Source organism: Pongo abelii, chromosome 15 (assembly GCF_028885655.2).
Source record: "Pongo abelii isolate AG06213 chromosome 15, NHGRI_mPonAbe1-v2.0_pri, whole genome shotgun sequence".
Taxonomy (NCBI): Eukaryota; Metazoa; Chordata; class Mammalia; order Primates; family Hominidae; genus Pongo; species Pongo abelii.
The window spans coordinates 75509143-75996729 of record NC_072000.2 but is presented as its reverse complement, the minus strand read 5'-3'; the positions used below and the strand labels follow the sequence as shown (position 1 = coordinate 75996729).

Sequence of the window (487587 nt, the reverse complement as noted above, 5' to 3'; positions counted from 1 at the left end):
GCAGCGGAATCCTTTGGATGGCCATGAAAGGATGCAGAAAATGCCGTGCTGAAATTTCACACTGGGACATGCAGATTTCAAAAGCCCATTCTACTATCACAGTCATTGTTCCTAACAAGCAAGGATTAAAATTCACAATTAAACATTCACTGTTAGCTTCTCCTAGTTACAAATACTGGTGAAGTCTTGCTCTGGAGAGAAAGATTAATTTAGAGATATGGTCATTTTGAGCAAGCTAAAAAAACCAATTGTGCCACATTTTTATCTTTAAAAATCTTTAAAAATGACGTACACTTTTGACCAAAATGCATTCAAAATGCAGACAGATAAGGTTTTAGTTTGGGGGAATTCTGAAATCAATTGTTTGGAGCCAGGAAGCTGTAAGAGAGATTGATTCCAATTTAGTGGGGCTCAATTAAGCCAAACAAAAAAGAGTCCTGCAGCACAAGTGGGACCATCTTCCTGGGGAAAGGGAGAAGCAGGAAATGACCTCACAATGCAGGACTGAGAAGGGGTATGGCCTGCAGGCACTGTCAGAGCTGCTCTGGTTTACAGACTTGCTGTTAAATATTTAACTCCGGTCCTGCTGATCTCTGGAGGACAGGTACAAACAGCACTAGCTCATGCACGAGTCATTCAAGGGAGGTAGGCATTTTCTCAAAGCAACTCCCTCTCCAGGCATTTTAGGGAAGAAGGTAAGGAAATATCCCTCTCTACTCCCCAAACAAGTTATAAAAACATTCTTTTTCTAGGAATAATGACATTTGTTAGAATAACAAGGGAAAGCTTGGGTTACCTGAAGTTGATAAGAAAGCTGACAGGAATAGAGGCGGATGGGCCAGGGGGCGCCCTGGTCCAAGGCCCAGTTTCTTCTTAAATACATAACAGATAAAGATATTGTGCAAAAAAATAAAGACATTCACATTTTAGCAGTTAAACTTTTATTTCACTGTTTAAAATTTTTATTTACTTTTTTTGTTTTTCTTTTCTACAAAAGGCAGGTGATGATTGTTGATCTGCAACTATTGTGTTGTGCACTCCCCAAAAGGGGGCAGAGTAGGAAGCCGGGGAAGGTGCTCTGAGGATGCTTTCTACGGAGGAAATAAGGGGTGCAGGACACTCGCTGGAGGGAGTGTCCGGGCCCTTCTCCTGTCCTCCTCAGCCTTCCCTAGCTCATGTCTATGGTGTTGAAGACCCATTCCGTGAACTTCTTCAGCTTGTCCGAAGCGTTCTGGGACTCCTCCTGTAGCCTCAGGTTGTCCTCTCGCAGGTGCTGTACCTCTGCCTGAAGGTGGGCTTTGTCTTCTTTTTCCTGGGAGGCAGAGTGAAGTAGAAAAGCTAAGAGGTGTTGGCCCCACCTTGCCCAGCTCTTCTGAGTAGCAGCTATGGACCCGTTTTGATCTTTTGTCCATTTCTATTCTTCGTTCCTCCAAACACCTGTCTAAACGGACTGGTATCAGGTGCTAAGACACTCTAAGCTCAGGGAGCAGGGCTTCTAGAGAGATTCAACCCTGCAGGGTTAGCTGTAAGTAATCCTGGAATGTAAGTACATTAATGTGTATTTTAACGTCCTTGTTACTCAGGATTGTCTTAAATTTTAGACAATTGTGTTGGTGGCTGATGTCTTGATATAGTCAAGGCCACCCAAAAAACAAAACATTCAGTTCTTTTGGTGCAAAAGCCCCAATAACACCGACTACATGGGGGTCTGGGCTACTGACACATTACACAAGGAGTGGGGAGGCCCGAAGAGGACCCAGATGGGGCTAGCTGAGGTTCAAAGCCTTTCACAAATTATTGAACAGTTTTTCTGTACACCAGACACCGAACGCCTCCTCGCGCTGTGTGTTCCGGTGGCAACTGAGATCCCTGCAGCCCCAAACACGTGCAGGCACTGGGAAGACACCCATGTCTTATTTCACCACGCTACTTAAAAAGGGCTCTCATGGTTCAAGGGCAGTTTGTACAGACTGGACAATTTGCTTTGAGAATACATGTTTACCTTCTTCAAATCTTCCCGAAGCATCTTCAGCATACCTTCCAGCTGGTCCACTTTAGAAGCCAGAGTGGGAGAGGAGTCTTTACTGCTGGGAACAAGAAACAAAACACCATGTTGGCAGGGGCCTCCATGGCTGGGTTTTTTTTTTTTTTTTTTACTCTGAGGAGGCTGTATTTATAAAATGGTTTTCAATGTGAAATTACTCAGTATGGCGACCCAATGAGTATTTTTACTTTAAAAAAGAAAATGGTAATTTAAAAAAAGGTAATAAAAGCTTGAACTGCAGCCAAACAATAGCTTCCCTTGTTAAAGATGCTGCGTCCTCACGACTAAAGAATGAAGCACAATAGTGAAAATGGTCTCTTTGGCAGCACAAGAGGTACTTTCTGGCAGATGTAATTGTCAAACAGTAAAATGATTCCCAGGGAGGCTCTGGGATCTCTCTAGTGGGCTTTGACAGAGGAGTTACTCCCCTGTGCATGGGAAGGAAGCTGGGGAGCTGATGTGATAGGCAGGTCGTCTCTGGTCCCCAAGTGTGTGGTCTTAGCTACTCATGCAATTGCAGCTAAGGTATCATGCCTACATCTCAAACCACTGGTCTAAGTATCTTGTTAGCCTAGGCTTAATGTCTTAAATTCTGTCCCAGTCTGATCAAAAAACTATTTTCTTCTCATTTTCTCATGTTTTCTTTTGTTTATGGCATGCTAATCATGCCGTGCTAGTGGAGTACCAAAAGAAGTGTGAGCTGGGGTACAGCAGGCCAGCCAGCGAGCCAGACAGACGGCATGGCTGGGCACGCTCTCACCCTGCGGGTCCTATGGCTGAGGAACTGACAACTTTTCTTGCCACACTCTCCTCTACCTGAGTTCAAGATGCCAAATTTTCCTGATTCCTAGCCAAGCTATACATCCTTAGGGGCACACCACAGAGAACCCAAAGTCTTCCATCGGGAAAACATGCAGAGCCTCTTCCCAGCGCCAACGGGAAAGAGCTAAGTGACTCCGAATTTTCTAGGTCATGGAGTAAAAGGTATTCTTTACTTTAAAAATAAAGGTTCAAGTTAGAATTCCTGACCTCAAATGAACTGTGTTGATGTCTTCTGCTAATCCTAAGTCTACAAGAGGCCCCAGAAGGCAAAACCCACCGTGGTATAGAGTGTGGCAAGGCTGTGGGCTGATGGAGTGACCATGACCTCCAAACTCTAAGGCAGGAAGGCCAATGAAAAGCTGACGATGAATGGGTTTGAAAAAGGACATGGTCAGCTACAGTCCGTAACTGCATAGTATGGTACGGCAGGCTGGTCCGATTTTGGGTGGGCTGAAGGCCACGGATGTGGTAGAAAAGGGGTGGTGCTGGACAGACACAATGAGGCTGGGGCCAGGCAGCAGTGGTATCCTTCGCAAAGCCACTGCAGCTCATCAGGACTGCAGCAACACTCAGGAGCATTCTGTCTATTCACCTCCATTTCCATTTGTTCAGTCCACGCTGACCCAAGGAAAGAGGCTGTCATCACCCTCATCTGCTGATTTTTTAATAATCCTTTTTCAGGAAAAGTCTTGGCTCACTCACACTTCTCTTTGTTGGAGGCTCCTTCCTAACAAGGCACATTTGGGGCTCGCTTCTGGGATATGTATTTTTAAAGTTCTCAGCAGTCAGCCTGATTGCTGCTCTCCTCACCCCAGCAGTGCCAGAGGTAAGTGCGGCCTCTCTCCTACACTCATAACAAATGATCCCCTATTCTTGTGCCTTTTCGTTGAGAGCACTTCCTTGCAGACTTGTTCAGAGAAGTCCTCAATGGCAAGCCCCAGTTTATCTGTGCCATTTACTTCAATTGCCTTTCCTGTTATTGTCCGTTTCTGACCAAGTTTTAGATACCTGGAGTTTTAATCACCCTTGAAAGGTTTTTTCTTTTTTCTTAAGACAGAGTTTCGCTGTGTCGCCCAGGCTGGAGTACAGTGGTGCGATCTCGGCTCACTGCAACCTCCGCCTCCTGGGTTCAAGTGATTCTCATGCATTGGCTTCCTGAGTAGCTAGGACTACAGGTGTGTACCACCATGCCCAGACAATTTTTTGTATTTTTAGTAGAGACAGGGTTTCAGCACGTTGCCTAGGCTGGTTTCAAACTCCTGAGCTCAGGCAATCTGCCCACCTTGGCCTCCCAAAGTGCTGAAATTATAGCATGAGCCACCGCTCCCAGCCTCAAAGGGTTTTAAGGGAAGAGATTTCAAATGAATGAAATTATTCTGCAATAAGAAGTGCTTACTAAATGTTCCACACCTGACTGATGGGATGCTTTAACATACAGAAATTAGCACACATAAATCTAGCAACCTCACCATTTTGAAACTAAGGGGAAAACAGAAAAGTCGGTCTCTGCATAAACAGAAGTTGTAAAGTCCCTGCTCCTAGCTCAGAAGCCCTTAGGACCTCAGTTATTGCCTACTTTTCACCTTCATACCATCTTAATCATCCTGGTGATTTAGCTTTCCAACACATAGATGTGAAGCAGCACACTGGGGGCCACTAGGACTCAGCAAGCCCACGTATAAGCATGACCATCAGCGACACTGTGGAAGAGACTGAAAATCCAGACTGCAGGACTACACAGCACAGAGCACAGGGATACTTAGAGCAAATGGTCTCTCCTACCTGCCCCAACTGGCCCTGAGGGCATAAGTGTATTATGACATTAAATAATAATGAATATTCATTATTATGACCGTATAAGTCATCAAGAATTGTTTAATTATGTCTACAGTATTCAGTTACAAAGCGTTCTGACTAAAATGTAAAGTGTCTAGCCCTGCAGTGATGAGCTTCACTCAGCTACTCCGTGTGGCTTCCATCTCCTCTCCCCACAGATGCAGTCACTGGCAGGTGTGACACAAGGTGCAGAGTGCTGCCCTCGCACGGGGACCAACCTGCTGTAAGGCTTCATCTGGGCCAGAGCCTGGTCCTCTAGCTGATCACTGTTGGATGCAGCACTCAAGGGGCGATGGTTTTCATCACTAGCAGCAAAAAACGAGGCTCTCTGGACTGGAAAGGAGAGAAGAAACCATTTAGTATTTTGGAGGCACATCCCTGGGCCCTATCTATCAAAGTCAACAAGTGGTCTAGTTGGCTGTCATGTCTAGTATTTCCCAACCCTCACAGGGAAAAATATGACTGTTTTAGCTATAAGAGGATTGTAGCCATGTAATTTCCCTTTAAAAAACATTTGTGAGTCAATTTCTAGTCCCCCTTCTTCCCTGCTCATCACTGTAGCATTCTATGAAATGTTTCTCTGGAAACAGTCCTTGTGCCAAATTTCCAGACCAAGGCTTTCCACTCAGCAATGAAATAAATGCATTCGAGAGCTAGCATTATGCTTAAAACTTCTTGAAGTATGTTTTCCACAAGATTCCTGGACACTCTGGTTGGCTTTAACATAAATCCATACCACCTGTGTTCCAAAACATACCAAGTTAAAACTTAAGCCAAGAAAACTAAATCAAATTTAAAATAATCTCCCATTAGAAACCAAAACTTCTACCATTTGTATGTGAGGGAGATTAACCAACAAATTGAAAAATCAAGTTAGAACTGGGAATTTCCATCTGCTAAATAAACAGCATGAAGGTAAAAGGATTTGCTGCTGACCATTCCATGGTTGCCCGACTTACAGATTCTGTGGCCTAGTACATTTCTCCCCCAAATTAAAACTTGACTAAATAGCAATTTTCAATTCTCCTAATTAAGAGCAACAACAACAAAAACAGAAAAAAAAAATCACCTGCTATAATTTTATAAAGAATAAAAATTTTAGAAAGGTCTTTAAACTTAGAAAAAAGTCAGTCTTCATTCAAAAAACAAAAAACAAAACAAAAAACCCAGCTGACAATCTTATGTCAACACACACATACTGAACTACTTTTTGTGTTTTCATTACAGCAGGCAAGATCAGCACCAGTCTGAGGACCTGCATTTAAGAACCGCCAGCCTAAAGCGAGCACACGGCCAGCAGGCTGGCAAGGAGACAATGCGGACAGACAACGTGCGACCGCGCACGGAGACGAGCGAGAACGGCAAAGGAGGCGCCCCACATTTGTCAGGATAGGCGCGTGGCCAAGCAGGGCAGGCACTGTGACATTTAGCAACAACGTCTTGCGATGTGATGAAAGATCCTCTCTGGATACATGTTCTTTTTAGTCAAGGGACAGCTGGGATTCCTCTACCCATTGCCCTTCTCATATACGGAGGAGGTGAGGCATTCATGTTATGAATCCTGTGGAGGAAACACCAGGTGGCATCTGATTACATAAAACATGTGCCTAAGTGTCCAGCTTAGGGTCTGGTCCCGATTGAATGCTCAGTAACTGGTAGCTCATCTGGTGAGGCACATATGTTGTGAGTGTGTCCAGAGAAGTAGAGTGGATGGAGACTGCTCACTCTGCTGCAGGATCCTGGGCTGTCCTGTGTGGATTCAGTGGACTCACCCTCGTAGGCTTTGGCAGCATCTACCAGGTTGGACCAATCCAAGTCTGCAGCAGTGTCAGGCAGGGGCATCAGGCCAGGGTCAGGCATAGGCTGCCTGCGGGTCTCCTGGATGTCAGTGAGGGAGCTGTCCGAGGCCGAGAACTCTCCTGCACGAAGGGAGGAGGAATGAGATGCTTCTTGTGCCTGTGGGAGAGCCACTCAAAACTTACCTCTTTCCTGTTACCACAATAGATTGTAAGCCATTTGCAACTGTTATCGATGTCCAGGTTAGCAGGCTGTTAGTGGCTATTCTAAAGCTGACTTGAAATAGGAATGGGCTTCCTCTAGTCTGTCTTCATTTTTTCACAACCTCCCATCATCTCCCTTCCAGCAACGAGTCATGGCAAAGTTAGTTTTGCACGGAGGCACTAAGTCTGCTTTTGTGAGAGCTGTCTGTCCACGGCAGGGCCTGGGCAGCACTAGCATCTACTTTCCTGCACAGAGTCAAGGGATTTGGGCCGGGAAGAAGAGGCCTACTTCAACAGGGAGCTGGATTTGGGAGCCAGACCAGGGATGTTTCTTCCTATTAGAGGGGACAATAGGGCTTATTTTTTTATTTTTTGAGACATAGTCTCACTCTGTAGCCCAAGCTGGAGTGCAGTGGCACGATCTCGGCTCATTGCAACCTCTGCCTCCAGGGTTCAAGCAATTCTCCTGCTTCAGCCTCCCAAGTAGCTAGGACTAAAGTTATGTGCCACCATGCCCGGCTAATTTTTGTATTTTTAGTAGAGATGGGGTTTCACTATGTTGGCCAGGCTGGTCTTGAACTCCTGACCTCGTAATCCGCCTGCCTTAGCATCCCAAAGTGCTAGGATTACAGGCGTGAGCCACCACGCCCAGTTTAATAGGGTTTATTTTGGCCATTATTATGGCCCGGGAGTGGTAAGGGACAGAAAGCCCATGCCTGCCCTGTCTGCTGTTCAGGGGCAGCCCACTGGGTTCCATGGTCAAAGGTGTCCAAGGGGGTGTGAGGGGAAAATCAAGGGATGTGAGTGTGCTAGGTTACTCAGACAGAGCTAAGACAGGAAGGTGATTTTAGGGGTAGAAATGGCATTATTCTTCCCAAGGATGTAGTCATCACACAAGCTATTCTTCGGATCAATTTTGGGTTGCAGCAGTCTAACATCCCAAGTTCTTCCTAAGGGGACATTTTGTTGAATACAAATATTAAACCATCGTAACAACAAACTGACATATTAACAACTAAGCTCTGCTTAGCCTGGGGCAGGGAGGATTGGGCAGAATGACCCACCCTGAACACTGAAGGCAGCTCCTATTGCTCAGGTTCATGCAGGCAGATAACAGGAAGGGCGGGCTGCTGGGGTCCAGGGGAAACGACACTCATGACATAGAAATGCCCTCAGTAGGCAGACGCCGGGTGGAAGTGAGGGCAGAGCACACCACTCCACGAGAAGGAGCACCCTTGGAAGGTGACTGCGACACTCAGGTCCATGCAAACACACAGCTAAAGCTAAATGCTCAGCTAGAGTATTTAAGTGACTCCAGAAAGACCTGTTTACCAGGAGTTAGAGAGTTTCATGTATTATGACAGCCCGGGAAGCCAGTGTATTAAGTGCTTTGTTTTCCCTTTCAAATTACAAAAAGAACTTCTCTGAAGTACAGCTGCTGGTTATTACTGTGCTTAAAATTAGCAAAATTATGAGTAAATGCAAGTTAACAAATACTGCAAGATATTAAATGTTCAGTTCTACTTAAACGTGCTCCTACTAAGGGTAAGCAGGAGGGGAGATAATTCTGTGTGTAACTCACAACCCTTCTGCCCTTTTATCTCTGGGGCCCGAATTTCCATGTGGGGGATAAAAGAAGTCACCCTTCCTCATTCCCCAAACACATTTCAGTGGAAGTCACCAAGCAAGGCAGGGCTGAGGGATCAGCCCAATAAGGACTACCTGGTTAGGAGGTGAAATCACTGCAGCTGCTATCTTATTCAGGAAAACAAGAAAAAGTGATGGGAAGGGGCTCAGAGAGGGCCGCCTGTCCCTGCCTTTCCATTGTGGACTCACATGGGGCCTCTGATCCCAGGACTCCTCGTCTGGACAATGACCATGTGTGGGAGGCAGATTTCTGGGCTGCTCTTTCGGAATGTAGGCTTCTACTACTCAGGGCCTACTCTGATATGACACATGCAGAGAAGACTTCACAAAGGTTACCTTTACACTGCAAAGGCAAAATTAAGTACAGGGAAATAAGAGAGCAATCAAAGTAAGGCAGCAATAATGGAATTCAGGGAAGACTGACACCGATGTAGGGAGAGAAGAAGAGAAAAAGGTTAGGGGCAGGAGGTCACTACCAGAAGGCTTGTTCTGGAGTCTGATGACAAAAAGTGGTCATTTCATGTGCCAACCTTGGTTCATCGGAGGTGACTTCCTGGCGCAAAGAGAACCCAGCTTTAAGCTGCAGGTGGATGGAGCAGCTTTATTTAAGGAGATTTAAGGAGCAGGGGAAGCTGGCATGATCCTCAGGGGCAAGCAGGGTGGGTGGGACTGTGCTGCTGAGCAGTGAGTAGGACAGAGACATGGAGGAACATTCATGAGCGTGGGCTGAGAGCTCAAAAATAAGGAAGCAAAAGCAAGAGATGTAAAGAAATTACTGTTCCAGAGAAGCAGCAGAAGGAAAAGAGACATAGGTATGAATGGACACCAGAGATATAAAAGCTGCAGCAGAGTTCGCAAAAGGAAAAAGGACAGAAGGGAGGAAGGGTGACAGCAGTGCATCCGGCAAATGATCAAGAACACTGGTTCCGTGACAGGCATCTGCTGTGCTGGGCCACAGCTATGAGGGGAGGTGTAGAGCCCTGGAATGGGGTTGGACAGAGACAGGAAAAAGGGAAAAACCAAATTTAAATCCCGAGTGCCAGAACATGGCCCTTAATAAAACTGGGATCTAGTTGGGTCACAAAGCAAACAAGGCATATGTGGACCAGGTGCAAGAACATGGAGGTACCCATTATCCACAAGCCTTTTCCTTACATAATGCTTGCCTGCTCACTGCATGAAAAAATCAATGAGTCAACAAATGAGTGGTTGACACCACAGGCAATTTCCTTACAGCCTGGGAAAGAACGACAGCAATGGCAAGTCTGGGTTCTTATGGTAGCTACAGGAAGCAGTGGATACAACTCTCTAAGAAATAACTAATCTAGTGCTAGCCAAATTTGCTCAATCATAACAGCAGCTGGCATGGTTGCTAAGAATACCAATTCCCAGACTACTCTTTCGGAGATTCAAACTCAGGAGGTCTTGGGTCCAGTGTGGGAATCTGTTATTTCTAGCAAGCAACCCAGGTGACTATGGTGGTCTGGGATTACAGGAGAGAGAGGGCAAATGAGGAAGGGGCGGGTGAGCTGAGACCATCTGAGCATGGATACAGGACCCCTCTCTGAGCACGAGTGGCAGCCACGTCTGGGGACACTGACCATCATCAACAGGGCTGTCCAGGCTGCAGCTGAAAGACCACTTACCATGCAGCGATTTCATTCCTAAGGTGTAAGAAGGCCTCCTCAACGGGAGCGACTTGGGGAGAGAAGGGTACGTGCTACTGAAGAGGACGTCGTTGGGCAGGGCTTGGTCCAGAAGTGACGCCCTGGAGGTGAAAAAGTGCTCCCTCTGGCTACTGTAAATGCTCTCGTCCGACAGTGTTCTGTGCAAGGCCCGCCGTGAGGTGGGGGTGCTGGGGAAAGGAGACTGAGGAGAGGAGAGTGCGTGGAACTGAAAAACAGGATCAAGACAAAAGAAAGTCAATTTTCTGGTTCAGATCCCTGAGACCAAGGTTGGGGAAGGTGGGATAACCAAGTTAGTGCTCCAGACACACCCCTAGCAAGGAAGCTTCAGGGCCCACTGTCTATTTCTGCACCCTCAAGGAGCTAACCCAAGAACTCCTGGTCATTCTTCCTCAGCTCGGCATGCTGCCTGCGGTCTATCAATGCTCCCTACGTGATTCAGGTATGTGATTAAGTGGATCTATCAAGATCGTGTGTGGTTAAAAACAAGACTTTAGGATCAGACAAATGTGGATTTTATTTGAATCCTGTGTCTCTGACCAAATCATACAATCTCTCTGAGCCTAATTCCTCATTTGTACAACGAGAGCACAAAACCTCTCAGGATTACCACAGGGATTAAACAAAACACTGGACTGAGCACAATGGCAGGTGTCAGTGGCATGATGAAATGGTGTTATGACCCCTGGGGGAAGAGAGTGCCACAGTGCCAGGAAGGTATCCTGACAAGCTTGTCAGATGATAACATGCTTGCTGGGGAACAAGGGTATTTGATCATCAAAATATTTTAACTCACATAGCAGGTAGCTCTTGATTAACTACTAACTTACACCAACTGAACCTATCGAGGTAGATAAATCTCATGAGTTTTGGAGAAAATTCATTTTTTGAAGATGCACTTCTATTCATGAAATAAGAATAGGGTAGGCTGGGTGCGGTGGCTCATGCCTGTAATCCCAGCACTTTGGGAGGCCGAGGTGGGCAGATCACTTGAGGTCAGGAGTTTGAGACCAGCCTGGCCAACATGGTGAAACCCCGTCTCTACTAAAAATGCAAAAATTACCCAGCCGCGGTGGTGCGTGCCTGTAATCCCAGCTACTCAGGAGGCTGAGACAGGAGAATCACTTGAACCTGGGAGGCAGAGGTTGCTGTGAGCCATGACTGTGCCATTGCACTCCAGCCTGGGCAACAGAGTGAGACTGTCTCAAAAAATAAAGAACAGGGAAGTCAGCTTTATAAATGACAAATAATTATATATTTAAATATATATGACAAATAGTTCCAGATGTATCTCTATTGACATCTTTTGCCTTTGTGACCAAATTTGATTTTACTTGAGATTTTTTCTGCAAATAGCAAGCTTCTGAGTATCCCTTCACTGAGAACAGCAGATACCTTAAATATAGCAACCTGAAAGGCAACAGAGCATTTGACCCGTGAACAATAAAGTTATCCTTATTCAGTTCCTCTTAGGCCACTGTCTGCCTCGACAGGGAAAATGATGTGGAGAACAGGTGAAGATGTGAGGAGGGTGTCACTGCTGCTTGAAAGCCACCCTGGGACTTCCCATGACACTTTGAAGGGGCAGAGAGAGAATGATTTAGCAAATGCTCCATTTAGTGGGCTGATTACAGACCCAGAAATACAGTGGATACACAGGGCCTAGCATGCTTCTGCTCAACAAGCCAGGGGTGAATCAGGTCCAGGCTACCCTCAATGTGGTATGCACAGCTGCTGCATAAATACCAAAAGATTATGAATCAAACACATTGTGAATACACCCAAGATGTGACCAACTGGGTAAAAATTATTTTCACTTTAAAAAAATTCATGATGAATTAAATCCAAGGTACATATGTACTTGTCTAGAAACTAAATTGCTGTGATAAATGCTTTGAGAGAGAGAACGTAGAATGAAAGTGACAATTTCCCTTCTCTTTTTGTGGAGAAGAGTAGCATTAGAGCCATTATATAGCCTGCTAACTGTAATTTTCTTAAAAAATAAAACCAGATTAAAAATAAAGCCAAATAAAACATCTCCAACTGCAAAGTTCTAGGACTATCACATAAGGCTCCTGCCTGCCAGGTCAGATCTCAGATTTCTGTATGGAAAAACTGCTGCTAAATAGTTTTCAGCACCCCTGGTTTCAGTAAAGGGATTTCCTTTTCCAGTATCCCTCCCGATGGTTTTACAGGTGTGAAATCCTCCGCCAATTCTAGTTTCAGCCTCTTTGGGAAATGTTAATATGCTTGAAGGCCATGAACAGCTACCTTGAAGAGCTTCTTTAAGCACTGTGCCCTATGAAAAGTTAAAACACCCTGCATTGAAGGGAGGCAGGGCAGGAAGCAGAGGAAGCAACCTACCCCGAAGGCGTTCTGCACATTAAAAGGTAGGAGAACCCAGCCTTGTCCAAGAATGTTGAGATGGCCCCTTGCCCCATCCTCTTCAACTCCAGTCTTAAAGGTGTGCAGAACTATCTGCTTCCCAAGAGCAGCCCCTGCCTGCCTTGTAGGTTGTACCTGGGATTGCCCAGGAGCGCTGCCTGGTGCTGCCAGCCCTTCGGAAAGAATCACAGTGGAGTGGGATGGCACTGGAAGTGGGATCACACCTGGATGGGATTTCAGAGGACATTCGAGAAGGGGGCTGGTTGTAACTTGTGCTCCAAGGAGGCCCTAAGGGTTCCTTATAGCACCATTGCTACGGAGAGGTTCAAGTGGGACCCAGGAGTCCAGACCATCCCATCCCTCCCATAAGAGAAACTCTACTGTCTGAATTCTATATAATGGGGTTCCATGTGTGATTTAAAAAAAAAAAAAAAAGGCTTCCTGAGCTTTAAGACTGGTTGGGCACCACTGATCTCCTCTGGTCCTCTATCTCACAGTTGAGGAATGGGGCCTGGAGAAGTGGCGTTTTGCTTCATGCCAGTCTCCTGTTCTCTCATTCTTTTCAGTGCCCCTGGCTATTAGTGACATGTGTCACCTGCACTCACAAGAAGCTCTTCCTAAATACTGGAGCCACACGAAGCCTCCTCCTTTGGTATATACCTGAGAGCACTGGCACTACTGTCTGCTCACTTGTCAGACTGTATGCCACCCTTGGGGAAAATAACGTTATCCCATCTCTGCTTGCCAGTGAGGTTTCTTAGAGTGCTGTAGCTCTGCCACTGTTCTTGAGGTCCTTGCTCTGCTGACAAATGAGCCTGGGAGTGACCCTGCCACTCAATATTAACAAAAACTCATAGGTAGCACTGGCTATCCAGGAAAATCAATGTGGCACGAGTGGCTTTGGAGTGTCACAGCCCAGAGCTGGCCATGACACCTAGTATCCTGAAGCCTGAGGCAGTGGCTCGGAGCCTTGAGCCAGGAGTGGCCTGGAAGACCTCTCAAGGGCATGCCAGCCTTACTGACACAGCAGAGCCTCCATCATTCAGATGACGACTCTCAGAAGACAACGGGAGCTACTAAGCTGAACTCATCTGAAACTAAACCTGCTCAAATAAGATGAAACTGGAGAGAGAAAACCTGAGCCTGTTACAGCCTTCTCACTGTGATGGTTTAGCCAGCAGAAGCACTTTCTTCGCAGAGTCTCACAGTAATACAGTCACAACATAAAGAAAGCACACTCCTGTTTTAAATAGGAATGCTAAAGTAATTCATTTTGGAAATAAAAGCCAAGACCTGGAATAAGGACAAAATCAGACATTTGCCTTCAATTATTTCTACTGCATAAGTAAATCAAAAGAATGAAGGCTCTGAGCTTGCCCCTTGCCAAAAATGTTAAACTAGGAGTTGGAAGAAAAACTCCATTCAGGGCAGGTTTTATTTCCCTTTAACCTCAAAGGAAAAATCTGAAATAATTTTTATTTTGAAACTGGTACTTGAACATTTTAATATACCTCTTTGGGTTTTGATGGATAAAGAAAGAAGTTTCAAGCACTGTCTTTCGCAAGGTTGCTAAGGAAACCATTTGTGCCCTGAATGATGAGTCAGAACTGTTAAGTGCTGGCTTATGAGATGGAAATTACAGAAATCAAGAATGGCTACATCTGTACAATGATTTGTTAACATAAATCATGTTAACATAAATCATGTTAACAAATCATTTATTTCTCTACAAAACTCTAAAGTGGTCCTTGGGGGTACATTCAGTTCCTATGAATGTTGATTTTTTAGGTTTAGGGGGTTTATCTGGCCTATCTGGGGAGATGCAAGCACACACACACACACACGCTCGCATGGTGCTGGGGAAGTCTGAGGGCGGCAGCCCCACACAGCTGCTCCACCCGCCATGCCTCTTGCACTCTGATCAGTCTGAAGCTGGTGTGTGGTTTAGGAAATATTCTAGCTTCCATTTCAATCAATTCAATTCTCAAGGTTCTTCTTAAAGCTTTCTAGTCTCTTCAAATAGACTACAAATCATCCACCTAAGAACCTAGAGAACAGAAGACTTCAAAGTTTGCAGCCATGACCTTTCTGGGGGTGCACTCCCTTCTCCTAGGAGACTCAGAAGACCTCAGACAGAAATACCTATACTCAGAGTGACGTAACTTCAGCCCCAGCTCAATAAACAACCATTCCAATCCCCGGGGGCGTGAGACTCCACACTTTATAGAAGAAAGGAGAGAGCCTTAAGTGAGTTTCCAAAGGTCCTACAAGCTGAGATGAGTACACAAACCTTTCCATGTGGTCACATAAAGGTCTGGACAACACAAAAACGTACACACTGGACAGGTATTCAGGACTTGGTGCAGAGAGACTGGGTTTTAGAGAAGACATTTACAGTCTGGAATTCCCAGCATAAAATAGAAGGCTTTATGAAGTCAAGAGAGTTTGGAAAGTTCTGAAGGTGTGTAGGTAGACTTAGATTGCTGGATTGAAGCAGCAGCTGTACATTTCCTTTTGGGGGTGTGGCAATGAGAGCAACTGTCTATCAGGCAGTTTCTCTGAGTGAAGAGAATACTATATATGGCCAGTAGGTTTGCTAGACAGGGTCAGGAGCAAATGGGGCCATTTCTGAGAAGAGGAGGACCCTCTGGACAGAAGACAGTAAAACCCTTATGGAAAACGTTCTAGCTTTCCATAGGAGCCACAGGTGTCTCTGCACAGTTTCCAAGAAGTCATATCACCTAAGTGATGTTCAGGGAGTCATGCACTCTGAGCAGGATACAGCAGAAGAATAAACAGCTGTAGGGGTAGGACCAGGTTAATAGAAACCATGACTAATGAGATGTGGTTGCAGGGACAGAGCACTGTCAAACACTGTGGACCAGTTATCAGGGAAATGGGATGATAGCAGGAAGTGAGACTCAGTGAAGAGCAGCCAGTAACCAACACTTTCTGGAAAGTGTGACTATGGTTAACAGCCCCATCATGTCTGGCTTGTTTCTAATTGCCATCTACCCTGAGCTCTGTCTTGTACCTTAAAACTCTTCTGTGATTCAGGAGTTGGGCTTTCAAGATCAATTAGTTTCTTTAGATCTTCTTCAATGGTGGACTTGGAGGTTGGCTTAGGAGATGCCCGGAGGTCTCTGGTTGAGGCACGCAGCCTGGTGTGGGCTATTTCATTGCCATCGCTCTGATGACGCCTGGAAAAAAAAGGGAAGAGATGATAGATACCAACTCAACAAGGTTGGCTCAAGGGCACGATGGGCTCTAAAGGATGTAAGTCAATATAAGTCAATAGAGAAATATTATGTGGAGAAACAGATAATTACTTCTGTTTATATGAGAATCTACTCATATAAACGCTTACTGAAGAAACAAAACCAATTTGAAACACAAAATAAAATCTGATGAATAAGTCACTCTTTTAAATAAAGCTATTAGTTTTACTAAGCCAAAATTAGCAACAGATTTACTAAAAGACCACAGGGTATACATCCAAAATGCAACCTTTGCACAAACGAAAACAAAATAATTGAATGAATCATTTAATTTTTTGCTGTACTACCTTGTCAAAAAGTCCTTTATTTTCATGGGTACTCATTCACTTTGTAATATTCCCTCTGGTGCCTACTGGCCTAGTTAAGAATTACACGGGAAGGCTGTGATTAATATAATCAAAGGGACTAATATGGTCTTAGCACCAGAGGGGCAATTATTCTGAAGTGTATCCTTCAAACACACTCTTTTCAAGATCTAAGATTCTCAAATCCTAACATTTTGCAATACATCTTATTTAAGGAATGAGGCAGAGAAATAATTTAAGAAAATATTACTTAGGAAAAAAAATAATAATCCCACCAACAGACCAACTCCTGCCAACCCCCTAGCCTGGCCTCTTTTGTTGTAAGGGATCACGCCAAGGTTTTCTATTCTCTGTTCTGTTAAAAGCAAGCCACCAGCAAGGGAAGCAAAGTAACTCTTACTTTCTCGTGTCCATAAATCCCACGGAGTTTATGGTTCCTTCGGGTTTTTTCCATCCAATCAGGTACTTGCTAGTAGCACCCTGGCGAGGGTAAAAACTCCTAGGACCAGAGGAGGAGGAGGAAGAGGAGGAGAAGGATGGTGCGAGCTGTGAGGGGGCAGCCGGATGAAGCTCTTCTTTAGGTGAACTTCGGGCACTGGTGAAAACCACTGGGCTGGCAGAGTGTCGGGAGCTCATGGTACTGAGGAGAAGCAGGGCAAAGACATGTGTATCTCAGGATCATTATGTCAGCTATAAAAGTGCTGTCCGGGGTACGGGTGATGGCTGGGTTGAACAACAGTGAATTTTTCATGAACTATTAACGGCGATGCCTGGCTGGCCTTCCTGGCTTTCTCACCATAATTTATATGTCTGCTCTCAAAGTGACAGATGACCACTAGGGCTTAGTCTGCACTTTAAAAACTAAAAATACTTAAGACTGTCAGGGACACTTTCAACTTTTTTCACTTTTTTAACATTGGCACCACTGACGTTTGTCACAGAAGTTTGGCAGTGGCAAGAGACAGAAGAAAGAGAAGTAAAAGGTCTACCGTCTCCATGCCTCTGTCTTGCTTTCCTCACAACTAGGGATTGTGATGATGCTCTCTAGGACCAAGCTGAGGAGGGGAGAGGAGACTCAAGCAGGGCTATGGCTCTTCAGACTCACATCCAAGGCCAAGGGGCACAGGGAGCGCTCCCTCCCCATGGCAGCTGACATTCCTATTGGCTCTGGAAGCTGCTCGTCGATGTATTTCAAACATCGGTTAAAGATCACAAAACTAGGGCAACATTGGTTAAAGATTACAAAACTAGGGCTGGGCGGGGTGGCTTACGCCTGTAATCCCAGCACGTTGGGAGGCTGAGGCCGGTGGATCATCTGAGGTCATGAGTTCGAGACCAGCCTGACCAACATGGCGAAACCCTGTCTCTACTAAAAATACAAAAATTAGCTGGGCATGGTGGTATGCGCCTGTAATCCCAACTACTTGGGAGGCTGAGGCAGGAGAATCACTTGAACCTGGGAGGCAGAAGTTGTGGTGAGCCAAGATCGCGCCACTGCACTCCAGCCTGGGTGACAGAGCGAGACTCCATCTCAAAAATAAAAAAGATTATAAAACTAAAGTCTGCATGACTAAAGAGTCCAAAACTCAGGGATTTCAAGAGTTCCAGAACAGAAAAAGGCAAGATTTTCAGAATAAGTGATGAGAGTTTTAGTTGACTAAAACTCATGTTAAAAGTGGAAGGCCTTTAACTGTAGGATTTTCATACTTCCTGCCCAGTGGTCTCACAGGACCACATTTTTTGAGCCTTTCTGAGTTCTCCAGCATGGGGTGAGACCAAAGATGGCTGACTCTTGCTACAACAGACTTTCAGTTATTTTTACTTGAGGTTTAATTAACAGTATGTGGTCCCAAAGCGTTCCTCGATGGCACTTTCATTTGTCAAAAACGAATGGTTCTGACCTAAATAAAGTATGGACTCTAGTTAATAATACTGTATCAATACTGACTTGGGGAGGAAGATAACTGAATAGAATCCTCTAACAACTGTCGCTCCACAGGAACACCAAATTGAACAACTATCCACACCAAAAAGCACCTTCATAAGAATCCAAAATCAGGTGAGTGATCACAGTACCTGCTTGTCACATCATATCAAGGGGAAAGAGCCACTGAAGAGGGTGGGAAAGATGGTCCTGCATCGCCTATGCTCCCTCCCCCACCCCTGGCACAGCAGCTTGGAGAGAGAATCTGTGCACGTCAGGGAAGGAGAGGTTGTGGGACTTTGCATTGGAACTCACTGCTGGCCTGTCACCGCAGAGCACAACACTGAGCAGAATTCTGCTGGCACCCACGGACAGAGCATTTAGACCAGCTCTGGGCCAGAGGGGAATTCTCAGCCAGAGTGGGAGGAAGCTGAGTCCCAGCTGGTTCTGCCACCAGCTGACCAAGGTGGCCTGGGGCCCTGAATACATATGAGTGGCAGTCAGGCCACAGGGACTGCAGTCCTTGAACAAGCCCCAGAGCTGCACTGGTCTAGGAAGAAGTGGACTTGGGGTGCACATGACCCCATGTGACACCAGCCATGGTGGCCAAGGGAGTGCCTACACCACCAGTCCTCCAACTCCAGGCAGGGAAGCTTGGGGAGAGGCTCCTTCTACTTGGGGAAAGGAAAGGAAAGAGTACAGAGGGCTTTGTCTTACAACCTGAGTAGCAGCTCAGCCACAGGAAAATAAAGCAGGCGGAATCTTGAAGCCCTCGATTCCAGAATTTTGTTCCTGAGTGGCGTTCCAGACCCACCCAGGGCCAGAAGAGAGTCTGCTGCCCTGAAGTGAAAGGCCCAGACCCAGCAGGATTCACCACCTGCTGACTAACCAGCCTCTGGGCCTTGAGTAATCATTGGTAGCAGCCAGGCAGCAGCCACCACCGGCCTTGGGTGGGACCCAGTACCGTGCTATCTTCAGGTCTGACCCTGTGCAGTGCCAGCTGTGGTGGCCATGGGAGTGCTTGAATCACCTTCCCCAACTCTAGGCAACCCAGCACAGAGAGAGACTCCTTCTGAGAGGGAAGAGAGAGAGAGAGAGACATTGCCTAACAACCCAGAGAATTGTCCCTTATCTTGTCCAAGCCCATCAAGGCAGTGCTTCTTGGAGTTGGTGAGTCAAAGCGTTCCTGGACTTAGGGCGCCCCCTAGTGCTGATACAGCTACAGTGACCACAAGCTAAGATCACAACAGTCCCATTTGAATACATGGAAAGCCTTCTCCAGAAGGACGGGTACAAACAAGCCCAGGCTGCCAAGATTGGAATAAATACCTAACTCTTCAATGCTCAGACACTGATGAATGTACACAGGCATCAAGAACATCCAGGAAGACATAACCTCATCAAATGAACCAAATAAGGCATCAGTGACCAATCCCAGAGTGACACAGAATTCAGACAGATAATTCAAAATACCTGTCCTCGAGCAAGTTCAATAAACTTCAAGATATCACAGAGAAGGAATTCTGAATTCTATCAAAAATTTAACAAAGAGATCAAAGAGATTGAAATAGTAATTTAAAAATCAAGCAGAATTTCTGGAGTTGAAAAATTCAATTGACAAACTGAAAAATGTATCAGTTTCTCAACAGTGGAATTGATCAAGCAGAAGGAAGAACTAGTGAGCTCAAGACAGGCTACATGAAAATACACAGTCACAGGAGAAAAAAGAATAAGAAAGAATGAAACATGCCTACAAGAGCTAGAAAATAGCCTCAAAACGGTAAATTTGTTTTTCTTTTTTTTTTTAGACAGTCTCCACCCAGGTTGGAGTGCAGTGGCACTATCCTGGCTCACTGCAACCTCCGCTCCCAGGTTTTCTACCTCAGCCTCCTAAGTAGCTGTGATTACAGACACCCGCCACCATGCCCGGCTAATTTTTGTATTTTTAGTAGAGACAGAGTTTTACCATGTTGGCCAGGATGGTCTCAAACTCCTGACCTCAAGTGATCTGCCAGCCTTGGCCTCCCAAAGTGCTAGGATTACAGGCATGAGCCACCATGCCTGTCCTGTCAAAAGGGTAAATCTAAGAATTATTGGCCCTAAAGAGGATGTAGAGAGAGAAGGAGATTGGGGCACAAAGTTTATTCAAAAGAATAGTGAACATTTCCAAACCTGGAGAAAGATATAAATATCCAGGTACAAGAAGGTCACAGAACTCCAAAAAGATCCCACCCAAATAAGACTACTTCAAGGCATATATTAATCAAACTCTCAAAGGTCAAGGATAAAGAAAGGATATCTGAAAGTAGCATGAAAAAAGAAGCAAATAAAATAAAAGGGAGCTCCAATACATCTGGCAGCAAACTTCTTGGTGGAAACCTTACAGGCCCACAGAGTGTGGGATAACATGTTTAAAGTGCTGAAGGAATATTGATTCTCAAGCTATAATAAATATACTACACTAATGTAAGATGATGCCAACAGGGGAAACTTGGTGAGGAGTTTATGGGAACTCTATCTTTGCAACTTTTCTGTAAATTTGAAGCTATTTTGATATTAAAAAGTCCCACAATAGGCCAGGTGCAGTGTCTCATGTCCGTAATCCCAGCACTTTGGGGGCCGAGGCAGGAAGATCACCTGAGGTCAGGAATTTGAGACCAGCCTGGCCAACATGATGAAACCCTGTCTCTACTAAAAACACAAAAATAGCTGGGTGTGGTGGTGCACACCTGTAGTCCCAGCTACTTGGGAGGCTAAGCCCAGAGAATTGTTTGAACCCGGGAGGCGGAAGTTGCAGTGAGCCTAGGTCAATAAACACTGGTGCTCAACATCATCAGTTACTAGGAAAATACAAATTAAAACCACAATGAAGGACCACTACACACCTACGAGAATGGCTACATTAAAAAGACTTATAATATCAAGTGCCAGAAAGGATGTGAAGCACTAGAGCTCTCATACACTGCTGGTGGGAGTGCTACTTGTTACAACCACTTTGGAAAACTAGTTCAGAGACCCTACTAAGTTGAACATATGTATAGTCTTGACATGGATATTGCATTCCTAGAAACTCAAAAGAAACATATACGTATGTGTACAAAAGGACATGTACAAGAATTCTTAATATTGGCTGGGTGCAGTGGCTCACATCTGTAATGCCAGCATTTTGGGAGGCTGAGGCGGGCAGATTACTTGAGCTCAGGAGTTTGAGACCAGCCTGGGCAATATGGCGAGACCCTGTTTCCATAAAAAATAAAAAAATTAGCCAGGTGTGCCTGTGTGGTGGCGTGTGCCTGTAGACCCAGCTACTTGGGGGGCTGAGGTGGGAGGATTGCTTGGGCTCAGGAGGTTGAGGCTGCAGTGAGCCAAGTTCACACCACTATACTCCAGCCTGGGTGACAAAATGAGACTCTATCTCAAAAAAATAAAAAGAAGAGGGGGAAAAAAAAAGCAAAGATTCTGAATATCCAAAATTGGAAACAATCCAAATGTTCATCAACAGTATGGTGGATAAATGAGCTGCTATATTCTCACACTGTAACTATAACATAGCAATGGAGATAAGCTAATGTTACCTGCAACACATGGATAAATCTTAGCAACATAATGTTGACTTAAAGACACAGGACACAAATTAATGCAGATAGTATGATTCCATTTATATAAAGTCCCAAAAAAGACAAAATAAGGCTATGATTTTCTTAATTTTTGTTTTTGTTTTTGAGACAGGGTCTTGGCTCCATTGCTCAGGCTAGAGTGTAGTGGTGCAATCATAGCTCACTATAGCCTCAGCCTCCTGGGCTTAAGCGATCTTTCCACCTTAGCCCCCCAAGTAGCCAGGACTACAAGTGCACACTGCCACACCTGGCTTTCACATGTATTCTTAAAAGGATAACTGGTTAAATAAGATCAACCCCGATTCTTGGTTTTATCTATCAACACAATGGGCTGACATTAGCTCCCAGGTGTGAAATGCCAGTGCACTTCTTTTCACTAGTGGTTATAATTGAGACAGCCCCACTTAATTGATTAGATTTAGGCACAAAGGTACGAGAGAAGCAAATGAACAATTCACTGGTATGGCTTTCTTCTTTAATGCACACAACTCACAGCATGATGTTGTGCACTTCAGTACACACGGCCTCTAATTCAGTAGGCCTGTGAGCGTCACCTGCGAGCTCTTCTAAAGCATACTTTCTTGTGTCCCAATCCTAGATATTTAATTTAGTAAAGGAGGAATGATGCCTGGAAGATTAGGTAAAATGTCCTCCAAGTGTTCACACCAACTGAGGCCTACTGCTCACTCTCATCCAGTTGAATTATAACATTGTTATGACGGTCAAAATCCAGTTCCATATTGTCTAGGTGAAGAAGGTGAAGTTGCGGCAGCAGTGTTTCTCAAGCCACAGAACGTGGCCACCTGTAGGTACTGATATAACGGGGGAATCCTGGGCTTGTGGTAGATCTTCCAGAGCCCCAGAAATCTGTATTTTAACACACTTCCAAAGTATTCTCATGTTTTTTTGGGTTGAAGGAATACTGCATTAGCCCCTCAACTCCTCCCACTCTAAAATGAGTCTGTCTCTGGGCACGGCTGTGGGTGGGCTCCTTGCAGCTGACCAACCCACTGGCCTGAGACTGCGTCAAGGGATGTGCACCCATACACTTCACCTAAGAATCTCTGAAGTAGATTAAATTACAATACAACTACCATGAAGCTATCAGCTTCATACTTTTTAAGGGGAGCTGTGTGGCTGGGCTCTTTCATTATCCTGGAAATTTCATGTTAATTTAATAGGCTGCAATTTCATTTTACTCACAGAGAGTTAAATCTCGTCATAGGAATTACGTAAGAAGGGAATGAACCAATAATATCTAACAAAAGGAAAACAGCATTAGATGTAACAGGAAACAATAACTGCCGTATCTGTTACTTTTCTCAATGTATAAGAAGTGAGTTTAACTGAGTATGGCCAAATTGGAATCACTAGAAATTTACTCAAGGTGTCTCTAAATTCTACATGAAGAAACTACTAACTTTAATTTTTCTATAAGCTATAGGGCATTTCTCCTTTCCTAAAAAGGAACAACCTTAGATTCTGTCTGGCCATGTCAGGATGTTAATTTTGAAAAGGAAGAGAGGATACACAAGTATATGATACCCCATATAAAAGAGGCCGGGCGCAGTGGCTCACACCTGTAATCCCAGCACTTTGGGAGGCCGAGGTGGGTGGATCACGAGGTCAGGAAATCGAGACCATCCTGGCCAACAAGGTGAAACCCCGTCTCTACTAAAATACAAGAAATTAGCCGGGCATGATGGCATGCACCTGTAGTCCCAGCTACTCGAGAAGTTGAGGCAAGGGAATCACTTGAACCTGGGAGGCAGAGGTTGCAGTGAGCCAAGATCACGCTACTGCACTCCAGCCTGGCAACAGAGCGAGACTGTTTCAAAAAGAAGAAAAGAAAAGAGAGGCAGTGAGGTTACCGAGGATCTGGGACAGCCTGAATCTGTCCAAACCTCTCATCTTGACCTGATGCTCAAATGAAACCATGGACCACATGTACAGCAACCTGGTGATTTTACATTCCCAGCTGTGGCGAAGCTTTATAGGAGGGGATGCTAGATGACCAATCTGCAAAAAACATGCTACTCTCAGCAGGTGCTGCTTTAAGGAGGACCTACATCTATTTGCTGACTTTGCCAAGCGATGAAACACACAGGATTGGGAAGCCTGAATGTCATCGATCAAGGCCCAGAGTGCTGAACCTATGAGGCCTGGGGAGACCGCTGTGAATTCCTGCATTGTCACTGAGATCATCATATCCTGTGAAAAACATCTGCCAGCCACTGTCTGTGTTGTAGAAAGCTGCTGATGGGAACACTTGGAGTCATCTACTATTTAGGCATGGCAAGGGGGTTTTAGACAAGCTTGGCCTGCTAAAGATGATATTTTCAGGAAGCAGAGAGCAGCAATTAGTCACCTGTCAAATGGCTGTGGCAAAATCTGGGCAATGGCTGAATGCTGGTCTAATACCAAGGGGAGGAGAGCTGATCGGGTTTCCTGTGATTGCTTGTACAAATAACAAGCCTTTGGGTGACAGATAATGTGGAGGATAATGATTAAGGAGGAATCCTCCCACTGTGTTCAGCACTAGCCAATTCTGTACTCTATCCAATAGAGTACAGTACGGAACACAATTTAGAAGACACTAATTTCAAAGGACTCGGGGGAAAACAAGTGAAGTAGGGATGATTAAGTTGACAAAGAAGATATCCAAGTGACTGCAGTAAAGAAAAATTGTCCACCTATAAAAGGCAGATATTTAACAGTATAAGGGCATATTAATACATATAGCATAGGGAAATGAGTGGCTAGCTATATGCAGCAGAAGCAGCCTCAGGGATCACCGTGGACCACAAGCTGAAAAGCCTGTAATGCTAAGCTATTTAATAAGGAGCTAACAAGATATCTATGAACATTATCATTTTATTGGGCATAGCTGAGAAGAGTGTCATGTCCACGTCTTTCATCTAAAAAGGATAAAGAAAACAAAGCCAGAAGCTTGAGAAGAGAAAATATGATTACAGGATGAAACACACAAAGTGTAGTTATAAGAGCTGTGGGAGATACCTGCTTGTTAAAAGAAAAGTCACTAGAAAATTGTTAAGGCAGGTGATGAACAGCTTACAAAAGGAAATGACAAAAAACCTTTGGTCTTAAAATGACATTTACAGTTTGCAATACACTTGATAATCTTTTTTATTTTCAACAAACATATAAAAACAGCCATTTAGTAGGTGGAACAGGACTTTGGTTTGGTGGTACTAGGCTATGCTAATGTGTATGACATGGCACGTTACCAGCTGCAGGCTTTATCCATTAGCCACTTAGTTTCTGACCTGCTGTCTATTGTGTCAAATCTGAACAAGCTGACTGCTGAAATGCAGTTTGCTGGCCAGTGAACTGAAAGATGCAACAGTAAGCCATCTTCATTTGTCACCATGTGCTTGTATCTGTTTAATTTGTGCACCTTAAAATCCTATGGTGTATTCCATGGCCAATATGCCATCTCCTAGATTACAGATGAGGGACAAGCCAGGTGAAATGGTACAACTGGCCACAGGCCACACAGCTGATCAATGGTAGAACTGAGACTTGAACCAGGGTCTCAGGCTCCAAATCTATTTTCCCTACGTTCCTCTCTCAATTTGCCTGGGGGTAGAGAGCTATACCAAATTTTCCTTCTTTCTTTTTTTGCAAATGACCATGTTATAGTCAATAATCTATATCCAATAACTAGGTTAAGGCAAGCAGGGCCAACACATGTTCTCAGAATCTTAGATGTCAAAAATCTTCATGTTTAGAAAACACTCAGCTCATAAAAAAACATTTATTCTCCCTTAATTGTGTATTTGAGCTGTAGCTAGAGGAATGGAATTAAATATTGAAAAGGGAGAGGACTTATCATATACTGAAATTATTTAGAAAAGTTGTGTGGGCCACGCTCAGTGGCCCATGCCGGTAATTCCTGCACTTTGGGAGGCCAAGGTGAGAGGACTGCCTGAGCACAGGAGTATGAGACCAGCCTGGGCAACATGATGAGACCCTGTCTCTACAAAAATATTAAAAATTAGCTTAGCATGGTGGTGCATGCCTGTAGTCCCAGATACTCAGGAGGCTAAGGTGGGAGGATCACTTGAGCCCAGGAGGTTGAGGCTATAGTGAGCTGCAGGGCCACCACTGAACTCTAGCCTGAGTGACAGAATAAGAGACCCTGTCTTTAAAAAAAAAAAAAGAGAGAGAGAGAAAAGCTGTGAAATCTCTTGAGATTATTTCCCTCCCCTCCCCCCGCCCCAATAAAGCAATTGTATGAATTCTCATCCTGGTAGAATGCTTTACATATGACAAAGAATGGGCTCTCTGCCCTTTCTGAATTCCTTTTGGCCTTATGATTTAATGACACTTGAAGAATTTGGGCTTGCTACATCAACTGAATGAATGGATTAGTTGCTTCATAGAACAAAGCAAAAAAATGTTTTGTTGGTGAGATCTGCATCAAGCATCTGTGGCTTGACAGAGGGCTCATTTTCTCAAGGTTCACTTGAAATTTCTTCCTCAGTGGTTCTATTTTTCAGTCTTTGAGGTTACTAAAAGTAACTGGTTCTGGATACAATAACCACCCCCAAAAGGTGGAAGAGGTGTGGCAAGATCGCTTAAGTTCTGCCATGTAACAGCAACATAGAACATAATCGTGAATGTTCATTGTGTGCGGTGACACAAAGCAAAAATTGCCAATTAAAATGATCCATACCCACAACCTAGGCTAAGGCAAACAGAGTCAACCACATCTCTTAAGAGAAGTTCTGGTTTTGTTATTTTAGAGGGTGAACTTTCAAATTCTGAGTTAGTCCATAATATTTAGAAAAATAACATTCGCATCTTAAGGAAAAAATATAAAAGAGAGGCAATTAATTGTTAGTAACTAAAAAAAAAAAAAAAATTCCAGGCAGAAAAGATTTAGAGAAGGAAATGTTACAGATAAAGACAACTGAGTAACTTCTAAACAAAGATGGAAGGCATATTTCTCACATACATAGGATGCCAATGAGGGTGCAGAGAACAAAATTTAAACATACCAGGGCATACACAGAGGCACACAGACAGCCCAGTGTGCCAGAGTAGCCTGAGGCAGTCCTAATGTTCAATGTAAACCACACATAAGAAGCCTTTCTTTTACTCAGCTCTCAAGAAACATACAGCTTTTGTGGCATGAACAGTTAACTTATTAGATCAACCAGGAAAAGCACATTCATGAAATTGAACTGTGTTGACAACTGTGGGCATGCATTTTTCTTGGTCTTTAACCAATTCTTCCAGTGATAATGTCAGACACTGACCAACATATATCTAGATCCTGACTGATATTTGCATATTAGCTGTTCTAAAGTTCTTCCTTGTCATACTTCGTAGAGTTTAAAAACTTTTATGTAGACATGACAGTTTACTAAGACTTCATGCTACACAAAGACTCTATGTATGCTCTCATACCTACACCTATAAGCACTGCAGCTCTGTGCAAATACTGATGTATCTGTACAATAACCTTCAAAATAGTTAGTGGTTTTCTAAGAGCCAGGAGTTGAGGATTTATGTAACTTTTGAACTGGTTTGAGTCATCAGGCAAAAAACATAAAGAAAAGTCATTCTTTCTTTTTTTTGAGACAGTGTCTCGCTATGTTGCCCAGATTGACCTCTAACTCCTGGGCACAAATGATCCTCCTGCCTCAGCCTCCTGAGCAGCTGGGACTATAGGCCCATGTCACCGTGCCCAGCTAGTTATTCCTATCTGCTCATTGGCATGTACTGAGTATCAATCTATTATGTTCATGTTGGCACGGCCTATGCAAATATACTTAGGATGAACGTATTGGGTGAAAAATCCTCTTGTACTGACTGGATGGCAGTAAAAAGGTATATGTGATCACATAAGTGGGTACTAATTGGCTACAGGTGTCTGAGGGGGCCTTAGGGAAGCAAGAGGAAGGAGACCTGGAGAATGGCTGGCTAACAATCGTGGACACCAAAACAAGTTAGGTCAGTCAGTTACAGAAGAGATGTCTATGTGCAAGCATGAGGTAGGGTTTTTAGCTTTCTCATGTGTGGTCTTAAATTAAGCTCCAACATCAGAAACAGCATTGGTCAGCAGGTCTAGAGGATTTTGGACTAACTGAGGAGGTCCTTGATTGCCACACAAACTGGCACTGCCTACTGCCAAGGCCAGAACCCTAAGAAGAAAATGAATGCTGCTGCTAAGAATGTCCTTCAATTACTACTATCTTCACCTCTCCTAGGCTTACCACTAATCATTTTTTTTTTCCAGTGGTTCATTTTAAGATCTGAACGTGAAACAGCCATTACCAAAAAATAAAATAAAATAAATGTTCTCCCTAAATTTCCAAGCTTCATAAAGATACACATATATTCTAGGGAGCAATAATTTAGAGCAATTAATAGACATTTTTAGTTATAGAAAGTTATCAGTATGTGTGGCTTCTTTTAATGACATTCAAATATAGCAACTCTATGTAATTACCAACCTGTATTAATGTAGCTCTCATGAGGAGCTACAAAAGATCTGCATGATCATCAAGAGGGAGACTAGAGGACAGAGGAGGTAGGAATGGAGCCCAGCCAGAAAGAGGCAGTGAAATTTAATCACTATAATTTAGACTTTGTCACTGAGTCCCAGGTACAAGCTCTTTTAAGCACTGTCAAGATATCTCTACATTAATTGCTGTTCCTGTCTTCTGAGGACACAAACACTCTAATTTGCTGTGATTTTAGTTTTTCTATAGCAATGTGCATTTGGTGGCTAAGTCCCCTTTCCTCCAGAAAAGGCAGGCTGCTAAAGCTCTGATTATCCAACTCACTCTGCCAAGATCAACATACCAAAGTCTCAAAACATCCCTACTTACCAGAGTCTAGAAATGAATGTGACTCAAATGAGTGGGTGAGAAGCTCTGCCATCCTCCCTGAATGGCCACATTCTTCTCTTCTCTAGTAAGTTTGACTTTCAATAGGAGAGTTATTTCTAAAGGATGATTTCAATGATTCTGCATTCTTCCAGTTAGAAGCAGAAAATTTAGATAATCCTTTGAGGCCTTCAGGCAGCTCCAGTCAGCACATTCAGATAATGCAAACCCAGGTGCTTTTTTCAGGGAGCTTTGTTGATCTCCTGGGATTTGTTAGATAATGGCACAGCCGCACATTCTGTGCTTTGGTTTCAGGGGCCCAGCTCTTTCCAATCTCACTCCATGGTGATGCCATTTGAGACAAGATCTCTATAACCAACTTTCTTCTGCCATCACATTGGACCAGAGAAATATTTTCAGATGGAAGACATTCTTAAAAAAAGGCATCCTCCTTTCAAAATGACAAATTGAAAACCAAAGAAATAGGAGTCAAACTAAACTTAAAAACCAGAGAGAAACTATTCAGATCTGCAAAATGTTCTAAGTCAATGCACAGTCTACTGAGATGGGGATGTGCCAAGAACAGCCAGCAAGTGTCATCATTCTGTCTTGTGTGATTCTGTCTATATGGTTATGGCATCTGATGCCCACTTCCTGTTCTACTTTGGCAAACACATCTCTTATACCATCTGAATCAAACAATCTACTTTCTGAATTGTGGAACAGAATACATAGTACTCAAGAATACTGAGACTACTTTCCCAATTTCATTTTGCTTGGAAGCCATGGAGTTTCCAGACCTATCACCATCATTTTGAGGTCTGCAATGTGGTAGCGGTAAACAGAAACAAAACTTGTGAAAGGCTTCATACCATGGGGCCTGACATTTTAAATGAAGGGAAGCTCAATGATAAGTAATGATAGAGACTCCATGAGAAAACAAAATACTTAGCTGGTCAAGTGAAAGCAATCCAAATTAAGTAGAGGATGTCCTCTCTCCTTAAAGTTATCTGGGGTTTACTGACAGATTATGTGCCTAGATTTCCATTTGAAAAATAAAAACTAAATTAAGCCTCTCTATTACTTTTCTTTTTCTTTCTTTTTTTTTTGAGACAGAATCTCACTCTGTTGCCCAGGCTGGAGTGCAGTTGTGTGATCTTGGCTCACCGCAACCTCTGCCTCCTGGGTTCAAGCAATTCTCCTGCCTCAGCCTCCCAAGTAGCTGGGATTACAGGTGCCCGCCACCATGCACAGCTAATTTCTGTACTTTTAGTAGAGATGGGGTTTCACTATGTTGGCCAAGCTGGTCTCAAACTCCTGACCTCAAGTGATCTGCCCACCTCGGCCTCCCAAAGTGCTGGGATTACAGGCGCGAGCCACCACGCTCAGCCTCTACTATTTTTCTTGATGTCATAATCATAGCAGACCCAGAAGATAGCAAGGTTAGATGTTCTCACACATTGATCAATGACTGACAACAATCGAAGATAAAAGGAGAAACCACACAGAGATCAACAGGCCTAAAAAGACAGTGATGGAATGCTTCTTCCCTATGTGGATCTTGTCACATTGAGGATTTTAGACTCCAATCAAGAGCAAACGACAAATAGTATTTATTTTATCTAGAGGTGTGATCTCCAAGGATACAGGGGAATGTGTACTTTCCTATTCTGAAAGGTGTGTCTAATTTTAGCTACACGTTTCTGTTGGACATCCCCCACTCTCAACCCATCGCTGCCAGGAGCCAATTACTGAAAAAAAGTTACCATGTAAATATCAGGTAAGTGAGGTTCTCGGCTTGAGAGGCACGTAAAGGACGTGCTTGGCATCGCAAATGATGCTCTGTTACTCAGAAAAGACCCCTTTCTTTTAAAAATATGGTCAATATTTTAAAAACATAGTCTTCAAAAGCTTGTCCCAGTATACATTCCCTATCACTCACCGAAAGCCAACATTACAAAATTACAAATTTCCTCTCAAATTGTGGTAGCCAGGAACATTGTTTTAAAAACCAAATCCAACTTTAAAAAGAATAAATCTGCAAAATTTTCTCACAGTTTAAAATAATGCACTAAAATTGCAGGATTAAAGTATTTTGAAGGCAAATAAAGCGCATTAAACATATAAAAATAATTGTCACTGCAGAAAAACCTCCTTTCCTTATACACTATTGAGCAAAGTAAAGCAGGCTGAGGCCAGGGAACTGGGCTTAGGTCTGGGCTGGGAATCAGAGAGACAGCGGGGAAGGGTGGTTACCTTGTGTGGGAAGCAGCATCGTTTATACTGAAGGTGCTGTTCTCCCTTGTCAGAGGGCTCGAGCCGGCTTGGCTCTTGCTGTGTATGTCTAAGCTCAGGGAAGACTCTGTTTTCCGGTCCAGGCCGTGGCTCTCTGTCTCCAAAGTCCGATCTGCCATGGAGATGACTTCACTGGAGCTATGCCATAGGGGTGCCACTTTCTCCTTGCCTGGCCCTGAGCGAGGTGACGATGTGGCAGCCCCCAGCGAGGCTGTGCTGCCGTGGCTGGGGCCATAAGAGGTGGTGTCAATGCCACTGTCAGCAGAGGTGCCTTGCAGATAGTTATAGCTGTTGAGTTCGGATTCTGTGCGGTCCCCATCGTACCACTTCTCATCACTATGGGCACTCGACGCATTGCTGGAGAGAGTATTGCTACTGGAGTGGCTCGAGTAGTGGCTATCAGACTGCAAGAGAAGCAGGATTTATTTGAGTGCAAAGTTTTGCTTCCTGAACAAGAGAATAACAGAAATGACACTGTGATTAATTTCTAGTTATAGAGCTCTGAAGGCCTAAAAGTTCCAATAATGACTAGTCACAGTAAGACAGGGAACCTATGTCACTATGGTCCATCCAGAAGTATCCATGGTAAAGAGTACTAGAAACGTGTTTTTTTTTTTTAAATCTATTTTTCATTATTTGATTTAAGCTAAAGTATCAATACTATTGAGATTATTTTAGTCAGGAAGAAATTTAAATTGTCATTAAAGTTTTAATATCTTAAAAGAGAAAGGAAATGACATTTCCAAAGGGATTGTAATTAGAAAGCATGTTAATTCTAAAAGCCCTATTTGTTCAGAGTAAATAGAAGGCTGAATATAAGACTTATGCCTAGAGAGAGCTCCTTCCCCAATTAGCCTCTGTTTAGGAGACAGCCTTCTAAGACATGCTTTGAGGTGAAATTTATACAGAGGTACCAAGGTAATTCAATGGGGAAAAAATTAGGTTTATCATGAAATGATGGTGAGACAACTGAATATTCACATGCAAAAAAGAATAAAGTTGGAACTGGGGCAGCGGCTCACACCTATAGTCCCAGCACTTTGGGAGGCCAGGGCAGGTGGATTGCTTCAGCTCAGGAGTTCAAGACCAGTCTGGGTAACACAGCAAAACCCCATTTCTACAAAAAATACAAAAATTAGCCAGGCATGGTGGTGCCTGCCTATAGTCTCAGTTATATAGGAGGCTGAGGTGAGAGGATCGCTTGAGCCCAGGAGGTTGAGGCTACAGTGAGCCGAGATTGTGCCACTGCACTGCATTCCAGCCTTGGTGACAGAGTGATACCTTGTCTCAAAAAAAAAAAAGAAAGAATAAAGTTGGATCCTTACCATATAGAAAAATAAACTCACAAATGATCAAAGATCTAAATGTAAAAGCTAAAACTATAAAGCTCTTACAAGAAAACATATGTGTAAGTCTTCAGGACCTCCAGTTATAAAATGGTTTCTTAGCTATGACAACAAAAGCATATGAAACAAAAGAAAAAAATAAACTGGACTTCTTAAAAATTTAAAGCTTTTGTGCTTCAAATAACCCAATTAAACAATGGGCAAATGATTTGAATAGACATTTCTCAAAAAAAAAAAAAAAAAAAAAACACCGAAAAACAAATGTCCAACAAGCACATCAAAAGATATTCAATACCATTAGTTATTAGGGAAATACAAATCAAAACCACGAGATGCCACTTTGGCTATAATAAAAAAGCCAGATGATAATGAATGTTGGCAATGTTGGGTATACAAAATGGGGTGGTAACTATGGGAAAACAGCTGTAATTCTACGTTGGTATACACCCAAGAGAAATAAAAATGCATGTTTCATTGTACATGGATGTTTACAGCCAAATTATTCATAATAATCAAAAAGTAAAACAAACAAAACATCCAAGTGTCCATCAACTAATACATGGATTAAAAAATAGGGTATATCCATAAAATGGAATATTATTCAGCTATGAAAGGGAATGAAGTACTGATTCATGCTACAACATGGATGAATCTTGGGAACATAATCAGCAAAAGAAGCCAGGCTCAAAAGGCCACATATTGTATAATTTCATTTGTATGAAATGTCCAGAGTAGGCAAATCCAGAGAGAGAAACTGGTAACTGTCTAGGTCTCCCAGGGGACGACAAGCAGTTGGTGGTGGTGATGAAAATGCCCAGGAATCAGGCGGTGCTGGCTGCATAACTCTGTGAATATACTGCTAAAACCCACTCAATTGTATATTTTAAAATGGGTAAATACTATGGTATGTGAATTATATCTCAATTTAAAAAGCATATAGAACTCTTTCCATATGCTGGCTTAGATGCTTAGAAAGAACATTTTATAGAGTTTCCCAAATAAATAAGAATTTAAAAGATATCTGAATAAAATATTATTTTAAATTAGAGGGAGGCGGGAAGTCCAGATGATTGCTGGAGATTAAAAGAGGAGAGAAGGAACTGTGCGTGTTTGTGTGTGTGTGTGTGTGTGCATGTGTGTGTGTCTTTTGGTGGAGGAAGGAAGGAGCAGGCTCTTCATTGGCTAAGGGGAAGGGCAGGAGTAGGACATGCCAGTTTCTTTTTTTTTTTTTTTTTTGACGGAGTCTTGATCTGTCACCCAGGCTGGAGTGCAGTGGCATGATCTCAGCTCACTGCAACCTCTGCCTCCCGTGTACAAGCAGTTCTCCTGTCTCAGCCTCCAGAGTAGCTGGGACTACAGGTGTGTGCCACCACACCTGGCTAATTTCTTGTATTTTTAGTAGAGACGGTTTCATCATATTGGCTAGGCTGGTCTCGAACTCCTGACCCTCAAGCGAGGTCATTCCAAAGTGCTAGGCATTCCAAAGTGCTAGGATTACAGGTGTGAGCCACCGTACCCAGCCACCAGTTTCATCTCAAAGTGAAACATCTCTTCCCCTTGAAAAAAGAATCAATAACAGTTACTTTATTGGTGTTACTCTAGTTTTTCTCAATAACAACTTACTAAGTGCTGTAATAAAGCCTTCATTTATTCTTAATAGGACAGAACTTCTTTAGTTCCAGACCTGTGCTGTGAAATCTGGTGACCCTTAGTCATGTGTGGCTATTGAGTACTTTTAACATGGCTGGTTTGAATTGAGATGTATCAAGAGTGTAAAGTATATAATCCATTTCTACAGAAACATAATGGGAACCATGTATGTAATTTTAAATTTTCTAGTAAAAAGTAGAAAAGAAACAAGTGAAATTAATTTTAATAATAGATTTTATCTAGCCCAATGTGCCCAAAATATTATTTTACCATGTAATCAGTATAAAAATTATTAATGAGGGAGGGGAAATTTATAGATAAATTGGGATAATCTATCATTTACAAGTAGATTTGTGACAATATCACATTGTCACAACTCGCCTCAGTAAATATTTTCCTCATAGAAAGGTTTTCCTCAGTAAACATTTCTCTTCAGAGAAAAGCGCAGGGCATGCTAACTCTCCCTTGTTTTTTTTAGCTTCAATATTCATTTTTCTATAGCAAAACTTACATGCATCTCTCATTTAAAGTTCTCTGGGCATCTTCCATAGTGAACTAGTAAGCATGAAATACAATATTTCCTCATTCTATAAGAATGACGTGAATATAAACATACACATTCCAGTGAACAGACACACCAAGGAAATCAACTGCATGGGGAGGGTGTCCCGTCCCAATAGCAGTATCAGGGAAGAAGAGTGGGGAAAAAAATAAGAGGGGGGTTGGAAAATGATAACCTCATATTCCCAATTTTACTGTAGGCGAGAAGGAATTGTGTATTACTATAGCGAAAGGATGAAATGTGTATGGCTATGAAAGATAAGAGAAGAGGTAGAGGAGGCATAGGGGAAGCTGTCTGTCTCCTACACCTCCTCTACTGCAGCAGAATCAAAGATATGGTTGGAGCATCGGTCCTGCTGGAGTCCTCTCATGGCTGGAGCAGGACTGACGCTCCAATCACATCTCATGCTTGCAATTGTGTAAGCAAATGAAATCAACTTCTAACACATTTCCACTCCTAACATTTCAGGATTGTTAGTGACTGAATCAGATGACCAGACCTGTGGGGGTGGCAGAAGCACAGCAATGAGGAGTTACAATTTATCTCAAAGCAATCTAAAGGCCATGGCAGCAGAAACTGCAAGGGCATGGCAGCAAACGACCACCCTTTGCCAGAATGATTTCCTCTTTGGCCATGCAGAGGAAAGAGCAGAGCATTTTCATAGTGCAAGGAAGGTACACTGCTAGGAATCTAATACTTCAAGTTTACAGTTAACTTACATGCCCTTGTTTGTTTGGAGACAAATGAACCACTGGATCCTGCCGCATTAATCTCCCACTGGGGCTCTCTCGGAAAGCTGGCAGTACCTTTGATACTGCTGGGAGATGGCATGTTGGCTCTGGAATACAGCATAGGACATTATGGTGCAGGCACTAAGCAGAAACAAGCACATGGTGACAAATGAAGATGGCTTGCCATTGCATCTTTCAGTTCACTGACCAGCAAACTCTGCATTTCAGCAGTAAGCTTGTTAAGAGTCTACATGATAGACAGCAGGTCAGAAACTTAAGTGGCTGATGGATAAAGCTTGCAGCTGGTGACAACTTGTCACGTCATACACATTAGCATAGCCAAGTACCACCAAACCAAAGGCCATGAACAACGCAGCAAAGTTCAGAATCAACTTTTGGTTTGGGGGAAAAATTTAGATTATACGAATTAAATTTATGAAATTCATTCATTGCCAAGTGTGGCTAACCTAGCTTGGTCTACATTACCTAGACAGGCATGGATGCAATCACGTGTTACTTACCATGACACTTTGGAAATATTTTACCTGTATATTCATGCTGCTCGAGGACAAAAGAATTGAAATCCTGAGGTCCTCTATAACTGTAAGCTGAGCACAACAGAAAAGACACACAGCAACTAGTTTACTTAAAACAATTGCTTCCTTTTGGACTCCAAGCTGGCGTTCAAGATGGGGTTCCAAAAGTGAGAGATAAAGAATTTATCCTCCATAACACCACTATAGCTAATAGCAAGAATCCTGGGCCTCTGAAACACCCTTCCTAACCTGTAGAGGACAGGGCAAAATACTCCTTGACTCTGACTCTCAACCATTTCCAAAAGCAGAGGCAGAAAAGCGAACAGCCATAAAGATAAGTGAGCCAAGTCAGTAGGCTAAACTCCTGTCTCCACTGTCAGGAGGGTACCTGTTGATAACACACTGATGCCTAACCAATAAGAACCTCATAAACATTCTCAATCAGTGCAAGTCATTAGAGAATGTTGTTCTTATAAACTGAGTAGAGAATGGTCAGCCCATTATATACTCAATATTGGGTACTGAGTAATAAAAATGCAACAATTATTTTTCTTGACTTCTCCCTAGAATGGCTTATACCAGCTAAGCCTTCTGATTCCTTCTGATGTGCCAGTTAGGAAAGGCTGGGTTATTTTTCTGGAATGCTGGGATATCAAAAATTATTTTAAAAATTATTTTAATATTTTATTTGAAGGGTTGGATTTTCTATGGTGAAAGGCCACCACTTGGACCTCTCGTACTGTGGTGAAAAGGCTTCTTTGGCAGGTTTCAGAGGTATCTTATTTTAAAAAAACGTATACCTTACAAAAAAGATGAACAAATAGGTTTTAAAAATTCATCTCCATTCATTTTTAAGTCTTATCTATTAAGAGTGGGATGCCACTAAAGTAAAGTGGATGCAGGGAAAAAAAGACTAGAGGGAGGTTTGTGTGAGAGAATGAACAGGGGTCTAGGAAGAACCTTGTAATTACCCTTTCCATCCCTTCTCACTCTGTGTGACTTCCCGAGAGTGGGAGGCATGACACTGCATGCCTCACAAAGGGCTTGCTGGCAGCCTTGTTCAAAGCCTGCACTAGGAGCCAAAAAAAGCCGCTAAAGTCACGCTGAAGAAGGGATCCTTTTCACATGTGTCGTTACCATCTCAACAGTATCAAAACATATGGGATTTAAAACATTCTGTCAAGAGTAGAAAAGCAGATCAGAATATGCTCAGGTTTTCTGTGTGGGGGTGGGTAGGATAAGAGTGGAGAATGACAGATGGCTTCAATAACAAGGCACATCTCACTGAAGCTACTGGAACAAAGCATATCTTCAGAACCTAGGAATTCCATTTCTCTTCCTCAACCCCTGTCTTAGTGGAACACATCTCCACTCCTTTCTATGTCCATGGTTAGTACATTTACTTGGGCACAGTCATTAAAACAGGACAAAACAATGAATTTGCAGAGAAGATTAACAGATGGGTCTTGTCTTATAAGATTATCTTTTTCAGCCCTGAAATGTACACCTTTTTATCCTACACTGATGCAACTAGAGATTAAATAAAGGAGGAAAAAACCCAACAGTCTAACAATCTAGATTCAAGTTAATGATGCACCAACTGTGTTGGTACCAAATCCCTGAGGCTCCTGTTGAAAATCTTGTTTCATGGCAAAATGTTATTGTGTCAACTAGTGTTATGGTGTCATTGTGAAACAACACATGTAAAGAAAGAAAGGGCTATGCAGTAGAAATCCGGGCACAAGTTCGCTAATGCAAGTCTCTTCCACCCAGCTGTTTCATACTGCTAAGACATTTCCTTAGCTGACAGCTTAATAGCAGAGTGAGAAGAATTTTTTTTAAAAAGCACAACAGGGAGGAAAGAGATTCTAAGCAAGCTACAGATGTGACTAAACAATAATTGTATCTCTTTTCCACTTTGTTCATAGTTTTGTTTTTTAACTTGACATTAAGTATACCAAGCAATCTCTCAAGGCACTTATTCTAGGCAAAAACAAATAAACAAGGGGGAGGAAGGTACTTAGTCTGGTAGTCTGGTGTTTTAATCTAGGTGCTCAAAATAATTCCTATCACTTTTCCACTTTTGAATTTGGGGTCACTTAGAATTCCTTTTCTCTTAGGTCTTATTTATTGCTTTCACTTATACATAATCTAACAGAGACTTAATTCTAATTCATATTTATTAACTAGGGCTATCTTTTATAACAATGTTTTGATAACATCATCAAGAGGTGACCTAAGTCACCTAATAAAAGCAACTTTCTTCTTGTAGAAATTGATTACTTACCCATCTGGTCAGCAATGCTATCCTCACTTCTTTGCCAACTAGGCGTGGATTTTCCGCTGCCACCAATATCTGACTGGGTGTTCTGCCTGTCAATGGAGGCTGGGGATCTACGGCTCACTCCAAACCTGTGGTGATTTCCACAAAGGTAAAGACAACATCAGGGACCTTACCCATGAGGGGAAGGCAGTCCTGGGTGTAATGAACTAAATTTTAATGACAGGCACTACTGGTTTTTGCTTACGTGTCTGTACTTGTATACACACCCTGGTTCGTGTTTACGTGGGTGTGGAAATGTGTATGCTGTGGTCAATATACACCACTCTGCTCAAAAAGGTATGCATGCTATGTAAACAAACTTGTAACAATGAGGGCGGAAGTCATTAGGACTGAGCTAACCTAAGGTATGTAGTATAAGAAACAAAAATTTTCTAAGCCCTTGTACAGCCAAGTTCAGACTTATTCACAGCCAAAAGAAAAAGTTCACAATCTAAATATTAATATTCCATATATATCTTCCAAATAGTATATTGTGGAGGCTTGTTTCTCTTAACTTGGTAGTTTACTAAATCATTAAGTCAGTGGTTCTTGGAACAAGTATTTTCTGAGTACTTGCTTTGTGGTCTGAAATACAAAGATTACTATCATTTAGATCATGTAGAAACCATGTTCAAACTGTATAAATTTTAAACTGCCTTTGGGAAGGGCAATTTGGAAGCAGGTAAACTGGCAAAAAATAAAGGCAAACGTTTATTTCTGGAAAGAACATTTAGCTATTTAATGAGCCAGTTTTATTTTTCCCTTTGTAAAATAATAATACATGCTTAATTAAAGCATATGCCTTGACTAGCAATATCAACAAAGTAAATACTGACTGAGCCCATGAAAAAGTGCCAGAGTGTAGAATATAAACATTCATATGGAAATTTACTAATTTATATGTGGTTACTAATGAACTTACGCATAATCTATACAATAAAAGACCAAATAGGGGCCAGGAGCAGTGGCTCATGCCTGTAATCCCAGCATTTTGGGAGGCAGATACAGGAGGATGACTTGAGGACAAGAGTCAAGACCTGCCTGGGCAATAGTGTGAGACCCCAGGCTCTACAAAAAATAAAAAAATTATCCAGATGTGGTGGCCACTACAGTCCCAGCTACTCAGGAGGCTGAGGTGGGAGGATGGCTTGAGATGGGCCTGGATGAACTGATGCTCTTGGGGTGTCTTCTTGCTCTAGGCTGATACATGTATGGGTAAAACCAGTAAGTGGTGCACAGAAAGGCAGGAGATAAACAATAGGAAGACCTGGGGCCAAGTTCCAACCCCCACCCAATATGACTGAACAAAGTCACCGAATTTTTGCCTCAATTTATGTGTAAAACGGCAATTCCATTATAAGAAGCCAAGGAGAAAAATCTACATAAAGCATCCGCAAAGTAGAAGGGTCTAGAAAAACATTTATCTTAATAAAACTTTTTTTTTTTTTTTTTTTTTTGTTTGAGACGGAGTCTCGCTCTGTCCCCCAGGCTGGAGTGCAGTGGCGCAATCTCGGGCTCCCTGCAAGCTCCGCCTCCCGGGTTCACACCATTCTCCTGCCTCAGACTCCTGAGTAGCTGGGACTGCAGGTGCCCGCCACCACGCCCAGCTAATTTTTTGTATTTTTAGTAGAGATGGGGTTTCACCGTGTTAGCCAGGATGATCTCAATCTCCTGACCTTGTGATCCACCCGCTTCGGCCTCCCGAAGTGCTGGGATTACAGGCGAGAGCCACCGCACCCAGCCAATAAAACTCTTATTATATCATCCCCCCAGTTACTGTTTCACAAATGCTTTTCATTTATATACCCCATCACAAGGCTCACTAAGCAAAGCTATCTCACATACTAATGTAGCACTTATCAAAAATAAAAACCTTGATTTATGAAAATTTCTAATTGGTTAAAGTGGTCATTTAAAAAAAGGACTCACAATTACACTTTTTGCCATCTCCTCCCTAAGGGTCCTTGTTTCATTCATAAGAGTAAATATACCTATTTATGATCCTATTCTAAATTTGTATTAAGACTTTTTTAAAAGGCATGGAGATGCCAGTTAGAAATGGATTCTAATCATGCTTTTACTTTTTTATTTTTTAAGAGACAGGCCTATGTTGTCCGACTGGACTCATATTCCCGGCCTCCAGGGATCTTCTCCTGCCTTAGCCTATCAAGTATCTGGGACCACAGTGCCCAGCTTGCTTTTATTTTTTGGTAGCAGTGTAAACTTTTAAACCTCTGAACCTTTTAAATCTCTGAACTTAAAGCTGGACATTTTTCTGGTCCTCTGGTTTTAAATAAACAATAAGGTAAAACTATCCTTAAACTCTGCTTTGGAAAACATTTTCATCTGATGAACTTTTAATTTCATTTCTCATGTATGCCCCCCCATCCCCAATTTATTGTATGCCAGAGTATAAGGGATACCCAGTCCTGAAGAGCTACGATAAAACTTGTTCTAAATTTTACTTGGTGCTGTTTTTGAAGAGCTTAATTGTTCTTTGTTCAGAGAAGCATTTAGTAGTTTAAGAGTCACAGTTAGATTTGAAGGAGTTTTAAGTAATTATTTGGCTGACATATGAAACACATTCAGTGACCAAGGACTCTGCCTCATGAGGCCATCCAGTTCTTCCCAGAGCAGGCTGACAGCTTTGAAATATCTTCCTCAAAATGGGCTGGACCCTTCTTCTCTATAACTTTCATTTACTGGCCTCACTTGCCCTCACAGACAAATTTGATCCCTAATCTAAGAGTCCTGGAAGAAAGCTACTGTGGCCTCCTTACCTCCATAATTCTCATCCTCAGCTTGCACATCCTCAGTTCTTTCTCCCACATGGTCTCCAAGCTCCTCATTTACTGGGGCCCTCTCTTTGGACCTGCCCTGCCTGGTCAGAATTCCTCAAAGTATGTGGTCCAAAAATAAATCTCCAAGGAGGGTAGAACAGGCCCTATGTCTTTTAAACAGTTTTGCTTTTTAACTGCCTCTCATTCCCATCCTAAAACTTGTACAGGTGTTTTTTCTACTTTGGAGTAAATAAGAAGTGACAAAATCTGAACTGTGAAACTAAACAATATATACAATGGACAAACTAATGCAATTTGATTTCTTTGCTATTTAGTTCTTCGTAGAGGCTACAGGATGATAAACTTCCTAAGAAGTAGTTTAAACCAGCCATGAAGCCATTTTTCTATCTGGATTATTAACTACGTTTTCTCTTTTGTCTACAAATTGATCAAGGCTGGCTGAATGGAAGTCATTTTACATGTCTGAGTACAGATGAAAGAAATGATGCCAACAGGGATCATGTACAATGGGATAAACGCATACCTACCCTTCGGGCATGGACTTCTGCCTGTAAGTGCCCCCCACAGAACCAGTATCACTGGATGAAGACAAGTTGCTAGGAGAGTTCCGACACTGGGATCTTGCTAAAGCCATGGATGAGACCGTCACATAGATGTCCGAACCAGGAGACAGCCTGCATGTGCAACACAAAAACATGAAGTCAACAATTCAAAGGGAAAATCCCAAGGCAACACACGATGGATAATATCATATAAATGTGACAAAAACAGTGACTTCATGGAGATAGTGAAAATGAAGCCAGCTGGAAGCCTACAAAAGAAACTTCCCCATAAAATGACTCCCTAGGGGAACAGCTGGAAAACTGCCTTGGAGGGGGTGGGGGTGAGTGTCAAAAAATAACGGGGAAAAAAAGATCTAGAAAACATGTATGCTTCCAAAAGGTGCCAGAATTCAATTGGCTAAATTACTTATGCAGTCTCCTAGTATGGCAGAGCAGAAGACAATTGAACCCAAGTGACATTAACATAGCAATTAATTCCAATTTCTTACACTAGTCCTCCCAGAGTATATGACCATAGTAACACTGGTACATTTTTTGTATGCTTCTTTGTTTTCCAATTTTATTATTCACAGTCTGGAATGAATATTCAGATTTTGCTATTTAGTATTTATAATTTTGGTTGGTAGTAGTATCACTATATAAAAACCTCCATGAAAAAATGTCTAAAACTGCAGTTGTTGAATTTAACTAGAGTTACTGAATGTATATAATATCACAGTAGAAGAGTGCACCACATGGGCACCTCATGTATCTGTTTTTAAAGTTATGGGTCCTTCACACTGCCAACTGGCTGTCAAGGCAGAAACCATAGCTTTGTGGTCAGGACAGACATGTTTTTTCCCCTCTACCTCCTCTACTCTAGCAGGCAACATGGCAACCACAGGGATATGAGTAAGTGATCCTGTGCTGACAGTTGTGACTAGGTTTAAGCTAACCCTTAGTACCAATGGTATTTTATTTCAGAAGCAAATGCTGGCACAAATCACTCGACTCTTGTAGCAGGGGAGGTCATTTCCATTTTATAACTTAGGAAGTGAAATCTAAGTTATCGTTCAAGTTCACAACAGGTCAGGTCTCTAGACTCTAAGCCCACTGCACTCCATGCTAAACTACTGCTGTCCCCTAGAGAAGGCCTGTTTTTTGTTTGTTTGTTTGTTTTTTATAAGACAGTTTACAATGGGTTTGCATGCTCAAACTTTGCACATAAAGCTATCCTAAGACAAGTCAAAGTTCTGACGCCTTGAGACAGAAGCTGCTTCACTGGCAGAGGCCCTGTCCCACAGTGAACCTATTTATCTTCCGAGTAGGGCAGGATGGGGCTTCAAGTATAGGAAGCTGAGAAGCTTTGCTAATAGAAAAAGAATAAGGATAGATACTAAAAAGTACAACTCCCAAATTAATCCATGCCCAAGAGGCAGATCTGACTTGAGAGCCCAGATTTGTCTCTGGCTGTCTCCTAAACATCTTGACTGGACACCTTTCACCAGCAATCCAAATCAGACCTTTTCAAGACTAACACGTTTCATCCCACTCTCCAATACCCCAAACTATCCTTCCTATATTTGTTATCTCAAGATAAACATCATTTTTTTTTTTGTACCACATAATGGCTTTATTCACAGGACAACATGAGACTGCAAGTCATGTGACTAGTCAAGCTAAACATGGTGAAGCCATTTTTTTTCCTTCCTCTTTCTTTACTTTCCACAGTCAATTGGGTTAATTAAGTTCAACTACTATTTACTGAGCACAAACTGTGTGTGAGGCACCTGGTGCTGGTCCTGAAAACACAAAGACAAAGAAGATATCCAGTTTCCAACCTGCTGAGGGGCTTCTGAGTTCTCTCACCTGCAGCCTGGGTCAGTACAAGTGTCCCGACAGGTCTCTCAACTTCCAGGCTCTCTCCACCCCATTCCTCCAGCAGCCCCAACCCACCCTCTTCCACCAAGTCAACTGACTGCTAAAAGCCTATTCAAAGCTTCCCTTTGCCTACAGGATAGAGGACCAAATCCCTGGGACCCTCTTTAAGGCCTTGAACCATCTGACCAAACCCCATCCTCATCTCCATCCCCATTAATGGCTCCATGCACCCTACATTCTAGAGACAGTCAAGGTGTCCCAGTTCTCAGACTCCGCCCATTCACACTATTATTCATCTTTTTCTCTCTGCCTGGAATGCCTTCTTCCTTTGCTACTCATATAAAAAGGCCTGATGTCAACATCATAGCTTTGAATTCATAGATTAGAATCTCCTCAAGTCCCATGACAATCTGTTCTTTGCACCATTACACCATGCCGTATAGAATGGTTATTTTATGTGTGTCTCCCTTAATGTGAATTAAGATTCTGTCTTTAAGGGGCCAGGACTGAGCCTTATTTATCTTTACAGCTCTGAGTGCTTAACATGTGTTTTGAATGAAGGAGAATCCCTATCAGTGGTGTAGAAAATGAAGAAGAGAAGGTGGATTCAGGACAAGTACCATAGTTATGTCCGATACCCCAACTCAGGAGTTCTCAACTATGGTGTGGCTAGATCACTTGAACAACAGTTGGTCACTAATAATGAAGTGCCAAAATTTGTGAATAATTTAATAAAAGCAATTGTAACAGACTGAAAGTTAATATGCCTTCTAAAATGCAAGAAAAAGGGATGGAGTTACAGGTGATAGAATTATGTCTAAGCCCAGACACCAAGGTGAGTATCATCAATCTTACATATGATGGTGAGAGAACTTAGGACAATGCCTGTTCTAACTAGTGTGAAATGGGGCAAACAGGGAGACTTGGGATGTCAGTGTTCGGGAAATGTGGTGAGAAGAGGCAGGGTTTCTAAAGTCTTCCTTTTATCATCGTTGATCTCGCTGTTGCTATACAGACTGTGAGAAATACGGGCCAACCACCCACTGGCACTGTAATTAGGTTGCCAGATCTCAAAGTAGGGTATGTGTGGGGCAGGTATGGCGGGGCCCCATACTAGTGGGATACTAGCTCATTTCTACTTCAGGTAATGTATTTTGATAAGAGAAGATCAAGACATTTATCTGGGTACCATAACATGGGTTTCTCTTTACTCTTTTCCACTGAGACATGTTGCAAATTTCTCATTATTATTCTAAAGTAATTAATTGTAAGGTGATCTGAAAGGGGTATGAATGGGAGGAGTTGGTTATGAACATGAAAACCAAGTAAGGCTTAAGGAATGACGTGAATCCAAATATAACAAAATACCACATTCCTTTCAACCTGAAGTGTTTGGCTCTTATACACACCTAATAGAGAGAAACTTCAAATAGAGTTTCACTTCATAGCTGCTTTGACTTACTGCAAAGGGGAGGAGGTGTTAACAGAAAACTAGAAAAAAAGGAGACAGCAGTGGAATGTTAACCCAGTGAAGATTAATGCGACGTGTAGGGGTCTGATGATTTTTTGACTTAGGGGTAAACAAGTAATGCCAGTGAAGTATATTTACGGTGAACGTTAAAATGTTTATGCTTCTATGAGGAAGTTACAACATAATTCCAAAGGAAAGTCAAGATGTAACCTTTACATTTGTATTTAGAGGCTGCTTTTCTTACCCTGCTCTCCAAACGTATATTAAGCTAAGATATCGCAGGCTAGTTCTCAACCTCAGCTTTCTTATTTGGCAAATGTATCAGAAAATTCTATTTGGTTACTGGAGTTATCCCAAAGTGAAAAAATAGCATTTCCAGAAGGCTGGCATTCATTCCCATCCCTCTCTTGCATTTATATAACTCAATAGTGGCTTTGTTTTCTGACTGTTCACACACAGAACACACATAGAGCAACTGATGGAATGCCACCCAAATGTTTTTATGACTCTAGATGTATGCATGGTAGGCAAAGAAAAATTCAGAATTAGCCCTTATTCTGATGACTTACTATTTTTTCCAAATACTCTGAATCTGATACTATCACACAAATATTATTTGAGAACAGACCTAGTGGGAGAGTGGAAGGCACCGCCGCCTGTCTGGGTACTGGCAGTCCACTTCTGCAGAGATAGCCTGAGGCTGATCGTTATTGGAAGATGGGCTGATTGCTATCCTGCCACTTTGAAGAGGTGCTTCAAGAACTGGGAGCAGTACCTCTCACATTGGCTCACACAGGAAAACAAGCACACTGATCTCCTGGATCTCTGTCCATCCCACCCCACCTCACAAGCGTACTCTGTTTTAAGAGTTGCTGAGTCCAGTGAAGTTACAGCAAGATCACAAGAGTCTTTTCTTCTCTTTTGAGATAAATCCAGATCTTTCTGCTTAGTCTTAAAGAGCCCCAAACGTCTGATGTTAATGCCCGAATAGATTTAGAGGACAAAGATTAATACCTCTTTCAATTGCTGTGAGATCTTTCCATTCTGTTGAATACAGGCAATATTCTTTTTAAAGAATGATCTGGTCACTGTCAGAGAGGAATTCTGTAAATCTTTTAGCATTAATTTCAGAAGATTTTCTTCTCTATATTTTTATAAATTTAGTCAAGAAATAACTAAACACTTTTAAAATAACTGATACTAAACATCCTCTGGGACTTCCTTCTGCTGAAATAAAACACCAGGGCTTTTTTTTATTGTACTAAGAATGCGCAATTGAAAAAGTAATGATCATCACCATCCAGAGACATTACTTCCACAGACTTTTGACTACACTTAACACCAGCTTTTCATTTATATGCAATGCATTTCACTGCAGTGAAAACAAAGAGTTGAAGGGGTTGGACATTTAGGAAGAGATGGTCCAAGATACGTCCTTCATTCTTCCAGAAGCAGTCTCACACCAGGCTAAAAGAGAAAAGAGAGCTGACACACACACATACACACACGCACACACACATGGATTTCTAACACAACCACCCCTGTCCTCCACCACACCTATTCCATGAATCAACTCACAGGATGACATATATAGTGCCAACATTAATAGATTCTTATTAAACTGATCACTCCAGATTATGACTGATTACAACTTATCAACTTATGGGTATGGAATTCTAAGTGAGAAGTTGATGGTAAAATATTTTCCTAACTGATTAGGTAAGATTAATTAAATCTCTATTCTATTTCTTACTTTTTATTCCAAGGTGAGATATGTACAAGGACATAAGGCCCTCAGTAACCCAAGTGCAAACAGTGAGCTATAAACAATTGAGAGCATTTCAAACAGCAGCAGTGATGGACAAATTAAATGCTTGAGTCCATAATTAAGCACAGCATTTTACCACAACTTAGCAATTAAAATGCTATCCAACCAGAGAACAGGACCAAGTTAAAGTCTTCTGTCTTCGGCCGTGTATATCAACTAGGATTCTTCCAAAATTATGTAAAAAAAAAAAAAAAAAAAAAAAAGAAAGAAAAAGAAAAATTTCTACAATGATTCAAGGCGATGTAATTTGGGTGCTATATCCAGAGTAGTTTGAACAAGTTGTGTTCAACTTCAAGCAACTCGTGCCTGTCTTTTCATCGCTTCCTGTTGTGTACTTTGTGAACAGAGTTACTGCTGGCTTTCTAACCACATAATTCATACCAGCTGTTCAGACTAGATCATGGGAATCCTGTTCTTTTTTTTTTTTTGAGACAGAGTCTTGCTCTGTCTCCCAGGCTGGAGTGCAGTGGTGTGATCTCGGCTCACTGCAACCTCCTCCTCCCAGGTTCAAGTGATTCTTCTCTCTCACCCTCCCGTGTAGCTGGGATTACAGGCACCCGCCACCACACCCAGCTAATTTTTGTGTTTTTAGTAGACAGGGTTTCGCCATGTTGGCCAAGCTGGTCTCCTGACCTCAGGTGATCCACCTGCCTCGACTTCCCCAAGGGCAGGGATTACCAGTGTGAGCCACAGCACTTGGCCCCAAAATCCAAAACTTTTTGAGTGCCAATATAACGTTCAAAGGAAATGCTCATTGGAGCATTCTGGATTTCAAATTTGGGATGCTCAACCAATAGGATTAATGCAAATATGCCCAAAATTAAAAAAAATTGAAATTTGAAACATTTCTGGTCCAAGCATTTTGAGTAAGGGATGCTGAACCTGTATTATCCCAATTAATCTTCACAGACTCTAAGAGGTGGGGCCGTACTTGAGTCATGGGGATGTTAAAGTGCAGAAGGACAGGACCTTGCCCACTGCCACACACTCCCAGTAGCGTAGCCAGGATGGAAATCATGGCCCCTGGATGGCACAGCCTACTCTCCTGGTGCTTCTAGGAATTTCCAGGCAGGTCACACTAATACACAGGTGGCCCTGCAGAGAGGAAGCCGTTATGGAAACATTTCCCTAGGGTGAGTGCAGAATAGCTACTTTCGAGGCCCAAGGAATGATGAGTAAGTAACTGAAGAGCCGGAGCTGGACACAGTACTGGAGCATTCTCCTCGCATTTCTGGGCCACTCTGGAGTTTGTAATCGACGGGGAACTGGGAGGTGTGCCAAGCTGAAGCCATTGTGCCCATTTCCTGAATGCCTGAATAGGAACCACTGTTGCAGTATCATCTAAAAATGTGAACTTGCAAATCACATCAACTCTAATCCTGACATGGATGCCAGAGTACGCCGTTTCCTGCAAGGAGTGGAAAACAGGAGCCTTCAGAGTCCGGTGACTTTAAGTCAAATGCGGCCCTCTGCTTTTCTCCCTTGTCTTGGCTGACAAATACACCACCAGAATTCAGTTCCAACTAAAACCTTTTGAAGGAGTCAATCAAGATCTTGCACTTCACTTTGAGTCAATTTTAGAAAAGCTCTACCAGCAATATACTTTTAAAATGAAGTATTCTAAACTTAGTGAACAAAAACCAAATAATTCTACTTAAATCTATGTTTAATGCTATAGCTTTATCAGACTATCAAGTGCTTTCCCTTTACCTATCATCTAATTTTTATAAAAGGAAATTGGTTTATTTTCTCCAAGATAGATTAAATACTGTCCCCAGCTGCTTAAATAAGCCCTTTTGATATTAAAGGGTCATTACCACAAATGGAAAGTAGAGGAAACTCTTAGTGTGGAAAGCTGGACTACCATGTGAAGTGTGGACATACTAAGTTGAGGAAACTCTTCTTAAAAAGAGCATTGGGAGCCTATTAAATACCAGAGTCTGTGGCTGGTATTTGGAATACAAAGATGAATAAGACAGGCTAAGTTTAAAGAAACGGACAAATAACATTAAAGCGAAGTTTCATCAATTTCGTGAGTGAAGAAGCCATGTGGTGGTAAGAACATTCCTAGTGGGGCGATTAAGGTAGAAATGGGAGGAGAGTGTTTTGGGGAAATTAAAGGCGACTTGTCAGAGGAGGAGGCATGGCAAGACTTCAGCAGTCAAAAGAAGGAGTGGAAGGTGCACCAAGCAGAGGAGCTCCTAAAAAGGCATCAAGGGGAACATAGTGCTTGCAGAGGAGAGAGCCACTCACATGCCTAGGGATGGGGGTGGTGACGATGACAGGGGAAAAGGGAAAGGCAAGTCCACGTAGACAAACTTTTTGGGAGGGACAGGGTCTCACTCTGTTACCCAGGCTGAAGTGCAATGGGGCGGTCACGGCTCACTGCAGCCTCAAATGCCCAGGCTCAGGTGACCCTCCCACCTCAGCCTCCCAAGTAGCTGAGACTACAGGCATGTGCCACCACACCTGGCTAATTTTTTTTTTATTTTTTGTAGATATGGGGTCTCACTATGTTGCCCATGCTGGTCTCGAACTCCTAGACTCAGGCCATGCACCAGCCTTGGCCTCCCAAAGTGGTGGGATTATAGGCATAAACCACAGCACCCAGCCAACACAGGCAAACTTGCTGGTGAGTTGGACTTGATCCTGAAGGCTGTGTGGAACCATGGAAGGGCTATAATGAAAGGCACAGCCTGAGGAGTATTTCCATTTTTATTAGCTCATCCTTCCAGTGGGAGGCTGGTAATCATACCTAGAGGCTGTTGGCAACAGTTTAGGTAAGCAAAAGAAACTTAGTGCGAAATGAGAACTTCTCAGGCAATGGCAGGAACGTGTGTGGAGATGGGATGATAGTGCTGAGGGGAAGTTGATAACGAATCCTACTTCTGCTCTGGATACTCAGGTAGATGGCAAAGCCGTCCACCAAGGTGGGTAACACACAAGACGGAAGAGGCAGGAGGGGCAGATGTGAGGGTCAAGTCAGCTTGAACTTGTGAATGTGAGACACTTTCATGCTTTTCAAGTGCAGATGTTCAGTAGGTAGTCAGGAATATGAAAAGTGAAAAAGAGACCAAGGCAAAACAGATCAGCTAAGGAACTGCCCACATACACATGACAGTTGAGGTTGCTCAAGTGGATGAACCTTCTAGAAGAATTGCACAGTGTGGGATTCAAATAAAAATGAGGAAGAAGTGGGGAACACAAATTTCAGGGTGATGAGATAGGTGCAAAGAGCTGACGATACAAAAAAAATCAGGAATACATTTTGGAAGATAAGGAAATGTAATTTGAAGGAGGAGGGAGTAGTGAATGGTATCAAATAAGCTAAGGACCTAACACCGTCCAGAAGCTTTAGAAATGTAGAAGTCAGCTGGGTGCAGTGGCTCCCACCTGTGATCCCAGCACTTTGGGAGGCTGAGGAGGGAGAATCACTTGAGGCTAGGTAGGAGTTTACAACTAGTCTGGGCAACACAGTGAGACACTGTCTCTATAAAAAAAATCATTTAAAAACATAAGCTGGGTGTGGTGTGGTATGCACCTGCAGTACTAGTTACTCAGGAGGTTGAGGTGGGAGGATGGCTTGAGCCCAGGAGTTTGAGTTTACAGTGAGCTAAGATCAATGCCACTGCATTCCAGCCTGAGTGACAGAGTGAGACCCTGTCTCAAAAAAAAATAATAATAATAATTAAAGAAATGAAAAGAAATATGGAAGTCAATGGGCAATGGGGACCTAGCTGGAGCATTCCCAGTGAAGCTCAAAAGTTGCATGATTTCAGGATCCTCGTGGGGCACAAAGCTGTGATGGAGGGGGCCAGTATTTGGAAAGCACAAGTCCTGAAACTTCTAACCACAGTTAATATTGTAAACAAAAGAAGAGTAAACATTAAATGGTGCTTGTTTTGTCTGAAAGCAGAAAATGACAGTGGAAGATTAGCTTAGATCCTGTATAACAAACTTAGAAAGTATTTCCTTAAAAATCAAGACTGAATGGTCACGTGACTATTATGCTCTCTGAGAGGAGAACTCTTTTAAGTTTGTTTCCACGATATTCACACTCTATATGGTGCTGGTGTCTGTGAGGAAGGAGGGAGGTAGGCTGCAGATGCAGCTGCCATAACTGCATGAACAAAAAAGGCCCCCCATCCAGCTTCTTAAGAGTTAAGTGCAGGGGTCTCAAGGGGAGTGACAATGACATCCAGGTAAAACTCAGAAGTACCAAGTGTTCAGTGAGCTCTAACATCAAATATTTACATAAAGGCTGGTAATAATAGCCTAAAAAAAGGAGAAAAGAAAATCATTTTACATGCTAAGATGTCTGTTGTTTATCCAAAGCCCCTCAAATAGCTCAACTTTTATAAGCATATTAACAGATCAGGGTTTTATTGCTGATCCCGCATTATGTTTAAACACAGTAATGTATCAAGTTCAGTGTGCCACAGCCAGCAATTTTTATTTCAATCCTACCCTTAAGCTCTAGGTAAATTTGAGGCCAAAATAGTGACCGTATCATATTACCTATTTCTGTTGAACGAACGTTAATTCTGTTAATAAATACTACTCTCACAAATACTGTAGAATTCTGTAATCAGAAAGCCACCTGGAGAGCATAAAACTCATATATTTAAACCAAACAGAAATTAGACTTTATTCTATTTAGATGCCAAATGGATTATCAATTCTTGTGTCAGTTTCTCTTAACTATGTATAAAGAACATCATCCAACTAAAGAATTTTTATTAAAACTCAAAACACCAACATACTTCAGTATGTCATAAAAATCCTGACCTTGATATTAAAGGAAAAATATTACGCAGATTTATTCTTTTTGTTCCCAATGACCTTTAAGTCTGGGATACTACATACAAATTAGAGAAAAACTATGCTTCTACAAGCAGTAAATTAGTGTTTTCACCCAAAATGGACTGTGTTGGATCCATCCATGGTTACTGAAGTGGGCAGATTTGGGGAGCACTGGAGGAGTAGACTTGAGATGGCTGCTAACTTGAGCTTAAGTATAGCTGGTTTCTCTGTGGTTAAACACAATTTCCCTAACCTACGGGAGAAACAATGAATGGAATGAACAACTGTAAAGCATTCTTTAGTCACAATATTATGCCACACCATTACTGGTAAGGCAAGATTCAAGGTCTGGCAGACCCTGTCATTTATTTTCATGATTTATGATTCCTCTGAAAGGTCCAAATTATACTTGGTGAGTACAAGGTACAAATTGTAAATGGCACTCAGGACGGCACCAGTATGCAGGGGAGAATCAGATGGACGAGGGGTGCCCTGGTACCCCTCACTTCTGTATCTCAATAAGGTATTTTGTTCTCAGTAGGACTATAAAGGGGAGGCTTGAAGTTTTCAGTTATGTTTTACTAAATTTCATGAAGGGAATTATATTCTAAGGTGAACTTTATGCATCTGGGGACTCAAGTAGGACTGAGGAAGTATTTCTGATAAAAGTCATGAATCTGCTCTATCCTCAAATATTCCTGGAGTCACAGTAGCAAAACAAAGTTTCTCAAACACGAGTAACCCGTATCCTACATTCTTTGGGCCAGAAATGTTTTGAATTTTGGATGTTTTTGGATTTTGAAATATTTGCATTACACTTGCAGTTGAGCATCCCTAATCTGAATATCTGAAATCCTCCAATGGGCATTTCCTTTGAGCATCATGTCAGTGCTCAAAAAGTTTTAGATTTTGTAGTATTACGGATTTCAGACTTTTGGATTAGGATATTCAATCTATAGTACCTTCTCTTTATGCCTCAAAATTAAAACTTAAAAGATATTTTTTACTAAAAATTAGGAATGATGGGGTAAGAAACTGAACTTTAAATTTTCATAAAAGAATATCCATATTGATATTAATTTGAAATTAATTACCACACATTTCAAAATGAAGATGAGCCAAATCATCCTAATATCCTGGAAACTGTAGGACTGAGATCTCACAAGTCATCTAAGCCCTGCATCCTAAGATCTGAAATCCTAGTCTAGTGTACTGAATATATACCATAGACTAAGGGGGCAGTGAGTAGAGGTTAAATTTTCCTGAAAACCTCGTCAGCCCCACCTATGGCCCTTTCACCTCTGCAGCTCAGAGAGTCACAAGCTACTCTAACGGTCTTCTAGAAGGCGCACTTACTGAGATGCATTTTCCTCTGGGTGGAGTAAAGAAGAAAGGCAGACACAAGTACACACAGAAATTACCTCTAGAACTCAAGGATCTACATCTGGAAAACATGGAGTTCTGCATTCTCTAGCACTGAAAGCTGCTCCCATCGAAATATGATTCTCAGCTACAAAAAATATTTTCCCTTTTGAAGGTCAGTATGACTGGCAAGGAGCTTTAGTTTCTGTTGCAGAAATTAAATTCAACATGGAATCAAAATACATTCTCAAATGGAATATTGTATAAAGGAAATGACACAAAGCCAATTTCACTTGTGAAAGCCTGCTGATTGTTCTGGAGAGAAAGAAAACAGCACTGAGGTGGGGGAAAAGGTCCTTCTCTATACAATGATTTCCTGGGTTCATCTTTCAAAATGTGGGCCAAATAACGAATTCCAGTTAGCACACACCTCAGAGGCAGCCAAGTCTGGAATGTGTCGAACAAAGAATTTACTCAGAGGTCTCTTGGATGTTTTCCTCCTCAAAATAAGGAAAGAGAGAGGAGTCCAGATGGTAATGGGGCCATTATGGGAGACGAAACTTTTATTGAAATAAATAGCAAGGCTCTGTAAATAGATCTCCAGGATGAAATGAGAAGTTGTAGAAAGATGACTATGTTTTTGGTTTGTCTGTTTTAATTGTCTGTTTTTATTAAATTATTTCTACATAGTGTCCTAGTAACCTAAAATAGTTAAGTGACAATGTTTTATGCAACAGTTCAAAAGTCAGACTAAGATAAAGACTTCATAGTGTGGTTTCTAAAGCTTCCTGCTCTCTGCTCCCAAACTGGAGCGGTGATGATTTATGTGTATCTGGGAACCGTTTTCCTCAGCATCCTGCTCCTGCCAGACCTGGTTCTTGCCGCTCAGATGAGTCAGGCTCACGTTTTGGCTTCCACGTGGACCCTCCCTTCTTCCCAACATAGTTCCCAGAATACAGACTTCTCCCCAGGTCTAAGGTTTTCACAAAAACATTCTGAGATGTGATTAAGGCAATCCTGAAGAGATGGAGAAAGGATAGTGGATGGAAAGAAAGAAGCTGACTTCTAGGCCAAGCGTGGTGGCTCACGCTGTAATCCCAGCTACTTGGGAGGCTGAGACAGGAGACTTGCTTGAACCTGGGAGGCAGAGGTTGCAGTGAGCCGAGATAGCACCACTGCACTCCAGCCTGGGTAACAGAGTGAGACTCTGTTTCAAAAAAAAAAAAAAAAAAGAAGATGACTTCTAGCAGACCACTAGCAGATTATTCAATTAAACTGCTTTAGTGTACATGATTTGAGGTAACCAAATTCATAGTGCAATTACTTAAAATCTGTATAGCCAACTTCTATTCCCGTTTTGAAAGCACTTAATCTAGTTTAATTTTAGGCCTGGACTCTAGTTCAAAGTGCTGCAGTTTACTCTTAACTCTAGACAAAAGTGCTAGGGCAACCTTGTAAAGGCAGAGTTAACCCACTACCTTTTGGGAGGGAACCCTCTATGGCTTTCAATTTAACAACAACCTTTGGTTTCTTACTTTCTAGGACCCCTCAGTCCCTCTCCCTCTGGCTTATTTTACTCAGGACTAAGTGTTTTAACTTATCTCCATGTATCGTCTTCTCTTCACTATTCTTTCCTATTTTCAGAGTAGTGAAAAATATGTTTGTGTTATACTAGTTTTCCTTCCGCATAATCCTTTATTAATAAAGTGACACACACATAGTTATTCAACCAAAAACCTGCCTTCTGTTGCTCTTATATCATCTGTTAAGGATGATATATGGTCACTGTCACCTCAAAGAGTCTGCTAAATTCTAATCCACAGGGCCACTAAGCATGTAGTAATGACGTCTGTTGATAATCATATGGAAATTAAAGAGCAAAGCACAAATACCAGTGTGCAGAGCTGAAGGCTTTGCTAGAATCAATCTCTGTTCATCCTTATGGCTTTGGAACACTACCATGCTTTGAAAGCCACTATGGTATGCACCTCAGTTTAATTCTTTGTTTCTAGTAAAATATGAAAAGGCCTAAAACTAGTGCTTATGGGTCTGTGTTACTTATATTTGGGGCAGAGAGAGATAGAGCAAACCTTTGAAGGCACACTTACCGCCTCTCTAGTGGGCGCCCGTCACTGGAGATGCTTCGAGGGATGTTGGCAGCTCTTTCTGGAGGAGGCATCTTCCCATCTCCTTTTCCAGCATTCAGCCGCGAGGTCATGGGACTCTGCACCTGGGACGGGACTTGAGGTGAATGAGGCCCCTTGCTGGCGTTCCTCTGCCATTTGTTATTATTTCGGAAGGGAAACTTGAATTCGTATGAAACACCTTCATTCATTTTGTACTCCATCACTGGCATGCGGTAGGTTTCAGAGCAACTCCTATTAGGGGCAAGGCACAAGGAGAAACACAACGGATACTGCTTTTTCTTGTTGGTGGAACCACAATGATTCTCATTAACACTTACAAATGGATCCACAATTTCACCCTCTGTTTCAAACCACCTTTCAATCTTTGGGCCCTATACTTATTTTCTTTTCAAAAACCAGAACCCAAGGAAGTATTACAATGGTATTTTCCTTTACTCAATCCCAACTTGTTGAGTGCGAGACATGGAGTCTTTAAAAAACAATGGGACCCATGGACACCCTGGGGGTGGCCAAACTACTGAGACCTGAGGAGGAAAGGCCAACAGGACAGCATGACAGGGGCATACCTGAGAGCATGAAGTCTCAATGGAAGCAAGCGGCTTCACACACCCACCACTGCACACCGCGACTGGGTTCTGAAAGGGTGTATGAGCAGCTTCACAACCCGCCACTGCACATCGTGACTGGGCTCCAAAAGGGTGAACGAGCAGCTTCACACACCTACCACTGTACACCACGACTGGGGCTCCAAAAGGGTGTACAAGCAGCTTCACACACCCACCACTGCATATAGTGATTGAGCTCTGAAAGGGTGTATAAGCAGTTTCACACACCTGCCACTGCACATCATGACTGGGCTCCAAAAGGGTGTATAAGCAGCTTCATACACTTGCCACTGCACATCGTGACTGGGCTCTGAAACGGCGTACGAGCAGCTTCACACCCCCACCACTGCACACCGTGACCAGGCTCTGAAAGGGTGTATGCACAGCTTCACACTCCCGCCACTGCACATTGCGACTGGGCTCCGAAAGGGTGTACGAGCAGCTTACAGTCCATTTCACTTTGGACCAGCGACATCACAAGTGCTGTGTAGCCACATGCCTCCTGTCCTGGACAGTGCAGGCCCAAAGGGCGTCCAGCCAAAGGCCTGGTCTTGACGTGGATAAGGCTGAAGGCGCGGGGAGGGAAGGTGAGACATGGAGACGGGGGGCAAAGTGGAAGGGCTTACATAGTTGGCTGGCAGGAGAATAAGGACAATGGAAGGTGCCACTCTTTCATGACCTTGTCTACATATCTCAGTGTTGACTCCCGACATTTCAAATGTGTATTCCATAACGCATCCTCTCCCCCACCTTCAGTAGACTTTTTGTTGTTGGAAAGTGCCACTTTTGGAGCATGTGCTCAGAAGGAACAATGGCGTCTGCTGCCATCCTTACTTGACTCAGTCACAGCCCACATCTCCAAGGAGTACCTTCTTCTTGGGGTTTCCTTACCAGTCCCCCAAATGCCCCAAAAGCCAAGGGTGACCTTAATCTGACCCTCCGCCCAAGGCTCCACTCTATCCCTTTTATATTTTCATGGCAATGGCTTTCACACTTTCTGGATGACAACCTAAGACATACATTTCACACTGGGACACAGCACCACCATATATACACACAGATGTGCATCCTTCCTCTCATGTCTTCCATTTTGCTGTATTCTGAATGAATACACTTCATCCAAAAATACACTGGGCACAATGTCCTAAATTGATTTGATAATCTACTTGAGAGTTACGGTCTGCAGTCTGTAAAACATTGTTTTATGGCATATTTGACATTACTTTTAGTAGTTAATGACTCCTATGTCATTAAAACCTTTTCTCTAATAGAACATTTTCTCTAATATTAACGAATACTACTTTAGGCTCTGATATAATTTCAAGCTTTGATTCCGATATTTATGACAAAAATATGCCATTGCAACCCTTTTTTGGTTGTTCATAGAGGTAATACACTGTGGTATAGTTTAGAGTCTTTCATTTGTGACTAGAGCCTTTCATTTCTGACTAAATAAGGCATATTATAGAGATCTAATATTCTGGATCTGTAAATACAATGCAAAAATGTTACATTTTACCAAAGGAATATTGACTAAAATTTATAATAATCCATGGAAAAACTTCACTTCTGCTCAAAATCTGGACTAGCTTTGCTTCTCCTCAGCAATGCTCTTGTTTCAACTTGTAAACTCAAAGAACATCATCATCTATGCTCTTTTCTGTCGGCTGCTAGGAACCAGCACGTGTACAGAACTTTATTATTATGTATTTTGGGCACCAACTTGCCAAAAATTTTCACCTAGACCATGTTTTGCTTTCACTACTACCTCTTCCACCTCCAATTCCCTAGCTAAGCTACTATTTTGATACTGTACAACTACTTTCTCTTTCTTTTTGAGAGAAGGTCTTGCTGTGTCGCCTAGGCTGGAGTGCTGAGACGTGATCAAGGTTCACCACAGCCTCAACCTCCTGGGCTCAAGTGATTCTCTCCCAACTCAGCCTCCTGAGTAGCTGGGACTACAGGTGTGCACTGCCACGCTCGGCTAATTTTTGTATTTTTTTGTAGAGACAGGGTTTTGCCATGTTGCCCAGGTTGGTCTCAAACTCCTGAGCTCAAGTGATGTACCTGCCTCGGTCTCCCAAAGTACTGGGATTCCAGGCATAAGCCACTGTGCCCAGCTCACAAGTACTTTCATAGGTGTTTTAAGTCCATTTTGCATCAGGCAGATAATAAAATAAATAATGATAATGGTAACAGACACAATAACAGTAATAACATAATATCAAACAGACAAGTTACTTTATCTTTGGGCTTCTTCAAACACTCTTTGAAATAGTCTTTTAAACTGCTTAACATTTAGTATGAAAACTGGTTAGAAGGCCTCTCTGGCCAAAGCCGCTCTCTTACCCACAGTCTACATTTTATTTCCACCACTCATAACATATAACTAGAAACTTTCTTCCTATCCCACAATGGCCAAATATAGTATGATAAAGTCTGAGCAGAGAGAAGATTCATTCATAAACAATGAATAAGCACAGAAGGTTCTGCAGAGCTAAACTTTAGCTACTCGCCATTTCTGATTGCCTTTTGTGGCCAGGGTAACCATCACTGGCTTCCTGGTCTCTTACTTATCTCTGCAAAACAGAAGAATGTTATGTAGAATCAAGAAGTATACAACAGACTGAAGAACGCAGATAAAAACTGGCTTTTAATGCTATGCATAAACTTTCATAAAATGCTTTTTATTATATCATTCTAAGTAAAATTCTGGGTTGACGAATGGTAACTCTAATAATACTTATAACTTACAATGGGCCAGGCATGAATTTAGCCACTTTACAGCAACTCTATGAAGTGGATGCTATCATTATCCCCACTTTGCAGAGGAGGAAATAGAGGCCTAGAGAGATTAACTTGCCCAAGCTTACACAGCCAGCAGGTGGCAAAGCCAGGATTTGAACCCACAGAATTAATACATACTATGTAGGTAAGACTATGTAGGTTAGTCTTATTTTAGTCATTAATGAAACCATTCCAATTCGCCAAGGAAAATTCAACAACTTTTATAAAACCCAATTAAAGGGCTATGGCCAGTAGGAATTACAATGTCAATGCTAAAAGTGATAAGAGGTGACATGCTGAAACCCTAAATTAATGGAAAAGCTACTCTGTCTCCTTACTCTGTTTTTCAGTCTTTGTATTCTTTCTCTTTTAATCTTTTATTTCTCATAACTCTCTCCTTTTTCCTTAAGACCCTGTGGAATATAGAGAAATGGTTGACTAGGAAATTGAACAGAACATCACAACACTGGACTCACGAGTCAGAAAAGTTTCATGTTTGAGGGTGGCTTGGTCCCTATAAGCCATGTGACTCTGGCTTGGAGAAAACACATAAACTATTTGAATCAAAACTCCTCATCTGAAAAATGAGAGATCTGAACCAAATGATTTCTAATTGCCCTCTTCACTCTAAAGCAGTATGCTTTAGCACTTTAAAATACTGGATTTTTAAAATGAAGAAAAAATGCTGTGACCTGTTCTTATTTAAGAGGTAATTTGGTCTTATGTAACCTGTTTGTTTTTAGCTTGTCATTTTGAATGGCCCTTAATTGCTTTCTTTAAGAACTATAAGCTAGTGGCCCTCAACAGAATAAAGCGTTGACCACTCTATGCAATACCATCCTGAACATCACAATTTAGTCTGTTCATCCAGGTACTTTTCATCTTGTCATGGGAATGATGTTGAAGACCCAGAGGTCACAGACACTAATCTATTGATGCTGGCTACCTACTGCAGAGGGGTGACAGCAAGGGGGTGAGAATCAGGCAAGTCCTGCATAAGGAGCCTGGTCACTCCAGGGAGGTTTTCCAGTGAAGTATACCAGGACTGTGTCCATCGGGCTGTCATGCTAGCTGGTTCCGTTCACTCTTTGGGCAGCAACTGAACTTCTCCCAGCCTCATTCTCATCACTGTTTTAATAAAAATGAAGCTGCTGATACGGAAGTGCTGGGAAGAGAACAGCACGTTCCCTTTAAATGATATGAAGCAGGGAAGGGAAGAGCTGGGTAGAGGAGGGCGTGGTCCCTGGCTAGGGCTCCACCCCCATGGATCTAGCTGATGACAGGCACTCCTGCCTTTGTGTCCAGATGTTGCATTTCCGAGAACCACCCTGGCCCACGACGCCCCTATCCTGTGGCTATAAAGACCCGAAGCCCTCTAGATTTTCTAGTTTATTTGTGTAGAGGTGTTTATAGTATTCTCTGATGGTAGTTTGTGTTTCTGTGAGATCGGTGGTGATATCCCCTTTATCATTTTTTATTGCATCTATTTGATTCTTCTCTTTTCTTCTTTATTAGCCTTGCTAGTGGTCTATCAATTTTGTTGATCTTTTCAAAAAACCAGCTCCTGGATTCATTGATTTTTTGAAGGGTTTTTTGTGTCTCTATCTCCTTCAGTTCTTCTCTGATCTTAGTTATTTCTTGCCTTCTGCTAGCTTTTGAATGTGTTTGCTCTTGCTTCTCTAGTTCTTTTAATTGTGATGTTAGGGTGTCAATTTTAGATCTTTCCTGCTTTCTCTTGTGGGCATTTATTTAGTGCTATAAGTTTCCCTCTACACACTGCTTTAAATGTGTCCCAGAGATTCTGGTATGTTGTGTCTTTGTTCTCACTGGTTTCAAAGAACATTTTTATTTCTGCCTTCATTTCGTTATGTACCCAGTAGTCACTCAGGAGCAGGATGTTCAGTTTCCATGTAGTTGAGCAGTTTTGAGTGAGTTTCTTAATCCTGAGTTCTAGTTTGACTGCACTATGGTCTGAGAGACAGTTTGTTACAATTTCTGTTCTTTTACATTTGCTGAGGAGTGCTTTACTTCCAACTATGTGGTGCTGAGAAGAACGTATATTCTGTTGGTTTTGGGTGAAGAGTTCTGTAGATGTCTATTAGGTCCCACTTGGTGCAGAGCTGAGTTCAATTCCTGGATATCCTTGTTAACTTTCTGTCTCGTTGATCTGTCTAATGTTGACAGTGGGGTGATAAAGTCTCCCATTATTATTGTGTGGGAGTCTAAGTCTCTTTGTAGATTCTAAGGACTTGCTTTATGAATCTGGGTGCTCCTGTATTGGGTGCATATATATTTAAGATGGTTAGCTCTTCTTGTTAAATTGATCCCTTTACCATTATGTAATGGCCTTCTTTGTCTCATTTGATTTTTGTTGGTTTAAAGTCTGCTTTATCAGAAACTAGGATTGCAACCCCTGCCTTTTTTTGTTTTCCATTTGCTTGGTAGATCTTCCTCCATCCTTTTATTTTGAGCCTATGTGTGTCTCTGCACGTGAGATGGGTCTCCTGAATACAGCACATTGATGGGTCTTGACTCTTTATCCAATTTGCCAGTCTGTGTCTTTTAATTGGAGCATTTAGCCCATTTACATTTAAGGTTAATATTGTTATGTGTGAATTTGATCCTGTCATTATGATGTTAGCTGGTTATTTTGCTTGTTAGTTGATGCAGTTTCTTCCTAGCATCAATGGTCTTTACAATTTGGCATGTTTTTGCAGTGGCTGGTACCGGTTATTCCTTTCCATGTTTAGTGCTTCCTTCAGGAGCTCTTTTAGGGCAGGCCTGGTGGTGACAAAATCTCTCAGCATTTGCTTGTCTGTAGAGGATTTCATTTCTCCTTCACTTATGAAGATTAGTTTGGCTGGATATGAAATCCTGGGTTGAAAATTCTTTTCTTTAAGAATGTTGAATATTGGCCCCCACTTTCTTCTGGCTTGTAGAGTTTCTGCCTAGAGGTCTGCTGTTAGTCTGATGGGCTTCCCTTTGTGGGTAACCCGACCTTTCTCTCTGGCTGCCCTTAACATTTTTTCCTCCATTTCAACTTTGGTGAATCTGACAATTATGTGTCGTGGAGTTGCTCTTCTCGAGGAGTATCTTTGTGGCATTCTCTGTACTTCCTGAATTTGAATGTTGGCCTGCCTTGCTAGGTTGGGGAAGTTCTCCTGGATAATATCCTGAAGAGTGTTTTCCAACTTGGTTCCATTCTCCCTGCCACTTTCAGGTACACCAATCAGACGAAGATTTGGTCTTTTCACATAGTCCCATATTTCTTGGAGGCTTTGTTCATTTTTTTTTTTACTCTTTTTTTCTCTAAACTTCTCTTCTCCCAAGACTAAATCAGGAAGAAGTTGAATCCCCGAATAGACCAATAACAGGCTCTGAAATTGAGGCAATAATTAATAGCCTACCAACAAAAAAAGTCCAGGACCAGATAGATTCACAGCCGAATTCTACCAGAGGTACAAGGAGGAGCTGGTAGCATTCCTTCTGAAACTATTCCAATCAATAGAAAAACAGGGAATCCTCCCTAACTCATTTTATGAGGCCAGCAACATCCTGATACCAAAGCCTGGCAGAGACACAACAAAAAAGGAGAATTTTAGACCAATATCCCTGATGAACATCAATGCGAAAATCCTCAATAAAATACTGGCAAACCAAATCCAGCAGCACATCAAAAAGCTTATCCACCTCGATCAAGTGGGCTTTATCCCTGGGATGCAAGGCTGGTTCAACATATGCAAATCAATAAACGTAATCCAGCATATAAACAGAACGAAAGACAAAAACCACATGATTATCTCAATAGATGCAGAAAAGGCCTCTGACAAAATTCAACAGCACTTCATGCTAAAAACTCTCAATAAATTATATATTGATGGGACGTATCTCAAAATAATAAGAGCTATTTATGACAAACCCACAGCCAATATCATACTGAATGGCCAAAAACTGGAAGCATTCCCTTCGAAAACTGGCACAAGACAGGGATGCCCTCTCTCACCACTCCTATTCAACATAGTGTTGGAAGTTCTGGCCAGGGCAATCAGGCAGGAGAAAGAAATAAAGGGTATTCAATTAGGAAAAGAGGAAGTCAAATTGTCCCTGTTTGCAGATGACATGATTGTATATTTAGAAAACCCCATCGTCTCAGCCACAAATCTCCTTAAGCTGATAAGCAACTTCAGCAAAGTCTCAGGATACAAAATACAAGTTCAGATTTCCAAGACAATCCTAAGCAAAAAGAACAAAGCTGGAGGCATCATGTTACTTGACTTCAAACTATACTACAAGGCTACAGTAACCAAAACAGCATGGTACTGATACCAAAACAGAGATATAGACCAATGGAACAGAACAGAGGCCTCAGAAATAATACCACACATCTACAACCATCTGATCTTTGACAAACCTGACAAAAACTAGAAATGGGCACAGGATTCCCTATTTAATAAATGGTGCTGGGAAAACTGGCTAGCCATATGTAGAAAGCTGAAACTGGATCCCTTCCTTACACCTTATACAAAAATTAATTCAAGATGGATTAAAGACTTAAATGTTAGATCTAAAACCATAAAAACCCTAGAAGAAAACCTAGGCAATACCATTCAGGACACAGGCACGGGCAAGGATTTTATGTCTAAAATACCAAAAGCAATGGCAACAAAAGCCAAAATTGACAAATGGGATCTAATTAAACTAAAGAGCTTCTACATAGCAAAAGAAACTACCATCAGAGTCAGCAGGCAACCTACAGAATGGGAGAAAATTTTTGCAATCTACTCATCTGACAAAGGGCTAATATCCAGAATCTACAAAGTATTCAAACAAATTTACAAGAAAAAAACAAACAACCCCATCAAAAAGTGGGCAAAGGACATGAACAGACACTTCTCAAAAGAAGACATTTATGCAGCCAACAGACACATGAAAAAATGCTCATCATCACTGGCCATCAGAGAAATGCAAATCAAAACCACAATGAGATACCATCTCACACCAGTTAGAATGGTGATCATTAAAAAGTCAGGAAACAACAGGTGCTGGAGAGGATGTGGAGAAATAGGAACGCTTTTACACTGTTGGTGGGAGTGTAAACGAGTTCAATCATTGTGGAAGACAGTGTGGCGATTCCTCAAGGATCTAGAACTAGAAATACCACTTGACCCAGCAATCCCATTACTGGGTATATACCCAAAGGATTATAAATCATGCTGCTAAAAACACATGCACACGTATGTCTACTGTGGCACTATTCACAATAGCAAAGACTTGGAACCAACCCAAATGTCCAACAATGATAGACTGGATTAAGAAAATGTGGCACATGTACACCATGGAATACTACGCAGCCACAAAAAAGGATGAGTTAATGTCCTTTGTAGGGACATAGAAGATGCTGGAAACCATCATTCTCAGCAAACTATCACAAGGACAAAAAAACCAAACACCACATATTCTCACTCATAGGTGGGAATTGAACAATGAGAACCCTTGGACACAGGAAGGGGAACAGCACACACTGGGGCATGTCATGGGGTAGGGGGAGGGGGGAGGGATAGCATTAGGAGATATACCTAATGTAAATGACGAGTTAATGGGTAGAGCACACCAACATGACACATGTATACATATGTAACAAACCTGCACGTTGTGCACATGTACCCTAGAACTTAAGTATATATACTTAAAAAAAAAAAAAAATAGAAAATGCCTGGCACCTAGTAGGGGCTCAGAAAGTTTGCTATACTGTCCCTGTCCTTTCTTCTCTTAAAAAAAATTGTAGTTTGGCAACAATTCATAAAGGGGCGTGCATATTTTCCAAGAACAGGGAAGAGAGCCTTGTTTTACATGTTATTTTATTTACTTATTTATTCTTAATTTTTTGAGATGGAGTCTCCCTCTGTCGCCCAGGCTTGAGTGCAATGGCACAATCTCATCTCATTGCAACCTCTGCCTCCTGGGTCAGGTGATTCTCCTGCCTCAGCCCCCCAAGTAGCTGAGACTACAGGCATGTGCCACCACGCCCAGCTAATTTTTTTTGTATTTTTAGTAGAGAAGGCTGGTGAATCGTTTGAGACCAGCCTCACCATGTTGCTCAGGCTGGTCTCAAACTCCTGACCTCAAAAGATTCACCAGCCTCGGCCTCCCAAACTGCTGGGATTACAGGCTTTTACATGTTATTTAAGTACTACTTTTTTGTTGTTGAACTATTATATATATTTTAAAAGCTGCATTTTCAAAATGAATGACTCTCCCATGTGAACACACAAACCCATTTGTGTTAGTATTAGATCCTGGGGGTGTCTGTATTACATACAGTCATCACCTCCCCCACCCCCTTGCCTGTGTCCCTCTCTGGGTCCTGGCCACCCTAAGAACCACCAGACTGAGGGGCAGAGGGGCAGCTTGCCTCAAGGAGGCCTGTCCTGCTTCTCGCTGCAGCTGCAGCGACTGGTGGTAAAGTCCCAGTTGACAAAGGAGAACGACTATTCAAAGAACAGAGTAATTAGTTGCTACAAAAACAGCAGTGGGAGTGTGAAGTGCAGAGGAGAAGAAAAAAATGACACAAGAGCATTATTATATTTTGTTGAAAATTGTAACAAGGTGTTAATGCTTCAGCTGTTCCCTTTGAAGTTATCTCTAAAGGAAGGAGAAAGGAGCAGGCTTTCAGCCCTCCAAAGGCATCAAGGCATTTCCCATCTGCCCTACCCAGGTCTGACTTTTCAGATGGAAACTGTATGGCTTTTCAGATGGAAACTGTAGTGAAAGGGGCCCTGTGTCTCCCTCCAGCTGGTGGGGCTGTGCAGTGCACTAATCCTTCCCCCAGCCTCCCCTCCTAGCACCCAAACAACATGTCACTGGCAGCTCCACTGGCTCCTCCGGGAAGGCCTGAGAGTGTCACAGCAGTGTGACAGCTCATTCACTCCCTGGTGTGCTGGAGCTGGTAATCATCCCATCCACCCCAATGCTGCCTGCAGTGACATCACATCGGTAGCCTGCAGCCAGCCACAGTAGGAGTATCTGCACCACAGAAATCAGCAAATACTACAAATAAAGTTTTCTTCCCCCCAGCAGAAAGCCAACTCACCAGCACGTCACACTGATTCTGGTGTGTGTGGAAAGGATCTGTGCTCTAAGCACACAACGTGGCAGTTCAGAGCTTAGACTCTGATGTTAGACCTAAATTTGTCAGATGAGCTTAGCAAGTTACTAACCTTTGAGTCTCGGTTTCTTTTAAAACAGGAATGCTACTAACAGTATCACAAGAGAGGGTTGTTATAAGAATTAAATGCACTAATCCATAAAAAAGTGCTTTTTTCAGGGCCTGGCATATTAAGGTAAAAAACTCAGTACATTAGTTATTTTCACTGACCCACCACAATAGATCTAGTCTAGCATTCCCCCTATCACGGCTCCATCTATCCAGGTCCAGGCCTCTTATCCATCTTTCTAGTAACAGCTATTTACAATTTCCATGTCTGTACTGTTGTCTCATCCCACCCACAGTCACACAAACCCATTTCCCTCTCCTTTCCCGCATATAAACCTGGGAGCCTAGATACAAGGGAAAGACTTCTGAGCGGGCAAGATGGCATCATAAGGTCAAGGGCTCCATATTTCAGTAGACAGTCCTTAGACTAACATCTGTAACTCTTTACTGTAGGTAATTAAGGTTGACAATTTACAAAGCTTGGCTATCTTCTCCCATTTATGATTGTCTGTTCAGAAGCAATAAAGTAGACAATTTGAAGGAGAGACAGCAGAGAAACGGACAAGACAAGGAGTGCAACAAGACTGGAGACTGTCATAAGCAAGAACCCCACTGCCTTTCTGAGCCACCTCACATAATTTTTTAAATCACAGTTCAGCACGTTACTCAACATTTAATGATGATATGCTTGGGGAAACCAGAAAAGGCTAATAAGGTTCATTAGACCTGGTTAACTAAGGCAGGGTATGTGGGTAGGGCAGTTTCTGAATATTTACTCCTCTCCAAAACAGGTGAAATTAAAAGTTCATATTTTGATTTCCAAGGAAATACAGTCATCCCAAAGGCAGTTCTTCAAACTATCAGACAAAGGAATTTTTCTATATTTTGACATATATACATAATCCCCAGGCCATCTAGGAGGTAAGCAGTATTAGGAAATACTATCCTGAGCAAAGTATATAAAACACACACACGCACACACACACACATATATATTTGCTGTTCTTTACTTTTTAAAAGACACAAATAGCCCATCATAACCACTAACTTTCTACCATCTGATATTCACAAATCCATGAGAGCTCAGCTGTAGGACTGGTCATCTTAGTGGCAACATAGGACACAGAACACTGTCTTGGCTTTAGAAAGCCTAAGAATCAATTGCCAAAGCTTAAGAGAAATTCTTAGAAAATAATGGCATAAAATAAAAAGAGAGATCTTAAAAACTAGCAAAAATAGCATGTGCATGTCCAAAGGAGAAAATAAACAGTTGATTAAATTTCTTCCACCAAGAAGCCTCCCAGAGACAGAGAAATTAAATTTTCAACAATGCTGCTGGCTTGGCAGGAGCTGTCGGGGTTGGGTGAGGCAGGGAGCTCTTAGGTTTTCCCTTCTGGAAAAGACTAGGAACCAAAATGCCAAAGCACCATGAGCAGGGGCAGCTCACCTGAAGCCAAACCCTAGCACATGCAGATACAGTTAGGAAAAGCGGCTGCCAGACTAAGACAGCAAAGGTCCAAACAATTGCTGAGTTTTGGGCAGCAATTGGGAGAGAGAAAAGAATAAGAGCATTATGGAACATAAAAGAAAAGCAATCTGACAATTTGAGATGTTGAGTGTCTTTTAATGTTAAGTATTGAATGTTTCTCAGTTCCTAGTGGAAGATTCTTAAGATGGATATTACCAGACTTCTCTATCTGTCATGGCAACTTTATAAATCCAGTGATGTAAATCCTGGGAATGGTCTCATTTAGTCACTCTTTCCAGCTGCTGTCACCACACACTGAAAGGGAGCTTCGTCCTGAGTCAGACTCCATGGATGAAACATTCAGCATCACATGTAATCTATTGTTCTTCACAACACCCTACTCCACTACCTGCTAAGAGATGTTCTACATGATACACAAACCCTGCACTCAAGTCTCAGGCCCACAGCTGCCTCCTCAGACCTACCTCCGCGGGGTGCAGTCATCATGGGGGGGAATGATGACAACCTTCACCGTGACAGATGTTCTCAGGAGGTCGATCATCTGCTCATGGCTCAGAGTGGCTACTGCCACCTTGCAGATCTCCACCAGGCGACTGCCCTGCCTCAGCCCTGCCTGCCAGGCATAACCGTAGGGCTCCACATCTGCCACGATGCCCTCATAGTTGACATGGAAGCCAAGCTGTCCTAGCCCATTTCTTCGCAGAGTCATCTCCACCGATTCACAGCCTTTTGAAACAAACTAGACAAGGAAATAAAAGATACTATGGTTTAAAGCAATAGGGTATTAAGTGGTGGACATGGAACTGGAAAATCATTGCAAGCAGGGTTAGTTCTGAATACCTTATTGCCAGCTGAAGAGCAGTCTGGTTATTTCTTCTTCACTAGTCTCCTATTCATTAGGCCAAAAGGAATATACTTGTTGCATCCAAAAAGCCAATGGCTTCCCTGAAGTTACAAGGAAACCTCTACCAGAGACCTACAGGGAGCTGGCAGTAAATAGAAACCATATACTGCTACTCATTTAGCCTTTGTAAAATTCAAGGCAGCAGATACTCAAGCAATTCTTTTCAACACCACCACCAGATGACTGGGCTGCAGCACCAGGGAACAGGTTACATGCAAATGGGTTTTGAACACGAACACACACACACACACACACACACACACACACACACACACACACACACACACACACACACACACACACACACACACACACACACACACACACACACACACACACACACACACACACACACACACACACACACACACACACACACACACACACACACACAGTAAATGTGTCTTCCCCAGCTTGTTCTACTTTTCCGAAACATCCATGGAAAACACAAGCATGAGATAAACTCTGTTTGCTTCACACGTCAAGGGAGTTTTCAGAGGAGCTAATAACAGAGCGCAAGGTTCAGTAACTTGGCTCTAGTCTGTATTGAAAGCTTTATGAAAAAGAAACTACATGTAAGGAATAGGAAGGAGAGACTCACCTGCAACCTTTTGACAATCTCTTTGATCTCCTCATTGTTAATAAAACTCCCCACTGAAACACATTCTCCTCGTTCATAGAAGATTTTGAGGCTGGTGTCAGTTGAAGTCCACCCTATCACATCTCTACAGGAACAATTGAAGACCACGCTCTTTGTTTCCTGTTCAATGAGCACAATGAACTCATTGGAGATCCCTAAAAGGCAGTCTAGTTCCATGGCCTTGTTGTAGTCTTCAGCTCGGACTGCCCATACAATGGCCCCCATGCTGCTGAGCTCGGCTCCTGGATATGGCTTAGACTTTTCCTTCTTCTTGGAAGCCAGAGAGATGAATGGGAACTTGCCAGAAGGGTCGATAGGGGTGTTGGTGACATTCTTTTCTGCCAGATCTTTCAGGTATTCCTGGCGGGTCCGAGTTGCCATGGCCCGGAACTTCTCCGATTTATGAGCAGCATTTTCTGCATTAATCACTTTCGCCAAAAGGAAGTCCCTGAACACATTTGACTTAGGGAAAGTGACCCCTTTAGGAATTGGAGGCCCAAAGGAAGGCACATCTCTGGACCTGGTAACAGCCACACTGAGAGACAAAGATCAAAGAGAGCCACGTCAGTATTTCTCAGTCTCACAACATCAGAATAAAATATACTTTCTCAAAGACAAAGATGTACCTCAGATACAAAATAGCTGCTTATTTTTCCATGAGAAACAATACACATTTCTGCTTAATACGAGCATATTTTTTCATTCAACCACATTTAGGATTTACACAACATAAACTTTTTTCTAGGCCAAAAACAAACCTCTCAAAATCCCAAAAGCTAACACTATTAACTTTTTTTTTACCAGACAGGAAACTGACCAAAACTCCACGGAAAAAATAGGTTTACTGTAATATTCTGTATAAGACATTTTAAATACCTACTAATTGTTTTCAAGGGAGGTTACTGTAACCACATCATCTTTCAGAACAAGCATACATTCTGTGAGAACACAAATGTGTTCTCCATTTTAGATATGATGCCTATAAGTAGATAGCTTAAATTGAAAATATCAGAAGATGCATGCCATAAAAGAAATGAATTAAATTTCAATAAAACTTAGCTAGTATTTGTTGGCCTACGTGTGAGGCATTATGCAATCAGATTAAAAGCATAATTTTAAAATGAAAATTGGAATCTGAGTAACAGTATGAGAATCTTTATGTAATAGCAACAACGCTTTAAAATCATATTTTTAAACTGAGCTATTCTTTGGTCCTTTCGGTATTTTATTCTGATAATCTATTTCTAAGAAAAATGTTTTCCTTCTCCCATTCCTTTAAGCAAGATTGATGTAAGAAAGCCTGTTCCAGTCATTTCTTCTGAATATATATTCCTAAAATTGGGCCTAAGAAAAGGATCATATGAACATTTGTAATAACCTATTATTTTTAACCTCAAAAGGAAAAAAAGTAAGTTTCTCCTAAAACAACAAAGGAAGTTGTTGATATAGAAACAGAGAGGTTGAGTGTTTTATATCATGTCCCACGATTTTAGTAAAGTTTGACATGACTGGAAATGATTCTAACACATCAAAGATCGCTCTTTCCAAATTAAAAGTAAATAAATTATGCAATTATACTTAGTATTAGGGAAACAATAAAAAAAATCGGTTTCTTCTGAACTCTTGGAATAGAAATGGCATCATCAGAGAGTATGCATCTTTCAAATAAAATTGAAGAGCTCTGTTTTACTTTTTCTTTAAGAAGGTTTTGCTTTAAGATATTCAGCTTTGTTTTTCAAGAAATAGTTATTTCTTGTGAAAACAAGAAAAATAAAAATCAGCAACCTCAGGAGGCAAATTATATTTCTGGTGGAATGGAAAAGCTACACGCTCAGAAGATGCCATGGGATGGCCTATCTGTTGGTTTCACAAGTGTATTTTTAAAAGACTACCTAGTTCACTTCATGACAAAGAACAGTGGCAACCAACACTCCATTTTCTAACTGGAGGAGAGAATTCAGAGACTTCCATATGGCTTAATTATACCAATATGTATTAGGAAGGCAATTTTTCTTGTCTATTGTGAACTGCCTGACTTGAACGCTGACAGTTGTGTAATTTTAATTTGATTGTGTTCTTTTTCTCTTAAAGTCAAGCAAAAGATGCTGAAATCCAGGTTTGCTAGATTTTTCTAAGTGGAATCCTGTAAGAATCCAGAAATATTTAATATCTTTCACTTTAAAATTGGCAATTTCTCATCTGCTATTTCACTCAAATTGTTATTCTTTCTCAGAAAATATCTGTGATTTTATTTTAAATAAGGAGAGCAAAATGCTTAGCAGGGGGTGTGATTTTAAGCACCCTCCATCTACTTGCCCCTTAAACTAACTGGCTTTCTGCAGATCCATTTATTAATTGATAGAACTTTAGACAAACATACACTGAAAACCTACCAATAATTAGAAACAGCTATAATGAACTGTGAGGAGAAGAACTGAATCCTTACCATATAATTTTCAATGATTCACTGTGGTAGGGAGGTAAATGATACAGGCACTGAAATCAGCTTCGCATAGTCAGAATCCTTACAGAAGATGAGGAAGATGATACCCTGGAATGCTCTTTTCAAATAAATGATTTTGTTTTGGATAAATCAAACTGGCAAGGTTTCTACAAGGTTAAAAGCTCATTAATTTAGATGCCACAAATTCTGAACTCTTGATAATAAGGCCTGGTTTAAGCTAAACAGAGTACTTTGTAAGAAAAAAGCCTTTCTAGAATCTCAGTTTGCTGCATGTAGTTACTTAAGATATATTAATTATAAACGGTTCTTGGTATTTTTAAAAGCAGATTCCAAAGGGCCTCTGCTTGGCTGTACGTGTATTAGCCTAGCTGGCAATTCTGTGTCTTCTTGGAAATAATACATGCTTTAAAATCATAGCCATGCTTTATTTACCCAGCATTGTTGAGGACTGGAATGTTCTACTCAGCAGGGTTATCTAGATGACAAGACAGACAGAGCTAGAGGCTAAAACAGTGATGGAAAGTTATCACAGGAAGGGAACTTAAGAGAACTCAATGTTCCTCAAACTCTTTCAATAAAATCTTGGGTTTCATTTGAAAATTCACCTCGATTTTACATTCTACTGAAAAATATTTGTGTTCATTTTCATATAAAAATATCTTCTCACTCCAAAATCTTTGGGTACACTGAGCGACCAGGAAGGTGTCTTGTTTGTATTCTGTGGTTTGACATATGCCTAAACCTCCGGTTGAGCAGCTGGTACAAATTCTTCACTTCTCCAGGAACAGATACAGAGAAGTAAAAGGATTTGCCCAGATTTGTTAGAGAGAGCCAGGATTGGAATGTAAGCTTCTGGACAGCCAAGAGAGTGCTCCACGACAAACCCACACTTACTCCCTCTGAGGAAGTGCTTTCAAACCTCCTACTCCTGAGGTGCCTGCTAAAAGGGACCATCGACATGGGTCACTGGCCTAAGAGACGATGAGGCTATTTCTAGTCAATATGGGCCATGTAACATTGGTTGGCATCAAAGAGCCTGAATGAAATAACAAGTGTTGATACCAAAAGCCAACTTCAAGCTGACACATGAAAATGTTCCAAAGACTTTTTTTTTTTTTTTTTTTTTTTGAGACGGAGTCTCACTCTGTTGCCCAGGCTGGAGTGCAGTGGCGCGATCTCGGCCCACTGCAACCTCTGCCTCCCGGGTTCAAGCAATTCTCCTGCCTCAGCCTCCCCAGTAGCTGGAACTACAGGCGCCCGCCACCTCGCCTGGCTAATTTTTTGTATTTTTAGTAGAGACAGGGTTTCACTGTGTTAGCCAGCATGGTCTTGATCTCCTGACCTCATGATCCGCCTGCCTCAGCCTCCCAAAGTGCTGGGATTACAGGTGTGAGCCACCACGCCCGGCCTGTTTCAAAGACTTCTGAACAGTTTAGTGGATAAAAATTGAGAAATAAAAGACATTTGAACTTTGGAAGCACAGTGGAAAAACAGCAATAATCAACAATCCCCAGCCTAAAATTTAAAAGGAAGGTGACACAGAAAACATCAAATGGGAGAGGGAAGTTTCCTCTTCTTGGAGCCTGGATCAGATTACTGGCCAGGGCAGCTTCCAAGAAAGCAGATCCAGGCAAAGGACAGGAAAGATCAAACACGTGCCAATCATTCTTTCGATTTCTAATAGTATTGATCCACCAGTCACTGAGTACCTACTATGTGCTAGGCACTTTGCCTTTGCTGAGGATCAAGGCTGAAGATGTCCCGGGCTCAGCCCTCCAGAAACTCAAAGTCTGGTGGGAGCCACAGCCAGTGATTTGAGTCTCCTACTTGCGAAGTACAGGGTGCTACTGGTAGCACTTAGGAAAGGCACTTTAGTCCTGGGAGGTCCAGGGAGGCTTCTCAGAAAAAAAGAAAAGCAGGAATTCATCAGATGGAGGGAAAGGGGAGTGTGTGAGAGGAGCAGCATGTGCAGAGCAGAGGGGCAGAACATGCTGTTCTGGGGAGTGGTGAGTAGCTCCAAAGGAGTGAGGTAGGCATGGGGTGCAGACTGGTAGATGAGACTGAGAGACAGGAGGCCAAATCTGAAGCCCCCATGCAGTAAGCTATGCTTGCAAGTCTGAACTTTTCTCTAAATGCTTTTAAGCACAATAAATGACATAATCAGATTCTTGTCTTAGAAAGGTCAGCTGCACTGGACAATAGGGATGCTGATTAGTTGAGGCTTGAAATAGACCTTCTTAAAGAAATTTATATCACTTGACCTACTTGGATTTTTCTTCTTCTCAGCTGAAGCTTGCAAATTCTTTTTTTTTTTTTTTTACAGAGAGGAAAGAGGATAACAGAGACATTTAATGGACATGCATCACACTTCCTCCCTGCCTATGCTAGACATTTTACTTAATAGGATTTTAAGTGGATGTCAAGCAACTTCCCACTGCACTGTTTAACAATTTGGTCTAATTCCAAGTGCTTTTTGTACTATATCATATGGATTCCTTTCAACAGTTATTACATTTTAATTACCGGGTATGGAAACCTCTCTGAGAGGAATAACACATATTTCTACCTTCCTAAACATACCTACTGACCACAGTTTAACATTTGTTTTGAAGAATCAGGGTCCTTGTTATGACTACTTATTACTATTCTAGTTTTAAAATGAATAACAACTCTTTTATTTCATCAAATAGTGTGTCAATGTTCCAATCTACAATTGTTTAGGATGTCCCAGATTTTCTTTATAGTCTTTTTGTCTAAATTGGGATCCAAATAGGATCCACACATTGCAATTAATTTAGCTTTAAAAAATGTTTTATTCTATAGATTCCCCTCCACTTCCTCACTATTTCCTGCAACTTACTTGTTGAAGAAATGGGGCTTTTTGTCTGCAAAGTTATTCAGAGTCTGAATTTTGTCAACTACAAACATGTTCCTCTGTCTTTTGTATTTCCTATAAATTGGCTTTTCTGGAAGCTTGATCAGATTTAATTTTTTTTAGGGGGTGGCAAAAATAATTCATAGGTGAGGTTGTATTCTTCCATTATGAGGCACATATTTGTCTCTTTTTATGGTATTTGCATCCTTTGATGATCAATGCTTAAATCCATTAATTCAGTAGTTGTTGAAAAATGGTATTATTTTATACTGTGTTTCCACAGCGAAGCCCTCAGGAGTGACTGAAGCACACAATAGTTCCCCCTTAACTACGGTTTCACTTTCTGTGGTTTCAGTTAGCCATGGTATAGTACAATGAGGTATTTTAAGAGAGAGACCACATTCATATAACTATTATTAAAGTATATTGTTACAACTGTTATATTTTATTAATTACTGTTAATATATTACTGTGCCTAATTTATAAATTAAACGTTATCATATAGGAACAAACATAGTATATATAGGGGTAGGCACTATCCATGGTTTCGGGCATCCTCTGGGGGTCTTGGAATATATCCCCAACAGATAAGGAGGAACTACTGTATTTGGTTGTTTGCCCCCAAATCAAATGGCCCCAGATTGCTATGCTTATTGAATTCATATCTTTGATATGAATAGTTTTTCAGCATCTCCTCTATCAATAAACAAATATTTGTTTCCAGTATATACTCGCTATTAACAGCTCCTTCTTCTTTTTTTATTTTGTTGCTTCTAATCTTCTCTATCAACTGGGATCAGATAATTAAGGTCACTGCAACGATACAAATAAAACAATAGAGACTGGAGGGCTCTCTTATCAGTTATGGGATAAGCTTTAGTATGCAGACTTAGTGACTGATTTCTGAGTTCTTGGCTATATGATGACTCACATTAACTGGCCTCTGCATTTAGTCTGAATTAGTCAGTTATTCCTATATAAGCTTTCTAGTCCCCAGGGAGGTATAATACCACATTATTTTGAGATCTCATCTCTAGATCCACTATAGGGATTTTTCTCTCTTTGTTCTCCTGTTATATCCCAGGGTCCAGAGTAGTGTCTAGCACATATATGCTAAGGGCTGGATAAAGAACTAATGAAAAATAAATGGATAATGACAGTCTCCAAATTTATCTTTCTGTGTACAAATTACCTAGCATGGTAACACTGGATAATTTTTCCTAGAATTCTACTTATGTAGTGTTGAAATGATGGCCTAGCATTCTGGAGGCCTCTACTGCCTGGTCATCTTTTCTGCATTAGTAGCCTTTTTATTGTACTTTCCATCCTCCTTCCCATTTCTAGGCTTCTTTACTTTCCACTGACCACTCCTAGAATGGTTTCTCTTTTTCCCATTGAATTCCATCCAGTTATGCTTTAACACACACATCAAATCCCATCTTCTCATAAATATCCATATAACTTCAGCCTGTAATGACCCCACACCTCCCTGCACTATTATTGTAGGACACTCTTTCAAGGAAACTTTTCCCCTTTCCACAGTTCAGACACCAGGTAGGTGTAAGTAAATAAATATGTGTGTTCATGGTGGAGAAAGTTGGGACCAAGAGGTTTTAAATGCTAAAAAGCACTTCGGGTACAAAAAATAGTTAGAAAGAATGAATATGTCCTAGTTATTTGCTAGCACAACAGGATGACTATAGCTAAAAATAATTTAATTGCACGTTTAAAAATAACTAAAAGAGTATAACTGGATTGTTTGTAACATAAAGGATAAATGCTTGGGGTGATGGATACCCCATTTACCCTGGTGTGATTATTATGCATTGCATGCCTATATAAAAATATCTCATGTAATCCAAAAATATATACACCTACTATGTGCCCACAAAAATAAAAAAATAAAAAATAAATTTAAAAAAGCATTTGAGTTACTCTAGCTATATCACTTGGGGATAAAATTAAATTAGATTTAAATAAAATGAGTATAAATTAACCCATGTCTAAGTTTTTCCACCAAACGACCCCTAATAAAACAGGCCTATAAATTCATATCCCTAGCAGTTCGGGGAGTGGCTGGGGTTTGAGAAAAACTCACAGGTGTAAAAATTCTTTGAAGACCCATGTTTTATCTGAAAATTGATATTTTCTATTCTACCTCATAATACATTTATTTTCATGAGAAAATAAGCTCGTCCTTACCCTGCCTCCCCCCAACATTAAAGGCTTGAAGAAAGGTGTCCTGTTTATTCTGTGTCTTCAAACACTTCCTGACATCACCACATACCTGAGGAGGTGTGCCTGCCTCTTTTGAGAAGGATGGCAAAAACTTATTGATCTTTAAAGTTTACAATAGGCAAAGGTTACTACTCTATAATCTCTTGTGATTTCTTTCAGTGATGTTACAAACTGATATGTTTTCTTGGATTTATAAACAGGCCAAAATTCACAGCTTAAAAGCTGTGTGTTGGGCCTTCAAACAAGCCTGGTAACTAGGAAATTCCAGACCTGCCCACATGTCTTGAGCAGGGGTGTTCAGTATCCCACTCCCTGCAAAGACTCCTAGCGTTAAATGATGGGGTTCAAACGGTGGGCCTTCCAGGCAACAGATTAAATATAAGAGAGAGAAAGCAAAAATCCTAATTTTCAGGGGAGGGATGATAAAAATAAAAAAACAAAGCACTGAAGAAGGCGAACACACCTCCCTTAGCAGTCTGTTTAAGACTTGTGCGGTTCATTACAGTGGCCACGGTCAGCTGTGGCTACTGAGCACTTGAAATGCGTCTAGTGTGACCGAGGAATATCAAATTATATTAAATTTTAATTAATATATGATTTAAAAACGGATACTTAATTCTGTTATTTTAAAGATTTTTAAAAGTCCATTTGGAAGAATCTGGGTATATTAAATCTACTTTTTCATTGTAAATTTTATGAAATCTAAATATACATCAAGTATCACCAAAGAGAATTTAGCATCCTAACTGAGATATGCAGTAAGTCTAAAATGTACTTCAGGTTACAAAGACTTAGTTCAAAAAACCATGTAAGATGTCACAATAATTGTTAAATGCCGAAATCACATGTTAATTCATGTTGAAATAATATTTAGATATACTGAGTAAATAAAATGTATAAATGGGTCAAAAACAGTGTCAACATTAATTTCATCTATATCTTGGCACTTTTAAAAAAAATCTGGCTATTAGAAAATGTAAAATTAATATGTAGCTTGCATTATAGTCCCATTGGATGGTACTGATTTAGACAAAGGCTTGAAAAGAAGAAACTCTCTTTAAAAGAAACTGCATAGCTTTCCACTCCCCAAACTTTGGAGTGCCCATTCAAAATGGGCTTAACTTTCTACCTGTCCAGTGGTATGAAATCCTTTGCATGAATCTAGTACATAGCATGTTTTAACTGCTCATTTTCTAAATGCAAATAGTTATCCATCCCAATTATAGTCAATTGTTCTGTGCTTTCATTCTACAGCTAACCAGAGCAGCTCTCAGACACTACTTCCTTGATAAGAGGTTTCAGATCTAGGTCTTCATTGGTGGGGGTTCTGCCCCAACCCTAGGAAACTACAGACCTCCCTGGTCTTGGGTGTTCACCTAGGCTCAGCACCTGAGAAGTTCTGGAACAGCCTCTGTGTTGGGAGCTCAGAGTGAAAAACCCAGCTTTCCCAGCATGTGAGAGAGGTGGCATAGCAGCATGGTTAAGAGACTGGGCTCTAGAATCACACTGATTGCATTCCTGTCTAATTCTGCTCAACACCAGCCAGCTAACCCGAGGCAAGTGACCTGGCTTAAATTTCATCATCTGAAAATGGAGATAAAAGCAGTACCTACCTCATAGGTTTTAAAGATTAAATGGGATATACATGTAAGATGTCTAGAATAGTTTGGGGCTTATAACAAGAGCTCAACCAATGCAGTTATTAGGATATGTGCAAGGATGGTGACAGCCAGCAGGAGACCAACACAACCTCTACTTGTTTTTTTTCCCTAAGCTACGCTTACTCTACTCCTAGAATTAATCTGCCTTACCCCTAGAAATATACAACTGTGGATCTCACAAACTGTCAATCTGCACAGGTCACTTTCTGTGCAGGTAACATTTTTTAGGGATGGAAAGATATGCCTAATGTCCATATTTTGAAAGGAACTGATGCACATTAAAAACATCTTACAAATGCAAGAACATTACCCTTACACATTCTGGCACTACACCCATATCAAGCTAGCATCACAGGTCCCTATCCCCTTCAACTCCCAACTCTCTAGTATTCTTACAAAGAAAGGTCTCTGCAGATAGAGGTCTGAATTCTGATACCCATGTGACTACGTCAACAAGTGACACTGAAACAATTTCAATAATGCTAAATAAAGTACAGAAGCGCTTCTAAGCTTGTAGTCAGAGTGCTAACGTGAATCAAGTAAGTCAGAGGCAAGGATTTAGGCTTCTTTAATAACAATGCTTTTCAAAAAATTAACTTCTCTTCCCTATTTATTATAATCCTTCTCTGCTCTTGCCATGCCAAAAGAAAAATATAATTAGCAATATGAGTAATTAGTTGGTTGGTGACCAGATGGTATGGATGAAGGACATCACCTAAGGAGGAGGTGCAAATGGAAACGGCAGGTGTCTAACCAACATGCTTGGGTAATGTCAATGCCACCAGATTACATCATCATGTGAATTCAGCCATCCGCATGCGTAGTTTAAAGACAAAAAGAAATAGTAATAGACTTCCCATCGCCACTTTAGAATGCAGAGCTGAATGGGGCCTCTGTGTGATAACCAGCCAACATCCACAGAGCCCCTGCTGTGACACCCATACGTACCTATAACAGACACTGTCAGAGCATGGATTGTGCACCCTGACGATGACGAAAACGTGCTGAAAGTGGGATCGGATGTTTTTTGGGCTGAACGGCTGCGCTCCAGGCTCTTGGAAAACAATTGTTACAATATCATTTCCAATGTGCCGCTTCCTCAGGAGCTACAAGAAAAAATAAGCAACCAACATAAATAACAGTAATTTGCTTCCCCCGCCGCCCCAATTCCCTTATATAGCTGTATTTAAAACATTCATTCCTAATCAGTACACATTAAGGTAGGTAACCTACACAGGTACTGTCAATGTTTTCACCTGCCTTATTGCCTCTAAGGAAGAACACAGAAACAAATATTCTGAAATTTGCATAAAAAATACAGCCATTCAAATAGATCTACCCAATATCTGGCATATTATGCCAGGTCCCAACATCTACAAACCCTCAGTTTCTATAACAACAGTTTTGTTCCATTTTCACATAAGAAAAACACATGCCATAGGGAAGATTTTTAGAGATGAGAATGGCTGAAATAATTACAATGTAATTTATGTTCTGGTTTAATTGGCTTCATTGAAAGAAAATGTGACTAAGGTGTTCTCTGATATATGTTTTGTGTCACAAGCTGGGCATATAGAAAAGAATAATATTCCAGAATGTTGCAACAATTAAAAGCAGGTAAATTTCAGGTTTAAACAGCTTCTTTAATTGCAATGAAAGCTGCTTAGGGACACCCTCTGTTTCACATTCAGTGGGTTTTGGATGGGTGGCTTTCAAACTCAGGCACCCCAATCATCCTAGGTCAATGTCTTTCAGCAGTTAATTCAATAGTGTAAAGAAAAATAGAACAAAATTTGTGTTTCTCAAACTTACTGTACGGAGGCTCTTAAAAAAGAAAAACAACTAAGTGTGACATTTACATAAACTATCCATTAGACATAAGCTTGTACTTATAAAACTTGTATTTAAAAAAATATTCTCTAGTGACATTAAGGCATACAAATTGCATACCAGTAAAATCAGTGATCTAGTATTGGCTGCCAGCTGGGAGAAATAATAGCCTTTTAGATTAGGGTTGTGAATTGGGAGTTAGAATGTTCAGGAAATGTACTTTTAACCTTAGGAATTTGAAAGCATCCCAAATTGTCTTCTAATGAAGCAGTTTATTTCTGAGTTCATTTCTAAATATGATACACAAACAGACGTTATGAAAATAAAGGCTGGTGTGTATTGATTGCTCTACAGAACATACCAATAATTAAAGATTATTAATCTACTCAAGATCTTGGACATACCAAAAACAAATACTGTTTATCTACATGTTATGCCATTCCTGCATAAATGATGTCATTTTCTGTAATATTATTCTTTCTTCAAAATATGGCTTGACATATAAAAATAAATGTCTTAATAAAGGACCCAAATAGAAACAAATCCATTTTTCCATCTTATACTACATATAATGAAAAATAACATTTTATTAAAAATACTTGCAAAAGAATTTTTAAAGATACATTTTTCCTGGTTTTTTTTTTTCCAAGCATAAAGTAATCTACATAGAGGAAAATAAATATTTTTGGCTAGAGAGTGAAAATTTCTTGATATGTTGCAGTACCAATTTCTTTCTCATTCTGATTTAGGACCGTAACATTTTTGCCTTGATTGGACTCCAAAATTAAATAATTTAGAGAGCTGCCATTTAAATGCCCGCTTTCTCTGCCTACCACTTCAACTCATTTAGTTACAAATAATCAATCCAATCTTGTTACTAAATTTTTTACCCTTGCAAATCTCATCTTTCTCTTCGAAGTGATCAGGCAGAATAAGCCTTTATGCTCTCTTTAAGGATCATTTTGTTAATGTTCTTAAATTTTTTATCTACTGACTGGTCAGAATAAGTTTATTATGCCTTTCTTAGCATGGTGTTTTTCTTTCAAAGAGAGCTAAAATCTGGAATTTGCATAAAACAAATTATCAACAGAGTACAGATCAGGGAGTTTATCTTAAAACAGGTTTACTTCAGATTTATAGCTGATTCATTGCTTTGCTCCCTATTTTTTATTACACTAGCAATCATGAAAGGCAAAACTTTGTTACCTAGATTTGTGATTTAATCAAACCTAAAGTGATAAAGTGTTAGATTAGATCAGTGTTTGGTTAACTTCTGTGAAAGAGGATGTGATTCATTCTGCAGCTGGCCTGTGCTCTGTTAGCACAACAATTGACAAAAACAAAAATCCATATCCATTTGAAGGTCAGAAGTAAAACTGGACTGCTCAAGTTTGTAATAACTTTTAGAAGAAGAGTGTGTTAGCTCTCTCGTTCTTTTAAATTTCAATTTGCTATTATTTAAAATATTTTTAAAAATCAACTACCACATATTCCCTAAAACAATAGTGCCAGTTTCCAGTTTGCTCTGTAACAATCTGTCACCGCTTAGTTTCCACATTTTACCACCTCACTTACACTTTAGTAATTGGGCATTGAGCTTTTAGATCATTTTAAGAGAAGCTCTGTGTATGATGTGCCCATACGCAATTGTTATTTATGTTCTTTGCTATCTCCCAATGAACATGGTAAGGAAGAATATCATTCTGTTGACATCTGACTTTTTTCCAAGTTAGCATTTTATATCTCCTTTGAAATCTATAATGAAACCTCAGAACTTTCCTACTCTGTGCACTGACCTCTTGAGATGAAACTTCACCCACTCATGGATGTTCTTTGCAACCCTGCAGAGTCATGTAATCACCAATGATTTCAACTTGTTCCTCAGATTTCATGAAAACCTCAATCCCCGTGGGTGAAAAGCAAATGATTAATTCACAAAGGCATCCAGCTGGCTGTTAACCTAAAATTTGTGTCTCATCACTTGTTTTCAGCTCATTTGCTATTCCTTACTTCCACAAAGCACAAAGCTTCCCGCTGCTGTGACAGGTGCAGCACTAAATTCTGGTTTAAGATTTTACAAACTTGCCATTTAGGCTTCTAGAGGAAATGAAACAAGGGTGAAAACACAGATAACAGGAGGATCTCTTACCTGTTGCTTGTTGTTGGGTGTGTATGGCAGCATGGTAGAAACATGGAACATAATTTCATAATCTTTGTATGTTGTGTACAGAGAATGGGTTCCAGTGGAGTCAGCTACAGTTAAAAAAATATAATGATGAGATGACTATAACAGGAAAAATAATTTATTTAAGAGAAATATCTCAAAAAAGAAGAGAAAAGAAAATGATTTAGGATTAAAAGATTCTAGACAAGACAGGTGTTCTTCCAATTTTTTTTGTATTTGATCCTCTTTTGCAGTCTAGTGAAGCCTATGGATCAGATCCCTTCTCAGAATAATATTTGTAAAAGTATACAATAAAAAACATAAGATTTCGAAAGAAATTATATCGAAGCGCACAGTATCAAGTAATTTTAAATATGAATGCACAAGATTTATATAACAAGATTTAGCAGTTGGTCTAATATCTACTATAATGCTGAAGACATGATGAGCACAAATACTCTTGAGATGTCTGCAACAACAAATAATATAATATGAAAATATCTGTGCTTTCTATTGGCAGTGAAATCACAGGTAAATGAATTACTGTGGTTTACTGCCTATGGCCATAATTAAGAGAAATGCTAAATTTCAACTTGGGGTCAGTGAAAATAAAGAAAAAATTATTTCCCATACAAGTTCACAGACCCCTGAATTCTGTCCACACATCAAGTTAAGAAACATTTTTCTAATACTTCTAATTCAAGCAAGAGACTTGTTTTGTTCTTAAAAAAAAAAGACAATAATTTAAGAAGACCATTAACACTGAAGAACAAAGGTCACACAGCAATGTCTAACAATTTTTTTAAGACTTAAACATGTTGTGTTCTCACTTTCCTTAAGAAAAAAAAAACCTCTATGCCTTTATCTTAACAAAGTTTCAGAATCAGTGTTCCCTCAAATACCTGGAGGCTGCCGAAAAAAGTTATTAACTTCCCAACTGAAAGGGAATACCTGTTTAGACTCAAAGGATCTGTACTTAGGGGTTGCAAAAGGAACAGAAGTACATTCACTGTAGGCAAACTCAACCCTCTATCAACCCAATTTTTTTTTTTTTTCTTTTTTTGAGACAGTCTCACTCTGTCGCCCAGGCTGGAGTGCAATGGTGCAATCTCGGCTCACTGCAACCTCCACCTCCTGGGTTCAAGCGATTCTCCTGCCTCAGCCTCCTGAGTAGCTGGGACTATAGGTGCATGCCACCATGCCTGGCTAATTTTTGTATTTTTAGTAGAGACAGGGTTTCACCATGTTGGCCAGGATGGTCTCAATCTCCTGACCTTGTGATCCACCCACCTTGGCCTCCCAAAGTGCTGGGATTACAGGCGTGAGCCAACATGCCTGGCCTTGACCCTATTTTTTGAGGACCAAAACACTTGATGGCATTTTAGAGAACGATGCTCTCAGACAAAGTCTCTGACATATACCAAAAGGCAACAGTAGTTCTCAAAACTTAGTATACACAGCATCAGCTGCGGAGCTAAATTAAGAGGCAGATTCCCAGGGCCCACCCCCTAAAATACTCCTCAGTGGGTATAGGGCCTCACAGGGGAATCTATTCTTCACAGACACTCCCAGGTAGCTCTAATGCAGTAACTCCACTGCCGTTAGGTACTGCTCTAAGAATAGACTACAACTGTGGCTTGCAGACAGCTTTCTAAAGATATTCTAGAGCTCTGAGTTTCAAGCTTGAGCTTGTTGGAGAATCTTAATTTTGAAGCTGACATAAAATGCGAAGGCTTAAAAATAGTCAAAAATAGAACAAAGCAAAGACTACTTTTCAAAAATTGGAAAACTATGTAACAACATATAAATATCCAAGAAAAATATCTTCTAAGTATTAATGACCATCACAACAAAAAAAACTGTGTATTACTACAACAAAGGATTCAACTGAACTATTTAAGACAGGTCTTGAATGTGAAGAACTTACCTACTGTCAAGAACCCTTTCTATAAATATGTATAGAACGGATTAGTACATTTTAAAACTTTAAAGTGAATGTGTCACCACTGACGTGTACTTATACATGCATTTCAAGTCAATTTTAAGCAAAATTAATGAACCAGAAAAAAAAAGACTGTTATTGGTATTAATTTATTACATTGTGCTTTATATGCCTGTCTAGTTCTAAAAGGATTACTGCCAGAGAGAAAAACTGCTGGGGAAGAAAACACTGAAGATCATTTGTTTTTCTACTTTTAGCCCCTTCTCTCTGTCCTCCGCATGTCTCATTTCACACAATGTATGCTATCTGACCAGCCTTTTTCTGAGGTCTTTTAGATTCATAGAGTTTTGCTGGTAATTTTCAACAGTTTGGGAATAGTTTCAGAAGTTTCAGAGATGAAACTAGGGCTAAAATAATGAAACTTTTCTTTCCAAGAAGAAAAGAATTCCAAAATCCTGAAATTACTATGCACATCATAGAGGTACTAAACTTTACCAGAAAGAATGCAAAAAGAATGTTTGCTGTAAAGAAATAATTAACAGAGTAAACAGACAACCTACAGAATTGGAGAAAATATTTGCAAACCATACACCCAACAAAAGACTAATATCCAGAATCTCTAAGAAACTTAAGCAAATCAACAAAGAAAAAAACAAACAGCCCCATTAAAAAGTGGGTAAAGAACACAAACAGACACTTCTCAAAAGAAGACATACACGCAGCCAACAAACATGAAAAAATGCTCAACATCACTAATCACTGGAGAGATGTACATTAAAACCACAATGAGATACCATCTGATATCAGACAGAATGGCTATCATTCAAAAGTCAAAAAATAACAGATGTTGGCAAGGATTTTGAGAAAAGAATATATACATACACTGTTCACGGGAATGTAAATTAATACAGCCACTATGGAAAACAGTATGGAGAGTTCTCAAAGAACTAACAATAGAACGGTATACCATTCGACCCAGCAGTCTCCCTACTGGGTATCTACTCAAAGGAAAAGAAATAATTTTATCAAATGGTGCCTGCACTAATTTGTTTACTGCAGCACTGTTCACAATAGCAAAGGCATGGAATCAACCTAAATGTCTATCAATGGTAGACTGGATAAAGGAAACATGGTACATATACATCATGGAATGGTATGCAGCCGTAAAAAAGAACATCATCATCTCCCTGGCAACAACACAGATGCAGCTGGAGGCCATTATCCTAAGTGAATTAACGCAAAAACAGAAAATCAAATACTGCATGTTTTCACTTACAAGCAGGAGCTAAACAATGGGTACATATGAACATAAATATGAAAACAACAGACACTGGGGAGTCCAAAAGTGGGGAGGAAGGTTGAGAGGAAGGGTTGGAAAACCCTACTCCACCTCAAAATCTCCACCTACTGGGTACTATGCTCACTATTTGGGTAATAGATTCACTAGAAGCCCAAACCCCAGCATTATGCAATATACCCCTGTAACAAACCCGGACATGTCCTCCTGAATCTGTAATTTTTTAAAAGAAGACTGCTTACTATATTACTAAGGAATAAAGCATCCAATGCTCTTATTATAATATTTTTAGTGACCATGAAACCCTGAAACTATGAAAGTTTTAAGAGAATGACTATCAGGAAAATGAAAAAAAAAATGCTTTTTTATCTGGTTGAAGAGCCTATTGAGCAACTCTAAAGGGACAATGTGCTTGTAGAAGAAGGATGAAAGAATGATGCTACTTCATATTTGTACAGAGCTTTAAAACTTAATAAGTAAATTCAAGCATTATATAGGTCACCTTGACAATCACATGATCTGCCTCCAAATCTTTCTTTATGAAAAGTCTTATAACTCTTCTAAGATCTTGAACCTCAACTGCATTTATAACACTGCTGAAAAACGGAGGAGAAAACAAACAGTCACTAACATTGCTGCAAATTAATGAAGGCAGGGCTTTGAAGCTTTTACAGAGGGCTTCTAAGTCTCCTGTGTACTGACTTGACAAACAAGCCTCAGTCAGGAAATAATTTCCCCAAATAATCCACGTACACAGCTCAAAATGAGGATGGTCTCCAGCTTTCAAATAACAAACTGCTTGGTGGGAAGTTTATTGTATTTATTGTAGTGTGAGAGAATGGTAATTATCTAGGTTATATCATCCAAATAAGAAAACAAAAAAGAAGGAAAAATCCCCTACTAAAAATTTCTTCATTGCAGAATTGTTCCAGCCTGTGACATATTTATTCATAGCTTGCTTGTTTGCTACAAATCCTTATTTCTGAAATGTGGAGATGGTCTTTGCACAGATAAGTGGGAAAAAGAAGAAATGGTTCAATAGTTCATTACTTCCCTGAGCCTCGTCCTCCTTTACAAAAATACTAAGAAATGAATATGATGATAATGCATGAAGTAGAGCTATCTCATGAGCTGGTTTGCGTACTGTTAGCTCAAGGGCTTAAGAGGGAGGAAGACATAGGCTAAAGGCTGGTCTTGGGGCTTTGCTGTGCTTCATTCTACATTTATGCTTTCTCTGAACACTTCATTAACCACACTACTGGAATCTATTCTACTTTCCTAATGCTTGCTAGCTATCTAACCATGGGCATGTTACTTAATCTAAAGAAGCCAATTCTGTAAAGTGGGGATAATTGGTATCTAGCAGGTTTGTCAGAATTAAACGAGACGGCATACATATCAAAAGTATCTGGGACTTCTGCTTCCAGCCATAATGAAGTGCTTGATACAGCACTCACCATGCCATTGTGAATAACTAGAAAAAATGATATAATAGCCGAAACAACTGTTTGCAGACATTGAACAACAGGCAGTCTTGGATAGTGATCCTTGAGAAAAAAGAATACAGAAGATGAGCCCTATGACCCCTGGGCTTTCTACCTTGAGGTACTTGTGGGACAGTGACACAGAGCAGGGTACTGAAGGGGGAAGCCAAGACAGACTCGAGTTCAGGAAGTCTGAGGTGGCTGATATTTGCTAGGCAGAATACCAAAGAGAAAGAAATATCAGATGAAAGGTTCAGAAATCTGAATAGGGGTCCCTCTGAGTCTTGAGTTGGATAGTAAGCTGCATATGCATATGCATAAATTCCAAAAGCCAAGCAAAGACAAAATATTAGGGAAAGAACAACTACCAACGAATTATAAGCCAAACAATTCCACAGTTCACACTGGGTTGGGAGACATCAGAGTTCTGAACAGCCACAGTAGACACTTCATTGAATATTCAAGTACTAAGGTGCAAGAAAAGTCACGCCTTAGTAGTAGGGCTAAGTTAGCCAGAGTAAAAGCTACTCTAGGTATGCTTTAGCAAAGCTTAAAAATAAGACTCATAAAAATCAAGCTGTTCTGTAACTTCACTGCCTGCCAAAACAAAACTCAACACTTAAAGAAGATAACAAAATTAAGACACTGAACAATGAAACATTTACAATATCCAATATCTTATCAAAAACAACCAGACATGTGAGGAAGTAAAATATATACAGAGGAACTCCATTAAAAAAAGAAACTGAAAATGAGAGAAATGATGAAATTAGCAGATGAACACTTTGAAACAACTATTATAAATGTGTTCAGGGATCTGAAGGACAGCGTGAACCTAATAAGGTAAGAATAGAAGACATTTAAAAAGATTATCAAATGCAACTTCTGGCCCTGAAATACAATATCTTAAATGGAAATTTCATTGGACAGGATTAACAATGAATTAAGACACCATGGAAGAAAAGAAAAACACAAGGAGCTTTAAGATATATTAATAGAAATTATCCAAACTGAAGCACAGAAGGAAAAAAGGTTGGGGGGAAAAAAAAACCAGGGCCTCATTAACCTGTGGTACACCAGTGAGTGATATAACATACATGTAATTGGAGTCTCAGAGAGACGGGAGGTTAAGACAGAAAAAATAAAGAAATAACAGCAAATAGTATTTTAATTTGATAAAAACTACAAACCCATAGATTCAAGTGACATCTACAGTGGGAATGATCCTTGAACATTTGTTCTGAAAGCACTTTTTTAGAAAAAGAATTATATTCAAAGTTTCTTGACACAAAATAAAGTTAGATTAAGTATGGTGAGATTACATCACAGCACATAGAACGAAGTCTTATCTCTAGTAGTGTCAAGTCCAGCAGGAGGCAGCTGAGGTGTACAGAGGCTGGCTGTTGCCTATTTTGGTGGTTTGTGATTATTTAATGCAGGTTTAAATGGCATAGTGAATAGACTCTAGTTTTTGCCCCTATTAATAAGCTTGGAGTAAAAGAGATGATTTTGCGTACTGTCTTCTTTGGGGCTTCAGAGTAGCAATACTTTCCTACTTTTCATTCATTTTAGGAAATGTGACATTTTAAAAGGACAGAAAAAGACACTTTTCTTTGAATCCTTCTCAGGAAATATGCCCTGAAAGGTCAGACATGCCTCATAAAGTTGAACTACTTAAAGGAGAGTAGTTCAGTGAAAAACAATCTTTCCCTGTTGAATGTATTATATAATTCCAAAACTACATTAAGAGACTGTTTGGTAATCCAGGCTCATCCCCCTCTAGCCTTTGCAGTTGTTGGGATAATTGGGCAAACTGTACACAAAGTGCTTATTTTGTGTATTCCACTGCCTTACTACATGTCATGTTGCTTAACGATACCCTAGCTATACATTTCTCACATCACCCTTCATCACAGATAACACACAATCTTATCAACTCCCAATTTGACCATTCATTTATAGTATCACTGAGCTTATTACACATTCTCTTCCCAGATCCTTTCAATAACTGTTTGTGGTAGTGATAATTTATACAGCACAACAAATGGGGGCAACATAAATGAACTGTACAGGGTGAATCAAAATACCTGGATAAAAAGAGTTTAAGGGCATACTGAAATTTAACATCTTTATGCAGTTGCAAGCAGAGTATAGAATGTTAAAATAATATTTAAGCAGCTAGGCTATTTATGGGTTTTAATAGTCTCTCTTGCATGTCGTTTCCAAGTTGGCAACAGAAAACCATGGCAACAGGAAATTCTTCCCTGCAGTGGAGTTTATGAATGCTTTTCTGTTTTCATGACTCAACTCCTTATTTAATTTCCTGTACAGAAAATCAGAGAGATTACTATAGACTGCAATACAGATGTGCTAATCCAAAGACCCTCTCAAAGAAAAACAGGTCACAAGTGTCTATGGATGAATTTAAAGATAAAATTTAAAACTGCTTTCACACAGACACATAGCAAAAGTCAACACACTCTTTGGTTAGTCCCAGCTAACCAAAATAGGCATTTGAGAATGGTAACTATTTTATTGACAACTTGGGGACTGGGCATGGACAACCTTTTAGGTTCACGCACCATAGTTAAACAGATCGTTTCGTTATCATGCTTTTAATCAACACATTTTATGAGCTAAACTAATACCAAAGCTAAAAAGCCTATTTTCTCAGAGATTAAGTAGACTGTGAATAATAATAATAGAAACAAAAACCCTAGATATAAAAAGAATACAAAAAAACAAAAACAAAGGCTGACTACATAGATAAACATGAAGACTATGAAATGAATTAATGGAAGTCAAAAATTCCAGGCTTACACTCAGATGGTTGTAAGTTTCCGGAGTTTTTAATCACCCTAACATTTGGCTAAATGTAATGAAATTTACACAATGCTTATCCAAGAGCAATTCTGCATGATCTGTGTCACTGCCCCATTCCATCCACACACCTCTGACAACACTATTTTTTTTAGAGTCTAATTCTAGCTACTTTGGTTATGATCTTCAACTGTTCTGGTGCTACATCCTCCCTCTCTGGCTTTCTCTCCCCCATCACCAGCAGTTTTCTGCAATAAATGGCAATGTTGTCTTACGGATAATTTAGCAGATGCACAACAGTACAACAGGAGGAAAATAAGCCTAGTAGGAGGGTGTAAGTATTTCTTACTTTTGGTATCAAGCTGTGCTCGATACTTCTCAAATCCTTTGAGCCGAACTCGCTCTCCCAATAGTTGAAGGAATTCTTCAAAGGCTGGGCCAGCTGACTCATTGTTGTACATCTCTTCTTCAGTGCTCTGTCCAGCTTTGCAGTACATGATGCCTACTTTCTGCTGGTAGTTCAGCTGTGAAGGCAGGTAATACAATGCATATAAATAAAGGCAGATCCACTTTGTCCCACTCAAATGCCAAAGGTCCTATAGGGCACATGCCCAGAAAATAGCTAACATCTTTCTTCTCTTGAAATCCTTCTGTGTTTTCCGTCTTTGATCCAAAAATAAAGTGGAACAAGTATCTATAAACTTCATGAATTGAGAAAAGGCCAGAAAAATAAATGAAAATTTCCTGCATGTAAAGATCATGCATCATTAAACAGATCTGTTGGTACTATAGGAAATTTCTGTTAATCAATTACAAAGTACAAAATGAGGTTATTAAAAAATCCTGGTAACTAAAGGCAATTCTTTTCTTACGGTGTCCCCCCTTTTAAAAGGGAGGTCTTTACAAATTTAAAAGCAGAGGTCTACTTTATAAAACATATTTTAAATAAACTGTTTTGCACTAAAAGGTCCACTAATATTTTTGCAGTATTTTTTTGTAAAATTAGAAAAGACTTATCTCCCAATACCCTTTTCCCAATATATTAAATTATAAACCTTGCTTATATCTTTGTTGCAGCACTACTATCATCAATACTGTACTTAGAGCAACTTCTCTTTCAAATAGTTTTCCAAAGGATGAGTGTCTGCAGAGAAACTTTAAAAGAGGCCTCACAATGGCAAATCAGCTCATGGCAAATATTTCTTCCTCAAATGCAGTTAAAATGAAGGATTAAGAGATTTACTTATAACATTAATCAAAACATTTATTCATCATTGAAAAGTCCAGTCATTTTACAAACAAATTTTAAGGTGTTACTGATCATTTAACAAGCAATGAGTTTTCAACATAAAAATGTATACTTTGGGCTGGGCACAGTGGCTCATGCCTGTAATCCCAGCACTTTGGGAGGCTGAGGGGGGGCAGATTACTTGAACCTAGGAGTTCGAGACAAGCCTGGGCAACATGGCAAAACCCTGTCTCTATAAAATATACAAAAATTAGCCAGGTGCGGTGGTGCACACTTGTAGTCCCAGCTACTCGGGAGGCTGAGGTGCGAGGATCATTTGAGCCCGGGAGATTGATGCTGCAGTGAGTCATGACTGTACCACATACTCCGGCCTGGGCAACAGAGCAAAACTCTGTCTCAAAAAAAAAAAAAAAAATTGGACTTTGAATTCTCCAATGACATTGGGACAATTCTTATCATTTAATCCTATTTCCAGAGTGTCATTACAACCACTGCATCAGTAAGGTTTTATCTAATAAAAGGGGGAAGGGAAGAGGTGAAATTTTAATAGCTAACATTTATTGAATACCTACCATATGCCAAGCACTATGTGCAGGGTTTAACATACATTAAATTCTTACTCTCACAATAGCCCACAAGGCAAATATTACCCCTGTTTGGCAGATGAGCAAAGAGATCAGAGAATGCAAGAGAGAGGAACTAGTACAATAGGGAGAGACACAAGATCACAAAGTCAGTTCTGTGACTTAGCTCCATTAACTATCACCAGCACTCCACCAGGTTTGTCTTTTGACAACCGCTGCAACATATGTCTACAACTTCTTATTTGCAATTCTGAAGTTGAAAGGTGGAAACCAAATTTAGGCACACACATTTGGCAGCAAAACTTGATACGGGGCTGACATTAGTACTTTTAATTTATTCATCTTTGTGTGAATATTCATATTTCCCCTGCATAACTGATTGCGGGGTACTGCCCCAGATCTCACTGGGAATATTACTATATGGGTCATACATTTTATTATCCCTCTAAAATCTGAAAATTCCTCAATTCTGAAACACAGCCAGCCCTGCCACTTTATATTAAGGGACTATGAACCTGAACTACCATTTTCAGCTTTCCAAATCAAATGGTTCAAATCGTGATAACAGAAAATGTCATAGGGGAAAAAACAAACGAACAAACAAAAAAACACCTTTGCTTGCTTCGTCTCCCTCCCCTGCACCCTGGTTAGCTGACGAGAAAGCTCAACAGCCTTTGCATTGTGCATAGACAGGAGAGTTCCTAGATATATATATATTTTTTGAGATGGAGTTTCGCTTCGCTCTTGTTGACCAGGCGGGAATGCAATGGCACAATCTTGGTTCACTGCAACCTCCGCCTCTCGAGTTCAAGCGATTCTCCCTCCTCAGCCTCCCAAGTAGCTGGGATTACAGGCATGCACCACCAGGCCTGGCTAATTTTTGTATTTTTAGTAGAGATGGGGTTTCACCATGTTCGTCAGGCTGGTCTTGAACTCCTGACCTCAGGTGATCCACCTGCCTTGGCTTCCCAAAGTGCTGGGATTACAGGCATGAGCCACTGTGCCTGTCCTGGAATATTTTTAAAATAGCATACAATCTGACCTACTGCTACCTTGATTATGAACAGGCACACATTTGGGACTTAGTTCATTTTTGTATAGCACACATAAGAAAAAAAAATCAGGGTAAAACTTGCTGCACACTACCGACATTTAACCCCTTTCTTAGCTGGCCTGCTTCTAATGGCTGAAGGTGGCTAATGCTTAGAGGGGAATGCTCCCACAGGTAAAGGTTTCATCTTGGCTTTAGAATTGAGCTAAGTACCCTATTAGGTCTCAACAAATAAAAAGGGAGAGATAGTTTCGATGTCTATTACAAAAGAAGTCCTTAATACAGCCAGATTCCAGGGCTGAACATTACCTGACTCTCTCCCTCCAGGGAGAACAAAAAGATCAAGCAATCTGTAGACAGGAAGGGGCTTTAAGTTACCCGCTGTCTGGCTATGCCTTCCAGAACAGCCTTCGCTTCCAACAGCATAAAACAAAAGTCACCCTGACTAATGGAAAGCATTACAGCGACACTGAATTTGTGGGTGCCTATTTAAAACTTCTTAGAGGCCTAAGATTTCATTGTGCAACACTCAAAAGGATTCATTTATTTAGATTCATTTATTAAAAAAAAAAAAGTTTCCTGCAGAAAGAAGATAAGAAAACTTCCCCCAAAGTAGTGGACAAGCAGAATTCAAGGACAGGACAGTGTGCCTCTTTTGACTGAATTCTATACCCTAGTGAGCTCCACCTGCTGACAGAACAAACTGGTTTTTCCAGTTGTGAAAGGAATGATCCTTTAAGAGGATTAGGAAATTCCTTACAATGTCAAATTTCCTCTGGTTTGAAACCGTGTCAAATATCACTTGCTGTATCCTCAAAGGTAACAATATGACTGTATCTTGACTTCCACTCCAATTAGATCAAACTCAGGCTCCTAGAATCCTTAGCAGCCATGCTCCCGGACAGAATGAGATGTTGACAAGCAGAAGTTAAGTAAATGTAATCAGGAACATTCTAAGAGAAGGAGCTAATGTACATGGAATTGTAAAGCCATGATGTGGGGATTTTGGATTGCTTTGAGGTTATATAAAACAGTATTTATTGTCTGAGAAACACACAAACATACCTATGTGGGCTTATGGATCTACATATACAATACTTTAAGGTAATGACCAAATAGAGTTATGATGACACCAGAAGCCCTCCTGGGAACAGGATAGGTTTATCCACAGTTTAGCATTTTGCTTTGGATAACCTCTGGGTCATTTAGCAATGGTGCCATAATTCATGCCTGCAGATCAGCTGTTCATATGAAGCACTGAGGAAGTGTTGGGCACTCAATAAATGTTTGTACATACAAAAGTGATGGTGGTCAGTCCAATGGGACAAGGGCTATATTTGAGATGAAGGTCTTGAATCTCAACAAAGTAAATGGGTCTTTCAACACTTACTAAAAGTGATGTGAGCTTCCACAGCTGGGAAACAACAGTACATAAATTTGCTCTTCCTCTCATAAAATAGGCACTTTAACACAGAGTTAAGAAACAGACACTGCAGGCTCACGCCTGTAATCCCAGCACTTTGGGAGGCCGAGGCGGGTGGATCATGAGGTCAGGAGATTGAGATCATCCTGGCTAACATGGTGAAACCCCGTCTCTACTAAAAATACAAAAAATTAGCCGGGCATGGTGATGGGCACCTGTAGTCCCAGCTACTCGGGAGGCTGAGGCAAGAGAATGGCGTGAACCTGGGAGGCCAAGCTTGCAGTGAGCCGAGATTGCGCCACTGCACTCCAGCCTGGGAGACAGAGCGAGACTCCGTCTCAAAAAAAAAAAAAAAAAAAAAAAAAAGAAAGAAAGAAAGAAAGAAACAGACAGTGCAATCTGACTTAAACAGCCGTAACTTCCTGTAAAGATGGACGATAAAGTCACAGCCCTGTACCAGAAGAAAGAGATGTGAATAACCAAGTTCTCAGAGTCTTCTTCAGAAGTTTTGCATTTTACCTCATCTTCCCTGGTATCATGGCCAGAAAGCGGCCACTGGGGTAGCACAAACCATGAGAACAACTCAATTCTTACATTCTTATGAAACCTCTACTATTGCCTAACTAAATTTAGAAATTTAAAATAGTCACTATGAGGTATTTCATTGTGCAACAGTTCTTGAAGTGTGGACTGTGAACTCTTGAGTATCTCTGAGAACCTTCTTGTGGGAAGTGATGGATCATGACATCAAAACTATCTTCAAAACACTATTAAGAGTCAATCTGGTATTTTCCACAGACATATGCACTCATGGTGAGTCAAACTGCTGGCACTTTTGCATGAATCAAGCAGTGGCGCCAAACTATACCAGCACTCCTTGCATTCTTTTTCTCCACTATACACTCACCCCTTCCCCAAATAAAAACCAGTTAAGAATGTCCTTGATGAAGCAGTAAAATATTAACTTGTATTAAATCTAGACACTTGAGTATATGCTTTTTAATATTGCATGTGATGAAATGGAGCATATATATAAAGCATCTGTTGCCTACTAAAGTGCTTTGTGATAGCTTTCTCAAGGAAAAGCACTTGTTTAACTGAGTTGCAAGATGAACTTTGTGTCTTTTTCATAGAAGACTGGCAGGCAGAGTAATTTCTCCTCAAACCCACCTACTTCCTAATCCCTAGATCCTGTGAATATGTAATGTTAATGGTAAAGGGGAGCTCAGATTATAGATGGACTTAAGATTGCCAATTAACAGATGGGGAGAGTAGTCTGGATTATCCAGAGGGGCCCAATGACTGAAAGGTCCTTAAAAGTGGAAGAGGAAGACAAGATGATCATCAGAAAAAGACAACGGAGACAAAAGAGAAAAGACAATGAAGGCGGGGTCAAAGGGATGCAACACTGCTGGCTTTGGAGATGGAGGAAGGGCCATGAGCCAAGGCGCACGGGCAGCCACTAGACGCTGAAAAGGCCAAACACAGATTCATAGAGCCCCTGGAAAGGACACAGTTTGATTTTAGCCCAGTGACACCAATATTGAATTTCTAACTTACAGAACTGTAAAATAACAAATCTACGTTGTTTTAAGGCACTGAGTAGGAGTAATTTGTTATAGCAGCAATAAAAACCTCACTAAAATCACTATTTTCATATGAAAGAACAAACAAGAGACAAACTATAATTATTCAGGCTTGTGTATTTGGGAGATATTGTCTTGAAAATATAAAGGGGAGCCTGTTACTTCAGGAAAAACAACTGACAATATTTCCTGACATAATGGAATTTAAGCTCTAAAGCAAAATTTAAATTTTTGGAAACTTATACCTATCACCATGAACCTAAGGGCTTCCCAACACTTAACTCTTTTTCTAATAAGATCAATGGAATATTTTCATTATTGTAAACTAAGCAAACACTTACAAAATCTCCATAAGAGAACCAATTTTTCCAAATGACTGCTGTATGAAATTACAAAATCAGGCATGAGTAAAAGATTCATTCAAGGCCAGGCATGGTGGTTCATGCCTGTAATCCTAGCACTTTGGGAGGCCAAGGCAGGAGGATCACTTGAGGCCAGGAGTTCAAGACCAGCCAGAGCAACACAGTGAGACCCTGTCTCCGTAAAATTAAAAAATTAGGTGGGTATGGTGGCATGTGCTTGTAGTCCCAGGATTTGGAAGCTAAGGTGGGAGGATGGCTTAAGCCCAAGAGGGCAAGGCTATAGCGAGCCATGATTACATGATTGTGCCACTGCACTCCAGCCTGGGCAATAGAGTGCAACCCTGTCTCAAAAAAAAAAAAAAGAAAAGAAAGATTCATTCAAAGTGCATGAAAGTCAATGAATTTTTAATTTAACAGAATGATTTCAGATTAACTCATGATTTCAGATTCCACATAGCTATTAACCTTTAAGAAACTACCATCTGTTGGCCGGGCATGGTGGCTCTCACGCCTGTCATCCCAGCACTTTGGGAGGCCGAGGTGTGCAAATCACAAGGTCAGGAGTTTGAGATCAGCCTGACTAACATGGTAAAATCCCGTCTCTACTAAAAATACAAAATTTAGCTGGGCGTGGTGGTGGGCGCCTGTAATCCCAGCTACTCAGGAGGCTGAGGCATGAGAATTGCTTGAACCTGGGAGACAGAGGTTGCAGTGAGTCAAGATCGCGCCACTGCACTCCAGCCTGGGTGACAGGGCGAGACTCCATTTCAAAAGAAAAAAACACACACAAAAAAACTACCATTTGTTGAGTTTTGGTGTTATATCAAAGGAAAATATCCACAATTATCTGAAAAGGCCGTATGAAAGTCCTTCTTTTTCCAAGTACATAAACTCTGTGAAGACAGATTTTCTTCATCTACTCCAACCAAAATAACATATTGCAACAGACTGACAGCAGATGCACATATGTGAGTCCAAGTGCCTTCTATTAAGCCAGACATTAAAGAGATCTGCAAAAACAATACTTTCTTTGCGCTAGTTTTTCATTTTAGAAAAATTTTTCACAAACATGTTACTTATATTAACATGTAACATGTAATCATTTTATTTAAAAATAACATTTTAAAATTTGTTTTGATTGTAATGTGGTAAACACAAAAAAGTCTTATGAACAAAAGCTCTTTGGGATCTTTAACTTTTTAAAGGGTGAAGGGACTCTGAGACGTAAACATCTGAGAACTGTATTGCTATGCTTTCTTTTGGATTTCTCTAATGACTAAAAAAGTCATCTAACTTTTCCTATGTTCATTGTTTATTTTGATAACCTTTCTTCTGAAAATCAAGATGTTTCCCTTTGGCTGCTGTTAGGATTTTCTCTTTATCACGAGTTTGAAACAATTTGATTATGATATGTGTTGGTGTCATTTTCTGCATGCTTCTTATTCTTAGGGCTCATTGAGTTTCTTGGGTCTGCTTGCATCACATGGAAAATCTGGAACTATTTTCTCAACTACTTTTTCAGGTAGTTCCTAACTCCTCTGGGGTCTCCAATTATATGAATATTAGGTCAGGTGAAGTTGTCTCACAGCACATTGATGTTGGGTTTTTTTTTTTTGCAATTGTTTCTATTGCTATGTCATCAAGTTCACTAATCCTTTCTTTGACAATGTCTAATCTGCTGTTAATTCTATCCAGTGTACTTTTCAACTCAGATATTGTAGCTTTCATATCTATAAATATAAAACTTTTCTTTTTCCAGATTTCTACTTAATGTTCAATCTTTCCTCCCGCTTCCTAAACATTAAAAAGACATCAGAGTCATTTTTGTGGTTTTAATTATTTTATCCCCTCCCCAACTATAGGTCATATGCTCCTGCTTGTAGTTTTTAATTAAATGATTGACTGTCAGACATTATGAATATTACCTTGTTGGGTGCTGGATATTGTTGTATTCCTATAAAGTATTCTTGACTTTGTTCTGGATTCATAGTTAAATTACTTGGCAAGAGTTTGAGCCTTTTAGTTCTTGCTTTTAAACTCTTGGTTGTATGACAGTAGTGTTTAGTCTAAGGATAATTCTGCCCCACTACTGAAGCAAAAGCATTCCGAGGCTCTACTCAATGCCATGTCAATTATGAAGTTTTCCAGTCTGGTTTGTAGGAGTTGAAACTATTCGCACCAGAGGTAGACTGTTTACGGCTCTCTCCTCCCTAATACTTTGTGCTCTGTGAATTCTAGCCTCCCTGGACTCAGATCTCAATCTCAATCAGGGAGGCTTATGGCCTTCAACTGGGTACCCCCTGCCTATACTGTAGCCTGGAAACTCTCTTCAGGCAGAAAGCTGGTGCAATCTTAGGGTTAACCTCATTTGTTTCCCATCTCCCAGGCAATCAATGTCCTTCAATGCCTGATGTCCAACAATATAAAAACCATTGTTTCACTGTTTTGTCTAGTTTTTAAGTTGTTTCAGGTGGAAGGTTAAATGCAGTCCCTCTTACTTAATCTTAGCAAGAAGCAGAAATTTGCCTTCAGTTTTTAAATCAACTTTACTGATGTATGATTTCTGAAGAGTAAATGCAAGGCGTATAATTTAATAACTTCCGACAAACCCCCAACATGATCAAAATACAGAACATTGCCATTACCCCAATAGCTCCTGGTTCCTCTTTGCACTCCATCCCTGCATCATCTAACAGCTTCAGGCAACCACTGTCCTAATTTTGTTTCTTTTACTATAAATTAGTTTTGCCTATATTTTAAAGAAATTTTTTGGTGCAAAATTCATTGTGAGGGTTACTCTTTCAGCACTTTAGAAATGTCTTCTGCCTTCTACTTTTTTTGTTTGTTTTTGAGACGGAGTCTTGCTCTATCGCCCAGGCTGGAGTGCTGTGGCTCCATCTCGGCTCACTGCAAGCTCCGCCTCCCGGGTTCATGCCATTCTCCTGCCTCAGCCTCCAGAGTAGCTGGTACTACAGGGACCCGCCACCATACCTGGCTAATTTTTTTGTTTTTAGCAGAGATGGGGTTTCACCATATTAGCCAGGATGGTCTCGATCTCCTGACCTCGTGATCTGCCCGCCTCGGCCTCCCAAAGTGCTGGGATTACAGGCATGAGCCACCGCGCCCAGCCTCTACTTTTTCTTTAGGCTTTATAGCCCAGCAAATGTTTAACAGTCTTGTTGTTCTTTAAAGGTATTTTTCCATCTGGCTATTTTTAAAGATTTTTCTCTTTTTCTTTTATTTTCAGCAATTTTTACTATGAGCCTACATTTGATTTTTTTTTTTTTTTTTAGATTATCTTGTTTAGGGTGGACAGAACTCCTTGCTTTTATCTTAATGCTTGTCTTTCATCAGTTCTGGAAATCTCTACCAGCATTTCCTCAAATATTGCTTTTATTCCCAAATAATGCATAAATATCTCCTCTTGTTCTGGATATTCAATCATATATATATTTTGCTTTTACCCACATGCCTTTCAGGCATTTTTCTGTATTTTTCTATGTTTTCTTGTCTCCATTCTTTAGTTAAAATTTTTCTAGTAATGTCTTCATCAGTTCTCTCTCTTCTACTGTGTCCAATATGTTCTTAAACATACCTACTTTTAAATGAGTCTAACTTTAGGGTTTTTTAGTTTTAGAGTTTCAATATAGGCTGGGTGTGGTGGCTCATGCCTGTAATCCTAGCACTTTGGAAGGCCAAGGCAGGTGTATCACTTGAGGTCAGGAGTTCGAGACCAGCCTGGCCAACACAGTGAAACCCCGTTTCTACTAAAAATAGAAAAGTTAGCCGGGCGTAGGGGCACACATTTGTAATCCCAGCTCTTTGGGAGGCTGAGGCACAAGAATCACTTAAACTCAGGAGGCGGAGGTTGCAGTGAGCCAAGATTGCACCGCTGCACTCCAACCTGGGCAATAGTGTGAGACTCCATCTCAAAGAAAAAGAAAAAAAAATGAATTTCAATAGAATTGTTTTACAGATTTGAGTTCTCTAGTAAGCCTTGAATTCAATTTGTAACCTCCAAAGCCCTATAAAAGTTCTGATTTGATCTGATCACTAAAAGCTCTGATCTGTCTCCTAACTTTTTATCTGCTGCTTTATGCTAGATGGAAAAGCCCCAAGATTCTTAACCTATCAGCAAATGTCTAAGGGAAAAAGCACTGTAAGATATTGTTAATCTTGATAGACTACAATTTCTCAAAAATTTTTTTTTCCTTCTAGATCAAGCTCTTGGTGCCACATCTAAGAATTCTTAACCAAGCTGAAGGTCCCAAAGATTTTCTCCTACGTTTTTCTCAAAAAAATTTAATACTTGTAGATTTCAATCTATGATCCATTTGAACTAATTTTTGATGCTTAAAAGTCAAGGTTTAGGCCGGGGGCCTGGTGGCTCACACCTGTAATCCCAGCACTTTGGGAGGCTGAGGCGGGCAGATCACTTGAGATCAGGAGTTTGAGACCAGCTTGGCCAACATGGTGAAACCCCGTCTCTACTAAAAATACAAAAATTAGCCGGGTGTGGTGGTACGCACCTGTAATTCCAGCTACTCGGGAGACTGAGGCACGAGAATTGCTTGAATCTGGGAGGCAGAGGTTGCAGTGAGCCAAGATCATGCCACTGCACTCCAGCCTGGGCAACAGAGCAAGACTCAGTCTCAAAAAAACAAAAAAACAAAAAAACTCAAAAAGTCAAGGTTCATTATTTTGTTTATGGATGTCCAGTTGTCCCAGTACTGTTGGAAAAGCCTATCCTTCCTCCACTGAATTACTTTTACACCTATGCCAAAAATGAGCTAGATATATTTGTGTGGGGCTATTTCTGGTTTCTCTATTCTGTTCCTCCAATCCACATGTCTATCCTTCCAGCAATGCCACACAGTCTTGACTACTGGAGCTATATAACATGTCTTGAAATCAGATAGAATAATTTCTCCCACATTAATTCCTCTTTCTCAGATTGTTTTAGGTATTCTAGTTCCTTTGTTTTTTCATGTAAACCTTAGAATAATCTTGTCTACAACTACAAAAAAACCTTGCCGGAATTTTGATAAAAATTAAGAAGTTAAACTTTGTATCAATTTGGAGAACACTGAGATGATTAATATATGTTAACTCTCTCAATTTGTGAATATAGTATGCCTCTCCATTTATTTAGGTCTTTGGTTTCTTAGAGACAGGACTTAATCTGTCACCCAGGCTAGAGTATAGTAGGATGATCATAGCTCATGGCAGCCTTGAAATCCTGGGCTCAAGCGATCCTCCTGCCTCAGCCTCCTGAGTAGCTGGAGCTACAAATGCACACCACCATGCCTGGTTAAATTTTTAAAATTTTTTTGTAGAAACAGGATCTCACTATGTTGCCCAGGCTGGCCTTGAACTATTGGATTCAAGCAATCCTCCTTCCTTGCCCTCTCAAAACGCTAGGATTACAGAAGTGAGTCATCATGCCCAACATTAGGGTTTTGATTCGTTCATCAGGGTTTTGTAGTTTTCAAAATACAAGTCCTATGCATGTTTTGTTAGATGCATGCCCAAGCTTTTGTTTATGTTTTTAGATGACATCTCACTGTGTTGCCTGGGCTTGTCTTGAACTCCTAGGTTCAAGTGATCTTTCTGCTTCCTGAGTATCTGGGACTATAGGCACAGGCTATCATGTTTGGCTCCAAGTTTTGTTTATTTGTTTAGGGAGTGCAAATGGTGTATTTTAATTTCATGTCCACATATTCACTGAAAGAAATCTAACTGATTTTTGTAAGTTGATGTTGAATCATACAAGCTTGCTAAACACATTTTGTAGTTCCAGGTTGTTTATCTATAGATTCCTTAGGGTTTTGCAAACAGACCAGCATGTCATCTGAAATAGAAAGTTTTATTTTTCCACTGCTGCATCTACATGCCTTTTCTTTTTCTTGCCTTACTACACTGACTAGAACTTCTTGTACTATGTTGAATAGCAGTGTTAACAGCACATATCCTTCCCTTTCTCCAGTCTCTTACCATTAAGAATAATGCAAGCTATAGAAGTTTTGTAGATGTTCTTCATCAAGCTGAGAAAGTTCCTCTGTATTCCTAGTTTTTATCATAAATAAGTTCAAATTTTATCAAATGCTTTTTCTGCACCAATTGATATTATCACTTGATTTTTCTTCTTTAGTCTGTTAGTACGATGGGCTACATTAATTGATTTTTCAATACTAAATCAGCCTTGCATCTCTAGAATAAATCCAACTAGGTCGTGGTCTACAAAATTTTTTTCTACTTTACTATATTTGCTAATATTTTTTTCAAGGAATTTTACATGTACATTCATGAGGGATGTGGTCAGTAGTTTTCTTTTTTCCTACCTTTGTCTGGCTTTGGTATTAGGGCTTCACAAAGTTAAATTTAAAATGTTCCTTATCTTGTATTTTCTGGAAGCAATTGTGCAGAACTGGTGATAATTCTTTAAATGTTAGGTAGACTTCCCAGGAAAACCATCTGGCCCAGTAGATTTCATTTTTGGAGTTTTAAAATTATGAATTCAATTTTTTTCAATAATCATAGGGCTATTCAAATATTCTATTTCAGTTAGCTGAGTTGTGACTGTTTTCTGAGGAGTTCTCCCATTTCATCTTGTCAAAATTATATGTATTCAACTGTATACAGTATTTCTTTAATACACTGTTGCTATGGGGGGGGGTTGGTGGTAATATCTCATTTCATTCCTGATAGAGTAGTACCCCCGTATTCATGAGGGATATGTTCCAAGACCTTCAGTGGATGCCTGAAACCATGGATAGTACCGAACCCTATTTAACTATATACCATGTTTTTCCCTCTACCTAAAAATCTATGATAAAGTTCTTATTTTTTTTTTTTAAGAGTCTCACTCTGTCAACCAGGCTGGAGTACAGTGGCTTGACCATGGCTCACTGAAGCCTCCAACTTCTGGACTTAATTGATCCTGTTTCAGCCTCTTGAGTAGGTGGAACTACAGACACGAGCCACCAAGCCTGGATAATTTTTTTTTTAATTTTTTGTAGAGACAGTGTCTCACTATATTGCCCAGGCTAATCTCGACCTTCTGGCCTCAAATGATCCTCCCACCTCAGCCTCCTGAGTTGTTGAGATTATAGGTGTGAGTCACTGAGCCCAACTCGATAAAGTTTAATTTATAAATCAGACATAGAAATTAACAACTAGTTATAAAATAGAACGATTATGCCAATACAATGTAATAAAAGTTAAGTGAATGTACAATGTACTCTCTCTCTCTCAAAATATCTTATTGTATTGTACTCTCCTATTTTTAGACCACAGTTGACTGCAGAAAGCGAAACCATGAGTACTGAGGGACTACCGTGTTGACAAGATTTGTATTGTCTGTTTTTCTTTGTCAGTCTTGTTAGAGGATTTTCAATTTCATCATCTTTTCAAAGATCTAGCTTGTGTGTGTGTGTGTGTGTGTGTGTGTGTGTGCACGCGTGTACACACAGGATCTGGGTTTTATGAAAAAAAAATTTTTAAACCCCAAAGATGTAGCTTTTTTTTTTTTTTTTAAATTTTTTTTTAAAGATGGAGTCTCATTCTGTCACTCAGGCTGGAGTGCAGTGGCGCCATCTCAGCTCACTGCAACCTCTGCCTCCCAGGTTCAAGTAATTCTCCTGCCTCAGCCTCTTGAGTAGCTGAGATTACAGGCTTGCACCACCATGCCCGGCTAATTTTTGTATTTTTAGAAGACTCCTGGTTTCACCATTGCCAACATGGTGAAACCAGGACTGGTCTCAAGTGATCCACCCACCTGATCGCAAGTGATCTGCCCACCTTGGCCTTCCAAAGTGTTGGGATTATAGGCGTGAGCCACCTCACCTGGCCAGATCTAGCTTTTTGTTTCATTAATTTCCTCTAATGTTTTTCTATTTTTAATTTCATTGATTTCTGATCTATACCACTTCCTTCTTTCCAGTTGCTTTGGATTTATTTTGCTCTTCTCTTTCTAGTCATATAAGGTTATGAGCTTAGATTACTGGTTTGAGATGTTTTGTCTTTTCTAATGCAGCATTTAGTACTGTAAATTTCCCCCTCAGCCTGCTTTAATTGTATCCCACAAAGTTTCATATGTTGTTTTTTCCTTTCCATTCAGTGTACATATATTTTTTCATTTCCCTTGAAGTGTTTTCTTTGACCCACTGGTTACTCAGAAATCTGTTTTTTAGTTTCCAAGTGCTTAGAGATTTTTCCATTATGTTTCTGTTATTTCTAGTTTGATTCCATTTTGATTAGAAAATATACTTTTTGTTATTTCACTTCTTTTAAATTTGAGGATGTTTATTTCATGGGACAGGATGTCTATCTTGGCATACATTCCATGTGCAACTGAAAAGAACATGTATTCTGCTGTTGTGAGTAAAGTGCTTTATGTCAATTAAATCCTATTGGTTGATGTTGTGAAGTTCTATGTCTTTGCTGATTTTCTGTCTAGTTTTCCTTTCCATTGTTGAAGGAGATATGTTAAAATCACCAACTGTAATTGTGTATTTACCTATTTCTCCTTTTAGTTTCATCAGTTTTTTTCCTTCACATTTACAGCTCTGTTTGATGCATATATATTTAGGATTGCTGTCTTCTTGGTGGACTGACCTCTTCACCATTATGTAATGATCCTCTCTGTCTCTGTTAATTTTCTTTGCTCTGAAGTTTACTATCTGACGTTATTAAGCCACTATAGCTTTCCTTTGATTCACGTTTGCATGGTCTTTTTCCATTCTTTCAACTACTTATATTTCAAGTAAGTCTATAGTTTATATAATTGGATAATGCTTTTTAAAATCCACTCTGCCAACCTCTGTCCTTTAATTGGTATATTTAGATCTTTCACTTTTAATGAACTAATTTCTGCATTAGAGTTTAAGTCTGTCATTTTATCCTATCTTTCATTTATTTTATCTCGTCTTTCTGAGAATTACTTGAGTGCTCTTTAGAATTCCTTTCTGATTTATCTATAGGGCTTTTGAATGTATCTCTTAGAACTTAAGTGTTGTTAGTGATTGCTCTATGTATTACTATATATATCTTTATCTATGTAGTTGATATCTACATGCACCAATGTTTTACCAATTGAAGCGAAGTGTAGAAACTTTACCTCTCTTTAGTCTCTTTACTCTCCCCCATTTATAAAACACTTATATTTAAAAATTCTTGTACATATGTTTGAAAAGCACATTTGACATTGTTATAGCATTTGCTTCAAATGGCAAAATAATTTAGGAAACGCATTAAGAAAAGTATTTACCCAAATTTTTACTCTTTCCTTCTCTCTGAAGTTCCAAGATCCTTTTCTTTTTCTGTTTGTTTGTTTTGAGATGGAGTTTCGGTTTTGTTGCCCAGGCTGGAGTGCAATGGCGTGATCTCAGCTTACTGCAATGTCCACCTCCAGGGTTCAAGTGATTATCTTGCCTCAGCCTCCCGAGCACCTGGGATTATAGGCACCCACCACCACACCTGGCTAATTTTTTGTATTTTTAGTAGAGACAGGGTTTCACCATGTTAGCCAGGCTGGTCTCTAACTCCTTACGTCAGGTGACCCACCCGCCTCGGCCTCTCAAAGTGCTGGGATTACAGGTATGAGCCACTGTGCCCTCCCAAGATCCCTTCTTTTATCACTTCCTTTCTGTTTAGATAACTTAGCTACTTTTTTTTTTTTTTGAGACGGAGTCTCACTCTGTTGCCCAGGCTGGAGTGCAGTGGCGCAATCTCTGCTCACTGCAAGCTCCGCCTCCCAAGTACCCACCATTCTCATGCCTCAGCCTCCTGAGTAGCCGGGGCTACAGGCGCCTGCCACCACGCTTGGCTAATTTTTTGTATTTTTAGTAGAGACGGGGTTTCACCATGTTAGCCAGGATGGTCTCGATCTCCTGACCTCGTGATCCACCCTCCTCGGCCTCCCAAAGTGCTGGGAATACAGACGTGAGCCACCGCACCCGGCCAACTTAGCTACTTTTTAAGGGTAGGTTTCCTGGTAACAAGTTCTCTTAATTTTCCTTTATCTGAGAATATCTCAATTTCATTCCTGAAGGATATTCTCCCTGAACACAGAATTCTGGGTTGACAGTTCTTTTCTTTCATCTCCTGAAAAATTATCATGCCACTTCCTTCTGGCCTCCATGATTTCTGATGAAAAATCTGTGATTCAAATTGTTCTTCCCTTATAGGTGGTTTTTTTTTTTTTTTTTTTTTTTGAGATGGAGTTTTGTTCTTGTCACCCAGGCTGGAGTGCAGTGGCGCGATCTTGGCTCACTGCAACCTCCGTCTCCTGGGTTCAAGCAATTCTCCTGCCTTAGCCTCCCGAGTAGCTGGGATTATAGGTGCCCACCACCATGCCCAGCTGATTTTTTGTATTTTTAGTAGACACAGGGTTTCGCCATGTTGGGCAGTCTGGTCTCAAACTCCCGACCTCAGGTGATCCACCTGCCTCTGCCTCCCAAAGTGCTGGGATTACAGGCATGAGCCACCGTGCCCAGTCATTCTTCCCTTATAGGTAACATGTCACTTATCTTTTGTTTCTTTCAAGATTTTTTTTTTTTTTTTTTTTTTTGTATTTAGTGTTCAAAAATTTTACTATGATGTGTCTTGCTGTGGACTTCTTTGGATTTATACTGTTTGGGATTTGCTCAGTTTCTGTTATGTGTGGTTTTATACCTTTGACCAAATTTGGGAAATTTCTTACCAAATATTTCTTTGAATACTTTTTCAAGGCCTGCCATCTTTCTCCTCTTCTTCCAAGACACAATTGTTAAATATTTTATTATAGCCCCACAAACCGTGAAGCTCTGTTCATTTGTTTCCCCCAGTCTACTCTTTGTTGCTCAGATTTGGTGATTTCTATTTGTTTTATCTTCAAGTTCACTGAGTTTTTCCTCTGTCGCTTCCATTTTGTCTCTGGGGACAGGGGCTTCTAGGGTGTCTAGCCCATTGAAGTACCTTACATTTCAGAATTTATAATTTTTGGTAGACTGCCAATGGCCCATATCCAGGTCCACTAGCATCCTAAAAACCTATCTACTGAGTTTTACATTTTGGTTGTTCTATTTTTCAGTTCTAACATTTCCATTTGTTCCTTAATACCTTCAATTTTTTGCTAAGACTTTCTATTTTTTCATTTTTAAAAATCATGCTTGTGGCTGGGTGCAGTGGCTCACGCCTGTAATCCCAGCACTTTGGGAGGCCTAGGCAGGAGGATCACAAGGTCAAGAGATCGAGACCATCCTAGCCAACATGGTGAAACTCTGTCTCTACTAAAAATACAAAAATTAGCTGGGTGTCTCTACTAAAAATACAAAAATAATAAAATACAAACATTACTTGGGAGGCTGAGGCAAGAGAATTGCTTGAACCTGGGAGGCGGAGGTTGCAGTGAGCCGAAATCAAGCCACCGCACTGCAGCCTGGCGACAGAGTGAGGCCCCATCTCCAAATCAAATCAAATCAAATCAAATCAAAATAATGCTTGTAATTGCTCACTGAAACATTTTCATGATGGCTGTCAGAAAATCATTGTTAGATAATTCTAACAACTGTGTCATCTTAGTGTTGGCATGTGTTGATTGAATTTTCCCTCAAGTTGAGATTTTCCCAGTTGTTGGTATAAGCAGTGATTTTAAATTCAATTTTGGACATTTTGCATATTAACTTACGAGACTCTGGATCTTATTTAAATCCTCTATTTAGCAGGCCTTCTTTATTACCATTCTGGTATGGAGAAAAGGTCACTGCTAGGTGGGGTTGAACATCAAGTTCCCTCCATGACACCTAAGGGAAAGCAACACCTCTGTATTGCTAGGCAGTGGCGACAATTCCAGCTCCCTGCTGAGTCTCTCCTGATACTGCCCTGGTTGGATCAGGCATGCTTGATTACTACTCCCCATGTGGCTTTCACTGACACTTTGGGAAGAAGACCCCGTCCGTTACTGCTGGGTGTGCAAAAATGTCCTGACTCTCCACCAGGCCTCTTCGGATGCCACACAGTGGGGAGCTGGAGGGACGCTTCATTACCACTCCACAGGGATGAAAGTTCCTCACTTAGCCTTCTCTAATAATCCCTCAGCAAGGATTAGGGAGGAGGGAAGGCTGTGGGTTTTTTGTTGTTGTTGTCAGCTTGTTTTTGTAGTGTGCAGTTGGAGTAGAGAGGTTCCTGTTTTAAAGTTTTCTAAGTTTGGTTTTTTTTTGGTCCTTTTGCTAAAAAGAACAGACGTTTGGGGGACATTTTGGCTGTGCCTATAGGCATTTCCAGTTTGCTGACTTCTTCAGCCCACGACTGGGATATATGAGCAAAGAGAAAACCCAGGGACCTCACAGCTATGCCATTCCAGAGATCTCAAGGTCCCTAACCAGCCTGCTGCTTCTCTCCACCTTTCAGATCCATTTTATGTTTGTTTTATACATGTGTCCAAGGTTGTTGGCTGTACCTGGCAGGAAGAATGCAGAGAAATACATCTACTCCATCTTTCCAGAATCCAGAGTCCAAACTTAGTTTTAAAAATATTTTGTTCAATTTTCCTGGTTATTCTCAATGGATGGGCTGGTCTGCAATAAGCAACTTTGCCATTACTGAAAGTAAAGACCTTGGTCATTAAAACAAACAAAAAAAATTGTTGTAATTCACATTATTTGCTTTGATTTGTTCTTCTTATACATAACTCTCTTAACTACTTCCTAAAGATAAATTTCTATACTGTCCTCCAAAAAGAATGACAAAGAAACTGGAAAAATTCCATGTTGAGAGCAAAAAATGCCAGTTAGAAAATGTATATCCTCATTGGGAATTACTAACAAAAATCCAACTGCTTTAAAAAAATGACATATGGATACTAAATAGTAAAGTTGTAAAAAGAAAAAATCTGACAGATGCTTTCAAAATTATTTATATATAAGTACACAGGCATATTCTAACCTATTTTTATCTTTGGCATAATGTAAAGGAAATAATCCACACACACAATAATTTTATCTAATAATGTTATTGTGCAAAATTTCTCACAAAGATAAAAAGTTTCATATTGGGTATTAAGTTGATAATAAATGTACCTGATTTTTTTGACATTGAGATGAATTTCAATCTACAGAAAAAAGTCTTCATTGCGTACTGTTTGTAAGAGAAAAGGACTTAAATCTACACATAAATGCCCATCAATAGAGAAAGTGATTAAATAAACTACGGCACAGCAGTACAATGAAATACTATGCAGTAGTAAAAATACTGGGAAACCTTTCTATGTACTGACGAAAAAAATCTCAAAAATATATTCCTAAATGAAAAAAGCAAGTGTCTACAGCCTGTTATATTTTGTATAAGAAAGGGTGAAATGCATGGAATACTATGCAGCCATAAAAAAGGATGAGTTCATGTCCTTTTCAGGGACATGGATAAAGTTGGAAACCATAATTCTCAGCCAACTATCACAAGGACAGAAAACCAAACACTGCATGTTCCCACTCATAGGTGGGAACTGAACAATGAGAACACATGGACACAAGGAGGGAACATTACACACGGGCCTGTCGGGGGCTGGGGGGCTGGGGGAGGGATAGCACTGGGAGAAATGCCTAGTGTAAATGACAAGTTGATAGGTGCAGCAAACCAACATGGCACATGTATACCTACGTAACAAACCTTCACGTTGTGCACATGTACCCTAGAACTTAAAGTATATATATATATATATATATACACATATATATAAATAAAAGAAAGGGGTGAAATAAAGCTGCATATGCATATTTGGTGGTATCTGCATAATGAAACAGAAATACAGAAACGAATAAGGTGATTAACTACAAGGCAGGGGAGAAAAGGGTCATAAGAACAGGTAGAAATGGAACCCCTGAATGTAAACATAGTCATACTGCTTTGATTTTGGGACCATTTGAAACTATTGCCTAGTTCAGATAAATCCTATAGGAAAGAAATTTGTTTAACTTTTATTTTAAAGCTGAATTTAAAACACAATCCACAATTCAAAATCCAGAAGACTGAAATGTTTGCCACCAGTTCCTGCATCTTTCTGAATCGTGATCAAAGTCCTCAAATGTGATCTTAGTCTTGCTGTGTTCTCTCACTGCAAACTGCAGTCCTACCATAGCCACGTCTTCCAAATGCTAATGCTATCAGTCCCATTAATCACAGAATCTTCTCATTGGAAGGGACTCTATCCTGTCATCCAATCCAGCCTCAGCCAGGCAAAAGAACAGCGATAGGCCAGCACTGGGTGATCACTACTTGTGAACACACAAGACAAAGCTACAGATGTCACTGATTTCTTCCCCTGACTAGATGGCCATGGTGGATATCTCCTTCCTGAAAATGTACATACGGATCCACCAGTTGTCTGGAATCAATTTGGTAGCCATCTGAACTCTAAACATGCATTAGCTAATATCATAATCAAAGAGACGATTAAAATTCTAGGAATGGCAATTGTTCTGCCAAAGCTTCATTTAGAGAAAATCAGTTTTGGAAAAAATATTTCCCCTATGGGTCATTTTTCAAAACCAGCTGCCTGAATCGAAGAGAAAATGGCTAGTCAAACTCATTTATCCTCACAATAAAATAATGCAGCAAGGCAATGAATAGGCGAAGTCAGCAGAGAATTTCATTCATGTCCTTAATCAAAGGGTCAATGCTACTCATTACCACATAAACACTGCTCATTTCCTTACATCCATTCTTGAGATATTTATTGCAGAGTTAAATTAAATATGATCACTTTCTCCCTTACTCTAACTTCAATAACCTGAAGGATAACTTCTTAAAATTTGAAACCCAATAAATATTTTCATTTCACTGCATTTTTAATAATCTAGAAAAACAGTGAAGATTCATTTAGGCAAAGTCACTACCGTGTACATGAAACCTGACATTTCCTAATGAAAACAGAACTACCAATTTTCTGTACTGCAAACTAGCAACTGTACCTTAAATATTTATAAACCAGACCCATTCCAATTTTATTTGGGTTTAACATATTACACTGAATACTGGGCACTGAAGTCTGCAGCAATATAATTCCAGTTTCTTCTTCCATTCATGGGGAGGGAAAAGAGGACAGGGTGGCTGATGTATTGGTTAAGAATGCAGGCTCTAGAGTCTGAGCGCCTGGATTCAAGACCAGCCTGCACAGACTGATTGTGACTGGTCTTTGTGTCTCAGTGCTCTTGGCTATAAAACAGGAACAATAATAGTATCAAAGCATTCTGAGGATTAATTAAAATAATTCATGGAAACTGTTTCACACAGTGTCTGGCCTAGTCACTATCAATAAAAATAATCTACTTTTGGCCAGGAGCAGTGGCTCACGCCTGTAATCCCAGCACTTTGGGAGGCCGAGGCGGGCAGATCACGAGGTCAGAAGATCAAGATTATCCTGGCTAACACGGTGGAACCCCGTCTCTACTAAAAATACAAAAAATTAGCCAGGCATGGTGGCGGGCGCCTATAGTCCCAGCTACTTGGGAGGCTGAGGCAGAAGAATGGCGTGAACCTGGGAGGTGGAGCTTGCAGTGAGCCGAGGTCGCGCCACTGCATTCCAGCCTGGGCAACAGAGTGAGACTCCATCTCAAAAAAAAAATCATCTACTTTTATTACTCCCTTACATGTGCCTCACACTCCTGCTCAGTGGGATTCCTTGCTGCCTCATGAACGCACTGTGTGCTTCTGTCCTTCCGAGTCTTGTTCTTATTGTTCTGAGTATGGACCACCCAACTGCTTATTCCCTGGCCTGATGAAATCTTCTTCCCCTCCAAGGCCCATCTCATTCTGATCCAGTTAACCATTATGACTTGTCCCCATTGGCTTCTACCTCCATGCTCTTTGTTTGCAATTCTCTTATTAGATTTATTATATTAACCGTGACATCCATTACAGTAATTTATGACCCTGTCTCCTTCATGGATAAGGACTATGTCTTACTAGCCTATTTTGTTCTCTACAGTATTTAACAACCTGCAGAGTCATACTTAAAAAGCATTTATTGGATTTGAAACAGTCCTGCTTACTTGTGAAAGTGGGCATAATATATCAACTACAACAGAAGCTCTCTCATAGGATATGTATAAAGATTAAATGAGATAATGCATGTAAAGGGCTACTAACAAGTTATTATCTTATTATCAACAGCTCCTATTTCTTCAACGTTTTATCACATGCTCAGCACTGTACTAAGTGCTTTACATGTGGGAACGCCTTAAACCAGGGCTTGACATAATCATCTTTCAATCCCCTTGCACAGAGTAGATGAAATATAGGCATTTTTAAATGACTGTTGAAGAAAAATGGCTCTGATATGGCAAATTTAAAAGTATCTGAATTTTCCACATTATCTAAAAGCTGACTTGATTAAATAATAAAATTCCTAATACTTCACAGTATAGTTTTCAAAATTATTTATTTTTTTAGAGACGGGGGTCTCATTATGTTGCCCAGGCTGGTCTCGAACTCCTGGGCTCAAGCAATCCTCCTGCCTCAGCTTCCCAAAGTGCTGGGATTACAGGTGTGAATCACATCACCCAGCCTACAGCATAGTTTTAAGCATCAGAATATTCCAATATTCTACACTGAATTCCTAGTTAGAAATTAAAAAATAAAGATAACCGATTTTAAAAAAAGAAATTAAAAAGAAAGTAATTCGAGATATGTAAATGGGATCTTGGAAATCTTAAAACTGAAGAGCAGTATTATGCAAATTTATATTCAGTGCTCAGGACTATTAAGGGATGACAGCTAAGAAAAACAGCTCTGGGAACTTCTGTATGCCTTAATCCCCTTGACTGTAAAATAGGCCAATAGCTGGAATCTATTGCACAGGGTTGCTGTGAGGATTAAATCAGATTATGCCAGTAAAGTGATTAGAACATAGTAAAATGAAACATGTATTTATTTCATTTGTTTTTATCATGAGATGCCCCCAACTGTACTGTAAGTGAAGATCAAGGTGCCTGACAGTAAGAACACAAATTTTCTAAAGCATCAAGTGTTGTAAATTCTTATCAGTGTGAAAATATTAGGAGGTTAGTTTTGTCTTCTCATTGCCATTTTAACAACTGACATGGGCATCAGTAAGTAGTGAAAGGCGGGCGCGGTGGCTCACATCTGTAATTCCAGCACTTTGGGAGGCCAAGGAGTGTGGATCACCTGAGGTCAGGAATTCGAGACCCTGGCCAACATGGTGAAACCCCATTTCTACTAAAAATGCAAAAATTAGCCGGAAGTGGTGGTACACCCCAGTAATCCCAGCTGAGGTGGGAGAACTGCTTGAGCCCAGGAGGCAGAGGCTGCAGTGAGCCGAGATCACGCCACTGCACTCTAGCCTGGGTAACAGAGACCCTGTCTCAAAAAAAAAAAAAAAAAAAAAAAAAAAGTAGTGAAAGTCCCAGAAAGGCATCAGGATGGAGAATATAAAAGCTTGGACAAGCTACAAAGAATTAGTTCATTTTCTAAAATAAGTTTCTTCAGGAATTGAAATGCATACTTCAGCTCCCACATATATATCATCATCAAGTTAAATAAAAAAACAAATTATTAGATTTTTGTGCAGTGCTTTCTTTTATATTTAATAGATAAAATTTTAATTTGTTTTTCTGTTCACTTTAGCTTTTGATAGTGGTAAAATGAGGAATTAAAGCACCAAAGATTTGAAAGGCAAAATGCCACAATATAGGAAACAAATTGTGTCTTCTTTTACAAAGCATGGTTATGTAAGACAGTTAATAAAAACATAAAATATATTAAAAGAATAATTTAAACCAAATGTAAAAAGAGATTTAAAGCTCCTTCTGATGAGTCCAGTTTCCTTGTAACACACTATGAATCTCTTTAAATATAAAGACACACAAAGCTGGAAATTTTAAAATATGACGACACAGATGGAAACTAAAAATGCTTTGCAATGATTCATATGCATAATCCACTGCACTTATAAGCATTTCCTTTTTAAAATCTGTATTTGTAAAGGCACCAAAATAATCAGTTTCTCAAAATAATTCCAAGGCATTAATGAGATTTCTTACCAAAAAAATTACTCCCAAGACTAAAAGCCTAAGTATGCATGTCGTCTGCTTTATTTCAGTACAATCCAGGCTTTGAATGCTGTTACGTATGGAGATAAAAAAAGACAGAGGCTAACCCCTGGTGCTCTTTAGTCCAGACATGGAGCTATTCATATAGAATAACATGCTTTGAACCTCTGGATTCCACTGTCTAGTAAAAAACTACTGTCTAATAGTAATACTCCTGTTGAACGGGATGACATATTTAAGGCACTTACTTTCAAAGTAAAATTGAAGAGACTGACTGATTGCCAAATTTTAATTTTGCCTAGTAAAGATATTAAATAAAACAACTATCATATATGATAATTAATAATTTATGAAGGGACATTTTAATGCTTCCAAGAATAGGAAGGCCATAATTTCAAAATAATGGCCAGTTTTGTGAATTAAATAAACTTTGAGTTCAACTCTTTATAGTGTTCTTATCTTTCCCATGTGGATACGACTATAAAATATTTATCACAGATCAGCACCGTCTGTGATCCAGCACTTGGCATCACTAACAGAGGACATAAAATGTGTCAGAAATCCCCATAATGTCTACAACCAGAGTATTCATTTTTTATTTAATATAGCTAAAACAAAAGAAAATGGCAATAAATATCTCCTTTACATAAAATAATCTGTTTTAATAGAAATTTCAAATGTTAAGTATATGACTATATTATCAATGTCTAAATATTTTTATTCTCCTTGATAAACACAGTAGTAGAAATGACCGAATCAATAAAGTTGGACCTAAACATCATTTTTCTACTCCTTTGTTAGTATAAATGTTCAGAATATTTACTGGAAAACAGCCTCCAAAATAGTTAAGTTTCAGGGCAGCCAAGATGGCCGAATAGGAACAGCTCCAGTCTACAGCTCCCAGCGAGAGCGACGCAAAAGACGGGTGATTTCTGCATTTCCATCTGAGGTACCGGGCTCATCTCACTAGGGAGTGCCAGACAGTGAGCACAGAACAGTGGGTGCAGCGCACTGTGCGCGAGCCGAAGCAGGGCGAGGCATTGCCTCACTCGGGAAGCGCAAGGGGTCAGGGAGTTCCCTTTCCTAGTCAAAGAAAGGGGTGACAGATGGCACCTGGAAAATCGGGTCACTCCCACCCTAATACTGAGCTTTTCTGATGGGCTTAAAAAACAGTGCACCAGGAGATTATATCCCACACCTGGCTCAGAGGGTCCTACGCCCACGGAGTCTCCCTGATTGCTAGCACAGCAGTCTGAGATCAAACTGCAAGGCGGCAGCGAGGCTGGGGGAGGGGCGCCCGCCATTGCCCAGGCTTGATTAGGTAAACAAAGCAGCTGAGAAGCTCGAACTGGGTGGAGCCCACCACAGCTCAAGGAGGCCTGCCTGCCTCTGTAGGCTCCACCTCTGGGGGCAGGGCACAGACAAACAAAAAGACAGCAGTAACCTCTGCAGACTTAAATGTCCCTGTCTGACAGCTTTGAAGAGAGCAGTGGTTCTCCCAGCACGCAGCTGGAGATCTGAGAACAGGCAGACTGCCTCCTCAAGTGGGTCCCTGACCCCTGACCCCCGAGCAGCCTAACTGGGAGGCACCCCCCAGTAGGGGCAGAATGACACCTCACACGGCCGAGTAATCCTCTGAGACAAAACTTCCAGAGGAACGATCAGACAGCAGCATTCGTGGTTCACGAAAATCTGCTGTTCTGCAGCCACCGCTGCTGGTACCCAGGCAAACAGGGTCTGGAGTGGACCTCTAGCAAACTCCAACAGACTTGCAGCTGAGGGTCCTGTCTGTTAGAAGGAAAACTAACAAACAGAAAGGACATCCACACCAAAAACCCATCTGTACATCACCATCATCAAAGACCAAAAGTAGATAAAACCACAAAGATGGTGGAAAAAACAGAGCAGAAAAACTGGAAACTCTAAAAAGCAGAGCGCCTCTCCTCCTCCAAAGGAACGCAGTTCCGCACCAGCAACGGAACAAAGCTGGACGGAGAATGACTTTGATGAGTTGAGAGAAGAAGGCTTCAGATGATCAAACTACTCTGAGCTACAGGAGGAAATTCAAACCAAAGGCAAAGAAGTTAAAAACTTTGAAAAAAATTTAGATGAATGTATAACTAGAATAACCAATACAGAGAAGTGCTTAACGGAGCTGATGGAGCTGAAAGCCAAGGCTCGAGAACTACGTGAAGAATGCAGAAGCCTCAGGAGCCGATGCGATCAACTGGAAGAAAGGGTATCAGTGATGGAAGATGAAATGAATGAAATGAAGCGAGAAGGGAAGTTTAGAGAAAAAAGAATAAAAAGAAACGAACAAAGCCTCCAAGAAATATGGGACTATGTGAAAAGACCAAATCTACGTCTGATTGATGTACCTGAAAGTGACGGGGAGAATGGAACCAAGTTGGAAAACACTCTTCAGGGTATTATCCAGGACAACTTCCCCAATCTAGCAAGGCAGGCCAACATTTAGATTCAGGAAATACAGAGAACGCCACAGAGATACTCCTCGAGAAGAGCAACTCCAAGACACATAATTGTCAGATTCACCAAAGTTGAAATGAAGGAAAAAATGTTAAGGGCAGCCAGAGAGAAAGGTCAGGTTACCCACAAAGGGAAGCCCATCAGACTAACAGCGGATCTCTCGGCAGAAACTCTATAAGCCAGAAGACAGTGGGGGCCAATATTCAACATTCTTAAAGAAAATAATTTTCAACCCAGAATTTCATATCCAGCCAAACTAAGCTTCATAAGTGAAGGAGAAATAAAATACTTTACAGACAAGCAAATGCTGAGAGATTTTGTCACCACCAAGCCTGCCCTAAAAGAGCTCCTGAAGCACTAAACATGGAAAGGAATAACCGATACCAGCCACTGCAAAATCTTGCCAAATTGTAAAGACCATTGACATGAGGAAGAAACTGCATCAACTAACGAGCAAAACAACCAGCTAACACCATAATGACAGGATCAAATTCACACATAACAATATTAACTTTAAATGTAAATGGACTAAATGCTCCAATTAAAAGACTGGCAAATTGGACAGAGTCAAGACCCATCAGTGTGCTGTATTCAGGAAACCCATCTCGCATGCAGAGACACACATAGGCTCAAAATAAAAGGATGGAGGAAGATCTACCAAGCAAATGGAAAACAAAAAAAGGCAGGGGTTGCAATTCTAGTGTGTGATAAAACAAGACTTTAAACCAACAAAGATCAAAACAGACAAAGAAGGCCATTACATAATGGTAAAGGGATCAATTTAACAAGAAGAGCTAACTATCCTAAATATATACGCACCCAATACAGGAGCACCCAGATTCATAAAGCAAGTCCTTAGAGACCTACAAAGAGACTTAGACTCCCACACAATAATAATGGAAGACTTTAACACCCCACTGTCAACATTAGACAGATCAACGAGACAGAAAGTTAACAAGGATACCCAGGAATTGAACTCAGCTCTGCACCAAGTGGACCTAATAGACATCTACAGAACTCTCCATCCCAAATCGACAGAATATACATTTTTTTCAGCACCACACCATACCTATTCCAAAATTGACCACATACTTGGAAGTAAAGCTCTCCTCAGCAAATGTAAAAAACAGAAATTATAAAAAACTGTCTCTCAGACCACAGTGCAATCAAATTAGAACTCAGGATTAAGAAACTCACTCAAAACCGCTCAACTACATGGAAACTGAACAACATGCTCCTGAATGACTACTGGGTACATAATGAAATGAAAGTAGAAATAAAGATGTTCTTTGAAACCAATGAGAACAAAGACACCACATACCAGAATCTCTGGGACACATTTAAAGCAGTGTGTAGAGGGAAATTTATAGCACTAAATGCCCACAAGAGAAAGCAGGAAAGATCTAAAATTGACACCCTAACATCACAATTAAAAGAACTAGAAAAGCAAGAGCAAACACATTCAAAAGCTAGCAGAAGGCAAGAAATAACTAAAATCAGAGCAGAACTGAAGGAAATAAGAGACACAAAAAACCCTTCAAAAAATTAATGAATCCAGGAGCTGGTTTTTTGAAAGGATCAATAAAATCGATAGACTGCTAGCAAGACTAATAAAAAAGAAAAGAGAGAAGAATCAAATAGACACAATAAAAAATGATAAAGGGGATATCACCACTGATCCCACAGAAACACAAACTACCATCAGAGAATACTACAAACACCTCTATGCAAATAAACTAGAAAATCTAGAAGAAATGGATAAATTTCTCGACACATACACTCTTCCAAGACTAAACCAGGAAGAAGTTGAATCTCTGAATAGACCAATAACAGGATCTGAAATTGTGGCAATAATCAATAGCTTACCAACCAAAAAGAGTCCAGGACCAGATGGATTCACAGCCAAATTCTACCAGAGGTACAAGGAGGAACTGGTACCATTCCTTCTGAAACTATTCCAATCAATAGAAAAACAGGGAATCCTCCCTAACTCATTTTATGAGGCCAGCATCATCCTCATACCAAAGCTGGGCAGAGACACAACCAAAAAAGAGAATTTTAGACCAATATCCTTGATGAACATTGATGCAAAAATCCTCAATAAAATACTGGCAAACTGAATCCAGCAGCACATCAAAAAGCTTATCCACCATGATTAAGTGGGCTTCATCCCTGGGATGCAAGGCTGGTTCAATATACGCAAATCAATAAATGTAATCCAGCATATAAAATGAACGAAAGACAAAAACCACATGATTATCTCAATAGATGCAGAAAAGGCCTTTGACAAAATTCAACAATGCTTCATGCTAAAAACTCTCAATAAATTAGGTATTGATGGGATGTATCTCAAAATAATAAGAGCTATCTATGACAAACCCACAGCCAATGTCATACTGAATGGGCAAAAACTGGAAGCATTCCCTTTGAAAACTGGCACAAGACAGGGATGCCCTCTCTCACCACTCCTATTCAACATAGTGTTGGAAGTTCTGGCCAGGGCAATCAGGCAGGAGAAGGAAATAAAGGGTATTCAATTAAGAAAAGAGGAAGTCAAATTGTTCCTGTCTGCAGATGACATGATTGTATATCTAAGAAAACCCCACTGTCTCAGCCCAAAATCTCCTTAAGCTGACAAGCAACTTCAGCAAAGTCTCAGGATACAAAATCAATGTACAAAAATCACAAGCATTCTTATACACCAATAACAGGCAAACAGAGAGCCAAATCATGAGTGAACTCCCATTTACAATTGCTTCAAAGAGAATAAAATACCTAGGAATCCAACTTACAAGTGACATGAAGGATCTCTTCAAGGAGAACTACAAACCACTGCTCAATGAAATAAAAGAGGATACAAACAAATGGAAGAACATTCCATGCTCATGGGTAGGAAGAATCAATATCGTGAAAATGGCCATACTGCCCAAGGTAATTTATAGATTCAATGCCATCCTCATCAAGCTACCAATGACTTTTTTCACAGAATTGGAAAAAACTACTTTAAAGTTCATATGGAACCAAAAAAGAGCCTGCATCGCCAAGTCAATCCTAAGGCAAAAGAACAAAGCTGGAGGCATCACGCTACCTGACTTCAAACTATCCTACAAGTCTACAGTAACCAAAACAGCATGGTACTGGTACCAAAACAGAGATATAGACCAATGGAACAGAACAGAGCCCTCAGAAATAACGCCGCATATCTACAACTATCTGATCTTTGACAAACCTGAGAAAAACAAGCAATGGGGAAAGGACTCCCTATTTAATAAATGGTGCTGGGAAAACTGGCTAGCCATATGTAGGAAGCTGAAACTGGATCCCTTCCTTACACCTTATACAAAAATTAATTCAAGATGGATTAAAGACTTAAACGTTAGACCTAAAACCATAAAAACCCTAGAAGAAAACCTAGGCATTACCATTCAGGACATAGGCATGGGCAAGGACTTCATGTCTAAAACACCAAAAGCAATGGCAACAAAAGCCAAAATTGACAAATGGGATCTAATGAAACTAAAGAGCTTCTGCACAGCAAAAGAAACTACCATCAGAGTGAACAGGCAACCTACAGAATGGGAGAAAATTTTCGCAACCCACTCATCTGACAAAGGGCTAATATCCAGAATCTACAATGAACTCAAACAAATTTACAAGAAAAAAACAAACAACCCCATCAAAAAGTGGGCAAAGGACATGAACAGACACTTCTCAAAAGAAGACATTTATGCAGCCAAAAAACACATGAAAAAATGCTTACCATCACTGGCCATCAGAGAAATGCAAATGAAAACCACAATGAGATACCACTCACACCAGTTAGAATGACGATCATTAAAAAGTCAGGAAACAACAGGTGCTAGAGAGGATGTGGAGAAATAGGAACACTTTTACACTGTTGGTGGGACTGTAAACTAGTTCAACCATTGTGGGAGTCAGCGTGGTGATTCCTCGGGGATCTAGAACTAGAAATACCATTTGACCCAGCCATCCCATTACTGGGTATATACCCAAAGGACTATAAATTATGCTGCTATAAAGACACATGAACACGTCCATTTATTGTGGCACTATTCACAATAGCAAAGACTTGGAACCAACCCAAATGTCCAACAATGATAGACTGGATTAAGAAAATGTGGCACATATACACCATGGAATACTACACAGCCATAAAAAATGATGAGTTCATGTCCTTTGTAGGGACATGGATGACATTGGAAATCATCATTCTCAGTAAACTATCGCAAGGACAAAAAACCAAACACTGCATGTTCTCACTCATAGGTGGGAATTGAACAATGAGAACACATGGACACAGGAAGGGCAACATCACACTCTGGGGACTGTTGTGGGGTGGGGGGAGAGGGGAGGGATAACATTAGGAGATATACCTAATGCTAAATGACGAGTTAATGGGTGTGGTACACCAGCATGGCACATGTATACATATGTAACTAACCTGCACATTGTGCACATGTACCCTAACACTTAAAGTGTAATAGTAATAAAATTAAAAAAAAAAAGTTAAGTTTATACATCAGTAGTCTTTTCAAGAATTCAAACGGCAACAAATTTTCACATTATGAACGTGGATACTCACAGCATTCTCTAAATATATGTGTCAAATAGATATTAGCTGTGCATTATGAAAAGTGAAATGGATAGAAAAAGGCAAAGATTAGAAAAGAGACACCTGGTCAGGCGCAGTGGCGCATGCCTGTAATCCCAGCTACTAGAGAGGCTGAGGCAACAGAATCGCTTGAACCTGGGAGGCAGAGGTTGCAGTGAGCTGAGATTGCGCCACTGCACTCCGCCTGGGTGACAGAGTGAAACTCTGTCTCCAGAAAAAAAAAAAAAAAAAAAAAAAAAAGAAAGAAAAGAGAAGAGAGAAAAGAGACATCTAACTATTGCTTCATTATATATTCTCAGTGGCTGAATTAAAATAATAAATATACCTTAAAACTGATTTTTTGGACTCCCATTCATTTTAATAAAATTTGAATTTTTGATTAAGGAAATCCTATCCAAATTTGTTCACAAAATGACATTCAATAGCTGGACCCTTCTGTGAAAAATGAACATAATGGGGAAAAAAAGAAATAAATAAACTACCTGAACCAATTTTATTTTTGGAGTAATTTTTAAATGTAATGTTAAAACTACTACCACCCACCACTAGGATGCAATATGGCTAAAATGCTAAAAGAAAGAAATAAAGTAAGAGTATATAAATATATTATCTATAAAATTAGCCCATATGCTCAAATTACTCTAAGCAGAATGTGAAATTTTACATTTTTATATTTAAAAATCTTGGCTAGAATATATCTTTGGCGGTACTAATAGACTTTGAAACTCTAAGCTTTTAAGAACAGCGCGGTGAAGTGGCACAGACTTTGAGGCAGACTATGTTTGCACCCTGGTTCCAAAACTTACTAACTGTGTGAAATTGGATTTATTACTTAATCTCTGTGTGCCCCAGAGTCCTTATCTCTAAAATGTAAATAATAATAGTACCTTTCTCACAGGGTAGGAAGATTAAATGAGATAACGTATTTAAGGCACTTAGAAAAGGGGCTTGCAAATATGCTCATTATTAATTATTGTTATTACTGTATTGTTATTAACACATTATCATGATTACTGCTATTATTTATTCTCGGACACTTGAAAAACTTACCGTACATATGGAAGATTATCAAAAGAATTTAACGTAGTTTAAAGTGCCTTATTTATAAATTCTGACATACAGAATTTCATCAGATGAGAAATGTTCAGAGTTCAGAGTTAAGAAAAAAGGAGTAATTGCAAAGAGAGTGTCTTTCACAATAAAAAGTATCAGTTATCTCCATCAAAACAAGAAACATTAAGGTCTGTATTCTGGAAGCCTAGCAGTAAACCTGAGCAAGAATGCTGTCCTCAGAAAGGCAAACTCACCCCTTGTTCATCCAGTTTCATGAGCTGCTCTGTGACCTTGGGCGTGTTGAAGGCCAACCGCAGGCACTGGACATTGAGCTCGGGAACCACATGCTCCAGCACTTCTTTGAGAGGCAGGCCTCTGGCCGTCGAGTGCTTGGCTGTCGACGGAATGGCGTCCTCCAGGACCGAACCTCTCAGTGTCATGAGCTGCAAGAGAGACAGGTGCTGTGGTGAGGCTTCTGGGATGTGAGATGCCTGAACACATGTACATGCACTGCAGGCCTGGACTGTGGGGCTCCTCACAGAGCTAGGGAATTATTTTTGATGGGTAAAGCCAGTGAGGGAGAAAGAATGAGAAAAGTGATGTAGGTTACTCTAATATGAAAAATGAAACCAATGCTTTCAAGACCAGGGTAGGTCCAAAGGAGCACACAATCAAGACTTCTGAGGATATTTATTTAAAGACGAAAAATAACATTTCCTTAAAGAGATTAGTAAAGATCAAGGTCTCTATATGGCTATACAATGTCACTATGCATACTAATTAGGAAATTAAGAAGGCAGAATCCCAGAGCAATGTCTGAAGAATAAATACTTAGAATTTGGATGTTATATTTCTTTGAATTATAAAAAGGGGGAGATAAAGTTTTAAGCTTCATAATGCATGGCTGACAAGCATAAACTATTCATATTACCAAATGCTGCTGCCACCGGACAATCATCACCATCAGTACAGCAGCACAGGCAACAGCAGCTGAAATTACTTTAGATTTTCTCTTATTTCTTAAAATACCTTCTCTTCTTAAAATACCCTCCATTAATACCTTAAACAAAGACATTTTCCTACATAATGATGTTGTGTCAGAGAAAGGTTAACCAGACATGAAGCCTAAAGTAGTCTTAATTTCCAAAAATGTCTACAAGGCAAAGTTTTGTTAACCTAATTTAACTACTGCATGGGGAAAGAAGAGAAAACTCATCAAACTGAATACATTTCCATTTAGCAACAGGAGCTACAAAAGCTAGGAGTGCAAGTTGAGGATTGTCAAATATGAGGGTAAGAGGTCAGAAAGACACACTGCAATCTCAGAAGGACAAGTATACCCAACAAAGCATAACCAGGTCAGGACCTCAGACAGTCCAAAGGCAGAGAATGGACCACAGTGGCTCAGGGCATAAAGAAAGGCCCCACTGAAAGGGGGGGTTTTAGGAAATAGCCATGAAATAGAGAAACAATTTCTACAAAAAGAAAATGTCAAGAGAGAACATAAGCAAAGGTATGGAGATTGGGAAAAAAGGGAGTAAGTGGGAAAGAGTGATTATTGTAGATGGACACAAGGAGAGTACAGGGAGAAATGGATGAGGCAGCTGCGAACTGGGGGTGCACAGAAGACCCTGAAGCTGACTGAGTGGTACACGCCTCATTGGGCTCCTACAGGTCAGCACAGGACGTGTTCGTAGGGGGATGATGTATACTCAGAAATTAAGCTGCAAATAAGATGAACTGTGAGACGAAGCAACTGGAGGCAGAGAATGTAGTTAGAATGAGTATCTTTTTTCTTTCATTATAAACAATTTCTTTTCAAATAACAAGTAAAAATCATTTTCCTATTAATGTATAATTTGACACAAATAGTTTTTATTTTGTTTTTAAATCATGGAAAATGGCTAACTCAGTTATCTGACTCTTTTCTTCATAAGAAAATACACAGCTTGAAATAGGGAGCCACAAAGGCTAGGGGTGTTCTCAATTTAGAAGCCAAGACCAAATTCGAGTCATTGCATCCTGAGCCACAGAAAGCAGCTAACTCATGAAAGCCAAAGCAGATGAGAAAAAGAATGGCTCATTTTTTACATCCGAATCACTAGTATTACTGATATTTTTCTTAATGACTTCCAGAAATAAGAATGGAGTCCTCATAAGTCCTTGTGTTCCTATGCTTAAAAACACTCACATGCCATAAAATTTTGCTCATAAACAAACTGTCATGCCTACAAAGGTATATATCTTCTTTTATGTTTTGCAATGTTTATTTATACTAAAATGAAAGAGATTTGTTTGTATTTCTGTTATCTTGCTGCCGCTTACTGAAGCAACTAGAGTGTCACTGTCATGTTTTCTTTTTTCTTGTCATATTTATCTGCATGAGAAATTAGTAACATGAGAAGTCCCTGATACAAATTAAGTCTTATCTCATTTGTAATAGGTAAATGGGCTTCAGTGAAAAAAGTGAAGGAACTATCTCTCAAAGTGCAGGAGCTACAGACAGGAACCAGTATCTGGAAACATTTCTATCAAAAGTCTTAATACAATATTACCATTAAATCAAATTTATGGATTATTTATTATTAGAAAGAAAAAATTATACAAAACCTAGTGGTAATTAATTACATAAACATTAGAGGGAGGAAGGAAGGAAGAGAGGAAAAGGAGGAAAGACATGGAGAAAGGGATGAAAGGAGACAGGGAAGGAGGGAGGTGAGAAACAGGGAGGCAAGGCACCATTTGAGGCATCGGGCATGTTGTACTGAACAACTCGGACAGAAGCCCTCACCCTCCCGAGGCCTGCACTCTAGTGGGAGAAATTAAAAGCAAACAAAATGACTAAGTGTAACAGAGAAGACAGTGTTAAGTATTAATGAAAAATAAAGCATTGAATTGGATATGAAATGGGAGGGGAGTAGAAATTTTAGATTCAGCGGTTAAGGAAGGTCTCTGTGGTTTCTAAGTAAAGGCCAGATGGAGATGAGGCAGCCTGACAGAGAACACAGCAGTGGGGAGGAATGACGGGCATCTGAGCCCTGAGGCAGAGGTGTCCTGAGGTGGCCCAGGTAGGAAGGAGGCCAGTGTGGCGGGAAAAGACCGAGCCAGGAGGAGTTATCAGGGAAGAGGCGCAGAGAGATAACCGGGAAACAGATGAGCATGGTCTCCTAGGCTAGCAAAGACAGTGGCTGTTTCTCAGAGGGAGATGAGGAAGCTTTCAAGGATTTTGAACTGAGGAATGACAAGATCTGAATGACACTTCAAAAGGAAGCCTTTTGGGTCAAAAGGAGGCAGGGCTTCAGCACAGAAGCAGGGAGACCAGTTCTCAGAGCAAGACCAGGACCAGGACTGGGCAGTGAGGGTGGGAACAGTTGAGCTCTGGGCATATTGTGAAGACAAAATGAACAAGTGTTGCTGACAGACCAGATCTCAGGGGCAGGAGGGAGAAGATGGGAATAAAGTGTGGCTTTAACGGTTTCTGGCCTGAGAAAATGCAGTAATGGAGTTGTCATAAAGTGAACATTAATTTGAACATAAAAAACAAGTGGTAATGGTTTTTTTGAACACTTGACTTGAAACTTTCAGTCAAAGGCTAAGGAAACAGACCCAAGGGACACAACTTATTCAAATGGGTTAGCTGGAGAAGAACAGAATCTTATGACCACAGAACTCAAGTAGAACATTTCGGGTCAAGGGAGTAAAGCAGAAAGAACAGAGGTGGGAAAGGTAAGAGTTGGTGTGGTTCACAGATCAGAGCAGAATTTAGGACAGATACTCAGGTAGGAGACAGGGGCTGGGATCAGATGTGGAGAGCCTGCAAGACATGCTGAGAAGGGAAGCTCGTGGAAACCAGTGACAGGATCTGACTGAGAAAGAAAGAATCATAGGAAACTTTAACCTCTGGCATGAAGGATGGGATGAACAAGTGATAAGGAAATGAATTTAGGTGGATAAAAAAACAACACAGAAAAGGAAGAATATGATGGGTATTTAAATCAGTGGCCTTGGGAAGGAAAAAAGAAGAGAATGGGAAAGACAAAAATACTTGGAAGTAAGATAACAGAGTATCACTAAAAACTGATAGGAACGGCCAGGTGTGGTGGCTCACGCCTGTTATCCCAGCACTTTGGGAGGCCGAGGCAGGTGGATCACCTGAGGTCGGGAGTTCGAGACCAGCCAGACCAACATGGAGAAACCTCGTCTCTACTAAAAATACAAAATTAGCTGGGCGTGGTGGCACATGCCTGTAATCTCAGCTACTCGGGAGGCTGAGGTAGGAGAATCACTTGAACCCGGGAGGCAGAGGTTGCAGTAAGCCGAGATCGCGCCATTGCACTCCAGCCTGGGTAATGAGCGAAACTCTGTCTCAAAAACAAACAAACAAACAAACAAACAAAACTGGTAGGATCTGGGAAGCTAGAGAGGAGCAACTACCTGCATACTTCTCCAAAACACAGAACATGATGTTCTTCGTGCCTTTGTGCTCAACAAAAGAATTTACACCACTTAATGATTAGCTTTGCCATGGAGAAAAAGCATATGAGAGTATGTTAGTTCATTTCTCTCTGGCCAGTGTAAACAACCCATTAGATATTTAAGTCTTGTCTTTAAAAGTCCTATATTTAATTTCCCCGGAGTTCAGGCTTAGGAACAATTACTAAGTGATGCCATCCCCGGAAACTTGCTTTGCATTCATTGGGGGAAATGAAGCCAAATGCCCTATTTAAACTAGTTTCAAAACCACTATTTTCCAGATGACTCAAGGTTATTAAGTATTAATGCATAACAAAAATCCTAAAGTGAATTAGCAACTGAGAGGCAATAAATTGATAAGTGGCCCAATTATACAAGTTTACAAAGAAAAAGGAGAACCTCATAGTCCCAAACTTGTTCATAGGTGTTTTAAAAAAAAATGCTGTGTGGGTTCTTTTTATTTTTCCGTGTCTTTTTTTTAGCCCAAACTTCATTTTAAAATAAAAACTCATACGCTGTGTATATTTAGATTCCTAAAGAGCTCTAACAGCCTGTTTCACTTACAATTAGCCCCTGGTTCAAAGAACGTACCTTCTAGGTCTCAGACAACGGGTCCCAAAGATAGTGGTCTTCCTCCACTCTGATAGTGGAAGAAGTCAACAATCTCTTTCCCTCCTTCTTCTTGGGCGAAGACATGAGCCCAGCAAGAGCTTGGAAGAGTGAATTAAGTCTTCGGTGGCCTTCTCTTATACCTAATACCCTGGCTCCTCAAGTTGGCTTGGTGCTTTCCAGTAGCCCTAAGCAGGATACACAATATCCCACTGGGGATCTCAGGGCTCCAATTTCCTTGGGCCACACTTAATGGACATATCTTTCTCTGAATCAAAACTCCTCATTCATAGATTGCATCTATTCAGAGTCCGAAGAAAAGAAGGGATCCAGATCTAACCATCTTGTCCACCTCGATCTCCACCAGAATAAATGAAAGGGGACTTTGCTTATTCCAAAGACAGCTGTAACCATGTGCTATTAAATTTAATTGCTTTGCTACTGCTACTATTTGCTTTTTTCCCCACTTCAGTTAAACCTCAAACCTCTTTCATTTGCAACTTACCTCACTAGTTCTAAAAATTATTCGGTAGTTGTACGGAGATCCATTTTCTTTCATTTCATCTGGTTTCTCCCTTCGAATGCTCACAGCCACTGGACCAAGATTCTCATCAGCCCCAAAATAGTTCCAGTGTTCTTAGGTAAAATAAGACAAAACAAAGTTAGAAAATCTATCTAACACTTTGAAAATGTTACATTCTGCTCAGTATTTAAGGTTGTCACTCAGAAATTTTATCAATAAAATGTAAACATCTAACAAATATTAATATTCTTCAGTTAGTTATAAAAACAAAGATTTGGCTACACAGGTTTAGTTCCAGAGAAGATAACACTGAACACGGGTGGCCTGTTGAGCTTTTTACTACTCTACAGATTACTACTCTACTATTTCTCAAAATAAATTTGTATTTTCTCCCTATCTCCCACCATTTAAATAGGCTACATTTGTGCATGCTTCCTTGCCTAAGAGAAGACTTGTGTCAGGGCTTTTTAGTTTTTGTTTTTCAAAAACATTCTAAACATATTGAGAACAGAGTTTGAAGAAAGGGGGATTCCACCAAATTAAAAAAGACGTCCCTGGATTGGAGAGAGAGATGTGTGCTGCGAGTCACTGCGCAGCACTCTGCTCCCAGGTAGCCTGTGTATGGTGGAGTAGGAGCTCAGAGGAAAGAGCTTCACAGTCCCCAGGGAGGCAGGACCCAGGGCTCTGGGCCATAGCACAGTATCCCACAGTGCAGGGCCAATGTAACTTGTGTGGCCAGGTGACTGATGAGCCTAGGGCCTCTCTTCAATGTTCTGGCCTTTTGCCTAAGGCCCCAAACCTTAGCACAAGCCTCCAAAGAACTGGCGCTGAATTTACCTTTCTCTTGACAAAAAGAAAGATGGGGATCAAAATTAAGTTAATTTATAGAAAATGTTGAAAAGTGATATTTACTGTGCATATACATCTTTTAAAAATTTAAACTGTTGATACATACATGAGATGTTCACAGATGAGGAAGTCCACAAAACATGAAAATATATGAAAAACTAGAACAGATAATTTGTTTTTCAAACTTCCAAAATGCTTACTTTACATTATTGTATTTCATTTATACATTATTGTATTTCATTTATATCTGACACGGCTAAATGACTGGATTGTGACATAATATCTCATTATCACACAAAATGCATACACATTTGAAAATACATGTTATTTCCATACAAAATATAAGTATTTGAAAATCCATGAGAATAATAAGAAAAAATAGCATAAATATCGAATCATGTAGTTTAAAATTTAAGTAATGCATATGAAAATACTTTGCAGGTACTAAAGCACAATTACAAAAGCTACAATCATAAATGTTGAGGGCTCTCTAAGAATATTATCATAAGCCATGGAAATTCAAAAGAAGAAAAACACAATGGGAATACAAGCAACAAACATATATATAAGAAATAACTCACTAAATGTCACAAAATTCATGTACAGACACTTATGCACATGAGAATCACACTCAGATTATTTACTCTTACTTTGCACACAATTCTAATAAGCTTGGTTGTCTGGTCTTCAAGCTCACAGCTTTATTTCAGAGGTGTGATAATTCCAGGTGTTGACAAAGTCCAGGGTGTAGGGCTGATACAGACTTGCATGCAGACAGCAATATGATAGAACAACTGACAACAAGGAAGAAAACAGAAAAGGGAGGAGACAGAAATAGTATAAAAAAGCAGACAAGAACTTAAAGAGAAACAAGACAGCAGTCTGGGGCCATTTACTGAAGGAGCAAAGAGCTTAACATGCTTTGATAACCTCAGAGGATATTGTACCGCTGCAGCACAGATCAACAGTGGATGCATCAGAGTGTGAGTCACATTCATTACCTGGTCCTTGTACTTCCATGGACTCTAAAAAAAACCAACTTCTAGGAACTCCTCAAGTACACCCCACATATCTCACAATGGGCAGGTGGCATGGCAGTTCTCTGCTGCTGGAGAAATCCCCAGATATAGGGCCACTATAAATTCATCATCAATAACCTCAATTCATCCTCATCCTCAAGCTTTCCCTGGTCAACAACTCTCTCCGTTTCTCCAGGGCAGATGTGGCAATCATGCTCTATTTTCCGGTAACCACCCCTTATCTACCTTCTCCTCAATCTTGGCAAATGACAATGTGTCTACATCACAAAGGAAATAAAGAAGCCATTTCAGATGCAAACCTAATCACCATCCACACAAATTCATCAGCATCCAGACTCTAGCTTCTTTTTCTGTATGATCCAAAGCCCCACCCCCACTTCCCATTTGCCCATTCCTCCTTCCTAGGGACTCAGGTGCCTTGATGACCCTCTTTTTTTATCTTCAACTTCTCCCTCTAGACTTGCTAATTCCCATCATTCTTTAATTACCTTTAAACTCACATTTATTCTTAACTCCTTACCACCTGTCAGAACAAAAGAATTATCTCCTCTTTCCTTTCTTCCACTGGAAACTTCTTGAAATAGCTGTCCAATTCCTCACTTCAGAATTATCATCTGACTTCCACTGCATGGGTCACCAATGACTTTCTTAAAGTTAAAACAAATGGTACTTTTGGTCCTTACCTGGCTCAAACTCTCCATAACATCTAGCACAGATGATCACTTCATGTTTTCTAGAAACACTCTTATTTCCTTGTTCCTATGACATCACCCGCTTCTGATTTTCCTTCTACTGCTCTGGCTGTTCTAGCTCAGTTTTCCTCCCTCTTCCCATCTGAATAATCCACCTACTTTCAGAACTTCAACTGCCACCTCAATGTTGATGACTCTCAGAGGTCTACATGTCCTCTCCAGACATCTCTAAGCCTGAGATCTTTTTTTTGTTTTTGTTGTTGTTTATGTGTTTGTTTTGAGACAGAGTCTCACTCTGTCACCTACACTGGAGTGCAGTGGTGTGATCTTGGCTCACTGCAACCTCCGCCTCCTGGGTTCAAGCGAGTCTCTTGCCTCAGCCTCCGGAGTAGCTGGGATTACAGGTGTGCCCCATCATGCCCGGCTAATTTTTTATATTTTTTGTAGAGATGGGGTGTCACCATGTTGGTCAGGCTGGTCTCGAACTCCTGACCTCAAGTGATCTGCCCGCCTTGGCCTCCTAAAGTGCTGGGATTACAGGCCTGAGCCACTGTGCCGGGCCAAAGCCTGAGATCTTTACATTTACCTAATGGAACCATTTGTCCCATGCACATCTGCAAAAGTGAACCTATCACCTTCCCACAGAAACCTATATAGCTCCCCGTCCAGTCCCTATTTCAGCAACTGCTACCACATTCACCCAGTTGCTCATGCCAGGCCCACCGACATGCTCTGTGAATTCCACCTTCTGGACATCTCTCAAATCCATCTTTTCTCATCCCACTGCCATTGATTTATCCTATCATCACTTGCCTGGAGTGTTTGTAGTAGTCTTCTAACTGGTTTGTTTTTATCCAACTTATTCACACTGCCAGATGATCCTTCTAAAATGCAAATCTGCCCAACTACTACGAAACTTAAAACACTTAGGTTCTTGTACCTTTTTCATGGTTTCCCAAAGGTTCTCGTAACCTGTCACTGTCAATCACTCCAGCCTCAGCTCAGACCTTTCACCCTCTCAAATTTGGAGAACCAATGATACTAAACTTCTCTTTCAGGTGCTCAAACTCACAGTCTTTTATCATCTGAAAAAATCTGCCGAGAACATTCTTTCCATAACCCCTCTTTATTTGGCTAGGTCCTCTAATTTTTAGGTCTCATCTGAAGTATGACATAGACATCTTTGAAAAGAGGGACTGAATACTGGAAGAAAATGAAAGTGTTTACTTTGGATATTGATACTAATAACTTTAAAGTGTTATGAATTCATAACAACACAAATTATTAAAACCAAATATTTAATATATCTCAAGAACAAAAATAGAAACATTACAAAAATGTAAATAAAATATAAATTTATAAACTAAAAATATTAAACATAATCATTTAGTATTACTGGTAGATAAAATACAAATTGTGTTAATAAGGTTACTTTATTAATAATAAAAACTGTAAAATTAATGATAATTCAAACTTTTTGTGTGTCATCATCAAAACCTGACTACATTTTTTTGTAACTTTTCCCAGCTGCTAATGAAGTATATTTCTGAATTTGGGGAATGGTGATGGGATAATTATAAACTAAATTCCAACACTTTCTTCATACTCTAGCTTCAAACATACCCATCTCTGGTTAGATAACGCTAGGAAGATATTTTTGAACTTGTGTCAAGTTTTTTCATTAAAAAAGAGCTCTCGCTATTTTCCAAATAGCTTTTCCAGCCAGTCTTCATCAGTATCAGTTCTATTGGTATGGATGGAGACTCCAGTCCAATCCCCCACGCTAAATTCACCACTATCATCACCAGACTCTACTTTTTCAAAAGTCTTTGAACTTGAAAAAAAATTATTTTTACAGTAAAACGTTTGTTTTTGTCCCGTCATTTCTTTTTCTTAAGGATTACAGAAGTATAGAAAAAACTCTTTCCATATGAACATAAGTTTATTCTATTCGAAATCCTAATGTACTATTTAAATTTAACCCTCTGGTACAGAAGCGTTTCATTCAGCAGATCACTATGCATCACAATTTTCAGTTTTTTTTTTTTTTAGGAGACAGAGTCTTGCTCTGTGGCCCAGACTGGAGTGCCGTGGCATGATCTTGGCCCACTGCAACCTCCGCCTCCTGGGTTAAAGGAGTTCAATTGTTCAAGCAATTCTCCTGCCTCAGCCTCCCGAGTAGCTGGGACTACAGGCATGTGCCACCACGCCTAGCTAATTTTTTAATTTTTTTTAGTAGAGGTTTCACCACATTCGCCAGGCTGGTCTCAAACTCCTGACCTCAGGTGATCTTCCCACCTCAGCCTCCCAAAGTGCTAGGATAACAGGCATGAGCCACAACATATGCCTACAATTTTGAGTTCTAAGCTAGAAGATACTGGACTGCAGTCTCTTCCTTCCTTCAGGCCCCTAGTCCCTGGGCAGTGTGTCTACACTTGCTCTGTGACGTAACATTTTAAATTTGTTTTTCTATCAGCCATCGACTTCCATTGTTCACTAGTGAAGATATCCATAATTACAAAGTGTTCTTCTAGCCAGATCCACAATTGTCTTTCTCTTTCTTCTGAAGTGAAAAGTTTAGCAGGGAAGGGGCGTAAGGACAGCGGAGTTACAGATGAAGTGCGTTAAAGAAAGGCAAGGAAGACTTCCATGAGGAAATTCAGAATGAGGAAAGTCAGGGGAAGGGAAGAGGAATTGGAGACTCAAGTAGAGTGGATAAAGCTTCTGATGGATGAACTGAAATACAGGTATTAAACCACCAGAAATTAGAATATTTTAGAGCCAGCATACCAAAAACCAATACAGCAATCACCATATTAGAATGATACAATGCAGCAAAGCAAAGCATTTTGCCAAGTACTCTAATAATCACATCAACCAAAAAAAAAAAAAAAAGGTACTTCCTTCTTTTTTATACATGTGGCAACTTTGATTTAAAGAAGATAAGTCACTTAGCCAGAAGTAGTATATAGCAGTACCAGATTTAAACATATTAACTGCTGATTTCAAAGCTCATTTACTTAGCCATTACACCCAATATTATGTTCCCATAAGTTTCTAAAATTTTATTATGAATAAAAAAACATTAAATAAAACTTGGTTCCTAAAGGAATAAACTATTTATCTAGTCAGATGAGACATAATGCTTTATTTCTTGATGTGCTGTTTAGCTAAGGTTTTGTTGAAAGGGGGAGAGATTAACATTATATCCATATACGGTTGACTTCCTTCCACCTACTCCATTCCTCACATTTAAATGTTTAGTCTGAAGTTTTCTTATTAGTTCTGGTTCTTGAGTTTTAACCAGGATGGTACAAAGAGTAACAATAAATAATTATGCCATCATTAAAATATTCCAGGTAAATACGTTTATTTTTGGTTGATACTTTCACAATAATGATTATAATAAAAATTTCACATTCTTAGTGAGGGGAAACAACGAATAGTTCAAAGCTCAAAGTAATTTGATCAGGTACAGTCCAATCACCTGATTATAAGGTATATATAAGCATGTGTGTACGAGGCAAAGAAAGTTAAGCTTGGTGTTTTACTTGTGAAGGGGAAAGGAAACTACGATTACAAGAGTTACAGGGCTTTAACTATCAATTTTTTGTCACTTGCACTGGTTATCATGGTATCTGCAGGCTATGTATTAATATTTCAGTTGCATACTTCCCTGAGGACATCTATAGCATAATCTGAACTGAATGTAATTATGAACAGTAAAAATATAGTTTTACAAGTAATCTGTAAAGTTATAATTTATTGCTTAAAACACCTGTTTACAATAGTTAATTTAAATTGTTTAATAGAAAAAATAGACATCATAAACATGAATCAAAGAAACACAAAGCAAATAAAACTTAGCTACTATCTCATGCCTAACCCAATATAAAAAACAATGTTTCTGAAATAAAAAACCAGCCCTTGATAGAGATGTAATATATTCATACATTGCTGGTGGCACTGTGGATTGGTATCAACTGCTTCTGAAAGCAACACGGCAAGATATGTTAAAGTCACAAAAATGTTCACATCCAAATCTTAGAATTACCCTCATTGATCACACAGAAAGAAAAATAAAATCTTTTCCATTTTTCCCAAGAAAAAAACACCATAAGTCAATGTATAATGGGGATGCTAAATATACAAGTAATAAGCAGACAGACTTGGGCTTCATCATATATCAGCAGGTCAAAGAACGGAACAGTGACAACTTCAATAGCTTAAATTAAAATTATTTCACCATTTTTAACATTTAAACTATTTTTTTTAAATAGTCTACTTGGTTGGTTACATGTGTGCCACTATCAGTACAGTTAACAACATAAAATTTGACCCTCAATGTTTTCATCAGTTTAATATTTTCATTAGACACACACATGCACACATATGTTTAATGCAGCAGTATTTACAATAGCAAAGACTTGGAACCAACCCAAATGCCCATCACTGATAGACTGGATAAAGAAAATATGGCACATATAAACCATGGAACACTATGTAGTCATAAAAAAGAGTGAGTCACGTCCTTTGCAGAGACATGGATAAAGCTGGAAGCCATCATTCTCAGTAAACTAACACAGTAACAGAAAGCCGAAAATCGCACGTTCTCACTCATAAGTGGGAGTTGAACAATGAGAACATGGACACAGGGAGGGGAACATCACACACGGGGGCCTGTCAGGGGGTGGGGTCAAGGGGAGGATTAGGACAAATACCTAATGCATATGGGGCTTAAAACCTAGATGACAGGTTGATAGGTGCAGCAAACCACCATGGCACATGTATACCTATGTAACAAACCTGCACGTTCTGCACATGTATCCCAGAACATAACATTAAATTAAATTAAATTAAATTAAAATAACAACTAGGAAAACCACTCACTGTTCAAATTTTTCAGGTTTTGTTTTTGTCCAACTTCTTACATCTTAATCTGACTAATGACTAAGAAAGAGAGGACAGAGCTAAAGGATTGGAGAATTCAATGTTAAAAATAAAGAAATTTATTATCTTGTTAAAAGGAAACACAGGTCTGCCAAAGTGGACATAATAAGAGGCCAACTGTTTAAAGAATGGCTCTCCTTCTGGGAAGTGCACCACTCAGATTCTCAGTTTCTGGTCCTCAAAGGGCTCATCTTAATTTTAAGGGTGGAAGTTCCATGAGAACTAAACAGCCTAGGACTTCGCACCATAATCGAAAGCAGGTCAGAGTAATGGATGGGGACATTTAAACAGGACTGGCCACATGCCAGAATTCTGTCCCAAAGCATGGCACTAAACTTATAATTACTGTTGCCTAAGAGTAATTGCTCACATTTACAAAGTGCATAGTACGCTGACGTTCCATTTCTTCTTCCCATAGGTAACACTTAAACAGTGGGGTGATCTATTTGCCAAGATTACATGGAATTTGGAGGTTTTAAACAGTATCTAAAGTAGCACCTAATAGGCCTCTAACTTTTCAGTAAAAGGCAAACTTTAGTATGAAGTTATGTTGATATTAATAAATTGCATCTAAATGATTAAAGAAAAAAATACAAAGAAAACCCTATCTAAAACAAAAGGACATACATTCCAACTTTTCTGTACATAAAAAAATTATTTTTAAATAAAGGGAGGACAAAGATTAGCAGAATCATGAGAGTTTTTTTATTGCTTGCTATAAGTCAATGACAAATGGCCAATAGTTATATTTTTAAAAATTGAAACTCACTAGTGATCAAAGAAACAAAATGTCTTTTGTTGGTCTTTAATAAACGTTCAAAAATATAAACTGTAAATATTCAAAGTAGTTAAGAGAATGTTAAACTACAAGTCTTAAACATACCAGTGGATCTTTCTGGTCTAAGCTTTCTTAAGAGCAATTTGGCAATAAAAATCAAGGCTCCTGTAAAGCTCACATTTCATTTACAGGGCTCCACCTTATGGAAATAATTAGATATGTGGAAAAAACTTATATAACAAGGCTGCGGCTAGGAACAGAAATTAGAGGGTCTATAAACTTGACTGAAAAAAAATGCATCTTTATTTTTACTAACTTCTAACTGAAATTTAGTGTTTTCATCAATTATAAATGCAGACAACAAACAATATTAGTTGTACATGTGACTTTGACACCAATAGAAATCACAGTTTAATATTACATTAAAGTTGTTGCAGACGTATCAGAATATTAACTACACTCACCCCTACTTTGAAATGATGGTAATTAACAGAGCTGCTGCCAGGTCTTTTTTTCATGAAATAAGAAAGAAACACATCCATTACTGTGTCTCAAAATTTTAAAACTTTTGCAACTGTGCTTCAACATGCTTGGTTTGCTTTATATTTTTACTCCATGCACTTTAAAACATTATTCTGGTGGGGTGGGGTGGGGGGGCAGGGGAAGTGGCTTACTAATCAAGGTCAAGGTAGGAGGACTGCTTGAGCCTAGGAGTTCAAGACCAGCCTGAACAACATAGTGAGATACCATCACTACAAAGATTTGGCCAGGCACAGTGGCTCACGCCTGTAATCCCAACACTTTGAGAGGCTGAAGTGGATGGATTGCTTGAGGTCAGGAGTTGGAGACCATCCTGGCCAACATGGTGAAACCCCCTCTCTACTAAAAATTCGAAAACTAGCTGGGCATGGTGGCGCACACCTGTAATCCCAGCTACTTGAGAGGCTGAGGCAGGAGAATCACTTGAACCCAGGAGGTGGAGGTGGCAGTGAGCTGAGATCACCCCACTGCACTCCAGCCTGGCAACAGAGCAAGACTCCATCTCAATAAATAAATAAATAAATAAAATATTAGCTGGGCACAGTGGTGCACACCTGTAGTCCCAGTCATTTGGGAGGATGAGGTGTGATGAGCACTTAAACCCAGGAGATCAAGGTGGCAGTGAGCTGTGATTATGCCACTACACTCCAGCCTGGGTGACAGAGCAAGACCCACTCTCAAATAAATAAATAAATAAAAATTTATTCCAAGGAGAGTTCGTAGGCTTCACTAAACTGTTATCGGGATCAACGCGGCAACAACAACAAAAAGTTAAGACCAGCTAATGTAAGCATTATTTATTATAACAAGAATTGGAAAAAACAGCTGAAAAACTTTAAATAAGAGATGGCATGGCCCAATACAGAAGCAGGACAAAAATATAAAACTGTATTTAAGACTCCTTATTTTAAAAAGGAGTATGCATGTATTAAGACTGATGGGGCAGAAATAAAATCAATAGCATTCCCGAAAATTAATTTTCTATAGTTTCTATTTTTTCTATAATGATATACATACATAACTTTTATAATTGGAAGTTTTTTGTTTGTTTTTGTTTTGTTTTGTTTTTTGAGGCAGAGTCTCGCTTTGTCACCCAGGCTGGAATGCAGTGGCGCGATGGCTCACTACAACCTCCAACTCCCAGGTTCAAGCGATTCCTCTGCTTCAGCCTCCTAAGTAGCTGGGATTACAGGCATGCACCACCACGCCCGGCTAACCTCTGTATTTTTAGTAGAGATGAGGTTTCACCACGTTGGTCAGGCTGGTCTCGAACTCCTGACCTCGTGATCTGCCTGCCTCGGCCTCCCAAAGTGCTGGAACTACAGACATGAGCCACTGCTCCTGGCCAGAAGATTTTTTTTTTTTTAAGTATAAAAAATGCATTTGGTTTGCAAATGGTCAATGACTATAAAGAAAATGTTTAAAAGTTGCATATTAAGGCAACTTTTCATTTTTAATGTTAATACCGATTCAAACATTAGCTTAGGAAAAAAAAATTAACATCTAAATGAAAGAAATTACAATGAAACACTTGTATCTAAATGAATTTCCTTATATTTAAAGCACCCTTTATACCTCCTTACCAGGGATATTGCAGCAAGATGTCTTCCTATGGAAAAGGCTTTTGAAGGATTTAGGGGGAAGTCTCTAACAGGTAGCCAGAAATTCAGTTAAGGCAGAAGTCACTACTGCTAACAAGGACAGGGACCATGCAGTGTCCCAAACACTCAGCAAAATCTACCTATTTGTTGACTAAATGTTCACATGAGTCCTAGAGATGGCTTCTGCTCATGCTTCTCTCAGACTTGACTTGAATGCAAATAGGAAGATGTCTCCTCTCACTGCCTTGATGCTCAGATTAATGGGCTCACCATACAGAGGAGGGAGCTTCATTAGAAGACTAGAAAAGGAATTGATGCAACAAAGCAAATTTTTTTTGAGCACCTAATTTCAGGGCTCAGAATGAGGGTCTCACTGTTTGAAGATACAATGAGGTATACATTTGGGAAAGAGGTGGCAAGCTTGATTATGTGTGTCATCAACTTGTACTGAAATAACAGATCTAAAAGGCCCTTTGTTTCGAGAATGCCAAAGAAAGAGCACAGAAACTCACTGGAATATGGAAATCAGCAAGCAAGGTAGTTGCTTTGATCTTTTTATGTGGATGGTGTTGGGGCACAGATAACAATACCCCAAAGTATGGTGCTTTTGCATGCTGGGCACTTTTTAATTAAAGAAACTGAAAAGCCTTAGAAGCTGTCTCAGAACCAAGGACCTTCTAAATCTTCTCTAGTTTCTCCCCTGAAAGCAAAGGGAGGGACTCTGGAATTTCCTTATCTGACTGAGGAAACTTCTTACCAAAAGAAGTGAAACTGTCTTAAAACTCCCTCCCTAGGAATCACATCAGATAACCAGGAAAGATTAACCACTTGAAATCACAGGCCAATTTTCTGTGGTGATGGTATCTCACTATGTTGCTCAGGCTGGTCTTGAATTCCTAGGCTCAAGCAGTCCTCCCACCTTGCCTCCAAAAGCATTGGTATTAGTAAGCCACTGCCCCCTGGCCAGAATAATGTTTTAAAGTGCATGGAATAAAAATACAAAGCAGAACACGAAGCATATTGAAATACAGTTGCAAAAATGTTAAAAGAGAAAACACTAATAGTCACCACACCATGCAGGCTTTTCATCTATTATGCTGAGGGCAGTCCCTGGAAATTACCTGGGCGAGTTTATCTGCAAATTAAAACCACCATTGTTCATAGTGAAGTTCTGCCCCTTACCTTCCTGTCACCTCCCCCTGGAACTCAGAGGAGCTTTGTTCCAGGACATTATCTATTCTTTGGGCTCATTCATTCCCCCTGAAAATCATTTACTACCCTCACAATTGCCTACATCCCCCAATTCCCTCTACACTATGAAGGGGGTGCTATTTAAGCTTCAATCATCTGGCCAATCTTTTGGTGTCACATCTTCTATGGTTCCTGTGTTTATGCATGTATATGACTGTATATGAAGATTTTTATTTGTTTTTAATTTTTTTTTCTGCCTGAAAAAAATAAAGTTTTAACTTTTTATCTGGACTCCTTTTAGACTTAGAGAAAAGTTACAAAAATAGTACAGGTTATTTCCATATTGCTCACCCAGACTCCCCCATTGCTAACATCTTATATAACGACATACAGTACAATAATCATTGTCAAAACCAGGAAATTGAACCTGCTTGGCTGGGACTGGTTGGGAGTGGGAGAGACTCCCCAGTGCAGGGTAAGTGAGAGATCCCCCATGAGCCACATTTCCATTGTGGACTCACTACTGTGATCCTAGCTATGGAAGAGCCCCATGACCCTTGCAGGCCCTGAAACAAATATAAGGAGATGCCTGGAAACCGTGCCAGGGCACTGCTCAGGACGAAGCCCACAATTGGTCCAACATATCTTCCTGAGTCCTATGCAGCTACAGCATGCATAATGACACCATTTTGACAGCCTAGTCCCAAAGAGACTGCACCCTGCCCTAGGGATCAACAGCACTTGCATCTCCACATTCCTGGAACCCCACCGACATCCCCTATTTGCAGCCACTGCCACAACAAACTGCTACCACCAGGGCTGAAGCATGGGCTACCTGGCAGCAACCCCCCTTCCTCCAGCAGAGGAAGATCACCCATTTTCACATGCCCAGACAGACTTCACGGCCTGCAGGTGCCTTTGTTGTGGGCTGCCATCACTGGGGCTGAAGCACAAGGGAAGGGCATGTTTTCCACCCGTCTGCATGTGGCTGCTGCTACTGAAAGCAATCCCGCCATCCCCAGGAGCACAGCCACAGAGCAGCCACTGCCATCCCCACCTGAGCAATCTTCCAGGGGTCTGGGGATAACTCAGCCCCTGCCCACCATAGCCAGTGTTTCATGTGCCATCAAGGAGGCAGAGGTCAAGCTTTCTCGGCCCACCATAGCCACGGCCAACACCAGTACACACCACTTAGAACTCAGAGGGTCATCCCACCACTGTTACTGCTATCACCCCTATCATGCCTGCTTCCCAGGGCCCAGGACTCTAACAACTGTACAGCCCACTGCCATCATTACTGGTATCCAAGCAAGTTATCTGTAGCCCCAGAATTAACCTGCCAGGACCTGCTGGCACAAATGCTGGTGTTTGCTGTCCTGAGGCCCAGACACACACAGACTCAGTCCAACACTGCTACTACTGGACTTGACGACTGGCCCACCTCCTAGGCACCAGCAAAAGTTGAGCAGAGCCTCCATTAACAACTATACCCTAAGTCACTGAGGAAATCACAGACACCACTTATGCTGTTTACAGACAAAGACATTATACAAAGACTATACTACTACATGCACTCAGAATCAAAGTCAAAATGCCCTACCCAACCAGCACTACAGATACATTTTCAGAAAAAGTCCATCCCCATGAAAGTAAACTCAAAAAACTGCAAGAAGCAACTGTTACATAAGATGTATACATAGCAATGTAAGGACATAGAAACCATGAAAAAACTAATATGACATCTTAAAAGGAATACAATTAAGTCTCCAGCAACAGATCCCAATCAAAAAGAAGTACACAAAATCCTAGAAAAAGAATTCAAAATGTTGATTAAGGAAGCTCAGTGAAATACAACCAAATACTGAAAAACAACACAAATATATCAGAATATGAATGAGAAATTTACCAAAGAGAAATTATAAAAAGAAACAAACAGAAATATTGGAAGTGAGGAATTCGTTGAATGAAATACAAAATACATTTGAAAGCATCAACAATAGACTAGATTAAGCAGAAAAAAAAGAATCTCAGTACTTGAAGACAGATCTTTTGAAATAACAGTCACTCAAAAATTGCAAAAAAAGAATAAAAAAATGCAAAGCCTATGTGACATGAGACATTATAAAGCAATCAAATATTCAAATTTTCAGAGTCCCAGAAGGTGAAAAGAAAATCAAAGGGTTAGAAAATATATTTAATGAAATAGTAAGATAAAAACACTCCAAGTCTAGCAAGAGATTTAGATATCCAGATACAGGAAGCTTACAGATCCCCAAACAGAAACAATAAAAAAGGGTCTTCTCCACGGCACATTTTGGTCAAACCATCAAAAGCTAAAGACAAAAATAGCAAGAGAAAAGTGTATAGTCACTTATAAAGGGACCCCCATCAGACTAACGGTGGATTTCTAAGCAGAAAACTTACAAGCCAGTAGAGAATGGGAAGATATATTAGAAGTGCTGGGGGAAAAAAAAAGAAAAGAAAAAAAAAAAACCTGTCAGCCAAGGCTACTATACTCAGCAGTTATCCTTCATAAATGAAGGAAAAACAGTCTTTCCAAGACAAGCAAAAGCTGAGATAACTCATCTTTTTTTAGTATTAAATTCAGTGCTAAAAAAAAAATGCTTAAGTGAGTCCTAGCCCTGGAAGTGAAAGAATGATAACTACCATCATGAAAACACACAAAAATGTTACCACTCCAGAAAGCCACCAAACTTGGCCAGGTGCAGTGGCTCCCACCTGTAATCCCAGCACTCTGGGAGGCTGAGGCAGAAAGATTGCTTGAACCTAGTAGTTTGAGACCAGCTTGGGCAACACAGTGAGACTTCATCCCTAGAAACAAATTTTTTAAAAAATTAGCTAAGGCCAGGCGCAGTTGCTCAAACCTATATTGTTCTAGCACTGTGGGAGGCCGGAGCAGATGGCTTGAGCTCAGGAGTTCAAGACCAGCCAGGGTAACATGGTGAAACCTCGTCTCTATAAAAAATAGAAAAGTGAGCCAGGCGTGGTGGCATGTGCCCATAGTCCCAACTACTCAGGGGGCTGAGGCAGGAGGATCACTTGAGCCTGGGAGGCAGAGGTTGCAGTTAGCTGAGATCAGGCCTCTACACTCTAGTCTGGCTGAGAGAGCAAAACTTTGTCTCAAAAAAAAAAAAAAAAAATTTATATATATATATATATCTTGCTCTTGCTCTTGCTCTGTTGCCCAGGTTAGAGTGCAGTGGCGCAATCTCGGCTCACCGCAACCTCCACCTCCCAGGTTCAAGCGATTCTCCTGCCTCAGCCTCCTGAGTAGCTGGGATTACACGCGCGTGCCTGGCTAATTTTTTTGTATTTTTAGTAGAGATGGGGTCTCACCATCTTGGCCAGGCTGGTCTCGAACTCCTGACCTCGTGATCCACCTGCCTCGGCCTCCCAAAGTGCTGGGATTACAGGCATGGGCGACTACGCCCGGCCATATTTCTTTTTAATTAGTAAGGCATGGTGGCACACGCCTGTAGTCCTAGATATTCAGGAGGCTGAGGTGGGAGGATCACTTAAAGCCTGGGAGTTCAAGGCTGCAGTAGGCCATGACCACACCACTGTACTCTGGCCTAAATAACAGAGTAAGCACCTGTCTCAAAAAAAAAAAAAAAAAAAAAGAAAACCACCAAATCACAGTGGTAAACAATATGAGAAAGAAACCGATATACAAAATAACTAGAAATCAATTAATAAAGTGACAGAAATATGTCCCCCCCCCCCATAAATAATAACCTTGAATGTAAATAGATTACATTTTCCACAGAAAAGATATAGATGGGCTGAATGGAAAAAAAAAATATGACCCAACTATATAATGTCCACAAGAAACTCATCTTACCTCTGAAGAACATACAAACTACAGTAATAGGATGAAAAAGGTATTCCATGGAAATGGAAACCAAAAGTGAGCAGGAATAGGTACACTTAGATAAAACAGACTTTAAGTCAAACAAAGTAAGAGACAATGAAGGCCATTATATAAGATAGATCAATTCAGCAAAGGGATATAACAATTCTAAACATACCTGCACTCACCACCAGAGCACCCAGATATATAAACAAAATATTAGATTTAAAGAGAAAGACTCCAATACTATTATAGTTAGAGCAGTGGTCCCCAACCTTTTTGGCACCAGGAAAAGGTTTCGTGGAAGACAATTTTTCCACGGATGGTGGGGACAGGGGACAGGCATTAGATTCTTATAAGGAGGGCACAACCTAGATCCCTCACATGCACAGTTCACAGCAGGGTTCATTTCCGCTCCTATGAGAATTTAATGCCGACGCTGTTCTGACTAGAGGCAGAGCTTAGGTGATAATGCTGGCTCACCCGCTGCTCACCTCCTGCTGTGCAGCCTGGTTCCTGATAGGCCACAGACCAGTGGCTGGGGACTCCTGAGTTAGAGACTTCAACACCCTACTCTCATCCTTAGACAGATCATCCAGACAGAAAATTAGTAAAGAAACACTGAATTTAAGCTACACATAGACCAAATGGATATAACAGACGTTTACAGAATATTTCATTCAGTAGCTGCAGCATACACATTCTTTTCATCAGCACATAGAACATTCTCCAAGATAGACTGTATGTTAGGACCCAAATAAGTCTCAACAAAACTTTAAAACTCGAAATAATATCAAGTATCTCCTGAGACCGCAATGAAATAAAACTAGAAACCAATAATAAGAGAAACTCTATAAACTGTAAAAATAAATAGAAATTAAACAACATGCTCCTGAATGACCACTGGGTCAAAGAAGAAACTAAAAAGAAAATGAAGAAATTTCTTGAAGCAAATGAAAACCAAAATACAATGTACAAAACCGATGGGATACGGCAAAAACAGTGTTAAGTGATAATTTTATAATAATAAGCAACTACATCAAAAATAGAGAAAGATTTCAAATAAGCAATCTAATGGTGTACCTCAAGAAACCAGAAAAGAACAAACCAAACCCAAAATTAGTAGAAAGAAAGAAATAACAGATCACAGAAGAATTAAACAAAATAGAGACTAAAAACACAATAGAAAAAAATCTACAAAATAAAAAGTTGTTATTTTTTTTGAAAAGACAAATATAATCAATAAACCACTTGGTAGGATAACCAAGAAAAAAAAAAAGGGAGAAGACCAAAATAAAATCAGAAATGAAAAAAGAGACATCACAACTGATAACTACGGAAATACAAAAGATCAGAGGCAGTAACAAACTAAAAAACTTACAGGAAATGGATGAGTTCCTGGACACATACAACCCATCAAGATCAAATCCAGAAGACATAGAAAATCTGAACAGAACAATAACAAGTTATAAGATCATGCAGTAATAAAAAGTCTCCCAATAAAGAAGAGTCCAGAACCCAGTGGCTTTGCTGTTGAATTCTATCAAACTTCCAAAGAATACAAATTCTCCTCAAAGTATTCCAAAAAACTGAAGAAGATGGAATTCTCCCTAACTCATTCTATGAGGTCAACATTATTACCCTGATACCAAAACCAGACAAGGACACAACAAAAAAAGAAAACTGCAGGTCAGTATCCCACATGAACATACATGCAAAAATGTTCAACAAAATACGAACAAACTGAATCCAACAACACACCAAAGAAATAATACACCATAACCAAGTGGGATTAATCTCAGAGATGCAAAGATGGTTCAACATATGCAACTCAATAAGTATGACATATCACATCAACTGAATGGAGGACAAAAACCATATGATCATCCCAACACACATAAAATTGTTTGGTAAAATTTTGCATCCCTTCATGATAAAAACTCTCAACAAACTAGGCATAGAAGAAACAGACCTCAACAACATAAAGGGCGTATATGACCAATCCACAGCTAACATCACAATGAGTGGGGAAAAGCTGAAATCCTTTCCTCTAAGAATTGGAACAAGACAAGGATGTCTACTTTCACCACTCCAATACAGTATTGGAAGTTCAAGCCAGAGCAATCAGGTAAAAGAAAGAAAGAAAAGGCATCTAAATCACAATAGATGAAGTCAAACTGTCCCTCTATGCTGATGGTATAATCTTATATCTAGAAAAAACTTAAGTCTGCACCAAAAAAATCTTAGATCTGGATCATTAAATTCAATAAAGTTGCATTATACAAAATCAACATCAACACAAAATTCAGTAGTGTTCCTTTACACCAATAATGAATTAGTTGAGAAAGAAATTAAGAAGGCAATCCCATCTACAACAGAAACAAAAACAAAAAAAAAAAAGAAAAGAAAAATACCTAGGAATAAATTAAACCAAAGTTGTAAAAGATCTCTATAAGGAAAACTACGAAACACTGTTGAACAAAATTGAAGAATACACAAACAAACATGTCCCATGCCCATGGATTGGAAGAATTATTATCATTAAAATGACAACATTTTACAGATTCAGTGCAAATCCTCATTCAAAATACCAATGTCAATCTTTGCAGAAATAGAAAAGACATCCTAAAATTCATATGGAACCAAAAGAGAGGCAGAACAGACAAAACAATCCAGAGCAAAAAGAACGAAGCTAGAAACATCATATTACCTGACTTTAAAACATATTACAATGCTACAGTAATCAAAACAGCATGGCATTGGTCTAAAAACAGACACAAAGACCAATGGAACAGAATCCAGAATACAGAAAAATTCATATATTTACAGCCAACTAATTTTTGACAAAGGTGTCAAGAACACACAATGGGGAAAGGACATCCTCTTCAATAAAAGGTGTTGGGAAAATTCTACACTCCTGTCTCTCACTATACACAAAATCAACTCAAGATGGATTAAAGACATAATAAACATATGACCTGAAACTATAAGGCTACTAGAAGAAGACAAAGGAGAAATGCTCCAGGACATTGGTTTAGGCAAAGACTTTATGGCTAAGACCTGAAAAGCACAGGCAACAAAAACAAGAATAGACATATGGGACTATACTAAAGTAAAAAGCTTTTGTACAGCAAAAGAAACAATCAAAAGAGTGAAGAAACCATGAGTTTAATGGGGTAAAATATTTCCAAATTCTTCATCTGACAAGGGACTAATATCCAGAATACACAAGGAACTCAACAGTAAAACAAAAACAAAAAACAAATAATGCTATTAAAACAAGTATGAATAAACATTTCTGAAAAGAATACACACAAATGGCCAATAGGTATATTTAAAAAATGCTCAACATCACTAATTATCAGAGGAATGCAAAGCAAAACCACAATGAGATAATCATCTTATCCCAGTTAGGATGGGCATTATTAAAAAGACAAAAAGACAACAGATGTTGGTGAAGATGCAGAGAAAAGGGAACTCATATACTGTTGATGGGTTAGTACAGCCACTATGGAAAACAGTATGGAAAAAAACTAAAAACAGAATTACCACACAGTCCAGCAATCACTACTGAGTATTTATCCAAAGGAAAATAAATCAACATATCAAAAGGATACATACACTCACACGTTTATTGCAAAACTATTTGCAATAGCAAAGATATGGAATCAACCTACATGTCCATCAATGAATGAATGATGAAAATGTGGTATGTATATACAACAGAACATTATTTGGTGATTAAAAAAAAAAAAAAAAAGAATGAAATCGCTGAGTGTGGTGGCTCATGCCTGTAATCTCAGCACTTTGGGAGGCCAAGGCGGGTGGATCACTTGAGGTCAGGAGTTTCAGACCAGCCTGATCAACATGGAGAAACCCTGTCTCTACTAAAAATACAAAATTAGCCAGGCATGGTGGCGCATGCCTGTAATCCCAGCTACTCGGGAGGCTGAGGCGGGAGAATCACTTGAACCTGGGAGGCAGAGGTTGCGGTGAGCCAAAATTGTGCCATTGCACTCCAGCCTGGGAGACTAGTGCAAAACTCCATCTCAAAAAAAAAAAAAAAAAAAAAAAAAAGAATGAAATCATGTCATTTGCAGCAACATGGATGGATGGAACTGGAGATCATTATGTTAAGTGAAATAAGCCAGGCACATAAAGACAAATATTGCATGTTTTCAGGCATATGTGGGAGCTAAAAAACTTGATCTCATGGAGGTAGAGAGTGTAACGATAGATATCAGAGACTAGGAAGGGTGTGTAGGTGGAAGTGGGGGAGGATGAAGAGAGGGTGGTTAATGAGTACAAACATAGAAAATAAAAGTTCTAATGTTCAATAGCACATTAGAGTGACTATAGTTATTAGCAACGATCTACTGGTATATTTCAAAATAGCTAGAAGAGAGGCCTCGAAATGTCCCCAACACATAGAAATGATACGCAAGGTGATGGATATCCTCCCTCGCAAATAAAACCGGGAAATTAAGATTGGTGCAATACCATTAACTAAAGTTCTTATTCAAATTTCGCCAGTGTTTCCACTATGTGGAATCCCCCCAATCTCATTCCGAATCCCATGTTGCATTTTGTTGTTATGTCTTTTTAATCCCCTATAGATTCTAAGAGTTCCTTAGTCTACTTGTCTTTCATGACCTTGACAGCTTTGAAGAGTATTTATCTCTCAATATGGGTTTGTCTGGTAGTTTCAAGTGACTGGGCTGGGGTTGTGCCTCTTGGGCAAGAGGATTACAGAAATGATGTGTCCTTCTCCGTGCATCCTGAGGTTCATATCAACCTTGATTCACTTAGGTAAGGCTGTGTCTGCCAGGTTTCTCCACTGTAAAGTTACTATCTTTCCTCCTGTAGTTTACAAATGTCTTAAGGGAGATACCTGGAGATCATGCAAATCCTGCTTCTCCTCTCATTTCTCCTTAAACAGTCATTCACTGATTTTAGCTTCCATCAGTTGTGTCCAGTAAAGTTTACAACAGTAAAAATCAGTCTCTGTGATGGCGTTTTGTGCCTTTGGGGATCAATTGGTGGTCTTGGTAAATTTCCATAAAACCACCATGACCACACACAGACCTGTCTGTAATCTCATTTCCTGAAAAGAGAGGAAGAGGAACTGCAACATATTATTCAGTGTCTGGAGTATAACACAAGGCCATATACACAGACGGCTTCCTCTACCTTTTTCTTCCTGATGCTATGAATACAAGACACATTGGCTCCTCAACTCAATAAATTTTAGACCTTGTTCAGCAACAAACATTCATTCATTTGTAAAACCTGACCTTCTATTCTGTGGCCCTTGCCTTCAAAGCATGCTTAGGCTGGCTGTGAATTAATGCAGCATAGAAATCATCATGCAGAACAAGAGGTGCTAGGGTGGGTCAGGTCAGTGGTGGGAGAGCATCTAAACCTTGCAGGAGAGGGGTTCAGAGGGTTGCATAACCCTGGAGGACAGGCAGGAGCCTGTCAGGTAGGCAAGAGAGGAAAGGAAGAGTAATCTATTCCAGTGCATACCCTGAGGCAGGGGAAGGAAACTCAGCTCCATGCAGAAGTGGAACATGATAAAGCTCTTCTAATTTTGACACACATGTGGGTTTCTATCCTGCAGCCTGATCATTGCTCCCTTACTCCACAGGGACACCTTCCTATAGAAAGGTTACACTACTTCTCCTATGTAAGAAGAGATCAGCTGGGGAGCTGCAGGGGAACCCAAACCATTTACAATAAGCCACCTCAGCCTTTATTCATAAATGTGATAAAGATCACTGGACAACTAACAGCATGAAGAAGAAAAAACAAGAAAAGTAAGAAAAGTAAAATATACACACAGGAAGATACAGGTTATTCAAGAAAAAGAACTTAGAAAAAAATTTTAATTAATACCAATAGAGAAATGGGAGGGGAGGTTATATAAGAAAAAACGATTATGAAAGATAACTATAAGGCGGGCGCGGTGGCTCACGTCCATAATCTCAGCTCTTTGGGAGGCTGCGGTGGGAGGATTGCTTGAGCCCAGGAGTTTGAGATCAGCCTGGGTGACATGGTGACACCACATCTCTACAAAAAAAAAAAAAAAAAAAACCTAAAAAAATTAGCCAGGCGTGATGATGCACGCTTGTGATCCCAGCTGTTGAGGAGGCTGAAGTGGGAGGATCCCTTGAGCCCAGGACTTTGAGGCTGCAGTGAGCCATAATCACGCCACTGCACTCCAGCCTGCGACAGTGGAAGACTGTCTAAAAACAAAAAAAAAAACCGAGTTATTGGGGGATTAAAAATATGACTGCTAAAAATAAAATTCACTGAAAGGACTGATAGAACGTACAGAGCTACATAACAACTGCTTGTCATAAGATGAAATTGATGAGTATAGAACAAAAATAAAAAGAAATTGAAATTACAAAAGAAAAAAAAAGGGAAGATAAGTCCAGCGGTTCACCACCCATCAAAACAGAGTTCCAACAGAGGAAGCAAAGAGATTGTAGAAGACTTTTTATAAAACCTCTGTTTAATAGCTTCCCATTCATCTTAACTGCACTAATTGGAGGCTATAAATACCATGAAGGCAGAGGTGTATCTCTATTTGTTCTCCTCTAGACACTGTATCTGGCACAAAATAGATGCTAAATATTATTTGAATGCCTGAACAAATGGATAAATGAGTGAATAAATGTGCAGTTATTTTAATTTTTAAAACTACTTTAAAAAAATGAAGGTACTCTTGACAATAGTAAATTGGATAATGCATTTTTGTATGTTGGTGCAACACTCTGATTTCCCTTCTAGAAAGAACCTGCAACCAGTTCGGTCACAAGAAACAGGATTAGTTAAAAGACTCTGGATGCAGTGCCTTCAAATCTACTACAATTTTTGAGCTGGGCCCCACTCTTCCTGGGCAGCCCCTAGTCAACAGCTGAGCATGCTGGGGTAACAGGACCTGGCTATTACTCCCCAACAAGGAGTAATGCTCTAGTAATGCTTCTCTAATGCTCATTTTTGACCCTTTGCATTGACTGACACTTTGTTAGATCTGCATCATGGTCTGAGGCTCTCTCTGCCTAATCTTCCTTTGTCTCCTCTTTCCTTTGAAGGACTGAAGGCTTTCTCTGCGAAATTATCTTTCACAGACCTAAGTTACTCTCATCCAAGCCCCTAACCACTTGCAGTCCTGTATAGTCTCAGCATCTGCCTCTCGGATGACCCACATGTTTGCTACATGATTAAATAAAGGACTATCTGGCAAAGACAAGAGGTTAGATTTTGAGTAGGGTAGACTATAAAGGGACTAAGAAACCTAGAATTTGGGTAAGAAGCATGAGGCCCTGAAGTTACATAAAGAATTGGGAATAGGACATAAGGAACAGAAGTTACCTGCAATTTGAAGGTAGACTAGAGATCGTAGGTTGAACACAATGAAGATAAAGGAGGCATCAAAGAAGCTTTAATTTACAGAAGGAGAGCAATGATGAGGAGGGGAAAAAATGGTGAACTCCAAATCTCTCTGCACATGGGTTACAGATGCCAAAGAGATAGCCATGTGGGTAGACGCAGATTAACAGCTGGTGAGAAATGCAGCTGGAACCAAGGAGAAAGCCTGGGGACAGAGGCGTTTTATTTGGATATAAATGTAGGCTAATCATCTTTTTCCAAAAAGAATTGAGGTCATTAATGATACAGGATATATATAAATCATGCTAATGAAACAGAATAGGAAAATAAAAGATGAAAGTGGAAACAGATGTGTTAATAATCAAAGTTGTATAGTTGAGCATCTAATTTGGTTCTGGGAGTTGAAGTAAAACAAGAGATACAGTGAAACAAAACACACACACAAAATACCTATCATCAGAAAGGCAGGCATTTGGTAGCTACCAGTTTCAACTTCTGGCATCAAATTCTAAAATAAATTTTTCACGTGAACTTTCTAAAGGGGCTGATGAATGACACAATGAAAATGTCTTCATCACCAGCTTTACTGCAAAACAAACTCTTTTTATATGACTGGCTCTTAAAAAGTTGACCTTTAATAAAGTCAAGTGTTGAACTGGTGTGGTCTTTGATGGCCTATCTTGATTTTAAAATAAAACACATGTAGGAGCAGTTGAAGCCCACGCCCTTTTAAGCAGCTTCCAAAAACCTCTGGCTTGAGAGGCTCAGGCACTGTGAAAGCCTTCCAGATCAGGGTGCAGCTGAGCCACGCTGGGACTTCGAGATCACAGTGAAGAAAAGAGAGGACCTCTGCTTTCCAAGGAGCAAACACACAAAACCACAATACCTACTAGCTTTCTTGCTTCTGGAAGCCCTGAGCAGATAAAAGGACAGCAGCAAAACACACTCCTAGGTTAGCTTCTCAGGAAGGCATTTAGTGCCTCAAATCTCCCTGTGAGGGAATACATAGAGAGCTACCTTCGAATGAATTACATAGATTATATATAAATAGAGTGTTTAAAAATGAAACTACATTGAAAAATACTTCAATAAAAAAATGAAAGGCAAGGGCATTAAAACAATTAATTATTACATATGTATAAAAACTTTCACCATTCAATTCATTTTGGCAGAAAATAACTGCTAAATTCAACAGTGTAGAACACAACATGGTTCAGCAGAACAGACTTATTGACCTTGGAGTTTACCATTTATCTGAAATCTAAAACTGTCCACATCAAAAAACTAGAAGTAGAATAATTATATTTAAAGAACACCGAATTGTAAGGCATTCTATGGTACTTTTCTCAAGCCTAATATTTACATAGCAGAAGGATTTTTTAAAAAGCAAAAAAAAAAAAACTGAATAAACAAAATAAGCACATATTTTTAGAAATATACTTAGCTAATCATATTCCCTGATGTTCTATATGCACTAAAAATAATCCACTAAATTTTCTAACAGCTATTTAATGATGCTTATTTGACAGACTGGAACTTGAAGAACAGCTCTTGATAGCAAAATTGAGAGTATATGAGAGTGCTAAAGCTGTAACTTCAGTACAAATCAAGATAAATGTGGTATTCTAAAGAAACTATGTTAAAGATGGCTGATTACAAGAGGGTGAGAGGTAAAGACAGAAAACAGCAACTTAAATGTGCTTTGTTTCCTCTATCACTGTTCAACCTGATTTGTGTGTGTTTTGGAATGGAGGAGGAGGAGGAGGAAGGTGAACAGTAAGAACAATCAAATCTGGTGGCTTACAGTTATCCAAAGAATATTTAGGTGCATAAGCATTAGTCTCCCCTCTTTTAAGGAATGGGAAAATATTCTTAGATGCGCTTCAGACCACATATTGTGTTTCTCCTGGGCAGTGTGCAGTAGAGGGAGGCCCTTCCCTATCACAGCATCTTCAGTAACTTGACTTTGAGAGTAACACTCCACCTACCATGAAGATAAGCCTATCAACACTGTTGATCAGTGAAGCAACAAATGCCACTGCCAAGAGCCCATGGGCTCCTCTGTCTTCATTAATGCATTCCTCTGTATAGGATTCAAGGAGAACATACTTCATACACAATTATACACTCGGTGCAAAATTGAAGAAGTCCTGTGGGGCCACAGAAACCAAGATGAGTAATGGCTTGGAAAGGGTCTCCTCCTCAACAAGCTATGCAGGATATAGGCAACATTATAATTATTCTATAACTTAGTATTTTCCACTTATAAATTTCCTTAGTACTCTGATCATGGTGACTATCTAAATGAAAACACAAGGCCAGGCACGGTGGCTCACGCTTGTAATACCAGCACTTTGGGAGGCCGAGGCAGGCAGATCACTTAAGGCCAGGAGTTTGAGACCAGCCTTGCCAACATGGTGAAACCCCATCTCTACTAAAAATACAAAAATTAGCTGGGCACAGTGCTGCACACCTGTATTCCCAGCTACCTGGGAGGCTGAGGCACGAGAATCGCTTGAATCCAGGAGGCAAAGATTGCAGTGAGCCGAGATCATGCCACTGCACTCCAGCCTAGGTGACAGAGCGAGACTCTGTCTCAAAAAATAAATAAATAAATAAATAAATAACACAAAACATATACATACTCAAAGGAAGAAAAGTAATTCAGGTTAATCTGAATGCAGCCCTACTGCCTAGTCTGTGCCTCCCTAAGGAAGATGTGCCTGTATCACTTGGACTTCTATCACCAGGACAGATCCACCTTGAGGTCCAATGGGCATTAAGTGAGGAACTCAATAAAGTACCAAGAAGTAACACGATAAATGTTAGCTATATTATTACTGTCATTTAATCCTGGGTCTCAATATAAACATAGACTCACTAGCAAAATGGCAAAGAGAAGTGTGAATGAGAAAGGACTGGAAAGAAAAGCATCGAAGGCATGTTGCTTATTTTACTAAATACAAACAATGGGATTCCTCTATTGATCCAGCATTTTTCCAGCAATGGACCTGGCTTCTATGTTGGACTAAAATATCCTCTGAAGTCTAAATTTGTAAAATAATGTTTGTGAAAACAATGTAATAATAAAAAGTGATTATAGCTTCATCAGCCAAATATGATTAATTTTTACATATAATATCAGCTGTATAGCATACTTTAGTAAAGTACTTCCCCTCCACCCCCTCCCCACCTGAGACTTAGCCACAGTGAAGTCAGGAATGCATTAGGCAGCCAAATGGAAACTACCCGGTGATAAGAGGCTGAGTGACAGCCAGGTCAGCAGTGCCACACCTTGGTGCTAGAGGATAAATTACATCTGACACTGATGTACTCCTTCAACAAGAAGACTTGCTTTAAGGTTCTGATTAGGAAAAATGAGTTAGTCTGCTAATTTCAGTGAATCAAAGTTGTCTATTATAAGACAGAGTTGTTTGTTTAGATATGTTTTATACTACATAAAAGTATAAATAACAATTTTTAAAATGTACAGTTTATACTTCACAGAGCTTAATTTCTGCTCCAAATTTTGTTATCCAGAGCCACTATTTGTGGTATATTATCATACTGTAACAAACTGCCTGTCTGACTTGAAAATTCTAAGTTGTGTGGCCCAAGAAAAGCTCTTACAGTAAGCGCTCTGTGTAACTGACTTCCACTGAACAACTTCCCGGATTAACCACTGCTCATCATTTCCCTGCAAACCATGCTGACGAATACCCAATGGCACTAGCAATCTAGTGGGTGATCCCTAGTGCCATACATACTTTCTGTTCCTGCCAGCTGGACCTCATGCTGACAAAAAGTGGGCTGTTTATACCAACTGACTTGCTATTTTAATTATGAAATTTAATTATGAAAGCTGATGAAATATGAGTACAAAAGATAAATGTTGTTCCTATTAAAAACTAAGGCTTTATACAAACTTAATAAAGGCAAGTCATTAAAGAGAAAGCTGTTGGATTAAATGTGGGCAGGACAGCTACGAAAAAATGAGAAAAAAATTATGAAATCTAAGATTTTGTACTCAGATTATGTTGTTAGTCTCTATGTTTTTATTCTTATGGTTTAGCCTATTAACACAATGAAGAATTTAAAAGAGTTGAATCATTGTCAAAGAAAAGCCCTTGGCCTCACAAGAGTTTGGCAAACATATTCTTATATGTGTTAATGATAATAAAACAGTTTGAATGTATACTTTTTAACAATTCCCTGCTTGAGTTGATATTTTCAATTCACTAGTTCCAATGATGCTCAGTAAGAGGGTATTTTCCATGCTTCAAATTAGTAACTACTGGCTTAGTGGCCATTAGATTTATGAGGTTATTATGAACAAACAGGATTAATCTGGAATCTAAGCATTCACATTTTTATTCCAGACTTTTGAAAGATAAAATACTTTAAGATTCTCCATCTCTTTAACCTAGCAGAGATCAGAGAACAGTGATTAAGAACATGACTGTTCAGACAGCCTGGATCCAACATTTACTAGCTCCATGAGAGCCTATCACTTAAGCCCCAGTTTTCTCAACTGGAAAATAAGGTTAACAATAGTACCTACCTTCCTGGGCATCAAAAGATTGAAATGAGAAAATGTGGCATAGCAAATGCCTAGTACAGTGCCTGGTACACAATAAGTACCCAAAGTGTTCATTATTATAATAATGTTATTATACTGCCTAATAGGAAAAATGTACCCATTATTACATAAATTAGATTATAACTAATATGTTTCAGTGTCAGTTTTGGGTGGAGGCCATTTTGCCTCCACCTAGCGACAGCTCAGACACACCTGCAGAAAATTTGCACAGGTACAGTAAAGCAGGGGTTCTCAGCTAGGGGTTAGTTTACCTCCTAAGAGACATTTGGCAATGCCTGAAGACATTTTAGGCTGTCACAACTAGAGGGAGGAGGAAAACCTACCGGCATTAATAGTGTGGAAGCCAGGGATGCTGCTAAGCATCCTACATCCTACAATACACAGGAGAGCCCCCACTCCACCCCACCCCAACAAAGAATCATCTCACCCCCAAATGCCAAGTTGGCAAGAATGAGAAACCCTGTACCTTAAAGGACAGTGTAACAGAGATGTAATTTCTAAAATATAAACTTCAGAAAATTATTCTGAGGAGATAAATGTTTAAAAATGACATCAGGGTATGCAATACAATATTGATTCCAAGACCCACGCTATAGATATGTAGGAATGAGACATGGATATTTAGTCACGAGACAAGATTGTTTCCGTCAACAAGCCTTCTGGAATGGGATCTATCATGTAATAATATTAAGATATGCTTTATTCTAAAGCAATTGTTATAAAGCTATAAGTACTATATTTGAAACTAAACTTCACTCAAAAGAATAATTTTAAGTACCATTCAAAACCCCAAAACAGTGGAAATCAAAACACTGCAGGAGTAGTTTGCAGACAGGGAGCTTCTCGCCACAGGCCTCTTCACTTGGCTACAGAGATGACTGATCTAGCTAATGGAACACAGAGGTATATCCTTCGTAGATAAGCATCCTGTTTCCTCATTTGCCTACCTGGATGACTTAAACTCATTCCTTAATTAACGCTGCTCAAAAAGCTTGTAAGAGTTCACTTATACTACTTACTTTTCAGTAAATCACAATGGTCTTAAAAGTATGAGATAAAACTGTGAAATATAATCTCAAATATATATGTGTATATATACGTGTGTATATGTGTGTGTGTGTGTGTGTATATATATACATATTTTTTTTTTTACTCTCCTACTCAAAGAAAAGATTAGAAAGGAAGTGGCCCTTATGTCAAAGGTACTTCTCTCTTCAGTGCCTTTCCTACTCAAAGACCTAGATTTGATTCTTGGCACTGAGACTTACTGGCTCTGTGACTTTTGTCAAATAATGTAATTTGTTTTCACAATACTTCCTGTAAATGGACAGGAATATATTATAATTCCCACCTACTGATGACAACATTGAAGCAGCAAAGAAATGATTCCTGTACTTACTGTGAAAGTGATAAAAAATGAAAGTAGCATTAAAACTGTTTTGCAATCCTTAAACAATAGCTATATTTCAAATATTTTCAACTTGGTACATTTATCCCTAAAGGTGACACAGCAAATCTACTATACAACAAAGCCTATAATTTCAACCGCTAAGTCAAAGGGGCTTTTTATTTGTAAAAGTACTATTTAACATACAAGACATTTACATATCTGAAAGGAGAAAGTAACTCAAAAAATGCAAAAAGAAATAAATTGAGCAAATGGTTATTTAGCTATTTTACCATCAAGAAAGATAAGGAAGACATGCAAATCTTATGTCACACTGCTAATAAATATCTTAATATACAGTACTTTTCTTCAGAAAGTACTGCAAAAGAAAATGTAAGAAATAAAGGATCTCTACTTACCCTTCTGGTAAAAAAATTTTCTATAATAGTATGCACCCAGATCTACGTGTTCCACGATGTATCTTTTCACTCTATCTAGGTGCAACACCAAGTTCTCCTTGGGCACTTCAAGTACTGCCACTCCTGCATTTGTGCAATGGGAACTAAGGGTAGACTCAAAGGAGGCACTTTCACATCCACTAAAGGAGCCAGAATTTGATTTCGAAAGGCTGATTTTCCTCTCCCCTTCTCCACCTATCTCATTCCGAAAATACGGACAGCTCATTACAAGCTCATTGCTTTTATCATCTCCCTGGTCCATGCTGAGGCTTCCTTTGGAATTCAGGTCCTCTGTGCTGCCCATTGGGGAGCTAAAACTGGCTGAATGAGACAGAGGTCCAGAGACCAAGGATGCCACGGCAGCTGCGGAAGCTCCAGTGGTGGTGTTTCTCCTCTTAATAACATTGTGCCTGTTCATAATTGCCTCATTCAAATCAAATAATATACTCTGGACATCATAGTGGGCAAAGCACTTTGGACATGCCCAGGGCCTGACAGAATCTTCTGATCGGTTATCTTCAAGATCTGATGACTTCCCAAGTTCTTCACCTTTGGCATTGCGCAATTTACGAAAAATAGATGAGTCTCCAGTTTCAGATTTTGAACGTCGCTTGAGTGGTTTTTCCCTTTCCTTAAAAAGCCTGAGGTTCTCTCTCTGTGAGATAGGCCCGTCTATAACATCCAAAGAGAAACCAGAACCCTTGCCACCACCAGTAATGAGAAAGTCACTGAGCTTGGTTGGAGTTGGACCTCGATCAGATTTGTCATCTTTGTAGCCCTTTAACAAATCAAAAAAGCTTTCTCCGGATGTTCCCTGTTTATCAATTGAAGATGTGCTACCATATTCCCTGTGCAGTGATGGTCCAGTCTTGTATGTAGGTGAGATACATTCATCAAAGCTATCCACATCAAGTTCACTTATGGTGATATCACTGTTGCTTCGCTGGCGTATTCTGCGAAGAGCTTTTCTGGGGGAGCTGGGGTAGGCTTCAGGCATGAGAAATCTGGAGTCCATGTTCTCCGACGGTCTTGTCTTGTTTTTCAGCGTGTTCTGTATGCTTTTCAGCATGGCTGAGTCATTGGAATTGAGGCTAACAGAACTTCCCTGACTCACAGGACTGCTTTTGGAGGACAGGCTATCAAGGCAACTTGAGGTTTCTATTTCCTGGCTTGAACGGCTAGATTCTTTTATGTTTTCCTTTCTTGGGGGCCAATCTGCAATCCTTGCCCTTACCCCCATCTTTGGGACTCCGGGGGTTGAGGTTATATGGTGAGAACCTTCACTTCGGGAGGGTCCTACAGGAGCCAAAACTGATGATCCCAAGCTGCCATTTTGGGACCGGAAGCGCCGCATGTAGAAATCATCAGTGTGGACTTTGGGGGTGCCGTCTGTGCCAACAACAGAGCCCCTGTCAGTGGCAAGAGGCCTTTCTGTCTGTGACCGTTTCAAGCTGGTCATGATGTAAAAGCAAGTAGACTTAAATCCCTGCAGCAAGGACCATCATATCTGTGTTTTAAATGTGCACTTCCCTTTTGGAGAATGGCTTCCAGAAAATACAACAGTTGCATGAGATCTTAATCTTTTTCATTTAAAAGGTTAAATGATGCTTTATTTGTAAAGCACTGAAAATTTGGAACTTCTAAACGTTATAATCCACAACAGTTTCTTTGCTTCACTTTAACAGAGGATTTTCTTTCAGAAAAAACTGAATGGAACTTGTATTACTGAGATTCTGTGGCTGCCATAATCCCATGCTTTCTCTAAAAGAGAAAAGGATAATTTGAATTAGCAGATAAATACATCTAAAAACAAACATGCAATTGTCAAAACCAGACACATGAAAATAAAAGACTCAGTAATGGATTAGGATTCACAGTCCCACAATCCATATTTTCAGTAAAGCAGGTTTGAAATAAAGGAAGAAAGTAAAAACCATTTGACAAAATCCATAATTTATATTCTAAAAAAAAGACTATTAAGACTTCATCTTAATTGAACTGTTTCATAAAATGGGGGGCAGGGGGAGGGGTACATCTTGTTCTGGATATCATGGCTCCTACCCAAAGTACAGACTTTTGCTCCAATGACCTCTAAAAATGTAGAACATCATGAGCTACTATGATGACCAGAAGTTTGAGATGTAACCAAGTGAATAAGATAATTAGAGCAACACAGTTTTTTGACAAAAGTAAAAACTGAAAAATGACTTTACTGAATATGCTGCAACAATCACTTTTTAACTCCTCTATTCCAAAATCAATACACGTTTTTTGTTTCCTTACAAAGGCTTAACATAGTTGGCAAAAACAAATACAGCAGGAAAAAATAAATAAAAAGGGTTTTCCCGGAGCCATTATATCCATTAGCACTCTTTTGTATTTTCCTCTACTTTGTTACTTACCGAGACGAGGATATTGCAGAATGAATCCAGCATTCACCACCACCTCTTCCCAAGCTCTCCTTAGTTTCTTGTACTCTTAAAAGCTAGAAGTATCTCACTAATGAACAAAATGCCTGCATTTCCTTATGCAGTACAACCTACTCCACCCCATCAGTGCTAATTTATGAAGACGGCAGAAACAAAACACAGCTCTGGGTGGCCCTCTCCATATCCCCAACAGATTACAGAGAACTGTTAGCATCCTTCCAGGTGACGGGCATGGAAACGAACTTCCTCATGAGCACGTCAGGCAGGAGGCAGGAGACACAGATTCTGAGTACAAAATTCTGCATGGTTGCGTACATTCTGAAAAGAAAGGCAGAGGCTCCTTTTCCAAGACTCCACAAATTACACAAGAGGTGGCCTTTAAATTCTTGCCAAATACATGTTTGGAAAGATGCTGCTGAACCAGCACTGAGCTGACAGGGCGGCATTGTCTACAAATCACGGCTCTGACACCCGAGGACGACCCGCACTTGCTGCACTTTCCACTCAATGGTAACAAGCACTTACTTCCACGATAATTAAGCATCTCCCTAGTCGGCTTCCTGCCTCCAAGGCAGGCGCTTTCATTTCTCTTGCAGCACACAGCATCATTTTAGAAGACTCGCTGCTATTTAAAGGCTGGAACATGTAGGGGTGTTTCAAAAAAATGCATGCTGCCTGCAGAATGCAAGGCCAGGCGAGCTCTGGCTGGGCTCATGCTGGCTGGGTCTGTGGAGCCATTCAGATAAATGCCAATTGTTTTCACTAGCACTCCTCTTCACTATCTTTTGTAAAAGGGATAATAGTTTTGCACTGCTACCTAGTTAAACCTGGCTTTTGAGCTTTCTAGATACTTCTACTGTCAGACTGCTATTATTCCCTTTACATTCCAGAACTTTACATGTTCCTGTTTCAGTGATAACCCTTCAAGTGACAAAACATGCTAACTGTTGCTTCCGAGGATATCAAAGGATAGCACGTATGGCCACGGCAAAGGTTCAAGAAGTGATTCTCATAAAATGGAAGGAAAATCAATCAACTGAACCAAAATGCAAACACCTGTTCAACATCTCCCAAAAAGCTATTATTTCAATGAATACTCTACATAGCATAAATAATACTTCTAAGTCGATTCTTATAAAAATTAGATGCTTTCAACATTTCTCTCAACCTCACAGAAATCCAAATAAATCATCTTTCATTCCCCAAACATTCATTCTCTAACAGGACAACACACGAATCCCACCATGATAAAAACTCTTGCCACATTTCATATGCCTTAGAAAATACTTTACTGCAGAACTGTCTTTCCTAGGATATGTGAAGTTATTTCCATTAGAGTAGGAAACTAAAAGCTGGCAGTAAAATACAAGAAATAAAACTGACTTGGAAATGCTCAGTCTCCACCATCAGTATTTCTCTTCCAAACCATCTCATATACTTCCAATATTTTTAATGAGTTTATAAAATCTTATTTTTAAATATAAAAATTTCTTACCAATTCAAAAGAAATTTCAAGACTCCCATTACATTATACAACAACGACTCAATGTTTTCTTTTCATTTCAAAATATAAATAAGCACATGGGAGAGAGAGAAGCCATGTTTTAATGGCTTGTAAAAACTGATGAGGTTCGAGATGGGCAATTATGCTGAATAACAGATTTTTTTTTTCAGTCATAAGGACCTTCCTATGTATTTTTTTCTCGCTCTCATTTTACATCTCCCTCCCTCCCTCCCTTTTCTCATTCTTATTTATAGCATCAAAACCCTTTAGGGTACAATATAAACTTTGGGCACTGACTAGCATATATGGAAATATACATGCTTTGCACTTATTAAACTACCAGTCAAAAATAATGCTGACCATCTATGTGTATCATATGATGACATATCAATAATACCTTCACATCTATTCCTTAGGGTTGACTGAAACAGCAAACCTATGTTGACAATGATTAGCAACTCTCTTAAATATCAGCAAACCTGCTTAAGTACCAATATGGTAAAAAGCAATAGAATTAAACAGAAGAGCAATACGAATTCACAGCATGTCACCTCCATCTGTTGAAAGAGCAGGCTATATAAAAATTTTCCTTATTACATGTTTAATTTTACAGCTCTAGATACTATCTAAGTCTATGGTAGATCCACGTAGCTAGAATACTAATTCCATCTAGAGGGCCCATAGTTTAGTTCAATGAGTTCAATTCAACTAGTTGAAAGTCTTTTCATCACTCAAGATCTCTCACAACCTAACCCACCATTCTTCCAGAAGAAATGCTTCCTCCTCTCTTCTAAATCACCCTCTATGTTTCTGTAGTGTCTTCAGAGCATGGACCATACATCCACCAGTCCCTCCTTCAAGGAAAGCTTCAGGTGTAGCAGGGAGACACAGACAAGTAAGAAGATGACAGGGGATGCATGGGTCATGCCTCCTTCCTATACACTTTCCATTTTGATTGTAAGCTCTTTAATAACAGGAACTATCTCCTGCTGGGACTAGTTGTACCACAGTAGGTCAGCCATTTAGAATATCAAGTCCCTGAGAATGCTGAAAGCAGAACCTCTTATGGGATCTCTTGATTGCCAAAAATCCCTTGTCATTCTGGCTCTGTGAAGCATCTGCACTCCTGAACCCATCCTCCATCCTGAACCTCTCTTTTCTGGACCTCTGTGATAACCATGTGCTTCTTCATTTTCTCTTGCCTCTTTTTGCCCACTACTCAGTCTTTAGTTGGGGTCCACTGAAAAGCTAGTGATCGCAGGGTGGTGTCTATGGTTTATCTCTCTTGCCATTTTTCATACTTCTGGAAAGGGGTATAAAGGGTATTTCTATCAGGATGCATGTGAGCAATGAGTGTATTAGGATGAGACAGAAGCATGGGTCCACTGGAGTAATAATATCACTGTGGAAAGCAGAGTGTTGATTGGGCTGGATCACATTTGTCTGTGCAGCTGAACAAAGGCAGAATAATTAAGTTACTGGCTGGAAATCTGCATGGCAACCAGTACTCTGTCTGGTGATACTGTAGGTGCCTGCAGCTTTAAATATCATCTCTATGCTGTTACCTCCAAATATCTGGTCATGATCTTCTCCATTAAACTCCAGATAAAATAGAGGTTGGTGTTCATTTGATATCTTCTTTATTTATCTATTTTACAATGACATAACCAACAAGCAGAATAATGAAAAAAAAATTTTTTTCGAGAAATGATTAAGTGGTAAGGAAGGGAGCACAGTAATTCAAGGAATAGAATGAAAGAAATAACATTGTGCCAAGGGCATAAAGAGCAGTTTAAAGGTTACAAGAAGAAGATGTGCGAAGGGGGTGGGGTTGGGGGAACACTACAGTTCCTGTTGTGAAAGAATTACAGTGCAATATGGTAGGGTCACCAGAAAGATGTAGCATTCCTCATAAAATACTTCCACATTCCAAAATGAGATCTTCTCAGATTCTTTAAGTGGTATAGCCTAAAATACAAGGCCAGCTCTCAATGTTTCAGGGCAGTAGAAGGAACCGTGTTGATGAATAACTATTCAAATGCCCCAATAATCCAGACATATACACTTCAGAAGTATTTATGAAAATTTCCAGGCCCAGCACAGTGGCTTGGGCCTGTAATCCCAGCACTTTAGAAGGCCAAGGCAGGAGGATGGCTTGAGCCCAAGAATTTCAGACCAGCCTAGGTAACATGGTAATACCCAGGCTCTTAAACAAAAACAAAAACAAAAAAAAATAGAAATAGTTTTTGAACTTGTGTACACAGACTTAGAATGCCTGTAAATATTCTTACTTCAGAATGTAATAGAACACTGTTTAAAAACAAAAATATGACTTCCCAGTACTTGAATATTAGATGAGCTAAGATAATCAAATAAGGCAAACTATTTTCTTTACATCCCTTCTTGGCTTTCCTGAATTCCACTCACATTACATAAAAGTCGCATCTCAGACAGAAGGGATGGCTCACTCTTTCAAGTTAGCCTGAAACACATCTTAGTGCAATGTCATGGATAATTCAAGATTTATGAATCAGCGTAAAACTTTTTAGAATGGAATTTCTACCTCCTTTCATTTCTGTATTCTCCCTTCAACAAAAAGCAGGAAGAGTTGAGAAAAACAGTTGATAAATCTAGTTCCTGCTCTCTTCATGTTCACTCTCTGAAAGAGACAGCACTGATGGAAACAAAGTCGAGTCAAAAAAACTTTTGGTAAAATTAACAAAGTGAATACAAAAGTTATAGATACAAAACATGTAACATGATAAAGCTGTATTTGAATTTAGAGATAAGAAAACAACTTAAAACGTGCCTGTTTGGACAGAGGAAGGATCAAAAGGGAAAATCACATTTCCCTCCCACTCACCCTCGTAGCTAAAAAAGTTCAGTGAAGAAGGTTACGCTTCTAAGGTTTTGTTAAGCTTGAATATAGTTTGTATAGCTGAAGGTGAAGGAAAGAACACAAAAGTTTGGCAGAAAGCTTGAGGGCAGAAGAATGATAAAGAATGCTGGAACAAGTTACATGGTGGAATAATAATTATTATTATTATTACTATTTGAGACAGGGTCTTGCTCTGTCACCCAGGCTGGTGTTCAGTTATATGATCATGGCTCACTGCAGCCTTGAACTCCCAGGCTCAAGTGATCCTCCCACCTTGGCCTCTTGAGTAGCTAGGACTACAAGCATGCCTCACCATGCTTGGTTAATTTTTAAAATTTTTTGTAGAAATACAGTATTGCTATGTTGCCCAGGCTGATCTTTAACTCCTGGGTTCAAGGGATCCTACCAAAGTGCTGAGATTACAGGAGTAAGCCAGTGCACCCAACCCATGGTGGAATAATTGGTAAGTAGTAAATTGATTCAACAGCTGGCAAAATGAAGGAGAACAGAAGTACATGTCAATGTTCATCTCTTACATTTAAATATGACTAATCTCATGCAATAAGCACATAATAAAATACCAAAGACCTAAGTTGGAACAGCTTAAAGTAGGAAGGGCAAAAGGAGTAAAAGGTAGTAAGTAGAAAGGTAAAAGTGAAACAGAATTATTAGAGGAAAATAGTGTTTGAGGTGTGGTAAGTTATAATAGCACTTTAAAGGAAAACAAGCCAAAAGCTCACTAATTCATTGGGGGCATCGAGAGTTTCCATGCCTGCCCATCAGGACAGCAAGAGACCAGATGAGACCGAAGTAGTAAATGAGTGTTTTTATCATAATAATTGTATGATAAAACACAACTATCATACATTTAAAATACATTAAAAAAACTTATTCACCCAGTACTGTAAACTGAACAACTGATTATCAAATCAAATCTGGTATTAAATAACTTATTACCAAATATATCTGGGGAAAGAGGAATGTGAGAAATAGATGCCCTGGGACAACCAGTAAATATCCAGCACACGGGGTAAGTGCTTGTCTATTTTCCCAAACTATGCTCAAATTCAAGTAACCCACAAAAAAGCATTCTATAATTAAATAAGGCAGTAATACACTGTATATCACCTTGCTTAGGACATCTCGATATATGTTGGTCTATTAAAGCCTCCAAGAAATCTGCAGCCACAGTGGCTCACGCCTGTAATCCCAACACTTTGGGAGGCTAAGGTGGGAGGGTTTCTTAAGCCCAGGAGTTTGAGAACAGCCTGGGTAACATAGTGAGTTCCCATTATTTTTATTAAAAAGCAGAGAACACCACCACCACCACCACTAATTTTATTAAACTAAGAAATTTCTTAACTGATTTGACCATGAACTCACTTAAAAAAAAAAATCAAACATTTTATATCATGCATCCTATTGAACATAACTGGGGACAAACAGGCCCATATTTCAGAAGAATACAGGATAAAAAAGAAACTGAAAATACATCACAAATTTTGATATGTTATAGATAGATAGATAGGCAGGCAGGCAGGCAGACAGATTAAAAGGGCAAAGTAAGTTCACCAAAGGACTGACAATGTTTGTCTTTTGATTATGAGTAATTTCTGTTTTTTTATTTGTCTATATTTTTTATTTTCTGAAATGAACATGTGTCACCTTCATAATCAGAAACAAAACTTATAAGAAAAAAAGCCATCTTTCTGTTGCTAAAAATATAAAATATGATCTGGGAATGCAGTATGATGACCACACGTTTAAATACTAATTCTAAGATACTATACTTTGTTAAACCTCCAACCATTCAAATCACCAAAAAAGTAAAAATCCAACAGATGTCAGGTCCTTCCTGTAAGATGTTCTTGTGCTAAATCCCCTAATTAAAATGAAATCAAAGAAGGCTGTATAAAGTAGAGAGTACTAAAGATTATAAGATTAGCAGTATTTATAGGATTTGAATATTTCACATAGATGATTAACACAATTGCTTATATTTCCTCATTTACAGATGCTTTCCTTATATTTAATATTGACAAAAAAGTTCCCTTGTCCCCAGCAGCCTTCACCTTGTCCCCTCCCAAGACTGTAGTGACCTAGGAAAATCAGATAAGGGTACCTACACAGAGCACAGGTTGCCATCATTAGTTCCCCTTTCCTGGGAAGCATCTACTTTCCTATGTATATTCTGTCCTTTTCACAGTCCTCCTTCTGCAGGATTGAGGCTAAATCTGAAGAATGTCTCTATGTGGACTCACACCAACACCCTGGAGAGCTTTACTAAAGTGCTACGTGGTATCAGTGGTCAAGGAATCACACACTGGGGAAGAAGAACCTGGTAGTACTGATTTTCTCCTTTGAGGGCAGAAGAGAAAGCAATGAAGTCAGATTTACATTAGATAAGCCATGAAAATTGCCTTTGATCCCCATATAATGAACTCTGTAAAAAACGCAGCAGAGAATTTGCATCTCTAAGACAAATTTTCAGGCTGCTAACATTGGCGATTTCAGACAGTCACTGTCAGTGACACAGGGGGCCATCTCTACCCTCAAGTCTCTATTATCTAACTGGAAAAAGAAGACAAGTATGTAGGAAACGGGAGGGGGCTCAGTAGGAAGGAACACCACAAATGGCTTTATTAAGGATAGCGCAGTTTTCTTATTTGAATATTTACGTTCCAAAAAGAATTTAAGAAACTGCACTTGAAAAAACACGTTTAAATTTAGCTTAGGAAAAAAGCAGAAAGGAGCATAAGAACAATGGGTGAACATAATATCCAAACTATTATTAATCATGATTGATATCAACAGTAAGCACATTTCCCTTAGCAGATTTTGAAATACCACCCAAGAACCTAGAACGTAAGAGAAAAAAATTAAAATAACTCCACATTGCCTTAGCACGTCCTTAAATACAGACTGCAGATGGTTCCTGTGTCTGTCTGACTGTACCGTTATCTCTGAGCATAACCTCTCTCCCTCAAGGGATCTAAGACAGCAGGACTCTGTCACCCATTTCGTTTTCTCACACATGCTCATTCCTTTCCTTCAGTCCTCACCAGCACTCCAGGAGTACAGATGACCCTTGAAAAACACAGGTTTGGACAGGGGGGGCCACTTATCTGTAGATCTTTTTTCAATAAATACACTAAAAAATATTTTGGAGAATTGTGACAATTTGAAAAAACTACATAGCCTAGAAATATAGAAAAAAATCAATAAAAAGTTAAGAATGTCACGAATGCAGAAAATACATGTAAGATATTAGTCTATTTTATCATTTACTACCATAGAAAATACATAAATCTACTTAAGGAGCTAAAATGTATCACAACTTATGCACAGAAAGATCATAAACGGTGTGGTCTGCAGCTGAGAGAAATGTAAACAAATGTAAAGATGTAATATTCAATCATAACTGCATACAATTAATTGTAATACATGCTGTACTCCTAAAATAATTTCATAGCCATATCCTGCTGCTATTGTGGTGAGCTCAAGTATTACAATTCTCTGATTAAAAAGTAATCCTCTCCAGGTGAGCAGTTCCTCTCTCTGACAAACTTCATGTCAGAGTAAAAAGTGACCTCTCGTGGTTCTGGTGTGTTTTTCACACTTAGTAAAATACGTTAACCCCAAATAACACCATGGGACCCATATGAAGTCCCACTAGTGATGCTAAAAGTGCTCCCAAGAAGCAAAGTCAGGATTTTATAAGGAAGAGTTGGATTGTTTGATCTGTACCATGGACTGAAGTCTGCAGCTGCAGTTGCCTGCCACATCAGACAGGTGAAGTAAATTTACAGTACCGACAAACACAGTAAAGTACTGCAAATGTATCTTCCTGATGATTTTCTTAATAACATTTTCTCTTCATTAGTTTACTTACTGTAAGAACACACTATATAATACATGTAACATAGAAACGTGTTCATTCACTGTTCATGTTATCAGTAAGGCTCCTGGTCAACAGTAGGCTATTAGTCAAGTTCTGGGGGAATCAAAAGTTATACTCAAATATTCAACTGCATGCAGGGTGGGAGTTTTGGTGCCACAATCACTGCATTATTTAAGGGTTAACTGTACCTCCATTTTACGAAGGAAGAAAGAGCATAGAGAGGTAAAGGAGTGGCCAGGCCAGGTGCAGCGGCTCACAACTGTAATCCCAGCACTTTGGGAGGCTGAGGAGGGAGGATCGCTTGAGCTCAGGAGCTTGAGACCAGCATGGACAACAAAGCAAGACCTTGTCTCTACTAAAAAATAAAAAATAAAAAGTCCGGGAGCAGTGGCTCACGCCTGTAATCCCAGCACTTTGGGAGGCCAAGGTGGGCAGATCATGAGGTCAGGAGTTCAAGATCAGCCTGGCCCACATGGTGAAACCCCATCTCTACTAAAACTACAAAAATTAGCCAGGCATGGTAGCGTGTGCCTGTAATCCGAGCTACTTGGGAGGCTGAGGTAGGAGAACTGGTTGAATCTGGGAGGCGGAGGCTGCAGTGAGGGGAGATCGCACCACTGCACTCCAGCCTGGGTGCCAGAGCAAGACTCCGTCTCGGAGAAAGAAAAAATAAAAAATAAAAAAAATTAGCCAGGCATGGTGGTGTGTGCCTGTGGTCCCAGCTATTCAGGAGGCTGAGGTGGGAGGGCTGCTTGGGCTCAGGGGGTTGAGGCTGGAATTAGCTGCCATCGGACCACTGCACTCCAGCTTGAGTGACAGAGCAAGACCGTTTCGAAAAAAAAAAAAAAAAAGACATGCCCAACAAGTCATAAAGTTAAGCAAATTGTGTATAACACAAAGTGCAGCTGGGTGCAATGGCTCACATCTGTAACCCCAGCACTTTGGGAGGCCAAGGCAGGCGGATCACCTGAGATCAGGAGTTCAAGACCAGCCTGGCCAACATGGTGAAACCCCACCTCTACTAAAAGAATACAAAAATTAGCTGGGTGTGGTGCTATGTGCCTGTAATCCCAGCTACTTGGGAGGTTGAGGCAGGAGAATCATTTGAACATGGGAAGCGGAGGTTGCAGTGAGCTGAGATCGCACCACTGTACTCCAGCCTGGGCAACAGAGTGAGATTTGTCTCCAAAAAAAAATAAAAGTGCTCACTATATAGCAGGCTCTCTCTCAATACTGGGCTAGTGGTTACAAAATTTATGGCAGAAAAACTACTTTGAAAATATATTATTAAAGAAAAAAAGGCTCCCTTATAGCCTGTGTACCACTTCTGCAGTCCAACCCGGGCATGAATTTCTACATCCTGTGGAAATGGATACAGTGAGAGAAAAAGTATTTACTGATAATTAACTTTAACTTTTTAAAAATGCTATGGTAGTCACGTCACTTTGAAAACCTTCAGTGGCTCCTCAACTGCCATGCCATTATTTTCTTTTTCTTCTTTTTTTTTTTGCTCTGTCGCCCAGGCTGGAGTGCAATGGCACAATCTCGGCTCACTGCAACCTCTGCCTCCCGGGTTCAAGCGATTCTCCTGCCTCAGCCACCCGAGTGGCTGGGACTACAATCGCCCACTACCACACCTGGCTAATTTTTATATTTTTAGTAGAGATGGGGTTTCACCATGTTGGCCAGGCTGGTCTCGATCTCCTGACCTCGTGATCCACCTGCCTCGGCTTCCCAAAGTCTGCAATTACAGGCATGAGCCACTGCACCTGGCCCATGCCATTATTTTCTTATTTAGGCCTGGATTTTAGGCCTGGAATTCAAGAGTAACTGGCACCTGCCCACAAACTGCTTCCTTCTTATATTAACAGAAGGAAACAGGCTTGCCCTAGACAAACCACTGTGCCCTCTTCATAAAGCTCTACCAAGTGACTCAGCCTGCATGAAGAATTCAATATTGACAATTTAAAACTGTAAATTATAAAGAATACCTTGTCTGAGCCCATCATTTTCCACCTGTAGTAGCCAGAAACTGTAAGTCCACCTAGGATTAAATAGCAAGGGGCAAGTCCAGGTTTACATCCAGATTTCCTCATTCCCCAACTCTTACCCTGCCTGTTGCACCATGCTGTCCTTTCAGAGCATGCTTGTTCAATAATCTGTTTCCATCCATTGTAACCAGTTATGTATGCATCAGGCACTGCTCATTATCTCACTAACTTGCTAAAGCAATCTTTAAAGAGCTATTATCTACTGCAGTTTGTATATGAAGACCCAGCAGCTTAGACGAGACTGGGTCACTGCTCGAGAGTCTGATCCCTAAGCCATGTTCCTTGTACCAGGGCACCCTCCTTTCTAAAAACGCTTCCCTTTCTGCTACTTACTGAAATTTCAAGATTCAGTCTACCTGTGGTTCAGTCTTCTCTCCCCAGTGAGACTTTCAGGCTCTTGAGGAAAAGATCTGTCCAATCCTTATCCTGAAAGCACCTAAGCTTAGTACCCTTGAAATGTAATCACTAGAAATAAAAGTTATATGCTTTCAGCTAAAATAGAATGGAAATTAATTGATAAATTATCAGAACTTCTATTGTAATCTAAAATGTAATCATGGTTATTTCACACATATCTGTGTTGAAGGAGAAATGCCAAAAACAAGTCCACATTAGCAAAATTTAATACAGGTTTCAGCTTCATCTTTCTCTCTTAAAGAGCCTTCACAACAGTAATGAATGAAAAATAGTGGGTTTGACCTTCTCCCCCCAATCCACTCATCAAAGGAGCATGAAAACCAGGCATAAAAAGGAGCAAATCTCTTAAAAGATTAACAAGAAGTGACACAGAACTGGATAAGACACTGTCACAACGAAGTAACTAAAAGATAAACTAATCCACAATAGAATCGACTATTTAAAATCCTAGCAAATAAACACATTCTCACAGGACAATGGAAGGCAGTGTGGTTAATACAGCATTAAAGGGAGAGACAACTGAAACCAGAAATTTAAAACAATTACCATCAAATTAATGATGGTCAAAATAATTTTTATCTTTCACCCTCAAATAATTTTTCTCCCCACACAAGTCTCTCCTTTGCCCTTTTTCAGTCATTTTTGAACCCGGTTATATGCTTACTGAAAATTTTAATAACTGAAATAGTGCAGAAAAAGTGAAAAGTATACGTCTTCTTCAACATGTCCCAATCCCAAGCCCAGTGATAGTCACTCCTCATAGTATACATATTCTTCCAGGCACTGTGTGTGGGCTAGGGGCACAGACAGTAAGACACTGAATGATAAGGGCAGAGGAGAGAAAGGATCCAGTGCAAGGGACAGTCAGTTCTGCAGCAACTTAAGTATTTACAGAGCCAGAAAAATAAAGGCAAAGGGCTGGATGATTAAGAGCCAAAGAATCCGCTTATGCTCAGAAGCAGCAAAGGACCTCCTCCCATTCAAAGCTGACGTAAAAACACTGGATGAAACGCTTCATATTGGAAACATTTTGAATCCTTTATTTATATCATGGTTCAGAAAATAGAAGCCCTATACAAATAATTCTGGCAACTTGTCAACAGAAATGAAAGCAGGAGCAAACAAAGTATCTTTCTTTAATGCATACCACATCCTTCCAGTTTTTTTTAAAAACTATGCACATATGCAAATATACATACATTTTATGCCTAACTTTCAAATAAAATTATTTTTAATCTAATCCCCTAAACTTAAAAATCTCTGATTTCTAAGTGAGATTTTCCTCACAAATGTATTAACTTGATCATTTAAACTCTTATTAACTAGAAAAAAAATTAATCAAAATGCAAACCAATAAAGTGTTCAAAGATAAAACCTTGTGGCAGGAAGTCTTTTTTTTTTTTTTTTGCCAACCTTTTCATTTTTGTGACAAAGTAAAATAAATCCTCTAACTAGAATAGTAAGTTTGATCTTAAAACATAGTCTTGTGTGTCTGCAATAATGCTTATTTTAAAAACTGATCACTTTGCCTATTCAAGACTGTTTATAAGGTGCATATGAGCACAAGAGTCTTAGCCTCCTTCGCTTAAATCCTCAAGGAGACAGCCTCTCTGTTTTTGCAATGTCAGAATTTCCTAAGTGCAAGATAAATCTCCCTAATTAACAGCCCAATCTCTCCACACTCTTCCCACCATGCTTCCTGAACCCTGGGCTCCAGTCAAAGGGAAAGGAAACCAGTTAAAATTTCTTGAATGCACCGGGTTCTCATGAGACTTCAGGTGAAGCCAAGTGGTAACTTGTGCTGGAACACAACTCCATTCAATTCTCTTCCTTCCTCCTCCTGTTTTATTCTTATCCACCCTTTACTCCTCTAACTCTTATTCCTCCTTCAAGATTGCACTGGGGTATGTTCTCTTTCAGGAAGTTGTCCACCCCTTCCACTCCCACCCCTACCCCACCTTATTCTTTTTACGGCATCCCTTGGGATTACTACAGGAAATTTATGGTGGTTAAAAATCAAGATTTTTGTTGTAGAAATCATAATTTCTACTTTAAATAAATCATGATTTCACTATGTGTTATTACCTTCTAACACCAGATCTGCTGCCAAGAAAAAGTGAGGAACTGTCTTTTTGAAACTTTCTGGCATCACTGCAGTTAAAACAAGTTTTAAAGAAAGAATATGTTGAACTAAGAAAAATTCTTTGACAGAACACAAGCACAAGAAAAGGCCCATCTACTGTTCTGAGTATAATAAGCATCAAAGTCATACAAATCAAAACAACACTATACGCATTAGGAAAAAGTATTGGAATGCCAGTAACCACTGTTAACAGTGACAAAGTTAAAATAGACATGTCGCTAGAGATAATGGATATTGTTTCCTTTTAGGGGGAGAAAAAAACCATTTGCAGGTAAGCCAGAAAATATTCATGTTGTTGAGCTCTGCAACCTCTCTTTCGACATTTGGAAATGCATAGTTGTCGAAAGCAGGAGGGATTTTCCTCTGCCCAGCTCTCGGGCATCTTTCCTCCTTCAGCAGGTCCCAGGAGGTCTACTGGTTTGCCCTTCCTTGTGCAGTTGTAGACATCCACTCTTTCTCTTGAGGTCCCAAACTTTCTCCACATCCTTGGTTCCCAAAAGACAATCAAACAGGACACACTGTGAATGCTCAGTTTTCTGATGCGCCACCCACTGAAATGTAAGTGCTTCAGGCCAGGAACTGCATCTTATTTGATTTTAGGATACTTAGTCCTTAGTAGAGGCTTAATCATAAATGTCAGCCACATTTGAATAGGAAAATGGTGGTAAAACAAACACTGAGAAGTGATTTTACAATCTGTAATAATTGTCCAAAGATACTTACTGCAATGCTATTTTATTTTTAATTCGTTTATGTTTTTATCAAAGTAATACACATAGTAGTTAAAGGCAAATAGTACCACAGGCATATAAAGTGGGGGAAACCTATACTGCTTGACTCCATCTTCTTCAGTCCCAGGAACAGCCACAGCCACTTTCAATACATAGCACTGGTTCCTTCACTATTTCCTTATTCCTAAATAACAGGTTCATATTGCTACTTTTTAATTTGTCAATCTTATATAGTAAATGTTGAAGTCCTGTTGTGGAAGATGAGAAATTAGCATGCTTCCATTAAGTGTCTCTCCCATTTCCTTACCCCATTCTATGTACCTATTTATGTATTTACGTTCACCTGTGTGTATATTAGTTATATCACATAGCTATATATATTAGGATTTATGTTACTATGGCTATATTTGCTCAGTTGCTTACTTTACTTTTCCTGAACTTAGTAACTGTTTCGTTTATTTTCATCTGCTTTATTTCTATATACCTACGCTTAATTTTTCCTACATACAACATAAGAAGCAAAAAAATCTTGTTATTGTTTCCACACAGTCAAAAACAACAGGTTCCTATCAATTCCATTTCTCTTCCCTGAAGACCTCTCTCCTAGGGCTCTTCTCATGCCCCAATCTAGCTGCTGATCTCTAGGTCTCCTGAAGAGGTATTCCGGGGAACATCCCACCAATCACCATCCTGACAGTTCCTTTCTTTCTTTCCTGGATGGATCCCACATCTCCCAGATTTCATTTCTTCTTTTCTTAGTTCACTCCCTCACCTGGATGGACCACTACCTTCTTCATTTAGTAACTGCCTAAGAAGGGGTGCATGGGTGGTAAAAGCTTTCAATCTTAGCATGCCTAGCTTTAAACTGACTGATGGTTGGCTGGGCATAAAACGACAGGTAGTAAAACATTTGCCATTAGAATTTTCAAGGTTGCTATGGTCCGAATATTTGTACCCTCCAAAACTCATGTTGAAACTTAATCCCCAGTGTGGCAGTATTGAGAGGAGGGGCCTTTAAGAGGTGAGTGAATTATGAGAGCTGTCCTCGTGAATGCTTAATCCAGTCACAGATTAATTGGTTAATGGATTAATGGGCTATCATGGGAGTAGAACTGGTAGCTTTATAAGAAGAGGAAGAGAGACCTGAGCTAGCATGTTAGGAGGCTCAGCCCCTCAGCATGTGATGCCCTCCATCGCCTTCTCGGGACGCTGCAGAGTCCCCACCATAAGCAGCTGGACCTTGGACATCTCAGCCTCCATCTGTGTGAAATAAATTCCTTTTAAAAATAAACTATCCAGGCCAGGTGTGGTGGCTCACGCCTGTAATCCCAGCACTTTGGGAAGCTGAAGCGAGCGGATCATGAGGTCAGGAGATCGAGACCATCCTGGCTAACACGGTGAAACCCCATCCCTACTAAAAATACAAAAAAAAAAAAACAACAACCCGAGCCAGGCATGGTGGTGGGCGCCTGTAGTTCCAGCTACTCCGGAGGCTGAGGCAGGAGAATAGTGTGAACCTGGGAGGCGGAGCTTGTAGTGAGCCAAGATTGTGCCACTGCACTCCAGCCTGGGCGACAGAGCAAGACTCAGTCTCAAATAAATAAATAAATAAACAAACAAACAAACCATCCAGTTTCAGGTATTCCGTTGTAAGCAACAGAAAATGGACTAAGACAAAGGTATTATTTCATTAACTTCTAGCTTTTACTGTTGGAACTAAGCAGCCCAAAATACTGTGATTCCAGTTTTTTTTATGTTATATGCTCTTTTCTGGATTTTTTTAGGATCATCTGTTTAATACCGGAGTAGTCTTTGTGTGGTTCTTTTTATGGTCTTTGTACTGGACACTCAGTGGACCTTCTCAACTTTCAGTTGAGTAAAATTTTATTTTATTACTCTTTGATTAATTCCTTTTCCTTCCCATTCTTTGTTCTTTCATTCTGTAAATGTTCTATTCATTGGACACTGGGCCACCTGAACACTTTCTTATTTTTTTCTCCTGCACCCTCCATTTCTTTATCTTTTTCTCTTAGGTATTTCAGAGACTTTTTAAAACATCATTTTCCAACCAGACTATTTAATCTTTCACACTGATTCTTGGGCTCAATTTTGAAGAAATTTTGTGTTCTCTGTTTCTTCCGTTTAAAAAAATCATTCTGGCCAGGTGCGGTGGCCCATGCCTATAATCCCAGCACTTTGGAAGGCCAAGACAGCTGGGTCACCTAAGGTCAGGAGTTCAAGACCAGCCTGGCCAACAGGGTGAAACCCCGCCTCTACTAAAATACAAAAATTGGCTGGGTGTGGTGGCACACACCTGTAATCCCAGCTACTCGGGATTACAGGTGGCTGAGACAGGGAGAATTGCTTGAACCCAGGAGGCAGAGGTTACAGTGAGCTGAGATGGTGCCACTGCACTCCAGCCTGGGTGACAGAGCAAGACTCCATTTCAAAAAAATAAAATAAAAAATCATTCTATTCTTGTTTCATGAATGCAGTATTTTCTCTTATCCTTCTAATAAACTAATTTTTTATGTTTCCATTTCATCTTCAGTATCTTATATTCCCCAAATTTACTTTTCTTCTGTTTTCTTTTCATCACTGTCTTTCACATGCTAAGTTTTGCTAATATGTCTGCTACAACTGGCTATCCTTTTGTATTTAAAATTGACGCATTAAAATAGCAGACTGGGCCAAGCACAGTGACTCACACCTGTAATCCCACCTCTTTGAGAGGCCGAGGTGGCTGAATCTCTTGAGCTCAGGAGTTCAAGACCAGCCTAGGCAACACGGCAGAACTCTATCACTACAAAACTTTAGCCAGGTGTAGTGGCGTGCACCTGTGGTCCCAGCTACCTGAGAGGCTGAGGTGTAAGGACTGCTTTAGGCTGGGAGGTGGAGGTTGCAGTGAACCGAGATCATGCCACTACACTCCAACTTGTGTGACAGAGTGAGACCTCATCTCAAAAATAAATAAATAAATAAAGATAAATGGATTTTAAAAAAGAAAAAAATAGTAGACTGAAGCTCTGTGTGAGGCAGGGCTTGTTGACTACTAAGCAGACTTCATGAAAGGGACTAAGTAGAGATCTAGTTGGTTTACCTGGGGAAACTGGATAGAGGGGAAAACACTATGACTTCCTAACATCTGCTTATCCTCTAAACTTTGTATCTATATCCAGGGAATCACCTCTCCTTTCCTTATACAAAATCTGCCTTCCATAGTAGAAGCTAAAAATGCCACAATGTTACTTAACGCAGCCATTCTTACAGACAGGGTGCAGACACACAATCAGCCCCTCAGCCAATGAGACATGCATGTCCTGGACTCTGAATCAACAGTAGTGTCTAAAGAAAGCAGGAAAGAGGCGAATCCATTTACATGGAAGGTGGTGGCACAAGCAGTGCCAATGGTGCACACTGGCACCCTCAGGCAAGTACTGATAGTGGCAATGTCAAGCCAGACATCCAGTGTTCATGGGCAACACCACACCAGCCTACTTGTGGGAACGAGTGTTGTCTTGGCTACCTGGCCTCCCTTGTTTTTCCTATTTTTCGAACCCAGTTCTACAGCCTTTCCAGTGATTCTACAAGCTACTAAATATTATTACCATAAATTCCATTCCTTCTTAAATCAGACAGAGGGTTTCCCCTTCTATACTGGGGGACCCACAAATGCCATATTTGTAGTTCATTTCTAGGATACATTTCAGTGTCTCTGAAGAAGAATGGTTCCACTTCCCGTCTGACTGCCAGCATCCTGGGAATGAATCTCAGCAAAAAAGTTTCAAATAATTCCTATTTCCAGAGCCTCTATAATTACACTACGGTTAGGGAAAGGACCCCAAGTATCTACTTAAAACTAACTCCACCGCTTAGTGCAATCCTCCCAGCTACCTGGGGCCCTCCAATCCTGGGGTTGCAGAGAGTCAACATTTTTTGGAATCCCTCAGTAAAGCCATTCAAGCCACTCTTTTCACGCCACTAAATTAGTTAAATTAAAATTCATGCCCCTCTCTCTGGTGACAAAAATGGTGTTGATCATTCAAATCTGCTCCTATGTCTTTCCCCCTTACCTGTCTTCATATATTTTTTTTATATTCCTTGAGTAACACTGGCATAGGGCTTGAGGAGGGAAAGTAAATAACTGCACCAGTTCAATCCAACATATTTAACTGGAAACTGCTACACGATAAAACTGAAAACTATTGACTATAAAATATTTGACACACGCAAAAACATACCAGCCATCCAGATTTAATAACTATTAATCTGTCAAGTTTGCTGCACATCAAAAAGGGAAGAAATATTATGAATATAGCTAAAATATCAACTTCCCATCCCATGCTTCTCCTGGCCTCTCCAGAGGAACTTTCTTCCCAAGGACAGTATGCATTCTTCCCACACACATTTTGTTAAACTTTTACAAAACAGAAATGGACCCATAATAGTACTCTGTGTTTATGAAATTTATATAGATGGTATCATTTGGAATATATCCTTTTGCAACTCTTTTTTCACACAAAATTATCAGGTTTTGGCTGCTCTGTCTATGGAGTAGCCATTCCTCTTTCATTCCTTTACTTGCTTAATAAACTTGCTCTCACTTTATGGATTCACCTCGAATTCTTTCTTGCACAAGATCCAAGAACCCTCTCTTGGAGTCTGGATTGGGACCACTTTCCAGTAACATCTTCCTATCGAACCAAGGAAGAACTATGCTAAGCAGACCTCTGACCCAAAGGAAACAGTGCAACACCAATTGGTCAACTCTGGGTATCACTTTTTGTCAGAACTCAGGCTTGTGAATGGCCCTCACCATACTGATGCTTTCTGACTGAGCTCCTCTCTTCCCTGGATACGAGACACCCTAACAGTTTGGCAAGAATATCATCACCCCTATTCGGCCTGAAGAAGTTGCAAAAGATGGATTTTTGTCCCTCTACAACCCTTAGGATTAAGGGTTCCCTTGTAAAAGGGAGGAGAGAAGTATGTCAGAGGTGTTCAAACCAGAGCAACTCCATCTTGTATAGAGGCTGGGTAAAATGCGACTGACACCTGTGGGCTGCATTCCCAGGAGGTTAGGCATTCTAAGTCACAAGATGAGATGGGAGGTCAGCACAAGATACAAGTCTTTAAGACCTTGCAGATAAAACAGGTTGTGATAAAGAAGCCAGCCAAAACCCACCAAAACCAAGATGGCAATCAAAGTGACCTCTGGTTGTCTTCACTGCTCATTATATGCTAATTATAATACATTAGCATGCTAAAAGACATTCCCACCAGCACTACTGCAGTTTACGAATGCCATGGCAACATCTGGAAGTTGCCCTATATGGTCTAAAAAGGGGAGGAACCCTCAGTTCCGGAAATTGTCCACCTCATTCCCAGAAAACTCATGAATAATCTTACCCTTGTTCAGTATATAATTAAGAAATAACTATAAGTATGCTCCATTGAGCAGCCCATGCTGCTGCTCTGCCTATGGAGTAGCCATTCTTTTATTCCTTTACTTTCTACATCAACTTTCCCTCACTTTAAAAAAAAAAAAAATTATTATCAAGATTTCTCCATGTTGCTACAAAAAGTTATAGATCCGTTATAAAAGGCTTCTGTTTTTCCATTTTTTGCATACACCAGAATTTGTTGACTGATGTCTAGATTTCCAATTTTTTGCTATTAAAAACAATGATAGGAGGAACTTTCCTTTCACATCTTCTTTAGAAACATGCAAAAGTCTCTCTAGAGAGCTCTAGAATGGGAACTGCTGAAAGTTTAAGTTGGAGCATCTTTCAACATCCTTAGAGAAAGTCAAACTTCACTCCAAAGTTGTAACAATTTTACAACTCACAGTAATGTTGGGGGGGCCCTGCTTGCTGCCACAGCTTTGCTTTAAATTATGACTAATATAAGGATATAAAGTGTTATCTTGTTGCTTGCATTAGGCTTTCCCTGATAATTAGAGAATTTTAATTTGTTTACTGATCTTACCCACTTAGGTTCTGTCCATTTTTCTAATAGGTCTTTTTCTTCATTGTTACTGATAAGGTAGAATTCCTTTATATACTATGGATATTAACCCTTCATTAGACATATATGTCTGACTTTATTCTCAGAGTCTGTACCTTGTGTTGGCTTTTAAGTATTTTTTTTATACATCTGTATTTGAAAATTTTAACATGGTAAGATTTATAATTGGGTGTTTTGCTCTAAAGGCCTCCCAATCACCAATATCATACAGATGTCTTCCCATATTTTCTTCTAAAAGTTTAGAAATGTTCCTTTAAAATTGGATTAAATGGCTTTAATTCATCTAGAATTTACAGGAATATATTTTTATCATACTGTCCCACCACTACTTCTTAAATAGCCATCAATACTTTTGAATTACTGACTTGTATACAATGTCAAAAACAAGCTCCCGTGCATGTGGAGGCATGTGGAGGTCTCTTTTTGTGGTCTCTCTCCTGTTTTGATGGTGCATTTCTCTCTCCGTGTGCCAATGCCACACCAATTCAAATGCCACAGCATTATAATACATCCTGCTAACCTCATTAATTCTACTTCCTCGGCTAATTTTAGAATCACTCTGTCAAGTTTCATGCCAAACACTCTTGGTTTTGCTGTTTCGTTTTTGAATTGCACAAATTTATAAATTAGTTTAGGGAACATTAAATTATTTTTAATATTGAGACTTCCCACTCAGTAACATATACAGCTCCTATTTATTTAGATCTGCTTTAATAACTTTTAATTCATAAGGCCATTGCATATCTTCTGCTAGGTTATTATAAAGTAAATTATAATATTTTATTTTGTGACTAAGATCATTCATGTAATCATATTTTCTAATATACCGTTACTGGTGTACTACAAAACTATTGGGTTTTTTTGTTTATTTACTTCATATCCAGTAATCTTACTGAAGTCTTATTAGAGTTAATATTTTGATGATTCTCTTTAATTTCCCTAGTTAGACACTCATATCATTTTCAAAATGACAATGTTTTCTTTTGTTGTCTTATTGAGTTGGCTAGTAGTTAACATGGCCTAAATTTAAGATATAATGTTAAATTTAAAAATAAATATATTACATTCTACTCTGTGAACATATATTTATATATGCAAAAGCACAAGGACTTCAGAGGAATATGGAAAAATAAAAAGTTAATTTTTTGGAAGGATTTTTCTTTTTATAAATATTTGCTATAAAGGAGTTTTCCAAAAACTGTAATTACTTTGGAAGTAATACACACGAAATTACATACACCCCATAATTTTTATTAAAAGTAATGAGAGATCAGTAAGGAAGTTATAAAAACATGGCCAGAATATTTAAAGGAGGAGTAGATCTTACCATATGTGGATATTTATTTATGCAATGATACAGGATTTGACAACCCAAATGACTATTGCATATAATCCACCACCTTCACTAAAGCACATGGCAAGGAGTTTGTTACAGATTATATTATTACATTTCTTACTGCATGACTTTAGTATGGAAAAGAGATTATACTTTCAAAATTATTTTTGAAATGCAATTAATTTTTGCTTGATTACAAAATTCATGAAAGGTGGAACGTTCAGTAAAATCTCTAGGCAGGCCTACCAACCCCCTTCCCAAAACCAAATTCAGTATCTCTGCAATTAAGAGCACATAAGGAAAATAACTTCAAAAAAGTCTCCTGTAAGACAAGGTCTCCAGAGCCTAGCAAATTACTAAGAAGAAAACCAACAAAAACAACACCTGACCCAACTGAAAAGGTTGTGTTATATAAGACAGACAAAAATTGATCAACAGAATGAAGGGAAAATTGTTGGAGAGATCACGTGAATGGAAGACATTAGGATAAACGTTAAAAACAAGACACTAGGATAAAAATGAGAATTTCCGAATACAAACTCCAAAAGAAGAAAATATTAACAAACAGAAAAGAGCCAATGTTCTTCAGAAGAGGACACACTTTTCTTTTCCACATTCTCACCAACAACTTAAAATTTTTGTCAATCTGATCATGTGAAACCAAGTACTCTTTATAGGGACAGAAACAGAAGGCATGGTTCAGAGGATGAAGGGAAAAGACCAAAAATATACCTTTAAGTGAGGAATTTAAAGTATGGAAAAGTAACGGTAAGAACCTGTGAAAGTAACTAGTACTTATTTTACTATTAAGTGGACAGCTACACTAAGCGGAGAAAGAGCTAAAGAAGAGGAAAGAAAATGCCAAGGATGGCCGGGCATGGTGGCTCACTCCTCCAATCCCAGCACTTTGGGAGACCAAGGCGGGCGGATCACAAGGTCAGGAGTTCGAGACCAGCCTAGCTAACATGGTGAAATCCCGTCTCTACTAAAGATACCAAAAAAATTAGCCAGGTGTGGTGGCACATGCCTGTAATCCCAGCTACTTGGGAGGCTGAGGCAGGAGAATTGCCCGAACCCCTCGGAGGCAGAGGTTGCAGTGAGCCAAGATCGCGCCACTGCACTCCACACTCCAGCCTGGGCGACAGAGTGAGACTCTGTCTTAGGAAAAAAAAAGAAAAAAGAAAATGTCGAGGGTAAGAAGTCAGGACATCAAGGAAGAGGAAGAAGACTGCACATTTTTCTAAATGGAGTACCTGCTGAAACAAAAGCAGACCTCCATGTATGTTTAAAAAAAAAAAAAAGAAGAAGAAGAAGAAAAAAGTCACAGAAATAAATTCATTTATGCACATTATACCCAAGAAAAGTACAGAGAGTATAACTTCAAGTTATAAAAGAAAATAGTACTAAGAAGGAAAATAAGGCCGGATATTGCAGCTCATGCTTGTAATCTAAGCACATTGGGAGGCTGAGGCAAGAGGATCGATTGAGCCCAGGAGTTCAAGACCAATCTAGAAAACATATCAAGACTCCATCTCAAAAAAAACAAATTTAAAAATTGGCTAGGCATGCTGGTGCATGCCTGTAGTCCCTACTACTTGGGAATTTGAGGTGAGAGGATCCCTTGAGACAGAAGGTGGAGGCTGCACTGAGCTGTGTTCGTGCCACTGCACTACAGCCTGAGTAACAGAGTGAGACTCCAGTTTTTAAAAAATAAAAAAGGAAAATGAGAAAAAAACATAACTAATATCTATTGAGCATGTTCTGTATGCCACTTTCTGTATGACTGTGGAAAGCACACTGCAGTATAAGAAGAAAATGCCTGGAAATATACATACACATAGTGCAGTAAGAATACACAGGACGACTGCCTAAGATTGCTGGAGAGTTACGAAAACTTTCACAAAGAAAACAGTGGAGCTGAAACTCTGAGGTAAAATAGGACAAACCTAGGAGACAGAAGTTCAGTAAAGAAGACAGTGTGTGCTACAGCAGAAACGAATGAATCAAAATCCACTGCATTGTGAGGTAGTACAGAATAATAATAGGATTGAGAACAGAAGCAATGAGATAAATAGGTCACGCGATGTGGCTTAGTTCAGATGTTACACTCAAAATCATTTGAAGATATAAAAGGAAATGTCATGTCCAATAAATCAAAAGGCACTGACTGTAATTCTTAAGGAGTCATCGTTTTAAAAAACACCTTAGTAACATAAGTGCAAAAACAAAAGCAAATTACTTTAACTTATTAAAAGAACCTCAGTTTGTATTAAGAAAGAAAATACAAAATCCAAGATGTACAAACCAAAAGAAGACAGAAAAAATTTTAAAGAAGATATTTAACAAAATCGTGTTTAAAAAAAAAAAAAAACCGAGGAGGTACTATTATTGTCAAGTTTAAAAGAAAAACATCAAGCTAGATGCTATGATAAAATACGTATTTGTACTAAAACATGACATTTCATGTCAAGTAGTAATAAATAAAATCAAGACAAAAACTGAGATGTAAAAAGAGAAATCAACTGAAACGAATCACCATAATTAGACAAATATTTATTGTATGTCTACTCTACGCCAGGTATTATTCTTAGTACCCAGACTACAGCACTGGTCAAACTGACAGAAGTCCCTGCCTGCCTTCTATGGAGTTACAGTCTAGGGAAACACGCAGACAACAAATAAATACCATTTTTTGACATGCTACAAAGTGCTATGAACAATAATAAAGCAAGAAAGGGGGCCACGCCTGTAATCCCAGCACTTTGGGAAGCTGAGGCGGGCGGATCACTTGAGGTCAGGAGCTCAAGACCAGCCTCACCAACACGGCAAAACCCCACCTCTACTAAAAATACAAAAAATTAGCCAGGTGTGGTGGCAGGAACTTGTAATCCCAGCTACTTGGGAGGCTGAGGCAGGAGAATTGCTTGAACCCAGGAGGCGGAAGTTGCAGTGAGCTGAGATTTTAATTTCCTGATTAAATTAAGAAGTCACACATTGTATGTTCCATACACATAGAAAAAAATACAAATAACAAAACATGAAATAAAAACTAGCAGGTTATCCAACGAATTCTGGGTTAAATAGGATTCCAATCTTAACACGCAAGATACTGAAAAAGCTATTCTATTAATTGAGCATTTATTATGTGCTGAACACTTTAATAACAACTTTGGATACATTATTGATGTACACAAATGAAGTTTTAGGCAATATTAGTAAATCTGTTAATAATCCCTATAACTAAAACATGAAAAAAGTATAACTATCATTTAACAGACAAAAAGTAAGCATTTAATAATAAAATTCTACATGAAGTTTGTTATGGGTTCCATTTTTGATAAACACACTTATTTTAAACAACAAAAAATGATTATTATTATTATAAAGACTGGGTAATTTACTATGTCCTAAAATGAAATGATACAAATATTAGGGAAAAATAAACAAAAGTATCTTTTTTTTCTGATGTCATAGATATGATACCTGTTATACTGACCACAGTATCCCCAAGAGTCTAATGCACTATCAGGCACATAGATTGAGACAACATAGTATATACATTATGAATAAAATATATAATTACTTACATAAAAAGTTTACACAAATTGTTCAGAAAAACTATTAATAGATCTTTGTGAGGTGACATCTATGGCTAACAAATATTCTACACCAAGAATGTGTCATTTTACAAAGTGAAAAAATATACTATGTTACTTAAGAAAGTAACAGACTAATCAAGAACAGGAGAATGCCATTTACAAGAGGAAAAAAAATAAGTAGGAAATATTTAGCCTGGGCTGGCCACGGTGGCTCACGCCAGTAATCCCAGCACTTTGGGAGGCTGAAGCAGGCAGATCACCTGAGGTCAGGAATTCGAGACCAGCCTGGTCAACATGGTGAAACTCCGTCTCTACTAAAAATACAAAATTAGCCGGGCGTGGTGGCACATGCCTGTAATCCCAGCTACTTGGAAGGCTGAGGCAAGAGAATGGCTTGAACCCAGGAGGAGGAGGTTGCAGTGAGCCGAGACCATGCCATTGCACTCCAACCTGGGCAACAAGAGTGAATGAAATTCCATCTCAAGAAGAAAGAAAATATTTAGCCTTACTACCATAAAAGAAATTCAAAGTAATTCTTCACTTGTTAATTAACAAAAAAATTTTTAATTGCCAATAATCAATGCTGGGGAAATTGACAGAAAAACTTATATTTTTATATCTTGCTGGTGGGCACTGCGAATTAATGCTATTGGATTGTACGATGCTATTGGATTGCGATCAGCTAAATGCTTCAAAAGACATTAAAATATGAAGAATCTAAAGAAAGTAATATACAACATTAAAAATATCCTATATAAAGATGCAATTATAGCATTGCTAATGGCAGCACAAAATGGAACTAAATGTATAACTGGGAAATGATTAAGTACATTGTGACACCAAAGCAATTTTTAAAATAGTATACTACATGGGAAAAAATTTATGATACGTTAAGCCTAAAAAGTGGAATATAAATGTATATATATGATGATCATTGCCCATGTTTTCTGAAAATGTATCTTCAAGCCATTTTAATTACAAATAAAACAAAATTAATCTTCTAGAGAGCTACTAAAAAGAACTCCTTTTAGAAAGCATAAATTCATTACATAGCTTTCAAATTTCAATTTTAGAGTGTTATGACTCAATTCCCATTTCATCATATACTTAATATTAAGGAAGTCTCTACAACACAGTATTTGCTATCCTAATATCTAAATCATCCCCTACAATGACAGGATATGTATGACTACAGAAAAATATCTGAAGAACCTGAAAAAAAAATCCCTAATTTATTCCAGAAGACAAAGAATCAAGAAGTCAAAATGCACAGGGCTTCTAAGTTTATCTAATACATACTGTCCTCACTCCAGCAGGTATGGAAGACACAGTCCATTAACTAACCCATGCTGTTCTCCCAATTCTTTACTAACAACAGATTCTCAAGTTGTTCAGGTGGGTGTGGGACACCTTGGTGTGTCTTAGAAGACACACCAGGAACTTTCTAAATTTTCTAATGGACTCTTTTGCCCTGCGGCCATGGACTGGTTTAGGGGTAACTAGTCAGGAATAGATTAGTCCTAAATCAGGACTAATGAAAAGTAAACAGAAGTCTGCAGCACCCTTTAGCTTTCCTGATAAAAAGGGATTGATTTACCTAGTCTTTACCTGCTATGTTCTTACTCCCCCTTCTTCCTCCTGGAGTACATGGTACCTAGAAGAGCAACAGGCATCTTATCATTCATAAGACTAGCATGAGGAAAGATACCAACAGAATCAAGGAAAAAGCTCCAGGGTCCCTTGTGGCATCACTGAACATGTGTGTAGCAGCCCTGAACTGTTGATTTCTGGGGCTACTTTGTATGTGGGAGAATTAATTTCCCTTTGCTTACGCTACTAGAGAGGTTTTCTAATGCTTGCAGATGACTGCATTCCTGACACAAGTAAATCTGAATAGGTAAATATGAATTTTATTCACAAATACTTACAATTTAATTTTTACCAAAAGTAGACAATATTTTGATCAAAGATAAAGTTTAAACAGAAGTTTGCAAGTAGAATGAAGAAACGAATGAACACATTAATGGTAGGTAGATTACAGTAGGGTCTTTAAGATGCATCTTTAAATTCAGTTACAATCAGAGTCCACTAAAAAATATACAAATATCTTACACATGGAGCACAAATTTAGTGTGTTAATGAAAAAGTCTCACTCCCCCAGCCTATTTTTCAATGATTATTCAAGGACAAGTTTTCCATATCAAGTCCAGTTCAGTAACATGAAGTGAAACTTTATACAAAAAAAAAAAGTTTATATAATTCTACTTTGAATGGGAATGAACTTATTTTTTCAATAGTTAGAAAACATGCTTTTGGAAATTTTAAGAATTACATTTTAATTTGGTAGAAAAAAATGTAGAAAAGTTTTTATTCTGTTCACAACCATAGATCAGGTTAAAAGCATACTCATGATAAATCAGGAACTAGGTCAAAATCTTTTGGCTTTAAAAACAATTGTTCTTTTTATTACTCTATACTTATTTAGCAGGTAAAGAAAATGTTACAGTATTTCACATAACATCTCTATGAGACCCTTACCGCCATAAATGATAAAATCATGAATGCTTGACAATATTTTACAACAATCCTGGCATAAAATTTTTCTGGGAGAGTCCGATGCCACTGGGCAGGGGAAAATCTATAAAAAGTACATACTATTAAGAAAAGTTGGAAAAACTTCCTTTTGATGCCTTTCTCTACAAAAAGTAAAGCTGAGGCTGGGCACAGTGGCTCAAGACTATAATCTCAGCACTTTGGGAGGCCGAGGCGGGCAGATCACCTGAGGTCAGGAGTTCGAGACCAGCCTGGCCAACATGGCGAAACCACGTCTCTACTAAAAATACAAAAATTAGCTGGGTCTGGTGGCGCATGCCTGTAATCCCAGGTACTTGGGAGGCTGAGGTAGTAGAATCACTTGAACCAGGGAGGCAGAAGTTGCAATGAGCTGAGATCGCGCCACTGCACTCCAGCCTGGGAGATAGAGTGTGACTCCATCTCAAAAAAAAAAAAAAAAAGTAAAGCTGAAATTACGATTGAGTAGAAAATGAAAATGTTGACATCTGCTGCTAGTTTGCATGCATTCAAAATGCTTCGGCAAGGCCAAGTACCCTGGCTCACACCAGTAATCCCAACATTTTGGGAGTTCAATGCAAGAGGATCACTTGAAGCCAGGAGCTTGAGACCAGCCTTGGCAACACAGCGAGACCGTGTCTCTACAAAAAATAAGAAACTTAGCCAAGTGTAGCGGCGTGCACCTGTAGTCTCAGCTATTTAGGAGGCTCAGGTAGGAGACTTGGTTGAACCTGGAGGTTTGAGTATATAGTGAGCCATGACTGTGCCACTGTACACACTGTACATGTACACACTGTACATGACTGTGCCACTGTGCCTAGGTGACAGAGCAAATCCTGTCTCTAAAAAAACAAAAACAAAATGCTTCAGGAAATTAAAAAGACAGTCCCAGATTATCTAGATTCACAAACTAAACCTACATCAGCAAACTACCTAAGTGCACATATGCCCGTTCAACAGCAACCACGGCTTTCACCAGCCTTCCACGCCATTTCTGATTACAGCTCTGGTTACAGCCAAGTGAAAGCAGAGAGAGTGGTTAGCTAAGGCCCTTTAGTAACCTTCTCCCAGAAGAGAAATCTACCTTGAAACATGATGGAGCTCTCCACTGTCTGTAGTTTCCTACTGTCTCCTAAAAACCTATCACTCTTGATGTATCCAGAAAATTAACAGCAAAGGTAAAACCAGGTTCATCTTTAGAAAAACAATGCTCTCTATATAGTCACGAGATCACCAAATGTCTCATACAATAGCTGGTAAATTCTAGGTACTCAAGCAGAAGTATTTCTTTTTCCTATACTTTTACGTCCGTGCCCTGATATTCACTCAACAAATATCCATTATTCCATAAATATTTGAGGCATCATTCTACGTGCTGAAAATGCTGCCCTAAAAATGTTTATATTTACTTTGAGAAACAGACAATAAACAAACACATGATGTAAGAGTATCATTACGTACTTAGGCTTTAAATTCAATAAAATATTTTTTTACCTATGTCACCTGGAATGCCAACAAGAATATTACTTCTAAAAGTGAGTTTTTGGTCTAAAAATCATGAGACAACTGATTTACGTATTACAAACCAACACTTAATAATTACCTACGATGTAAGTTAGCAATATTCATTTTCCAGCAAATTGGAAGCATTTTCATTTCAATGGATTTATATATTTCTAAAAAACTGAACTTGTACAAATTAGAAAAATAGCAGTTATCACCATAAACTATGCAAAAGACAGTACTTTACATTTTGTTGGCAGTCAACTTGAGCCTAATGCTACAACCCATAACTATCACAGGAAAGTGAGGTAGGTTTTTTTATATCAGTTACATCTGAAAAGAGTCATAATTTCTGGGCCTCTTAAAGTATGAACTCACACAGGAGTCAATCATGACTAGTTTAATTTTATTTTACTTTGTTCATTTTCATATTTGTATTCAATAAGGTACTTTCACAACGATCCAAATGTAACAGAAACACGGATTAACACAGAATTAAACAGGCACTCACGTATCAAGTACCACATCAAAGCCAGAAGTTAACAATTAGCGCAACGGCCCCTTTGTGCAGAGAACTACAAAAATACAACCTGTAGTAACCATGATCAGTAGCAAAGTACTCCTAATTCTCAAATAGTGGATTTCTTTTCTTATGAAATTAATGGGTGGTAAGGACTTAGTTTGAAATTAATAAAATGTCAGGGAAAAAATGTGATATCGAATGGGGAAACATTTTCCACGAGCAAAACTAATGAAAGAAATCACAAAAGAAAACACTGACAGATTTGGGTACATGAAACTTTTAAACATCTGTACATTAAAAGGCAAACCAAATACTAGTTTAAAAAATGCAATAAATACAACACAGATTGAATACACTGAATATATGCAAAGAGTTGTGAAGGAAGATAAAATACTAAGACTCCGAAAGAAAAATGGGAAAAGAAGTATAAATGGGTGTGGTGTTATGATAGCTATATTGGTTTTTGTCCACAGTTCCTAGCTCCTAACTCCCATAGTCCTTGTTATAATGCTGGGGTACTTTAGGGCTCAGGAAACAGAATCTCTCTCTCTCTCTCTGACCTCCTGTCCTTTCACCTGCCCAAGGCAGGACTCTAATCTGATTGTGGATCAAAAGACCCTCATTCCACAGAGTCCTGCTCCATATCCTACAGGAAGGAAAGCTACACAGAAAGGCCAAGAAAAGGCTGAATAGACAGGCCTTGCTGGGTTTAGACAATGTGCTTTTTGTCCAATCACATTTCTATACGGTTGTCAACCAGGCCATGTAATAAAGCCTCCTTGTATAAAAACCCAAAAGGACCAGGTTTGAAGAGCTTCTGGAGAGGTGAACACATAGAAGTTCTTGGAAGGTGGCATGCCAAAGGAGGGCACAGAAGCTCCACGCTCCTTCCCTGATACCTCGTCCTACACAACGCTTCATCTGAATCCTCTGTAATATCCTTTTAAATAAATCAGTAAACATGTTTCCCTGAGTTCTGTAAGCTGCTCCAGCAAATTAATTAAACCTAAACACAGAGTTGTGGGAACACCAACTTAAAGTCAGTCAGTCAGAAGTCTGGAGGCCTGGACTTACCAATGATGTCCGAAGATATAAGGGGCAGTCTTGGGGACTGAGCCCCCAACCTGTGGAATCTGACACTATCTTAGGGTGGATAGTGTTGGAACTGAATTGAGGACATCCAGCCAGTGTACGCTGTTTGGCATGTGGAGAAAAAAACACACAGCTTTTGTCACAGAAGTTGTCTTCTGTGTTGATGACTGTCATGGTGGTATGAAAGAAGAGGAAAGACACGGTTTGAGAGAGTTTTTCTGAAACAGTAGGCAATTCACAAAAGAAAAAATTGGTTAAACATTTGAAAAATGTTTCTGCTCAATAAATACAATACAGGCACACCTCATTTTATGGCACTTCACTTTATTGCACTTTGCAGGTGTTTTTTTACAAATTGAAGGTGTGAGGCAACCCTGCATTGAGCAAGCCTGTCAGTGCCATTTTTCCAACAGCATGTGCTCACTTCCTGTCTCTGTGTCACATTTTGGTAATTCCCACAATATGTCAAACTTTGTCATATTATTACATCTGTTTTGGTGATTTGTAATCTATGATCTTTGATGTTACTACTAATCTTTTGGGGAATGCCACAAACTGCACTCACAGAAGACGGCAAACAATCAACAAATGTCGTTTGAGTTCTGACTGCTCCACCCACCAGCCATTCCCCATCTGCCTCCCTCTCTTCGGGCTCTCTAGTCTCTGAGACCACAACACTGAAATTAGAATGGCCTCTAAGTTCAAGCGAAACTTGAAAGTGAAAGGAAGAGTCACAGGTGTCTCATTTTAAATCAAAAGCTAGAAATGATTAAGCTTAGTGAGGAAGACATGTTGAAAGTTAAGAGAGGCCGAAAGCTAGGATTGTACCAGTTAGCCAAGTTGTGAATGCAAAGGAAAAGTTTTCGAAGAAAAGTAAAAGTACTACTGCAGTGAACACATAAATGATAAGAAAGCAAAACAGCCTTACTGCTGAGATGGAAAGTTTTAGCGTTCTGGAGAGAAAGAAGATCAAATCAGCCACAACATTCCCTTAAACCAAAGCCTAATCCAGAGCAAGGCCCTAACTCTCTTCAATTCTATGAAGGCTGAGAGAGGTGAAGAAACTCAGAAGAAGAGTTAGAAGCCAGCAGACATTGGTTCATCAGGTTTCAGGAAGGAAGCTGTCTCCATAACATGAAAGTGCAAGCTCACCAGCAAGTTATCCAGAAGATCTAGCTAAAATGATTGATAAGGTGACTACACTAAACAATAGATTTTCAGTATAGATGAAACAGCCTTCTCTTAGAAGAAAATGTCATCCAGGACTTTCATAGCTACAGAGGAGAAGTCAATGCCTGGCTTCAGAGGAGAAGTCAATGCCTGGCTTCAAAGGTTCAAAGAACAGTCTGACTCTCTTATTAGGGGCTAATGCAGCTGGAGACTTAAAGTTGAAGCCAATGCTTATTTACAATCTGAAAATCGTAGGGCCCTTAAGTATGCTTTAAGAAAAATAAGAGATATTAATTTTTATATAATGTGCTCATTAGCTACTGGAAGAGTGAAATTGTTGTTTTTTTTTTAATTAGGAATATGTATCGAGAGCCTTTAAAATGCTTACATATTTTCCAGTTATTTTATTCCTGAGTATTTTTTAAGGAAACAATTCAAAAGACAAAACTCCGTGCAAAAAAAGCGTTCATCACAGCATTATTTAGGATAGCAAGGAGCTATAAACAACCTAAATGCTCCCAAACTATGCTTATAGCAATAAATATTATAAAAAGTGTGGTAGCCCGAGTGTAGCAGATCAGGGGAACAAGAATGAAATTCCCAAAACCTCACCAAAAAATTTTATGAAAAATCAAATCACAGGATGTTGTAATTTGTGAACTGTTATCTTCTTCTTATCAATATAGAAGTTAACAACAACAACAACAAGCTCCCTTTATACAGAAGGTCACCTGTGGGAAGTGTTACTCAAGAATGCTGAGAACATCTTCGGTTTCACAGTGGGGCAGAACTGACAGGGAGCTAAAGACTGAAAGCAACAGAAAAAGAACATCTTTTCTCACCAGCCTACATCAGAAAAGCAGATACATTTTTTTAACTTTCTTCTTTAAAAATCTTTATATTTTTTATTTTTAAGTCTGTGGTGTTTAAGTTGCACGACTTTCTTTAAGGTCATCTGCTTTTAAATTCAATATCATGGCTTCATGTGTGCAAAGAAAGCAGTAATACTGTTTAAAAAGAAACGAGGCATCTAAACTTCCTTAAATTAACATTTGAACGTTTGAGCACAGTGAAGCCAAGGTTCAATATCAAGACATTAATTTGTTCAGAAAAAAAAAATACTGTATCTTAAACAGAAAAAAATCTCTAAACTACCTTTGCTGAACAGAAATAACGTATCAGTACCATGTTCCTACAAACTAACAGAAGATGCTACAGGTCGTAAATATTAGGAAAGAAAACTTTTTTCTCTAATTTTATATTCATCCTTGCTACATTTGAAAGGACTGAACGCAATATTCCATTCAGATAGGCCAAAGCTCAAAGTCTGTACCTGGATGAGGACATGAATTTCAAACACAAACCACAACCTGAAAAATAGTCTGTCTCTAGTTACTTTATATAAAACACTATGCTAAGGTCTCAATTTAAGAAAGCTGACAAGAATTGCATTTATTCAATGAATCAATCAGTTCTACACTAAAAACTAGGTTACATACATTTTGATATTTGTTTTCTATATGAAAAAAAAAAGAATTGTATATGATGTAGAGTAGTCCTACCTAAACAATACAATGGGATCTTTGAAGCACACAGATCTATAAAATGGGTGCAGGCCAAGGAAAAAGTCTCCTTCCCTACACATTCCTGGTATATTTTACCTTATCTCAGAATATCAATTCATAGGTCTGTTCAAATTATACTGCTAGCATTTCCTAAGAAAAAATAAGCTCTGAAAAACATGCCTTTCCCATCTTGACATCCAATTAAAACATTCAAACTAATACCCTATTTGGCTGACTGAGGTAAGGAGGAAGAGAAGAGAGGAAAAAAGAATGCAGAAGCAAAATGTTTTTTCCTCTTCTGTCACTACTGTTTTTAACTTAACATGTCTCAAAGTGTTTAGCTCCATGGTGATGGGAGCTGGCGAAAAATATAGAAACACTGAAAGAACAAATTCCCCCAGAATATTTTAGGGTTCCTAACACAAAGCGTACTGTGGAATTATAGAAACATACAAGTTGAAAATAGATTCTTATAACTTAGTAATGGTGGAAGATGAACAATCTTTCCTTATAATAGCTTTTAAAAATCTGCTACATTCACCCCACCAAAAAAGCTGAGCCAGATTTCTATTTGATTTTTTAAAAATTATTATCTCCCAGTATAAAGGAAATAGAAGAAAAAGTATTCATTGTTTAGAAGAGTGGATTTCAATGAGGGAGACTCTGCCCTCCAGACTGAGCAGCATTTGGAGATACCAGCAATCTGAACTGAGGAGGCGCTATTGGCATCTCGTGGGTAGAGGCCGGGGATGCAGCTGAACATGTAATTCCACAGCCCTTCACAACAAAATTATCTGACCCCAAATGCCAAAGTCCTAAGGTTGAGACCCTGGCTTAGAAATACTTTCGACATTGAAATGTGCAGATTTATAATCACTCAAGTTCCAAAAGACAGTCCCTTAGGTCAAAGTTAAGTAAGGAAGGCTCCAAGGCAATCTGTAGTCCCCACAGACTGATGTATGGAATGACTGAACTTTCATACTAAGGATACAAACTCAAAAGCTGCTGCAGGAGAAAAGTTCAACCATTCAATAAATTACAAGCTTAAAAGAAACAGGGTACGAGAAAACACATTTGTAAATAAACCTAAAATTTTAGCTAACATAAAATCAGTATAACCCATTAAATGAAGATAATATCAATGATATTCTGTACCTTTTGTGGTAGTAATAATAGCTATGGTACAATTAATGTCCACTTATTGGTTCTTGCTTGCTAAAACTTTCAAGATCTCAAAGTTTTAATTAAATGGCTTAGGATACATTTATTCTTTACTACAATTAATAACATTTTCTGGCCCTTGTTCTGTGAACTGTCCTAAAGCCTGGGGAAAGCATGGTGGGTACAGCAATCAAAGCCATCACTCTTGAGGGGCTTATAGTCTAGTAGGGGAGAGTGAGAACAAGCAAATCAATAAACAAGATAAAGGTCAGATAGCTGGAAGTGCCATCCAGAAAATTAAAATATAGTAATATGATCAAGAGCGGCTGGCTGGCTGGCTGGCTACTTTCAACTGATTTGGTCAAGGAAGGCCTCTTTGTGAAGAAGTCATTTAAGATAAGATGACTAAATGTCATGAAGGAATCAGTAACACAAAGCATGAATGTTCCAGGCAGAGGGAAGAGCTAGTGGAAAGACTCTGGGACATGAGCAAACAGCGTGTCCAAGGTAAAGAGTGCCAGTGTGGCTGGAGGGGAAAGGGAAATGACCCAGAAAAGACAAGACAGATGGTGTGGGGCTGTGAGGAAGCTTGCAGGGCCTGGTACAGGGTTGGACTTTAAGAACAACGTGAAAGGTTGCAGGTTCCACATCACTGTCTCATGACATAACCCAGCTCAAGATCAAAACAGCCTGCATTAAGGTGGGATCAGCAGAGATGCAGAGAAGCAGACAGAGTTGGACACTTTTGGTAGAGCCAACTAGGCATACCGATGGATTAGATGTGGTTAAGAAATATGTTACCGATGGGTTTAGAAAGAGATGAATCAGGGATAACTGCTGAATGCTTAGCTTGAGCAACTGGACCGATGATTCTCCCAAGGAATTCCAAGTGAGACAGAAACAGGTTTAAGGACTATAAATAGGGAGACTAGCCATCCTGGTTTGCCTGGGAAGAAGGGGTTTCCTAGAATGTGAGACTTCAGTGTCAAAACCAAGAAAGTCCCAGGAAACAATGATGAGCTCATTACCCTAGACACACACCAAGGTTTTTGTTTTGTTTTTCAGCTCACTACAGCTTCGAATTCCTGGGATCAAACAATCCCCCCACATCAGCCTCAACTGATTTGGTCAAGGAAGGCCTCTTTGCAAAGAAGTCATTTAAGATGATATGACTAAATGACTAAATATCATAAAGGAATCAGCTACACAAGGCATGAATGTTCCAGGCAGAGGGAAGACCAAGTGGAAAGACCCTAGGATATGAACAAACAGCGTGTCCAAGGTAAAAAAGGCCAATGTGGCTGGAGAGGAAAGGGAAATGACCCGGGCACTAGCTGGAACTAGCTGTAGCTGGGACTACAGGTACATGCTACCATGCCCAGCTAATCTTTATTTTTTGTAGATAGAATCTCGCTTTGTTGCTCAGGCTGGTCTCAAACTCCTGGGCTCAAGCAATCCTTCTGCTTCAGCCTCCCTAAGTGCTGGGACTGATCACAGTTCTTCGCTGACCATGTTAAATTAGTGATGTCTATTGGACATAAAGTTGGAAATATCAGAAAAGCAATTGGAAATACAAGTCTGAAGAGCTGGATAAGCAGAGTTAGGAAAAAGAGAAGCATACAGAGAATATTTCAAGTCATGCAACTAGATAACATCGCTTTGAGAGAGAAGAGAAACCAGCCCAGAATGGACCTGTCTTTCTCTTTTTCACAGATAATATACTGAAAGACATCTGCCTCAGTCTGGTTCTCCATCAACACACTCACTGCCCTTCAGACTTGGGACTCCATGTTTTGACTCTCACTTTCCAGAGCTTACCAGAAAATCAGAAACACCAAGTAAAATGCACATTTCAGATGTTTTCAGTGAGCTAACAAACTGCTTTGCTTATAACTTCAGCTCTAGACTACTACACACTATACCTTTTCTGAGGTCCTCTCCTAAGAGTCACAGAGAAACCCAGCTGCATGGAACAAGTTTATTGTCCATCATTTCCTTTTGGCTTTTTTAAACTTAAAAAAAATTTTTTTTTTTTGAGACAGTGTCTCACTCTGTCACTCAGGCTGCAGTGCAGTGGCGTGATCACAACTCACTGCAACAAACTCCTGGGGTCAAGTGATCCTTTCACCTCAACCTCCCAAGTACCTGGGACTACAAGTACACGCACCACCACCCTGGCTAATTTTTTTGAAATTTTTTTGTAGATACAGGGTCTCGCTGTGGTTTCCAAGTCTTGGCTTCAAGTGATCCTCCTGCCTCTGCCTCCTAAAGTGTTGGGATCACAGATGTGAGCCACCGCACCCAGCTCCCTTCGCCTTGTCCAAAGCTTTTTTGCAAAGAAATCCCACTTTTGCTACAGCCAAATGATTGGCCTCATTTTTCCTATTACCAAGCAGTACTACTTCCCCCCTTTTCTAATTATCTTCAGCAAGCATGACCGTCAACTTCCACAATAAAAAAAACCAAACTCTCACTATTGAGGAAGAAATACAGAAGAAATGGAGTCAACAAAAACTCTCTGAGGGCAAGTTTCAGTTGAGAGGGTCCCACTGCTCAGCACATTAAGAGTCTAACAACCTTTGCTTCAACTTAACTGGGTACACTGGAATTTATAAAAAGGAACAATTACCAGAGTGACCCAACAGATGGCCCATTAAACTCTGGGATTCGTACAATGTGTCTGGTGACCTATTTCAAGGAACTGGTTAGAAACCTCCCAATTGGCCAACTTGTGATTAAAAATACGAAATGTTTGCAGCTGACCTTCAAATTGAACTCTTTCTGGCCAATCTAGGCAGAAATAACAAGAGAATAAATAAAACATCAGAAATAATCAAAAGAGATCCTGGGACTTGGAACGGCTGTCAGCAGAATTACTTGGTTCACATATGGGACAGCTCCTTCTCTGTGAGGGCAAGCATCATGGCTAGGGAGAACAAGAAATCTCGGCATTTAAAAAAGAAAAAAAAAAAGTAGTCTCTCCCCTAGATGATGAGGTGAATGAGAAGGTAGAATTCCAGAGACAGGCAATTAATGGGAATAAATTACACCTAGTAATCCCGATCTACTGATAAATGGACCTGTCACTGTGGGCCCCCTGGAAGGCCAAGGGAGCCACCAAGGTCACCCTTGAAAAATGCATTCCAAATCTTTCTCCAGCACTTAAAACCACTTAAATGCTGAACTATTTTAAACTCTTATTAAGTTTAATAAAAGTGAAGCATTTTAATCATATGTAAGGAAAACAGAAAAAGCAGACTTGGGTTTAAAATTATAAACAATTAATAGTAACCTCTGAATTGATAAGGCTTAATTGCTCATGGTCAAATAAACTTTAAGCTATATCTCACCATATAAGCATGCCTTTTCATTTCACTTTTTTTTTTTTTTTTTTTTTGGAGACAGTCTCTAGGCTGGAGTACAGTGGAGCCATCCCAGCTCACTGCAACCTCTGCCTCTCAGGTTCAAGAAATTCTTGTGCCTCAGCCTCCCAAGTAGTTGGGACTACTGGCGTGTGCCACCTGCACTCAGCTGGGTGTTGTATTTTTACTAGAGATGGGGTTTCACCATGTTGCCCAAGCTGGTCTGGAACTCCTGGCCTCAAGCGATCCGCCCGCCTCAGCCTCCCAAAGTGCTGAGATTACAGGTGTGAGTCACCACATCCGGCCTCATTTCATTTTTATACTAAATACCACATTTACTTTCTTAAGAATATTAGAAATGTAAACATCCTAATGTAAATTACACTTAAAACACTTTTCTGTTGATTCAAAGTTGATAACCACATTTTTAAGGCACATGTAACATATTCATGTACACTGATTTTATCTGATATCTAAATATGATCACCACACTCCTCCCCACAAGGATATAAATAAAAAAAAATCTCCTGGTGATAAAAGACAATTTATCTTTCAAAGTTATTTCAAATTTTGTAAATGATAAAAATTTAGTAAATAAAACGCTGACAGCAGACTTCATTACATAGTTGAGTTTAAAGACTTCTGACCTTACACTTAAGCAAAATTAAGCTATATGCCCCCATATTTAATGGATACTAAGTAGCACACGTTTGCCTGAAAGAAATACATAATTCAATTTGAAAAAAATGTAAATGCCTTTGTTTCACCTTCATTCCAATGAAATCACTAAACAATGCCTCACATAACCATTACGTTTGCAATAAGGCATTGTTCATGGTTTTATAATTGAATTATCTGAAAATAATCACTAGTTGGTACCTGCTGAAAAATAAAATCTATCCTGTGATACCATTACGGCTTTACAAGAATAAGCAGAGCTACTGAATAAGAGAGGCAAGTGATTCTCGTGCCTCAGCCTCCCAAGTAGTTGGGACTACTGTCGTGTGCCACCTGCGCTCAGCTGGTTGTTGTATTTTTACTAGAGATGGGGTTTCACCATGGCAAACAAAAATGAAGCAACAGATATCGGTTTGGGTGAAGAAATGGAATGAAAAGCCCAAGACAGGAATCTTGAAGCGCAGCTCACCAGCATTTGTTATTTAAGGAAAGGTTCTGCTCTGGGTAGAGCAGCAAGTTAGAGAGTCATCCTACTGTCCAGCAGCGTGGAAGGAAAGAAGCCACCCAAAGGAATAGTTGAACAAAATAATTATTATTTGAACAAAATAATTATTCTAGAAAATTAATACAATCCAAAACTATTTTCAGGTCAGGCACAGTGGCTCATGCCTGTAATCCCAGCACTTTGGGAGGCCAACGTGGACGGATCACCTGAGGTAAGGAGTTCGAGACCAGCCTGGTCAACACAGTGAAACCCTGTCTCTACTAAAAATACAAAAATTTGCCGGGTGTAGTGGTGCACACTTGTAATCCCAGCTACTTGAGGCTGAGGCAGAGGAATCGCTTGAACCTGGGAGGTGGAGGTTGCAGTAAGCCGAGATCGTGCCACTGCACTCCAGCCTCGACAGAGCAAGACTCCATCTCAAAAAAAAAAAAAAAGTTATTTTCATATTAAGTTACGAATCTTACGAATCTATCCAATAATGAAATATAAGACACATATGAACAAAAAAATGAAAGTTAATTCAATTAGTTCATTCATTCAAAAACATTTGAGTTTCTAACACATATAACATTCTATAGAATTTCTAAAAATCAAGACAAACAAGTTACTATCATCAAGAGCTAAAGAGCTATTAGGGGAGCTCTTTACACAAAAATTACATAGGGTACAAGACAATAAGCACCACAATATAGTTCTGACAACTACGCTTCTGGCTGGATTTGGAAATTGTGGCATGAAAACAATTGAGAAGAGGTGTAATCACATGTGGAGGAAAAAAAGAAAACCGATCCTCAATCTTGGGTGACTGCACAAAAGGAGCAAAAATAAGTGGTACAATCAACTCCTTCAGTAGGCCTTTTCACTGACCCTCACCAGATCAAGTGAGATGTCCATTCCTTCCAAAGAGGTCCAAGGAAGCATCCATTACTTTCCATGCTTTACGGTGAGCTCTTTTAGGACAGAGGCCATGTCTCATCAACTTGTATAGCTTCAGATACCAACACAGTCATATTGTACGTGCTCAATAAATATTTGATAAATAAGAATTCATTAAAAAAGGAATTCATTAAAAGTAAATGAATGCAGGCCGGGCACAGTAGATAACCTGATGTCAGGAGTTCGAGACAAGCCTGGCCAGCATAATGAAACCCCATCTCTACTAAAAATGCAAAAATTAGCCAGGCGTGATGGCGTGCACCTGTAATCCCAGCTACTTAGAAGGCTGAGGCAGGAGAATCGCTGGAACGTGGAAGGCGGAGGTTGCAGTGAGCTGAGATTGTGCCACTGTACCTGCACCCCAGCCTGGGAGACAGTGCGAGACTCCATCTCAAAAAAAAAAAAAAAAAAGAAAAAGAAAGAAAAGGAAAAAAGAATACAGAGAGAAGAGAGTAAAAGAGAAGAAGCTATGTTCGCAAAGGTAGAAGAGCCAAGGGGAAAAAGCAACAGGTAACTGCTTGGAAAAAGAGGCAGAAAACAGAAAAATGGGAGTAACGCAGTAACATCACAAACACAGGAAAGCTTAATATGTACATTGAACATTGTGAACTTTAAAAATAGGAGCTCACAAAATCATAGGGCTTTAAGAGCAGAAGCCACAGTGTAAAAAACCTAAGTATGAGACTTTTTCTCTCTCTCTCTTTTTTTTTTTCCTAAGACAGGGTCTTGCTCGGTTTCCCAGGCTGGAATGCAGTGGCACAATCCCAGCTCACTGCAGCCTCGAACTGCCGGGCTCACCTTTTGCAACAGCCTGGAACTACAGCCATGTGCTACCAATCCTGGCTAATTTTTTATTTTTTGTAGAGATGGGTTCTCACTGTGTTGCCCAGGCTGGTCTTAAATTTCTGGACTCAGGCAATTCTCCCACCTCAGCCTCCTAAAGTGCTAGGATTACAGGCATGCACCACCATACCCAGCCAAATATGAGACTTAACAGTGAAACAATGAATACCTTTTTCTTAAGATCAGGAATAATGCAAGATGTCCATTTTCACTACTCCTACTTAACACTCCACGGCAAGTTCTAGCTAGTTCGATGGGCCAGAAAAAGGAGTTTTAAAATGTATAAAGATGGAAAAGGAACAGATAAAACTGTCATTATTAACAGAATCAATCATGATCACATATGACAATTACCTACATACACACACACATACACAATTAGAACTAGCAACTGAATTTAGGAGGTTTGCAGGATATCAGGTCAATACACAAACATCAATTGTTATGTCTGTGTACTAGCAAGTGAACAACAAAACGGAATTTGAAATACACTACTTAAAGGATCACAAAAAATCCAGTATATCTAATGAAAATCTGTATCTAATGAAAGATGTACAAAACATCTATATTGAAACTAGACAACACTGCTGAGAAGTGAAGAGGTTCGTGAATGGAATACTCAGTATTATTAAAATGTCTATTCTCCACAGACTGAAAAACAGACTCAATGAAATCCCAGTCAAAATCTAATTGGCTTTTATTTATTTTTTTAATGACAAACAATTCTAAAATTTACAGGGATATTCAAAGGATCTATAATACACAAAGCAATTAAAAGGCAAGAATGAGGCTGGGTGCAGTGTCTCATGCCTATAATCCTAGCACTTTGGGGAGCCAAGGCAGGAGGACTGCTTGAGTCCACAAGTTTGAGACCAGCCTGGGCAACATAGTGAGACTGCACCTCTACAAAAATAAAAATTAACTGGGCATGGTGGTGTGTATTTGTAGTCCTAGACACTTGGGAGGCTGAGGCAGATAGATCACTCGATGCCAGGGATTCATCACAGCTGCAGTGAACTATGATCATACCACTGCACATCTCTAAAAATAAAAATTAAAAAAAATATAAAGTTAGAGAACTTAATTACCTGATTTGAAGCCTTTATAAAGCTACAGTATTCAAGACAGTATATAATTGACTTAAGAACAAAGAGACCAGTGGAACAGATGAGACTCACACATATAGTCGACTGATTTTCAACCAAGAACTAACTCAGCTCAATGGGAAAAGAACAGTATTATCAATAAATGGTACTAGATAGAAACAGGAAAACAGTGCAAGTAAACCTTAACAGTTATTTCATTTCACACTCAAAAAAAAATTAGAGATGGTTTATCAACCTAAAAGTAAAAGACAAAACCCTAAGGCTTCTGCAAGTAAACACAGGAAAATATCTTCCCAATATTGGCTAAGCAGATTTCTTAGGTAACACATGGTACAGCGTTAACCATGAAAAAAACTCAAGAAATTGGACTTATTAAACTTTTTATTCATCAAGAGACATCGTTAAGAAAATGAATAGGCAAGCTACAGACAAGGAAAAGTATTCATAATATACATATCTGACAAAGAAATCATATCTAGAATACATATATAATCTTACAAATCAGCAATTAAAAGACAACAAAGATCATTTAGAAAAACAGTCAAGACTTGCAAAAGACACTCTGCAAAAAAAAAAAAAAAAAAAAAAGTTCCTGACCACATGAATGGCCAATCAGCACATAAAAAGATGCTCAAAATCAGTCATCAGGAAATAGCAAATTAAAATCATAATGAGATACTATTAAACACCCAGCAGAAGAGCTAAAAGTTTGTTTAAAAACTGATAATACCAAATACTGGTAAGAAATGCGGAGCAACTGGAACCCTCATGAATTGCTGGTGCAATTATAACATGGCACAATCATTTCAGAAAAACAGTTGGGCAGTTTCTTACATAGTAAAATATACAGCTATCCTATGACCCACTTATTCTATTCCTAGGTATCGCCCAAGAAAAATGAAATTCCATGTCAACAAAATGACTTGTACAAGAATGTTATAGCAATCTTATTCCTAACAGCCAATAATCAGAAACCCAAATCTTAAAGGACAACTAAGATCTTTGCATTTTATTGGATATATATAATACCCAAATTTAAAAAGAACTTTTAAGAATTAAGAATAAAGATAAAAAAGAGTGATGGGGTAATTCTCCCACTCCTTCACTTTTTGTGATATACTGGAAGCAAGAAGAGAGAGAATGGAAAAGATCTGAGAGTGCGTGGGGCAGTGGCTGCTGGAGAGGACAGGAAAGAGCCAGAGAAGATTTACAGACAAAGAAAAAGCATGAAGAGATGAGGAAGGAGGAGTAAGTGGAATGACACAATTAGAGAATTCACATACCAGAGAAGAGAGGGACTGGCAAAGACAGAACAAAGAGGTTTGCTACAGAGAAGAGTAGGACTTCATAAAAGTTGAGAAACATATAAAGTTAAGAATGGAACACAGAAGAAATGAAGGGGCAGGGCACAGTGGATCATGCCTGTAATCCCTTTGGGCCAAGGCAGGAAGGAGGATTGCTTGATCCTAGGAATTCCACACCAGCCTGGGCAACATAGCAAGACTCTATCTCTGAAAAAAAAAAAAAAAGGAAGAAGGAAGAAGAAGAAGAAAGCTAGGCATGGTGGTGCACGCCTAACTACTTGGGAGACTGAGTGGGGAGGACAGCTTGAGCTGGAGCCCAGGAGTTCAAGGCTACCAGTGAACTACGACTGTGCACTGTACTCCAGGCTGGGTGATAGAGTAAGACCCTGTTTCTAAAAAAATAAAAATATAGAAATAAGGAGTTGTGGGACTGGGAAGTAAGTCCATTCTCTAGCAGGTTGGATCCATGGTCGTGCCACTGATTTCTTCCTGTCTCTTAACCCCAAAGTCAGTAAGTTATTACTGATCCTTAGGTGTTTTACAATTCCTTTGTGCCACCCAATGGGAAATATATGGAAGGGGGAGCCTTGAGCTATTACTGTGCAATGGCTACAATACTTATCTAAAAATAATGAGAGAATAACTGGCACTAGAATCTCTGTTTTGAATGATGTATGCATTGTCTCAACATACCTTAATGTTTCTGTTGCTGTTGTCCAAGACAGAGTTTCACGCTGTCACCCAGGCTGGAATGCAGTAGCATAATTATAGCTCACTGCAGCCTTGACCTTCTAGACTCAAGTAATCCTCCTGCTTCAGCTTCCCAAGCAGCTAGGACTACAGGTGTGTGCCAAAATGCCTGGCTAATTTTTATTTTTTAATTCTTATTTATGTAGTGATAGGGTCTATGTTACCCAGGGTGGTCTCAAACTCCTGGGCTCAAGCAGTCCTCTCACCTTGGCCTCCCAAAGTGCTGGGATTATAGGCATGAGCTGCCACTTCCGGCTGAGATTAACTTTTACAGAAAGAAACATGCACTGGCCCATCTGTTTCTTGCTCTTTGAATGACTTGTTTTGCTACTTTTAACAAGTAACTAGGCATTTGGGCCTTTATTTACTTATCGTTAAAGTGGAATTGTTATAGATATAATAAACATTAGAATCCTTACATTAGTCAATTATTCTAAAAATGAAACATGCCCTCTTGGTTAATGTATTCATCTATAGGCAGAACTTAACATTTAATAAATGATCCAATAAAGGAACTAACTCACCTCACATGGAGCAGCAAATTATTCTCACCAGAAGGAGAGAGAAAAAATTACCTTCCATATAGCATAAATAAGTTCTTCTTCTTTTTTTTTTTTTTTTTAAAGATGGAGTCTCGCTCTGTCGCCCAGGCTGAAGAATCTTGGCTTACTGCAACCTCCACCTCCCGAGTTCAAGCAATTCTCCCGCTTCAGCCTCCCGAGTAGCTGAGACTACAGGTGTGCGCCACCACACCTGGCTAATTTTTTTTCTTTTTAGTAGAGCTGGGGTACCATGTTGGCCAGGCTGGTCTCAAACTCCTGACCTCAGGCAATCCACCCGCTTGGACCTCCCAAAGTGATGGAATTACAGGCCTAAGCCACCCTGCCCAGCCAGCATGAATAAGTTCTGATTAATGTGTTACAGCTTGACTTTCTTTTCACTGTATATTTGAGTACTTTTTTAAAACACTACATGATTTTGCCCTAATTTCAAACAATGTCATGTCTAAATAACCATCTCTCTTGGAGGAGGAAAATTCTGTTCTAACAAGAGTCAGAATGTTTTCAGCAGATTGAAAGTATTTCCCTTGTCACTGTATTCTTTTTCTCATTTAGCAAAGACATCACTTCCAAGTTAAATGACACAACCTTTTTTTTGTTTGTCCTAGCTATAACACAGCACTTTTTATTTAGTTTTAAAATTTTTTAAATTTTACTTTTCGTAGAGATGCAGTCTTGTTATATTGCCCAGACTGCTCTTGAGCTCCTGGCCTCAAACAATCCTCCCACCTCAGTCTCCCAAGGTGCTGGGATTACAGATATGAGCCACCACCAGGCCTAGCTGTACTTTAAAAAATCCAAAATTCCTAAAAACAAATTCTGTGAATCAGTTCTATCAGCCTTTCATGGTATTTTGATTTCAGTATGTACTGGAAATGAAGGAACGGACATGAACTCAGAAATGTCCCTCTAATCAGGCAGTCTTACAACAGAGGCAGGATCAGCCCAGCTCTTCCCCTCAGAGGAACTAGCTGCTGACAGCAAGCTATTAGTGTTCTGAAACAATTCCAAGGGGCTTGTCAATGTAAACTATCAGCTGCTATAAGAAATGTCAAATCTCCATGATAAGGTATTTTTAGAGCTCCCCACCAGAGTCAACATAGGTTTACTACAAAATGCGAGAGAGCATTTCTGATGAGGAGTTGCTGCCAATGCCGAAGCATTTCTCAGCCTGCTTCCAAATGTGGATGGCATCGTCCCACTGGATGAGGCGCCTGCTCAGATAATGTCTTGCACAGAGGCAGCTTCTCTTCACCCTTAGGGTGTTGCTGACGATACAGACAATAGTTCTGCTTTCTAGCTACAGTAATAGATTTAATTACTTGGCTATTTTGGGAGATCGAGGAAGGAAATGCCCCCCTCCCCAACTCTTCCTGCAAATTATATTTCCTGTAGTCCAGGTCACACATCTCTCCATGAGAAGAGCTTTTCAGATCAACACATACAAATTGAAAAGCCTGAGGGCAATGAGTTAAATCACAAAACAAAAAGCATTATTCTATATAAAAGCTCGACAAAGGCTACAAAATCCATCTGTCAGAGAAATAGTCCTCTCTGAATAGGAAGTTAGATTCAGACTCTCTGGTCAGTTATTTTTCATGTGGCCAAGAACTTCATGGTCACTGCCAAAAGAAATTTACTGCCACATATAAAGGGCAGTGATTCTTCAACCTGTAAATATTATGAAATACCAGCAACTCATTTTAATGCAATATATGTCATATTTGTTCAATGTGCAAATAGTTTTCCATTGTAAAAGTTCCAAGCTGGCCTAATCGAGAAATAGCTATTCTCTGGAAACAGTATTGTCAAAAGCAGCCATTTCACCAATGGAGAGCATGTAGTGAATAGAGAATATTTACACTAGGCCACACAAGCAAAGAATAATATAGTAAAGACAATATCCTCCTCCATTTCTGACACTTCTACAGCTTATGAGAGAGTGTTTTTGTATTCATTACCTCATTTTGGAAAACGGGCCAAGGAGCAGGAAGGACTGTAGAGAGCATCCTTGAATGGGATGTGCACTGACTGTCCTCCAAACAGACCACATGGCTTTATAAAGGCCACAGGAAAAACAATGCAGCTCTCTGCTCTTGGAGGAAAAAACTAAGGAAATCAAAATGAGTGCATCTTCCCTTGTGCTGAAAAACAGTTAAGAAATACTAAGAAGCTACTTTGTAGACCACTGTTCTCCCAGATTTGAAAGCAACCCTGCATGACTGCAGTTAATGATGTGCACATTTAATAAACACCATCAAAACAAACTAAAAAGAGTCTGAAGAACAGACTGTAACTACTTAAGAAATCAGATTTTCTTTGTTTCTTTCTCTCCTTTTTCCTTTCTTCGGTCATTTATCAAGCACTGCAACAGAAATGGTACTACTCTGCCATCTTGTATCCAGCAAACACCAGAAAACAGACACAAACTCCAAAAAGCACCAAGACCCTGCCTCTATTACAACCTTAGGAAGACATTGAACTTGACAATGAAGCTTAGAGACCTGACTTGGCAATAAGGACAGAGAGATCTGAAAGAGCAAACTAAAGAAGGCAGAAGAGACACACTCAGGAGTCTAGATCCCAATCTGCCAGACTACACACATTTAACCGCCTTCCTTACAAAGGATGATGTCCCTGTGTACCAGGTGGAAGGATTATTCCTAAAGCAATTATTCCAAGCTGTGGCTCCATACCACCTCTAGAGGACTCCAAGAATCTCAAAGAATTTGGTAAAATTTCAGAACAAAATTTTATTTCAGCTAATTTATGGAAGACTGAAAAAAAAAAAAAGTAAGAATAGTTAGAAATCACCTCGCTGGGACCAATTCTTACCTTAAAACCTGAAGGGAAAATAACTTCTCATTCCTTTTGAGAAAAAGGGAGATCTTAGTGTATAACAGTACAGAAGAAGATTCAATTATTAAAAATAAAAACTCTTCAAATTATTTCATAGCCTCTTCACAGAACTGATGAAGGAGGAATTCATCTGGTAGGAAATTAGAAAGGAGAGTGAGCCTTTTTTTCTCCCTGCAGTTAACAAATCAGCAAGTCAGTCAAACTCTTAACTGACTATATATTATAAAAACAAACACTGACAAGCTAGCTATTGCTCAAACACCATCCTCAGACCCTGATGAGAAAATGGCAGTTACCTGGTACAATTCAGGGTCACACAGAAACAGCTAAAGGAACAGTGGCAGATTTTACTTTTTAAGACTACAAATTCCTCACCTGAACTCTTTTTCTCTCTCATTTTCTTCCCAAATCTGGCCCACAACTTCATTCTTTACCTGAACTTGATTTTTACTACCATCCTCCACTTAGAAGAAAGTAAAACTTCTCTCTCAAGGGAAAAAAAAAAAAAGAGAGAGAGAGAGAGAAAAGGAAATGAAGATGCAGGGGAAAAAAGATAGCCCACTCGCCCACTCTGAAGGAATGAGAAGGAGGAATGGGAGGCCAACTGAAAATACTGTATCTAAATCCTCTGAAAAGAGAGTACACTGGAATTGCTCATCTAAAACAAAAACCTATCAATCTGTCTTTGTGTAGAAGTAGTAAACTTAGCCAGGATTGGTGGCTCATGCCTGTGATCTCAGCACTTTGGGAGGCTGAGGTGGCTGGATCACCTGAGGGCAGGAGTTCAAGACCAGTCTGGCCAATATGGTGAAACCCTGTCTCTACTAAAAGAAATACCAAAAATTAGCCAGGCCTGGTGGCACACGCCTGTAATCCCAGCTACTAGAGAGGCGGAGGTGGGAGAACCGTTTGAACCCAAGAAGTGGAGGTTGCAGTGAGCCAAAATCAATCGCGCCACTGCACTCCGGGCAACAGAGCTAGACTCTGTCTCAAAAAAATAAGTAAATAAATAAAAGAAATAGTAAACTTAATAGAATCAGTAGCCCAAGGATAAAGAGATCATGTCGTAACTTGGTAAGAATCCAAGAAGTAAATAAACAGGGATGTCACTACCATTAGGGCTGAGAATAGGTAACTGAAATAAATCTAATGAGAGCTGTGCAAGAAAACCAACCCATGCACAACCCTAACATTGTGCATAAAAAGACAAGAGTTCAGAACTACTACATATGACCATACAAAATCTAAATATCCCATAAAAGAAAAACAGGCAAGAAAGAAACAACTGCTACGTATTAATATTTTTTAACAAGTTAAAATTTGCGTATCGCTTCCTTCAGATATTTAAATGCTAAAATCTCAATGTGATGCTTAAAATTAAAAACACATTATAATACCAGAGAATCAAAATTTGAGCATTTTCCAACAATACAACATTATAATTTAAAACTTGGCAATATTCGCCTAATTTAAATCAGTCTCTCAATGGAAGGGACTGCAACTGCAGAAGTGAAATCCAGCAAGCTACTGTTGTATAACCAAAAGATCTTCCAAGACAGTGCTATGTTCTTGCTGCTGACATTAACAGCTGCTGAAACACATTCTTTTAAAAATCGTTTTCTTCCAGGGGTGGAGTTTCCAAAAGAATTCCAAGCTAAAATCTAAATAGACACTGTTCCAAAACTGAATGATACCACAAAATGCAGACTTCCTTTAAAACAACTTTTACACTCTTTACTTGGAAGATAGGGCAGAGGAGAAAGCTCTCATCATTTGCTCTGTTTATACCACAATGGCTTCAAGACAACAAACTGTGGGGATCATCACTGACCAACTGGTTGAAGTACATTATTGCTCATAGAGAAAGCTTCTGTTAAGCATAGACACTTAAAAGAAGCCCATTGGAAGTTAAGAGGGTTGTGGCATACTAAGTTATCCTGAGCATCAGAGAAGGAAACCAACAAACAAGCACTCGGAAGCCATCAAAACAGCACAAAGGACAACTACTTTCATATCCAGGGAGATGACTGTTCCTTACATAAACCTTTGTAGTGTAATGATTTGAAAGCCAGACTCTTTTTTTTTTTTTTTTTTTTTGAAAGCTACTGTAAATTGAAGGATGAGAGAATGTTAGTGGAATAATCAGAGATCTTAGCACAGAATTCCTTAGATTTTACAATGTAGCATTGTTAAGTTACACGAAGCTGCCGTAGGATGGCGAGGCAACAGACAGAAGAAGAGGGACATCAGATAGGATGTACCAGAGGACAGATACACTATGTTAAAAACCATTTTTAAAAATCTAAGAGGGACCAGGTGCAGTGGCCCATGCCTGTAATCCGAGCATTTTGTGAGGCCCAGATGGGCAGGTCACTTGAGGCCAGGAGTTTGAAAACAGCCTGGTCAACATGGTAAAACCCCTTGTCTACTAAAAAAAAAAAATTAGCTGGGTCTGGTGGTGCATGCCTGTCATCCCAGCTACTCGGGAGGCTGAGGCAGGAGAACTGCTTGAACCTGGGAGGCGGAGGTTGCAGTGAGCTGAGACTGTGCCACTGCACACCAGCCTGGGTGACAGAACAAGACTCTGTCTCAAAAGAAAAGAAAAAGGGGGGAAAAAAAAAAAAAAAAACCTAGGAGGGTAGGAGGGATTCTGACATTCAGTCATCCCTTGATAATAACCACATGCAGCTTCTGGTGACTTGACTTTACTATCTTTCCACCAGAGGAGCAGAAGGCATTCCTTTTAAAAGTATGTTATTATTCTACTCTTTCTATATAGCAGCTCATTTTATATTATCCCTTCACTTAAGAATCAAGAGGAAAATTCATGCTTACATAGAGAAACATGCCCTGCATAAGAAAAACACTTCCTAAAAAATCAATGGAAACAAAAGTCAACCAGAATAGGGCGGTTACTCCTTCAAGAGGCGCTTTCTTTTATCTTAAATAAAATGAACACAGCTAATAAATACTTCCAGTTTAGAAGACACTAAGTCTAACACACACCATACATAGGTATTTAAGAGTTTCTAGCTGTCATCATCTCCAGCCAGTCCCTTATTAATCATTGGCATAGGGTCCCGCTGCCCCTTCTCAATGGTGTGCTCTGTGTTCTGTGAGAACCTATTATTAGCCTATGTTAGTAATGGCCACTTCTGGATGGTAAAATTACAGATGGTTTTCATTTTTGTCTTTATGTTTATCTGCATTTTCTACTTTTTTACTAGTATGTATTATTTTTGTAACAGTTATTTTTAACATTTGTTGAGAATAGCGTATTAAATGAGATTTTCCTTGATGCTCTGAACGAATACAACTGAATGTTATTCCAAGTGATCATCAAAATACAACTTAAGGATCAAATTATAGTAACAATGAATGCTGGATCTTGGCCTAAATCTTTACGATCAACAGACTCTATACACATGCAGAACAGATGAATGTACATTGGCTTCTCCATCTTTAAATTGAGGCCACTGCATAGTAATACAATGGGGATACCATCAAATTTAGGGAAGGAGCCAAATATTCAGATAGAAATAGAGACAGATGGTCTCTCTGCACACACTGTTTAGTAAAGCTTTCCATTTTACAAAGGGGGCACCTAACTCCATAGGCCAGACTAATTTTATTCAATTGGTTTGAGAAGGAATTTTTTTTTAAAAATGAGGTTGGGAAGCTTTCATCAGGGATTACCATTCATTCACAAAATTGGGAAAGCATCTGTTACTAGATCGAATAAGATATAACCATGCATAAAACTCCTTTAGATATTTTCCTACCCATTAAGAACTCTAGAAGTCTTGATTGAGGTCTTACAGCACTGCACCCACAAACAAAAGATATTTGCTGCCATAAATAAATAATTTACCCGAGTTAATCTAGAAGCCATAAAGTATTGTTAAATTCCCACTAAGGTCAACCTTTCATGCCCCTCCATTTACATATTGGCTAATGACCCAATTATTTATACAAATGCAAACCAAGGGTAATGAGGTTGGGTGATTTGTTTTTGGTACTAAGGCATGGTCTCTTGGCTTACAATTGCCAAAAGAGATTAAGTGAAAGGTTAACTGGGTACTAAGCAAGGTCTGTGACAAACAGGATCACAACTCTTAGTGAACTAGCACTCTTTTCTTATTTTTATTTTTTGTAGAGACGGGGTCTCACTATATTGCCCAGGCTGGTCTCAAACTCCTGGCCTCCAAGCAATCCTCCCACCTCGGCCTCCCAAAGTACTGGGATTACAGGCATGAGTCACAGCACTCAGCCAAACTGGCACTGTTTATAAACACAGCCTAAATCCCTAACATGAAGGTTTTTGTAATTTATATTAGGGAAAAAATATTCACCTACCCACCTAATAAGGAATTTTATCAAGGGTACTGATTGATGAAATGTTTTACCAATCAGTTTTTTAGAAACTCACTCTAAAGTCTTTCAATTTAACTCAGCATATGTTCTAACAACTTTATAATTTGAATATGTGATTTTCAACAACTCCAAAATGAAAGTGGCAAGGTCTGACAAATAGCAATGCCCTATACTAACAAAGACAACCTGAATCACAAGCATGTGCACATACAACCGCAGACACAAAATGGCAGTTATGCCTTCATGACACAAAATTACATAGTGAGTTGTGGCTTTCTTCTACTTACTGCCAAAGACGCATTCCTCTGAGATGCCTGCTCACATATATTCCAACATGAAAATAAGGGTTTATTCACATATTAAAAAGCCAACTCACATTACAAGTTGAAAATTTGGCCTTTTTGCTGCTGAATGAATAAATTTGCTTGTCCTTTTTCTCTAAATTTAGAGCAGACACAGTGCTGGGAGAGAAGTGCTGGTAAAGACTCCTAATAAATTATCAGAAAAAAATGAAAAAGGGTACTCTGTCTAGGAAAAGTCTTCATTTTATGTCTATTCCTAAGTGACTTATAAATGCCTTCAACTTTAGAATATAATTATTTTAAAGTCTTGTTATAAAGTAAATTGAGACAAAGAAAACTTTTGATTTTTTAAAAATAAATTGAAACACTGTCAACTTACTACTTAGCAAACACATCAAAAAAATGACTTTCACCCACTTCATTGCCAGGTACCTAACAGGTCTCAATAAGTCTACCCACCCAACATTTTGAGAAAGGGAAGAGAGGAGTTATCAAATTTCCATTCTAAATACTGAGATACTGATTTGTGAGACTAGTTAGGAGGAAGCGAAACAGATACAATATACACTTCCAGGATTTCCCCTGCCTCCACCACCCTGTAGAGGTTAAGCAGAGGCTGCAGACGGCAAGACAGGTCTAAAAGGTCTGAGTGGAGAAATAAATGGGAGCTGGAAGACAGGCCACACTTCCTACCTTCTCACAAAGGAAAATAGTATGGGAATCATGGAGGAATCTCCTAAAACTGACCCATGAGATCAGAACTGCTTACAAATGTCAAATATTCCACTGCTTTTCATTCTATCCAGGGAAAAAAAATTTACTTTCATCATTGTGTATGTACCCTCTATAATACTTTTAAAGAACAAGTCTCCTTTTCTAATTCTCTCAATCACAGAAGAGCAGAAAACATTTAGTAGCATTCTGGATAATTTGTGCCAATTTAGATGATTCATGTAGTATTGCTTTTCCAGACTAAATGGTCTATGGCCAGTGCTTTCAAGTCAACAAGGGTGCGGAGAGCAAGACCTAATTACAGATCTGAGTCAGTGTCTAGAAGCTCCCTCGGCCCAGGGGGCCGTTCCCCACAAAGGCAGCATTTCATCTGGTGGTACAAAAACAAGCCAAGTTTTTGTACCACTTTTCATATTTACACAAGTCCTTTTGTATGCCTTTAATATATATACAAGTCCTTTCATATATAAGAAAGAAGAAGACTCCATTCCACAAGCAACAAACAAAAAAGAGTAATATCAGTTCACCAAATTGATTTTTCAAAGAAAATTTTCAATAGGCTTTTCCCCTTAAAACCTAACTATAACACGCAGATTTTTTAAAAAAGAAAATGCACACAAAACATATTACACAACAACAAATGCATTCACAAAGTGTAAGATCGTCAAACAATTTCAACAAAAGATGTTAATGTTTTCCTTCCTGTGACATGGATATAATATGTATAAATTAAAGGGGAAAAAATTTTTTGAGTTCACTTTTTTCAAATGTTAAACATTTAAGTAAAAATGCCACCCAGAAAAAAAAAAAAAACCAGAAATTATATTGTTGTAAATTTTTCTCTGATACTTTATCAGTAATTAGGTTCCCAAGTTGAAAGGATTAATGATTTTTGAATGGAACTGAGTATTCAGTTTCATGGAGGCAACACTCCAAACAAGAGCAAAGGGTAATATGACTCCCCCAATAGTAAGGGAATTAGTTTTTTGAATGCAAAATTTAAATGACTTAAGATTCATTTCAGGCCAGGCATGGTGGCTCACATTTGTAATTCTAGCACTCTTGGAGGCTGAGGCGGACAAAAAATACAAAAGATTACCCAAACTTGGTGGTTCATCATACCTGTATTCCCAGCTAATTGGGAGGCTGAGGTGGGAGGATCACTTGAGCCCAGGAGGTCGAGGCTGCAATGAGCTGAGATTGTACCACTGTACTCCCGCCTGGGCAACAGAGTGAGACCCTGTCTCAAAAAACAAAACAACAAAAACAAAAGCAAAAGCCAACAAAAAAAAGATACATTTCACACAAGAACAAGATACAAAATGATCCCTAAGACCCAATATTGGGTCACAAAGGACGTAAGGGCACAACAAAGATTTCCAAGGAGACTCCCAGTTGACTGATGTACAGTACTATTTCGAGGTGCAACCTGACAGCCAGTTCTTAGGAGTAGATCCCTCTTCTATACTACTGCTACCAGTACAAAGTAACATAGTGACAAACTGACAAATTTAGGAAAAAAAAAAAAAAAAAAAAAAGAAGTAAATTTTGTAGGCATAATGGCGAATTCTCACAATGCAGAAAAATGATGCCAGAAGCATCATTTGGACTACAGAATGAACAGAGCTATTTAAATGAAACAGCGACCAACACACTCTGAAAAGCTCATTAATGACACAATTGATCTGTAAGTATCCTGCACATTCCACACCCGCACAGGAGTGTAGAAGTAGATACTGAGAGTGGACTCAATGGTAGGCCAATTACCAGAGAAAAGTGCTTCGTATTAGTAGATAAGACAGAAAGCTATCAGCATGTTGGTTCAAACTCATCGACCATTCAAAATCTAAAACATTCTACCACAGATCACTAGGATACCTAATAATAGATCTTTTCACAAGTACCTAAGAACAGATTTATAGCCTCTTTCAGTGATCCTCAATTTATTCTAAACTCCCTTATGATTTTGAGTAATAAATGCACATAGCATCTACATTTACTCCAAGTTAAAAAGCATCCAAAAATCATACAATACACTATGTGGGAAGAGCACAAACAAATGCATGGGAATAATAAAGACCAAAACCAGGATAGTGGCTTCTTGGGGATAGAGAAAGGGAACTGCTGTTAGGGAGAAATATCCTGGGTTTTTTAATGTTCAATGGAATTGGTAAACATTCGATTTCTCTATAGAGTGTTGAGGAGAGGTAACATGGATTTTGTTTTTCTGCTAATCAAAAAGGAGCTGGAGTAAGGATATTTGTGTTATACCTTATATGCTTTTTATATTTGAAATATTCCTACTAATTTTTCAAGAACGAAAACAAGGAATTAGAAGGGTATAGACTGTTCTAAGAAAACACAAAGAACAAGTCTGCACTGCCAAATATGCATCTACCTATACAAAGGCATGATTTTGCCAGCATCCAAGACCCTTTTTAGCATTCACAGCACAAGTTGGTTGATTAGGACACAAAACCTTCTGGGGGGGTGGGGGGTGGGGGAGAATCTGAAAGTGATATATTTTATTCTCATGTCTTTGAATACTAAATCACTACCTGCTAACTGTTAAGAGTGAAGAGTATGCCAGTCAACACCAACACACTCTGCCAGTTTAATTTAATGGTATTATTTTGCCTTGCTTTGCAATTACTCCCACATTTCCCCAGGGAGAAACTAATGGATTACTAAAAATAAAATGGAGATTAAGTGAATCACTTGGGCTGTTTTGGCTCCTAACTCAAACTGGCTTAAATAAAAAGGAAATGTATTGGCTCAAATGCTTGGACGTCAGAGAAAGGGCAAGCTTCAGGGCTGGTTTCCTTGCGATTCTGGACTCCGTCCTCCACCCTGTGTGGCTTCTCACTCAGTCCGGAAGCCAGAACGCTGCAGCTACACAAGACCTCACACCAGCACACAACAACATCCAGAAGAAAGAGGCAGCTCTGTCCTAACCATGAGAGACCTTCTGCCAGAAGCTCCAGGCAAACCCACATTGGCCACGCTGGGTAGAAAAGCATTACAGGACCATCTCTGAAACCATCCTCCTGGCCACGTAACACTCAGCACTCACTGATGTAGCCAGAGTTCATGAGTCAATCATGGACAAGGCAGAAATGAGATTGCTCCCAATCAGGGCGAGCTGCAGTCAGTTCTTCAACCCCATAACATGAGGAATAGATGGGATGCATGATACGGATCCAACCCTAATGTTCAGTCAGTACTATTTACAGAGAATAGCCTGAGCAATACTGTATCAGAATACGAAATAAATCACTATTACACTGTATTTGTATATAAAGCTATAGATTCAAAAAGCAGATAACAAATGAATTCATCTCTTTGAGAAAAGTAGATTTTTTAAAATTTTGTTTCTATGTTTTCATTTCACTAATCAGAAATTTAAACACAGAAAATCAACACTTTGTAAAGCAGGTAGGTCATAGGAAGTATGGCATAGTACTTACTATATTGTTGTGCCATGGCTACCGAAATTTAGACAACAACATCCACACCAATAAGGTATAACCTGAAATAAAATTAGAAAAAAACCTGGTTAAGTGCACAATAAATTTCACTAAAACACAATAGCTGTATAACTTTCACAAGTCTTATCTTTGTTCTAGAAGAGGCAAACCAGCCTTTCTAAGGTAAACAGTTGCTTTTAAACTAGACATTAGAGAAAAATGTCTGTAGTATTATAATATTTCTTTTTTTTTTTTTTTAAAACAGAGTTTCGCTCTTGTTGCCCAGGCTGGAGTACAATGGCGTGATCTTGGCTCACCGCAACCTCTGCCTCCCAGGTTCAAGTGATTCTCCTGCCTCAGCCTCCCTAGTAGCTGAGATTACAGGCATGTGCCACCACGCCCGGCTAATTTTTTATTTTTAGTAGAGACGAGGTTTCTCCATGTTGGTCAGGCTGGTCTTGAACTCCCGACCTCAGGTGATCCGCCTGCCTCAGCCTCCCAAAGTGCTGGGATTACAAGCATGAGCCACCACGCCCGGCCTGTCTGTAGTATTATAACATTTCTAAATATTTTTAAGGTCACATGCATCTTTGTAGAGCTGACCATAACAAACCAAAACAAACAAAATACCTTTTTATCAAGTACTGTTGCCCTGGACTGCTATTTATAAAGCTGAAACAAAAAGGGGGAAAAACAGAATTATTATTTTTCTCTTTTTGAGATGGAGTATCGTTCTGTCACCCAGGCTAGAGTGCAGGGGCACTATCTTGGCTCACTACAACCTCTGCCTCCCAGGTTCAAGCAATTCTCCTGCCCAGCCTCCCGAGAGCTGGAACTAGAGGCGCACACCATCACGCCCAGCTAATTTTTGTATTTTTAGTAGAAACAGGGTTTCACCATATTGCCCAGACAGGTCTCAAACCCCTGACCTCAGGTAATCCACCTGCCTCGGCCTCCCAAAGTGCTGGGATTACAGACGTGAGACATTGCACCCAGCTGAAAAACAGAATGATTAAACAGACCTCAAAAATCATGTAGTCTACGCACTACAAGACACAACTAACCTGTTCAATCCAATGCAATTTAAAGCTAGATAAATCAGCTTCATTTTCTAAATTCCTTAACTTGAAGATCTGAGGAGACAGTTCTCAGGAGAAAAAAATGCAAAAATATGATTCCAATATCTGACATTGCATCATCTTACTTAGTAAAATCTATGAATATTCAGCACACCATGGAGTGCTGAACAAACACACCCACAGAACTTGAGATTCTTAAGACCCTGGAATTGCTTTTAATATTCAAAAGGGAAAGATAATAGCCGGTACAATGGCTCACGCCTGTAATCCCAGCTACTATGGGGGCCGAGGCAAGAAAATCGCTTGAACCTGGGAGGCGGAGGTTGTAGTGAGCTGAGAGTGTGCTGCTGCACTCCTCCAGACTAGACGATAGAGTGAGACTGTCTCAAAAAAAAAAAAAAAGAAAAGATAAGAACTCTGTCCTTATCCAAACCTCAGGCCACATAACTATATAACAAACCACACTTTCAATTAAGAGGGACTGAAAAACACAGAAGTCTAACTAAGCTTTAAGACAATGAAGTTTCCAGGTAATATGATGACAAGGCTGAGGATCACTGTCCATGTATCCACAAATACAGTGTCTAACTTCACTTGCCCTAGTGTGTGTGAGATTCAGCCATGTTGCTTTATTCATTATAGTTAATAAGCTTTTAAAAAAATTTTTAAAGCATTAAAAGAAAAGTGGAAGCCTCAAAACAGAAGGAAATATTTGCAATACATATATCTACCAAAGGACTGATTCAGAACATATAAAGAACTCCTTACAAATTAATAAGACGGCTGTGCACAGTAGCTCATGTCTGTAATCCCAGCACTTTGGGAAGCTGAGGCAGGAGGATCGCTTGAGCCCAGGAGTTTGAGAACAGCCTGGGCAACATACCAAGACCCTGTCACTACAAAAAAAAATTCAACATCTTCCTTGGTTTAAAAAATAAAAATAAAAAATTAGCTAGGCATGGTGGTGTGCGCCTATAGTCTCAGCTATTTCGGAGGCTAAAGCAGGTGGATCGCTTGACCCCAGGAGTCCGAGGGTGCAGTGAGCTCTAATTGCATCACCACATCCCAACCAGAGCAAGACTCTGTCTCTGAAGGGAGAAGAAAAAGACCAGCCACCCAAACAGAATATAAAAATGGCTAATAAGCATATAAAAAGGTGTTCAACTTCATGCATCACCATGGAAATACAAATTAAAACTACAATGAAATAAAAGTACATAATGATGAAAATGGCTGAAATTTTAAAATCTGACAACACCAAGCCTCAGGATGTGCAGCAATTCAACAATGCTGATGGGACTATAAACCATAAAGCTGTTTGGCAGTATCCAATAAAGCAGAATATAAACATACCCTGCAACCCAGCAATTCCACTCCTAGGTAAATGCCTCCTGGGAATGTGCATACATAGATCCCATACAATAATTTTCCAATAACTGTTAGTTGTAACAGCCTAAACCCAGTAACAAATTGTGGAATATTCATATAATGGAATACTATAGAGCAGGAATCAGGATTTTTTTTTTTTCCTGTAAAGGGCCAAATAGTAAATATTTCAGGCTTTGCAGGCCATTGTCCCTGTCACATCTGCTCAAACCTGTCTTTGGAGTACAAAAGCAGCCATAGACAATATGGGCTTGGCTGTGTTCCAATAAAACTGTATTTACAAAAACAGCAAGTCCACCAGCCTTAGTTTTGCCTGCTACACAGCAATGAATATAAATGAACCATAACTAATACAAGAACACTGATAAATCTCACAAACATAATGTTGAGACAAAGAAGCCAGACACATGAAAGAATATACTGTATGATTCTGTTTTATAAAGTTCAGTAATAGGTAAAACTATGTAAGTCAGAATAATAGTTTCCACTGAGTGTAGGATATAGGGGAAAATACAGACTGGGAGAAGGAAAGGGGGGGAAATTTGGTGGGCTAATAATATTAGATTCCCTGATTTGAGTGGTAGTTTCACGACTATGTTCAATTTGGAAAAATTCATTAAGGTATAAATTTCTGATGTACTTGTCTTCATTCTGAATAAAAAAAGTAAAACATTTCAGTAATTATTATAAATAAACAATATGGGACACATTACTAAGTGGATGCTTTCTCATAGCATGCTATACCCGGATTCAAACACTGATGCAATGCAATCCTTGTGCCCTCATAAAGCAAGTTCCTGAAGCTCTCCCTTCACATCTACAGTGTAATGTCTGCATTGCAACTAAACTCCTCTTCCAAGTTTCATGTAGGACTTGAGAACGAGCTATGATTAGATAGCATACACAGGAGTGGCAGGAGGTAAACGCAATACAGAGGGAGGAAGGAAAGTAACAGATGGGTGAAGAGACTGGTAGAAATAAGTCCCTGCATTTTAACATAATCTGCTAAGTAAGCAACACAGAATTTAAAAAGTAACACAAACAGCTTAGAAACACAATTTGGAAGGTCACTGAACTTGCCTTTTGGACATTAAAAATAACGAAAATTTAAAAGCTTACTAAGGCTCTTAAAAGACTGATGAAGGGATTTATTTCTGGTACAACAATTTCTTCCAATCTAACAGATTAAATAGACAGGAAGTTTCAACTTTTCAAGTGAAGTAGCAAACGTGGCAATGATACAGTCTTGACTTTCTAAGCCGATATGTTTCCACATTATAAGGATTTATGTTCTATTGTATGGGCTTATGTCATTAGTGAAATGGAAAGAGAAGAAATAAAGAAAAGAAGGTGAAAATAATTGAAATCTAGTCACTACAGGCCGGGTGCAGTGGCTCACGCCTATAATCCCAGCACTTTGGGAGGCGGAGGCGGGCAGATCACGAGGTCAGGAGATGGAGACCATCCTGGCTAACACAGTGAAACCCTGTCTCTACTAAAAACACAAAAAAATTAGCCGGGTGTGGTGGCGGGCACCTGTAGTCCCAGCTACTCAGGGGGCTGAGGCAGGAGAATTGCTTGAACCCAGGAGGTGGAGCCTGCAGTGAGCCGAGATTGCACCACTGCACTCCAGCCTGGGCAAGAGTGAGACTCCATCTCAAAAAAAAAAGTCAGTTGGGCTACATGGCAAAACCCCATCTCTACAAAAAATACAAAAATTAGCCAGGCATGGTGGTGTGAGCCTGTAGTCCCGAGGAGGCTGAGGTAAGAGGATCACTTGAGCCTGAGAGGTTGAGGCTGCAGTGAGCCATGATCATGCCACTTCACTCCAGCCTGGGTGACAGAGCAAGATTATTAAATGTAGGGAGAGTAAAAGGCAAGTGAATAGAAAATAAGGAAATGAAGTCTTCCCATAGAGGTAAGAATGGAAATAAGTTTTGAATGATTACAGATAGGCAAGGTTAGGAGAACAGAAGTATCACTCTAAGCAGAGGGAGAGAACATGTGCATGGAGACATGAATGAGTCGGTCATATCTGAGGTATAATGAGAAATCTGAGACAACCAGAATGTGATGTACAAGGACAAGCTAAAACTGAGATGTGGCCAGGTGCAGCTGATCATGCTTATAATCCCAGCACTTTGGGAGGCTAAGGCAGGAGGCTACTTGAGCCTAGGAGTTTGAAACCAGCCTTGGCAACATAGTGAGACCTCATCTCTATTTAAAAATAAACAAATGAATAAAACTGAGATGATGAAAGGACTTGTCAATCACACTGAAGTTTCAATTTTATCTTACAAGCATTATGGAACCATGGGAGTGGGAACTGGGAAATGAGAATGGAATACAAGGAATAGAGGGGGAAGTGGCATGTCTCAAAATATATCTTTTTGCATAGTTTTGACATTTAGAACCATGGTAATGTTTCACAAAATAAAAAAAGCAAACAATTAATATCAACCAGTATATAAGGGGAACCTAAAGTGAAACATAAACAGTAACAACTAAACTGCATTAGGAATATATAACATAACCACATGACCACCCTGAAGGGAATGCAGAAGAACTAACCACTGTGGAAGCCAGTATCTTGACTACAATAGACACTGAGGCTAGAGACAAAACAAATACAGAAAGGAGAAAGGCTAGAGTGAATTCCATGGTGTTAGATTTGAATCAGCGGTATCACTATGAAATCATGATTTTTAACATGTATTTCAATAGACAGGAACAGATAAACGTAGATATGTATATACATACATATATTCATTTCCTAGCTCTGTCCTCTGAGACAGCCTAAGGGTAACTACATCTTAATAGCACAATTAGCACCCAGACAGTGATTTCTAAACACCAGCCTTCAATAAAAAGAACCAGGACTACATGGAGAGATGTCTGGCTGCAAAACTGGGACAGGGAAAATACCAGGTGAGCCTGAAATATCTTGTGGTGCCAAAAAGTAAGGAAGTACTCAAAAAAGCTGGGGACTTCTTAAAAGGAAAGTGGAACCAAACTGAAGAGGCCACATCTGGAACAATTTAAAGGATTATAACCCATAGGATAAAACAAACATCCACAAGTCCATAGTGATAAAAAATAAATAACTAAATCTGTAAGTACATGGAAGAGAAGGCCAAGCTCTTTCTTATAGGAAAATTTTAATGGATACATGCAAAAAGGATAATGGAAGTAGAAAAACCACCATGTGACAAACACCACAGATTAAAGAAAATAAGGAAACATAACTAACTGCAATGTTTGATCCGGGATTGGACCACAGTCCAAACAAAAGACATTACTGGAACAGCTGACAAAAAACAAATGCAGTGTAGAGATTAGTTAGCAGTATTCTATCAAGGTTAATTACCTGATTTAGATAATTTTACTATAGTTATGCAAGATATTAACATTTGGGAAAGGTGGGCAAAGGGTAGATGGAAGTTGTTTGACACATCTAACTTTTTTTTTTTAAATTCTGAGATTATGTCAAAATAAAAAGCGAAAAAAAAGAAAAATATGGATAGACAAGGGATTCTGAGTCATAACCTCCATCTAAAATCTAGTTTCAGGCCTTTTTCTCTCTATGCCAAATATTAAAGCTGACAAAGTGTGATATGTTAAAAAACAAAACACATATGCATATACGTATAAATGAGAAGTTTGAAAATATGAGCAAATAAGGGACTGTAAATAACCAAACAGAATGGAAAGAGAACCAAACCATTGAGAAATTTAAAATGTGATAACTGAACTTTAAAAAAATTCATTAGGTGGATAAATCACAGAATGGACACAGATGAACAGTGAATCAGTGAACTGTAAGACTGACCTTGAAAAATTACCCAGAATGTTTCTCAAATAAAAAAATGCAAACCTTAAAAGACAGATTAAGGCCGGGTGCAGTGGCTCACACCTGTAATTGCAGCACTTTGAGAGGCCAAGGCGGGTGGATCACCTAGCCTGGCCAACATGGTGAAATCTCATCTCAACTAAAAATACAAAAATTAGCTGGGCATGGTGGTGGAGCCTGTAATCCCAACTACTCGGGAGGCTGAGGCAGGAGAATCACTTGAACCTGAGAGGTAGAAGTTGCAGTGAGCCGAGATCGTGCCACTGCACTCCAGCCTGGGCAACAAAGGGAGACTCCATCTCAAAAAAAACAAAAAGAGAGAAATTAAGAAGCTTAGATGATAGAGTGAATAGACCTAAAATCTGCCTAAAAGGAGTGCAACTTGAGCATTCCAAATCGGAAAATCTGAAATCTGAAATGGTCCAAAACTTCAAACTTTTTGAGTGCTGACATGATGCTCAAACGAAATGCTCACTGGAGTTCAGGTTTTCAGATTTTCAGATAGGGATGCTCAACTAGAAAGTATACTACAAATATTCCAAAATCTGAAAAAACCTGAAATCCAAAACACTTCTGGTCCCAAGCATTTCAGATTAGGGATATTCACACTGTACTAGAAGAAGATAATGGAGAGACTCTCTGGTATAAATGACACCAATCCTTGAATCCAGAAAGGCCAGCAAACAAGAAGCAAGTGAAAAATCAATACCAAGAGACATAAAAGTAAAAATACTGACCACTAAATAAAAAACAATCTTAAAAGCAGCAGAGAAAAGAAAATCACCTACAAATGTACACCAATTAAGGTGACGGCTTATTTCTCAAAAGCAACAATGGAAGCCACAAGAGAGAGAGAACTATTATTTTCAATAAACTAAGAGACAGAACTATCAACCCAGAATTATATAGCTAGAGATAATTCCTTCTAGAACAATAAACATTTTCAGGCAAACAAAACCAAGATTTTACCATCAATAGACACACACTAAATTATATGACTTTTGCACAGCAGGAAAATGATCCCAGATGACAGACTTAAAAAGCTGATGAATGGTGATACCACACAAAAGATGACAACCAAATAAAGGGTTAACAGTCAGATGAAAGATGACTGACCCTATTAGTCATGATAAATAAATCACAATGTGGTACCACTACCTACCCATTGGAATGGCTGAAATTAAAACCATGTCACTAAGAATGTGGAGCAAATGGGACTCTCTTACACCTTTGGTAGCAGTGTTAACTGATACGGCTCCTTTGGAAAACTGGCAGCATCTATTAAAGTTGAATACAGGAATATGCTATAACTCAGCAATTTCACACCTAGGTAGACAGCATAAATGGACACATATTTGTAGCAAAAGACACTAATGGGGTTCAGCACACGCTACGTCAAAATACGGCATCTTAGCTTTGAGAAAAGCACAGAAGCAACCTTCTCCTGTCCTTCTACTATGAAGTAGGCCATAAAAGAATTCTCTAGCCTTCCTCTGAAGTAGGTCATAAGACCTTCATTCCACAGGTACCTTCCCTATACCTGCAGGAAAGGAATGCCCTTATCTCTGAAGACACAGGGACACAGAGCAGCTGAACAAATAGACCTAGTTTATTACCACTGCCTCATACTCCCTTTGCCCAATCAGACTTCTGCACAACTGTCCACTCATCATCAAATTTAGCATAAAAACACAGAGATGTCCCTGCTTCTTTGGGTCTTAATTCCTGAAGACTCCTGTGTCACATAAAACTTATATTAATAAATTCGTATGCTTCTCTCTTGTTAATCTGTCTTTTGTGATAGGATGTCAGCCATGTACCTAGCCATTGGAAAGAAAAAGAAATCTTTCTCCCTTACAACATAAACAAGGATGTTCATAGCAGTGCAATTCCTAATAGCCCAAAACTGAAAACAACTGCAGTGTATATCCACAGCAGAAAGAAAAGATAGGCTGGGCACAGTGGCTCACACCTGTAATCCCAGGACTTTGGGAGGCTGAGGCAGGCAGATTGCATGAGTCCAGGAGTTCGAGACCAGACTGGCCAACATGGCGAAACCCCATTCGTACAAAAAAATTTAAAAATTAATGAAACATGGTGGTGCATTCTTGTAGTCTCAGCTACTCGGGGGGCTGAGGTGGGAGGATCACCTGAGCCTGGGAGATGGAGGTTGCAGTGAGCTGAGATTACACCTCTGCACTCCAGCCTGGGTGACAGAGCGAGGCCCTGTCTCAAAAATAAATAATAATAAGGAAAGAAAAATAATAATTGAGGAGTTCCATATAACAGAATACTGTAACAATAAAAGTAATGAAATATTGCTACCTGCAACATGAATTATGCATGTAATGCTGAAAGAAAAAAGCCATATACAAAAGTATATACTACCTAATTCCATTTACAGCAAGTTCAACACCAGGCAAAACTAATTACTGCTATAACTCGCAGGAGTCCCATCAGGGGTTTCTAGAGTGACACTTCATTTTTTTTATCTCGGGACTGGTTTCATAGATGAGTCCAATTTTTGAAATTCACTGACCTATCCACTTATGATCTGTGCTCTGTGTGTATATCATACTTCAAAATAACATTTATTTAAAAATAAATAATAAGCAAAAACACTAGCAAGAATATCACAGAAACAATACTGTGTTCTCATGGCATCCTATCAGTGACACACAATTTTGATTTGTATTCTTACCAATGATGTTCATTTTGATGAACTGATTAAGGTGGTATCTGCCAGGCTTCCACCACTGTAATTTATTCTTTCCCCCTTTGTAATTAGTATTTCATATGGAGGTAATCTGAAACTATATAAATATCTGGTACCTCATCAAGCTTTCAATTAACGCATTTCATTATTTAAAAAAAAAATTGTTTTTTAATTTTTTTGAGACAGGGTCTTGCTCTGTCACCCAGGCTTGAGTGCAGTGGTGCAATCACAGTGCACTGCAGCCTCGATCTCCTGGGCTCAAGCAATCCTCCTGTCCTCAGCCGCTAAGACTATAGGTGTGTGCTGCCACCACACCCAGCTAATCATTTATTCATTCTTACATTTATGTTATTCATCAATTTATTCAGTGGGTTATAATCCATTACTATTATTGTTTACTATAATTAATCACTATTATAATCTATCAATCTTTTTTTTCCGTAAGAGACTAGGTCTTACTCTGTCACCCAGGCTGGAGTGCAGTGGTGTGATCATAACGCACTCAAACTCCTGGGCTCAAGTAATAATCCTGCCTCAGTCTCCTGAGTAGCTAGGATTACAGGTGTGTGATACCATGTCTGGCTATTTTTTTTTTTAATTTATTTGTTTAGAGGTAGGGTTTTGCTATGTTGCCCAGGCTGGTCTCAAACTCCCAGCCTCAAACAATTTTCCAGCCTTAGCCTCCCAAGTAGCTGAGATTACAAGCATGAGCTGCTGTATCTGGCAATCATTTCCTCATTTTCTGAAACTACATGTTTTGGTCTCATTTCTCCAAGGACTACTGGTTCCTTTTATTAGAGAACTGTATTTAGAAATCAAGATTAGGGTGCCAGATATGTTCATTGTTATTGGGGGATACTTTCAGGCACTGTCAATGGGCAGTGCTAGGGAATATAAATGCATGTGTGTTATAAATCTACACATATATCTACATCCATAGGATTTTATTAGGAGGGTTTTTGTTTTTGTTTGAGGCAGGGTCTCACTGTTGCCCAGGCTGAACTGCAGTGGTGCAATCACAGCTCACCACTGCAGCATCAACCTCCTGGGCTCAAGTGATCCTCCCACCACAGCCTCCCAAGTAGCTGGGACTACAGGCGCGTGCCACCACAACCGGGTAATATTTCTAGTTGTTTGTAGGGATGGGGTGATATGGTTTGACTGTGTCCCCACTGAAATCTCAACTTGAATTGTATCTCCCAGAATTCCATGTGTTGTGGGAGGGACCCTGGGGAAGGTAATTGAATCATGGGGGCTGGTCTTTCCCATGCTATTGTCGTGATAGTGAGTAAGTCTCAAGAGATCTGATGGGTTTATCAGGGGTTTCCACTTTTGTTTCTTCATTTTCTCTCTTGCCGCCATGTAAGAAGTGCCTTTTGCCTCCTGTCATGATTCTGAGGCCTCCCCAGCCATGTAGAACTGTAAGTCCAATTAAACCTCTTTTTCTTCCCAGTCTTAGGTATGTCTTTATCAGCAGCATGAAAACAGACTAATACACAGTGTTTTGCCATGTTGCCCAGGCTGGTGCTGAACTCCTGAGCTCAAGTGATCTGCCAGCCTCAGCCTCCCAAAGTGCTGGGATTACAGGCGTGAACCATTACATCCAGCAGGACATTTTAAAAACTCGATGAATTCCAATCAATGGTACCAATACTAGTAACAAAAAGTAAAGAAAAAGAAAAAAACTTGACAAGCTGACTATATGTGAAGTTCACATGAAAAATCAAAAGCCCAGGAAAAATCAAGATACTACACATGAAGACAACAGTAATGAGGGGATCTGCCATACCAACTATTAATTATAACACAGTGAGACTTCCAGGTTAATGGAGAAAGGTTGAATTATTTAATAATGGTACTTGCAAATGTGTTTATGCATGGGGAGGGAAATTAAACTAGATTCCTGTTCCACTCTCTCTATAAAAATAAATCCCAATTTAACTAAAGACTTGCATTTAAAAAATAAAATACAAAAAAATTTTTTTTTTTTTTTTTTTTTTTGAGATGGTCTCCCTCTGTTGCCCAGGCTGAAGTGCAGTGGTATGATCTTGGCTCACTGCAACCTCCACCTCCCAAGCTCAAGCAATCCTCCCACCTCAGCTTCCCAAGTAACTGAAACTACAGGTGTGAGCCATCAAACCTGGCTAATTTTTGTATTTTTTGTAAAAATGAGGTTTTGCCATGTTGCCCAGGCTGGTCTCTAACTCCTGAGCTCAAGCAATTCACCCACCTCCGCCTCCCAAAGTGCAAGGATTACAGGTGTGAGCCACTGTGTCCGTCCAGCCACTGCAGCTGGCCTCATTCTATGTTAAAATAAAAAACTTCTGTTCATTAAAGGATACCATGAAGGAAATAAAAAGATAAGCCACAAATTAAAAATCATATCATCAACAAAATGTAAGTATCCAGAGTGTATAACTCTTATAAATGTATAAGATAAACAATCCAAGAGAAAAATATATAAAACTTACAAAATACAAAAAGTCCTTCAATACAAAAAAATGATGCTCAGTTTCCTTCCTTAGTAATTAGGAAACTATAAATGAAAAGCACCTTTCACACTACTAGCTTGACTAAATTTTAAAAGTCAAACAATGTCAAGAATGTGGCAAAGCTGTGGGGCAATGGAAACATTCAGATGCTCTGGTGGGAATGTACATTGGTACAATCACTTTGAAAGGCAGTCAAGATGTTAGGTAGGCAGATGGTACAGCATATCCTACCATCCGGCAATTTCACTCTTAAATTTATGTTCACTGAGAGACGTGTCGCCCAGAAACACATATAATTGTTTATAACCACAGAAAACTGTAAACAACTCAAATTTCAACAGTAAAATAAGAAAACAGAATGTGGCTTTGCTTGCAGGAAAATCAGTGAACCATGATGTTAAATGCATCAAGTGAAAAAACTCAAGGGGACAATGTCCCTCAGTATCTATGCTGAAAGAAATTTGTAATAAACAAAAAAAAAATTTTTTAATTACCTTACAAGCTTACTGAAGGCTGGGTCAGTATCACTTAATAGTCATTAAAAGCTTCCCAAAAGTTTTGCACTCGGTATTCTAGATGTTTCCAAGACATATACAATTATGTCCACCAAGATATAATAACGTGATCCCCCAGTTTTGAAAATGATAGTGAGTCCATGGCACACACTAGATTAAACAAAATAAAACAAAACCACAGATGTCATTTTTATTTATAGAAGGTACTTACACTCCCAAACTTCAGTTAAAACTCTTGAGAAAGCACCATTCACACTGTGGTTTTTTAAAAGAAAAAAAATGTTTTTTTGTTTTGTTTGTTTGTTTGAGACAAAGTCTCGTTCTGTTGCCCTGGCTAGAGTGCAACAATGAGACCTCGGCTCACTGCAACCTCCACCTCCCGGGTTCAAGCAATTCTCCTGCCTCAGCCTCCCAAGTAGCTGGGATTACAGGTGCCCGCCACCACACCAGGCTAACTTTTGTATTTTTAGTAGAGATGGGGTTTTGCCATGTTGGCCAGGCTGATCTCAAACTCCTCACCTCAAGCAATCCGCCTGCCTCCAAAGTGCTGGGATTACAGGCATGAGCCACCACACCCGGCCAAAAAAAAAAGGTATTTTTTTAAAAAAGTAAGTCTCACACTTATAATCCCAACAATTTGGGAGGCTGAGGCAGGAGGACTGCTTGAGCCCAGCCTGAGCGATACAGGGAGACCTCATCTCTACAAAAAATTTAAAAATTACCCAAGCATGGTGACACATGCCAGTAGTCCCAGCTACTCCGGAGGCTGAGGTGGGAGGATTACTTGAGCCCAGAAGATCAAGGCTGTAGTGAGCTACGATGGTATCACTGCACTCCAGCCTGGGTAACAAAGCAAGACCCTGTCTCAAAAAAAAAAAAAAAAAAAAAAAAAAAGGTTAATAAAAAATCCTGCTATTTTATTAGTCAGCTACAGGGACAAGTGAGATTGTTTCTCTTAGGCTCAGATCAAGTAGAGTATAAATTCATTTAAATATATACGTATTTAAGAACAGCATAATTTTGACCAAAATAATTAAACTCTTCAAATCAATATAACTGGATTTTAAAACAAAACCAAAAACAACCTCACATGAGCAGAATGCTTAGAGTTCTATCCATGATGCCTCCGATTTCAATCAGCACTGGTGTCACCATTGCCAAGCTGACCTGATCCAAGTTAGAGTGAGGTGCACTTAGAGGCCTAGTAACCACCCTTAAAGCAAAGGGTTCTTTATACCACTTAAAGTTAACACATTTTAACAGTTTGAAAACATCATAAACAGTTAAATTTGATATCAAAGATAACTATCTACTTTTCTTGGGTTTAAATGCTATATAATAGGCTGGGCATGATGGCTCACGCCTGTAATCCCAGAACTTTGGGAGGCTGAGGCAGGCGGATCACTTGAAGTCAGGAGCTCGAGACCAGCCTGGCCAACATGGCAAAACCCCATCTCTACTAAATAACAACAAAAAAATTAGCTGGGCCTGGTGGCATGTACATGTGGTACCAGCTACTTGGGAGGCTGAGACAGGAGAATGGCTTGAATCCAGGAGGTGGAAGTTGCTGAGATCATGCCACTGCAGTAGAGCCTGGGCGACAGAGTAAAACTCCGTCTCAAAAAAAAAGAAATGTTATATAATAATGTTCAGAATTTAGAATATTATGGACCATATTATATGGGTGACAGTATGTACAAAATCTTTAAAGCAGATGGTAAGTTACATAGAGACATCAAGTGACAGTTCTAGCTGATTCAGCTCTAATTCATTGTTTGCTTTCTAACAGCACTATTTCAAAACGACCAGTTTCATAGCCCATAGAAGAGAGTCTCATTTTAAGTAGAGGTGACATCTTTACTTATGTAAGAAGCAATTATAAGGTTAACAGAAAAAATGAATTGCTACAGAATACACTAGAGATATGTTTCAGCAAACCATTAGTTTTCATTCTCAAGGGTATGTACTAAGTGTATCAGCTTAGCAGTCACTGAATTTATTAAGCCGTAATTTTGCTGCACGAATTCTCCATTCTCTCCTTCAGAGCACTCTGAACAAATCAGAAAGCAATGTTTGCTTTCCTCTCTACAGTAACAACTGTGTATTTGGCCTGAATTCTAAATAATCAGGTTCTTTATGAAATTTTTGGAATTTAGCCAACATACAGATCTTTTCACTAAACATAAGCATGAAGGAAACAGGCTCAAATCATAACTTTCATATTTAACTACTCAAAATGGGGGAGAACAGCCTCCTCAGACAAATAGGATAAACATGCACAGAACTCTCCATCACCATACATGATCTCCTGTCACTAAAAACAGAAATGTTTTTGAGAACTTGAAGCACAAACATTCATTTGGATGTTTGATAACATCAGCATCTATAGTCTAAAATCTATTGATATAATCCTTAGCACACAGCGTCTTTTACACTGGTTGAGAGCACACTAGGTGTGACGGTTAGTTTTATATGTTAACGTGGAGCGTCTACAGCACTCAGTTATTTAATAGAACACTAATCTAGGTGTTGCTGAGAAAGTATTCTTTAGAGGGGGCTAACATCTACCATCAATTGCTTTAAGTGAAGATTATCCTCCACAATGTGGGTGAGCCTCATCAGAGTGTCAGAGAGGGCAGCTAGTCAGACACAAATAGGGCAGGACTGGGCCCCCACACTCCCAGGAAAGTTAGGCAACCATCAAGTGGTAGACAGGCAGTTGTCACACTGCCTCACTAAAATAATAATAAGTCGCAGGTAGCACCAGGGAAAGGCAGTCTCCCTATAGATAAGAAACACCTGAAACTGGTGATCAGCAGCTTCCTAATAAGTTCTCAAGGGGTGGGTGAATAACCTCAAGCATGTGCATTAAGAGGCAAAATGGCAGAGTATGACCTTCTAGGGACATTCTGCTGGTAAGGAAAGAATGCCTCAGGCAAGCGTATATACAACTCCAGTAAACACACTGCACATGCTCCCCTCCAAGCACTAACAGACCACTGTGCATACAGACAACCCACCCCAAGGGAAGAATCAGAGGAGCAGGGACGCCAGACCCTGGAAGTATGCTAACATATAACACCCCAAGTCAAAAGGTCAAACCCCGCACTTGTCCTTCAAGTCGCCCTCAGTATCTTTGCAGATACTGCACCGCTTCCAAGTGTACTTTCTTTCCTTTTGTTCCTGCTCTAAAGCTTTTTAATAAACTTTCACTCCTGCTCTAAAACTTGCCTCGGTCTCTTCTTCTGCCTTATGCCCTTCAGTCAAATTCTTTTTTTTGAGGAGGCAAGAACTGAGGTTGCTGCAGACCCGTACGGATTCGCCGCCAGTAATGAAAGGCCTTTAGAGCAACAGTGGAGGACTCCCAAGGAAGAAGTTCTGTGTCATGACCGCAGCATCAATATCTGCGAGTTTCTAGCCTGACCTACAGATTTCTAACTTGCCATCCCTAACTGGCATTCCTAATTGGCTTACTCGCCAACTTCTTTCTTGAAATCAGTCAGACCAGTCTCAGTAGCTTACTCCTGTAACCCCTGTCCTTTGGGAAGCCTAGGTGGATCACTAGAGCTTGGGTGTTTGAGATCAGCCTAGGCAACATAGCAAGACCCCGTTTCTATAGGAAACTTTAAAAATTAGCTAGGCACAGTGGCACGTGCCTTTAGTCCCAGCTACCTGGGAGGCTGAGGTAGGAGAATGAATCCCTTAAGCCCAGGAATTTGAGGTTACAGTGAGCTATGACTGCACCACTGCACACAAGCCTGAGCAACAGAGCGAGACCCTGCTTCTAAAACAAAACAAAACAAAAATCGGTCAATATCTGTTTCAATGTCTGTCTCTCTCTCTCTCTCTTTACACATATAAATATATTTGTATTTATAAACACACACACTCTGGAGAACCTTGACTGATACACTAGGTAAAAAGAAACACTATGTTTCTTCTACACACACCAACAAATTCCAACATCAAAGCATCAAATAGGGAATGGGGAGTTCCACAACAACCAAGTGTCCAATTCTTGGCAGACATCAAGACACCAATCAGATGTCTTACAGTTCAATTCTACGGTGATACTGTCTACCTAGAATTAGCTATTGATGAAGAACGCCAAACTCTGTAAAATACTTGAAAAGATTTATTCTGAACCAAACATGAGGGACCATGGCCTGAGGCACAGTCTCAAAAGGTGCTGAGAATACGTGCCAAAGGTGGTTGGGTTTCAGCTTAGTTTTAGGGAGACACGAGACATCAATCAATACATGTGAGGTATACACTGGTTCGATCTGGAAAGGTGGGACAACTTGAGGGGGTTGGGGGAAGTGGGTCTCAGGTGGATTCAAAGTCTGATTAGCAACTGGTTGAAGGAGTTATTATCTAAAGACCTGGAATAAACAGAAAGGAGTGTCTGAGTTAAGATAAGGAGCTTTGGAGACAAAGGTTCTTACCATATAGATGAAGTCTCATAGGTGGCTGCCCAGACAGACAATTGATGATCAGACCTTTAAAAGGTGCCAGACTCTCAGCCAATGTCTTCAGGATAGGGAGGGCCTGGAAGGGGAAAGATCTAGTTAACAGAGATTCTTTATAGATGCACATTCCCACCCGCCCCCAACCCCCACGACCCCGGCTTCCCCACACACACAAAAGATGGCATTGCAGGGCCATGTCAAAATATGGCAAAGAACTTTCTTTTTTTTTTGAGACAGAGTCTCGCTCTGTCGTCACGCTGAAGTGCAGTGGCGCGATCTCAGCTCACTGCAACCTCTGCCTCCCAGGTTCAAGCGATTCTCCTGCCTCAACCTCTCGAGTAGCTGGGACTATAGTCACGTGCCACCACGCCCAGCTAATTTTTGTATTTTTAGTAGAGACGGGGTTTCACCATGTTAGCCAGGATGGTCTCGATCTCCTGACCTCGTGAAAGAACATATTTTAATGTAAAATATTTCCATTTCCTCCTTTATCTGTCATGTGATATTATGCCAGAGTCAGGCTAGTTAAGTAAAACCCAGTTGATGAGATTTTATGATTTACAGAGAGTGACTCCCCAGACCCTTGTAGGAATTTGGGCAAGAGACAAAAAGGTCAGAGTTTAGTCCTCATCGCTTAGATCCCACAAGGCTGTTCCTACTTCAGATGCTAATCACCAAGTCCAGGCCTCAGGTATTTCTTACCTACAGAAAATAAATTGCGTGGGAGGTGGGAAGGGAGTTTCCCATGACCCCCTCCTTGAGTTTGAGAATTTCCTAGAAGGACTCACAAAACTCCAGAAAACAGGTACTTCCCTTCGCCAGTTTGTTACAAAGATACAAGTGAGGAACAGCCAAATGGAAGATGCATATCGTGGGGTAAGGGGGGAGGCAAGCCCTCTCGGGGCACAGCACCTACATGTGTTCACCAACCCGGAAGCTCTCTGAGGCTGTCCTTTTGGAGAGTTTTCTGGAAAACTCTCTAAACCTCCGGCCCATCTTTCCTCCATGGAGCTAATGGGATGGGACGGAAAGTTCCAAACCTCTACTCACATGATTGATTACCCAGGAAACCAGTCCCCATTCTAAAGTGGTTCAGGGGTTTTCAACCACTGGTCATTGTATTAATATACAAAAAGACACTCTTATCACTCCTGAGAGGTCAAGGGTCTTCGAAGCTCTTGTGTCAGGAACCAAGGACTAAGACCAAATACTGTAACAAAAGATGCTCCTGCCAGGAGCAATGGCTCATGCCTGCAATCCCAACACTTTGGGATGCAAAAGTGGGCAGATTGCTTGAGCACAGGAGTTCGAGATCAGCCTGGGCAACAAAGTGAGACCCCAACTCTGCAAAACAAAAATAAAAAATTTAGCCAGACATGGTGGCCCATGCCTGTAGTCTCAGCTACTAGGGAGGCTGAGGCGGGAGAACTGCTTGAGTCCAGAAGGTAGAGGCAGCAGTGAGCTGTGTTCACACCACTCTACTACAGCCTGGGCAACAGTGAGACCCTGTCTCAAAAGGAAAGGCGGGGGAGGAGGGCTGAAAATGCTCCCATCATACCCTATCAGTCAAGAAGTTTTAGAAGTTTTAGATCTGTGCCAGGAACCCGGGTCAGAGACTAAACATATACTTCTTATGTCACACTAGGCAACATGGGAAACACTGTGAGTTTTAAAGGTTTTTAAATTTAAAGTCATACAAGGAAAAAGGCACTTTAATTCAATTCACCTGGGGAACAAAGACATCCCTTGTTTACTGAAAGATCATACATAATGACTGAAATAATCCCCAACTAACTAAAAGAAAAGTAGATCAATGGTAAGTGTACTACACTCTCTGTATGAAAAACATTTCAGGGGAAGACAGGGGAACATTAGTTCTGATGTGGGATCTGGGGAAAGGGGAGGAGGGCTGGAAGAAAATCAGGCAAAGTGAAATGGAATGCCACACCTGAGCTGAGCTGTCAAGGCCCATACTTATTCACCCAACCATTTTAAGCTAATAATGTTTCAGGACTATGTCCCAAATGTTTTACTTTGACTGTCTCATCGATTGGTTCATACCAACATTAACTGGCACATACTATTATTATCCATAATTCTCAGGAGGGATGGAGGAGCTAAATACACAATTCACAAAGGTGACATGCCTATGAAGTGGTACTGGGCCCTGATTTGAGTTACTGAGCTATATGCACCCCTGGCAATAATTCCCAGGCAAAACAATAGGGCAAAAACATTCTATGCCAGATAATCTTATGAGCAATGTCACAGACATACTAAAAGTAAATGGTATATTATGTTCGAGATTTGTACATAAAGAAAGGGGATTAGGCCAGGCGCAGTGGCTCACACCTGTAATCCCAGCATTTTGGGAGGCCGAGCTGGGTGGATCACCTGAGGTCATGAGTTCGAGACCAGCCCAGCCAACATAATGAAACCCCGTCTCTACTAAAAATACAAAAAATTAGCTGGGCATGGTGGCGGGCACCTGTAATTCCAGCTACTTGGGAGGCTGAGGCAGGAGAATTGCTTGAACCTGGGAGGCAGAGGTTGCCATGAGCCAAGATCGTGCTATTGCACTCCAACCTGGGCAACAAGAGTGAAACTCCATCTCAAAAAAAAAGGGGGGGGGGGGGCGGGGGATTAAGGGGAACTAGCATGAGCAGAAACAAAAAAGCAACCTGTATAAAGAGAAAAGATATTTGGTTCAAAGTTGCCAAGAACTGTTAAATAAAATTTATGGGAGGCCACTGTTTTGAACCGAGCTTCTGCATTAGGCTCCAGCAGGCCATATCAAAGTGGGGGCACTTGTGTCAAGTCGAAACTTTATTAACAGATAAATCCCAAACAGGCCAGTGTTTCCCAAAAAACCCAGGAGATTCACAGAAACCAATCCAAAAGAGCCCAGTCAACCTGAACTGGCATGATACGGAAGTTCCTGTCTCTTCTGCTTTAACCCTTACAAGAAAAGTAACCTGAAATAACCTGATGTTAACAAATCTGCTCTTTTATATTGTACTGTTTGCTTGAGCTTTCTTTCTTCTTTCTTTTTTCTTTTTTTTTTTTTTTTTTTTTTGAGATGGAGTTTCGCTCTTGTTGCCCAGGCTGGAATGCAATGGCGTGATCTCAGCTCACTGCAACCTCCGCCTTCCAGGTTCAAGCAATTCTCCTGCCTCAGCCTCCCTAGTAGCTGGGATTACAGGCACCCACCACCACGCCCAGCTAATTTTTTGTATTATTAGTAGAGACAGGGTTTCACTATGTTGGCCAGGCTGGTCTAGAACTCCTGACCTCAGGCGATCCACCGGCCTCAGCCTCCCAAAGTGCTGGGATTATATGTGTGAGCCACCGTGCCCAGCCTGTTTCCTTGATCTTCCTCAAGCTACCTTACAAAAAAACAATTGTTCTGCCATGCACAATGGAGCTCCAAATTTGTAGACGTATGCTTCCCAGTTCATGAATAACTAATAAAAACCAATTAGAAGTTCAAATTTGTTGAAAGATTTTGTTTTTAAATACAACCTAAAAATTTACCTTTTTTCCATCCTATCTCAACTTAATAAGAAAATAAAAACACAAATTCATGAAGTACAGGAAATCCCAGACCAGACCAGTGAGAAATTCTGAGAAACAGAAAGCATATGGAAACAGCATGAGGACAAACCCCATAGGGCCAAGAGAACTGTAACTCCTTACAAGTAAGAGGATGGACCTTCAGATAAATTTTCCTAGCAGAATCCAGGAATAACTAACCATGTCAGCCGATTCTGGGAGACGCAGCAGGCCTTGGATGGTGAGCGAGGGAATTAAAACCCACACATCTTATGGGAAAATCTATGCTACCCAACAGGGTACACTCACCATGGCTTCTGTAATGAGAGTCTACACGCACTACCAGGTGAATAAGAGTCTTTACAGCAAAGCTGAATTCAACTTTTTAGTTCTACCACTGACTACAAATAAATCTATGACAATCGCTACTCATTCCATGAAAATCAGCAACATGGAAAGGAGTACTGAACTCAAGAATACCTAAAAAAAAATTCATACAAAAAATAAAGACTATGTTTTTTTAAAGTATAATAAATTCCCTCAAGAAATTCCACAAAACATGATATGCATAAAAAGAAAAAAGAAGACTTTTTGGTTAAAACATAATTGTTCAGAAGTAAAAGCATGCAGGGTGAATCAGCATCAGCTCCTGGAAGTCTGGCTGGCTTCTCTACCCTGGATGCCATCCCCAGTGGACATACCATATTCTAATATCTTCTCTCTTTCTAAAATCACTTCTTTGGCTTCTCTTCGGCTTATAAACATGTACAAACTTCCTTTAAATTAGAAAAAGCCTTTCCCATGACCCAGATCCCTTTTCCAAATAAAGAAGTAATGAGGTGAGGAGGTGTTAAGAAGCTGAATGGATGGTCTATTATATGAACAAAGAAACAAGAGAAAAATGGGGAGGGATAGTTAGTAACACACCAAACTTAAAGTGCCACCTTTACTGGAGGAGATTACAAATTAAGAGCCTGTATACAGAACTTTGTCCACGAGCATATTTTCCTTGGCCCATGTAGTGTTTTACAGAAATTCAACTCCATTTTTTAAAATCATGTATTTAAAATGAAAATACAGATTAACAGCTTCTCTTGAAAAACTGGTAGATCTGATAGCTTTGAGGCCACATTCCCAAACAGCAATGGTGGCTGGAACCAAACGGCCAGCATGAAACGTGCATTCTCCTCTCCACAGTCCCCAAGACTGTCTTCCTTACCTTGAGCTTATGCCGGTTACCATCTATTGTCCCACTTGCCGTCTTTTTTTCTTACAGTAGAAAAATATTTTCTCTTATCCCAAGGCCTGCTTTTACTCATTGCCATTGTTTGCCAGGCCCCTGCAGGCACTTAAGTTTGTGAGTCTGCTGCAGAATGATGGAGTCAAGAAAGGAGTTGAAAACACAGACCTCTGGCTGGTAAGAGAAGGCTGACAGGGCTAGAGTTATAGCTTTAGGGGAGCTTGATATATGTTAAAATGAAAGAAGACTGAGCTCACAAAAAAAAACATATTAAAAGGAAATGGCAATAATGAAGGAACTTTAGGAAATAACCATAATTCAAGTCAGTATAAGAAACTGAAAGGTAAGTAACAGTAAGAGAAAGGAAGTACAAGGAGTGAGATAGTCAAGACAGATTTCAAAATGAGTTAAATTGATGGTGCACAGATTACAGCAAAAATTCATTCAGTTGTGACACTCCAGCCATAGAAAGAGATCATGGTCCACTGTAAAGTAATCTACTTAACAACCAAATTCAAGTCTAAACTACCCACGAAACTGAACTACACATCAATTGATTAAGGTTAACACAGAAAGATGAGTGTCTTAATTACTGTCAATGTAAATGTTGTATCAAGGTCTTAGAAGACATTTTTCATTGACCAGAATTATCATATGACAAATTTTATCTTACATGTTAAAAACACTTTCAAATGAAACAAACAGGCAGAAAAAAATATTAGGCACAAATCAACAACAAAATTTCCCTCCAATGCTGCACTGTATGAGAGTACGTTGTGCTGTCATATTAACAAAAATGGTCAGTTAATAAAGTGAAAAAGTTACCAAGTTTTCCTCTAAATTTTTATGTCATGAGGAGAGCAAAAAGGCCCATTTAACCTAGAAGGTAAGAATTTAAGGCATTACACTGCAAAAGCCATCAGACTGTGAATAAGCATAATATCTCTGCACACTAGGCCTAAAAAGAACATAATTTACAAATTCTACAATATAAAATAGGTATCTCTGCTATGGCTTTTGTATTAGACTACAAAACAGGCCAGGCAAGGTAGCTCACGCCTGTAATCCCAGCACTCTGGGAGGCGGAGGTGGGTGGAACGCTTGAGCCCAGGAGTTCCAGACCACCCTGGGCAACAAGACAAGACCCTGTGTCAAAGAAGAAAAAAAGGAAAAAGAAAATAGATTACAAGATAGATAAATGTGAGATAATAATATGGAGAGAATTCACAGAGAAATATAAATTCCATATTAAACATGTAAAAACACCCTTATTAACAATCACAAAAATAAATATTAAAGCAAAAATGAAGTACCATCATTGTACAACTAATAAATTAGCAAAATAATATTTTGTACATTTGGCCCAGCACAGTGGCTCACACCTGTAATCCCAGCACTTTGGGAGGTCGAGGAAGGTGGATCACCTGAAGTCAAGAGTTCAAGACCTGCCTGGCCAACACGGTAAAACCCCGTCTCTACTAAAAATACAAAAATTAGCCAGGTGTGGTGGCACGCCCCTGTAATCCCAGCTACTTGGGAGGCTGAGGCACGAGAATCACTTGAACTTGTGAGACAGGTTGCAGTGAGCCGAGATCACGCCACTGCACTCCAGCCTAGGCAAAAAGAGCAAAACTCTGTCTCCAAAAATATATACGTATGTATTTGCTTGGACAAGTAATTAATGGCACTCCTAGAAAAGGATCTTATGTAAATAATACAACAGAAGCAAAAGGTTATAGGAACAAATATACATTCTACTACAATGTTTTTGAAGCAAAACAATCTGGAAACAAGTCAATTATCCAACAATAGACATATATAGAAAATTATGGTGCACCAAAACTATAACCTACAATTTTTTGTTCTTTCATGTGACAATAATGGGACAACATGTGCAAACCTGGAAAAATAACTGATACCATGTTAAGGTGGAAAATAGAACACAGGATGAGTATCCCTTATCCAAAATGCTTGGGACCAGAAGCATTTCAGAATTTACGTTTTTGTGGGGATTTTTTTTTGGGGGGAGGGGGGAATATTTGCATATCCATAATGAGATATCTTAAGGATGGGACCCAAGTCTAAACATGAAAATTCATTTATGTTTCATATACACCTTATACACATAGCCTGAAGGTAATTTCATACAATATTTTCAATAATTTTGTGCACAAAACAAAGTTTGTGTACACTGAAACATCAATGAAGCACAAACTGTCACATCAGGTCAGGTGTGGAAATTTCCACGTGTGGCATCATGTTGGTGCTCAAAAAGTTTTAAATTTTAAAGCACTTCAAATTTCCGATTTTGGGATTAGAGATGCTCAACTTGTAATATACCTACCAAGATTAAAAGTACAGTAGGTAAAGAATGAAAAGCTAGGCCAAGACAAAGATGGAAAAACTCAAAATTCAAATAAGTATTATATTGGAGTGACACATTTATGGAGCATTTTATTTTTCAATATTATTTTAATAATAAAGTAGATGAAACAAAATCTAGGCATCATGGGATAACAAGATTGGCACAGAGACAAAAAACTATAGCGACAGTGCTAAAAAAAAAAAAAAAGAAGAAAAAGAGAGCTGTGAGATCCCAATGTTAGACAGCAGTAACGATAAGTTTTGACAAATGAAATAAAAAGAGGTCACCAGCTTTAGAAACTTAGAAAGCTACTAAGGACCTAAGAGAGAGGCATTTCAGCAAAATGGTAGAGACACAGATCTTACACAGAGCACTGCTTATTAAATAAATGAGGTGGGGAAGTATCTGTGAGTGACCCAGGCAATGCGGGGAAATAAATTGTTGATCACCTGGGCAAGGAATGAAAGAACGGTGATAGTTTGGAAAAGAATCAAGGTTGAGAAAAGTTTTTTAAACTACAAAATATTAAGGAAAGTGAACGGTCAGTAAAGAGAAACAATGAAAATGCAAAGGAGAATGAAAACTACAAAATGGCTCTTGGAGGCCACATAACACAAGAACTCAGGTTATATGAAGCACAACATGGCTTTTCATTGCTCCCAAAAAGCACTCAAATTTGTCTACAAAAGTGATCCTTCATTAAAAATTTTCATATCTTCTTAAAATCAGACATACTGATTAGAACATGTCTCCAACAGCATTTTAGCAAAAAGCAAGCCAGAGTTCAAATGAATGATTCTCTACTGACTTCTAAAAAAGGTAGAAGTCCCAAGTTAAACCCCAAATAAAATAATTTTGTTAGAGCAGGGAATGTTTGGAATGGATCTAAAATTCACATTTTTCTTCACTTCAGCATCACTGAAATCAGTACGCATCTTATATTTCCTGGCATCTTAGCAATGTACCATAGTTTAGAAGGCTGCATTTTTTTCTTTTTAAAAAATTTTCCCAGATTCAACTCAATTCCTCACAGAGCATTTTTTTCCTTAATAATACATAAGATAATGGTGTGCCTTATAATAGAAGGTATCTTTTATTTTTAAAAATATGGTATCTTTTGGTCCTTACAAACTGCCCTCACGTGTTACTATATAACTACAACAGAAAAGGAGGTAGAGAATAGAGAGAGGAAAGCTGGCATATGCAGTTTTAAACTACTCTGTTTTATAAAAATAGGAAACTGTGAACATTTCACCAGATTTCTGATTCTATAACTAAATGATCCCCATGGTCCTGATTCAGTAACGTTTATTCATGCTCATAAATGCAGAACATAAATCTTACATATACACATTTCACAGCACTCCATGTGAGTAACGGTCATGTTACAGCACAGGAAAAATGACATTTAAGGAAAAAGGATAACGAAAACAGTATACTTTCATTTAAACACAAAAACTTCAAAATATTTTTTCTATTGAACAAAGATCAGAGGCAAGAATATTTTTATTAAAATATTAAACTTTTAGGACTGGGCACGATGGCTCATACCTGTAATCCCAGCACTTTGGGAGGCCAAGGCAGATAGATCGCTTGAGGCCAGGAGTTTGAGACCAGCCTGGTCAACATGGCAAAACCCTGTCTCTACAAAAAATACAGAAAAGTAGCCAGGCCTGGGGGCACACACCTGTAATCCCCGCTACTTGGGAGGCTGAGGTACAAGAATCGCTTGAACCCAGGAGGCAGAGGTTGCAGTGAGCCAATATTGTACCACTGCACTCTAGCCTGGGTGACAAGAGTGAGACTCTGTCTCAAAAAAAAAAAAAAATTAAACTTTTAAGAGAAATACTAGATAAGTAACTATCACTCAGGGCAATTTAATACATATTAACACATTTGCAACTTTTCTGTAAATATAGAATTATTCCAACATAGTTTACAAAAGTAAATAAATATATACATACATATTAACAATTTTAGTGACCATTTTTTTGGTGTTTTAATCTCAACAAATGGGTTGTCTAGAAACATTAAAGAAAAATATGTGAAACATTTACAGCGTCAAGCATCTTTGACAATTACCATAATTACAATTAGCCACTCTGAACTGGATGCACCACAAATTTTTAAACGTTTTACAATAAGGAAACTGAATTTGCCAACCAATAAATGTATTCTACTTCTGCCTATACTGTTGGAAATATAAAGGATAATCAAGTCAATGAAATCAGCATCTTAAAATGTTTCTTCAGCATAATCAGCTTATCGAGGACAGCAATTTACTCAGAGAACATTTAAAAGTGACTGAATATACACATGGGTTCAGCATCAAAACGAACACAGGTAACATGCCAGAAAATTCCATCATGACCTTCTAGTTGTATAACTTTGTAATTTACTTTCATGTGCATTGTTCTTAGGATAAAATGAGCTATACTATTAGAAATAAGAACTCCAGATCTTCCCATTTTTAAATAACACTATCTACACCATTTGAAGCTACACTCAGACATACAAAGTTCATCATGCTAACATATATCAAGCATATTTTTTCAATAGAGGTCAGGGACATGATGACTACAAAATTTCATGTTACATCATGCAAGAATTGCAACTAACTGTCCTACAGCAAGGGGGGACATGCATAAGAATTCGAAACTTCTGGAATTTTATTACTAAGTCTTCTATAAAATATGGAGATAATATTTTCTATTTAAGTAATGCACTATGCTAGGAGAAATTTTAAAAGCAGCTCCTGTCCTTAAGAAAAATCATAATATAACAGGGAAAGAAACATAAAGAACTTCATTAACATGTGGCAGAACATGGTGTTAGAGGAGTCTTACGAGAACACAAGGATGATAAAACTGAGAAGTATATTAAATCACAACTACATTTGTACTAATGTAGGTGAAAAATAGTCTCTCTGGATAAGAATAAGAGTATTTTATTTTAGTTATCTGTAACATGTTTTAAATGTTGACAAGTTTTCATATTTAATATACTCTATGCTAATAGCCAAAAATTTTTGTTTCTGGGCCTTTAAAATACTCAAGATTCTATCTAGGCTGGGCGTGGTAGCTCACGCCTGTAATCCCAGCACTTTGGGAGGTTGAGCCGGGTGGATCACTTGAGGCCAGGAGTTTGAAACCAGCCTGGCCAACATAGTGAGACCCTGTCTCTAATAAAAATACAAAAAAAAAAAAAATTGACAGGCGCAGTGGCGTGTGCCTGTAGTCTCAGCTACTTGGGAGGCTGAGGCATGAGAATCACTTAAACCCTGGAGGCGGAGGTTGCACTCCAGCCTGGCAACATAGCGAGACTCTGTCTCAAATATATATATATATATTTTATTTTTTCGAGTATCTCAAAGGCTCTCATAATAGTAAAACCAAAATAGCCAAATAAAAGCATCAGTCCATGAAGGTAAAATGGTTTTTAAGAACAATCATGGCTAATACTGAAGAATTCTAATTACTTGTTAGCATACCAGGCTACAATATGACATACAGAAGGAAAAAAAAAAGCTATGTTCAATGAAGTTTTTTTTTTTTTTGGAAACAGGGTCTTACTATGTCGCCCAGGGTAGAGTGTACTGGCAGCTCACTGCAGCCTCTACCTCCCGGGTTCAAGTGGCCCTCCCACCTTGGCCTCCCAAACAGTTGGGACTATAGGCAGATGCTCAGCTAATTTTTGTATTATTTATTTATTTATTTATTTTGTAGAGACAGGGTTTCGCCATGGTTTGAGACCCAGGCTGGTCTCAAACTCCTGGAAATCAAGCAATCCTCCCATCTTGGCCTGCCAATGTGCTGGGATTACAGGCATGAGGCCACTGTGCCCAGCCTTCAATTAATTTTTTAATGAAGCTTTTATAAAAACTGAAATATACAAATTCTACATGTACATCTTTTAGAACTTTCAGAAACTGAACCTACCACTGTAACTACTACTCAATCAGGAAAGAGAACATTACCAACACCTCAGAAGCTACCCTCATAAGTCCTCAGTAACCTCCAATGCTAACAACCATTATGACTTCCAGCACCACAGATTAGTTCTGCCTGTTTTTGTATGGTCACTTTACAACATGGGAAAAGCAATTTATTTAAATGAGGTCATAGAATATATACACTTTCTTACGTCTTCTTTTGTTTCACATTGTGAACTTCATCTTTGTTGCTATGGAAAGCAAAATACCACAGAGGATTTCTCCATTTATCTTTTTTCTTCATATATATTTATTTTTACTTATTTATTGATTTATTTTTGAGACAGGGTCTTGCTCTGTCACCCAGGCTGGAGTGCAGTGGCTTGAACATGGCTCACTGTAGCCTCGACTCCTGGGCTCAAGCGATCCTCCCACCTCAGCCCCCCAAGTAGCTGGGACCACAGGTGCACACCACTGCACCCAGCTAATTTTTAAAATGTTTTATAGAGATGACGTCTAACTATGTTCCCCAGGCTGGTTCAAACTCCTGAGCTGAAGCAACCCTCTCGCCTTGGCCTCCCAAAGTACTGGGATTACAGGCCTGAGCCGCTGCACTCGGCGCCTTTTAATGTTTTTGTTTTGTTTTTGGAGGCGGAGTTTTGCTCTTGTTGCCCAGGATGGAGTGCAATGGCACGATCTCGGGTCACTGCAACCTCCGCCTCCCGGGTTTAAGCAATTCTGCTACCTCAGCCTCCTGAGTAGCTGAGATTATAGGCATGCGCCACCATGCCTGGCTAATTTTGTATTTTTAGTAGAGATGGGGTTTCTCCATGTTGGTCATGCTGGCGTCAAACTCCCGATCTCAGGTGACCCGCCCGCCTTGGCCTCCCAAAGTGCTGGGATTACAGGAGTGAGCCACTGCACCCTGCACCCTTCTAACTTTTGATGAACATTTTGTTCTATTCTAGTTTGATGCAAGCACAAATCATGCTGCTATAAACACTTTTGCCATATTCTTTGGGGCACAGATGTGTGTGTTTCCATTGGATCTGTACACCTGGTAGTGGAACTGCTGGGTCAAAAGTTCTAGCAATTTTACTCCCACTAGCAGGGTGTATAAGTTGCAATTTATACTTCCATGAGCAGAGTTGTCCAGTTGCTCTACAATTGGGGTTATCTTTTTCATTTGTTCTACTGGTAAGAATATAATAATACAACTGTGGCTTTAATTTGCGCTTCCACCATATGATTTTGAGGGCCTTTTAAGAGGTTAATTTTATTGTTCAAATGAGCATCTTCTTTTGTGAATTGCTTCTTCAAGTCTTAGATCTTTGGCTGGGGGAAGGCAAGAGGGAGGGAGTGTCAGGCTTTTATTGATTTGTAGCTCTTTATGTATTGTGGTTATGAGTGCTCTGTTGGATGTTTGTGCTGCAAATATTTCCTCCCACTCTGTAGCTTGCCTTTTTGCTCTTAATTTTTATTTTGTTGAAGAGAAATTCTTAATTTTAATGTTCAACTTATCAATGTCTTCCTTTATCTAGTTAATCTCAATGACACTCAAACACTACCACCAAATGTCAAAAAAAAGGAATGTTTAGACTAATTCAACTAATATTAACATGTTTATAATAGATATTTTGAAGAAGTTTATGCAAAGATTTTAATTTCTAACAAATTTGGTATAATTGTTCAATGAAAAAGAACCTTAGGGCTTATTTTAGTGAAAAATGGTTAGGAACTGAATCTCTGGTTTCTGGTGGGACACGTATCAATGACCTCCTTCTCAATTAAACAATTTTAAATTTCTATTCTCATTCAAACAATTTTGCACAGTGGCTCTTTAAGACAGGTTTTGCTTTAATATCATGAAGAAACTGAGAATCTAAGTAAATGTGACACAAAACAAACCAAAAAAGGCCCCCAAAACAAATTACACCCCTGAATATCTCATAACTAAAATTAGGGCAATGATTATTTAGCACATCAATCACCTTTTTTTTCTTTCTGCTAATTTCTATTGCTATCCTATTTCACATCCTGAAATGAGAACCAAAAATAACTGAGGAAAATAAAGCTGTTAGATTGATAATTTAAGATATGATATTTGCATAACAAATTACCATATTATGATACAATTATATATTCCTTAAACAAGAACTTGCTTGACAGGATGAGGCATGCAAAGCAGCAAAGTACTTTAAAAACTTGAGAAAAAATCTGGTCAACAATACGCAAGCAGATGTTGTGCTTATATAAATTACATACATAGGAAGAGTTTCCTTTTCTCTCTCTGTATAGATATATATATATTTTTGAGACAGGTTCTCACTGTGTCATCCAGGCTGGCATGCAGTGACACAATCATAGCCCACTACAGCCTCAACCTCCCCAGGCTCAGGTGATCCTCCCACCCCAGCCTACCAGGTAGCTACAGGCACGTGCCACCTCCTTTTCTATTTTTACAATCTTTGATTAAACCAACAGTCTACCAATCAAGTTTTATTTATAATAAAAGCATCGAAATGACTTGATGAATGTGGGAAAGAATCGACCCTGCAAACCATGATTTAAATGTTTCTTTTATGCAATAACAACTTGAGGAACACACTTTTTCTTGTCACTTGTTAGGTTAGTGTTAATGACAAATCATATAAACCCTATCATTTGAAGAATCTGAAGTATCCCAATTTTCCCAAAATGCTTTTCAGCAAAAGTATAAAAATACTACATCATCAAAAATTAATAAATTAATATAAGCTTTGTAAAGAACATTTTATAAACTGTGGTTAAACAGCACAAACAAAAAGCCTACTTCATCCTGTCCTGACTAGTCACAAACAGCAATACCTCACTTATCAAGAAAGCTCCATCTGAAAAATTCTACTCACCACATCATGGACTAGAAAAAGCAGCAAAAGAGTTGGTAGGCAAATTACATAAAGAAAAAACAAAAACTACCCAAACTCAAGACTGTTCAACAGCATCCATATAATTCTGAAAATAGTAGAATACGTATTGCAAGGAATACTGTTTATTCAGCTCGTAGACAATGCTCACTGCACACACAGATTCACACTCACAGACTCCTCAGATGAATTTCAGGGCCCCCAGTTTGGAGAAGCACTAAAACAGATGTTACAGAGTTTATGTACTTTTCTTAGAGAAGAGCTCTTGGGGGATTTACTGAGAAGCACTTCACTGTTTTTTTCCAAACATGATTCTTATAGCCTTATTCATGATCATTTCATAAAAGCAGTAAACCAAAAATCGAATGGAAGTGGAAGCGTTGCCAGAATCAGGCATGCTAACAGCAGAAAAGGAATGCCTGAAAGAGACATCAGCAGCCTGACACCACTCAACAGTCATTGCTAGCTTCCCTGTAATTTCAAACCCACATGAAAATTACAGTTCATACAATGACTTTGTTATCAAGAAAAGATTGTATTTTTAAGTGTACCTAAAATAAGATTTCTCAGAAAAGGTTAACATAGAAAATTTAAAGCTTAAAGAGGACACGCCACCAAAGAGGTATAAAGATGGCAAATACATGAAAGATGTATGAAACCACCACTAGCCATTAGGGAGATGCAAATTAAAGTCATAAGAAGATCCCACTCACACCTATTAAAATGGCCAAAATTTTAAAAACTGGCAATACCATGTGGTGGCAAGAATGGGAAATGAGAACTCTCCAACATTGCTGGTGGGAACGAAAAATGATGCAGTCACTCGTGAAAGTGGTTTGGCAGTTTCTCATAAAGCACTTACCCTATGACTCAGAAATCACGCACCTGGGCATCTATCCTAGAGAAATGAAAGCTTACATTAACAGAAAAACCTGGACACAAATGTTTATAGCGGCTCTATTCACAATCACTCAAAACTGGCAACAACTCAAGTGTCCTTCAACAGGTGATTGTATAAGCAAATTGGTATATCCACACAATGGAATATCCTGCAACAAAAAGGAACTACTGATACATGCAACAGCTTGGACGAATCTCAAAGGCAAGCTTAGTGAAAGCAGCTAGTCTTGGAAGATTATATACTGTATGGCTCCACTTATATAACATCCCAATTTATTAAGTTAAGTGACATTCTTTAAAAGAAAAAACTACAGGAATAGATGGCAGATCAGTGGTTGCCAGAGATTATAGGTAGGCAAAGAGATGACTATAAAGGGGTAGCATGAGGGAGTTTTAGGGGGTTACAAAACTCTTCTGAATCTTTATTATAATGAAAGTCACAAAAATCCATACATGTGTTTAAATTCCTGGAATTGTATACATGTATGATCATTTAGAATGGTATGGGCCAGGTGTGGTGGCTCACATCTGTAATCCCCAGCACTCTGGGAGGCCAAGGAAGAAGGATCCCTTGAGTCTAGGAGTTCAAGACCAGCCTGGGCAATATAGCAAGACCCCATCTTAATAAAAATAAATAAAACTGTAGGATCTGTTTTTTGTTTTTTTGTTTGTTTGATTTTTGAGATGGAGTTTTGCTCTTGTCGCCCAGGCTGGAGTGCCGTGGCGTGATCTGAGCTCACTGCAACCTCTGCCTCCTGGGTTCAAGTGATTCTCCTGCCTCAGCCTCCTGAGTAGCTGGCATTACAGACACGTGCCACCATGCCCAGCTAATTTCTGTATTTTTAGTAGAGGTGGGGTTTCACCATGTTGGCCAGGATGGTCTCGATCCCCTGACCTCATGATCCTCCCGCCTCGGCCTCCCAAAGTGCTGGGATTACAGGCATGAGCCACCGCACCCAGCCCAGGATCATTTTTAAAGGATTCTCTTTTTACTTTAAGATAAAAACATTACTGGAGAAAAAGAGGGACAATTTATAATGATAAAAGGGTCATCAGTGAAATATAATAATTAAAAACCTACATGCAACCTAACAACAGAGCACCAAAACAAATGAAACAAAAATGAACAGAACTGAAAGGAGAGAGACAATTCATCAATAATTGAAGACTTAAAAACCCCACTCTAAATAATTGATAGAATAACCAGACAAAACATCAGCAAGGGTATAAACACTAGACAGTATAATTAACCATACTGATTTAACTGACATCTATAGAAAACTTCATCCAACAACAGCAGAATACACATTCTTTTTAAGGTCCAGGTTAGACCATTTGCAATGTCACAAAACAAGTCTCAAATTTAGAAGGATTGAAATAATATAAAATATGTTTGCTGATCACAAAGAATTAAAATCTACAATCAAAAGAAATTTGAGAAATCTCCAAATGCTTGAAAATCAAACAATAACATCCAAACAACCCACGGGTCAAAGAAAAAAAAAAATCACAAGCAAAATTAAGAAATATATTTATTATCATCATTAATATAATTTTTATTTTTAGACATGGAGCCTCGCTATGTTGCCCAGACTGGCCTTGAACTCCTTGGCTCAAGTGATCCTCCTGCTTCAGCTTCTTGAGTAGCTGGGACCATAGGCATATGCCACCACACCCAGCTCAAAATTAAAAAATATCTTAAATTGAATAAAAACAAAAATACATGTCAAAATTTATGGGATGCAGCTAAAGCTGTGGCTAAAGACAATTTTATAGCTTTTTTTTTTTTTGAGACAGGATCTTGCAGGCTATAGTGCAGTAGCAAGATCACGGCTAACTACAGCAGTCTCAAGCAATCCTCCCAACTCAGCCTCCCAAGTAGCTGGGACCACAGGCACATGCCATTAAACCCAACTGATTCTTTTTTTCTTTTTCTTTTTTTTTTTTTTTTTTTGTAGAGATGGAGTCTCACTATGTTACCCAGGCTGGTCTCGAACTCCTGGCCTCAAGTGATCCTCCCACCTTGGCCTCTCAAAGTGCTGGGATTACAGGTGTGAAACACTGCTCACAGCTGAGAATTTTATAGCTTTAAACTTAAACCTATTTTAGAAAATAAGAAAGATCTCAATCATCTTCACTTTAAGAAACTAAACAGTAAAGTAACCCCAAGCAAGCCGAAAGAAAGAAGTTAAAGTTTAGAGCAAAACCCAATGAAACTGAAAATAGAAAAATAGCAAAAGTCAATAAAACCAAAAGCTAGTTCTTTGAAAAAGTAAATAAAATAGACAAAGCTTTATTTAGATTGACCAAGAAAAAAAGAAAATTATCCCCCCCAAAATTAACAAAATCAGGAATAAATGAGGAAGCATCACTATTGACCCTACAGTATAAAATATAAATATATTTTAAATATATAAAAAGAAAATATAAAAACAGTATGCCATCAAATTAGACAAATTAGATAAAATGGACAAATTCCTAGAGAGACATAAATAACCAGTACTGACTCAAGAAGAAACACAAAATCTCAATATACCTAAAACAAGAAATTGAATTACTAATTAAAAATCTTCCCACAAAGAAAATATCAGGACTAGATGGCTTCACCATGGAATTCTATCAGATACATAAAGAAACAATGACAATTCTTCACGAACTCTTCTAGAGAACAGAGAAAGAGACCACACTTCCCAACTCATTCTATATTACCACAATACTAAAGCCAGACAAGAGCATTACAAAATAAGAAAACAATGAACCAATATTCCGCAGGAATTTACAAACAGAAATTCTCAATTAAAAAATCCTCTGTCTGGGTGCAGTGGCTCCCACCTGTAATCCTAGCACTTCTAGGAGGCCAAGGTGGGAGGATCAACTGAGCCCGAGAGTTCAAGACCAGCCTGAGCCAGGCGCAGTGGCTCACACCTGTAATCCCGGCACTTTGGAAGGCCAAGGCAGGCGGATTACGAGGTCAGGAGTTTGAGAACAGCCTGACTAAACATGGTGAAACACCGTCTCTATTAAAAATACAAAAAGTAGCCAGGCAAGGTGGTGCACGCCTGTAGTCCCAGCTACTTGGGAGGCTGAGGCAGGAGAAACCAGCCTGGGCAACATAGTAAGGTCCCATCTCTACAAAAAATTTTAAAAATTAGCTGGATGAGGTGGCGTGTGCCTATAGTCCCAGCTACTATTGAGGCTGAAGTGGGAGGATCACTTGATCCTAGAAGGATGAGGCTACAATAAGCCAAGATCATACCACTGCACTCCAGCCTGGGTGACACAGTAAGACCCTGTCTCAAAAAAAAAAAAAAAAGAAAAGAAAATCTCAATTAGATACTATGACCAAATGGGATTCATCCTAGCAAGTATGGTTTAACATCCAAAAATCAATTATTATAACCTCTAAAAGTCAATTAATTTAATAAAACATATTAATAAAGGACAAAAAGCCACACGATTATATCAATATATACAGACAAAGCATTTGAAAAATTTAATTCAACACCACTAATAATTTAAAAAGAAAAAGAAAAAAAGCCTTAGTAAACCAGGAACATAAGGGAACTTCCTCAGCCTGAACGAACATCATACCAACAGTAAAAGACTGAAAGCTTTCCCTCTAACATCAGGAACAAGACAAGGACGTCCACTGTCACCATTTCTATTCAACAATCCAATGAAGATTCTAACTGTTACAAGAAGACAAAACAAAATAAAACAGAACAAAAATTAAAGGCATCTGAATAGGACAAGAAGGTGTAAAACTGATAACCTTTCAAAGCCTCAATTGTAGAGATTTTTCAGTACTCACACATGCACCACCCAATAAGAGAACTCATGTTTAAAAGCAAAAGCCCCTGTGCTACTGCATGGTAAAGACTGAACCACGGAGTCCCTTCAGGCTGGCCTGCCCACATTATCAGTGATCAGGAGTATAAAGTTCCTTCATAATATTAAAAAAACAAAATCCTGAATCTATCCTTTAAGGACTAATAAAAACAAATATTTGCTGAATTAAAATTTATTCATAAAATATCTGATGTTTTCCAAATAAAAACACATGTTAATTTTCTTAATCCATTCGAATAAAATCATATAGACTTTATAGTATCGGCTTCACTGCTAATAGAACATACATAAACTTTGTTCCACTGACTGCTTTTAGGGAAGTAACAATAATCCAAGTTTCCAGCCTGTGCTATATATTCTGAGGAGGGATACTTTGGTGATGATACTTTGTCAAAGTACTTTTTTTGTTGTTCAACATAATGTCCTTGAAGAAACATGATGAAAGTCTCCTCAGTCACTCTGGTCAATCAATTTAATTGTTTCTCTAGTCCCTAGAAGTCACATACACAAAACTAATTGAATTTGTATTGTTCACAAACATAGCAGTAAAACAAGACCTCCCATCTGCCCAAGTAGTTCTTCAATAACTACTTTCGCCAGGTGCAATAGCTCACACCTGTAATCCCAGCACTTTGGGAGGGTGAGTGGGGAAAATTGCTTGAGCCCAGGATTCAAGACCAGCCTAGGTAACATGGTGAAACCCCATCACTACAAAAAAAAAAAAAAAAAAACTGGGGGCATGGAGGGTTTGGGTACCTGTAGTCCTAGCTACTCAGGAGGCTGAGGCAGGAAAATTGCTTGGGCCCAGGAGTTCAAGGCTGCAGGAAGCTACAGAGCTACAGTCACACCACTGCACTCCAGCCTGGGTGACAGGGCAAGACCCTGTCTCTAAAAAAATAAATACCTATGTTTCGGGGAAGGGATAAAGGGGCAGGCACCACAGATATATTCTTTTGATATAAATTGATTTGGAAATTGGAAAACAGTTACAGAAGTAAAAGAGATCCCAGATTCTGCCTTCCAGGACAACAAAAAAGGAGGTAAATGTATGAAAATGCCATTTACTGGCTGGGCACAATGGCTCATGCCTGTAATCCCAGCACTTTGGGAGGCCACCGTGGGAGAATTGCTTGAGCCCAGGAGTTTGAGACCAGCCTGGGCAACAGAGTGGACCCCATCCATACATTAAAAAAAAAAAAAACCTAGCCAGGCATGGTGGCACATGCCCATGGTCCCAGCTACTTGGGAAGCTGAGATGGATCGCTTGAGCCTGGGAGACTGAGGCTGGAGTGAACCATAATTGTGCCCTGGGCGAGAGAGTGAGCTCCTGTCTCTGAAAAGTAAGAGCGGCTTTCACTCACGAATATTCTGACCACTAAAGAGCTAATGCACAGGCCTGGTCCTATCACAAAGTCTTCAAGTCTGAAGCAGACAGCAGAGGTTGTTTATATCCAGAGTTTATATTAACATGATCTATATCCAAGAAAACTGCTATCTGCCTCAACAGATGTCCACACTATTAAACAGCTCCGTCAAGCTCTTTCAGAGTCAAAGATTTTTCTTAAAGAAAAGGAACACACTAAAATTGTCACCTGTAAACCCCACTTCTGGCTCTTTTTTAACAGGGCATCAAGTTGACCCTTTATGCTGTTGGAAAAAAACATGGCTATATTGAAGATTAAAACTTCTAAACTAATAAAATCAACACCACAGTTCTAAATTCTCTCCTGCCTCATCTCCCCTTGAAACTTCAAGGAATCCATATTTGCTCCTTGCTGCCAAATCCTTGCTGTAACTGTGCCATCAGGCTGCTAGCACGAAAAACTGAGTTACTATACCACCCTCTTTGCACTCAGCCCTGGTAGCAGCCAATATTTCCCAACATAGCCAAACAAAGACCTTGTTGTCAAGGACAGGCCAATGGACAGGCTGTCAAGGACGGCGTCTCGGCCAATGCTGGCTACCGTGGTGCCTCGCCATTACACAGGTTGAAATACAGTCAGATCATTAGGTGACAGAGGGGAGATGGTGCTGACAGACTTGGATTAGCAGAAACCGGAGAGCATTTTTCCCACACACACAACCTGAACTATAATAAATGAGGATTATCAGGTAAATTCTCATAATTCTCTTCATTTACAATTTACGGAAAATGTAGCCTACAAATGCCAACTCTTCATGGGGGGGGGGGGGAAGGGGTGTGTGTGTGTGTGTGTGTGTGCGTGCGTGCGTGTGTTTGAAATAAAACATTAGGCCTGAAACGGTGGCTCACGCCTGTAATCTCAGCACTTTGGGAAGCCAAGGCAGGCTGAGCATTTGAGACCAGGAGTTCAGAAGCAGCCTGGGCAACATGGCGAAACCCCATCTCTACAAAAAATACAAAAATTACCCGGGTGTGGTGGCATATGCCTGTTGTCCCAGCTACTTGTGGGGTTGAAGTGGGAGGACTGCTTGAGCCCAGGAGGTCAAGGCTGCAGTGAGCCATGATCGCACCACTGCACTCCAGTCTGGATGACAGAGTGAGACTATCTCAAAACAACAACAACAACAACAACAAACAGGTTGCTCCCTAATACTACCGCTTATATTGCTTCTAGAGCACTTATTACAGTTCATATGTCCATATTTGTTTCATTTCTCTTCCACTAAGCCAGTAAGTTCCATGAAGATAAGTACAATGTCAGTTTGGAGATATACAGTGTCCCCAGAACCTAGGCCTGACACATAGAAGGGGCTCAAGGGGAAAAAGAGGAATGAATGATGATCACCAAAAGGAACAACCGTAATTTAAACTTCAGAGAACTGCACCCAAAGATAGCTCAGAGTTTCCAAGAGCCACATTCAGTTTGCTTGAGTACCCTGCTGTAATGAAGGAAAAACAAAACTGAAATTAAAGAGACTCTTGAAAATCAACTGGTAGTTGACATTTCCTTTCCAATGAGTTAGAAATATATTAATAGGTGAATTTAATTTTTTTGTTTTTAAATATGAACATCCTGTCTGTTTGAAGGGAGGACTCTGAGGATTAAAAAGGGTAACTACTTAAGCACTCAGTGATATATAGAGCATTATAAAATATTAGGATATGATAAATATCATTGCCACTAAGTTAAATAAGCAAACTTCCCAGTATCAGGAAGAGGCATCTTCATTCCTATTAAACCACTACCTTTGAAAATGTTCTCTACGATGTATGTACGATATTAGGTAGCTAAAACTTGAGGTCATCTTTATAAAGAAATTCTACTTTTTATAGATTCAGCATTTATATTATTATGAAAAAATAACCATTGTAAGCAATTACTTTGATTTTGTTCAAATGGGTATACAACAAAGAAAAAATGATAAATGCTTCAAAATGTTTCCACAAGTGTTTCAAATAATGTTGCTTTATGACACTTTGTGGGAGCTGGTTAATGGCACAACAATTTTGGAGATGTTCACACATCACCTGTGTGGGCAATGCAAAAATATTCACAGAGGTCCTCTGTTGGAAACACATCAATTATTATAATAACATGGACAATACATCCTCTTATAAATAAAATACAAGTTAAAAAACCCACATTTTTTCTTTTTTAAAAACACTTATTTTGATGTAAAAAAAAATTACAGACACAGTCACAAAATAATATATAATTTTGTGTTGCTGAAAAGTACCAAAAAGACATAATGTTAAGCACTGACACCATTAAAAGGTATCATCAGCCTCAAGGAAACTATTATACAAAGGTGTTGGTTAAGATGATAATCATTAAGACTACAAGAAAAGTGGTGCCCAGAAATAAATATAGGTTTTCCTACATCAAAATAAATGCTTAAGTAACACTGTTAAATCATGAAGAAAAAAAATATTGTCCTTCAAGGTTATTATTTAATGAAATCAAAATAACTTATTACTACTTTGTTTCAATTTCAGTTGAAATTTTAGGCAATAATTTAACTATATCTATGCAAGCTCAATATATGTTCACTTCTCTGATAATTAAAAAGTTAGCAATAACCTTCTCTACTCCAATCTTACCCTATTAACGTATCTGTTTAACACATTCTATGTAAACCTTAGACTTGTGTGTGATAAATGAGGCTTGAAAGAATCCCTCCATATTTTGATAACTGATTATTCACTTGCATAAATGAATAATGTTAAGTTGCAACATGTGATAAACTGACTTCCAGCCCCGTGAGAGCTGCCACTAGTCTTACCTTTCTCATTTGTAGATTTAACAACATTTATAGGCCTGTCCAACCCACAGCCCACGGGCCACATGCAGCCCAGGACAGCTTTGAATGCGGCACAACACAAAATCATAAACTTTCTTAAAACATTATGAGATTTTTTGGCAATTTTTCTTTTTTTCTTTTTCTTTTTTTTTTTTTTTAAGCTAATCAGCTATCATTAGTGTTAGTGTACTCTATGTGTGGCCTGAGACAATTCTTATTCTTCCAGTATGGCCCAGGGAAGCCAAAAGATCGGACATCCCTGATTTATGCAGTCTCCAGAGGAAAAATTCCTACTCACCTAAATCACACTGAAGAATATATCAATACAATGGTCTTATTACCTTAAAATTAACCTGTTAAATTTTCTTTCCATGTTCTCTAACCTTTCCTAGTCAAACTGGAAAATATCCAATAAAATTAGTGTAGCGAAACCAGACTCAATTCTATAATGAATAATCTCTCATCTTCTCACGAATTTCCTGGAAGTAATGAGTGTGGACTGAAGAAGCAGATGTATAGCACACAGACTGGGTCCCAAGTTATAAGCACACTGACTTCATCTAGCTTCAAAGGCATACTGCCTTTCAGAGTCTAAAACAGAGCGATGTGCATCATAAGAGATAGCCTATCAGATCCCTAGGCCCCAAATGTACCAAAGGTCAGTTTTCTAAAGGCAATGTCTATTTTTAAACGAATATAAGTTGGGTTCTAAATTTGACCTCCATTTAAATGATCAACTGGGGAGGAATGTCTGGCTGGACTCCTAAGCAGTTTAAGTTGCTTGTGGAATGGTCCAAACAAAGTTCATTTTATACACAACACACAAAGATTCTCTTAGCAGCAGGCGTCTTCCACAGAGGCAAGAGCAGCAGCTGTGAACAAGGAGCCATCCTGCAGCTGAGGAGCCTGGAATTTACTTCTTCACATAACTGATAAAAGCAGGCCATTCTCCACTAAGATGGTTTGGGAAAACCAATTTCCGAGTGCTCAGTATAAAAGAATGAGCATATTTTATGAAAAACAGAGCATATTTTCAGTGGCGTGCAGAGTACATGAATACCATCCAGAAGAAGATGCCAACAAAAACCTACAGTATTTTCAAGCTTCCTCACAGTACTCTTCTCTTCACAAAGTACAAGTTCATAGCCTACACTGACCAAAAGAGTCTCAATGACAATGAAGAAAGAGTTTTCTTTTGAATTTTGTGTTCAGAAACAGGAAAATAAAGGAAAACATAAATTTCCTATTACAACATCTCTTAGAGATAATTATGGCACCAACTGATAATTTTGGAAATTTTCATCATTCTCAATTTTGAAGAAGCCTCAAAGCACTGGGAACTTTTACAGCTTTTTAAAAATTATTTTTCATGGGTACTACAACAGTGGTATAAGGTTGGCACTAGCATACAGTACTACTTGGGAAATTATGTCCTACCAATTTTAATATCCACGTTTGAAAAATCACTTCCAGGACAGAGTGAAATGCTAAAACAAATACACCTCTGAAAACACATCTATAAACATAGAACTACATAAATTATATATATATTTTTTTTAAGCCAAAATAATAGGAATTCAGTAAACTCCATTTAATAAACTATTAATAATCAGTAATGAAAGTGAAAATAGCAGATGTGCCCATTTGTACACGTCACTAACAAGGTCTGCCTTCTCTCATTAGCCAGCAGTTCCGGCCCCCTCCACCATGCCTAAAGATAAACCAATACAGTGAGTCAGAGGGCAGAGCAAAGCCAGACGTCTCCTTTTCTAGATATCTGAACAATCAGACTTTAAGATTCAAAAAGTATCGACCATGAGAAGTGAAAGCATAGCATCTGCATCAAAAGCCTTGATTCATCATGGCACCTACACACTGAGGATGGGGTGTATGTGTATGTATCTGTCTGTCTCCCCCAATTCCCTGGAAAATCCTAAAGGTAAAGACTACTCTTGTTCTCTTTTGCAGCTCTAGAACCCAGCATATAGCAGATATTCAAGTGTTAAATGAACAACTTGAGCAAATGAATACAGATCTCCTACACTGAGTCTTCCAATGACAGATAATTATAGTTCTCAATTATGTCCTGGTATCTGCATGAGGTCCAGCTCATTCAATATAACAAAGCATGGTGGAAAACTACTGTTCCTCACCTCATTCTTTACCTCTGGGATCCATAGATCTCACTTCCTCATGTCCCCAAGGGCTGAGTAGAGTGAAAGTGGACACTGGAGAGCTCTAGGCAGTCTTCCTTTCTCCTCTTCCTGCTCACCCATGCACACTCATTCGTTACATATTTAATGGGTACCTACCATGCCCTATACACCATAGACGATGCCAGGAATAGCTCTAACACACCATAGCAACTGCCCTCCAAGAATTTATCACTGAGAAAAGCAGAGAAGTTACTGCAATGCAATGTGAAAAAATGATGGATATACAGAATGCGTGCTTCCTATGAGAAGTCAGGCGCTGTCTGGAGTATTTACAGGAACTATCTCATTTTCTCCATATCACCACTGCTTAACTTCCTCTCTGTGATGCGGTAGGCAGAGACCAGGGAACATTCAGTAGGAACACCTAAGCCACTGAACCAGCCAAGAGCACCTGAGCCACTAAACCAGTCAAAAGGTGATGGAGAGGGGAAGGAAAACAGCATGTACGTGAAAAGAAGGCTGAGCAGAAGACGTGAAACCTGAAGGATCAACAGAAGTTTCCAGGTTGAAGAGGAGTAAGCAGAACTTTTCATGCAGAGAACTTACCAGGCAGAAAAATCCAGAGGGAAGAAAGACCACCGTGCCATCAGAAGATGATGGCAGAATTTGGTACTGGATCAGTGTAGCTACCCAAAGCAGTTCTTAACATGCTAGGGAGAGAGCTTTCAAGAGTTCTATCTAAAGAAGGGCCTCTATGAGAAAGAAAAACCAGATAATTTTACATAAATATTTCTAAAACATGCGCCTTTAGAAGAGGCATGAAAAAAATTTATTAATCTGTAGCACGTAATATCAATCCTGTTCTATTTTTAAACCCTGAATAATATTTATAGATTTAAAAGATTACTTATTGGAAAGTAATAATGGTGCATTAAGAATTTTATAAAAGCATAGAAATGACCTGGGAAATAATTTGTCCAAAGCTGAAATATTGCTTTAAAATACTCTTAAATAACACCCTTCACTCTAAATTTTGGCAAGATGGTTAGGGAGATTCATGACTTAAAAAATAAAAGTTGTATTTGATGGCAGAAAGTCAACTTTTTCAAACTCAATTTCCACTCCGCTTCCTTTCTTTAGCAATAGAAGTATCATTTTATTTGGGCTGGCAAAGTGCCCATTTAAACATCACACTTGAGCCTCCCTTGAAGATAGCAGTGGCCAAGGAGTTTCAAGTAGAAGTCAACGGGTAGAGATTCCAGAAAGTCTCATTTGCCTGTTTTCCTTTCCCCTCCTCCTGCAGACAACTAGGCTGGAGCTCCTGTGGATTTGGGGACAAAGGCCTTACACCAAAAAGGCTGAAAGCCAGGAGCCTGTGTCCCTTCCTGATGACTTGATAGAACCACCACCCCAAGTGGTTTCCCCACAGAAAATCGAACCCTGTATAGTCAGATACCTGTTTCTACTAGTCACACAGAAATTTCATTGCAGATGCTGGAGAATATTTAAAGTACACATGGTAAGATTTGGCAAAAAACAGTTGCAAATACATTTAGGGTATTAAAAATATTTCATGATTCACTATCTTTTTCTGTCTAAATCGCACATCCGTATGATTATGAAACATCTTTTTAAATCAAAATAAATGTTTTCCAATGTTTTCTTTGGGCAGGAAAGACACCCAGTTCTTGAAACATCTGATCTACTCTGGGTGCTGAATTAGGGAGAGTGAGTAGGGCCAACAGAAAGATCTCTGGAGAGAGGGTGTATAGGCAATGTGGGGGGGAAATGGAAGTTAAACATCAACAACAACAAATGCAAGCAATTTACAAAAGCTTCCTTGTGTTTTACAAGCCAGGTGAATTGTTAGATAAGAATCAATTTGGGGGTCTATGCCCTAAACCAGCGGTCCCCAATCTTTTTGGCACCAGAGACTGGTTTTGTGGAAGACAATTTTTCTACACACTGGGGGCAGTAGGGAATGGTTTCAGGATGATTCAAGTATATTACATTTATCATGCACTTTATTTTTATTATTATTACATTATAATACATAATAAAATAATTATACAACTTACCACAATGTAGAGTCAGTGGGAGCCCTAAGCAGGTTTTCCTGCAACTGGATGGTCCCTTCTGGGGGTGACGGGAGACAGTGACAGATCACCAGGCATTAGATTCTCATAAGGAGCACGTAACCTAGATCCCTCACATGCACAGTTCACAATAGGGTTTGCACTCCTATAAGAATCTAATGCCACCACTGATCTGACAAGAGGCGGAGCTCAGGTGGTAATGGGCAATGGGGAGCAGCTGTAAATATAGATGAAGCTTCACTCGCCTGCTCACTGCTCACCTCCTGCTACGCAGCCCAGTTCCTAACAGGCCACAGACTGGTACTGGTCTGTGGTCCAGGGGTTGGAGACCCCTTCTCTCAATGAATACCTGGTTGCCACTGCCCATCATCACAGGATTTCATGGACTTAACTGTAGTAGCATTCTTCTGCTATTGATATCCTGTCATTTTATTTTTAAAAGGTAGAGCTGCTTTATGGCAACTCACCTGATAAGTGAGACACATTTCATTTGGTTTTTGTGGTAACGTTATTGTACCTCTTCTCTATTCCCACCCTCCAAAATAGCTAAAGGATCATGGGCAATGAATTACACTCATCTAAACACAGTAATTCCACAGGGCTGGGATGGAGTAAGGGGAGGGAACTCCTGTCTTTGTGCAGAATCGGAAGTCTACTGACTGCAGAAGAGTCAGGATCATGTTCCCTACTCTAACTTAACTCTAAGCATAGGTTTTGTTTAAAGCTAGGAACAAAATCCAAATGGAGGCATTAAGCAAAGTAATTCCATTTCCATTTTTAGCTCTGTTCACTTTTTAAAACAAATGATTATTCCTCTCTATTTCAAATATTGGTTGCCAAACTAACAATAAGCCTACTGTCAAGTCTCTACTACCTGACAACTGTTGAATTCCTACTGTACGGTAAGTTGTTACATAAACATCAGTTTTCTGGGATAGCAAAATGAGTATCACGTCCAGATTCAAACCTAGATTTCAATCCTGATTCTAATAATCACCAACTGCAGGTAAAACCTTGCAGATTAATTTCCCTCTCTCTGGCCCCAGTTCCTAAAAATCATAAAATGAAAATAACGCTTGGCCCTTCTGATACACTATGAAATCATTCCCCTTCTAACATTGTTGGAAAAATTAGTGCTAATATATATAAAGAACCTAGCAAAATGTTTGACAAATAATGGGCATTTTATAATTATTAATATGATGCGAATTACTTAAAGGGTTTTAAATATTTAAGTAGCTAGATTACTTATTTGAGTATCAAAGATAAAAGATGAGAAAGTTTAAGAAGGAAAAAAAAAAGATGAGAAAGTTAAAAAAAAAAAAAGTTGTCCAACTAAAAGCATCAAACAAAATAACAAATAAAATGAGAGGCAGAGTGACTTCTAAGCAACAGTGTCCTCTCAGCTGCTACATGAAACACCTGTAGTGATGAGAACTCACAACCTCAAAGAGCAACTCCACCATTCATTCAAGGCTGCATTAAGACATACTGAGGATAGTGTCTATTATATGTGTCCGTTTCTGCAGCAGGCTAGAGGAACACAAATAATGAGGACACAGCCCCCTGCTTTTGAGGAATCCACAGCTTCCTCATATGAACAGACAAACATCGTACAGACATGAGCAACCAAAGAGGCGAACACAGGGTGCTACGGAGTGCACAGGTGGGGCATGCAGCCCAACCTAGCGATGTCAGAGGGAAGGAGTAAAATCTTACAGGTGACAGAGAGCATAGTGTATCAGAAGGGCCTAGTTCCAAGCAGGAAGTGATAGATGATATGGCTGAGCAAGGTTCCCATCACAAGGCTTGAAGGCCAAATGAAGACTCCTGAACTTTCTCCAGTGAGCTGTGAGGAGCCTTGGAAATGTTTTAAGCAGGAGAGTGACATGGTTAGACATGCTTTTTGTACAGAAACTCTGGTGGCAATGCAGAAAATGAAATGGGTGCAGGGGTGGGATGGGATGGTAAATCAGTAGTCTAGGTGAGCAAGAATAAGGCTACAGAAACATAACTCACATTTTAAACTTGCCCAAACTGTTACAATAAAGCTGGGCCTCTCTTGATTTCTGCAGAGGTTTTATACAAATGTAGTCTCCCAATAATTATCAATGGCTCCAGAAGAATAGAATCAAGTGGTCTGGTTTTGAAGTCTCACAATGAATGCATGATACAATGTTGTAAGCAACACTGTATATGAAAGATGAATTAGGAGACATTTTCACAAAGAGCAATGTGCGCACAAAGAGCAATGTGCAACTTCACCCTAAAATACCACAGAGCACGTTCCCCACTACCAGTTTCATGCTCAAATGCCTCTAATTATAATCATCTGTTATTAATAGAAAGAAAAACTGTACCCGAAACATCTATAATTTTTCTGCATGGTGTGGGTAAACTACCATCTAAAACAAATATTTAGGTTTAGGTAAAGAATAAACTTTTAATAGCCCTCAAATTCTGACCACTTTTAAGACTTTTCCCTCCAAAGACTTGAATGTCTTTGGCCTGCAAGTATGAAGTCTCTTAACAAAAAGAGAGTAAAACAAATCTCTGGATATCATAAAGGATTATATCTGTGCTTAGCTGTCGGCTGAAATTGTTCGTAAAAAAGAAGAATACCACACAAGTTGTCTGGCTGACTATGAGTTGGCTGCTGCCTGTGCATTCACACACACACAAAAATGTGTATAAACATGAACATCTAGGCACAAATATCCATCTGGACAGGATGTTAACACCATTCCTCAATTCCTTACGGGTCCTATTCTTTTCCAGAAGTATAAAATCTACCAGCTGGCTAAAAGCACTTCAATTTGGGTGAGAGGGAGAGAAGATGGAGAGGAGTCAATTCTTTGAACCCAGACAAGGACTCATCTCCATAAGATCATTCAGAAAGCTTAAGAGGTTAAATACATCAGAGCCCTAATTCATCCCTATGAAAAAAGTACTAAATTCTTCTCTCCTCTCTAATCCTGTCTAAGTCTTTCTTTGGATTTGGTCCCCGGCACAGATTTAATGAGGTGCATTTCCACACACTTTTACTGAGAGAGATGTACTCAGGGAAAAAGCGGCAACAAAAAGTGGCTACTTATACCACACTGACTTGGGAAAAATTGGCAGAAGAAATGTTCTGGTGGCATAATGAATCCTCGAACTGAGACTGTTCCCATTCTTTCCTGGGTTGAGACTGGGTAATCGCTAAACCCAGGACTTGATTTTGAAGCTTCTACACCTCTGGTCAAAATACCCTTCACTGTTTCATTTGGTCTTCCCAATCCCTTCCCTCTCAGTCTTTCACCCCATTTAACTAGGGGATCTTATAGCTAAAAGCTGAAGAGCAAAGGCTCTATAACCAGACCCTGTAGATTCGAATCCTTAGCACTTACCTACTCTCTGTGCCTGTTTCTTCTCCTGCCCATCAGGACCAGCTTCCCAGGGTTCTCCTGAGGATGACATGGCATAACCTATGTGAGCTGCTCAGTACAGGGCCTGGCACAGAGCTCCATAAAGGGTCCCAATGGTCTCATTAGTCTTAAGTAACAAAAGCATGGCAAACACTTAGGAGGGCAGCGTCCAAGCCCTGTGACACTTGCCATTTTGTGGCAAATAAATACTAAAAGCATAAAAAGACCAATCAGTTACCATTTTTATATATCTATAAAGGGATGTCATAGGATTATCCAACTATCTTCCATCTTTGTATTTTATTATCGTTTTCTATAATTAAAATGCCATGTGAGTTATTCTTAATTACCTTAAACTTCACCTTCTTAATTGTCTACTCCTATATCCTGCTGTGACTCCATTAACATGGCCTCCTGGGGTGGACTTCAAGAGATTTATGATCACCTACAGTTAGTTTCCCCCTCACTAATTTTTAATGGTTTTCTACTGATAAATAATGACTTAAAATAAATTAGCTAATTTTTAGACCATGTAGTTGTTTTCACTAGGAATCCACTGAACTATATTTGTTTTTCACCAGCTGTCTGGATAATTATATTTAGTCCATGTTTTTAAAAAGTCAGTAGAGAATGAATATGTTAATCATTAGCCTCTTTTTTTTTTTTTTGGATTTATGTTTTTTTTGCTATTGTTGTTGTTGTTGTTTGTTTGTTTGTTTTACAGAAGGTCTGGCTATCACCCAGGCTAGAGTGCAACTGGTGTGCAATGGAGCCATCTCAGCTCACTGCAACCTCTGCCTCCCAGGCCGAAGCCATCCTCCCACCTCAGCCTCCCAAGTAGCTGGGATCACAAGCATGCACTACCATGTCTGGCTGATTTTTGTATTTTTTGTACAGATAGAGTTTTGCCATGTTGCCCAGGCTGGTCTCTGACTCGTGAGCTCAAGCTATCTACTCACCTCAGGTTCTCAAAGTGCTAGGGTTACAGGCGTGAGCCACCACTCCCAGCCCGGAATTCCCTATATTCTCTAATTTGCCTTAACTTATGCAAGGGGTTCAGAATGAAAACATATCAACTCACATCTCAAAGGCAACTCAATAATTGGATATAAAAGACTTAAAATTAGAAATTTTTTAAAGTAACAAAAGGTGAGAACCACAAGGTAAATAGGATAGTGAATGACTACAGGTGTCCTGGGTGCATTTCTGCACCATAAATCAAATAGCACTAAATGTAAATTTACATATGGTATTAAAATGCTCACTTTAAATTGTTAATTTTTTTAGTAGAGAGGAAAAGCAAGAAAAGAGTCCACTGTGATCCTAGCACAGAATTTCCACAAAACTGAAAGGTTTCTACTTTGTTCTTATATTTTACACAATATATATTAATTCAGCCAAGATAAAATGACCTTTTTTGTTTGTTTGTTTTTTTGTTTTGGAAACGGAGTCTTGCTCTGTCGCCCAGGCTGGAATGCAGTGGTGCAATCTTGGCTCACTTCAAACTCCGCCTCCTGGGTTCAAGTGATTCTCCTGCCTCAGCATCCTGAGTAGCTGGGATTACAGGCACCCACCACCAAGCCCAGCTAATTTTTGTATTTTTAGCAGAGACGGGGTCTCACCATGTTGGCCAGGCTGGTTTCAAACTCCTGACCTCAGGTGTTCCGCACAACTAGGCCTCCCAAAATGCTGGGATTACAGGCGTGAGCCACTGTGCACAGCCGACTTCTTAAGAAAAAAAAAAAAAAAAAAAAAGACTAAGAGAAACAGAATGTCTATTATTTTAAGATGTGTGCAATTTGTGAAAAACACTAGTCTGGCCGGGCACAGTGGCTCACACCTGTAATCCCAACACTTTGGGAGGCCGAGGTGGGCAGATCACCTGAGGTGACTCAGGAGTTCAAGACTGGCCTGGCCAACATGGCAAAAACCCGTCTCTACTAAAAATACAAAAAAATTAGCTGGGCATGGTGGCAAACGCCTGTAATCCCAGCTACTTGGGAGGCTGAGGCAGAAGAATCGCTGGAACCTGGCAGGTGAACGTTGCAGTGAGCCAAGATCACACAACTGCACTCTAGCCTGGGCAACAGAGCAAGACTGCGTCTCAAAAAAAAAACAAAAAACAAAAAAAACACTTGTCTAAACTTTGTATTTAAAAACAGAGGAGGACTGCACGCAATGGCTCATGCCTGTAATCCCAGCATTTTTGGAGGCTGAGGCTGGAGGATCCCTTGAGCCCAGGAGTTCAAGATCACCCTGGACAATATAGTGAGGGCTTGTCTCCACTAAAAATAAAAATTTAAAAAAAAATAATTAGTCCAGCATGGTAGCATATACCTGTAGTCCCAGCTACTAGGGAGGCTGAGACAAGAGGATATCTTTAGTATGGGAGGTCAAGGCTGCAGTAAACCATGATCACACCACGGCACTCCAGCCTGGGTGACAGAGGGAGACCCTGTCTTAAAACAAAGCAAAGCAAAACAAAACAAAACAGGGGTTTAGACAGGTGTGTTGGTTCATGTCTGTAATATCCTAACTTTGGGAGGCCCAGGCAGGAGGAATGCATGAGCTCAAGAGTTCAAGACAAGCCAGGGCAATATAGTGAGACCTTGTCTCTATTTAAAAAAAAAAAAAAAAAAAAAAATTGGCCCCGCATCGTGGCACATGCCTGTAGTCCCAGCTACTCAGGAGGCTGAGGCAAGAGGATCGCTTGAACCCAGAAGGTTGAGGCTCCAGTTAGCTATAATTGTGCCACTACACTCCAGCCTGGGTGACAGAGCAAGACCCTGTCTCTAGAAATGAATGAATGAATGAATGAATGAATGAATACATACATACATATATACACATACATACATACATACATACATACATATATACATACATAGAAAAAGAGGGGTACTGGTCCTGGGTAGGATGAAGGAAGGACACTGCATCTCATTTCTCTACTGAATGCAGTTATAATACCTGGAAAGATTATAAGCAGCTATTTGAGGGGTCTGAAAAGTAAATGATAGCAGGCTGATTAGGGAAAAAGAATGAATCTCAAGGTACTACCAAACTGGCAATGAGCTTCCCATTTTTTCCCTAAGAAATCATCAGCCTGGACTCAAGGCAGCTAGACATGGCATACCAGGATGTGGACAGACAGAACAAACTGAGTTTTAGCTAGAGGAGCAGAAAAGGGAATTCCTAAATCTGGAGAGAATGGGGGAAACACTCCATTTTTCTTTCTTTTTTTTTTTTTAATTCTCTTGCTTCCCAATCCAAGGCAATTCCTGGTGGTGGCGGACAGCGGGGACAACAGTCACATAAACTCTGAGGGAAAGGAACCTTCCTCTCTGATCAGAGGAGCTATGATCTCAAGATGTAGGAGCAAACATCTGCTGCTTTCTTCCTCTATCTTCCTGCCTCTTGGCCCGAAATGCAAGCAGTCACAGGAAGTACACTGTCCTATTCTAATGTCTCATCTCTGTGGCTGGAAAAGTAAAAAGGGGAATCCCAGGGAAGGAGGAAGTCATGGAGAAATCGACTCACACGAATATAACCAATTGATTCTTGGTAAAGGTGCAAAGGCAATTCAATGGAGAAAGATTGTCTTTTCAACAAAGGTGCTGGAATAATTAGATATCCATATCCAAAAAAGGAAACCCGACCTAAAACAGATCTTACACAAATATTAATTCAAAATAAACCATATATATCTAAATGTAAAACTATAAAACTTTTAAGAGAAAACATAAAATCTTTATAACCTTTAGTTAGTCAAAGAGTTCTTGGAAATCACCCCCACTGTACTTTAAAAAAAATGATAAACTGTACTTCTTCAAAATTAAAAATTCTTGTTCAGAGAAATACACTACTAAGCAAATGAAAAAATAAGGTATAGACTTGGAAAAAAATTTGCAAATCGCATATGCAACAAATAATTTGTATCCAGAATACATAAAAACAAAATAAAACTGAAAACTCAACCAAGAAATAACGCAATTTAAAAAGTGGTTATTTAAAAACTTGAACAGATGCTTCATCAAAAAAAATATACAAATGGCAAGTAAGCACATGAAAAAATGTTCAACCTCATTAGCCACTAGAGAAATGCAGGTTAACACCATAATGACACACCACTACACATCCATTCAAATGAGTAAAATAAAAAATACTGATAATACCTTGATAACAGGAAATGCTGTCAAGGATGCCATGCATCTGAAACTTTTATACATTGCTGGTGTAAATGCAAAATGACACAAATACTCTGGAAAATAATTTCAAAGTTCCTCAGAAAGTTAAACATACCCCTACCATGTAATCCAGCAATCCCACTCCTAGGAATTTACCCAAGGGAAAGGAAAGCCTATGTTCACACAAACACTAAAACACAAATGTTCACAGTAGCTTTTTTTTTTTTAATACCTCCAAAGTAGAACAAAACCAAATGTCCTTCAATAGGACACTGGATAAATAAATTGCAGTACCTTCATACAAAGGGATTCTACTCAGCTATTAAAAGGAACCAAGTATCTATACTATCCACAACAAATTGTATGAACCTCCAAGGCATTATATTCAGGGAAAGAAGTCAGCTTCAAAAGATGATCTAGGTCCTAGCACTTTGGGAGGCTGAGGTGAGTGGATCATTTGAGCCCAGGAATTTGAGACCAGCCTGGGCAACACAGCGAGACCCCATCTGTTAAAATAATTAATTAATTAATTAGAGATGGTCTACCCTATACTTCCACATAAATGACACCATCCCAGAGAGAACACTATCGGAGAACAGCCGGGGCAACACAGTGAGACCCGTCTTTTTTTTTTTTTTCCTAAAGAGAAAACTATGGAGATGGGGAACAGATCAGTGTTAGATGGGAGGTAAAGGTGGGGAGACAGTATAACATAAAAGAACTTCTTTGTTCTTGTTTTAAAGAGTCTTGCTCTGTCGCCCAGGCTGGAGTGCAGTAGCACCATCTCAGCTCACTGCAACCTCCACCTCCCAGGTTCAACCAACTCTCCTGCCTCAGCCTCCCGAGTAGCTGAGATTACAGGCGCACACCACCACACCTGGATAATTTTTGTATTTTTAGAGATGGGGTTTCACCATGTTGGCCAGGCTGGTCTCAAACTCCTGACCTCAAATGATCCACCTGCCTTGGCCTCCCAAAGTGCTGGGATTATAGGTGTGAGCCACTATGCCCGGCCCACAAAGAAACTTTTTGAGCGGGGTAGAAGAGTTATGAGGTAGTTACACATGTCTATACGTGTTAAGATTGATACCATCCTGGCTAACACAGTGAAAACCCGTCTCTATTAAAAAAAATACAAAAAATTAGCCAGGCGTGGTGGCAGGCGCCTGTAGTCCCAGCTACTTGGGAGGCTGAGACAGGGGAATGGTGTGAACTCGCAAGGCGGAGCTTGCAGTGAGCTGAGATCACACCACTCACTCCAGCCTGGGTGACAGATCTAGACTCCATCTCAAAAAATAAATAAATAAATAAATAAATAAATAAATAAAACCAACAAATTGACAGATTTGTTATTCAGAGGCACAAAAAAGTTTTAAAAAAAACATAAAAATACCTCAAATTTACAAAAACATATTTTATGACTAACTTACGTAAATATGGTACTGAAAACTGCCACAGAAATGAGTTTTAAAGACAATGGAACAATGTAGTATTAAGTGTTATTTAAACCAGTGTACTTATAAAATATTTTTAGAGATACCACAAAACCATTTCTTTCCAAGTTAACTGTTCAGCCACAAAAATATGACTGTTTAACAGCAAGAACGCTAATGTTCAACAGAGCCCAACAGTTCCTGCCATTTGGCTTCTGGCTTTTGAGATGTTGATGTTACAAAGCAGGTGAAACATCCGGGAAACAGATGCATGAACTCGGAGTCATCCAAAATTTGTCCACTACAATCCAGGCCCATCTCTACCCCCACCGGGTTATACATACCTCCTCCATTTCCTCAACAGGAAGCACCCAATACACACACAGTTTGTTTTAAAACTTGAACAGTGTGTACATAAAAGGAAAAGGTCACAGAAACCAGTTTCATCAGAAGCATCTGTACTGTGTCATCAAGACCACCACAACTGCGGTGCCTCTACAACATGCCCGAATTTGACCTACCCCACTGTAAACCTCCTGCTAGAAATGATGCTTTCCTCAATGGAGTAAGTGAAAGGGAGGAACAGCTCTCAATTACACTGTTAAACAAAAATGATCCAGCCTAGGTTCAAAACGCTATGATAAAATAATTTCTTAACTCTGCACTCTCTCTGTCCAAATACTATTAGTCTTCCACTGGAGGCATTTTTGCCTTTTTCAAACAAACACAATAATAACCAATAAAAGGGCAATTCAGATGTTGCCCCTCATTCCACTTTCACTGGCTGCATCTTCCCTTTTTCAGCTGTGTCCTATGTACATAGCTCTGGCCATTCAATTCATAAAACAACCACAAATGTGTTACTTTGGAAGACATTTTGAAAGCAGAATTTTTGTTTTAATGGAGAATCTATGGATAATTTTTTTCTTTCTAATCTTCTCTATTTTTCAAATGTTCCCAATACTGAAACATCAAGATAGGTGAAGAATTCCCTTTCCTCTACTCCTGACATAATTTGCCAAAAATTATGACAGTGACTTGTATTGGTTTTCCAATACAAGGAAAAATCCTACTGTTTGAAGGTATTGCCTAATCCCCCACCACCATCACCACAAAAAGGAGGAGGGGGAAAGGTACACTAAACTTTCCAACAACATTGTTCTCACCAATTAATAAAAAAAATTCAGTTACAAACATAAGGAAAGTCTGGTTATTTCTAAATGGGAGAGACTGCTTCTTGATGTGTTTAGCTTGCTGGAGAACAGTATGCAGGAACAGATGAGCATTTAACAAACCTGCTTTTATTACAATATTTCAAGCCTGAAGTATATGCTATAGCATCCTTTAAAGACTGGTACTTCTTGGTGTTCTGTCAGACATACACTTAAAAATAATCACCTGGTTGCACATGACCAAACCTTGGCTCACATGCACAAGGAACACTGTTTTTTATTACATGTCAACAATGAACAGGGATGTCAAGTGACACCTTCGCAGCAGTGCTTTCCTTTCTGTTGCCTAAGATGCTATTATTTCTATTAGTCTGAGTGGCCAGCAAAGACATTCTACATTCAAAAGAAAATTGACAGTCAGAATTTCACACATGCACACACACCTACACACACAAAATGTTCTTAAGAAAACTCATTCATTTTACATGATTTAGAGCCTGAAATTTAAGGGTTTCTTTTCAGGCTGGAATATATTAGCAATGCCTACTGGCAAAAATGCAAGTTAGAAAATCAGAATTAAGAATCAACTATAAATAGCCAAATGAAGAGAGGAAAAACTGGAAGCTATTATGTGAAGCCCGGAGATACCAATCAGGGGAGGGATTCTGATGGGTCCTACGTACTGATAGGAGGGACTGATCAGCAGTGTGGTGCACAGCAGAGATGTCCTCACCTAAACAATGACAGGGCTGAACTGAGATTACTCCACAAATCCCTCACAACTAAATAATTGCCATTCTATAATTTTGGCACAAGATTGAAACCTTTTTATATTGTGATCTCCTTATAGGCTTTGTCTTCTTTATCACCCTGGCATGGTGCCTGGACCTAAGAGATACTCAAACAGCTGCAGAATAGAATGAATTAGAAAAGAAAGTTAATTACATGCAAAGGACAGTATCTCCCAGTGGGCATTATCCACTGGTCCACTGAAGCACTCGGCACACTCCCAGTTGGCCAACAGCAGAATCACCGTCAGTTTGGAGGATTTTTGTAAGTGCCTGACAATTCCATGTAAAATAACTAAATTTTCTTAGACAAAATTCACTTTCCAGCTAACTTCATAGTTGATCATAGCTTGTACTGGGAGAAGTCTCAGCTCTGCCAACTATTTACGGCTCATTTGTATTTGCATTATCTACGTTACCTTCAACCCATAATTCTCTGTAGGAATCTTCATAAGCCAAGTGTCAGTTTTGTAGCTGTTGCTTTAATTAAAACTGGTTAACATAATCTGTAAGTCTGATGAGTAAATGTAGCACGTCACAAGGCTGAAAGCAAACAAGGGAATGCAGGACCCTTTGCACTATGGAAGTTCCACATAATCCCAGGACAGCTGCATTCAAAATAGGACACTTGTCATCTGACAGATGACATGAGCAAGGTTCCCAGTTTCAACCAAATATTAAATATTAGTACATTTTAGCTTATTTCTTAGAACAGCTTAATGACAGCTCTAATATTTTCTTCCCATCCTTCAGCAAATGCACTTATTGGGAAAACACAGTTCTAGACTCCTTCTGAGAACATTTCTGTTCTCAAGTTATTTTTCTCCCATCAGTTTGACCACATCACCCAAATCCTTCCTCAGCATTTTTAAAGTACCATTATATAAAAGAAAAAGCCCAGAATGACCTCCCTGTTTCAAAGACAGACTTGTATCTCATCCAGTTTAACCTTTTATTTTCTATCCATGAGTAGTTCCACATATAGGATTTTTAAGGCAGATCCCCACTACTCCTCCTTTTCGCACCTAACTTTATGAAAGAAAAAACCAAAGAGCAGTGCTAGAAATGAAAAGACCAATAAATTTGGATCAGAAAATCTGGGCTCAAATTATGCCAGTACTAGCTGTGTAAAGGAGGTGGGGGAACAAACCTTTCTGAGACTACTTCTAAACTAAGGAAAATTCCACTTTGTTCCACTATCTTCATTATTATAAAGGGTAATAACTATTATAAATGATGAACAATGATTATGAAGATTAAAAGTAATTTTATTTCTAGACTTAGTTATATATTAATTATATATTATAATTATTGTACAGATAAAAGCAATTTTATTTTTATATGTACATTTAATTAAAGGTAATTTTGTTTATATCTTATTACACTTATATATGAAAGCTGAAACTAATGTGTACTGTTTTCATTCATGGTCTCTCTTAGTCATTCTGTGAAGCACCAACACTCAACAGCAACCAAATTTAAAAAGCCTCTCTTTAAAGTTTCATGTCATCCATTATTGTAATATAATTATCATGTAATTAGAGAAATAACACCCATTTAAAGTGGAAAATTAAGCCAGGTGCTGTGGCTAACACCTATAGTCCCAGCTACTCAGAAAGCTAAGGTGGGACGATCGTTTGAGCCCAGGAGTGTTAGGCTTCGGTGAGCTATTATCACACTACTGCACTCCAGCCTGGGTGACCAAGTAAGACCCTGCTTTTTTTTTTTTTTTTAAGTTTTCATAGAATAAAGTCCCAGAAGTGATATTAGCAAGACAACCATTTTTAGGGCTCTTGGCACGTACTAGATGATTATTTTTTACAAAGTTCATATAGTAAAAACTCACTTAACCAAGATAATAGGATGATACTTGGTTTGGAAACTGAGAAACACTATATATCTCAGACATTTTATTTAAACTGAACATGTTATACATTCATTAACCAACTTTGTAATGTAAGGACAAGGCCTTTTCTAAGAATAATCAGTCTCCTGAATGACTGTTAGTCTAGTCATTCTTATACAAACCACCCAAAAAAGCATCATGACAACTTTCAATTTCCCTTTTTATTAGAGTACAGCACAAACTCAAAGCTCTCAAGAAGCAATCTGAGAATGCTTAGAGTAGTTTAATTATTCCCCCCAATCTTTTATAGTCATCATGACCACAAGTAACACATTATAATAGGAGCTTTGAGTTTGTGGGTTTTCGGGTTTTTTGTTTGTTTGTTTGTTTGTTTTTTGAGGCTTGCCTTTGGAAGCTTTCCAAAGTGTTTAACATATTTTTGTAGAAAAATAATACTGATTTAATCAGATAACATAACACTTTAATTACACAATTACAACAAGTCCTACTGACCACAACAGGGTTTGCTACAAACAAAATTGACTCTTGATCAATATTCAAGTCAGCCAGCTGACACAGAAGGACGTGAGAGTCTAGATGGAGGCTGCCTGACCCAAAGCAGTTAGGGTGGCAGGCATCCATGCACTTCGCAGGAGGAGGTGGTCCCTGAAGAGTGCTCTCATCTCTCAGCACCAGGCACTTAGCATTATTTTAAAAGATATTTATTAACCCTTACGTGTATGAAGATGCGATATAAACACAAGAGGCCCTGAACTGCTTCTACCTTCCTCCTCTACCCAGCCTCCAAATGTTGGGCCCCAGGGCTTGGAGTCAGGTAGGCCTGGTCTCCAGCACTCCTGTCTTTTCTTTTATTATTATTATTATTATTATTATACTTAAAGTTTTAGGGTACATGTGCACAACGTGCAGGTTAGTTACATATGTATACATGTGCCATGCTGGTGTGCTGCACTCATTACTCGTCATTTAGCATTAGATATATCTCCTAATGCTATCCCTCCCCACTCCCCCCACCCCACAACAGTCCCCAGAGTGTGATGTTCCCCTTCCTGTGTCCATGTGTTCTCATTGTTCAATTCCCACCTATGAGTGAGAATATGTGGTGTTTGGTTTTTTGTTCTTGCGATAGTTTACTGAGAATGATGATTTCCGATTTCATCCATGTCCCTACGAAGGACATGAACTCATCATTTTTTATGGCTGCATAGTATTCCATGGTGTATATGTGCCACATTTTCTTAATCCAGTCTATCGTTGTTGGACATTTGGGTTGGTTCCAAGTCTTTGCTATTGTGAATAGTGCCACAATAAACATACATGTGCATGTGTCTTTATAGCAGCATGATTTAGAGTCCTTTGGGTATATACCCAGTAATGGGATTGCTGGGTCAAATGGTATTTCTAGTTCTAGATCCTTGAGGAATCGCCACACTGACTTCCACAAGGGTTGAACTAGTTTACAATCCCACCAACAGTGTAAAAGTGTTCCTATTTCTCCACATCCTCTCCAGCACCTGTTGTTTCCTGACTTTTTAATGACTGCCATTCTAACTGGTGTGAGATGGTATCTCATTGTGGTTTTGATTTGCATTTCTCTGATGGCCAGTGATGGTGAGCATTTTTTCATGTGTTTTTTGGCTGCATAAATGTCTTCTTTTGAGAAGTGTCTGTTCATGTCCTTCGCCCACTTTTTGATGGGGTTGTTTTTTTCTTGTAAATTTGTTTGAGTTCATTGTAGATTCTGGATATTAGCCCTTTGTCAGATGAGTAGGTTGCGAAAATTTTCTCCCATTTTGTAGGTTTCCTGTTCACTCTGATGGTAGTTTCTTTTGCTGTGCAGAAGCTCTTTAGTTTAATTAGATCCCATTTGTCAATTTTGGCTTTTGTTGCCATTGTTTTTGGTGTTTTAGACATAAAATCCTTGCCCATGCCTATGTCCTGAATGGTAATGCCTAGGTTTTCTTCTAGGGTTTTTATGGTTTTAGGTCTAACGTTTAAGTCTTTAATCCATCTTGAATTGATTTTTGTATAAGGTGTAAGGAAGGGATCCAGTTTCAGCTTTCTACATATGGCTAGCCAGTTTTCCCAGCACCATTTATTAAATAGGGAATCCTTTCCCCATTGCTTGCTTACCAACCAAAAAGAGTCTAGGACCAGATGGATTCACAGCCAAATTCTACCAGAGGTACAAGGAGGAACTACCAGATGGATTCACAGCCGAATTCTACCAGAGGTACAAGGAGTTTCCTTCTGAAACGATTCCATTCAATAGAAAAAGAGGGACTCCTCCCTCACGCATTTTATGAGGCCAGCATCATCCTCATACCAAGGCCAGGCAGAGACACAACCAAAAAAGAGAATTTTAGACTAATATCCTTGATGAACATTGATGCAAAAATCTTCAATTAAATACTGGCAAACCGAATCCAGCAGCACATCAAAAAGCTTATCCACCATGATTAAGTGGGCTTCATCCCTGGGATGCAAGGCTGGTTCAATATACGCAAATCAATAAATGTAATCCAGCATATAAACAGAACCAAAGACAAAAACCACATGATTATCTCAATAGATGCAGAAAAGGCCTCTGACAAAATTCAACAACGCTTCATGCTAAAAACTCTCAATAAATTAGGTATTGATGGGACGTATCTCAAAATAGTATGAGCTATCTATGACAAACCCACTGCCAATATCATACTGAATGGGCAAAAACTGGAAGCATTCCTTTTGAAAACTGGCACAAGACAGGGATGCCCTTTCTCACCACTCCTATTCAACATAGTGTTGGAAGTTCTGGCCAGGGCAATTAGACAGGAGAAGGAAATAAAGGGTATTCAATTAGGAAAAGAGGAAGTCAAATTGTCCCTGTTTGCAGATGACATGATTGTGTATCTAGAAAACCCCATTGTCTCAGCCCAAAAATCTCCTTAAGCTGATAAGCAACTTCGGCAAAGTCTCAGGATACAAAATCAATGTACAAAAATTACAAGCATTCTTATACACCAATAACAGACAAACAGAGAGCACTCCTATCTTTTCTATCTAATTTCAATAATTAGCTGACCTCACCCAGTCCCAAAGATTTAAATGCCATCTACAGACTGAAGACTTTGAAATGTAAAACTCTAGACAGCATCTCTCCCAAGCATGTCAAACTTAACAGAATGTGGATCATCCAACTCCCACCCTGTTCTGTCCACCAGACCAATAACCACTACTACCATCCACACAGCCACTCAGGCCAAATGAGTAAGTTGTCCTTGGCTTTCCCATTTGTAACTCCATATCCAATCTAACAGTAATTCCTGTCACCTCTCTCTGTTTGAGTGTTTCCCTGTCTTCTGTCCTTAAAATGTAAGCATCTAGAGGGAAAGGACCCTGTCTTGTTCAAGGATGTGCCTCCAGCCCCCAAAACAGTCCCTGACACACAGCAAGTCCTTAATTCACACTATTTTTTTTCCCCCGAGACGGAGTCTTGCTTTGTTGCCCAGGCTGGAGTGCAGTGGTACAATCTCGGCTCACTGCAACCTCCGCCTCTTGGGTTCAAGCAGTTCTCCTGCCTCAGCCTCCCGAGAAGCTGGGATTACAGGCACATGCCACCATGCCCGACTAACTTTTGTATTCTTAGTAGAGACAGAGTTTCACCATGTTGGCCAGGCTGGTCTAGAACTCTTGACCTCGTGATCTGCCCGCCTCAGCCTCCCAAAGTCCTGGGATTACAGGCATGAGCCAATGCACCTGGCCCAATTCACACTATTAAGTGGAAAACACTTCTAAAAAAAACCTCAGAGGCTGGGTGCGGAGGCTCACGCCTGTAATCCCAGCACTTTGGGAGACCCAGGCGGGTGGATCACAAAATCAGGAGATAGAGACCATCCTGGCTAATACAGTGAAACCCCGTCTCTATTTAAAAAAATACAAAAAAATTTGCTGGGCGTGGTGGCAGGCACCTGTAGTCCCAGCTACTTGGGAGGCTGAGGCAGGAGAATGGCGTGAACCCAGGAGGCGGAGCTTGCAGCAAGCCATGATCACGCCACTGCACTCCAGCCTGGGCAAGGATTCTGTCTCAAAAAAAAAAAAAAAAAAAAAAAAAAAAAAAAAAAAAAAAACTCTGAGTCCTCTGGGAAGTTTTCCATATATAATTAGAAGAGTAGGAGAAAATCTTCCAACCCCTATTAAACTATATAATAGTGACAGCTTGGGAACAGACTACTGCCCCAACACTCTCATTTTATAAATATGGGCCCTAAGGTACAGAAAGTTTACATCATTTACCCCAGATCATGAGAACCCAGAGCTCCTAATGCAAACATCCAATGACCTACAAGCAGCTCCGCCAGGTGATCACCCACTAAGTCCCCACTCCCTTTGTTATATACAACTCTTGCAAGTAGTTGGAAAACTGGATTGAATTAACATTAGATATGTATATTTTTTCATTGGGGGCATGTAAGAAATCATTCTGCAGGTGGCTTCTTGCAATGCCCCCAGTTACACAGTCACTTAAAAAGTCTGGGCACTGCTGAAGTGCCAGATAGCAATTCACAGCAGACAGGAATTAAAAATGAGGTTGTCCAGATTCAAAATCCCAAAGTCACTAGAGCAAGCTATTGCTGCTAACTTTACTTCTTTCTTTTACAAACATGTCCTTATCAGGATCTACTATAAATTTCTAGTACAGAGAGAGAAAGTAGCTGGGTGGCTGTAATTTGGTAACTGTCATCCAGTTTCACATTTACATTCAAAGGTTCTTCATAACATAAGGCCCTACCCAAAAGCTCCTCACTTGGTGTGAAGAAATGTTACCTTACAGATTTAATCATTTCCCTGTCTCAATCTGAATACCCAAGTATTTACAAAGCTCCTAGAATTTCTTCATCAAGCTCCCTTGACACAGTTAAAGGGTCTGCCAAGCACCACCAGCCCCAACCCGAACTAATGCTGCTGCCCCAGGCTCAGGACTGGCCAGGCTGCAGAAGACAGAGTCAGGTCTCCCTTCAGTTCCCATCCCACTCACATGACCACACCATCCTCCTGGTTATGACGGAGCATGACTTATGAATTCTCCAACGCTTGACCGAAGTTCTGCCTCATGTTTGTTTTTATTGGAAATAACTAATAAGCACTTGAAAAGCAACAGAATAGTTTTTCCACAAATGTCACTTTACTCCTCATAAACACTGCCCTATGAGGTATACAGCAACATCACCTTCCTCATTTTTCACGAGAATATGGATGAAAGGGGGACCAATGCCACACTGTAGTAAAGTCCAGACCTGCACCAAAGTCCTCCAGAACAAAACCCTTGCTCTTTTGCCAACATTAACAGCATGCACATTAGATATCTTCGCTACGATTGGCAGAGAGAGCATCATTCAGTTCACTCACTCATTCATTCCAGCTCTATACTGCTTTGATTTTTTTTTTATTTTTTGCACTTGGGGATGGGTTAAGAAACATAAAGCTTTTGACCTCTAGGAGGGTCATAATGTGGGGGAAGGGGATGACAGAACAAACACATAACAGGTAAAACAAAAATAATAATGCAAGGAAAACAGTGTTGCCCTCTCACATCTGTACTGCACTTCACAGTATGTAGAGTTTTCATGTGGATTTAGCAACCCCTCACCCCATCTCCGAATAATAACTCAGCACTAAAGTGATGCTGGGGATGCTGGGGCTTGGTTTAGGTGGCTGGGGAAGGTATCTTAGAGGTGAGACTCCAGTGGACTCTGCGGATGGGTAAGGTCTCAGAGAGGCTGAGGTTAAGAAGAGAGCATTCCAGACCATTCCAAAATCAGCACATAACACAAATGGCTTGAAAATGGAAAAAGACTTGGAAAGTAAGGGAACTGGGCTAGAGTACTTGCTTTCTAGTGTGGTATAATAAGAGCTACAGATGAAAACAAGGGAGATTGTTAACCAGGGCTTAGAACTCATCCAAAATGAATGACTAGGCCTACAAGAGAACAAAGAACATAACAAGCTCGTTTTCATCATGTGTTTCTCCCAGATACAAAGCTGAGACTTTTCATGATGGCTTTTTATAGCTCCTGTCCTCCAAGATGAAAATTCACCATTTATACTTCTTCATTCTGTTTTTACTGCAAAAGATTAAGATCTTTTTACTTACACATTGCTATAATTCTTTGAACTGTATGTGACATGGTTTGGATATGTGCCCCTGTCCCAATCTCATGTTGAAATGTAAGCCCCAGTGTTAAGAGGTGGGGCCTGGTGGGAGGTGTTTGGATCATGGGGGCTTAAAACCATCCCCTTGGAGTGAGTGGGCTCTCATAACATCTGTTTTTTTCCCAAGTGTGTGGCACCCACCCCTGCCAATCTCTCTCTTGCTCTCATTCTCACCATGTGAGAAACCACCACCCTGTCTTTGCCTTCCACCATGATTGTAAGCTTCCTGAGGCCTCCCCAGAAGCTGGGCAGATGCCGGCACCATGCTTGTACAGCATGCAGAACTGTAAGCCAATTAAACCTCTTTTCTTTGTAAATTAACCAGTCTCAGGTATTTCTTTATAGCAACGCAAGAATGAACTAACAGTATCTATCTCCATTTGGGTACTTATTTAAATATGGCTCTAGATTTCAAAGTAGAGACAATGCCTTTTACTTCTTCTGTCTGCCTTAGAGGGTCTAGAACAATACTCAAGAAAGTTACTCTACGAAAGTCATTGACAGATCAGGAAATAAAAGACCCAATTTTTAAAAACTGCAACTGATTATAGGAGAAGCCCCTGTAACAGACAGACAGACAGACACACACACACCCCAAGGTCACAAAGCTGGTAAATGATAGAAGCCAAGATTTTTTTTTTCCTTTTTTAAGAGATGGGGGTCTAGTTATGTTTGCCAGGTTGGTCCTGAACTGCTGGCCTCAAGCAATCCTCCCACCTCATCCTCCCAGAGGGCTAGGATAACAGGCATAAGCCACCATGCCTGGTCAAGATTTGAATCCAGACAGTCTGGTGCCAGAGGTATGCACTAAACCTCTAGGCATGATATTGTCTCTCAAATGACACATTATACTTAAAAACGTAAGGGACAATTTTTGCTTCTTCGGTTTTTAAGCTGTGGCACCAATCACATACTTTTTTGAAAACTGGGCACAATGCAAACCACAATTACATTTTTAAATTACAAAAAAACACTCCAAGATTTTAATAGGCTTCTACATAGTGCTTAGATTTGGGCTTTGCATGTTGTTTTTATTAGAAAGTGCATCTGCTCTTGGCATTAAACACAACAAAATTAGCTATTTTATGATTACACAATAAGAATGTAAGTGTCATCTCATCAAACAAATAGTGAATGACGAATGCTTCTTCTTGGAGAAATTTCTTTTTAAACATATTAATGTATAAATAGATAGGCAAATATTACTTGATTCAAATAACCTGATATCTACAAAGACAAGAGAGTTCTTTACCTGTAAATAGTCAACATTCACTTGAACGACAAAGAATCCAACGGTGCATTTGTAAATATCCACACACATACAATGTTGGCTCACAGAATCCCCCAGCGACAGTAATTAATGCTGACATAAATCTGGACACTGAAATGGCAATGGAATTGCTTTCACATGACAATTGAAAGTGTTGTTCCAAGCAGGCAGGAAAATTTCTCTCTAGAAATGTTGAAAACTGTGTCTGAGTTATGAGATAGAATAGTTTGTGTTATATCCCTAAAATCATTTCAGTACTACATCTATTAATGACTAATTTATAGATCAAAAGCACTCACATAACATGCCCAAATTCAATTAAATGGAGAGAACTACTATGAAAGAGAAAATTGTTATCAAAATAAACTGAAAGAACAAATAACTAATGCCATTACATTGGTTCTGTGCACAATAAAACATAGTTTATTAAAAGATAACTGGTCAATGTGCTTGAGACCATGAACATCCATTTTAGTCAGAAATAGTGGCAAACCCTAAACACAACAAATACTACTTAAGAAAATGTATTTAGTTCATAATGCATACAAATCTCCACTTTAGGTACCATTTTGGGGTTAAAAAACATAACGCTGCTACGAGGACACAATTAGAACACAGTGAATTTTATTACAGTTTTTTTTTTTTTTTTTTTTCAGTATGGCTCTATTAATGCCTGTTGTTTATCTACACAAATACAGAGCAGCCTGGGAACTGTCCTAGTTTCTTTGAGAGTTATCAACTGAAGCTAATGTTTCTTTAGAGAACTCCACTTTGAAAGGGTACTATGAACCTGGCCAGTTTTCGTTGCTGTTTACACAGACACAAGCACAATTTGCAGTGTGGGCAACACCACCTCTCAGATGCAATCCGCCTGTCTTCAAGTGAGTCTCCCAGTAGTCCTCACTGTGTTCGTATGCTCTGCCAAAAATAAACAACAGTCTTTCCCCTAGAAAACAGCAGGTAGGAATGAGTTTAATCATAAATTCTAGTGGATGGCAGTCCAGTAACAAAGCAGAGCTCTCTTTGGTGGTAGCATTAGCTTTCTTTCTGCCCTGCTCAAAACACCCCTAAAGTACACTGACTTGGACATGATCTCATTCAATATATGAAGCCCTGTGATGGTTAATACTGAGTGTCAACTTGATTGAAGGATGTGAAATATTGATCCTGGGCGTGTCTGTAAGGGTGTTGCCAAAAAAGATTAACATTTAAGTCAGTGCGCTGGGGAAGGCAGGCCCACCTTTAATCTGGTGGGCACAATCTAATCAGCTGTCAGTGAATATAAGCAGGCAGAAGAATGTGAAAAGGCGAGACTGGCCTAGCCTCCCAGCCAACATCTTTCTCCCATGCTGGATGCTTCCTGCCCTTGAACTTCGGACTCCAACTTCTTCAGTTTTGGGACTCTGACTGGCTCTCCTTGCTCCTCAAGCTTGCAGACAGCCTATTGTGGAACCTTGTGATCGTGTAAGTTAATACTTAATAAACTCCCCTTAGTTCTGTCCCTCTAGAGAACCCTAATACAGATTTTGGTACCAAGAGTGGTTCTAGAGAAACAGAATGTTAAGGATGGAGTTCTTTCATTGGTTTCGGGGTTTCTAGAGTTGGCTGCTTAATATGAAAATGCTAAAGACTCTACTTCTAACAGTACAGATAACACTGAGAGTCCTTGGCACGAACTGTTTAGAGTTATGCAAAATAAATGCATTTGACACTACTGATTCACCACTGTGAGTAGCAAGGAGTTTGGTGACTACATAATACCATATGTGGAGAACCAAGGAACATAATGAAGCTGGTTGGTTGCTCCTAAGTTCGGTGGACAAAGTGATGAAGGAAAATGATGAACTCAGGGATTCTGTCTCCTGGCTTCAGAAGCAGATACTGAGCCTCAAATCTGCTAAGATTGCCCTGAGTGGGAGTCTTATCTGCTGTAGAGAAAGAGCTGAAATTGTGGAAAACAGAAACAATCTCTTATCATGTAAATGGCTGACCTGCAACAAAAGCTGCATATACAGCCTCATCAGGTGTCTACCGTATAAGTGAGGACATTGATTGGAAAAGAATGGGATCCTGCAACTTGGAATGGGGACACTAAGTTTGTGAACTCTGAGGAAACTTTTTTGCCAGAAGCAACAGCTTCCCCATCTCCAGTAGTGCCAACATCCCCACCTTGACCCACGCTGCCATCAGCCTTTCCACCTTTGTCTGAGGAGATAAACCCTGAGCGGCCGGAGGCAACAGTGATGGCTTCCCCTAAGGCAGTTGCCAGGAAAAATAATGTTGATTCTCCTCAGGAGCCACCCCCAACACCCCTGTTTGCTTCTAGACCTATAACTAAAGTCCCGGCGGGCCCCTAGAGGTGAGGCTGAGAGTGTGACCCATGACAGGGTGCGCTACACTTGAAAAGAACTGTTTGAGTTTTCTAATTTATATCAACAGAAATCTGGAGAACAGGCATGGGAGTGGATATTGAGAGTAAGGAATAATAGTGGAAGGAGCACAGAGTTGGATCAGGCTGAATTTAATGAATTGGGCCCACTAAGTAGGGACTCTGGTTTTTTTGTTGTTGTTTTTTTGTTTTTTTTTTTTTGAGATAGAGTCTCCCTCTGTCACCCAGGCTGGAGTGCAGTGGCATGATTTCAGCTCACTGCAACCTCCGCCTCCTGGGTTCAAGAGATTCTTCTGCCTCAGCCTCCTAAGTAGCTGGAATTCCAGACGTGTGCCACCAGGCCTGGCTAATTTTTGTATTTTTAGAAGAGACAGGGTCTCACCATGTTGGTCAGGCTGGTCTCGAAGTCCTGACCTTGTGATCCGCCCACCTTGGCGACCCAAAGTGCTGGGATTACAGGCGTGAGCTGCCATGCCTGGCCGGGACTCTGCTTTTAATGTTGCAGCTCGGGGAGTTAAGAAAGGTTCTAATAGTTTATTTGCGTGGTTACCTGAAATATGGATTAAAAGATGGCCCACTGTGAGCAACCTGGAAATGCCTGATCTCCCTTGGTTTGATGTAGAGGAATGGATCCAAAAGCTTAGGGAGATTGGGATGGTGGAGTGGATTAGTCCGTTTAGACCTACTCATCCCAGCTGGGAAGGTCCAGAAGATATACCCTTGACCAATGCCTTGTGAAACAGATTGCTGAGGGCAGCACCTGCATCTGTGAAAAGCACTGTAATCGCTCTTCTCTGTATGTCAGATCTCATGGTGGGAAGCATAGTCACTCAACTACTAAATTTAACTACAATGGGAATAACTGGATTGCGAAGTGGCAGGGGCCAAGTAAGTGGCAGCACTCAACCATCAAAGGCAAGCGGGCATAGCTACCACAATGGGCAGCAGAGGCAAAGTGGCAATCAGAATAATCTGACTCCCGTAAAGCTCTGGCATTTGCTAATTAATCATGGTGTTCCTAAAAGTGAAACTGATAGGAAGCCTACCGCATTTCTACTTAATTTGTATCAGCAGAAAACTTCTAGGTCAAATGGACAAAAGACTAAGTTGAATCCTAAAAACAGAGAATCATGGCCCCTCAATCAATTTCCAGACTTGAGCCAGTTTACAGACCCAGAACCCCTTGAATGAAGGGGAGGCCGGGTCCCCTTGAGGAAGGACCCCACTACATTACCAACAATTTATGCAGTGAATCTTTCTCCCATCCTTCCCCAAGGAGACCTCTGGCCTTTTACCAGGGTAACTGTGCACTGGGGAAAGGGAAATGATCAGACATTTCAGGGACTACAGGACACTGGCTCTGAGCCGATGCTGATTCCAGGGCACCCAAAATGTCACTGTAGTCCTCCAGTTAAAGTAGGGGCTTATGGAGGTCAGGTAATTAATGGAGTTTTAGCTCAGGTGCGACTTACAGTGGGGTCCAGTGGGTCCCCGGACTCATCCTGTGGTCATTTCCCCAGTGCCAGAATGTGTAATTGGCATAGGCATACTTAAGAGCTGGTAGAACCCCCAGACTGGCTCCCTGACTGGTAGGGTGAGGGCTATTATGGAGGGAAAGCCCAAATGGAAGCCATTAGAGCTGCCCCTACCTAGAAAAATAGTAAATCAAAAACAATACTGCATGCCTAGAGAGACTGCAGAAATTAATGCCACCATCAAGGACTTGAAAGACGCAGGGATGGTGATCCCATTTAGCCTGTGCAGAAGACATGGATCTTGGAGAATGACAGTGGATTACTGTAAGCTTAACCAACCGGTGACTCCAATTGCAGCTGCTGTACCAGATGTAGTTTCACTGCTTGAGCAAATTAACATATCTCCTCGTACCTGGTATGCAGCCATGGACTTGGCAAATGCCTTTTTCTCCATTCCTGTCCATATGGCCCATCTGAAGCAATTTGCCTTCGGCTGGCAAGGCCAGCAATATACATTTACTGTCCTGCCTCAGAGGTATATCAACTCTCCAGCTTTGTATCATAATTTATTCGGAGAGACCTTGATCACTTTTCATTTCCACAAGATATCACACTGGTCCATTAGGTTGATGACATTATGCTGAATGGATCTAGTGAGCAAGACATTGGACTTATTGGGGAGATATTTGCATGCCAGAGGATGGGAAATAAATCCAACCAAAATTCAGGGATCTTCCACTTCAGTAAAATTTCTAGGGATCCAGTGGTATGGGGCCTGTCGAGATATTCCTTCTAAGGTAAAGGAAAAGTTGCTGCATTTGGCTCCTCCTACAACCAAGAAAGAGGCACAATGCCTAGTGGACCTATTTGGATTTCAGAGGCAACACATTCCTCAGGTGGGTGTGTTACTCTGGCCCATTTATCAAGTGACCCGAAAGGCTGCCAGTTTTGAGTGGGGTCCAGAACAGGAGAAGGCTCTGCAACAGGTCCAGGCTGCTGTGCAAGCTGCTCTGCCACTTGGGCCATATGACCCAGCAGATCCAATAGTGCTTGAGGTGGATGCTGTTTGGAGCCTTCAGCAGGCCCCATAGGTGAATCACAGAAGAGGCCTCTAGGATTTTGGAGCAAGGCCCTGCCATCTTCTGCAGGTAACTACTCTTCTTTTGAGAGACAGCTCTTGGTCTGTGATTGGGCTTTGTTGGAAACTGAACATTTGACTATGGGTCATCAAGTCACCATGCAACCTGAACTGCCTATCATGAACTGGGTGCCTTCTAACCAATCTAGCTATAAAGTGGGTCACGCACAGCAGCATTCTATCATCAAATGGAAGTGGTATATACGTGATTGCGCTGGAGCACATCCTGTAGGCACAAGTAAGTTACATGAGCAAGTGGCTCAAATGTCGATGGGCTCCTCTCCTGCCACCCTGCCTTCTCTCCCCTAGCCTGCACCCATGGCCTCATGGGGAGTTCCCTATCATCAGTTGACAGAGGAAGAGAAGACTAGGGCCTATTCACAGATGGTTCTGCATGATATATAGGCACTACCCAAAAGTGGACAGCTGTAGCACTACAGCCCTTTCCTAGGACATCTCTGAAGGACAGAGGTGAAAGGAAATCTTCCCAGTGGGCAGAACTTCGAGCAGTGCACCTGGTTGTGCACTTTGCATGGAAGGAGAAGTGGCCAGATGTGCAATTATATACTGATTCATGGGTTGTAGCCAATAGTTTGGCTGGATGGTCAGGGACTTGGATGAAGGATGATTGGAAAACTGGATGAAAGAAATTTGGGAAAGATGTGGATGGACCCCTCTGAATGGTCAAAAACTGTGAAGTTATTTGTATCCCATGAGAGTGCTCACCAACAGGTGACCTCAGCAGAGGAGGATTTTAATAATCAAGTGAATAAAATGACCCATTCTGTGGATACTACTCAGCCTCTTTCCCCAGCCACCCCTGTCATCGCCCAATGGGCCCATGAACAAAACGACCATGGTGGCAGAGATGGAGGTTACATATGAGCTCAGCAACATGGACTTCCACTCACCAAGGCTGTCCTGGCTACGACCACTTCTGAGTGCCCAATTTGCCAGCAGCAGAGACCAACACTGAGTCCTTGATATGGCACCATTCCTCAGGGTGATCAGCCAGCCACCTAGTGGCAGGTTGATTATGCTGGACCTCTTCCATCATGGAAAGGGCAGAGGTTCGTCCTCACTGGAATAGACACTTACTCCGATATGGGTTTGCCTATCCTGCATGCAACGCTTCTGCCAAGACTACCATCAGTGGATTCATGGAATGCCTTATCTACCAACATGGTATTCCACACACCATTGCCTCTGACCAAGGCACTAACTTTACAGCTAACGAAGTGCGACAGTGGGCTCATGCTCATGGAATTCACTGGTCTTACCATGTTCCCAATCATCCTGAAGCAGCTGGATTGATAGAACGGTGGAATGGCCTTTTGAAGTCACAATTACAATGCCAACTAGCTGACAATACTTTGTAGAGGTGGGGCAAAGTTCTCCAGAAGGCCATGTATGCTCTGAATCAGTGTCCAATAATATATGGTACTGTTTCTCCTACAGTCAGGATTCACAGGTCCAGGAATCAAGGGGTGGAAGTGGAAGAGGTACCACTCACCATCATCCCTAGTGATCCACTAGCAAAAGCTTTGCTTCCTGTTCCCGCAACATTATGTTCTGCTGGCATAGGGGTCTGCTTATCTCACTAACATAAAGTCCTCCAGGTTCATCCATGTTATTGTAAATGAAAGCATTTCCTTCTTTTTTACGGCTATACAGTATTCCATTGTGTATATATACCGTATTTCCTTTACCCACAGATCTGTTATTAGACACTTAGATTGATTCCATATCTTGGCTATCATGAATGATGCCACAATAAACATGGGAATTCTGATACTTCTTCAAACACTGATTTCAATTCCTTTGGATATATACCCAGTAGTGGAACTGCTGGATCACATGGTAGTTCTATTTTTAATAATTTAAGGAATCTCCGTATTGTTTTGCATAATGGCTATTCCAACTTAGATTCCCACCAACAGTATGCAAGGGTTCCCTTTTCCCCCATCCTCTCAAAACACCTGCTATATTTTTGTCTTTTTTAATAATAGCCATTCTAACAAGTGTGAGGTTCATTGCAGCTTTAATTTACATCTCTCTGATAATTTCTCAAATATTTTAGAATAAAACTTTTTATGGCTCCGAAGTTGAATGCAGTACTAGACAGAGCCATAAATTAAAAGTCTGTAATCTAGAAAAGTTTTCATCAACAATAGTCAAGATATCTTTGTTATTCATTAACTAGCTGAACACTTAATGATATAGAAAATTTGGCTACCCAGAATGACTCATTTCTGTTAAGTTTTGTTTAATGAATAGGTTTATTACAAAGATTTTAAATCCTTTTATATAAATGAGTACAGTCTTAGAGAACACACTATCGAGCTATAAACTGACACCTTAGGAAGTAAATTAAATCTATTTTATCAGTACAAGGGTGATGAGAAAATCAGTAAGGCCTCCAAATAGAAATATGACAGAATATAAATCTAAATATAAAGTTATATATATTTATTTCTGGCATATCTGTATATTAACACATAAACACATTATCAAGAATGTAAATAATCATAATAGAAAAATTATATAAATACATATTTAGCAAAAATATTAGATATATCTCTGGGTTTAGGATTTGGGATAATTTTTACTTTATTCTTTAAGTTTTATTTTACTGTTTGCATTGTTAAAATGAACATATATCATTTTTAAGGTTAAAAAATAAGCTAAAAGATCTGAGAAAAAGACAGTTCCTGTTCAAAAAAATGAGTCAATGTGTGTTTTCTTCCTGATTCACAGAACAAATTAGTGGGAGAATTTTCTCAATTTTAAGATCTTTCTCCCGATGTTAGCCTTCTGGCATCTGCCAAAGTATACCTACAAGCAAATACCAACAAAGCTCATATAGCAGAACAAATAGAACAGTAGCAGAAAACTGGATCTAAAAGAATTCATAATAACATTAATAAATCATGCTTAACTGAGACAGTCCCTCCACCTCACCTCCAACCCTGAGCCAGCAGTTGTGATTTTATGTTACGTACATAAAACTGTGTTCATTTTTCTGCCAGTAAAATCATTCTTCGTTCCTAAGATAGAATTAAGTATACCAATATTTCCTGATTTTCTATTAAAAATCACATAACTTCCAGGTGCTCCACTATCCGAACAAAAATAAGGACCTAGAGGCATCCCTGTCACCAGAGGTGTAGCCTTGTGACTAATGTTAGCTGTATCTTAAAGACAAGAAAAGGGAAAAGGTGAATTCAGCTCCCTAGGAGCTCAGTAGTAAATTACTCACCAGGTAGAATTCTGCCCCTTGTCTCAATTACTCTTCCCCAGAGAACTTCATTTGTTCAGAGAAAAAAACAAAAGCCCAATCTGGTTTATTCTCCCAGCTATCAAGCCAACCACACAAAGCTGAACTAAAACCATAACTAGAGTTTAAATTTCCTGATTCCTTCCTTGAAAAGTAGTCTTACTAATTAGGTAATTTAAAACAGGGCCTTGGCAAACCAAAGAGGAAACCTGAAAAAGCAGCAGCCTTTTGCTGTCCCTCTGGCTTTAATCACCATGAAGGTCACCCAGTCCTGCCATCAACCAGCTCTCCTACTTTGGAGAAGCAGGCTGACTCAAAGAGCAAACACCTGTCTCTCATAGTAATGACTTTATTCTCCAGGCCTAACTTTATAAATGTGAAAACTAAGAGAGTAAACAGCTCTATTAACATTGTTGTCATTTTTTTAAACAATTCTTTTAAAGAGATGGGGTCTTGCTATGTTGCCCAGGCTGGAGTGTAGTGGCTATTCACAGGCACAATTCCACTACTGATCAGCACAGGAGTTTCCAACCTGGGCCAGCTGACCCCTCCCTTAGGCAATCTGGTGGTCCACCACTCCCAGGAAATACTGAACTTAGTAGGGACACTCAACTGGCATAGAGCACTACAGCTTTTAACTCCTGGGTTTAAACAATCCTCCTGCCTCAGCCTCCTGGGTTGCTAGGACTACAGGCTTGTACCACAACACCTGGCTTACAACTGGACTTGAAATTCAGGTTGTTATGAAGAGTCTCTTGGCTACAGTTCACGGGAAACATAACACATTAATGCAAAACATCTTCAGCTTTCCCCAATTCCACTTATTTCAGCCCATTTCAGAAATGTCTTTATTCCAACTTGAAAATTCATGTTATACTTGTTATAAATGTCAAAGGGTTTTCAGAATATAGAATTCCAGTGGCTAGAGTTAGAAGCCTGGGAACACAACTAGCCCCATAAACCTTGGGCAAGTTGCTTAACCTCTCTGGGCCTCAGTTTCTTCAGCTCTAAAAAGAGGATAATACCTACTCCATAGGATTGAGGTGAGGGTCAATACATGAGAGCACTTAGGAAACTCTGTGGCACATGGCAACTGATTGATCAATAAAGGTCAGTTATTACTATAATCATTGGTGTGGATGATGTTATTACTACCAGAAAGACAACCAAGAAAGCGATGGAAGTGTAGGAAAAAAAAAAAGTGCAAAATAAAGGAAAGAGAACTAAGAGAAAGAAGAATGGCAGCTGCCATGTAATAGCCAAGGGGCATTAGACAAGTTCCTTCAGTTTCCTCATCTACAAAACAGAGATGACATCCACTTGCTCCATCACCCTCCTCACAGGACTGTTCTGGAGGCCACAAGAAAATATCTCTGGCCACAGAACACAAAGCTAAATGTCTTGCATTGTCACTGAATAGAGGGGCTCAACAAACCTTGGAAAACCATGAACTTTCACAACGAGCCATTAGTCAAATAACTATGCACATTAAATGAATACTCTGGATACCACTCTAACAAAAAAATCAATAGTAGGCCAGGCATGGTGGCTCACACCTGTAATCCTAGCACTTTGGGAGGCAGAGGCAGGCGGGTTGCCAGAGCTCAGGAGTTCGAGACCAGCCTGAGCAACATGGTAAAATCCCGTCTCTACTAAAAAAATACAAAAAAAATTAGCCAGGTGTGGTGGCACACACCTGTAGTCCCAGCTACTTAGGAGCCTGAGGCACTAAAATCACTTAAGCACAGAAGACAGAAGCTGCAGTCAGCAGAGATCATGCCCCTGCATTCCAGCCTGGGCAACAGAGTGAGACCCTGTCTCAAAAAAAAAAAAAAAAAATCAGCAGTACATGCTTTTAAAAACTCAGATTAAGTAAACCATAGTAAAGTATCCACTACCTAGTGACACCAAATAGCATCCCCATAATTTTGCACTGGCAGAATAATCAGAACTCTTAGGAAGCATCTGCCATCAATTTTAAAAGGCAACCCTAAAGTGAGCTGAGAAACCCAAGTACACCACAGCACCATAGGCTTGTTAGGGGTCCCACAGCAAATCCAGCTGAGTAGACCTAAACTGCCTCTTATTTAGGCTATGAACATTTGAATAAAGTGATTTTCAAGCTTTGTTCTTTATTATATCCTACAAATTTTCCTTTCACTACAATACTAACATAAAAGCTAACAGAGGATAAGTGTGGTGGCTCATGCCTGTAATGCCAACACTTTGGGAGGCTAAGGCAGGAGGATCACTTGCCCAGGAGTTCAAGACCAGCCTGGGAAACACAGTGAGACCCTATCTCTACCAAAAAAAAAAAAAAATGTAATTAGCTGAGCATGGTGGTGCATGCCTATCATCCCAGCTACTCAGGGGGCCGAGATAGGAGAATCACTTGAGCCTGGGAGGTCAAGGTTGCAGTGAGCCATGATCATGCCACTGCACTCCAGCCTGGGAAACAAAGCAAGGGCCTGTCTCAAAAAAAAAAAAAAAACAAAAAAAAAACAGAGCCCATTCACTTTATTTGCAGGATCTACTTAACTCAATTGGCAATGTATTTTCAAATATGATTTGTCAAGAAGAGATGAAGAAAAGGCAAGAGTTTCACCCCTTATTGTTTCAGAAAGAGAATTTGGGACTGCAACAGAAAAAGTCATTCAGACACTCTGACCTAATAATTCTTATTCTAGATAATTATCCTAGGAAAACCATCAAGTATTTATATAAAAATGCACGCACACAAAAAAACACTGAAGATTGATTTGTAACAAGTGATTACACAAATATATAACAAGATGAAATAGTAAATTCTTTCTTTCTTTATATTTTTAGAGACAGGGTCTCGCTCTGTCGCCCAAGCTGAAGTGCAGTGGCATGATCATAACTCAGCTGCAGCCTGGAACTCCTGGGCTCAAGCGATCCTCCTGCCTCAGCCTCACAAAGAGCTGGGATTACAGGTGTGAGCCACCATATCCAGCCTCTAAAAATTATTTAAATAAGATAAAAAATTCAAAAGGTATGCTAAACATAAAAAGCAGAATACAAAACATATATACGATAGAATTCCAATTTTGTTTTAGAAAATACATATGCACAGAAAGAGTAAAAGAAATATAAGAAAAAAATATTAGAAACCCAAATGATCATGGTTTTTTGATCCCTTTCTATTTTCCGAATTAGCTAAAATCAGCTTCTTTTACTTACTTAGTTGGTAAAAAACAATTCCTTTAAAATAAACAAAAAGTGTGAGCCAGGCATGGTGTCTCACGCCTATAATCCCAACACTTTGTGAGGCCAAAGTGGAAGGATCACTTTAGCCCAGAAGTCCAAGATCAGCCTGGGCAACACAGTGAGATTCCATCTTTTACAAAAATAACAAAATCAGTTGGGCATGGTGGCAAATGCCTGTAGTCCCAGCTGCTCAGGGGGCCGAGACGAAAGAGCACTCCAGCCCAAAGAGGTCATGGCTGCAGTGAGCTATGACTGGGCCACTGCACTCCAACCTGAGCGACAGAGCAACGCTCTGTCTCCATAAAAAATAAAATAAATAAATAATAAAATAAACATAACAATTTGGTTTCAATTAACAATTCTGTTAAGTTACCTAATATCTAAATTACTTACTTTGGTACAACTACAATAACTGAAAGAGATGTATTTTGCAAAAGTAGTAATTCGAGTAAGAAATATTTGTCATCCAAATGTTACAATCAACAAATCTTGAAAATATTTACACTAAGAGTGTTTTACATTTCAGAGAGATAATTGGGTAAGTAATACTAATATCAAATGCATGACTCCATCTAGTACATATGCACTTAAGTGAACCACCAGTACAACCGATGTGAGAGAGATTATCCAGTCTCTCTTCCCATGCACATCTAAAAACTAAAATTAGTACAGACAAATTCTGCCAGGCTAAAATCAGACTTTGTTTCTAGATACAAGAATTAAAAAAAAAAACAAACTTAGACTTTATTTCAAAATAAAATTCCCGAGAAAGAAACAGTGATCTGTGTAGCTAAACAAGATTAAATTTCAGCTCCAGCTGATGACTTCTCTCATCTTAAGACAAAAAAAGTGAATTCTGATTCTAATCCTACACTCTCACCAAGGCCTCAGACAATTGAGAATTCTCTACATATCAGGAAATATACAGGAGGTCACAATTTTGAAAGAACAAAGTTTTCCTTCTTTCCATGACATCAGAAGATTTTCAGCTTAATAAATGGATTTTTTTCTTATGCCAGGATAAGTAGAAACTGTCAATGAAGCAATTAGATTGCATGTTGTCTTCCACTAACTATAATTATTTCATATGAACATGTTTTCTTTCTCCAAATAAAATGCTTCTAAAGTTCATATCACAAATATTTTATACTTAAATGTGGAATCTGTTAGCTTTTGCTCAGCCTGGAACCACCTGGTCCTGGGGTGGAGGTATCTTCCCATGTTTAGGAACTGTCTCTTCTAGGCACAGAACAAGCACTAGCTAGTAGCTCCCTATACAGGCTTTAGTGGCAAAGAGCACTTCATCAGCTTCTTTATAACATTCCAAAGCTGAAAGTATCCTTTGTGACTCCTTCCCATAATACAAAAACTCCAACTCAACAGCATGCGGGTACAAAGTCTAAAGACTCCAACTATGTTCTCTCAGTGCCAAGAGGGAGCAGCAGACACCTACCTACCTGGGCCTGGCTCAAAAACACCTCATGACACCATTCTCCAGGAACCAAAGGGAAAGAGGTCAGTCTTGCTTTTCACAGTCACACTGAGAACACTTACTGTCTTTACAAAAAAGTAAACCACAACCAAGCTCCCAGGATGAGCAAAAGAAATGCCAATCTGGGAACTGTAGATAGGAAATGGTCTCAGGCATTGCAAAATTCGGTGGATATTCATTCCCTATTCTGAGAACCATGAATTAAGAGAGTCTGGGAACTTTTTACCTTCTTCTGAAGTTGCTCTGATTTCAAAACGCTATCCTATAACGCCCCAAAAAAGTACTGAATGGAATACTTTTATTTTTTGAGAGTGAATGCTAATTTGATTGAGAATTTTATAGTGTTCTCATTGAAGTAAATGAAATCATTCTTTGTGTTCACAGAGAGGTGGGAAGGGCTGTAGCTCCGTGCTATTTGTAAAGGCTCTGAGCACCTAAGAGGCAACAATCGGTATTACTTTCGAGAACGTGAATTGGCTAATGTACTTGCTAGGTATATGCAGAAACTAGACTTCAGGGTAACTGAACATAAGACATGGAACATCCTAACACCACTGACATCTAACCTTCACAAATGTTTTGTTCTGCTTTGCTTTAGTGGCTGTGATAGGACTGCCTGGACAGAAACTAATAAATGAAGAAAAACAAGATTGTCTGGACTTCACATATTATTTATCTCCTATGGGTCCAAGATACAACATGTGTGACTCTAGGCTCTTCTCCCTCCTACCTAGGCAGGTGCCAAGGAATGTACTCCACAGACCTGTGGAGAGGGGGATTCCTATGCAAGTTATTTGCAGCAAGAGGATGACAGTGGGTCCCCAGTGGGGGACAGTGTGGCACCTCTGTTACAGAAGCTGTCCCTAGTGATTTCCTTTATTTCTCAGAAAAGTGTTGCTGCAACTATGGTTGCAGATATATGTGTATGCCATCTAATACTGTGAGTCTGGGTTTTAAAAGTCTAAATTCTACAGAGTAGAAATTATTCTGCTTAACCTGCTTAGCATAACACAAGCTCATTACCATCAAGAAAAATAATTCCATCAAGACAGAGATTATTAGGGAAGGGCTCCTGGAAGCACACTTGTTGGTTTTCCAAAGGTCTTATTGCATGTCATCTCAAGTACATTAAATACTGGCAACATCTCTGCTTCAACTTGATAAGTGGCTTCCATTTGGAAACCAATTTCATTTTATATTTATTCAAAAGCCCATAAAAAGGATTACAAGGAACTATAAATACAAACAAGTACAAAAAGATAAAATTCTTTATCAATGATTAAATGTTACCAGTTTCCAGAATTCATGTATTGATTAGCCCCAAAAATTACTTTTATAAAAAATATGATCAGCAACAGACAAGTACCTACAATACCACTAAAGTCTTGTGTATGATGCAACAATTACCTCCTTCACACTAGATACTGGACTACAAAATTATAAAATGGAATTCTGAAAGGCTAAATATTTTCAGACAGAGTAACACTGAAATTTCTTACAGAATAAAAACCGAATCTCAGGACATTTTGAACACAAGCGCTGTAAGCACAAAGTTTACCTCCCTACTTACTCCTGTAAACTGGTTCCAACATGAATTATGTCCAGAGGTTTCTAAATGATATTCCAATAACCATCTCAATGTGCAACATGCCATACATTATCCTTAAGAAAATGTAAGAAGTCACAAAAACATAGGCTCTTTTATGATTATCAAATCTTTTTGTTTGTTTTAAGAGACACAGTCTTGTTTTGTTACCCAGGCTGGAGCAGAATGGCATAATTATAGCTCACAGCAGCCTTGACCTCCTGGGCTCAAGTGATCTTCCCATCTCAGCCTCCCAAGTGGCTAGGACCACAGGCAAATGCCATCATGCCTGGCTAATTTTTATTTTATCATTTTTTTATAGAGACAAGGTCTCACTATGTTGCCCAGGCTGGTCTCAAAGTCCTAAGCTTACGCAATCCTCCCACCTCGGCCTCCCAAAGTGCGGGGATTACAGGCATGAGCCACCACACTTAGCCAATTATCAAATCTTTAAACAATCACTTTTTTCTCATATTTTCCTATTTTGCCCTATCAGAAAAAAAAAAAAAACTTAATATTTATAGACAAAAGAAAAAAAGTACAACACAAAGAAAAAAATTTATAGAAATTTCTCCATTTATTTCAACCTTCTCTTCATTAGATGTTAACAAAATAACATTTTTCATGTTAATTACTATAATTAAAAAAAATAAATTCCAAGTTGCCAGGGGAAAAATCTCATTACTCTTCCATGCTTTGGCAAACCTTCTCATGCTTCCATCTATACTCTGGGCTTTGAATCAAGTAAATGAAATCTTGGCTGGAAAGGAGATACATTATTAAATAATTTGGGATACTGACCCTTTCTAATGCAAAAGGAAGAGAACGTCAATACTATATGTTCTGAATTTTTTAAATTAGCCCACAAGATTTTACAGTTTAAGTTACTTCTTTTTTAGACAGAGTCTTGCTCTGTCACCCAGGCTAGAGTACAGTGACGCGATCTCAGCTCACTGCAACCTCAGCCTCCCAGGTTCAAGCCATTCTCCTGCCTCAGCCTCCTAAGTAGCTGGGACTACAGGTATGCACCACCATGCCTACCTAATTTTTTGTATTTTTAGTGAAGACAAGGTTTCACCCTGTTGGCCAGGCTAGTCTCGAACTCCTGACCTCAGGTTATCTGCCTGCCTTGGCCTCCCAAAGTGCTGGGATTACAGGCAGGAGCCACCACACCTGGCCATACATTTTAAGTTACTCCTGATCTACATGGTTATTTTATTATCTAAAAAGGATTTTAAAGTGTTACTAACATTTTAAAGCAACATATCAAAAAAAGTTTTAATCTTTATCACTAACTAAAACCTAAGGAACTAGGAGAAAGGAGTGTTAATCAAAAACTTGGCCAGTCTTTCCATCCACTACAGTAGTTACTGTATAGGAACAATTATCCGAGATTTATCCAATGTTCGTTCAACAAGCATTTATTTAGTACTTACTTGTCCCAAGCACTATACTCTGCCATGGAGAGGCAATAATGAGCATGACAGATGTGGTACCTGAATGCAGGAATCTTAGAGACTATGTCCCTCCATGCCACCACTTTAAGCTCAAAAGAAGCATAAAAGTATAATCCTTTCCAAATAGCAGTATGATGGCTATGTTTTTATAAATAATCTAGATGGCTAAAGGTTCAACCCAAGATCCTTTGGGAACTTCTGGGCAGCAATACAAGGACAGAGGCCACTAGGAAGCTGGCTCTTTTCTGGGACTAAGGAAGCCAGCCTAGGGAAGGCCACACCGGGTCCCATCTAAATGTTTTGGCCAGCCTATGTTCCATGGGAAAATCTCCCTCTGCAAGACTTTGGATCAGAAACAGATCCATAAATAACCTCCATCAGTGGCAGACTTAGAGGCTGTGTATGTAAAATAAGTTGCAGAAATTCCATTATTCAAACAGACAACACCATGTTTCCAGTCATCTCAAAGCCATGAACTCACCAAGGTAACAAGATGCTGAAAATTCATACCATCAGAATTATAATTCATTAAACAAACAACTAGATTTAATGATCTTTCCCAAATAGTAAGTCTAAAATTTGTTTTTTTACACTGAATCTTAACTTTCCTTAGTGATATCTTTTAAAGAACTTAGAAACAATTTCAGTTTTATGCAAAGATATAGCTAAAGACAAAATTCAAGTTCAGTATGAAAAAAGAGGTATCACGCACCTTCACCTACCCCAAAACCATCAATGGTTTCTCAATACCTACATAAAAAGGGTAAAAATTCTTTGATTAGGCAATCCAAGTCCTAGACAAGTCAATTCCAACCTAAATTTTCAAATCCATTTCTCTGTATACCACTCCACATATACACCACTCCGTGGAAACTGAACTATTCTTTCTTATCTGAATATACTCTTCACTTCAGATTTTTCTTTTTCTTTACTTTTCCTTTTTTTTTGAGATGGGTTCTCACTGTCACCCAAGCTGAAGTGCAGTGGTGTGATCTCAGCTCACTGCAGCCTCGACCTCCCAGGCTCCAGCTATCCTCCCCGCTCAGCCTCCTGAGTAGCTAGGACTACAGGCACCCACCCATGCCCAGTTAGTGTTTGTATTTTTTGTAGACAGGGTTTCACCATGTTGCCCAGACTGGTCGCAAACTCCTAGACTCAAGTAGTCGGCCTGCCTCGGCTGCCCAAAATGCTGAGATTACAAGCATGAGCCACTGTACCTGGACATATTTTATTTTTTTTCATCATCTTACTTATGCTACAAGTTTAGAAGCTTTAGGCGGTGGCTCATGCCTGTAATCCTAGCACTTTGGGAGGTGGAGGCAGGCAGACTGCCTGAGCTCAGGAGTTCAAGACCAGCCTAGGCAACATGGTGAAACCCCATCTCTACTAAAATAGAAAAAAATTCGCCAGGAATGGTGATGCACGCCTGTAGTCCCAGCTACTCAGGAGACTGAGGCATGAAAATCGCTTGAACCTGGGAGGCAGAGGTTGCAGTGAGCTGAGATGGCGCCACTCCAGCCTAGGCAACACAGTAAGACTCTGTCTCAAAAAACAAACAAACAAAAAATAAGTTCAGAAGCTTTAGGAGGGCAAGGCCTGTATATGACTGACCTCTTCTTCCAATCCTTTCCCTGTCCCTCTTCCCATATAACAGGAATTAAATGAGTTAATAGGGAGTGGTTTCTAAAAATAAGTCAACTAAATCATGAGATTATTCAACATCTCATGGTTCTTCTGCCAAGTGATTCATCACCTCTAAGACCCAAAGTTAAAGTTTGAATAGATGTAGACACTTCTCTCACATCTGGACAAGGAATTCAACAAAAATCTTTTAAATCAAAAGAAAATGTTTTACCTAAATAAGGTTTTCATTAGTGGTAAAATATTCAGAAACAATAGAAAACAGTGAACTGAAACTAAAAATGTAGGGGAAAAAGACTGTGCTACCAAATTTTATAATGTCCATGACACTTTAATATTCTTTTCTCCTCCAGCCAAATACTTTTCTTAGAAAGATAAATTAATGTTTTCCATTCCATACTCATGAGTAGTTATGAAAATAAAGTAGCATATACTATGGTAGAAGGTTTTAAGTTATTAGATTAAACAAATTAAAGTTGACTCATAAAATATATTTTGACCTTGATGCTTTTCAATGTGGGTATCACCCCATTAAAACATCTGTTTTCTATCTCCAACATTTCAGAATCATTAAATTTATGACAAACACAGAATGCTCCACCTACCTTTTCCTTGCAAGGGGTGGTGGCAGTGAAGAAGAGGGAGAGGAGTGGTAGTAAAGAAGACGGTAGTGAAGAAGAGATAATTAAATACTGACTTCCCCCCCCCCCCCGTCTGCAGCACATTTCTTAACAGTATAAAAAGAGGCTTGGGTTTAATTTTGAGTTCAATGAAGCCTGAGAAGCCAGTTGCTGAAACAGAAATTCATTTAAGAAACTAGCCATCCTTTGTGTTGCCCTCCTCTCCATGAGGTCTTCCTGGGTTAGAGTAATGACAGCTCAACTCCTCCTTAGGGTACCACAGGTGAGCTCTTAGAAAGGCTCTCTTCAGCTAAAACCACATTAGTTAAATCAAATCAAAAAACAGTAAGCAGGAAAGCAGAGGGCAAAAAAAAAACCTGCTCTCCTAGTATTTCTGTATCAATTCCAAGTACTTTCCTTCTCTCACTGCCAGCAGCACCCATCAATTCCCATAGTAACCAGCCCACGGCTTTCCAAGCAGCCCAAAAGGGAGGCAAGTAAGCTGCAGGCAGAAGCACATGAGAGCATGACCCAAAACCCAGACACCAATCTAATAGTTACTTGGTGGCTTAAACATTCCAATTCTACCTCCTTACTTCCTTAATTCCCAGATTCCCAGATGGCCCTCTCCTCTTCTCCTTCAACCTGATGCGGAGACAGGGAAGAGGATTTTTTTCTAGAATTCTGCACAAACAATTTTTCTGTTTTCTGGTGCAATTTTTGTTCATGTCTGTTTGGCACCAAAGCAACCGTGGTCCTTTTACCACATGTGCATAAATGTATACTGTTGAAACCTCTGGAATGAAAGTAAAAGACTGCAAAGATATTGGGAGCAATATTTTGAGATCTGGGAATAAGGATGAAAAAGGAATGAAGAACAAAAGATGCTGCTGACGTGGGTAGAGATGATCTTAGCTTTGAGAACAGGATTCATTATGTGGGCTGGTCAGGAGTGGGAACAAGAGCAGGAAGGCCACAGGGGATTGAGAGTACTTTTGTCCCCAACACACTCATCAAGGACATGCAATCGGGGGCCAAGGCTCATTACGGTGATTTTCAACAGGGAAAGAGGAAATTATTGGAACTGGGGTGAAATGTGGGTGATGATTAAAGAAGTTTGAGAGAAAAAAAGCATACCTAGCTGATTCTAACATCTAAAGAATCACTATGGTGACAAGAGTTTTGTTTTTTATTTTTTTTAACTAAAAAGTAAGGTAGAGAATCAAATTAAAAGTGCACAGCATGGGCTATGAACCACTTCTGAAAGGTTTCACATCTTCTTTAACAGAATTTAATGGCTAAAATGTAAGGAGATAACAAGGGTGACAGAAGGTACTGAAAAAAACAGTATGTGAGTCACCGCCCATGTTTTCTTTAGGATAGATGCTGAGTAAACAACTAAAGAGTTACAGTGCATGCATGTGTACATTTTAAATTTCAATAGATACTTCCAAATTACTTCCTATTGAGGATCCCACAGTGGTATGGACAAGCTCTCTAAACTTTTACCTACTGTATGCATCACGCCTTGCTAATTACAGAATATATAATAATAAAGCCCCCAAAATATGATTCAGCATCACTAAAAGTAAAGGGAAAACAGAAATGTTTGTTGTGATGGAGGTAGTATGATGAGTAACTGCTCTCTGTAGTATCAGTAATGAAATACTTGTAAAATAAGCCGGGCGCGGTGTCTTACGCCTGGAATCCCAGCACTTTGGGAAGTCCAGGCAGGCAGATCACTTGAGGCTAGGAGTTCGAGATCAGCCTGGCCAACATGGTGAAACTGCTAAAAATACAAAAATTTGCTAGGTGCAGTGAAACACACCTGTAATCCCAGCTACTTAAGTGGCTGAGGCACCCCGAAATACCTCGAACCAGAGAGGCAGAGGTTGCAACAAGTCGAGATCATGCTACTGGACTCCAGCCTGGGTGACAGAACGAGACTCTGTCTCAAAGAAAAATAAATTTGTAAAATATATATGTAGTTTCTAACAGACAGGGTCTCACTATCGCCCAGGCTGGTTTCGAACTCCTGGGCTCAAACAATGCTCCTGCCTCGGCCTCCAAAAGTGTTAAGATTACAGGCATGAGCCGCCCCTACCACTCCCAGCAAATTTTGTAAAATCAACTTTTTTTAAAAAGCAGATGAGAAATATTTGAGCTATACAAAACAAATTCTTAGAGTATCAAAGCTTTAAAAATTTTAAATTAATAAGTAAATTTAACGGAATCCCAGTAAGATTATCAGGATATTCTTTTAGAAATTCAAAAGCTGGCCGGGCGCAGCAGCTCATGCCCGTAATCCCAGCACTTTGGGAGGCCGAGGCAGGCAGATCACGAGATCAAGAGATTGAGACCATCCTGGCTAAGATGGTGAAACCCCGTCTCTACTAAAAATACAAAAAATTAGCCAGGCATGGTGGCACGCACCTGTAGTCCCAGCTACTCCAGAGACTGAGGCAGGAGAATCACTTGAACCCGGGAGATGGAGGCTGCAGTGAGCCGAGATCGCGCCACTGCACTCCAGCCTGGGTGACAGAGCTAGACTCTGTCTCAAAAAAAAAAATTCAGAAGCTATGTCTGTAGTTTATATGGAAAATAAACAAGAACAATGAGGGCAATTATAAAAAAGAAGAGTAATAAGGAAGACCAGCTTTAATATTTGCCAGATAGTATAAAATATGTTATAAATATATAATAATTTAAAGGGTCTAAAACTGGTTCATCAACAAGCCATCAAATCAATGGATACAACAAACATTCCAAAAAGACTTCAGGAATTTGATAAGATAAAATGTGACATCAGTGTAGAAAAGATAAATTGTTCAATAAATGGTGCTGGTACAACTATACAGCCACATGAAAAAGAGGATAGGATACCAACTAACACTAAAATAAATCCCAAATTGATTTAAAGTCTTAAACATTAAAAAAAAACCCACAAAGTATTAAAAGCAAGAGATTTTTTCATAATCTTGAAGAGCCTAAGACCTAAGTAAGACATAAAATCCCAAAACCATGAAGTAGAGTAGTAATAAACCTGATGATCCAAAAATAAATTCAGATATAGCAAAAATTACCATAAATGACAAAATACAAACCCACTGGAAAAAACTAGCAGCCCCTATCACAAAGTGCTAATTTCCTTTTTATATAAAAAGATTATTCCCATAGATAAATTGGCAGAGTCAATTCACAGAAAGGGAAATTGTTGTTAAGCACACGATAACATGTTCAACCTCACTTATAACAAGAGAAATGCACAGAAAAACAGTGATAAAATTCCATTTTTTCACCTATGAAATTTGTAAAATGGAATTATTAAATCACACACTACCTGCAAGGGAGAGGTAAAACACATACATTGCTGAAGCCAACAGACACATGAAAAAATGCTCATCATCACTGGCCATCAGAGAAATGCAAATCAAAACCACAATGAGATACCATCTCACTCCAGTTAGAATGGCGACCATTAAAAAGTTAGGAAACAACAGGTGCTGGAGAGGATGTGGAGAAACAGAACACTTTCTCACTGTTGGTGGGACTGTAAACTAGTTCAACCATTGTGGAAGACAGTGTGGCAATTCCTCGAGGATCTAGAACTAGAAATACCATTTGACCCAGCAATCCCATTAGTGGGTATATACCCAAAGGATTATAAATCATGCTGCTATAAAGACACATGCACATGTATGTTTATTGTGGCACTATTCACAATAGCAAAGACTTGGAACCAACCCAAATGTCCATCAATGATAGACTGGATTAAGAAAATGTGGCACATATACACCATGGAATACTATGCAGCCATAAAAAATGATGAGTTCATGTCCTTTGTAGGGACATGGATGAAGCTGGAAACCATCATTCTTAGCAAACTATCACAAGGACAAAAAACCAAACACCACATGTTCTCACTCATAGGTGGGAATTGAACAATGAGAACACTTGGACACAGGAAGGGGAACATCACACACCGGGGCCTGTCGTGAAGTGGGGGCAGGGAGGAGGGATAGCATTAGGAGATATACCTAATGTAAATGATGAATTAATGGGTGCAGCACACCAACATGGCGCATGTATACATATGTAACAAACCTGCACATTGTGCACATGTACCCTAGAACTTAAAGTATAATTTAAAAAAAAAGAAAAAAGAAAAACACATACATTGCTGAGAGGAGTGTAAATGTATACAATGTTTAAAGAAGGCAGTTTAGCAATAAAGATACGAATATATTCTTCCACCCAGAAATGCCTCCATATAAACTGCATACTTGCAAGCTCAAGGATAGCCACTGTAGCACTGTTAATAATATCAAAAGATTGGAAACAACTTAAAGTCAATTAAGAGAAACAAATTAAGAGACTAGGTAAAAACTGGAATAAAACAGAAGGAAAGCATAGTACAGTATGCTACCATTTGTGTAAAAATAAATTTCTATGAAGCATACATATTGCTGGGCACAGTGGCTCATACCTGTAATCCCAGGACTTTGGGAGGCCAAGGTGGGAGGATCACTTGAACCCAGGAGTTTAAAACCAGCCTGGACAACATAGGGAGACTCTGACTTTACAAAAAAAATAGTAAGTTAGCTGGGCATGGTGGTGCACACGTGTTGTCCCAGCTACTGAGGAGGCTGAGGTGGGAGGATCGCTTGAGCCCAGGAGTTCAAGGCCACAGTGAGCTATGACTGTCCCACTGCACTCCAGCCTGGGCAACAAGGCAAGACCCTGTCTCAAACAAAACCAAACAAAAAAAAGAGCACACATATAAATGAAATGTGGCATTTCTCGATTAGATCCTGGAAAAGAAAAAGGACAGGAACAGAAAAACAGGTGAAATCTGAATAAAATTTATACAGTTTAGTTTCACTGTATTACCTTGGAATATTATTCCATGGGCTTGTAACATCCATATGAAAACATAAAATTTAGCTTTTTAAAAATCTAATTACTTTGTGATTAAACTTACTTCATCTGTGATACTCATATCCTTCTACATATTGCTAATAAGAAACATCAAGAGTATATGTATTGCTTCAACACTTTTAAAATATATCCATTACTGCACCTAAACATACAGGAGATCTGTCTCATCTACTAGATTTCAGGTCCTTAACAGTAGAGGCTGTCAAACTCATCTCTGTACTCAAAGAATCTGAAAAATATTTACCACACAGAAAGAGTTCAACAAATGAAAGCCAAAATTAATAGGTTCTGGTCCAGTGATCCAATTTTTAATTAGTGAGAAATTTTGTATTCCAAATGTCTCAACAATTCTAAGGGTTTCCTTTGATCCTTAGTCACAATGACATGGAAGAGAAAAGCAAAGGACAAAGAGAAGTGAAGTAATTCTCACTAAGAATTTAAGTGGGAAAATAGAGAGGCATTTTAAATATACTACCTTCCAACTTTCTAGACATTTTGCTCTGTGCTAGGGGTTGTAGAGAATATAAAGATAGATAAGATATAATCCTTACAATAAAGGTTGGGCATAATTCATTTAAAGTCAGTATTTGAAAAGGTGAAACTATGAAATTGCGTTGGATTTTCAAGAATGTTTTCCATGGAAGGTATTAAAATCCTTTTCAATGAAAAGTGCCTTATTTTGCAATGTAAGAATGTGATAAAACTCCGATTTTGACAAAGTTTTGGTCTTCGATGATCTTTTCTCAGGAAAAAAAAACTCATGGACAGCATGCTTATGAATGTCCAGACAAGCGCTAGGTGCAGTGGCTTACGCCTGTAATCCCAGCACTTTGAGAGGCTGAGGTGGCAGGATCCCTTGAGCTCAAGAGTTTGAGACCAGCCGAGGCAACATGGTGAAGCCCCGTCACTACAAAAAGTACAAAAATTAGTTGGGCGAGGTGGCGCACACCCATAGTCCCAGCTACTCAGGAAGCTAAGGTGGGAAGACTGCTTGAGCCCGAGAGGTTGAGGCCACGGTGAACTGTGACTGCACTACTGCATTCCAGTCCGGAAAAGAGAACGAGGCACTACCTCAAATAATAATAATATCCAGACAAGAGTCTACCTTCAAACTCCATTGATAATCTAATCTTCCAAATATCTAAAATCCAAAAGATAATTCAGGAAATAGACTCTGAGTTCCCTGAATAGGTAAAAAGAATACTGCTAAGTTTCTCCCAAAGCATTAAGAGTGCTCTCTAACTCCAGAAACTCAGAGTTCTAAGCCTTAGCTCTAACACTATACAGCAGAATAACCTTGTCAAACCACCTGATCTCTGTAAATATCCATTCTCACCTACAAACAGATAACAAATAAGGTTCTTTCCAGGTATAAAACTCTATTATACCCCTTTCCATTCACACCCTAAGCAAAAGATCTTATAATCCTTTCATATAAACACACATCAACACATGCATTTGTGCATGTTCAGTGGAAGAGCTACCTGTAACGTTTACTTCCCATTTCCATAGCAGCTCAGCCACAAAAACAAAATAGTATTTGATTACAAATCGGGGGCATACAAAAGCAGTTCGCAAATGAATGGGAAAAGGATTTATTCAGTACTATGAAATTAAATAAAAATGTGCACGTTGTACAATCAAACATTCATTTGATTGTTCATTCTGTTGGGGTACAGAAAACCATACCCCAAAATGAAGGTCTCAGAAGCAAACGCTTTTCTCTGACCTTCTCCTGCCCTCCTGTCTCTCAGTCCCACTCTCTGCTGAGGCTGGCCGTAGAAACTGGAATCCCTCTTTCCCAAGGCAGGTCATAGAAACCAGAAACCCCTTTCCTCAGAGCTAGTCATAAAACATAAATACATTACTGTAACTTTCCCTCCACCTTTCTGTGTAAATACTGGCCATAAAGAAATTATCTGACTACCTTGTGTGATTGTAGGTTGTAAGGCCCCCATTCTAGAGAAGGTTGTGCCTCAGACCCCGAGGGAAGGAATTCATGCTCAGAGAGGCCAACAAGAATCTAGACAGGCAGGCCAGGCACAGTGGGTCACGCTTGTAATCTCAACAATCTGGGAGGCTGAGGCAGGAGGATTGCTTGAGCCCAGGAGTTCCAAGACCAACCTGGCAACATAGTAAGGCCTCATCTCTACAAAAAATAAAAAATTAGTCAGGCGAGGTGGCACAGGTTATAGTCCCAGCTACTCAGGAGGCTGAAATAGGTGGATTGCTTGCGCCCAAGAGTTTGAGGCTGCAGTGAGCTGTGATCATGCCAACGTACTCTAGCCTGGGATACAGAGACAAGACCTTTTCTCAAAAATTAAAAAAAAGAAAAAAGAAAGCAAGAAGCACCACCTAGCTGGCCCTGCTGAGTTTCCCCACTCAACTGATTACCATTTAATCACCTCCTTTTTGTGAAATCCTATTTCTACATGGCTGTCTATACTCTGTTGAACCTAAGCATAAAAATAGACAATTTCCCTGTATCTTTGGGTTTTCATTTTGAAAGCTTCTGTGTACACACATTAAATAAATTTGCATGCCTTTTCTCCAATTAATCTGCCTTTTCTGAGTTGATTTTCTATCAAACCTTCAGAGGGGCCAAGAGGAGCCCTCCCTTGGCCCTTATAGTTCATTCATGTTAAGGATTATGAAGTTCAACTTGGCTTTCATGTGATTTATTTTTATTTATTTATTTATTCATTTATTTTTTAGACACTGTCTTGCCTCTGTTGCCCAGGCTGGAGTACAGTGGTGCAATCACAGCTCACTGCAGCCTTGACCTCCCAGATTCAAGCAATCCTCCCACCTCAGACTCCCAAGTAGCTGGAAGTACAGGCATGCTCCACCATACCTAGCTAATTTTCGTATTTTTTTGTAGAGACTAGGTCTCACTATGTTGCCCAGGCTGGTCCCGAACTCCTGGACTCACACGATTCTCCTGCCTCAGCCTCCCAAGTGCTGATATTACAGCTGAGAGCCACCACACCCAGGCTCATGTAATCTTTTATGTACTAGTTAGTCCACATATAACTACTTCTGTGAGTTATCTTTAGGAGTGTATACTGCTACTTGACATTTTTACTTTATTTGCCTCTTTTCATAGTGTGGAAGAAAGCACACAAGGGGAAAGTTGCAAGAATATTCACCCATATGAAAAGACGTGAATTAGCAGTGGGTGGTTTTCTTCTAACTTATTTAACATAATCCTTAGCTCTGGACTACTAGCTTGAAAGCTGACTGTATGAAAAGCAGAACAAGGATCTGTGAGTAGGAGTTAACATGCTAAATGCATATTGTGCATTTAATTATCTCATCAACTGAAACTGTCCCTTTCAAAATACACAAATAACACTGGGCTGCTAACAAATTTGTTCTCAAGAAGTTTTTTTTCCCTAAATAACAAAAAATATCATATAAGTGTATACGTATATCTATATAGGACCTTTATAATAATATCAATAATAGGTCCTCCACATTTCCACAGTGAAGGATAAAACTGAGTTGATCAGGATTTGAAATAATACCCATCTTTAAGGATGAACTAGAAAAGCCTCCCTGAAGAAATGAATTTGAATGTGTTTCAAAGGGAGGGCAAGGTGACTTGACAGGTGGTGAAAAGAAAGAGAAATTGCAAGCAAGGAAAATGCCTGTGCAAAAGCTGCCCCTGTGGTTTCTCAAGAAGCAGAGTCGCAAAGCAATCCCACAACTGAGAAAGATATTAGTTAAGTACAAACAAAAGGGAGAGAAGCTACACATTATGTGACACTCAGCCTCAGTTTTCTCATCTGTTATAGGAGAAGGCTGGATTAAGTGATTTTGCTGGTCCTGCGCAGCTTGTTTCCTATGAGGCACTGCACTGACAACCTGATGCTCCCAAAAACCCTGCTGGGCTCCTGGCTTATTAGCCCCATTTGTTAGATGAATAGAGTGAGGCTCAGAATACTGATGAGATCTCCAGCTAGAGGATTTTAGAGATAAAATGGAATAGACACAACTATTGTGGAGAAAGAAGTGGCATATGAAGACTGATAACTTCAAAAACCAAACCTTCTGAAAATAATTTATTGATAAAATAAGTATTACAGTTTTTTATTTTCTTAAAAGATCAAAAGGAAGAAAGAAATATTCCCCATCATACCAGACAACTATGCAAAAAAAAAAAAAAGGAAAAGAATAAATACCATTCCTTACTTTGAAACCAACAGTCCTTTAAGGGAAACTAGAGGAGGTGGTGAGCCTATTTCTGCCCAGCAGTAGCTCTCATTTAATTATGTATTCCCTCTGCCTGTGGTGTCCATAATGAGGTAGGTGTGATGCTGAATATACAACACATCCCTCAGCCATTAGAAAACAGACTAGCAGTTAACTGAAGAAGTCTTCTAAACTTCAGAAGCACTTAAGACAACCCTCACACCTAGCTTTATCCCCAATGCACAGATTCTAAAACAAGGTGTTACTTTTACATAAAAGCTTAATGGTAATTATAGTAATTTACCTGCAGTTATTCAACAGCAGAATTCTTTATTTCTAAATAAATTCACATCTGATAGCAAAATACAGTGCAATGAATAAAACTAGCCTTAAACTTCAAAGCCAAATGTTATAAAGCTAATGAGATCTACCTATGTGTAAATATACGTCAGGTCTTCAAACACAGATCCTACCCTGTACCATTTCTCCACATATAAACATATAGGATTAAAGAACCTATCCTCTGCTGATGGAAGCCACTTAGATAAAACAATTCGAGAGTGTCTATTACAATATCCCATGACCTGACAACTGCATAGAGAAACATGCCCATATACACAGAGCCAAGGACAAGGATGTTGCCTGCAGCCTTGTTTATAATCAGGAACTATCAGAAACAACCTAAAAGTTCAGCAATGGGAAAAATGAAGGAAAAAAAAAAGAAAACAAATCAATCCCCATGACTAGGCAGCAGTTAAAAAGGATGAACTGGGATTATATGAATCCACATGAACAGCTATCCAAAGCAAGTTGTTGAACAAAAAAAAAAAATTACAGATATTAAATACAATGGCAATTATGTGAAGTTTCTAAAATACAAAAATACAATGCTTTTATATTATAAATAAAAATAAAAGTACCAAATCAACAAACTATTTACCAGTGGACAGCAAGCCAGAGAACCAGGACGAGGGAAGTGGGGAGGAAACACGCACTCAAACCTTATAAATGGACTCATTTATTACTTCTATTAAAAAATTAATTTTGAAAAAATGTCTCACAAAAACATGTTATCAAGTGACTTGGGATTAAATAATATGGTGAAATAAAAATAATATCTCAGTAACTATTACTAAATTAAAATGAAATTGAGGAGCAGGTTCTGGGATGATCACACAGTAGCAAGTATCAGGAATCTGTCTTCCCGCCCAGACAATAGATGCACTGGCAGAATCTATCCAAAATAATTATTTTGGAGCTGTGGAATCTATGGAAAACTTGCAACTTCTAGGGGAAGGCTTCCACAGTTCATTGAGGTTATTTTCATTTAATTTTGGCTCTTATCGTAGTTGCAGCTACCCATCATCTACCCCAAGTCCTGGGGCAGGTAGCTGGGCACACATTTCCTAGAGCAGTCTGCACACAGCTGGCAAGAGCCAGGATGGGCGAAAAGGACCCTGCCCTCTAAATATCAGGGATCTGTGCTCTAATGGCTGACTCCTGCTTCTGATCACAAAAGTGCAAAGAGGCCACTGTTGTTGAACCTACCCTCTTGCAGTAAGCCCCTCCTTTTTGGCCAAAGGGACTTCAGGGCATTTAACAGGCCAGAGCCCTTCTCCCCAACCCCCATTCAATTTTCTCTTTACCCCTTTCAAGGACCAGGCATTAAAGACTAGGCCATTCAAAAGCAACCATATATGTGGGGAAAATTAGAACGTGACCATGCATGGCCAGGGAAAGGTGCAGACTCAGAAAATATCGGAAAAGACCTTAAATTTACACATCAGATTGATCCTCAGCACAGAGACCAGCCTACAATAAAAATAAAAATAAAAATAAAACCAGCAAAAAAGAAAAAAAAAACCGCAAATCATAAGGAAGGGGGAGAATCTGATTTCCAGAGTTGGCACATTATGAGATTAAAATGTCCAGTTTTCAGCCAGGCATGGTTGCTCATGCCTGTAATTCCAGCATTTTGGGAGGCTGAGGTGGGGGGAATCACCTGAGGTCAGGAGTTCGAGACCAGCCTGGCCAACATGGCAAAACCCCATCACTACTAAAAATACAAAAATTAGCAGGCACAGTGGCACACAGCTATAGTCCCAGCTACTTGGGAGGCTGAGGCAGGAGAATCGCTTGAATCTGGGAGGCGGAGGCTGCAGTAAGTCGAGATCGCACCACCGCACTCCATCTCAAAAAAAAATGAGACTCCATCTCAAAAAAAATAAAAATAAAAAAACAAAGTGTCCATTTTTCAACAACAACAACAAAATCACAGGAAACACAAACAGGAAAATACTGCCCGTTCAAAGGAAAAAATAAATTAAAAACTGACCCTGAAAAATACCTGTTGGCAGATCTACTAGACAAAAACAACCAGGTTAAAGATAAACAAAGAACTAAAGGAAGACGTGGAGAAACTTAAAAAAAAAATTCATAAGCAAAATGAAAATATTCATAAAGAGATGCAAAATCTAGAAAAAAAATTTTGAAGTTGAAATGCACAACAATAGAAATGAAAAATCCACTGAGGGAATCGAAGGCAGATTTGAGGATGCAGAAGAAAGAATCAGTGAACCTGAAGATAGGCCAATGAAAATGAAACAGGAAGAAGACTGCAGTGAGCAGAGCCAGGGGACCTATGGGACACCATCAAGCTAAGCAACACATGCATTGTGAGAGTTCCAAAAGGACACAAGAGAACTCAAAGAGACCCCCATTGATACACATTATAATATCTTTCTAAAGACAAAGATGGAATCTTGAAAGCAGCAGGAGAAAAGTAACTCATCACATACAAAGGATCCTCCTAAGATTATTAGCAGTTTTCTCATCAGAAACTTTGGAGGGCAAAAGGCAGTAGGAAGATATATTCAAAGTGCAAAAAACAAACAAACAAACCTATCAACCAGAATGTTATTCTGTCAAAACTGTCCTTCAAAAGTGGGTGCAAAATGAAGACATTCTCAGACAAAAAAAAAAAAGCTGAGAAAGTTTACTACCATTAGACCCGTCTTGCAAGAAATGATAAAAGAAGTCCCTGCAGGGTAAAAATAAAAGGACACTAAAAAGTAACTTGCAGCCATATAAAGACAGACTTCAATAAAAGTAAATGCATGAGCAATTATGAAAGTATCATTGTAAAAACAGTCTGTAACTGCATTTTTTGTTCGCTATGTGATTTAAGAGACTAAATTTCTTTAAAAATTTAGTCTAAAAGGTAGTACTATTAGTTATAATGCCACATTTTGTTTTCTACATGGTTTAAGAAACGAATGCACTAATCTCTTATTAGTTCATTATTACTTTATGTTTTTGAGCACACAAGGTATAAAGATGTAATTCTGTGACATCAACAGTGAAAAAGGTGGTGCCTGAACTATTAGAGGAAGAGAGTTTATGTAGTTAAGCTGGTATAAATTCAGGCCGGGTGCAGTGGTTCACAACTGTAATCCCAGCACTTTGGGAGGCCAGGGCAGGCGGATCATTTGAGTTCAAGAGTTTGAGACCAGCTTGGCCAACATGGTGAAACCCCGTCTGTACTAAAAATACAAAAAAATTAGCTGGGCGTGGTGGTGCACGCCTATAATCCCAGCTACTCAGGAGGCTGAGGCAGGAGAATCGCTTGAACCTGGGAGGCAGAGGTTGCAGTAAGGCAAGATCATACCACTTGCACTCCAGCCTAGGCAACAGAGTGAGACTCTGTTTTTGGGGGGAAAAAAAAAAATTCAAATTAGGGTATTATGACTTTAGAATGTTAAATGTAATTCCTATGATAACCACAAAGAAAATACCTACAGAATACATACAAGAAAAAAAATTTTTTAAGGTTTCACTAAAAAAAAAAAAAAAAAAACACCCCAAAGGTCGACAGTTAATGCTAGAAATAAGGAACCAAAAAGCTACAAGGCATGTAGAAAACAAACAGCAACATGACAAAAGTGCCTCCTTATCAGTCATTACTTTAAATGTAAATGGATTAAACTCTCTAATCAAAAGACAGAGAATGGTAGAACAGATAAAAACAACCTCTGACAGACAAAGGACACGTGTTTAAAGATTAAAAAATTTAAAAACATGATCCAACTATATGCTATCTACAAGAGGCTCACTTTAGATCCAAAGACAAACAGATTCTAAGTGCAGTAATAAAACGATTATTTCATGCAAATAGTCACCAAAAGAAAGCAAGGATGGTTATACTAATACCTAACAAAATAGATGTTAGGTCAAAAACACTTACATTAAACAAAAAAAGGACATTATATATTAACAAAACATACAATATAGCAAGAAGATACAACCATTATAAAAATTTATTCACCTGACTATAAAAATATCTAAAATAAATCTGATAAACCAAAGAGAGAAATAGACCATTCTACAATAATAGCTGGAGACATCAATACCCCATTCTCAATAATGGATGGAACAACTGGACTGGATATAAGGAAACAGAGGACTCAAAAAACACAAGAAACCAACTAAACTAACAGGTATATACAAAACACTCCAAGAACAGTATACACATTCTTCTTAAATGCATATGGGATATTTTCCAGGACAAGCCATATACTAAGCCACAAATTAAGTCTCAACAGATTTTCAAAGATGCCACATAAAATGTCTTCTGCAATTACAACACAATGAAGTTAGAAATTAATACGAAGTAAAACTATTTCCATAAAACACAAAACTGTAGGATACTGAACAACATATTCTTAACCAATAGATCAAAGGAGAAATCACAGAGGAAATTAGAAAATACTTAGACATGAACGAAAATGAAAACACAAATGCCAAAACTTACGGGACACAGCAAAGGCAGTGCTGAGAGGAAAATTCACAGCTATAAATGTTTACATTAAAAGACAAAATCTCAAGCCAAAAACCTAACTTTAAGAACAAACTAAATCCAAAGCTCACAGAAAGAAGGAGTAGAGATAAACTAAACAAAAGAAAAACAACAGAGAAAATTAAGGAAACAAAAGTTGGTTCTTTGGAAATATCAACAAAATTGACAAATATTTACTGAGATGTACTCACACACACAAAAAGGGAAGATTCAAATTACTAAAATCAAAAATGAAAGTGGGGACATTACTACTGATTCTACAGAAATAAAAAGGCTTATAAGAGTGCACTATGAAGAACTGTATGCCAAAAAACTGGATAACCTAGATAAACTGGATTCCTAGAAATACAAAATGTACCAACATTAAATCATGAAGAAACAGAAAACCTAAGACATATAACTAGTACAGAGATTAAATCAGTAATTAAAAAAATCTCTCAAAAAAGAAAAGTTCTGAACCTGACGGCTTCACTAGTAAATTTTACCAAACAAATAAAGAACTAACACCAATCCCTCTCAAATTTCCACATAGTTGAAGAGGAGGGAACACTTCTTAACTCATTCTCTGATGCCAGTATTACCCTAAGACCAAAACCAGATGAAGATACTACAAGAAAACTGGAGACCATTATCTCTAATGAATACCGATGCAAAAATCCTCAACAAAATATTGGCAAACTGAATTCAGCAGCATAGTAAAAGGATTATACACCATGACCAAGTGGGATCTATTCCTGGAATACAAGGATGGCTCAACATACAAAGATCATACACATTAACAGAATGAAGAGAAGAAATACCCCACATGACCATCTGAATTGATGCAGAAAAAGCATCTGTCAAAATTCAACACCCTTTCATGATAAAAACATTCAATAAACTAGGAATAGAAAGAAACTACCTCAATAAAATAAAAGCAATATATGAAAAACCAGTTGCAAACATCATGTCTATAATGAAAGACTAAAATAAAAGTTTTTCCTCTAACATCAGGAACAAGGCAAGAATGCATGCTTTCATCACTTCTATTCAACCTAGTACAGGAAGTTCCACCAGAGCATTTAGGCAAGAAAGAGAAATAAAAGGCATTCTAACTGGAAAAGAAGTAAAATTACTTCTGTTCACAGGTGATATAATCTTACATGTGGAAAACCCAAAAGGTTCCACAAAAAACTGTTAGAACTAATAAATGAATTCAGCAACATAGCAGGAGACAAAGTCTACACACAAAAATCAGTTGCATTTCTATATATTTATCAATGGACAATCTGAAAAGGACATTACAAAAACACATCAAAAGAATAAAATACTTAGGAATTAAACAAGGAAGTGAAAGACTTGTACAATGAAAACTACAAAACACTGCTGAAAGAAGTTAAAAGAGAAATAAATAGAAACACTTTCCATGTTCAAGGACTGAAAGGCTTGTTATTAAGATAGCAATATTACCCCAAACAACCTACAGATGTAATACAATCCCTATCAAAATCCCAATAATATGTTTGCATAAATAAGAAAAACAATTCTAAAATTTACATGAAATGTTAGGGGACCCAAATAGCCACAATGATCCTGAAAAAGAACAAAGCAGGAAGACTCATACTTTCGGATTTCAAAACTTACTACAATGCTATGGTAATCAAAACAATATGGTACTGGCATAAAGACAGACTTAGAGACCAATGGAATAGAATACAGAGCCCAGAATAAGCTTTTGCATATATGGTGAAATGATTTTTGACAAGAGGGCCAAGACCATTCAATGGGGAAAGGACAGTCCTTTCAACAAATGGTGCTGGGAAAACTGCGTATGCAAAAGAATACAGTTAGGTGAACACTGCTTACAAAAATTAACTCAAATGAATGAAAAACTTAAATGTAAGACCTAAAACTATAAAGCTCTCAGAGGAAAACATAAGGTAGAAGCTATACAGCACTGGCTTTGGCAATGTTTTCTTAGATATGACATTAAAGGCATATATAACAAAATAAAAAAATAGACAAATTGGACTTCATGAAAATTTTAAAATTTTGTGCATCAAAAGACACTATCAACAGACTAAAAAAGGCAACACACAGAATGGGAGAAAATATTTGCAAATCATATTCATATATCTGACAAGAGATTAACATCACAACTATATAAAGAACTATAACTCAACAACAAAACAAACAACTTGATTCAAAAATGGTCAAAGATCTTGAATAAACATTTCTCCAAACAAGATATTAAAATGGCCAATAAGCACATAAAAAAATGTTCAACATCACTAAGCATTAGGGAAATACAAATCAAAATTACGAGGTGCCACCTCATACCCATTACAATGGCAACTATCAAAAAACCAGAAAATACGTATTGGCAAGAATGTGAAGAAACTGGAATCTTTGTGCACTGTTGGTAGGAATGTAAAATGGTACAGCCACTGTGAAGAAAAGATTATGGCAGTTCGTGAAAATTTTTTAATAGAATTACCAGATGATCCAATGATTCTACTTCTGGGTATTTACCAATAAAATTCAAAGCAGAGTCTCAAAGAGATTTTTGTACACTCATTTTCACAGCAACATTCTTCACAATAGCTAAAAGGCAGAAGCCACCCAAGTGTCCATCGATGGATGAATGGATAAGCAAAATGTGGTATACACATACAACGGAATATTATTCCGCTTTATAAAGAAGGAAATTCTTACACATGCTACAACACAGATGAATCTTCAGACATTATGGTAAGTGAAATGAGCCAGTCACCAAAAAGACAAATGATGTATGATGATTTCACTTATATGAAGTGCTTCGAGTAGCCTAAATCATAGAGACAGAAAGCAGAATGATGGACACCAGGGCCTGGGCAGTGGTAGGAATGGGGAGTTACTGTTTAATGAGTACAGAATTTCAGTTTTACTGAAATGAAAAGAGTTATGAAGATGGATGGTGGTGACGGCTGGATAACATTATTAATGTATTTAATACCAATGAACTGTACGGTGAAAATGGTTAAGATGTTATATGTATTGTTTCACATTTTTAAAAAAGGAAAAAGCAACAACAAACAAAAGTTAAAATAACTACAAAAGGTCTAATCAAATGGAAGAAGACAAACTACCATAGGAACAATTATAACATCATAAATGAAGCTGACTCTGTCTACTTAAATGGCCACATGAAGCTTCAGCTGGTATAATTATTATTGGTATGAGCCAACACACATATCTCTTTCTCAGGCTAAAACTTTCACAATAACTGAAAGATGTCCTCATATACAACTGTTAAAAATGTTAGCATCACTAAATAAAAATGTCATACTCCATTTTAATGACTAAGAATCCTTTCCCACTGTGCTGGGATTACAGTGGCCTAGTTTATATGAGAAGGTAAGCTTAACATTTTAATAAAGTTCAGCAACAATAATTATAAGGGTCCCCTTCTTGCGGTAAATCTCCAGAAAATCAGGGCCTAGGTGAGCACCATTTACCTCCCTCTACTTTCAGACCTGTCAAGGAACCGTCAGGCAGGCTGTCTTTTACACAACCGTCTTCTACATTCCCCAGGAAAAACAAAATGGACTTTCAATCCAGGGAATTGCATCCCCAATATTATATCCAACCGTAACAGCTACTGGAATAAAAAAGAAAGGAAGAAAGGGAGGGAGGGAGTCAAGGAGGAAAGAAATAACCAATTTGTTGTTATAATACATATCATTAATGTAAGCTTTACCTATTTTATTATTTTATTTTATAATTTTTTTAAGAGATAAGGTCTCACTCTGTCACCCAGGATTGAGTACAGTAGTGTGATTATAGCTCACTTCAGCCTCCAACTCCTGGGCTCAAGCCATCCTCCCACCTTAGGCTCCCAAGAAGCTGGGACTACAAGCAAACACCACCATACCTGCCTACTTTTTTTTTTCTCGTTTTTGTAGAGATGGGGGTCTTACTATGTTGCCCAGGCTGGTCTCAAACCCCTGGCCTCAAGCAATCCTCCTGCCTCAGCCTCCCAAAGCACTGGGGTTACAGGCGTGAGCCTGGCCAGATTTACTTTAAATATAATCAACTACATCTTTCTCATTTTAGTTACTATTATTCCATAAGATTTAACAGAAAATAAAAACTAATTGAAGAAGAGTAAATAATAGAAAAATGTCCTCATTCAATCGTTAAGTATAAAAAGTAGCTCATAAAACAGTATGCGCAATATGATCTTAATTTTGTTTTTAAAACATATCTTTGATCACAAAGAAGAACAAAAATGAAAGAAAACTATTAAAGTGACACAGGACAAATGACCCCATTTCTTCCACAACAAATTACATGAAAAAAGGGAGAGAAGGGAAAATGCTACACATTAAGAAAGACTTAAAAGAGACACGTGCGATGTGTGAAGGCTGCTTGGATCCTGATTCCCACAAACCAACGGTAAACTGACAATTTTGAAACAATGAAGAAAAACATGGACTAGGGCTTACATGACTAGCTAGTGTACATAGTAAGTTTGTTAATGGTGATGACATTGCTATTTTTTTAAATGCTTCTCTGTCAACAAAAAATGACTGAAGTATTTATAAGTTAAATAGTATAATATCTGAAACTCCAACAAAAAAAAAAAACACAAAAGCAGGAGAAAGACAGACAGAAAGGCAAAATGTCCCTGTCCATGACTGTGGAAGCTAGATGATAAGTACATGGGGGCTCACTGCACTTTTCTCTCTACCTCTATGTATGTTTGGAAAATTCCATAGATAATAAGTAAAAGTGATAGCAGAGATAGTTACTTCTGGGTGGTGAAGACTGAATGATCTGGTGGGAATTAGGTGATTTTTACTTTGATCTGTGTGCCATTAATAACATCCAAGATTTTACACAACAAAGATGAGTTGCTTTGGCTACCTAAAAAACCAAATGTTACTCCTTTAGTAGACAGATAGATGGGTAGATAGGCAGACAGACAGTTAGATGGGCTTTCAATGCCCTGTTCAAATAATGCCACCTTCATGGATTCAATCCTCCCTCTATAAATGCCTCAATGCATTTACCTATATTTCTACTAAAGGCCTTATTATGTTTGGTCATTTATTATGACCATTTCCAACTATGTCTAACTCTCCTCTAGAAAAATAACTTGATTACAAGGAGGCATTTCTTTTTCATATTTCTATCCTGGCTAATACTAAGCAAGATGTTCTCTACATAATAGATATAAAATAATTATTTGCTTAATTAATTTTTCCACTAATAAATCCAGGGAAGAAACAATGTCAACAGATGCAGAATATCTACCTTAAAACTACAAAAGCTTTAAGGTTTTTGTTTTGTTTTGTTTTTTTGAGACAGGGTCTTGCTTTGTCACCCTGGCTGGAGTGCAGTGGTGTGATCATGGCCCATTGCACCCTCAACTTCCCAAGCTCAAGCAATCCTCCCACCTCAGCCTTCCAAGTAGCTGGGACTACAGGTGCATGCCACCATGTCCAGATAATTTTTTTTTTTTTCAGAGATGGGGTCTCACTATGTTGCCCAGGTTAGTTTTGAACTCTTTGTCTCAAGAGATCCTCCTTGAGCCTTCCAAATTACAGGATTACAGGTGTGGGCCATCACCCCTGGCCCAAAAGCTTTCATTTCAGGCCAGAACAGCCCTGAAAGTCCCTACACAAAGACAGATGTTTATCAAATGTTACCTAGTCAATTTCTCAAAACATTTACTTTTCAGTTGACTGGAAAAAAACACTGGTCGGTAGCAGACAAGGGTCAGTTACTGAATTAAGTTACAGACTTTAAAAAAAAAAAAAAACCCTGAAAGAAAACAAAGTCCGTCAGCTCTTCAGCAACCATTCACTATTTAATCTACTGAATGCTCATCCAGAGTGCCAATCAGACCATTTTAATTAAGGAAACTATTACAGGCAGAACTCAAGGCTAGTCATGTGCTGAGACAGCAACGGTTCAGGAAACACCCCTGCTCTGAGAGGCTGATATCACGCAGAAGGGCTGCCCACCCATACCACTGTGTTTCCCTTATCATCTACTCACTGAAGACCTTGGCCCATTTTGTGCAGACGTGAGTAGTAATGGCCTTCAAGCCAAGGACATTCAACGCTACATTCTCTTGCTTATTAAAAATCTTTTCCAAGAAGATACAATAAAGCCCTCCCCGCAGGAGCACCAAAAGCTTCAGAACGTGGCATGCTGAACTTCCCCACATGTAAGACTTTACCCACCATATGGCCTTAATTTTCCATACATGGTTTTGGGGAAAGGCACTTAAATACTAGTGAAGACATTTACAACTTCCTTTTATATATAAAATATGCTTAGGGATTGACAAACATTAAAATAAAGTCCAGGTTTTAAAATAAAATCCCCATCACTGTTTCCTAAGCCCTTCGAGAAACATTAGCAATTCATGATCAACTGGCAAATGCAAGCTTCTCCCAAGCTTCTTCTCCAGTTCTGCCCTGTGACCTGCTGTCTCAGAAGCCAGGTCTTCAAAAATGCTCACGCCACCGAACTTTTTAAGGCAAATAGGGGCAGTAGTGGGTAGGCCTGAGCTCTGCACAATTCCTACCCTGACCTCCAACTACATCCACACAGTTCATGTTCTCTCTTCTTTATTTTCTGATTCCTTCCTTTAGACTTTTGTTCAAATCCACTATTAGCAAATTTTAAATATATGAGACAGTCAAGAAAGTGGGCAACATGGTACCGTTATAAAATTACAATATACTACTACAGACAATCATACCCATGCAGATCTGGGCCCAAAAAAATAATCAGGTATTAAGAAATAACGCACACCCCTCCAAAGACAACTTAATTCAAATACCTCTTACCATTTGCTCCACTAGAATGAGTTTAAAAGAGGTAACTATTTGGCATGGGCAGCTGCTCTCTTATGTTCTGGAGAACATAAAAATAAGAGATGAGTGAGAATAAGTTGTTCCTACTGAAGAGAAAAAGGGTACAATAGCATTAGTAAATACGAAAGAGTCAAATCACCGTTCTATTGGCTGATAAAAATGTTTGTTAGGCTAAAGGATTTCATATCATTTTCTTCTTTAAGAACAAAGAAATGGGCTTTGGATAATAAAAACGCGTAACAAAATAATTCTGAAGTGACCTCAGGCCATGTCAAACTCAATTCAAACTAGTCACAGCCAAAGATGAAAGGAAGATTCTATAATCATCCCCTAGCTACTATACATTTTTAATATTTTTATACTATATTATAGTTAGCATTTAGAAAATAAAACTGTCTAGCACTGCTGACCCTTCAACAATATGGGTTTCAACTGTGCATGTCCACTTAAAAGTGGATTTTTTCAATAACAGTTACACCAAAAGTGTGCCTGCCTCTCCTGCCTCCCCTTCCTCCTCCTCCACCTCTGCCACTAGAGACAGCAAGACCAATCTCTTCTTTCCCTCCTCCTCATCAGCTTACCCAATGCAAAGACAATGAGGATGAAGACCTTTATGATCCACTTCCATTAATGAATAGCAAATATATTTTCTCTTCTTTAGGATTTTCTTAATAACATTTTCTTCTCTCTAGCTTACGTTATTGTAAGAACACAGTATATAATACATATAACATACAAAAGGCACATTATTCAACTGTTTATGTTATTGGTAAGGCTTCTGGTCAACAGTAGGCTATTAGTAGTTAAGTTCTGGAGGAGTCAAAAGTTACATGCAGGCCAGGCACGGTGGCTCATGCCTTTATTCCAAGCGCTTCAGGAGGCCAACGGAGAAGGATCACTTGAGGTCAGGAGTTCCAGACCAGCCTGGGCAACACAGTGAGACCATGTCTCTATTTAATTTTAAAAACTGTATTTTAAAATTGTGTTTAAAGGGAAAGAAAAAAGTATGCTTATTCAATTCAGTGTTTATATTCTAGAATAATGCTGCTCAAAAAATAATTTAAAAAAGAATGATGGATTTAATAAGGTACACATAAAACTACATATATATAAGGTTGTGTGTGTGTGCATGCATGTGTGTGTGTATGTGTGTGTAGATTTTTCTTTCTTTTAGAGTATAGAAATTGTTTTAGATATCCCTTAAGTAGAGAAATAGCACTTAGGAAGGAAGTATACATTTAGAAGGCCAAGAGTCATGTCACCAACAGGTTGGGAGAACTGTTGAGTCATGGCCTCCTCCTGTGTTGCCTGAGGAGACCTGAGTAAGAATGGATGTATAACAGAAGAATCTCCCACCTGACCTATTAGAGATACTGTACCAGCATTACCAGATATCACTTCTATTAAAAGAAGATATTTCAGTGCCCAGAGGTTCAAGTTATCAAACAAAGCAACTCAACTGAAAAGACCAGGTGTATTAAAACCCACAAAAAAAAAAAAAAAACCATTTTTATGAAATCCTAACAAGTAACTGAAACCCAAAATGCTCTGTCTTGAGTCATGAGATCTATCAGTTCTTGATATTGCCTGGACTTGCATCTAGAGCTACATTGTAAAATCTTTTTAGGCATGTGTTAGATTTCTGTGAAAACTTTGTTTAAATGTAAACCTCATACCACACTGTCAGTTTTTGTGTTAATAAAACTATAGATTTATTACACTAAAAAAAAGAACAAAATACAAGGTGTAGCTATATGACACAGAAGCTAAACAAGTGCCTGGCCTCACGGTAGTATATAGAACTTAAGGTGCCTGCTCAAAAAAGTCATATTCAAGTTTATCAACCAAGAGTTATTATTAAAATACCATTAATACATCCGGGCATGGTGGCTCACGCCTGTAATTCTAGCACTCTGGGAAGCCGAGGCAGGCCGATCACCTGAGGTCAAGAGTTCAAGACCAGCCTGGCCAACATGGCAAAACCTCATCTCTACTAAAAATACAAAAATTAGCTGGGTGTGGAGGCACACGCCTGTAATCCCAGCTACTTGGGAGGCTAAGGCGGGAGAATCACTTGAACCTGGGAGGTAGAGGTTGCAGTGAGCCGAGATCATGCCATTGCACTCCAGTCTGGGAGACAGAGTGAGAGCCCATCTCAAAAAAAAAAAAAAAAATTAAGACATTTGACAACTGCACTGAAGGTGCACATTTCAATAACATCTACCTATTCTGGAGGGAAAAAAAAGTATATCTAGAAAAACAGCTTCCAAGATTGAGGTAAAAATCACAGGGCACTCAATAATATGTACTGATTTTTCTTCCCTCTCAAAGTACCTGAGCAGAGCTACATTCACAGAGCATTCCTGCAGGCTGCTTGCTTCACCATTAATCAATTCTTGACAGTTCCAAAGACGTTATGTTTTCAAAGACAGTTTTTCAGTTGTGTTGCTATTAAAAGCCTGGATTTTTCAAATGGCTAAAAATTACAGATATCTAAAAATCTTAGATTCCACCTCTATTAAAGAAGAATGATGCTGGGAACAGTCAAATAAATGTAACCCAGAAAAGTGCCCTAATGTACTTTAAAAACATTTTCAGAGATAATGATTCCCAAATTTCCCTTACTGAAAGTCAAGGAAGGTCACAAATAGCAAGCCACTTTAAAAGCAGTGCTCCAGTTACCCATCCCCTAAGCTCTGCACAAAGGTTTATGGAGGGGAGATGCTCAGATAACTTGACCATCCATTATAGGATGCAGTCACTCCAGAAAAGCTGACTCCTTAGGAAATTTTCTTCTGACAAAGCAACAAAAGAGAAAAACTCCAAGGTCTTTGTTTCAGCATCTGGCTGAGATCAAGGCTAAGTATAATGAAACCTACACAACCCCAGAATTTAACATATGACAGTATTTTTGGCCTGTACAAAATGCGTCTCCCTTAATCTGCATTAAGCTGTTGTTTTTCTCAATAAAAGAATATCCTTTTGTAATTGTTTAAAATGTTTAAGAAATGAGTAAGCCAGTACAGTCGCTCGAAGAGCAATAGTAATGCATATACCAGTATACGTCAGTCAAAGGGTAGATCATCTGATCATTTCTCAATTATTCAGGAAAAGCTTGGCACCCCAAACTATATACCAATGCATTAGAGTTAACAAGATTCTTAGAACATGGGTTGAAGTATAAGCTCTCACCAAATTTCAAGAAACATAGAGAAGATTTTTAATGCATTCACTATGGAGGGAAAACATAAATATGTAACAGAAAACCTTCTTAAGTAGCCAGAAAATTATCCAAACTATTTCATCTGCGAATATGACAACACTGAATTCAGAAATCAATGACTAAAACTGCACAAGCATTTCCCATATTTTCCTTTTCCACTTCAAAAAGGGAAAAGCCAGTGGGCAGAAAATATTGGACATTTGAGAAATCAAAACTCTGCTATAAATAGCAGGGTTTTTTGTTTTTGTTTTTGTTTCTTTCCCTGAGACGGAGTTTGGCCCTGTCCCCCAGGCTGGAGTGCAATGGCACAATCTCGGCTCACTGCAATCTCTACCTCCTGGGTTCTAGCGATTCTCCTGCCTCAGCCTCCCAAGTAGCTGGGATTACAGGTGTGTGCCACCACACCCAGCTAATTTTTGTATTTTTAGTAGAGACAGGGTTTCACCACGTTGGTCAGACTCTTCTCAAACTCCTGACCTCAGGTGATCCATCCGCCTCAGCCTCCCAAAGTGCTGGGATTACAGGCGTGAGCCACAGCACCTGGCCAAATAGCAGGTCTTCTAAGAATGACAGTTTGAGTGACATTTCCTCCCCGCAATGTGACTTTGGAACTAATTCACCAACTCACCTTATTCCATTTCAAAGCTAGTAGTATATCTTGCTTTTGAGTGCAACTTCAGGTAATCTCTCAAAACCTAGATTAAAATAATTATGAACTTTATTAGTAGTTATTTCCAAATTTTGAAAAACACACAACTATAACTCATAGTAAGTAAAAGGGGAAAAAAAATCACCACTACTAATCAAATCACAACTGTGAAATTTTATACTTTGTCTCTAAAACCTTCTTTAATTGGTAATATCTTTATGTGCAGCTCAATACACATTTATTGGGCTTTTGTTTTTTAGACAGTGTTTTGCTCTTGTCACCCAGGCTGGAGTACAGTGGCAAGATCTCAGCTCACTGAAACCTCCGCCTCCTGGGTTCAAGCAATTCTCCTGCCTCAGCCTCCTGAGTAGCTGGGATTACAGGTGTGCACCACCACACCGGCTAATTTTTGTGTTTTTAGCAGAGACGGGGTTTCACCATATTAGCCAGGCTAATCTTGAACTCCTCACCTCAGGTGATCCACCCGCCTCAGCCTCCCAAAATGCTGGGATTACAGGCGTGAGCCACTGCACTATGCCCCGCCTCAACACATATTTAAATTTAAGCCAACCAACAGCCATTCCCACTTAAACAACAAATTCTTGCTTGGCTATTCATTCAGTCTGTCCACAGACTGCTACTCAAAGATCTCACCCTGGAAGCTGTATGTATAAAAGAAAAAACAACAACAACAACAAAGTGATTTTGATGAGTTGGTCCATCACATGCCTATGGGAATCACTATTCCAAAATACTAGTTCTCTACAGGGAGCAATTTTGTACCCACAGGGGACATCTTGCAACATGTGGTAACATTTTTGGTCATCACAAGTGAAGGGGGGGTGGGCACACTATTGGCATGTAATACACAGAAACCAGGGAAGTCGCTAAACATCATACAACGCACAGGACAGTCCCCTCCAACAAAGAATTATCCTGCCTAAAACGAAAATACTGGTGAGGTTTAGAAACCCTGTTCCGAAGAAACCAAACACTACATATTTGGAAATTCCACAATTCTCACACTGCTCATTTCAGATCACCTACTAAGCTCCCACCATAGTTGTATTTCCTATGAATGCTAAGCTTATTGGTTAAAAGAATACCCATGCCCAATACATGCCCAATAGTAATCATCTACAGCACATGTAGCAATTTCTAAAATGTATTAAATAAGTTAGACACGTCCATAAGAGCTTCCAATAAATAATTTTAAACACTATTTCAAACCATGTAATTGCCAAACTCTGTTCCCAATCACATAAAATAGAAGCTAAGAAGAATAAAAATAATGAGAACTTAGTTTCACTCACAGATATTCCCAATTCCTACTGAAGACAAAAGGGGAAGTTCCTCTTCCCAGCCTATCACCCTGGACATTAGGCCTCCCACCTTTTATTCAGCTAAATAAAAAAGCACTTCAAACAAGACTTACCAAGGACTTATCACACCCTCACACTATGATCTCATGTAATACGGTAGAACAGAGCTTGGTAAGACCCCACAACAGGCCTTTCCTACACTACCATAACCAAATCATACAAATATCAGAAGAAAACCGTGGGTAAAATAAACCTCTAAAGAAGGAATGTCCAATCTTTTGGCTTCCCTGGGCCACAGTGGAAGAAGAATTGTCTTAAGCCACACATAAAATACACTAACGATAGCTGATGAGCTTTAAAAAAATTGCAACAAAGTCTCATAATGTTTTAAGAAAGTTTACAAGTTTGTGTTGGGCTGCATTCAAAGCCATCCTGTACCACACGTGGCTCGTGGGCTGCAGGATGGACAAGCTTGCTCTAAAAGATATTCTGAGAGTCAGATATCTAAGATAACAAAACTTGCTGTTTTTACACAACTGGCCTGCAGCTTGCACCCATAGAATAGGTGAAGAAATCTATAACACTCAAAATACATACTTCGTTTTGTTAATCTTTAACCAACGAGCTATAACTAATTATATAAATAAGACATGCCTAGCAGCTGATATGCAGTAGTAATCCACTTAGGAACATGAATAAACATGCAAATTTTAAACTCAAGCAAAAGGACAGGATTTATGAACACACTTAGAAAGATTCCATCAGAATTACTCCATTCTAATTGAACAAGATTTCCATATGTGGCAAATGGGCTTATTCTAATTAAAGTCTGAGTTTGTCTTCTGAATCCTCAGTCTACACAGGCTCAACCACAGTAACTCGAAGCAGCAAGCGGGCCAGGGGCTGTGGGTAGTGGGGCAAAGACCAGTGCTCATACCCCAAAGCACCAGAAGGTCTGGCAGTCCAGGTAGAATCTGTGCCAGAGGCAGGACTCCAATCAAGAGCTCCCACTCATTGCAACCTCTGGCCCAGCCAACTCCTTGGGAAGCTTTGCTGAATGCTGTGCTTATCCAAAGCTGAAATGGAGTAGAAGAGGCTAACATATGTTCTAGATTCAAGGTGCCTGTGAAATCAGTGTAGAGACTACCACACCTCCACTACAGAGAGAAGACAACTGAGGAAGGCAGCCCCAGTTAAGAGCTAGAAAAATAATGACATGTTCAAGGACAACTTTTCAATATCCATCAGTGGCTAAGAGAACAAAGCAATGCTACAAAGAAAGGAAAGCCCAGAAATTACTAGGAAGGTTCAGAAGTTGTAGTGCATGATATGAAATTTAACCTCTACCCCCTTTTTCTAGATTTAAGTTAGTCTTTAAATAAAAACTCATAATAAAGTTTCAAAACATAAACATTTTTTCCCTCTCTTAGCAGTAAAATATATTCAGTTCCAAAAAAGAAAGGTTGCTCAATTTCCTGTCAAAAGCAATCAGGAGAAGGCCACCTACACTGTAAAAGCAGCAAGAAAAAAAAACAAAATGCTAAAGAAAAGTCTGATGCGTGGGCGTATACAAAGTGCAATGTAACTACCACCCTGAGTTTTCAAAAGTTCTTTTCCCTGATCATTCTGAGAAATATGAAAATTAGTATAACTGCTAAAGAGAAGTTTGACCTCCAGCCTATTTAAGGAAAACAAGCCCTATGATGGATCTAAGTCGCCTCAAAGAAAGACAGGTATGGAGGGAGGGGGGAAGGAATTCTATGTATTTAACCTATGGTTCTCTGTACCAAAGGAAAAGGGGAGATTCTGCCAAAGAGACAATCTGCATGTAATGTTATCACAGAAAGAACAGTATTCTGACAATGAACCTTCTCCCTATAGCTACCCTTACCCGCCACGCTGACTCACACAATTTTGTGGACTAGAACCATCTTCATCCAAAGCTGAGTATTCTTAATCTGAAAACATGAAATCGGAAATACTCCAAAATCTGAAACGTTTTTAGTGCCAACGTGACTTTTAGTGCTCAAAGGAAATGCTCATTGGAGCATTTCAGATTTCAGGTTTTCCGATCAGGGATGCTGAACTAGTAAGTATACTACAAATATTCCAAAATCCAAAAAAATAAAAAATCCTAAACACTTCTGGTCCCAAGCATTTTGGATAAGGAAAACTCAACCCATATGTTTAACCCTAAACGTTTAGGGGCCAACCATTCACAAATATGTATGTGAGCTGACTAGATTATGAATTAGCTAGAGCATCACATCCACCACTCTACCAAATGCCCCTCACCCTGCTCATACTTTCAGAAAATTTGAAATTCTAAGACAGGCAATCAACAGCCTAGCACTCTGAAAAGTAAACTAAAAGCCTACTGAAATATGCTTAGTACTAAGGTAGACATAGTGTGATGAAATAAGAAAGAAATTGCTTTAATGGCTCACCAGCGGATTGAGAAGAAAAGAATAGCATACACAAAGTAAGTTAAAATTAAATACAGCATTGTCATTGAATACAATGAGGTGCCATATTTTTGTAAACTACACTTTCCATTCAAAGAAGCAGTTTGGCACAAAGGCAAAACAGATGAAGGAAATAAATAATGAGCCAAGAATGTATTAATGTGATGATTATAAATATTAAAAAACAGCATACCGAAAGACAAATCAAGAAGTATAATAACAGGAAGGCCACCATGATCGGGTAGTTTCAAGACAAAGCAGCCCAAAAAGCAAGTCCCGTAAACCTTATAAATGACTTTGATAAGCTAACAATTCTGTTACTAAGTCAATTATGAAAAGTTTTGTTTTGTTTTACTTTATAACTTCAGACCAACCTACAAAAATGTTGTAAGAACACTACAGGTAACTTTTTTTTCCCTGAACTATTTGAGACTAAGTAGCCAATGTGATAGCCTATCACTCCCAGAGTTTAGTGAGTAATTTCTATAAACAAGGGCATTCTCCTACAAAACTACAATGATGACCATCAAAAACCAGAAATTAACACTGATGTTATATAGTCATCTACTTTACAGACCAGATTTGACTTTCTCCAAGTAGCCCAATCCTTTTACTAAAAAGGACTTTTACTAAAAGGTCCTTTCTCCAAAAGGACCCAATCCTTTTACTAAAGGTGAAACCTAGTTTTCACCTTTCCCTTCCCTGTAAGAGTAGTAAATCTGGCTCCCATTAACTTCAATGTTTATTTATTGGATTTATCCCTCACACCACATGTCATATAATGCCTTCCCCACCTGTGATCCCGTATCAGAAAGAGCCAGTCTCTCTAACCAAAGGACCCACAAGGGGGTGGCCTGGCAAAACAAAAAGTTTTAGACAAAAACCACTCTACTCTAGCCACACCACAGAAAAAAAATCTTCAACCCCACACCCACATCCCATCATCAAAGGCCAAGTGGAGAGCCCAGAGTTCTACACTCACCTAGTTCCAATGAGGCACCCTTATTTATAGACTACATGTAAGAAGATACCATTTTTACAGAGCCCAAATGGGCAAAACTAAGACTATATTACTTATAGATACACTCACTTTAAAAAGCAACAGAATGTTGAACCTGCGTTCAGGACAGTATTATTTCCAGAGGGAAAGAGGATGAGGGGATCACAGGGGAACACACAGTAGCTTCAAAGTAAAACCTGCAAATGCTAAGCACGAGTTCCTCGACATACAAGATTTGAGCCTCACCAAACCATGAGGAAGTCTTTAGGAGGATCCCGATTTTACATCAGAGATTTGAGGGCTAAAAAGGTTAAGCCCATTGCCTGTGGTCACACAACTAATAAGCAAGTGCTCAGATGCAAGCCCACAGCTGTCTGACTCCAGCCTCTTCCGGCTCACTCCCTTCCTCAACACAGAGAAAACACAGGCAGGAGAAATGCAGCTGTGATTCTGAACCAACTGGTGGCTTCTAAGGAAGAGATTCCTACTGCACTTCTAAACCACTTCCCAGAGAGTTGTGAGTAAGGGCAAGTGTAGTTCCAAAACCAGGGGGGAAAAAAATCTTCCTGAAAGCAAGGAAAGGGGAAAGGGGGTGGAGGCACAAACCTGGGCTCTGCTTGGCACTGCAAGAGCAATGTTAACAATCCTCGAGCGAGAGTCCCCATCACATTCCACAGGCTACCAAGTCAGGCCCAATTCAGTTACTAAGTAAAGGCCCTGGGAAAATCTTATTACTAGTTGTTTTTGTTTTCTTTTATTCTGAAATTGGGGGACAGGAGAGAGAAGACCAGCAAACCATTCGTAAAATTCTAAACCTAGCCTAAATATGGTAAAACTATAAACTGCTTAGCCCACAGCATGAAACATGAAATTAGTGACAAAATTTGAGTCTCTTTGAAGAATTCATATAAAGGAATACGAAAGCAGAACAATGCTGCTCTGTAGCAAAGACCAGACACTTGGGAAGCTTAAATACCACTCTACTATCTGAGGATGTTTTAAAACTGATTTCTAAAAACTAAAAAGATGGAACTATATAAAAAGATAACAGATTGGGTATATACCCAAAGGACTATAAATCATGCTGCTATAAAGACACATGCACACGTATGTTTACTGCCGCATTATTCACAATAGCAAAGACTTGGAACCAACCCAAATGTCCAACAATGATAGACTGGATTAAGAAAATGTGGCACATATACACCATGGAATACTATGCAGCCATAAAAAATGATGAGTTCACGTCCTTTGTAGGGACATGGATGAAATTGGAAATCATCATTCTCAGTAAACTATCGCAAGAACAAAAAACCAAACACCGCATATTCTCACTCATAGGTGGGAAGTGAACAATGAGAACACATGGACACAGGAAGGGGAACATCACACTTCGGGGACTGTTGTGGGGTGGGGGGAGGGGGGAGGGATAGCATTGGGAGATATACCTAATGCTAGATGATGAGTTGGTGGGTGCAGCGCACCAACATGGCACATGTATACATATGTAACTTACCTGCACGTTGCGCACATGTACCATAGAGCCTAAAGTATAATAATAATAATAATAATAATAAAAATAAAAAAATCAAAAAAAAAAAATCAAAAAAAAAATAAAAATAAAAATTAAAATAAATAAATAAATAAATAAATAAATAAATAAATAAAAAATAAAAAAAAAAAAAAAAAAAAAAGATAACAGAAGCAAAAAAAAAATTACTGTCTTCTCAAAACATCAGAAATAACTGCATTCTAACTGCATTTCTGGTAGAGGTATCTCCAGAACCCACCAAAGTCATTAATAACAACTCACATCACCTGGAAAAATCTCATGATCAGCACTGATGATTTTGTAATCTTAGTTCATCCTTTCTAAGACTATATTTAAAAGGGAATCAAGTCTTTCCATTGTTGACTTTCCATCATTGGTGGAATATAATTGAATCCAAGATAATTTTAAGCCTAGCCTCGCCTACCAAAAAAACAAAACAAAAAATCCTGCTAAGCTCCATTTCCCCCTGCTATCAACCTTTCCTTTCTAAAAAGAAAAAGTCTAGAAACAAGGCCACACACCAAAGAAAATGCTACAGAATAAAAGAAATAAAAGGACATACAAAATGGCATAAAAATAATTCACCAGCCTGGACAATATGGTGAAACCTTGTCTCTACAAAAAACATAACTCAGGCAGGTGTGGTGGCACACGCCTGTAGTCTCAGCTACTTGGGAGGCTGAGATGGGAGGATCATTGGGGCCCAGGTGTTCCAGGCTTCAGTCAGCCCTGATCATGCCGCTACTCCAAACTGGGCAACAAAGTGAGACCCCCGGGAGGGAGGGAAGGGAGCGAAGGGAGGGAAGGAAGGGAGGGGAGGGAAGGGAGGGAAGGAAGGGAGGGAAGGAAGGGAGGGAGGGGAGGGAAGGGAGGTGAGGAGGGAGGGAGAGAAGGAAGGGAAGGAGGGAGGGAAGGACGGAGGGAGGGAGGGAGGGAGGGAGGGAGGGAGGGAGGGAGGGAGGGAGGAAGGAAGGAAGGAAGGAAGGAAGGAAGGAAGGAAGGAAGGAAGGAAGGAAGGAAGGAAGGAAAAGAGAAAGAAAGAAAAGAAAAGAAAAGAAAATTCAAAACTCATGCAAACTTCGTGATGCAGCCTAAAACTGTCTACAGTATATCAAAGCAAAGGCATGTAAATTCATCCTCTAAATACAATAAGCAGGTGAGAAGCAAAATCAAAAATAAATCTCACTAGATAAAAATGGAAAGCATTTAACAGACAATCGTACAAGGTGAGGAGTATTTTTTATTAAAAGCATTTTAGTTACTTTCTACCACCTCCCAGATTTGAGCAATTCTACTGCCTCAGCCACCTGAGTAGCTGGGATTACAGGCACACGCCACCACACCCAGCCAATTTTTTTAATTTTTAGTAGAGGCGGGGTTTCTCCATGTTGGCCAGGCTGGTCTTGAACTCCTGACCTCAGGTGATCTGCCTGCCTTGGCCTCCCAAAGTGTTGGGATTACAGGTATGAGCCACCGCGCCCAGCTACTTTAGTTACTTTCTTTATGAAAAGTGATCAGGTGCTAATGAAATCAGCATCTGGCATTATAAAGATAAGAAGTTATCCCAAAGAATATCTCGATGAAGAATGCTGAATAAATTCATCCACAGGCACTTGTTTCGTTCATCCTACTGCATTAAGCTTAAGTGGTCACAACACAACTAACAATTATCCTTGAAAATTAAAGGAGAATAGCCCAGCTTTAAAACAAACTTAAAATCTAAAAAGAAAAGAAAAAACATATTACTTCAACTTCAAAAATGGGAAAATCCTGAAACATACTGAAGAATTTCTTTGTAAACTCCTAGATAATGAATTTTGGGTAAAAATCAATGTGGCTTATTAAAAAATAAATCCCCCCAAGGTAATCTAATTTACTGTTATTGAGGCAACCCTCTTATCAAGGGACCACAAGAATTGTATTTCTTATCTTAAATATTGATTTGACAACCCATGAAGACACAAGAAAGGTGTTCTTCCCAGAAAAGCACATCACAATGGTTCTTTGACCCCAAGTCATAAAAATTATTCTTATTCTTCCTGTCCCTGCAATTCTAAACATAAAATTTCTGCAAAGACAGAGACAAGCAAATGAAATGGCTGAAAAAAAAGCCAAAGAAGTGATGACAAAGATGTCGGTGGCACCCATATAATCATTATAACCTTGCAATATATACAGCATATTAGAAATTTTTATAGGTTAGTTATCTTCATTTTTGAGGCTTCTCCATCTCAGCAGAAGTTCATCTTCCCAGTTACTCAAGCCAAAAACCTTCAATTCATTTACACTCTTCTTTCACACCCCACATCCATTCTGTGAAGACTTATAAATTCTACCTCCCAAAGAGCATCTTAACTCCTTTACTTCTCTCCATCTCCACTGTCTTCACATTGGTTGAAGCCACTGTTATCTCTCAACTAGACAGCTACCCCCCATTCCTCATTAATCTTCTTTCTGCCCATGATCATTTTCCACAGAGTAGTCAGACTGACTTGTTAAAAGGTTAGTAAACTACATCTTATTACTCCCCTGCTTAAAAGCCTCTAACGTCTTCCCATGGCCTCAGATATCAAGAAATGTGAAGAATGTAAAAATTCTGCCCTACATGTGAGATAACAAGTTAGCCTGCCACATAACTATATAGATGCCTGCGGAAGAAATGAGACTCCAGGGTCAGAGACAAAGGACATCATTACAGCAGTAGCAGTGGCCAAAGTATCAGTATTTTTTGGTGCTAGTCCCTTAAGCCTCAATTCCCAGCAGGTGACACAAAGAGAATAAGATGACCTCAGCACAACAGCAGGTTGTGTCACAGTAGAGTAACTCTGAGCTTAGTGAACTGAAATCTTTTGTAATGGGCAGTAAGCTTGCCTGGCCTTTACCCCAGAAGGGACATTCTCTTTCTCTTCCAAGGCCATTCACTATACAAATCATCCTTGAAAAGATGATCCAGAAGAAAGATAGTCAATGTACAAACACAAGAGACAAGTGGAGAACTGTCCCCCAACATTAGAGTAGGAGCCAAGTTTCTTGCTATTGTCTATAAGGACCTACATGATTAGTTCTTTCTCTTCAATTTCATCTGGAACCTCTGTCTCCCCAGCATACTCACTTTAGTTCCACTGGCCATCTTTGATGCCTTCCAATGAGCCAAGTTCTTTCCTGCCTCAGGTCCTCAGCCTGCACTGGTCCTTTTGTCAAAAACGCTCTTTGCCTAGCTTAGGTGTCACTTCCTCAGAAGGACCTTTCCTGGTCAATCTATCTACTTAAGCAGCTACCCTCACTTGTTATTACCTTTTTACCACTTTGCTCACTCATTCATTTGTGCAATAAGCATTTACTGAGCACCTACTATGTACCAATCATTGTTACCATAGGCACAATAATTACTTTTGATACTTGTTTATTTATTTACTGAGTCTTCCTCAAGGTGGAAACCTTGTCTTTTTATTCATCCTTAAATGCCTAGAGCTTAAAATTGTACATTCATTAAAACTCTGTTGAATAAATGAACTATTACAATACCAAGAACCAAAACATTTGCAGATCGGTATGGGAAAGCAGCATGACACTGCACAAGAAGTATGGAATTGGAGCTAGACATCCTAAATTCAAACCCCAGAATCATCATTTAATGGTGCCCAAGGAATTCTACTAAGTTCTTTGTAAAATGAAGTCCTTTCCTAGCTAACTCACAAAATTATTGTTAGGATCAAATAACAGAATTTAAATGGACGCCCTTGCAATGCTAAATGTAATTCAAGACCTGTAACAAGTTAATAGTTAATACATGCCTACTGTGAGGCTGGTCCTAGTAGTGAAACTTACAATAAAAATGTATAACTTAAGTGAAATCAGAAAACATTTTGTCCTTTAATAAACTTGAAAGGGAAAAATGGTTCTTCCCCCCAGAACCTTGGGCTCTGTAGCCCAGGCTGGAGTGCAGTGCAGTGGTGCAATCTCTTCTCACTGCAACCTCCACCTCCTGGGTTCAAGCGATTCTCCTACCTCAGCCTCCTGAGTAGCTGGGATTACAGGCACCTGCCATCAAGTCCAGCTAATTTTTGTATTTTTAGTAGAGAGGGGGTTTCACCATGTTGGCCAGGTTGGTCTCGAGCTCCTGACCTCACATGATCTGCCCACAAAGTGCTGGGATTACAGGTAGGAGGCACGGCGCCTGGCCCAGACATGCTTTTAAAATTTTTAGATAAAAGGTGAGTTGCCTTTACCTGATCTTGATCCTAAAATACTAAAAGAATGCTTTTTGGTTACCAAAGTTATTTTTAAGCAAGCCAATCCAATGCAAATTTAGAAAAAGTTGACTATAGTTACAACCCTGAGTGCCAACCTTCAAAACAGAATTTTTAGCTTTCTGGCAAAAGTCATGAATCTATAAATTTTAAGTATTAATTTACTGACTTTAACTGAAGCCAAAACAGTCTCTTCACTGTGATGTGGGTGGGTGGGTGGGTGGGTGGGTGGGTGGGTGTGTGTGTGTAGTCAACGGAAAGTAAGCTTCATCCTATAATAGATATAAAACAGTAGTTTCAGAGGCAAGGCACCAGGTGGCCTACAGGAAGAAATACAGTGATCATACTGAAGTGTGAGCAGAGGACTGGGACTGGCAACTAGACTACAAACCAGACCATCAACTCAGACAAGCTGCACAGCTGGCTTGAGCTCACCCATCCACAAGCTCATTTTCTATAACCTCACAATAAAATTACTCAGAATTTAATTTTGGAGGGTACTGCTTCTATGATCTAACACTGAAGTATAAACCGATAAAAAGGACAGCCATTTTTAAAAAGTAGACTGTGAAAACAGTATGATTAAGGATTTTTTTTTTTTTTTTTTTTTGAGACAGAGTCTCAGCCTGTCGCCCAGGCTGCAGTGCAGTGGTGCAATCTCGGCTTACTGCAACCTCTGCCGCCTGGGTTCAAGCGATTCTCCTGCCTCAGCCTCCTGAGTAGCAGGGATTACAGGTGCCTGCCACCACGCCCAGCTAATTTTTTTGTATTTTTAGTAGAGACGGGGTTTCACCATCTTAGCCAGGTTGGTCTTAAACTCCCGACCTCGTGATCCACCAGCCTTGGCCTCCCAAAGTGCTGGGATTACAGGCGTGAGCCACCGCGCCAGGCCAAGATTCTTTTTATATAACATTTTTCAAACTCATTATACATATATGTAAATAACTAATAGGTACACTGTGCTAGCAAAAAGAAGGAATATGAATTGGTACTTCTAAAACTTAAACTCAAAAAGAAAATATTGAGGCAGAGAAGTACATGAAAAGTCTGTTTGGCACTGCTATGAAAGATACCCAGTTTAAGAAGAATGGAGACAGATGATCTACAATGAACATATGAGTGGCATTAATAGGGGCACATATTTCAATATATATAATTATATTCAGAAGCTTTTCATTATTCATGTGAAGGTCTCTCAAAAACATGCATCTTTACATGTTATTTTAAAGATGGCTACCTATTCCAAATGTGGAGGGAGAGGGGGACAGCAGCAGTTATAAAACTATTCACACAGTCCTCAATAACCATAAATACTATTATAATAGTAAAAATAAAATCTAGGACATCTAGAAGCTTCCTCCTTGATATTAATTTAAATAGCAAATATCTAATTGTCTTCCAATTAAGTAACTTCCCTTATAAATAAATAATAATGATAGTGTCTCCAATATGCCAGGCACATATTCTTTACCTCATATAATCAATATAACAATCCTAGGACATGGGCATTATCTCTATTTTAGGAAGGAGTATAATAATCAGTGAAGTTTTAAATCTTACCCAAGGCCAGGAACGGTGGCTCATGCCTGTAATCCCAGCACTTTGAGAGGCCAAGGCAGGCAGATCACATGAGGCCAAGAATTCAAGACCAGCCTGGCCAATATGGTGAAACCCTGTCTCTACTAAAAATACAAAAATTGGCCAGGTGTGATGGCTTACTCAGGAGGCTGAGGCAAGAGAATCACTTGAACCCGGGAGGCGGAGGTTACAGCGAGCTGAGGTCACACCACTGCACTCCATCCTGGGAGACAGAGAGAAAACTTGTCTCAAAAAAAAAAAAAACAAACTTACCCAAGATAAATTAAGAAGTGGTGGCACTGTTATTTAAACCCAAGACAATCCTATTCCAAATCCTTGCCTTTTTTATACAATGCCATCAATATATTGCCTCTCAATAATAAGTTAATTTTCAGTCTGTTCTCAGCACTATATGAATGAATGAGACTCATTATTTCATCTAATTCCTATAATAGTCTTGCAAGGTAATTATTACCCATATTTTTTTTTGATTTGAGAAAAGACTCCTAACAGTTAAGTAACTTGGCCAACGTCATACAGCTAACTTAATAACGGGACAAGCAGGGATCCCACCCTAAGTCGCTTGATACAAAGCCTAAGCTTCTACCATTGTATTATGCAGCCTCCACCTTATATTATTTACAATAATTGTAATTTAGGCATAATTTATAAATTATAAGTTTACTGTTGACAATGTTATATAAAAATGCATGTTATTAACAACAAACTGTTAAAATGCGTATTTTATATTTTTTCAGAAAAAAACTGGAAAAACACACAAGTAAAAAATCTTATATTTATGAGTGATAAGATTACTGGTAAATTTTTTTATTTCTATTTTTCTGGTTTTTCCTTAATTATGATATATAACTTACCAAAGGTTAATTTTTTTCTTAGCATTCATTTAACATTTTATATTTTTAGTTATGCCTATCTGCCTTAATTAAATATAACTTTTGCTAAAAAATATTGGGTTAAATGGGAACACTAACTGAGGAAAGTAACATAAAGAAAAATGTTTTAGAGCACAAACAAAAAAGCTACATTTCAGGACAGGTATGTTTCTTTCTGTTTTCTAGAACCTATCAAAACTAAATGCTGATTGTAAAACATGATAAAGTTTAATATAACTGCAGAGTTGAACAAACAGACGAACAACAGAGAAAAATATGTCATACAATTAAATCAGACAGCTTTTAAGTAACACTAAAAAAAAAGCAGCCTTTTTATTTTATATTTATCCAAAAAAGAATAAAGAAAGTAAAAGAGAGGTATTCAGAATCCCATAACTTGGAGGCAATGTTCAAGGAAAATTACTAAAACCAGCCAAGTCGGTGTAACTTGAGAAGAACACCCTTGGAAACTACAGCACAAAATCATCTTGGAAAAACATCAGTTTTAGTGACTCTTTGGGCATTTGAGCTGATTAACAGTAATCTGAACAAACTACTTAGTGGCTCTGAAATGTTGCTTAAGCTAAACAACAAATCAGAAGATGAATACCCACAAGCAATCAAATTTACTTTTAAAAATACATACTCTTCTCATTTTGCTCAATGACCCCATATCATGCTCACTAAACCTCTTTGGAAGCACTGCTCCTTCGTTGTGGAGGCTGCTGCAGCAAGTGCAACCTGAAAATGGGAGGTACATAAATTTCATTTCCCTAAAGGAAACTACCACTCTACTACTCACTGAGTAATCTGACAAGAATTTAACATTTGTCTTAGAAGCCATCAAGTGATATGCACTCCAATAGAAGCACAGGATCAGGAGGGTAGAAAAGGGGAGCTTCAACTTTTTCCAACATGTTTTAAGACCTGAAGCAAATATGATAAAACATTAAGATCTGATGAAACTGAAGGCATTGTATCATTCCTTATCCTTTCCAGTTTGTTTGAAATATTTTAAAATTAAAAACAGTAATGTTTAATATGTATATATTAACATATATACATATTAACATATATAACATATATTAACATATATATGTATATATTATACAGGTTAATACAACACTCATTCCTCCTAGTATATTTGAATCAATTAAAACACATACATACAATCTCAACATTCCTCCAGCCTTATCTGTGCCACTTGACCACCCAAGGCAGCCACTGCTGACGTGAATACCAAACATTCCCTAAGATTCAATTTGCTCCTTTGCAAAGCATGAATTCATAAAAAGTGCCATATGATAGGATAAAAAAATAAAAAATGCTTTATGTAATGATGCCAAAATAGTCTTAAGTCCCCTGAGATGGTTTATGTGGATGCCTTCAATCCATTTTTAAAGTGAAAATAAGTAGGTTTACTTCTTGAAATGGCACAATTCCAGAACAGATAGTCCTAATCCCCCTGAGAAAAGCACCGGTTCTCAAGGCACCTTACAAAGTATGCCACCTACTTTTCACACCAGAAAAGTCACTTTTGGTATTAAGATGACAAGAAGATATATTAATGGCAAGCTCAGACCTTTAAAATGTGAGTTCTTGGGCTGGGTCTGGTAGCTCAGCTGATGCCTGTAATCTCAGCACTTTGGGAGGTGAAGGCAGGCAGGGAGACTGAGCCCAGGAGTTTGAGATCAGCCTGGGCAACATGGTGAAATCCCAACTCTTAAAAAAAAATACAAAAAATACACTTTGTGAGGCCGAGGCGGGTGGATCACTTGGGGTCAGGAGTTAGATATTAGGCTAGCCAACATGGTGAAACCCCGTCTCTACTAAAAATACAAAAATCAGCCAGGTGTCATGGTACACACCTGTAATCCCAGCTACTCGGGAGGCTGAGGGAGGAGAATCGCTTGAATCCGGGAGGTGGAGGTTGCAGTGAGTCGAGACTGCACCACTGCACTCCAGCCTGGGTGACAGAGCAAGCATCTCAAACAAAATAAATAAATAATAATAATAATAAAAGGTGTGGTGGTTTATACCTGCACCTGTAATCCCAGCACTTTGGGAGCAGAGAAGAGAGGATGGTTTGAGGCCAGGGATTCAAGAACAGCCTAGGCAACATAGCAAGGCCCTATCTCTACAAAATAAAATTCTAAAACCTAGCCAGGTATGGTGGTGTGCACCTGTGGTCCAAGCTACTCAGAAGGCTAAGATGTCAAGATTACTTAAGCCCAGGGGTTCAGGGTTATAGTGAGCTACGATAGTACCACTGCACTCCAGCCTAGGCAACAGAGCAAGACCCTGTTTCAAAAACAACAACAACAACAAAAGTGCATTCTTAACTCTCTTCTCACTGAAAGAACCAGAGCCCACATTTGTATGGTGCTTTTGACTACACAGGCAAAAGGCACTACGTGGAAACTGCTCTCATTTATAGGAAACAGATGGGGTGAATAATAAAAACATCATCAACTGCCTCCCTCTTCCCTTCACTAGAATTTAAGAAACATTCGGTTAGTGACAAAACAAAAACTTGAAAAGCAGAAGTTCACAGCTGAAACAGGACTTGAATATGCATCAAGGAACATGTTATGAGCATCATAGTGGTCAGTCCTAAATGACATGATTTCAGCTGTACATTTCCTTATTCTCAAAAATAAGTGCTAAACTTACTTGCCACTCCTCAATGAAAGCTGAGATCTATCTCCACCCTCACCAGCCAAACAGATTAGATTTTAATTAAAGTGCAATTATTACTTTATTTAAGAATATGTATTTACTTTAATTCAAACACTTATGAAACATCTATTGGGTATAAGGTTCTGCGCAAAAAGCTGTGGAGCTCCAAACATCATGATGATCTTGAACTTCCTTTTGAAAAGTTCACAACCTAATTCACAGAGAAGGATATGTAAAAGCAGCAAGGACACAAAGTGTAAATAGGTACCACTTCAAGGACAGCAAAAGACCACGAAGTTCTACTTTGTCCTTACTATCCATCTGGTGTCTGTCATCTAGCTTTGGCCTCACCCTTCAGAAAGCCAGGGAACTCAGGTGCCTACTTCTACATCATTTCTGGCATCCATGAACTTGTGTGCTATCAATCATTACGAGATTACTAAGATGATCATCAAATCTCAGCATCCCAAGAGTGTCAGTCACACAAGGCGTGTCACTCGGAGTCACTGCTCATGTGTAACTATCCACTTTTAAATACAGGGAATACATTAATCTGAATGAAACTTGGAGGACTTGTAATTCTATCAGGTAGTTTAAGTGAGGATGGTATTTATTAATGCAAAAGAAAATGCTACAATTCATTTTCACTCAGACCCAAAGTATCAACATTCACTAGGTGAATTGCTGTTGACAAAAAATATTGCCATGATTGTAGTGAAAACATAATCTTATGCATAAAAATAGTTCAGAACTTTCAAGTAATACCTGGAACATAATAACCTTTGAAAATTAGTCTAAAGAAATGCAATTAAATTTTGGTTATTTATGCTAACACGGTGAAACCCCGTCTCTACTAAAAATACAAAAAATTAGCCGGGTGCGGCGGCAGGCACCTGTAGTCTCAGCCACTCGGGAGGCTGAGGCAGGAGAATGGCGTGAACCCGGGAGGCAGAGGTTGCAGTGAGCAGAGACAGCGCCACTGCAGTCTGGCCTGAGCAAAAGAGCGAGACTCCGTCTCAAAAAAATATATATTTTTTTTTTGGTTATTTAATTCCAGTTAGGCCATCAACCTTTCAAGAAAAAAAGAAACTCTATGTGAGAATTTGTCACATCTTATAAAGGTCAATTAAAAGAAGAATACAAACTTTGCCACCTAAGATACTAAAAATGCCTCACTGTGTACTTACATAAGATGTACAAACAAGATGAAATAGTGGCTTTTATGATTAAAAGGCTGCCTGAACAAAAGAAAGTCTGAATACTTGGCAAATAATACTAACAAAGCACTACTCCACTAACAACCAAACTGCAAAGAAAATAATTCATTTGCTGGAAGCAACTAGAAAGGCAAGGAGAGAGACTGAGGCATTGGCACTGGAAGGCTGGAAGGATTCCAGGAAGTTTTTAAATGACCTGCTCAGGAGCTTAACTTAGCCTGCAGGCAGTGAGCAGCTACCGGAAGGTTTATTAGAAATTGTCACAATCAAAACCATATGTGCCTGTATGTGCGCACACACACACACACACACACACACATTCCCCGCCCACCCCCCAAAAAAATTTCAATAGTATTGTGAAAGACAGCCTGAAAGAGGAAAAATACTGAATAAAGAAATACTAGTAATAAGATACTACTATATATATAAAGAAATACTAGTAATAAGATTGCTGCAATTTTTGAGGTGAGACATGACTGGGATCTGAACTGGGGTAGTGGGAATAAAGAAAGAAATGAATGTAAGAGAGACTTAAGAGAGAAAACTGACAACACACGGAAAACAATTATATGTCATGATGGAGGAAAAATCGGACCAAAGTCAACTAAAATCCTTGGCTTGAAGGACTGGAGAAGATGGCTATACTGTTGTCCAAAGAAAGAAACTGCACCATCATAAAATAAATACACTATTCTCAAAAACAGTATTTCTATCAAGATTACAATTGACTGACCTTTGAAGTTATTAATAGTTATCTTCAACAGTCAGAATCATCCATTAGCCACACAGAGGCCAGTCCTAGAAAGAGACTCAGCTCCAAATGGGCATTTTGAAATTTGTCCATTTAGTTTACCTTAAAAAACGTCAGTAAATAATTTAAATTTATCAAAAAATATAAGATATTCTACAGAAGAAACATTCCACAAATGGAACTCATGATTCTCCATAATGAATAGCATTTCCTCAATGAATTTTATAATAGAATCTAATTTTAATGCTCTTGTTAATGAGTTTTAGCATTAACTGATTACATGGCATTTTTAAATATAGTAAACCTTTTTAAATGACACATATAGCATAATATAACATATGATAAACTACTAACAACGCTACTCAAAACAACATAAAATTATAGATACACAATGTAATTAGGGTGAATGCCTAAGAGCAAAAAAAAATTTTTACCAAAAAATTGTATCAGTTTTACCATACCACCTTCTTAATATTCAACCTCAGATAACTGACCACTTGGACCAAACTGCTTTGCAGGACATGCTCGTTTCTAAAGATTAACAGACTGATCTTGAACTGAGAAAAAACACACAAACCCAAGTCAACAAGTCAAAGTACAAGGGTAAATGAACAAACAGGGGACAATAGTTGGCCAGGAGCATAAAAATTAGGTAAAAATAAGTGAGGCAAAAGAAACTAATATATTTTGAAGGTCTGCTAAAAGTTTGGCACTGGGCTGAGAAACCCAAGTGAACTGATTTCAGAACCCAGACACTCCCCTCTTCCCCAAAATCACTATATAATAAGTCTTTAGATAATTGGGTATAAACTTCAAGAGGGCAGAGAAGGCTTGGTAACCAGCATATTTACGGGATCTAGAACAGCACCTGGCACAGAATAAGTCCTCAATAAATATTTACTAGATGCATGCATAAATGGGTAAGTGGCTAGATGGGTGAAGGATTTTTTTTTTTTAAATGATCTGGACCATGCATACAGAAGGAGATCCTGACACCTTAAGCAAGAGACGACAACAAATATTCTCCAAGCTACTATGTTCCCTTCTCTAAGGAGCACAGGACATCACAGTGGAATGTAAAAGGCATGAGCTCCATCATCAGACCTGGATGGGAAGCCAAGTTTCAGACTTACCCTTACTTTGTCCCTGGGCAAGTTACTACTCGGTGGCTGAAATATGTAGACTAATTCCTTAATCTTGAAGTTGTAAAAAGCCTTAACTAAAATAACATATATAGAGTTTCTAGCAAGTACCTGGCGCATAGTTTTCATACTTAATAAATGTAAATCCCTCCATATACTGGGCCAAGGGAAACAACACTGGTGCTGACACAGTCCTGGTCTTCAAGCCCACAAGAGGAGTCTCAGTGAAAGGAATCCTAGTGTGGTCTACAGCAGGACCAGCTCTTGAGTTTTCAAGAGACAGGATCTTGCTCTGCCACCCAGGCTGGAGCAAAGCAGTGCAATCATAACTCACTGCGGCCTCAAACTCCTGGACTCAAGTGATCCTCGCACCTCAGCCTCCCCAGTAGCTGGGACTACAGGCAAGCCCTACTGCCCCCAGCTAATTGTTTTTTATCTTTTGTAGAGACAGGGTCTTGCTATGTTGCCCTGGCTGGTCTGACACTTCTGGCCTCAAATGATCCTCCTACCTCAGCCTCCCAAAATGCTAGGATTTACAGACATGGCCACCACACTCAGGCTTTGAGTCATTTTTAACCATCAATCCCAAAGCCTCACTCATCATATTATGTTAGCAGCATAAACAGTCATAGTATGAGCCTATGTACAACTCAAAAAGGAAACTGGACTCTGCCAGTCCAGTGAAACGCAAAACAAAACAACACATGCTCTGTGGCTGACAATTGCACACTTGCCAAAATTATGCATATTTTTCTTCGTTATTATGTCAAAGCTTCTTTCTTGAAAGTATCTGAAGTGTATTTTGCAGATCTGATGAAATTATGAATCATTACAAACTCTTTTTAAGAAAAATTTCCTAAGGGCCCTCTCCAAACTAAGAGACCAAAATAACTGCACATTTGGCTATAATTATGCCTTTATACATTTTCTCTTTCTTATTTCAATTGCATCATATTATATAATGCAGCCCCATTATTAAACATGACAATAACACCCAAATTTTTTATCCATAATTGAAATGATGAAAATAATTTTTTAACAAGCTCTAATATAGCTTCTTCTTTTGAGTTAGTATTAAAATGAATCATACAAATTATTTTAACTATCCTTCTCCTTACTGCTTATCCATCAGGTGAAGTCAGTAGCAGGTCACCTTAAGTTTATCTTAACTTTAGATGGTACCTTGGGCACATTATTCAACTACAAACTTCAGGAGTATCTACAATGCTTTTTGCAATAGGAATCCACATCACTTAATTCAAACATGATTCCAGATCACTAAACTCAAATACACAGTTAAACAGTTTGTTTTTGGATGAGGTCATTTTATTCACTGCTGATTTTAAATAAACATTATTACAACGGATGTATATAGCAGGAGAGGCTGGAGAATAGGTGAAAAGGTCTGAACAGAGGAAGACGGTCACACCAGAGACATTTCTCAAGCAACATAGTTCTCTCTTATGAACAAGATCTGAGTATCATTCATGAAGTCTAGAGAATAATACATAAATGCAACAGGAGATGAATGACATAATATTCTGGTAACTTCAAACCATTTTACAAACCATTTTCTAGCTACAAAATAATAGTAATAGAGGCTTCCAGTTAATGAATGGACATTTGGAAATTAATGCTGTATAATTAAGTGGTGAATGGAGAAATTTAAACTATTTAAGGTAATAGGGGAGGCACACCCTATTTTGATTAGAATCAGCCAGAAGCTATGGGAGAAAGGATGAGTGCCCAGTAGAACAACTCTCTGAAGAGATCTAGGCTGATATGCTGGCAGGGGATAAAGAAGAAAATGTGGGTAGCAAGTCAACACCTTCCTCCGCCCTTGCTGGCTTTGATAGCGCATACTTCCCAGAAGCTTTCTGAAGATAACGATGCTGCCCTAGCAATCTAGCCAGCTAGGAACAGGGTTTGCTTATTCTACTATCAAATACTTGTCTGCCTGAAAATTTACCTCTCATTGCTTGTTAACAAGTGACTTTCTAGTAGACATCAATACTCTAAAACTTCTGTTTAAGCATATCAGATTTTCCAGGATCTGATCAGCCCTGGATAACCAGACCACTGGTGTTACTCAACTACAAAGCTATTATTTTTTATTTTTTTAGAGATGGGGTCTTACTGTATCACCCAGGCTTGAATGCAGTAGCATGATCATGGCTCACTGCAATCTTGACCTCACAGACTCAAGTGATCCTCCCATCTCAGCCTCCCAAGTAGCTGAGACTTCAGGTATATGCCACCAATCCTGGCTAAAGTTTTTTCTGGTCGGGTGTGGGGAAGATAGAGACTGGGTTTTGCTATGTTGCCCAAGCTGGTCTTGAACTTCTGGCCTCATCTGATCCTCCTGCCTCAGCCTCCCAAAGTGCTGGGATTACAGACATGAGCCTCCACGCCCAGCCACAAAGCTATTACTAAATCAAGTCCTGCTAGCATGAGTGTGGTCCAATAGGATTTTACAAATCGGCTTTGGCAAACTATGAGCTCCACAACATATCAGAAGACAATCTGTTCTTTAATTGTCCACAGTGTACACCCAATTTAATTTGGAACATTTCTTACCAGATTTCCTGCACTTTCAAATGCATATTAATATCATCTTTCTTTACACAATTACTTATTTTAAATTTTCCTTAGCCTCATTTTACCCTTTTTTAGACCTAAGATGTGTTTATTATTGAAAATATTATAATAACTTGACAATTTTTAAGGAGTACTATTAAAAGAAGGTAATCCAAAATACAACGTGGTCTTGCTAGAAACTAGGAATGCCCCTCCATATATTGATATCCTATTGGAATATTTAATAAGGGAGTCAAGAGAAGTACACTCTTACAAACTTCAAAGGTTTAAATCAACCAATCGGTAAGTTCAACTATGTATTTATTATATCTCATGATGTTAAATTCCAAAGCCACAGCCACAATAAAGTATCAATATGGTAAGGCAAGTGAGAATTATATTCATTCACTAAAAAATTACTGAATGCCCAGAATGGGCCATTTATTGAGAGCTTTCAGGCACTGAAAAGTTAAACAGGATACATAGTCCCTGTATTCAAGGATTTTATGGTCTAGGGGAGTAAGCTAAATAAAAAGTTTCGGCCAGGCGCGGTGGCTCACGCCTGCACTTTGGGAGGCCGAGGCGGGCAGATCACGAGGTCAGGAGATCGAGACCATCCTGGTTAACACAGTGAAACTCCGTCTCTACTAAAAAAAAAATACAAAAAATTAGCCGGGCGTGGTGGCAGGCGCCTGTAGTCCCAGCTACTCGAGAGGCTGAGGCAGGAGAATGGTGTGAAGCCGGGAGGCGGGGCTTGCAGTGAGCCGAGATTGCGCCACTGCACTCCAGCCTGGGTGACAGAGCAAGACTCCGTCTCAAAAAAAAAAGTTTCAATAGTACTGTAACAGAGGTAAGTGTTATGAAGTAACCAACTCGAGTAAAGCAGAAAAACTCTACAGATGTTAACTTTTAAGCTAGTCCTGAGAGGAAAATAAGAATGTATTCAGCAAATCAGAGGAATGTTTAAGGAGAAGAAACAGCAAGGGCACTGAAAGGCAAGAAATCACATTATGCAAGGACTTCACTACCACTAGAACAAACAAGGCTCAGTGACAGGTGAGTGAGAAGAAAGAGATCAACAGGGAAGGCAGAAGCCACATCCAGAGGGCCTCTGCCATATTAAGGCACTCAGCTTCCATCCTACAGATTATGGGGAACTCCTGAAGCATCTGCCTGCACCAGAGCATGTCTGTCCTCAGAAGATAATGGGTATTGGGAGTTGTAGCTTTCCTGCACTTCCCAAGCCTCTCTGGCTTCCTCTTGCTTGGACAGTTGAGACTTGAGGGCAGGGAGAATGAGTGGATACTCTTCCTCCAAATCTAAATGGACATAGGCTGAAAATCATCCTCAGTGTCCTCTTCTACCCACCTGATGCTGAATGGTTTCAGATAATCTTTAACAGCGTGGAATCTTAGAATGGAAAGAGAAGCAGTACAGCAGTCTACTTCTCACCTCTGCAAGAATCTGCTCAATACACCTTGATCTACTGCTACACACTGGACAACGACAATGTCCTCCCTGTGCCTTCTTTCCTCAGAATCACTTGCTACAGTCCTCCCAACCTGGCATCACTTGAATTCCTGTCTGAAACTGTCTCCCTCTCGCCTTAAATGTACTCTCCTTAGAGAGTCACTCTTTAGAATGTACTCTAGTTGGTCAGAAGAAGACAAAAAGAACCCCCATGTTCTCTAATCATGGTAGAGTATCATAGGCACATTAAGTTCTCGGAGCAGAACATGCTATTTCTTGGCTAGCACTGACCTTTACAGAAGTACAGGACCTGGATCATTTTAAATCTGTTGTCAAATAAAACACCTAATCCTTGTTCATATGAACTGTTCTCACAGGCAGCATTTACTTGTCCTTCAAATCACGTATCACAGTTATAATTTAACATTTATATGTGTGATTATTTAAGTAATGTCTACATTCCCAGCCTATAGACTAAGAATACTGAATGCGGCTGGGCGCGGTGTCTCATGCCTGTAATCCCAGCACTTTGGGAGGCCGAGGCGGGCGGATCACGAGGTCAAGAGATCGAGACCATCCTGGCTAACACGGTGAAACCCCATCTCTACTAAAAACACAAAAAATTAGCCGGGCGTGTGGCGGGCGCCTGTAGTCCCAGCTACTCGGGAGGCTGAGGCAGGAGAATGGCATGAACCTGGGAGGCAGAGCTTGCAGTGAGCCAAGATCAGGCCACTGCACTCCAGCCTGGGCAACAGAGCAAGACTCTGTCTCAAAAAAAAAAAAAAAGATACTGAATACAGGCACAAAACTAATTTTTGTTGGCTTTTTTTTTTTTTTTCCCAATTTCCTTTCCATTGTCATTGTCCTGTGAAGTCTTAGTATAGTGTCTATTCCTAAGGAAGGGTTCAATAAATGTCAGATGAAGAATTAGATACACATATTTAAAAATTACATGAAGCAAGATATATTGTCACCGCAGCAACAAAATCAACATTCTATAGAAGGCCAGTGGAGATTTTTTTCACTTCCTCTGTGGAGAAAAGGTGTTGTGGAGGAAGGGACACGCAAGCAGATTACTGAATGGTGGGGTTTTTGTTTTTGCTTTTGTTTTTTTGAGATGGGATCTCATTCTGTCACCCAGGCTGGAGGGTAGTGGTGCGATCTTAGCTCACTGCAACCTCCATCTCCCGGGCTCCAGTGATCCTCCCATTCCTGCCTCCCAAGTAGCTGGAACCACAGGCACATGCCACCATGCACGGCTAATTTTTTTTTTCTTCTTTTTTTGGTAGAGACAGGGCTTCACCATGTTGTCCAGGCTCTGGTCTCAAACTCCTGAGCTCAAATGATCCACCTCCCTTGGCCTCCCAAAGTGCTGGGATTATGAATGGTGTTTTAAATAACATTGAAACTAAAGAAAAATATTTGGGCACCAAAACAACCAATAAAAACCGTGTTTTTGAAGAACAGCTATGTACATGGGAAAATGCTCATAATATTAAGTTCATAAACACGATACAAGAGTATGGCTGCCTCTCCCTCCAAAAAACCCTGAAAGGAAATAGTTTGAATATTAATAGCAGTTGCTGCTGAGTTGTGGGATTACTGGTGATTTTTATTTTCTTCTTCATGCTTTATTGTACTTTCCAATTTTTCTATAATAAAGATTTTTATAATCAGAGGGGAAAATATTTGGATTGCTTAACTCATTTAGGATGAAACAGCCGTATCATTTTAAGTCTTTAGGTTTTATCAAACAGGTTTCTGGACCATTTTTTCACTGTCATACTTTATTTGAATGGTATAAGCATAAGGAATGCTGGATAAGAAATTTCAGTCCCAAAGAAAATTACAAATTATCATCCTACCCCAATCTTCATAAATTGCATTTACTCTCTAATCTCCTTTTTGGAAAGATGGAAATCTTGACAACATGTGACAAAGGACTTATGTTTACAGGTAATACTAGAAAATCAGAAACCAGTACCAGTGAATGCACTTGTCTGGTGAATATTAACTGTTCCCTTTCCCACTCTCCTCCGAGCCCTTCAGATGATGAAACACAGCACCACACTGACAGTCAGCATGTCAGACCGAGGAAAGGGTGGGCTCCTGACGACGAGTCTCTATTAAATGTGAGGAACACAAAGACCTATTACCTACATTGCTACACACTTTAGTCCAATTGATTAAAAAGTTGAGAAGTATGCCACAAAACACTGCCTATTACCAAAGAAATGAAGAAAAATACACTCAATATTCCTAAACATGAAACATCTCACTTGTCCCCTGCAATCTATAGGAAATCTGAAATGGGAGATTAAAGTGCCCTTCTATGTCTAAGACTACACAAAATATAAAAAACAGTGGTGGAAAAAACTACCACTTTAAGTAGATGTCAGATTTCCTACAAATGGTACTATCTTAGAAATCCAAATAGAAGTAAAAGATTTTCTGAGCAATGATCATCAATCATGTATCTTCCTTAACTAGTCAAAGGTGGCAAAAGGGAAACATAGAAACTATGAAGGAATGCACAGTTTCCAGTTAGTTAAATCTATTACCCACTGAGCCATCTAGACAGATGCCTTGTACAACTTATTTTTCTTTCCTCTTAAAAGCCCTAAGCTTTGACCCACTGGTCCTTCTTCCCTCCAGTTACAACTATCTACCCATCTCCTAGGGGTCTGTTTCCCTCAGGACTTCCTGCAGAGGAACCAGCCCTATCTCACCCTTTATCAAGTCTTCCTATCTTTGAAACAATCAGACAAATCTTTGGTGATTCATCAGAAATCAATTCTAATAAACAGGTCAGGCACGGTGGCTCATGCCTGTAATCCCAGCACTTTGAGAGGTTGAGCTAGAAGGAATGTTTGAGCCTAGGAGTTCGAGACCAGCCTGGGCAACATAGCAAGACCCTATCTCTACCAAACAACAACAAAAACTAAAAACCTATTTATATAGGTAAGGTAGTAAAAAATACGTATGACACACTATGACTACAGAATCAAGAAACCTCACTACAGAATCAAGAAACCTCAGAAAGCTCTTCAATGAAGAATTTGAATCCTGGCTAAAATGTAGGTAGCACTAGGGAGGGTTCTGATTTAAAAACAAATAAATCTGGCCAGCTTTAAGATCCTAAAGCTCCACAGATGATTCTGATGTTCAGCCAGGGCTGAGAACCACTTTCAGAGACTTTCAGACTGTCACTCATGTAATCGTGTATTTAAGCTTCTACCATCTTCTGCAGGAAATATCTTTAGCCTCTCATTCTCTCTATCCATGCGGATCCTAAGTTATCCTATTAAAAAAGAAGAGCACATGTGACGTGTGGGCCAACAAAGTGCCTCTAGAGTCTGGAATTTGACACAGAAAGGGTAAGCTTCAATTATGTTAAAATCTCAGGTGCATTCATAGCATTTCCCCAGGCTATGAAAAGAAAAGCTAAAGTATGTGTAGAAGCTATGCACTCTTAAATCCTTAATGTACACAGTAGATAATAATATTCGTGTGGTTTTGTAGATAATTCCTTGTGAATGATCTCCCAAATACGTAAGATAAATTAGACTTAACTTCTTTGTTTGTAGCTTGGGTTAATTAAAGTCTAGGTGGTAGATTCTGCTTTGACAAAAACCTGCGTCTGTATCTTTTATTGAATAATTTTTGCATTACTTTTTCACACTTGTGGTACATTATCCTAAAATGAACAATAATGAACAAAGTATTTTGCAGTATCTACTGACTTAGGGAAAATTAAAAATCATATTTTAGGCCTTCTCAATAAATGCCATTTTCTGCACACTAGAGTCATTTCTCACAAATTCAAATATTTGAACACCTTGTATGAAGTATGTGCTGTGCACTGATATCTCAGTTAACAACACACCTTGCTCTGCAGAGTGATCTGTCTTGGCTTTTATCCAAAAGGAAGATGAAATGCAATGTCTTCGTATCATACCGATACTCTAGAAATTAACTTGGATTCATCGTTAGCATAACAAATTGAATCATACCAAAAGCATCTGCCTTAGGTTTTTATTTAAATGTTAAGCACAGTAAAACCAACCATTTTAATGGCTCAAGAAACAAGAAATCCAATAACTTCAGCAACGAAGGGTTACGATGCTGGTTAAGTAGTTTCCTCTATATAAAAGACAATTCTCCACGTGTAGAACAGAAACCGTAACACATTCCTGCTAGAGAACAACTTCTGCAGAGGTGAAATGGTTATCTAGAAGGATAGTTTGAAACATATGTATGCATACCTTTTCATAAAGTCTTTTTATTTAACAAATTTTTATGTGCCTTCTGTTATTCAGACAGCCTGTGTTAACACCTACAGAAGCCACACACACACCTTTCTTGGCTACAGTAATCATGTCTTTGATTACTGAATTAAAGACAAACTTTAAGATGTGACCTTTAGCTATTTTTTTCTTTTGTTCCTTAGACAGGGTGGCATGATCATAGCTCACTGCAGCCTTGAACTCCTGTGCTCAAGGGATCCTCCCACCTCAGCCTTCTGAGGAGATGGGACTACAGGCACGTACCAGCACACCTGGCCTAGTCAATTATTTTTAAATAGTTCTATATTAACAATATTTACTCAGTCTTTTTTTTTTTTTTTTTTTTTGAGACAGAATTTCACTCTTGTTGCCCAGGCTGGAGTGCAATGGCGCGATCTCAGCTCACTGCAACCTCCGCCTCCCTGGTTCAAGCAATTCTTCTGCCTCAGCCTCCCGAGTAGCTGGGATTACAGGCATGCGCCACCATGCCCAGCTAATTTTGTAATTTTAATAGAGACAGGGTTTCTCCATGTTGGTCAGGCCGGTCTCAAACTCCTGACCTCAGGTGATCCGCCTGCCTCGGCCTCCCAAAGTGCTGGGATTACAGGCGTGAGCCACTGCGCCCGGCCACAGTCTTTCTTTTAATATCTATCCGTAACTAAGGGCCAGCTACTGTTCATAGGGAAGATTTTTAACACAAACCAATGAGAAAATTCACAGTAACGAGAAGAAAGTACTCAAGTTTGGATACTGGTTAAACCTTACACAGCCTCAGCAGATCAACTTGGTCTGTCTAAATCAATGGTACTGAAGGTATGTATTAATGAGATAATACATTTGAAAATGATTTTAAACTAAAAATAAAAGGATCATTCAGTTATCTTCTAGTCAAGAGCTGCCAGGACACACCAAAACAAGTAAAACAGTGTTCATCTGTTTATTCATCTTTGAAATGTTACCATTTTCTTCTTCCCTTCCCTTTCCTTCTCCCTTTGTTTCTTCCTTTCTTCATTTTACAGATATTTACTGTGCATCTACCATATACCAGATATAGTCACTGTGATGGTTAATATTCAGTGTCAACTTGACTGGATTGAAGGATGCAAAGTATTGTTCCTGGGTGTGTCTGTGAAGGTGTTGCCAAAGGAGATTAACACTGGAATCAGTGGACTGGGAAAGGCAGACTCAACCTCAATCTGGGTGGGCACCATCTAATGAGCTGCCAGCACAGCCAGAATAAAAGCAAGCAGAAGAACGTGAAGAAACTAGACTGGCTGAGTCTCCCAGCCTACATCTTTCTCCTGTGCTGGATGTCTCCTGCTCTCGAACACTGGAATCCAAGTTCTTCAGCTTTGGGACTTGGACTGGCTTCCTTGCTCCTCAGCTTACAGACGGTCTATTGTGGGACCTACAAACTCTCCTTTATATATACATCTATCCTATTAGTTCTGTCCCTCTAGAGAATCCTGACTAATATAGTCACCACACTGTCCAATATGATAAGCAGTAGTCACACGTGGCCATTGAGAATTTGAAATGGCACTAGCACAAATTGAGATATACAGTAAGCATAAGATATACACTAGATTCTGAAAACAAAAGAATGTGCAGGCCGGGTACGATGGCACACGCTTGTAATCCCAGCACTTTGGGAGGCTGAGGTGGGCGGATCACGAGGTCAGGAGATCAAGACCATCCTGGACAACATGGCGAAATCCTGCCTCTACTAAAAATACAAAAATTAGCTGGGCGTGGTGGCACATGCCTGTAATCCCAGCTACTCGGGAGGCTGAGGCAGCAGAATCACTTGAACCAGGGAGTCAGAGGTTGCAGTGAGCCGAGATTGCGCCACTGCACTCCAGCCCGGGCAACAGAGCAATACTTGTTTCAAAAAAAAAAAAAAAAAAAAAAAGAATGTAGAAAAGAAAGTCAAGTATCTCTATAATTTTTTATATGCATTATATGTTGAGATAATATTTTACATAAATCAGATGAAATAAAATATATTATTAAAATTAAATTCACTTTTCTTTTTACTTTGTCTTAATGCAACTAGAAATATTTAAATATAATAAAGGCACAGCGTACATCTATTGGATAGAGCTATTCTACACCCTGAGGTTTTATTAGGGAACAAAACCAAGTCCCTACCCTCGAGGAGCTTTTGTTTCAACATCTATAGCACTAAATTCTACAATAATCAGCAGCAAAAACTAAAAACCAGCAACTGTTGTAGAGAAGACTCTGGGATGGAGGCCATACCCACACCTACCTACTTTCCTTTAGTCCTTACTCCACCAAAGGCAGGGCCTATGGTCCCCAGAATAATCAGAGTCAGTAAAATTGTGAGTTATGACCTTGACCATGTTGAGGAAGACTGTCTCTACCCTGTTGGGCACTTCTGAGAACACGACCAATTTTAATCAGAACTTCTGAGCGAGAAAGCTTTTAATCTGGGGCATCAGTAGTTTCAAGGCATCCTTTTTTAGTACTCTGGGTTGTGCCTTAAAAATATTTTAAAAGGTTTCCAACTGTTGAAAGATGTGTCTTAACAATGACACCCTCTCCTGGATTCTAACATCCTCCTTTATTACAAGAGTCCTTTATCGCTGTCCTCTCCACAAGTCCGATTAACCCTGACTCTCCTCAATACCTTTCATTCCCCATATCACAGCCAGAGTGCTTCCAGATAAAGAGCAAAAAGCTGAATTAAACAACACAAGTCCATTACAGCAATGCTGAAAGTCCCTACTGATCTGAAGGAGACAGTCAAAGGAAACGTGGGTCAGGCTGACTACAGAAGACAGGCCAGTTAAATGTGAGATTACTGGCAGTTTTAAGATTTTAGAGAATATCTGAAGAATGAGTTTAATTTAGACCAAATGGGCCCATATTTCAATAGCAGTTTACCACCAAAAAAGGCATGTTGAGTATTTGAATTTCATATTCCATGTGTTAGAAACTTACCTTAAATTCAAACCACAACATGACAAATGTTTTGCTGGCCCATACATCTTTCTGGCTGACTACAAACAAATCAAGGCTTTTGAGAGATTCTCTATGCCATAAAAGGCTCTATCGGGTGTAGCAGAAAAGTCCAGAAGCTCCAGTTTCAAGGCGGGTGGTGTCGTTTCATGTTGAACCCATTCCCGTGCACCACTCATGCTGTTCTCTCGGCTGGGTGTGCCCCTGTACCTTCTGCCAACTCAAATGTTAGGCCTTCAAGGCCAAGCCCCAAACCCAGGCCCCACACAAACCCAGCATAATCTCCCTCCTTCATTCTGAAAGGAACCAATGTATTGAACATAAATCACTTTATCTCTTCCCTAGGGATTTTAAACACCTGCAACTCAGAAAGAAAGCAAAGAAAAAAGTCAGCATGACATCTGAAAATTCATCACCTTCCCTTTCAATCTGTTGGATGTATCTTATCTTTATTCAGCAATAATGCTGTGCCTAACACCAGGGACATGAAAAGGATGTACAGGCAGAATTCAAGTAATTTGCAGTCTGGCTGAGAAAAAAAACAAGCACATAATGACCCTGCCACCTAACAAACCCTATATGAAAAGAACCAGCAAAGTGCCACCTGAGCCCACGGAAAGGCCCGTCCTCCTGAGTGATTGAAAAAGCCCCATAGAATAGGTAATAAACAAGCAAACAAGTTAAGAATAAGTAGAAATTCATAAGGAAAAGTGGGTGATATGGTTTGGATATTCATGCCTTCCAAATCTCCTGTTGAAATGTGTTCCCCAGTGTGGAAGGTGGGGCCTGCTTGGAGGTACTAGATCATGGAGGCGGATCCCTCATGATGGATTAGCACCATCCCCTTGGTAATAAGTGAGTTCTGGCTCAGTTAGTTCACCTGAGATCTGGTTGTTTAAAAGTGTGTGGCACCTCCCCCCTCTGTCTTACCCCCACCACCCCTTCTCCTCCCTCTCCCTTTCATCATGATTGTAAGCTTCCAGAGGCCCTCGCCAGAAGCTGAGTAAATGATTGTGCCATGCTAGTACAGCCTGCAGAACCATGAGCTAATTAAGCCCCTTTTCTTTATAAATTACCCAGTCTTGGATATTTATAGCAATGCAAAAATAAACTAACACAGTGAAGAAGGCATTTCAAAGGCAGTAACGCATGGTATATTAAGAGAAATGAGAGGATGTGCTTAAAACCTTCACACAGAACCATTTTAAAAATATCTTCCAATATATTAAATTATTCATCTGGGCATTTGAGACTCTATATAAATGGAACCCCATCCAGCTTTGCTACATTTACCAAAGTATAACATAGCAAGTAAGAGTGAACTCTCCAGGACCAGTCTAGGGTCAGAGTTTCAAGTTTCTTAACCTCAATTTCTTCATCTGCAAAATGGGATGACAATAATACCTATCTCATAGGGTTACTATGTTATTGTTATGAGGAAATGATAATATAAGAACACTTAAAACAGCACAAGTTAAACATTCAATAAACACTAGCATTATTATCATTTATTTTCCTCACTAGATGATGTAGCAATCTGAAGCTGTTATCCTCAACACATGCCTCAATCTGAAAAACTCTTCATAGGTTCAAGTCCCACCTAGTAAGACACTGCTTAAATACTACCTCCCACATGAAGCCTTCACTCCCTCCATTCATTGGGGAAATCGGTGTTTCTCCATCCTTTAAACTCCCAGAATATTCTGCTGGGCCTCTCTGGGGCACCCATCACTGTATTATGATTATGGTCACTTCTGATTTCCTCGACAAGGCTACAACTCTTTAAGAGCAGAAACTATATCTTACTGATCTTGGTCTTCCCCAGAGAACTGATCTTTCACATATGGGCACTCAATATTTGCTGTTGAACAAATAAAAATACTCTCTCCTTTAATTAAGAACAGACTGGTGCTTTTAAAAGTGCTATAATGTCTATCAAGCGATTCATCCTAATTACAAAAAAAAAAAAAAAAAACCCTTACCAAGGGAGAAACCCTGAGAGCAATTCTACACAGCTCAGTCGTTAGTGACTCCTGCAGAAAAGTCAAGAACAAGATGGTGTTCTTAAAGTGACCGACAACTGCCAAAATGGAGTCACCTTTGGACTGCTACTGGCTAAACGAATCTCTCTCCTTCCTTCTTAAATTCTCTGAACAAGTTCTAATGTAAATTTGTTTAGGCTTTTGCTATCTTTCTGTTATGTATTTACAAAAGGTGGGACAAAGTTTCCATATCATATTCATTGCTTATCCAGATTCTAAAGCCTATTTCATCTGGTTATGTTTTCTACCACCCAAGTAAAGAAAAGCTAGTCTAGAACCACCCCAAACACTTGGCTTATGCAATAATAATGTCAGCATCAAACTGCACAGAACTCTTAGCTTAGCGCCTTTCTCCCTAGTGAAAGCAGAGGGGAAGAGCACCTAATCCAGAAATTACCACTGTCCTCTAACACTATTCTAACTAGACAGCATAATTATTGCTAAGTATTACTTGATTAAAATTCTAAACTTTAATTAGCAGAAAAAAATGTTAACTTGGATTGGCTTCCTCTTACAAGTAGAAACATTCTCACATTTAAGCACACTCAAGGAATTCAAAGACATTCTTCATTTACTATGCAGTACTGATGACTTTTAAAAAGAACCTCAAAAATTTAAACAAAAAAAGAGAAAATAGGATAAAGCAGAACTCAAACAGTACTACCCCGTCTCTAAAATACGTAAATGCAGTTATTTTCATAATATTACAATGGGTATCATGGATTCAAAAAGGAATTAGGCATAGAAAGATAGTAAGGTTATCATACCAGAAATATATTCACAGAGAAGAGGGCACCAAGAAGTAACAACCTGACCAGCACACACAGTCTATCAGAAATATAGAAAATCACCACAATGCAGCTGCCAACAAAGTACCAAAGTAAGTCTGTTCAATTCAATAATAATGTTACTTTATGATAAAGATTATTTTGAATATTTCTAGGACTAAAAGATCATAATGAAAGGGAATTCACTGGAATAGCTTCTAAAACAAGAATCCACCCGATTTTTCAAGCGCTAAAGCTGTTTATACTTTATGTCAACAAATACAAACATTCAGTTACATAACTCTGTTTTCCATTTTTAAACTATTTTTAATATACCCATCACCATTATCACAAAATTAGCAAAATCATTATAAATTTACCTTTTCCTCTATAATCTAGCTTCTTTCAAATATATGAATATGAAGGGCGGGGTGAGGGGGATTCCAAACTCATTAAATAAGTCATATTGGGGCCAGGCGTGGTGACTCATGCCTGTAATCCCAGCACTTTGGGAGGAAAAGGCGGGCGGATCACGAGGTCAGGAGATCGAGACCATCCTGGCTAACACAGTGAAACTCCATCTCTACTGAAAATACAAAAAATTAGCCGAGCACCGTGGTGGGTGCCTGTAATCCCAGCTACTCGGAAGGCTGAGGCAGGAGAATCACTTGAACCCGGGAGGCGGAGGTTGCAGTGAGCCGAGATCACGCCACTGGACTCCAGTCCAGGCGACAGTGCCAGACTCCGTCTCAAAAAAAAAATAAAAATAAAATAAGTCATATCAATGAATGTCTTACATTTTGTCCAAATGCCAATTGCACTATGGGGGTAATAGTCAATTATTAATATTCCTTTTTTCCTTCATTTCTTCCCATTAAGGGTGGGAAACTTCTACTTTTCCTCACTTGTGAAATATGCTTTCAGAGGCTTACATGGGCAGCATATAAGTGTTGCTAAGCTGCTAGTACTTGGATCTTTGGTCTTCAAGTGCATGGATTTTATACTCAAACATGACAATAACTACGTAAGTATTATGATGATTAAGAGATCAGACAGGGTTGGATCTAAAAGGCCTGAAAAATAGATATTGTATCCCTACTCTACTTGGAATCATTTCCCTGCTTCCCAAGGCTAAGAGCTATGGCTCTCTATCAAGGCCTACCAACCCTGACATTGCATAGATTTTAGATTTCTTCTACCCTGCTATCCAAAAAACTTAACAGTCCTGTATCCTATTCTCTTAAAGTCTTGTTCTCCAGATAAAATCAAATTTTTGTCCAGAGGCCAAAGGCAGATAACATCGCAGGATACAACTTCTTCAGTAACAACGGGCAATTAACAGGAATCTTTGGAATGCATCGCAAAGTACCAGACTGAACATGGAGCAATTTAGAGGCCTGTAAGTTCTTGAGCATTTAAGTACCACATTTGGGCAGCTGTCTACCTTCATGCAGGACTGTATCTGGGATATAAAGAAGTTCTAAGACCAGTGTCATTTTACAAAGCATGGGACAAGTTTTACACCACAAAGCATATTCAACTAAAAGTTATCTACAAGAAGCATTCAATTATCAAAGGACATAAACACAAATAATTTAATTCCTAACTATCCAAAAGTATGTTAATTATTCCATACACAATTTTACCCACATTAGGTATGTTTTCAAACCCTTTTCTGTCTATTACCTTACAAGTAAGATACCCTTAACGACTGTGAAGTTTACATTTCTGGATGAAGAAACTAGCAGTATATTTACATGACTTAGATTAAAATGGCAACTCTGTGACTTTCAAATCCTAGGTCAAAGAAACCTGTATTCTATATAATAGGTCTTCTTTTCAAAAAGAAGGCACTTGAAAGAATATGGCAATAACAAATTATCAAAACACAAAAAATTGCTAATCATTTACAAGAACATTTTATGTGATAGCCCCATAACAAAAAAAAGACAGTATTAAAATTGTAAAATGGAAAATGTATAAAATACTGCTCAATGCCTACCAAACGAAGCACAAAGAAAGTAAACAACACTAATACTTTCTAATGTAAACGGAATCTACAGCAAGAAATACATTAGTTTTCAAATCACTGAAATAGACACCATACGCGCGCGCACACACATGCACTTTTTTCCTTACATGGCAAAAGATAACACTGAATTACTGTTTTATATTTTAAAGATCAGGTTAACAACAATGTATGTCAATTAAAAGCCTTACTGTGCCAGGTGCAGTGGCTCACGCCTATAATCCCAACACTTTGGAAGGCTGAGGTAGGAGACTCGCTTGAGGCCAGTACTGGGCAACATAGCGAGACCACATTTCTTTAACAAAAAAAAAAAAAAAAAAAATTTAATTAGCCAGGCACGGTGGCCTGCACCTGTAGTCATAGCTACTTGGGAGGGTGAGGTGGGAAGATTGCTTAGGCCCAGGAGTTTGAAGCTGCAGTGAGCAATAATCAGGCCACTGTATTCTAGCCTGAGCAACAGAGTGAGACCCAGTCTCTTACAGAAAAAAAAAAAAAAAAAAAGAAGAAAAGAAAGAAAGTCTTAATGTAATGTAAGTAAGTGGATGACGCTTACCTCCATTCCCTCCAGAAACGACAACAAAGAACATGACAGAAAAATATGAAAAAAAGGCAACAGTATATGAGATGTCAACAAAATTCTGACAGATGGAAAACCAACAAATAACTGGCAATTGATTTAGCAAACTGGAGAAAGCTGAAAACAAAGTGTGAGGAAGTCACCAGAAGGAAGCAAACTATTCATGATATAGAACTTCAGAACGGCTAAGAAACTGAGGTACTAAGCGGTGAGGCTGAAAACGAGAAGAACTAGATCAATAAGGGGACTCCCATTGAAATGGCAGGGCCCAAACAGATCATCCAGAGGCAAAGGAATGCCAGCCTCACCACACACTCTAATCAACTTTTAAATAAAGAGTATTACCATCAAGAGTATAATTATGAAAAGCAACATTTCATAATTATAAAGGAGACAATTCATGAAGACATCCAATTATGAATGTATACACATCTCAAAATAAATGAAGCAACAACAGACATATCAATAAAAAAAGGACAATGACAAAATCATCATAGATTTTCAATGTATCACTCAGTAAGTGATAGAACAATTAGACAAAAAAAAAAATCAGGAATGACCTAGAAGATCTGAAAAACACTATCAACCTAATTAACATTCACAGAAAATGTGGCAATTGAAAAAGACACATTCCTTTCAAACGCACATGGTACATTTATCAAGACAGATCATATCATATGGTGGGCTCTCAATAAAAGGATTGAAATTCCACAAATATTCTCTGACCACAACAGAATTAAATTAGAACTCAATAACAACAGGATATCTAAGAAAATCCCCAATGTATGGAACAACACACCTCCAGAGCTCATAGGTCAAAAATGAAACCAAAAAGGAAATCAGAAAACATATGAACCAAATGGCAACAAATAGAAAACACGTCTTATTTTAAATGCTTAATAAAAGAAAATAAGAAAGATCTACCACAGTTACCTAAGGTTCCACCTTAAGAAACAAGAAAAAGAGCAAACTGAACCCAAAATAGAAAGAAGAAAATAACAGAAAACAGAAGTCACTGAAATGAAAAGAAGACAACAGAAAAAATTAACACAGCCAAAAGCTGAGTCTTTAAAAGTACTATATCAACAAAACCTACAAACTTTTAGTTAGAGTGATCAACAAAAAAAGAGACAACACACAAATCATCAGTATCAGAAATGGAAATACAAAACCAAAAAACCAGAGATCCTATAGACATTTAAGAAGATTATAAGAGAACACAATGTTTAACTATGCCAACAAACTCAACGACTTACATGAAATGGACAAATTTCTTGGAAAATTGACCCTATCAAAAATGACACAAGAAAGAAAAAGTCTAAGTAGCCACATATTTTTTAAAGACATCAAATCTGTTATTTAAAATATTTCGAAAATGGAAATTCTAAGTCCATATGATTTCACTGGCAAATTCTATGAAACATTCAAGAAAAAGATTAAACCAATTCTACATACACTTTTTCAGAAAACAGAAAAGGGATCAAAGCCCAACTCATTTTATAAGGCTAGCATAATGCTGACACTGAACAAAAAATAAAAATCACAGACCATTAACTGAGGCACAAAAATCTTTAACAAAATTTTAGCAAATTAAATCCAATACTATATAAAAAGGTATACCATAGTTTATCACAATAATGCATTTTTGGTTTAACATTTAAAAATCAATCCATGTAATACATCATATTAACAGATTAAAGAAGAAAATGCTCAGGATCAGTCCAATAGACACAGAAAAGGTATCTGACAAAATCCAATAGACATTCATGATAAAAATTCTCCACACACTAGAACAGTAAAGAACTTTATCAAATAACTGAGGACAAATACAAAAAGCTAAAACTAATTTAATACTTAAAGGCAAAAGACTGAATTATTTTCTCCTGAGAAGAGTAAGGCAAGAATGCTTGATATCACCACTTTCTAGTCAACACTATACTGGAATAAAGCAACAAAAAGAGGCGTAAAGCATAAAGATCAGAAATAAAGAAGTAAAATCTCTTATTTGTGGAACATGATCATTTGTGTAGAAAATTCCAGAATCTAAGAAACAACTACACTATTAGAAGAAATGAATTTAACAAGATTGCAGGATACAAAGCTGATGTAAAAAAAAATCAAGTATATTCTTACTTATTAGCAGCAGACAATTAGGAAATAAAAGTTTGCTTTAAATCCCACTCATGGGCAGATGGATATTGGTATATATTAATACTTATATATCTCTTTCCCACCAAAATGGGAAAATAAAGAAAGATGACCACATAGAATCTAGGAAATAGAAGGTCCACCAAAGGAAAAAGCCCAAGAGAATCCCCAAGACGGTGGTAAAAAGAAGTCCCAAAATGGCAGCTCCCCAGAGGGTAGAAAGCAACCAGCTCAGAACCAACAGGACACAGAACCCCGAAAGAGACAGTGCCAAGAGAACCAGAACTGAAGAATTCTCTAATCTGTTTTACCCTTTGAGTTGTTATAGTTCTATAAGAATATTTAGAACAAAATTATTGTTTGATAAATAGAAAGCTAAGCAAATAAAATGGTCTGTCTCTATTGGAGAAAAGGTTGGAGAAATAAATTATGATCACTGAAAACTCTGTGGCCACTGTCATCAACATTCAAATGATAATACTGTAAATACTGAATGATGGCTTGACCAAAACTTACGTAAAATTATCATTGAGAGGATGGGGAAAGGGAAGTAGGAGGAGCCAAATCCTTATCTTGTATAGGAAGAAGTCAAAATGTAATGTTTGCAATTAAAAACTACAGGCTATAGGAGTGAAAATATATTATTTAGATATATGGCACTGAATGCCACTAGAAACAGCAAAAAAAAAAAAAAAAAAAAAAAAAAAAACTTTCGAAACGGTTGCCTCAGAGAGAGAAGCAGGAAGCATACAGCATAGGAATTTTTCTTTCCAAGCCTTGTATTACTATTTATTTACAATTTAAACTAGGCATGACCACTTTACTAAAAGTAAAAATTAAAAATAATATACTTTAGATTTCTGTGAAAACTTTGTTTAAATGTAAACTTCATACCACATTGTCAGTTTCTGTCCTAATAAAACTATAGATTTATAAAAAATAATAAATACTATAAATAAAAATCTCTAGCGTGCAACCTTGAAGGCTCTATCAAGAAAATACTTTTAACTGAATACGGTTTCTCCAAATGAGTTTACCGACAAAATTAGTTGGAATAAAACATGTAAGAGTATATAAATAATTACAAAAAATTAAAACTCTTATAAATTGAAGAATGAATCGTTCAATAAAAGCATTTATTAAAAGACTACAAAAACAGTCCTATATCAAATATCTCCTGTTTCCTGATAAATACTGCAAACGGCAGTTAAGTAAAAAAATTTTGTCAAAAATACTGACAGCATTCTAAAGAATATACAATATGCCCATGGGATCTTCTAAACATGATCACAGGCATTCTATTTCAGTTCTTTGGCTGTCTGCAGTAACACGAAGTACTTTCAAATACTACACAAGAGCTCCAAAGACCACTTCCTTGCGTTCATAGCAGAGCTGCCCTGAATGGACACTTCACCAGTCATTTAAAACAGAATGACTCTAAACTCCACTCCAGCCAGTGTGCAGAGGGTGAACTGAGTCTAAGGATTTTTTTTTAACTTTTTGTAGGGACATTTCATTATGTTGCCCTGGCTGGTCTTGAACTCCTGGCCTCAAGCAATCCTCCTGCCTCAGCCTCCCAAAGTGCTAGGATTACAGGCATGAGCCACTGAGCCCAACCAGGGTTTCATTTTAAATAGCTTTCAAATCACAAAGGTATCAGGAAGGAAGAAGAGAGGAGAAAAAATATGACATTTTGAAAAGTATATACATTTTTAAATACTGGTAACTTTTTTTTTTTTTTTTTTTTGGAGACAGAGTCTCACTCTGTCACCCAAGGTGGAGTCCAGTGATGTGATCTCAGCTCACTGCAACCTCTGCCTCCTGGGTTCAAGCAATTTTCCTGCCTCAGCCTCCTGGGTTCAAGCAATTCTCCCACCTCAGCCTCCCAGGTAGCTGAGATTACAGGCGCCAGCCACCACATCCAGCTAATTTGCTTACATTTTTAGTAGAAGCGGGATTTCACCATGTTGGCCAGGCTAGTGTCAAACTCCTGACCTCAAGTGATCCGCCCACCTCGGCCTCCCAAAGTCCTAGAATTACAGGTGTGAGCTACCGCACCCGTCCAATACTGGTAACTTTTTTTTTTTTTTTTGGAGACGGAGTCTTGCTCTGTCGCACAGGCTGGAGTGCAGTGGCACCATCTCAGCTCACTGCAACCTCCACCTCCCGGGTTCAAGTGATTCTCCTGCCTCAGCCTCCTGAGTAGCTGGGATTACAGGCACATGCCACCACGCCTGGCTAATTTTTTATATTTTTAGTAGACACGGGGTTTCACCATGTTAGCCAGGATGGTCTTGATATCTCCTGACCTCATGATCCGCCTGTCTCGGCCTCCCAAAGTGCTGGGATTACAGGCGTAAGCCACTGCACCCGGCCCAACACTGGTAACATTTCAACCCACTCCTTTAGATGTTTGGCAGGAGATTATCTGGAAATTCTAAAATACTATCCACAGTTACATCCAATCAGAAACATTTCAATTAAATGAAAAATGTTAATATCCCTAAGAAAACACTCAAGGGAACTCTACAGATGTAGGCTCCATCCTCTGGAGCAATTTCTCACTGAAGATTTATGTGACCCAGGTACTTATTCCTGTGTTTGTAAAGCATAATCTGTGATTATGCAACTGAATATTACAGACACCCCAGGCCATGCTGTGTTTAAAAATAAGTGTTTATGGCTATATCCTGCCAAACAACCATAATACCACTTGACCTCAGTTCAACTACTGCTTGAATGGACTTGTTAGGATTACACTGAAATACAAACGCAAAATGAATACCAGGCCAAGGAATGTGATGTCAATATACTGAAAGAGGAAGAAAAATTCCTTACATAATGCTCCTTAGTCACTAGGACAGAATGTACATGAATATTTAAATTCTACGTACTGAAAATTTAAATGTAGAACACAGACAGAAATAGCGAATTGTAAATTTTGGAAAAAGAAGTAAATTCCTCTAAGAGGAATGTCATCTCAAAAAACAGCTCCTTGTAGATGGCAATAAAGTATAATGTTGTTTCTGAATCTATTCAAGTAAATTAATCTGGATATGGGAGAAAAAGAAGAAATTAAGAATTCTGTTTAAATGTATTGTTTAGAGCAGAATGCCCAAGGTTTTATTTGAATCTATGCATACTGATAGCAACTAAAAGTCATTACCACCCAATTGCTTCCTGGAAGCAGACTAATTCTGAGTGCACAAGTCTACACAGGAAGGTTAGCCAGCATACTCATTCTCTTCTGTCAGGCAATCACCCAGTATATACTGACCAAAAACATGTCCTTTAAAAAATTAAAACCATGAACGAGACAGTATCATAATATCTGAACTGTGGTTTCTCATATTTTCTAACCTCTTAATACAATAAAGGGTTCAGCAAATAAGTCTCAGAGTTCATCAACAGATTTGTTTCAACCATTCAGCAATCATGTTAAACTTAAGATGCATTAAGGAGATCAAGTAAGGGTTAAGAGGCTGACGCCATCACCTGACCTCTAGACTATGCCACTTAGAACTGTTTTATTTTACCACTCAAGTGAAATGTGACACAAGAGTATACAAAGAATACATGTGAAACCATACCTTTGCTTAAACTCCAATTATAGTGAACATTATTGAGAAACAACCATCCATAGCTCCTTAAAACACTCAATTATGCCGATAATAAAATAATAATAGATATTTTAATATGCTTTGAAGACTCTGGCCAGGCACGGTGTTGCAGATCTGTAATCCCAGCACTTTGGGAGGCAAAGGTAGGTGGATCACTTGAGCTCAGGAGCTGAAGACCAGCCTGGACAAAAGGGTGAAACCCTGTCCCAGCCAAAACAAAACAAAACAAAACAAAAATTAGCCAGGCGTAGTGACACATGCCTGTAGTCCTAGCTACTCGGGAGGCTGAGGTGGGAGGATCACTTGAGCCAGGGAGGTCGAGGATGCAGTGAGCTGAGATCACACCACTGCACTCCAGCCTGGGTGACAAAGCAAGACTATGTCTCTAAAAAAATAAAAATAAAAATAAACTTGGAGGCTGCCTTCTGTTACTTTCATCAGTACAGACAGATCATTTTAATCTTTCATCTTTCATGAATAAACAATCCATTACAGAAATATTCTCCTTATCATTACTCAAGGTAAGGCAAGCATTACTACAATTCCACTTCGAAATTCATTTTGATTACCACTGCCCAATGTTCTAACAAGTATTTCTTATTCACACTAATAATACTTAGGATAATGGCTGATTAAATATAAAGTGAACTACTTAGTCTAATAGTATGTCACCAATGAGAAAACAGCATTATTTATCAAGGTCATCCTGTTATTTAATAAATAGAATTAAAGATCAACTTCCCCCATTTAGTGGCCTCTTTCACTCCAAAATACCATTCTTATTATTAAATTCATTAAGTATTTGCCTTTATATTATAGTATTAATGTATATCGCTTTTATTATAAGTACTTTCTATAGAATAGATACTGCAGAGCCTGGACTATTTCTGCTTATGTTAAATTATTACTATTTAAAAACAAGATATACAAATATAAAGAACATAGAAACTAAACTGTGATGTCACAGACACAAGGTACAATTTCTCATTTGGCAAAATCCTGGGAGACTGTTGAGCATCACAGTTGGAAGCAAGACCTTTGAATCCTAGATTCATAACTGACCTTGGGCAAGCAAGTTGGCCTTTCTGATTCTCCATTTCTAAACGCTTCAACTTCACCTGAGTAACACCCGCATGAAGAAATGAGATAATGTATGCTCTTAGTACATATATGTATAATAAGCTCTTAGTAGCCACCATAAATAAGTACTGCCCCTTACTCTTGTGTTGGTGTTACTATTGAAGGGCAATTATACAGCAGTCACGCTAAAGGAGTTACACCTAAGCAATGCACACACCTGTCTTTAAAAGTCTATCCCAATAGTGAAACGAGAGTACCACAAAAATAAAACAAACAAAATATACAAAAAACATAAAAGCTGTCCCAGAAAAGGTCTAGTGTATTTTCTAACAACGAAAAAGTCTAAGTTCTATTCTGACTTGAGTAAAAAAGGTTTAAGATTTCACACAGAAGACATTTACTACTTAACCCCCAATACCCTGGAAATAAATCTTTTAATAAGAATTAACTAATGTTTTAATTTAAAAAAAAAAAAAAAGCAAGGCCAGCGCGCTGGCTCATGCCTGTAGCACTTTCGGAGGCCGAGGCGGGGGGAGGGGGGGAGGGGGCACCTGAGGTGAGGAGTTCGAGACCAACTTGGCCAATATGGTGAAACTCCGTCTCTACTAAAAACACAAAAATTAGCCAGATGTGGTGGTGGGCACCTGTAATCCCAGCTACTCAGGAGGCTGAGGCAGGAGAATTGCCTGAACCCCGGAGACAGACGTTGCAGTGAGCCAAGATGGCGCCACTGCACGCCAGCCTGAGAAACAAGAGTGAAACTGTCTCAAAAAAAAAAAAAAAAAAAGGCCGGGCGCAGTGGCTCATGCCTGTAATCCCAGCACTTTGGGAGGCCGAGGTGGGCAGATCACGAGGTCAGGAGATCGAGACCAGCCTGGCTAACACGGTGAAACCCCGTCTCTACTAAAAAATAAAAAAAATTAGCCGGGCGTGGTGGCGGGCGCCTGTAGTCCCAGCTACTTGAGAGGCTGAGGCAGGAGAATGGCGGGAACCCTGGAGGCGGAGTTTGCAGTCAGCAGAGATGGCGCCACTGCACTCCAGCCTGGGAGACAGAGCGAGACTCCATCTAAAAAAAAAAGCAACGAATGTTTATTAGCTTTTTTATAAAAGTGAAAAATTAGAAACAGGCTAAACGTCCATCCAATGGGAATATATGAAAAAATGTATACAGCTATTAAAAGAATGAGAGAAGTTTACATATCCTTACATGGAATGATCAAAGACATGCTGTTAAGTCTAAAATAAAAAGGCACAAACACACAAAGTATTACTATTTATGTTAAGACAACCAAAAAAATGTATGTCACATACATACATATTTATGCACTTAAATGCATACCAAAGGATTCAAAGTATGCAACTAACAGTGACCTCTGGGCATTATTCTGCATAATTCTGTGTTATTTGATGATTTCAGTGAGACCATATTTATATATTTCTTGTGTAACTTATAGATCCCAAGGAAAGTAAACCAATAAACACACTAGGTTAAAACTGAGTAAAAGTAAGTTTTAAAAAGCACTTTATACTTTACAAAAATCCTTTAACATATTACTTAACTTGATCCCCACAATAAGCTTTAGAAATTACAGTAGTGTCCTTACTTTTAAAGAGAGAACACACTCAAGTAGTTATTAATCCACAGTTAATAAATGCAGAGCCACAAGCCTGTAATCCCAGCACTTTGGGAGGCCGAGGCGGGTGGATCACGAGGTCAGGAGATCAATACCATCTTGGCTAACACGGTGAAACCCATCTCTACTAAAAATACAAAAACAAAATTAGCCGGGCATGGTGGTGGGCGCCTGTAGTCCCAGCTACTCGGGAGGCTGAGGCAGGAGAATGATGTGAACCCAGGAGACGGAGCTTGCAGTGAGAGATCACGCCACTGCACTCCAGCCTGGGCGTCAGAGCGAGACTCCATCTCAAAAAATAAAATAAAATAAAATAATAAATGCAGAGCCAAAACAGAAACATGGTCCTGACTCTAAATTCAGTGTTTATACTACAGCACCTCCAAAAACTGCAAACACTGGCATCTATACCAAGGCATTCTCTCTCTCTGCAGTGCTTCTGGTTCCTGTGAAAGTTCAAAGTGCAGAGGAAAAGGCAGTAGAACAGGATCAAAAGACCTGGATTCTAGTCTTCACTACACCACCACTAACACTTCATGATAAGTCAAACTCCACAACAGTAATTATCTGTAGCTGCACAACAGATTCAACAGTGACACTTTTAAAAAATACTAACTACCCAGGCCTGACCTCTAGAGACTAAGACTTAATTGGTCTGGGCTATCAGGACTTCCATTAAAAGCTCTCCAGGTTATTCAAGAACCACAGCTTTAAGACTTAGTAGCCTTGGCCAGGCACAGTGGCTCATGCCTGTAATCCCAGCACTTTGGAAGGCAGAGGCAGGAGGATGGCTTGAGCCCAAGAGTTCAAGACCAGCCTGGGCGAGATGGCAAAACCCTATCTCCACACAAAAAAAAAAATTAACCAGGCATGTTGGCAGACAACTGTAGTCCCAGCTACTCAGGAGGCTGAGGTAGGAGGATGGCTTGAGCCAGGGAGGTAGAGGTTGCAGTGAGCCAAGATCTCAGCACTGCACGACAGCCTGGGCAACAGAGCCAGACCCTGCCAAAAAAAAAAAAAAAATACTTAATATCCTTGCCTGATAAAAATAAAAGATGTTAAAAACCATGTGTGCTACATACTTCACATAGTTGAAATGAAGGAAGAATGCAATAATATATAAACAACAAAATGCCTTAGAAATGCAAAGGAATTATTATTTATTAATTCAAACATGTACTAAACTTGTATGCTCCACTGGGATAGAGAGAAGCTGAGAAACTACCATGTCATCAAACAACTACTGAGCAGTGAGAAAAGGCACAAAGATGACGCAAAGGCAGTCATGACTAATAACCTCAGGGTCTCAAAGTGCCTATGGGCAATAGTGGAAAGAAGGCTTCGAAAAGGCCGTGCAGAGGAGACTCTTGAGCTAGATTTTGGCATTATCGACAGTGGGCCACAGCACACGTAGGCAAGTAATTCAAGATGTTCTGGGCCCAGCAGGGTGGCTCATGCCTGTAATGGGATGAGCTGGGGCACTTTGGGAGGCTGAGGCAAGAGGATTGCTTGAGCCCAGGAGTTCGAGACTAGCCTGTGCAACATGGTGAGACCCTGTTTCTACAAAAAAATAAATTAGCAAGGCATGTGATGTGGTCCCAGCTACTCAGGAGGCTGAGATGGGAGGATGACTTGAGCCCAAAAGGTCAACGCTGCAGTGAGCCGTGATCGCGCTACTACACTCCAGCCTGGGCAACAAGAAAAAAAAAATTGGCCTAGCATGGTGGCTCAAGTCTGTTATCTCAGCACTTTGGGAAGCTAAGGCAGGTGGATCACTTGAAGCCAGGAATTCGAGACCAGCCTGGCCAACATGGGTGAAACCCATCCACTACTAAAAATACAAAAATTAGCTGGGCGTGGTGGCATGCACCTGTAGTCCTGGCTACTGGGGAGGCTGAGGCACGAGAATCGCTTCAGCCCAGGAGGCAGAGGTTGCAGTGAGCCAAGATCGCACTACTGCACTCCAGCCTGGGCTACAGAGTGAGACTCTGTCTCAAAAAAAAAAAAAATTGATGTTCTGCTGGAATATGCAGATGATGTGCTGTAGGCCAGAGGTTCTCAGCAAGAGGTCTCAGGGCTCTGAGGAGTCTGCAAGGTCATAATTATTTTAATAATAAAACCAAGACACATAATCACCAAAAATTAGAAACAACCCAAATATCCTTTAACTGGTAAGTGCATAAACTGTGATATATTCATATACTGGGACAGGACTCAGCAATAAAAATAAATTAGTGACACACAGAACACAACTGAATCTCAAATGTCTTATGTTAAATGAAAGTAGCCAGATTCAAAAGGCTATATACTGTATAATTCCATTTATACGACAGTCATGAAACGGCCAGACTAAGGGTGGGAAGAGAAAATAGGTCAGAGGGTGCAGGGGTTGGGGAGGGGAACATTTGGGAAAGATGGAAATGTTTCATATCTGCACTGTATTTACAACCATATGTGTTTACATTAAAAAGGGTGGATTTCCCAGAATATGAATTAAACCTTGATAAATCTAACTTTCAAAAATAACGTCATTTGCCTTTTTCACTCCCATAAGAGTACAGTGTTTGCCAGAAGCCACATGACTGTGATGATGCCATCATTCTGCAACTAAGGAATGTGTGCTTGTATATTCTTAGGTTTTACATTTTCTCCATTTTAATACTTCTAATACAGTAAACAGTCATGAATGTAACAGACATAAACGAAAACTCTCCTGAGTCCCCAATAATTTTTTAACAGCGTAAAAGGTTTCTGAGACCAAGAGAGTTTCGGAACCACTGCTGTAGATAAGGAGGAGGCCCTGAAGTGTTCTAGCAAGGGAAACAGGAAAGAAGAACTGATGGAGGGAAACTATTAAAGAAGTAATTACAGGATCTGATTAAGGCTGATCCCGGGACTAGAAAGAAAATAGGTCCACACATCATCTGTACCTTGCTATAAATCCCAAGCCCGTTTCTGGGCTGACACTTTGCTGGTGCATTCAAGTTTTGCAGACTAATTTCTGTTAACTGGTAATATAGTTAGGAAATTAAATCTGCTATAGGAGTCATCCTACAACACATTATTAATCAGTGATTTGTGGATTATTTACTCAGTTGCCAATGTCCCTCTTCAAAAGATGACAATCATTTAAAATTGACCTTTACACATTTTGAGCTTGAAAATTAAGCATACTAAAGAGGCTCAAAAACTAACTTACAAGTGATTCAGTACCTCATGATCAATTAGGCAAATTAGGTAGTTGTTTAAAAAGCCAATGTGTTACTTCTCTAAAATATGTTTTCACTTGTATCCAGAAACATTATGACAATCTCAACTCAGCACAATTTTTTCTATGCAATGTGGTTTTCTGGATGGGAGGGGAGGGTGATTACGTTGTTTCTGTCTTTGTTTGGCATAGTTCCCTTTCCTCCTGGGGAAAACTCATTTCTAAATACAAGCTCTGTAAATTCCAAATTATTTCAAGTACAGATCTTTTTCTACAGTCTTCTCATACCCAGAACTATTATAGTACTTTGGTATGCCACAGAGAGGTAGAGAAATTATTCTTAAAACCATCCATGTCTTTAAGCTTTAAGCAAACAGAAAACAGATTGACTGATGACAGCTTGATCAATCAATCACGGGATGAAGGTAATAAGTATTAGAAGAAAGGATAATCCCTTTCCTAAAAAAGGTAAATACAGTTTTATAAGCCATTTTAAATGAGTGAGACTGTGTGTGTGTGTGTGTGCGTGTGTGCGCGCACGTGCGTGCGTGTGTGCGTAACTGCCATTACATATTGCTTCTCTAATTGTTTTAAGTAACCAACCCCACTAACACCTCAGCTAATACCAAACACATAGAAATCTGTCTGGAGAATTCAAGTTGCCACCTTTCAAACAATTCACCGATACTTCCATTACAGAAGCCTGAGAAACTCCAGACTCCTGCAAAAGTTATCTGTGAATTATTAAGATAAAGTGAAACTACATCTTTACCTGAAAGTACAGTCCTTTGATTCTACTTTTCATAAAAATCTTGGAAATTAGACTACAGTCAACACTACAGGATAATTCAATTGGAAATTTCACCTAAAGATTGAAAAGGGGGAATAATTAATCTGAAATACATGCAAAGATTGAAAAGGGGAAATAATTAATTTGAGATACATGTACAATGCAGATAAAAATATCAATTTGATCAAAGATGAAATTTCCGTAAATTTGTTAAAGCCAAATGGTTTCTGCAGGAAACCTGTTTTCTGTGACTCAAATCCAAAATGGAAAACGTGGGTGGTTCTTCCTGTCTCACCATTAGAGTCAGCCAATTGGCTGGTGAAGCTTTCACACAACTTCAGCTCAAACCCCAGCCTTCCATCTGCTTTAACACTGCCATACCTTAGTGGAATGAAAGAGGAATAAAGGCTTTCTCTAGCCTCAAAGGAAGTCTTTCACAGGGAACCTTTGGTTTATTCTATCTACACCATACTTGATCAAACTGCCCATTTTTTAAAACTTCAAATCCAAAAGATGTGAAAAATAGTAAGAGCTAAATCACAAAATAATTCAAGGACATTAAAGCTATCTCTGACTGTGCAGCTGATTTCTAAAAAAACAGCAAACTCATCTCTCAAGTACGAAACTCCAGTGGCAACACACATGCCGGCTCCAGGCATTACCTTGACCACAGCGGCATCTCTTCCCCAGCCACACGGCACTCACCATTTGCCATGACGGGCTGCCAACAGAGACCACATTTGAACTTCTAAACATGTGACTCTGCCAGAATGGAGTATGAATCCAATATTTCTATAGGGTATGTCTGCATATCCACCTAAAGCTACTAAATTAGCTAGTGTGACACATTTAACTGAAAATATCACACACAACAGTATGCCTTCAGTGAGAAAAGACCACTAGTACATGATACTAGCATGGTAAAACAATTGTGCATTCACTGCTGCCCAACTGAATCTTAAATCCTTAAAGCACTGGAAAACCTGCTAGTGCAAGACAATAAAAATTCAGGCAGCTGCTTCCAATGGTGATGTAAGGACCCCACATGGCAAACTGCTCAGGGGTAGCTACTGTCCAGTTCCTAAAGATTCCAGGCCCACTTAAAAATCCTCAGGTCTCAGGAGGCTTTTTTCTCAAAAACTGCTAAAAGGCTCATACAGTTCACCCCGTGTAGTAGAAAAAGGCCCTTGACAGGCCACCAGTGACTGCACAGCAAGTTCTTACGTAATGACTTATCTGGTAGTCACACGGGAAAACCCGTTGACCAGCATAAAGTGAGGGGCCCAGGTTCTCAGACAGTCATCTCAAGGGAACTGTTGTTACATGGAGCCACTGAAATGTGAAATACACACACACTATTTGTAAATGTGAATTTTAGAAAGTATCTGTATGGAAGCACTAAGCATATCATGAACAAATACAGACCATAAGCTTGTAGAGCCAAAAAAGACCCAATACCCCATACCACTGTAATACTCTTAATTTTACCAATAAAATTAAGTCAAAACTTCCTGACTGCCAGCCCAGTGCTCCTAATAGTACACCTGCTTTCTTATCAACTGTAAAAACTACATTTTGGAGTATACTAAAATTGAGTTACAACTCAGTTGCATGATCAATATCTCATTTAACCATGTGCTGCAAAAGCATAATTTACATAAAAGATTAAGAAGTAAAAACCTTTATCATATCCCTAGTGAAGGGGGAAGGGTACAGTGAGGTTTGCTGTCTTTCTCCATACCAGTATAATTTTATCCTCAGGAAAAAAATATATATATAAACTATATATACAAATCATCTCTCTTTTCAAAAACTGCTGCCAAAAGCAGTACATCTAGCAAAAAGACACAAAATATGATGTCTTACTACCCTTACAAAGAATGGCATAAATAACAATCCTTTCTTAAGGTTTAAAATATCTTCTAAGTTATTTTCACTGTGCTATCATTAATTTCCTCTAATGTAATTTTAGAACAGATCAAGTAGATACATTTCTTCATTTCAGTTTCTTTAAAACTTTGATTTGCTGACACTTCTTCTAAGACAATAATCAACAATGATCTCCCATTCTGTTCATTTTCTCAACTTCCAAAAGGCAATTCCTCAAGTAAGCACATTTTTGCAAGACTAAAATAATGCACATACTTACACACATAAAAAGAGAAAGACATAAATACTTTGTATAGGATGAAATAACTGCGTGACTTTTGAAATTTTTAAGATAAAATGCAGACCTCAAAACAAGTTCATAATTGCTCCCTGGGTTATCTCCAAAGAGAGGCTTGTACATTCATCTCCTACTGATACTTCAGTGAAAATCTGTGACAAAAATTCATCCCAACTCTGCCGTTAACTAGCTGTGTGATAGACACTGGGCAGGTCATGTAAGCTTTGGACTTAGGCTCATATAAAAAGTTGGCATATCTGATTTCTATAGTATTTTCTAGGTTTCTTAATATCTTCCTAACACATTATCTATCATCTTTATTGTCACTGAATTCTAAAGGTCAAATATATCTTTAGATAATAAAAATAACCATTCATAAACTACCTTACACCCTAGAACTCAAGAGAAGACTACCATCAGCTTATCTGAAACCTTTAGAACATTATAAGCTTTATCTTCATTAAATGTTATCGCTTTGTCTCATGTTTTAGCATTTTGTAAAAAGTTTAGATTAGTAGAAATGTACTCTCACATCTAGATGACCCCAAAGCACCATTCAACTCTCGCAAGATGGGAGATCTTGATGCCTTCACTTCCTTCCTCATCCATCCTCCATCACCACAGTACCCTCATACCCTGAAACTCAACTTTTTGGGCCATAATGTTGACAACAAAAACCTTTTAAACCACTTATGTTAAAAACCAGCTACATGTCCAAGTCTGTATCTGAGAATCTCTGTATGCATTTTTATCATTTAGTACTCTCGATTTTAATATCTAAAGAACCAATTCCATTGATAATATCTGCATAATCTCATGACTCATCATCTGAATCTGAGTTCCCTGTTTATTGCCAAACAAGCAAGGAGGTTCCAGAAAACTGTATACAACACAACTCATGCACTTATTTTCTTTATATACCAACTGATGATTTTGCCATCCTCAATTAAGTCAATTAAAAAAACAACCAGTAGGACTGAGAATCTGTCATTTTACCAGTAGGAATCCCAGAAAGTAGCTGCTTTTGCCAAGTTCATTCATTCAACACATTTATTATCTACTATGTGGCAGGCACTTTTTATTTTTCGTCCTGGGGATATATAAACAGACAAAAGTCCCTGCCTTCATATGCTCTACTGAAGAAGATGGCACACCATAAATAGAAACCATAATAGACAAATTATATGGAGGAGATGTACATATAAGGTGTATTAGTCTGTTCTCATGCTGCTAATAATGACATACTCAAGACTAGGTAATTTATAAAGAAAAAGAGGTTTAGTAGATTCACAGTTCCACATGGCTGGAGAGGCCACACAATCATGGCAGAAGGTGAAGGAAGAGCAAAGTGACATCTTACATGGCAGCAGGCAAGAGAGCATGTGCAGGGGAACTGCCCTTTATAAAACCATCAGTGAGACTTATTCACTATCATGAGAACAGCACAGGAAAAACCTGCCACAATGATTCAGTTACCTCCCACTGGGTCCCTCCCACAATACGTGGGGAATATTGGAATCTCAATTCAAGATGAGATTTGGGTGGGTACACAACCAAACCATACCATAAGGTCAGAGGGGATACGTGCTTGATATGGTTTAGATCTGTGTCCCCACCCAAATCTCAAGTTCAATTTTAATTCCCAGTGATAGAGGTGGGGCCTGGTGGAAGGTGACTGGATTTTAGGGGTAGATCCTTCATGAATGATTTAGCACCATCCCTTTGGTGCTGTTCTCAAGTTCTCACGAGATCTGGTTATCTAAAAGTGTATAGCACTTTCCCACTCTCTCTCTTCCTCCTGCTCCAGCCATGCAAGACGTGCCTGCTTCCCTCTGCCATGACTAAAAGTTTCCTGAGGCCTCCCCAGAAGCTGTCATGCTTCCTGTACAGCCTGTGGAACCATGAATCAATTAAATCTCTTTCTTTATAAATAACCCAGTCTCAAGTATTTATTTATACTAGTGCAAGAATTGACTAATACAGTGCTATTGCAAACAAAAAGGACAGGCTGTTAAGAAAAAGGGATTCAGGAATGAATGGAGGGCAGGTGGGCTCAGTCTTAAACAGGATGGGGTCAGGGTAAGACTCACTACAAAGGCAGTGTCTGAGCAAAGACATGAAGGAGATGATGAAGTGAGCCAGACTGAAGTTTCCTAGTAATTCTTAACTTGTACCGACTATACACGTAATGGCAAATGCTTTAGCAAAAGAGTTATGTATGAGCAAATTTATAAACAACCCAGAAGACTAAAATAGAAGAGAACTGTGTGTAAACCCCCTTCGTTTTTGCAGCTTATTTTACCAAGTGAAACTTACAACTTCAATTAGGTATGCTTAGTGTGTTTTTACCCTAAGTGTTGTTTTGAACAAAATTCTTACTTCTCTGATTCATTTTCCTCAAAATTCAAAAATAAATGTCCCACTATTCATTTGAAACATAAAAGAGCACCAGTGTTGGCCGGGCACAGTGGCTCATGCCTGTAATCCCAGCACTTTGGGAGGTCCAGGCAGGTAGATCACCTTGAGTTCAGTAGTTCAAGACCAGCCTGGGCAACATGGCAAAACCCGTCTCTACAAAAATACAAAAAATAGAGGCCAGGCACGGTGGCTTATGGCCCAGTACTTTGGGAGGCCAAGGTGGACCACTCACTTGAGGTCAGGAGTTCGAGACCAACCTGGCCAACATGACAAAACCTCATCTCTACTAATAACACAAAAAAAAAATTAGCTGGGCATGGTGGTGTACACCTGTAATCCCATCTACTTGGGAGGCTGAGGCACGAGAACTGCTTGAGCCCAGGAAGCAGAGGTTGCAGTGAGCCAAGATGGCACCACTGCACTGCAGCCTAGGTGACAGAGTAAAACTGTGTCTCAACAGCAACAACAACAAAAATTAGCCGCGCATTAATGGCTCATGCCTACAGCACCAACTACTTGGCAGGCTGAGGCTAGAGAATCACTGAGCCCAGGAAGCAGAGATTGCAGTGAGCGGAGATCATGCCACTGCACTCCAGCCTGGGTGACAGAGTGAGACTCTGTCTCAAAAAAACAAAAGAGCACTAGTATTATCAACCAACAACTCCACTAAGACATCCTGACTACTACGTCAGGGCTCAAATCCCAGTACGGGGAATCCAGGAGCTTTTCCCAGTGTGGAGAAACCTGTGCTTTCCTAGAGAGTTTAGTGGGAAATGAATAGGCTATGAAATCAGGCGGCCTTACCACCAACCAGCTATATAGTCTTGAGCAAATCACTTCAGGCCCTGGGCTTTGGTTTCCTCAACTATAAAAATCAGGGTGTTGGACCATGTGATTTCGAAGTCCCTTTTAGGACTAACTCTCTTTCACACACACACACAAAAAAACTTCAGATAAATAGCCATCTATTAAAAATTATAACATTAGCCAAGCACGGTGACACACAGTCCCAGCTACTCGGGAGGCTGAGGGGGAGGATCACCTAAGCTTGAGCATAGGAGTTTCAGACTGCTGTGAGCTATGATCACGCCACTGCACTTCCCCCTAGGAGACCAGAGTAAGACCCTGTCTCTAAAACATAAATTTTTTTTAAATTATAATAATGTTATGATTTGTAATTCTGCTAACCCACCATCAGATTCATATTAATTTCATTCTTCAATATTCTTCAAATAACTAATGAATTTATACTGACTGATTCATAAAGTCTCAACTCTCTCTGATCAGAAAAACAAATTCACAAGAATGGGTCTTGACTTGCAGTGGTATTCACCAAGGATTAAAAAAAAAAACCCTGGAATTTCTCTGTCTTTGGCTTTCCTATCAACATACCCCTGCTAGCTTAAATAGAATTTTAAAGTAACACAACCATAAAATATTCTTTATATATCCCCTCAGTGAAATAGTATTTGTTGTTGCTGTATTTTGTAGAGACATGGTCTCACTCTATTGCCCAGGCTGGAGTACAGTGGCACCATCATAGTTCAGTGCAGCCTTGAACTGGGCTCAAGTGATCCTCCTGCCTCAGCCTCCCTGGTAGCTAGGACAACAGGTGTGCTTTTTTTTTTTTTTTTTTTTTGTAGAGACAAAGTCATAGTTCCTATGTTGCCCAGGCCGGTCTTGAGCTCCTGGCCTTAAGTAACCCTCCTGCCACAGCCTCCCAAAGTGCTGGGATCACAGGCATGAGCCACCGTGCCTCGCCCAAAAAGTACGTTTTTAAATAGTAGGTTTCCTTAAAAGTTTCACTTAAAAGCTTATATTATTGATTACTATTATACTGCTTATAATTATAATTAACATTATATTATTTTAAATTGGTACTGTAATAAGTATCTGTTATTCATGGAGCCCCAAATCATCTTTGTTATGTTTTCACTACTTCCTTACTGTGTAAACCTCACTTCCCAATATAGAATTTAAAAAAAGAAAGCAAATAAGCAAATTGGGGGTATACAAGCAGACATGCTAATTAGGTTCCACCAACCAGACATACCACATGGGGCTCCTTCAGAACGGAGTTACGTAGGGAAAGTGGAAGAAGGGGGGTGAGTCTTGCTTGGGTTCCTGGTTTGCAGCACCCTGACTTTAACAGGAGCAGCAGCTCCTCAGTAGGCTTGTTCCACAGTGCAGAACTGGCAACCATTCCCAGAAACTCAGAGTACAGTCTCTTCTGTCAGTCTGCCCAATCTGCTAAACTAGCTATCACCCTTAATAAATCACTTGCTGCTTATACTACTAGAATAACTCTTAGTATCTGTAACAAAAAACCCCAACTAACACTCATAGCAAATATTCATTTCATTATTTCCACATACAAGAGCTGAGATTGAAAAGAAAACAACACACAGAACATTCCACCATATAAGCCAAGAATTCTTTGTTTCAAGCCAGGGCTTATATTCACAATCAACACTTCGAACCTTCCCTTATATGTACTTTCTCATAAATTTCATCACCTCTGCCATGCAAGGAGAAGAAAATGGTTGCCTAACTAATTTTCTATCAATAGTCTGATGACAGTAACTTGGCAAGATATTTGAGAAGAGGATACAACAAACATCATTTTCTATACCAGCTCAAGTTTATGGAGAATCCTGCAGTGTTAGGTAGCACTTTCAGAACATTCCCCTACTGCAGGCAAGGTGATCTAATGCTGTATTTGAATGCCAAAATGATCAGTACTTCGTGCCAAGGCATAACTTAATTCACAAAGCAGCAGTGAACTTTTCACTGATTTTCTCCATCCCTCAGGGTAAGATAATCACATTAAAACCACAGACACATCAGGCAACTAAAACAGGACACTATTATCTAATACTAAAAGCAGACTGGAAGCACTGAGAAGTGATTAGGCATGTTAAAATTCTCTTCTTGGTATAAAGATTAAGTCCTATACAATTACTTGGCAAAGATGGAAAAAGTAATCAGCTGTTAATAATACTGGTCCTTAAAGTGGCAACAGAATCTTACAAAGGACATTTGATATCTTTGACTAATACTGTCAAACTACACAAGGTACTTTTCAGGTAATACTCAAAGGCAAAACTTTATAAAGATCGCTTACACATTTCTGAAGGCCCTTAATGACACTGATAATGATTCAGTGCATCTCAAGGCTCTGCCAAAGCACAAGTATGCATCATCTCGGCACAGTGATTCAAGACAAGTCTCACTAATGTTAGTGCCCCCCAGGCCCTGGGTCTCCAGGCACTCAGCAAGCTCTCCCTTTGTCATCGCAGTACCCCATCTTGCCTCCTGCTCCCTGAATGGCTTTTATCAAACAATTTATAGTGCACTTAGCTTTAGCACTGATGGTGGGGAGAATGGGAATATGCAAAAGTTAAAACATAAACTATATTCTTCCCTAAGAACAAAGCAAATCAACTTGCTTAGGAAAACTTAGAGCTTGGCTACTTCAAAAACATGTTAAAATTTCATAGGGAATGTCTGCAAAGTAGTTACTACGATGACTCTCAAGCTTTACTACGACTACACATGTACCATATGTGTCCTCTGGTTGCACCTGGCACACACACTCTTTTTTTTTAAGAAATGAAGTATCGGGCCAGGCGCGGTGGCTCACGCCTGTAATCACAGCACTTTGGGAGGCCAAGGCGGGTGGATTGCTTGAGGTTAGGAATTCGAGACAAGCCTGGCCAACATGGTGAAACCCCCCCTCTACAAAAATAGGAAAATTAGCCAGGTGTGGTGACGGGCGCCTGTAATCCCAGCAACTCAGGAGGCTGAGGCGGGAAAATCACTTGAACCTGGGAGGCAGAGATTCCAGTGAGCCAAGATGGCCACTGCACTCCAGCGTGGGCAACAGAGGGTGACTCCATCTCAAAAAAAAGAAATGAAGTTATCTCTAGGCCAGAAATGACACATGGCCTACTTTAATTTTTTATCATGTTTAGACTCTAATCATAATCTTATTGCAAGATTAAGGATATGATGCTCATTTGTTAATAGTATCAACATCAAAGGATACACGCATAATACCACAAATCAGTGATTCCCAAAGCTGGTTTGCAAAACAATACCTGCATCTGTAGGTCCTCAGAGAAATGGGAAAAAAAAAAATTGTCTGAGTATTTCATAAGGCTAAATTTATCCAATTTAAATGGTTGATTTTTATTTTGAAATTGTGTCTTTCCTATTCTTTTGGTATTCGAATGGCCTTTCTTTATAAAATGCTGAAAAAAATTAAGATTACATCTGTAAAATACAAGCAGATGGCTGGCACTACTCCACATCTTCTGCACCTTCTCCCCGTCTCCAACTTCCCAATTCCCCTCTTTCCAGTTGCTCAGGCAAAAAATAAAAATACTAAAATAAGACCTAGTGCCATTCTCCTTTCTTCCACATTCCAGTTCCAGACCATGAGCATATCCTTCAGCTTCACAATGAAAACCCACCAACAGTCAACTATCCCATTTATTGCCACCACCAGGTCTAGTCATCATAATCACTCCCTCAGACCACCACCACTGCCTCTTAACTGGCTCCCTACTTCAGCCCCACTCCCAGAAGGCTATTCTCAACACAGCAGCCTAGCGACTCTGTTAAAACCTAGGTAGGACCATGTCAATGCTCTGCTTAAAACCCTTCAGGAGTGCCAACTCAGTGAGAGGAAATTCTTCAGCAAGCCCCACCTGCTGTCTCAATGCCTCTCTCAGCTCATCTCCGCTCCTCCATTACTAGCCATGCCCTTCTAGGCACCTGGCCTTGTGTTCTTCACACCTGCTGCCTCTTTGGTCTAAAATGTCTCCCCCAGGTCAGACACCTGTATGATTAGTGACCTCACTTCTTCAAGTGGTTACTTGAAATTCATCCTTATCTTTGTGACCTTGAGATAAACTAAAATTTCTTAAAACAGGACACCATTAAGAGAGCTGAAAAGGCAAGCCAGCAAGTGGAAGAACAGATGTGCAATACACATATACAATGGAGAACTCATCCAGAATATATTTTTAAAATTCCTATAAATCAATAATGAACGTGGTATTTAGTCATTTTATTTATTGACATATAATTTGCATATGGTGAAAGTCACTCTTTTTAGTGTACAGTTTTTCTGTGGGTTTCCACAAATGTATATGGTCATTTAACCACAACACAATGAAAATACAGAACATTTCTATCACATCAAAAAGTGGTTCAAAATGGCCAATAAATATGAAAAGGTGCTTAAATGCATTAGTCTTCCACAATGGAACATCTCTACACAACTACCGGAACAGCTAAAGTTAAATGGCAGGAGATGCCAAATCTTGACATGTCTGTGGAGCTCTCACGTGCCATTAATAGGTATACAAATCAATATAATCACTTTAGAAAACTGTTTATCAGTATCTACCAAAGTGAATGTACACATATCCTATAACCTGGCAATTCCACTTCTAATTATATCCCCTGTAGATGGCATCACTAAAAAGAAATATACAAGCATGTTTGCTGCAGGACTACTCATTAGCTAGAGATAGAAGACAGTAAACTGTGGTATCATGATACAATTTAATACTCTACAGCAACAAAAATGAATAAACTACAAATACTTGTAAGAGCATAGATGGATCTCACCAAATCAATGTTGAGTAAAAGAAGCCAGAAACAAATGACTATATTATACATTATGACATTAATATAAAGCTCACAAACCAGCAACAGTAACCTATGGTGTGAGTCCTCAGGAGGCAAGGCTTCAGCTGGGAGCGGGGGTAACCAGACCTCCTAAGGGGCAGTTAAAATTCTGTTTCTTAATTTGAGTGCTGATTACACAAGTGTATTCACTTTGCAGAAATTCAACCCTCCCAGCTACTCAGGAAGCTGAGGTGGGAGGATCACCTGAGCCCAGGGAGGCTGCAGTGAGCCATGATCACAACACTGCACTCCAACCTGGGTAACAGAGTGAGACTGTCTCAAAAAGAAAAAGACAGAAAATTCATCCCATGGTACATTTGTGCTTTCTGCACTTTTCTGTATTTGTTACACTACAATATAAGGTTTGTTTTTTTAAAAAAAAAAAAAACCACCTTTTCAATGAGGCCTTCTCTGGCCACTCTAATATTTCCACCAGTCCCATTGTTCATCATACTCCTTTTCTACTTATTTTTCCTCTGGCACATTTGTTAATACCTAGCACACTATCTCACATACTAGATATGTTTTACAAGCTTATGTTGTTTACTGTCTGGCTCCATCCACTAACCTGTGAGTTCCATGAACACAGACATTTTGTCCAGTTGGCTGAGTACAGAGTCCCCAGTAGCTAGAATAACACCTGGAAGATAGTAGGCACTCGATATAGATTTAATTAATCTATTAATTATACAGCATTGCCCAATTGTTTAATTATGTTTGTGGATTCAAGCCATAAATTCTTATAGTTGTCTTGTTATATTTAAACAATAAGTTGGTTGTTGTTCTGTCTGAATAACTCTTCTCAACATGGTTTTGAGACTTCTCATCTTCCAAGTTCCAGATCAGGTTCTGATCAGTTTATGGTATAATAAACCATATTAGGAAACCATATAGGAAACTCTTACACTCTGAATTCTATTCACACCGAACTTTATAAATGAAAGCTAAGGCTGCATTAACCTTTCTCTCAGTCACATCCACCCTACTGACTCATACTGTTTAGAAGCAAATAAAAGTAACAAAGGGATTTAATTCCATTTTTTTTCTTCACATAAACATAAATCATGAAATATTCCTAACCTATCATGGTACCTTTAGTGTCGAGTCCTAAATGTAGAAATTTTCAACTATCTCCATCTATTCCAAGTTTTGGCTAGCCATTTCAACAGCTTTCTTTTAAAGCTGTGGTTCTCAACTTTTTTCCATCACTGCACCCCTAAAGAGACTTTTTAGGCATTTTTTTCTTAATCACCCTCTCCCATGAAATTTTAGTATCACAGATAAACTGTTTATCTGTTTATGTAATTATACTGTACTTGCAACCTAAAGAGTAGCATTTCTGCCCCCACAACCCCTACAACCAATTTCACCTCTTTGAAATTTTATAAAGGCATATTTTAAACTTGGAGAGTAATTTGTCAACTACTACCTTACCTTTCTAACTTTACTTCACATGTAAATTTGTTAACAATAAAACTATTTCAAAGATCAAAGCTGTAACTCACAGAAATCAAATATAGAGTGCAACAGCACAGGACAAAATGCTTCTCTCCCAGCTTGTGCAGATCCATCAAATCTACTATTCAACAAGCTACAAATCCACCTAATACCCATATCATATTTTCCCATCTTGTTCATAAGAACAGCCTTTTGTTAAACTAAATATTCTGTTGAAATCAAAAGACAGCATTCCCTTAACTAACAACCTATTTAAACTTTTCAGAATCTATTTTTAAAAGAAAACAAGATTAGCACAGAATGACTTATTTTAGTCTCTCCTAAGTCCCTCTGGGGGACTTAGGACCACTGCAATCCCTAACTTCACTCTTGTAAGAGTTTCCTATGTCCCTGGACCCAGATCAGTACATTTTCCACATTATGAGCAAACTTTTTCAATGCAAATCTGATCATTCTGCTCCCTGGATATTTCAAATCTTTCCAGGGCTCCCCTAGGCCTATAAAAGCCCCAAGTCCTTAGCATAATAGGCAAAACCTCACTAGGTTTTGCCAATCAGTGGCCAATCGGGTAAAGCCAATCAGTGGCAATACCTCTCACTTTTTTTTGTTTTGTCTTGAGAGTCTTGCTCTGTCGCCCAGGCTGCAGTGCAGTGGTGCGATCTCAGCTCACTACAACCTCCACCTCCCAGGTTCAAGCAATTCTCCTGCCTCAGCCACCCAAGTAGCTGGGATTACAGGCACATACCACCATGCCCAGCGAAGTGTGTGTGTGTGTGTGTGTGGGATTACAGGCACATACCACCATGCCCAGCGAAGTGTGTGTGTGTGTGTGTGTGTGTGTGTGTGTGTGTTTAGTAGAGAGACGGGGTTTCACCATATTAACCAGGCGCAGTGGCTCACGCCTATAATCCCAGCACTTTAGGAGGCCAAGGCAGACAGATCACGAAGTCTGTGATCACGAATAGGAGTTCGAGACCTCCCACTTCTGAAAAGTTTTTTCATAATCACTTTACTCCATCTAGCAGAAATGCTCTTATAACCAAGCCTCAGCACCTGCCTGCCCTCCCCACCCTACTCTATCTTCCCTTAGTCTCTTCAGATTTTAGAAGCAGTATCACCTCTTCAAAAGATGTCCTATTCTCCACATCCTCCCCAGTGTCACAAGAGCACTCCTTAACCAGCTTCCTAGGCACTCTGCCTGTATTTGGGGATTACTTACTAATGCGTCTGCTTCCCCCACTCTTGGGCCATCAAAAAATATGTGCAAGGAAATGCACTAAGGATACTAGCTACAAGCTAACCTCCTAAATTTAGAACTTCACATTCACCTTTGTTCCCCCCGCAGCAGGAGTACCAGGAACCCACAGTAATTAGAAACCCAGTGAATTTTTTGTAATATTGAAACCATCCTGGCTCCTGGTAACCACTACCTTTTTCTCTCGTGCTATCAAATCACCTGTTTAAACCTATACTAAAATTCTGTCAGAAAGTCATATGAAACTTTTTCTAGTTTCCTTTCTTTAGGAAAAAAAATATATTTTCCTTTCTTTAGGGAAAAAAAATGAAAACACTGATGTAAACCTTCAGATTTCAGGAGTGTCAGGGCTCAGAATACATTACCCCAAAGGATTCTGAACTGAAGGAAACTGGAGGGGCCCCAGAAACAAGGTCACTTCCCCTGCCTTCTATGTGAAGTATGGTCATAAAGGAATTCTCTAACCCATCTTACCTGAAAATAGATCATAAGACCCTTATTCCAGAAGGGTTCTGCCCTACACCCAGCAGAAAAGTAATGCTCAACACAGAGAGGCTGAGAAGAATCTGGACAGGCCTTGCTGGGTTCCCCTCTCAGTTTATTACCATTAGATCATTCCCTGTTTGTGCAATCACATTACTACATGGCCATGATTCTCTACCAAATCTAAGCATAGAAACAGTTTTCCCTGGGTCTTTGAGTCTTCATTTCTGAAAGCTCCCATGTCATATATAATTTTGTTAAACAAATCTGTCATGCTTTCTTTCTTGCTAACCTGTCTTTTGCTAACAGGAGTGTTGACCACAACCCTTGTGATGGATGAGGAAAAGGTATCATCTTTTTGCCCCTGTAAGAGCTTCTCTCACCTTATCAGTTCTCGAAGTTTCCCAACTGCGGTTCCTCAAATTAATGGTAGAGTTTTCAGTATCCTGGGGAAGAATCCATTTCAGCCTGGAGATTCTTAGTTATTTTAAGTGAGTAAGAACTTGTTTGCTTTACTCTCATCTTTCATATTCTACCCTTCTCTGTCTGAAAAATACTTTCCTACCATAAAAGATACTAAGAAAAAGGAGTGATTACTCTGAAATCCCTTTTGTTAAAATTAAACAGTGGGTTTAGCCTCTTTTTAGTTATCACTTTGTTTTAAAGCTTAAAAACTAATTTGCATACACTTTAATAAAGCGGAACACAAATACACTTTATGACACAGCAAGTCCACTCTTAGACATATATCTAATGGGAAGGCATGCCCCCTGTGCACCTCAACATGCATGCAAGAAAGGGCCTAATGACCAGAAGTTGAAAACTGAAACTCAAACATCCATCAAGAGAAGACAGTATAAAGAGTTGGATATTGATACAACGGAAAACTACTGACTAAAGAAAATGAACTACAGGAAATACATGGATAAATTTTACATGTTAGGCAAGATAAACCAGGCACAAAAGAAAACATGCTGTAAAATCCCATTTCTACAAATTTCAAAAAATATATAAAAACTAATCAATGGTGACAGAAGTCAAAAGAGCTGTTATCTTTGGGGTGCAGGAGGGCTAATGATTGCAAAGGTGCAGAAGATGGCTCTTAGGGGCGCTGGTAATAGTCTCTGTTGACCCTGTATGATGGTTACATGTGTGTATGCATTTTCTGATCATTTATCAAGCTGTACCTTTACAGTTTGCGTACTTGATGTGGATTATACTTCCAAAAATTTTTTTAAATCACTGTGGTAATTTCAAATTTTTTTCCTGCAAGCCACTGGTCACCCTAGGTATACTCTGTCTAAAATATTTGTAGCAGTTCAGCCTATTCTTTTGTTTTCATGCTTACTATATGCCCTTTTCTCTTTTGTATTCCACTTAAAGTCTGGCCTCCTGAATAGAAAGACAACCCACAGAGTGAAACATTTTGCAAATCTAATAAAAGATCTGTGTCTAAAATATATAAGGAATATTTACAACTCAACAAAAAAAGACAAAAACCTTAACTTTAAAATGGGCAAAAAATGTAAACAGACATTTCTCCAAAGATCTACAAACGGCCAGCAAACACATAAAAAGATGCTCACCATCATCAGTCATTAAGGAAATAAAAGTCATTCACACCTATTATGACAGCAAAAAGAAAAAGAAAAGCCATACAGTAACAAGTGTTGGCAAAGATGTGGAGAAACTGGGACCTTAATACACTGCTCGTGGAAATGGACAATGGTACAGCCACCTTGGAAAACAGTCCGGCACTTCCTCAAAAGGCTTGATTGTTTAGAGTTACTAAGCATAGAGTTACTATATAAGTCAACAATTCGACTCCTAGGTATATATCCAAGAAAAAATGGAAACATATGTGCACATTAAAACTTACACCTGCAAAGCAGCATTATTCTTAATAGCCAAAAAGGAGAAAAACCCAAGTGTCCATCAACTGATGAAAAGAAAAAAACAAAATGTTATTAGAATAGAATATTACTTGACAATACAAAGAAATAAAGTATGATACATGCTACAACATGTACAAACCTTGAAAACATTATTAGAAGCCAGTCACAAAATACTACATTTTGGCTGGGCATGGTGGCTCATGCCTGTAACCCCAGCACTTTGGGAGACCAAGGCAGGTGGATTACTTGAGGTCAGGAGTTCAAGACCAGCCCGGCCAACACGGTGATACCCCATCTCTACTAAAAATACAAAAAAATAAATAAATAAATAAAATTACCCAGGCGTGGTGGCGTGTGCCTGTAATCGCAGCTACTCGGGAGGCTGAGGCAGGAGAATCGCCTGAACCTGGGAGGCAGAGGTTGCAGTGAGCCGAGATCACACCACTGCACTCCAGCCTGGGCAACAGAGCAAGACTGTCTCAAAAAAAAAAGACTACATATTGCTTAAATTTACATGAAACATCCAGAATAGACAAATCAATAGAGACCGAAAGTAGATTAGTGGTTGCTTAGGGCTAGGGAGATAGAAAGATAGGCAGGAGGGTGATAGTTAACGTGCATGAAATTTATTTTTGAGGTAATGAAAATGTTCTAAAATTGTGGTGATGGTTACACACAGCTGTGAATACATTAAAAGCCACTCAATTGTACACTTTAAATGGGCTAACTGTATAATGTGTGGATTATATCTCAATAACCTTTTTTAAAATCTGGCTTCTTTTCCAATGACCATGAACACTTTGTTGACTTCTTTAGAAGCCATCCCCACTTTTGCTTACCATCATGACTTGCAATCATACAATCACAATTTTTGTTTCTTGGTGCTCCCCACACATCTCGATGAAACCATACTCTTTTCTACAGTTCTGCTGGCCTTGGAGGTAATACCATCTTTGCTCTGAGCTTCACGAGACACCTTTCTAAAAATCTCATGTGCAAGAGGGTCTTGCACAACTTCTATCAGGACGAAACCCCAAAAATAAAATAGCCAGTTTCACCCAAAGTTCTCAGCATGAATTAACTAGTCAAATTTCCACCTCCAGCTTCTAAAAATGAAATTACCGGTAAGTCTAAGACTTATCAGATGTCTCCAGTTACAGGGTTGAGATTTCCACACATATAGTTTAAACACACCATTTATAAACTACCTTGTCTCTGTGTCAGGTTAAAAATTATACAAATTTGGCTGGGCGTGGTGGCTCACACCTATATAATCCCAGCACTTTGGGAGGCCGAGGCAGGCAGATCATGAGGTCAAGAGATCGAGTTCATCCTGGCCAACATGGTGAAACCCCATCTCTACTAAGAATACAAAAATTAGCTGGGCGTGGTGGCAAGCGCCTGTAGTCCCCAGCTACTCGGGAGGCTGAGACAGGAGAATTGCTTGAACCCGGGAAGCGGAGGCTGCAGTGAACCAAGATCACGCCACTGCACTCCAGCCTGGCAACAGAGAGAGATTCCATCTCAAAAAAAATAATAATAAATTATACAAATTTATTCAGGGATGCATGTAAGAGTAAGCTCTGGGTGCCAGGCGCGGTGGCTCACGCCTGCAATCCCAACACTTTAGTAGGCCGAGGCAGGCGGATCACAAGGTCAGGAGACAGAGACCATCCTGGCTAGCACGGTGAAACCCCGTCTCTACTAAAAATACAAAACAATTAGCCAGGAGTGATGGCGGGCACTTGTAGTCCCAGCTACTCAGGAGGCTGAGGTAAGAGAATGGCGTGAACTCGGGAGGCAGAGCTTGCAGTGAGCTGAGATCGCGCCACTGCACTCCAGCCTGGGCAACAGAGCAAGACTCCATCTCAAAAAAAAAAAAAAAAAAGAGTAAGTTCTGGGAAAAATCAAGTTGCAAAGACAAAGTCCTGGCCTTCAAGGTCTAATGAAGCAAATACAGAAAAATAATTTTAATATACTTTGGCAAAGCTCCCTAGCTTCCCTCTGACTTGGCACTTAAAACTGAGCTCTAACTTTCTGTTACTTGTCTATCACCTTGGCTTAATCCTACAGAGGCGAGGACATCCTTTGAATCCCAAAGGACTGGCACAGTGCACTGCATATAGGAAAGCATCAACAACTGTCTGATGACTGAATAAGTGCATGAAAGAGCATGAGTATGCATGGAGAACCAAATATCTTCCACATAGTACCCGTCTCCCACACAGTGCCCTCTTAACCTCTGCTCAGTTACAATCCCAGTCACACATGGCCATAGTACAGTCCTTACTAAGGCGGGTAGGTAGCAAACTATGCCAGGAAACTGACTCCTCCTGCTCTCCTCCTCCCCCACTCCCACCTGAGCTCTTAGCTTTCCTACCCCTAGCCTTCCCCACTGACACCCAGGGGAAAATGTTCAGGATGACCTTTCAAAGAAAACTACTGATGAGATGGAATTTTCCTGTGCTGTGCAGATGACATTTATTTTACAAATCCAAGAATCCACCATGATAATTCAAATGAAATATATCTTTCCATTAAGGTCCTTCAAAATCCAAGAGAAAGACACTAGAAAAAATTGAAAAGGTGGCATGCCAGGCACAGTGGCTCACGCCACCTCCTAGCAGTTTGGGAGACTGAAGCTGGCGGATCACTTGAGCTCAGAAGTTGGAGAGCAGCCTGTGTAACGTGGCAAAACCCCGTCTCTACCAAAAAATACAAAAAATTAGCTGGGCATAGTGGCGCACACCTATGGTCCCAGCTACTCAGGAAGCTGGAGTGGGAGGATCACTTGAGCCCAGGAGGCAGCGGTTGCAGTGAGCCAAGATTACGCCACAGCATTCCAGCCTGGGCAACAGAGTGAGACCCCATCTCTCTCGATAGACAGACAGACAGACAGAAATTTTTAAAAACCTGAGAAGTTGGGAGGGCTTGTAAGAAGCCCTGGGTCCAACATCTACTGGACATCTACTATATGTCAGGCACTGGGCCTGCTGCCTTACAAGTGACATCCTAAAAGCTCTCACTCATTGATCCTAAATCTAAACTGTGGGAAGGGTGCTATATACATTGTCTCATTTCATCTTTATAATAACCTTGAGTTAAGCATCATCATCTTTTCCTTTTAAAAATTAAGAAAGAGGTTGAGGAATTGTCTGAGATCACTGTGGTAGGGCGGAACCCAGGTCTCTGGTTCCAAAGCCTGCATGTGCCCCTACCACTTAATATGAAACACTATGACTGTAAACAAGCAATTAAATCCATTTCCTAAATCTAAACTACAAAAATGAGGGAAATGCTTCCTTCAAATGTTTGCTATGAACATTAAATGAAACACTGACTTCAAAAAAAAGTGCTAGTACCTAAGAGACCCTTTTAAAAAAAGTTTTTTTCCTTGCTCCTCCTATTATAAATTCTCCCAACCTTAAACCATGGACACGCAGTGGACACTGCAATCTAAAAACCATCTCGCATATTCTGTCCTAGAGGGAAGACTCCATTTACTCATCTAGCATAGATTAGTATCTGAGAAAAGCATCTGGAATGCCAATTACCACCTCATCAAGTTTTAGAACACAACACACTTGTAACTTGGAAATTATTCACAAAGAAATCTAAGGTAAATACTGTTCTTGGTTTTGTTCCCTGATACTTTCTTCCTGAGAACTCCCAGACATCCCTTCCCCAAGATGGTCCCCCACAACAGCAGAAACATTTCTGGGGGCCTTTTTTCCTTTCCCTTATCAAATTTCACCTTAAAGCCTTTTACTGGACAGAGCTCTGTTCTGCTTGTTTTTAGAAGCCATTTTTTAAAGACAAGAAACATGAAAGTAGTAACAGTGGTTATTCTTGGGTGGCAGAATGATGGATGACATTTTTCTTCTCCATACTTTCCTGTATTTTCCAAATTTTCCACAAAGTCTTATGTACTGCTTCCATAATATAAAGAGAAAAAAATCAAAGATGGTACATTTAAATTATTTCCTTCATCTCCTGATAAGATATTTTTCTCTATTCTTCCTGAATTCCCAACTAGCTGGAAGCATCCTGAGAAGAGAACTGCAGTGTTATCTACGAAACACATAGTTCATCCACAGCCAGCGCCTGACACGAAACAGCTCAAAAAGTATTTGCTGAGTGGATGATGAATATTAGGTAATATTTAGAAATGGACTTTGTGGATTGATGGTGGGTGGACCAAGGTTTTGAGGGTGGCATGTCCTCAATATTGTTGGATTATTGTGGTTATAGGACATTATTTAAAAGGTAGCTTTCAAACACTCTTAAGCAGTTCAACATGAAAAGTCTGTAATGTGAAGACAAGGTGAACCAATCAAGGTGATTTACTGCTGCAATGGTAAACCAAGAACAGGATGATAAATAGGCTAAGGTCCTTGCACATCTTGCTATAAATGAGTGCGCCAGGAGTGGAATTCATTAAATAACTTTGGAGCTCTCTGCCATTTAGAACGCACATCGTGGCCTTCTTTGGCTACCAAAGTTTAACAATCCTTTTTAAAATTAATCTTCGTTCTTAGGAGATTAAATAAAACTAAATACTAAAGCAAATGAGAGATTAAGATAAAACCACCCAACCTAGTTATTACACCACCAAAAATCCTTATCTAATAAACCAAAGCAAAAATCTTGAGGATTTATAAACATGAAAAAGAAATCTCAAATATTTGGTTTGGAGAAATGAGCTGTACGTAAGGTTTAAAGTGGGTATACTGAATTCAAAAAACATACACAGTCCAAAACTCAATAGAAAAGTTCAGGTATAAAAAAATGTACTCCTTTCCCATCATAATCTAAGTTAACTACAAGAACTTTACCAGCAATTTCATTTCTGTCTGATCAACTGAACAGTTTCCTAGATGAATACTTGGAAAAGCCAAGACTGAACTTACACTTGTACTCTCTATATTTTCAATTAACTTCACTTCCATCAACATCTCTTTAAAAATCTGTATATTTCTAGGGGACTCTTATACACTGTTGGTGGGAATGTATTAGTTCAGCCACTGTGGAAAGCAGTTTGGAGATTTCTCAAAGAGTTTAAAACAGAGCTACCATTCAACCCAGCAATCCCATTACTAGGTATATACCCAAAGGAAAACAGGCCAGGTACGGTGGCTCACATCTCTAATCCCAGCACTTTGGGGGACAAAAAATGTCCCCCAAAAATGCAGGTGGATCATTTGAGTCCAGGAGTTTGAGATCAGCCTGGGAAACAAGGCAAAACCCTATCTCTACAAAAAATATAAAAATTAGCCAGGTATGGTGGGGCACAACAACAGTTCTAGCTACTCGGGAGGCTGAAATGGGAGAATCACTTTAACCCAGGAGGCAGAGGTTGCAGTAAGCAGAGATGGTACTACTGCACTCCAGCCTGGGCAACAAAGTGAGACCCTGTCTCCAAAAAAAAAGAAGAGAAGAGCAAGTCATTCTACTGAAAAGACACATACACTCACATGTTCCTCACAACACTATTCACAACAGCAAAGACATGGAATCAACTGAGGTGTTCATCAACGATGGGTTGGATAAAGAAAATATGGTATATATACACCATAGAACACTACGCAGCCACAAAAAAAAGAGTAAAATCATGTCCTGTGCATCAACATGGATACAGCTGGAGGCCATTATTCTAAGCAAATTAAAGCAGGAAAAGAAAAGCAAATACCACACGTTCTCACTTACAATTGGGAGCTAAACACTGGGTACTCACGGACATAAGAATGGCAATAATAGACACTGGAACCACTAGAGAGGGGAGGGAGAGAGAGAGGGATGAGTTGAAAAACTAACTGTTGGGTACTAAGCTCAGTACCTGCATAACGGGATTATTAGAAGCCCAAACCTCAGCATCACACAACATACCCATGTAACAAACCTGCACCTGTACCCCTGAATCTAAAACAAAAGTTGGGGAGAAAAAAATCTGTATATTTCTAACATGCCTCCAGGCTCTTAAAAGACATGTATTTCAAAACAAAGCAGATGCTGACTTGATGACAGCCCGATAATTTTAGGGCAATAGGCAGAAGTCAATGACAAGATGACAAATGCACAACACAATCCATGCTGCAAGATGAGAAAGAAAGCATTTCACCCCAAAAAATAAATGTCTCAAGCTTCCTGTCTTGCTCAAGTTGGGAAGTAACGTGAAGGTGTTCTTACCAGAAAAAACTCTGTGTTTATTACAAACTTAGTGAAGATTTGCATTTATTTCACCAAACTATATATATTCACATTTCACCTAGCTATTCATATTAAAAGCATCTGCAATCCTGGGCCTTGCACTTCCCTCGGCAGGTGTCAGCCCACTGTGGAAGTTGCTCCCCACATCTCAGTAAGTTCTGTTGGCCAGAAAGGACATTCAGTGACAAGCACTACTTTAAATACACTATCCATGACTTTTCTCTAGGTGTCTGAGATACTAGTACATCTTCACCTCCTAAAAGTTCATTCATCTACCACTTAATTTTTCTTTTTTTTTTTGAGACGGAGTCTCGCTCTGTCATCCAGGCTGGAGTGCAGTGGTGCAACCACAGCTCACTGCAACCTCCACCTCCTGGGTTCAAGCAAGTCTCCTGCCTCAGCCTCCCGAATAGCTGGGACTATGGGCATGCACCACCATGCCTGGCTAATTTTTTTGTGGTTTTTTAGTAGAGATGCGGTTTTGCCATGTTGGCCAGGATGGTAACTCCTGACCTCAGGTAACATCAAATTTTTCTCAGTAAAGCCTACAATAGGAGGAAATGAGGGAAAGAAAAAGAAATGGTATTAACTCTTATGCAAACCATGTCTGAGTCTCCTCAGGCAAACAGTAGAGCATCAGAAAGTAAGGTGAGCATCAGAAAACTAGGGGAGCACCGGAAAGCTAGGGAAGCAACTGAAAGCTAGACAAGTTATTTAGCCTTTCTCAGTTTCCTTACATCTGTTAAATGTTGAGAATACCTATTTTTCAGGAATTTCATGAGGATAAAATGAGATGGAATAAGTAAAGAACCTAACACAGAATGAATTCACCGGTGGTGTTCAGCAAAAGATATTTATGATCATTATTAACTGGGCACTAGGGCCGACACCGTGACAGGCCAAAGTCCTACAACAGATTAAGAAAAAGAAACCACCAAATGGGTAACACACTAACTGTGAAATCCAGATCATTGTTAAAGATACGAAAAAAAAAAAAAAAAAACTGTCCCTGACTTTCCATTTGGGCACAACATGAATGAATAATAAACCATATACCATGCTTAAAACTATAGTAGCAAGATCAGCCTTTCACTGGAGAAACAGATGATCTTTTATTATCAGTGCAGCATAGTGTTTAAAACGAATTATAAGTTTAACAGGGTGGTGGTCATAGCTACCTATTATAAGCAGACAGGCTTTCTGGCATTCCCAACAAAATACGCTTTATGCACACAGCCAAAATATGACTGCAATTACTCTGGTCCCAACAGATGACTGCATTAGATAACGCCTCAACTCAGTAGCTGCTACAATCTATGTTAAGAGAAGCAGAAATTCTGTAACAGGAACTCAATATCCTGGCTCCCACAGAGTCCTAATGTCTATCTTATAGGCTTGTTTATAAAGATTAGCAATAATGTGACACAAAGTGCCTGACACAGTGGTTACTCAATAAATGATAGCTGATATTAATTACCGGAAGCAACAAAATCTAAAGCCAGAACCTGCCATGAAACAAATGAAGATAGAGTGGCTCCTTCTCAACCAAGACATTAAGTTGTATGAAAACACTTGGATAGGCCGGGCACGGTGGCTCACGCCTATAATCCCAGCACTTCTAGAGGCCGAGGCAGGTGGATTACCTGAGGTCGGGAGTTCAAGACCAGCCTGGCCAACATGGTGAAACCCTGTCTCTACTAAAAATACAAAAAATGAGCCAGGTGAAGTGGTGAGTGCCTGTAATCCCAGCTACTCAGGAGGCTGAGGCAGGAGAATCGTTTGAACCTGGGAGGCGGAGGTTGCGGTGAGCCGAGATCATGCCACCACACTCCAGCCTGGGCTACGGAGTGAGACTTTGTACCTCCCCCCAAAAAAAAAAAAAAAAAAAAAAAGAAAAGAAAACATTTGGATAAAGAACATAGTACTAAGCCCTACCACAAGGAAGGCTTGTCAGTAAACATCAGGTTAATCATCTTGCCAGTCAAGAAGGAATCCCAAAGTGCCCATTCCTCTGGGGAAAACAAAGAACCATGAAAAAAAGAGAAATGGTCTCTATCCTCAGAGAATCTATACCTACCTGAGGAGAAATCACATGGTTTCAGCTCTCTGTCTGCATTACTCCCTTGACTCTATGCTCCATGAAGGCAAAAACTAAAAACTTTATATTGCCATATAATACAGGCACTCAATAAATATCTGGTAATCTGGCTATGTAGAGTGGCTCACGACTGTAATCCCAGCACTTTGGGAGGCCAAGGCAGGCAGATCACTTGAGGTTGGGAGTTCAAGACCAGCCTGGCCAACATGGTGAAACCCCATCTCTGCCAAAAATACAAAAATAAGCCGGGCGTGGTGGTACACACCTGTAATCCTAGCTAATTGGGAAGCTGAGGAAGGAGAATTGCTTGAACCCAGGAGGCGGAGGTTGCAGTGAGCTGAGATCACACCATTGCACTCCAGCCTAGGCAACAGAGTGAGACTCTGTCTCAAAAAATAATAATAATAAATAAAAATAAAATAAATAAAAATCTGGTAACCAAATGAGCCTCTTAGGATCTCAGGACTAAAAGAGCCACCTAATTCAAAACTTTCCAAGCCTGGCTTCACAGACTGCTCAACCTAAACTCTCAAGGTGGAGACTGAGAATCTGTGTATTTAAAATGCCCCCGGATGACTGTGATACTCGATGACTGTGATAATCACTAGTGTAACTGAGCCCATGTGAATCATCTGAACGCCCTTTACAACGACCCTGTCCAGAAATGATCCAGCCTTATGCGTGAGGGCCTCCAACGATGGGAACACAGCCTATCACAACTGCAAGCACCTGGACCAGCAAAGTCCTTTCTAATGTTTACTCAAATATCTGTATTTACTCTACTCATTGGTTCTGTCCTGTGAGGCCTGAGAAGACAAAAGGTAACCTCTCCTCCTTCCACATGATGGACTTTTGACTCCTGCGACAAAGGATGACGCCCCTCTGAGTTTTCTCCAGGCTAAACACTCTTGATGAACTATGCATTAATCATTAAGTGCTAGGCTCTTTAAGTACGCAACACAATACAACAACATGTCAGAGAAGGGAGAAATCAGGCTGTGTTATGGTAACCAACAAGACATCAATGAAGAAGGTGGGTCTTGAAGGATGAGAAAGACAGGGATAAAACTAGTGTTCAGGGGCTGGTGCTCAGAGGGAAAAGGGAGACAAGATACTGGTAAGGAGTACCATATGCAGGGAAGGGTATAAGAGTGATAAAGCAACAAATGAGGAAATTAGTAGGTTTCACATACTTTTTTTTTTTTTTTTTTTTGAGACATGGTCTCACTCTGCTGCCCAGGCTGGAGTGCAGTGGCACTATCTCTGCTCACTGCAGCCTCAACCTCCTACCCTCATGCAATCCTCCCATCTCAGCCTCCTGAACAGCTTGGACTACAGGCATGCATCACCATGCCTAGCTAATTTTTTTGTATTTTTTGTAAAGACAGGATTTCACCATGTTGACCAGGCTGGTCTCAAACTCCTAGGCTCAAGTGAACCATCCATCTCAGCCTCTGATATGGTTTGGCTGTGTCCCCACCCAAATCTCATCTTGAATTGTAGCTCCCATAATTCCCACGTGTCATGGGAGGGAGCCGGTGGGAGACAATTGAATCATGGAGGCTGGTCTTTTCCATGCTGTTCTTGTGATAGTGAATAAGTCTCATGAGATCTGATGGTTTTATAAAGGGGAGTTCTCCTGGACATGCTCTCTTGCCTGCTGCCATGTAAGACGTAACTTTGCTACTCATTTGCCTTCTGCCATGATTGTGAGGCCTCCCCAGCCATGTGGAACTGTGAGTCCATTAAGCCTCTTTCCTTTATAAATTACCCAGTCTCAAGTATGCCTTTATTAGCAGTGTGAGAAGAGACTGATACAGCCTCCCCAAGTGCTGAGATTACAAGTGTGAACCACCGCACCTGGCCTCCATACTTTTTGAATTAAATATAACTAAAACCGAAAATGAACTAAAGATTTTTCAAAAATCAGAATAGGACAGAAGAGGACAAAGCAAAGTCCTAGCATAGGAAGGCAAAGACATAGTCTGGTAGAGGCCAAAAACGGAGAGACCAAACAGGAATGTCGTAAAAGCAAGCAGGAAAGTATGACTTTGATGTAGCAAAGTATTAGAGCCCCTTGAGTTCCTCCAGGGTGGCACATGTAACTAAGTGGTCCCTTAGAAAGAATGATTAGACAAGATGGCCTGGAGAATGGGACAGCGGGAGTCAAAGGGGTCAGAAAGGAGGCTTAGATACAGCTGCTTAGATACAGGGATCAAGGTCCACTCTAAGACAGTGACAATAAAACTAAGAGCAAAAGCTGAAAAATAAAATCAATTCAAAGGGAAAAAAATGATAAAGCTTGGTCACAGATCAGAGCAAAAGTAAAACAAAGGGAAGAATCAGAAATGACTTCTAAGAGCTGCAAGAAATTCGAGGGAAAAACAGGATAATACTCTGGAAAGGTGCGGTAAAACAATTACGCAATCACACGTACTGAATGCACTGGTGGATTAGTACTAGGGTGGTTTTATTTTATGAAAGCTTCAAAGTTCACTCCCTGTTCTACAAACACACATAGTAACTGGTCGTTTTGCTATTTTCTCTAGTCCCAGCACAGGTTGTAGTTTCTGTGTCAGCAGACAGGGAATATTTGGTTTTGAATCCTTAATCTGTAACATTACCACCAAAGTTAAAGCGCTTGCAAAAAATGTGCTTTGACAGAGCTAGGTGAAAGAAGCCAGTCACAAAATACAAAATATTATATGATCCCATTTATATGAAACACACAGAAGAGGCAAATCTATAAAGACAGAAAGTAGGTTAGTGGTAGCCTAGGGCTAGGGTCAGGGAGGAGGGGTGCGGCTGGAAAGAAATGGGGAGTGACTGCAAATGGGTTTGTAGTTTCTTTGTGGGGTAATGAAAATGTTCTAAAATTGTTTATAGAGATAGCTGCAGAACTGTATGAATATACTAACAACTACTGACTTTTTAATTTAAATACAGAATTATAACTCAATAAAGTTGTTATTTAAAAAAACTTTAGGAGTACATAAATAATTACTGCGACTTCAGACGCTCAGCATCTCTCCAATAAAAGCAACTATTGCACTTAAGTTCAAATAAAAAGCCATCAGACAATTTGGAAAGCCTAAAAGATACTTTAGGAAGACTAAGACAGTCATGTTCCTTCTAGGGGGAAAAATTAAGCATGAAAAAGATACAGATTTAAACATATAGATCCCCTTTAAATTAGTTCTTACAATTGACCAAAATTTTCTAATATGTACTTAAAAAGGAAAGACAAGGTTTGAGGTTTCTCTTCAACAATTATGAACAATTATGTCAAGTAATATACTGTGTGCCTATGGTTCAGTTTCTTAGAGGCTGAAACAAAATAATATACAGTAAGTCAATTCAATGAAAAGCAAAAGACTACGTAACTTAACAAATACTGAGCGGATGGGTAAACCTATTTTATAAATCTGAAGACCTAACAAAAACCCTCATGTAGAGAGAGGTCCTTTTGCTCAAAACATATAAGAAAACTATCCAAAATAACTTCTGCCCCCATGATATCTCCTGAAAAACATGGTTCCTAACTCCCTGAGGCCTTCATTATTAAAGCGATTACCATTCTCTTTCCACTGAACACTTAGAATGCTTACTTAGATGGTATTCCAATGGTTACCATACTTACTTAGATGGCAGTCATCAAGTTATATTCACTGCATGTGTCAAGACCTTTCTAAATCAGAGGACCTGCAATGGGCACACACTGCTGATGCCCAGTGGAACCTTGCTGACTGATAATCAAATGAGGACAGCAGTGAAGAGTGATAGTGTTTCTGTTCAAAACTGCTTGTGGATTAGAAGAACCCAAAACCATCACATCTGTTGGCTAAAGACATCTTTTTTTTCTTTTGAGACAGAGTCTCACTCTGTTGCCCAGGGTAGAGTGCAGTGGCACGATCTCGGCCCACTGCAAGCTCCACCTCCTGGGTTCACTCCATTCTCCTACCTCAGCCTGCCAAGTAGCTGGAACTACAGGCGCCCACCACCACGCCCGGCTAATTTTTTGTATTTTTGGTAGAGATGGGGTTTCTCCATGTTAGCCAGGATGGTCTCGATCTCCTGAGTTCGTGATCCGCCCGCCTCAGCCTCCCAAAGCGCTGGGATTACAGGCGTGAGCCACCACGCCCAGCCAAGACATTCTTAAAGGAACAATCAACTGGTGGGAAAGTATAGATTATAAAAGTACTACATTTCAAATATATAACTATTTACTACTACCTCTAATGACAGACATTTAATAAATTCAAAATGCCACTGATAAAAATACAAGACTGATGCTTTCAACATGGTGGATCCTAAGCGAATTTTAATTCAATAGATTCAAATACAGACTTAATGTATTTCACCTGCCTACAAAAAAAAATGTAAAGCAGTCAAAAAAACTAGAATATATAAGTATTCTGAATCAAGAAACATGAAGAGTGGTCTCCCTAAATCATCAGACCTATTAGACCCTATCTGTTAATGGATTCAAGTTATGGAAAAAGCCTAAAATAAAGAATTTGAGAAAGATAAGAGCCATTTTTCTACTACAACACCCTCCCACCTAAAAAAATTACTTTGGCCCAAAGCTATGTTTATTAAGAGGCAAGTCTGGTACCACACTCTCAAGTAGTGGCTCTACACAAAATGAAGCCCTCTGACACCCTGGAGATAACTGAAATACATACATACCAAGTTCTCCCAGAAGCTGCCCAGGAATTGCATGAGGGATCAAAGAGAAAGCTTTCACATCTACTGGGACAGAAACCAGGCTTTGGAGGGCATATGCTAACTTTCCACAATACAATGTGGCCTATGAGTTAAACAGTGCAAAAGAGACCACAAACGACACAAGATGGTAGCCAGTCTACTTTCCAGAAATAATATAAGACACAGCTTTACAAGTTTTAACTTTTTTTTCTCATTTGATCTCAAGAATTCTGAGAAGGGCAGACACTTTCCCCACTTCACAGATGAGAAAACTAAAGCTCACGAAGACTGACAGACCTGCCCAGCTGCCTACCTGACTGCTCCACTTGGCAAGTCAACTTGCATCTCATACCCAACATGCACAGATCAACTCTTAATACCACACCCAAACTTGCTCCTCCAGGCATCTCCATTTCAATAAATGGCATCCCCATTATTCCAGTTGCTCAGGCTAAACACCTCGGTGTCATCCTTGAGGACACTCTTTGTCACACTCCACATCATCTCACCCACCAGTGAATCACTTTAGCCCCATTTGAGATATATCCAGAAACCACTCACTTCTCATCACCTCCACAGCTGCTATCATTATCTCACCTATAGAGCATTGCTAGAAACCTCTAACATCCCCCTATTTCCACCTTTGCACTCCTCCCCATTCTATTCCCCTACACAACAGAGTGTCACTCTTTAAAGATGTCAGACCAAAACCCTTTGTACAAAACCCTCCAGTGGCTTCCCATCGCACTCAGAGTTGTTTATTGATGTATCCTTAGTATGAGAACGTTATCTGCCATCTACAAAGTGCATAATGATACTGCTGATTAGTAAATGAAAGACAGCCAAAGTCACACAACTAGCATGTAGTAAAGCCAGGACTAGAACAAATCTTCCACTGTTCTTTGGTAACACTGAAACCAGATTTACGAAAAGCAACAATCCACATGGGAGGAAATTCTTACATTTTACTTTGCATAACTGAATCTTTTCATGTATAGTCAATACTATGTTGAATTTCCAACAAGTTAAAATGAAAATATCACTTTATAAAGCCATGAAATCTCACACTAGGAACTCTGAATATTACTTTTTTGGCAGCATGAGCAATAGCTGCTTAATTATCACAGTAATGGCACTCAGATCTTCAGTGTGACTGTTCTGCATTCAGTGACATGATGTTACCATTATCCCAAGACGACTACACATAAAGATGACCATAGTCTAAAAGATTCAGAACCAAGCACCTAGAAGAGGTAACAAGCATTTCCAAATCTCCTACACACACATTATATCAATCATCTGAAACAGGCATTAAGTTTCCATGGTGCTACCCATAACAACAGAAAGGTTAGATTCAGAATTGTCTACTACCAAAATTAAAAAGAAAAACTCTGAGCTGAGTTTAAATGTTGATTGGTTTCAGCTCAGAATGAACTAACACTAAAATTATCCACCATTCTAGAATTTTCTCACTAAAATATTTTAGAGTTAAAAACAAAAACTCTAAATTTCTTTCTTCAGTTCTTTCAAAAATATTTCTACTATCTATAAAAAGGCCTAAATCTTACTAAATCATAGTAATAAATTTATAGAATTTTTACAGTAGGTCTTAAAGAAAACTGAATTCAACCCTCAATTTTCTCCCTTTTACCAAGAAGGATTACTTGACACATAACAGGTAAACAATGAAGACTTATTAAGTGAATGAAGAAATGAATGAATGAATGAAGATCCAGAAGGGTTATATGACTCTTCAAAGCTCCAACAATCAATATCAAATCCAGGATTAGTCATAACTAGCTTTCCAGATTCTTTTGGAGTGGGTGTGGGAGTAGAAGAAACCAAGATTTAAAAACCCTATCTGGGTCCTCAGGAAAATCTTAACCAAAAGGCATTACAGCCAGTTTCCTTTGGTACTCTTCCTTAGAAAAGCACTTGATAAAATAAATTTTGCCAAGATATATCTCCTTGGAAACCAAAATGCAGTTGACTGTTTATTTATCTATATACATATAAATAATATTTAATATAGGACCATAAACAACTGCAATTGTTTTTGCACCAAAACAGGTGGCCTTTGACTAAAAGAAAAATCCAACCAGAGGAGAGGAACAGAACATTGACAAGGGCCACATAAGTCACTAGAAGAGTATCAGCTATACAAGAACAGGAACCATGTATCCTGTTTACCAGCAGCAGCCACCAGTGCCTGGCATATAATGGGATTCAATAAACACTTACAGGAAAAGTGAATAAATTACTCCTTAGAGACCCACCTATGCAAACAAAAATTCATTTGGTCACCATTCAAATACCTTGCAGATACAAATTCATTTGGTCACTAATAAACAAATCTTTATGATAGGCCTACTACATACAAGCATACTACATTTTTCCTCCATGGAAATTCTACCAAATGTCCCTTCAAATAATATACTCAACCAAAATTATCCCCATCCTTGTATTAAGATGATGAGAAAATATTTCTTAAGTAGCCAAAATTAGTTACTATAGCAGCCACTAAATTTGCTGTTCTGGCTTCAATCTTTTGCCTTCAATTCATCCTGTACAACCCAGCCAGATCAGTTTTCTGTTTTTTTGTTTTTGTTTTTGTTTTCGTTTTTTAACACATCCAAAATATAAAACAGTGCTGTGGTTAAGTATTCTACCTTCATATGGGGCCCACTGCTATTCAACAAGCAGATACAGGAAATCTGAAACTACTGGCTTGGAAAAGGAAAGACAACACAGCATCAAGGAAAAAATTACCGCAAGTGACAGTTCTTATAATAATTTCTCTCCATCACTGTGATGCAACTGACACAGAGTGTTGGGTATGAATACCCACTAAGGTACACATCTGACTGTTGTGATAATTCAAGATTCGTTGCCTTTTTGAAGCTTTCCCAAGCCACTGGACTCTATATCTGTGAAAGTACTTTGCAAACCGGAAGTGCTAGACACACAGCTTTTACTATGCTCCTTGCCAATTGGTAGCCTCACACATTCTGCCATTAAAATCATCTTACCTCATTCTCTAAGTGTGTCTCGATCCTTCAAAAACAGGAAAAATTCTTTGAATTGTTTAATGTCATTTTTTTATTATTCAATATCTAGAACAGCATAACTTAAAAGTGCCATTTACACCTCCTGATTTCAGAACATATTACCAATCAAAACTGTGATAATGGCATAAAAACAGACAAAGAGACCAATAGAATAGACAGCCCAGAAATAAACCCACATATATAGTCAAATGATTTCTGGCAAGGGTGCCAAGACCACTCAATAAGGAAAGGACAGTCTCCTCAACAAATGGTGTTGGAAAAAATAAGATACCCACATGCAAACGAATAAAAGTTGGACCCTTATACTATACATAAAAATGAACCCAAAATGGACTAAAGACCTAAATTTGAGACCTATATTATAAAACTTCCAGAAGAAAACATAAAGAAAAAGCTTCATTACTTTGGACTTCGCAGTTACTTCTTAGATATGGCCAAAAGCAAAATTAGCCAAGTGGGACTACATCAAACTAAAAAATTTTTGTGCATCAAAGGATACAATCAGCAGAGCAAAAAAGCAACCTGGAGTGGAAAAAAATATTTGCAAATAATCTATCTCATAAGGTGTTAATATCTACAATATGGAGTGAAGCCTGAGGTCGCCAGGGACTGCCCACTGGGCCTTGCCCAAGATGGACAGCCAGATTCCTTATGATGACTACCGGGTGGTTTTCCTGCCTGCCTATGACAATCCTCCAGGACGGATTCCTCCTCATGAGAGGGTACCCCACCCAGACTACAACGAGTTGACCCAGTTTCCACCCCAAACCATCACACTGAAGAAGCCTCCTGGAGCTCAGTTGGGATTTAATATCTGAGGAGGAAAGGCCTCCCAGCTAGGCATCTTCATCTCCAAGGTGATTCCTGACCCTGATGCAGATAGAGCAGGACTTCAGGAAGGGGACCAAGTTCTAGCTGTGAATGATGTGGATTTCCAAGATATTGAGCACAGCAAGGCTGCTGAGATCCTGAAGACAGCTCGTGAAATCAGCATGCATGTCCGCTTCTTTCCCTACAATTATCATCGCCAAAAAGAGAGGACTGTGCACTAGAGAGTTACAGCCCACAGCCCTTCATGTGGACTCTCCCACGACATGCTAACTAGACTTCAGGGGAGCCACTTCTACTTTCAGCCCCTCCCTGGAATAGTGGAGTAGGGAGGATGGGGAGACAGCTAACCAACTGCATTACCCAAACTGTATTGCACTTTTAGTTCCCTAGTTTTCTAGGTGAGCTTCATTCAGAGAAGGATGATGATATCTAGGCATAACCTAGCCCATGAGGAACCTAGTTAGGAAAGACAACTGACATTTATTGAATTCCATGTACTAGTCCTTTCCACCTGTCATATTTTAATTATAGAAATAAGTAGCCAAAAGAATCTTGGGGATTTTCCATCTGACCTGCCTGGCCATCTCACCCCATCCTTGTACTACCAGAGGTTTCATACCCTTTGGAGACTCCAATGAGACCGTTTTCACCCCTTCCTCCTCCTAGCCTCTCCCCAAAAAAGTAAAACACAATGCTGAAGGAAAAAAATATATATCCAGAATATATAAAGAACTCCTACAACTCAACAACAACAAAAAAAATCAAATAACCCAATTTAAAAATGGGCAGAGGGCTTGAACAGACATGTATGCAGAGATAATATACAAATGGCCAACAAGAATATGAAAATACAATCAACCTCATCAATCATCAGAGAAACATATATCAAAACCATAATGAGATACTACCTTGCGTCCATTAAGATGGTTCCTATTTAAATTGTTTTTTTAATTAGCTCTGGGTGTGGTGGTGTGCACCATTAGTCCCAGCTACTCGGGAGGCTGAGGCAGGAGGATCGCTTAAGCCCGGGAGGTGGACATTGCAGTGAGCTGAGATCGCACCACTGCACTCCAACCTGAGTGGCAGAGGGAGATCCTGTCTCGAAAAATTTTTTATTAATTAATTTTTTAAAAAAAACAGAAAATAAGTATTGGTAAGGATGTGGAGCAGTTAGAACCCTTATGAACTGTTGATGAGATTGTAAAATGGTACAACTATGAAAAACAGTATGGAGGTTCCTCAAAAAATTAAAAATAAAACTATCATATGATCCAGCAATCCCACTTCTGGGTATATACACAAAATAATTAAAAGCAGGGTCTTGAAGAGATATCTGCACACTCATATTCATAGCAACAATCACAACTGCCAAGAAGTAGAAGTAACCCAAATATCTATCCACAGATAAATGGATAAACAAAATGTAGTATACCCATACAATGGAATACTATTAAACCTTTAAAAAGACAGAAATCCTGTCACATGCTACAACACTGATGAACCTTGAGAATTTTATGCTAAGTCAAATAATACAGACACAGACAAATACTACGATTCCACTTATATGAGGTTACCTAAAGTAGCCAGATTCATAGAAACAGAAAGAATGATGGTTGCCAGAGTCTGTGGGAGGTGGAAATGGGGGCTAATGTTTAATGCTTACAGAGTTTCAGATTCGCAAGATGAAAAAGTCCTGGAAATCTGTTTCACGACAAGGTGAATATACTTAATACTACTGAACTATATACTTAAAAATGGTTGAAATGGTCAACTTTTTGTGTTTTTACCACAATTTTTTTAAAAGAAGTACCAACATATAATTATCAAATTGCATGTACATGTCCCATCTCCACTGCAGGAGTCTAAGCAGCCTGACCCTTTAAACTGTTAGCAGTCATTTGAGGAGTTATTCCAAGTTATCTTTTTGAATCAATGGGCCTCTACAAAAGATCCAGAGGCTCTCCTTTTTACCCATCCAAAATGAAGTTTCTGCAATCCCCAGTTGGCTGCATTCTGGTTTAAGTCCACTACTTATTTACCTTATTGTCAAGCAGAGATCTAAAAATTATATAAAAGCCACTGTGTTTTCAACTGGGTGGGTGAGAAGCATAACAGAATCACCTACTGAGCTTCTTCAAATCACCCATCAACCTCAATATCTAGCATTCTCCCCCAGGAGAAAAGCCTCAAGGTTCACTGTGATTCTCTACCCAAGCACTCACTGCTTCCCCAAACACACATCCCACCCAAACCACAGAAAATCACTACTTTTAACCACCACCTTGAAAATGGCCTTCAGAACAATCTTACCCAAAGCAATTATTAGGCTGAGGTTTCTGAACTTTTAATAAGCCTTTTCTGTGAATCCTACAGCTCTCTGTAACCTACCATTTATCTACTGAAACATTATTTTGTTATGCAATTTACTATACCTTGCTTCCTGTTACAAAGGATCATCATTAAGATCCTAGTTTAAAAAATAAAACAACACTGAGACTCTTTGAAGAACCACAGGCATTTCTCAAACTGGAAAAGAGACATGGTTTAGGAACCATATTCAGGCCTCCTAACATGTTTCACAAGAGCACATTCTGAGCTAGGAGTCAAACCTGCCCCCCACTACACAAACAAACATACAAGCACGCACACGTACGCATACAGAGCACTCTCTTCGTTTGTCAAATACCAGCTACTAAGAAGTTAGGCTCTGGGAAAGCGTACTGGCAGAAGCTTCTGAGGTCTTCAGTGGAGCAGCTACAAGTATGGTTAGGGAAAAGGGAAGAGTTAAATCAACTACACATTTAACCCACATTTCAAGAACATGTGTTTTTGAAAAGTCTTTAAAAGTCAAGCAGTATGGTTCAGAGCCACAGCCCCACGCTTCTTGCAAGAATATGGAAAAAAACTGACTCCATTTTTATTCCTAGGTATATACAGGTGAAGCAAGCAATAAAAGTCAAATTTGGTGAAAATTTTAGGACATCCTATTAATTTATATTTCTATATCTTATAAGCACCTCCTAATAAGCAGACTCTCTCTTCCTGAAGACATGGGATACCACAGCCCAGTTAGTAGCTCAGAGCATCAACAACTGATAATGAGCATCAAGAACTGAAAAGAAACGTAAAATAGAAAAGAAATGTAAAAATAGAGGTTCAGGCCGGGCGCTCATGCCTGTAATCCCAGCACATTGGGAGGCCGAGGCAGGCGGATCACCTGAAGTCAGGAGTTCAAGACCAGCCTGGCCAATATGGTGAAACCCCATCTCTACTAAAAATACAAAATTAGCTGGGCATGGTGGCACGTGCCTGTAGTTCCAGCTACTCAGGAGGCTGTTGCAGGAGAATCGCTTGAACCCGGGAGGCAGAAGTTGCAATGAGCCGAAATCGCACCACTGCACTCCAGCCTGCATGACAAGAGCAAAAACTCTGTCTCAAAAAAAAAACAAAAAACCAAAGGTTCAATCAATTCTGGGAGCTAGAGACTATTAAAGGAAAGGCAATGAGCCCAAAAAATACCAAATTAGGCCGGGCGCAATGGCTCACATCTGTAATACCAGCACTTTGGGAGGCCAAGGTGGGAGGATCCCTGGAAGTCAGGAGTTCTAGACCAGCCTGGCCAACATGGCAAAACCGTCTTTACTAAAAAAACAAAAATTAGCTGGGTGTGGTGGCACACGCCTGTAATCCCAGCTACTTGGGAGGCTGAGGCAGGAGAATCGCTTGAACCCAGGAGGCAAAGGTTGCAGTGAGCAGAGATGGTGTCATTGCACACCAGCCTGGGTGACAGACTCCATCAAAAAAAAAAAAAAAAAAAAAAAAGCAAATTAGATTTCCTATCTAGATAAATAATTTACAATATGAAGAAAATGAATTACAGAAAGATAACATGGAGGCCAGAGTAAACGACACCGACCATAGTCAAGTCTTGATTATAGGAACATGATCGTTTGGCACACAGCCCGTTGCTTTTCTTTCTCAATAGCTTTTTTCTGAGCAGTTCAGAACTCATTATAAAAAGAAGCAAGTCGGCCAGGTGCGGTGGCTCCTGCCTGTAATCCCAGCACTTTGGGAGGCTGAGGCAGGCGGATCACCCAAGGTCAGGAGTTTGAGACCAGCCTGGCCAACATGGCGAAACCCTGTCTCTACTAAAAATATAAAAATTAGCCAGGCGTGGCAGCATATGCCTGTAATCCCAGCTACTCGGGAGGCTGAGGCAGGAGAATCGCTTGAACCCAGGAGGCAGACGTTGTAGTGAGCCGAGGTCGTGCCACTGCACTCCAACCTGGGTGACACAGAGAGACTCCATCTCAAAAAAAAAAAAAGCAGCAAGTTGCTGAACCACAAAACCATCAATGACTATACCTGTTCATAGCTTTGGTAAAAGGCTTTGTGGAAAAAGTAGAAAGAGAAAAGAAAAAACCACAATTAACTTTCATATCTGTGAAATTCATTTAACCTAGACCTGCTCTGTGGGAGGAAAGAGGAAAAAAGGAATCCAATGGCAGCAGCACTGGCTGTCAGTTCTGCTCAAGATGCCTTTGAGTGACCCCTGAGTTTGTGTGAACCAGCAATTCTCCCTCCCCAAGCTGGCATTCGTAACAAGCACACATTCTCCTGCCTCTCCTGAATTGGAAAAAAGGAAATCTAACATTATGAAATTGCCTGCTTCCCGCAATTTAAGCTTAGGCATACTAAACCCTAATTAGAGGGAGAACTTAGTGCAACATGACAAGCAACAAATTGGAAATCTACAGGTTGAAATTTCTCATCCCAGACTCCAGAGGCAAAGAGAAATGGCTTCACCTGATTTTGTGGCACACCCACCAATGCACTACTACTTACTACAGGCCAGCTAAAGAAGCTCCTGACATCCCTCCATGTCATTTTGGTGTCATCTCTCTATGCCTTTAAGAAAACACTCTGTTCTATTTGCAAATGGGGTTATCTTACTCTCTCCGGGCCAGAATAAAAGGAGAAAATGGTTGTTGTCTGGTGAACATTACCTACCATTAAAAGATCTGCCCTGATGGTTTTTTGTACCCTCACAATCACAAACCAAATCACTGTGTTGCTCTGTCCTTTATGCAAATCATTCATGTTTAAAAGACCCAGAAGCCACAAATCTTTCCCATGCTAAGACTCACTCCAGAGCTCATCAACAGTCCACTGAATAAAAATAAATGAGCTATCATTTAAGAATAATTAATTTAAATATAACCTTTGAAAGCAAGGTGTCATCAAAGCCTGTGGGTTTTGTTTTTGTTTTTGATTAGCTAGGCAGAGAAAAAACTAAAAGCAAAAATTCAGTGAGGCCAATTTATTTCCCATACCAAAAAAGTAGAAGTGCAGCAGATAGAAGGTCGGATTGTCAGTCTTAAGGGATAGTGGAACACCCTTATTTTACTGCGTCTGTCTGTAGAATAAGACCCAAACTTCTGTGTGAGCAATGGCAGAATACCACAATGCTTATCCCTCCCGGAAGAAGGAAGCCCCCTCACCTCAAGGGCATTCACCCAACCAGCAAGGAAGTTTCTTCTCTGCTGGCTCAGATTACTCCACTGGAAGATAGGGTGGCACAACATAAATCACTCCCATTTTCAACAGGAAGCTCCTACATGTTCCTGTTTTATGTCCTGTTTTATCTCTCCACCTAACACCCCCAGCCCCAATCTCTGGTTACCCTTACATGTCACTGAGAAAAAAGGTCTAAAATTTAGTTGGCCATGGTCCAGAAACAAGGATGGTACACCTAATTTCTTCCGCAAATGGAAATGAGTTTAAAAAGAGAAGAAAAAGATGAACCAAAATAAACTGAGTTTAGCTTTTCTAAAGAGCTAAAGGGTACATTATGCTCTGAGCTAATAAAGATTTCTTTAAAAATGAAACAAAACAAAAAAGCCTACAGGCTCTACTACGTAGAAACTTTAACTCATATTTTCTTTTTCCGTAACTTTGTCATTTAACTATGAAGCTCGGTTACCAATGTTGTTTTCATAGCTTTACAACCTTACCACAGATCGTTCGTTTCCTTAAGTTTTGCATCTCCTCATTTTGGATATTTAATAAATACTGAACTCTTAAGTGGGGGGAGAAAGTAGTAAAATTTTAAGGTAACAGGCTCTAAGGTAGGAAAAAAAAGAAAAGAAACGAGTACAATTAAATATGGACACCTGTCTTCCAACCACTGCCTAGTCATTAACCAGTTCTATAACCTTCAACAAATCACTTCAACTTTCTGGGCTTCAGTTTCCTCATACGTAAAATGGGAAACATGAGCCAAATGAGTCAAAATCCCTCCTAGTTCCAACAATCCATCTGTCCAACAAAAAGTAAGAAAACCCTATTACAAATAAGACTGTATAGTTTACAAAGTACTTTCATACATATATTCTCATTAATTTTTGTAGCTCATCTGTGAAGCAAGTCTTGAGCCCATCTCTGCAGGAAACAACAGTAAAGTTCAGAAAGAAGTTCAATTATTTTTCAATATCTCACAATGAAAATGGCAGGGCAGGTATTTGAAACCCAGACCTTCTGAGGACAAATACTAGGCTACATTATTTCAAAATGTTAAAATATATTAAAATTCAAAAACAATTGCCTATTATGTATAACCTTTACGGGGGCATCAAGGTATCATAACTCCAAACCAGGAAATATTACTACAAACGGTCCCACTGGACTACAAGTTCCATGCGGCCAGGTACACTCTCGTTCATCACTGTAATCACAGAAACCAGAAGTGCACCTGCCAGATAGCGGCACTCAATAAATATTGCTTGACTCACCACTCAAAAGGTTAGGAATATAAGGATGCCATGGGGAAAAAAAGAAATTTCTGAATTTATTTTCAGATTTGAACTTCCATGATTTGATCCAAAGGGGAAAAAAAAAAGCGTGCTCTATCAGCGCTCTAGTTCTTTATTATGAGAATGAGTCTATTTGTCTTCCATAGAGAAAATCTAATACGGTCAGTGAACCAAAAGGCTCAAATCTGAGATGTCAACAAAAAATCTTCAGGATATTCATACTTCATTTGTGCACTGATACGGACCAATAATAATGATAATACAATGGTAAGGACTGATAAGAGGCACACAGTCATATTACTAATCATGACAAACTTTCCATCAAATTCCACTCTCATACCATTTCAGCTCTCCTTATCCTCCCATTTCGCAGCTCAAAGAGATTTTTAAAATAAGAAAAACAGTCATTTATCTAAAAATTCAGATTGCAACTTAAGATAGAACATATATACATCACAACTCAACCAAGATCCCCCCAAAGTCTACAAAACTGCTAATCTCAAGCAATCTTCAATCTATGACTTCAATAAACTCACTAGAAGGTGTTTTTTAAGTTCCTAAACAATCAAGGTGGGGGCACTATACCAAAATTACACACATACTTCAAAGCAAAAGCAAAGCAAATGCAGAAGCCTGAAAATACTAGTGTAAGGACAGAGACAAAAGAAGAGTTAAATGAATCTCAATACAAAGTATCAGAGAGGTGCTTTGCAATTATTACCTGGAGTTTAAGTCAACCTTGCCATAGAATCCTCCAATGAAATCACAACTATCACTGACTGATACTTCAGATTTTAGAAGTTCACTGTACCAGAATTGCAATTTCAAACTCGAGGAGCAGAAGCAGGAACCGCAGAGAAGCTAACAACAGCAACACCTACTGACTGTCTCAAGCCACTCACCAAACTTGTTCACTCAGTCAACTAGAAAAATCAAATGACAGTCAACTTCAAGAGTCCTTTACTTAAGCATTAATAAGAAAATTAGTTGTCAGAGACATAAAGCCATTCATCCCCCAAATCTCTTATTTTGCCTCTAACCATTTATGTGGAAACAATCACTCATCATTTTAAATGCACTGTTAATGCTTTAGCATAATTGATTCCATGGGAAAAATGTTTTAATATTAATATTGTAGTTAATAACTGGGACGTCATCTAATAGTTGGACACATCAGTGGCCATAATAAATTAGCTGAGACCTACTGTTATTACCACTGTTCCATATTATCCTCTTTTTTAAATCGTGGTAAAGGTAGCTTAATTGCAGCTTTCAAAAAACGAAGAGAAAAATGAAAGTCGTTAAATCAGGATTATATAGAAAATTAATATTGTTACTAAACTGGCTGCAGAATTCAGTATGATCTAACCTTGCACGTTTCCAAAAGATTCAGTCAGAGAATCTTTGCCTTGGACGGATACTCCATAGGAGAAAACAGGAGAAAGTTGACACTTAACTCCCACAGAGTACCAGCATAAAAACAATGGCTTTAAGAGTCTGACTCAGAGTTTCAACATGAAAGGTTTGCTTTATAGAGGAAACGCCAATCCCGGTCCATCCAGATAAACCTGGAACCTGATGAAAGTCGACACCTTTATTCTGAAATTTGCATCACATCGCTGGCTCCAGTTTAGAAACATGATCGTTTCACAGGTAGTATGCATTTCAGCGAATGCTGCCTCTAAACTACCCGTCAGGAAAAATAAAATCTATAAGGTAAACGTAGTCTAGGAGCCATCAATCCCCAAATGCTTCCCTTAGAAAACGAATGCCAACAATTTAGCTAAACATCTTCCTTGGAAGTGAGCCATTGCCCATGTCTCTCTGTTCTCCAAACCGCGATGAAATTTCAACCTGCCCAACACGGTTACTGGTCCACCTAGAAATGCCGTGGAGCGATTTAAGAGCCTCGGAAATTTCCTTTAAGGTCAGGAGAGAAGCTGGTAACAGATGGGGCGAAGGAGGAAAAGTTCTTTTTGCGGCACCCTCACGCCTTCCCAGCCCTTTCGCGGTTTACTCGCTCCCTGGAAAGCAGGTTAGAGCATCCCAAAATTTCATGTCCCCAAGACCCCCAAAGGGGAAATTAACCACCCTCGGGCACCGAGCTGTTCGTCTCCATTTCCCACAACTCAACCAACTCGGCCTGCCTACTCCAGCTGAGGCTGCAAAGCGCTCACCCAGGTGACTGGAGGGGAAGGGTCGCCAGGTGGCGACCAGCTCAGCGGGATGGATGCAACCGCCCGGACCCGGACGCGGGTCTCCTGGCCTCCCGCTGAGGTGCCTGCCCGGTAGTTGTGCAGATTCGGGTTCTGGGGAGCGTGCGCGCGCGCCGGTCGCGGTGGAGCCGGACTCGCCCCCGCCGGGCTAAGCTACCAGCAAGCCACCAAATCGAAAATCAAACTTTAACCAGTCTCCTGGGGTCCTGCTCCGGGCCCTGCACCCCAACCCCGGCCAGAAACAGGGCAGGGGGCTGTCAGCCGTCCTGCACCCCCGCTCCCCCCAGGACCCGGGCGCGGGGACCACTTACCGCTCGGCCCGGCCTCCCGGTGCCGCCGCGCGTCTCGGGCACGTCCTCCGCGCGCTCTCCCTGGGGAGAAAGAGAAACCGTGTAGACGGCCGGCGCGCGCTCACTCGCCGCCTCCTCTGCGGAGAGCGCCGAGGCCGGCCCGGGGCGGGCGCCGAGCGCGGAGCGGAGGGGGGCCCGAGGGAGGCGGGGGTGGAATTAGCCTAATTCCCGAGCCTGGCTCCGAGGGAGACGCGGAATGCAGGCTGGCGGGCGGCCGGCGGGGGCCGAGCTCCCGGAGGAGGGTAAGACGGAGGTGCCCCCGTCCTCGGGCATCAACTATTGTCTAGGCGCCCGGGCCCCCACTCGCGTCCCCGAGGCTCAGCGCCCCCCATCCCGCCCGCCAGCAGGAGAAAGAACCGAGGGGGCGGCCAGTACGGGAGCAAGTGCGGGGGTCCGGGCTCCGAAGGTCCGAGGTGGGCGCGAGGTTGCGGAGGGGGGGGGGGGGGGGAATGAGGAGGTGCGTACCGCGTGGGGGAGGGGACAGGTAAGTGCCGACGGGGGCGGGAAGGCCCCAAGGGCCAGTGGGGGAGGAAATGGGGAGGGAGCCACAGAGGCGGGAGGGGATGGAGTGGCTGCGGGGGCGGCCTCTGGGGCCCAGACCTGGCCCTCCCCGGGGACCCTCCAGCCGGGGACTCGGCGCTGCACTGACTTTTCGCTCACTCGCACACGCACGCACTGAACTCACTCACAAAGTTGCCGGCAGTGGCGGCGCCTCACTCGCCCTTCCCCGCCCCGCCTCCCGCCCCATTCCTTCCCCTCCTTCACTCCTCCCTCTCCCCCAAGTCTCGGGTGAGATCACCACGGAGCGGCTCAGCGCGGCGCACAAGTCTCGCGAGAGAAGCGGTGGCTGGGCCCTGCGGGTGGAGGAAGTGGAAGAAGTCGCGGGAGGGTAGGGGACCGCGGAACTTCTGGTTGCTATGACGACGGCAAAGCCCTGGATTCCTGTCTCCTGCGGAGAGCAGAGGCTGCAAACGTGGGTGCAGTTTTCAACCTGCCCAGCGCACTGGCGGTGGGGAAAGCTAGGGGTGGTTGCGGAAGGATAATTTTTAAACCGATTCAAGAGGGCATATCTGGAAGACCACGGTCATGATATCTGGCCAAATTTGGCAAGTGAGACTAATGTATTAAGAGGTTCTGGGACAGGTTTCTGCCTAGAAGCCAGCACATGTCTGCACCCCAAATTTCTACCATATATTCAGTTTTTTGGCCTTTTCTTTCAATCTCATTCCTCCATCCCCACACCCCCCATGCTCCCTCCCTCTTCCTCTTCTCAACTCGTACACACACGCAGACTGGGCTCCTTCAGGAACTGGCTCATTCATCTCTGTATTCTCAGCGCCTCCATAGGCTTGGTCCATACTAGGTATTGGCTACTTTTTTAAAAAGTTGAACGCAACAGTCCATACCTGTCCTCGGTACTTGCCTTTGGCCCTACCCTAAAGAGTACAGTCAAGTTTGGACTCTATTAAGCTACCCTCCCATTTCTGTTAACACCTTGTCTTTTTCAATGGTAATAATCTCTGCTTTCTCCATATTTTTCTCGTAAAAACCCTATTCACCATGGGGAGGGGAACTTTTTTTTAATTATTAGGCATCCTCAGACGCCTTTATACGTACTCCAAAATGCTGTTAAGGATGAAGGTGAACTCTCCTCAGGCCTGTGTCTTTTAACTGTAGAAACTTTTCTGAGGTGAGGGTTATTATATACTCACTGCCTAAGTAAAATGGATATTGTGAATAGAAGTTAAACTTTAGATTTCAAAATGAATGAGTAAAAATAGATTTCATTGTATATGGATTATATCTCAATTTTTAAAATTCCTATCCATGAACATGGGGAAACCATTATTTAACTCAGTCCTGCAGAACTAGAAACCTAAAGCATGAACCTAAGCATATGAGGACTAGACAGTCAAAACTTTTAAATCACTTGCAAGTTTAAATCCTGTCAATGAAAGTTGGTGTATTAGAAACCTAAGTGATACTAGACAAAGTCAGGAAACTAGGGTTTACGTTTTTCTGTGCCACTAATAATTGAGTCTCCTTGAGAAGTTGTTTAATCTCTGTGATTCTTCATCTGTGGGGGGTACCCCACATGTTGGGTTATTACAGCTTTAAAATTCTATAGCTGGCCGGCATGGTGGCTCACATGCCTAATCCCAGCACTTTGGGAGGCCCAGGTGGGAAGACTGCTTGAAGCCAGGAGTTTGAGACTATCCTGGGCAACATAGAGAGACCCTGTTTCTACAAAAATAAAAAATATTAGCTAGTTATATTGACATGCACCTGTAGTCCCAGCTATTCAGGAGGCTGAGGCTTGAGAATCACTTGAGCCCAGGAGTTAAAGGCTGCAGTGACCTCTGATCACACCACTGCACTCCAGCCTGAGCAACACAGTGAGATCCTGTATCTAAATATATATACACATATGTATATGTGTGTGTGTGTGTGTATATGTATATTTCATATAAGAGCTCTTAGACCTATAAAATTTTCCAATAAATAACGAATTTTCCTTTTACAGCAAATGATAAAAAAAGTTTCATCGTATAGTAGGTCAGTTTCACAAAGAGTAGCTACATGTTGACAATTTTCTTTAAATGTTGACAATTTTATTTTAAAATTCATCTTGTCCCAACCACAAAAACAACAAAAAATTGACCATGTTACAGTAATTTCAAAGGTAATCTATAGTTCATGATTTGCTTTTACACTAACTCAAAGCAGATTCCTTGTTATTTAATAAATATTCTAATTAAAACCAAAGACCCAAACTAAATACATCCATACTCCCAAAATAACTACTATAAGGAAAGAGGGAGGGAGGGAGGAAGGAAAGGAAGGAAGGAAGGAGGGAAGACTAGATCTGTGGAAGGAAGGCAGGAAGGAAGGAAGGGGGGGAAGGAGGGAGGGCCTCAGATTCATTTACTGGTATGTTTAATATCACATTTTCACAAAGAAACACAATGGAACATCACCATCAGTCCTGTGAATCTGTTTTAAGGAACCATTTTTCATAACATTGCAAAATATTATAAATCAGTTGTTGCTCATTTGTTCTGGCTTAGCTTTTAACATAATTTTGCCCTTAAAGGATGGCTGCCAATCTACATCCACCAACACAGTACAATTTCAGGGCCATCTGTTTTGTGACTCCCAGATAGCCATTTGAAATAATTGACCCAAATGCTAGCCAAATCTATTAACATTCTTCAGTGCTTCTTATAAGGCTCAAGAGATGGGTGTTGGCCTCAAATTACAAAAATAACCTCCCTAATCTTCAGACATAGTAAAATAGTAGAAATTGTCCCAGGATCTAAAACTGCTTTTTCAAGGCCCTGGGCTACTATTTATCTCTCACTGATGGCAGAACTTTCATCCGTGTTTCTAAAGGAGATAAAAAGTGAAAGCTACCAAAGCCTAGTTTCCAACTGCACATTCTCTAGGTCAATCACTCCTGCTGTATCCTCCTGACCTTCCTAGGTTTCAAAATAGCAGATGTCAGGCAGCAGAAGAGAGAAATGGGGAATGGAGAGTTTGCCAAGAGCACAGACTAGATCTCAGTCCACTTCCTGTCCACTCCCTTGGCTCCTCTACCCATCTCTGCTCAACCCCTTCCCTTTGCCCTCCAACAGAAAGGATATGTAACCTTTCTAATGATAAGACCATCTAGTCATTTGCTATGTTGTTCCCTCCCTATTTGCTTCTCAGTTCGTTAAAACCCAGGTGAATTCATTTCTCTCTGGTTATTCTACTCAACAAAACACCCTAATGTATAGAGTATACCAAATATAGAATGAATTTTGACACAGAGGCCTACCATACAAACAAATTCTATGTATTTTTTAATGTTATAAACACTGACTCACATTTGCATGTTTTACATTTAAAATCTGATTTAACTGGCCTATTCAGAACTCCAGTAGCTGTACATCTACAGGGCGTTATTCTAAGTGATATTTAGAAAGATTACTCTAAATCATTACAAAGGTCCAAAGTGCCCTCAAAATTATTCAGGATTAAATGATATCCCATGTTGTTTTAATTTTAGGGTGTTATTGTTTTAGCCTTATTGGTGTAACTCTGTTTATGTGAATACTGGATTTGTTAGCAAATGTCCCTTCTCTCATTTACATAGTAGTATTCGTTACAAGTTTAAAACACCAACTACTTCATAACCAATTAACATTCTGTTAATCAATTAACAGCAAAACTACTATACTTCTCTGTACTCTTCCCTCCTCTTTAAAGGACTGTTTCACACCTTCTCCTCCTTAATGAAACCTCTGCCTAGTAATTCCAGCTAATGGCCTTGCTCCCTCTTTTGTTGGTAAAATAGAAATAATCAGAAGAGAACTGAACACACATACCCTCTCTACCACTCTGTCTACCAGCCTACCTGCATCTGTCTGCATATACTCCTCTGTCCTTCCTGTCACTTATGAACTCTTGGTGCTCTTAGCCAAGATTAGCCTCTCGGTCTGTGCATTAGTGCCATCGCCTCTAACTCAGGGACATTGAATCAGCAACTGTCCCCACTCTCTCTTGAATCAGCAAATTTTCCTTCTCTACTGCTTCGCTTCTAAGGGCTTACAAGCATACTGGAATATCTGCCGTGGTAAAAACTAAAATGCTTCCTAAATTTTATGTCTCCCCCTGCTTCACTTTATAACTGGAATCTTCAAAAGGCTCTTCCATGCTTGATGTCTTCAATTCCTATCCTTCCCTTCCCTTGAATCCACTCTGAGCAGCCTTTCGCCCCCACTACTCCACAGCAACAGGTCTTCTCAGGGGCATCAGTGACTGTCTTATTGCTAAATCTGGTGCTCAACTTCCAAGCTCACCTGGCTGGGGTCCTCAGCAGCAGGGAAGAGGTCAACCATGCTGGTTCTTGAAATGTTTTCTTCCCTTGGCTTCTGAGCCAGAGTCTATCCTAGTTCTTGTCCTACCTTTCTGGTCTTTTTAGTCTTGAACCTCTCAACATAGGAGGCTCCAGGACTCAGACTTCAGACATCTCTTTATGGTCTCTTTTCACTCTGTGGTGAGCTCACCAGTCTGATAGTTTTAAATACCATCTATACATTAAATACTCCCAAATTTACACCTCCAGGCTAGTCATCTCCCCCATCTCCAGATTTGTACATCCATCTGCTACTCGACATCTGCAATTGATTATGTCCTAGGTATTTCAAACTTCACATGTTTAAAACTGATGAGCTCCAAGTATTCCCCCAAAAACCAGTGCCCTCCTGAACTCCAGATATCCCTCTCAAAACCAGTTCCCTCTGGGAGGCCGAGGTAGGTGGATCATGATGTCACGAGATCGAGACCATCCTGGCCAACATGGTGAAACCCCATCTCTACTAAAAATACAAAAATTAGCTGGGCATGGTGGCGCGTACCTGTAGTTGCAGCTACTCAGAAGGCTGAGGCAGGAAAATCACTTGAACCTGGGAGACGGAGGTTGCAGTGAGCTGAGATCGCGCCACTGCACTCCAACCTGGCGACACAGCAAGACTGTGTCAAAAAAAAAAAAAAAAAAAAAAAAAAAAACAGTTTCCTCCAGCAGTCTTCCCCAACTCTGTTAAGGATATCTCCCCAGAAGTTCAGAGGTTTTGTTCAGAGCAAAAGTCTTGGAATCATCCTTGACTCCTCTATTTCTCTTACATCCATACCATCAACAAATTCTGATGGTCCTTTCTTCAAAATATGTGTAGAATCCAACCACTTCCACCCACTGCAGCTCCACCTCTCTGATTCAAGCCATTTCTCACCTGGATTATCACAATTGTCTCTCTACTGGTCTCCTAGTTGGTTTCCCTACTCCTGCATTTCCCCTCCAATAATTTGTTCTACACACAGGATCCAAAGTGTGGAGCATGAGTAAGTCTAATCTTGTCACTTCTCTGCTAACAAAGCTTCCAGGACCTCTCACCTCACTCGGAGAAAAAGCCCCGGTTCATGTTCTGGCCCAGGAACTGTATATTCTCTGACTACCAATCCCTCCCTCTCTCCCCTCCCTCTTTCTACCCCAGCCACACTGGCATTCCTGCTGTTCATTGACTATACTTGGTGCTCTACTGCCTCCAGGCCTTGCATTTGGTCTTTCCTCTGCCTGGAGAGCTCTTTCCCCAAATATGTGGATGATGCACTTTCTGGGTCTGTTTAGATGTCTGTACAGAGGTAACTGTTAGTAATCTGCCTGCTTGCTCTTGGGTGCTCTCTCTTGTCCTGCTCTACCTTGCAGTAGGGCTGAACCCCATGGGCCATGTTTTCAAGCACGCCTTGTCAGGGGCTTCCAGCTGGGTTCAGCCATCAGGATGCATAACAGAAATTTGGACGGATGGAATAGACAAGTGAAAGCCATTCCGCTCCTCTCTCTGTCTGCTTCAGGCAGAGTTTTAGTAGCAAGTGCATCTCCTCCATGGCCCCAGGTTCCACCGGGTGAGAACCATCCCCAGGCTCTGATATAATTTCAGCTGGAGGGTGATAGTAGCTTTCTGGTGTTAAGAATCTGTGGGTTTCCAGCTGAGCACGGTGGCCCAGCCTGTAATCCCAGCACTTTGGGAGGCCGAGGCAAGCAGATCACCTAAGGTCGAGAGTCGGAGACCAGCCAGACCAATGTGGAAAGACCCAGTCTCTACTAAAAATACAAAATTAGCCAGGCGTGGTGGCGCATGCCTGTGATCCCAGCTACTGGGGAGGCTGAGGCAGGAGAATCGCTTGAACCCGGGAGGCAGAGGTTGTGGTGAGCCGAGATTGAGCCATTGCCCTCCAGCCCGGGCAACAAGAGCAAAACTCCATCTCAAAAAAAAAAAAAAAAAAAAAAAACGAACTCTGGGTTCCCTCATCACCCTGGTTGATTTATCAGCTCTTCCATCCACCGTGTAGTTCCCCTGTATAAAAATTCTCTCATTTTGGCCAGGCACGATGGCTCATGCCAGTAATTCCAGCACTTCGGGAGGCTGAGGAGGGCAGATCACTTGAAGCCAGGAGTTTGAGACCAGCCTGGGCAACATGGCCAAACTCCGTCTCTACTAAAAATATAAAAACATTAGCTGGAGGCTGAGGTGGGAGGATCGTTTGAGCCCAGGAGGTGGAGGCTGCAGTGAGCCAAGACTGCACCACTTCATTCCAACCTGGGTGACAGAGAGAGACCCTGTCGCAAAAATAAATAAATAAAAATAAAATAAAAATAAAAATTCCCTCTTTTTGAATGATCAAGAACAGCTTCCATTCTCCTAACTAGACCTTGATTGTTACAGTCACCCTTTACAAAATAGCAATCACCCCAATCTCATACTCCCCACACAGTTCTATTGCTCTCTGAAGTCTATCACTCCCTGACATATTATCTAATTGTTTGTTGGTTTATTGTCTGTCTTTCATCTAGAAGGTAAGATCCCTGAGGGCAGGAACTCTATGTCTGCTTTATTCACTGCTGGATTCCTAGCACCTAGAACAGTGCCTGGCACATAGTAGGCACTCAACCCATGTTTTTCATATAAGCCAATAGTGCTCATTCAGACAAAATAAAACTGCTAGCAGGGTGTGGTAAAGAGAACACCCCTACCCTCCAAGATGTCCACATCCTAATCACCAAAACCTGTGAATATGTTACCTTATGTGGCAAAAGAGATTTTATAAAGATATGATTAAGTTAAGGATCTTGAGATAGATTATCCTGGATTATCTAAGTGGGCTCAATGTAACCACAAGGTTTTCATAAGAGGGAAGTAGGAGGGTCAGAGTTAGACATGGAGATGTGACCACAGAAACAGAGTCAGAAAGAGATCTGAAGATGCTACATTACTGGCTTTGACAGTGGAGGAAGAGACCATAAGCCAAGGCATGTAGACAACCTCTAGAAGCCGGAAAGGCAAGAGAAACAGATTCTCCCCTATAGCTTTCATAAGGAATGCAGCCCTGCCAGTATCTTGATTTTATCCAAGTGAAACTCATTTCAGACTGCTGACCTCCAGAAATTAAGGTAATAAAATGGTGGTGTTTTAAGTTACAAATTCGTGATAATTTGTTATAGCAGTAATAGGAAACTAATAGTGTTTAATCAGGTATGTAAGCTCTTTGTAGTCATAATATGTGTCTTGTTTGCTCTTAAATCCCTATAATTTAATACAGTTCCTGACAAAAATAGACACTCCATAAATGTGCAATGAAAGAATGAAGTTTAACAGCAAAACAGAATCAGGGCTCCCATTCTGATGGAGTGGAAAATCCCTTACCTGGCTTTCTGGCTCAGAAAGCACCTTGATATTAGGAAGCCTTTGTGAGCCTTTTGAGCCGTGAAGTTATAGGGGTATAGGGTAGAGGCAATCCAGGTCTTATGCACCAATGTCAGCTAGAGAGAATGAGGACAAGTCACAAGGGCCTTGTGTGATATATTCAGGACTTGGGCTTTATTCTGTAGGCAATAGGGAGCCATTGAAGGATTTTCAGCAAGGGTGGAAACATTCAAATTTGCATTTACGATGCATAGAATATTAGAAGCATGAGATTTAGAAATCCATGGGTTGGAGAAGAGATTAGAACTGCAATCACAAATTTGGCAAGCAGTAGCTTATAATTGCTAATATGATGCATTTAGATAATTTTTTTTTTTTTTTTTGAGAAGGAGTTTCATTCTTGTTGCCCAGGCTGGACTGCAGTAGCACAATCTCAGCTCACTGCAACCTCTGCCTCCTGGATTCAAGCGATTCTTCTGCGTCAGCCTCCAAAGTAGCTTGGATTACAGACGTCTGTCACCATGCCTGGCTAATTTTTTTTTTTTTTTTGTATTTTTTTTTGCATTTTTAGTAGAGATGGGGTTTCTCCATTGTTGGTCAGGCTGGTCTCGAACTCCTGACCTCAAGTGATCTGCCCGCCTCAGCCTCCCAAAGTGCTGGGATTACAGGCGTGAGCCACTGTGCCCTGCCTAGATAACATTTTAATTAAAATGCACCCTCACGAACTTTCTTTCCTTGTCATAGGCATTTTCTTTTGAAACATTTTCCATTGAGCTACTCATGCCCTTCCTGGGTTTTCAGGCAATTTTCTTATAAACATGGATAAAATAAAATGAAATAAAAATCCCAAAAAGGATGAAAAGTTCTGGCCCACCAATACTTTTGACCTTTTCCTCTATATTATAGACATCAACACAAGCTATTACACTTATAATTTTTTTTTTTTTTTTAGACAGAGTTTGCTCTATCACCCAGGCTGGAGTGCAGTGGCTCAATCTCAGCTCCTGGGTTCAAGCAATTCTCCTTCCTCAGCCTCCCGAGTAACTGGGATTACAGGTGCATACCACCATGCCTGGCTAATTTTTGTATTTTTAGTAGAGACAGGTCTCACCATGTTTGCCAGTGTGGTCTCGAACTCCTGACCTCAGGTGATCCACCCACCTCGGCCTCCCAAAGTGCTGGGATTACAGGCATGAGCCACTGCAACCACCCCAGTTACATACATATATTTTTTAATTGTCTCTGAACCATTTCAAGATTTTTTATTCATCCTACTATTAATATTTCCTTTTAGGAAGCTGTTTGAACCATTTAAAATAACTTCAATATTCTCTTAGGAGCCAGAAGTTCCCTTCCAAACAGCCCTTTCCCCTTTATTCCTTTCATCAGATTTCACAGTAGAGAAGGTGTCAAGGAAGGAAGGTGAATTTTAAAAGTCCTCTCTCTACTCTCTTGTCTTTTTAAAATCCCTAGAAATGAAAAGAGGCTTGCTCATGACTTGGAAGCGGTGGGCTGAGGCCTCCCAAGACCATCTGGCTTGTTCCATTGCCAGCCAGAGTGGAGGCGACATTCACACGAACCCAGGAGCTGCAGGGGCGCGTGAGCTACAGCTGCCTTGTGGCATCCAAGGAGCGCGCGGTGAGATTCCGCAGGAGAAATCACGCTTTGCATGTTCTTGAGTACAGGAAACATGTGTAATGAGGGTTTTTGTTTGCGGGGATGCCAAGGAGAACGACTGGAATATTAAAGTCATCACAGCCTTTATTTAAGGGAAACGAGGACAAGAATGAGTATGCTGATAGTTCAGAGATATTTAGGACCTTCAGCAGCTCAGCACTCATCCTAGATTTTTACAAATAGCTTTCCAGAGATGAAGTTTTTAAAAGCCTTTTAAAGGAATTTTATTTGTTCTTTTCACGTGGGGAAAAGTGATGAGTATATCTACTCAAGTATGAGAAATGGCCAAGGCCACTCCACGTAATTTTTTACTTATCCTATAGCTACACAAAGAAAATAGCACCGAGTGTTGTAGAGGAAAATCTACTAGACCTCAAGCCCGGCTTGAATTCTATTCTGTACGCTAATTCAGACTCTATCTTTACCTAGCTGAGTCAGATAAATTATTTAATTTTCTGGACTTCTCACTTCTCTTTCTTTCTTTTTTTTTTAGACTAGTCTCACTCTGTTGCCCAGACTGGAGTGCAGTGGCACGATCTCACCTTACTGCAGCCTCCGCCTCCAGGTTTCAAGTGATTTTCCAGCCTCAGTCTCACAAGTAGCTGGGATTACAGGTTGCGCACCACCCACCTGGCTAATTGGACTTCTCTTTCTTTAAATACAAAAGGAGAGGGCTAAGAGGCCATCCCTGCAGACTAAAAGTTTGTGTGTTGATGTGTTATCCTCTTTCAAGAGTCAGTTTGCTTCTGGTCAGGAATCCTTCGGGGGTCTGTTTGCTCTTGGTCAAGAATCTGAGGTCTAGACTTTTGCTCAAAGTTGCTGAACCTCTCTCCCTTCCCGTTTGTTTTACTCTTCTTAGGATGATCTCTACCTTCTTCTCCCCTCTTCTGTCCCTACCACACCCCGTTCTACAACCCCATCTGAAATATCAAGGGTGACCATAACTCACTGGTAGGATGGAGAGGGATAAAGACTTCTGAGCAATTCTCACAGACACCTCCTGTTATCTGGTGCTGGCTGTGACTGGCACTGCTAGAGTGGATCTTGATCATTGTTTCTGGCATGGCCAGCCCATACCAGCTGTTCTTGTTGGCAGTGGAATTTTTAGGACTGCTGCTCCCAGCTGCTTCCTCTTACAACCTCTTACAACAACCAGCTTCTAGGTCTCTGAGCTGCTGGGCAGTTCTTTTACGCATTCCATACTTCCTATAGAGGGCAGCACAAATCACAGTCTCTGCCAAGCATATGGAGTTGGGATCAACACCAGGACTCAGGATTGGCTTGTAGAATTTTTTCAAATTACCCTAGCTTGGCATGAGAGTATAGGAGCAAGAATGAATAGGCTAGGCACGGTGGCTCACACCTGGAATCCCTGCACTTCGGGAGGCTGAGGCAGGTGGGTATCTTGAGGCCAGGAGTTTGAGACCAGCCTAGGTAACATGGTGAAACCCCGTCTCCACTAAAAATACAAAAATTAGCCAAGGGTGGTGGCACACACCTGTAATCCCAGCAACTCAGGACACTGAGGCAAGAGAATTGCTTGAACACAGGGGTTAGAGGTTGCAATGACCAAGATTATTCCACTGCACTCTAGCCTGGGTGACAGAGTGAGATTCTGTCTCAAAATATATATAAAATAAGAATGAATAGAGCCCTCAGCATCACACCCATTGGCCTTCACTTGAGGACAGTTCAGCATGGTGCAGTCAGATGGAGCTGGCCTCAAGTCCCACGCCCACCTCCAGCTTAGTAACAGAGTGGTTTTAGGAAAAGTTACTTAACTCCTCTAAGCCTTCGTTTCTTATTTTTCAAGTGGGAATAATAATGATTGCTTCGTAAAAACACATGATTTTTTGAGGATTACACGAGATCATACGTGTTTCCTTAGATCCTGTGGACTGGCTATCTAGAGGCTATCCACAGCTCCCTTTTCCCTTGCCCTTTGAGTCTTCCCTGAAGTCTCCAGAACTAGCTTAACATAAAATGGGGGCTTTATTCTGAAAACTGTGAGTTCCAAAAGATACCCAGTGATAGAAATACAGTCCCATCTAAACCCCCTCAATCACTCATGTGCTCCTCTCTCTGCATCTGCCTCTATGTACAGCATTCTTCTCTCTTTCTAAAGAATAGTTTCCTCCATTTTTCTGGTCCACATAGGGAAAATATCTCCTGGGCTCAATCTGAATTCAAACATCTCCCCAGTTTTCAAAATACCTGGGGAGAAAAGGAACTGACTGACACAGCTTTAAATCAGGTGCCCACCTCTAGACCAATCAGCTGTGACCAGGAGCCTGGAGGCACATTGCATAAAATGTCATGGAGGAATCATGACAAGACTGAGGGGGTGGCAGTTCCCAGGGAAGAGGGCGGACAGACAATAATAAATGTCTAGGGTGGAGGAATTATATAAGAAGCATTAAGACTAGGTTTCAGCCCTTAAGATTATAATATAGTTGGGGAAAAGGCACAAACACTGTCTTCAGTTTAAATTTATTTTGATGCTGAGGGGGTTAATGTAGGGAAAAACCAAAAGAATCAATAGTGATAGAAAAAATCTTGTATCTCTTGAGATCCAATCAGTGAAGCTCAACAGTGCAGTGGTGGGGGTGGAGTGAGAACTTTTCCCGTTTTCTCTGGAAGACATCTGCTCCTCAGGACTTTCTGCTCTTATGGAGCTCTAAGACCCACTCCTTCTATTGTACTGAAATTCAGGAAGCAAAAGCATTTATTTAAAAATAAAAAAGTGGCTAGGAGACAGGTCTTGTCAGAGAAGGAAACCATTTAAAGCGAGTTCTTTCTGCCCTGGGCAGGAATTAATGGAATTAATGGAATGAAGGGGGATTTACTATACCCATGAAAGAGGTTACAAAGTAGGATAAGACAGGATTAAGTAGCATAGTTAGAGTCCATGAAAAAGAGATCAAGAAGTTGGGGACAGCCCCAGGAAGCCAGTGGATCTTAGCCCATGGGGTGAAGAAAGTAGAGAAGGGAGGAGTGTTCCTGGAGGGAGAAAAAGCAAAGGAACTGAAGATGAGGTGAACATGGCGTATTTGTGGACAGTCACATTGTGCAAGAGAGTGCAGCAGTCCTTAAACTATGAGATTTTCAGTGAAAGCACCCTGGGTACCTATTAAAATATAGATTCCTCACCCCTGGTGCAGAGGTTCTGATTTCGTTGATCTGGGATAGGTCCCAGGATTGAACCTTAATAAGCCCTCTAGGGGCAGGGGGTCTGCAGAGGACAGCTTGAGAAACATTAGTATCTCCATTGGCACTACCTATTAATTAGACAAAAGAAAAGGCTTCTCTTTTGGGGTATGTGTTTGCTGGGTAAAACAACTAACTACCAGACTATGAAGTCCCCCCGATGGCCCAAGAGAGCTGCTATCAGCCATTGCCACCAAGTCCACCAATTTGCCAGTGCCTCTTCCAGGGATTCCTTTGTACTCTCAGCCCGCAGAGGTGCCACTTGATTACCAGCTGATTTGGCCTTCATCTCACATCCTGTGTGTTTTTACAGGATTACACCCAGCCCAAGATGCAACAGAATCAGTCTAGATGGTGAATTCTTCTCAGACAATGTTGCTGTTCATGTCTTGCTGATTCATTTACTTGTCTTTCATTATATAATTATAGTTAATTTTTATATAAACTTAATAATCAGCATTTGTGTAATAGTAAAAGAGTGATTTGTTTACTTTAATCTAAAAAAAGAGGTTATGTGTTTGAAGAGGAAAATGTTTTTATTCCAAACTTCTGAAGAACTGGTACTATTTACTAATTGCATATTCTTTATTTTTCCTTCTAAGCCACTTTTTATCTTCTCTCCTGCAATCCAACCCACATAATTTCCATGAAGAAAGCGGAGTGGTGTCGTTTTACAACAAGAAAACTGAGTTAAGAATAAGTCCAATCAATTGCCAGGTGTTGGGACTGAAATGAAAGTCTCTTAGTACTCCACCCAAGGATTTTCATATTAAACAATTATCTTGTCATCATTTTATTTCTGAGTTATTCTCTTCAGTTTTTGTTCTCTTCAATTTTCAGAAAAATTGAAAATGCTAATAACATGTGTTCTGGTCCCTTGAATCAGAAATTTCAAGTACACACAGAATGAATTTTCACTGACCCTCCTCCCCTGTGTGCTCAGATTTCTCTTATTCTTCATGCCATCTGTACTTCTGGGTTTTTTTGCAACAGTATTTCTCAGGACCTACCATTTGGGTGAGAAAGGAAATGCATCTGCCCTCTGTCTTTATGTTCATTTAATCTAGTGGTTCTCACTCCATCATCACCATGAAGAGTCTTTTGGTCTTATATCTAATTTCCATCTAATCTCATTCTATTAGAAATGTTAGTTCTATCGAGTGATTAACTCTTCCAATAATCAGCAGAAAGAATTATGAGGGCTCAGTCGTCCTGGGTCTAAAGTGCTAGATAGAATCCTATTTGAAATCTGTGTCCTGAGGTTGGTCAGGTTCCCTGGTCTATGCTGCCCAAGAACTCACAAAATGAGAAACAGCCCTTACTAGCCACCACTAGTTGTGGTAAATCAGCCCAACTCTCCTCATGTGTGTACCATCCTGCTCTAGTCGGGTGAACAGTAGCTATGAATACATGAGTTGATCTCTGGGGTGCTGAATAGTATACATGGAGCCCCCCTCAGGATTTTGTTGTGGTTATTTATGGTTATATAACAAAGTAATCTAAACCTTAAGTGACTAAAAAACCAATAATTTTATTATATCACAGATTTTGCGGGTCAGGGAATTCTGGCAGGGCCCAGCCAGGTGATTCTTCTGTTCCAAGTGGTATTCTGCTAACAGTCTGCAGGCTCCAGTCACCCCTCTGCACCTGGACAGATGTATGGAAGGCTGAACTCTGCTGGGACTGTTAACTGGCTTCTCCAGCAAAACAGTCTCAGGGTATTCAGACTTACATGGCAGGGCTTCCAGAGAAAGTGTTCTGAAGGACAGAAAGTAGAAGCTTCCAGTGCCCAAAAACTGCCACAACATCACTTCTGCCATATTCTGTTGATCCAATTACATCACCTGCTTATGTAGTAAAGAATATGTAGCCATCTTTAATCCATCACAGAATTTATTCACTAAACATTTAATAGAAGATGTAGTAAGGACCAGGCTCAGTGTAAGACTCTGGGAATACAGAGGAAAGTTAACACACTCCTATAGCGTAGAGGCAAAGCCAGTATGTTGTGTAGTTCCTATTCACAACCTTTCAGTAATTCTCCAACAAAACATGTCAGCAAAACCTAGAATAAATTTTAGAAAGAGAGAATTTAAATGAAAAAGAGAGAAAACTCACTGTCTAATAGTCTCCAGTTGCTCGTAATTCAAATGTCTGTTTACCTAACAACACCTGGCATGCAAATAAATTGTGATGTCGCATTGAAGCTTGAAGTGTTAGAGGGCAAAATAAATGGCAAAGATAACGTCTTTGAGGAATAGCTCTTGTGCATGCGAAGAAGAAACTGTAGTCAGAGCTTAGTGATAGAGGGATAAATTCCAAATGGCTTCAGTTCTCATCTATAAGGCAAGTGATTAGGCCAGTTATCACCCCTGGCAAACTTGTCAATCACAAATCAGAGAAAGCTCACCCTTGTAGCAGAATGTTAGGATCATGAAATAAGGGCACAGCATTCATGTATCATCTTCTTGGGAGAAAAGGAAAATTAATGTTTCTAGTTCAGCAGGCTTCTAGCTGGGATGTTGCTTAGCCCTGAAGCAGAGGTGTTAGGTAGAAAGCCACTTAGCTTAATGGACTGATACGTCACAATTGTTTAAGGTTTCAGATTTTCAGCAAGTGTTCCAGAGAGTATGGTCATACTGTAATAGACTACTGTGTTCTTGAAGCAAAAATATCATAAAGAGATTTTGTCTATGGAGAAACTTTTCGGTTCTTTTTAGGCATGTTTTCGTAGGGGCATGGCCATCAAGATCACTAACCTACAAACTGTTCCCTGAATTTCATGTTCTCTTGGGTCTCTGGGCTTTGCTCATTTTGCTCTCTTTGCCTGGAAAACCTAGATCATACTGGAAAAGGGAAAGGAAAACTTGAGAGGTGGTTGGGACCAGAGAAATGGCTGCAGGAGCCCAGTAGTTGGAAGCCACATAGTTGTTCCCATCAGTGATGCAAATGACAACTGCTGTGGTTTAGAGAAGGGAAGGATAAGTGAGGACTCACGTGGTAGGAAAAGGCCTCATGTAGCATGCACAAGCTTTAGCTAAACAGAGATGACAAAGAAAAGGATTCCAGGCTGGCAAAACAGCACATGTAAGAAATGGATGTGGTTCTGGCCAGTGGTTCTGGAGCACCTACTCTATGGCAGGCACTGGCTGGTAACAAGCCCAGTAAGAGAGCGGGATGCATTCGGGAGACCTCAAGGAGACTGGCCTAGTGCCACAATCCGTGGGTGTGTGAAGAATGTTAGGAGATACAGTTAGCAACATTGGGATGGGTAAGTTAGGAAAAGTCTTGAGTCCTCTACCGAAGTCTTTGAAGCCAGTATTCCTCATTCTAGAAATAGAAATGTCTGTTTATTTCAGAGAACTCCCTTTTTTGTTTTGTTTTTGTTTTCGTTTTGTTTTGTTTTAAGATGGAGTCTCGTTCTGTTGTGTAGGCTAGAGTGCAATGGCGTGATCTCAGCTTACTGCAACCTCCGCTTCCTGGGTTCAAGCAATTCTCCTACTTCAGCCTCCGAGTAGCTGGGACTACAGGCACACACCATCAAACCTGGCTAATTTTTGTATTTTTAGTAGAGACAGGGTTTCACCATGTTGGCCAGGCTGGTCTCGAACTCCTGACCTCAGGTGATCCACTTGCGTCAGCCTCCCAAAGTGCTGGGATTACAGGCATGAGCCACTGTACCCAGCCTGTTTCAGAGAACTCTTGATAGATTTCCTTCCAAAAGCAGAATCCGTATTTCACAGAAAAAAACCCAGTACCTGTATGCTACATATGTCTCTGTTGTCATCGTTGCTAAACATAATTTATATACAGGATCATATGCCTAGTAGTTCTTGATACCAGTCCCTGTACTCTTTTACTTTTCATTTTTATTTATTTTTTTTGCTATAGACATGGTCTCAACTGCATATTGTACAAATGATCTTTAAAATATCATTATATTTGTTTGGATGAGCAATTATGAAATTAGGGCTACCCTATTTCACATGTTGTGTTTTCCTAAATCACATTATTAAAATATTCACTTTACTCCAGGAAGATGAGGCTAGAAGAAAGAAGAATAAATGACATGTGTAAAGCAGTCTCCTAAAAATTGAAGAAAAATATAATAATCCCGTATCCTCTCTCCATTTCTTCAAGTATCTCCACTCTACCTATCACATAAGGCCCACCTTAAATCCAGCTTCCTCCACGGTATTATTCCTAACCTTTCCATCCTCAGTGATTATTCCCCTCCCTGATTTCCTCATGCTTATACATCATTATTTAATTATCATTACTCTTTTTGAGACAGGGTCTTGCTTTGTTGCTCAGGCTGGAGTGCAATGGCACAATCACAGCTTACTGCAGCCTTTACCTCCTGGGCTCAAGTGACCCTCCCACCTCAACCTCCTGAGTAGCTGGGACTATAGGCATGTGCCACCATGATTTTTTTCTTTTTAGATATGGCGTCTCACAATGTTGTCCGGGCTGGTCTCAAACTCCTGGGCTCAAGCAATCCTCCCATCTCAGCCTCCCAAAGTGTTGGAATTACAGGTGTGAGCCACTGAACCCTGCCTCTCATTACTTCTTAGAAACTAACATAATAAGCATTTTGCAAACAAGAAGTAGGTCCTATACATCTTTTATATTGCTCACAGTGTAGCTAATAATAGCCAACATTTACTGGGTATTTAACCATGCCAAGTGCTTTACATGCACTATTTGAATTAATTCTCACAACTATCCTGTCAGTGCTATCATTACTCCCCCTTTACAGATGAGAAAACTGAGACTTAATCAAGATTATATAGGCAGTAAGTAGTGAATGCAAGATTTAAACCCAGGTATTCAGACCCCAGAGTCCATGTACTTAGCTACTTCTCAAAATAATGTAAATAGCATTTATTGATTATTATTTATTGATTATTTAGTGTGTTCCAGGCATTGAGTTGAATGCATTACATGGATTATTTCATTTATTTTATATATATATGGTAAATACTATTATTGTCCCCATTTTAAGAATAAAGAAACTGGCCAGGTATGGTGGCTCACACCTGTAATCCCACTTTGGGAAGCTGAGGTGGGAGGATCACTTGAGGTCGGGAGTTTGAGACCAGCCTGGCCAACATGGTGAAACCCCATCTCTACTAAAAATACAAAAATTCATTTGGTGTGGTGGCACACACCTGAAGTCCCAGCTTCTTGGGAGGCTAAGGTGGGAGAATTGCTTGAACCTGGGAAGCAAAGGTTGCAGTGAGTCGAGATCACACCACTGCCCTCGAGCCTGGGTGACAGAGTGAAACTCCATCTCAAAAAAAAAAAAAAAAAAAAAAAAGATAATGAAGAAATTGAGAGGTAGTGAGGTTTAATGGGTTTGTCAAGAACAGATAGCTAACGGGCTAGAACACAGATTGGGACCAGCTACGACTCTGTCCCACTAAACTGCCATTTAGTATAGTGAGGGTAAAGTATATAATGAAGGCATTCCTAATGTAGGAATGCCTTCTCTATACCACATTCTCATTGCTAGAATTCTCTTACTTCAACCATTTCTTCCATAACAGTTTTCCAGTATCTTAACTGTCCTAGGCTTATCTCAAATAAGGTTTATCTTAAAATATGGTCTTCTGGGCTAGAGCAAACGACTTGTGTGGGGTGTGATGAGACCCTACCCTAAGTTTGCCCTCTCAAATGAAATTACAAGGTCCTTAGGCCAGGATCTCTGCCACCCACATTTCCATGCCTTCAGCCCCTAGCACAGAGTGTCATGTCCATTCCCATCTTCTGCCACATGGTCTCCAAAGGTGATGGAGGTCAGGATTTCCATCTTCATAGGAAGTGGGGGTATTAGGAATGCTTTCCATTATGAATACCAGTGTATCTATTGATGGCTTAAACAAATGGGCTTATAATTCTTACGTAGCAGCAGTCAGGACACACGTGGCTGCTGACATTAGTTTAGTGGTTCACTGATGGTAGTGGTTCACTGATGGTAGAGCAGGCATCTCTGTGATTTACTTGGCCTTTTCTTGCTGGTTACAAGCTTGTAGGAAAGTCATAAAGAAAGGGTGAAGGGCTGGGCCAGTCCTGTTTCTTTTAACAGAAAAACAAAAGCTTTCCCCAAAGTATCTCCAGCCAAGTTCTCCTCTGTCTCCCTGGTTACAGCTGGGTCATGTGGCACCGCCTGCTGCAAGGGAGGCTAAGATGTCAGGGAACAGGACTGCCATGAGTATACTTTAGTCCTTTCATAACCCATTGCCTGGGGTAGGACACACTGCTGGCCAGAACAAGGAAAAGTGAAGAAGTCCTGGATGCTGGAGGGTAGATAATGGTGTATGCCACAGTGGATCATGGAAGTAATCTGTAGCCGTTATACTCAATGTCTAATTTGCTTGAGGAGGAAATTAGTCTTTGGGCAGCAACGTATACATCCCATTAAAGCCTTCCTCCATAGCCTCAACCAGCTGGTATCCATTCCAGATTCCCAGTAGAACTGAAGTCCAGCCATGAATAGAAGCCATGAATTCACCTAGTTTCTGCCAGTCTTTTTCTCAATCATAACTTCCAGCAATCAGAATAGTTATCTCTGTTCTTGGACTCAGACTTGACCCCTAAGAACGAGTGCTGTTTGTTGCTCAGAAGCCCTGCATCGTGTCCCATTCTACCAGATCAGACTTCTTGGTTTTAGACTTTGGCCTGGCTGGGGTTGTGGTCCTGGCTGGCTTTCGTTCAAGTTCTTTTTGCAACTAGGACCTCCCAGCGTGCCTTGAAGCTCAAGCCACACCATTTATGACACATAATAGATTACTAAATAAATTCTTGTTGAATTGGTTTGAATATTTAAATTCCCAGGATGTCAACTGCTGTTACTAACAGCAATGGCCATCTGTCAGAAATGCTATTAAAGAAGTAACCTCATTCAATGAAGATTTGTAGCAAGCTAATTCCAATGTATTAGTCAATATGATCAAAGATAAATGAAGTTTCATTTTTTAAAAAGAAACTTTTGAAAGTTCCATACATCAAATAATGAACCACCGCAACAAACAGACAGTGATAAAATAGGACAAGTCTAAATACGGGTTGATCTCGTGCTCTATGGCCCATTTACACTGAATATTGATGACTGAGGTTTCAGATAAAGTAAGTAGAAGGAGAAATTCATAAGGCTTACAGAATAACAGGAAAGCAAATATGGCAACAGCATGTATGACTCTTGGTATCTATATTCAGAAAAAAAAGTCTCATCAGAGGAGTGTAAATACATTTCATAACCCTGATAATTTTATTTAACCCATCATATATCTCTATAGCTTAGAGCTAAGAAGAATGTTTAACCACAATAACCACATTCCCCGAGAGTCCTGGTATACATGTATCTCTGTAATTCTGCCAACTTTTGATTTTCTATTTTTTTCTTTAATTGGCTTATTGCATATGTGTACAACTGAAAGCCATCTCAAAGTCTTTTTTTCAAAAGGTAGTTTTATTTGGTGAGAGGAACAGCCCAAGGGGGATGAAGTTCAATTTTTTGTGATCTAGTTTTTTATAAAAGATAGCATATTCGAATAACTAGAAGCAGATAAATAGGTAGATAGCATGTGTCTTTCATACTCCACGATTGGATGTTTAACAAGGTTTGACGATGGCAATTACATCGAGATTGAGCTGTCTGGAAAGAGCCTGCACTATAGACATTGTGCCTATGTTGCTAGTTGAGGAAATTTTCATATGCTGTAGTGACTGGGTGTGCATATGTTAGGGGTGTTATTTGGTTATAAATGTTCAGAAATCCAACTTGCTTTCTTATTGTCTTGAGGGGGTCTCCTAACCTATTTCGGTAGGGCCATAATTTTCCTCTAGGAGAAAGTCAAGTAGTTGAATGAATGCTTCATTGAGATCTCAGAGCACCACAGCCTGACCAGACATGCAAACTTTGATTGATTTGTAGCAACTTTTGGCACTGTGTTGAAAAGCGTTCTGAGATTTCATCCAGACTCAATGGGAAAGATGCTCCACTTCATGAATGGGATCTCTCAGGAATGGAGCGAGGGTGTGCAGTGGGAAGCATGGATCCTTATGCCATCAGTGCTATGGATCAGTGTCACCTCTGAGAGCTTATGAAACCACAGATTGCCATATTTTAATAAGTCTGGGGTGGGACCTAAGAATTTGCATTTCTAACTGGTTCCCAGGTGAGTCTGCTCCAGGAACCGCATTTTGAGAACCACTGCTGTAGGTTACAGCAGAAATCATTTTAACCAGGACATTTTAAAAAGAATTTTTAACAAATGTTTCCAATTGCTCTAGTCATAGAAAAGCCTTGATATATCACATGAGGATTTTCTGATTTTAATTAACAAACATCTCCATGGAGTCACTTGGAAGTGTTAGTGCCCTATAGAAATTGATGTTCTAGATGAGTTGTTTGATATTGATCATTTGAAGTTTAAGGAGATGTTAGCTAAAAACATCAATTTGGAGTTTAGTCTAACTAATATAGAATAGCACTCTCAGTGCCAATTAGATAACAAGAAAAGCTGCATTGCAAGCCCTCCCCTGGTGCATGGATCCTGTAATCAGTACACAAGAGGACATCTGTCCTCCTATTTGCTGGGCCTTTAGGATGGCATCCTGCTCATCTAACAGGCGTTAACATAGTTAATAACTTAGTGCATGACAAGCAGATGGAGTTTTACATATGTCATCACATTTACTATATCACCACATTTAATGTTCATATCAATTCATTCTCCAAGTAAGAAAACAGGCTCAAAAAGGTTAAATAACTTCCTCGAGGTCATAGAACTTGTAACTGGCATAACTGAGACTTAAATCCAGGCAGTCCACCTCCAGGGCTTAAACTCCTAGGCCTTGCACAAGATTGTAACTGCAGGCCACATTGAATTAAACAAGCATTGGTTAAAGAGCAGAGCCTTGTTTTCATAACACTTGAATCAGACATTGGATGTTCAAAGACGATTTCTCTCCACTTTGATTCTAGAAATGCTATTTTAATACCATCTTGGTTCACCTAGAGTTCGAGACCAGCCTGGCCAACATGGTGAAACAGGGTTGTCCTTACATGGCAAGGCCACCCCAATGACCTGTATGGGATCTGCTTCCAAAAAAGCTCCACACATGTCATGCATTGTCAGTCATATCTCCTTTTATTATTATTATTATTTTTTTTTTTTTTGAAATGAAGTCTCGCTCTTGTCCCCTAGGCTGGAGTGCAATGGCGCAATCTCGGCTCACTGCAACCTCCGCCTCCCAGGTTCAAGCGATTCTCCTGCCTCAGCCGCCCGAGTAGCTGGGATTACAGACACCTGCCGCCAAGCCCAGCTAATTTTTGTATTTTCAGTAGAGACGGGGTTTCACCATGTTGGCCAGGCTGGTCTCGAACTCCTGACCTCAGGTGATCCGCCCACCTCGGCCTCCCAAAGTGCTGGGATTACAGGCATGAGCCACTGCACCTGGCCTTGTATCTCCTTTTAAATATGCCAAGGGACTTGGTTATTTAAAGGAATCTACTGTCAAATGTTCTTCTTGGAAAATGAAAGATTTTTGTAATTAAAATAATCACCCCATGTTCTGTTTTTTACAAATCTGATTATATTTTAGCACCAGAGTTTTCTTGGCAGGTGGGAAGTGTCTGATTTGAGTGGGAAGAGTATCACCCAGAGGAGAGACTAAGAGCCAAAGCTAGAAGCCCATTTGCTATTTTATCCTTTTCCTTCTTGTTCTTCAATCTAAGGGGCAAGATGGGACTTAGACCAGGAGTGGACATGATTGCACTGACTGAAGATTTCTGTCTGGGTAGTTGTCACTCCTATGCCAGGAGAGCGTTGCCTTGCCCTCCAAGACTCCCCACAGTGGTCTCCACCGCAGCCTGCTTGGCATGCTGAACCAAATCACCAGCATCTGCAAGGCCAGCATCATTCGTGTTTTGGTAAAGATCAAGGAAATGAGAGGAAAAGGGTAATCAGAAATTCTCATACCAGAAGCCAAAGAAATCCTTTGTAATTTTTCCACGTATTCATCCGAGGGGGGAATTATCAAAAAATTCAATGACACTTTCTCACAGAGGGTTCTCATCTTGGGAATCTTAATGGGATTCTTCTCACTCATTTGAGTTTGCCTGGATTTGTCTCTGTGTACTTAACTGATTCATGGAGCCATTTTGTGTTGTGAAAACTCTGGGGTCATGAATAGGGAAGGAGGGGGAAGACAATCCCAGACTAAAGCCTGGGGTCCTCTAATAATTGCTCTGTGGCGTTGGCTTCTTTATGAATCTTCACTTATTGTTATTTAAATAATGATTAAAAACCTGAAAAGCTCTGTCTAATACCTGAGCCATATATAGATCAATGCTTCTCAAACTTTTCCATTGAGGTACTTCTAATGCAGCAGAAGGGTTGAACCACACTCTGCCCCTGGCCCTCCCACTCTCCTGATGTCTGTGGGTCATGGAAGGAAATCCACGACATATCCTCCTCCAAGTCTTCTATTTTAGCTAAAAAATTCGCATAGATATTGCATCCCTGCTTTGGGCCTTGGAGTGTGAGTTACCCTAGCACAGGAAGATGGTCACAGGTTGAGCTTCCACCAACTGAGCTGTCAGATTAACTCTGGATCATCTAACTCTAGCTTTGAGGTCACATGTGAGGCCAAATGTCTCAGGGTCATAGGTCTATTACATTTACTTACAGCAGTAAAAGTAACTGGACTGTTACCATCAGAATTATAAACTACAGATCCTTTCTCAAATATGAACAGGTACGCTGAAATCAGTGTAAGTTCTACTGATTATGGTAAGGGTAGAGGGAGAGCATGTGTATAACTTTAGCCTGACAGAAGGATTTGTAAAAATTCAGATGTCAGGCCTGGTGCAGTGGCTCGCGCCTGTAATCCCAGCACTTTGGGAGGCCGAGGTGGGTGGGTCATTTGAGGTCAGGAGTTTGAGACCAGCCTGGCCAACATGGTGAAACCCCGCCTCTACTAAAAATACAAAAATTAGTTGGGCCTGATGACGGGTGCCTGTAGTCCCAACTACTCAGAAGGCTGAGGCAGGAGAATCGCTTGAACCTGGGAGGCGGAGGTTGCGGTGAGCCAAGATCGCACCACTGCACTCAAACCTGGGCAACAGAGCAAGACTCTGTCTTAAAAAAATAAATAAATAATAAAAAAATTCAGACATCACAAAATGAGGGTTAAAGGGGAAATAATATGTATGCGATGGCCATATTCTGCAACCTTAAATATGTGGAAATATTTTTACAAGGCAGGGGAGTAGGGTATGGAGAGAGCATGTACAAAAGCATTTTAACTCTTTTCAGGGATCATCTTGGTGGCAGTGGGATTGGTATTGTTACACTGAGTCTGTTGTGTATAAGGTGGGATGAGGCAGTAGCACCCTGGGAAATGCACGGCTCAAATATGCTGCCTTTGGGAACATAGTTGAGTGATAGCCCCAGCTTCCATGTTCTGGAACCACCCCCTCCACCTACTGAGTTGGCACTGGGGCCATGCCCCCAGGGATGCTCCCAGCCATTGAATGAGCAGAGCAGTACATTAGTGCGGATCTGCTCCTACCGGAGGCAGGACTTCTGCAGCAGGTGACTGTGGCTGCAGGAGTTCCCCTCTGCCTGGCCAAAGGTTTCTTAGAACTGAACTGCAGTCTAGGCTCTTCCTATCCATCTGCTTCCCTTCTTTGGTCCCTTTCTCAGTGTTAGACTTGCATTGCATCTCTGCTATTCTTGTTTCCTTCCCTTTGCCCTTTCCAGACATTTCCCTACCAAAAGCTCTTGCATGGTTAATCCCATCTTGGTGTTTGCCTCTTCAAATACCCAAAGCAACATAAAAATAGATTGGCAATTATGAGATGTTCTAATTGCTAGGATTCTCAGTATGAAAAGAGTTATACCTATAATGTGGAATAAGTTAAGTAAGTCCTGAATGTGACTTGGAAGGAGCAGCATGAATTTATGAGGTTGTTTGTTTGTTTATTTGTTTTTTGAGATAGGGTCTTACTCTGTTGCTCAGGCTGGAGTGCAGTGGCACGGTCATGGCTCACTGCAGCCTCGACCTCCTGGGCTCAAGTGATCCTCCTGCCTTCCGCCTCCCAAGTAGCTAGGACTACACATGTACCACCACACCCAGCTATTTTTATTTTTTATTTTTTGTAATATGATATGTTGCCCAGGCTGTTCTCAAACTCCTGGCCTCAAGTGACCTTCCTGCCTTGGCCTCCCGAAGTGTTGGGATTACAGGCGTGAGCCATGACACTCTGCTAGTATTTTATCTTTAAATATCAACCAGCCTCTAGGATGGTCCCTAATGTTTCTCTCCTTTTCACATTCATGTCCTTATGTAGTTTCCTCCCCCTCCCCCAACCTGTGTAAGCAATAGGACATCATGGGATTGACAGGGTGTGACTTCCCATGCTAGATCATAAAAAACATTGTGGCTTCTGCGTTGTTCTTTTTGATCACTTGCTTCTGGGGACATTAGGGCATTCAGGCAGCCCTGAGGAGAGGTCCACATGGTGAGCCACTGAGGGCCTTGCCAAGAGCCAGCACCAACGTGCCAGGTTTGGAGTATACCACCTTGGAAGTGAATCTTCCAGTCCAGTCAAGCCTTCAGATGACTTCAGAACCGTCCATGTAAGCCACTCTTGGATTCCTGACCCACAGAAACTGTTGGAGGTAATAAATTTTATTGTTGTTTTAAGAAGCTATGTTTTGAGATAATTTGTTACACAGCACTAAATAACTAACACACACACACTTATAACTTTGTTAATTGAAAAGGCCTAAGAACAATGTCCTACCCTGTCAAAATGGGCTCCATTAGAGTTTAGATAATGGTCTTGAAATGTCTATTCACTCTGAAAGAAGCCAGGCCTTCTTAAAGAAGTGACTTAGGGTAGGAAATGTACCAAATGAACCTGGAATGTATTATTATTCCAAATAGTTCTCTCAAAAGGACCCAGGAACCAACTTGAAGTGGCATCTATTAGTCCAAGATGGCAGGATTTGAGCTTCAATAATGACAATAACTGCAGTGGATTGAAATCCTGCCAAATATGTTTAAATTCATGAGTCCAAAATGCTATTTAAAAATAATTGGTCACCTTTGGAGGTTGATGGGGAACTAATTGATTATCTTGAAAACTGGTTAAAAAAATAGGAATCAAGCATTTACTGGCATTTTCTATATAAATTGTACCACTGGATTAGTAGATGAAGGAAACATCTCTTTATAAAAGTATTTTAGGCCAGGTGCTGTGGCTCATGCCTGTAATGCCAGCACTTTGGGGGGCCAAGGCGGGTGGATCGCTTGAGCTCAGGAGTTCAACACCAGCCTGGCCAACATGGTAAAACCCCATCTCTACTAAAAATACAAAAATTAGCTGGGCATGGTGACAGGTGCCTATAATCCCAGCTACTGGAGGCTGAGGCAGGAGAATTACTTGAACCCAGGAGGCAAAGGTTGCAGTGAGCCAAGATTGTGCCACTGCTGCACTCCAGCCTGGGCAACAGAGCAAGACTCTGTCTCAAAAAAAAAAAAAACCAAAAAAAAAAAACCCCGACAAAAAACGATTTTAGCTAATAAATGAAAAATGAAAAAGAAATGATAGAATTAGAACATCACCACTTTGTAAACCCCCAATGAATTAATGGATTTAGGCATTATCAACAGTTTCTAACATCACAGACAGACAAACATGTGCCTCCTGATTGAAAAAACAGAACATCACCTGTAGTCTTGCCAGTGAGATCAAACTGAAATCCAATTAACCTCTGGATCCAGCTGCCAATTTGCAGGAAATAGAGGAGAGAAGCATCTATTGAACTGCACCATGAGTATACACTCAGCAAAGGCCAAACTGTGGAAAACGATACAGGTCAAACAGCCTGGATTCTTTAACAGGTAAATTGTAAGGAAAAGAAGGGGCTGAAGGGGAAAACTTTATATTGAAAGAGACTTAAAAGAAATGAAATTTTAAAAATGGGCAGGAATAAGCTACAGTGTTTAAGAGTGCATACTTTAGTGATAAAATGACAAAGAAACAGAAGGAAGTGATTCCTATAAAACAGTGGTTCTCAAGCTTCAAGTTTTCATGAGAATCACCTGGAAAAAAATTTAAAACATGGATTGCTGGGCTCCACTCCAAGAATTTTTTATTTCTTAGGTCTGTGATGGGGCCCAATAATTTGCTTTTCTATCAAGATTCTAGACACTTTGAGAACCACTGCTATAAAAATCGGGATAGTGATTTCTTGGGATAGGAGGATAAGGATGGAGGGAGGGACTATAATTGAGACAGGATATGTGGAGGGGTTTCCGGGATAGCTGTCCTAGTTCTATTTCTTGACTTTGGTGTTGGTTATAAGAAAGTTGGACATATAATAATTCATTAGGCTATACATTTGTTTCATGTGTCTTTTGTATCTGTTTTTTCTGTTTGTTTGTTTTAGACAGTCTCACTCTGTCACCCAGCCTGAAGTGCAATGGTACAATCTCAGCTCACTGCAACCTCCGCCTCCCGGGCTCAAACAATTCTCCTGCCTCAGCCTCCTGAGTAGCTGGGATTACAGGCACGTGCCACCACGCCCAGCTAATTTTTGTATTTTTAGTAGAGACGGGGTTTCACCATGTTGCCCAGGCTGGTCTTGAACTCCTGACCTCAGGTGATCCACCCACCTCGGCCTCCCAAAGTGCTGGGATTACAGGTGTGAGCCACCGTGCCTGGCCTTTTGTATCTGTTTTATTTTTTAAATAATAAGATTAAAAATAAATATTCTGCATGATTAAACAAATATAGATTTAAATTTTTACAGTCCAATTGAGTGACTTCCTCATGTTCCAAAACCAGGAAGTAGGTGTGGGACATCTATCTCCGTATTGCATACACAGTCTGGATTCTAGTTGTAGACTCCATATGGGCTGTCATACACCCTACTACAGAAATGAGAGAAATCCTTGGGAAATGGAACAGTCTCATACATGAGAGACATCTCTGACAACTTATTCATAACTGAATACTTCTCATTTATCTTTACCAATAAGTGACGTTGCTGAAGCACCAATGAAAATGAAGTCCTGAAGTCCTGTGCTCAATATGAAATGTTGGAAGTTAGAAAGAAAAAAACAAAATGTGGATCCAATCTCAAGGCACTTTTGGTTTAATGGGAAGAAGTGGATTATTTTAAAAGCTACAAATAAAGTTACATAAAAGTAGCAAAGTTGATATACTTTCTGTTGCTCTCTTCCATATATTTTATTTTAAAAATTTATAAGATTATCAATTTGGAAGTCATATTTATAACCTAAGTCCAAAAATATTCTTAAAATATTTATGAAAAAAGTTCTGGCTAAGTCTTTATGATAACATCTTTACAGTATCTTATTTTTGTTTCATCTTGCTTCCTTCGTATTACCATCAAATATTTATTCAGTATCTTCTCTTTGCAAGATACTGTATTGAGGGTTTTACAATCGCTTGATTGTTATTAAATTAAAATAAATAACCCAGCCATATTGCCATGTGGCTAAGGGGCATAATGTTAATATTAAGTGATAATTTTCCTATCTCTTGCCTCTCTCCTACTTCAGTGTCAGCAAGATGATCACAGTGTTCAGCTTTTCATTTTCTTTGAATTTCTTCTCTTTGAAGTTGGTATTACATGGACAATACAATTGTTGTGAAATTGTGTAGATGCCTCCAGAATGCCAGTACCTCCAAGGAGTGACCAGGAATTGACAGTTTATATACTAAGGACATCCTTTACGGTTTTTAACAATTTTTTTGGATCACACCTTTGGGAAATCAGAGGAGAGATATAGACTTGAAACTCAAAAGATGCCCCAATGCACCCACAAAACTTCATGACATTTCTAAGCTGTTTGCCAACATGCATGCATTTCCCCTTGGGCTCAAGGACCAGTTAGAGAATATCCAGTTTCGTTATATCATACCATGCGGAGTGTTGGGAATAGAAATATGGAAACAAGTTGTATCTGTTTTCCAGGAGCTTTCACACTCAGTGAAGAACAAATTAGACAAAAATATTTTATTATGATGAGATAATTTTTTTTTTTTGAGACAAGGTCTTTTTCTGTAGCCCAGGCTGGAGTGCAGTGGTGCAGTCACACTCACTGCAGCCTTGACCTCCCCAGCTCAGGTGATCCTCCCACCTCAGCCTCCTGAGTAGCTGAGAGTATAGCTGTGCACCACCATGCCCAGCTAATTTTGTAATTTTTTTGTGGAGACAGGGGTTTGCCATTTTGCCCAGGCTGGTCTCAAACTCCTAGATTCAAGCAATGTTCCTGCCTTGGCCTCCCACAGTGTTGGGATTACAGGCGTGAGCCACCATGCCTGGCCAGATAATGTTTTAATTGAACTATGTATGGATAAAAGTCTTTTGGTAAACAACACTATTATTTTTATATGTTTATGCCTTTTTCCAAATAAAATGCCTTAGAGCTTTTTATAAATCATATTATCCAGATGGAAAAACAAGGAAAAAAGAGATCCTGAGCTTGCCAAATATGACTCAGCAAGTCAGTGACATGCCTAGAAATAGAAATGAGAAACGAAAGAAAGTTTCAACAATCTACCTTGAAACAAGCAATCTCTGCACTTGCTCAGCAGTGCAGTTGGAAGAGAGGTAACTATGACACTGTAGGAGGAGGAAGCCAGTGAGTCAGCTCAACGTGGAAACTGTGTTTGAAGAGAGCCCTTCTGTGTGGAACAGTGCAGAAAAACTCTGACTCCATGCTTTAATCACTTCCTCCTTTGTGGCTGGAGAGCCATTGTCAGAGGCATTTAAACCAGAGTGACTCCGTCTTGAATAGGGGCTGGGTAAAATAAGGCTGAGACCTGCTGGACTGCAATCCCAGGAGGTTTGGCATTCTTAGTCACAGGATGAGACAGGAGGTCACAAGATACAAGTCACAGCCTGGACGCTGTGGCTCACACCTGTAATCTCAGCACTTTGGGATGCTGAGGCGGGTGCAGATCACTTGAGGTCAGGAGTTCAATACCAGCCTGGCCAACATGGTGAAACTCCGTCTCTACTAAAAATACAAAAATTGGCCGGGTGTGGTGGCACGCACCTGTAATCCCAGCTATTCGGGAGGCTGAGGCAAGAGAATCACTTAAACTCTGGAGGTGGAGGTTGCAGTGAGCCAAGATTGCACCATTGCTCTCCAGCCTGGGCAACAGAGCGAAACTCCATCTCAAAAAAAAGAAAAGGAAAAAAAAAAGACACAGGTCACAAAGACCCTGCTGTTAAAACACGTTGTGGTAAAGAAGCCGGCCAAAACCCACCAAAACTAAGGTGGTAACGAAAGTGACCTCTGGTCGTCCTCACTGCTCATTATATGCCAATTTATAATGCATTCGCATGCTAAAAGACACTCCCACTGGCACCATGACAGTTTACAAATGCCATGGCAACATCTGAAAATTACTCTATATAAAAAGGGGAGGGATCCTCAGTCCCAGGAAATCTCTGCCTCTTTCTAAGAAAACACACGAATAATCCATCCTTTGTTTAGCATTTAATCAAGAAATAACTTTAAATATACTCCGTTGAACAGCCCATGCTGCTGCTCTGCCTGTGGAGTAGCCATTCTTTTATTCCTTTACTTTTTTTCCTTTCTTTTTTCTTTTTCTTTTTTTTTTTGATATGGAGTCTCACTCTGTCTTCCAGGCTGAGTGCAGTGGTGCGATCTCGGCTCACTGCAACCTCCACCTCCTGGGTTCAAGCGATTCTCCTACCTCAGCCTCCTGAGTAGCTGGGATTACAGGCATATGCCACCACACCCAGCTAATTGTTGTATTTTTAGTAGAGACGGGGTTTCACCATGTTGGCCAGGCTGGTCTGGAACTCCTGACCTCAGGTGATCCGCCCGTCTTGGCATCCCAAAGTGCTGGGATTATAGGTGTGAACTACCTCGCCTGGCTTATTTCTTGACTTTCTTAGTAAACTTGCTTTCATTTTATGGACTTGCCCTGAATTCTTTCTTGCCTGAGGTCCAAGAACCCTCTCTTGGGGTCTGGATGGGGACACCTTTCTGGTAACACCCAGCCAAGCTTTATGCAACTGCCTATCCTGTCACCTGCATTTTCTTTGTCCTATGACACAGGATCTGTCACTTCTGACTTTTTAGAACAGCTTCACTTCCTGCAGGTGGACCAACTGGGTGGAGGTGGAAGGTGAAACTCGTAAACTCTGTCCTGCGGTCTTTGGGGGAAGTTTGTCATGCTGGCTTGAGAGTCCTGCCAGTGCCCTGGTGTGTTTCTGTCTGCAGGACCTAGCCTAGGGCCTGGCTCACATGTGGATGCTTAAGAAAGGTATGTTGTGAAATTGAGGCAATACTTCACGAAGGTAAAGTCATAAAATCATGTAATCTGTGAAAGAAAAATAAATATTGGAACCCAAATTCACTAAGCCAAAGGGAAAAGTCAAGCTGGGAACTGCTTAGGACAAACCTACCCTCCATTCTATTCCTAAAAAAGATAGCTACTAAGATTTTTTTAAAAGCTACATACCTCTCTCACAAGGAATTTCCTTGAAGAGAAAGGACAGAGAGAACTCAAAGTCACACCTCTGCTCACTGAAATAAATGCATATCTGGTTGCCTCCCTTGGAAAGGCTAATCAGCAACTTGAAAGAATGCAACTGTTTGTCTCTTACCTATGACCTGGAAGCCCCCTCCCTGCTTTGAGTTGTCCCGCCTTTCTGGATGGAACTGATGCGCATCTTACATATATTGATCTCATGTCTTCCTAAAATGCAGAAAACCAAGCTGTACCCCGGCCACCTTGGACACATGTAGTCAGGATTTCCTGAGGTTATGTCATGGGCACGCCTCCTTAACTTTGGCAAAACAAACTTCCTAAATTGACTGAGACCTGTCTTAGATATTTGGGGTTCACAAATCATACTTGCCAGAATGTGTTAGAGTTGTGTGCTTAGTATTCTCCGCTAAATTGTGGTTTCCTAAAAGGCAAATATGACATTCATTTATTTCTGAATCCTTAATACCTAACAGATGACCTGGAGCACAGTAGATCGTTGCCCAATAAATTAGTGAATGAGTGAATGTAGAATCATGGAGAGTCTGTATTATGCTAGTTCTTTAAAAAAAAAAAAATTAGAGATGGGGTCTCATTATGTTGCTCTGGCTGGTCTTGAATTCCTGGGCTCAAGTGATCCTCCAGCCTCAGCCTCCTGAGTGGCTGGGACTACAGGATCACGTCACCATACCTGCCTTCTAGTTGTTGATTTGGGGGTGAGGGAGAAGGAGTTGCATAGAAAAAAGATTCAAACCAAATTTTTGAGGACATTTTTGCTAGCCTAGTTCTTATTTTTTTAAAAATTCAAGCAGCAACCAAAAGTACAAAGAATTAAGTAATACACCAAAATTGCCTGAATCCAAAAGTAACCATGATGAAAATTTGGTTAATATCATTTCAGATATCTTTTAATACATAAGTTAACAGATAATATTTTTAAGTATTAAATTGATTCATTCTAATTTCTTTCTTAATTGGTTCCTCAGTAGCCTTCCACCCTTAGGGTTGACTTACTGAGTTATGAGACTTATTGTTCTGGTAAAGAACAGGTACTACTTGGAACAGGGAACATTGATCACAGCTAACTTCCTTGACCTCTTAATTTCAAACAAGAAAATCTTCATGAAAGACAGACATGCTCAAGTGAGAAAATAATGCTTAAGCTATATTATCTTCCCCTTTATCATCAGGACTAGACCTGGAGGGCTCTGACCAGTTTCTTCTCTAGCATAGAGTGGACCTCCCTCCTGCACGGCTCATGCCACGAGGCTGGCTCCTCTAGGAAGAGCATGTCAGAAGAAGGATGTGCTACAGATGAAATGGAAACCCCACACCTGCCCCTTCTGGCTGCAGAAATGGAAGAATCAGACATGGATTGAGGAGCTTAGACACAAGGTTCTGGTTTTTGACCTCCCTTAGAACCGAACTTGGTTGCAGGAAAGGAGGAAAGAGAGTCTTTCTTTCTTTCTTTCTTTAACAGGGTCCTTTCTCCCCAGCTGGGATGCAGTGGTGTGATCACAGTTCATTCAACTTCCTGGGCTCAAATGATCCTCCTGCCTCAGCCTCCTGAGTAGCTGGGACTACTAGGTGCACACCACCAAGCCCAGCTAATTTTTGTATTTTTTTGTAGAGATGGGGTTTTGCCATGTTGCCCAGGCTGGTCTTGAACTCCTGGACTCAAGGGATTCACTTGCCTCAGCCTCTCCAAGTGCTGGGATTACAGGTGTGAGCCAGGGAAGGGAGTCTTAAAGCATCCAGATAGCTAAAGGAAGTGCAGGAACTCGGAACTCCAGGGCTTCCCCCAAAACACTGCAAGGAGGTATCAGTCTCTAGCATAGCCCTGCACTCACCCACCTTCAACGTGGCACAAGATAATAGTGCAGCAGCATTAACTATCTACAGATAACTAAACGAACTATCTGTAGGTAACTGAACTATCTACAAATATGTAGATCATTTAACCTGAGGTAGTGTTTCTTATCCCCCCATGGCTTGTATGTGGCCTTCAGAGGACCCAGAAGCTCTTGCATGTCTGAGGGCAGAGAATGCAGAGATGTCGATAGGGTTGGTGGACAGGCAGAAGCCTGAATGTAGAGATGAATGGGCAGGACCATAAACTCCAGTGGCAGGTATCTCAGAAGCCATCAATCCAGGACACTGCCTAGAGCAGCCAGTTCACAGCAGAGATCAATGATGTTGGGAGGATTGAGCATGGATTTGAGGACCTTGTCTTCCTGTCCCCACTGATGCTGCTATGATGTCATATAATCCACCTTACCCTATAAAGGCAGACTATACCTAGGACAGGAGCAAGGAGAAGGAGAGGACATTCAAGGGACTGAAAACTTACCTCAATGAACTCCTGACTTCATTCCATTAACTTTAACAAATTGCCATAAAATTTGGCCCCCTTTTGCCTTGTATTCCAGCCACCAAAACAACCATTGCTGCATGGCTGAAGGAGCTTGTAAGGAATATCAGAACATTCATTTATTTATTTTTCCTTGATTCTGCATCACATAAAAATTATTTTTCTAACAGAATTTGAAAAAGACAGTGTTTGTTCTTTGTATATATTAGCATAGTAGATGTGTAGCCCAGTTATACGTATATACAGGTACAGTATATATAGAGAAATATAAACAATTGTATCAACATGTGATCATATTGTCTATATCCATCAGGGTTGCACATAACAGAAGCACTCTTGTAGTTTAAGTGGGCAGGGCATTGGGTACAAATGCAATTATGGAAGGGTTGGGGGAGTAGGCTTCAGGCTTGGGCTTTTAGAAATGACTCCCAAAATAACCCTGCAGAACTGGTGTGTCAGGCAGTGTCTACCTGTGCCACAGTCAGGAATCTGTGGAACAGGAAGCTACTGTCCCAAATTCAGCCTCTAGGATTATGCCATTGTGGTAGGCCAAGAACAGCCCTCCAAAAGATACCTATTTTTTGATTCCTAGAACCTGCGAATATTACATTGTGCATAAACAGGGTCTTTGCAGATGTGATTAAATTGAGAATCTTGACATAGGATTATCCTGGATTATCATAGTGTGTCCTAAATGCAATCACATGTATCTTATAAAAAGGAGGCAGAGACATGTTTAACACTGATAGAAAAGGAGGCTGGGTGCAGTGGCTCACGCCTGTAATCGTAGCACATTGGGATGCTGAGGCTGGTGGATCACTTGAGGCCAGGAGTTTGAGACCAGCCTGGCCAATATGGAGAAACCCTGTCTCTACTAAAAATACAAATATTAGCTGGATGTGTTGGTGGGTGCCCGTAATCTCAGCTACTCAGGAGACTGAGGCACGAGAATCACTTGAACCCAGGAGGCAAAAGCTGCAGTGAGCCGAGATCAGGCTATTGCACTCCAGCCTGAGCGACAGAGCAAGACTGTCTAAAAAAAAACCCAAACAAATAAAAACCAAAAACAAACAAACACAAAAAACACTGATAGAAAAGGAGAAGGTGATTGAAGATGGAGGGAGAGTGATGTGGCTGCAAACCAAGGGGTGCTGGTAGCCACAAGAAGATGGAAGAAGCAAGGAATGGATTTTCCCCTAGAACCTCTGGAGGGAGCCTGGCCTGGCTGCCACCTTAGTTTCAGCCCAGGGATACTGATTTTGGATGTTTGGTCTCCAGAACTGTAAGAGAATAAATTAAAGCCACCAAATATATGGTCATTTGTTTCAACAGCTGTAGGTAATGAATACACCACCTCAGTGTGATCCGGGCACAAGGAAGCCACCACTTCAGTGATGGCTCCGGGAACCATGGGGTTACCTTAGCTTCAATCCAGGAGTCAAGAAGCCCCACTAGAACTATGGGCTCCAGAGCCATGGCGTAACTCTTGGAGCTCCAGCACCGATGTCTGCTTGCCATCATCTTTTCTTCACTGAACTGCTGAATTCTAGTCTCACAAAAGTGCATCTGACTGGTGACTACTGAATCTCTTTGAAATAAAAGCTGCAAGGGAGTCTGGAAATACAGACACAGGAAAACACAGTAGACTAAGGATAGAAGAGATGTTAAATAATCCAATCAATTGCATCTACTGTAAGATACATGCTATTTTTAGTAAACTATTAAATTTACTACTACTTAAAAAAGAAAGAAGAAATTAAAGTGAAATAGAAAAGAGCCAAACTTCAGATAAATATATCTTTACCACTCAAATATATTACTTCCTAAGAGTTCCTTACAATTAAGGAGAAAACTTTTTTTTTTTTCTTTTTTGAGCTGGAGTCTTGCTCTGTCACCCAGGCTGGAGTGCAGTGTCATGATCTCGTCTCACTGCAACCTCTGCCTCCTGAGTTAAAGCAGTTCTCCTGCCTCAGCCTCCCCGGTAGCTAGGATTACAAGTGCACACCATCACGCCCAGCTAATTTTTGTATTTTAGTAGAGATGAGGTTTCACCATGTTGGCCAGGCTGGTCTGGAACTCCTGACCGCAAGTGATCCACCTGCCTTGGTCTCCCAAAGTGTTGGGATTACAGGCATGAGCGACCGCGCTTGGCCAGAAAACATTATTTTTAAAAAAGACAAAACATAATAGGTTGGAGTGTTCATAAACACGTTTCAATTTTAAATATTTGGACTTCATAGTATACATTCATAACTTGTTCCCACCCCTTCTCCTAATACTACTCAATTTTGACCATATTAATTTTACCTTCTTAAAGTTTTAATATTTGCATTGCGTTCACGTCTATAGCATAAATCCCATGTGATTTAATGATAATTTCATATTCTTTTACCCTGGCATTTCCATTTCTTACTTCTTTATTTTGATTCATCTCCTAGTTGACTGCATTACAACTTTATCAACAAGGCATTTTTTCAAGAATGGTGCATGGTAATGTATTCCCTGAATTCTTGCATGCTTGAGACTCTCCACCTGTAGCCTTCATACTGATAATCTTCATACTGGTAATCTGGATAAAATTCTAAAGTCACAAGTCTTTCCCTCTGAACTTGGTAAATATTTTTTTCACTGTCATCTAGGATTAAGCATTGTGACAGTTTCCTTTCTCTTTCTTTTGTTCTTCCCCTACACTCCTTTCTTCCTCCCTCCCCCCAGCCCCCACTTTCAACCATAGTTTACCCACTCATTGCCTGGCTGACTGGATTCTATTCTTGAGCCTTTTCAAAATTTCTGGCAAGAAATTGTATTTTTCTCCTTGTTTGGTTGCTGCTAATGAAAACTGTATGTTGATTGGTAAGTTTTTTTTTAAATGTGTTTCTTTTGTTTTAGAGAGGGCAAGTTTTATTATTTGCATATTAATCTGGAAACCAGTTCTTCTTGTCTTTATCTGAACCTCTTCAAGGACTCATTTGGAAGATTAATGTTAGAAGCTTCATTTGGTAGCCAGGTCCTGGGGCTCCTCTTGGTCATAAATGTTGAAGACGCACAAAGCCAGAATGTCCCTACAGGCTGCTTCTCTCAGCTAGTACAGAATACGCTCCTATTGCAAGTAGCAACTTGAGAAATGGCCCTTATATGTCTGAAAATATCTCTCGTGTTTCCACTGTCTTCACGTTTTGAAGCTAAGTGTTTCCAGATCCTTTCCACACTGTCTCCATCTTCATCATTTCTATTTATCACCATTCCTCTTAAAATGCGATTCCCTGCACAGAACACTGCAGCTACGGTCTCATTAAAGCAGGGCCCAGCAGGTCCTGGCCTTCCTTTGTTTTGGACCCTCTTTTCATTAATATGGCTCAAGCTCATGTTAATGTTTTTGACAGCTGTATTTCAGCATTTACCCATTATTCTGTAACTAAAACTGCTAAGCCTTTTTTTTTTTTTAATATGTGTTGCTGTTAAGCTGTCTTACTCCCATCTGGTATTTGTGTAGCTACTTTTATTCCCTTGTTGTTTGTTGTTTTGTTTTTAGACCTTCAGTTATTCTTTCCACTTAAGTTCATTATTTTAAATTCTGTCTATCATTCTGGACTGTGGCTATTTTGGATAATAATGTTATTATCTGATGCATTGGTTATAGCTTCATGTCGTAAGAGCATCACCAGTGTCCTCATCTAGCTAGTTGTAACAGTTTTGGAGTCCATCAGGCATAGGTTTAAGTTCTGGTTCCTCTACTTAGTAGTTATGTGACGTCGAACAAGCTAATTGTTCTTTCCAAGCCTCAGTTTTCTCATTTATGAAGTGGTGATAAAAAATAATACCTACTTTATAGAATTAAAGTGCTTAGCATATGTTAGGCACTTAATAAAAAGTAATTATTGTTAGCATTATTGATTAAAATGCTAAAAAGGAGCTGAAGAGCCCCTTGGCAGGCCCTTAGAAATTCCCCCAAGGTTTGCATTAACTCTATAACCAACAACCTTTGGGGATGGTCTTAACAGTTTTGCATCTATTAATGGCATCATTAAAGAACATTCATTTTGTTTGCAAGGTTATAATAGAGATGTGACAAATATGTAGCTAAAATGCAGGTGAACTCTACTGTAGCATTCCATTAACAGCCTACAGAAAAGGAAACAAGGTTGATCTGGCCTTGCTCTCTCCTGGGGAACCCTTGCTTGCTGATCTCTGGGGTTCACTGCTTCCCTTTATAGGAGCTAATGAGTGATTTACTCAGCAGATGTCCACCTCAGTAACCTATAGAGGTTGTATAGTAGTCCATTCTCACACTGCTAAGAGTGGGTAATTAAGTAAAGAGTTTTAATTGACTCACAGGTAACAGTGAGTAATTAACTAAAGAGGTTTAATTGACTCACAGTTCTACTTGGCTGGGGAGACCTCAGGAAACTTACAATCATGGCAGCAGGCAAAGGAGAAGCGAGGACCTTCTTCACAAGGTGGCAGGGGAGAGAGAGCTTGCAAGGGAAGCTGCCACTTTCAAACCATCAGACCTCATGAGAACTCCCTCATTATCACGAGAACAGCATGGGTGAAACCACCCCCATAATCCAATCACCTCCCACCAGATTCCTCCCTCAACTCTTGGGGATTACAATTCAAGATGAGATTTAGGTAGGGATACAGAGCCAAACCATTTCAGGTGGTTTCCACAATAGGGTTCAACACAGTGCCCCATCCTGGGGAAGAGAGGGAGGTAGGATGCAGGAGGCCTTGTCACCTCTGTGATACCCAGAGCATCTTTACTTTGACCAGTTTTCTGTATTTGGGTCCCATACGTAGATACAGGCTACATTTTGTTGATTTGTTAGTATTTTTGAGACAGAGTCTCATTTGTCACCCAGGCTGGAGTGCAGTGGTACGATTATGGGTCACTGCAGTCTCAACCTCCTGGGCTCAAGTGACCTTCCCACATTAACCTTGGGAGTAGCTGGGACTACAGGCATGTGCCATCACACTCGGCTAATTTTTTAATTTTTTGTAGAGATGGGTTTTCACTATAGTACCCAGGCTGGTCTCAAACTCCTGGGCCCAAGCAATCTTCCGGCCTTGGCCTCTCAAAGTGCTTGGACTTGCCCTATCAGGTATCTAGGTTTTAGAGTTCCTGTGGCTTTTCCAAGTTGTGAATATCACTCCCCTCTCTTAATCTCTCTCTCTCTCTCTCTCTCTCTCATGCATTTATACTTTTACTCTTTTCTCTTGTTGTTTTTAAACATAGCCTCCCCGCCCCCAAGTATGTATGCTAATCTTTTCTAATTCTCTTTGGGCTTTTAGACTTAGTTCTGTTCCTTGTCTAATATTGTTTAGTTTTTATACCTAAGTTTCTCATAATGCTGCCTGCGTAATCACATTTAATTTTTTTGTTTTCTCCCCCATTTTTCCTCACCAGTCTCCTTCATGCATTTAGAAAATATTGACTGGACACAGGGGCTCTTGCCTGCAATCCCAGAACTTTGGGAGGCCAAAGTGGGAGGATCACTTGAGGCCAATAATTTGAGACCAGCCTGGGCAAGATATCAAGACTCCATCCTTACAAATAATTTTAAAAATTAGGCAGACGTGGTGATATGTGCCTGTAGTCCTAGCTGCTCAGGAGACTGAGATAGGAGAATCGCTTGAGCCTAGGAGTTCAAGGCTGCAGTGAGCCATGATTGCACCACTGCACTCCAACCTGGGCAACAGAGACCCTGCCTCGAAAAAGAAAGGAGAAAAGATTTGTCAGGGCTTAGCTGTGTGCTAAACAGGGGCAGGGCCTAAGCCTTGGGGATACCTGGCTTCCATTCCCAAGGAGCTGAAGGGTATCGACAAATGAACAGGCAGTTGCAGTACAATGACTGCTTTGTCACATTCCCATTTCTGATATTTTCCCTCTCTTTTGAGCCACTTTCGTTTTATAGTCTGAGACCATGGAATAACTCTTGGGCAACTAATCATATTTGCCAGCTGTGAAAGAATATGACTCTATACTGATCGAAACCTGGGCAATCGGTTTATATTAAAGACTGGAAAGAGAAAGAGGGCTGGCATGTATTAAGTGCCTAATGCATGCTAAACATTAGGCTGGGCCTGCTAACATACTTTATCTTACTTATTTTTCACAATTACCCAAAAGGAGATATCATAACCTTCATTTTTCAAGTGATAAAATTCAGGTTTAGAGAACCGTAAGGTCACATAGCTATGAATCATGATATTGGGATTCATGTTCAAGTTTGGCTTTCCACTGCATTATGTTACAAAATTCCCCTTCTTTGAAATGGTGCCTTTGACCCTTCCGTGCCTCTTCTTCCCTGGGTCTGTATTTTTTAGACCCTTCTAAATGCAGCTTGGCTGAGAACTCGCACCTATTCAGAGGCTTGCCAATGTGGGGATGAATCAGGAAGCGTGGCAAGGGCTGGTGCAGGCAATGACAAAGAGGCTGGCAATGATGTGAATGCCGACCCTTTGCCCTGCACTGACTATTCAGTCCAGGCTTGGGGACCACAGCAGTGTCACCATACAATGATTTCAGGAGCCATCAACATGTCAGAGATGAAAGACTCACAGACTCTAAGTAGGGTATGTGCACTTTGGAGAGACAAGAGAAGAAGATAGCAAACTCCGTCATGTGTCATATTGCATCAATACGCATTCTCTATCTCTCTGAAGACTATGCCTGGAGTGATGGCAAAAAGCTGGCCTTACTGATTGGACAAGGTCTGGAAAATGTGAATGGAAAACAAAGGAAAGAGGAGGGAAAAAAGCTAGTGGGTTTAATAGGAAAATGCTATATGTCTCATGAATAAAGCAGAAACTCTGGATGTTACAAAATGGCAGGGGCTGATCACAGGGCAGAGAGTAGAGCCCAGAGTCCATCAGCATGATAGGTGTGTCCCTCCCAGAGGGCATGGTGAACTAGGGCCACGGGAACTGAGTATGATGTACTGTGTTCAAGGAAAATGGTATTTCTATGGAAAGAAGAAATGAGCGTGCTAGCCTCTGTCACTATAGCTGGCAGGTTAAAAACCCCTACTAGGGGCCGGGTGCAGTGGCTCACGCCTATAATCCCAGCACTTTGGGAGGCAAGGCAGGTGGATCACTTGAGGTCAGGAGTTCAAGACCAGCCTGGCCAACATGGCAAAACCCCGTCTCTAATAAAAATACAAAAATTAGCTGGGTGTGATGGCACATGCCTGTAGTCCCAGCTACTTGGGAGGCTGAGGCAGGATAATTGCTTGAACCCGAGAGGTGGAGGTTGCAGTGAGCTGAGACCATGCCACCACACTCCAACCTGGGTGATAGCACGAGACTCCGTCTCAAAAATAAATAAATAAATAAATAAATATTTTTCTTTTAAAATTTTTATTATATATGTAAACATTAATATAATTATTTAAGGACATAATTTTAAAACATGCATTTATTAGAGAGCAGGTTAGAAAAAATATTTTTAGTGATCACAAAAATTTGGAAACCACTTATTTAAATCACTTCTAGTTCTATTTTCTGTTTCTTGCAGCCAAAAGCATCCTAGCTCCTAAAAGGATAATAATAGTAGATAACGCTGAATGTTCACTATGTGGCAAACACTTTTAAACCTTCACTTCATCCTCATGACAATCTTCAAAGTTGGGTACCATGATTCCCCCGTTTTACGAATGAGAGAGCTTGGACTAAGAAAGATTAAATAATTTGCCCCACATCAGAAAGCTGGTGCGTTAAGGCGCCAGGATTAGAACCCGGCTAGCTCTACGTCCTGCGCACTTAGTCATCATGTTATCCAGGGGCACAGACTTCATTTTACAGTAAGGAAGCAGAGCCATGAAAAACTTAAAGAACTCCAAGCAGACTCAGCAAGTCATGGCAGAACTGAAGACAGGGCGAAGGAGAGATGGCCCATGAAATAGTTGGTCAGCTGCTATGGTGGGAAGTGGGCCTGGTTCTATCCTAACGTTGAGACGGCATTCCTCATGGCATGTTAGGAATCAGCTGCCCTCCCTCCTTCCTTTCCTCTTTACCTCCTTCCTCTCTTTTCTTCTCCCTTTCTCAGGTATGTGAACTCCATCCCTCCTGCCCCAACCCCACCACCGTCACCACATGCACATACTCAAGCCTGATCTTTTTTTTTTTTTTTTTTTTGAGACGGAGTCTTCGTTCTGTCTTCCAGGCTGGAGTGCAGTGGTATGATCTCGGATCACTGCAACCTTCGCCTCCCAGGTTCAAGCGATTCTCCTGCCTGAGCCTCCTGAGTAACTGGGACTACAGGCGCCCACCACCAAGCCTGGCTAATTTTTTTTGTTTGTTTATAGAGATGGAGTTTCACCATGTTGGCCAGGCTAGTCTCAAACTCTCTGACCTGAAGAGATCCACCTGCCTCAGCCTCCCAAAGTGTTAGGATTACAGGCGTGAGCGACTGTGCCTGGCCATGCTTGATTTATATTATTTGGAATCATATCCAAGTGCCAGGAATCCCAGAAAGCTCCCCCTTCCTTGACTCCCTGCTACTATCCATTACTTAAGTAAGACAAGAAAGAACAGAGAAAAAAATTTGTATTGGTTTGTACTAAGCAAATATGGGTATGTGAATACATTCACTTTCAAACTCCATTTGTTTACAGATGGAAATTACTTGGGTATGTTCTTTAAACTAAAAGTAATTTCTTCTGAGGAAAAGAGAAAAGAAACAGTGCCTCTGACCTTTGATATTAAAATGCCTTTATGTTTCCTCAGCGTGTGGCAAAGCACAGGCAGATTTACAGGTTTCTCAAAAGCTGCTGTGAACTATACTTTATAAGTGCTGGCACTATGGCCCAGGGGACTATTTTCTCCTCAAAAAGGTGAATTAGTGAAAAAGTAGGATGACCAATGCTAGAAAGATATTACCAGAAAATAAAAGTAAATGTATCACCCTGAGGCAATGTCACTAAAAATAAAAAAGCAGTGTACCGGAACCATTTCAAGATTCTTCCATGAATCTTTCTAGGATTTAGTATTTGAATACGTTTTTAGGAAGGAAGCACTAGTAAACCAGGTGCTGTTCTTGGTGGCCGGGGCATAACAGCCGTCAAAATAGATGAAGACTCTTCTCTCAAGGAGCCCACCTGCTAGAGGGAGAGCAGAGGATAAACCAATAAACCAAGAAGTTTAAAGTTTGTCATGTGGTCATGGGGGCTAAGAAGAGTAATAGAGCAGTGTAAGGGGGAGAGACACTGGAGGGATGAAGGTTTTGTTTGATAAGGTGAGCAGTGAAGGGCTTTCTGAAAAGGTAACAAACATTTATATTTTTATGATTATTGATTGATTGTGTGAAATAGTCTCACTCCATCACCCAGGCTGGAGAGGCACGATCTCCGCTCACTGCAACCTCTGCCTCTCGGGTTTAAGTGATTCTCCTGCCTCAGCCTCCCCAAGTAGCTGGGACTACAGGCACACACCACCACACCTGGGTAATTTTTGTATTTTTATTAGAGACGGGGCTTCACCATGTTGGCCAGGCTGGTCTTGGACTCCTGAGCTCAAGTGATCTGCCCTCCTTGGCCTCCCAAAGTGCTGGGATTACAGGCGTGAGTCACTGTGCCCAGACTGAAAAGGTAACATCTAAACAGAGACCCGGTGAAAGTAAGGGAGTGGATCTTGTGGTTTACCCAGAAGAGGAACCAGCACCTGCAATGGTCTGAGGCAGGGCTGTGTTTGCCATATCAAAGGAAAAGCAGGGAAGCCAGTGTGGCAACAGTGGAGTAAGAGTGGGGAGAGTGGTGGAAGAGAGAATAAACTTAGAAGTTTATCTGACAGGGTTGGGCAGCCTTTCAAGGTTTGGAGCTGAGAAGTGGTAAGAACTGACTTGCCTTTTAGAAGGATTGCTCTGGCTGCTGTGTGGAGAATACTATCCTTCACCATGAGGAGTGAGAAAGCTGACAGCCTAGTGGAGAAGGCAGGTGATGTATGGGTAATAATTGGAAAGTGAAGTGCCCAGTGTTTAGAAATCTGTAACAGGTGTGACCTAGTCTGTGGACCCAGGGGAGGCTTCCTGGGGAAAACGGCATTAAATTGAGACTTAAGGGTTGAGTAGTAGAGGAGACACTTAAAACCAGAGGGGAACCGGTTTAGAGCACACCACTGTCTCTAGGGAAAATTTGACCCTGGTTTTGGGCTCCTCAGTGACTGGTTGGCCGGCCCTTCAGTGAGTTAGGAATACAAGTCATTATTCTCCAATTTTCTTATAAAATGTGGGCCCTGTTACTTGGATTGCATAGAATGCATAGGTGCCTTCCTATGTACAGCTTGTCTTCTTCAGGCCAGAGTTGACAATGGAAGCAGCTGTGGGACACTGGAAGGAATGCTGAATTTAGGTGGGCCAGGGTTCATATTGCAACTCTGTCACTTACTAGTTGGATGACATTGGTATGGTTTCTAAACCCCTCTGGATCACCATGTTCTCAGTGGATAACACTTAGGTCTAAAGGATATATGAAATAAGGTATATAGAAGGTCAAACACATTAGTAGTTGCTTGTATTGGTCCATTCTTGCACTGCAATTAAAATAATACCTAAGACTGGGTAATTTATGAAGAAATGAGGTTCAATTGGCTCTTGGTTCTGCAGGTTATACAGGAATCATAGCTGCTTCCGCTTCTGGGAGTTCTCAGGAAAGTTACAATCGCGGTGGAAGGCAAAGGAGAAGCAGGCAAGTAAGACATGGCTGGAACAGGAGAAAGAGAGGGGAGGTGCTACACACTTTTAAACAACCAGATCTCACAATAATTCACTCACTATCATGAGAATAGCACAGAGGGGATGGTGCTAAACCATTCATGAAGGATCCTCCCCCATGGCCCCACCGCTAACATTGGGATTACAATGAGATTTGCGTGGGGATGGAGATCCAAACCATATCACTGCTCAATAAATTCTAGTTCAAAATCAAAGCAAAATGGACTTCTAACCAATTGAAATTTGCTATTGTTTGAATGTGTATCTCAAAAGTTCATATATTGGAAACTTAATCATCTGCCCTCATGGATTAATGTCAATATCATAGGAGGGGGTTTGTTATTGAGGGAGTGGCTTTGTTATAAAAGCGAGTTTTCTCCATCTCTCTTGCTCCTTCCCTCTCACCATGTGATGCCCTCCTTCATACTATGACATAGCAAAAAGACCCTCACCAGATGCTGGCACCATGCCCTTGGACTTCCCAGCCTCCAGAGTCATGAGCTAAATACACTTCTTGTCTTTATAATTATTCAGTCTTTAGTATTCTGTTATAGCAGCAGGAAACAGATTAAAAATATTTGAGGAAGATACTTGGAAGGCAGCTTTGCATCCATTTCTCTGAGCAGTATATAGCTAGGCTCTGGAGTTACATTTACCAATTACTAGCCATGGGTACACGATCTAAACTTGAAGCTCCAATTTTCTCATCTGTTAAGTGGGGCAAGTCATAGCTCCTATTTTACTGGGTGGCAGTGAGGACCAAATGAGATGATGCAGGCAAATTGAGAGAATGCCTTATGTATAGCAACTACTCTATAGAAGTGTCTTAGTCCATTTTATGCTGCTATAAGAGAATACCTGTTTATATCCATTTATAATCAAGAGGAATTTATTTCTCACAGTTCTGGAGGCCAGGAAATCCAAGATCAAGGTACCAGCAGGTTCACTTGTCTGTTGAGGGCTGCATCGTCTGAAGGGAAGGGATGCCATGTTCTCACATGGCAGAGAACAGAAGAGCAAGCTAGCTGAATGTTGCATGAAGTCTCTTTTATGAGGGCCTTAATCCCGTTCACAAGGGAGGAATTCTCATGACCTCAATCACCTCTTAAAGGCCCCACTGCTTAATCCCATCACATTGGGCACACCTTAATTTTGGAGAGGATATATTCAAGCCGTAGCAGTTCCATATCGTGATTATGCTCTCTCCTTGTATCTGGCTAGTTCATCAGAAGGCTATACCTCCAGATTTTGTTGGTTTAGTGGATTCCCACTTCCTCCCTTCACCTGTGGAATATACAACTGTGCTTGAAGTGTTGGTGTTGAGGCTCTGGTGAAAGGGGAAATTGGCTAAAGGAGGAGGATTGGGTGGCCAAGAGAAACATCCCCCACTCCACATCCCTGCAATAAAGTCCCCAGGAAAAGGCTCATGTTCTTTCCCTTGATACCTTAAGGCACTCCCAGTATAAATTCTTGGCTGCTTTTCTATTTTATTGCTTTCTGGACTTCTTGTCTAGACACCTTGCCTTCCCTTTATTTCTTATCTAATGCTAAGATTCCATGGTTAGCAGGATATTTGAGAAGGAGGTAAACACTGGAAAGTACAATAGGCAGAATGCCAGAAGATTCATCCACCCACCCACTCATCCATCCACTGATCCATCCATCCATAAAATATTTTCTGACCATCTAGTATGTGTCATGTACTTCTTAGTGCTGAGGATATAAAATTGAAGACCTCTGGGGTTCTCAACATTACCAGGGAGTGAGACTTATAAATAAATCTAATACCAGTTTTCCACTGCAGGTGACAGAAAACCTAGGTCAAAGTGGCCTGAACAACAAGATATTGTATAAAATATAAATTAGTTCAGAGGTAGGGCAGGTATCATGTGCATTACATAAAGTTCCAGTTCTTCTTCTCTGTAATAGTCTTGGATTTGTCCTGCTCTGTGTGTACTGGCATCTAATCCAGGCTAGAGCTGCTGCAGTTCCAGCTATCACATCCAACATCACAACATGTAAAGCAAGAAATATAACCATTTTGTCCTGTATCTCTTTCTTAGACGAAAGGGAGCTTTTCTCACCAGTTCCACAGCAGACATACCCTAATGTCTTATTTCCAAGAAATAGTGGTTGACATGCTTATTCCAAAATTCATCACTGGCAAGGGGAATGAGATAATTTTGATTGGCTCATACTAGTTAGGATTTGCCTCTAATGTGGGGAACGATGTCACCATTCCTGAGTCTCATGGGGAAGCAGTGGACACCTGGAAAAAAACTGAGTTATACTAGTAAAGGAGAATGGGTTGGGGGCCCTGGGTGTTTGCTGGGTGGCAAATAGTCTGCTACACAGGACTGGGAAATGCTGTATGAGAGGTATTTGTACATTACATGGTGGAAGTTCAGAGGGTGTACCGAAGGTTTTTGTTTGTTTGTTTGTTTGTTTGTTTTTTATGGGTGAGGGAGGGAGGCAACAGTTGGGAAGGTAACAAAAATTAAGTGACTTGGGCTGGGGATAAAGAGCATGAGGCTGAAAACCATGTTCAATGCAGATTGAGAGGGTCTTAGAAGCCTTTCTCAAATGATTTGGCTTAATCCTACAGGAAATACAGAGTCACTGTTTATATTTTTAATGTTTTTAAATCATATTTTTAGTTGAGCAACAAATAGGAAGGGGGAACAAGAACAACTATTATCGAATGTCTACTATGTGCTAGAAGCTATGTGGATGGTTGCCACAGATTCTCTCTTTAATCATCACAACAATCCTTTATGAGGCTACAATTGCCCATCTTACAATGAGCAAATGGCTCAGGAATCATGTATCATAGCTTGGTCAAACAATAGGAGCCCTTACTGATTGGTGCTGGCCCAGGACACTGCTACAGGTGTGGCGTTCCCAAGCCCCTGACCAATGTGGGTAAGACAAGGCACTGTAGTGGAAAGAGCATGAAGTGGTTGTTGCAATAGTACAGAAAGGAGGTAGTGAGCATCTAGACTGGAGCAGCAATGGCAGGAATGGAGAAGAAACACATTAATAGGAGCAAAAATCATGGGAATTAGTGACCAAGTGCCTGTTGTGGATGAACCAATTGAGTTTTCCAAGATACCATCAGTTCGACTATAAAGCTTGTTTTGCAAGTTTAAATTTGCTCCAGTCCTACTGATATATTAGAGAAAAATTTGAGTGAAATCTGAACTTCAGAATACTTATGCATATATTCGTCCTTCAAGAAACACTAAGTGTATGAAGAAAACTGCACCCAGTTTAAAAATACACAGAACACACACAGTGCACACACCTCAAACAAACATCTAGCAGTTACCTCAGTTCACCGTGTGTGTCAGGAGCTACATCCATCCACATCTGACGTTACAACTTTTAGCCTGATTTCTGGTAATCCTCCTTCCACTAATTCACAATAATCCACAAACTGCAGCTCTTCTGATGCCCTCTTCCACAGGCAAACTTCAGGTCTTTTTACAGTGCCATGTTTATTGTGTTATTTATGTATTTTATTATTTTATTAACCATTTAACATGTGTAAGACCATCCTACTGTTTTCATTAGGTTCCACCACTTTTAAGTGCCATTGATGATGTTTTTGAGTGTTATGCCCATTTTTCCCATATATCCTGTGCTTTTTATTGATCAAGTTTGTCAAATACACTGATTTTTAGGAATATGTGTGTTGATTGTAGTGGTTTGGATGCTTGGAAGCACAATGATCAGTTTCTGAGACAGGAAATACAGCAGTGACAGGTTTGGTCAAGGATGGGAAGATTGTGGCTTTGAATGTGCTGAGTTTGAAGTTCCAGGAGAAGTCGGAGAGTATCTACAAGGTGATTAAAAATATTGATCCGAAGTTCAGGGGGAAAAAAAGCCAACAACAGCAGGAGATACGTAAATAGTTTTAGAGAAAATTAGCAAATACAAGGTAACTGGAGCCATGAGAGTGAAAGAAGCTTCCTTCAGAGGGGCATAGAATGAGAAGGTGAGAGTCTAGGAGGACACCTGAGGACCCTAGCACCTAAGGAAAGGCAGGTAAAGAGGAGCCACAGAAGGAGCCTGGGTCAGAGGTTGGGAAGGTAAGAGAAAATGGTGTCATAAAGACAAGAGAGGTCAGAGTTTAAGAGGGAATGGTGGGTCAACAATGGCAAAGGCTCCAAAAGTTCAGATGAAATGAGTAGTGGAGTAGACCTTAGGTTAGGGCATTCATAATTTTTTTGTTTTTTTGAGATGAAGTCTGGCTCTGTTGCCCAGGCTGGAGTGCACTGGTGTAATCTCAACTCACAGCAACCTTTGCCTCCTGGGTTCAAGCGATTCTTCTGCCTCATCCTCCTGAGTAGCTGGGACTACAGGCATGCACCACCACACCCGGCTAATTTTTGTATTTTTAGTAGGGATAGAGTCTCACCATGTTGGCCAGGCTGGTCTTGAACTCCTGACCTCAGGTGACCCACCTGCCTCAGCCTTCCAAAGTGCTGGGATTATAGGCGTGAGCAGCCACCACGCCTGGCCCATAATTCATTTTTTTACAATAGAAATGGCAGGCTTCTGGAGTCTCTTCTGCCAAGAATTTTAGATGTGAAGTGAAACAAAGGAATGGTATTTCGTAAGGGAGGGAAAACTGAAGGCAAAGTCAGAGGATGTTTTTAGAGCTAGGAGTAGGGTATGAAAAGATAGAGTGAGTTAAGTAAAGAAGGAAATGGAAAGAAGCAGAAAGAGATGGAAATTGTTAAATTGGGGTAGGGGGAATGATGATTTCTTCTTCCTCTGAAACAGGAATGAATAAGGCAACATGAATTTAGATATAGCAGAGTTGATACCCCACAGCCTCCATCCTCCTTGGGAAATAAAGGGAAAGTGAAAATAGAATTACAGTGGCTTAACCAAAAAGGGGCTTATGTTTTCAGCATAACAAAAAGTGACAAGAGGTAGCCAGTCAAGGCTGATGCAGGGGCCGTGTAATGTTGTCAGTGCCCTAGACTCCTATATTTCTGCCTTACTAGCATTTAGTGTGTGGCTTTGTCATCATAGGGACAATATGGCTGCTGACATGCCACATATCATGTCTTCATTTCAAGAGAAAACATGGAGAAGGGGATAGAAATTGCATGCCAGTAAGATCCTTCTCTTTTTAAATCAGGAAAATATAGCTTTCCTGAAAGGCCCCACCCAATAGGCTTCCAATTACATTTCATTGGCCAGAACTAGGTCTGGCTACAAGAGCATTTTGGTAAGCTATTATTTTTTACTCTTAGGAAGGAAAAAATGAAGAATAGATATTGGATAAACAACTAGCTATGCCTGCCACACTGAAAACAAGGAAGAATGAAATTGTGGACAGTATAAAGGACACAGTATGGTTTGGAGACATATGGGGCTCTGTCATCTTCTAGTTGGGTAACCAGAGGTGGTTGCTTTACCTCAGTGGGCCTAAAGTTTTCTGATCCATAAGAGCAGCTAGTCAAACTACATTATTTCTAAGATTCCTTATTCTACAATCTAAGGCTTACATAATATGCATTTTTAAAATAGCAGGGAACAATGACTGACTGTCTTGGAAGTTTAAGAAACCTGCTGCTAATGATTTTTTAATAAAGCTACTCTTCCAGTTCGTACTGGCATGGTACAGGACACAGGGGAAATGTTGTCTATAGGTATGTTTGTTAAGCTTATCAGTGTACCAAATCCAAGTTTTTTAGAGTTAAATATACACTTATGAACACTTCTTTGATATGGACAACTAGAAGTGAAATTGCAGGGTTGAAGCCTATATTAGTCCATTCTCACGCTGCTATGAAGAACTGTCTGAGATGTGGTTACTTATAAAGGAAAGAGGTTTAATTGACTTACAGTTCAGCAAGGCTGGGGAGGCCTCAGGAAAATTACAATCATGGTGGAAGGGAAGGTAGACATGTTCTTCTTCACATGGTGGCAGCAAGGAGAAGTACGAGCGAAGCTGGGGAAATCCCCTCATAAAACCATCAGATCTCATGAGAACTCACTCACTCTCATGAGAACAGCATGAGGGTAACAATCCCCATGGTTCAATTACCTCCCACAAGGTCCCTCCCAAGATATGTGGAGATTATGGGATCTACAATTCAAGATGAGATTTGGGTGGGCCCACAGCCAAACCATATCAGTCCCCCCTAGCCCCTCCCAAGCCTCATGTCCTCACATTTCAAAACACAATCATGCTCTTCCAACAGGCCCCCAAAGTATTAACTCATTCCAGTATTAACTCAAAAGTCCAAGTCCAAAGTTTCCTCTGAAACAGGGAAAGTCCCTTCCACCTATGAGCCTGTAAACTCAAAAGCAAATTAGTTACTTCCTAGATATAAGTGGGGGACAGGCATTGGGTAAATATACCCATTCCAAATGTCAGAGGTTGGCCAAAACAAAGGGGCTACAGGCCTCAGGCAAATCCAAAATCCAATAGGGCAGTCATTAAACCTTAAAGTTCCAAAGTGATCTCCTTTGACTCCATGTCTCATATCCAGGTCATGCTGATGCTTGAGGTGGGCTCCACAGCCTGGGGCAACTCTGCCCCTGTGGCTTTGCAGGGTACAGCCCACCTCCCGGCTGCTTTCATGGCTGATCTTGAGTGTTTATGGCTTTTCCAGGTGTACAGTGCAAGCTGTCGGTGGATCTACAATTCTGGGGTCTGGAGGATGGTGATCCTCTTCTCACAGCTCCACTAGGCAGTGCCCCAGTGGGGACTTTGTGTGGGGACTCCAACCCCACATTTCTCTTCTGCACCACCCTAGCAGAGGTTCTCCATGAGAGCTCTGCCCCTGCAATAGACTTCTGCCTGGACATCCAGGCATTTCCGTACATCTTCTGAAATCTAGGCGGAGGTTCTGAAACATCAGTTCTTGACTTCTGTGCACTCACAGGCCATATACCATGTGTAAGCCACCAAGGCTTGGGGCTCGTACTCTCTGAAGCAATGGCCTGAGTTGTATCTTGGCCTCTTTTAGACATGGCTGGAGCTGAAGCAACTGGGACTCAGGGCATCATGTACTGAGGCTGCATAGAGAAGGGGGACACTGGGCCTGGCCCACAAAACCATTTTTCCCTCCTAGGCCTCTGGGCCTGTGATGGGAGGGGCTGCTGCGAAGGCCTCTGACACGCCCTGGAGAATTTTCCCCATTGTCTTGATGACTAACATTCAGCTCCTTGTTACTTTGTAAATTTCTGCAGCCAGCTTGAATTTCTCCCCAGAAAATGGGTTTTTCTTTTCTATCATATTGTCAGGTTGCAAATTTTCCAAACTTTTATGCTCTGCTTCCTCTTGAACACTTTGCTGCTTAGAAATTTCTTCCACCAGCTACCCTAAATTATCTCTCTCAAACTTGAAGTTCCACAGATCTCTAAGCCAGGAGCAAAATGCCATCAATCTCTTTGCTAAAGCATAGGAAGAATCAACTTTATTCCAGTTCCCAATAAGTTCCTCATCTCAATCTGAGACTACCTCAGCCTGGACTTCATTGTCCATAACACTATCGGCATTTTGGTCAAAGCCATTCAACAAGTCTCCAGGAAGTTCCAAAAGAAAGTTCCAAACTTTCCTGCATTTTCCTGTCTTCTGAGCCCTCTAAACTGTCTCCACCTCTGTGTGTTACCCAGTTCCAAAGTTGCTTCCACATTTTTTGGTGACTTTACAGCAGCACCCCACTCACTGTGCTACCAATTTACTGTATTAGTCCGTTCTCACACTGCCTATAAAGAAGTGCCCAAGACTGGGTAATTTATAAAGGAAAGAGGTTTAATTGACTCACACTTTAGCATGGCTAGGGAAGCCTCAGGAAACTTACAATCACAGCGGAAGGGGAAGCAAACGTGTCCCTCACATGGCGTCAGCAAGAAGTATGAGCGAAGTGGGGGGAAAAGCATCTTATAAAACTACCAGATTTTGTGAGAACTCACTCACTATCATGAGAATAGCATGAAGGTAACCAGCCCCATGATTCAATTACCTCCCACGAGGTCCCTCCCATGACATGTGGGGATTATGGGAACCACAATTCAAGGTGAGGTTTGGATGGGGATACAGCCAAATCATATCAAAGCCTATGGGATTTTAAAAATTTAACATAAACTAACAAATTAACCTCCAAAGAAACTGTACCAATTTATATTCTCACTGGCAACATACCTGAGTGCCAATTTCCCTAGCATAAAATATATGTAAATATGAAGAAATAAATAGTAGTATGAGTTCTTTCACTCTTTGTCAGATACTGTCAAATGCCCTTTACAATAATTATTTTATGTAATTCTGACTACCCTGTAAAGTAGGTGGTAGTATTATGCCCATCCTAGAGATGAAGAAACTAAGTCTTGGAAGGGTTAAACAGCTTTTCCAAAGCCACATGTTTAATTATTGGCAGAACTGAAACTGGAATCCAGGTTTGCCTGATATCAAATCTATCTTCTTAAACCCTGTACTCTACTGCTTTTCTATGTATTCTCACTGGGTCTTTAACCCACATGGAGACACATGGAAAAACTTTTCTATCTTGCCTCAAGATTCTGCTCAGAAGCCCTAACATTGCGAGTGCCGGAAATTGGTTGGGGGCAGTATTGCTCAGAATAATAAGCTTGGAGCACTAGAAAGCCACAAAACTATATTATCCACTAATATTAATAGAACCTTCAAGAATTATAATGAAGCCTCCTTTTTATGGTTTCCGGCAGTGTGAATAACACAGAAGCAAAGGTAATTTATTTTCACCTTTCTTTCCTTTGCTAAGTAAGAACTAACTGTGTCTTCAGGTTGCATTTTTAAAGACAATCTCAGGCTTTTCTTGTTCTTTGTCACGGACCTGAGGCAAGGTTCCCACAGGTCCTAGTCTATGCCTATTTGATGCTTCTTGGATATTTGCCCAGTCGCACAATTAGCTATTGAACTTCATTTTGTCATAACACATAACCACTGCAGGAGAAAAATAATCCCCTGAATGGAATGACCTGTGCTTATAGTATAGATTTTGCTGGAACAAGGTCAACAAACTGCAGTAGCTATTAGTCATTGACTAGTTCTTAGAACCCTGCTAAGACAGAAATTGCCCACACAAGAAAATCTTGAGGTTCATCTGGGCCTTTTAAAATGACTAAGAAAATTGGGTAAGGGCAGGGCTGAAGTGGTCATTACAGAGTATGGGGAAACTTGATGGGATGTGGTAAGTTGGCCCTTGAAAGAGGTACGATCTCATGTTGTGGAGAAACACAGGGGCGCTCTTATCAACCAGTGATTGAGACAGAGACTTAGATCAGTCTGAAATAAACTGATTTAATCCATTAGAGAGTCCTCTCTCTTGAAGCCTAGAGACCTGGCAGCAACTGATATAATCATATAGTTTTTCTTCTTTATTCTATTAATCAAATGAATTACACTGATTTATTCTTTTATAGCTTTATTGAGGTGTAACTTCTATACAACCAAATTCACTCATATTAGATGTGCAATTTAATGAGTTTTGCAACATCTATACAGTCATGCAATCACCACAATGTTTTTAGGATTTTTTCTGAAATCTTCTGTTTAATTTCTGTTATTGGTAATTTATATTTTCTCTTTTTTCTTTATCAGTCTTGCTAGGTGTTTACTACTTTTATTAATCATTTCAAAGAATTAACTTTTGATTTATATTCTCTTATTTTTCATCTGTTTTTTAGTTCATTGACTTGTGCTCTTATCTTTATTATTTCCTAATTTTTACTTATTTTGGGTTTAATTTGCTCACTTTCTTTCTAGTTTATTATGTTAAAAATTTAGATAATTTTGGGGGATAACAGCATTATTGAGATATAATTCATATACCATACAATTCACCCATTTAAAGTATACAATTAAACAATTTTAAGTACATTCATGGGGTTGTGCAACCAATATCAAATAGTTTTTAGAACATTTTCATCATCCCAAAAAGAAACCGTATATTCTTTTCAATCACTCCACCCATCCCTCAGCTCTGAACAACCACTAATCTAATTCTTGTCTCCATAGATTTGTTTATTCTGGACATTTTCTATAAATGGAATCCCATAATATGTGGTCTTCTGTGACCGACTTATTTTATTTAGCATAATGTTTTCAAGGTTCATTTATGTTACAGTATGTGTTGGTACTTCATTCCTTTTTATTGCTGATTAATATTCCATTGTATGGACCTAGCACATTTTATGTACTCATTCATCAATTGATGAATAAATGGTTGATTTTAAGTTTTTCTTCATTTCTAATATAGACACTTAAAAGTATAACATTTCCTCTGAGCACTCCTTTATCTGCATCATACAGCTCTGCTATCTTGTATTTTAATGATAATTCCATTCAAAATATTTTCTAGTTTCCCTTGTGAAATAAATCATGGATTTAAAAAATAAACATATTGATTAATTTCCAAATATTTGGGACTTTTTTCTATATCCTGCAGATTGAATAATCTCTATCAATCTACCCTCACATTCACTCTTTCTCCAGCTGCCTCCAAGATGTTGTTAAGAGCATCTAATGAATTTTCCATTTCACTTACTGTACTTTTCAGCTATAAAATTTCCATTTGCTTCTATTTAAATAGTATCTATTTCTCCTCTGTGATTCCCCCACCAGGTTTATTTGCTATGAGCAAATTTTTCCTAAATTCTTGAACATATTTATAACGACTGCCTTAAAGTCTTGTCTATTTATTATAGCAACATCTAGGTCATCTCTGGTTCCTTTTTTTCCCCTGAGTATGTGTCACATTTTTCTTGTTACCTTGCACATTCTGTGATTTTTAGTTGAATGCTGGTTATAATGGATACTACAATATAGAAACTCTGAGTTCCATTATGTTCCTTTGAAGAGTAATCTTCTCAACTTGGCTGGACTCAAATTCCAAACTTTGTCTCCCTGCAGTCAGCAGCAGTTGAATTCTCTGCTCAGGTCAGCTTCCAGCTGCTACTTTTTTGTTTCACTCTTTCTCTTTTTCTATTTCTGGACCAGTCAAGAAGTTGGGTGGATTTTTTAAAGATAGATTTTGGGTCTTACAGTGCCTGCAGTAATTCCCTTCTAGGATTTACCCCTTAATTCTAGCCAATCTGATTCCATGACAACTCAAGACAATGGATTAGTGAGTGCACACAGGTAAAAAAGTTGCAGACTTGCAAATCTCACAACATATATTTTGCCTTTAAAGGTGAACTTCTTGCCACTTTGTTTTGGATAAATCTCCAGTATATTGAAATTGTTCTTTTTTTCTAAACATTTTTTCCAGGTTTTATGACTGTTTTTTATAGGAGGGTTAGTCCAACCAAGCTGTTCTGCCATTACCAGAAGTTGAAAGTCATTTTTAAACAATTTTCAAAAAAACATACTACTTAACAAGACCTTATAGGGAAGATATACAAGGATCTATCTTACGGTATATTCTAAAAATACGGTTTCAGAAAGAATCAAGGTTTACCAAAAATATTATAATAATTTGAGAAATAGAAATTACAGAAAATCACCTTTATCTCCCTTAGGTACATATGTTAGTTTTTAAAAGGGAAAGAAAGCTGAGGAAGGAATAAGCAGTAGAACTATTCAAATACAAATTTGGTATTTTTCATAGAAAACGTTATTTAACATTGAAGATGTTGTTACATTTTGCATGCAATTTAAAGTTTTAAATTTTTGACATATTCTGCCAAATGAAGGTCAATTGTTATGTTAAATGTCTGCTAGTTAATCCTGTGTCGCTCAAATTATCTATCTCTGTAAATGACAAACAAACATCCCTGAGGCTGTGGCTACAGTAGCTGCCACAGAGCTAATGAGGCTGAGGATGGCTGGGGCACAAAGCAATCCCACAGACTTGAGGTCCCAACTGCTGGGAGGAGCAGCGGCACAGCAAGGATTATGCTGTTTGATGAGCAGAGGTCATGACTGATTTTGTCCCCACAGAAAAACTCAGATGAACTCATTGCAAGAATTTTACAGTAAAATGTCTTATGTAGCCCAAAAATTTTAAAGTCACATAAATGAAGCTAGTCTTACAACCAGGTAATTGGTTAATGGATTAATAAGATGAGCCAGTTAAAAATGTCATTATTATCATTGATTGCTTTGGGTTATGAGTGTTCTCTCAGATTCCTGTTTTAAAAATGGACTTCTTCCAATGAAGATTAAGATCTTAAGATTTTGGGGCTTCTTCCAACAAAGATTAAGATCTTAAGAATAGAAATTAAAAAAAAAAAATCTTTGCTTCTCTAGAACTGTGGAACTGGCAACATGGGACTATTGGGTTCAAAGTGCCATAATTTTTGCCCTGAAATAACTGAGCTAATGATCCCAATTTAGATTTTTTTTAAAAAAGCAAGTTCAGATGATCCAACAAACCATCAAGATTTAGAGGGAGGCCAGGTGCTGTGGTGGCACACACCTGTAATCCCAGCACTTTGGGAGGCTGAGGCAGGTGGATTGCTTGAACTCAGGAGTTTGAGACCAGCCTGGAAACATGATGAAACCCTGTCTCTACATAAAATAAAAAAATTAGCCAGATGTGGTGGGGCATGCCCATAGTGTAGGCAGTTAGGAGGCTGAGGTGGGAGGATCAATTGAGCCCAGGAGGTTGAGGCTGCAGTGAGCTGAGATTGCATCACTGCACTCCAGCCTGGGTGACAGAGTGAGACCAAAAAAAAAAAAAAAAAGGGAAGAAAGGAAGAAGCCAGGCGTGGTGGCTCACTCCTGTAATCTCAGCACTTTGGGAGGCCAAGGTGGGCAAATCACGTGGTCAGGAGTTCAAGACCAGCCTGGCCAATATGGTGAAACCCCATCTCTACTAAAAGTACAAAAATTAGCCGGGAATTGTGGTGCATGTCGGTGCATGTCTGTATTCCCAGCTACTCAGGAGGCTGAGACAAAAGAATCGCTTGATCTTGGGAGGCAGAGGTTGCAGCAAGCTGAGATCGTGCCACTGCACTCCAGCCTGGGCAACAGAGCGAGACGCTGTCAAATTTAAAAAAAAAAAAAAGGAAGGAAGGAAGGAAGAAAAGGAAAGGGAAGGGAGGGGAAGGGAAGGGAAGGAAGGAAGGAAAAGAAAGATTGATTTAGAGGCAGCCAAAAAGAGAAAAACAACCTGGCTCTCAAAGGTAGACTGAGACCCTGGCTGAAAGACAGAAGGGATGGGAGTAAACTATGAAAATGTTATGAGATGAAAAACAAGAATGAATTAGAGGAAGCAACATAAAAACCCAGTGTCATTCTGAAGAGCTACAGACATTTAACATTCAAAGCATCTTGCCATGTTATTTTAATTGGTCAGCATATCATTCTAGTATATTTGAAAAGTATTTTTTTAAATTTTTAATTGTGGCAAAATATGCATAGCATAAACTTTACCATTGTAAACATTTTTAAGTGTTCAATGGCATTAAGTACATTCACGTTGTTGGGCATCCATTGGCATGTTTTAAACGTTGTAAACTTTTATCATAGCCCCACCATAGCATTTCCTACTGCCTACTGTCTCTGAACCTAATGGTTTTCCCTTGAGGAATGAGGACTCAGAAGACATTGCTGACTGATGGGTAAAAGTTACAGAGAGAAGGAATTTGGCTCAACATGAGAAAGAATTTTCTAAGTTTAGATCTGACCAGCAGAGGAACGGGAGGCCTATGAGCTCCCCTTTGAAGGTGAAGAGTGTTCACACAGGGCGCCTTAAGCCATCTGTTGGGTGTGTTTTAGAAGGGATTCCTGTCCTGGGTGGGAGAGGGACCTCTGGGCTTCCTTCCAACTAAGAGATCCTATAGTTGAACTGACTTAGAAATTGCTGTACACTCAGGTTTCAGATGAGTTTGCTGGAGTTCAAGTACACTAGATTTGAGCTTTAAAATAGGCACACTTCAAACCACTCATTGACAGGTTTTACCCTTGTCTTAAAATTGTCTGTTGTTTTGTCTAAACTATGGAGAAATAATTCAAAGTCAGTTACTTGGTTTCAGGCCCAGTTCAACCACTTATCAGCCAAGAGATATAGGGCAGGCTACCTTCACAAGGAGCTACTTTCACTTAAAAGGGCTCTGTAGGCCTTTAGGTTTGCCCCATTCCAGTACATTTTCCACATTGCTACCAGAATAATCTTTCTTTTTTTTTTCTTTTACACATTATTTTTATTTTTATTTTTTTGAGATGGAGTTTTGCTCTTGTCACCTAGGCTGGAGTGCAATGGCGCGATCTCGGCCCACTGCAACCTCCTCCTCCTGGGTTCAAGCGATTCTCCTGCCTCAGCCTCCCGAGTAGCTGGGATTACAGGCGCACACCACCGTGCCTGGCTAATTTTTGTATTTTTAGTAGAGATGGGGTTTCACCATGTTGGTCAGGCTGGTCTTGAACTCCTGACCTCAGGTGAGCCCCCCACCTTGGGCTCTCAAAGTGCTGGGATTACAGGTGTGAGCCGCAGTGCCCAGCCACACATTTTTTTTTTTTAAATGGTGTGTATGTTGCTCAGGCTGGTCTTGAACATTTGGTTTCTAGTGATCCTCCCACTTCAGCCTTTGAGTAGTGGGTCTTACAAAGCACATGCCACTGCACTCAGCTCCAGAATCATCTTTCTAAGATACAAATCCAAGCATGTTACCTTCTCTGCCTTTAAAAAATTATTCAATGGTATCCCTTCATTTAAAAAATAAAGTTCAAGTTTCTAAGCATGGCATCCAAGGCCACCGTGCTCATCTCTTGAAGCTTTTCTCCTGCTGTTCCTCCCTCAAACTCCAGTCTTTAGCTGGATTGAATGACTCATTTCTCCAGTCCTCATTTGTCTGGCTAACTCCTACATATTCTTCAAGACTCAGATCAGATATAGCCTTTTAAGGAAGCCTCCATTTCCCCTTACGGCTCAGCCAGGGCTCTTTACAGCACCTCATCATCTGTGGCCATTACACAAGCATTCTAGAAAAAGAACTTTTGGTGACCTATCAGGTCTGAGGGGGAGAAAAAGAAGTTGGATTCCTGCCTGAATCCACACAGTACTGCAACCAAAAGATCAGAGGTTTAAAAAATCGTATGGACTAGGGAAGGTCTTTGTATACATGACATAAAACACAGAAGCCATTTTAGAAAGACTATTAAATACAATCGTGAAAATTTTTGAATTCTCCGTGTCAAAAAACATAATTAATAAAATCTAAATACAAATGATAAATGAGAAAAATTTGAAATATGTCTCACATAAAGAGTCCCTACACAACAATAAGAAAACAAACACATATATGAAAATGGGCAAAGAATATAAACTGTATGCATAAAGAGTTACATATGGCTTTTAACCAAATGAAAAAAGTAAACATTATTGTAAAATTTATTAATGATAAGAGAGGTGCTAATTAAAACTGCAATGATATTGTTTTTTTTTTTTGAGATGGAGTCTCGCTTTGTTGCCCAGGCTGGAGTGCAGTGGCAAAATCTCGGCTGACTACAACCTCCACCTCCCAGGTTCAAGCGATTCTCCTGCCTCAGCCTCCTGAGTAGCTGGGACTACAGGCGCCCGCCACCACACCTGGCTAATTTTTGTATTTTTAGTAGAGACAGGGTTTCACCATATTGGCCAGGCTGGTCTCAAACTCCCAACCTTGTGATCAGCCCGCCTGGGCCTCCCAAAGTGCTGGGATTACAGGCATGAGCCACTGCGCCTGGCCGTGATTTTTTTTTTCATCACTCAGATTAGAAAGACTTAAAAATCTGAAAATGTTGTTGGTAAGAGTATGTGGAGACAGGTATGCTATCCATACACCGAGTGGAAAGATAAGTTGATATGCTATTTATGGTGACATGATCAAAATTACAAGTGCACATTCTCTGGATTCAGTCATTTCATTGCTGGGACTTTATCCATAAATACGTACATGAGTAACATCACTATTTGCAAGAAAAAGCTTTATCTAGCTTGTTACTTTAAATCTGAGTCTTTACATGTAAGGTCTGTCTCTTATAGACACTATAGGGGTGGGTCTTCATTTTTTTATCCAGTCTGACTGTCTCTTTTAGTTGGAGTATTTAGTCTATTAATGCTGAATGCATTTATGGATATGATCAAATATAGGTCTAACAATTGCTATTTGCTTTTCACTTGCCTAATCTGTTTTTGTCCTTTTGTTCTTCCTTTCCTGTCTTTCTGGGCTAAGGAAATATATACATTTCCAGTTTAATTCCCACATTGACTTTTTAGCTATGCTTCTTTGTATTACTTTTTATAGTGGTTTTTTTTGGGCTACAAATATGTATCTTTAACTTATCACAACCTACTTAGAGTTAATATTGTACTACTTCATGTAACATATAATTCCTCAACACTATAGTTCCATTTGCCTCCCCATCCTTCATTTTATTATTCTATATATTTTATCTACTTACATGATAAACCCCACAATACAGTGATTTAACTTCTACTTTACAGAGTCATATGACTTTTAAAAAATAAGATAAGAAAAAAATTAATCCTAGTCTAGTGGCAGCCATGAAAGTGTCGCTCAGACCTCCCTTCAAGAACCCTGCTGTGAGGAGAGCAGCTGGTGGATATTTTACAGTTGCTGTACTTGCAGGTCTGCTGGGGCATTCATGCCAAAGCCATACTATGCCCCAGCCAGTGATTGAGCATAGCAGAGGTACTAGAGCCAGGCCATTCTTGGCTGATGTGGGACTCCTCTCATGGGTATTCTTTACTCCAGAGATTCTGATTGGCTGGAAAAGATTTTCTCAGAGCTGCACTGCAGTAAGACTTCTACACAATCTTCCTTCCTTCCCTTTCACTTTTCAGATGTCAGACTTACATTGCCATCTGAGGTTCTCCCTATTCCTCCTTCCACTTCCTTTTATCCTTCACAGGTTTTCCCTCAGTAAATCTCATGCACATCTAGGTCCATCTTGGCATCTGCCTTTTGGAGGACCTGAACTGATGTAAGTCTGTTATACATATTCATATATTTACTATTTCTGGTGCTCTTCCAGCATTTGTTTCTTTGTTTGTTTTTTGTAATCTGAAGAAATACCTTTCTCATAGTGCAGTTCTGTTGTTAACAACTTTTTTCATTAAAAACAAATCTGAATGTCTTCAGAATTCACCTCCATTTTTGAAGGATATTTTTGCTGGATATAAAATTCTGGGTTGGCAGGAGATTTTTTTTTTTTCTTCCTTCAGCTTTCGAAATGTTCAATTGACTCTAGCCCTCATTACTTATTTACTTTTTTTCTTTTTAGAGACAGGATCTCGCTTTGTCACCCAGGCTGAAGTGCAGTGGTGTGATCATAGCTCAGTGTAGCCTCAAACTCCTGAGCTCAAGAGATCCTCCTGCCTCAGGATTCTGAGTAGCTTGAACTATAGGCACACCACCATGTCCAGCTAATTTGTTGTTGTTGTTGTTGTTGTTGTTGTAGAGATGGGGGTCTCTCTATGTTGCCCAGGCTGGTCTGGGTTATGAGATTGGCTGATTTTTGTATTTTTGGTAGAGATGGGGTTTCACTATGTTGCCCAGGCTGGTCTCAAACTCCTGGTCTCAAGCGGTCCACTGGCTTTGGCCTCCCAAAGTGCTGGTATTACAGGTGTGAGCCCTCAGGCCTGGCCAATAAATATATTTTTTAACTTGATAAAGTACATATTAGTAAATCTGGGTCTAGTGATTTTTTAAAAAAGGATATTTGTATATGCTTGTATATTAAAAAAATTAACTCTGGAAGGGTAGAAAAAAGATTGGTTATGGTGGCTGTTTCTGGGAAGGGGAACTGCCTGGCTAGGAGCAAAAAGTAGGAGGGAGACTTACCTTATCCTATGTTGTCTTTTGTCCTCTTATATTTGGGTAGGTTCATATTACGTATCCCCCTCCCAAATAATTCTTTTTATTTTGGAGAATTCACATTAAAAAAGAAAACTCATCTGTTGCTATGATCACATATGATCATGAAGTTCCCTTGTTCTTTGGGAACTTTTCTAGATCCTTGCTTCTTTGAATGTGGTCCAGCAGCTGCAGATTAAGCATTATCTGAGTGCCTCAGGTTAGACATGCAGGCTGGCCTACTGAAGGAGAATGCGCTTTTAGCAAGATGCACAGGTGATTCTGCGTACACATTAAATTTAAGAAGCATAGCTCTAGACATCATCACACTACCTACCACACTGTTGCGATATTTTCATTTTTTCCCCTTCTAGGCTGTGAGCTACATAGACACGTTGTCTTTTATAACTCCATCCCCTAAACTTACACAGTAATTGGTACAGATTACACACTCAATAAATGCATATAAAATGCATAAAATAGGGATTATGGCACACCTTCTAAGAGGTTGTTTGCTTTTGGAAGAGGGCTGCACCTGAGGCTGGCTGACTGTGTTTCATTCCTAGGTTTGCGTCAACTATTACCCTCTAGCTAATGACAGGAAGCCCTCCATCATGGGCCTACCAGCACTATCTGTCATCTCAACCACATAGCAAATGCTTTTTTCATCTCTTGATGGTACTGTTAACTTGTTAGGGAATATATATATTTTTTAAGTCAGAGATCAGAGAGTGGTTTATTTGGTGGCTTAGGTTGGGATATTAGGAACATCCCAGAGAATCCTTAAAAACAGGGCAAAGGAGAATGAAATTAGATTAGGCCACAGCCATTATTCCTTGCCTAGAAGAGAGGAGAAGGCTAGAAAGAGATCTGAAATTTGTCAGGCATAGAGTGAGAAAGTGGAAGCAAGGGGATAAGAAGGGTGGCAAGAGTAGAAGACAAGATAACAAAGATCCATATGGGAAGAATGGGCATTTTCCATCACCATCAGGCCCAAGGACAGAGAAAAGGAAAGTTTGAGTCCCATCTAGTGCTTGATGCCTGCTAAGTGCCTACCAAATTAAGTGCAAATGCTTTAGCCTGCATTCAAAACTCTCTCCATAATGTCCAAATCTCACCCATCAGCCACACTTTCCATTACCCCCTGTGTGTACTGCATCACTTAATATTTGTCCTCACTGATCTGGATCATTTCCAACAATGTCCTATTGACCTGGACTGTCATCTTGTCTGGTCTCCTTCTATAAAAATCCTACCAACCCTTCAAGGCTCTTTCAAAACGCCCTACTTCCTTGAAGGCTTTTTTCTTTTTCCTTCAATGAATGCCTGGTTCTGCCCCTTTGTAGAGAATATGCTTTTGTGACTTTTATCTTCAAGTCTAGTTATTTGTGTACTTGATTCCTTTTATTCAACTGCAAATGTCACTTGCTTTTCTGTCTCTTTCAATTTCCTGGAGCAGAGTCCCAAAATGCAGATCAATGCCCAAGACATTTATTGGATAAGGTAGGTGAAAAGCATTTAGTTCATTGCAGTGAACTGATAGATACCTTACTGGAGTGCTTTCCTTCTAAAAAATCATCTCTCACTCTATTTTAAAACTTTGAAGACACTCTTTGTCAGGCAAATCGACTTCCTTTTCTATCTGCTGGTCTTCTTGGTCCCATGAACAATTCAACCTCCGTCTCTTACTGCCAATAGCTCATCTTCAAACATACATTTAACCTGGTGTACCAACATAGCTGACTGTTCTCACCCATGGTTTTAATCATTCACAAGTGGCCTAGGAAATTGATGACATGCTGTAACTTATAATCTTCCTGAGACATGAATTTGTAAGAGCTTCCCGGGGTACAGGAGTGTCATTTGTAGATGAGGGTAACTAGCTGACATCCTAACACATCTCAACACAGCCTTGTTTGCTATTCTCTCTAGAATCAGTCACACAGGAGTGAAAGCCTAAAGTCTCAGAGAATTAATGACCTTAGATAAGTTTGTTTGGCTCCACTGTTGGCTTACATCATATTTAGAAAAATACATTAGTTACCAGCATTTTTTTTTTTTTGAGATGGAGTTTCGCTCTTGTTGCCCAGGCTGGAGTGGGCAATGGTGTGATCTTGGCTCACCACAACCTCCGCCTCCCATGTTCAAGCGATTCTCCTGCCTCAGCCTCCCAAGTAGCTGGGACTACAGGCATGCACCACCATGCCTGGCTAATTTTGTATTTTTTTTTAGTAGAGATGGGGTTTCTCCATGTTGGTCAGGCTGGTCTCGAACTCCTGACCTCAGGTGACCCGCCCACCTCAGCCTCCCAAAGTGCTGGGATTACAGGTGTGAGCCACCGCGCCCGGCCAGTTATCAACATTTTTGGGATACATTTGCATTAACTAATCCACAGTTTACCTTAGCATTCACTCTTTGTGTTGTATATTCTATGGGTTTTCACAAATGCAAAATGTCACGGACCCACCATTACAGCATCATACGGAATAGTTTCACTGCGCTAAGAATGCTCTATGCTCTGCCTGTTCAGCCCTTCCTCCCTGCCCCAGAATCCCTGTCTCTATAGTTTTGCCTTTTCCTGATCTTTGTACTGTCTCTATATTTTTGTCTTTCCTTGAAAGTTATGAAGTTGGAATCATAAAGTATGTAGGCTTTTTAGATTGGCTTCGTTCACTTAACAATATGCATTTAAGCTTCCTCCTTGTCTTTGTGGGGCTGAATAGCTCATTTCTTTCTATTGTTGAATAATATTCCATTGTATAGCTGTAACACAGTTTATCGTTCACCTATTTAAGGACATTTTGGTTGTTTCTAGTTTTGGGCAGCTAAGAATAAAGCTGCTTCAAGACCAGCCTGGGCAACATGGCAAAACTCCATCTCTACAAAAAAATAAAAAAATTAGCTGGTGTGGTGGTGCTCACCTGTAATCTCAGCTAGCTACCTGGGGGGCTGAGGTGGGAGGCTCACCTGAGCCTGGGGAGGTTGAGGCCACACTGAGCCATGATTAAGCTACTGCACTCCAGCCTGGGTGAGATTTAAACCCTATCTGAAAAAAAACAAAAAACAAAAAACAAAAGAATAAAGCTGCTACAGCATTTGTGTTTAGGTTTTTGTGTGGACATAATGTTTTAACTTCCTTTGGAGAAACATCTAGGTGTTGCTTGCTGGATCATATTGTGTCCGGAATTGGTGGGTTCTTAGTCTCACTGACTTCAAGAATGAAGCTGCCGACCCTCGCGGTGAGTGTTACAGCTCTTAAGGTGGCGCGTCTGGAGTTTGTTCCTTCTGATGTTCGGATGTGTTCGGAGTTTCTTCCTTCTGGTGGGTTCGTGGTCTCGCTGGCTCAGGAGTGAAGCTGCAGACCTTCGCGGTGAGTGTCACAGCTCTTAAGGCGGCGAGTCTGGAGTTGTTCCTTCTTCCCGGTGGGCTCGTGGTCTCGCTGGCTTCAGGAGTGAAGCTGCAGAACTTCACGGTGAGTGTTACAGCTCATAAAAGCAGTGTGGACCCAAAAAGTGAGTAGTAGCAAGATTTATTGCAAAGAGCGAAAGAACAAAGCTTCCATAGTGTGGAAGGGGACCCAAGCGGGTTACCACTGCTGGCTGGGGCAGCCTGCTTTTATTCTCTTATGTGGCCCCATCCACATCCTGCTGATTGGTCCATTTTACAGAGAGCCGAGTGGTTTGTTTTGACAGGGTGCTGATTGGTGCGTTTACAATCCCTGAGCTAGACACAAAGGTTCTCCACATCCCCACCAGAGTAGCTAGATATAAAGTGTCCACACAAAGGTTTTCCAAGTCCCCACCAGAGTAGCTAGATACAGAGTGTGGATTGGTGCATTCACAAACCCTGAGCTAGACACAGGGTGCTGATTGGTGTGTTTACAAACCTTGAGCTAGAGACAGAGTGCCGATTGCTGTATTTACAATCCCTGAGCTAGACATAAAGGTTCTCCACCTCCCCACCAGACTCAGGAGCCCAGCTGGCTTCACCCAGTGGATCCTGCACTGGGGCTGCAGATGGAGCTGCCTGCCACTCTCACACGGTGCGCCCACACTCCTCAGCCCTTGGGTGGTCGATGGGACTGGGCGCCGTGGAGCAGGGGGTGATGCTTGTCGAGGAGGCTCCGGCCGCACAGGAGCCCACGGAGCGGGTGGGAGGCTCAGGCATGGCCGGCTGCAGGTCCCAAGCCCTACCCCGCGGGAAGGCAGCTAAGGCCAGGCAAGAAATCGAGCGCAGCGCCGGTGGGCTGGCACTGCTGGGGGACCCAGTACACCCTCCGCAGCCACTGGCCCGGGTGCTAAGCCCCTCATTGCCTGGGGCCGGCAGGGCCGGCCGGCTGCTCCGAGCACAGGGCCCGCCAAGCCCACGCCCACCCGGAACTCCAGCTGGCCCGCAAGTGCCGCGCGCAGCCCCAGTTCCCGCTCGCGCCTCTCCCTCCACACCTCCCTGCAAGCTGAGGGAGCGGGCTCCGGCCTTGGCCAGCCCAGAAAGGGGCTCCCACAGCGCAGTGGTGGGCTGAAGGGCTCCTCAAGTGCCGCCAAAGTGGGAGCCCAGGCAGAGGAGGCGCCGAGAGCAAGCGAGGGCTGTGAGGACGGCCAGCACGCTGTCACCTCTCAATATGGTAAGTCAATGTTTAGTTTTTTAAGGAACTGTCAAACTGTCTTTCAAAATGGCTGTGTCATTTTGCATTCCCAACATCAATAAATGAGAGTTCCTGTTGTTCCACATCTTGGCCAGCATTTGGTATTGTCAGTGTTTTGGACAATACCAAAAACACTGTGTTTTGGACAATACCAAAAGGCATATGAGCCTTTTTCATATGCTTAATTGCCATCTGTATATAATCTTTGATGAAGTAGCTGTTCAGATCTTTTGCTGAGATTTTAAAATGAAGTTGTTCATTTTCTTATTGTCAAGTTCTAAAAGTTCTTCGTAAATTTTGGATTACAAATCCTATATCAGATATGTATTTTGCAAATATTTTCTTCTAGTCTACAGCTTGTCTTTTTCATTTTCTTAACAATATCTTTCAAAGAACGTAAGTTTTTAATTTAATAAAGTTCAATTGATCATTTTTTTTCTTTCATGGATTATGCTTTTGGTGTTGTATCTAAAAAGTCATCACCAAGCCCAAGGTCATTTGGATTTTCTTCTATATTATCTTCTAAAACTTTTATAGTTATGTGTTTTACATTTAGTTCTGTGATCTACTGTGAGTTAATATTTGTGAAAGGTGTAAGATCTGTGTCTATGCTTGTTTTATGTTTTGTTTTGCATGTACACATTCAGTTGTTTCAGCACCATTTTTTGAATAGACTATCCTTGCTCCATTGAATTGCCTTTACTCTTTTGTCAAAGATCACTTGACTAAATTTTTATGGATATAGTTTTAGGCTCTGTTCCACTGATCTATTTTTCTATTTTTCTACTGGTATCACACTGTCTTGATTATTGTAGCTTTATAGTAAGCCTTGAAGTTAAGTAGTGTTAGCCTTCTGGCTTTGTTGTTGTTGGTTTTTGTTTGTTTGTTTGTTTGTTTGCGATAGCGTTTTGCTCTGTCACCCGGGCTATCAGGCAATCTTCCCACCTCAGCCTCTCAAGTAGCTAGGACTATAGGCACACACCACCACACCCAACTAATTTTTTAAAACCAGTTTTGTAGAGATGGGTTCTTGCTATGTTGCTCAGGCTGATCTTGAACTCCTGGCCTCAAATGTATTTCTGCCTCAACTTCCCAAAGTGTTGGGATCACAGGTGTTGGGATCACAGGCTACCACACCTAGCCTGTTCTTCTTTTATATTATGTTAGCTGTTCTAGGTCATTTGCCTTTTCATATAAATTTTAGAATCAGTTTAAAATAACTTGCTGGAATTTTGATTGGGATTGTGTTGAATCACAACACAATATATATCAGGTTGGGAAGAACTGATATCTTAACAATAATGAGTTTTTCTATCCATGAACATCAAATATCTATCCATTTATTTATATCTTAATTGATTTCTTTCATCAGAATTTTATAGTTTTTCTCATATAGCTCTTATACATATTTTGCTAGTCTTATACATATTTTGTTAGTTTTATACCTAAGTATTTCTTTTTTTGGCACTAATGTAAATGGTATTGTGTTTTCAATTTCAAATTCCAGTTGTTCATTGCTGGCAAATAAGAAAGCAATTGACTTCTGTATATTAACCTTATGTCTTGCAACCTCGTTATAATTATTTATTCATTTCAGGAAATTTTTTTTTTTTTTTGAGACGGAGTCTTGCTCTATCGCCCAGGCTGGAGTGCAGTGGCGCGATCTCGGCTCACTGCAAGCTCCGCCTCCCAGGTTCACATCATTCTCCTGCCTCAGCCTCCCGAGTAGCTGGGATTACAGGTGCCCGCCACCATGCCCAGCTAATTTTGTTTTTGTATTTTTAGTAGAGACGGGGTTTCACCGTGTTGGTCAGGATGGTCTGGATCTCCTGACCTCATGATCCACCCGCCTCGGCCTCCCAAAGTGCTGGGATTACAGGCGTGAGCCACCAAACCCGGCCTCAGGAAATTTTTTGAATTTTCTACATAGGCAAGTTAACATGTAATCTGTAAACAGTTTTATTTATTTCTTCCCAATCTGTATACATTTTGTTTTGTTTTAAAATTTTTTTTAAGTTTTGTGGGTACATAGTAGGTGTATATATTTATGAGTTACATGGGATACTTTGATGCAGCCATGCAATGTGTAATAAGCACATCAAGGTAAATAGAGTAACCATCCCCTCAAGCATTTATCTTTTGTGTTTTAAACAATGCAATTATACTTTTAGTTTTTGGGGTTTTTTTGTTTTTTTTTTTGAGACGGAGTCTCCTCTGTTGCCCAGGTTGGAGTGCAGTGATGTGATATCAGTTCACTGCAAGCTCTGCCTCCCGGGTTCATGCCATTCTCCTGCCTCAGCCTCCCTGTAGCTGGGACTACAGGCACCCGCCACCACACCTGGCTAATTTTTTGTATTTTTAGTAGAGACAGGGTTTCACAATGTTAGCCAGGATGGTCTCGATCTCCTGACCTCGTGATCTGCCCTTCTCGGCCTCCCAAAGTGCTGGGATTACAGGTGTGAGCCACCGCACCCGGCCTTCTTTTAGTTATTTTTAAATGAACAATTAAATTATTTTTTACTATAGTCACCCCATTATGCTAACAAATATTAGGTTTTATTTATTCTTTCTAACTATTTTTTTGGACCCATTAACCATCCCCACCCCCCACCACCCTTCCCAGCCTCTGGTAACCATCCTTCTACTCTCTATCCTCATGAGTTCAATTGTTTCCATTTTTAGCTCCCACAGATACTTGAGAACATGCCATGTTTGCCTTTCTGTGCCTGGCTTATTTCGCTTAACATACTGACCTCCAGTTCCACCCATGTTGTTGCAAATGACAAGATCTCATTCTTTATTATGGCTGAATAGTACTCCATTGTGTATATGTACCACATTTTCTTTTTTTATTTGTCTATTAATGGACACAGATTGCTTTCAAATCTTGGCTATTGTGAATAGTGCTGCATTATTTCCTTTTCTTGTCCTATTGCATTAGCTAGGACTTCCAGGATAAAATAAAAATAAAATATTAAGATCTATATTTCTGGCTTGTCTTAGGAAAAAAATTAGAGAACTGGGCATGCAGCCCATCTTGGCAGCCTTTGGCTAGAATTGAGCAATGATTACCCTTTTTAAGCGGGGTATCTTCTTCTAGTTCACTGCAGTCTTCACCACTTCCTGGTAATAAACACTTTATCTCTTTGTGAAAAATGACATTTGAGATTAAACTTTCTCTTTAAATTGAAAAACACAGTCCAGGGATACCAGGATCTGCACAAAAATCAGATAAAACTCTCTATGGACATGTGACTTGGAAGACAGTTAGGAGCCTCCACAGACAGCTCCCCATTATAAATTTGGAGGTTCACTAAGATCTCCAAATATCCCCTGGTATATGTTTATCATCTCCTAAACAGGCAGCCCCCATCTTATCTCACCCCAGTCACAGAAACCCATTCTATAACCTGGATCTTAAAACTCAGCTCTTATGCTTCCTATCTTTGGTCTACAAAGCCTCACTCAGCTCTCACCCTTGAGCTTGTTCATGCCTTTCCCTTGCCCTCTATTACTGCCATTCAGTAGTAGTGCCACATGCATGTCACTCTTCCTGCCTCTGCAATGGTTATTGTACAGAATACCTGGGTGTCATAGGAATCCAGTGAGGCGAACCTATGTTGTTAGTGCTCTAACTCCACCGTAATTATTCTAGAATACATTGTGTACTTCAGTTGTACTATGGAAATTTATCACCATGATTACACCATTTATTTACGAAAACACATATTGGAATTCCAAACGAGTAACTTAAGATGAAATACAACCTTTTGCTGCATTGAGGCCACCTGTAGCCCAGTAAGTGCAAGAAGACCATTTTGACAAACAGACGTCAACTGCTTCAGAGCTTTGTGCCAGGTGGGACAAATCTGGAGTTTGTGTGTAGAGCTGTATCATGTCACTCTGTGTGTGTGTGTGTGTGTGTGTGTGTGTGCACGTGCAGCATGTGTGCCGACATGAGCATTCTCGTGTGTGTGTGTAGAGGATAAGAGAGAGGAAGCAGCATCACATCATCACAGTTCCCCCACCTAACGTCCTTTCTTTTTTTGTTTTTTTGTTTTTGAGATGGAGTCATGCTCTATCACCCAGGCTGGAGTGCAATGGCTTGATCTTGGCTCACTGCAGCCTCCACCTCCTGGGCTCAAGTGATTCTCCTGCCTCAGCCTTCCAAGTAGCTGGGATTACAGGCACCCATCACAGTGCCCATCTAATTTTTGTATTTTTAGTAGAGATGTGGTTTCACCATGTTGGCCAGGCTGGCCTCGAACTCCTGACCTCAAGTGATCCACCTGCCTTGGCCTCCCAAAGTGCTGGAATTACAGGCGTGAACCAGCGTGCCCAGACTGCAGTTCACCCATTGTTCTGATTGGAACATTTTGCATCTAAGAACTTTGGCCCTTACAGGTTTCATTTTCTTTATTCTTTGCATTTCCTTTTTTCTTTGCAGCTGAGTGTCATCTGCTGCAAATAGCCAACTAGCTTCAAGGATCCCCTTTTGAATTTCAGAAGAAAATTAACTGGGTCACAGGGTAATGAAGATAAGTATGGGCAAACTTCTTGAAGCTCTAAGCAGCGTTTCTCAATCTGGATGCACATAAGAATCACTAGAGGCTGGGCATGGTGGCTCACACCTGTAATCTTAGCACTTTGGGAGGCAGAGGTGAGTGGATCACTTAAGGCCAGCCTGGCCAACATGGAGAGACCCCATCTCTACTAAAATATGAAAAAAAAAAAAAAAAAAAAAAACCTACCTGGGTGTGGTGGCACATGCCAGTGGTCCCAGCTACTTTGGAGGCTGAGGCAGGAGAATCACTTGAACCCAGGAGGCGGAGGTTGCAGTGAGCCGAGATCACGCCACTGCACTCCAGCCTGGGTGACAGAGTGAGACTCCGTCTCAAAAACAAACACACAAACAAAAAACCTACCAATGCCTGGGCCCTACTTCAGACTAATTGAATTAGATTCTCTAGAGTGGGGCCCAGGAAATAAGTGTGTGCGTGTGTGTGTGTGTCTACATGCACACACTCCCCAGGTGATTTAAATGTGCAAATTGGGTTGAGAACCACTTCTCTAAAGGTGTGATGCTCAAGCCTGTGCCTTTTCAGGTGTGATGCTAGCACCCAATAAGCTTATTTGAGCAAGGATCCTATATCCACTCCCACAGAGGAACAGTTTTTAGATGCCTTTCTTTTGTGACATTACAGGCATCTGACACATTAGGAGAGAACTAGGTTTCCTTTTTCAATGTTCTTTCAAAGGAGGAGGAGGAGGGACAATTGAAAACCAGCAAGATAATTGAAGCAAATAACTCCAGGCACAGATAACAAAAAGTTCTTCCTCATATCCATTAAATAAAAGCAATTGTTGCTTTTAGAAGAAATATAATTTGTACTAAGTCTTCTCCTCTCTGAAATTACCTATACATTTCTAAATTAACTCACAGGTGCTGAGACATTTCTGGTTGAAAGAACAGTCTCCTTCTCCTGACCCCCTCCTCCAAAATGATTTCCTTTTCTTTCTTTCTTTTTTTTTTTTTTTTTTTTTTTTGGTACAAGGTGGGAAAGCAGGGGGAGAGGAAGTAGAGGAAGTTCTTTATGTGTTCAAAGGGAACACATGAAATCTTATCAAATCAGGAATCCAATTAAAATACTTTTTCTCTGGCTCATTCAACAGTTGGGTAAGAGCTGGAAAGGGAGAGAATTTATGAGTATTAGTTCCATTAGAACAGATTGGTCAGTATCTGGCGTGCCTACGATGGGTCAAGCCTCCAGAAGAGGGTAATTTGTGGAATAAACAACCAGAAACCAACACCCAATGTCTTAATCAAAACAGGGGGTCATATCCAGTTACTATCCCAAGTAAATCAGGAGTGAGGAAAGCTGATCTGCTTTAGAAAATAAACTGACTTTCTTCTGGGGTTGGGGAATTATGCTCCATCCTCAGGGGCTGGGATATCTAGTCAGGGGTGCTGATTCATTCTCTCTGAATCCACAGGTGGCGACCTTAGAGTTCATGACTCTAGGGTAAGGAGAAATTGAGGAGGCTGAATGACATGGTTTGGATCTGTGTCCCCACCCAAATATCATGTTCAGTTGTAATCCTCAATGTTGAAGGTGGGGCCTGGTGGGAGGTGCTTGGATCGTGGGGGCAGATTTCCCCTATGGTGCTGTTGTTGTGATAGTGAGTTCTTCTGAGATCTGGTTGTTTAAAAGTGTGACACCTCCCTTTCTTCTCTTCCTCCTGCTCTGGCCATGTGAAGTGCCTGCTCCTCCTTCACCTTCCACCATGATTGCAAGTTTCCTGAGGCCTCCCCAGAAGCCAAGCAGATGCCAGCATCATACTTCCTGTACAGCCTGCAGAACGATGAGCCAATTAAAACTCTTTTCTTTGTAAATTACCCTGTCTCAGGTATTTCTTTATAGCAGTGCAAGAATGAACTAATACAGTGAATATCTGGGGCAGTGGGGGAAACAGAAGTAAGACATGAGTAGGAATGAGAGATATGAGAGATGGGAGAGGGGTCCACACTTAGATCCTATCTGTAACTCATTTACTCTTGCTGCACACTGACTCATCTCTGAGCTAGGAGATGCTTGTATGGACTGCAGAAGTTTGGCTCTTGTGTTTAGAGTGGAATGGTGCCTTGAGCTCTTGCTGGTCATTGATGAGTACAGGAAAGAGGGCATGGCTATAGTGACTGGTCAGCTGGAATCACCATCACATCAGGAAAAATGACTGAAGAGCCACGCTCTAAGGATGTTGTCATCATAGCAGGAGACACATAGTCTTCTATGCTGTCATTACCACAGCTCTTATCAGACTTGCCCTGACAGGCCAGTTTAGTTAGAGTGGAGAGACTCATTGGGGATGAAGAGACTGGGGCCCATGAGGCACTGACACAGGCAGGACAGTGAGAGAGCCGAGGAGCAGGAGGACTGGGAGCCGTGGTCCCCAATACACAGTCTAGTGTGCCAACCTTGTTTCTTATCTCTGCAAACTTTGACTTTTCTTTTGTCCAGAACTTGACTTCAGGATTCTAAAAATAAAAAGAAAACAACAAAAAGTCCTGGCATGGTGGCTCCCTCCTGTAATCCCAGCATTTTGGGAGGCCAAGGCAGGAGAATCGCTTGAGCCCAAGAGTTTGAGACCAGCCTGGGCAACATAGTGAGACCCCATCTCTATTTAAAAAACAAAACAAATGAAAAACAACAAAAATAATAGCCATGTATAGTCATACATCTAGTATATACCAGGAACACACAACAACCCTTTTGCTTATTTTCTTTTGCCCATACTAACCCTCCCCTCACCCACTCCCTGCCCTTATCTTTCTCTTCAGCTTCCTGTTGGGTTTGGCCAAGGATGGGAGACAGTAATGGAGGTCAGAGAATGACAGGACAGAAAAATAGGGGTATTTGTTTTCCACATCTCCATGTCCATAGCCCCTAGGCCAGAACCATTTTTCATGGACTTACAGAATGCCCCATTTATTGCCATGATATCTGTGTTAGTCCATTCGTGCACTGCTATAAAGAAATACCTGAGACTGGGTAACTTATAAAGAAAAGAGGTTTAATTGGCTCATGGTTCTGCAGGCTGTACAGGAAGCATGGCTGGGGAGGCCTCAGGAAACTCACAATCCTGGCAGAAGGTGAAAGGGAAGCAGGCACATCTTACAGGGCTGGAGCAGGAAGAAGAGAGTGAATGGGGAGGAGCTACACACTTTTAAACAACCAGGTCTCGTGAGAACTCACTCACTATCACAAGAACAGCAAGGGGGAAGTTCGTCCATGATCTAGTCACCTCCCGCCAGGCCCCTCCTCCAACACTGGAAATTACAATTCAACTTGAGATTTGGGCGGGGACACAGAACCAAACCATATCAGCATCCCTCACAGCACTGCCTCCTTTGAATGAACTCACATGCCAAAGGAAGGGTGGCGGAGATGGGCCTAGAGAAAGCAAGTAGCTGCCCCGTGCCCCTCAGCTAGAAAAGGGAGTCAACAGTCAAACCAGAGCTGATTCTGAACTCCCTGCTGTTTCCACCAAAGTGGCTGCACCTCATTATGGCCATGGTGGATACGTCTTCTAATATCATATCAAATGTTTGCCCTGCCTTGAGCCTCAACAAAGGTGATTTAAAATGTTACCAGGAGAAAACAGGATGTTGTGGTGGAAAGTGCATTGAACTGAATGAGGGTGGTGAGGTTTGAGGGCTGTCTCTTGCTGTCTGAGACAACAAGTGGGTATGTTACCTCACTTCTCTTGACCTCAGTTAGTCCTCCCCAACAGAAGGAGGGCAGAGAGCCAAAGGGGAGGTTGAGACCACCCTGACTCAGGGATGCTTCCCACCCACATCCAGTCGCCATTAACCAGAGCAATTCCATGTGCAGTTGAGTCTTCATTCCTTCTTCTTTGCAAGGTGAATCTTGATTCTGTTCACCCCCATCTGAATGGCTGTGTGCTTTGGTGGAAGAACCCCCCCAGAAGAGACCTTTATCAGTCCCTCATACCTGTTGACCTCGTTTCCCTTTCCAAGGGACTGCTTTGCATGGGAGAGTAAGGCACTTCTGGCTGAAAAGATGTAAGGGAAACTTGCAAGAGGCTCTCCGGGAAGGGATTCCTTACTCTTAAGAAGTTACACAAGTGAAGGGATTTCTCTGTTTCC

At 39.9% G+C, this 487587-nt stretch overlaps 2 protein-coding genes, 1 long non-coding RNA gene, 1 other non-coding gene and 1 pseudogene across 37 annotated transcripts; 3 read left to right on the top strand and 2 right to left on the bottom strand.

Annotated features, from left to right (window-relative positions):
* Positions 1–924: 924 nt before the first annotated feature.
* SIPA1L1 (signal induced proliferation associated 1 like 1) lies at positions 925–412466 on the bottom strand. Of its 25 annotated transcripts, none has more exons than XM_063715614.1 (26): positions 412372–412458; positions 411648–411707; positions 321939–322005; positions 231389–231491; positions 214906–214967; positions 156488–158287; positions 127154–127284; positions 121821–122009; positions 89444–89618; positions 81537–81640; positions 78506–78663; positions 68281–68854; positions 67240–67514; positions 54643–54912; positions 41175–41321; positions 37811–37935; positions 35533–35595; positions 34976–35094; positions 30660–31102; positions 16403–16642; positions 15454–15619; positions 9996–10242; positions 6475–6621; positions 4921–5035; positions 2003–2087; positions 925–1312 (listed from the first exon to the last, which is right to left on the bottom strand). In XM_063715614.1, exons 6-26 carry the CDS (start codon positions 157983–157985, stop codon positions 1169–1171), a joined length of 5415 nt encoding a protein of 1804 aa, XP_063571684.1. In that variant the 5' UTR covers positions 157986–158287; positions 214906–214967; positions 231389–231491; positions 321939–322005; positions 411648–411707; positions 412372–412458; the 3' UTR covers positions 925–1168. The 25 variants fall into 25 exon arrangements, with proteins under 25 accessions (XP_063571684.1, XP_063571681.1, XP_063571688.1 ...); XM_063715611.1 differs by having other exon boundaries at positions 412376–412434; XM_063715618.1 differs by lacking the exon at positions 321939–322005 and adding an exon at positions 185151–185196 and having other exon boundaries at positions 412376–412434.
* On the top strand, positions 18728–43905 carry LOC129049789 (uncharacterized). 2 transcript variants are annotated; one of them, XR_008513112.1, is made up of 4 exons: positions 18728–19706; positions 41081–41530; positions 42921–43069; positions 43600–43905. It is a non-coding gene; the product is annotated as an uncharacterized LOC129049789 (long non-coding RNA). The 2 variants fall into 2 exon arrangements; XR_008513113.1 differs by lacking the exon at positions 18728–19706 and adding an exon at positions 37820–37955 and having other exon boundaries at positions 43600–43822.
* LOC112128923 (small nucleolar RNA SNORD56) lies at positions 338343–338413 on the bottom strand. The gene has a single exon (XR_002911368.1). It is a non-coding gene; the product is annotated as a small nucleolar RNA SNORD56 (small nucleolar RNA).
* Positions 402104–402653, top strand: LOC100437812 (PDZ domain-containing protein 11-like; annotated as a pseudogene).
* LOC129049788 (uncharacterized) lies at positions 411790–425609 on the top strand. 9 transcript variants are annotated; one of them, XM_054530302.2, is made up of 4 exons: positions 411790–412099; positions 421403–421567; positions 422100–422171; positions 425416–425609. In XM_054530302.2, the coding sequence occupies exons 1-3, from the start codon at positions 411883–411885 to the stop codon at positions 422102–422104; spliced, it is 387 nt and encodes a 128-aa protein (XP_054386277.2). In that variant the 5' UTR covers positions 411790–411882; the 3' UTR covers positions 422105–422171; positions 425416–425609. The 9 variants fall into 9 exon arrangements, 3 of the variants coding, with proteins under 3 accessions (XP_054386277.2, XP_054386278.2, XP_054386276.2); XM_054530303.2 differs by having other exon boundaries at positions 422100–422220; XR_008513111.2 differs by lacking the exon at positions 411790–412099 and adding an exon at positions 412421–412659 and having other exon boundaries at positions 422100–422220.
* Positions 425610–487587: the final 61978 nt, after the last annotated feature.

Bases quoted from the DNA above. Each gene is read 5' to 3' on its own strand.
- SIPA1L1 (XM_063715614.1), bottom strand. From the start codon at position 157,985: ATGACCAGCTTGAAACGGTCACAGACAGAAAGGCCTCTTGCCACTGAC. The intron at 31,103-34,975 runs GTAAGTTAACTG...CTTCTCTTGCAG, and splicing joins CTCCAAACAAACAAGGGCAT to TCTGATAGCCACTACTCGAG. The intron at 16,643-30,659 runs GTAACCACCCTT...GCTTCTCCTCAG, and splicing joins GATGCTGCTTCCCACACAAG to TACCATGAGCTCCCGACACT.
- LOC129049788 (XM_054530301.2), top strand. From the start codon at position 411,883: ATGCAGGCTGGCGGGCGGCCGGCGGGGGCCGAGCTCCCGGAGGAGGGT. The intron at 412,100-421,402 runs GTGGGCGCGAGG...TAAAATCCCTAG, and splicing joins CCGGGCTCCGAAGGTCCGAG to AAATGAAAAGAGGCTTGCTC. The intron at 421,568-425,415 runs GTGAGATTCCGC...TTTCCTTCTAAG, and splicing joins TGGCATCCAAGGAGCGCGCG to CCACTTTTTATCTTCTCTCC.